This window comes from Meles meles, chromosome 8, assembly GCF_922984935.1.
Source record: "Meles meles chromosome 8, mMelMel3.1 paternal haplotype, whole genome shotgun sequence".
Taxonomy (NCBI): Eukaryota; Metazoa; Chordata; class Mammalia; order Carnivora; family Mustelidae; genus Meles; species Meles meles.
The window spans coordinates 5314178-5791132 of NC_060073.1; the positions used below are offsets into that span (position 1 = coordinate 5314178).

Genomic DNA, 476955 nt, shown 5'->3' on the forward strand with positions numbered 1-476955 from the left:
GAGGGATTCCGGGGGATGGGCCCCCTGGCGTTGCCCCTCCTCCCGGAGCGCCCCCTGCCCAGGATAGACGGAGCGGCGACAGGCCCAGCCGCTGGGAAGGTGCTCTGCGAGCCGCAGCCGCCGCCGCCGCCGCCGCTGCCGCCGGGGAGGGGTGTTGTTTCCCTCACACAGGAGGAGCCGCTGAAGCAGCCGCCGCCATTTTGAACCCGTCAGACTCTCACATACACACAGCTCTCCGCGGCGCACTGCGCAGGCGCCGCCCCCCCACCCCTCCTCCGGCTAGCCTCCACCCCCACCCCCCTTCAAGCCTCCCTGCGTTTCTTACCGCTCTCCCGGGCGCACGTGAACGCGCACGCGTCACTCCCCTCTAACGCGGACACTCCGCGGCGCGCGCACGCGCGGATGCGTCGGCCTCGAATCGCCCGCGCCCGGCGACGCCGACGCGGCTCCCCGCCCCCCTTCGCGTCAGCCTGCCCGCCCTCCCGCCGGCCCACCGCCCCCGCTCCCCCCAGGGCCTTCTTCCTGGGCTCGGGCCCGACCCGCTGCTCGCGCCTGCGCGCAGACCGAGATCCTCCTCCGCGCGCCCTCCCCTCCCACACGCCCTCGCTCGAACACACACACACTTCGCCTCTGTGACCCCGCCCCTCGCCGGCCAGCTGCGCCCGCGGCCCTCCCCCACCTCTCCCGGGAGGGTGGTGACCCCCCCCGACCCCCCACAAAGCACAACAACCCCCCCAAGCAGAAGGGAGAAGCGCCCCGTTCCCCTTCAACCGCCCTTTGCCCCAGTCGGCCCGTCACAGTCACACAACCTGAAGGCCGGATGGCCTGGGCCAGAGCAGCCGTTGCCCGCCTGAAAGCCGGGTCTCCCGGGGTCAGGCTGCTGGGCCGGGTGGGTCCGAGCTCGGCGCCGTGTTCGGGCCTGTCCAGGGCGAGGGGCGCCCCTTCCCCCTGGTTGCCCTCCCCTCGCCCTCCGGCCGCTGGGCCGAGGGCGGCCTGCCCGCCATGCCCGGGCAGGCCCCAGCGCCCCCCGCCGCGGGGCCCGTTCGCCCACGGCTCGGGGGGCTCCTCGGTGCAGCGGCTCGGCCCCGCCTCACCCACTCCTCGCCGCTCCGAAGGGGCAGGAAACGGGAGTAGCATGTCTGTCCTGGGCTCGGCTCCCCCGGGGGAGCTCCGGGCGCTTGACAAGGGCGTCCACAGGTACCCGGCGCGGGAGTGGTCTCCGCGACGGCCCGGGGGCGGCGGCGGCCGGCGCGCCCACTGCGGGCCCGAGGCGCCCGGGGAGGTGGCCCTGCAAGCCCCCGCTCCTCGGCCACGCTCAGGTTTCCGCAGCGCCGGTGCCCCCGGCGCCCTGGGTGGGACGTGACCCCGCCCCCGGCGAGTCGGGGCGCCCCCCACGGAGGGGTGCGCGGGTCGCCCCCAGTCTCTGGGCCGACCCCGCCACCCCGGGCCGCGGCGGGCGCGGGAGGCCCGGCTGGGAAGATGTCTCCTCTCGGTGCGCGCAGCTTCGCGCGAGGGTCAGCGACGGGGCAGCGGCCGCCCGAGCCGCGCCTGCCCTGCCCACGAACGGGCTCCGCGGCTCGACAGCTGCCCGACGGGCTAGCAGGCTGGGGACGTCGACGGAGCTCGGCCAGAGGTATCTGAGCAACGCCATGCGAGCAGCCCAACCGCGATCAGGGCATTTCCCCAGCCAATCTCGTGCTTTGGGGCCCGTTTAAATTATAAATCCCATAAAGGACCGTGGCTTGGGCGTTACGCATCCGGGTCGACACTCTCGGCTTCGCTAAGGTCGTGCTGAGAGGTGTCACCCAGATCTTTTTCTCCCTGCCTTGGGTTCCTACTCTTTAACCTCTCATCCCGGGAGCCAGGAATGCAGGAGAGGGGAAAGAATATGGAGTGAATCACGTAACTTCTTTAAACATCCTTCCGCTCTTTTAGGAAGACCGATGGAGAAAGACAATTGAAGTAAAGATCGCTTCTGTTTCTATCACAACTCTGGGTTTGAACTCTAGGGTAAAGGCACTATGTCCACCCGAGGTAGTAGTATTTATTACCACAGGGTGTTTTTCTACGTGCACATGTTGGGAGTTTTAAAAACGTTCTCTGTTTCACAGCATCCTTGGGAGTCAAGCTACTGCGCCTGGTATTATTGTACTCATTTTAAAGACAGACAACCGAAGTACAGAAAGGTTAAACAGCTTGCCTAATTACTGGAACAGAGAGGAGTCCAGCGGTCTTAGAGAGCCGACTGCAACATCTCCCAACAACAAAACCAGGTTCGTTAGTGCGCTTGTGATGAGCCCTTGCGATGTGTGGAACCCCACGATCCCTGTGCTGTACTCTTGAAACTAATCTACACGGTAAGCTAACTAGAATTAAAATAAAAAATTTGAAAAAAAAATGATTTGTTGATACGGTCTTACTTCTTGCGTTCCAGTCACTGGGAAATGGTCTTTATTCTGATTACCATTTTTGTTCAAACTTCATGGATTTTCAGGAGCCCTGTTGTGAAGAAGATCTTCACCAAAACCTTATCAGGTCTAAAGCCTTTTTAAGTCTTTCGGACTACAGTAAAATATATTTTAAAAGCAGCAGAGGCAACTGGATGTCTGCAGGTATAGAAAAAGGCAGCAGCTTGTTTTAAGTAGAAGAGAAAGGCTTTTGCCATTGTCAGATTAAGCAAGTGTTAGGCCTCTTTGCTATTTGCAGAATAAATGGCTTTATTTACTTTCCACCTGTCCTTATAACCCATGCTTGGGGGCAAAGAGAAGAAGGGGTTCTCGAAGTAGCTCAACTTGGACTTGCCCTTTTCCTTAAGGTCCGGAGCCTCTCAAGTAGTTAACCCTCAACACTGAGTGTGAGTTCCTCACCTTTAGCCGATGCCTCCTGTAGATGTAACCCAGGTAGGTATGCTGGGAGGAAACCTAAGAAGGCTCTAAGAGCAGTTGACAGTCATACCTAACTTGGAACAGAACCGCAAGTAAAGGTTTGTCAGAATGGAACCAGCTCTTTTCCAGTTGAAAGCCGTTTATTAACTAGCCTGGATGGGGGGATGTGGAGGGAGTGATAGCATTTATTTATGTATGTATGTATTTATTTTTATTTTATTTTATTTTATTTTTGGAGTGATAGCATTTAAAAAGATATACACTATGGGCGTGCGCCTGGGCAGCTCAGTTGGTTAAGCAACTGCCTTTGGCTCAGGTCATGATCCCAGAGTCCGCATGGGGCTCCCAGCTCAACGGGGAGTCTGCTTCTTCCTCTGACCTTCTCCCCTTTCATGCTATCTCTCTCAAATACATTAATAAAATCTTTAAAAAAAAAAAGATATACATACACAATGGGTTTTCCACAGGCAATCTTTGTTAATATTTGAAAGCAGATGTGGAGGGTAAGTTAAGAAATAGTCAGGTAGCAATGATGCCCCCAAAATCACAATTGGCAAGGGTGTGTTTTGAGGCTCACTGCTTTGCCCTAAAGGAGACATTTTCAAGAATAAAGCTTGGGGGTGCCTGGGTGGCTCAGTTGGTTAAGCAGCTGCCTTTGGCTCCGGGCATGATCCTAAAGTCCTGGGAAGGAGTCCCACATGGGGTTCCCCACTCCATGGGGAGTCTGCTTCTCCCTCTGACCTTCTCCTCTCTCGTGCTCTTTCTCACCGTCTCTCTGTCAAATAAATAAATAAAGTCCTGAAAAGAAAAAGAATAAAGCTTGAATGATTCCCCAAGAAGGGCACGAGAACTATGAAACTGTATGGCTTCAACGGCAGCTGCAGGGAGAGGCAGAGTGGTGGATGGGAAGAAGGAAAGAAAGGTGCCTTCTAGAAACACGGAGGAGAGGATCCCTGGCTGGGATACGCTGGCACCTTAATAAAATACTAACATATTTATGCCTTCTTGAGCAAAGCTGACACCCAACAAACACTAAGAGTCAAAATCCAGATCACCTACTTCTTTTGGGAGACTTTAGTGGGTGGAAGGGGAACTGCATAGTCTCTTCAACCAAATCAAACTATTTCTAATTTCTCTGCACCCCTTTAATGTTAAGGAGGAAGTAGGGATGTCCCAAACAGTGGAAGTCTAAACCAAAATTGAGAAGTTCGTTTTGAAGATGCCCCTGTGGTAGCATAACCAGTGGTTAAAAAGCTTTGACGTCAGGGACTAAATTACCAGCTCTTTGATCCTAATGAACCCTCAAAGCCTCCATTTTTCATCTGTGAAGTGGGAAAATGCCTAACGCTCAAATGAGCCATGTTTTAAAGCTCAATGTCTAGCACATAATAGTCTCCAATCATGAGCATTTACTATGTTTCTGACTTCTAGTTTTAAGGAAAGTTTTGCGTAAAGATGCTTCAGTGTTTAGGTAAATTGACATGGAGTATAAGTAGTCACTTAGAGCTTCTCTTTCCCTTTCTAGCTCCTAGCCTTTCTTTCCTCCCCTGATGTCTCTGATCTCCACTTTCCTCTCTTCCTGGATTCTGTCTGTGTCTCTCTCATCATCACGTCCCTCCTGAGGTCTCTTTTACCCATCCATTTGGAGCCCTCAAGCACATGCTCTGTACTTCCGCTAATCATTTCCTGAACATCTCCCTCTACCTCCTTCCACTAGACTGGAAGTTCCTTCAAGACAGGAGTCAGGCCACATTCGTATCCATCAAAAAACCGTCCAAAATTAATGTCACATACTTAACGGTGTCAACCTTACGAGAGGTTGAAAAAAACAAATGTGCTGGGTGATTGTAGGGTTTAAGGGATAGAAAGCTTTCTTTTGAGGATGGAAGTAAAATCTGAAGTGATCAGGAGGGAAAAATGGAAGCCAGAAAAGCCCTGAGGATTGTCGTAGCATCGAACATGAACAAAACATGAGATTCTTGTAAGTTTTATGGAGCGTTGTTGATCTCTTCTGCAGGACTATGGAACCACAGCTCTCCCTGGCCCAATGCCTCCTTGCTGCCATTTTTTCTGGGCGTATAGCCTGCTTTTGTGTGGACCTGCCTCTCTTGACATGAGGGGCTGACTTCCGCTGTGAGGGCAGCCTTAGCAGCATCTGGGACCTGCCTGCTCTTTTTAGCCGCCTTGCTTTCCCCCTTGGGGCGAGGCCACCATCACTTCCACTTCTAAAAGGGAGGACTCCCCGCGTTTTCCAGGGGTGGGTCTTCAAAGATGCCAAGCCCTGTGCCTCACCATGCTTGGGCTTCGTTGGGGGCTCTTTCTGGCACCCTGGGGTTTCCAGGTCTGTTTGCAAACCTTATGCTTGTTCACTGGCTGAGCTGATGAGAGCTTTTTTTTTTTTAATTTTTTAAAATTTTATTTATTTATTTGACAGACAATGATCACAAGTAGGCAGAGAGGCAGGCAGAGAGAGAGAGGAGGAAGCGGGCTCCCCACGGAGCAGAGAGCCCGATGTGGGGCTCGATCCCAGGACCCTGAGATCATGACCTGAGCCGAAGGCAGAGGCTTTAACCCACTGAGCCACCCAGGCGCCCCTGATCTTTGCCCATCTTCTATAAGAACATCCCCTGCCTTTTATCAGCTTTGGCTAAGTCTAGTCCTTCAGCCGCTTTATGAGAGGTTCTTACCAGTTGTATGTTATTAGCCCAGGCCCTTTACCTATCAGGAACCCTGTTCTCTCTTTTTTTTTTTTTTTTTTTTTAAAGATTTATTTATTTGACAGATAGAGATTACAAGTAGGCAGAGAGGCAGGCAGAGAGAGAGAGAGGAGGAAGCAGGCTCCCCGCTAAGCAGAGAGCCCGATGCGGGGCTCGATCCCAGGACCCTGGGATCATGACCTGAGCTGAAGGCAGAGGCTTTAACCCGCTGAGCCACCCAGGCGCCCCCCCTGTTCTCTCTTTAATAAAACAGAGATAACAACTCCTGCCCTGTTTCCTGCTGGGATTATTGTGGAATCAAACGGACAAATGGGCACGAACACCCTATGGACGCTAGAAGACAGCACGTTTAGATGGGATTGCTGGTTCTATTTTTTTTTTCATTTCTCTTTTTTCCTACATGAAGAATTTGTTTTGCTACTGAATACCCTTGTGCCCAACACTAAATGGAGCGCTAAGATGGAGACAGGAGATTTGAAAAATTAGAAAGCTTGGCTTCTACCCTTGGACACTCCACATCACGGAGCGCATACTGGGAAGTATGATATGCTTAGAGAAAAATCGTCATTACAGTCAATCACCAGATGATAGTGTAGACAGCAGGAACTGGGGAGAGAATTCCACTTGGATGTGGGCCCCAGGGGAGAGGAAAAGTTGCACATTTTTGTTCATGTCCATTGGTATATCCCCAGGGCCTCAAACAGTGCCAGGCTTGGCTGGTACTAGTCTGTCCGTGTTTATTGACTCCATGAATAATGTAGCGTGCTGGTGCTTTTGAGACACGGGAGGGCTTTGAACCTCTGCCCAGGTAGGTTTGGTTTGGACAGAGAGGCATAGGTTCTGGAAGCAATGGGTTGATGGGACAGCACTGTTGGAGGTGAACTGTTCTTACAGTTGTCACTTCAGCCGGAATAGAGCTGATGGAATCCAAAACCCCTGCCAGGAGGTAAGGATGCAGATCTTAGAGCAAGTGCTTCTCTCTCTTTACTCCAGGTTCTCTTGTGATCTAGTCCTTCTGCTCCACTGATCTCTACCGCCTCCGGTTTCTGGGTGCCGTCTTCAGAGTCCACAACTGAAGCACAGCTTCCAATGTGATATTATGAGCTTAATATCGCCAGTCAACTTTTTTTTCCCCCGAATGCCACTAATTACATTGTTCGTAATATTGGACGTGTGTAATTTTCAAATGACGATCTTCTTTTTCTCCCCCCAAATGCTTGCTGAATATTTAAACTCTGAAATGTATTCACTTGTCTTTTTCTTTCTGGCTAGATCTATTTTCACTCTCCCTGGGGGAACCACAAGAAAATATTGACTGCATTTAAGGTGAGATTTTCATGTTGTATTTTTTGCAATTATACTTGATTTGCCACCCAGCTTGGGGTTCATGTTCTGATTTTGTCACAATTACTAGTTCTGCTTCTCCTGTTGATCTAGTTATTGTCTCACTGGTGAGTTGCGTGTCCTTCGTATACTTTCTATCCCTGTATAATTTATTGGTTTGAGGAAAGTGGGAGACACTATATGTCTATGCCTTAGTCTTTATTATTGAAACTGATTACAAGATTTACCAATATCCAAGCTTTTAATAAACATGTTTATAATAATGAAGGCTTGTGTTTTGCATAAATGTTAGTATTTTCCATACCCCCCATACTCATTTACTCTTTCCTTTTTCCTTTTTAAAGATTTTTCATTTATTGGGGCACCTGCGTGCCTCAGTGGGTTAAAGCCTCTGCCTTCGGCTCAGGTCATGGTCTCGGGGTCCTGGGATTGAGCCCCGCATCAGGCTCTCTGCTCAGCGGAGAGCCTGCTTCCCCCTCTCTCTCTCTGCCTGCCTCTCTGCCTACGTGTGATCTCTGTCTGTCAAATAAATAAATAAAATCTTTTAAAAAAGGATTTTTCATTTATTTATTTGAGAGAGAGAGAGAGCACGCTCCAGAGAGAATGATTAGGGGGGAGGAGTTGTGGGAGAAGGAGAAGCAGATTCCCTGCTGAGCAGGGAGCCCGAAGCGGGGCTCAATCAGGTTCCTGATCATGACCTGAGCCAAAGGCAGATGCTTAACTGACTGAGCCACCCAGGCGCCCCCATTTACTATTTCCTATATTTCATGCATTTTTGTAGTCAACCAATTCAGAAAAGTGGGCAAATCAAATTCTCAAGTTCAGCTTGCTGGGAGATAAATATAGAATCTGCAATGTCTTCTTTTTTCTGAATCCGCATTATTCCTCTTGAAGGGACCATATTTCTTGCTTTCTATATGCCTTTAAGTTGCTCCTTAATACACAGGCACGTATTAGGCTGCTATCGACAGAGCAAGGCCCCTCATTTCCAATACCGTCTCTTCATTCTCCAGAGCACTTCTGATGAACCCTGCTGCCCACTGTCTCACATTTGATTGGCTCTCCATATGACCATTAGGGTCAGCAACCGCAAAGTACAGGCCAGTTTTTAACTCCCTGCTGGGTTCTCGAGATTTTAAAGTCTAAAACTTGGATCTTGCCCTCAAGGAGCTTCCGGTTTAAAGAGAAAAGAGGGGGGGCACCTGGGTGGCTCAGTGGGTTAAGCCTCTGCCTTCAGCTCGGGTCATGATCTCGGGGTCCTGGGATCGAGCCCCGCATCAGGCTCTCTGCTCAGCAGGGAGCCTGCTTTCCTTCCTCTCTCTCTGCCTGCCTCTCTGCCTACTTGCGATCTCTGTCTTTCAAATCAACAAATAAAAAATCTTAAAAAAAAAAAGAGATAAAGGGGGAAGAAATGAACTACATCAAAACTGTCAGCAGCACAGCACGGCAGGGCTGGGAGAGAGAAAAGTGGGGAGTATTTCTAGACACTTCGGGAGCTGCAGCCATCTTCTTGTCTCTTTCCTAGGACTTCCTGGTGCGTTTACTTGGTGCTGCACTAACTTCTCCCTTATAGTCTGTTAGAGCCTCATCTATGAGGGGACATTAGCATTGAATCCCAAAATCTTAGAGCTGGCATGGAGCTTAGAGGTCATCTAATCCCACAACTGGCAGTCTAAGACCCCAAGATGTTTAACAGCTTGGCCAAGGGCATGCAGCTAGTTTAGTAATGAAATTGGAACTATAAACCATGTCTTCTGATAGTTGCTTTTTCTGCTGCTACTCAAATAAATGGCAGTTTTAATCATCGGACCCAACATCATTCATTCGTTCGCTCCTCCCCCAGAGAGAGCCCCAGCCTGTGCAGGACACCGTGCTTGGCACGGGGGTTGATGGCAACGTGGGTGTCACAAGACCCACACTGTGTGGGGGCGGGGGCCTGGGGGGTCCAGTGACCATGTAAATTAGCCTCTAAACTGAGACCCTTTGAAACAACGAAAGTGGACCCTGGGTGGCTCAATCAGTTAAGGGTCTGCCTTTGGCTCAGGTCATGATCTCGGGGTCTTGGGATCGAGTCCCACATTGGGCTCTTGTTCAGTGGGGAGCCTGCTTCTCCCTCTATCCCTCCCCCCCGCTTGTGATCTCTCTCTCTCTCTCTCTCTTGGATAAATAAATAAAATCTTAAAAAAAAAAAACCAGCGAAACGGTCTAATAATCGCTGTATGTACATCAGGTATAAACTAGGGCGAGTGCCATCATGGACATCAGGTCTCTGCAGGATATATGCAGTCTGTACAGGATACTGTGAGGGCACAAAGGTGGGAGGGGTTGATTCTACTGTGGGGGGAGGGGTGCTCAGTCCCGGAAGGCTTCTTGGAGGAGGTGATGCTTGCAAGTTACTGGGGCTGTGATGTTAACCAAGAAGACAATGGGGAAAGAGCATTTCCCACCTCTGGCATGCCCTGGACACAGCGGGACAGCCAACAAAGGGGGGAATTCCTATCCTGAGGACCTCTCCCACCATATTCAGCCAGCAGATGGGGGCGCAGTGACCCCCCGTCTCCCTTGGATCCCAGCAGGTATTTGGTCATCCAGACAGCAAATATTTTCTGAGGATCCACTAGGTAGCAGGCAGGCCCTGGGAATACTGTGGACGTGATAGGCAGGGGCTGGTGTGTGGTCCGGCAGGGACCCTGGAGATGCGCAGATGGTATTTCCAGTCCAGCTGTATCGTGCAGCGAACACGTCACATGGCTCAAGCCACAGAGCTCTTCGGGGTTCAGTTTCCTCATCTGCAAAACGGGGACAAGTCCGTCCTCATAAGTGGCTGTCACAGGTTCTAAATGGGTTAACAGTCCCCTGGAACACAGGAAGCACTCTGAGTTTGTGAAACGAAACGGAGCTCACAGTCGGGAGAACCACGGCAAATTAATTATTAGCAAAATTGTATAAAGAAAATAGGAAGGAAAAAAAGGAAAGAGGAAGGCTTCTCTGAGGTAGTGACGGAGTTGAGATCGTTTACCGGAAAGGAACATCCTGGGGAAAGGGAACTGCTTGAGTGGGAGCAGGAGTTCGTGTACTGGGAAAGCTGCAGACCAGAGGGGCCGAGGTGGAGACTGGTGCGAGATGGAGTCAGAGTGGCCTCGGAACCCCATATAGACCTTGCCACAGGCTGGCAGTGTACTCTTAGGGCCGGGGCAGCCCACGGTGGTTGTGGATGCAAGGGGATGACAAGGTCAAGTTTATGTTTCAGAAAGAACTCGCATGCCAAAGCAGAATGCTGGAGAGAAAATTCGGGTGTTCCGTGGATCGCTTTGGGAGAATTTGAGGCCATGGCCTCAGCAGTAGATCTGGTATGGAGAGGCAAGAGAAAAGGTAGAGGACAACCTCCGCGGGGTCTGGTCACACATGGGACTGTGTGGGAAGCGAGGCAGAGGGAGGGGCCGCCGATCCCCTCCTCTGCGCTGCTGCCTTCTCAACAGCATTTGCTGTGCCCCCCCCCCCAAAGAGGGAATCCAGGAGAAGCCAGGGCGGGGCCAAGAGGATGGGACGAGACTAGGGCTCCGCTGGGGGGCTGGAATGGAGAACGGTCTGCACCCAGACCCTGGGAGGCACAAGATAGCCCGCTGAAAGTGCAGGAGCCCAGAACTGCAGGGATAGGGCTGTAGGTAAGAGGACGGTACCCAGCCCTTTGAAGATGCTCGGTTATGCTTGAAGAGTGACTCAGTGTAGGAAGTGGCCAGCAAAGGAAATGGAGCCCGTGAAAACAGCTGAGAAGGAAAGTCCAGAGAGGTAGGACCCAAAGAAGGAAAGCAGCATGGAGGAGAGTGTCAAGCAGTTGGGAGGGCTGGAGGGGTCCTATGCAGCTGGAAGCTCCCCCCCCCAGGGTGGGGAACCCTTATGACATCACCTTTGACATCGGTGTCAGTGCAGATGGGGGTGGTCAGAACGCGACAAGCTGAGATCGAATGGGAAGAAAAGATAAGTGTATCTCCTCCTCTCACGGAACTCTGCTCCGGAGACAAGAGCAGAGGGAAGACAGGATGGGGAGTGGGGGGTGGGATGGGAAAGAAATGAGCTTGTTTGGGGGATGGAGAAGACAGTGTGGTAGACTTTGGAGCTCCGGTCCCTTTCTCTCTGACAGAAGCCATGTCTTACTGCTCCCTCCTTGGAGGGAGAAGGGGGTAGATTTGGGAAGCAAGGGGTGCTCGTGGGCGCCCTGCCTCCTGTGACCACTGCTCATGCCAGAGGTCAGTGAGGACGGAGAGCTTGGAAGAGTCCAAAGCAGGCCACGATGGCTCCAGCAGACCAATAAGCAGGTGTTTCTGCCTCCCTCAGGCCGAGCTCTGTTTCTCTCCCACCATTGCCCCCGGACCTTCTGCAAGGCCTGGCCTTCAGCTTTCAGCTCGTCCTTCGCTCCAAGTTCTCATTTATTCTCCTTTGAACATCATGTCCGTGGGGGTGACCTTCCCACACCATCCGGCCAACAACCTCGCCGTTGGAGTTTCCCTGGACTCCCCTGTGAGGAACGAGGTCTCCTTGGGCTCCTTCCCTCCAGACTGGCTCAGGCTATGCTCCCTACTCCGAGGCTCTCCTCTGCCCTCAGTCACGTGCCCCAGGCCTTCCCGGGCCTTCCGAAAGCACTGGAAACCACCCACCCAGTTTGGCATTTACTGCATGATCTTTTGGGTTTTGAAAATCTCCAGTGAGGGGCGCCTCGTTGGCTCAGTGGGTTAAGCCCCAGCCTTTGGCTCAGGTCATGGTCTCAGGGTCCTGACATACAGCCCCGCACCCAGCTCCCTGCTCGGCAGGAACCTGCTTCCCCCTCTCTCTCCGCCTGCCTCTCTGCCTACTTGTGATCTCTCTCTGCCGAATAAGTAAGTAAATAAAATCTTAAAAAAAAAAAAAAGAAAGAAAAAAGAAAAAGAAAATCTCCAGTGAGTATGTCTCGTTCTCCCTCCTGGATAAGCCCCCTAAAGACTGGGGCTTCCGTGTCATGGTCTCCTCCAGGGCGTTGAAAACAGCCGTTTCCTCCTTAACGCTCGTGAAGGTAATGAACGTGAGAGGAGGCCACTGGGTAGGGGCCAAAGGCACAGGAACCAGCTAGAGGGCCTGTGAGGAAGGCTGTGGAACTTGTGAAGTAACTCGCAGAAGAGGACATCCCAGGCACCAGGTATTGGCATCAGAGGGACGACTCAGAGGGGATGGAACAATGGAAGAGTGACGGCCAAGGCCCAGCCAGAGGGCGGAGGCGATGGGAGAGGAAGCAGCGCAAGGGGCCTGAGGAGACGAGCTGCTGGCGAGTTTAGCCTGGGAACCGGTTGGTTGCCGGCAGCTGTGCAAGGCTCTAGAAAGGGCTGTAGCCTATACTCAAGGCAAGAGAGAGGGCGCTTGTGGCCACCAGCTGGGCGCCATGTCAGCGGTTGCTAGAAGCCGGGAAGGGGGAGGGTTGATGGCCACAGACTAGACTGAGGCGGTGAGGGAGGAGGAATGGGAAGAGTGGAGAGCAGGCGAGAAAGACCGGTGTCTGGCAGAGGGCATGGAATGAGGAGGGTGGCGGTGACTCACACAGGCTGAGCTTCGCCCTGTGAGTGGGAGGAAAGCCAGAGGAGAGGCTGGTGAACGCTGCGTTTCTTGGTGGTCCTCACCCAACTCCGTTCAAAAGGGTTGGAGAGGCCTCACGGGTAGTCTTAGGGGAGAGGAGTGGTGTCTCCCTTCCATGGAAGCTGAAGGCACCAGCCCTGCTCACGTCATCTTGATTGGGGGTGGGGGGTGGCTTGTGACTTAGGTGTGACCCGGCAGACCCTCTCTTCCAGGATGTCGATCCTGACCCAGGTGAAGCTCCCTGGCTTCCCACCAATCCAAATGTCATCCTTCAGCCCCCAGTCAGTTCTGGGGCCAGCTCTCCCCCACCCCGCAGACGCGCACACTTAGGTCCCATTCCTCTCCGCTTTGCTTAGCCGGAGTCCCTTTCTGTTGCTTGCCACTAAGAACTCTGACTCAGTCTCTGCCGACTGCAGGTTGAGGATGCTGTCGGAGGCCCACGCGGATGTGGAGTCCAAGGAGGAATTCAGAAGAACCGCAGGCTGGTTTATTGTTTTCGTTTCCTACGCCGTCCAGGTACTGTGCACCAGGGACGGGGGCAGGGGTAGGGGGTGGAGGGAAAGACAAATGTGACCGGCTCTGGTCTTCACGTAAGCCGGTGAGTGTGTCTTCCTTCGAGTTTACCCAGCAGCAAAACTCAGAACAAGGGTTCAAGTGCAAGCAGAGGATGAGGGAAGGGGTCCCAGGGAGCACCAATTGGGAAGTGGGGGAGTTAGACAAGGAAGAGAAGAAAGCGAGCAGAAGGTGCGTCATCAAACAGCTACCCCGGTGAGCCACAGAGCTCAGCCTGGCTGAGGCCTCTGGGAGACGGTGCAGAAGAAGCGTCACGGTTTCATTTAGCCACCAACTGCCATCTGTCCTTGGTGGACGGGGACCTCCAGACGCCACAAATTCCCCAGCCCTTTCACTGTGTTAGTAGCTGAAGCAGCCCTGGGGCAGAGATATAGAATGTGGCCCCTGAGGAGCTGTGGGCGGGCCACCCCTTCCAGGGCTGCGCAGTGCAGTGGGGGGAGGGTTCTCTGGGTTCTCTGAGAGAGCTGGGACACAGAGGGGATGACCGGCACCAGAGGAGAGCCATCAGTTCCAGAGAGAAAATGTCCTCAGACCCAAGTGACATTCTTCGCTAAGGCTCTCTAGGCCTGATGGGTTCTGAACGTGAACTCGCCGATGTGGTAAAAGAAGGTCAGCTGGAAAGAGAACCTGCCGTGCCAAGGTCGCACCCCAGGAAGAGGCAGCCTGATCAGAGGCGGCCTGCTTGGCTTAGAGGTGGGAGGAAGGAGGCCGGAGAGTGGAGGATCACCCTCCAACCCTCCTCGCCAGGCAGCAGCCTCTCACCTGCCTCCCTGGCCTTCACCGGCAGCCAGAGATGCCCTTTAAACTTTTATTGGGGTGCCTAGCTGGTTCTGTTGGCGGAGCATACGACTTCTGATCTCGAGGTCATGAGTTCAAGTCCCACCCTGAATGTAGAGATTACTTAAATACAGTGAACCAAAAAATACAGGTGAGGTTGTGTTCCTGCTCTATGAACACCCAGAAGGCTGTGTGTGTTCCATGACAAGTGTGAGTGAGACTCTCAGAGGGCTGCAGGGGACTCTCCCAGCAAAGTGAACTGGATGGGCAGGCCTGGGTGAAGGGTAGGAACACGGCGAGGAAGAACTTTCCCTGGGCGTCACCAGCTGGGGGCATGCAAGGTAGGAGAGGGGCAGGCCAGGCGGTGAGACAGGTGCACCTGCCAAGCAGTGGGGCCCAAGACGGAAGCCACTGTGTCAGGTGCGGGGGAGCATTAGGTTTGCAAAGGGTGAGGAAGACATGGCCCTTTCTCTTGAGCAGAAGCGCAAGCCAGGGGAGGAGATGAGAAAGGCCACAATAAATGATGGAGGGAGGTGACCGCGGCTGGGGCAGGGCGTGGCAGCAGCCTGGGAGTGGAGGCGGATGCGGGAAGCAGAGTCCTAAGGCCTGATCCCGCCTGGGAAGGCAAGCCCTTCTCCAGCACCCCCACTCCCACACAGTCCTGCCTCCTGCCCTCCGATCCGCCCCACGCCCAAACTCGAGGGCACCTGCCTCCCCCGTGCCCGGCAGTCCTGCCTGCCCACCACTCCCGCCCCTCCCTCTCTCCTCGCAGGGTTCGGCAGCTTCTAGTTGGGCTGTGCTACAGCACTCGAATTATCAGCCAGAAAATAACCCATGTCCATGGTCCTCTTTGACCTATGTTTATGTAAGGATACTGAGTCTCAGGCAGCAGCGGCCCCCATGTGGTCTCAGGGGCCCAGACGGGGGCTCATAGTCCTGGGACAGACTGCGATCCCCTTGGACAGAGCCCTGAGCCGTCACAGCTTGGCTGTGCCCGGGGTTGACGCCGTGGCTCTTGGGGTCCTGAGTGATGTTCCGGATAAAGAGCTGCTCCTGGGGCGCCTGGGTGGCTCAGTGGATTAAGCCGCTGCCTTCGGCTCAGGTCATGATCTCAGGGTCCTGGGATCGAGCCCCGCATCAGGCTCTCTGCTCCACAGGGAGCCTGCTTCCTCCTCTCTCTCTGCCTGCCTCTCTGCCTGCTTGTGATCTCTCTCTCCGTCAAATAAATAAATAAAATCTTTAAAAAAAAAAAAAAAAAAGAGCTGCTCCTTACGGGGGCCCTCTGGAGAGACTTCGAGCACACAACTCACGCTTTACTTTGTCTCAAGATTCCCTAAGGTGTGCGACAGGTGTGTTACATTGAAATTCTGCTCACTTCTGAGAGAGTCCCAGCCAGAGGCTAAAGTGTTATCCCTTCCTTCCTCCCTTCTTTCCTTCCTTTTTTCTCTCTCTCTTTCCTTTCTTCTTTTTAAAGATTTTGTCTTTAACTGTCTCTCTTTTTTTAAAGATTTTATTTATTTATTTATGTGACAGATAGAGAGATCACAAGCAGGCAGAGCAGCCTGCAAAGGGAGAGGGAGAGGGAGAAGCAGGCTCTCCGCTGTGCAGGGAGCCCGATGCGGGGCTCAATCCCAGGTCCCTGGGATTATGACCTGAGCCAAAAGCAGCCGCTTAACCAACTGAGCCACCCAGGCGCCCCTTTAAAGATTTTGTTTTCAAACAATCTCTACACCCAATGTGGGGCTCGAACTCAGGACCCCGAGATCAAGAGTCGAGGCTCTGCAGACTGAGCCAGGAGGCGCCCGTAAGGTGCCTTTTCTGTGGCCCCCCTCAGCAGCTGTGCCCAGGTGGGCCAGGGGCTGGCAGGGGCTGCTGTCGAGCCCAGATAGCAGAGCGCGGCCCCAGCGCGGGGAGGCCACTCCGTGCTCACAGGTGCAGTGACCCCCAGTCTCCCCTTGGATGCCAGGAGCATCCGACGACAGGGGAGGACGCTGCCCTCTCCAGGGTGGGAGAGGAGGGAGTGCGGCAGGCAAGGCGGGCCAGCCCGCGGGAGTCCGGGCAGCTTTGTGGGACTGGGGCGCAGCGTCCTATAGAGAGTGGGTACCTGGCTGTGGGGCCTGGGTCCCTTCCCAAAGGGAGATTTGTCCTGAGTCTTGCCCGCAGCTCGGAGTGACGGTGACGTCCTAGGTGTCCAGCGGGTACTTGGTGGGAGCTGACGGAGCAGCTTCAGGGGAAGGGGCCAGGGTGACCCCCGGCCCGAGCTGGAGGTGGGTCTTTGCTCCTTAGGGGAAGGGTCTCAGTCCCGGCCCTGCCCGGACACGCACCGCGCGGTTCTCCATCCCGCCTGTGATTCTCTGCCTGCTCTACCCTCAGCCCAGAGGCAAAAATTCTCCAGGGTCCCCCAAGCAGGGGGACCAGGCAGGTTTAGCTCCAGAGTCTTTCCCTACCTCCACCACGACCCTCTATTCCGGGGCCCACCCCACCCGCAGGTGACCACAGACCACCGCCCTGTGGGGCTGAGCCGGGTAGAACTTGGGCCAGAGGCTTCGAGAGGCTCGGGCCAGGTGAGTGGAGGGGTTCAGGGGGGCCCCCGCTGACCGCTGCACAGCTGTGCCTGTGCCCCAGCTGCCTTGGCCTCTGGGACACAGGTCCTGTAATCTCCCCCGCCCCCCACCGCCCCCGCAGGCTTTTTTAATCCCTGCCATAATCCCTTCTGCTGACCTCCGAGCGGAGGGGCGGGAAGCTGGGCGGGTGAGCTTGGAGAGGGCCGGGGCGGCTGTTCTGCCCACAGCCCGAAGACCTCAGGAGGCCCGTCTTGGACCATCCCAACCCGGGGTCCCTAGGGCAGGCGGTCAGCCCAAGAGCAAGGTCATGCCCGGGAGCTCTGAACTGAGTTCGTCTGGGCCAGAGTACTTAGATCTGGTTTGAAACGGGGTAACTGATTGCTGCGTCCCGGCGTCCCCGGACTCCGAGGGTCAGTGAATTTGGGCTTGGGCGGACGCGTCCCGGAGAGTGACAACTTGTGAGCAAGCCCATCAGGGGCTGTTTACACTGCTATTGTCAGAGGCCGGCGTCTGTTTGTTTAAACCCCAGGAGGTCTCCCTGGATCTTTTGGGTCTCGGCTTCGGCTCAGAACTTGAATTTCACAAGTCAGTGCGAATCGCACGCAGTTATCCGTCTTGCCCCGAGGTGGGGCCGGTCAGGCTTTGAGAGCCCAAGTGCGTTTAATGAACACTAAAGGCCTCCAAGGGAAGCCCCTGGGCATGTCGCTAAGCCTCTGGGACCTGCCCTCAGCCCTTTCGCCATCCAGACACCGGTCACTGTACAAGGTTTCGGCTTTGACAGTTGTCCTTAGAGGTTCTCAGCTGAAGGATCATGGGGTCCTTCCCCAGCATAGATAACAGGATGTCCGATCAACACAAGATTTCTCCCAGTGCTTACTTGGATTCGTTTTTTAAATAATGTTTTAAAAAATGATTTTATTTATTTGAGAGACAGAGAGAGAGAATGAGTCAGGAGAGAAACAGATGGAAAGGGAGAGGCAGACTCCCCACTGAGCAGGGAGCCCGATGCAGGGCTCCATCCCATGACCGACTGAGCCACTCAGATGCCCCTTAAGTAATGTTTTTATTTTGGAAGTCTTAGATTTATATTTAAAAAAAAAAAAGTATCAGTACAGTTTCTATGTATCCCTGCACCCAGGCTTCCCTAGTACTGGTATCTTATATTCCCCTGGTACATTTGTTACAATTAATGAACCAATGTTTCTTTTGTTTTGTTTTAGTATTTATTTTTTTTAAGTAGGTTCCATGCCCAACATGGGGCTTGAACTGAGGACCTTGAGATCGAGAGTCGCATGCTCTGCGGACTGAGCCAGCCAGACACCCCTAGTAATAAGCCAATATTGATACATTATTAACTAAAGTTTATGCCTTCTATAGAGTTCCTTACTTTCTTCCTAATGTTCTTTTTGTCCCGGGATCCCTTCCAGGACATAAGACACTACATTTGGCGGTCACGTCTCCTGAGGTTCCTCTGGCTGTGACAGTTTCTTAGATTTCGAGTGTTTTTGATGACCTTGACAGTTTTGAGGAGGACCTGCCAGGTAGTTTGTAGAATGTCCCTCAGCAGGGGGTTGTCTGTAGTTTTTCTCCTAATTAAATAGGGGCTCAGGCGGTGGAGCCGGTGACTCTTAATCTCAGGGTTGTGGGTTTGAGTCCTACATTGGGCATAGAGATTATTTAAAATTAAGATATTTTTAAAAAATAAAATAAAAGGGGCACCTGGGTGGCTCAGTTGGTTAAGCATCTGCCCTCTGCTCAGGTCATGATCCTGGAGTCCTGGGATCAAGCCCTGCTTCGGGCTCCCTGCTCAGTGGGGAACCTGCTCCCCTCTGCTCGTGCTCTCTTACTCTCTATCAAATGAATAAAATCTTTAGGGGCGCCTGGGTGGCTCAGTCGGTTAAGCACCTGCCTTCAGCTCAGGTCATGATCCCAGGGTCCTGGGCTGGAGTCCTACATCCCACATCGGGCTCCTTGCTCAGTGGGGAGCCTGCTTCTCCCCCTGCCTCCCTCTCTTCCTGCTTGTGCTCTCTCTCTCTCTGACAAATAAATAATATCTTTAATAAAAAAAATACAAGCAAATCAAATCTGTAAAATCAATAAATAAATTACAATAGGGGTTGGGAAAGATCACAATGGTAAAGTGTTTTCATTAATCTTGTATATAAAAATCAAATTTATTTCCCAAACTGTTCATTTTTTCTCCCCTCCCTCTGCCCCAGCCCTCTTTGTTGCCTTCACCTTTTCTTTTTCTTCGGGGGTGCACCTGCTTTGTCTGGCCCAAGCACTTCCTCTATCTCTCTGTTGGCTTGTAGAAGACTAGACCTGGCCATCAGAGCTAAGGAGTTGAGGGGGTGGGGTGCTCAGTGGCCCGGGGGTCTTGAGGGGGTCTCTGGGGACAGGAGGGGGCCCGTGAGGTGTAACGATTGAGACTTGGGTTTCCTGGGTTTAGATCTTATTTTCTGCATCTACGTTAACGCGCACCCACCTTGTTAGGGCTGTTGGGATTATTACCCACCAACAACCCACCAAAGGGGTGTTGAAGTGAGTCCTAAAAAGTCCGGTCTGACTGGGGGGGTGGGAGGTGAGGAGCAACGTTCCCCTTGGTCTCTTCCCCTGCCCCCAATGGCCCTTCAGCAGCCCCTGCAAGGTCTGCAGCAGAAGTACCATCACTAATGACCAAGTGGCTTCCCTGAACACCGGCTAGGCTCCAATTCCCCAGGCACTCACTGGGTGCTGTGTAAAGTCCTCCCGTGCAGGACCTCTTGGCAACGGTCTAGGCAGCGAGCGAGGGAGGTCCTACCACCGCTTTACAGAAGGGGAAGCCGAGGTCCCACCCACTGATTACTGATCTTAATCCGATAAAAAAAATAAATGTATCTAAAACCAAAAATGGCAGGGAGCAAGCCAGAGTTTTTCCTTCTCTAAAACCTTTCTTCTTTAGTTTACTGATTCCTGGGCTCCCTTTACCAAGTCACATAGATGCCATACCGGCATTTTGATAGAGTTTCATGTAGACAACAGTGTGGGGTTTAGGGGCAAGAAGACCTTGAACCCTGTCCTTCCCGGCCAGCCCTGTGTGATCTTGGGTGGGTCCCCTAACCTTTCTCCTTACCTGAGCATGGGGGCGTGTGTGTTGTGCGTGGAGGAGGTGTGGGGCCACTGCATGGTTACACTACTGATCAGCCGGGCTCCTGCTTAGATAGAACTTGTTTTTTGTTTTGTTTCATTTGGTGCCCAAACCCCAGGTGTGAACCAGCACTTGTTTTTAAGTAAGCGTTCTTATTTTCATTTCTTATGAAATAAGTTTTCCAAAGTGAAACTAGGAACAATGCAAAAAATGTGCAGCAGCAGATAGGCTTTTAAAAACCTTATTAGAGGGGCGCCTGGGTGGCTCAGTGGGTTAAAGCCTCTGCCTTCAGCTCAGGTCATTATCTCAGGGTTTTGGGATGAGCCCCGGATCTCATCTCGAGCTCTCTGCTCGGCAGGGAGCCTGCTTCCCCTTCTCTCTCTCTGCCTGCCTCTCTGCCTGCTTGTGATCCCTGTCAAATAAATAAATAAAATCTTTTAAAAAATAAAAATAAAAACTTATTAGAATATTCACTAGAGGAAATAACACGCAGCCATTAAAAATGATATTCACCTAAATGCACCATGATGCCCTGGATTGGATCTTGGAACAGAGAAGAGACGTTTGTGAAAAAGCTAGCGAGACCCGAGTAAGGTCCAGAGTGAACTGTGTTAATGTTAATTTCTTAGTTTTGATAAATGAGTGTTAACATTAGGGGAAGCCAGGTGAAGAGTTTATGGGGACTTGATGTACTATTTTTGTAATTCCTGTTTAAATCTGAGATTATTCCAGAAGTAATTTTTAATGATATTCACAAACTGGAATATAAGAATGCTTAGACTAAAAATTGGGTTTTGTTTTTGTTTTACGCTAAAATTTTGAAAAAAATAAAAAAGCAGAATTCAAAATTGGTCAATGGTGTGATTACAACTATGCAAAAGCATTTTCATAGAAAAAAAGAGGAAAAGAAGCTATGCAAATTATCAACAGCTGTTTTCGGTTGACCATGATACAGAGTAATTTGAATCCTGTTTTCCAATTTTCCCTTGATACACGATCTCAACCACTCAGAGCCCTTCAGAGGCTTTGGACCTTGGAAGGGGCTGGTTAATTTCTTCAGAAAAGGCCTATGGAAAGGCCGTCTGATCACTCTCAATCAGTGTGAAAGCAGGGGACCAGGTCCCCATGGGCCAGGTGACAACCACTGAGCACTTTTCCTGGGCAGGCCACCCCCACCCAGTGCCTGGACCACGCACAGATACAGCCCTAGTTCAAACGCCAGACCTGTCACTCGCTGGCTTGTACAAGTTGGACAAGTTTCCTAAACTCTCTGCCCCTCAGTTTTCCCATCTGTAAGATGGACCTGCTGACAACTGGACCTACCTTGTACGGTGGTTATGAAGCCTGAATGAGTCTGGAAGGTAGAAAAAAAAATTGCCCATGTCACTAAGATGAATTTAAACATTCCTCTTTGTCTCCTCGTCCAGATTAAAAGTCTTAAGTGCGGGAGAGACAGCAAGAGAAGCAAGAGACAACAAGAGAAGTCCTAGCGGCACATTAAGGACAGAGCGAGGGTCCAGTGGGTGACCCAGCTTCCATAGAGGAAGGCGTGCTGCCTCCCAGTAAGGCTGCACAGAGAATCAAGAAGCAGGGGGTTAGGGAGGAGCTCAGGAAAGAAGGGTCCTGTGCATGATTGAATAGACAAGAAAAACAAATGAAACAACTAGAAGGAACAGAAAAGCTAGTTTAGGAGAGCCCAGGAAGCAGGAGGAGGGAGGGGGGCGCAGTGAGACCAGAAAAAGAAGCTCTTCAGGCCGTGTCCCACAGGTCGCCACTGGGACCATGGGGCACTTAGATCTGCCCCTCCACCCTGTGGTCAGGGGGGTCCCGGGCCTGGGATAGGGGCAGGGATAAAGGTGGAGGGAGTGGGAAGTTGCAGGCCATGAATCTAGGCACCCAACCAGTGACAGCAGCGTAAAGCACTCTTTTTCATTTCGGGGGAAGCAAAAAGAGTGGGAGAGCCCGAGGTGTCTGAAGCTGGGGGACGGGATGGGGGAGCCCTGCGGGACGTCTCCCCTACTATGGAGGCAGCCCTTGGTCACACGATTAAGCCTTCAGCTGGAGCTGCTCACTTTTCCCAGCACCCTCCCGCCCCCATCACAGGGTCTGGGTCTCCGCATGGCCTAGTTCCCAGCAGGCAGGTCCCCAAGGTCCTCCAGACGCTCGCCGTCTTCCCTTCCCTCCTCCCGCCAGCCCTTCAGGATAGTTCTGGCCACGTGGCGCATGCTCCCAGGTGCCAGCCCACAGTGCCTTACTTTCCGGGTGTGCTCCCCTGGGGTTCCCTGACGTCCTAGAGTATTTGGGTAATCTCCTACAACCATGTTCTAAATTCGAGGGTGGAGTCAAGGGAGAGGAAGTCAGGGGCCGAGACACCGTCTGCCTCCCCAGGTGTCGCCCCGAGGAAATGAAGCGAGTCTGGATCCCGTGGCCCCATGAAAAGTGCTCGCAGCGAGCCGCCTCCTTTGATCTCGGTCTAGCCCCCGCACTTCGCTGTGATCCTTGCCAGGCGGACACGCTGTGCTGGGATTCTAGTCCCAGATTCTGACGATAGAATTTTCTGACGATCTTCATTCTAAGTCCGTCCAGACTTGCTGAAGGGTCAAGTCCTTGGCCACTCTGAGCCTGCTTTTTCTTCAATAAAATGCTGGGATGGGCACGGCTGGTGGGTGGCGGCTCGTGGGCATGGTGCGGTGGTCCCACAGTGCCCCAGGTCGGGGTGATGGGACAGGTGTTCTCTCCTGGCCTGCCCGCCGGCTTCCCCTGGGGAGTTTCCTCTCCTTGGACCCTGCTGCCCTCTGCTGGTGGAGGTCCAGCCACCTGGCCGGTGCCCAGGGGAGGTCAGGAGCCTGGGCTGGGAGTCCCCATCCTGCGTGCAAGACCCCAGCTTTTGGTCCCACTCTTTAGCTTCCTGAAGCGGCTTCCTCGTCTCTGAAGTGAGGCTATTATGAGGACTGAATGAGGGACGGTGTGCAGAATGTCCCCTACGGCGTCTGGCTAGACGACTCTAGTAATGCTCTTCTGGAGGGCAGACGGGAGCACAGATCCTGGAACAACGCTGTTTTCAGATTTGTGGGTGTGAGGGGCGAACTCCCCCGTCTCCCCACTTATTTATCTCAAGGGTAGAAGCAGGCTCCAGATGACATGTTGGACGCTCCCTCCCCCACGGGTTGTGTCCACAATGGGACTCCCACGGAGGGTGGAGGATGGAGGCTTGGAAGGCAGGAGCCACATCCTGCTCCCTTCCACACCTCCCAGACACCCCAGTGTCTGGAACAGGGACCGCACATGGTAGGCAACCAAGACGTCTTTCCTAACCAAACACTTCGAGTGTCTGCCTTGAGATTAGTCGTGGACCGGGCTTGGTGTCTCTGCAGACGTGAGCCCCACAGGCAATTTCAGCCCATCCTCCTGCTTCCGCTCGGAGGGTTGGGCCAAATCCGACCTGTTAAACGGAAGCATTTAGCTGGAGATCAAGCCCTAGAACGCAGGGTGGCCCTGGCCTGTCAGCTTTCCCGCTCTCTCCTGGATCACGGCTCACGGATCTCTCTGCCCCTTACCCGGCTCTCAGGCTTTGTTGGTTCCCTCGCCAGTGGCTTCGGGATGACTTCCTGGGAGCCTGTGAATCCTCATCCTCCAAAAGGAGGCCAGAGAAAACAAAGAGAGTGGCCCAAAGTGGGGTGATCTGGCAGCCACCCTCCCCTCCCTGCTCCCAGATGTGGGGCTCGGCACGCGTACAGGCAGAGTTACAGGGAAGCTTCGTGACTCACGGAGTGTGCTGCACCCTCCCACCCAAGGATGCCAGGGAGTGGCGTTTTGGAGGAGGTGACTTGGGGTCCCCACCCCCACCCCTTGCCTTCCCGGCAGACAACCCCAAGGCTGGCGGAGGCGGTGTGGAGAACTGAAGACACTGCGGTCTGTTGCTCCTGGCCCCGGCTGGCCTCTGGGCTGTGCCTTCCCCTGGCTCCCACTCGTCTGGCCGCCGCCCTGCCAGACAGGGTTGGAAGGGGGGCTTGGCGGGTAAGGAGGAGAACAACAACCCATAATAACAACCCTGGCTCCCCGGCCAGGCGGGCTCTGGGGGCTACCACTCACTGTGCCCTCCCGCGACACCTGGGATGGCTGTGGGGGGACGGCCTGGCCGGATCCGCCTCTCCTGGTGCCGCCCGCAGGGAAGGGGCTTGCCTTCTCCAAGTTTCTCACGCAGGGGAGAGGCCTGCATTCTTCCCTCACTCCCAGCGTCCCCACCCTTCCCGCAGTCCAGCCGGGGCCACCACCTCGGCTTCCAAGCCTAGAAGTCACCCGGCCTTGACCTGTGCAGGCTTGTTTCTCTGGTCTGGACGTCTGCGGCTGCCCAGCCAACCTCCTGCCCCGCCCTCCCAGCCATCCTGCCCCGTCTGCCACCGGACTGTCATCTTAAGGAGCCCAGTCTGGCCTGGCCGTTCCCACTGCGGGAAAAGCAAAGCCCAGTTCCCAAGGGGCCCATGCAAAGACAAGGGACCCTGGGAGGTGCGTGCCATGAGGGGGAGTGAATAGATTGACAGGTCAACGGGTTTCCTGGGCACGGTGGTGTCTGACCTGCCTCTGAGGATTTGGGGATGGAGGGGGACTTGAACAGGCAGTGGTCAGCAGGTGGCCCAACGGTCTGAGCAGACCTGGAAGCTAGGACTGGTCCGTGGTGCTCCCCGGTGTGGCTGGAGTCAGGTGTCCCCGCAGGAGGTAGGGAAGGCAGGTGGCAGGAGAGTTAGAGTCCCCCGCTACCCCAGCCGGATGACCTTCTTCCCGGGCAGAGGGTTGCGGAGGGATCAAGCTGACGTGACTGGATCCCTGCTTGGGAGAGTGGCTGTGCAGGCTGGTGGCGGGGGTGGGGGCAGGTCTGGGGAAGAGGAGGAGGAGGAAGGCGGAGAGATCTACTTGGTAACCGAGGCGGGACCGAGCGTGAGCCTCCATTCATCCCGCGGTTATTTCTTTAGAACTTCCTGTATGCTGGGCACTGTTGGGGAGACAGGGGAATCTGACAAACCCAGTCCGTTCTCTTGAGGAGCTGGTAATCCGCGGGGAGCCCCACAAGACCGTCCAGTAAAGGAGAGACTCCAAGGGCGGGCGAGGCGAGGCGGAGAGTAAGTGGATGTGTCTTTCTGACTCAGCAGCTCCCCTGCGGGGACCCCAGGAGACTGGGCTCCGGCCCACATCCCTCTCCGTGCGGGCAGCGGCCCCAGAAGCCCCTTCCTTGCATACCACTGTATCCTTTGTCTCTCTGACCCCATCTGACTTCACCTCTGACCAGAGCAGTTCTTCTCTGATCTTGACCTCCTAGCGTGCGTGTCCCGGGGTGAAAAGCGGTGAGGGTTGAGCTAAACGTCAGGCCTGCCTCTGGTCCCGTGACCCTCTTCCTCAGGAAACCTGTCCTTCAAGGCCGTCCACTGATTGGACGAGGCCCACCTACATGATGCAAGATCACCGCTTTACTCCAACCCTACTGATGCAAACGTTCCTGACCTCTTAAAAATCCCTTTGGGGGCAGCATCTAGGCTGGTGTTTGACCAAACAACTGGGCACTGTCACCTAATCAAGTTGACACATAAATTTAACCATCAAAGCTGCTTATTTATCTAATCATCTCATTCCAGATAGAACACTGCCAAGAGACAAGAAGCAAGGAAGCGGAACTTACTCCTCCCATGGTCTGGTGAGAAGATGAGAAGACAGAGACCCTCCTGGGACCAAGCACATCACTCCTTCTACGTTCTTGTTAATCCTATGGCTCCCTTGACCCACATCCTTTTATCCCGTCTGCCTTGCAAGACTTCACACATACACACTCAGGCTCTCGGGTCATCACGACGGGACATGTCATTCCCCATACTCACCTGTGGTCCTATCCCTCGCCCTTGTCCTAGTGTGGGGCACACCAGAGAGTTCCTGAGACACCAGGTTGTTGAAGGGACAGATGACGGAGTCCCTGGTTATCTCAGGGCAGGAGCCCATACCAGTACGTGTGTCTCCTGACCTCTTGTTCAGCACCTTGCCCTCGAGTATAGGACATCCTGTCCAGACCAGCTGTACATCTTGCAATGTGTTCTCTGCTTCCTGCTTCTTCCTTTGTGGCCAGCACTGTGCTAGGCACCTGACAAGCATTTTGTCGCTTCCTTCCCATAACCACCCTGTAGATGGATATGATCATTCCCCTTTGCCAGATGGGACATCGAGGCTCAAAGAGTGTAACTCTCATAAAACCGGAGAGCTAGGGAGAACAGCAGCATTGACACTCGAACCCAGATCTGCTACTGACTCCACAGATGGGACACTCATCATTGCCAACAGGCCAAGCCACATCCTCAGCTAGGGGCTGGGGACAAAGAGACAAAGCAAACAAGGGTCCTGATTTCATGGAAGCTGAGATCTAGTGCAACAAGAGAGGTGTGCAGGCCGCCTGGGTGGCTCAGTCATTAGGTGTCTGCCTTCGGCTCAGGTCATGATCCCAGGGTCCTGGGATCCAGCCGTACATCGGGCTCCCTGCTTGGCGGGAAGCCTGCTTTCCCTCTCCCACCCCCCCTGCTTGTGTTCTTGCTTTCACTGTCTCTCTGTCAAATAAATAAATACCTTAAAAAACAACAAACAGATGTGCAAGAATTTAGCATGAAAAGCTTCATAGCAACCTATCATGGCTCCAGAACATGTATTTGGGGAAATTAGACAAGAGGGCTGTCTGAGCTGGGCTTGGGGAGGGCAGGAAGGGGAGAATAAGGAATATTCTGGGCATGGGGTATGCTTGGCAGGAAGGAGCAATCAGGCTAGAAATCTAGGCCAGGAAACGTTATTTCCCATTCATTCCTGGAGTGAAGCCTGTAATTCACGTGGGGTTTCTGGAGCAGGCCAATAACATCGTTTCCTCTGCCTCAGTTCAGCTCTGTATCCCAGGGCATGAGGCCTCATCTTGCATAAGTAGTCCTTCCCTTGAGCTGTTTGTCGTCGTTCTCTTTCTCTTTTCTTTTCTTAAGTTTTTTTTTTTATCTTAAGGATTTAAAGTAATCTCTACACTCAAAGTGCGGCTTGAACTCACAACCCTGAGAATCAAGTCGCACACTCAACTGGCTGCGTCTGCCAAGTGCCCATGAAGTGGTCCCTCCCTTGAGTTTCTTTTTTTTTTTTTAAATGTTATCAGAGAGACTGGGAGTGTGGGGAGGAGCAGAGGGAGGGAGAGGGAGAGAATCTCTAGCAGACTCCACGCTGAAAACAGAGCTTGGCGCTGGGCATGATTCCACCACCCTGAGACCATGACCGGAGCCAAAACCAACATTTGGACTCAACTGAGCCACCCAAGCACCTTTTTTTTCCCTTCAAGATTTTATTTACTGGGACACCTGGGTTGTTCAGTTGGTTAAACCTCTGCCTTCGGCTCAGGTCATGATCTCAGGGTCCTGAGATCAAGTCCCATGTTGGGCTCCTTGATCAGCAGGGAGCCTGCTTCTCCCTCTGCCTCTCCCCCTGCTTGTGCGCTCTCTCTCTCCCTCCAACAAATAAATAATAAAATCTTTAAAACTAAAGATTTCATTTATTTGAAAGGGAGAGGGGGAAGGCAGAGGGAAACGGAGAAGCAGACTTCCCGCTGAGCAGGGAGCCCGATGCAGGTCTCTATCCCAGGACCCCGGGATCATGACATGAGCGGATGGCAGCCGCTTAATGGACTGAACCTCGCAGTCGCCACCTCCCCACCCCCCTGCCCTTGAGCTGTTTCTAATGAAACCCAATTGGTGCATGTTTGTGGCTGGTTCTATGTGGGTGGGCCTCACCCAATGAGGTGAAGACCTTAAGAGAAACAACAGGTTTCTTGAGGAAGGAATTCTGCAGCACAGAAAGCCTGCCTGAGCATCCAGCCGGCTGCTTTGCAGAATTCAGACTCAGGACCGCAACATCAACTTACCTGAATCTCCAGCCTGCCCTACAGCTTTCAGACTTGCCTGTCCCTGTGATCCTGAGAGTCAACTCCTTACAATTTCTCTCCCTCTCCCCATACATATACACACACACTATTGGTTCTATATGGTTCTGTTTCTCTGGAAAACCCCACTATAATATTTGTAAGTATATTACATATATCTCTGCAATATTATGTATTTATCATCAACAACAACAAAAAACCCTCTTGTGAACCTTTTGTGAGCACTTACTGGATGCCAGCCACCTGCCAAGCTCTTTCCGTGCATCTCAGATGCTCTTCCTCATCTAAAGGCTCCATGCCATCATCTGGGATTGGTCCCATTTCACTGATGAGGATACTGAGGCGCAGAGGGTTCAAGTAATTTGCCCAAGGTCCCGAAGTGATAGAGCTGGGTTTGGATCCGGGGAGTCCCACTCCAGTGTCCACGAGCGGTGGGTCCTTTTCTGCTACGGAGTGTGTGTGTAAAGCAAGACATGTGACCTAGCTGGCAAGCAATGCGGTTTTAGTTGTTAGTTACCACTCGGTGGGCGGGGGGGGGGGGATGAGGGAGGGTGTAAGTTGTGAGTTGTGTGGCTCAGGGCCCTGGGAGTGCCCAGTCCCAAAGGTGCAGCCCTGGGGGCAGCCGTGAGGCGGTGCCAGGCTGAACAGGCTGCTTCCAGATGTGTGGTCCAGGCTGGGAGCTGGGAGACGGGCAGTCATTTTAGGGGACTCCAGGAGTAGCCCTCCACAGGGCGGGTGGGCTCCGGAAGCCCCTTCTTCAGGCCTCGGGGTGAGGGGGTGACGCTCTGGTCCAGGGTCGGCAGCCCCAGCTCAGGGGCGGGTCCGGCTGTGTGAGGTACAGTTCGGCGATCACAGCTTGGGGACTGGGTCCAGCCCAGCCAACTGGGCAGCGCAGCGCCCAGCTCCTTTCGGTGCTGCTGGGGCGATTGGGGCAGGGAGGGACTCAAGACGTCAGGTCACCACGCAACAGCTCCGGGTAACCCTCCTCCAGAAGTTGCGACCGCGGCTGCTGAGGGCCACCTCGGCTGCCTCCTGGAAGACCGCGTGGACGTTTTCTTGGAGCAGGGCTGAGCACTCCAGGTAGGCCACTGCGCCCACGGACCTTGCCATCTCCTGGCCCTAACAGAGAGAGGGGAGAGGGCTGCCTTGAGGGGGAGGCCTCCGGAGGGCCTTGCGTTTGGCCTCCTCACGCGCTCTTGGCCATCCTAGGGAGTCTCCAGGACAAAAGAGGAAGGTGAGTTTTTCCAGGAGCCAGAGCTCCTGCCCCCTGGCTTGACCAAGCACTCTCACGGCTTCTTGGGGTTTCCTGCCTCAGTCCCGGGATGGGTCTCTGCCTCTCACGGCACGAGCTAACCCACTTCCTAGGTGTGTAGCAGAGAGGGGCCTGCGGCCTGAAGGGCTGGGGTTCCTCTCCAGGCCTCAGCTTCCCTATCTGTGAAGTGGGTGCGCAGGATTATCCGAATGGGCAGACCACTCGCTTCCCTTCCATAGGCAAAAGTTTCTAGAGTATTCTAGGTACTGATTCTAAGCCCAGACCATTCCAAGATGACCCCTACCTTGACCTACACCCTGGTTGTGCTGGATGCCTCATGCTGCTGACAGGCTGGGCGGGGTCTGCATACCCTGAAGCCCCGCCCCCTTCCCAGGACCCGCCCCCCCACCCTTGGGCTGGGTTTCCTACCCTGTGGTAGGTCACAGGCTCCAACCTATTTTTCCGCAGCTTCTTCACCAGCGACTTGTCCTTGCGCAGGTCAGTCTTGCAGCCCACGACAATGATGGGCACCTCCTTGCAGAAGTGGCTCACCTCTGGGTACCACTGCGGGGAGGGTGCGTGTGTTAGCCATGTCCTCCAACCTCGCGCTCCCCGGCTGGGCTCCAGCAATGATAATCAGCGCAGCCGACATTTAGGGAGAAGAATTACCCTGTTCTAGGCTCTAAGACTTCACATGTGTGAACCCTTCCATCCCCTAAGTCCCCGTGAAGCAAGTTCTGTCATCAATCCCATTGTACAGATGCAGTAACTGAGGCTCAGAGACGCTATGGAACGTGGCTTTGGTCACACAACTGGAAGCGGCAGGATTTGAGCCCAGGGTTGGCGCCCAGAGCCCTGCTCCTGTCTGGTCTAGAATCCTGCCACTCTGCAAGGTAAGGGCCCCTAGGACTGCCTCCCAACTGGGTAAAATATATAAAGAAATAAATCAGCCTTTAAAAATAAAGCAGCTCACAAAATGGGCACAGCAGCTGTTTGCCTGCTGGAGGGAACGCTCCTATTCTGCGTCAGCTGCTCTTTGGAATGTGAGGCTCCAGGGCCTGGTTATTTCAGCCTGGACAGCTGGGGAGTCTAGAATCTGGAGGCAGGGGATTTAGCTCTCCAGGAGCGCGCGCCTGCTCAGTTTGTCTGTTCAGAAAAAACTGGCATCAAACCGTCTGGCTGCTGGAGCCAGACGGGGCCCGGGGGGTGGGGGGAGGGTCCTGGGCTGACTTCCCATACTCCAGCCCCTCCACAGACCTGTGTCTGACCGTGGTCTCCCCCGTGACTTCGCCTTGCTAAATCCAACACTGAATCCTCAGCCTTGGTCCTTCCTGAGCCCTGGCACCAGGCCGCCATCTCTCCCTCCCCTACCGTCTGGTTGGCACTTTGCTCTGGGACCCTGCTCTCTTGCGTCTCTCCAGGTGACCTTCCCGTGTGCAAGGCTCTTCCCCGCTGCGGTGCCGAAATGGATCTGCCCAGCCCTGGGAGCTACAGACTCAGACCCCCATGTCTACCTGGCCCTCCACTGCGATGTCCAACAGGCCCCCATCTCCCACCTCCCCCCCCCCCACTTGCTCCTTCTCGTCTTGGGCAATGGCAAGGCCGCCTTCTATCTGCTCTGGTCCAAACCTCTCTCCCACTCCCAACCTGGGGACAATCCTACTGGCTCCATCAGGCTGTCAAGGGGAGATGAGTGAATGGGCAGAAGTGCCCAGAACGGCACGGGCTGAGTTCTCAGGAACCATCACCGTCACTGCTGCGGTCAGCGTGACCCACGCTGTCACTAGCTGTGTTCTGAGGAACCCTGGAGCACGCTGCCTGCATGCCATTCACGTGGACGCCCTGGCAGCAGGGGGGTACAAGAGCAGCACAACTCAAGGGGCCACATCCCTGACACCTGCAGGCAGCGAGCAGCCTTGGAGAGCCCTGACACGGCTGGGGGGCATCGTGGGAGGCTGCTGAAAGCCAGCGGCGGCACAGGAGGGGGCTGAGAGCTGCTGGAGGCTGCCAATGCGTGCAGCCTCGGACAGGCCCAGGCTGGGGGGCTGCGGGGGCCTCGGGGTCACTCAGCCTTCTCAGTCCAGACCCTGCTACCAAATCCCTACGGGACCTCTGGCAAGTCGCTGCCCCTGCTCTGGGCCTCAGTTTCCCCATGTATACACCACAGGTGCTGGATTTGAGTCATCTGGGGCCTGCCACGCTCCGACAGGCTGTGGAGTCAAGGGTGGGGCCAGAGCAGAGTGGCCTGGCTACGGGGGGCCGTACCTCCTCTACCCCCCAGTACCTACCCGGTTAAAGATGTTGTCAAAGCTGTGCGGGCTGGTGACATCAAAGCAGAGGAGCAGGACGCTGGCGTCGGGGTAGAAGAGGGGCCGCAGGCGGTCATAGTCAACTTGCCCTGGGAGAGTGGGGGTGGGCGCTCCCGTCAGATCTCCCCCAACATCAGGGAGGTCATCCCAGCAGACGGGGGAGCCGGGATCAGGGCCTGGTTGTGTGCCTCGTGGTCTGACACACATGTGGTGCCTAGATGGCCACAGCACACGGACATTTCCCTCCCGGCGGTGTCCCCCGGCTTGCCCGGGGGCTGTGTTAAGCCCTGGTCTAGGTGAGACCCCTTGCCAAGAAAGCCCTGTTCTGGAAGGAGTGGGGGACCAGGCAGAGGCCCAGCCTACAGGGACTGGGGTCATCGGTCTGAAGTCTGCTTTGCCCTGAGCATGGGAGGTGAGGAGTAGGAAGCAGGTAGGACCTTGGACAAAGGCCCCTGAACCCCTGCACGGCCAGGGGGCTGCTGGGGTACCCTGGGGTGAGCTTTCATCTCTGGTGTGGATTTGACTGAACCCTATGTGGGTAAGGTCAGGAAGCTGGGAGGCAGAGGTCAAGGTCAGGCAGATCGTACAGAAGCTAGAGCCAGGGTGAATGCTGAGGAGGCCAGGAATAGCTCACCCCTTGAGAGAAAAGAGCTATGGACTCCCTCTTGTCTCCGGGACACAGCTGGCCACCCTCTGTTGGGGGAGGCAGCGGACGTAGGTGCAGGAGCAAAGAAGGTTCAGGTTCCGGGGGACCCTAATCGTGGCCAACACCCTCCCTTGGAGATTGGTGAGATTGGCTGGGCTTCTCTGGTTTGGAAGGAAGGGAGCAGGGCTGGGCTTCTGGGCATGGGGGGCCCCCTCCTCCCTCGTCCCTCCTGCAGCCGGCACACCCACCTGCTGTGTCCCAGATTTGGAGGTTCAGGGGTTTCCCCTTCACTTGCAGGTTCACGGTGAGCCGCTCAAACACAGTGGGGGTGTAGCTCTGAGGAAGAAGGGGGCAAGGCAGAGGCTGTGAGGACCGCTTCTGAAGCAGGGTGTGCCCGGGTGCCCTGGCCAGAGCCCGGGTTTGCCGCAGCACCGCCCCCCTCTCTCTGGCGGGGGGGGGGGGGGGGAGCGAGGTACCTGTAAAGCGGGAATATGGAAAGAGCCTCCCACATGGGCTGCCCTAAGGATTCCGTGAGGGGCTGGCTCTGTGCAGAGCCTGACGCACACCGAGCACTCCCCACGTGCCAGCTACCGTTATTTTTATCTTTGTCCCCCCGAATGGGGGACTGTCCCGTTTCTGAGTCTTTCTTCGCGTTGTCCCCTCCTCCTGGAATGACATTAACCTACGTTTGTTTGTTTGATTGATCGTCCATTCATTCACTCCCTCATGCATACATTCAGTAAACACTGGCACCTTCTCTAGTCCTGGATGCTGGGGAGCAAGTCATACACAAGACTCACTGTCTGCTCTGGGGAGCCTGTAGCTTTTTGGGGGGGGGGTGTCTCTGCTTTGCCTCTCAACCTCTCACAATCCAGCCAAGCCCCCTGCCCCATGCCACCTCCCCCAGGAAGCCCTTCTGGATTGCTTCCCACGTCCTGTCCGTGTCTGCCTTTCTTATTAGCCCTTCTTATTAGCCCGTCTGGCAACAGGAGGAAGTCACTCGGGCCACAGGCCCCTCCACCCAGGCCTAGAGGCTGAGGGCACTCCCTCTCCACGAAGGCTGGATGAATGGAAACAGGACGGGTTTGGTACACAGACAACGTGCAGGAACCAGAAGGGGGACGCCGTCTGAGCAACAGGTGGGAGGTTTCCAAAGCTCGACAATACAAGCCCTTTGCCGGAGTGGCGTGCTGGACCGGCTAGGGTCCCCAAGGCGCTCACGTGCTCAGGGCTGGTGTGTGGGGCCACAGCACAGGGAGACCCTGGCCTCCTGGCCTCCGCACTTCCTAGGCCAGATGGGGCCTGCGCCTGCCTCAACTCCGGCCGACTTCAAGCCTGCCCGACCGCCGGCCACCGGCTCTGAGTCAGGCCCTGGGCTGCTGGGAGGGGCAGCCCCTCAGCGGCGGGTCAGTGTGGTCCTCCAGGCCACTTGGGAAGGTACAGGGGGAGGGGTGGCCAATGAAGAAGGTGAGGACAGCCCGGGGATAGGGGTTTAATTTGCCCTGGACTCTAGCCACCTGTCACTCCCTCTACCAGTAGGTACAGACAAGAGCTCCACTTAAGCCCCCTTCCACCCCCCAGCACCCGGCCGGCCCAGGCTCCCTCCCCTCCGGTCCCTTGCCTGGCGGGAGACAGTGTGGCGGGACCCCTCCTGCTCTGAGGTGGAGGGCAGCCAGCCACGAAGCCCTGGGGGACATGTGTCACTACTTAGCGAACACCTGCGGAGATGACGCCGTCACCCACGTTTTCTAGGGATCTACTGCGCACGGCCTCCACCGGTCCTCTCTGGGATCCCCACGACCTCAGCAAGTTAGCACTATCCCCATTTTCCTCATGAGGACAGAGCCGGGAAGGATGGAGCCAGGTCTTTCTGGCTCAAGAGGCCAGGCTCTGTCCCAGGCCACTGGCCTGTCCTGAGGTCACTGACTCTTGAGCCCCGGGTATCCGGAGTGGGCAGGCAAGCCCCATCCCAGGCTGCCTGGCTGGGTTGCTCCTGTGGCTTGCAACGGCACAACCCTCCCCCCAAGTCTAGGGACTTTGTCTACACCTTCTGTTGTGTTCTTTGAACCACCAGGCAGGGTCACTCTGACCAGTAAATGTCTAATCTTATCTATTGAGCTGTCGTTAGCCAGAAAGGGAGGGTCAGGTCGGAGCCAGACCAGGGTAGAGGTGACTCAGGCTTGGGTCTGCCCTCACAGGGCTCACAGACAGACAGATGGAGCATTACAGGACGGGGGAGCATAGTTCAAGAAAGGAGAGTCAGGGGGTTCACACCCATGAGAGTCCCTGTGTGGACCAGGAGGGACTGAGCTGGTTCTGGAAGGCAGGGCTGGTCCTCCCGCCCCCTCCCCTTCCCATCCTTCTGTGGGACCCCTGGGCTTTGGAATGGTTGCTGATCCAAGGTTAGCCAGGACTGGGCAGAGGCTGGTGCCTGGACTTCCCTCCACCTCAGGAGCTTTCTCAACTCTGCTCCCTTGCTCTGAACCTAAGGCTGGGCCACAGCCAGACAAGGGTGCCTGAGGTTCGAATCCCAGCCTACTGTGGGACTCCAGGTCTTCTAGCTGCTGGTTCCCTGAGTTTGGAGGCCTGCCAGGAGGAGGAGTCTCGGGGCCAGAGCAGAGGCTGGTCCGGCAGGCAGAGCACTGGGGACTGTGGAGAGTGCCCTGGTCAGGGCGGGGAGATCTGGGCTCCCGACGTGCACTGTCACTGCTGGGTCGTGCTCCCCGAGCCAAGACTCTCTCTAGCTTCAGTTTTCCCACCTGTAAAATGAGGCCTTTCCAGTGCTTGTTGTTCTTTTAAAAGAAGAGCTCTTCCTTGTGCCTGGAGGTAGAGAGGTCCTCAAACAGATGACGAGCTTAGACAAGGACAGGTCCATCTCCCTGGTGGCAAGCATGTCCTCCCTTCCCCTGGCCCGCCCCAGCACGCCCTTCAAAACACACATTCCATCAACTTCCAGATGCCCACTTCCAAGCTGCAACCTCTCTGGAATCAGGATGAGCCTTGCCATCAGTGATGTCTCAGAGCCCAGGACACCCCTCCCAGCCAGTTTCCTGGACCCTGGCTGGACCCTACCATGCCATAATTGTTGGGTTCCCTTGGGCAGCATCTGGGGGGCCCAGAAACTTGTCCCACCCAACTTAAAAAAAAATGTGACTGCCCAGAGGAGGTGACGTCAGCTCGGCAAACCACAAAGCACGAGTTGGCTCGATGCTGCCATAATGGAATGGAAGGTCTGACCCTGTTACCAGCCCTGGCTTCTCTTGCCTCCCCGATCAGACTCCCCAGGGCCTGCAATAGCCCAGGGGTTTGGAGGATGATGGGACAGGCAGGAGGGAGACGAGATGCTGGAAGCAAACTCGCAGACTCCCAGAACTGGGCTGAGAGGTGCCAGGGTGAGTGGGCCGAGCCCCTGTCCTGGTGCCTGGGAGCCCGCCTGGACAGTCTGAGTGCGCTAGTGAAGGACCGACAGCCAAGGAGCCCAGAGCGTCCCGGACGTGCCTGGTACACACGGGCTGTCTCCCAGCCTTGCCCTAATTCCACCTCACTGGGTCTCCGGCCCTCTGAGGTTGTGTGAGGAAATGGAGGCTCAGAGAGGCTAAGCAAAGGTATCGAGGGCCATACAGTTTGTCAGAGGAGAGTTGAGGTGCCAACCAAACTATCTGACTTGAGTCTGGTGTGCTCTGACCTCCAGGACACAGCCCCCAGAGATCCCTGCACAAGCAAGAGCTGGTGGAGAAGAGATGGTTGCCAAATTCCGTGAGTCCTTCCTGCTGGAGGCTCAGAGCTGAGCCCCTGACCTGTATTAATTTACTCATCACGGAGACCCTGGAAGGTGGGCCCCAATCTCATTCCTATTATGTGGTCAAGAAAACAGGCACAGAGAGGGTAGGGGACTTGCCCAAGGGCACACAGCTTTGAGTGGCAAAGCCGGGATTCGAACCCAGGCACGTCTGGCTCCAGGGTCCTCAGTCCTTCCTGGCCTGCTGGGCCGCCAAGTGCTCTCTTAGGATCTGGGGGGCACCCAGGTTGCCTAAGCCAGTCCCCGTGACACCTCTCCCAGGGAAGTGCCGTTCTTGCCACTTTACAGATGGTACCACTGAGGCCCTCGCTCCCGACGGCGGAGCGAGAACTGCCTCTGAGCGCACAGTCCGCTGGGAGACCCCTTGGGAGACCTGTGGGCGCCCCGGGGAGCGCGTGCGGAACCCGACCGGGAGGCCGAGCGCGCGAGGGAGGATCCGGGGCGCGGGGCCCGGAGGGGGGCCGGGACTCACCTCGGGGAAGGCCCCCTCGGCGAAGACCATGAGCAGCGACGTCTTCCCGCAGCCGCCGTCGCCGACCAGGACCACCTTGACGGACCGCGCGCCCGGCGGCGCCTCGGCACCCGCGTCCTGGGCCGCCTTCATCGCGAGCGGGCGGCCGGCGGGGCGGGCGGGCGGCGGCGCGGGGCGGCCGGCGGGGCAGGAATGTGGAAGGGGCGGGGCGGCGGGAGGAAGTGCGCGCGGGGCGGCCGGGGGCGGGCGCGGGGGCGCGGGGCCAGGTGAGAGCCCGGGGGCGTGGCGAGCGGCGGGGCCCGCCCCGGGGAAACCCTTGCGGAGCCGCTACGGCGGGTGGGCGCCGGGGGTGGGGGGTGGCGCGGGAAGGGGTCTCGCGCTCGGCCTGCGTCCCCGGGAGGCCTACCCGGGTCGGATGGGGAGAAGACACGGAGCCGGACGATGACTGTGTGTCAGGGGAGGGTGGACAGGGGAAGAGGAGGCCCCTGGCCCACTTCCCCTGGGAGGAAGGAGGTGGGGTGGGGGGTGAGGGGCAGCCAGGGGAGCCTACCAGCTTTGTAGGGACAAGAAGTGGGTCCCTGGTGCCCAGCGCCGGTCTGCTCGAACAAGAGCCACAAGAGCCGGTGACTTTGGGTGAATGAATGGATGCCTGAATGGACGAGTATGCATTTCCCCAGGGCTCTGGAATCAGCGCCCACCACGGTCCTCCCTCCAGATGTGTAAGGTCAGGTGGGGAGGGGATGAGCCGGGCATGCCCTGTTGGGTCAGTTCCGGGCACTACCAGCCTGGCCTGCCCTGCCCCAGCCAGCACCAGGAAGTTTCCATGCAGGTAGGTCAGTGACCATCTGCTCACCTCTGGGAGGGCATCATCTAAAGAAAGTGAGGAACCGTCCACCAATAAAGTGATGAGAACAGGTTGTGGTGCATGGTTGGTCCATGTGTTAGCGATCCTTCCTATTTAACCAATACTGATGCCTAAGGGCCTGGGGACCCTGACCCCTTCAAGATGAAGTCCCTATCTTGAGAAGCTCACGTCTAGAATGGGAGACAGGTAGGGCACTGGTGTGGTAGGAGCTACAACAGAAGTGGGGACAGGCAGCGGGACGGAAGTAGGGAAGAGAGGCTGGTTCCTTGCCTGGGGGGTGGGGGGATCAGAAAACCCTTCTGAGGAGAGGGGCCAGAATCTTGAAGAAAAAGCGAGACAGTCAAATGGGCAGGGGGTGGGGGAAGGTGGTCCAAACTGACGGAAGCCCAGGCAAAGTATGGAGGCGAGAGAGGGCGTACTTTGAGGGGGTGCTGTGGTCCTTCTCTGTGATGGAAGGTGAGGTCGGGTTGCGGAGCTGGTACCAGGAGAGGCTGACGTTCCAACAGGGCTTGGATAGCGGGGCATTTTGGGTGCCGGGAATAAATACAGAACTGAAGTGAATTGAAATCGTTTGAAAATGGGCACAAGGTTCTCCCCAGGTCCTGGACTGAGTGTTTTCAGTGAAGCTCAAAGGAATAGACGGTAGAATCTTTGGGTTCCCCACGCAGGTCATGACGTCATCCCGTGTGGCGTTCAAAGCTGGGCAGGTGGAAAGGCACCCTCAACCCGCGCTGAACCTCACTGTGGACCAAAGAGGCAGCTGGGGCAGGCGTCACTGTCCCCACTGCAAAGAAGCAGAGCCCAGACCCCTGACTCAAGCTCAGCCAGGGCCACAGTCCGCAGGAGGAACAGAGCCTCATCTGGATGGAGGGAGCATCTCGTGACATCCCCACCCTTCAGAGGCTCTTTCCTCCCCGAAACTGCCAAAGGGCTGAGCAATGACTTGGCCCTGAGCTGGGTGTGTATAGCCACCGAGCAGGGCTCCCCGCCCCGAGGAGTGGTGGGAGGGGCCCCGTCCCCCAACGATCAGCTGTCCTCTATTCTCTCCACTGCGGCTGTCATCAGGCCTTGGGTGACAGGCTAGGAGGCAGGTGGGGCCAGACGGGCGGTGGAGGGAGCTGAGAGAGTCAGGCAGAGGCGTTTGGCCTTGGTTGCTGTAGGGATAATCATTATAATGACATCCTTGACGTCTGTCATGCCTTACAGTTTCACTGAACATTTCCGAGAATAACAATGTGCCGGCTCCGTCCCCTAGCAGGTGGGAATTGTTAGCCCCATTTTACAGATGAGGAACCCCGGGTGGGGGGCAGAGAGGTTAAATTCTTGTCTAAGACCCGCAGCTAGGAAGAGGCAGAACTTGAGTTTGAACCCAGGTCTGGCCACACGGCAGGGCTCTCTCCTGACATCACACCTCGTATGTATTATTTCCTTTGGCCGCGAGACTCTGTCGTGAGCCCAGCAAGGGATCTGCTTCCGTCGTTCCACTGATCTGGGAGCTGAGGCTCAGGACGGTAGGTCTGACTGACTGCCTGGCTGGACAAAGAGGGCAAAGGAAGGGCAATGGAGCAGGGACGAGAGGAAGGAAGGTTGGTTGACTCAAAAGAATAAACAAACCGAAGAAACGAAAAGAGGAATAAAGGACCGCCCAGATGAGATTACAGCGCCTGACGCAGTGGCGGGTAAGCAGGCAGGGGACCGCCCTCCAGCTTCCATCTGCTCCAAGGACCCCTGGCCTTGGCCCCTTGGCCGCATCTTAGACCCCCGACCCCACCCCACCTTCCCCGATCGCGGGAGTCCCCTGCTGCCCCTCCGGGTCTCTGCTGCCGCCGTGTGGCTGCTCTTCTTCCTGCACCAGTCCCAAGGCGGCTTGCGGAGTGGCTGGGAGCTCCTGGCTTGGGGTATGGGGTGCTCATGAGCCGTTGACAGATGGGGGAAGTGGGTGCAGGGGGGTGGAGTGGAACTTCAGAGGTCCAGTCATGCCCCTTGGAGTGGCTTGGTTTTGCTCCTCATGCTTCCCTATGTGCCCTCCCCCTCCCTTTCATCTCTAACACCAGGTCCCAGGAGGTCTGTCTTTGGCCAGAACCCTTCCACCCAAAGCCTGGACCTCCTGTTTACGGAGCATCTCCTGAGTCCCGGACACTTGGCATGTATCGCTGTATCTCTGTATTCCCTCCGATTACGTATAATTCTCATCCTCCTTTGACAAGTAATGAAACTGAGGCCCAGAGAGGACAGATGATTTGCCCAAGATCCCACAGCTGGTGAGTGGGTGGGCTGGGGTTCTAACCCAGGCATTTGGGGCTGCTATGCACAGAATTCCTGAAAGTCAGAGGTGCGGGGGCCCTTTAGAGGCCTTCCTGACCAACGCGTTTATTCTTCAGGCAGGGAAACTGGCTCTCAAGAGGAAGGGCCTGTCACTCAGCAAGAAAGCTGCAGATGGAGCCCAGAAGAGCCTCTTCTCCCATTTCCGTCTGTCTGGCCTCGGTCGGATCCATTCCACTCCAGCCACCATTTAACTGGATGGAGCTCAGGGCTGGGAATGCAGGCCTCCTGTCCACGCCTCCTCTCCCCGACCTGCCATTACGGATCCTGGTGGGTGGAGTGAGAAGGTTGGTAATGGAGTGGGAGGGGCAGAGAGAGAGGGGGCCCTGTGGCCTAGTCTTAGATTTATTTAGCCTTTCGGGTTGTCACTTTGGGCATCTGCAGGCATAGACGACTGGGGCAGGAGAGAGGAAGCGAAGGTCTGAGCGGCTGTGGGTTGTGGGCGGTACAAGGGCTCAGCCCCGCCCCCCGTAGGCGTGGCCCAGGGTGGTCAGGTCAGTGACCTCCATACCTGTCCTCTTGGATGCAGCACTGCCTATCCCTGAAGTCTCCCGGACAAAGGGGGTCTGGGACCCTCGAGGCCGGCCCATGGGCCTAGGGCTGGGAGGGGGACCTGAGGGAGGAGGAACAGGCAGGAAGAGATGCCGGTGGTGCGGTGCGGGCTATGCTGAAGGAGCCTGAGACCTCAGGACAGCTCAGACCGGCTCTCGCTGACCGGGAGCGGTGCTGGCTCACGTCCCCTCCTCATCACTTCCAAAGCTGTTCAGAAGGTCCCCTGCCTCCCTCCCCTGACCTGCGCCTCTGACCCAGCCCAGGACCCCTCCGTGGCTCCCCACTGACGGCCGGACCAGTACATTTGGCTTCACCCTGGAGCCATGAAACCTCCCCAGCTCAGCCTCATCTGGCCTCTCCAGCGTCAGGTGTCACAAAGGACACCAAGGACTCTCCATGCCCAGAGGCCTCTCTCCCTCCTCCATTCGCACCATGCTCCCTACACTGTCAGGCTAGTGCTCCTGCTTCCACCTCCTCCAGGAAGCCCTTCCCTTCCCTTCCACCTTTGATGGGCTCCTATCTCACCGTTGTCCTCTGTCCAGTGGGAGACGTGGGGGGAGGTCCACAGAAGCCTGCACAGTCGGGCTCTGTGGGAGGCAGGCCTTCTCGGGGCTGCTGGTAATTCCCACCTACATCATCCTTTTATCCTTGGTATGATCTTCTAGGGCAGGGGAGAGACTAGAGCAGCCTGGGAGAGTCGGGGAAAAGGGCAGTGTGGCCTGGGCGGTTCAAAGCATGAACTTCGGAACCAGACAGCCGGAGCTTGAATCCCGCTTTGAGACTTTCTGGGGCTGTGTGATCTTGGACTAGTTACCTAACTTCTTTAAGCTTCTGTTTCTGGTTCTTCAAATCGGGATGACAACTGAACCCCCCCCCCCCCACCGGGGGTAGCGAGGGTTGCAGGGTGGCCCACCGGCACCTGCACTCATTGACCCTGTGCGACCCTTCTCTCCTCTAAGCCTTTCTTTGGCTTCCTTGTCCTCAGCCTCCCCCAAATTTGCTCTAGCAAGGTTGACTAATTGGCCCACGTTTTGCCCACTCCTGCCGTTCTGTGTCCTGTTCCCTGTTCCAGAAATGCTTTTTGGGCCTTGTCAACCTTTTTCAACCCTACGGTTCTTCTTTCCCTGAAGACGGCTCAGTGACACCACCAGGAAGCCCTCCGTGGTATTCCCTACTGCCATCCTCCCCACCAGGCCTGGCTTAGGGCCCCTTATTAGAGCCTCCCAAGCAGACCGATGGCATTGGTCCTTGTGCTAGTCTCCCAGCCAGACAGAGGCCTCCTTCCCCTCTGGGTACGCAGTAGCAGGGCAGTCCGCTCAGAATAAGCCCCACAGAGGCCCAAGTCCCCATTCCTGGAGTAGAGACAAAGGTGATTTGGGGCCGAGCAAGGCTCCCCGGAAGCCCCTTCCTTCCTGCCCCAGCTTTATTTTGGTTCTGGAATCATTCCAGTTAGCAGACGCGGTCCCCACCGTGCCGGTCCCGGTCCACAGTCCACATTTCATGCAGTTAGAGGGAGGGAAAGAGGGGAAGAGAAGGTGAGTGTTAAAGGCTTGCCTGTGCTGCCGAGCCCCTGGGGCAGAAACGGTCTGGGTCTCCCCGGCTGCAGAGGCTCCCCAGCCGTGCCCCTGGCCTCTGTGGCGGGCCATGCAGACCTTCCGGCGCCGGCCACAGGGCTGGGCCGCAGTTCTGCCTCCAGTCCCATGACCACCGTGGGCTCTCCCAGCCGCACTGGGAGTGACAGGTTGGGCCTGGGTCTCCATAGCTCACCAGGGCCCCCTGTGCGGACCTGTGGGTGGCCCTGGGGAGCGGAGGCTGCCGCAGGCCCCCCTCCCCCCCCCCCAGCCCTCAGCTGCCGGCTTCTCCCGCAGCCAGTGACAGCTGGAGAGAGTGCGCTCTCCTCCGCCAGCTGGGGTGGGTGGTAGCCCAAGCCCCGGTGGGGGGCGAAACAGTCCAGCCCCTTTTCTGCGGGTCAGGATCCCTCCAGGGGGCCATCACACAGCAGGGCTCCTCAGGCCATCAGGCTGGACACTCCGGAAGCCCCCATGTGCTTGGTGTCTGCCCCTGCTCACCGCTCTCCTCTCTCCCCTCCAGTTTTTTTCCAGATGGAAGAAGGCTCCCTGCTCTCCCTCTAACTAACCCCTTGCCTAAGAACCTCAGGGTCTGCTTCTGGAACTTGACCTAGGACCCCCCAGTGCCCCCTCCTTCCCAGTCTGGCATTCAAACCCTTCCTTCTCACCCCTCCCCCCAATCCGGATGCCCCTTGACTTCCCCTCCCTGCCCCTGCTCAGGCCACCCCTTTCCTCCCACCCCTGCAGTCTGTCTTCTGGCCCCACTATCCACCGGCTACCCACAGGCGGAGGCATCTCTCTTCCCAATAGGGCCTGGCCTGGAGGTATAGAGCCAATGCCTGATCCAGTGGGGACCAAACGCAGGGACCTGGCTCTGGGCCTTGCCAGGGTTTTGGATGGAGGGAGCAGATTTCACGGAGCGTGATTCTGGAGTCAGCCTGGTCTCCTGGTCACTTCTCCTGCCCAGAGAAAGGTCGTCGTGTCCACTCCAGTAGGCTGAGGACAGTCAGTGACAGGGACAGTCAGTGACAGCCTTGCTGGGGCTGGCTGCCTGCGTGGGACACACTCCGTTCTCCTGCCCCTTAGGGCACGGCTCCCATCCTGTCCTCATAGCCCCCAGAGCTCTGCCACGGTGGCATTCAGCACTGAGCAGATCCCCAGGACCAGGGAGTCTTGTCTTCCGGACATCCTCATGTCATGTCTGTTGGTGTCGAGCACACCATCTGGCCCCCAAGACTCATGTGTGTCCCCGTACATGACCCCGCTTAGCGCTGGTCTCCCAGCAGGGTGGGGTGTGGAGAGCCCTGAGAGACCAAGCCCCGACGCCCCAGGCCGAGGGACAGGCTGGGTGAGGATCTCAAAGTGGGAGCACGATGGGTCAGGGCCAGGCTGCCCTCCGTGGCCCCGCCCCAGCAGGCCCTCTGTGGGAGAAAACCTTGGGTCCCTGGACACCTGGCCGAGCCCTCTCCTCCACTGCAGTCTGGACAGAAGGACCAAATGGCTCATGGGGGCTCCGGCAGGGGACCCCAACATTCATGGCTCCCGCTGGACTAGGGAGGGGCATCGGAGCTGAGCAGGGGCCAGGCCCCGGGCAGCTCGGTGCCCACCCCGGCCCGTCTTGCCAGCGGCTAGTTTCGCCGAACGGGGTGCCACATGGACACGGGCCTGCGCAGAGTGGCCAGCATCTGGTTCCAGTGCGTGGTGCCCATGCCGCTGGCAGACGGCCCGATGATGACATGGCCCACGTTGTCCCCTCGGCCGTCGCTGCTGCTCTCAGCCACTGTCACGCGGAGAGACAGGTCCTGGGGAGGAAGTGACATGGGGGCTGGGGACAGGGCGCCAGGCCCCAGCAGGGGGCCAGGTGTGGCTCCCTGAATCCTGACCCCCGATCTGCGTAGCCCCCAGGCTTCTGCTGGTGTCTCCCTACACAGGGGTAGTGCTGGACTACCAGGTTCAATGCTGGCCTCCCCACGCGCCTTGCCATGTGACCTTGGGCAGTGACTTGGGCTCTTCCTGCCTTAGTTCCCCATCTGTGAAATGGTAATCCTATTAGTTCCTACCTGTTGTTGGGGGGGAAAGGTTAAAATGTGTCAAGTGCTTAGAACAGCCTGCACACGGAGCATTTTGATGTCTCATTATTCTTCATATAATCACAGGTTGGACTCAGAGCTCAGGAAGGAAAAGAATGTGCTTGAGATCAAAGTGGTTGAGCTTGAAACTAAAACCCAACCTGACCTCCTTCCTCCTCCTCCTCCCCCCCCAACCTTCCCCCCTGGTCCTGAGAGGTCTCCCACCCTTGGAGGCTGTGGAACAGGGACACTGTGGCCACTGCGGGGTGAGGAAGAGGGGGCAGGTGGACAGTCTGTCCCACGAGGGTGGCAGGAAGGCAACACCAGGGCCAACGAGAGATGCTGGGATGTTTGCCTGGCTTGGGGCCTCTGGGAGTGAGGCCGACTTCTGGGCTGGGGGTGTCAGAGGAGGCGGGTTCCCACAGCCCCATGGATAAGGGGCAGGTTTCGGCTCAAGGCACAAAAGGCCATTCTCACTGTCAGGGATGCCCAGGGACGGAAGGACATAGTGAGGGGGGTGGTAAGCTCCCCATCCTCTGAGGCATGCCGGCAGGGCCACTGGGGAGGCACAGGCCACATCCTCTGTAACCCCCCAGGTCTGGTCTGTGGTATCTATACAGGGGGAGAGGGCGTGGTCTCCCTGGATCACATGACCTTCTGAAAGCCACAGAAGTGTGTGGAGGGCTGCTCAGCGGGGCCTCTGCTGGTAGCCTCCAGAGAGTTAGGGCCAGCACTGCGGGCCCTTGGCTTAATCCTGGCTCATCTCCAAGGACTTTGTTGCTCCTACTGGGAACTGTCTTAGCTTAGCTCCCCACTCCTGCAAAAGCCTCCCCTGACCACTAAAGTCTGGCATGCTCTTGGAGGATTAAGATCGTCTGGGGACTTTCTGCCTGTCCCTTGTGAGCTCCAAGGAAGCAGCGCCTGTGTCCCCAGCACCAACCATAGGGCCGGTACCTGGTGGGGGCTCCATAAATGCCTCCCCACGAGAAAGGTGAGGGCTTGAGGCAAACCATCGGCATCTGTAGGAGCCCTGAGATGCAAGGTCGGAGAGGCTAGAGTGGCCCCAGAGCCCCGGGGATGACCAGGCCTAGGCCCCCACTCCTGAGCCTGTCCCCCCCTCACCTGGAGCACAATGGCTGGCACTGAGAAGATCATGGCTTCGTTGAACACCGGGTTGGGGTCATCCCTCTTCACAGCCGTCTTCTTTTTGCTCATCTTCCTCCCATCCTGAAGCAGGTACACCTTCACGAAGGGGTCTGTGGGCGAGCGAGAGGCGGGGGTCAGGGCCACACTCCCTTGGCATAGGCCTGCCCAGTCCTAGTGGCCCACCGGCTCCACACAGCCAAACCTTCACAGCTGCCACCATCCCCTGCCATCCTGCCATTGGACCTTTAGTTCTTCCCTATTTTACAGATGAGAAAACTGAGGCTCGCGCACGAGTCAGAAGAAGAGCCCGGCTTGGGGCTCAGGCAGCCCGCCTCCCGGCCCCCGCACGCGCTCCCCGCCCATGGCGCTCTGCAGACCCACCGCTTCTCATTCTATAATGAGCACAGACGTCAGCCCTGAGTCACCCTGCACCCGTTCTGTGGAGACTGACTTTGAAATAACAAGTCACTCACTGCTTGTCACCCTCCGCCCACTGGGTGTCCTTGCTGTACCCGCCTGGACCCTGGATTCCCCCTCCCCGCCAGCTGCCAGCAGGTCGGGCTCCGGACCCGCAGGCCTCTGTTTCCAGTTCTGTTCCTGCAGATGGTGGGGGGCAGCAGGTCCTGCCCGGCACCCAAACCATCCTGGGGGCCCTGGGCCCTGTCTGGGATCTGGGACACAGCCCAGCTCCTGCAAATGGAGCCTCCGTCATGATTTCTAGTTCTGGAAATTAGTTTCTTCCCCATGCCCCAGCCTCCTGCTCAGACTCCCGTCTGCCCCTCGCGGGGGTTCCCTGCCATCCTCGCTGCGCTCAGCCTCCCGCAGCCAGACTGCTTTCCCTGCTGTGCATGGCTCCCGAGCTCAGCCAATACCGGGGGGGGGGGTGGAGGGGCCAGGCACTGTACCCCCACACCTGCTGATGCTCCCGGGGGCCCCCTGCTTAGCAGCTGGGCCACCGCTCCCAGCAGCCCACACGAAGGAGCCGGGCGGCCGGCCAGGCCTTACCTGCTGTGGTCTTGTCGTTGGTCCAGATGAGATTCTTGGCTTTCACCACCACGACCGTGAGGCGCTCAGCTGTTGGGAGGTAGCTCAGGGACAGCAAGATCTCACCCACAGCGTCAGCAGCCTGGAGGACACGGGAGTGACTTGAGGGGCCCGGGGCAAGGCAGAAGCTTCCTTCTCCACTGAGAACTTGTTGCTCCTGCCCTTCCGCCAGGCACTGGGCCAGTGGGATTGAGAAAGGGACCCCAGTCCTCCATCCCATGAAGGGTGCACCATCCCTCCCTCCTACAGGGCGTGGGTCCTGCCTTGGAAGGAGGGCCAGAGGACACCTGTCAAATGTGGCCGCCCAGTGCAGGTAGGGTCCCTCCTTCCAGCCCATGGAAAACATTCCGTGGAGTAGCACACAGAGGTTCCAGTGGACCAGGATGGGTAGACCATTTGCTTGAGTAACAGTGATGGTCCCCAAGCCATCCTACTCTTATAAAGGTAAACCGCAGCTCGGCCTCTGTCTGTAACGACCCCCTTTAGCACCAGAGCACCTCCCCAGCAGAAACGCTCTAGGAGGAGAGCGTCTGAAGGTTTGGTGGTTGGCGCAGTGAACAGCGGTGAGAGCATCTTCATTTCATGCAGTAAACAGAGTTTCCCTGAATGCGGCACAGGCCTCTTTCTCTCATCCCCTAAAGAACGGCGGGGAGGGGGCTGCTGTGGCCGGCGGGGTCTCCCCGCTGCGAGAGGCGTGTGTGACCCTCTCTCCACGGGTGGACTGACCTTGTTCTGGTCCTGGAGGTAGAGCCAGCCGCTGAAGGGCTGGAGGGGGAGGTCAAGCACGGAGAGCTTCAGCTCGACCACGCCCGTGCTGACCTTCCGCTCGTCCCCATCGATGCCGAACACAGAGAACCGCAGGCTCTTCTCCTCCAGGGCTGCAGGGTCCAGGGGGATGGAGAACTTCTCATCGAAGAAGATGGAATAGGCGTTCCTCTGGATCTGCAGAGAGAAGGGGCCACGGAGGGAGCTCTGACTCTGGGGAGGGGGTGGCAGCCAGAGGCCTGGGAAGCCATGGTGTGGAGAGAGCACCGGACAGAGAGTCCAGAGGTCTGGGCAAGTGCCCTGGCTCTGCTACGCACCACCTCCCTGCCCAGCCTCAATACTAATTCTTCCTTTGGGGGTTTAGCCCTGAGGACTTTTTTTTTTAAGGCGGGCTCCATGCCCACCTTGGGGCTTGAACGCATGACCCCGAGATTGAGTTGTGTGCTCTACCAACTGAGCTAGTCAGGCACCCCGGCCCTGGGGATTGAAAGGCCCCCGTCGTCCTCTCTGTGGTGGCCAATCTGGTAGCCTGGTATTCGAAGCTTCCATAATCGGACACCAACGAACTCCCACACTCAGTGCCCACGGCTCTGTGATGTCCTGGCTGAACCGGTCTCCTCTTTCTTACACCTGTTCAGGTCCAGCTCTGGGCCGGGGTGTGAAGTAAGTACAGAAAATCGTGGAGCTGAGAACCGCTGATGTCCCAGCGCTTCAGAGCCTGGCCCCGGGAGGCCTCAACGTTGTGGGATGGATGGATGGATAGGTAGATGGATGAATGGATGGGGTGATGAGGCAAGGCTGGGCAGACTCTGCTTCCAAGTCCAGTCCTGCCTGGTGGGTGCCTTTGGCCTCCTCCCAGGAAGCCGTGGGCAGGCCCCCTGGGAAGGTGCCCTAGCGGGCACAGCTCCCCTGCCCATTGGGGGCTGCCTTAGTCACTGCCTGGCAATATTCAGGGAGGAGCTCTTATCCCTGGAAACTTGCCTAAAGCTGGGGGGTTGCCCAGCCTGGGGGCAGCCACCTACCTGCTGGGACTGGCTGGGCTGCAATGCTGAGAAGCCTGCCTTCTCGGGAATAAATCCACCAACAGCTCCGGGTGCCCTGAAACATACTCTTTGGTCCCTGCCTGGGCTGTGGGAAGGTTCCTCTGCCACTGCTCCCTGGGAGCCACGTTCCCCAGCCAGTTCCCTGCTTGAGGATCTTCACGGGCTCCTTCCACCGTGGGATAAAGTCCACCCCCTGATCTTGACCTTGGCATCCAGGCTCTTCATGATCTCCCTCCTCCTGCCAAATGAGCCACTTTGCTGTCCCCTGCCTGCAGGGGTTCGGGTTCCCTGACCATGTGTTCTCTGTGTGTTGTGCTTTATGAGCACATGGGGGGAGGAAAACGGGAACTCCAGGGCCAAGTCCTGGATCTCCGGCTCACTTGCTGGCGTTGTGTTTGGGCAAAGCACTTTCTTGAACCTCTTCATCTGTCAGATGCCCTCGGTCCATCCCACTGGGGCTAATGAGACAGTCACGGATGTAGGGACTCGGTGAACCAGATTCTCAGCACACGCCAGGCTGTGGTGGTTCCTGTCCACCAATGTCCCCCCTCAAAGAAGGTGTCCGGAACCACCGAGGATCTTCTAGGCAGCCCAAGCCATCAGCAGCCTGGATCCAGGCTCACTAGGGACAATCCATGGTCCTGAGATACAATCTATTGTATCCCTTGCTCAAGGATTCGGGTCCCCATTTGAGAGATGGGGAAACCTTGTGGCAGAGAGCTTACATGACTTATCCAAGGTCATGCTGCTAGGAAGCGGAAAACTGCTATGGGAACCCAGACAGTGAGCTTTTAGGGTCCTGCTCCTCACCACCCATTGGACTGCCTCTCTTGGGTTCCCCATGTACTGGGCTGTGGTCAGGGCCCAGGAGTGGGGGGGGCAGCGTGGGTGTGGGAGAGGGATGACAGTGTCCACCACGGAGGGACAGTCAACTTCAGCGTGATAAGGGTGACTGGACCCAGGCGGGTTTCTGAGGAGTCATAAACCACTTGGTCCTGCAGGCCCCCAGGTTCCTCCTACTCCAGTTAGAGGCCACGGGGCGCCTACCTCGCCCACCTCAGAGGACTCCCAGTCATGGTGTCTGGACCCCTTTTACCCCTAATCCAGCCTGGAGGGGAGTGTGTCTCATGAAGGCTTTGCTCCCTCCTGGCAAAACAGAGGGACCCTTGAGAGGTAGCCTGGTGTGGGACAGTGCTGAGCGTCTCCCCCGACTCTCCCCACCCTGCTCTCGACCCCAGGAACTGACCTCCACAGGCTGATCGACGGGCTCCCTTAGCCTCTGGCTCCTGGTGGAGTCAGACGGGGGGGGGGGGGTCACTCAAGGGAAATCAGAGGTCAGAGGGAGCTCGGGGTGCTTATTCCCTAGGTCCTTCTCTGCAGTACTGCTGTGGTCTGACCATGTGTGTCCCTTGACCAAAGGGCACAGAGTCTCGCAACGTGGCCCCCTCCACGTACCTTTCTTCCTTTGGGGCCAGTAGCCCCCCTTTCCCTTATCCCTTCAGAAGAGGGTGCCACTCCGTCTTCGAGGTCGCCCTATACCCCACCCACACCATTGTTTTGTGTATGTGTGTGTGTGTGTTTTAAGGATTTATTTATTTATTTTAGGGAACGGGGGGCAGGGAGGAAGAGAGACAGAGGAGCAGAGGAAGAGGAGAGACAGAATCCCAAGCAGACTCCCCGCTGAGCGTGGAGACTGACACACGGCTTGATTCCACCACCCTGAGATCATGACCTGAGCCTAAATCAAAAGTCGGAAGTTTAACCGACTCAGCCACCCAGGTGCCCCTCCCCGACATGATCGTTAACAGTCCTGTTATTGAGCTCTCCGCAAATGAGCCCACTTGAACATGTCATCCCTCCTCTGCCAGGACCCTAAGCTGACCCAGGGGACAGGAGCGGAAACGGACAATTACCACACACCAGGCTGCTGGGGTGGGACTGCCGAGAACCGCGCCTGGTCCTCAGGTCCTTGAACTCTGGGGTTAGCATCTCAAGCTGCCCTGTGGCACCCTCCTCACATCCAGCCTGGCCCTGCAGACCCGCCTGCCCGGGGAGGCCCCCCGAGAGCCCAGAGCACACCCCACTTACCCGGGAGATGCCCACGATCTGCTCGTCGGGCAGCAGGCTGACGCGCATGAAGCAGGACTCGAAGCCGGCTTCCTCCCGCTCCAGGAGGTCCTTGCCCTGCAGCACGGCCACGTGGAGGGTGTGCGAGGCCCCGTCGTAGTCCATCCTCACCTCCACCTGGCCCAGCGTGAAGTCCTGCCCGAAGGTGTTGCTCACGGAGGAGATGGAGTTCAGCGAGTCAGCCGACTGCGACTTGTGGAGGGTCCCGTAGGGGGCCAGGTCCAGCTCCCGGCCCATCAGCTCCAGCGGCCCCAGCTCACTGATGCTCTCAAAGGTGTCCTCGATGCTGAGGCTGCCTTTGCGGCTCGGAGGTCCCCGTGTGCTGGCCCGTGGGGCATTCCAGGCAGGTGCTCTCTGGGGGGAGAGAAAGGAACAAGGGAGCATCACAAATGCAAAGACGGTCTTGTGAGCCTGGTCTATTCGGGGCACCTCTAGTTCCCCTTTTGCAGGAACGATGCATGCCTTAGTCAGGTGTTTTTAAAGATTTACTTACTTATTTGAGGGGAGAGAGAGAGAGAGAAGAGCGCAAGCAGGGGAGGGGAGCAGAGGGAGAGAACATCCATGCAGACTCCCACTGAACATGGGGCCTGGTACGGGGCTTGATCTCACAACCCATGCGATCGGGACCTGGACTGAAACCAAGAGTCCGATGCTGAACCGATGGAGCCCCCCCAGGCGCCCCAGGAAGGTCCTTGCTTAATGCTCTTTTGTGTCACTCCGTTTTCTTTCCCTAACCACGAGGAAGAAAGCTTTTTCTCAAAATGTTTAGTGATGCGGACTGAGTTCCGTACATAAAGATGTTCACTGCAGTGAGGTTTATGGAAAGGGAAAGTAGTTCGCAATCTAAGTTTCCAGCGCAAGGGCGACAGGTAAGAATACTAGAGCAGAGCCGTTCAACAGATGATCGAGCAGCCTCAAAGGATGTTTACCAAAATGTCTACAAAAGGTGAAGTCTTCCAAGTTGGGTAACGTTCGCCCTAATATTCAAAATTTTCTTTTCTCTAAGTTGACCTTGGGATTTGAGAACACAAAAGCCTTTGTGCCATCAGCATCTCCCAAACTGCTGCACAGTCTTCATTACCATAATTTTTAACAGGCCCCCAACCTGTCATTGAGTGGATAGCTGTGATTTACTTTACTGTCCCCCACTGCTGGACATTTACGTTGTTGCTTATTCTTCATGAAGAGAGATAACGCAGCATCAAATTTCTTAAAATCCTAGCTCAGAGGACACGGTCCTTTTGCGAGCAGTTGACCTATGTTGCCAAAGTGCTTTTTGGAAAAGTTGTGCCAAGGTACAGTCCCCCCCAGCAGAATGGGAGATAGTCCACTTGCACCCCAAATGAATGAGCGTGCGGGGCCCCTATCCGGTAACAGATTCTGGCTGTGTTCTCTGGAACTCGACATGATGTTAGAAAAATTCTCTGCCAAGTGTCTAATGATGAAACATTCAGCAATATACACTGAGAGCCCTAAAAAATGTTTGTCCTCCCTGACACAGGAATTCCACATCTGGGCATCCACTCAAAGTACATAATCCCAAATGAAGACAAAGTTTTATATATAAAACATTCACTGCATTATTTATAATGGCACTTAGGAAATCATGGCACATATATAAAAAGGAACCTGAACTGGCCATTAAAATGATGTTTACGGGACCCCTGGGTGACTTAGTTGGTTAAGCGTCCGACTCTTGGTTTTGGCTCAGGTCATGATCTCAGGGTCGTGCAGAGTCTGCTTGAGACTCTCTCTCTCCATCTGCCCCTCCCCCCGATCTCTCTCTCTAAAATAAATTAATAAATCTTTTTAAAAAATGATGGTTTATGACGGGGGCTCAACAATATAGGAAAATGCTTTAGTTGTGAGATAAAAAGAGCAGGGTATAAAATTTTATGTAGAAATGACACCCATTGCATAAAAACTATGCATGGAAAAAAGACTGGAGGGTAGATTAAAAATCCTGGAATGAAATCAAAATGTTAGTGGTTAAAATACAGTTCACAGTTATTTGCCCCTGGTTGGTGACCTGTGGGGAGAGGCTTTTCTTATTTGTATTTTCCTGTAGTTTTCACAGGATGGTTTTTATTTTATTATTTTGTTTTTTTTAAAGATGTATTTATTTATTTGACAGAGGGAGAGCGAGAGTGCGCACAGCAGGGGGTTCAGCAGGCAGAGGGAGAAGGAGAAGCAGGCCCCCCACTGAGCAGGGAACCCGATATGGGGCTTGATCCCCAGACCCAGGGATCATGACCTGAGCAGAACGCAGACGCCCAACCGACTGAGCCACCCAGGTGCCCCACACAGGATGGTTTTTAAAATCGAAAGCATTCATTCCCTCACCAAGTGTCCCCTGGTTTTGCATCACTGGGCTATGGTGGAGACACGGAGGGGGACAGGGGTCCCTGGTCACAGGAGGAAGTTAACCAGGAGAGAACAAGGGAGTGGGGAGGGAGGGGACACCGTCTCAAGAGAGTGGAAACCTCACCTTCTGCTTGGCTTCCACGTAGGTCTCCCCGTACTTCTGCTGAAGGTACCTGTAGTCGTAGTTTGGGAACGGGGAGGGGCTGGGGAAGCTGCCCGATGTCCAGAGCTTCCACAGGCTCACAGCGGCAATTCCCAGCAGTGCCAGGGCCCCAGCAGCGTAGACACCCACCTCCCAGCCAGGGGGGCTCTTGATGACTGCAAGGCAAGGGCAGCCTCTCATTAGTAGGCTCTGGGGTCCCCCAGTACTTACAGACTCCCACTCAAGGAGCCGGGAGTTCGGCACTGACTTCCTTATTCCCTGTACAAATATTTACTGAGCCACTACTATGCACAGGGCTCCGTGCTAGGTGCTAGGGGATCCAGGATTGAATAAGACACATGTATGCTCTGATTTCTGCTTCCATCCCCTTTTCTCCAAAAGCATCCATGTCTACCAGAACAGGATGGCGGTGGGGACTAGCTGGGCTAGATCCGATGAAGAGCCGTGAACGATGGTTAAACATTCCCGAGGCTTTGAACACATAGGGTTATTTTCCCCTCTTTTGAGTTCTCTGACCTTAGAGCCTTCAAAAGACCTCTTGCTGCCAGGTAATCAAAGCCGCCTTTTGAGGTCTGAGAGAAGAGGGGAAGGGTTCGGGGGGAAGAAGAAATGACCCCGTTTTTGCCTCACCGTCATGTAGAACAACCCAATGTCTATCAACTGATAGACGATAAATAAAATCTCCATCCACACAACGGAATACAATGTGGCAACACAAAGGCCTTGGTTTCATCATACGTGACCCATGACAACGTCATGCTAAGCGAAAGAAGCCAGTCACCAAAAAACACATGTTGTAGGACTCTATTTACATGAAATGTCTAGACTAGGTAAATGCAGACAGAAAGTTGGTTAGTGATTGTCTAGGGGGACAAGGGGGCAATACAGAATACAGGGTTGCTTTGGAGAATGATAAACGGATTCTCAAAGTTAAAAGTGTTGATGGGTATAAAATATTTTAAATCCACTGAATTGTATGCCTTAAGCGGGTAAATTATATGTGAATTTTATCTCAATAAAGCTGTTATCAAAAAAAAAAAAAGAAAGAAAGAAAGAAAGAAAGGCTCAGCCAGAAGTGCGATGTAGCTTTTTGGCTGTGCAGGGCTTGGGGACAAATCCCTACGCTTAATGCTCTCTCTCCACTGATAAGTAAAGAAAGTAAAGACTTGCCCTGAGCCTCACTGGCCCCAGACATAGTAACAAACCGGCCCTCACCTGTGTTGGGTGAGCTCTCTCCTATCAGAAGCGACCTTCTGCCGGCAAATATAATTCTCTGCACCATTCTCCGGGCCGCCTCTATGCTCAGTTCAAATGGGGAAACTGAGGTACACAAAGGATAAAGAAATTGCCCAAGGTCACAGAGCCAGGAAGGGGTGGTCCTGGGACTTCAACTCTGCCGGGCAGACTTGAGAGCAAGCAGGAGTCACCACTGCCCCACCCAGCCTCCACCCAGCACAGCTCCGAAGCAGCAGGGTGGAAAGAGTGGGGGAGGGCATTTCACGGGTGGAGATTTATCACTGCAATGTCCGTTGAACACCTATTGCGTGTGAGCACCCTGGAGGGAGTCAGCCCCAGGCTCAGTCCCTGTCCTTAAGTAGCTCACAGTCTAGGGATAAGATAAGTAGGCAAATAAATAGACAAAACAGAGTGAGGAGGACAATCCAGGAGGGCTTCCTGGAGGAGAGACATCCAGGCTGAGATACGAGGGAGGAGCAAGAAACGTGCCAGGCCAAGGCGCCAGGGACTGGGAGTTTAGATTGAGAAGAGGAGAGGGTGTCCAAAGCCTGGAGCATTCAGAGTGTCCAGTGGGGGAGAGAGAGGAGGGCATTTGGGGCTGGGGAGTTCCTTGCTACCCCTTCCCTGAAGCCAGGCTGCAAAGGGATCACGCAGCAGCAGCAGCAGTCCCTCTGGCGGTGGGAGGCCTCAGCCTGTCCCTGCTCTCCTAAGACCAGCCAATTCTAGCCAGAAGCCATAACACTAACGCACTCCGGAGAAGAGCGGGCTCCACCTGTAGCCCCGGCATTTATCCAGCTCGCACATCCTATGAGCTCCCGACCCCCACCTGCTAGAGGAGGAGAGCTGAGGCCAGGAGAGGCTGAGAGCCTGCCCAGCCACCGGCCCAAGGCCCCCAGGGGTACGAAACGTAGAGCTTCTCCAGTCTGAGCTGGAGCCTTCGCACCCAGAGAATGGAGATGACCACCCCGCCGCCCCCGCAAGCAGACGGTCCCACCCTGGGGAATTTATCTTGCGGAAAAAAAAAATCCCAGGAAGTTTTATATCTGGTGTGAATCATCGAGGCTGTATTTATAACCGGGGAAATCTGGAAACAGGCTGCCGGGGTCACTGGGGCCGGGTGGTGCTAACTAGGGAGGGAAATACCACTGGCCTTTGAGAATGGAAGTCATTAGGATGTCACTGGGGCAAAGCAGGAAGACGTGTCATGCATTGTCAGAAGAAAAAAAAAAGATGAATTCATGACATGGTCCAACCACACAGTTTTGACGAAAACATCACAGCCTATGGACAAGGGCTGGGCGGGACCAGGGACAGAGGAGAGGGGCGGGAGATCGGGACGGAGGAGCTGTGAGAAAACCCAGAGTTCTGACCTCTGTTGACAGAATATCATTTGTGGGCTAACCAAAACCACAACAGAGATCTATAGAGGGCCCCAGGCGAGCCCTGCCGAGCCAGGAAAGTTCTGGGCGTCTGGTGAATAAGGGATGGCCTAGGAAGGGGCCTGGTGAACTGGAGAGTGAGGGCACACATGAGGAGCTCCGGCCCGGGATGCTCCAGGGATGGCTCCCAGCAGGGCCTGGGTGGTCGTGGGGGCGGGCGAGCAGGTGGGCAGTGAAATCTGAGGTCCCCGTGGATGATGGGCAAGACCACATGCACAACAGGGCCAGGCTCCCCGGAGAGGGAGGATCCCAGGGGGGCTGAGGGCCTGAAGCCAGAGTCCTGGCTGGCAGAAGAGAGGGGCAGGGCAGGAGAGGAAAAGCCTCAGGACGGTGACGCAAAATGATGCCTATTAATGCGAATTTATTGATTCATTTTATTGCCTGCCAGCCTCGGGGGTATGGGGAGAATTCCCGAGGGAAGCAAGCGCTCTGCTGGGACCAGAAATGAGGAGGAGGCAGCTGCGGCGGAGCGGCAGGTAATAAAAGCTTCCTCGACGGTCGACTATTTGCCAGGCCCCTGTCCAGCACTTGGTTGTAGATTAGCCACTGAGACCCCAGGAGCTGAGGGGCCGAGGAGGTGTTGGCGGCCTGCCTGCCTGGCGCTAGATCTGTCCCTGGGACGTGCACGCCAGTCTCGCGGGCTTAGCCAGGCGGAGGCAGGGAAGGACTCTGGGCAAAGGGAAGGGCATGTGCAAAGGCCTGAGTTGGCACTAAGCTCGGTCACTGAGTCTTCCCTTCGGTCCTTGAGGGAGGCCTCACTGCTCCCATTTTGCAGATGAGTAAGTAGAGGCTCAGAGAGGGTTTTGTCACTTGTCCAAGGCCATGCCAGGTCCTAGCCCAGTGTCCCCAAGGCTGTGTGACCTTGGGCAAGTCCCTCTCCTTACTGCTAAAATAGGGCCATTACTGGCATCCCACTGACACTCCCACCCCGGGCCTTGTGGGAGGGCCCGGTGAGGTGACAGCTTCTGCGGGGACTCACCGCTCAGGTGGTATTCAGCCACGTCCATGGCCATGGTGATGCCTGCTGCAGCAGCGGGGCCTGCAAAGGGAAAGACAGTCAGCAGAGGGGGCTTTGGAGGGTCACCAACCCCAACACTATGCCTTGACCTCCCTGATGCCCGTGGGGCTGTCCGGAGCTCACATTCACCTGTGAGGAGAGCTCAGCCAAAGGGAGGTGGCTTTTAAATGGTATTTTCATTTTTTTTATTTAATTTTTTTTAATTTAATTTTTTTAATCTTTTTTTTAAAGATATAATTTATTTATTTGCCAGAGAGAGAGGGGGAGAGAGAGCTAGCAAGCACAGGCGGACAGAGTGGCAGGCAGAGGCAGAGGGAGAAGCAGGCTCCCTGCCGAGCAAGGAGCCCGATGTAGGACTCGATCCCAGGACGCTGGGATCATGACCTGAGTCAAAGGCAGCCGCTTAACCAACTGAGCCACCCAGGCGTCCCTTTTAATTTAATTTTTAAAAAAGATTTTATTTATTTATTTTTGCAAGAAAGAACATGGGGGTAGAGGGTGGGGAGAAGGGGCAGAGGGAGAAACAAGCTCCCTGCTCAATTCCAGGAACAGGGATAGAATGGCTTGAGAATGAGCCAAAGGCAAACGCTTAACCCAGGCACCTATTAAATGGCATTTTGAAAAAATGGTGTTTAGGGGGTGCCTGGGTGGCTCAGTGGTTAAGCATCTGCGTTCGTCTCGTGACGTGATCCCAGGGTCCTGGGATCGAGCCCCGCATCGGGCTCCCTGCTCGGTGGGGAGCCTGCTTCCCCCTCTCTCTCTGCCTGTCTCTCTGCCTACTTGTGATTTCTCCTTCTGTCAAATAAATAAATAAAATCTTTTTTTAAAAAATGGCGTTTAAAGCTCTTCTCAACCACTCTAAGACCACCTTAATTTCCGGATTGCAAGATAAAACGCAAGATGCCCAGTGACATTTGAATTTGATTCATTTTTAGTATAAGTATGTACCAAATACTGTATGGGACATACTTATGCTAAAAAAAAATATTCATTGTTTATCTGAAACTCAAAATTTCCTGGGTATCCTGCATTTATATTCACTAAATCTGGCACCGCTACCTCGTTTCCATCCTACCAACCCCATCCAACCAACATCCTACCCGCAACTCTTCTTTGATTCTTTGCTACTTATAGCGTGGGCTTTTAGGGTGTTTGCTAAGGCTTACTTCAAAAGCTTTTGTTTCCACTGGAAAGGCAAGTCTGCATTTCTGCAATATTCTATTATCAATGTTTTCATTGCTCAGGATGGTTTTCCCCCCACCCCACCCTCCAATTCCAAGTTTTATGAATGCTGAAGGTCTGACTCAGTTGTTCTAGAAAGGTCTGGGAGTCATACAAGTCACTACCTGAACCCTGGTGACTGCTCATAATTTTATTACTGCTGTTGCTGAGAAGTACATTTGTCTCGCAGACATGAGCTAAGGGAATGGAAAAGGGAGGCTGGGATAACCCTATTGGCCTCAGCTCCAAGGGCCACGGGAAGACAGGACAGCCCTGCCCCCGGCAGAGGTGGTTGCAAACAGGTCAGGGTGTTGCTCGCCTCCTCCCCACCAACTACCAAAGGCCACTGTTTTTCTGTTCCCGCAGGAATGCCAGCCTAACGCTGCTGGATCTTCTGGCTTTTTATGACTTTATTTTATTTTGTAAAATATTTTATTTTTAAGTAATCTCTACGTCCAATGTGGGGCTCGAACTTACAACCCTGAGATCTAGAGCTGCAGGCTCTACTGGCTGAGGCAGCGGGGGCCCCCATCGCCGGGCATTTTATTTTATTCTATCTATCTATCTATCTATCTATCTATCTATCTATCATCTATCTATCTTCTGGCTTTTTTAAGAAAAGCCAGCTACCTGGATTTTTTTTAAATGTGCAGTTTCTTGATTTTTAAATGTTGTAACCAATTCACAAAAAAATGTGAACACTGTTCAGCCCCAAGGTGAAAGGCTCCCAGGCTGTGGCTTGGCTACCCTCTTTGCAGTCCATGGAAGGAGTCTGTGGGTTCCCTTGGGGATTGGAGTCCAATCAGAAGGTACAATCATTTTCTTGAATCCTGGGGTTCTCCCCAGTCTGTGGCTCCAGAGCCCAGAAGTCTGGTTCGGACAGGGTTATCCAGCACATGTGGGAGGGCCAGAAGTCCCAGGGCAGGAGGCCTGGAGAACTAGGGCAGGACAGAGGGGACAGCTCCTTGCTCCCAGCTCTGCTGATGGTGATCCAGTGAGATGTGGGTCTTTCACGGTGGTAGAAGGGAGGCTTATCCGGGAAGGCTTCACCTATGCTGACCGGAACAGGGAGCTCACTCCTGGGACCCTGGGTTGTAGATCTGGATGACAGTTAGCCTCGCTGAGCACTCCGTAGGCCCGAGAGCATGATTCTAAGCCTTTTGCTTATATAGTACCTCATTTAATCCTCCAAGCACCCCAGGAGGTAGATACTATTATCATCTCCAGTTTGCAGAGGAAGAGTCCGGAGGCCTGAACGGAAGACCATTCGCCCCAGACCACACGGCTAGGAAACCAGTCCATCCAGGCCCTCTGGCTCCACACTCCCAACCTCCGTGCCTTACTGCAGACGGGCATACGGTTTCAAGACTTTCCTGAGAACGTGGAGGCCAAACCGGTCCCTGTGGACAAGTCCAGGGTGGCCCTAGCTCCTGGCAGAACGGGGTCTGGACACACCAACACATATGTTAAGGGGAACACACCTGCCCCCACCTTGCTGGGGCTCCGATAATGCCGTCAGCTTTCTTTGCTGCTTGCTTGGCACAAGCTGACTTCTGGAGTGAGGCTTCACGGGGATAGCCAGTGCTAGCAGCAGGCTAGCGTGGACGGGGTACACCCCCGTGGCAAGTACCACGTGGTATGGGACGGGTACAGAACCCCGTATCTGCTGTACCAGACCTAGAGCCGTGGGGGGGCCCCCAGCCCTCCGAGGCTGGTCCAGCTCCGACCCCCGACTATCACACCGCCCACTCGTCCCACACCCCTTGCCCGGGAGCTATAGTTTCAGTGAACGTGTGGATGCTTCGAGGCACACCCAAGCCCCAAGTGTCTGCAGTGGCCCCCAGAGAGCTGGCAGAACTCAGACCGAATCTGCCTAGACAGAGGGAGGGAAGGAGGAGAAAACTGGGCTGGGGGAGGAGTTGGGCAGCCTGAGCACAGTTCTGCATCTCAGCTCTGCCCCCTGACTAGCTCTGAGCCTCAGTCGTCCCATCTGTAAAATGGGGCTCATGACTGCCTTATCAGGGTGCTAGGAGGGCAGACTAAGAAGTGTAATCTGGCTTGGTAAACATTAGCTGCTGTGGTTACCAGCCTGACAATTGTCCCAAAGGCCCCCTAACAGAGCCCTCGTTTGAGCAGTAGAATCGTGTGGGCAGTAAGCTCAATTTACAGCTTCCCTTTAAAAATGGGGAGATCTGGGGGCCGGTGGGTCGGTCTCCCCCAACCCCTGCAAAAATGCCAAAGCTGGAATGGAGTAGGCTCTGCCCCTTGGGACGGGGCATTTGTTCTTCAGGCCCGGCCCCTCCCATCCCTCCATGCACTTTCAGAACCTGCTGGCCCCTGGAGCGCATCTGCATTCATGGGCCTGGTAAGCAGGCTTTCCGATGAACGATGAGAGGTTCAGAAAGGTTCAGGGATTTTCCCAAAGCCACACAGCAGTGGGAGAGCTGGTCCTCGGCACCCACGCCTGCTGCCCCATCCAGCGCCTCTTCCACTAGTAGCCAGAGCCCCCAAGGACTTCCCAGGTGTCTTCCCCATCACCTCCTACAAGACTCCTATCGGATATCCTATCATGAACCTCTTTCCGCAGAGGAAGAAGATGCGGCTCAGAGAAGGGCAGTAAATTTGTCCAAAGTCACCCAACCAGGAAGCAGGGAGCAGAGACTGAGCTAACTGTGCAGCGAGTGCCCTCTGCAAGGCTTTCCCCCACCCCATCTCACTGACTACAGCCTCCGCAGGCAGGCACCCACCGCCGCCTGGCTGGAGGTCCTCCGGCCAGCGGGGCTGCAGCTTTGGCCGTCTGCTGACAAGGCATGTCAGGAAGCCAGGGCAGCCTACGATAGAACTTCCCAGAGCTTCTGATACAGAGGAAATGGGGGCACACCAGGGATGAGCCAGAGCTGCCCCAAACTCACACCCAGCCTCCTCAGACCCATGTCCCCTTTCCTGGCACGCTTTCCCATGCATCCATTCTACTCATTCTGGTCCCTGCCCCCCCCCCCCCCGAATCCAAAACTGCATGGGGCATGCTCACTGGAAACAGCTCTAGGTTCAAATCCAGACTTAATCAGACCTACGTGGCAGTGACTCCCGACTGCTGCAAGCACGGGACATCGGGACATCACACCTGCGAAACGCTCAGCACAGAGCCTGGCCTGGCCGAGGCTCGCGATACAGCCACGATGCTTGGCTGGATGAACGGGTCCCTGTTTTAAAGATGAGGAAGCGGGGGCCCCAGGTCACTCAGCATTTGAGTAGCAACACTGGGACCGGCGCCAAGGTGGGATGGATCCGGGCCTGGGCTCTTGGCCGTGATCCACCTCCTGACCAGGCCTTTCGGGGGGTGGAGGTGGGTGGCTCGAACTGCCACTGGAATTACTGGAATCTGACCACAGTCGAGGCCCCCTCCTGGGCTTGTCGGAGGAATGGCTTTCCAGGAATTTTATGCCTCTCCAGGGGAAAGGGGCCCCGTGTCTCTGCTTCCCCCACCCCATTTCCTTGCTCACTGTGTCCCCCACATCACATTTGTGGCTCACAAGGTGTTGCCTGCCCCCCCCCCCCCCCCCCACCGCTGCGGTCATCAGATATTAGGAAGGATTCTGATGTGGGCACAGGGCAGTCCTCACCTCCCAGGCTGTAAACCTCTTTAGGATCTTTAGGTTTGAAATCTTTTTCAAGTGCTTCCCTCCCCCCGCCCCCAAAATAACCACATCCTGCTACCCTCCCCCTAAAGCCTACAGGAACCGCAGGGCAGGCTGGCTAGTGTGGCGGCCGCTGGCATCTACTGGGTACCTACTATGTGCTGGGCACCGTAGCAAGGACTGGCCGTTTTATTTCAGCAAGTCCCTCCCCGCTGCCCTCTGAGGGGAGTGCTACTCTGCCCATTGTACCGGTAAGAAAACTGACCCGACGGAAATGACTTGCCCAGTGTCACCAGAGCCAACGAGATGCAGAATCCAAGCTTGAACCCTAGACTGGGAACCTGCTAGGGGAAGGTTCTGGATTTCGGAGTGGGGAGGTGGGGGGGGGGGGTGGGGGGGTGGGGGGTGTGCTTGGGTACTTGTCTTGACCCTTCTCCAGACTGGCTGGGTTAACTTGGCTGGAACTCCTGTCTGTTTTGAGCCTCAGTTTCCCCATTTCTAGTAAGAAGCAACAGAAGCTGCCCTCCAAACCTGCCCCCCCTTCCTAGCTTGGAGAAGGAGCTGACATTCCTGGGTGAAGGTTTCCCAGTCGCTCTGGGGTGGCCCCACTGACGGGGGAGGGGGCACGCTGTCATGCAGCCCTGGAAGAGGAATCACCAGGAGGGCTGCCTCAGGGCTCCTCCACCCACCCGCCTGGCTCCAGGTCCCCACGCTGGGCCCACTCCCACCCCTCAGCAGTCAGTTCTACAGTCCGAGGCCCTGAGACGCGGCAAGCTTCCTCTTGCAAAGAGCAGCGGTATCAGAGGTTCCCAAGAGCCCCTGGAAAGCCCCAGACCCAGGCCGTTGACACGGGACGAGGCTGAGGATCCTCTCCCGAGCTCCCCCGACCTCCCAGCGACGCGGTGCGACCTGCCTCTCCGGATCGGAGCATTTCCTGAAGACCCAGCACCCTGCCGCGGGAACCGCCCAGGGTATATGGGGACCCGAGAGCGGGGGACTGAGCCGGAAGAGTCGGGAGAGGGTGTCAGGTGGGGCAGGGGGCAGTAGGGACAGTCAGGACGCTGCGTGTGAAAATGAGGGGCGCTCGCGCAGCGCGGGCGCCGGGGAGGCGTGTAAATGCCCGGGTGAGTCGCGTGTGTGCACACGCGGGACGGGCGTGCGGGGCGCGATGTGATGCGCAGTACGCGGAGTGGCCGGGCCGGGGAAGGGCGCCCGGCGCGCGTGTGCAAGCGCGGCGCGGCGCGGGTGTGCAAGAGTGCGCGGAGGCCGGGGTCCGCGGCCCTGGCAGGGGGCGCCGCGTGCGTCCCCGCGCCGGACGGGCTCCCGGTGGTGCGCGGGGGCGGCCGGGCGCTACTCACCCCGGCTCCGCGGAGGGGCCACCTCTCGGCTCCCGCTCGGGCTCCTGGCTCTCCCGGCTCCCGACTCCCGGCTCCCGGCCGGCCTCCCGCAGCGCGCACGCACCTGCGCCAGGCCCGGCCGTCGCCCGCAACGCCACCCCTGCAGTGTCGCCCGGCGGCCCCCTCGGAGGAGCGCGGCGCGGGCCGGGGGCTCAGCCGGGCCGGGGCGGCGGACGGGAGCTGCGCCGCAGTCCGGGCACGCTCCCAGGAGCCCGCCGCGCGCTCCCTCGCGCTCGCCCGCCCCCCTCCCGCTCCCTCTTTAATTTAAAGTGACAACCCCGAGCGCTCTCTCCGCTCCCGGGAGCCACGCGCCGCTTCCGGGGTCTGAGCCCAAGATCCCCAAGCGCACCGGGCAGTCCCGGGAGGTCGCCCGGGGCCGAGCGCAGCCCCTCACTTCCCAGGTCGGGGGACGAGGGCGAGGTGGGGGATGTGCTCTCCAGTGGCTTGAGAGGCGGGCGGAGTACTGGACGCAGAGTGGGCAGGCCCGGGTTCCAGCCCCAGCCTGCGGCGCCCAGGTTATCCTATTCCCTTTCTGGGCCTCAGTTTCTTTTTCCGTACAACCGGCCTGATATTGCGCGCCTCCTAGACCCGGTGAGAAAACAGTGGAACCGCGGCAGGTTTCCCAAGGCGCTGAATGGATGATCACCCCTCCCACCGTAACTGGGCTTTGGGGCAGGCCAACATCATCTCCATGCTCACAGTGACCTAATGGGGTCGTGGTCACACCATTTTTTACATGAGGCGACAAGCTTCAAAGAGGTGCAATGACCTTCCCAAGGTCACAGAGCCAAAGGTCAGAGCCAAGACTTGAACCTACATCCGTGTGACTTCAAAGCCCACGATCTTAACCTCTTAGGGGTCGTGCTTTCCTCCCAAAAGGATGAATGAATCATTCAGGAGCTATTTATGACGCCCCCGCTGGACTCTAGGCAGAGTGCCAGGTGTGGGCGATCTTCCTTGTTCCCAGAACAGGGGGACAGGTCCCCACCCTACCCTCGCAGTCTGGCACGGAGGCACGCATGCATCAGGAGGGGCCTGGGTGTGTGTGGGAAGATGCCACCTGCCATGGGCACAGTGATCAAGAGAGCAGGCCTGATGGGCACCTGGGACATTCTGCAGGAGACCCGGAGGACCTGGTATGAGGTGAAGAAGAGGGGAGAGGATCTCAGTGGGGAATAGGGGAGTAAAGGCAGCAGTGGTTCCCAGATCATCTATCCTCTGGGCCGTTGGGGCTGAGAGTAACCCGTGGCACTGACTTCTCAGTAGAAGGCGGGTCTGTGCTAGGGCCCTGGGGTGGCTCAGTAGGTTAAGCCTCTGCCTTCAGCTCAGGTCATGATCTCAGGTCCTGGGATTAAGTCCGACATCGGGCTCTCTGCTCGGCGGGTTGCCTGCTTCCCGCCCCTGCCTACCTCTCTGCCTACTTGTGATCTCTCTCTCTGTCAAATAAATAAATAAATAAAATCTTTAAAAGAAGAAGCAGCAGCTGGGTCTGTGCTGGCTTTGTGGGGAGGGGTCTTAGCCTAGAAAGCAGGACCCTGAGGAATCAGGGATGCAGCTTCACCGGTACCCACAGGGGGCGCCCTCGTTTTCCCGCTCGCTTTCTGGGTCTGAAAGAAAACGAAGGAGGGGCATCCATTAGGACCCTCGGAGGTAGGACCTGGGGCGGGACTGTGGGCTTTCCCTGCTGTTTCTCATTTAACTGACTCTTCACAGCCACCTGCAGCTTTGGAATGATTAAGCCCATTTTCCTTGGAACATCATCAGCCTAAGAATAGTATCTTCTTAGGACATCAAAGCCTGAGGGAATGACAGGGTTCCTGGTTTGGGAGGGAGTGATGGGTTAGACACACCGTCAGCACAGAAAAGGGAAACGCTGATGTGGGCTTCTATGGGAGAAGCAAAAAGCAGAAGTTGAGACTCATCGGGTTCTGGGGGCTGATGCAGGAACTGGAGCGAGCTTGGAAGGAGCTCTTGTAGGGTTTCATGCGGAAAACGCCTCCCTGAACAGAAAAGCGGGAGCACTCACTGTGCACCGAGGTCAGGGGCTGCGAGTGCCTGTCCACAGCCCGCTGTGTAATTGCCTGGGGGCATAGTCATGAGGCAGGTGCACAGCAGAGGGAAAGAAAAACTTTGGCCCCCTGCAACAAGGTGGGTGAGTTTCACTGGCAGGTGATGCCGCATGGCACTTATAATGTCGAGCAAAAGAAGCCAGACACAAAAAACACGGCTGAATGATTCCATTTATAGAAAGTTAAAAAAAAAAAAAACACGCAAAACTACTCTGTTGTGAGCAGTCAGGATGGCGCTTACCACAGGGGTCATGGCTGGAAGAGACCCCAAGGGGTGTCTGGGGTGCTGCTCCTGTCCTGGCTTTGAGCTCAGTGTTGGCTCCTGGGTGTGTTCACTTTGTGTAACTTCCCAGCATTGGCCGTTTAGATTGTGTGAGTTTCTGCACACACCACCCGCTTCTGCACACAAAAACAGAAGTACCTCGTTTGACCGCCCACCATCCTAGAAAAAAAAAAAGCCAGACTTCTTTCTCTGGTCCATACGGCCTTGCTGGCCTCTCTGACCTGTCGTGCTGTCCTCCTCCTCACCCACTGATCTCCCACCTCTCAGGCCTTCTGGTATTCCTGACACCTGCCAAGCCATTTTCCACTTCAGGGAGTCTCACTTGCTGGTCCCTCTGCCTGGTAAGCACTTTTCCTGCTCTTGCCAAGGCTGCTTCCTTTATCCCCTAAACATTGCCCCAAAGCAGTCACGGAGAGGCCCTCCTGACTCCCCCACAGGGAGTTCTCCACCCCACAACATGTCCTTTATTTCCCTGAAAACACCAGCCATAATCCGCAATTATTTTATTTATGTGTTTACAGTTAATTTTCTGCATCCCCCGCTAGACTAATAATCGCAAACACACGGCACACTTACTATTTGCCAAGCGCTCTTCTAACATTATATTAAGGCATTGAGTCCTCATCCCAGCCCCATGGGAAGATACTATTCTTAGGCCGATTTTACAATTGAGGCAGCTGGGGCTCAGAGAGGTTATGTAACTTGCTCATGGTCACACGGCTGGAAAGCAGCAAAGCCGGCGTTTGAACCCAGGCAGCCTGGCTCCAGAGTCTCCGCTTTAATTCTCCACTTTGACAATTCTGCCTGTCTTCATCCGTATAGCCTCTCTGGGACGGTGCCTGGCACACAGTAGGTACTCAATAAAGGCCATCAGCACATAAACGGGCAACGCTGATGTGGGCTTCTACGGGAGAAGCAAAAAGCAGAAGCTGAGGCTTTATGGGAATACATCAGAGCCCTTCAGACTCCTTCCCACCCCACTCTAGAAGCCAAGACCACCCCCAGAAGAACCTTCCAGTTCTACCTGTGAGTTCTGGAAAGTTCTCTGGGCTCGGTCTCAGTTATCCCACTCCCTGCCATAAACTGGGATCATTTGCCCCGATATCACCAGCTGTTGGGAGGATTTCATGGTGTACCAGCCAAGAAAACACCTTGCACAATGTCAAGTAGTCTATGAATTCCACTTCTGTGTTATTATTTCAAAGCAAATGCAGGGGCAGTTGGCGGCAGCTGCTCCCGTTTGCTGAAGGCTTGCTGGATGTCGTGCACACGCTCCTTTGATGCCCCCCCAGCCCTGTGAGGTTCGTCCCCAATGTATAGATGAAGACACTGAGCTCGGAGAAGGGAAGCTGCTCACCCATGATGGGAATTTAGGTTCACATCTGCCTGTCCTCAGAGCTCATGCCCAGGGGCATTGGGCCCTCGGAGGTAACAGGTCTCAAACGAAGGGCACAGATCAGCCAGCCAGGGCTTGGGAGAGTGGTGCTGGGTTCCCTGCCAGAGCCCCCAAACTGGCTGGCCGGATTCATGCCTCCTATTTTCTTATTCACTCTGTCATACGCCAAGGCAGATGGGGAAACTGAGGCTCAGAGAGCAGGAAGGGAGTGGCGCCGTGAGTGAACAGCGGGTGGGGTATGCGGTACTCTCTGTCCCCACCCCACCTTGCAAAGCCCTTTAGGGTGCCCGGCATACCTCACGCCATTTCCCAGGCTACCCACCCCCGGTTCCCTCTTGGCCGCACTCTCTTCCTTCTCTGGCCTCTTCAATCTCAATCTCACCTTTGCTGTGACCAACTACGGGGCTGGTCTGAGGGAAGAAGGGAACCCGGGGAGACCAGCAGGGACCCCAAGCCCCCAGAGCTGGGTGAGGTGTGGTGGGGCTCAGGCAGCACTGTGCTTGGACCGGGACCCCTTGACCCCTCGGCGCCAGCAGCCCCTGGGTCTGGGGGTGGGTGCCAACACAGACAGTGGCCAGGACGTTGGGGGTTGGGAGGTGTGCAGACTAAGCAACTGAGGAGAGGGCAGAGTTGGTGGAGGGGAGGGTGCTGAACAGCAGGGGGAGGCCGGGCCCCTGAACTGGGAGGGTTAGTCCTAAGGCTCTCATAGCCATCCTGATGATTTGCAAACTTTATGCCCCAAATCCTGTCTTTCTTTACTCTATGAAACAAATCAAAGGGATCCATTTCCCTTGAAGCCAGAGCTTCCCCCCCAGCCCTGGGGCTTGAGGTTCTACCCATTGAGGTCCGTGTTTTGGGGTGTCCAGGTCGCAGCTGAATAATGACCCTCCAAACATGTCCACATCCTCAACCCCAGGCCATGAGTGGTTCCTCACACCATAAAAGGGAAGCGCATGTTGCTTGTGTTGATTAAGTCAAGAGGCTTGTGATGACAGCGTCCGTGATTATCACCGTGAGCCCAGGGTAATCACAAGGGCCTTCATGGTAGAGGCGGGAGGGTCAACGCTGGAGACTAGAGGAGTGACAAAAGACCACGGGATGCGGGGCCAAGGAACGAGGACAGCCTCTAGCACCAGGAGAAAAGCAAGGAAATGGATTCTCCCCTCAAGCTTCCAGAAGGAACTGACCCTGCTGAGGTCTTGATTCTCGCCCTGTAAGGCCCACTTCAGATTCCTGACCTCGAGAAGTGGAAGAGAATAAATTTCGGCCCCGATTCTGTGGTCATTTGCCATAGCAGCATCAGGAAATTAAGCACCCAGGTGGGTCTTGAGTAGCAGCTTCAGGAAGGCCAGAACGAGGGGTGGAGGACGGGGGCTCAATGCCCTCTGGGAAGGAGTCTGGGAGGAGGGCTGGCTCGGGTGTGAATCAGTCCCCAGGATTCTCTCCCTGCAACACGTACTTTTCCGGGGTGGCTGGGACCCCAGGCCTGGCCTCTTTCTTGTCTACCTCCTTCCTCATCGGTTGCAGCTGGAGACCTTGGAGCAGGAAGACGGAAACCTCATTTCTGATGGCTCCCATACCTGGCCACCCTGGGATCATGTTGCTCAGCATAGTGACAGATGAGTGTGGCCTGTGCCCTGGCCTCCCTGCCTTGCCCTCTACTTGCCGCCTTCGTGGACGGAGGAAGGACAGAGCCAGTCAAAGGTCTTCCTGTCCCACAAGGCAGACATAACCATGAAGGAGGCAGATGGGGCCCTGGGCTGACGCTCTGGTGGTGAAGACAGGAGATAAACGAGCAAACTGATAAGGAAATGAGATGCTTACAGACTTTGGTAACTCTAATGAAGACAGTAAAGCAGGGTGACATGACAGAGAGGGGCTAGGCGGGCAAGGAAGGCTTCTGAGGAGGAGACGTTTGAGCTACACCTCCCATGCCAGGACTCGGGGGCATCCAGGCAGAGGGAACAGCCAGTATCAAGGCCCTGAGGCAGCAGGGAGCTTGGTGAGTTGTGCAGGCGAGGACCCGGTGGCTTTAGGTGGTGGTGAGGAGAGACGGATCGGCAAGATGCGCCGTGGCAGATCTGGGGTGACAGGAGCAGGGACCACCACTGAGGTCAAGTCTTCATGACTTCTTTTCTGGGCACTCTGTGGAAGAGGGATGGAGGAGCACGAGTTCGGAAGCTCTCGCGGGATTCAGGTAGAGGAGGTGAGAGCTTGGAACAGAGTTTTACCAGGAAGAGCAATAGACAGATTTAGGGTCTCTCTTGGGGGCATCGCTATCATTCCTGCGATGCCATCCGTGAGGCTCATAAACTAGAGCGTAGTTCCAGAACGAGCTTGCCTTGGGGAGGTTTCGTGATGCTCTTTTTTGATAATATATGCTACTTGGAGACGCTGTCTTACACATTTAAAGAAACACTAGTCTGGCATCTGAAATGGCTGAAAAGTTATTTACATTTTTCCAGAAGCCTCTCCAGAAAATGCCAAAGAAGCGCATTCATAAATGCTCAGCAAAATCCCTTTCCTCCTGTCTTCTCCTACCCTTGCCTGCTGCTTCCCAGATGGCTCTACCTGGCTCCAGCTGCCTGAGCATTCTGCTGGGGCTCTCCCACAACCCGTCCTCATGGCCCCTCTTAGTGGAGATGCTCTCTCTCTCCAACCATGAGCTCCCCAGCTTCCCAGTGAAATCCAGTCCAGCCTCCCCCGGCGACTGGACCCTCCTGTGTTCATAGCTCTTTCTGGTCACATACAGGGAGGAATATTCTAAAGCTCCAAACATGAAGGGATTCCAGTAGCGGCGGCCACAACAGCTGGGATCTGTCAGACAGGTTTCCAACCCTCTTTATACTCATTATCTCGTTAATCCCAGCAGGTTGATACTGTAATTAACTCTTGTCGCTGACGGAGAACCCAAGTCCAGTGAAGCTGAAATCACGTCCACATAGAGCCCCCGAGCCTAGGCCCCCAGTCCTGAACGCCCTCTCTCCAAGGAGCCGCTTAACTTCCCTTTGCTCCCAGTTGGGGATCCCGTTGTACCATCGCCCAAGGGCACCCACCATGCCTGACCCTGTGAGCCTCCCTCCCCCACGCCCCGGTGGGGAAGTGGCTCCTCTACCTGCCCTGTTGTAACCCCCCGAGCCGGCAACTCTCGGTCTCCGCACCCACAAGACACCCGGTGTGCCCCATTCATGGGTAGCTCAGAGCCCGTGGCTGGGGGCAGGGGCCGCCACTGACATTAGGGCAGAGGAAATTCGAGTGGAGTCTACAGTTCCTGATGTAAGGCCAGGTTGGGGGGGGGGGGCGCTTTCCAGCCGCCCAGGATGTGCCCAGGGAGACCTGTCTGCCAGCCGCTTCTCCCCTGATGGGTGTCTGTCCATCTGCCTCTGGGGCTCAGAGGCGGAGGCTGGCTGGGACTCTCCTCCCCACGTCCCACGCCCATCAGCTCTCAGGGCCCGCGTGTTCACAGGCTGGGAATGTCCTTGTATTGCCCCCGCCCCTGTCTTTGGCATTCCCAGCTGCCAGAAAACACCTATGTAGGAGGAGGGAGCCCACACAGGGCTTGGGTGCCTGTGGAGGGCAGGACGGGACACCTAAGCCCATCTGTGTCCTCAGACCCTCAGGCCAAACCTTGTCGCTGCTGCCTCCATTCAAGTGAAAACAGGTGTTCGATCACCGCACCCACCCACCCCTCCCCTCCCCCTGTGGCAAACCCTCAGCCTTTTTTCTCCAGCCTGGGTTCTACCCACAAGGCCCCTGGGGACATGCCTCGCTCATGGCCCCACCTCAGTGTCCAGGCAGAGGACAGGCCGGCAGGGACCCCTTCTCTAGCCCGCTCCAGAGAAGCCGGTGCTGCAGAGGCAGGGAGGCTAACCTATGCTGTCCGTGGCCCCCCCATTCCATCTGCTCACCCCCCAGCCCCCCCCACCTCCCCAGGTATCTGCCCTGGGCACACTTTTTGGATTCTCGGTCACTGCATCAGCCAATAGTCTTCTCCCAACGAGCATTTTCTGTGGCGATGGAGAGGTGGAGGAGACGCTGTTCCTGACCCCTGAATTCTCCTGGGCTGGTGGGGGGTGTCACCAGATGAACTGTGGTCCCCCCCCAAAGATATGGCCGAGTCTCAAGCTGCAGTGCCTGTGAACATAACCTTATTTAGAAATCAGGTCTTGGGGCGCCTGGGTGGCTCAGTGGGTTAAAGCCTCTGCCTTCGGCTCAGGTCATGATCCCGGAGTCCTGGGATCAACCCCACATCGGGCTCTCTGCTCCGAGGGGAGCCGGCTTCCTCCTCTCTTTCTCTGCCTGCCTCTCTGCCTACTTGTGATCTCTGCCTGTCAGATAAATAAATAAAAAATCTTAAAAAAAAAAAAAAAGAAATCAAGTCTTGGCTGAGATAATTAAGGACCTCAAGATGAGGTCTTGAGGGACCTCAAGGGAGGGAGCCCTAAATCCAGTGGCTGGGGCCTTCCAAGAGAAGAGAGAGGAAGATCACAGACACAGAGATACAGAGAGAAGGAGGCCCTGGGAAGACGACACGGGAGCCCAAGCCAAGGGTGGTTGGTTGCCACCAGAAGCTGGGAGAGAGGCCTGGAAGAGACGCTCCCTCAAGCCTCCAGAGGGAACCAGCCCTGCCAGCACCTTGATTTCAGACTTCTGGCCTCCAGAACTGTGAGAAAATAAACTTCTGTGGTTTTAAGCTGTCATACTTGTGGTCATTTGTCACAGCGGCCCCAGGAACCTCATACAGATGGCATGAACCCCTACAGGCCAGAGCACAGAGCAGAGAGTGCTGGAGTCCGGAGCAGAGTGCCCCGGGAGTCTGCGGGAGAGGCCCTGACCTAGAGGTCAGAGGACGCTTCTCAGCCAAGGCCACACTTGGCAGGAGCCTGGAACCTCGCAGGGAAGAGAAGGGAGGACCTCGCAGGGAAGAGAAGGGAGGACCTCGCAGGGGAGGGTCCAAAGCGGGAGCATCTGGTGTGCTCTGCACCCTGCTAACTGGCCGGTGGGGCCTTGGCCCAGGGAGGGAAGCTGTGGGCCAGGAGCTGGCAGGCGGCGGGGCGTGAAGGGGATGGACGCAGGGCCTGCAGGCCTTGAATGTCAGTGTTGGGGCAAAGAGGAGAGAGGCAGGCGTCTTGGCTGAAAACCAGAAAGGTCTGGATGGCTTGCTCGGCTCCCGGAAGCGCGGTAGGGAGAAAAGGGAGGTGAGATCCAAGTGGGCCTTGAGCACCACCTGTCAGAAGAACGCTGGGAAGCAGGGGTCAGCTCAGCATAAACAAGAACTTTCTCATGGTCAGAGTCCCCCAGGTCGGAAGCATCCCAGAGAGGGACCGAGCTCACCACCGAAGGAGAACAGAAACATGAGTGCCGGGCACAGAGCTCAGCACTGGGTATGGCTGGTTCCAGCTGGTCCCTAAGGGTCTCTTTCCACCGGGACATCCCACACATTGCCTGGTGGGCCCTTCTCCCATCCCCACTCAGTGACTCGATTACCTTGAATTACTCTGCCTCAAGCCACCCACACCCACTTTCCCGCCAGACTCTCCAGCCCATCACCTGTGAAGACATGGGTGTCATCCCTCGAGGCCCAGAACTCGGGAATAACAGGGAAGATTCTTGCTTCTACCTCCCAAAGGAAAGGCCGACTCTCCTGGACCTCAGAGCCTCAACTCCTGCCCCAGGAGTCCCCTCTCCTCGGGGAAAACCACTGCAGGCCCTTTCTAGCACGTGCCTACTTTGCACTAAGCATTGACATCCTCGAACCTTCTCCACAACCCTCAGAGGCAGCACATGTGGTTAAGGGCACCAGAGTCACTTCGTGAGCTTGGGTAAGTTCCCCACCTTCTCAGTGCCTCAGTTTGCCCAAACTGCAAAGCAACCGGAACCGCCTCCTTAGGCCAGTGAGAACCTGGTCTCATCGCTCTGTGAACGATGGTTCTTGTTACCACTTTGCGGCCAATGGGGAAACCAGATCCGGTGCTGATTTCAAGGCTCCTTTGCCCCCTTCACCTGCTGGCATTTTAGGTACATTTTCAGATGAAGGCGGGTCTTATGGCCCATGAATGAGATAGGCCCTACCCTCTCGAAGCTCACAGGCTGACGGAGAAGGCTGACTTGTAACCAAGCAATGTGATGAGGGAGTGTAGGGCATGGTGGGAGCACAAAGGAGTATGGAACCTAAAACCTGAAAGATGACCAGGCATTGGGCTAGGCAAAAAGGGTGGGAGAAGTCATTCCAAGCAGAGGAAACTGGGCCATAAGCTCCATGAAAGCAGGGACGCGGGCTGACCTGATCAACCCAGCATGTCCAGCACGATATTTACTAGGAGGTGCCCAGTAAGTATTTGCCGAAAGAATGAAATTTACTTGCAGAAGGGAATGGAGCAAGACGGGGCTGTGCAGGTGGAGAGGCGCCAGGCAGGACCTTGTGGGTCCCTGTGATCTGGACTTTATCTCAAGGCCTTAAATGCACACGGAGAGCAACATTTTCTGCTGGGATGAGAGGGGTAAGTGGGGGAGGGGCAGATCCGGAGTTTCTGACACCCAGCACCGGGACCTGGGCTTTAGTTCCAAAGCTCCAGCCTGCTGACCCACCCAGCCCTGGGGCCTCCTTCCCCAGGCCTGGGCCTTCCCCTGACTTCTCCTGCCCTTGACCCCTGCCTGTGCTCTCCCAGGCACCGCACCCTTCTCCTGACCACAACCCGACTCTGAGCCTTCATGTCTGAGTCTTAGTCTGGCTGCGATGCAACCAGCCGCTGGGGCTCCTTCTGCCTTTTGCAGCAGGTTTTTTTGCCACTACGGACCCCATCTAAGCAGCTCAGTTTTCCCATCTGTACAATGGGCACTCTTCATCCTTTCTATCTCACAGTCTTGCTGTGAAGAGCGGTGAGATGGGAGTTAGCCACCAGGAAGGGTGGGACAGGAGGTCAGGTCTGTCCTGCAGGCTCAGGCTCTCTCCATCTCCAGGCCCTGGGAAGAGAGTCAAGACCCATTTATTAAGCACCTGCTGTGTGCCTGGCTGGACTGGGAGACAAGTCCCTCATACCTAAGGAGAACATTGATTTCATGGGAGGTTCGTCACAAAGGGTGGGACTGTGATAGGGGACACTGTGGGGTTTAGAGCAGGAGGCCACCAGAGGGCCAAGGGGTTGGGGGACTTCTGTGCGAGGCTCTTCAAAGACAGCCCAGTGCTTCCAACCCAGTTTGCAAGGACCGACAACGCGAAAAACTGGGGAAATGATTGCCTTCAAACTGAGAAAAGAAAATCAAAGTTAATATTTGATCATGCAGGAATATTTTGCCGACTAGTAAATTGCACTTCAATATGGTGTGATTAAGAATCAGTCCTCTTCATTGTGGCATGTGGACACATGTCGTGTGATGTGTTATGGGATGAGGCCTTCAGGAGAAGGAGAACCTGGGGCCTTGGGAAAGTCTTAAATGATCCCGCGTCCCAAATCGTTTCCCTACTTCCCCAGGCCTGAAACTCCCTTGGCTCAGCACATTTGGCGGTAAGACCAAAAAAGTGTGGCACCGCTTCCAACAGCCCCTGTTAAGATAAAGCAAAAGGGGCGCCTGGGGGGCTCAGTGGGTTAAGCCTCTGCCTTCGGCTCAGGTCAAGATCCCAGGGTCCTGGGATCAAGCCCTGCATCTGGCTCTCTGCTCAGCAGGGAGCCTGCTTCCTCCTCTCTCTCTGCCTGCCTCTCTGCCTACTTGTGATCTCTGTCAAATAAATAAATAAAATCTTAAAAAAAAAAAAAAAGATCAAGCAAAAGAACCACAGGAAAGCACCTCCTGACCTCTCCCCAGAGCCTGAGTCACAGCTGAGGCCGCCCTCCCCCAGAATGCCCAGGGACGGCTGTCAGGGCCTCACAGGCACCAGCAGGAGGCAGAGCAGTCATGCAAAGCATTTGGAGGTGATGTCGGCAGCAGGGTGCTGAGCACGCAGCTAACACAGAGCCAGAAGAGTCCTGGCAGGATGAAGGGCATGAGCCCAGGAAGGGATCTAGGGCATCTCGGGTTGGAAGGGGGGTTAGCACTCCACAAGTCCAGCTAAATCATGATGCCTACAGTCTAGACTCTGACACCCATCTTGGCTCTCATCTGTCCTACCCACCCCCTGGGACCCGGCACAACAGAAGTGGATGGAACCTGGACTTGGGCAAGGTGGCTAACTCCAGAAATCATGCCACACCGTCCCCACCTCGAGGGCCCCTGGGTAAGAGTTGGCCTGGATACTCCCCCAAGGGAGAAATGAATGACTGAAGATTCTTCTCCCAGGTAATTCTTAAGACTCTGCTTCTTTTTCTAGCCTGGGAGGTGGCAAAATATTTTCTCTTAATGTCTTGGGAAGCCAGAAATCAGGGCAGATATTTTTGTGGTATTTTCTCACCTGTATCTTCAGCTTCTTGTCTAGCCCTCCCTGTCCTTTAGGGCCATACATTTTAAGCTTCAGCAAGATACCTTACTAACTATTCCCCAAACACACCAAGCCTTTCTAGTCTCCAGGCTTTTGCTCAGTGCAATTCCTTTTGCCTGGAATATTTTTTATATGCTTCCCTCTGTATAAAACTCCTCCACATCCTTCAAAACCCTCTCCTGCACTGTTCCAGAACTGTTCCAACAGGTCATTCTCCTTTCCCACAGAAACTTGGCCTTCCTTTTAGTGTAACAACATATAAAGTCTGTCCTGAAACTATTTCTTGCTTCCTTTTTGGGTGGGGGGGGGGGCGGGGAGCAGAGGGAGAGAATCTTAAGCAGTCTCCACATCCAGCATGGAGCCCGATACAGGGCTCCATGTCATGACCCTGAGATCATGATCTGAGTTGAAATCAAGAGTCCAAGGCTTAACTATCTGAGCCAATCAAGTGCTCCAGTAGTATTTCTTTCTGTGTCTGTTTCTACGGGATGCCGGCCAGCTGAAGAGCAGGTACCATTTCTCAGACATCTCTCAGTCCTTCAGCGCTTTGTCAGTATTTTAAAAATCAGTGCGACGCCTGGGTGGCTCAGTAGGTTAAGTGTCTGCCTTTGGATCAGGTCATGATCCTAGGGTCCTGGGATAGAGTCCTGCATGCGGCTCCCTGCTCATTGGGAAGCCTGCTTCGTGACCCGAGCTGAAGGCAGACGCTTACCAAGGGAGCCACCCAGGTACCCCAGTTCTCAGTTTTTTATATAGTTTGACTCATTTAAGCCTCCCAACGCTCCTAACATGAAAGTTCCCGTAGCAGACCGCTTGGTGCTTGTTGGGGAAGAAAGGAATGTGGCCAAGGGCAAACCCACTAGCAGGTAGCTGAGGTGGGATTCGAACAAGTGACTACGGAGTAGTAGCAGTAGTAATAGCAGTGAGGAGGAGGAGGAAAAACAGGAGGAGGAATGAGTTGATGAATGAACAGATGACTAAAAGGACCCACAGGAGAAAATCCAAGGAAGAGGGACTTCTTCAGGATCAGAAAGGAAATGTTCCTCCTCAGAAACGAAGAGAAACACTTTGATTCATACCCAGGCTTTTAATAAATCTATCCTGCCTTCTCCCACTCCCTCTTATCATTGCCTCTCACTTGGGAACTGGGAGCGCGCTGGGTAAAAATAGCAAACCTGAGGGAGTGTGAAGGAAGCTCTCGGCAGAGCACCCACCAGGAACCCCACTCTCACACCGTGTCATCCGCTTCCTATTTCCTGCTCATCCCTGGAAACCCGGCTTCCTCCCCCTCCTCCGGGAAGCCTTGTCCCACCCCGGCAAGGAACAGAATCCCACTCAAGCTCGCTGAAGCCCAAGAGGGGGACGTCTCAAACACGTTCTGCATCTCGAGGCGCCCCGCCAAGGCAGCCAGACGTCCACAAACGACAAGGATCAGGGACGTGGAAGCGCCATGAACCCTAATGGCTTCCCTCTGTGGCCCCGCCCCCTTCTTCCCACTCTGCAGACCCCTCACGGGGGAGAAAGTTCCCCCCAAGCTCTGCAGACCCCCTCACCGGGGAGAAAGTTCCCCCCAAAGTCTGCAGACCCCCTCACCGGGGAGAACGGTCCCCCCAAGCTCTGCAGACCCCTCACCGGGGAGAAAGGCCACCCCAAGCTCCCCGGTTAACAGCGTCTAGAATCCCAACCTGGGCCACCTTCCCTGAGAGAGCTCTGATTGGCCGGCGAGGGTCAGGTGATCGGCCCTGCTCCAATCCAGTGTGGCCAGGCGTGCTGTCACGTGGTCCAGGCAGGGCTGCGCAGGCCTGCTCTTGGAGGGGGGAGGGGCCAAGTAAGGGATGTTGACGTCACCGCAAAGGGGTGCGGGTCGCCTGCGTGCTCCTTTCTCAGCTTACACTTCCCGTAGAATTGATCTCTGTCTGCGTGTGTTGACTGTCCTTCCTGGGCAGTGCAGTTTGAAGTCCGACGGCCTTCTCTGCTTGCTTTCTGCGTCGGTCGTGTGTGCGGGTCTTTGCGCACAAACCCACGCGAGGACCCCAGCGTGGGGTTGGGACAGACCCCCTCACCCGTGCATGTGTTGGTTCCAGGCTTCCACCCTAACCCGTCTTCTGGCCTGTCTTCCTGGGTGTACAGCCTGTGCATGGTTTGATGCTCCGCTGTTGCCGGCTTGCAATTCACAGTAATTTTTCAGAAAAGTCTGCATTAACATTTTGCATCAAGTCCCGCACATTATTAGCGGGTTCTCCTCTCCTTGCCTCCCCTTGAGATCTTCTTTCCACCCGGACCATCCTAGTCTGCTTGGGCTGCCATAACACAATACTATAGGCTCACACAACAGTAACTGAGTTTCTCATAGTTACCGAGGTCAGAAGTCCAAGATCAAGGTGCTGGCAAAGTCCGTTTCTGGGGAGCCCCCTCTTCCTGGCTTGTAGAGGGCCACTTTCCACTTTGTCCTCACACGGCCTCTTACTTTCAAGCGCCCTGTGGACAGACAAAATGCTCTGTGTGGTCTTTTCCTCTTGTAAGGAAACCAGCCCTAACTGATTAGGGCCCCACCCTTACAACCTTATTTAACCTTAATTACTTCCCCAAAGGCCGGTCTGGAAATGCAGTCACCCTGGGGATTAAGGCTTCAACATAGGAATTTGGAGAGGACACGATCCACTCCAGTCCCTAACACCAGCCTTCTAGGTGCCTGGCCCCTGGGCTTGCATCTCCTGCACAGACTCACGCCTGCCCCTTTAGATCGACCAGGTGGCACTGTCCCGTGGAGTTGACCTCTGGTTTTCGCTCTCGGTCATGGTTCATCTTGCCTTGGCTGCTTCACCCGGGGCAGCACCCTGTTCAATCCAGTCTACCCCTTTGTCTGACCCAGCCCTCCGGGGCAAAGAGCACTCACGCCCTTCAGGGACGTTGGGACTGTCTGACTGGTGTTTTTCACACCTGCCAAACTCGTAATCTTCGGGCTTGTTAGGACCCACCCTTGCCCTGCATGCTGTTTCTGCCCACCTCTCACTGCTCCCATGACTGGCCTCCGAGTTCCCTCCTGTGTGTCTTACCTCACCCCATTAGAGCTCCCACCAAACCCTGTTGTAGAGGTCGCTTTTAGGCAACAGGCTTGAGCAGTGGAAACTTAAACAAGGCAAAGGCGCACAGTGACCACGGAGATGAATGCAAACAGGTGTATTAAGCCATAGGCCCTAACCGGTCAATGCTGTGGATGACCAGACACAGTTACCAAAAAAGGGCAAATTCCATACATCCCCGTACTCCCTCCCTCCACCCTATAACTGTGGCCGGTCCCCACCACCGGTGGCCGTCTCCGCTTTGCTGTCCTGCCTCCTGTTCCCTTGCAGCGAATTCAGTAAACTTTTATCTCTTTAGTTCTGCCTTGGGTGAATTCTTCCCTCACCTGCTCGACTGGTCCCCACCCAGTCAGGACACCCCACACGGTGGCCAGTTTTGTGCCTGTTGGGCCACTGGTCTCTTCACCACGATAGCGACTCCTATCACCATCATCACCCTGATGCACGGGGTTGGCGCAGAGTGGGCCCGAGAAATGATAAGGTGCTCTTTGAAGGTGGGGCTTGGTCCGGTCACCTTTGATCCCCTTCTGATCGGATCCAGTTGTGCCGAGAGGACCACCCACAGGGACAGAAAGGGAACCGGCCACTTCTAGGCCAAATGGGAGAAGAATCTATTGGGTTCTTAATTATTTGGCTTTAAAAAATTAGAGCTGCCTTGGGGAGCCTGGGTGGCTCAGTTGGTTAAGTGTCTGACTCATGATTTTGGCTCAGGTCATGATCTCAGGGTCATGGGAGGGAATGCCATGCCAGACTCCAAGTTTAGTGGGGAGTCTGCTTGAGATTATCTCTTTCTCTCCCTCTGCCCTGCCCGCTCTCCTCCCGCACCGGCTCTCTCTCTCTCAATAAATTTTAAAAGGACAATAACAGCAAAACGAGAGTGCCAAAGACCCCAGACAATCTCATGGCCCTTGGTCCTTTTTGCTTTTCATTCATGCATGTGTTTAAGAAATATACTCCTTAAACTTTTTCTTAAGTTACAGAAGCTCTATCAATGTACCAAACATCAAACAAATGGCTGTCATTTAGCATCTGCAACACGAAATTTGGTACGAAAAACCAGAATCTCTAACTCCGTCAAGCTCAGCTCCCTTTGCCCACGGTTCTGCTCAGTGGCAGCAAGATCCTAATACTGCCAACTTAGCATTGGGCACTTTCCATTTACACTTAAATCTCATAGTCTTGGAGAAAGTTTGGCTTCTATTTTTGACCTTAGCTCAAGGCAGAAAATTCACGTCACTTTGAAACCTAGTGCAGTTGAGACAAGGAAACTAAACGGACCCCATGAAAAATTGCTTTTTTGGGCTCCTTTTCCTGCTTCTGTTCTAGCTCGCCCTACCTTCCCGCCTCCTGCATGCATTATAGAACAGATAATGTGTGTCCTCCTCGTAGAGGTCAAGGGTTTAATGATTTCTTTAGAGTCTTTTCATACAACAGGTAACATCTAAGGAGTGACTGGGCATTTTCCAAGACCACTGACTCGTCGAGAACCCTAGCTCCAGGACCTAAGTGACTTACAGGGGACCCGTATATACCCGTCCTTGCTCCTGGATGCCTGAGAAGATGCGTGCACCAGGCCACAATCCTCAGTAGAAAGCCCAGGCCCCAAGCCAAGCGGAGAGTCACGCTTACTTCCTTTCTGAGCCTCCCAGATGCTCTGTCTCTGTCTGCAGTTCTTCATGTCTTCAAAAAACTCTGCTCTCACTTCCTCTCAGCTCACATTTGATTTCTATCCTATGTGAAGCCAAGGACCTTCTTGGCTCGTCCTGTGGGACACCCGCTAAAGGAGAGCACATTAATCAGCTGTTTATTTATGCATTTTCATAAACACACAGATTTATGTGTACACTTTTTTTTCTGTTCTTTTTGCCGTTTCGAGCCACCTTGCCTGGGCTCAGATCCCCCCTTTGCTATTTACTACATGTGCAACCTTGGGAAAGTCACTCAGTCTCTGTGACTCAGTGTTCTCATCTGCAGAATGGGAATAACAATAGCGATGAAGTCAGAGAGTTGTGAAATTTACACTGAGGGAGAGGCTAGCCCACGATGCATGGTACGGGGTTAATCGTGACCATGGCACCGTGTGTGCCAAAGGCTGACCTCATGCTTTCACTCTCTTGCAGGGTATTTTATTTTATGGGAGCATTATAGTCTCCCGTCGATGGGCCAAGGCTGTTTCTAGTTTGGGTTATTACTAATAACGCTGCAACAAACACATTTATTTATTTTTTATTTTTTAAAAAGATTTTATTTATTTATTTGACAGAGATCACAAGCAGGCAGAGAGGCAGGCAGAGAGAGAGGAAGGGAAGCAAGCTCCCTGTTGAGCAGAGAGCCCCACATGGGGCTCGATCCCAGGACCCTGAGATCATGACCCGAGCCAAAGGCAGAGGCTTTAACCCACTGAGCCGCCCGGGCGCCCCCAAACACATTTATTTTTAAAATTTACAGCCCAATCGCCTCCTCCAGAGGTTACACCAGGGATTACACACCTGCGAACACTGACTCTATCCCTGTGCCCTGGTCACCGCCGGTTTCCATCAGGTGAGAAGATGGTGATTCCTTCCCGTTTTACTCGGATTCCCTCTGGTTACTGTGTATAGAAACTCCTGTGTATTCTGGCCACAGATTTTCCCCTTGCTTTAGAGGTTTACGTATTTTCCCCCCACTGTCTCTTGTCTTTTTTCTCTTTTGATACTCTTTTTTTTTTTTTTTAAGATTTTATGTATTTATTTGACAGAGAGAGAAAGTGCGAAGGTACAAGCAGGGGGAGGGGTGGAGGGAGAGGGACAAGCAGGCTTCCTGCTGAGCAGAGAGCCCAATGCAGGGCTTGATTCCAGGCCTGTGGGATCATGACCTGGGCGGAAGACAGATGGTTAACCGACTGAGCCACCCAAGTGTCTCTCTCTTTTGATACTTTTTTTTTTTTAAGATTCCATTTATTTGACAGAGAGAGACGCAGCGAGAGAGGGAACAAAAGCAGGGGTGGGTGGGAAAGGGAGAAGCAGTCTTCCTGCCGAGCAGGCAGCCAGATGTGGGGCTCGATCCCAGGACCCCAGGATCACGACCCGAGCCAAAGGCAGGCGGTCAACGACTGAGCCACCCAGGTACCCCTCTTTTTTTTAAATTTCTTTTCAGTGTAACAGTATTCATTGTTTTTGCACCACACCCAGTGCTCCATGCAATACGTGCCCTCCCAATTACCCACCACCTGGTTCCCCCAACCTCCCACCCCCCGCCCCCAGGTACTCCTCTTTTGATACTCTTTAACCCAGAATCATTTTAGGCTTACAGAGAATTTGCGAAGGTCCAACAGGGAATTCCCATGTATGTCACACCCAGGTTTCTCTATTAACACCTTAGTGTGAATTAGTATCGGACAACTGTCACAATTAATTAGCCAGTATTTACATATTATTATTAACTAGAGTCTAACCTTTTTCAGATTTCCTTCCTTTCTAAGCCATATCCTTTTGTCCCAGAATCCATCCAGGATGCCACATTACCTTTAGTCCCTTTGCCTTCTTATGCTCCTCTTTTTTTCTTTTTAAAAGATTTACTTATTTATCTTAGAGAGAGAGAAATAGAGTGGGAGAGAGAGAAGGAGGAGGAGCAGAGGGAGGGAGAGAACCTCAAGCACGATCCCTGGGTGGCTCAGTCAGTTAAGGGTCTGACTCTTGATTTCGGCTCAGGCCCTGAACTCAGGGTTGAGGGATTGACCCCTGCATCAGGCTCTGCGCTCAGTGTGGAGCTGCTTGAGTTTTCCCCCTCCCTCTCCCTCTGCTCCTCCTGTGTGTGTGTGTGTTTAATGACCTTGGCAGTTTTAAGGGCAACTGGTTAGCATTTTGTAGACTGTCTCTCAATTAGGACCTGTTCGTTTCGTCCTGATTAGGTAGCATCCGGGCGCGTTGTGGGGAAGACCACAGAGGTAAAGCGCCATGTTTGTCGTATCGCTTATCGTCATTGATGTCGACCTCATTGAGGCAGTATTTGACAGGTTTTTCACTGTCAAGTTACTCCTTTATTCCTGTTTCCTGTGTATTAGCTATGTCTATAGTGTCCTCTTTTTTTTTTTTTTTCTTTTTTAAAATGGTGTCTTTTCATATGGAAGATTTACCTGTTTGGTCTCTTCAGAGCTAGAAGGACCTTCACCAAGGCATAGCATGAGTGACACCAGCAGATCTGATATAGCGAGTGCCTTTAGAGCATCCGGCCCCACACTAAGAATTTCCTTACTTGCCTCATGGACCCCTGAGGACAACCTGTAATGTTGGTTGCCTTATTGTCTCCATTTTGTAGAGAGAAAGTGGAGCCCACTGGCCATTAGCCACACCAGAGCCAGCAAGTGGCAAAATCGGGATTCCTCACTGGGTCTGTCCGATAACGGACATACTGTTTTTTATGTTTTTAAGTTTATTTATTTTTCATAATCTCTGCAGCCAACCTGGGGCTCGAACTCAGGAACCTGAGATGAAGAGTTGCGTGCTCTTCGACTGAGCCAGACAGGTGCCCGTGGACAGAACTGCTTAAATGTAGAAACCAAGTTCCAGAGAGAAGGCGCTTATCTGCGTCCACTCAGCAAATTGGTGGCTTGTCCCAGGCCCTCCCCACGGTCACCTCTGAGCCCCTTGAGTCAGCAGCTAATCCGCAGCCAGGAGCCTGCCCTGTCTCACCCCTAGCCCAGCCGCCCACTCCCCAGCCAACTCTAGGGCGTGTCCTTTGGCCGCTGTGGCTTTGAGCACCCCCAGGGGAAGGGACCCAGACTTCCCAGCAAATAAACACCGCCCACAGATTTCCAAATATACGGAGCTAAGTGTTCCTTCCCTGCTCAGCCGGGCCTAGCCCCAACTCCAAACATCCCGCCTGGCTTCCGCCACTGCCCAGGGTCAGGTTCTGGGTCTTGAATCCTGCTCAGAACAGCGCGTGCCCTCTGCTGGGTGGACACCTGCCCGTGGGGGGTCTTGGCCACCATCAACAGCAGGCTTAGTTCACAGCCACTTTCGGCTCGCGTGCCTCGTCCACACTTCACGTTTCACAGAATGATCGGGAACAAAGTCTTCCCAGTCCTCCTGGACACAGGTGTCTTTGTTATCAGAGCACCTTGGGGGTCCCCTTCCAGGGCTGTCTCCAGCACCCCATACCCCCAGGGGAGGGAATTGGGCTGCAGGGCTGGGCAGGTGTGTTAGCAGCTCTCGCCGCCACTAACAGAGAGGGTTGCTTTGCCAAAGCTCTTGATTGTGGAGACTTTTGAACATAAAACCAGGCCGTCCTCACCCCGTTGCCTCAGTTCCTGGCTGATCTTGCTTCGTCTGCATTCCCATGCACATCCCTCTCCTTTAAAGCAAATCCCAGAGGGCGCATCATTTTACCCACAGAAGGCAAGAATCATCTCAAGGATGAGGAGTTTCTCATTAATATAATAGTATAATTTCCACTCCCCTCCCCCACCCAAGAGGAATAGTTCTATAGTACCATCAAATGTTTGGTCAACCCTCAAAGTGCCAGTCACTTCCTAAAGAATTTCCTTCAACAGGGCGCTTGGGTGGCTCAGTCAGTTAGGCATCAGCCTTCTGCTCAGGTCATGATCTCGGGGTCCTGGGATTGAGTCCCACATTGGGCTCCCTGCTCAGTGGGGAATCTGCTTCTCCCTCTTCCTCTGCCTGCCACTCCTCCTGCTTGTGCTCTCTCTCTCTCTCTCTCAAATAAATTAATTAATTTAAAAAAATGAATTTCCTTAAAAAAAAAAAAAAAGCCTGAGTTAGTATCCAAATAAGGCTAATACACTGTGATTGGCTCATGTGTTAGGTTTCTTTTAGTCTAGAGTGTCCATTCGTCTCTCTTATTTTCTTTGTAACTTATGTGTTGAAAAACAGGTTGGCGGTCTATCCTGTAGGGATCACCCAAGCCTGAATTTGGCTGATCACAGCCCTGTGGTGTAATGTAACATGTTTCTCTGTCCCCGTGGGATCTTGTAGATTGGGAGTTGGATCTAGAAGTTCCACAAGATGCAGGCTCGACTTTTTTTTTTTCCAAGATTGTTTCATAGGTGGTACTGTTTCTTAAATCAGGAGACGTATACAGTCTGATTGCCTCCCCTTTTGTGTTGCGGTCATATTGCTTTATTTGTAAAACTCTTATTTTGGAAAAATTTCAAAGCTGTGGAAAGTTGCAAGGATGGTTGGTATACCTTCACCTTGATTTACCAATCTTTGTCACACTGATTTTGTCATTCACACATGTATATTCCTATATACACATTATTTGAGAACGGGCTGTAAGCGTTGTGCCCCTTCACTCCAAAATGCTTTTGCTTGTGTCTCCTGAGAGCTCTCTTTCATCACCATCTAAGAGAAAAACCGTTTATCTTTATATTCACAATACTCCTGACACCAAACATGTGGTTTTCCCTCACATTAAACAAGGTGGGGCATCTGGGTGGCTCAGTCGGTTAAGCATCTGCCTTCAGCTTAGGTCATGGTCCTGGGGTCCTGGGATTGAGCCCTGCACTTAGGCTCCTTGCTCAGAGAGGAGTCTGCCTCTCCCTCTGTCTCCCCCTTCATGCGCTCTCTCTCTCTCAAATAAATAAGTCTTTAAAAAAATAACAATTCTCCAACTCTTTAGATACCAACTAGATGCCCTACAACTTGGTTCTCACACTAGCCACTTGGATTTAGTACAGACTCTACAGGCTAAGGGCTCGGTCCCACAAGATTGTTCCCACTTTAGAAGCCAGTGATAGGTCACAGGTATAGGATAAGTCACACCTGCTTCTGACCAACTGGCTATACATCAGGGGTTCAAGTTCAACAGTTCACTAGAAAGGCTCATAGAACTCAGGCAATCCTTGTTTGCCGGTTTATTATAGAAGATAATGATAAAGGATACAGATGAACAGCCAAATGGAAGAGAAGCATGGGGCAAAGGATATGGAAAGGATGTGGGGCTTCCAGGCTCTCTCCAGGAGAACCACCCCTCCCACTGCTTGGATGTGTTCACCAACCAGGAAGCTCCTGAATCCCATTGTTTAGAATGTTTGTGGAGGTTCCATTACATAGGATGTTTGATTAAATCATTGGCCATTGGTGATTGAACTCGATCTCCAGTCCTCTCCTCTCCCAGGGGTCCAGAGGTGGGACTGAAACTTACAACCCCTCCAGTCCCAGGGCTGCCTCCAGCTTCCAGATGTCTCCTCATTAGCACAAACTTGGGTTGTGGTTAAAAGGGGGCTTATTATGAGTAGCAAAAGATGATCTACCCACCCACCCAGAGAAGTGGGATCCAGAGAAGACCCGCACTGACGACCCTGAGGCTGGGTAGAGTGGCGGGCTCCCTTTTCTCCCATCCTTGCCAACACTTGTTATTTCTTGTCTTTTTGCTAATGGCCATTCTAACGGGTGTGAGGTAACATGTCATTGTGGTTTTGACTTGCATTTCCCTGAAGATGGGTGATGTCCAGTGGCTTTCCCTGTACCTGTTGGTCATCTGTGTGTCTTCTTTGGGAAAATGCTGATTCAGATTCTTTGCCCATTTTTTAATCATATTGTATTTTTGCTATTGAGCTGTGTGAGTTCTGTATGCATTTTGGTGGTAAGGGGTTACGTATATTTTCTTCCATTCCATTTTCATTTTGTTGATGGTTTCCTTTCTGAGCAGAAGCTTTTTGTTGACATAGTCCCACTTGTTGATTTTTGCTTTTGGTGTCAAATCCATGGAGCAGCTACTATGCATCAGTTATTGGGGATATAGCAGATCCCAAAGCAGATCAAGTTCTTGACTCATGAAGTTGATATTCTGGTCACAGAGAGAATAAGAATAAGAACATATGTTGGCCAGAATAAGCGGATAAGGTGGAGAGAGGAAGGATGGGAGAGCTGTTTTAGGTAGAAAAGTCAGGGAATTCCTCTGTGATGAGACAATTAATGAGCAGAGATTGAAGAGGAGTGAGGCAGGTTTTGCAGGAAAACATTGCCAGTGGAGTCAATAGTAAGTGCAAAGGCCCTGAGGTGGGAGAGTGTGTCAATATGCTTAAGGAACATCCAGGAAGTCATTGTGATTGAGCTGAGGGGCAAGGTCATGGGAGAGGGGATGGCTTCCTGATTTGATGTGCACGAACAGGAAGCCATTCCCAAGTTTTGAGAAAAGTGCTCAGATCTGACTTTAGCTTTAGAGGCTTAACCCTTGACAAATGTGGAAAGTAGATGGCAGGGGGCCAAGTTGGAATGGGACCACCAAATAGGAAACCATGAACATGGTCCTAATGAGAGGAGATGGTGGCTCAGGCCAGGGCTGTGGTACTTAAAAGCAAGGGCGAGTTCTCAGAGTTTGGATGAATGTGGAAGATGAGGCCAACAAGATTAGCGGGTGGAAGTGGCATCAGAGAGTGGGGGATTCGCTGTAACCGTTAATATTCGCTATAATGGTGAATTTCATGTGTAATTGGGCCCATGGGAGGCCCAGACACTCGATTAAACATTATTCAGCCTGTGTCTGTGAGGACATTTCTGGATGAGATTAACATTTGAACTGGTCGACTGAGTGAAGCAGAGAGCTCTCCCCAGTGCGGCCAGGCCTCTTCCAACCCGCTGAAGGTATGAAAAGAACAAAACGCAGAGTGAGGCCGAATTCTCTCTCTGCCCAGCTGTCTTTGAGCTGGAACATCAGTCTCCTCCAGCCTTTGCACTTAGATCCTGACTTGGATTGGGACTGTTACCTCTGTCCCTACAGTGAACCTATTTTTATAATAAATATGTATGCATGTGTGTCTCACACCGGTTCTGTTTCGCTGGAGGACCCTAACTGATGTGCTGACCGCTGAGTTTTCTGGTCCTGCCTGTGGAAAGCTTGGAGTTAGCAGGGTGGACCAGATGACTGGGAAGACTGTTTGGGACACGTTAAAGGGGACTGGGTGACCTTGGGCAATTGACTATTTCCTATAAGAGCTTTATATTTTAGTTGGAGAATCCGTCTTGTCCCACGTGATTCCAGGGAAGACAACTCAGACCTGACCAGTCAGAGCTTTGCATTACCTGTCAGCAGTGACTGGTTCCGAGATGAGCGTATGGACAGAGATAAGCATTCTTTCCCTGCGTGCTCCTAGATACTAGGGGCTGGGAGATCCGCAGATCCATGAGGAGACCACGAAGAGAGAATGAATCTGAGAGAGAGATGGAGAGAGGGAGAGGGCGATAACGCAGGTCCTAGGCATGGCTTTGAGCCCCTGAGCAAGCCGTACCTGAAGCTAGTCTGTGTCTAAACTTTTTCGTTCTGTGTACCAATATATTCTTTTCTTCTTCAAGCTGGTTTAGGTTGACTTTCTTGTTAACTGAAACATAAAGAGGGGTACCTGGGAACCCATCCAATCCTTTCACTTGCCAGGTAAAAAAGGCACAGCCCAGAAAAGATGAAGGACTTCCCAGAGGTCACACAACTAGTGAGGAAATGGGTAACTGAGCCCCCTGAGCCAGCCAACCAAACCCCCTACTCCACGTCTCTGAAGATCCAGGATTCTTGGTTGGGAACAGGCTGCCGCAGCCCCCATCCCAGGAATGGAGTCTCCATTGTGGATGGAGTGACTCAGAAGTCGGACCAGGAGGACCGTCCTCTCTCAGGGACCCACTGGCTGCAGGGAGCCCACTAGGCAGGGTCCAGCTCACTTTACCTCCCCATGGAACATTTACACCAGTCCCCAGGGCCCTTCTGCTGTGGGAAGGTGAAGCGGCAGACATTGGAAAGGCTTTGAATTCTAGCCCTCCAAACATCCTGGTCTATGACATTGATCTAAGCACACTGTCCAGTCACGGTGTCTGGTGTCTGTGCGGTCCAGGAGGCAGCAACGGTGCGAGCAGAGGTGGAGAGGTGGGTTGCTCGTTTCTAGACCGAAGTAGGAGGAGGATGTGGAAAGATCGAGAGGGTGTCCAGCGCCAAGGGCAGAAGCAGGGGCCCAGACCTGTGGTCAGCCTCCCTGGCGCCCGTCCTCACCAACCCATCCACCCCCAGCTGTCAGGATCGCAGCCGGCCCTGGGAAGGGGAGGGCCAAGCACCCCGCCCTCGGGGAGCTCCTAGCTGGGGTGGTGCGACCCGGCAGAGGAAAGAAGACAGAAGGTGGATCTGTGCCAAGGCATGTGATGGGGGCCTGGGTGTGGAGGACAGAGCGCCCGGCCTGGGTCATCTCACTGGGTGTGACCCACCCAAGCCCGCCTCCCCACCTGCCTCAGAACTCCCATTTGTAAAATGGGAACAGTCTACCTGCCCTCTGCCCAGAGAGTCTCCACCATCCTCTGGGCTGGAGGGGTCGCAGGGAATCTTTAAGCTACCCCTTTTCCTCGGCTACTGAAAACCCTGTGATGGCTCCCCAGGTGAAGTGGTGTCCTGGTCCTTTGCGCCTTGTCCCTCGTGGACCTGTCCTCGCCTCCCCCCACTCCCATCTGTCCCCCAGGAAGACGGAGATGTACCTGGATCTCCCAACACTCCCTCTGAGCCATATCCCCGTGCCCTTCCCTCTGGAAGGGTGGGGAGGCACCCTTGCCCTGTTCTCCACTGTTCGAGAAGTCTTCTCTGCTGCCCACTCTCCAAGAGCCCGTCTCTGGGCACACCTGCTCCCCCGGCCAGCCAGCTCCTGGAATACGGGTTCATTTCCATGGCTGTGGCCGTGGTGGATTCCAGGGGCTGTGCCCGTCATCCCGCCTGAAGTCTTCCCCAGAGCAAGGCTGAGTATTGGCTGAGCTGACAGCTTGTGTCTGGAGCTCCGACAAGGGAGATGGGGCCTCGTGGGGGTGGGGCAGGAAGGTTCGGTGACGACCACAGTGCAGGGTGCGGAGAGGCTTCCTCCCACGCCCGTTCCTGCCTTGGCACTAGAGGAGAGACTGCGTCCTGGGAGGCCCCGGGGCAGTTGTCTGGTCTGCGGCTGGGCCCACTTTCCTGGATCCTAATGCCCGTGGCCCTGCCAAGGCCCAGCCAGGCCAAGGTGAGGTGAGGACACACCGGGCTGTGAGCGCCAGGTTCTCATTGAATGGGCACTTCTGTGCGCTGGCCCCGGGCTCAGTGCGTGTGCGCTTTGGCCTATCTCATCCCCAGGATGCCTCTAGTCTGATGCTATTATTAGTGCCCCCATTGGCCAGAGGTGGCCGCTGAGGCTCAGAGAAGGGACCCACCCTGGGTCACATCAGGTGAACCTTCTGGAACTGGCTGCTAGGAACCGAGGACCCAAGGCTCTAAATGCTTTGCGTGCGTTCACTTGGGGAATACAGCAACCAGTGAGAAGGGGTCGGTTTTGTATTTATTGAACAGATGAGGAGACCGAGGCGGAAAGAGGGGTTAGCGTCTCGCCCAAGTTCACCCAGCTAGTAAGAGGCAGAGCCAGGGCTTTAACTCAGGCGTTTGGCTACAGAGCTTTTATAGACTTTGCTCTCCTGCCTGATGACGCAGGTGGGGAGGAGGGGGCGGGGATGCTGTTCCTTTTCAGAACACAGCACATCCCGATTTGCAAAGCTTTTGTGCCCTTGGCGCTTGGTGTGCCCTTTGGCTCAGGGAGACGCAGAGATCAAGATTTTACAGAGGAGGCTAATCACTGGCCCAAAATCACTCCCCAAGTTAGTTGCAGGGTAGGGGCTGGGGCCCCAGGTTTGGCACTCAGGCTCGGCCTCCAGCCCTTCTGACTATCTGGGCACTCTGAGTTTGCAGTCCCCGCCCCCCATCCCTGAGGGAAGGGGCTTTGTGTGCACGGGGTGGGCAGAGAGTTCTGGCCTGCTGTGGGACCTCAGTGTCCTTGTCTGTAAAATGAACGGCCTGGATCTGTTGGGCTCCGTGTGTCCTTCCAGCTGAACTCACTGTCCTTGCTCTGAGAGGTGCTTGGGGACGCGGTGTTCCCCGCTTGCCTTGTTGCCTTCCGCGTGATGGCAACCAAGTGGCCCCATTTCCCCTGCAGGATATTTCCCCCCACCTGCTGGCCTCCTCCCATCCGGCGGCTGGAAGCTGCAGGAAGCTGGGGGAAGAGGCCCAGCCACGCCCAGAGTGTCCCGCGGGCTCAGGAATCGGGGCCTCCTGCTTGATCTGCCTTGTGAGCTCCCACCCCATTCTGCATCGAAACAGAGCTGGGGGTCATCGGTCTGTCTGCCTGTCCGTCTCCCTCCCAAGCAGAACTGTGAGCCTGAGCACCAAGGTCCTGTGGAAAGACCTTGAGAAACAGCGAGCTCTCTGATTCTGGAAACGCACAGAGGGGCAAAGGATGGGTTGAAGGGTCCCAGGCCCCTCCAGCTCCTGGATCTGAGCGTCCACGGCATGGGAGAGGCCTGGAAGGCTCTGCCCTGTGGGCAGCAGGACCGGAACCCCGGGGGGCACGAAGCCTGCTCTGCTCTGTGTGACCTTTGGGCACAGGCGGGCCGAGGGCGGAGCCCTTCGAGAGCCGGGTGCTGGCCGCGTCCTCTCTCCACACAGGTCACCCCGGCCACGCACGTCGGGAAGGCCTCGCAAGGCGTCACCATCTCCCACTCAGACCTGTGATGCAGGCAAAGTCCGCGGAGGTCGGCTGGCTCGTTGGCTCGGGAGCTGGCCCGCCCGGAAGCAGCCTCACACCCCTCCCTCTCACCTTGGTTGAGCGGGGTGTGGCCCAGCTCGCTGCGGTGCCCTCTCCTGTCAACCCACCCCACCCCCGAAAGCTGACGAGGCAAGCATATCCTCTCTCCTTGACAGAAACTGAGGCCCCCAGGGGCATGAGTGTGTGAGAGGCAGTCGCAGAGCCGGGCCTGAGCCCAGTGGCCTGCCCACCCCAGGAGAGTGAAGTCTTCACCTGCAGACAAAACCAAGACGGGCAAGGCCCAAGCAGGGCACAGCTAGGGAGACAGGGAGGTGGGGAGGGGGACCGTCGGCCACAAGTATGTCCAGAGCCTGAGTCAGGGACATCTGTCCTGTCATAGACCATTCACATGGTTTGCACCTCCCAGATGCGCCGCGTTCTCTCTGGGCCTCCCCAGCTGCTCCCTCCACCTGGAACACTTACTCCCTCCCTCCCTCGGCCTGGCTAACTCTACCCCTTAGCGGCAGAGGACTCAGGACTTCAACAACTGTTCGCTGAGCACCTTCAAGGAGACAGACACTGTCCAAGGTGAGCGGTTCACGGTGAGCAAAGAGAATCGTCCCGCCTTCTAGAAGTTTCCCGTCCCCAAGGAACCACACAGAGCTGACATGAAATAGTTGGGATGGGGCGCCTGGGTGTCTCAGTGGGTTAAAGCCTCTGCCTTCAGCTCAGGTCATGATCCCAGAGTCCTAGGATCCAGCCCCCACGTTGGGCTCTCTGCTCAGCGGGGAGCCTGCTTCCCTTCCTCTCTCTCTCTCTGCCTGCCTCTCTTCCTACTTGTGATCTCTGTCTGTCAAATGAATAAATAAAATCTTTAAAAAAATAAAAAAGAAATATTTGGCACAGACTTGCGGCTGTCGCAAGCAGCCCCCAAATCAGAGGTTTCACCCAGCGAAGCCCTATTTTGAGGTCCTAGCACGGTCGAGACGGGCGACGGGGGGCGACACAGGGCCTTCTGTACCACCGTCATCTCCTGACTTCAGAGCGCCCTTGGGTCCTCTGCACCAGGCAGGCCTGTGAGCGAAGAGGGAAGCTTCGAGGGCTGGGCGGGGAGGCTTAGCTGCTCGTTCTGGAGGGGCATGCGTGCCATGGGTGTTCATGCTCCACCGGCCAGAGCTTGGCCACAAAGCCACACCAGAGTGCAAGCAAGTCTGGGAAATATCACCTAGCCGGCACATCGGGTTTGAACACCCGGCCAGTCTCTGCCCGGCAGAATCACACAAACGGTGTCTTAATTGCTTACGGCTCCTGTAACTATGTCCCAAATTCTGGGGCTTAAAGCAATCGGAATGTATTGTCTCGTGGGGCTGGAGGCCAGACGTCTGAGACTGAGGTCCTGGAGGCTCCAGGGGACCATCCTTCCTGACTGTGCTGGCGGCCACTGGTCGCTGCGGGCAACCCTAGCCTTCCTAGGTTTGTGGTCACTTCACCGCACTCCACGCCGCCCCCCGCCTTCACATGACCTCGTCCTCTGTGTCTTTTCCTTTGTGCGTCTCTCCAAGGAAGCTTCTTGTTGGAGTTAGACCCCTCCCACCCCAAGAATCCAAGATGACCTCCTCATCCCAAGATCCTTAATTTTTTAAAGATTTTATTTACTTATTTGAGGCAGAGAGAGCAGGGGTCAGAGGGAGAGGGAGAGGGAGAAGCAGGCTTCTCGCTGAGCAGGAAGCCCAATGTGAGACTCACTCCCAGGACCCCGGGATCATGACCTGAACCCAACCAAGGCAGATGCTTAACCGGCCGGGCCACCCAGGCGCCCCATTCCTTCATTGAATTGTATTTGTAAAGATCTTTTTTCCATAGCAAGCAAAATTCACAGGTTCTGGGGATTAGAATACGGACGGATCTATTTGGGGGCCACTTTTGGGGCAGGATCATGTGGACTCCTTCCCATGGCAGCTGCCTTCCAAGAGGCCAGAAACAGAAGCAGCAAAGCCTCTTAAGGCCTGAGCTCAGAATTCCCAGATGATTATTTCTACCGCATTCAGTTAGTCGGAGCAGGACAGGGCCCACCAGATTCAAGGGGAGGGAAAAATAGAATTCCTCCCCGGATGGGAGGCATGCCTCACTCAACAACTTATTGAGTACCTAGTACGGGCCAGGCTCAGAGCCAGGCACTGGGGTCCTAGTGGTGAGCAGGCCAGGCCCCCACAGAACCTTCCGTTTTATGGATGACAGAAGTTCATAACTGGACAAGCCAGTCACAGAGCATGACAAATAGAGCAGCAAGGATTCGGGCTAGAAAAATCCCTGGGGACACAGAGGCCAGGATGAACCTAGAGGGCAGAGATCTGGAGAGTGACAAGGATACCTCCCCATTTCTGGGCCTCAGTTTCCTCCTCTGGATGAGGGTTTGCCATAGCCATGGACTCAAGCTATTCTTCCTGGAGTCCTGGGGCTGCCCAGAGGCGCCCAACAGGCCACCGCAGAGGGCAGCAGAGCAGCGGGCTTCTAAAGTCTGTGACTCGTTGGTCTGGAAGCTTCTGATCAGCCCCCAGAGTCCAGCTTCCAAGCCAGGCACCCCAGTCTCTGATCCCAGCGGCTGTCTAGATCAAGATTTCCCCAGGAGCCCTCTTGTTCCTCAGTGGCCCTGCCGGGGTTCTGGACTCTGTGGAAAGAGGGGACCTCCCTTTCTGTCTGGTTGGACCCTCTTCCCACCATCCCAGGACAGACCTCGCCCCGGGACACTGCTCACCTTTGACCTTGGGTCTGCTTCAGCCAAGGGACCCCACAAGAAGCGCCAGTGTCTCTCCAAGAGCTCAGACTCTTTGGGGTAAGACCCTCCCTCCGGTGTAGCCTTGGATGAGCCCCTCGCTCTTTCTGGGCCTCGGAGGGAGTCCAGCCTCATGACGGTGGGCACAAAGGCAAAGCACGCTCCCCGAAGCTGGCGGGAGGGGCGGCAAGTCCTCTGGGGAGTGAGGTCAAGAGAAGTGGCAGGAAAGACCCAGCCTCCTGGGGACCCATGGGGGACCCACCCCTGGTGCCCCTGGTCCACCATTCTGGCAAATTCTGAGCCAAGTCCTTCCCTCATCAGGCAAATTAATCACTAGGCACGTACTTTATTTCAGCTTAGCAATCTTTATTCCTGGGTTCAGCCCCAAGTTGGGAACAGGGTGTGGGCGGGGCCAGGGGTGCCAAGACCAAGAATTCCTTCCTCGCTCTGGGCATCAATTTCCATTTCTGTTGCACAAGGAGGGAAGGCATCCCCCGCTTCCTCCATTGGGACACTGTGAGGGTACAAGTGACCACATGCAGGCCTGGGCCTTTCAGCCACACAGCTCCAGTACTGAGAAGTGCCCTGACTCAGTCCTTGCCCCTGGAGGGCTCGCTGTCAGGGAGGGAGCCCCGTTTTGCCCACCACCAGCTGCTGGCAGGAGGGGCGTGGGGAGTGTGGGGGGACAGGCAATGCCCAAGAGCCTCTCAGCCATGGGTCTGGCTTCACTGAGCTCTGTTCTGGAAGTTCATGACTGGGCTTGTGTGGGCGAGGGGTGTCAACACGCCTACTTCTAGGCAGATAAGGCCCTCATACCTGTCACTGTCCAGGGATGCCCCCTTGCCCAGAGGGCAGAGTCCATCAGGAAACAGAGCTGAGCCCCCTTCTTCGCAGCCCTTTTGGGGTCTTCCTTGCAGACTGGACTTGGAGTGGAGGGCCAGGGCCGAAGGGCAATCACAGGACCCTCGGGTGAGCTGATGGCGGAGGCCTTGGCGCACCGTGGAAGGAAGGCAGGAGCGGTCCACACAGAGGGGTCCAGAGGGCCGCGAAGTGGTGGGTCAGCAGTCGCAGCCATGCCGTCTGGGTGCCCGGGGGGCCGGCACCGCTTCCGACACCCTTAGCTGGCGGTGCCCTGAGGGGGCTGTGGGGAGGCTTGCCGGCTCAGGGTCACACCAGGGAAGCTGGAGACAAAGCTCTTCCATCTTCTCCTCACCTGCTGGAAGACAGAGGAGAGGGAAGATCAGGGCCCCGGTCCCATGGCTGTGCGGTGGGCTTCAGTGTTGTTCCACCTACGGCCACGAGGTGGTGGTAGACCGCAGAGACAGGAGCACAGCTGGGGGGGGGGGGCACCTCTTGCAGAATAAGGAGGGAGGCCCAGGATCCCGCAGCTCCCACCAAGGGGCTCAGGATGCCCCCTTTCCTGGGACAGAGGAACACAAGATATAACCCTGGGTAAGTTTTATTGGCCGATCTCCTTGCCTCCAGCGAAATCCACCCAAGTGACCCACTCCCAGATCCATCATTTTAGAACAGCTCTGACCCTATCACCAGCCGGCTCTAAAACCTTCCGTAACTCCCCAGTGCCTAGGGGATAAATCCCAAACGCCTTCAGGGCCCTCTGAAATGTGGTGACTGGGGACTTTCCAGCCTCATCTCCAGACCGTTCTGCTGTCTTCTCGGTCCTCGGTCCCCTATGTTTCTACTTCTGAGCCTTTGCTGCCCTGGGTCCCTCCCTGTGAAGTCCCCACCGTTCCCCTGCAGTGCTCCTCCGTCCGCCAACCCTCAGCCAGACCTGCTGATACTGCTTCTGCCACTGCTGCCTTTTTCCTTGCTGGGCCTGGATCAGCCGCTCCGTGTCCTCCGGGCCCCCTGGCAGCCACTCCGGACCGGGCGTGTCCAGCCTTTCTGGGCCTTCGATGGAGGGCCTGGACTTCTCATGCCCCTGAGTGAGGCTCAGTGCCCGGCGCAGTCGGCTCTCTCGAGGCTTCCCCCAGGGCTCTTGGAGCTTGCCATAGGTGGGCCGTGGTCCTCGCAAGGACTGGCTGCGTGGGCCCGACCCCATGGTTCTGGAGGCTTCGAGCACCGGACGGCTGGAGGCCCCTTGGCTAGCCAGTGGCTTCTGAGATGGCCTGGAGTCTCTACCCATGTGATGGGAACTTATTTGGGGGCAAAGGTTGGTACTGCTGAGGTGGCCATCATAAACCAAAGGGCAGGCCACAGGGTACACGCATCCCTGAGTCAGCACCCCTAATGCCTCTCTCTACCCGTGGGAAAGTCGGCCAAGAAAGACAAAGACCTGGTGAGCAGACCCGGGGACGAGGCCAAACAGAAACGGTCCAAAGGTATGGTTCCAGGCACGCTCCATGACCTGGTCTTGTGCGACAAAGCGACTATGACACATGCTCTAAGTTCTCAACTCTAAGCTTAGAGCCACAGCTGTTGTGTCTGAGAGAAGATTCGAGGTCGCCTGGCCCGGGGCAGCCCTTCAGGATCTCCTCAGTAAAAGGACTTATTAACCTGGTTTCAAAGCACAGAGCTCGAGTCCATCGATGCCGGTAACACTGAGAGCAGAGATGTCCCTCCTGCCGGCGGGGACACATGAACACGGGGACACGGCGGGGACACCTGAACAGATCTCACCAAGGGGGCACCCCGAAAAAGAAAACGTTATTAAATTAAAAAAGGAAGTAGGAAAAGGGACAGTTCTGGTCTAGAAGAGTCAAACTCAGAGACAGAATGTGGCGCGGATTCAGCCAGGGGCTGGTTGTTTCACGGTTGTAGGGCTTCAGACCGGCAAGAAGAAAACGTTCCAGAGATTGGGGGAACGACACCATGAACACAGGTAACGCTACTGAATTATACAGAAAAATGGCTACATGGTAAAATGTACGTTTCTGGATATTTTACTGCGGCTGGACGTTACTCATTTGCGGAGACGAATCCCTTCCCCTTCTCACTTGGTCTTGTCAGCTGCAAAATGGGTCGCTGTGAAAATCCGACGCAATCGTGGCTGTGGACGAGCTAGACCACCAGCAGCCGCTCTTTCAGCCTCATGACAGCCCTGTGAGGGGGGCGCTCTCATGCCCATTTTGTAGATCGGGGAACAGAGGCTCCGAGACGACGAACCTGTGGGAAGCACGCCCAGTAAGGGGCTGAGCTGGGACTCGCTCCTTGGTCAGAACTCATGCTGCGCCCATCCTGGTGCCCCCCCACCCCCCGCTCCGGTGTTGGTGGCCGAGGTAGGACCCAGAGCTGGGGGTCCTCCTCTGTGTTTGGGCTGCTGCCCAGGGCCCCCGTCTGGGGTCAGGGAAGCGCTAGCTGCAGCTCTGGGCTCATCCCTGACCTCTCCCCAGGGCCGGCCTGGCTCTCTTTCCTCTGTCTCTCGGGGTTGCTAGGCCTTCCTGGGGTGAAGGGTCTTGTCATGTCCTCCAGGCTCATCTCCCAGCCAGAGGAGCTCAGGCAGGGCCACGGGGAAGAGGAGCATGGAGAAGGGCCCTCTTTTTTTTTTTTTTTAATTTTTTTTTAAGATTTTATTTATTTGACAGAGATCACAAGTAGGCAGAGAGGCAGGCAGAGAGAAGGGGAAGCAGGCTCCCTGCTGAACAGAGAGCCTGATGTGGGGCTCGATCCCAGGATCCTGGGATCATGACCTGAGCTGAAGGCGGAGACTTTAACCCACTGAGCCACCCAGGCGCCCCAAGAAGGGCCCTCTTTACTCCAACCCTGACCAACTCTCTAATGTCTAACCCAGAGGCCAGCCCTGGTCCTGGATGAAAGGCAGCAAAGCCATTGTTTAAGGATCAGGACCCTCACCCCCCACACGGTGGGCTCAGACAACCCCTCCCCCCACCCCCCCCCCCACTCTCACTGAAGCCTGGTCCAGGAAGACTTCGCTGACTCAGACTTCTGGGACGCGCTGGGGTGAATCACACTCACTCTCGTGTCAAGCAGGCGGCTGCTCCATATCCTCCCGCCAAGTGTGTCATCTTACAACTTCCCAGACCCATGGGCAAGATGTGTGCTCCCGGGGCGCCTGGGTGGCTCAGTGGGTTAAGCCGCTGCCTTCGGCTCAGGTCATGATCTCAGGGTCCTGGGATCGAGTCCCGCATCGGGCTCTCTGCTCAGCAGGGAGCCTGCTTCCCTCTCTCTCTCTCTCTCTCTGCCTGCCTCTCTGTCTATTTGTGATCTCTCTCTGTCAAATAAATAAACAAAATCTTTAAAAAAAAAAAAAAAAAAAGATGTGTGCTCCCTTCCCTCCCGGCTGCCTCCCTGCCGTCGTCGTGTCAGCTGGGAAGCACTTGCCTTTTCCAGATGCTGCTGTGCTCGGGGATAACCACCCTGGGAGCCCACTGTCCCCTCTGCATGGCTGAGGGAGGCAGCCCCCCTCCTGCTCCCCGCCCCCCAAACACAGTGTAAACACAGCAATTGTTGCAGGATTTTTCTTTCTCCGCTGGTGCCCACGGTTCTTTGGCCATGCCGCTTGGAAGAACGAAGCGGTAGAGCGGGCAGAGGGGCAGAGAGGCGAGGTTAACGAGGTTAACGGAGTGATTCACTGAGCGATCGCAAAAGTGAGAGTATGAAGCTTCCAAGGAGGAAGGAGACCCGGAGGGTTTGCCATGGGAGTTTCTGAGTCTAGGGGTTTTTACCCGCCTGTGGGTGGGCTGTTTTAATCTGATTAAGCCCGTGGGCTGGTCAGCCTATCAGATCTGTGTCCCCTATCTATCATATGGGAAGGATGGAGGGCTCCTTCCAGGGCCTGTAAAATCCTTTGTATTATTATTATTTTTTTTAAGATTTTATTTATTTATTTGACAGAGAGATCACAAGTAGGCAGAGAGGCAGACAGAGAGAGAGGAAAGGAAGCAGGCTCTCTGCTGGGCGGAGAGCCCGACATGGGGCTCGATCCCAGGACCCCGGGATCACGACCTGAGCCGAAGGCAGAGGCCCCAACCCACTGGTTTCCGCTTGAGGGCAGGAGGCGCTGGTCCCTGCCTGCCTGCACGCCTCCCAATTAGCCTCCGTCACAATCACACACCTAGGGCTTCCCCTCCCTCCGCTGGGTGTCCCTTGAAGGCTTTCCATCTCTGTGTTCCCAGGACCCGATGTAGGACATATTTTGTCTTAAATATTGGAGACTCTTCATTGTTGCTGCCTAAAAAAATTACCCCCCAAACTTAGTGGCTTAATTAAGGCAACATTCAGGTAGCACCGCACGGTTTCTGTGGCACAGGAGTCCAGGCCCGGCCGAGCGGGGGACCTCTGGCTCAAGGTCCTTCCCAGGCTCCAGTCAGGGGCCTGCTGCCATCTCAGGCTTCATCTGCGGGGAATCTGCCTCCCCGGTCACTCGGATGGTTGTTGGCAGGACTCTGCTCTTTGCAGTCGGAGGGCCTGAGGGCCTGAGAGCCCGAGTTTGTCCCTGGTTGCTGCTGTTGCCACGTGGGCCTCTCCCAAGGGCAGCTCTCAGCATCGTGGCTGCTGACTTCAGCTGGAACCAGCCCGTGGGAGGGCAAGAGATGGGGGCAGGCCAGAGCTAGAATCTTCGGGGAACTCAGTCTCAGAAGTGACCTCCCATCGTTTCTGCCCTGTTCTGTTCCTTCCTGGGGGAGAGTCACCAGGTCCCGTCCCCACTCCAGGGAGGGATCCCCACAGATCTTGAACACCAGGAGGCGGGATCGCTCGGGGACATCAAGGAGCTGCTTACCCACAGACCGGGATTTTATTATTTTTTAAAAATTTATTATTTATTATTTTTAAAAAGATTTTTTTTTATTTACTTGAGACGGAGTGTGCATGTGTGTTTGCACATGCACACCCAAGCAACCACAAGCAGGAGGGAGGGGCAGAGGGAGAGAAAGCCCCAAGCAGACTCCCCGCTGAGCACAGAGCCAGAAGGGACTCCATCCCAAGACCGTGAGATCGTGATCCAAGCTGAAATCAAGAGTCAGATGCGTAAACAACCGAGCCACCCGGGTGCCCCAGGTCTGTCTTTTAAACCATCACGCTGCCCGAGTTTAGAGCCTGGCACTTTTGTGTGATAGTTCTGTGTTTGAATGAGTGGCTTAACCTCGTGTGCCTGTAATTTATCAGCTACAAAGTGGGGAAAAGACCTTATTTCATCCAACCTAAGGTGGTATGAAAGGTAACATTAATTCATACGTCATTAAGAAAGAAGACTCAGGGCACCTGGGTAGCTCAGTTGGTTAAGCATCTGCCTTAGGCTCAGGTCCCTACCCCCTCACTCTCCAGCTTGTGCTCTCTCTCTCTCTCACAAATAAATAAATAAAATCTTTAAAAAAAAAAAGAAAAAGAAAAGAAAGAGTACTCATTGCCCATTCATTGGAAGATGCAGTTCGTTTGAGAGAGGTTAAAATGGGGCGGGGGGAGTGGTGTGCCGTGAAATTAATGAAACACATTGTATCTCTCTCCTAAAGTGGGTTCTGGGACTTGATATACGGGAAGGCTAGAGATGGGGGCCCGCCCACCAGCTCTTCCTTCTTATTAGTGAGCCAATGAAATTAATCCAGATCTACACACTTCAAGTGAGACTTTTTTTTTTTTTTTATGATACCTAGGAGTAAGGCCCAAAAAACGAGGGATTCTTATACATATAAAAACAGACACCAAGTGCTGATAGTGCAGAAAAGAGGACAGAGACCACATTTGGTTTGGGGGTAGGGAGAATCTGGGCAGGCTGCCTGCAGGAGGTGGTGTTGGAGCTCAGCCTTGAGAGCAGGATGGATTGGGTGCAGTAGAGATGGGGGCTGAGATCCTCTGGGTGACCAGAGCCTGGGAACACACAGGGTTACCCCCAGGGTGGGAGAAGAATCTGGAAAAGCAGGCGGAGCCCAGTCTCCAGGGGGGCCTGGAGATGGAGATGGAGTGTATCTTCTGTTGCAGGAACCTTACGTCTGTGCTTACATTTCATCTTCACACTACTCCGGAGCTTAGCCCCATTTTTCAAATGAAATAACGGAAGCCCAGAGAGGTGAAGCAACTTGCCCAAGGACACACAGTCAGTAGTGGATCTTACATTCATCCTGGCGGGGTCAGGCCCACAAACAGAGGCCTTAGCAAATGTGTGACCACCCTTTGTGGATGGTCTTCACACACCCTACGGGATGATCAGACAGAACTATGACCCAAATGGTTAATGCCCCTAGAATCTTCCTTAAAAATATGATGCCTGCCAGAAGTGGGGCGAGGGACTGTGCAGATACACGTATTTCATTTAAAATTGTGTATGTTTCAACTGATAATTCATCTCTTTGCCTGAGCAACTCTTACAATACAGTACGTGTTGGGGGAACTAGTTAGTTCTTCTGCTTGAATAATGGCACCAGACGTGTTCATGGTTGTGGTGTCCATTGCCCCACAGGAGGCTAGAATGCCAGGCCATCAGGTTCAATGTCAGACTTTGGCGTCATTAGCACTTGGAGAAATCAAGCAAAGGGAATGATAAATTATAATAATGCTATTGATTGTAAAAGCTCCCATGTTCTGAGCCCTCATTCTCTGCCAAGTGTTGTAGGGCTTCCTACATGTAGTCCCAAAGAACCAGGGGAGGATTATTTCTACGTTACATATGAAACAATCCGGATCAATTGGTGTAGGGTCCCGGAGCTCACAGTATATATAGGAACTTTTGCAGTTTTTCTAATATGCGGGACCTGTTGGCTGTTAATGATGAGCCTGTCCCTTCTCCTGTGTGAGCCTCCTTCCTCATCTGTGAAATGGGTGGGTCCCGCTGGAGTGTCCTAAATTTCCCTTGTTAAAAAACACCAGTTGCTTGTTCCCATCACATGCCCCCTGCATGGGCGGGGCCTGAGAAGCTGTCTACACAACCATGACCTAGGTGATCTGTATCTTGTGGGAAATCTTGGAAACATAATTGCTCAAGGCCCTTCTGCCTCTGAGGACTGTGATTTTAGGATTCAGATTTCAAATCAAAGCCGTTCCTTTGAAATTCTGAATTCTGCACATTCTTGCCTTCTCTTTTCCCCCAAGGCAACCAGTGGGGGCAAAAGACCACAGCCTGGGAATCAGGGGACTGGAGGGCCAGTTCTGGCTCTGCCCCTGACTAGCTCTGTGATCCAGAGGGAAGCCATTTCCTTCCTCTGAGCCTCATGGGGAGAACCAGAGGAGCTGGGGCTTGGAGTGGGGGCAAGGGGAGGATCTTACCCTCCTATGCCTTAGCCTATGAGCAGCAGCTTTGGTCTGGGCCTGAAGTGCTGTGGGGCTGGGATTTACTAGACCAAGGCCCACCTTCATAGGTAGAAGGTCTGACCTTCTTGTAGAGATCCCATGACAGCATGGGCTCTACAGGCCCAGTGGGCCGAATAACCAGAGTAGGAGGAGGCCAAAAGGACAGGGTGTAGGAGTCTGGTCCAGGTCCCTGTGTAGAAGTCCCAGGTCCTTGGGAGTAGGTGGTCTGTGGGCTTAACTAAGCGTAGAGACCACAGTGGGGAGGCATTGGGATTTAGTTTCCTCCAACCCCAAAACTGTATTTGGGTGGCCACGGCAAGGGTCCAGGGCAGCCTCATACAGTTGTTCAGTTTCCACACTGCACAAATACTCTTGGCAAGCTGGGATGGCAATCCAGCCCATGCTTTGCCAGCTCGGTCATGTGCTGGCATGACTCTGCTGCTGTCCTAAGCAGGGCATCATCCCCAGGATGCTGCCAGAGGAGCATTTTTTCCTCATTGTCACAAGGTACAGCATGTGTCAATGGCGCTTGTGGGTAGGAGGGGCAGCCCAGACACTTGAGGACCTGCCCGGAGAAGAACAGATCTTGAACCACCTCCAACCCCCATCACACCTCAGGGATTCTGGGCTGCTTCGAAGAATAGAAGCCACAACTCCAGCCTGTGAAAAAGGACAGGCTTTGTCCATTCTTCTCGCCTCCTCTTTCCATTGTGAGGGATTTAACCCTGAGGTCTCACCAGTAGTCAAACTATCTGAGGTTCCAGCTGCCAGAATTTGGTTAATCTTCTTAAAAAGAAACTCTCTGAGGCACCTGGGTGGCTCAGTCATTAAGCATCTGCCCTCAGGTTGAGTTGGGTCGTGATCCCAGGGTTCTGGGATCGAGCCTGGCATCAGGCTCCCTGCTCAGCGGGAAGCCTGCTTCTCCCTCTCCCACTCCCCCTGCTTGTGTTCCCTCTCTCACTGTGTCTCTGTCTGTCAAATCAATAAATAAAATCTTTTTTAAAAATTAAAGATTTTTTTTTTTTTAAAGTGACTTTCTTCTGTCTCCCAGGACAGGGGTTCTGGGACATCTAGGTTGTGCTTGCGATGTCCTTAGGGCAGCCTTCTCGACTGTCACCAGAGAGAGATGGCTTCATGATGGCGTTACAGTTTGAGGGATCCTCCTGGGTGCTTCTGCTTCTCCTAACTGTTCTGGGCCTTCCCCACAGCTCCCTCTTCAGGCAGTAACTCCTGAACTCGTTGGTGGTCTGTGTCCCCCGACCATCTCCATGTCTTCATCCTATCATGCCTCTCTGCCTTTGTTTAGGCTCTGTATGGGATTCCTTTTACCAATAAATATAAAAAAAATAAATAAATTAAAAAAATAAAATTCCTTTTACCGGGTAAGCTCTCAACTTATCCTGTCTATCTATCTATCTACCTATCTATCTATCATCTATTGACTTAGCGTAGGCAATGCCCCCTCCAGGAAGCCCTCCACGCCCCTCTCATGGGGTAAGGAATCCCCTCTTTGGGATTGCACTCTGGCCACTATCTCTAGCACAGCACTCCACTGTTTTGGAATCATGCGCTTTGAGGTGTCTCTCCCCACTCTGGTCTCAGAGCAGGTTGGTGGGGGCAAGTAGCTCCTTTTTCCATTGGGTGTTGCCAAAATGGCGGTGGAGTGACTGTATCTCGTCGCTTCTGCCACCCCTTCCTCCTTCCTGGTCTGGGGCACTGTAGACACCTCCCTCCTCAGATTCTGCTCCTCCTGCCAGCCCGTGCCCTCCCCCTCTTTAGCTCTCCCCTTCCCCTTAGATGTGGTGCCCTCTGAACTCGCCTCTCTATTGGTGGACTCCACTCGGCCTCAGGGGTTGGCCGATGACTCCCATTCCTTCCTTGGCTGACTATTTATTAAGCATCTGCTGTATGCCAGACTCAAACTCTTGTAGTGGTGACGTTCAAATGTGAGAAGGGGATGGGAATACAGAAGACAAACACAAACCAAGAACTCTCCAGAAAGTGACTGATACTAAGAAGCCATAAGGTAGACATAATCCTAGCTTAACAGGAGCGCGTGAGTTGCTCTGCGGCCGCCCTGACCCCTCTCTTCCAACTGAGCTGTGCTGCCTGGGCCCTAACCGCCACAGAGAGACTCCCCACTGACTCCTCCACACTGCTCTCAGCCTGTCTCTCCTGCGTCATCTTCCCCTGTAGCCTCTTAGGAACTCAGCGAAGTTTCCCAAGGTTTTGGTGACCTTAAAATCAGTTGGGGGTTGAGAGGCACCTGGGTGGCTCAGTAGGTTAAGCATCTGACTTTGGCTCAGGTCCTGATCTCAGGGTCCTGGGATTTGAGCCCCACGTTGAGCTCCACGCTCAGTTTGGTGTGTCTGTTTGTCCTTCTCCCTCTGCCCTTCCCCCTTTGTGCTCCCTCTCTCAAATGGATAAACAAAATCTTAAAAAAAAAAAGAATTAGTTGGGGCTTTTGATAGATAAATGGAAGATAAAAAGATTCTTGGGCCCAACCACCGGATTTACTGAATCCTTACTGAATTAAGGATGGGGCGGGGCAGGATCTGTTTTATTTTTATTTGTTTTTCAAAGATTTTTTTATTTATTTATGAGAGGGCGCACGTGCGGGGTGGGGGGTGCAGAGGGAGACGGACTAGCACCACCCTGAGGTGGTGATCTGACCCAAATCAAGAATCAGACACTTAAGCAACTGAGCCACTCGAGCGTCCCCTGTTTTGTTTTTAAGGAGCCCCAGGGGGAGTCTTATCATCAGGAAGCCAAGAGAGTAACTTCTCTTGGTCTCTTAGTGGGTCTCAACACTGACCTACATTAGAACCATTTGGAGAGCTTCTTAAACTAGCAACGCAATGCAGGGATCTCATTCCCCAGGAAGGGTTCCACGCAGTATTCTGCTGGTCACTCGAAGACCTCTGAGTTATTGAGAACCATGGAGTGGCACTCAGGAATCTGTGTTTCCCACTAGCAAGCACCCTGTCCCAAAGAGATTCCATCACTCGTGGTACAGAAGCCCACACAGAGGGATGCTCTAAGTCATGTTAGGCTCTCCACCCAGGTTTTTGTCTGGGCAGTTTTCTCCATCTGGGATGGACTACCCCTTCTAACTGTCCTCTCAGGGAACTCAGTCTGGGGGGAGGACAAAGCCCCAATGGAGAGGTGTCTTGTTTCCTAATCTAACTTGAACTAGATAATTTATATGCCTGTGTTAACTGTTCAAAATCCACACTTTTTCTGTTGACAGCAGTCCATTTGCTAGTTCTCAATTAGTTTCTTTGTTCAGACCTCTGCCCGGTGCTTGTTGACATGGGAATCTCCTGAACCAGGCTGGAGCCACCCACTCTTTGCTCCAGACCCACAGGTTCACAGGGACCAGCCAGGGCTGACCTGACCTTCACAGCGCCTACAGCATGGCCAGCCCTAGAGCAGGGCCTTGCCTTTCCTGAGGGACACGAGGGTCCACATTTTACATGTGCACAGTGAGGGATATAAGATACAGGCAGAAAATGTTGAAGTCACGAGGTAGGCATGCTAGATGAGTAACAGGGACAATAGTGTAATAGGGACTCAGTGTCTATCAAGACCATCTGCTTATTTATTGCTTTATTTGAGAGAGAGAGAGCGCGCGCACAAGCTGGGGAAGCTCCAGGCAAAGAGAGAGGGAGAAGCAGGCTCCTGTAGGAGTCTGATGCAGGGCTAGATCCCAGGACTGTGAGATCATGACCTGAGCCAACGGCAGACACTTAACCAACTGAGCCACCCAGGCACCCAGAGTCCAATCACTCTTTTTTTTTAAAGATTGTATTTATTTATTTGACAGACAGAGATCACAAGTAGGCAGAGAGGCAGACAGAGAGAGAAGGGGAAGCAGGATCCCTGCTGAGCAGAGAGCCCGATGCAGGACTCGATCCCAGGACCCCAAGATCATGATCCGAGCGGAAGGCAGAGGCTTTAACCCACTGAGCCACCCAGGCGCCCCGAGTCCAATCGCTTTTAAGAGGAAATTCAATCCAGAGAGGGAGAGGCCCTGGCCAAGGTCACACAGCTTTAATTCTTTCTGGCATTAATGAAGTTTTGATGCAGGAGGTGTCCTAGGACTGGCATCTAATAGGATGCGTGTTCTACGATGTGATGTCACAGGGCCTGTCTTTTCACCACTGTGCACTGGCATAGCACTGGGCTCATAATAGGTGCACAATCAAATGAATTGTTAATCGAATCACTATGTGGATTTGGAGACCTGGGATTCTAATCCTCGCTCTGCTACTAAAATAACTGTGTTGGACTGACCTATGTCGAAGTTCAGCCAGATAGGTGGAAGGAAGGACAAGAAAGTTGGAGAGACAAAACAGAGACAGAATGTGATACACAGGACAGGGAACGGAGTTGTAATATTGCTCCATGCTCATTAAACCATTTCTAGTTAACAAGATGTTCTCATAGTCCTTGATCCTTACCACGGTCTGGAAGCGGGTTATTTTTCCGGATTACCATCTGGTGTACCCTATATTTTATGATGCCTTTTCTCTCAATGTAAAGCTGAGATTTTGTTTGGTTTTGGTCACTCTCATAGCTCCTAATTGGCAGACAGCCCAGTTTATGAAGCTTTCTGTTTAATCAAGCCTTCTAAACCTTCTAGGTCCCCAGGGGCCTCAATTTGCAGATTAAGAAACTGAGGCTCAGAGTGATGAGTTTGCTTGTCCAAGGTCAAACAGAGACGGACTCCCGCCCATCACCACCCCTCCCACAGCTAAGGGACAAAATCACGCACACCCGTGTGGTACAACTGCCATCTCCTTCGCCCTGCCCTTCGCAAACGCTTTTCCTCTGCCCTCTTCCCGGTCAGCTCAGTGCCTTTAAGTACAGGCCAGATATCTTGAGTCCCCGTGCGATCTGTTATGCTTGCGGCTTTGGGAGACACGTGCTACTCGGGTGAATGAATCGCACCTCCCCACCCCCGCCGACAGCCAATCACAGCGCGCCGGAGCCCAGTTACTTCCGCCTATTGCGGGCGGAGGCCCCGGCGGTGCGGCCCACGTGGGGCTCTATAGACAAGGGAGTAGGCGGTGGTGCGGTAGGGGCGGGCTCTCCCAGCCTCCTCACCAATCCCGAGACCCGCCGGCGACGCGAAGGGCGGGGCTGACGTGGGGCGCCAAGGCTTAAACGTGACGGGTAGGCGGGGGGTAGGGAGGAGTCCTGAGCCGGGAGCGGTGAGTGACGGGAGTCACTGTCCAATAACAGGAGGGGATGGGCTACCTGAGCCAATAAGAAGTCTGTAAGGCGGGGCCAGGACTGCAGCAAGTTCGGTTGCGCGGAAACCGCAGCTGTTCCCTGTCAGTGGAGGTAGCGGCGGTAGAGACGGTGGCGACGACTTGCGGCGGAGGCGCGGAGGTGAGTGCCGGCGGCGCTGCGCACCTTCCTGTACTCGCTGCGGGTCGGAGCAGGTGGGCGTGCACCAGCGCCGCCGCGGGGGACGCTTATGTAAGGGTCGTGCGCGCCAAGGCGGTGCGGGCTCCACGAGTGACGGCTGGAGGAGACGGCGGCGGGCGGTGCGAGACGCGACGTGCGCCGCCCCTCCCTCCCTTTCCCTCCCCCTCCCCCGGGGATGGCCGACCGGCGCGGGTCCACCCCCGCCCTCCTCCCTGCGCGCGCACGCGCTCCAGGGACCCTGCTCTGGGGTCCCGTTGCCTGGACCCCGGCCCGCCTCTCCGCCTGGCTTCGTCCGCCTCGCGTCCCCGGCGGCGGCCGGCGGTCTTATTCTTACCCTCGGGCCCATTTTGCAGATGGAGAAACTGACGCACGGAACCCCCAAATGCCTCGGGCGAGGTCCCTGAGGGTTGGAACCCAAGTCCGTCAGAATCGGGAGCCCAAGCGTACTAGAAGTTGCTTAGCCCTGAAAGAAAGCCGTGGGGTGCAAGGCGAGGGTTTTCTGTGTTCCAGGTGCCTGCACTCCGGGCTGCTGTAGGGATTCTCGTAGCAACCCTGTCGGGATCCTCGGTTCCACTTGATTTCGGAGGGGAAGCAGCGATTCGTCCTAGGCTGCTCCGTGAGGAGGAGGAGGTGGGGCTGGACTCAGCCCGTTATTCTCGGGCTCGTAGCAGTTTCCAAAGTGCACTGGCCGGGGGCGGTGAGGAGCAGCGGGCGGTGCTGGAAGTTCCCTCCTGGGCACGGAATCGAGAGCCCTGGCTTTGAGGACCTGCCCTGGCAGGTTCTTTCCAGCGGGACTAGTTTTGTGTACTTTCGAGTGAGCTGTTTCACCTCTCTCGAGCTCTTTCCTCGTCGCACACATGCTGGGGTGAGGCCAAGTCCCTAGGCTCCTGGCAGCTTTGAAACTCTTAAAAATCGAAATACTCCTTTTGTCAGCGAAAGGAGGCCAGGGCTCATTGTCCCCATTCTGCAGCTGAGAAAGCTGAGGCTCCAGAAGTGCGGGTGTTTGCCAGATCCCAGTGAGAGTCTCCATTGTCTTTGCCTTCCTTGGGGTCAGCAGCCCTGGTTTCCCTTGCCACCCTTTCCCTGCCTGTGATGCAGACCCTTCTGGTGGGGTTGGATGCGCTTGGCGTTTGTGGTTACTGTCAGTGACAGCTTTTCTGTTTGCCCAGTGCGCATCCTAAGTCTGGAACTCTCCATGGCATTCTTTTGCACCCCCATCATGTTGGGAGCCCTAGACTGGGCATTGGAAGGCTTCGGAGGTGAGGTTACGCCTTGCCCTAGGACTGCTGGCAAACCGCGGAGAGAAAAAGAAAGAACCTAACCAGTGAGTCAGCGTGCCACAGATGTTTGTAGAGAGCCCAGCGTGGATGCGTTATGGTCTCTAAGAGGCCCCTAGGAAGTTCAGTAAAGGCCCACAAATCAGACCACACACACCAAGGCCAGGGAGAGGAGAAATAGGCGAGGCTGGGGCAGGCTTCTTGGAGGAGGTGAGTCATGAGTCTTCTTCAATTCCACTGGATCCTTCAGTGAAGAAGCAGTGATTGGATTTGAGCAGTCCAGGTTTTATTATGGAGAAGAGTTGAGTTTAAGCAACTAAAACCTGCAAGAGAAAGGCTGAGGAAGGTGGGGGAAGAAGATGGGAGGAGGAGCGCTTCCCACTTGAGTAGAAGTCTGGTCGGGCACTTGAAGAGGCCTCTCCAGGAGATGTAACAAGGTGAGGGCACTCGCTATGGTGCAGGAAAGGCAGAAGTGAGATTGGGTTCTGCAGGTGCAGAGTGGGGTTTGGTTGGGCTCCGAGGGCCCGGCAGCTGCAGGTTGTGTCTGTCTGTGTTCCGTGTGAGCAAGCGGCCTCTTTCTTAGTGGCTCCCCTGCCCTGCCATGCTGGAATGGGCTTTGTTCACCATAGTTGCTCAATATCTGTTTGTTGAATTGAATTCGGTTGCCAGCCAAAGTTTCCACAATTTGTTCCAAAGTCCCCTCTGTGCCTTATTCCCTATTTTCTCTCCCAAAGCCTGCTCCAGCCTGATGGACCCTCTCTGTGCCAGTTCTCACTTCCAGGATCATCCTTCTGGGAAGTTTGCCCTGGTGGGTAGCTTCCTGGACCCTTGCTGCCTCTGACGTACCAATAAGGTCACCTGCCTTATTTCTTTTTCTTTTTTTTTTCTTTTTCTTTTTTGCCCTTTTCTTCCCTTTCTCCTTGTTTCCCTTCTGGCACCCAGTACCCCAGGTGCTGTGCCAGGTGCCAGTCCTCCCAACACTGCTCACAGAGGCCCTGGGACCTTGGCAGGGTAGACTTCAGACCCAGGACATTCCAACTTGCAGTTCTCTGTGTCCCTCTGCCCTGTGAGTTGTCAGTGCCGTGGACAAATGTTTCAGGTGAATTACTGGAAACGGCTCAAATTGGAAACCAGTGAGGAAGTTGGAGAACCAGGAAAGGGTCCCATTTAGGAACTGCATTGATGACTGTCCTAGGGCAGCGAATCTGGGAGGAAGGCCCGGGCAGGCCCCAGACCATGCGGATCTGTCACTGGCACGCTGCTGGACTAGCTGGACACCTCCCTTGAGTAGACAGTTTTCCTTGAGGATTAGGGTGGGCCTTCTTGTTGGCTGTCTCCCAACAGCATCTGACCCTCTTCTGACTGGGCCCTGACTCCTCCCATCCAGAGAGAGTGCCTGTCTGCCGGCTAGTTTCTCAGCGGAGGCCTCCTTTGCAGAAGTGAGCCATTTTGCCTGTTTACTCTGAAACCTCACCTGGGCCTGACTGACTCTCCCTTGTCTCTGTCCTAGTTGCTTCTAGTCTCAGTTGTAGGCATGTTGTTGAGCTGCCAAAGGAGTAGGGCGCCATAGTAGATGTGGGAAAGGATGGAAGGAAGAACATTCCTCTTACCCACTGAATGAAAAGATGGGAGGCCATCTGTTAGGCTTTTTCTTCCATTTGACCCCACAGGTACCTTCTTCTGCCTCCGCCCTCGTCTGAGACTGCTTGCCATCATCCCAGACTTGCCTCTTAGTGTCCTTCCCCCCCTTGTCTTGTTCCTTGGTGACCTTGTTTTCTATTACTCTTCCGGACTCAGGGCTTCCTGCATTATTGAGTCTTGACAAGTCTGTTCAGTTGGGTGTGGGCTCTTGCTAATCCCACCGCATGTCTTACTTGGTCATGACAACAACCCTACAACCAAGGGACTGTCCGGCCCTCATTTACACGTCCTCTGCGGGCTGCCAAGCTCGGGGGTCCCTGCCAGGTTCCCTCTCCCGTATTACCCGTTTTCATCCTCTGTTAGCTAGCCCTCGACAACTTGCTCTTGGGCTTTTTGGGAGCAGAGCCTGTGCCTTCTGGCGTGGCTGTCTCATGCAAGGGATTGTGCTTGATAAATATTTTATTGAATTGAATGCCCCAAAGATTCATTTGGAGCCTTGGCAGAATTTCTTAAGGCAACTGATCTTCTTAGAACATGGATTCAATCCATTCAGGAGCTTGCTGGCTTGTGTGTCTCCATTTTGCTCTTTACTGACCAATGGCTAGAGCTGACTTGACAGGTGGGGCCTCTCAGATACAAGTGGTCCAGGGGCGCTGGGGTGGCTCAGCCCATTACGCATCTTGGCTTCAGCTCCAGTTACAAGCTTGGGGTCCTGGGATCATGGGATTGGTCTCCTGTCGGGCACCATGCTCAGCGGGTCTGCCTCTCCCCCCTGCCACCCCATGGTCACGTGCTCTCAAATAAATAAAATCTTTAAAAAAAGCCAAGTGGTCTGTAAAACTCCAGAAAATGATGGGCTTCCTTGGGTCTAAAACAAGGGATGTGCTCTCCTGTGTGTGTGTTAGCACTAAAGGAAAAGATCTGAGGAAACAGGGGAGCAGGAGACGCATCAGCTCTCAGGTCACGTAAGACAGTCCTTAATTAGTGTGAGACAGGAAGCAGGCTCGGGGAATCCAAGGGGTAGGTAGCTCCTGAGGCTTAGAGACAGCTCTGCCGAGAGAGTGGGCGCGGGCTGAATGGAGGTGGGCAGGAAGAGAAAACACTTCACAGAAAACAATAGGGGCGCCTGGGTGGCTCAGTGGGTTGGGCGGGCTCTCTGCTCAGCGGGGAGCCTGCTTTCCCCTCTCGGCCTGCTCGTGATCTACATTAGGTGAATAAATAAAATTAAAAAAAAAAAAAGTTTTTAGAACTTCTCATTCTTGTGTGGTGGGTGCCAGAAAAGGGTTTTGCTTGAACGCTCCTTACTAAGCACGTTGGCTAATGTCTGAGAGCGTCCTTTGTACCAGGCTTCGTGCCAGTGGCCTGTGTGTGTTGCGTCACTGGGAACTCCGCAGGCTGGGTGCTGCCGTTATCCCCATTTCACAGATGAGGAAACCCGGCTTTGACTGGTTATGGGAATGGGTGGCTGAGCGGCAAGGGTGGGGCCCAGACTGTTGGACCAGAGCCAGGATGCTCTCAGCCCCGTGCTGTCCCTGCACCCCCGCCCCAGGTCCCTAAGATGGAAGCAAAGGAACAGTTCGCAGGGTTCTAGATCTATGTTCTTGCCACTCCTAGGTTCTCTGGGGGAATGCCTGAAGAAATGAAGATAACACTTCTTTTTTCTCTAACTTTAGATAGCAGCTGCCTTCTGAGAGCCGACAGAAAACTGAAGGTAAGTCCGTGCCTGATTCCAGGCTGCTGGGATGTGCGTGGGTCTTCTCCAGGAGCAGGTGTAGGGGTTCGCGGTCCTGGCACGTCAGTCATCAAGTTCAATAAATAAAAGAGGCCGAGCTCTGAGTTTCGGAAAACAGAAGCAGTCCTTGTCTGTTCCCCATCTCTCTTGGTTTACACAGGAAAGTGACATCTGGCTCTCCGCTGGCCTCAGTTGGTAGTCGGCAGCCTGTGCAGGAGGCCTGACGTCTGGAAGGGTGCGGCTTGGGAAGCGAGTTAAGGGGGGCGCGGCAGAGCCTCTCAGGACCACAAGAAGCCGGTCTACTGCCGGGCAGTCTCAGGGAAGACCCCTTGAGTCCGTGGGTAGAGCAGGCAGCCGGGCAGTGGGGGACTCGGGGAGCTGTGAAGCTGGACATGGGAGGGGCTCCGTCGGCTGCCTGTGAAAACACTTGACCTGTGTTTCCAGACAAGGACACCCAGGCTTTGGGAGTCCCAGCGATGAGGGGGTGAAGGGGCGAAGTTGAACCTTCTTTGCCCACATAGCGCTCGGGCAGCCCTGTCCCGTGAAACCAGCTGCTGCTCTCGCACAGGGTTTCCCCGATGCCCGGTCTGGGTGCATCTGTCCCCGCAGCCTAATGCCGAGGCCCCTGGGCAGGAATCTACCTAGTGACCCAGTCCTGTCTCCCGCTGCTCACCCAGCACGGAAGTCCTGGCCCAGCCCGGGCCTCGCTCTCCGTCTGGCGTGCCCACCTATGTTTCAGACACTGATCACGCGGCTCTTCTCCACACCCGGAGACAGGTCGTTTCATAGCCAGGTGCCTTGGCGGCTTCGTGGCTCACAGCTTTCCCCAGAGCTTGACTCTGTGCTCAGAGTGAAGCTTCCTTTGCGTTGAGATTCTTGGGTTTCCACCCATTGTGTGGGGATTTTTCTCAGGTGACCGGTCGTGACCCAGGAGCTGTTCTGAGATGTTCCCACAGCCCTCTCTAGTTCCAGGTCTTGGACCAGCCGTGGCCGGTTTCCGCTCTAGGTTTGCCTTTGCTCTGAAAAGCAGGTGGAGTGGGGCGCCTGGTGGGCTTAGTCGGTGGGACATGCCACCCTTGATCTCAGGGTTGTGAATCCAAGCCCCACATTGGGTGTGGAGCCTACCAAAAAAGAAAAAAAAATTCTCATCCCATGAAAAGAGGGTAGAGTAGAGGCCAAGATGGATACGGATTTTTGATGGACTGTACCCCCCACAAAGGTTCCACTGCCCTGTTCTCTCTGCTTGCTCTCCCCTTCCTGTTCTTGGTTGATGGAATTGAATGTTAACTGCCCTTACTTGCATCCCTGCAAGGAGAGCAGGGAGAGTTGGGTGAGGGCCCTACCCACCTGTCTCACACAGCTGAGAAATGGGGGCCCGGAGAAGGCTGATTAGCAGACTCCAAGATTCTGACTTTCCCCCTGCTTTTTAAAGAGTGCCCTCTTTTCTTGTATGCCTTCCCCCGGATCCATCAGGAGCAAGGAAAATTAGTTGCCAAGAAGGGCTGTCTTGGGACCACGTCATCTGATCTGTTAAGGCTTGTCTAGCGCTTCATCCCTAAGTCCCCGCTGAGTCCTTGGAGTTTTCCTTAGTTACTGAACTAAGACTGCCACGGAAGGTGGCCGCCCTGCCCTCCTCTGCTGTCTCCTTGGAGATCCTGGAGGGAGGGGGATGGGATGTCTTAGGTAGCACGCCGGAAGGTGTAACAGAGGTCATCCCAGCACCCTGATCGCGCTGTCCCTGTCCCGTAGCTCCTTATCCTGATTGGCCTGCAAGCCGGAGAAGGGCGGGCGGGTAGCCAGAGCTGCTCTGAGTGCGTTTCCACCAGCTGTGTGTGGAAGGGGGCCAGACTCCACATGTGGTAGCTCCCCTCCCCACAGACATCCATCCCTGGCCGAGGCCTTAGGGAAAATTCCGTGCTCTGTCTGTGCTGAGTCATGCTTAGTCTCCCAGGATCTGTGTGGCACCTTTCGCAAGTCTGTCACTGGCCGGCCCCGGGTCTGGGAAGGCTGCAGTTACTCTAGAGCGCGCGTGCTCTGATCTGTTTTATTTGCACTTCCTGTCTGCTTCGAGTGTGTTTACTGCTGTGCTGTTCATCAGTGTGAAATTTATTAATATGAAATCGTTAATAATAAATGTATTGTTTATTCTGAAGAGGGTGGAGAGGGGCAGAGGGAGAGGGAGAGACAATTTTAAACAGGCTCCATGCCCAGCATGAGCTGACATGGGGCTCGATCTCACCACCCTGAGATCATGACCTGAGCAGAAATGAATAATCAGATGCTTAACCAACTGAGCCAGCCGGTGCCTCTAGTCTTTTAAATTTTGCTTTTAAGTAAAGCCTATAGATTTTTCTGTTCTATTTATGATTCTAGAAAATTCTAACCAGTTTGAAGGGGCCTTTTGATGAGTACTTCATTCCATTTGTGAACTTAACTCATTTGGAAATTTTAAATTGAATTTGTAAATTGCATTCAACTTTAGCACTTCCAGTTGTCTGTTTAACGAACATCCCTAATGCTTAAATAATTCTTGTAAGTCTAATAAGTTAACCAGACTGTTAAATTTCCTTAAACATTCTTAATACTGTTTTATGTTTTAACATTTTGAAGTTACTCTGCTCACTTCATTGAGGTATCATTAACAAATCGCTCATCTTCTGTGTACACTATATGTTTCCCCGTATGTATCCTCTTGTGAGACCTTAACCACAGTTAAGACAGTGAACACATCCATCACCTCTGAAAGTGTCCTCATGCCCCTTGGTAGGCCCTTCCTCCCACTCCTTTCCGCTTCCCCCATCCCCAAGTACCCGCTGAGCTGCTCTCTGTTACCGTAGGTTAGTTTGCATTTCTGGGAATTTTACATAAGTGGAATCATAGAGTATGTTTCTTTTTTGTTTGGCTTCTCTCGCTCAGCACACCTATTTTGAGATTTGTCCGTGTTGCCGCACCCATCCTTCCCCTTTGGCTTCAGGGCAGCGGTCCAGTATGTGGGTGCCCCACAGTCTGTTTGCTGATTCACCTGCCGTTGGTCATTTCAGTTGTTTCCAGTTTGGGTGGTGCCAAATAAAGCTGCTCTGAATGTTTGTGTCCAAGTCTTTATCGGGCACGGGCACGTAGTTCCTTTCTCTTGAGCAGACGTGTGGTGGCGCAGTGGCCAGAGCATATGGTAGGTGTGTATGTAACTGAACTTGCCCAGTCTCCTTCCAGGGTGTCTGTGCCATCTTACACGCCCACCCGCGGCGTACGAGCTCCAGTCTCTCCACATCCTCGCTGGCACTGGGTATGGTCAGTCCTCTAAATGTTGGCCACTCTAAAAGACGTGTGTTGGTGTCTTGTGGTTTCAGTTTGGATTTCCTTGGTGACTAATGATATTGAGCATCTTTGGGCATATTCATCGTCTGCCGTACTGATTTTAAACTTAAAATTCTTCCTTAAAATCATGTCTGAACCAGTTACTCAGTTACCTGTTTTAATCGGAATCTTGAGACTGACTTGTTAATTCTGGACAGACCGAATTCCCTTGAATTGAAGTGCACAAAAGAACAGATACACGCAGATTTCTTAACTCAAAGTTATACATACTATAGTTTCTATTTTCTTGGGCATGCTTATTCTTTTTTTTTTTTTAAAGATTTTATTTATTTATTTGACAGAGAAAGAGGTCACAAGTAGGCAGAGAGGCAGGCAGAGAGAGGGGGAAGCAGACTCCCTGCTGAGCAGAGAGCCCGATGCAGGACTCGATCCCAGGACCTTGAGATCATGACCTGAGCTGAAGGCAGAGGCTTAACCCACTGAGCCACCCAGGCGCCCCTGCCACACTGATTTTATTTTTTTTTATTTTTATGTTTTAAAAATATTTTATTTATTTATTTGACAGAGAGAGATCTCAAGTAGATAGAGAGGCAGGCAGAGAGAGAGAGAGAGAGGGAAGCAGGCTCCCTGCTGAGCAGAGAGCCCAATGTGGGACTCGATCCCAGGACCCCATGACCTGAGCCGAAGGCAGCGGCTTAACCCACTGAGCCACCCAGGCGCCCTGCCACACTGATTTTAAACTTAATAAATTTCTTCCTTAAAATCATGTCTGAACCAGTTACTCAGTTACATATTTTAATCAGAATTCTTGAGAATGACTTGTTAATTCTGAACAGACCGAATTCCCTTGAATTGAAGTGCATAAAATAACAGATACACGCAGATTTCTTAACTCAAAATTATAAATACTGTAGTTTCTATTTTCTTGGGCATTTTTTTTTTAAGATTTTATTTATTTATTTGACAGAAAGGTCACAAGTAGGCAGAGAGGCAGGCAGAGAGAGAGAGGGGGAAGCAGGCTCCTGGCTGAGCAGAGAGCCCCATCATGACGATCATGACCGGAGCCAAAGGCAGAGGCTTAACCCACTCAGCCACCCAGGCACCCGGGCATATTTATTCTTAATGCTTTAACTTCCTGGAATTAAAGAGTCTTTAATTGCTGTGATTTCACACTGTACTAAGTTATTTTCCTAAGCAACTTCTGGAGTTTCTCTCTCCACTAGATGACATTTCTTTCTTATTCAAGAGATTGCTGGCCAGGATGAAAGTAGATCTTTTCCTTTGAGTACAGCTGCTAAGCAGACTCCTGATTCATTGCGGTTTTGCTCCCAAATGGGAAGAGGCTCACAGCCCCTATGCCCCAGATCAAAGCATCACATCGCCTGATCTTCTTTCCACGGAACTCTGCACCTTTCCACGCAGGCTCCCATGCCGTGTGACTGGATCACTGGATTCAATTAACCTATTTAAGGCTTCATTTCTCATGCACTGTGGCCGCAAAACAGGTGGAATTAAAAGTACAAATTAGGTGGAATTGAGGTTCTGTGTATCTTCCAGCACTTTCTCTGACCAAGGACTGTCTGTAAAATCAGGCCAGTGACCCAGCAGTTCTAGAATTTTGAGTCCCAGTCTTCTGGGTCTAGGTCTGGCATTCTAACACCCCTCCCCCCACCAATTTCTTACATCTTCCCAAATGAAGAGAAAGGGAGGCTGGGACTTCAGAGTGCTGGTGGTTTCTGGTCAGTCTTGGTTACCAAGACATCCTGGCACCAACAACCCGCGCCTGCCTTTTCCCTTTCTTCAGGTTCACCTGCCTAGAAATGGTGAGAACCCTGGCTTCTCCCTGACCTTGCAGTACAGGGCTGCCGATCTCTTTGGAGGGCCCTTGACTACCAGATTCTTTTTATAGACTTGATGTTAGAGGATAAATGAATGTGGACTTGCATTCCCATCCTGGTCCCTGAGTGCGGCCTCAGGAAACTTTGTGGGTAGTTAGTGGGACCTGGTTGAAAATAGCCAATGCAGCCTGACCTCTCCCGTGATGGCTGATGCTGATGTCACCCTACGTGTGTAAGAGTGACAGTCTGTGGAGTTCCAAGAAAAGGACATTTTGGGGGACTGCTTAGATTGCGGCTCTGCTGTTTGAAATACAGTCTGTGTTCAGCTTTGGCTCTGAGTTTCCCCTTCAGGTGGTGAAGCGGTAGCGTGTAACAATACAGAGCGTTTCGGAGTTTTTTGATGGCGGTGACCTCCCTGCGTTAACGAATCCCTGTTCAGAGAGAGAGGAAGGGGCGCTCCACCACAGGGCAGGGCATTAAATGACAGGGGACAGAGAGATCACACGTAAAACTTAGAGTAAGTAAATAAATAGAGCATTGAGCACAGCAATGTCGGTTCTAGACCTGACAAACTGGGCTGTTCAGGTCCGCGTGTTTATAGCAGAAAATGGGAAACCGGGGCACCTGGCTGGCTCAGTCGGTGGAGCCATGTGACTCTTGATCTCAGGGTTGTAAGTTCAAGCCCCACATTGGGTGTAGAGATGACTTAAAAATAAATCTTAAAAGTGGAAAAAATGAGAGAAAATGGGAAGCCACCAAAATACACATCAAAAACGTGTCGCCGCACGTGTAGTCTGTTCGGTGTCACACAGCGCAGCTTTGAAAATCGCCCATGTCACCCTAATCAAACTCGCTCTCTAATCTGTTACCTTAGAACAAAATGCTTTTACTTGAGAAAGACGCATCATGAAACAGACGGTGTAGCATCTCCTTTTTGGTTGTTTTGGAATGCTATACCAAAATTTTTTTCCTGGATGCTGGAATTACGGAATTATGTGTTTGAATTTTTTGTTTATTTGTTTCGCTGTGTCTTTTTAATTTTGAATAGTCAGCTTTAAAAAATACAGAGAAGCATGCAACTTAGTACTATGTGGCAGTTCAGAGCAGGGACCGGGTTTCAACTATCAGAATTCCTCTCTTTTGGGTGTCTGGGTGGCTCAGTCAATTAAAGTATCTTCCTTCAGCTCTGGTCATGATCCCAGGGTCCTGGGATCAAGTCTTGCATTGGGCTCCGTAAGATATTTTTTTAAAAAGTCCTCTCTTTACTCCTGTTCTCCAACAGATTGTTTGGGGGGGGGGGATGAAAACCTTTTTCTAAATGCTGTATGAGATAGCTATTCCTGGGAAAGTGGAATAAAGACTTAAAAGATGTTCCTTCCTAAAGAAATGAAAAAAAACTGGCCAAAATGGTCAAAATCATCTTTTTCAGAATTAAGGGAATTAATGGCTTGCAGCAGTCCAAGGAGAAATGGTCAAATCTTTCTTTCAACAGAAATGATGAGTCCTGCAAAGAAACAAGAATGGCATATACACGGGGTATAGCTCCTGACGGAAACTATCCCGAAGGAAGCTCATTTGTCGGACTTTATTATAAAGATTTTAAATCAGCTGTGTTAAAATATGTCTAACGAACTAAACTATGAGAACAGTGCCTTGCCAAATAGATGATAGAAATTATGAAAAAAGAACCAAAAAGAAATTCAGGAGTTGAAAAATAAAACAGCTGAAATGAAAAAGTCACTAGAGGGGCTGAATAGCAGAATAGAGGTGGAAGAAGGAATCCGTGACTTGAGGGTAGCTCCGTTGAGATTATCCTATTGGAGGAACAGAGGGAGCAAGAATGAAGGATAATAAACAGAGACTCAGATGATTGCAGAACACCATCAAACCTATCAGTGTTATTACACAACAGAAACTCAGCAAATTTGCAATCTAATTGGCTTATATTAAGTCATTCTTGAATTGGGCAGCATCCGGGCTAGCAAGTAGAGGGGAGCTCTGGAGAGTGGTACCTGGTATTTTTTTTTTTTTTAAGACTTTATTTATTTATTTGACAGAGAGAGATCACAAGTAGACAGAGAGGCAGGCAGAGAGAGAGAGAGGGAAGCAGGCTCGCTGCCAAGCAGAGAGCCCGATGCGGGACTGGATCCCAGGACCCCGAGATCATGACCTGAGCTGAAGGCAGCGGCTTAACCCACTGAGCCACCCAGGCGCCCAGGTACCTGGTATTTGAAGGAAGGTATTTATAGGCAGGAGGGTGAGGCACGCAATCGTATTAGGTGTATTGCCTTATCTTTCTCTGGGGGTTGGAAAGGCCCATGTGACAGATTACTTCTTTAGTAATGATCAGAAAATTCCAGATTGATTGGTTTAAGATTCCACTACTAGGGAGGTTGAAACTGCAGTTAAGTCTTGGTTTGTCCCTCCTGCGGGCACACAACACCACTTTGAGCCTGTGGCTTTTCCTTTTCTTTCTTTCTTTTTTTTTTTTAAGTAGCTCAGGCCTAATGTGGGGCTTGAACTCAAAACCTCAACATCAAGAGTTGCCTGTTGTACTGACTAAGCCAGCAGGGCCCCCCTGGGGCTTTCTTGTAAACAGTGTGTGCATATGGGAGTCCTAGCAGGAGAGGATGTAGAGAAAGGAGCAGAATGAATATTTGAAGAAATAGTGGCTAAAAAGTTGCTAAATTTGATGAGAAACAATAATTTATGTGCCCAGGAAGCTTCACGAACTCCAAGTAGGAAAACGGGAAGAGAGCCACACCTAGGCATCACAAAAGAATCCTGAAAGCAGGGATGCCTGGTTGCTCAGTGGGGTAAGCCTCTGCCTTTGGCTCGGGTCAAGATCTCAGGGTCCTGGGATTGAGCCCCCCCCCACCCCAGTCATGCTCTCTGATCAGCAGGGAGCCTGCTCCCTCCCCCCCCTACTGTGATCTCTCTCTCTCTGTCAAATAAATAAATAAAATCTTAAAAAAAAAAGAATCTTGAAAGCAGTGCTTAAGCAACTCATCACTAACAAGGGATCTTTTTTTTTTTTTAAGATTTTATTTATTTATTTGATAGAGATCACAAGTAGGCAGAGAAGCAGCCAGAGAGAGGAGGAAGCAGGCTCCCCGCAGAGCAGAGAGCCCTGATGCTGGGCTCGATGTGGGGCTCCATCCCAGGACCCTGGGATCATGACCTGAGCCAAAGGCAGAGGCTTTAACCTACTGAGCCCCCCAGGCGCCCCAACAAGGGATCTTTGATAAGATTAAGAGCTGATTTCTCCCTGCAAACCACAGAGGCTGGAGGCAGTTGGATGAACACTGATGTCTAATGAGGCAAACTTTCAATGTATTTGACCTTTGAGTCTGAGACAGCTTGGATTTCTTCTATCCTCAGGGATAACATGTCAGTTTAGTCCCTAAATAACAGTTGAGATCCGTTCACACTTGATCTGCAGGAAGTCTTTTACCAGGTTCCCCTCCCCAAGTATTTCTAGAAATGCCTAGGAGATGCTTATTCTGTGTTCTGCCAAGCCAAGAACATAATAGACCCCCCAGAATATTTGTTCAATGAATGAAATCTGCCTGGGTTGCTTCCTTCTTTGGCTAGCTGTCTGTCCACTCTTGTGCATGGGACCTTATTCTCCCTGTCTCAGAGTGACTGCCTCTCTCCTCATACCTCCTTATTTTGCCTGAAAGATGCAGACCATGGGGCGCCTGGGGGGCTCAGTGAGTTAAACCTCTGCCTTCAGCTCAGGTCATGATCTCAGGTTCCTGGGGCTCTCTGCTCAGCGGGGAGCCTGCTTCCTCCTCTCTCTCTGCCTGCCTGCTGCTCTGCCTCCTTGTGATCTCTCTGTCAAAAAAATAAAATCTTAAAAAAAAAAAAAGATGCAGACCAACCAGTTTAATAACTTCTCGAAGTACCCCTTTTAAAAATATTACTGGACATTTCACAAAATTTTACTGACTGTTTAGGGAATAGCAGAATGGAATTACGAGACAGAAAAAAGAAAGTTTTGTCTCAAGAAAAACAGAACAGCTGCTATAACCTAATAGAGGCAGCTTCCCCCCTGCCCATGAGAGGTCAAGGTTTCAGCAGATACTGGAGTTTAATCCCAGGCGGCACTTCCCAGGACACCGCTGCGCCGCCTGCCTGTGTTCTGCTGCTTCTGTCGTCCGAAACGCCCCTCATAGGTGTGGAGTCCTTTCCAGGTTCATTATTTCGTCAGACAGTTCTTACTGGCACTGGTCAAGGTCATGGTTTTGCTGTTTGGGGAGGCCAGCAGAGGCCAGAGGGCTTTAGTGAGTCATCCGGCTCTGCCAGGAAGTTTTGAAAGCAGCACCTTGATTCCTGGCCTGGAGTCCTCCTGCTGTCACACGGGCGGTCAGGAGTGATGTGGCTGCGGCACGGTGGCAGGTGCGGGGCTGAAGCGATCACCCCGAAACTCGGTCTCCCCGGCTTCATAGTTCCTCTCCTGACGGCGGTTTGTACCTTCTTCCGTTAGAGCTGTTTGTGGTCACTTGGACTTGGGACCATTTGGGAGCCTCCCGTCCAGGCAGGGTCTCCTCCCTGCCGGGGCTGAAGCCCGGGCCACTTCCGTGAGACCCGAAGTTTGGCTCCGTCTTCTGGGCTTTTGCCTGTTCGGTTCCAGCTGGTTGCAAGGCCACGGTTGACGTTTTTATTGACCCGAGCCATCTTTCCCTCCCTTTTCCCTCCAATCATCTTAAATGGCAGTTGGAATGTTTGGCGGGATAAATTCCCCATGACCTAATCCTGCGTGTTACAGCTGAACGCTTTAAGAAGGGCAGAGGTAGGGGCGCCTGGGTGGCTCAGTGGATTAAGCCGCTGCCTTCGGCTCAGGTCATGATCTCAGGGTCCTGGGATCGAGCCCCGCATCGGGCTCTCTGCTCCACGGGGAGCCTGCTTCCTCCTCTCTCTCTGCCTGCCTCTCTGCCTGCCTCTCTGCCTACTTGTGATCTCTCTCTCTGTCAAATAAATAAATAAAATCTTTAAAAAAAAAAAAAAAAAAAAAGAAGGGCAGAGGTAACTACCGTGTGGAATTCCAAGAAACTTCTCTTCAGGTGATTGCTGTGACCCTGTGGCAGGCATTGCCCTTTGCTGGATGCCGTGGGGTCACCAGAGTGGGGATCCGACATGGCCTTGCCCTTGATCCCGTATCCCCCGGTTGGGGAGAGGAGGCAGGCACGTGCCGGGGCACGGGACGTGCTCGCTTGGGAACGAGGGGCCGCCGTAGCTCGCCCTCACCACGGGCTGTGTCTGTGCCCGGGGAGATGCTCAGTGCCGGGCTGGAGGCCAGCGCTTCCTGGAGACGTGGCTGAGCGCAGGGCTCTGGAGTCAGGTGGTCAGGAGTGACGTTTGGCCCTTTCCCAGCCCTGTGACTTCTGGCAAGTTCCTGAGCCCCTTTGAGCCTTGGTTTTCTCCTCTGTAAAATACGGACAATAAAACCTGCCTCGCAGGGCCGTTGGGGGGAATGAAATAAAATTAAATAAAATCACTTCGGTGAAGCGGCCCCTGGCAGACGACACATCTTCGCAGTGGCTGTGTTGGTGGCATGGGCGGGGGGGGACAGCCGCAAGGGAGCCGTGGGAGGTAGAGCACAGGAGCCCGAGGGCCTGCAAGTTGAGGGCACGGGGTCGGGTGGGTGGCAGCTCGGGATGGACTTGCTGGGAGAGCCGGCTCTGAGACAGGGGGTCCTCTTCGCGCTGTCAGAGAGCGTGGGGTCTCTGCCCATCAGGTGAGGGCCCCCAGATGTGGGGTGGACGACGCCAGGGCACGGGGGCGGTGAAGGCATTCAGCAGAGGCAGAACAAAGGAAATGCAGGTGTACGGACTACGCGGAGGGAGCAGAGGACAGGACAGCCAAGCAGAGACTGCCCCGAGGCGGTGGTGGGGGCTGATTTTTAAATGGGGCAGGTGAGGAGGTGCGGGGACGCACAGAATTCTCCCTGTTTGGGTAACTGTGCCAAACTGTGGCTGTGAGTAGCCCATTGGTACCTGGGGGTACTTTGAGGTGAGTTGCCCAGTGGGCCTGTCTGCATTTAGCCCCGGGGGGCGCGGTGGACCCTTTCTCCATGTCATTGCGTCAGCCTGTTGGCCTAAAAGCCGCCTCTACCGAGAGGAGAGGACAGCATCCGAGTGGCGGCGCATGGAGACAAGTCATGGTGCCGGGAACACCTGGGCGTCGGGAAGGGTGATGCCCCAGCCTTGCTGGTGGGAGGAAGACGATGGAAGCCCCGCGAGGGTGGAGGGTCGCACCTGCTGTGCTCGCTGCTAAACCCACAGGCCCCGCACTTAGGAAACCCCGTTGAAAGAGTGGCTGCTGTTGGGGGGGTTCGTTCCGTGAATGGCCAGCTGCCCGCTGGGGTCTGAGACGATGAGAAGAAGCCCGAGACGCTTGAGCGGGCAACCACCCATGGGCGAATGGGGCTTTGAGAAACTCTCGGGGAGTGAGCTGGCGCCTGGAATGGGGAGAGGCAGGTGGTCAGGGCGGGGGAGCAGCTCCGAGAGGGCTGTTGTACCTCCGACCAGGTGGCCACGGGCAGGAAGGAGCAGGTACGGCTGCAGAAGAAAGGTCGCCTTCGGTGGAGTGCAGGAGGGACTCAGCTCAGGTTTTCAACTCTGCCTCCATCTTGAGGTGCAGAGCTGGAAAAACAACGGCATTCGTTGAGCGAATGTGACAGGCCTGCCACAGGGAGTTGGCGTGGAATGGCGTGTTCGGACTGGGCCGTTCGGCCCCACGCTCAGTTTCCTGAGAAAATGGAGTTTGCTTGAGACCAGAGCAGCCAGTCCTGAAAACGCACTTGGAGAAAATATGCAGAGAAAGAGAAAGCAAAGTCCTCCTAGTTCCTGAATCTCCCCAGCTGTTGCCTTCTAGCGCCTTCCCATTTCTGCTGATATTAGGGCAGGAGCTGCTGACCGGCCAGGGTGAGAGCCCGGCATGTCGTCTGCATGGTGGGCCTTTCGGAGCCCCTGGCCCCTTGGTTAGGCGGGCTGGTGGGGCTCTTCGAGAAAGGGCTTCCAGGGCTTGGAGCTTTTTCTCTTTCCTTCCAAGGCAGGGGAGGTGGAAGCTGGAAGTGCCTGGCACTTACTCTAGGCAAAATGGTGTGTTTGTAGAGGTTGAATTTGAGAGGTTTTATTGTTCACGTGTTTTAGGATTATGGGGGGGAGGCCTGTTGGGGGAGCCTGTAACTCTGTAACTCTGCCCTCTGTTCTTCTCCACCTGCTTCGCTCTGTGGTTCCCGAGCTGGGGCTTTGCAGTGGTGTTTGGTGAGCAGGACAGACGGGTGGGGCTCCCGCTGAGGGGCGCTGAGACCCGTCCTGAGTGAGGGCAGGGCAGCTTTCCCTTCCAAACACAGGTCTGCATCCAGTCCTGTAGCTGGCCTCACTCTTGGTTGTTTTTACAGCTCTCAGTCTGTTTTCTTCCTCCTCCTAGCTCACTTCTCCAGCTGGAGAGAACACAGCTTGAATCGGGGTTTCTTCCCCAGGAGGCAGATGACGGGCCTGTGCAGGGCAGAGGCCAAATACCGTTCCTAGCAGATTCATGGCCCCAGGAGGACATTTCAGCCACTGCCTCTCCGAGGTTTTTGTCCCAGATCAGGAAGCCAAGCAGAGTAAGCCCAAGGGTCCAGTCAGTGATGGGTTCATCCGAAGATCTCTCATGGCATGTGTTATTTTTCCCAACACCAACCAGTGTTCTGACTGATACCAACTGGGTGTCCTAAGTTTAATTCCGTTCTGACACTAACCACCTGGAGTTCGTGCAGACCCCATGGGTTAAGGGCTCAGTCGCACATGATGGCCTCCAGTTCACAGGCCAGTCACAAACGCCACGTTGCCTTGCGTCTGACCGACAGGCTGTAAAATGGCATTCCCACGAGCACCCCCTTGGGGCTGATCATTTGCTATAATGGCTCACAGAACTCAGGGAGACACTTCACTTTACTTAGGTTTACTGATTATTACAGAGGATGCAAACGAACAGCCAGATGAAGGGTGCTTCGGGTAAAGTCCAAAAGGATCCTGAGCACAGAACTTCTGTTCCAGTGGAGCTGGGGGGACGCCTCCCTTCCCGCATGTGGAGGCATTCGCCAGCAAGCAGCTCTCTGAACTCTGTTGTTGAGGGTGTTTATGGAGGTTTCAGTGCCTAGGCATGATTGGCCATTGGTGATTAACTCCATTTCTAGCCCGACTCCCCTTCCTGAGGCCCAGGGGTGGGGCTGAGTGGTCCAACCCTCTAATCTCACCTTTGGTTCCTCTGGCAACCAGCCCCCTCCGGAGGAACTCTATCTAGGTGCACGCGCACCTGCCACCGAGAGTGATCTCACTAAGAATGATCTCATTAACATAGACTCGGCTGTGGTTGAAAAGGGCTTGTTGTGAGTAACAAAAGACACCCCTCTCCCTGGTCTCTGGAAATTCCAAGGGTTTTAGAATCTCTTGTGCTGGAGGAAACTGGGAATAAAGACCAAATTCCTATTTATTGTATTACCTTATCACAGGGTCTCTGTAGGATTCTGGCTTGGACGGGCTGCGGTGCCCCTGCGGTGAAATCTTTGGGATGGTGGAGTGCCTTCCACCCTGAGAATGAGGTCTGCTGGAACACGAGGAGTCAGGATGCCCAGGTGGGACCCAGGCAATGGTCCTAGGGGCGTGGTTTTGGAATGTAGGTGAAGTTCAGTGAGGTCAGGTCCAGAGCCGACTGACGGAGGATTCTTGAGAGGTCTTTGGTACAAAATGGTGGTCTTTTAAAGCATGAGGACAGGACCCGTGGGCTGAAAGAGCTACTGCACCGGGCGTTGTGACGGGGGCTGGTTATACACACCAGGGGTAGGGGAGTAAGGAAAAGGGAGGTTTCAAAAGAACTTTCATATGCTAAAGAAGACCTACAAGATACTGGAGGCCTTGCCATTGTCAAGTTAATATTGTTTTTCCAATTTAGCAAGGTGTTACCACGAAGACAGTTGGGAGATTTCTGGAAGAATGTCAACCTGTCCCACCCCAGAGTGGGGGTGTGTGTGCAGGAGGTCAGCTTCTGCTATCTTCCCCCAGCCTTCTGCTCCCTCATCCCTGGGGGCACCGCAGGCGAGCCTAGCCTAGTCGTCTTACAACAAGTTGACCTCGTGGTAAACCAGGGGTTCGGGTTTAAGTTTAAAAACAAAAAAAAAGCATGTATTTTAGCTAAGTAATGCTTGCGTCTGACACAACGGATGTATACAGAAGCCTTGTTTTGTTCTTTCCCCGGGAAACCTAGTTCCGCTCCGGAGAGGCCACCTCTGGTTCAAGTGTCTTGTCGTCCTTCTAGAGATGATGGGTCCATTTATTTATTTATTTATTAAAGATTTTATTTATTTATTTGACAGAGAGAAATCACAAGAGAGGCAGGCAGAGAGAGAGGAAGGGAAGCAGGCTCTCCGCGGAGCAGAGAGCCCGATGCGGGACTCGATCCCAGGTGATGGGTCCATTTAAAATACAAATCTATTTCTATTCCTTTTTCCTCCTATCCTCTCTCTCTGCTCCTTGCCATTTTCACTTACCAGTGTGTCTTAGAGATCTTCCCATTCAATGCAGACGTGGGCTTCGCTCTTTAAAAGCCGTGACCATTCCATAGGTTTTCTTTTTTTGGGGCCGTATGTTTACTACAAAATATTTCACACAGAAGAGGTATTTAAAACATATGCATAGGGACGCCTGGGTGGCTCAGTGGGTTAAAGCCTCTGCCTTCGGGTCAGGTCATGATCCCAGGGTCCTGGGATCGAGTCCCCCCATCAGGCTCTCTGCTCCGCGGGGAGCCTGCTTCCCCCTCTCTCTCTCTGCCTGCCTCTCTGCCTACTTGTGATCTGTCTGTCAAATACATAAATAAAATCTTAAAAACAAGAAAACATACGCATACATTAAGCATACGGATCCATTAAAACAAAATAATAGATGTTTATGTTTCTATCCCCCAAGTTAAGGAATAAAAAAGACTAGATCTTATAAGTGCCCCCCCCCACCTGCTGAAGGGTCTTACCCCACAGCTGTTCTTTTGTAATAACCATTCTCTTGAATTTCTCTCCTTCCCTTCTTTCCTCTCTCCCTCCCTTGCTTCTTTTCCTTCCTTCCTTCCTTCCAGATTTATTTACTTAGACAGAGAATCCCAAGCAGACTCCCTCCTCGGCAGTGGATCTCATGACACTAAATCATGGCCTGAGCCCACATCAGGAGTCAGCCTCTTAACAGATGGAGCCATCCCGGTGGCCTCTTGATTTTTCTCAGTAGTTTTACCACCTGTGACCAGTCTCCGAGTGACTTACTGCTTAGTTTTTGCCTGTGCCTGAACATCGCAGACATGGGGTCATACTGTAGACCTCTGACTCGCTCAGCACGGTTGGGTTGCGTCCATGTGGATGCACTCGATTCCCTTCATTTTCCCTGTTCTGTAGCTTTCCACGGTATGGATGAGCTGAAGGCTAATTAAAAAAACTTTTAAGAAATAAATACATACGGGGCGCCTGCGTGGTTCAGTGGGTTAAGTGTCTGCCTTTGGCTCTGGTTGTGATTCCGAGGTCCTGGGATTGAGCCCCACATCAGGCTCCCTGCTCAGCGGAGTGCCTGCTTCTCCTCTCCCTCTGCCTGTCTTTCTGCCTACTTGTGCTCTTTCTCTGTCTCACTGTTAAATAAAAAAAAAAAATCTTAGAAAAAAAAAAGAAACATATACATATATATGCAGGTATTTTATTTTATTATTTTTTAAAGATTTTATTTATTTATTTGACAGACAGAGATCACAAGTAGGCAGAGAGGCAGGCAGAGAGAGGAGGAAGCAGACTTCCCACTGAGCAGGGAACCCGATGCAGGGCTCAATCCCAGAACCCTGGAAGCATGACCTGAGCCAAAGGCAGAGGCTTTAACCCACTGAGCCACCCAGGCGCCCCTATGCAGGTGTTTTATTCAGCATTTTTAGTTATCTGCAGGAGGCATGGATGGTGTTAAAAAAAACAAACCTAAAAAATTCAGCTGAGTAAATCTGAGGATTTGTCTTTATTCAGTGATGCACACGAGTGAGGCAGCATCTCATCTAGCAAGTAGAAAGGAGCTCCGAAGAGCTCTATGTAACGGGAGACTTTCGTAGGCGGAAGGTACAGGAACAAGGAAGGAGTAGCCTCTAACGTTCTTTGGAGGACGGAAGAGACTATCAGGCAGATGCTTTACTACTGCTGACAGAGAAGAGTCCAGATTGACTGGTTTAAGATTACATTCCAGGGAGAGATTGAACATGCAATTAGGTATTAAATATTGGCTTGCTGATGTAGGGCTTGGCACAAGTGACTCCATTTGGGGTCTGTTGTTTCTTTCTTTCTTTCTTTTTTTTTGGGGGGGGGTCATCAATGTTTATCTAACCCCGCTAGGAAAATTCTTGTTTAATTTTGAAGTATTGCTTTTGAGGCAGGGCCCTTTCATCCCTAGGTTGTGGCTCCCATTGTCATGGGTCTTAGACTTTAACCCTTGAGAATAAAACCTCTATCATCATAGTGGTCTTATGGACGTGGTTTGGGCCACTTCTCCAGAACTGTAGTACTTCGATGCTTGGGTTGGGCCTGGAAATCTGTCTCACGCATCTTAAACTCATGTGCCGTTGATTTGTCCTGGGAGGCCACTTTGAATTTGTAATGGAGGATAGAATCCCTGAGGTCTACCCTTCTCATTTTAAAGCCCTGTGGTTGGCCCATCTGTACCAAGTAGGTGCGCAGGGGGCTAGGTCCACACTAGCATTCACTCCATAGATGGGGCTGCTTAGAGGGCAGGAGTGACAGAGGCAGTTTTCCGTACCTGTCTTAACAGAGTTTTAAAATGATCCTATTTTAGACCCTGGTACCCCTTGTCTCTGGTTGCAGATTCCTGCTTGAGCATAGTTGCTTTTCCAGATACTTTGTTGTTTTGGTTTCTGAAATTCTCCATAATTTTCACATTTTTTGCATTCCTGGGGAGACTGTGTAAATATCCCATTGTCATTCTGAATATCCCATATCCCATTGTCATTCTGCTACTGCCAAGTTGATCTTCGTAGGTATTAATTTCAGGGTGGCCTGATTCTTTTTATTTTTTTAAAAACCTGTTTTGGGGGACGCCTGGGTGGCTCAGTGGATTGAGCCGCTGCCTTCGGCTCAGGTCATGATCTCAGGGTCCTGGGATCGAGCCCCGCATCGGGCTCTCTGCTCCGTGGGGAGACTGCTTCCTCCTCTCTCTCTGCCTGCCTCTCTGCCTACTTGTGATCTCTCTCTCTGTCAAATAAATAAATAAAATCTTATAAAACAAAAACAAAAACAAAAAAAAACCTGTTTTTGGGGGCACCTGGGTGGCTTAGTCACTAAGCGTTTATCTTCAGCTCAGGTCATAATCCCAGGATTCTGGGATTGAGCCCCACATCAGGCTCCCTGTTTAGCAAGAGGCCTGCTTCTCCCTCTCCCACTCCCCCTGCTTGTGTTCCCTCTCTCGCTGTTGTCTCTCTCTGTCAAATAAATAATTTAAGAAAGAAAAATAAGTACCCCCCACCCCTTTTTATTGTGGTGCTTGGGTGGTTCAGTCAGTTAAGCATCTGACTGTTGATTTTAGCTCAGGTCATGATCTCAGTGTCGTGAAATTGAGTTCTGCATCAGGCTCTGTGCTGGGCTCTGCCACCTGCCCTGGCCCTGGCTCATGCTCTCCTGTCAACAAAACCAAACCAAACCTTTTTATAACCTTTTTATAATGTCCTTCTGCTGTCTGGATGCTGAAGAAGCTGCTTATTTTTCCTTTTTCCTTTTTTTTTTTTTTAATTGTGAAATACACATGACATAAAATTTGCCGTCTTAAACATTTTTAAATGTAAAGTTCACTGGCATTAAACGTATATTCACATTGCTTGTGACCGTGACAACCATTCAACCCCATAACTTTTTTATCTTGTAAAAGTGACACTCTTTCCATGATTCCATTAACCAGTAACTTCCATTCTTCCCTCCCGTCTGTGCCCTGGAAACCACCATTGTACTTTGTCTTTTCACATGCTTAGTGGCCATTCATATATCTTCTTTGGAGAAATGTCTGTAAAGGTCCTTTGCCCATTTTTGAACTGGGTGGTTTGTTTTGTTGTTGAGTTTTAGGAGTTCTGTATATTCTGGATATCAGTCCTTTCTTGGATATATTACTCATCAGTGTTTCTTCCATCCTATAGGTTGCCTTTTTACTCTGGGAATAATGTTTTGATGCACAAAATTTAAAAGTTTTCATGAAGTATGCTTTGTTTTTTTTTTCTTTAGTTAACTGTACTTTTGGTGTTATATCCAAGAAATCACTGCCAAGACCAATCATGAAGTTTTTGTCCTATGTTTCCTTCTGCGTTTTATTATTTTAGGACTCACATTTAGGTTCCTGATTGATTTTGAGTTAATTTTTGCATATGGTCTTAGGTAAAGATCCAGCTTCATTCATTTGCATGAGGATGTCCGGTTTTCCTGGCAACATTTGTTGAAAAGAGTATCCTTTAGCCATTGAGTGGGCTTGGCATTTTTGTCAAAAATCCTTTGATCATTTATGTGAGTTTAATTCTGGGCTCTCACTTCTGTTCCATTGGCCTGTATGTCTGTCTTTATCCCAGTACCACACTATTTTGATTACTGTAGCTTCATAGTAGGTTTTGAGATCAGAAGTGTGAGTCCTCCAGTTCTGTTCTTTTTTTTTTTCAAGGTCATTTCTGCTAATTGGAGTCCATTGAGATTCCATAGGAATTTTAGGATGTTTTTTTCTGTTTCTGCCCCCCCCAAAAAATCATTAGGATTTTGTTAGGGATTGCATTGAATCTGTAGAACACTTAGAGTAATGTTGACATTTTAATAATATTAAGTCTTCCAAACCATGAACATGGGATGTTTCCATTTATTTATGTTTTCTTTAATTTCTTTCAGCAGTGTTTTATAGTTTTTATTATACAAGTTTTTTACCTCCTTGATTAAGTTAATTCCTAAGTATTTGGTTCTTTTTGAGGCCATTGTAAGTGGAATTGTTTCTGTAATTTTCTTATAGAAATGTAGCTGACTTTTGTGTTTGCTTTGTATCCTGCTACCTAGCTGAATTTATTTATTCTAACAGCTTTTTTTGTGGTATCTTTTGTTTTCTACTTATAAGATCATATCCCAACAGAGATAATTTTACTTCCTTCTTTCCAAATTGGATGCCCTTTGATTTCTTTTTATTGCATAATTGTTGTGGTTAGAACTTCCAGTACTGTGTTGAACAGTGGCAGTGAACGTGGGCATCCTTGCAATGTTCCTGATCTTACAGGAAAAACTTTTGGCCTTTCACCATTGAGTATTATGTTTGCTGTGGGTTTTTCATATCTAGCTTTTATTATGTGGTGGTAGTTTCTTTCTATTCCTGTTTCATTGAGTGTTTTATCCTAAAAGGATGTTGAATTTTGTTAAATGCTTTTTCTGCATCAATTGAGATGATCACGTGTCCCCCCCCCCCCATCATTTGTTGATGTGGTCTGTTACATTGATCTGTTTTCATATATTGAACCTGTGCATTCTAGGAATAAATTTCACTAGGCCAGGGTGTATAATCCTTATAAAATGCTGCTAAATTCTGTTAGTATTTTTTTGAGGATTTTTGCAGTGTTCATAAGGGATACTGATCTGTAGTTTTCTTACAGTGTCCTTGGCTTTAGTATCAAGGTTCTGCTGGCCTCATAAAGTGAATTAGGAAGTGCTCCCTCCTCTTGAGTTTTTTGTAAAAGTTTGAGAAGGATTGGTATTAGTTCATCTTTAAATGTTTGATAGAATTTACCAGTGAAGTCACCAGGTCCAGGGCTTTCCTTTGTTGGGAAATTTTTATTAATGATTCAGTTTCTTTACTTATATTCAGATTTTCTATTTCTTCATGATTTAGTCTTGGTAGGTTTTGTATTTCTAGGAATTTGTCCATTTTATTTAGGTTATCCGATTTGTCATGTGTAATTGTTTAGAGTTTTCTCATAGTCCTTTTAATTTCTATAGAATTGGTAATAATATCCCCACTTTTATTTCTCCTTTTAGTAATTTGAGTCTTTTCTCTTTTTGTCTTAGTCTGTCTAGCCACTTTTTGGTTAGTTTTTTTGGATCTTTATAAGAATTAACTTTTGGATTTACTGATTTTCTCTATTTCTTTATTCTCTATTCCATTTATCTTTGTTCTGAATCTTTATTATTTTCTTCCTTCTGACTTTGGTTAGTTTGTTCTTTTTCCGGTTCCTTAAGTTGTAAAATTAGGTTGTTGATTTGAGATCTTGGTTTTTGGGGTTTTTTTGTGTTTTTTTTTTTTAAGCTTATTTAAGTAATCGCTACACTCAGCATGGGACTCCAAAACTCAGCCCTGAGATCAAGAGCTCCATGCTCCTCCAGCTGAGCCAACCAGGTGCCCCTCTTGTTTTTTAATGCAAGCATTTATGGCTGTAAATTTTACCCTTAGCACTCCCTTCACAGCAATTCATGAGTTTTGGTATGTTGTGTTTTCATTTTAATTTGTGTAAGTATTATTTCCCTTATGATTTCTTCTTTGAGCCACTGGTTATTTAAAAATGTGTTGTTTAATTTCCGCGTATCTGTGAATTTTTCAGTTTTCCTTTTGTTAAGTGATTTCTGACTTCATCCCATTGTGGTCAGAAAAGATACTTGTATGGATAGCTGCTCTCTTTTTAATTGAGGTTTGATTTGTGGGCTAATGAATGATCTGTCCTGGAAAATGTCCCATGTGCACTGAGAAGAATGTGTATTCTGTTGTTGGGTAGAGTGTTCTGTATAAACCTGTTAGATCTACTTGGTTTATCGTGTTATATAAGTCCTCCTCTGTCTCGTTGTTGTTCTATCCATTATTGTGAGTGGGATATTGAAATCTCCAACTATTATTATAGAACTGTTTATTTCTCCCTTCAACTTTGTCAGTTGATGATCAGTTATTAGGTGTGTAAATGTTTATGACTGTTATATTTTCTTGATCTGCTTACTCCTTTATTAATATATCTTTGTCTCATAACTTTATTTTTTATTTTTATTTTTTAAAGATTTTATTTATTTATTTGACAGAGTGAGAGAGAGCATAAGCAGGCATAGCAGCAAAAGGAGAAGGAGAAGCAGGCTCCTCACTGAGCAGGGAGCCTAATTTGGGGCTCAGTCCTAGAACCGTGGGATCATGACCTGAGCCAAAGGCAGTTGCTCAATGAAGTGAGCCACCCAGGTGCCCTCTCTTTTATAGCTTTTTTATTTTTATTATTTAGTATTTATTTATTTATTTATTTTAAAAGATTTTATTTATTTGTCAGAGAGAGAGATGGCGAGAGAGGGAACACAAGCAGTGGGAGAGGGAGAAGCAGGCTTCCGGGCAAGCAGGGAGCCTGATGCAGGGCTTGATCCCAGGCCCCTGGCATCATGACCAGAGCTGAAGGCAGATGCTTAACTGACTGAGCCACCCAGGCGCCCCTATATCTTTTTTAAATTTAAAGTTATTTTGTCTGATAATTAGTATGGCCACCCTGCTTTCTCTTGGTTACACTTTGCACAGGGTATCTTTCTCCATTCTGTCACTTTCAACCAGTTTGTGCCTTTGGATTTCAGGTGAGTCTCTTGCAGACAGATACTGTTGGATTATTTTGTGTTTTTATCCACTATGGCAATCTCTGTCTTTTGATTGGAGAGTTTAATCCATTTACATTTAAAGAAATTACTTATAAGGAGTAACTGACTTCTGTCACTGTATTGTTTTCTATATGCCCTGTAGTTTTTGACCTTTATTTACTGCATTATAATCTTTCGTGTTGTGAAATGTTTTTGTAGTGAAATGTTTAAATCCTTTCTCATTTCCTTTTGTATGTATTCTATAGCTGTTTGGGGATTACATTTAACATCCTAAAGTTATATCACTCTAATTTAATCTATACCATTTCAACTTAAATAATATCCCCACCCCTTTCAGTTGCTGATGTCACAAGATTTTATATTTTGTGTGCTCCAAAACATAAACTAATAATTCTTATAGAGGCATTAGTCTCCTAAATTGTATAGAAAAGATTTGAAGTTACAAACTAAAGTTGCAATAATACTAGTGTTTACACAAGTAATTGTTTTCTTTTCTTCAAATGTTTAAGTCTCTTAAATGATGTAGAAAAGTACAGTTTGTTGCAATAATACTAGCTTTTATAATTGCCTATGTAATTACCTTTATTGAGATCTTTATTTCTGCTGATGGCTTTGAACTACTATCTATTATCTGTTCATATCATCTTGCATGATTCCTTTGAGTGTATCTTGCAGGGCAGGTCTAGAGGTCAGACTCCCCTTCCGTTTTTTTTGGTTTACCTGGGACTGTCTTAATTTCTCCCGCACTTTTGAAGGACATCTTTGCCAGATACAGGATTTATGGTTGATAGGTTTTTTTCCCTTTTAGCACTTACAAATATATTGCTAACTGCATTTTGGCCTCCAGCGTTTCTGATGACAGAGTGCTAAATACCTTGTTGGGGATCCCTGTATGTGACAGTTTGCTTCTCTCTTGCTGTTTTCAAGATTCTCTTTGTTTTTGTCCTTTGAAAATTTGATTATGTGTCTGGGTGTGGGTCTCTCTTTTTTTTTTTTTTTAAGATTTTATTTATTTATTTGACAGAGATCCTAGGTAGACAGAGAGGCAGGCAGAGAGAGAGAGGGGAAGCAGGCTCCCTGCTGAGCAGAGAGCCCGATGCGGTGCTCTATCCCAGGACCCTGAGATCATGACCTAAGCCAAGGCAGAGGCTTAACCCACTGAGCCACCCAGGTGCCCTGGGTGTGGGTCTCTTTGTGGGTCTCATATTCTCATATTAATTGGGTTCATTGAGCTTCTTGGATGTTCATATTCATGTTTTTCATCAAATTGGGATGTTTTCAGCCATTATTTCTGCAGATAGTCTCTCTTCTCTCTTCCTTCTGGGCTCCTACAGTGCATGTATTAGTATGCTTGGTGGTGTCCTGCAGATGCCTCGTGCTCTGTTCACTTCTTCAGTCTTTTCTTTCTGTTCCTCACATTTGATAGTTTCCATTGTCCTGTCTTCAGGTTCATGGATTCTTTCTTCTGCCTGCTCAACTCTGCTTTGAATTGCTGTAGTGGATTTTTCATTTCAGATACTGTAGTTTTCATCTTTAGAATTTCTTTTTGGTTTCGGTTTCAGTTGATGTTTTTTTTTTTAATATGTTTATTGATAATTTCCACATAATTTCCTTGACTTTTTCCACATCTTTCTTCAGTTCTTCGAGAATCTTTAAGACAGTGATTTAAAAGTCTTTGTCTAGTAAATTTGCTATTTGGTCTTTCTCAGAGACAATATCTGTTTTTTCCTTTGAATGGGCCATACTTTTCTGTTTCTTTGTATGCCTCATGATTTTTGCCGTTGTTGTTGAGCGCTGGGTATTTGATTCTAATAGTGTGGTATCTGGAAGTCAGACTCCCTGTTTCCCAGGGTTTGTTGTCTTTGTTTATTATTATTATTATTTTTTTATTGTTGTAGGCTGACTCTTTGCTGAGGATCAGCCTGGGGTGTGTATGTAAGGTCTTTTTAGGTGTTTTCTGTGCGTCTTCCCAGCATGCATATGGTCACTTTCCAGTGTTGCATGTGCAGTTGTTTTAGTTCTAGTCTTTAGTTGTTTTAGTTCTACTCTTTAATGTCTAGCTCCCCAAAGGGGAAAAAGCAAAAAATGAAGGGAGGAAAGAGGTTACATGCCCTTCAAGTCCCCTGGCAGTCACTTCAACTGGAGGGGTGGGAGTCTTGCAACAGTGGAGGGAAGTGCAGTAACCATGGCCACCCACCTCTTTCTCTGTACCTCTGTGATCAGGAGCAGCAGTCAGTGATCAGAGCACATACTTTCAATATTGGAAGGTCAGGTTCCTCTCTGGCTCCCTCTGGCTCCCACATGTTGCGTGCCCCCTGCTCCAGGAACATACACACCTCTGCCTGCCTTGTGGCTAGGGGTTGGGGATGGGTAGCATAACTCTACTATGTTAAGAGCTGAAATTGACAGAAATTAAGTGCAATTTACCCCCCAAGACTTCCCATGGAGATTGCAGACCATAGACTTCAACAGACTCCAGAGTTCCAAAATAGTTCTATCAGAAAATTCGGCCGGTAGTTGTGTAGGAGGGAAGTCAGATCCCTGGAGCTACTGCTTTGCCATCTTCCCAGATAAGAATGAAGAGGAGTCCAGCGGTGTGCCTGGGAGTCGAGCTCTGGAGTCAGACTGCTGGGTTCAAGTCCTCGACTAATTAAAGCATAATTAGGGAGGTCAGCCTGGATGGTTAACAGTTATGTATTTCAAATGTTACGTAGGCATGAATGTTCATAGCAGCATGATTCATAACAGCCCAAGAGTAGAAACGACCCAAATGTTTATCCACTGGTGAGTGGATAAAACAAAATATGGTATATCCACAAAATGGCATGTTATTCAGCCATAAAAAGGCATGGCGCACATGCCATAGCACGGATGAACCCTGAAATCGTTATGCTGTGTGAAAGAGGCTAGTGCAATAGGCCATTTGGTGTGTGGATTTTATATGAAATGGCCATAGTAGGCAAATCCATAAAGACAGAAAGGTAGATTGGTAGTTGCTAGGGGCCAGGGAGTGGGGGGTGACGGTTAATAGTACAGGGTTTCTGGGATGCCTGGGTGGCCCAGTCAGTTGAGCGTCTGACTCTGGGTTTTGGCTCAGGTCATGATCTCATGGGTCATGGGATCGAGCCCCACGCATCAGGCTCTGTGCTGGGTGCAGAGCTTGCTTCAGATTCTCTCTCCCTCTGCCCCTTCCTGCTCTCTTCCCTCTTCCCCTGTGCCTCCGGCCCTCTCTCTCTTTTTCTCTCTCTCTCTCTAAGTAAATAAATAAATCTTTTTAAAAAAGCACCGGGTGTCTTTTTGGGGTGATACAAATGTTCTGGAATTAGTGGTGACGGCTGCACAGCGTTGTGAAGTGCTAACTTGCACACTTTAAAATGGTGGGAAACACACTTGAAGCTTTCCATCGTGCCACGCGAAACTTCCTTCTCTTCGTCAGCAGGCCTGTGCACTTTGTATGCGCTTGTAACCATGGTGTGCGTGTGTTTAGGCCCTTGTATGCGCTTGTAACCACGGTGTGCATGTGTTTAGGCCTTTGTGCCAAACAGTTCTTATTGTTCATGTACCTGTCACTGGTCCTGTCAATGTACCACGATGGATAATTAAAAAAAAAAATTCTACTTCCTACATCCTACATGATGCCAGGCACTTAAGAGATTCTCTATAAACATTTACTGAATTACTTCTTCTTGCTCTTGGTGTGGACCATTGCAGGTTAGCTGGAATTACGTTGTTCAGGATTGTTTCAGAAAGAGGTAATATCTCTTAAATTATGTGTCTTTCAGTAAGAGCTCTACATTTTACATTTGTAAGCTGTGTATGTATTTTTTCCAGACAGAAAATAGCGTGCTTGGCTTTTCTGATCACAAAGATAATGTTTTCTCATTTTAAGCAAGATTTAGATAATAGTCTTGCTTGGACTGTGACCTTTAGCTTTTAGAATCCTCCAGACAATGCCAAGTCAGCAAAGGAGCTTCTTTTTTTTTCCCCCTCCGCCCTCTCTTTCTGTCCTATCATTTTTTTTTTTATTATCTTCTCTGCATCTTGAATTAGTTTGGCCTTCACTTCTTCCCAAATAGTTTCTTAGATACTTTCCCTGAGACAGGACTCTAGGATGCGGTTTTCCTGTTGTCCAAAGATCATGTCTGTCTTGTTTGCAAATAAGAAGAAAGAATGCATAGTGTTTGCTCTTTGTTCTGCCACATCAACGCCTCCTTAATTCCCAACTTTTCTCTCTCTCTCTCTCTTCTTTTTTTTCTTTTTGCTTAATGATTTTTCTGAATCCCAAAGCTGTGTGCTTTTCTGTGACCCATTGAAAATCTTCATCTATGACATGGCTCTTTTGTGGAAAGGACGCGGTGGACTTCGAAAACCTCTTCCTTCCCTTTTGTGGGTGGCAGAGATGTCACTTGGCTGCCTTCTTGCCACTCCGTGGCATCTGGTCCCCTTTCTCCGCCGCAGTCACAGCTCAGCAGCCTCAAGCCAGTGAGACGTGGCAGCAGGGACGGGCCATGTTCTACTTAGGAGGCTGATGCTACTGACCTTGCTTTTCTCTTGAAGTTCGTTTTCAGCAGTGAGGATGCTTCTGTACTCCTTGTGCCCTTCTCCGAAACCCCCTTCTTAGCTAACAGCACACTTGGGCAGGATGAGCGTGGCGCCCAGGTGGGAACCGACGGGCCCGCTCAGTGCTGGCGAGGCCAGCGGCCCTCGACTTCCTGTGGCTGGAGGACGACTCGTACCCACGTCACCTGCAGCCGTGAAGGGATGCGGACCTGAGATGGGAAAGAAAGGGTAGAGCACGGGATAAGCAGGCACTTCTCCCTGGAGTTTCAGGCGCACACCCGGCAGAGCTGGTTTTCCTAGTTGACGCTGGGAAGACTGAAAGAATGTTCTATTTTTTATTTTTTTTAAGACTTTATTTCTTTGACACAGAGAGAGGGATCACAAGTAGACAGAAAGGCAGGCAGAGAGAGAGAGAGGAAAGCAGGCTCCCTGCTGAGCAGAGAGCCCGATGCGGGATTCGATCCCAGGACCCTGAGATCATGACCTGAGCCGAAGGCAGAGGCTTAACCCACTGAGCCACCCAGGTGCCCCAAAAGAATGTTTTAATCTTCTTTTGAGGCCGGTGCTTGCGGAACGAAAGTGCATCCGTCTGTAGCTGCATCTCTGTCCTTCTTGCCATTACTCTGTTTATTTCCCTTTGAAGCGCCTCACCACGCAGATTTAAATTGAGGCCGGAAAGCCCCTTACTTTGAGAATGTCTGTCCTGGGATTGTAGATGCCCGATGGGCTCCGATGGGCTCCGTGCAGACAAAGGGGCCCACGGCCTCATTCACAAGCATGGGGGGATTTTAATGAGGAAGATGCGAGCTCTCCTTTTTTCTGTTTCACTGAGGTGGGGGTTAGGGAAGGAACCCCTTTGTGAATGATGTGGGGGGAGACAGCTTTCTTTGTAGGGCCTTGTCAGTCTGAAATTCTCAGGGAGCGCTCCAAAGTGGGAGGAAAATGAGCGTGGAATTCTTGGATGGGTTTGTATCTGCTGGTGGTTTTTTCTTCCCCCCATTTAAAACTAAATGTGTGTCATAGAAACCAGTCGTAGAGTGTAACGGCAGCTACGTTTGTTCTGCTCTGCTGGGGTCTCCTCTGGAGGCTGAAGGTGTGACCGTGAGGAAACTGAGGCTCCTGGGGGTGATCTCCTTGCCCCAAGTGTCTAGGGACAGAGTGGCAGAGCCCGGGGACAGACTCGACTCTCTGTCCTGATACCCGGGCCCTGGTATGGCGCCGCCGCCAACAGAAGCCGATGCCACCCTCTGCCAGGAGGCCGCGCGGTTGCTGCTTTCTCTGAGTGGCCCGACTTCTCTCTTTGTCCGTTTCTGTGCTGGTGTCTCTCGAAAAGCCTCTCCTTCCTTTTCTTTTTCCTTCCCTGCTGGCCTCGGACGTGATGCTCGCGATGCAGAAGCAGGATTCTTGGCTCAGAACATCTTGGCTCTTGTCTATTTCACAAAATTTTCCTCGGCCTCTTTCATTTTTGCTTTCATTTCCCCTGGACTGCTGCTGCTTCAGGCCATCGTGAGGAGGAAGATGAGCCTGCCTGAGGGTTTGAAGAAACGTAAAGGAGGAGTTTTTTAGCAAACAGTTGGGTGTTTGGGAAGCATGTTGGCACGCTTCTTGATATCCTGGTGAGAGCGGGCGCTCTTCCTCGCGACGTAGCGAGGCACGGGTGCGAGTGGATGTGGTCGGGGGCAGTGAGGCCGCTGGCCTGGGAAGCCGTCTTGTCCTTGGCCACATTGAGTCACACTGGTCTGCAGTGAACCAGCGAGAGTCCAGGTGCAGTGCTGTTTCCTAAAGGCCGGAGTCCCCCCTGGGAGAGGGAAGAGAAGTGCTTCACCCATGGGTGAAGCTGCTTGGAGGAGGGTGTGGTGAAGACAGAGGGTGCCCTTGAGAGCCTGGCGTTGACAGGAAACCGTTGCCAAGAGTTGGCCCCTTGGTCTTTCTGAAGCTGTCAACAGGTTTCTAGAAGACAGGCCGCACGCCACACCTCGTCTTAGGTCCATGCCATTTCTCCTGACCCCCACGCCCCCATTTCTCCCAGCCCCACATGCCGAGATCTGGGGCTGACGGCCCTGTCGATGAGTAGCCGGGCACTGTTCTCCAGGTTGCCTACCGTGCCAGCTGAGGTTCGTCTTGTTGGCGTGTGGGGTCTGAGAACACATCTCCTTGCTCCCCCCACCACCCCCTTCCCTCTGTACCCCAGCCGGAGGCGTGGTCTCTTCTGGATCCCCGGTAAAGTGAGCTGCCTTGTTCCAAATTACATACGCACCAGCTGTCTCTGCTACTCTGATGACTCCAGATCAAACCAGCCTCATTCTGAATCCCTTCACCCATGTTTTCATCCCGCGAGCGTTTTGTGCCAGGCATTGTGGTAACGTGCACTTTCAAGGCCGCATCATCGAACCAGGATCGCTTGCAGAAGTGTGGGTCACTGATGAATGTGCCTTTGACCTGATGCCTGTTTAATCAACTTGATTAAACTGAGTAATACGGTGCTTCTTCCCAAAGACTTGAGGCCTAGAACTTGATTCTGACCTCATTCAGGGGGCGAGTCTGGGCCAGGCCCCTCACTGCCAGGCCTCATTTTTTCTCAGCTTTGGGAGTTAGAGGTTCCCTCTCCCCCGCTCCTTGCTATTCCTAGCACAGACCCTTCCACTGGCCTTCACTGCCGCTGGCCTCGAGCCGGTTCCACTGTTGTTACTACCCCGGCCCTCCCACCCCCTCCCCGAAGCAGTGGCTTCTGTTCCTTTGCTCTTATCAGCTTCTGGAGGTCTCAGGGGAGCCTCTGACAGCACCCGGGAAGCCCCTTCCCCAACTTCCAAAAAGATGCTTTTTTTTTTTTTTTTTAAGAATTTATTTATTTATTTGACAGAGAGAGATCACAAGTAGGCAGAGAGGCAGGCAGAGAGAGAGGAGGAAGCAGGCTCCCCGCTGAGCAGAGAGCCCGACGCGGGGCTCCATCCCAGGACCCTGAGATCATGACCTGAGCTGAAGGCAGAGTCTTAAACCACTGAGCCACCCAGGCGCCCCAAAAAGATGCTCTTTAAGGGTACCAGTGAAGGGGGAATTTGAAATTAGCAAGTTTTTCTTCGTTTGTTTTACCCTTTGAGACCACCCTGATGGCTTGAGTCAGTCTGCTTGGGCCCAAGGTGCCAGGATTATCTGAGTCTTTTCCAGGGTCTCTCCTGAAACCCTCTGGCTTCTGTGAGTGCTGAAGGCTCCCGTGGGCCTGCAGGCCCGCGGGGCTCGGTCTGTCTCCTCTCTGAGCTGCTGTGTTGGAGGCGCTTCTGGATAGGGGAGTCTTCAGGGACAAGATGGGAGTGTTGTGGGCCTCCACTCGTCTCGGACTCTGCTTTGAGGCCAGGGTGAAAAACAGAACACTTGGAGGCTTAGGGGCTGGAGGAAACTTCTAGTCATTCTGTTTACTTATTCCTTTTCATCTCCTCTTCCCACCCACACCCCCAGAAAGGACCGATGGAAGTAGATGTGAGGCTTGCCCTTTGCAGGAGCTGCCGGTGAGACAAGAATTCTCATTGGCTTCCTGTGACTTTTCCTTTAATGCAAAGTGATTCAGGAGGAGGAAAGAAGTTTTCATTTGTTGTTTTCCTTACCACCTAGAGAGCTCTCAGGCTTCTGCCAGGAAAGGGACTTGGGCATTTTGAGTCAAGATTTTGCAGTGGATGGTGGGTGTTCCACAGAGATAAAAACATGTGTAACTTAGGGGACAGGATTCCGGTTTCTCCCCTGCTTGTAGCTGGAGGTCCTCCTGGACCTTCCAGAGACCTTCCCCGCAACCCGCTGTTGGCTCTGAGTGCTGTTGTTCCAGACGGCTGGGGCGCCTGTTGCCCCAGGTCACCCAAGTCCAGGTCAAAAAATCATCTCTGCCTTGTTACACAAGAATGACAACAGTTTTCTGGAGCCTTTCCCCTTTTTGGTGGCTTACATCCACGTAAGCAGCTGACAGCCAAGGTCCTGCAAGGCGAAATCCACACACCAGACACAGCCGGAGAGCGACTACGAGCAGCAAGCGCATCAGCTGCCGAAACATACCTCTGGCCTTCCAGGCCTGCTTCCGATTTTCCGTGGAGCGCAGTTTTGGAATTTCAGGCTTGACCTCTCTTCTTAGCTTACCCCTTCTCCATCCCCTTCTTATCCAGATGAGAGGCAGGTGAGGGCTGGCTCTGGAAACCGACCCCAGTTTGCGTGGACTCTACCGGCAAACACAGCGCTCTCACCGCCGTTCCTGAGAAGAGTTAGGGTTGTCATTCGGGCAGGTGGTCGCATAGAACCGGGCCTGGGAAATATGCCACCAAGACCCCTGGACAGTCTGCAGCGCTTTGTCTCTCCCTTAAGGGCTTCTTATGTCCACAGACATTTACCTCCTGCCTGTTCGGTTTTCTGTTCTGCTGGGCTTGGGATGCGGAGATGAATAAGTTGTGTTCTCTGGGCCTGGCAGTGGGGTGAGCTCCTTGCTGCCTCCGGCCAGCCGTGTCACAAGTAGAGCTGTGTTTTACTTTGTGAGGAGCACAGGTCACACGTGTAAAACTGCTTGCAGCAAGCAGAACAGGCCTTCTGTCCATAGCCGTGAACCTGGCCTCCCACTGCTAAGAGAAGGTAGCGGGCTGGGCTGAATGGTGAATCACCCCTGGCGTCCTTGGTCTCCATGATCACTCAGTGTGGAGTGCTCTGCAGCTGGCCCTCGCCTTCAGGGGCTACTGTGTAGTTGACAGACACTTGCATGTGTCCCCCAACTAATTATTGAGTACTCATGTGTTCCAGACCCATGCTACCTGTCGGAGACACAACAGGGAGCCAGAAAGATGGAGCCCTGGTCGCTTGGCATCAGAGCAGACAGGCAGAAGGCCAGTTACTGTTCAGTTATGGCTGTGATAAGTGCTGGGAAGAAAAGCGACGTGGGAGGGAGAGCACCTTAACCGGGAGGGCCGGCCAGTTATCTGCCTCCACAGCAGGCAGCGGCTGGGTGTGGATCTTGGCAGAACACAGGGCACCTTAGGCAGGGTTGGAACTGGAACGGAGGGCGGGAGGAGCTACGGCAGGCACCACTGTCTTCCACCGCTCCCTACCCTTTCTTCCCCTTCCCCCAAGTCCCTGGCTGGGTTGGGGTTCCTGGAGCTGTTTGCAGACCTGGTGAGCCCCTTTCCAGGGGTGCTCCCTGGGACCTCTGGTGGCATTGCTCTTAACCAGCCCCTGTGGTGTCACTGAGGTGATGGCAGAAATGACCCCGGGGACGGGGTCTGTTTCTAGTTAATCACGCTTTCTTGCCAGGCAGGGGATGGTCAGGTTGTGGGTTGTCCGGGCTTATTCTCTCCGCACACTTGCAGAGTATTTACTTTGGGCCAGGCTCAAAGAGCTCCCAGCAAAGTCTTCTTAGGGTTTTCTTCTGGCCTCTTAGCTGTGGCCCTCGCTGGGAGAGACAGGCAGGGCTGAGTGCCCGTGAAGGGGACTGAGTTTTTTTCAGGTTGCGTGGGTGCTGGGTGACCCGGGACACAGGAAGCACCCCGGCTGTGAGTTCCTAAGATTTCTTTTCTTTTCTTTTTTTTTTAAGATTTTATTTATTTATTTGACAGAGATCACAAGTAGGCGGAGAGGCGGGCAGAGAGAGAGAGAGAGATGGGGGTCTCTATCCCAGGACCTTGAGAACACGACCTGAGCCAAAGGCCCAGGCTTAACCTGCTGAACCACCCAGGCGCCCCGTCTAGATTTCTTTTTTTGAAAGCTGTCCTTCACCCTTTCAGGCCTACGACTGTGGCTGGCCTGGCATGTGTCCTCCCTGCCTGGAACTCATAGCCCAGAGAGCCCCCGTGTGGGAGCACCCCTGTGACTCGTTTGGGCTCCCCTCCAGTGCCGTTCTGGCTGGGCATTCCCAGCTCTGAGCGGGACCCATATTGCACCTTTGGGGTGCTCTCAGCCCTCTGCCCTGTTCAGGGACAACCAGATGTCCTAAGAGGTTGTCCCAGGGTCTCCTGTCTGGGCCCAGTTCTAGGATGGCTCCCACTGGAGGCCGCAGTATTATTTCTTTCGTAGGCTTGTGTGAGATTGGACAGCCAAGATGGTGCTGATGATGTGAACTGTGCCTGACTCAAGTTTTTGTTATTGATTTATTTGTTATTTTTTTAAAGATTTTTTTTTTTTTTAATTTCACAGACAGAGATCACAAGTAGGCAGAGAGGCAGGCAGAGAGAGAGAGGGGGAAGCAGGCTCCCTGCTGAGCAGAGAGCGTGATGCGGGGCTCGATCCCAGGACCCTGGGATCATGACCTAAGCCAAAGGCAGAGGCTTAACCCACTGAGCCATGCAGGGGCCCTGTGACTCAAGTTTTTATATAGATGAGGCATTCCCCCCAAAATATTTGCCTGGGGCCCTGCACATCCTAGGGGCAGACCTGCCCCAGGGCTACCCATTGGGCCCTCCAGCTCTGCATGGCTGCTCTTGGCCTGCCCCAGAGAAGAGGATAAGGGCCCATTGTTTGCTCCCCGGGGGCCTGAATGGCACTTTGTTTTCTTCGTTTGAACTCCCAGGCTGTGGCTTTTCTGCTGCTGCTCTTGGCCGCAGTCACGGATGAGAAATCCGTTCCCACTCTGACTTCACGGTGTTCCAGTGAATATCCTGGGAGGGCAGGGCTGTGAGCCAACTTGGGGTCTTGTGTTAGTCGCTGTGGGGTGGGAGCTAAGAACGGAGGTGCTGAGAGCAGGGCCCTGCCCTACCAGGAGGGCTTAGCTGTGGCCGAAGGAAAAGTGGGGAGACCCCTTTGATCACACTGAGCCGAGGAGCTGGCTGGCAGGAATGTAGGCCCGCCCTGACTGGGCAGGAAGGGAATGTGGTGGGAATGCGGGCTGAGCGGCGGCTGGGGCCGGGGTGGGGGCGGCTGGACCAAGGCAGAGGATGCTGTTTGCCGCCCTCCTCTCTCTGTGCCTTCTTGCTCTCCTCCAGCGGCACACGTTTACCGCGTGGCCTCCTCTCTGGTGTGGAAACGAGCACAATCCCAAGAATGGAAGATGCCTTGTTTATGCTGAGGTCAAAGGCACGGGATGGCGGAGCAGGGCCGGAGAGCGAGCGGGCAGGGAGCCGGCAGGGAGCTCGTTTGTCGGACTTTGCGCCCCAGCTCGGGGGCCCTTTCAGGCCGTCAGTTACAGGGTGTTGAGTCAGGCCCCCTGCCCTGGCTCGCAACAGGAACCCGTCTCACCCCGTCTCACGTGGCCTCACCTCTGGCGCCTCTGCTGGTGTCACCGCACGGAGGAGGCCGTTTGTTTTCTTTTAAAGGTGCTTTGCCCTTCTCCCGGTCTGCAGTGGGGGGGCCTCCTAGACGAGTGTCTCTTCAAGTGGGGTCCGCAGGCCCATTCCAAGGGGGTCCCTGAGTCCAGATGGTGCTCGTAATGCCACCGAGAGATGACACTCTCTCCCCGCGTGCTCACGTGTGCACGGCTGTAGCAGAAGCGGAGCTGGGCGTGGCTGCTGGAGTCCGCGGGAGTCCGGCGGCTGCACGGAGCCCTTGGCCTCCACGCGCTCGCCATGCCAGGAGCCGCCTTCGCACAGCAGTGGCCTTGACGAAGCAGGAAGATGGCCATTTCATTGACTCCCCAGGCGTGTGGGCACGTCCTTCCTCCCCTCTGTGGCGAGATGCGCAGCGGCTGCACGGGCCGAAGCGTGTTGCTGGCTGAGGACAGGCGCTCCTGGGGTTGTGTGGGTTGCGAGCTGAACTGGCCGCTTTTTGCAGGGATCGCTGTTTGTACTCGAAAGAGCGGGCAGTTGTGGTTATTCAGACTTGGGTACTCGACTGACTTTTCTCGAAAAATGGACATAGCAAGCCCATTGCTTCAGAGAAAACCGCTAATAACATTTATTGCCAGTGGCCAAATTCAAGCTGTCAAGGCACAGTGAGAATTTTGGAAAGCTTTTTACTCACCATCATGAGTTCGGCTGCTTTTCAGTCCTTAGACTTTCTGATGATTTTATTGGTGGTAATATTACACATGTGCTATCTCGGTGTTTTATTAGAAAATGTGTCCCCATCTGGAAGATCAGCATGTCTGTGAACCAGGATTTTTCCAAATGACCAGTGTGGTGTGTAAGGTTACAAAATCATGTTGGGTAAAGGGCCCATTTATATTTCAAGATAGGCCAGTGGATTTTTTTTTTTTAGGATTTTATTTATTTGTTTGACAGACGGAGATCACAAGTAGGCAGAGGCAGAGAAAGAGAGACGGGAAAGCAGGCTCCCTGCTGAGCAGAGAGCCCGATGCGGGGCTCGATCCCAGGACTCTGGGATCATGACCTGAGCCGAAGACAGAGGCTTTAACCCACTGAGCCCCCCAGGTGCCCCCAGTGGATTTGAAAATAACACAGTACATTAAGGTTCATAGGGTTTCCTAGCTCATGTTATCATTAATTACTGTTGGTCAGGTTTTGGTATAGTATCAAACAGGAGACTCCAGCATTGTCTGAAATGGCTACGGAAATATTCCCCCCTTTTGTTAATACATGCCTGGGTGAGTTGTCCAGATTTTCCTCCTGAGCATCAATTATCACAACAGACTGAATGCAGAAGCACAGATATGAGACTCCAGTATCTTCTGTTAAGCTAGACATGAAATAGACTTCAAAAATGTAAAACTATACCACTCTTCTGTTTTTAAAAGTATAGTTATGTTTTTTGGGGAGGGTGTGTGCTATGGTGAGTGCTGTGAAGTGTGTAAACCTGGCAATTAACAGATCTGTACCCTTGGGGCTAATAATACATTATATGGTAATAAAAAATAAAAAGTAGGGGGCACCTGGGTGGTTCAGTGGATTGAGCCTCTGCCTTCGACCCAGGTCATGATCTCAGGGTCCTGGGATCAAGCCCTACGTCGGGCTCTCTGCTCAGTGGGGAGGCTGCTTCCTCGAACTCTCTCTCTTTGCCTGGCTATCTGCCTACTTGTGCTCTCTACCTGTCAAAAAATAAAATCTTTTTAAAAAATTAAAAAACTTAAAAATTAAAAAAAGTTATGTTTTATGAAAAGTATGTTAACCTGTAATGTATTTGTTATTATTTTAAAACATGAAGAAACATAAATGAGGGTACCACATCCCAGAATAACCCTGCACTGTGTTTGCTTTGCCTACACAAAGCTCAGTTCCCCTTACTACAAGATTGTCTGAGGTCAGAGAGCACATAGACTTCTGATTGGTGGTTAAAATTTTTATTTGTGCAAGGATTTTAACTTTTCAAGAAGCTTTAACATACGTTAAATTTTTTTTTTTAAGATTTTATTTATTTTTTTGACAGAGAAATCACAAGTAGGCAGAGAGGCAGGCAGAGAAAGAGGGGGAAGCAGGCTCCCTGCTGAGCAGAGAGGCCCATGTGGGGCTCGATCCCAGGACCCTGAGATCATGATGTAGGCCAAAGGCAATGGCTTAACCCACTGAGCCACTCAGGCGCCCCTAACATGAGTTACTTTTAAAAATTCATTTTTAGAGACACCTGGGTGGCTTAGTGGGTTGGGGCCTCTGCCTTCGGCTCAGGTCATGATCCCAGGGTCCTGGGATTGAGCCCCACATCGGGATCTCTGCTCTGCAAGGAGCCTGCTTCCTCCTCTCTCTCTCTGCCTGCCTCTCTGCCTACTTGTGATCTTTGTCTGTCAAATAAATAAATAAAATCTTTAAAAAAATTCATTTTTATAATACCTTTACTTGAGATATAATTCATATACTATAAAATATACCCCTTTTAAAGGGTTTAATTCAGTGGCTTTAGTATACACAGTGTTGTGTAACCAGCACTACTATTCCAGAACATACTCCTAACCCCAGAAGAAAACCCCGTGCCCATCAGCAATCACTCTGTTACCCACCTCCACCCCCAGGCCCTGGCAACCAATAATTTGCTTCTGTCTCTGGTTTTGCCAATTCCAGACATTTCCTATAAATGGAGTCATACAGTATGTGGCCTTTGTGTCTGGCTTTCTTCTGTTAGGGTGTTCTCAGGCTTCAGCCACTTGTCACAAGTACTAATTCAGTCATCTTTTTCTTGGCTGAATAATATCCCATGGTATGGATAGACCACATGTTTATCTGTTCACCAGTTGGACCTTTGGGTTGTTTCCACTTTTTGGCTCTTCTGGCCCGCGCTGCTGTGACCCTTGGAGTATACAGTTGGTGTAGACACGTATTTCTGTTGCTCTTGTGTTTCTGTCTAGGAGCCGGGTCATAAGGTAATTCAGTATTTAATCATTTTTTTTAAAGTAAAAATTCAGTTTATTCATCTGTTTATGACACGGTACACAAGAGGCAAAGTGTTTCACATCATAGATTTCACTTCCAACTCCTTGGAATGTTCATTTCTTTGGCTAAAAGGAGACACTAGACATGAGAGGCAGGCAAGGCGCAGGCAACTGCAGTAAGGATGGGGAGCGGGTGATACTAACGCCATCCCTGCGGGGACGGGCACAAGGGGACTATTAGTCACAAGCTCTTTTCTACAGTTGCCATCTGGAAACAAAGGAGCACCACTCCTGGATGCTCAACTGTCTTGGGCCTCAGTCATCCCCACCACACAGGTACAGCAGCGCTTTCTGGTAGTCGCCCTTCGTGTCTTGCTGGATGTAGTAATACAGGGACTTGCCATGCTTTCTCTTGAATTCAGACCTAATTTTCAAACATGTCCACTTCACTGCGAGAGACCATGATTCTTATCAGAACTTTATCACGAGTCCCCTTGCCCTTCATGGAGCCATACAGTCGGTCAGCAAAATACAGGGGCTTCTTCTGAATGCGCTGGACCAGGTTTAGGAAAGCATTATCCAGGAAAGGAAAGCATTTCCTTTGACCTCCTTCTTGATGCTCTCCAACATGTCATAAGGGCTGTAGCTCTTGTTCCTAGCAAATACTTTCTGGAGGTGACACGCTCCGCTCGGTCACGATGCTGACCCGCCAGGGTCCATCAGGTCCTTTCCTCTTCACTCCGGCATCATAGAGATCCCGGGCGTCTTGGCCAATCCGTTCATAATCAGTGACAGAGCCATCCTCTGCCCTTCCGCCCTTCGCAAGGGCAACCATCAGCTTGCGGAAGTCACCAGACGTGTCAGAAACGATGTCCTCCAGATCAGTCTTGTACATTTCCTTGTAGACTGTTAATTTCCTGAAGCTCTTGGTTGGTCCTTGAGCAGATGATCTCAATGAGGGAGTCCTCTTCCGTCCCCAGTCCCTTCATGGAGGCTTTCAGCTCAGAAGCGTCATCCTGAGCAGGTGTTTTTAATAGGCCCAAAATCACTGTCTCCAGGTGGCCGGACAAGGCTGATTTCAGCGCTGATGCAAGTTCCTTTTTGGTCCTCCCCTGGTAGGCAAAGGCAGTTCCTGTCTCTGTTCATTGCTGCGGTTGGTCAAAATGTTGACAGTGGTGGCCTCATCCACACCTTTGGTCTTGATGGCCGTTTCAATGTTCAGAGCATCACGCTCAGCATCAAAATTGGTGTATGCTTTGACCGACCCATATGCACTTGGGGGCGTGGAGTGATCACCCTCCAAGCTGAGCTTGCAGAGAATTTCGTGAACAGTAGACATTTGGAAGGAAGCTGGGCCCGGCGCCGAAAGCAGCAAGCGTCCCCAGTTGTGGAGCCCAGTATTTAATCATTTGAGGGACTCCAGACAGTTTTCCGAAGCGGCTGCACTGTTTTATATTCCCACCGGCGGTGTGTGAGGGCTCTGATTTCTCTGTGTCATCATCGGTACTTGTGACTGGCTTGTGGACTGCAGCCATCCTGGTGGGTGTGAAGTCTGTCTCACTGTGGTTTTGATGTGCATTTCTCTGATGAGTATATCTTCATTTGCTTATTGGCCATTTGCATGTCTTCTTTTGCAGAAATACCTGCTCAGATCTCCTCATTTTTAATGAAGTTGTATTTTTGCAGTTGAGGTATAAGAGGGTGTGTGTGTGTGTGTTTAAAAATTTTATTTAGTTGACAGATAGAGATCACAAGTAGGCAGAGAGGCAGGCAGAGAGAGGAGGAAGCAGGCTCCCTGCGGAGCAGAGAGCCTGATGTGGGGCTCGATCCCAGGACCCTGGGATCATGACCTGAGCCGAAGGCAGAGGCCTTAACCCACTGAGCCACCCAGGCGCCCCATGTGTGTGTGTTTTTTTTTAAAGTATGTATTCTGGATATTAGACCCTTAGAAGATTACATGATTTGTAAAAACTTTCTCCCATCCCATGCGGTTGTCTTTTCTCTTTCTTGGTGTCCTTGGGAGCACAAAAGGTTTTTCATTTTGATGAAGCCAATTTATCTGTTTTCTTTGGTTTCTCACAAGTCTTCTGTCAGAGCTAAGAAGCCAAGGCCACAGAGATTTATATTTTATCCTAAGAGTTTTATAGTTTTAACCCTTGCATTTATGTCTGATCCATTTTGTGTGAATTTCTGTGAATGGTGGGAGGTAGGGGTCCAAATTCATTCTTTTGCTTGTGGCTCTCCAGTCATTATAGCACCATTTGTTGAATTGTTTTTGACACCCTGCTCAAGATAATTGACTAACTATGAGGGTCTTATGGGCTCTCAAGTCTATACCCTGGATCTGTGTCTCTATCCCTCTCCCAGTACCACACCATTGTTGGCGGCACCCCGCCCAGTCTTGATTACTGTAGCTTTCTAGCGATGTTTTGGAATTGGCAAGCGTGACTCCTCCAACTGTGTTCTTCTTTTTCAAGATTCTTTTGGTGGTTCTGGTTCCGTTGCATTCCTTTATGAATTTTAGGATCATCTTGTCAATTTCTGCAACTAGAGGAAGCTGCAGTTCTTTTTTTTTTTTTTTTTTAAAGATTTTATTTATTTATTTGACAGATCACAAGTAGGCAGAGAGGCAGGCAGAGAGAGAGAGGAGGAAGCAGGCTCCCTGCCGAGCAGAGAGCCTGATGCAGGGCTTGATTCCAGGACCCTGGGATCATGACCTGATCGGAAGGCAGAGGCTTTAACCCACTGAGCCACCCAGGTGCCCCGGAAGCTGCAGTTCTTGTTAGGGTTTGTAGTGAATCATATTGCCATCTTAACAATGTTTCAGTCTCTGATCCATGAACTTGAGGTGTTTCGCTTTTTGTTCAGGTCTTCAGATTTTCTCAGTGATACTTTGTAGTTTTCAGTGTACCAGTTTTGCACTTCTTTTGTTAAATTTGTTCTTTGGTATTTTATTCTTTTTGATTCTTTTTTTTTTTTTAAGATTTTATTTATTTATGACAGAAAGAGCGAGAGAGGGAACACAAGCTGGAGAGGGAGAAGCAGGCTCCCCACTGAGCAGGGAGCCTGGTGTGGGGCTCGATCCCAGGATGCTGGGCTGCTGGGATCATGACCTGAGCTGGAGGCAGGTGCTTAACGACTGAGCCCCCCAGGTGCCCCTTCTTTTTTATTCTTATCTTACTCTATATTGGTTAAACTGTACGGGGCACCTGGGGGGCTCAGTGGGTTAAAGACTCTGCTTTCGGCTCAGGTCATGATCCCAGGGTGCTGGGATCGAGCCCCACATTGGGCTCTCTGCTCAGCAGGGAGCCTGCTTCCTCCTCTCTCCCTACCTACTTGTGATCTCTGTCTGTCAAATAAATAAATAAAATCTTTTTAAAAAAATCATAAACTGTATTGATTTACTCCCCTCCCCCCGGCCCCGGCCCCGACTGTCTCCTCACCTAGACCGAGTCCCCACAGGGCATGGTACTTAGGTAGCACAGTGCACTGCCGTAGAGATTTTCTTGTGTTTTTGTTGTTGTTGTTCACACTGCCCTTGTGAAGGAGGCATGGTCTTACTGCCCCTGGCCTAGTAGTTGAAGACACTGATTCCCAGAGAGCAAGGTGACTTACTTCTTGGCACAGCACTCATCAGTGGTAGCAGAGGTAGGACCAGGATTTTTCTGAATCACAGCCCACTCCTCTTTCCAGGCATCATCATGAGTGGGACTGGCACTCTGTTCTTGTTTCCTGAGCCACCAGGTACCCTGACATCTATTCTGTCCCCCCCCCCCCATTTGTGTGTCTGTCTCTACATAGAGCCCCCAGGGCATGAAGGGAAGAGAAAGATTAAGGCTGATACCATGAGGGCCGACCACTGGGGTCACTTCTCTGGGCATTTCCAGCGTGCCAGGCTCTCCTAGGTATTTCCAACATAGGCGACCTAATTAAGTTCTCAGAGCCACTCTATCAGGTGACTCGGATCCCAGCGTGCTACAGAGCAGCAGGTGAAAGTTCAGAGGGCCTTGGAAACTCCCAGGTCAGAGAGTGAGTTACGTGTTCAGCTCCAGTTACGGTGCTGCAACAGGGGGAGGCGTGGGGAGGCGGGAGGGAATGGGGGCTTTCTCGGAAGCTGACGCTCATCAACACCAGGTTGATTCGGATCAATCCAGAAGCATTTGGTCATTGGCCCGCAGCTGGGATCTCAGAATGATTGGTTTGCTGCTCCCTTCCGGGGGTGACTCTCCCTCTCTGTTTCTCTGGAGCACCTGGCATTATTTTCATTACCCAGTGGACATTCTTTACAAGCTTTTCCAGTAAATCAAAGACACTCTGCCTGCCTGCTTTGCTCCATGGAAGTGAAACCTCACGGCCTCTATGACCGGATTTGGGGTGATGTAGAAGAAAGGGGGACAAGGTCCTCAGAGGGGTCCCCGCTGCCGGGCTGATGTGAGCCAGGCATGGGAAAGACGCAAGACCTGCTCTCGTCAGCTGCGTCTCCACCCCCAGAGCAGAGCACAGCCAGCTTCCTTCTTGGAGTCGCTGACATCTGGTCTGTCACATCCAGGGCTGCGGCGTTGTCTCCACACCTGAGTCACCCGTGAACCAGAACAGCGCTGAGTATCTTTGCCGTTGGTTTCACTGAGCCAGACCCTTCCTCCCCACTCCCACTTCTGTTTTTCTAAAGTAGGAAAACACCTATGAAAGTAGTAGACCTTGGTGGCCTTGGCTGTATTTTACAACTATATAGAAAGTTAACCGGGGCAGTTTTTAAAAAAAAATATTTATGTGAGAGAGAGAGAAAGAGAAAGTGACCACGAGCAGGGGAAGGAGCAGAGGGAGAAGCAAACTCCCCACAGAGCAGGGAGCCTGGTATTGGGCTCAATCCTAGGTCCGGGAGACCATGATCTTAGCCAGAGGTAGAGCTTACGGACTGAGCCACCCAGGCGCCCCTAACTGGTACAGTTTTTGATGCTGGGTGTTCTGCTTAGATGGAAAGCAGCGGCACAGATGATTATGTTTCTGTGCCGTGAGCTCGCCTTCTTCCCCAGCCTCATTCTGGCACCTGCTGCCCCAGCCACGCCAAGCTGTGCATGGCTGTGGACATGCAAAGCCAGGTGGTGGTGTCCCTGTCACACTGCTCCCTCTTCCTGGATGCTTGCCCTTCCTCCTTCCCTACAGTCCACCTATCCCTCTCCTCCTCTTTGAGGCTGCCTCCTATGATGCCCTTCTGGATCCTCGATCCCCCTTCACCTACCAGTAGCTCAGGGCTGACACCTGCGGCTGATTTCTGTATGATAGTGCCCATCACACTTCCTTTGACTTTCTCCCCCTTGGTTTATTTTTCTTTTTTCTCTTTATTTTTTTTTTTTAAAAGATTTTATTCATCTATTTGAGAGAGAGTGAGGGAAAGAGCGAGCACAAGCAGGGGGAGGGGTGAAGGGAGAGGGACAGGCAGACTCCCTGCTGAGCAGGGACCCCCCCCTCCCCCCACCAAACCCAGGACTTGATCCCAGGACCCGGAGATCATGACCCGAGCCGAAGGCAGATACTTAACGGACTGAGCCACCCAGGCGCCCCTTTCCTTTTTTTAATTGAGGTGTAATTGACAGTATTACTTCCAAGTGTACGGGGTAATGGTTCAGTATGTACCTGTGTACGGCATGTATTGTGAGATAGGCCCAGTAAGTCTGGTTAATATCCTTCACCACACATAGTTACACATTCGTTTCTCTTGTGATGAAATTTTTAAGATCCCTCTCAGCAACTTTCAGACACGCAGTACGGCGTTTACTGGAGCCGCCGTGCCGAGCAGTTCATTTCACTTCTTTCCACGTCTAGTGTCTTCGCTGCTGCCAGCGCCATGGGGGCAGGATCCACCCCTGTTCCTCCGTCGCTGTGTCCCCACTGCTGGGTAGAGACAGCTGGGCAGGCTGCACTGTGTTGACCAGAAAACAGAGAGCACCGCGGCCCCGGCCATGGTATTCTCGGGGCCGTCCGGTGACCGCCTGTGAAGTGCCCGCCGCAGGCCACATCCCGGGCAGCTTCAAATCTGGATGAGCAGAGACACCTGTTCTGAAGGTTCCTCTTCTTCTGCCTTACCTCTGAGTGTTAGAGATGAAGCCTGCGCGGAGGCAGCTGGGGCTCGTGAGACGTGTCCCATGGGAAGTGGCCTCAGTGCCACTGGAAGCTGTCCCCACCCCCCTCCGACTGCCCTAGAGAGGCCGGGGTCCTCACAGCTCTCAGAACCCAGGACTCTGCTCCTGGGACCACCCCTGCTCCAAGCTAGGTGACTTGCTTCCTTGATCTTGTCCTGACCCGGGTGCTATGGGGAGAAAGGCACCAGATTTCATGGCAGCTTTGCGATGCCTGTGGGTGTCCGGGAGGTTACAGAGAAAAAGGCCGTGTACTCAGCTATCTGACTGAGCCTATTCGACCACCAGTCTCTCCCCTTACCCCTGTCCTCTGAGTTCCTTAGTGCTGGGAGGTTAACAGAAGTTGGAGAAACAGTAGAATGTTTCTCCTTCTGGACTGCCTTCTTCTCGTTCTACTTCTATGAGAAAAATTGGGAACAGCTGGACCTCGCAGCTGGCCATTAATGGCGGTCAGGTCCATCGAGCCCTCACCAGCGGCCCTGCAAGCTGTGTGTTGCTGATTCCCATTTTACAGATGACTGAATCGAGGCTTGCAGGTGAAGGGGGCCTGCCCAGGGTCACACGCTGACAAGGAGCGGAGCTAAGATCCAAGCCCCGGTGTGTCTCGCTGTGACGCTCCATCCTTCTCTCATGCCTGCTCATCCTTGTGCGCGTGGCAAGCATCACCCCCCCTCTGTGCCCCTTGTTGCCATCATGTCCAGAGCATTGGTGAAGGGAGTCCCATCTTCCCTGATTTCAGCCACTTCCTATCCAGGGGCCCTCACCCACAGTTTATGCCTTTCCCCAAGTAGCCTCTGACTGTCCAGGCCTTCTCGGACCTGTTTCTGCACAGGTGTCGGGAGGGTCTCTGTTTCCCTCCATCACTGGGGATCCGTGGCCCTGTCCTGTCTTCATCCCCGTGGCGTAGGGAGATTGAGGTAAGGTGCATGCAAGTGCTGGGCTAAGGTCTCATGCTACAGAAACATCCGTCAGAGCATCCTTGCTCCCGTCCCTGCCCCTGGATGTGGCTGAGGCCTGTGTGCCGGCCTGATGCCAGCGGCTCCCTCCAGCTCCCGCGCTCAGCGCTCCACCAGCCAGGCTGGCCAGTCTCAGTCTTCAGCCGGGGAAGCCGCCCTGGGCCCGTCCCAATGGCGCGGGAGGACGAGGCCTGCCACAGGGAGAAGCTGGGACACCGGATGCAGGGAGCCTCGGCTGGGTTCCCGCTGGGCATCACAGCCGACCAGAGGGGAGGCAGAAAGCTGCTTGTTGTCAGCTCTGGAGAAAGCCGGAGGCAAGGCGGTAGCAGAGTACCGGTACACAGTGAGATCTGGGATCTGAGAGGGGGAAGCAGGCTCCCACCCAGGCTGAGTTTGCATTGAACTTCCCAGGGACTCCTGTTCCGGCTCGCACCTGACTTAGACCCTCTGCCCAGGTCAGGCGTGCCCGCATTTCATCAGAAGGAGCATCCATCCTGCTTCCCTGGGCGCCACCTGCCTTGTCTGGGAGTGAGCACTCAGAAGTGGGGAGGGCCCCTCTGACCAATAAACCTCAGTTCTAGAAGCTTAGCAAAGATCGAACAGTGACTTACTGACTGCGCCTCCTCGAAGAACTGTCGTCTGAGCTCAGCCTGGGCTGGTTTTTGTTTTGGTGATAGTGGGGGGCATCCATGGCGTAGGCTCTCTGCCCCTGTTCTGGACTGGAGTGGTCTTTGGCATAACGCCGTGTTCAATGGATCGATCTGAGTGGGTTTAATAATATATTAAGGCATTTTAAAACCTTGCTAATGAAGTCAGACAAGGCCAAAGGTTCACAAGAGCCACTTGGTAACATGTGCCCTTGGGAGGAATCATGTCTCCTGGCCCCAGGGGAGAAAGGACCAGGATGTCTGCAGATCCCATAGGGACAACCTGATCAAGTCTCAGCAGGAGGAGGAAGACCTGAGTCCTCACTTTTTCTCCAGCTGCCACATTCTCCGTTCCTGTCCTTAGGCCAGAAGCTCTCTCACCTGGCTGGCTTTCCTGTCCTTGGCCCTCTTTTCCTGGTAAAGGCCAAACACCGCTGCCCTTTAATCCTTCCCGCGAACCCATAGGCAGTGGTTTTGACCGCCCTCTCCCAGCTCACCCCTGGCCTGGTTTTGTTTTTTCCTTCTCTCAAACAAGCCGTTCAAGGTCTACTGCTGAGCCAGAGATTGGCTCATAAGCAGCTCTCTCCTCTGAGCTGGAGGGAGGGGATAATTCTGGAAAGTCATTGACAGAGGCTTAACCTAGAACGTAAATTATAAACAGGCTGTGGGCAGAGGGCCTAGATTTGGGTATTCCGGTACCAGGAATGCTGTGGCCTCCCTGGGGCTCCGCAGACCAGCTGCCACGGTAAGACCACCTCTCAGCAGTCCTGGGCACGCTGTGCGGGTGGTGGGGGACCACACATTGCGGTCATTGTTTCTCTTCCCTCTGGAACTTGACAGTCTGTTGCAACTAGAAGAAAGAGGGCAGAAGGGTTCTGGGAATAGTCCTTGGAGACAGGAACCCAGGGGATGGGTTCACAGGCCTGTGGGGACAGCTCTGGTCGGGGATGGTCAAGACCAAGGAACCCAAGGTGGGGCAAACCCTACTTGACAATGAACAGGGATTCTTCCTGAGACCTTGGGGACAGAGGAAGATGCGGCGTAGGTCCCAGAGCTCTGGGCCAGGTTGCCTTTGTGTGGTGGTGACAGCTAGGGGAAAGGGCGAGTGGGTCCCTTGACTAGGGTCCTTTGTGGAAATGGTGAAGCAGTAAGTGGGCTGCCGCCAGGGGCTCGGGGTCCCACACGGGCTGTGCTCCAGCTCCTCGGGCAGCTTGGGCTAGACAAACGCCCTGGAGCTGTGGAACGGGGAGGCCTGGCTCCCTTTAGGAATCTGGGACACCAAGGGCCAAGATCAGTTCTCTTCAAGAGGTGAGTTTGTGGTGACGTGGTAGAGAGCAGTGAGGGGAAAGTATGTAACTACCCACCCTTTTGGGAGAACACATTTCTGGCTTTCAGCAGGACCCGCTGCTCTGGTATAAAGCGAAATGACTTTTGCTTAGAAGAAAACCTTTCCCTCAGTTCTGGTGACAGAGAGGCTAAGGGCCCCAGATAGCTGCGGGTTATCTCCCACTGCCCACAGGCCAGATGGCTGGGTTTTCCAGGTCATGGGATACATGGGCTAAGGATTTAAGAAAGGAGTGACTCGTGTGTGTGTGTGTGTGTGTGTGTGTGTGTGTGTGTGTGTGTGCGCGCACGCGCGCTAAGGAACAGGTGAGAAGGAGTACTTACCTTTCCTGTTACTTTGTCCCAAACTTCCCAGAGCAGAATTTGGTGAGAAATGTGCCTTTTCTCCTAGTGTTCTGGACCAGGGATGGTAGTAAGGGATGTGGCTTCTGGACTTCATTCCCTTTTGGGTTACTCAGAGGGAGACCTGTCATCAGGAGAAATTCTAGGGCAAGATGGCAGTCTGTGCTTACAAATCTGAAGGTCTGAGTCTGGAATGATCTCACTTGTGCCTTTGGTTTGCTCCCGGTTAGAACGAAACCCTCAGTTTCATGAAGGCAAGGACCTCTTCTCTCTTGTTCGGCTTACCTCCGGTGCCTAATGGTACCTGTTGCGAAGGCTCCGTCCCTGTTGAGTGAATGAATGAACACTCTGCCTGTCATTTCACTCAACCTCTCCAATTTCATCTTTTGTTGGTTCCGTACCAGACTTCTCACCTGACCAGCATCTACTTGGTGTCACCCGACCATGACTCTAAACTAATCAGGCAAGACCATGCACGCTGGGAGAGGCTGGTGGGCCCCCGGGTTCCCTCTCACTGTGCTCCACTCTGATGCCCTGTGGGCCAGGCGCCGCCTGCCCTGGGGCCTCTGGGCCTCTGGAGCCCGGGCCAAGCCTCCTCCACATCACTCACTTAACCCTCCTCAACCACTTACCCTTTACCCTTCTCCCATCTCCCTTTTCCCCCAGGCGGATCCTTTAATACGCTGGCTACTTACTATCCCTTATATTGCAAGTTCGCTAGTCTCGTTTCCTCACCAGGCAGAAAGTTTCATGAGGGCAGAAGCCCTGGTTTGTTACATTATCCTTTGTCGGTCTAGAGTCTGTTACGGCAGTAGGGGCTCCAGAAACATGCCGAGGCTCCAGTTGTGTGAAACTAATCCGAGTCCCCCGAGTCCCCCGGAGTGTGACTTGCAGCTTCTTCTTAAAAAAAAAAAAAAAAAAAAAAAAAAAAAAAAAAATTATTTATTTATTAGAGAGAGAGAGCATGAGAAGGGGAAGGGTCAGAGGGAGAAGCAGACTCCTCGCTGAGCAGGAAGCCCAATGCGGGACTTGATCCCGGGACTCCAGGATCATGACCTGAGCCAAAGGCAGTCGCCCAACCAACTGAGCCCCCCAGGCGCCCCTACTTGCAGCTTCTTGTTTATGAAGCTGAGCGGGGGCAACCTGAGGGTTCTCGGGCGGCAGGTTGCTTACTTGTCAGTCACCTGTGCGGGGGGTACGAGGCTGTTCCATTGACAGACGAAGGTTCCAGACTGTTTTTACTTGCAGCACCTCTGACACCGGATCTGGGGGTTTTTCCCTCACACCAGCCGGTTTCTCTGTTCCCCGCAGACACCAGCGAGGCGTCCTTCACCCCCATTCAGTTCCGACACTCCCCAGAGTTAGTGCAGACCCCTGGGTGAAGGGCTCAGGCCCACAGACTGCCCGCACGTTAGACACCAATCACAAGACCTGGCCTTCTGGAGCTCTGACACCACCCTCCCCCCCCCCCCCCCCCGTATAAACCAGAGATGACCACGATCCCGTCCTCAGGTTTGGTAATTTCTAAAACTGTTCACAGAACTCAGAATACTGCCTTCCTTACTATTACCGGCTTCTCGTAAAGGATACAGATAGATGGCCGGATTAGGAGGTGCATATGTGGAGTCTGGAGGAGTCCCGAGTGTAGGGGCCTCTGTCCTCATGACTGGGGTCCACCATCCCCGCGGTGTGCGGATGCACTCACCCTCCTGGGAGCTCTCTCCACCTCATCGTTACAGAGGCATGGCTGATCACATCATTGGCCATCGGTGATTAACTCAATCTCTGGGCCCTTCCTTCCTCTCGGTGGAAGTTCCAACCTTCTACTCATGGGGCTGGTTTCTCCAGCGAGCAGCCCCTGCCTGAAGCTATCTAGGGGCCCACTGGGGTCTGTTGGTTAGTATAAAGTCAGGTGCGGTTGAAAGGGGCTTACTGCGAATGAGAAAAGCTGCTCCCGTCTCCCCTAGCACTCAAGAAACTCTCCAAGGGTTTTAGGAGCTCTTTGCCAGGAACCAGGGAGGAAAACCAAATTCTATAGTTTTTACATCGCTATGTCACTCAAGGGCAATGAGGCGGAGTGATCCCCAAGGTCATTCGAGGAGACAGAGACAAAGCTGGAATTCGAACCTGACTTTTCTGACTCAAGACTTTGCTCTTTCCAGGGAATCTCAGCAGCGTCTGGCTCCACCTCCACTTTATCAAGGCTTCCGCCCTGCCCCACGGGGAGGGAGCTTCCAGCCCGACCTAAGGGTGGGGGGTGGGGCAGGACCCTGGCTGCTTTTCCCTTTATCCTTCCAAAGTCCCCCGTCCTGGGACCGAGGACGCCCTGAGTTGCTTGAAAAGAGCATTGCCTTGTCGGGCAGCAGCACGGAGTTCGGGAAGCGATGCGGGTCAGCAGATGAGCCTGGAAAGCCCCGTTTTCCTTATCTGTAAAATGGAGGTAATGTTTGCCCTCCCTACGAGGCGGAGTTGCTGTTGGTAGCAAATGAGAGTGTCTCTCGGAGTACCTTCCAGACTGCGGAGAGCCGGAAATGCGCTGCCGTTGAACGTGATTTCAGCACGCAGTGTACGGCGCCGTGAAGCTGCTACGGGGAGCACTACCCACCCCCTAAGCGTTGGGAAATAACCTCATCCCGCGGTCTGGCACCATACAGACACTCAGCTGTCATTAATTGTGGTGTTTTTGGTTTTTTAGCTATTAAAACACATGACGTCTTCCCCAGATGGAGGGTGGGTGCACGGAGGAGACCTGGAGTGGTTGGGACTGAGAAGATGAGGGGGGCAGTCTGGACTGGGACTTTCGTAATTCAGTTCCTACTCAGGTCTCTAGTGGGTCTCCCAGGAAGCCTGAATTCTCAGCTCGGATGTGTCTTTCTTCTAGGGACCTGTCAATCGAACTTCTCAAGGCGGAGGAGAAACTCTTCCCTTCAAATGGACACGCCCCCTGCCATCAGAGCACGCCCCCCCTCCCCCCAGGGCAGGAAAGACTGTGGGAAGCTGTGGGGAGGTGAAGGGTTGGCCTGGCAGGCAGCCTGCTCTCCCCTTACAGGGGACGCGATGGTAAAGGCCAGCGGGAGCCTCTGGTCACTTCTGCAGAACTCCAGAGCAGTCTAGGGGAAGGTTCTGCTCCTCTCAGCTGGATGCTCAGTTGGGCTCCTCCCACTCTTCCCACTGAGATGGAGTGGTACCCAGCTGTGGCCAGGGCAGGTGTGGTGGTTGAGGCTAGTTGGAGGCTGACAGGCAGGGAAGGGAGAGAGCAGTGACTGGTAAGGTGGCTGGTAAGGCTGGGATCCGCGGTCGGCTCCTGGCACTTAGCGCCCGGAATGAGGCACGGTGTGGGGTGACGGGCACACCGGAGTATGGGCGCCTTTAGGCTTCGAAGCCAGGGCCTAGCTATTTATCCCGAGTCTCCACGTCCTTACTTACAAAGCTGGGGCTGTAACGCCCTCCAGACAAGGTTTTGGGTGATCGAATGGGATGGTACGCAGCACTAACTGCAGTGGCCGGCACCCAGTAGCACGCCCAGACAGACGTCGTCAGTGACTCTGACACTTTGCCACGTGGCTTTGGTCACGTGGGTGAAACCAGCAATAGTGGTGCCTACGACTCCATCTGGGAAAAGCCTCTAGCGCAGGTTTTGTGCTCAGATTCCAAAGCAGAGGGTGAAAGGTCAGATCAGGGGTTTTCAGATCAGATCATGTGTTTTCCTGGAGTCAAGAATGGGGGAAGCAAGTAGCAGCCACAGTCAAGGTCTTACCCTGTCAGGGTGGTTGTTTACTCTCTTCCTTCTAGGAACTGAAGCACTTTGCCTTTGAACTTCCTCACTGTTTCCTTGGCTCATGGACTAGACACTTCAGTGATCTGTTTACCCAGTGTTTCTAGTGAGCCAGGTTCTATCCCTTCCTCGCAAGGGGATGCCTGGGGGTTGGTGTCTGGCAGAGTAGTGGTAAAGGTTGCTAGGAATGGCTGAGGTCACACACTGATTCTGAGAAACTGAATTAATCAGGCCAAGCAAATCAGGCGCCAAAGCAGGGACGTTGAGGCACCCAGGATGGGCAGCCGTGGGAAGCCATTACTTCCCATTGGGAGAGGAAACAGTGCTTCCTCTAGACTCCAGGGAGGGTTGGCAGTGTGGGGGCAGGAACGGCCAGCAGGGACTGTCATAGTGGCAGGAAACTCCCCCAGAGTGTAGAGAGTGGGGCAGATAGACCCATGCTTGCTCTCTTGCTTGTGCCTCCCGGTGGCTGAACATACCGGAAGCCAGGCTGAAAAAGAGGGGGGAGCCCTTTCACAGGTCTCAGATTCCCTGGGCACAGAGCAGAGAGTTACCACCCAGGAAGCTTCTCCTAAAGGCCAAATCTCTGTGGAAACATCCACTTAACAAGCGCGACAAGTGGAGGAATGAGGGCTCTGGCTTCCTGTGCGTCAGCAGCTGCTGCTTTCTGGGGCAGGCTGCCTCCGTTCAGAATTAGCCACCAGTTGCAAATTTGGTCATCAAGGGCAATTAGGAGAGAGAATGAAATGAGAGGCATACAGATTGGAAAAAAAAGAAGCAGATGTATATTTGCAGCAGACATGATCTTATATAGGAAAACCTAAGGAATCCACTAAAAACCTATTAAGATGAAGGCGTAAAAGCGTTCCGCAGGGTTGCAGGACATAAAATCAATGTACAGAAATCAACTCTTTCTATACAGTAGCAGTGACCGAATGGAAAACGAAGTTTCATGTAGAACAGCATCAAGAAGAATAAAATTCACACGAATAAATTTAACGAGAGAAATGTAAAACTTACAACAGCATAAAACATTGTTGAAAAAAATTTTAAGAACACCTAAATAAATGGACTCCCCATCTTCGTGGATCAGAATTAATCCTGTTACAATATCAGCACGCTCCCCCCACCCAATGACCCACAGATTCAGTGCGGGGCCTTTCATAGTCCCAGCTGCCTTTAGTTGCAGAAACTGGCAAGATGATCCTACTGGCAAGATGATCCCAGACCCCACATGGGCGTGCAAGGGAAGCAGACAACCAGAAGAATCTTGGGAACGAACACGGTTGGAGGACTCGCTGTTTCTGACTCCAGAACTTTGTACAAAGCTACAGTAATCAAGACAGTGTGGTGTTGGTGTAAAGACATATAGATGAACGGAATAGAATTGAGAGCCCGGAAATAAATCCTCACACTTACGGTCAGTTGGTTTGTGACAAGGGTGTCCAGACAGTTTAATGGTGCTGGAACAGCTGGGTGTCCACATGCCGAAGAATGAAATTGGACCCCTGCCTTTTACCACAGTCAGAGATCGGAATGGATCAAAGACCTGAATGCAAGAGTTAAAACTATAAAACTTGCAGAAGGAAACACAATCGTAAATCTTTGTGATGTTGGGGTGGGTAGCGGTTCCTTAGCTACAACGGCAAAAGCGCAAGCAGTAAAATAAACCAGATCAGTCAGACTTCATCAGTGTTGAAAACTGTGCAGCAAAGGGCATTGTCAAGAGAGCAAAAAGGCGGGGCGCCTGGGTGGCTCAGTGGGTTAAAGCCTCTGCCTTTGGCTCAGGTCATGATTCCAGAGTCCTGGGATCGAGCCCCACATCGGGCTCTCTGCCCTGCAGGGAGCCTGCTTCCTCCTCTCTCTCTGCCTGTCTCTCTGCCTAGTTGTGATTTCTGTCTGTTAAATAAATAAAATATAAAAAAAAAAAAAGGAGCAAAAAGGCAACGCAAAGAATGGGAGAAGATTTTTGCAAATCTGAGAGGGAATTTCTTTCTAGAACTTGTATCTAGAATATATAAAGAACTCTTACAACTCAGCAGTAAAAAGACAAATAATCCAGCTTAAAAATGGACAAGGGAGGGCGCCTGGGTGGCTGAGGCGGTTAAGCACCCGAATTTGGCTCAGGTCATGATCTCAGGGTCCTGGGATCCAGCCCTGTGCTCAGCAGGAATTCTGCTTGTCTGCCCCTGTGCCTCCCCCGCACCCCCAGACACACACTTGTGCTCACAGCATGTGCACTCTCTCTCAAACAAATAAAGTCTTTAAAAAAATAAAAATGGACAAGGGATCTGAATAGACATTTTCCGAAAGATAGACAGATGGCCAGTAAGCATGTGAAATACGCTCAACATCATCAGCATCAGGGAAATGTAAATCAAAACGACGACGAGATGCCACTTCGTCCCCTCTAGGCAGCTGCTCAAAAAGACAGTAACAAGGGCTGGTGAGGATGGTGGGGAGCTGGTGGGTTATAAGATGGAGCCGCTGCTGTGGGAAACAGTCCGGCAGTCCCTCGAGCAGTTAAACGTAGAGTCACCATAGAATCCAGCTGCCTGGCCCGAGCTGAGAGCTGAAACACGTGTGCACCCAGAATCCTGCCCACACGTGCTCACAGCAGCGCTGTTCCTAACAGCCAGCGAGCGCGTAGGAACATCAACCGAATGTCCACCTGCCCGTGACCCGGTAAGACGCGGTCTGTCTCTGCAGGGGGTAGTACTTGGCAGTGAAAGGGACTGAAGGTCTGGCCCCTGCTGCGACGTGGAGGAACCTCGAGCACCTTCCGCTGAGTGAAAGAAGCCAGACATGAAGGACCTTCATGTGGTCCTTTATGTGAAACATCCCAAATGGGCAAATCGAGAGCGAGAGAGAGAGACAGAGAACGTTAGCTTAGTGAGCTGGGACTTGGCGGAGAGCACAGCTAAGCGGTATGGACGTGCTCTGGAACGGGTTGTGGTGCCGGCGACACGGCTCCATAGACGAAACACCACTGAATTACACTTCAGTGTGCGAACTGTCTGGTTTGTGAATTTGACCGCAGTCACGCTGTTTAACAAAACCCACACGGACCTGGTCCCTGGCGGTGATCCCATAGGCCAAGTCTGTGACTTCACGAGGGAAGTCCTGCCGGCGGGGCAGAAGCGCTGCCTGCCCCCTAGCACCCTCCACCTCCTTTTCTGGGTCTCAGAGCATGGGAAGACCCCGTGGAAAATTTTAATTCCATCCCAGTTTGCATTTTGGTTTAGTGAAATGGTTCTGGAGCCCTTCTGTGAACCAGGCACCGAACTGGGTAGTCTCGTGAAAATCAGGGGGTCTGGATTTGGATGGGCTTGGTGATTCTTGAGTTGGCTTCTCTCTGTGGGCCCTCCTGAGGCTGATTTTTTCTTATCAGGAAAGTCAGGGTTGAACTCCTGGGATTGTGGTGTGAATTAAGCAAACTAGAAGGGTTCTGGCATCCAGTAGGCAGAAAATGAAAGTTCACCTGCAGGGCTCCTGGGGCAAGTTCAGAGATGAGTGAGATGTGACCACAGAGAGCTTGAGGTCTGCCCTCAGCCAGCACTAGCTACCTAGCACCCAGGGAGAGGCAGGCAGGAAGAGGACACCAGACACCTGGCTGGCTCTGAGCCGTGGTTGGGAAACCAAGGGAGGCTCCCTGTGGGAGGCGCCTTGAGAGTGGGAGGGTCCCCTTGTCATATATTGTATTTACTTCTTCTTCTTTTTTTTTAATTTATTTTTGAGAGTGGGGGGGATTGAGAGAGCACGAGTGGGGTGACGGGGGGCAGAGGGAGAAGCAAATTCCTGCTGAGTGGGGAGCCGATGGGGGACTCAGTCCCAGTCCCAGGACTCTGGGATCATGACCTGTGCGGAAGGCAGGCGCAGACGCTTAATCAACTGAACCACCCAGGAGCCCTGTATTTACTTTATATTTTGAATATTCAGTCCTATGATGTAACGTCAAAAGGGTAAGTGGTTAAAGACAGACCTTTTCCTCATGTCTCTTCCGCAAAGGCACCTGCTGTTACCCGCCCCTCGAGTGTCCGTCTACGAATATTCTGCACGCTTACAAGCAAACGTACATCTCCAGAGCGGAGTCCTGCTGGTGGGGCAGGTTGGACCTTTTCCCCTGCTGGTGCATGGGGACAGAAGGCTCGGGCTAAGGTGTGATTTATGCCGCCGCCCTTCCTCCCAGTTGTGTTCAGCCGGGCTCACCGTGGGTCCCAGCAGTAGGAACGCTGCCTCTGCTTTCCTTCAGGTCCCCGGGAGAGAGGGGGACCCGTGGAGGTCCCTGCCTGGTCCTTGTCTTATACCCGGCACGCCACCTCTTTCTACACCTCCTGCCCCCTTTCTGACCTGTCCGCTGTCTCCTTTCGGTGGAGCTTGTCCAGGTAGCTTCCTGAGAAGGAGTGCCAAGCGCGGGGGAGCTCAGGCACCGCGGCCTGTTTCTGTTTTACCTGCATACGGCATTGATGGTTCAGCTGGAACCATCAAAAGTTCAGGTTTGAACTTTTTCCTTTGCAGCGTTGAAAGGATTGCTTTGTACTTTTTAGCCCCCGAGTTGCTGTTGAGAAATGCGAACCTCATTGGTGTCTGATTCTTTGTGTCCTTTTCCCCTTTTCGGAAAACTCACAAGACCTGAAATTTCGCAACATGCCTGGTGTGGGTGTGGGTTCATCCGTCTGGTTGGCTCCCGGTGCACCCTTCCGTGTGGAAATGTGCTTCTGTGGAGGGAGTTTCTAGAATTTACTGTAACCCCTTTGTTTTTCTGTGCTCTCTCTTTCTGAGACCCCTGTCACTCAGCTCTCGGGGCCCTTGGACAGCCCCCAGGTTGTCTTCGCTCTCGGGCCTGTTTCCGTTTTTTGTCTTTCTGCTTCCGTTTCTAGGAGGTCTCCCCTACCTTGTCTTCCAGCCCTTCTATGGATCCGTTCATTTCCCCCATCATGTTTTTAATTTCTAAGAGCTCTGTCTGCTCTCTGAAGGGGCCTTGGACGGTCTGCACAGCCTGTTGATGGCTGGTGTTGGAGGCTTTCCCCACTTCTCGGAGGGTGCTAATGCTTGTTTGTCTCTTTTCCTCGCCCAGGCTGTTTCCTCCCAGTTGCTTTTTTCTGCCGCTTTCTTTTGGTCTCTACCCTTGAGGGCATCTGTCCTCATCAGGGGCTGCAAGCTGCCTGGTTTCTGAGCTGCACGGAAGGTGATGGGCGCGGCCTTTGTTGGGAACCTCAGTGTCGTATCCGGAGGTCTTCCCTGTTGAGTTGGGTCAGGTCTCCGAGGAGGGGAAGGGCAGGCTGCTGTGTTGCGGGAGCCGAGTGGGGTACGGGGCAGGATGCGTAGGCTTACTTAACATTCCTCCACCATTTTTGACAAGGTAACCAGGCCTTCCGCCGGGCCTCCTGTCCCCCGGTAGAGAGACCCAGGGCTTTGCCGTCTCCAGAGAGTAAACAGTCTGTTCTTCGGGAGAGGGATGTTCTTCGGCCACACCAAGAACAATTCATCCCAGGCCCAGGGGCCCCGGGGCCACGGTTCTCTAGGCTTTCGTGGATTCTGTGGAAGAGACCGCTGCATGTGGGCAGCCTTCCCCACCACCCGAGAGAGGCCTCGAGCTCAGTTTTCCAGAACTGTGTTCCGGCTTCCACAGCTGCATGGCTGTGGTCTACTCTCCTGGTCTCCCCGCCATTGGGGTATAGAGCTTTATAACAACAAAAAACTCTTCACTCGGGTTTTGGTGGAATTTCGGGAGAAAGGAGATGAGATGCCACCAGCAGGCTTTGCACGGACCAGCACAGGGAGAAGGGTGGCCAGTGGGGGCGTTCCAGGGAAGACGTGCTCCCGGGCAGATGGGGAGTGCTCGGGTTCTTTGGGAACGAGGAGGCGGTTTGGCCGGAATTAGAAGATTCGGGAGGCTGAGGACTGATGGGCAGTGCGGATGGAAAGGAGGTTGCGCCGGTGATAGGAGAGGGTCTGCGGGGGGTGGGGGGGAGCTTACCTGTGGGTAGTGGGGTGGGGGTTAGAGGAGAGTGAAGTAAGGCCTCTGTTGGGGGGCGCTAACTGCGGGTCGTCTGTAGCACGGATTGGTCGCTGAACCCCGCCGAGGGTCGTGGCTGGTCATGGTGAGGGGGGTTTTGTCCTAGTGAAGGAACACGAAGGGCGTAATCTGGGGTGTGTTCGGAGAAACGAAAGGAAGGAGGACACAAGGCTTTAAGGGAACTGACCGGCCTCCTTGGCTGGGTGGTGGGGGAGGGGGAGGGAAGAGCTCAAGATGATCCCCGCATTTAAGCCCTAGTTCCTGGGGAGATGGAAGACAGGAAGAAGTGTGGGGCTTGGGTTTTGGGGTGTGTTATTTGGGGGAGCAGGAAGAGGGTGAGGAGGGAGGGGTACGTTCTGTTTTAGAACAGACATTGGACATGTCCATCCAACAGCTCTTATTTAAATTCTCACACTTCAACCTGCAAATGCGTGCGTTGGTTAAGGGGGGGCGTGGCGGGCGGGGGGGGGGGGGGAGGGAAGGGGTGGGACAGGGTGTCAAGGATAGGAACAAAGAAATCAGCCCCTTAGAAAACAAAACAATAATTATCATGTTGTTAAATGAGATTATCAAAAGAATCTTTAGGTTGATATTCTCACAGGTTAATTGGTGTCGCAGGACGGGTTCTGAGCCGCCGTAAGACACGGAGAACGTGCCAGATTCATTTCTTCCTCGGCTCACCCTCATGTTTTAACTGAATTAAGCACTTGTATGTCAGGCTTTTACAACGGAGACAGAGGCCTCTTTATTTGGGTTCTGTAGCCCAAGGAGAAAATGGAGAAGGGGCGTCATTCGCCCCCGCCCCCAGTGTCTGTGACAGGACGGCGGTCTGCTAGGCTCTCTGGTGCTCTGTCCATGCCTGTCCCAGAAGTGGGGACAGGGCCCTGATCGCCGAGTTTGCCAGTTTCTGCGGTATACATCTGCCCAGTGTGGCCTAGCGTAGGCTCACAGGGAGATGCCACAGAGCCCGGAGTGGGGCAGGAGCAGAGTCAGGGAGCCGGTGGGAGCCGGTGGGAGCAGCCGCATCCGCTGCGTGTGGCTCCCGCGGGTCCCCGATGACGTGATGCGGCTGGGCAGGCGGACCCTGTTTCTCAGGTTGTCTTGTTGGGGTCAGGGCGTGCTTCAGGGTGTCCTCACAATGAGCAGTGCTGCATGGCACAGCCCCAGCCTCGACTGGACCTCAGCTGTCCTCTGGCTCTCCCTTACAGCCCTTCCCCCGCCACCCCTCTCCATCAGAAGCAGGGCCAGCGCCGCGGTCCAGCTTCTAACACGAGAAGCTGACAGTTACCGTGAAAGCTGCTTCTGTGCCAGGCGCTGGGCCGAGGGCTTCACAAGCATCAACTAACTCGTGCTTGTCTTTGCAACAACACGATGTGCCGTTGCTGGCACTACGATGATGTTGACAGACTGAGGTTAAGCAACTTGCCCAGAGTCCATGGGCTGGGTCGAGCCCTGATGTGGACCCAGGCGGTGGGACCCCGGGATTGTAAGCAGTGTCTTCCCTGTCCTCTGTGCTAGCACCTGAGAATTTTCCTCGCATGTTTCTTTCCTCCTCACACCCAGCTGGCCCCCAGCACCACTGGCTTGTTGGGGTAAAATACAGATAAAATACAGGATGCCTAATTAAATTTCACTTTTGGATAAACAGCAAATAATTTTGTAATGTGCCCCACATAGTGCATGGGATATACTCACACTTTGAAAAAAATGTTATTTATCTGAAAATCAGATCTTAACCAAGTGGCTGCCCTCAGCTAGTTTTATGGTGGTTGAGAACACAGTCGGGAGGAGATCAAAGGGCCCGGTCTTGCTGTTGGTGGTTCTCTGGCCCGGCTGTGCTGAGGGCTGCAGGTCTCTGATCCGCTGTGCGCCGTAGAGTACAACATTCTTAACACTGAAACTCCAGAGGTGTACATTTTGCTTTTGTTCCTCTAAAGAAAGAATATGAAAACACTGTTTCGTAGGAACATGCCAAAACACGGGTAGAAAACTGCTGTTGCTTCCCCATTCTCCAAGGATAATCACAACAGAAACTCAAGAAGTCTCATACAATCAGTTTCATATTTTGCTGTTCCAAAAGAGTCACTTGATCTAAACCGACTCTCTCGGAAAACTCTGAATTCTTTTAAGACCCCCTCAGAGGGAAATGCCTCTGTTCTGTCTAATCTGTATCTTTCGCTGATCTGATTGGCCAGACGTTATTCTTGAAGTTAAATATCAGCCATCTCTGATGCAGCCTGGGCTCATTGCAACAGCTGAGCTAACATGGAGTCTGGATGTGCACGGGGTGCCCTGCCAGCTGCAGATTGTTCTTCCGTGGGCTGCTGTCTTCCGGCTGTGCCTGCTGGAATGTGATGTCTGGGGTCCTCAGCTCGGAGAGCCGGAGCGTAAGATCCACCGGTCATTTCACACCTTGGCCCGGTCAGTGCATTCGGCGACACTGGGTCCCGACCAGCTACATCCTGTAGCTGCCTGCGGCCAGGCGCTGGCATGTTTCCGCTGGGACTGTCCCAGCAAGTGAAGGTACTTCTGTTTCGGAGGAGGAAGGCCTTCTCTATGGACTTCTGGTCAGTCTTTCACTTGTACCAGGGAGACCCGCCTGGGCTTGCTTCCGTCTCCTGCTGCCCTCCCCACTTCCTCTCCCTCTGCTCTTCCCCGGACTTACAACCTCCTTTGTCATGCAGGAAGATGCCTGCCAGGTTATGATGGAGAATGGTTCATATCTGGAATACATAAAGACTTACTACACTCAGCAAGAAAAAGACAACCGGTCTAGTAGAAAAAGGGGCAAATGATATGAACAGGCAACACCAAAGAGAAAACCTAAAAGTAATCTCAATAATCTTAAGAAAATAATCCAACTTTACCAATCATCAGAGAAACGACTTTCTGCCTGTGAGACTGACAAAAATCAGAGTCTGACAGGAGAGTGAGCAGGGACGTGGGGAAATAGAAATTCTGTTGTGCTTCTGGTGGCTGCGTGAATTATCGGGACAGCTGCATGAGAGAGCTGTTTGGCAGTATTGATGTTGAAAATGGGCCTGCCGGGGCACCTGGGTGGCTCAGTCAGTGGAGTTTCTGAGTCTTGATTTTGGCTCAGGTCGTGAGATCGAGCTCAACGTCAGGCTCTGCACTGAGTATGGGGCCTGCTTGGGAGTCTCTCCCTCTGACCCTGCCCCCCCCGCCCCGCGACTTGTATACACTCTCTCTCTCTCTCTCTTTCTCCTCTCAAAAATAAAATAAAATAAAAGAGTAAAATGAATAAAATAAATAAATAAATAAAATAAATAAATAAATAAAATAAAATAAATAAATAAATAAATAAAATAAAAGAGTAAAAATAAAAGGTAAAATGTGCCTGCCATCTGAGACAGCAGTTCCAATTCTACGTGTAGGCCCTGGAGAAATTCCCACACATTTTGTGTATGGGTTCAAGGTTATTCATTTTTTAATATTTTTTTAAAGAATTTATTTATTTGACAGAGAGATCACAAGTAGGCAGAGAGGCAGGCAGAGAGAAAGGAGGAAGCAGGCTCCCTGCCAAGCAGAGAGCCCGATGCAGGGCTTGATCCCAGGACCCTGAGATCATGACCCGAGCTGAAGGCAGAGGCTTTAACCCACCGAACCACCCACGCGCCCCAATTTTTTAATATTTTAATTGAGATTATTGTGGTTGTTTCCAAACATCCATAAAAATGGAGCAAGTAGTACAATGAATTTTATGTACCTGTCCCCCAGTTTCAACCAGGATCCATTTGTCAATCTGTACATCACAGTTTTTTGTTTTGTTTTTATTTTTTTCTGATTTTACTTATTTATTTGACACACAGAGAGAGAAATCACAAGTAGGCAGGAGGCAGGCGGGGTGGGGTCGGAGGAAGCAGGCTCCCCACCGAGCAGAGGGCCTGATGTGGGACTCAGGACCCTGAGATCATGACCTGAGCTGAAGGCAGAGCCTTAACCCACCGAGCCCCCCGGGCGCCCTACATCACAGTTTTTAATAGCTAAAATTGGAGGCCACCGCTGGTCTGTGCGTCTCATTTGAGCATGGTTGAGCTGTAGTCTGTATACTATTATATAGCTCATTAAAATTAATGAGCTAGATCGACTTGTAACAATGTGGACAGATCCCAAATCTGTTGTGTGAAAAGAGTGAGTTAAACAGTGATAGTGTATCATTTATGGAAACGTTAAAACACAGGTGTATGACCTAGGTACGCATCTGTCTAGTCAGTGTAAAATCCACAAAGGGGGAGCAGCGCCCCCAGAGACTGGCCTGTGCTGGCCCCTGGGGACCAGGGGAGGAGGAGAGGGGTGGGGGATGGGACCGGAAGGAAAGCAGGAGAAACCGCCGCTGTTTGCCGTTCGTACGATGTGCTTTTCCTTTCGTGAACTTTAACTGTAATGTTACTGAAATAATTCATGCGGACGCTTGGGAAGTCAAATTTGTGTCATGAGGCTCCAAAACTCCCTCAGTCCCCTGCCCAGCCTGCTCTCCCTGATTGTCTCCTCAGAGACGAACCCTGTACTCCTGGCTGCCGCCCAGGCCGACCACTCTCGTGCCCGGCTCTGCTGTGCCACGAATTCGCTTGCTTTTGCCTGGGCCCCAGCCCCCCTCCTGCACCCCCTTCCCCGGTTAGGGAACCGTTTTGGTTTAAGTACATTTTCAGTTTGTGCATTATTAAGATGAAGAAAATAGTCACCCTTGAGAACCCCCCGTGCATATGTGGCAACATTTTCTTGTACAACTTCTTGTCCAGTTTTCTTGTTCAAGCTGTTCTTGTACGGTCGCTTCCTGGAGCTACTGTTTGCCTCATTCTTCGCCCTGAATTGCACTGTGCCCCTCCTCTCCATGTTTTCAGGGCTTCAGGCACTGTAGCCTTTGCTGTTGTTTACTTATCGCCCCCTTTCGCTCTCTCTCCTAGACTCCCCCGCCCTGGCCCTTCTGGTTTCCGCTGTTGTCCGGGCAGGGGCTCCCTGTCACCATCCTTCTGAGCATCTCCTGTACCATCTCCCGTGTTCGTCTCCGGTTATTTACTCTCTGGTCTTGACGCCGCTTCCCCAGGAGCTTCCCAGGCAAACGGGCTCCTGGGCAGTGAGCTTTGCTGGGTGTACCCGTTGCTGGGTGTACCCGACAAGGTCTCTGTTTTGCCCCTGCGCGCGATTGATAGTCTAACTGGGTGGAGAGCTCTAGGTTGGAGGACATCTTCCCTCCGAAGTAGCTTCTGGCTCAGTGTCCCTGTTCACTGTTACGTGACCGTCTTCTCGTTCTCCGTTTTGGAAGCGCGGCAGCCTGGATGGCGGCCCCCAAAGGTCTCTGGGTCCGCATCCGTGGAACCTGTCAGTGGCAAAAGGGTTTTTGTGCAGGTGATGAAGGGAAGGACCTTGACATGGGGAGATGACCTGGATTATCTGGGGACCCGTTCATGCTGTCACATGTGTCCTCGAGAGAGAGAGATGGGAGATGACACAGGCCAGGGAAGGCTGAGTGCCCACAGAGGCCAGGACCGGAGGGATGTGGCCACAATCCGAGGTGTCCAGCAGGCGCCACAGGCAGGGGGCCGTGGGGTAGGACACCCCCTCCTGAGACTCTGGGGGAGCATGGCTCTGCCGGCACCTCGCTTTGGGCTCATGCAGCTGATGCGGAACTTCTGGCCTCCACCACGGGGAGGGCACGCAGATCCTTGTGGCTTCAAGCCTCCGCGTCTGGGGTGGTTTGTGACGGTTGTGCCAGCAAACGCGTGCAGGAAGCTGGTGGATCCCGCCCGGCTCCCTTGCCAGGTGGGACTCACAGCATCACGCTGGCATCTCCAAGCGCCCTCGCCACCGCCGCGGGAGGGCCCGTCCCCAGCCCCGGGACTGCCGTGTGCCAGTCTTCCTGTTCTGCTCTCTGGGCGATGTCCTCAACTGTCTTCTCATTCTTCTATTTATTATGGTTAAAAGTGTCTGCAACTCTATTTTTAATTTCCTAGAGCTCTTTCTCGTTGCCTTTAAAATAGCTGCCGCCTTTCAATGCGATAGCTTCTCTTACTTCTCTGAGATTAATCACAGTTTTTTTTTTTTCTAACTATCTGCTCTCCATGTTACTCTTCTCCTCAGAGTTCTCTGTTTTCTTATTCCCCATTTGTTTCGGTGAATTTGGGGTGACTGTCCATTCCTACTGAAGACTGATGTGATGTGGGTTGGAGCCTGGGTGGGGCAGGACCCCCAGGGCTGCTCATCTCTGGCCTCAGAGGGGAGACTGAGGCAGCCACATCCCCGGCACCTGCTGGTCACTGAGGCTCTGCCCTGGGCTGGTGGCTTCCTCGAGAGGAGTCCTCGCCGTGCTGCCTGCCCATCAGCCCAGGGCTGCTTGGTGGAAGCTGAGGGCTGTTTGGTGTCCCTGTCCTGCCTGGCCACCCTTCCCTGGTTCCTGGGCTCGAACTGGGCTCTGTCACTTGTCCCCCTGGGTGGAGCCTCTCTAGGGCCTGGAGGCGGGGGCAGCACCATCTGGCCTGTCGGGTTTCACCTCCTGCGGCTCTAGACCTGAGCTCTCAGGGCGCAGGGAAGGTTTGGAGGACCCGGTGCATGACCACAGGGGACTCAGGACCACCTGGCCCTCCTGGGGGCCCGCAGGTGTTGCTCTTCCTCGCTGCTCTATACCTGCAGCCACTTCTGTGTTCTTGAACTGGATGTCACCGCCATTCGTCCCTGCTTTTCAGGCAGGAGCCACGGGTCACTGCCCCTCATCCGAGAGGCTCTGGCAGGGCTGCCGTGTTCCCGGGTTCTCGTCTCTTCCCTGCATTGGAACATGCGTTCCGCCTTCTAGTCTTTCCTTCTCGAATCCGGCTTCCTCAGAATGGCCAGAGGGGTCCCGCCGGTCTCTCCTCCCCTGCCTGGTTTCTGGGCTGGTACCTCCTGCCCTGGGAGCTGCGGCCCCGGCCCGTGCTGGTGCCGGCGAGCTCGCGACCTGGTGTCAGAGTTCAGGTGCGCGGCCCCGGCCTCCGCAGCACGTTCGCTCCTGCCCCTGGCCTCGGTGCACGACCCGGGGCTGCTCCTCTTTTGCCTTTGCTCCAGCTGCCCCATCCTGGACTGCCGGCCCCTCCTCCTTGGCCTTGAGGGTTCGGCCTTGAAGAGTCGGGGCTGGTGTCCTTCAGAAGGTCGTCCTTCCGCCTGCCCTCTCTCGTTGCGGCTGTGTGCTGGCACTGCCCACGGTCACGGCCTCCCACTCGGCCTTCCTGGGAGGGGACACCGATCACAGTCCGAAATACTTGTGTGCTCTGAAGGCCTTGCTGTGAACTGTGCCAGCATGAGCAGGTGAAAGCCGGGGACATTTTCCCAGCCTGTGTCCCCCTGGTCCTGGTCCTTGGTTTTAGGGTCTCTGAAGGTTCTGGTCATGAGTGGGGAGCCCAGTCTGTTAATTTCCCAGGGCTGCCATAGCAAAGTCCCCAAAACTCATAACAGAGATTTATTGTCACACTTCTAGAGGCCAGAGTCTTAAAATCAAGGTGTTGGCAGGACCTTGTTTCTTCCAAAAGGTGTAGGGGAGGGTCCTTCCTTCTTTCCTGGCTTCTGGTACTTTCCAGCAATCCTTCTAGATGAATCTCTGGACACGTGGCCCTCTTCTTCCTGTGCGTCTTCACATGATCTGCCCTCTGTGTTTGTCTTTCTCTGGTTCCAAATTTCCCCTTTTTGTAAGGACAGCAAGCATGTTGTATTAGGGCCCACCTAAGGACCTCATTTTCACTGAATACCTTACAGTTTCTACTAAGTTCACGTTCTGAGGTCCTGGGGGTTGGGACTTCCATAGACGACCTTGGGGAACACGGTTCGGCCCGTATACTGGCATCCACTTCCCCGCCACCTTGGGACTGGGGTGAGCTGGGTGAGCGACTGGGGAGGGGATCTTCCATCACCCTCCAGCCGGGGTGGTGTGCTGCGAAGGGGTCGGGGAGCTTCCTGGCCCACTCACGCCTGCTGCGCTCTGGTGTCTGTCCCCCTGCATAGCCACCATCCAGCCACTGTCCAGAATGAAAGCTTTAATGCCGGTCGCCTTCCTCAGCTCTCCTGGCTCCTGGCTTCCATTCGGGACGGTGCTTTTTGCTGACTTTGCGCATTTAGTTAACTTCCTTGTCAGTACTTCGGGCTCTAATCTGTGTGTAACTTCTGTGTGCTGCTCCGAGGAGGGACTATGACTCTTGGTCTCCGTGTTCTATAATTCTGGAAACTTGTGTGATCTGGAGCATCCATTCCCCAGACATTTAATCATGGCATCAGGCATGGGACAGAGCGCTTAGGAGACAGTGAAGGACGAAATAAACGGAGGCTCCTGTCCCCGGGATCCTCAGTGTCTCCTGAGATGGGTCAACGAGTCGTTACATTAAGTGCTCCTTCCCGAGGACAGACGTGACCTCACGGACATCCTCCGTGGACAGGACAACAGTGGGGTGTGGCAAGGACAGTGACAGAGATTTCCCAGGGAAGGTGTGGAGCTCGAGGTGGGCTGTCCAGGAAGGTCTTCTGAGTGAGTCCTGAAGGATGTGAAGCCATGGGGGTGACCGGCCTTTGACACTGTCCCGGCCGGCGTGCGCGGGTCGGCAGTAGCTCTCCCTTTGCACCAGGGGGCAGTGTTTGACGTGCAGGTCGCCCTGCCCTCCAAAGAGGCTGGCTCGGGGCAGCCTCTGCTATGCTAGTTGCCCCTTCCCTTCCCTGCCTCCGCCCTGCACACCCAGACCCCCGGCCCGCCTTGTCTTTCCGAGCCTGCTCCATCCCCTGCCTACGTATCCCGGCAGCCCACGCCCCGCGCCCGCGCCCGCACCGTTGGTCCCAGGGTGGCTGCCTCCCCCTCTCCCCCTCTCCCTGCTGCCTTCAGTCAAGGGCTCGCGGAGCCATGCTGGTGTGGCTCTGAACCCCGGCCACGCAGGGTGGGAGCCGGCTGCGCTGCTCCAGGCCTCGTGCTGTCTCCACGCCCGCCGCTGACTTTGTAGTCTTGCTCCCTTCTTCTTGTCTGTCACCTGCCCTGTGTTCTGTCCTCCCGTCAGCTCCCCCTACCCAGACGTCTCAGCCCGAGTCAAGCCTCTCTTGGGCGCTTTGATACTGGCTCAGTCCTTTCCTTTCATCTGTCCCCATTGGCCGCCAGCCCTGGGGCCCCCGTTGGACACGTTTAGCACAGCGCGGAGCTGCCTGGAGCGAAAGCCCCCCGGGAGCGGCCCCATCCAGCAGAGGCTGGCTTCTGCCACGGCTGCGGTCCTCCGCCAAGAACTCCTTCTTCTGCTTTTGACCTGCTTTCGCCGGCCCTGCTGAGGCCAGCTGGGGGTCCGGGCTGGAGCCTGGTGGGGCGGCCGGTGCTGGGAGGGTCAGGGGAGTAGACGTATGGGGGTCTCGTTTGTTCATTTGGAGATTCCTGGGGCCGGTTTTTGAGCCCGTCTCACCGCCTCCGGCTGCCCTCCTACACACCTCTGACGTGGCTGTGCCGAGGGGCTTGGGAACAGGCGACGGGGAGCCCAGACTGGGGGCCTCCAAAACCACCATCAGCCAAGCACCTGCGAAGCAGGGCCGTGGCTTCCCCTTCCGGGGTGCGCCTACCCACAGCTGCCCTCTGAGGCCGCAGGGGATGCCGCGGGAGGGCTCTTGAGGATGGGAGCAGGACAGATCCTTGAAGGAGCGTTCTGGGGCCTGATGCTTGGCTACACCGTGAAGGTGACTGCCCTACCCTGGTCCCAGCAGGGCTCCTCTGGCTGAGGGCACACCCACCCTGAGCGCAGTGGCCTACCGTGCGGACCAAAATGTGGACGACGATGGCCTGACAGAATTCAGTGCTGCTCCTGCTTGCAAGAGGCAGCCTGGGAGATGTAGTTTAGGTCTGAAGTGGTGGGACTTCTGGTGACATTTCGATGGCTTCTTGGAGAAACTGACGCTGCCCTGGCTTACAGGGGACACGGGGTTTCTGGCACTGTCGGCCTGCCCCCAGGTGGGGCCTGCAGAGGCCTCTAGCGGCCCTGCTGGAAGTTCAGGCGGGGGTTTGGGCGGCTTTGGTTTCCAAGTGCCCGTCGTGATCTGCTTTCGATGAAAGCCACAGCGTACTTAGTTGGGGATGACTGCGTGTGCCCTGATGGAGGAGAGCTCCCGCTCTGGAGGGCAGCAGCCACATTGGGCTCGAACCCGGCCCTGCTGGGTGACCTGGGATGTGGTTCCTTATCTGTCCAAGGGCGTGATGAGCAACGTGGAGAGTTGCCCGAGTCAGGTCTCATCCCGTGCGTAGCTCGGTACCTGGTAGAGAGGACAGGCCCTGCTGGCGGGCAGTCAGCGCGGATCCCGCCTGCCAGCCCCGGCCTGGCGTGCGGGCAGAGCCTGGGGAGTAGAGCCGCGTGTCCTCGAAGCCGAGTGGGCAGATCATCGAGGCTGGGCAGAAGGGGTCGGGACCTGTCCCCTTCCTCCTTCCACAGGTGGTTGTAGGCCCCTTCCTGACTTGATTGTTATCCCTGCCTTCTGGAAGGAGAACGCTGGGCTGCTTGGTCCCCTGCTCAGAGGGAAGCAGGAAGTGTGGAGTTCTGCAGGGAGGCTGTGGGGAGAGCGCAGCTGCCGGAGACCCTCCCTGCTCGCCGGTGCCCGCCGGTGCTCGCCGGTGCCTCCCGCTCGCGGCAGGGCGTAGTTTACGCGTCCCTGAGAGTCGAAGCCGTCTTATTCCCAGTCTCTAATGCACAACCCGAGGCCAGGGAAGGAGGTCTCTCAGCTGGCATTTGCAAAAAAAAAATAGCGAGCAGGCCTCTCTGGGCTGTCAGCTCTCTGGAGAGGAGACCGGGGTAAGGGATCTGCGGGTGGCCACAGTTGCTTTTCTGTAACTGCTCCTTCCCTGACCGTCGCCGAGGTCAGGGAAGGAGCCGTGGGCGCGTGTGCGTCCCCAGCGTGGAGCAGGGTGACGTAGCGTGCCTGGGGCGGGTAATCAGAGGCTCGCTGAGCTCGGGCAGCATCGGGTGGTCTCTCCTGAGGAGGTCCAGCTGGCGAGGCTGTCCTCCCGGAACAGCGGCCTCCCTGACCCAAGGGTTCCAGGGCTCTCCAAGATGCCAGGTTTGGTTAGTGAGGCCCTCGGAGCCTTTAAGCGAGATTCCTAGCCAAACTGCCAGTGAGTCTGAGGATTTCTTGGTTCCCACCCACCCACCACAAACCCGTGGTGGGAGCCTGGGACCAGCCCCACACCCCTCAGCTGCGAGCAGCACCTTCGCTGTTCTCTGCCCCGGTGTGGGGATGAGAAGGATGTCGCCCGGAACAGGGTCTGAGGGGAGGCCTGCACTCCGGAGACCGTTTCTGGGAAAGGGCCCCTGTGAGGAGAGGCTGGCGCTCAGGCCGCGCTACTGCACCCTAGTGAGGGGCCCCACTTAATGCCGCAGGCAGCCCCTCTAGGAGGGCTGTGGGAGGGGAGTGTGGTGCCCGGCGGCCTCCCCACTGCCCTCCATCCCACCTCGGGGGCTCTGCTCCTACCCCTGTGTCTGGCCAGGGGCCTCCCCGACAGTGTGGCTTCCCGCCTCCACGCCCCCCCCCCCCCAAAAAAAAAAAAGCACTGCACAGGGGCTGTCCTCCCTCCCGGGTCGGACAGGGGCGAGACGCAGGCAGCCGTGGAGTCCGCCCGCTCAGGGCCTCCCTTTGGCCCATCCCAGAGCCCACAAGCTCAACGTGCCCGGAGTGGCCTCGTCACACACGACCCACGGATGTCCTGCTTCCCGGGGGAGAGGGCTCTGTGAGGCAGCCCGCTCCTGTCCTGCCGGTTGGCCCCAGCTGTAGTTGATTCTGGAAAGGCCTCGGGAGACACCAGGCAGCCGACCCCCAACCTCTGGGTCTCGGGTCTAGGAGGAGCATAGATTTGACAAGGGACGAGGCGGGGTGCTGGGTGAGCCATGTTCTAAGAAGGGTGGACATGTTCTGGGGATGAGAAGACGTTTTCGTTGGTCCCTGTGTCCTCCCTGGAGCCTGGCATTGGCGGCGGCGGGAGGGGATGGGGAGCAGGGTCAGGGTCGCATGTGACTCCGCTATGCATGGAACTTCCAGGCTCTGTCTGGGCTTTGAGGAGCAGCGTGACCTCTGTCCTCTGTCAGGCACACGAGCCGCTCCCTGCTAGCCTGCCTGGACCCTGCTCGGCCCACCCCCTGGTGTTTCTGTGCCTTTAACCTCAAGTGGCAGCAGGTCCCAAATCGGTCCCGGCCGGCTCTCTGCTGTCCTTCTGCCGGCGGGTGTCCTGGTCACATCACGTCCCTTGGAGTCTTCCCTGGTCCCAGAGGGTCAAGGGAGTGGGCCGCAGGCTGTGAATCACCTGCTGCGTTCATGACCCAACCTCCCCGCCTCTCCTGGCTCCAGGCCCCGGAACCACTGTGGGCGCCCCTTCCCCTGATTTCAGTCTTGGCTACCACGTGGGCTTTCAGAGCTCTGGTGCCTGGGACCTTTGTATCCCAGTCCGGTGGCCTCAGGCGGAGCAGCCAGCCGCCCACGGCCTCCCTGGGCAGAAGTGGCTTGGGCGCCTGGCTGGTGCAGGGTGAGTGCTGCGGGGAGGGTTCTCCGTGACCCCCGGTGCGGGTGCGGGTCTCCCTGAGTAAGGGCCTGGTGCTGCCGAGTGGGGCCCCGTGGAGACGGAACCCCTCCGTGCTCCTTTGCTCTTCTGGGAGGAAAGTGCCAGTGTCCCAGCGATCACTCCGTGCTCCGGGTCCCCAGGATGACCTGCCGAGGTTGGGGGGGTTGGTGCTAGTTCACAGACAAGGAAATGGGGCCTCGGGTCCTCTGATCTCACAGCTCAGGGAGGCCCGGCTGGGGGCGGACCCAGGCCTGTGACTTGAGGCACCCATGCTGGGCCACCAGCGGTGAGACGAGGCTGCTCTCTCTGCCCCTTCCCCCACTGCTCTGGCTTCGGGGAGAGGACCCTGATCGTTCTCTCTGTGAACTTCTGCTGGGCTCTCTCTGCGCCCCAGGGCCTGATCTGCTTGGACACAGGTTCAGGGTACTTGGAGGCTCGCACCCCATCCCCGAGCCCAGCTCTTGGTGGGGAAGGTCGTATTGCCGGGCCGCAGCGTCTGTGAGGATAGACACGGGGGGCGGGGGCGCTCTGAGTCCCGCGTGGGTGTTTCAGGCTCCCTCTTGGCCTCGCTGTGGGCCGGGAGACACTTGTGCCCACCCTCTGCACAGCCTCGGGGATCCCTGTCTGTAGCTGGGAAAGGGAGTGGGAGTATGGGGGCTGTTCATAGCCAGGACGGGGTAGGTGCCCGAGTGACAGCAGGAGCAAACCCACCCAGGTGGGAGACAGACATGGGCCTCCCCGGAACCAGCTGAAACTTCTGGAAGTTTGAGAACCCTGGTGCCCTGGCACCAGCTATGAGCCTACTCACCTGTGGTCAGGTGAGGACGACCCGGCGGCTCCCCTGGGGCACGGGGTGAGGCAGGTGAGGTGGCCCCACTGTGTGTCGGGGGAGGGCGCCCAGCCTCTCGCACAGGCTGCTGTTCCGCAGGATAGACCGGAGTCCTTCACCACCCTCCGGGGGCCGACGGAGACGGCCCACTTGGCCTTTTCCCGCAGATATCTTCCAGTCCCTTCCAGATATGTCTGCGTTGTGCTCTCTAATTGTAAATGACATCCCCCGAGTGGAGAAGACACAGACTGTCTGGAGAAGCATAAGGAAGGAAGAGAACAACACCGCAGCGTTCTAGAACAGGGGGTGAACGACGTGCCTCTGACAGCGCTCCTCCCGGTTACTTTCCTCGCCTCAGCAAGGCGTCACGAAGTCATACTGTTTACCGTTCTAATTTCCGGAGCATCCCACGTGTCACAAGCATTCCCCTTGTTTCCGGAGCGGTGCGGACAGTCATCTTTGGTGGTTACAGAGCGTCCGTGTGGCTGCCCTAGCGTCGGATCTCTAAGTGGCCTCTAATTATTTGCTGTTGTAAATAACGCTGTTTTGCACATCTTTCTGCATCCATCTTGGTTCCCATTTTAGACCGTTTCCTTGGGTTGGATTCTTGGAATGGCAACCACCGGGCCAAGGGGCATAAGTATTTCAAAGGCTCGTGATGGGATTTCCAGGAGCTTTCCAGAGAGCTGCCCCGACACCCAGAACTCCCGTCGCGGGTCTGTCTCCCACAGGCCTTGCCAGCACTAAGTCCCAGTGTTTTCGACACTGTCGCTCATTTAATAGGCGAAGTGGCCCCTCACTGTTCTCTTTTGTCTGTGGTGAAACTGCTCCCGGTCTCTTTACCATTCCTGTTCACTGCGCTGTCGCTGTGCTTGTCCTAAAGGAGCGAGCGTTTTTTGCCTCTTCTTGACTTAACCCTGTGTGTTGGTTTGGACTCTTTCTGCGGGACCTTGTACCCGCCCAGATCTGCCCCGAGCGGAGCGGCATTCGGTGCCCGGGACGAGGTGAGGGCAGTGCCCTCTGCCAGGGCGGTGAGCTCCGACAGGCCCCCCCCCGGAAAGAGTGCCCCTCCAGGGGGCCGGTTACCTGAAGCAGATCTCAGAGGGTCAGGCTGCTAGTGGGTCCACGATGGGAGATCGGGGGGCGGGGGGGCACCCTGGGTTCAGTGCTCTTCGAGGAGCCGCGTAGAAAAGGAGGCTCTGTCCCCGTGTGACCACGTCGCACTCCGGAAGTTTGAGCGGAGGCTTTGCTTCCTGGGATGGTGCATCCGTGCAGATCAATCTGTCGTTACCCTCGTGACCAGGCCAGGCAGAACCCCGGTGGAGGAACACGGGCTTGTGCGGCACGGGGAGGTTCTAAAACCCAGGGTGCTGGGCCCGCTCCCAGCACGCACCGCGCGCACGCAGGATTGCTTTAAGAGCGTGAAGTTGTCTAAGTTACCAGAATGCTCCGGTGAGCTTGAGTTCCGGTTTGACTTTTCTCGATTCCCTACAGCCCGTCAGCCCTCCGGGAAATACTGGGTTTGACCAGGGAGGGGGAGGTTGCTGGCTTTTGTGTGGGGCCTCTGCGGGACTGGTGGGGGACCCTCACTCTTCCTGGGGGACCTTCCTTGCCAAAGCCGCTCTGATCCTGCTTTGACTTCCCAGATGCTGAAGTTCCAAACCGTCCGTGGGGGCCTGAGGCTCCTGGGGATCCGCCGAACCTCCACCGCCCCCGCTGCCTCCCCAAATGTCCGGCGCTTGGAGTACAAGCCCATCAAGAAAGTTATGGTGGCCAACAGAGGTGAGTGCCCTTGGGGCCAGCGAGAGGAGCCGCGTGTCCAGCCCAGCCTTAGTGTTCTGTCCTGCCCCTGCCCCGCACACCAGCTCCCCGCCCTGCTTCTGCTTCTGCAAGGACCCAGGAATCTAGTGGCTTATCTGCTGCCCCTGCCCTCCAAGGTGAGATCGCCATCCGTGTGTTCCGGGCCTGCACGGAGCTGGGTATCCGCACTGTGGCCGTGTACTCGGAGCAGGACACGGGCCAGATGCACCGACAGAAAGCAGACGAAGCCTACCTCATCGGCCGCGGCCTCGCCCCGGTGCAGGCCTATCTCCACATCCCAGACATCATCAAGGTGGCCAAGGTGAGCGGGGCTGGGCCTGCGTGCTGGGCCTGGCCCCCGGGCCGGCTCCCAGTAAGTGTCTGTGTGGAGGGGAATGGATGAACGAAGGGATGGATGGATTCATGGACGGACCAAGTGCAGTGGGGTGGGGTGCGCGAGCCACGGGGATGGCTCTGGGCCTGTGGGAAGGAACTGGAGAGACGCTGCCCTCCTCTGACTGCTCGTGCCCCCAGGAAAACAACGTGGATGCCGTGCACCCTGGCTACGGGTTCCTGTCGGAGCGCGCAGACTTTGCCCAGGCCTGCCAGGATGCCGGGGTCCGCTTCATTGGGCCAAGCCCTGAGGTGGTCCGCAAGATGGGAGATAAGGTGGAGGCCCGGGCCATTGCCATTGCCGCAGGTGCGTGTGGTGGACAGGCCTCTGGGGGCCGCATGGCTCGAGAGGGGCTGTCCGAGGAGGGGGCTGGCGGGTTTGGGCAGGATTCCAGCCTGACACAGAGGACCCACGTGCCTGTCTCCCAACAGGTGTCCCCGTGGTCCCTGGCACAGATGCCCCCATCACCTCCCTGCACGAGGCCCATGAGTTCTCCAACACCTACGGCTTCCCCATTATCTTCAAGGCCGCCTATGGGGGCGGGGGGCGTGGCATGAGGGTCGTGCACAGCTATGAGGTGAGCGGAAGCCCAGGGCTGGACGCAGAGCAGGGAGCCCAGCTGGCCTGTGAAGCCCCCTGCAGAGCAGACCCTGGGGTTCCAGGAGCGGGCGGGGGTCCTGCAGAGGGAGAGACCGAGCTCCGCTTGCCTGCCCTCTCAGGAGCTGGAGGAGAACTACAACCGGGCGTACTCAGAGGCTCTGGCCGCCTTCGGGAATGGGGCGCTGTTTGTGGAGAAGTTCATCGAGAAGCCACGCCACATCGAGGTGCAGATCCTGGGTGAGTGGGGGCGTCCCTGCGTGCTTTCCGGGCTCAGGGCGGCTGGTCTCTAGGAGCCGTCCCTCGGGAAGCCGCTCCCGCAGGAAGGCAGGCTGTGGAGGCCGCACCGGTCAGGGCCCGGGCCTTGGTGGTGGAGGTTTCTGTCCTGGCTGCCCCGACTGCTGGGAGTAGGCGTCGACTGGCCCCCGTAGTCGTATGGCGGTTAGTGAGTATTCAGGAAGCGTTTCGATCCCCGGAGAAGCTGAGTCTCCCTTTCACTGTAGGAGACCAGTACGGGAATATTCTGCACCTGTACGAGCGAGACTGTTCCATCCAGCGGCGGCATCAGAAGGTGGTCGAGATTGCCCCCGCTGCCCACCTGGACCCCCAGCTTCGGACGAGGCTCACCAGTGACTCCGTCAAACTTGCTAAGCAGGTGAAGGCCAGGGGCCTTCGGGGATGGTCTCTCACGTGGAGATAAGGAGCCTGTTCTAGAGGCTCCCTCTGGGCTCCGCCAGCTTAGGCCTCATGCCAGGGGCCCTGTCTGGAGGTGGACAGCCTGCCAGGGAGCGGGGAGGCTGCGTGACTGGCTGTGGGAGGGAGGGGTGAGGACGGTTTGGGGGGAGAAAGGGCTGACTCGGGGCCCTTGGGACCTTCACTGTGTGAGAGCAGAGGCGCCAGGCCTAGAGACCAAGCCTGGGATCCAGGAAGGCTGAGGAGAGGGAGGGAAAGAGGCCACTGGCCACTCCCTCTGACAGACAGAGCTTCTGCGTGGCACCGACTAACCTGGAACGAAAGGAGTGAGAGCCGGTGCGGTCTGTCCGGATTAGGAAACATTATTAAGGCATTTCTTCTCCTTTGTTCTCGACCGTTCCCCGCATCACATTTATTGCCCCCCCCCCCCCCCCGAGTCCTCAGGTCCTCCTGCGCCAGTCTCTGCTCTGCTGGCCTTGGAGGCGGGAGATGGCAGCGGGCTCCCCCCGCAGTGACCTGTCCCCAGCCTGCCCAGAGAGCACGTGGCGTGGCCAGGCCTGTGGCAGGGGTCCCGCTGTCGGTTCTGGGCCCTCCTGAGCCCACCCCCTCTCCGAGTCCAGCCACCTCCTCCGCACCGTTGCATCCCCTTCCCGGCGCCCCGAGTGAGAGCCTCCGCCTTCCCCAGATCTGCCTTCCCCAGCGGACAGGGTGGGCCCGGCTCCTGCTGTTTTCCAGAGCTGTGCTCTCTCAGACCTCCTGGGCTCCAGATGATTCCGTGACCTTCCCTGGCTGAGAGGGTCAGCGCTGGGCAGAGGTCTTGGCCGCAGTTAAGAGGCTTGGCCAGGATCTGATTTGGAGTTGACATTTGGGTTATTTCGTGTGAGGAGTCAGCCTACCTGGAGTTGGGTCTAATTTACTGGCTTAGGCCACGTGTGTCACTCTGTAACCGGTTCGAGGGAGCTGACTGTCGTCTGTTTGTGGTCCTGGTAGGACCAGAGTGAGACTGGAATGAGGGTTGAATTTTGCCTTAGAATCAGGCAGTTGGTTTCTCTCAGAGGACACCTCTTTGGGTCCTGGCCAGAGGTGGTGGTGAGTGGAGAGCAGGGGGGAACTTTCTAGAAACCCTCTGAGAATGAGAAGGCCCAGCAGAGGCTGGGGTGGGCGTGGCGGGGCCTGTCCTCCAGGGAGAGGGTGCCGAGTCCGGGGCCGATGGCGGCTCATGACGTCGTGCCCCAGACAAGCCAGATGCAGCCATCAGAGGCCCAGGCGGGGTCCTGGGGAGCCGTCCAGGCGGGGGCCCGGCCGTGGGCTGTGGGGGCTGGGGACGCTCGCTCCGGGGGCAGGACTGGTTGTGCCCTCCGTTGGGGCAGGGCGTGCGGTGGTCTGTTCCTTACGGATGCGGCCCGATGGCTGTGGCTGAGCCCAAGTGGCGGTCGGCCCCGCTGACATGGCCGTCCCGCAGGTGGGCTACGAGAACGCGGGCACCGTGGAGTTCCTGGTAGACAGACACGGCAAGCACTACTTCATCGAGGTCAACTCCCGCCTGCAGGTGGAGCACACTGTCACCGAGGAGATCACCGAGTGAGTGGGGCGCGGGCGCCGGGGGACGGGGGTGGCAGCCGCTGGGACGGGGCAGCTTCCGGGTCGTCAGTCAAATCCACGCCAGCGGCTCCCGGGGAGCTCAGCGGATCTCCACTGTGCTGGAGAGCAGTCAGGGGTCTAGGTGTTGGCTTTTTACAAAAATTACTATTAGAAGAGCATTACATGGGGCGTGCCTGCCTGGTGGTTCAGTGGGTCAAGCATCCGACTCCTGATCTCCGCACAGGTCACGGTCCTGGGGTCCTGGGATAGAGCCTGCTTAAGATGATCCTCTTTCTCAGAAAAGAGAGAGAGAGAGAAAAGCATTATATGCCTGTTATAAGAGTAAAGGAGCAAATTTTAAAAAGACTGAGAACCCCCTCGCTCGGAAGGGGGATGCCGAGGAGGCTCGGGCACAAGTGTGCTGGGGAAGGTCTGGTCTCCCGGGTTCCAGGTGAGCCGGAGGCCCCGGTCTGGCCAGCCCAGCATCGCCTGTTCCGGCTTTAACTGTCCTGGTTTTGTTTCATCTCCCTACTTTACTCTGTAAAGAGACGTTACGTGTAGAATTTCTGTTGTACTTTTATAATCAATATCCGTGGAAGGCATCCTCCAAGCCCCTGTTCTCTCTGAAACGCAGGTGTGCGTGTCTCGTAGCTTAGGGCAGTAGCCAGCCCCCTCTCGTGCTAGGCAGTCGGGTCGTTGCCGGTTTTTGAGGCCCATAAGGGGGGTCTGTTTCCATCCTGGTGCCTAGATCTCTCCCTTCCGCTCTGAAGAGCCCTGGAGATGGACGGTTCCTGTGTGGTTCCCTGAGCGAAGCCTCATCGGGTTTCCAGATTGTGCCCGTTTGTGCTCCCGCAAGCACTGAGTAGACACTTTAAAAATCTGCCCGTTTTGTAAACCGCCCAGTAGTTTCAAGATCCTATTTTGAGCCACTGAAGTGTGAAGCCCTGGCTCGGGGCCGGTCCATCTCGCCCGAACTTTCCTGACAGTTTGTTCCTCCGGAGGACGCTGCGGGGGCCTGCCTGTGCCCAGCAGATGCGCAGAGGCTTCCAGACTCTGTCGGCTCGAGGTAGAGCCCGAGCTGAGGTGGACGCTTGGGCGTCTGATTCTGGCTCCACGAGACTTGGCCCGATTGCCCCACGGTGAACATGCTGTGCGTCTCGGGCCTGCCGCAGGCCTGCTCTGTTCAGGCCGGACACCTGCGCCAGCTCGGGAGTGGGGGTTTTGTGTCAGACAGACCGACCAGGTACAGGTGCCTCCCCGGCCACTACCCACACAGAGCTGGGGCGAGCTGCAGCCTCTCTGACCCTCAGGCTCCTCCTCTGCTGGGAATGACAGACTCCCAGAGCATCCCCGTGGAGGCCAGCCTCAGCCCAGGCTGCGCGCAGTCGCCGGCGCTGCTGTGACGTGCTCCAGCAGGAAGTGCAGGGCACCCGGGGAGAGCTCCCGGCGCCGTTTCCGGGCTGCCCCTGTCAGCAGGCCTCAGTGGCAGTACATTTTAAACTTTGAGTTGTTTTTTGTTACTTTGTTTTGTTTTGTTTTTTTTGGAACAGCTGTTCCACTTGGATCTGTCACTGTCCCTAGGAGCCTTCCAGTCCCTGAGGCCGAGCTTATAAATCATGCGCATTTGGAGAATTCTGTGCACTGAGGTTGAGGTCGTCCGTGGGGTGTGGTCTGGGGCGCAGGTGCAGCCGAGGCCTGGATCCCAGGAGGATGGCACCCTCACTGCCGCGCATCCCCTCGCGGACCCTCCCAACAGCTTGTCGTTCCCATGTCAGCCAGCCCCGCACTCACAGCCCCACGTTCTTGCAAACCGGCCCCTGCCTTTGTCAGGGTGTAGTGCACTTGGCTCTCTGTGTGGAGTGTCTGAGGCTTCAAGTCCGGCTTGATCAAGGAAGGGCCTGGGGGAGGCGGGAGGACAGAGAGGCCCTGGGCAGGCAGTAGGGCGGAGTGTGGGGAGGGGGCGTTTGGTGGCGGGCTCCGGAGCAGGTAGACACAGACATTTCAGCTGAGCCCTCTCCGGCTGCCCCCAACTTATTCCAACTGCCTGGACTTCCTGTCCCCTGGGCCGGGGCGGGGGATGCTGGTCTGGCTGGAGGGGTCCCGCCACCCAGGCTGGTGAAGAGTCTGCAGACCGGTGGGGACCTCTCTCCCTGTCCATCCCCTGCCTTACGCTCGGCGCCTCCCTGCAGTGTGGACCTGGTCCACGCCCAGATCCACGTGGCTGAGGGCCGGAGCCTGCCCGACCTGGGCCTGCGGCAGGAGAACATCCGCATCAATGGCTGCGCCATCCAGTGCCGGGTCACCACGGAGGACCCCGCGCGCAGCTTCCAGCCGGACACTGGCCGCATCGAGGTACGCCCGCCTTCCCACAGGATGCACCGGGGAGACCCTCCTCTGGGCCTGGCGGGGCGCGAGCACCCTTGCCGAGGCCGGCTGAGGCCGGCTGAGGGTAGACCAGAGCCCGGCTGGGTCGGAGGGTCAGGGAGAGAGCATTCCAGGGGGAGACGGCGGCGGTGCAGACCAAGACAGCAGCAAGGGAATCACGTGGAACGGGGAGCAGACCAGTTGGGTGGAGCCACATGCAGGGTCCCCAGGAACGAAGCCCAGGCCCTTGACTTCGGCTTCTTGCCAGATCCCACGGACAGAGCAGCGGCCTCCATCCTGCCTTCGGTCCGAGGGAGGGTGGTTGGCAAGGCAGGCCTGGGGGGTTGCTGCAAAGGACGGGGGCCCGGATGTGCCAGTGGAAGGGCCCGGCTGAGCAAGGGGCCCAGTTAGGATCAAGGGGGGAGCCAGGGAGATGGTGGAGGGCAGGGAGGAGGCAGGCTCGGGGCACCAGGGGCTGAGTGGGCAGACGTGGGGGTGGGCCCTGCCGTGCCTGTCCCCTGGAGTGTCTGCTGTGCCCCGCCCCCCCAGCACAGACATCCCTCCCTCCCCACCCCTCCCCTCCCCTCCGCGCTCACACCTGGGGCAGGCGCCCTCGGAGCTGCGGGGTGCACATCCCCGGTCCTCTCGCTCACGTTGGCTGAGAATGTTCCGGAACCTTCAGCAGCACTGCTGCCAGCTCTGCTGCTTTACCACCTCCCCATCTGGTTGGAGCCTGTGAGGGAGCAGGACTGCGAGAGCTCAGGTTCTGGCCCGGGGAGAGGGCCAGGCTGATTTGGAGGCGGCTACTAGGCTTCTGAGAAACAAGCGTTGGGAGGGAAAGGGAGAGCTGGATCCCGAAAGTTGCAGAGCTGGGAGGCTTGAGGCAGAGCTGCCGCTGGAATTCCATTTCTGGAACAATCGAAGCCCGTAGGTGGGGGCCAGCCTGAAGGCCGGAGTGCTCTCCAGCGGGGGCCCTGACTTGTCCGCCCTCGGCGGGGAAGGGGCAGCCCCGAGACGCCCCGCGGCCTTCCTCCACCTCCGTCTCCACGTTCTGGCTCCTCTGAGCCTGGTTTACCACAGAGTATTTTTAGCTGACAGTTCCTGCTCACAGCTGAGTGTTCGCCCTTAAATATTTTATTAAGTTCCTTTCTATCGAACACAGGCCTGTGTCCCTTAGAAGCAGAAACCTGGTGCAGTGGGTGTCCCATGCCCCTGGGCCGTCCCTCCTGCTCCCCGTCCTCCTCCCCCGTGCCTCACGGGGTTCCCCTGGCCCAGGTTTGGGCTCTCCCTGCCGGGACTCACCCCGGGTCCCCCCCCCATCATGGGTGTTCGTGTCTGTACCTGTTACCCCAGACACCCTGAACCTTTGTCCCCAGGGCCCTGTCCCCGTCCAGCCGTGCGGGAGTCTGCTGCGGGACCCGCACCGCTCTGCCCTGCTGCCCCCTCCGAGCGTACGGGCACGGACCTGCTCTCCCGAGAGCCCTGGGTCCGGCCCTTCTCCCTGCTCTTCGTGTCTCCTCTCCCTCTCCTCCCCCTCCCTCCCATTCTCCCCTTCTGGAAGGAAGGGAAAGTGGAGGGACACTGAGGGGTTCCCCATCGCTTCGCGGTGTATGTTAAAACTTGGCCTGCCTCCCCTCCCTGCCCTGCTCGTGTCCTGCGATGTCCCTGTCACCAGTCTGATTTCTTTGTCCACCCCCTTGTCCAGCAGGCTGGGAGCCCCCTGGGATCGGGGCCCTCTTTCAGCTGTTCACCTCGGTGCCTGGCATGTGGTGGGCACAGATGTCCGTGGGACCAGTGACTCTAAGAGGCAGGAGGGTTGGTCAGGCAGGCAGGAAGAAGGTCGGGGGCATCCGGCTGCTGCCTGCCCAGGGCCCCTCTCTGTGCTCTGTGGAGCTCTGCGTCCGCCCTGGGCTCAGGGCCTACGGGCCTGGGGCTGGCCAGGCGGGTCCTCCCCTGCGCCTTTTCTTGCCTCCTCCCCTGCCAGCTCCTCTCGGGAAGGATGCAGTGACCGTGTGGCAGCCAGAGAAGGCGGGATGCCCCTGGCCTCGCTGGTGGAAGTGTGGCAGAACTTCACCAGCCAGAGCTGGCATCCAGCCTGGACTGGGGGCCGCATCCGGACTCCTGCTCCCGACCCGATTCCTGACTCTGCTCACCCCCATCCCCAGGTGTTCCGGAGCGGAGAGGGCATGGGCATCCGCCTGGATAACGCGTCGGCCTTCCAAGGGGCTGTCATCTCCCCACACTATGACTCCCTGCTCGTCAAAGTCATCGCCCACGGCAAAGACCACCCTACAGCTGCCACCAAGATGAGCAGAGCCCTTGCCGAGTTCCGGGTCCGAGGTGTAAAGGTGAGAGGCCGTAGGCGCTGCCTGCCTTCTGGATGCTCGGTCCCGCCCCAGGCCTGCCCCTTGGCCGCACGTCGACTCTTCTAGCCGCTCTGCTGGGGCTGGGCCCCTCCGCCACCCTGGGAGCGGGCCTGGGCTCCTCGGGTGCTCGGGGCCCTCGGCCAGAGCCGGGAGTCTTGCTCCGGGGAGCCCCACGCTCCTGCTTGCCCTTCTTAGGGGAGATCTCCTGGAGTCTGTGTTCAGTGTGCATAGCATAGATCTCCCTTCTGGAAATTCTGATCTCATCGGTTGGGGCGGGGGGCCCAGAGCCTGCATTCTGAACACGCTTGCCAGGTAGTTCTGAGTCCCAGGAAGACCCTGGGTGAGAGAGCACAAGCCCGTGCGGAAGAGGTCACTTGGCATAAAATGAGACCCCCGCCTGCTCTCCTTGCCCTCGTCCCCTGGCCTGGCACGTGGGCGTCATGTCGGGTGCCTTCGGGACAGCCAGGGGAGGTCTGATCGAGGCCAGGGGGCGAGACACGGCGCCCGGCTGCCAGGGAGGGACCTGAAATCCTCAATGGCCTCTTGGTTCCCTGTGTCTGTAGCTGGAGACGAAACCACAGCCGCATGCTGTCCTGTCCCGGCGGCCGGCTCTGCCTGCGTATCCATGGGCATCCCTAGGCCAGGGGCTGCCCACAGAGGCCCTGCGGCAGGAGGGCAGGGAGGAGGGTTCCGCCCGCAGTGGACTGTGCCCCCCAGCCCCTCTGTCCTCTCACGGTGCCCTGGGCCCGTCCTTTCACCCACTGGCACGGCTCTGTGATGTGTCCTGGCAGGGGCTCCGGTGGGTGCAGAAGCCTTTCGAAAAAGCACTTGAGAGGGGAGGAGGGAGGCAGGGGACCTGCAGGGCCAGTGGGGGGTCAGCCGTCTCCCCTCAGGCCCGTGGCCCACCTCAGAGGCCGTGGCCATTCCCCAGGTCTTGGGGTCTCTGTGCTCTCCCGTGGGAAGCCTCGGGGCTCCTGCGCACACAGATGTGTTGTGACCTTCTCCGTGAGGGGCCTCCATGTTTCCAGCGTGGTGTCCTGCAGAAGCTTTGGGGGCCGGTGGCCAGTGTGTGCCACGACCCTCGTGTGGGGCCTGACTACCCCACCCTTCACCCACCTGCCCTTGTCGCTCTGTTGTCCTCACTGCTGGCCCCTACACTCGTGTCCCCAGGTCATCGGACCCTCCCCGTCCCCCAGCCTGGCAGGCTCCTGAGGACCTCTTGCCCGAGGGCCCTGAGGGCAGAGAAGGGAGGCGGGGGTCACGGGGCTCACCAGGAGGAAGTGGGGACGGCCAGCTGCGGGACGTATGTTTCCGGTTCCTTGGGGCACCAGAGTCCTCCCCAGGTGTGCCCCGACGAGGCCATGGGCTCCTGCCACATCGAGAGCCGCCCACGCCGGGCAGCTCCTCGCCTCCTTGCCTGGTACGCCCCAGGCTCCCTCCCCTCAGCCCGGGGCCGCCTCCGCCTTCTCCCCGCGGCCCCTTGGAGGGTTCCCGCTCTCGTGCCGTTCCGCGGAGGACCTTGTTTCATTTACTTAAACCAGGATCTCCCCTGGGCCCCGTCGGGGCGTGTGTTCCAGGGCTGCAGGGCGGGCTCACGTGTGTGTGAACTGCAGACACACCGGGGTGGGGGCTTGGCCGCACACGTGTGCGCACAGGCCCGTCCAGCTCTCGCGGGCTGCCCGCTGGAACACGCAGGCCTCACACCCGGGCGCCCCTTGGCACAGGTGTGGCGGCCGCTATGGTCCGGGCCTCATCACGGGCTGTGCGGTGCCGGGTCCACGGCGGCGCTCAGGCATCTGCATGTTCTTAGAGCGTCGGGGGGGGGGGGGGGCGAGCGCCGCGGGGAGCCCCATGTCCGCTGTCATTCTGTCTGGAGCATCGATTCCTCCCAGCTGACGCTCGGGAGCCGGGAATGTGCCCGGGGCCAGAGGCTGGCAGGGGTCTCGGTCAAAGGGAGTTAGAGCAGGGCCCGGCCGCGCCCCCCAGACTGCAGCTTGTCGGGGTGGGGAACAAAAGTGGGGCCGGGCCCCTCATCCCAGCGTCTGCCTCTCCAGTGTCCGGCAACCGTTTGACTCAGTCTTTCCAGACAAGCCCAGAGCGAAGCCATGGAGAGAAGGGGGGGGCGGGGGGGAGGGTCAGTGGAGCAGCTGGGAGCTCAGGACCTCTAGCACTGACGAACCTTCCAGAAGGTCTTGGGCTGATACCAAAGCAGTGGAATTCTAAGCCTTTTGCCGTCCTTCTGGGATAACACTGTACAAATCCAGAAGCTGCCCTGGGAAGTGGTGAGGTGGTCTCCAGTGGAAGCCATGGGGACTTCGTACGGAGTTAGAGTGTTGCCAGCCAAAGGTCCCTTCGCCCTGAAGGGCTGTGCCGTGGCCCCCGTGCCCCTGTTGCCCCTCTCTGCAGCCTGGCGCCCATGCTTCCACGAGGACATCCCATCTTGTCCATGTGGTGCCGGGAAGGGGTGTTCTCTGCACTTAGAGGTGCAGGCACAGGGCCCGGAGGGCTCCAGCACAGCCCTCCCCTTCTCGAGGGGCCGGTCTGGCTCACCCAGGACAGGAGGCGCCAGCCCCAAGCACCTGCCGTCAGGCGAGGCCGAGGGCACCCTGGGCTGTTTGGGCCACCTCCGTGGGGCTAGCGGCCCTGAACCTGACCCTGTCTTGTCTGTGGGTGTCTACTGGCCCACATGTCCCCCTCCCCGTCAGGGAGCCTAGCAGGACAAGACAAGGCTAGCACGGAGGTGTACGCAACAATTTTATTATAAAGAAAAACAAGACTCCCGCTTGGGGGCTGCAGCCCTGCCTCGGTGGCTGTGAGCACCCGTCAGAGGAATGCAGGTCTGGAGGCCAGAACTGGGGCAGGGGCCCCTTGTCCGGCCAAGTACAAAGGAGGCCTGAGGTACCGAGGGTAAAATCGGGAGCGACTCCCAGGCAGTGCCGACCCACCGGGCCCTGGAGCTGCCTGTCCCAGGCCCTGTGCCCCTTCCCCGGCCCACCCCGGGCTCACTGCCTTCCCCTCACACCACACTCTCCTCCAGCTGCTCCGTGCTGCCCCCCACCCCCCGGCACCCTGCCCCGAGCAGCCCCCCATGCACAGAGTGGCTCCTCCGGGCCCAGGCCCCTCCAAGGCGCCTGGCGTAACCGTAGCACCCGCCGGCGTCTCCCAGGTCCAGGGAGCAGCTGCGTTGTGGCCGCGGCGGCGGGCTCCGCGGCGGGTGGGCCTTGGGCGTGGGGCTGGGGCCTCCATTGGTCTGGGATTGGACGTGGCTGAGCTTGAGGGGGAGGCGGCCGTTCCCGGCCCCCCGGCCCCGAACCAGCAAGGCCACAGTGAAGACCAGTAAGGCAGCCACCAGCACACCCCCCACGGCCACGGTCAGGGTCCCGCCCAGCACGTGGGCCTGCAGGGCATGGCACAGGGGTGCAGCCGGTAGCGTAGAGAAGTGGGCACAGCCCAGCAGCCTAGTGGCTGTGAGGTCGGAAGGCCCAGCGGCAGGGGACAGGGCCAGCAGGCAGAGGTCATAGTCGGCACCGGGGACGAGGTGCTTCAGCAGGAAGTGGTGGCTGGAGGCCGGGACGATCCTGTGGGCAGGGGTGGGTGGTCAGAGCCTAGGTCCGGGCTCTGACCCCAGCCCCCGCCCCCTCGCCACCCGCCCCCACCCTCACCCCTGGCTCCCAGGTCCCACCTGGGAACACTCCCTTCCCCTAGGACCACCGGGGCCTTGGTTTACTCCAGAAGGCCGCGAAGCCGAGATAGGCGTGAGTGTGTGCAGCTGGGGACAGAGCGTGGGGCTGGACGGGCGAGTGTGTGGATGCACAAGCCCAGGGCACCCGGGGGAGGCGGTGTGGAGGCACGTGGCATGTGGCCAGGAAGAAGGCGGTGCGCACGGCCCAGGGTTGTGCATCTGCACAGAGACCAAACGCCAAGAGGCCTGGACTGAGGACCCCATGGGCACTTCCCACCTCTCCCTGGTGCCTGGCCTCCCCCCCGCCTCCCCCCTGCAGGGGCTCAGAAGCTGAGGAGGGGTGTGTGGAAGCGGCCAAGTCTGGGAGGGCTGGAGGGGGGCTCTGAGGGCCGCAGGGAGCCACGCGGGGGCTGCAGGCCGCACCCTCACCGGTAGATGAGGGTCTCGTCCTCGCTGCTGTTGTACTGGATCTGGAACATCCACACGGGGTCTGCAGGCCGCCCCGGCCCCCAGCTCACCAGCCCTGAGGTCGCAGTCACCTCCGTCACCTGCACAGCTGGCTCAGACTCCAATGTCCCCTCGCCCTCGGCGGCGGTGCGGGCCGAGGCAGCAATGTCCGACGGCCCCGGGCGGCCCCCCTCCGCGCTGCCATTCCCGCCGTGGGGCAAGGCCAGCACGCGGAGCTCGACCCGGGCTGTGGCCTCGCCCGCAGGGTTGGTGGCAATGCAGGTGTAGCCCCCTGCATCCCCGGAGCCCGTCACCCCGATCTCCAGGGTCCCATTGGGGAAAGCCCGGGCTCGGGAGGAGTTGCCGACCAGCCGGTCGTCAGGGCCGACCCAGTGCATAGTGGGCGCGGGGTCGCCGAGGGCCCGGCACCGCAGTGTGGCCCGCTGGCCCTCCAGCACCCAGAGGCGCTGCGTGTGGCGCGCGATGAGCGGGGGCTCACAGGAGAACTCGCCTTCGGGCACGGCCCAGAAGTAGCGGCCGGCCAGGCCCGGCGGGGAGGCGCACGTCTCCAGGTCGTCGGGCCGCGCCAGCCGCCGCAGCCACAGCAGCTCGCAGTTGCAGTGCAGGGGGTTCCCGCTGAAGCTCAGCACCAGGGGGGCGGGCGAGGCCTCGGCGTCGCGGCCCCGGGAGAAGAGCGGGTCGGGGGCCAGCGTGGCCAGGCGGTTGGACGTGAGGTCGAGGCGGGAGAGTTGGCTGAGCTGGGCGAAGGCGCCTGGGGGCAGCGCGTCAATGAGGTTGTGGTCCAGGTTGAGGGTGTGCAGCGCGGGCATGGCGCCGATGCCCGCCCAGGGCACCTGCCGCAGGTTGTTGTAGGACAGGTCCAGGTCCTCCAGGCTGTCCAGGAAGTCGTCGAAGGCCCCGGGCGAGATGCGGCCCAGCTGGTTGCCGCTGAGGATGAGGTGCTGCAGGTTGACGGGGCCGCGGAGGCTGCCGGAGCCCAGCTCCACCAGCCTGTTGCCGTCCAGGTGCAGCGAGCGCAGGCTCTCCAGGTCCCCGAAAGCGCGGGCCCCGATGCGGGTGATGGCGTTCCGGGACAGCGTCAGGTCCACCAGCCCCGTCATGTTTCGGAAGTCTGGCGGCCCCAAGGCCTGGATGAAGTTGTCAGCCAGCCGCAACTCCACTGTGCGCCGGTCCACGTTGGGCGGCACGAACAGCAGGCCGCGGTGGGCACAGAGGGTGCTGAGCGACTCGGACAGGTTCTGGCAGACACAGGGCAGTGGGCAGGCGGCCGCTCCGCTGGCCAGCAGCAGCAGCAGGAGTGGCGGGGCCATGGTGCGCGCCCTGCAGGGAAGGGCCGGAGCCCAGGCACAGGTGGGGCAGGTGCCGGTGCCCACTGTGCCCGCCACTCAGTCTCAAGGGCCAGCTTCCAGAGCCTGGCCTGGGGGGCTGTGTGGGGGGGGGCGTCAGGGTCAGAGGCCCCAGGACTCTCCCCCTCCCCCAGGGGCTGAAAGAAGGCTGGGGCCTGCAGGGCCAGGCCCCCCCCCTCCGGAGTAAAGGTCACATTTCCCAAGCGGGTAGGGGGGGCCTGGCTCTGGGGACAAGGTGCAGCATGAGGCAGGAAGCGGAGGTGGGCACTACAGCAGGGAGGGTCCCGGAACTTCCTTTCTCTGGCGTCTCCAGGAACCGCCAGCCCCCTCCCTCCGCGCCGTCCCCTCCCCCGCCAGGGAAGGCGTCGTCCCCCCCGCCCCCAAGCCCCTCCCGTGTCCCGTCGCCCCTCCCTGGCCAGCCACCGCTGCCGTGCCCCGCGGCCCCCTCACCTGGTGTCTGTAGCTCAGGGGGCGCGGGCCGGCCTCCCCGTGGGCCTGGCCAGCCCCCGCCGACTCCAGGCGGCTCTCCCGCGGGGGCGAGGCCCGGGGCTGACCGGCCGCCCGCCGCGCGCCCTCCTGCCCATGGCGCTCGGGCCCACGGCCCCGGCTCTCTCGGTTCCCAGCACCTTTTCCCGGCGGCTCGCGGCGGCGGCGGCAGCGGCGGCGGCGGCGGCGGCGGCGGCGGCGGCGACAGGCAGGCGGGTGCGCGCCGGCGAGCACGCGCTCCGCGGACACGCACGTGGAGGGCGGACAGGGAGGGGCGCACGGGGATCCACCCGGGCCGACTGGCTCCCGAGGTCACAGGGACACGCGGCCACTGCAGCGCTCACGGGTGGCTCCCGGTCACGCCCGAGGCCCGGGCTGGTGCGGGCCCGCCGCGTAGTCCCCCGGCGCTGCCGCAGCGCCCTCACCCTGGCACAGGCGCGCGCGCCCCCGGCCACCCTGGCGCCCCGGCATCCTGCACCGCACCGGCGCCCGCCGCCGCTGCGCGAACCGTCACTCTGCAGACAGCCAGACAAAGCGCCGGCTCGCGGGCCCCTTCACCATCTCCCAGAGACGGGAGCCTTTGTCACATGTCGCCGGGCACCCTCCCCAACACACCCACACATGCCCACACACCCACACGTCCCCGCACCCACAGGCAGGGCCGGGCGCAAACCCGCACTGTTGTTGGGACCCTCACAGACACACGCTGAAGGTCATAACCGTTCTGCATCACCGAGTCACGTGAAGGGTCCCCAACAGGCACGGGGCCTGGGGTGGGGGTGGGGGCGGGGGCGGTGAGGGGCTGGGGCGACGCCCCCGGCAGGCCGGCTGCGGGGTGGGGCGGAGAGGGCTCGGCCTCCCGGCTGGTGCCGCGCCCCGCCCCTCGCTCCCCCCGCCCGGGCTCGCCGCCCCGCCCGGCACGCTCGGGAACCAACCGGTCTCCGCCTCCGGCCCGATTGGTCCGCGCCGCGCCGCTTCCCCGCAGGCCGGCGGCCGCACGCCGTTCGCAGCCGCGCGTCAGTGGCCCCTCCCTCCCTCCTGCTCTCCGTCGGGCCGTGCTCCTGGGAGGGCGGCCTGGGGATGAGCTCGTCTGGGCTGAGAAGGGGCTCCGGGCCGGGGGTGCGGTGGGAGGAGGGTTCCGGGCTTCCTCCCTGCGAGGGCCGGGGCTCGGGTGGGCGCGCCGAGTGCTCGGAGCCAGCCAGCGCGCTCTGGTCCTCCGGGAAGCAAGTCGCCACTTCTCCAGGTATCTCCTCGTCCTCAGGCTCCCGGGACACTCCCACCCGCGCCCCTGCCCCTTCTCTCCAGACGTGATTTCTAGGGACTGGGGGGGTGGGGGCAGGACCCCTGGGAAAGGAATTCCGATTCTGCCCCGTGCAGCAGGTAGCCTTAGGCAAGTTATTTAAACCGCTGAAAACACTTCACCCGTCTTGGCCAAGGGGTATTAATGACACGTCCCTACGTGCCTCGTGGTGCCCAGAGAGATGTCGCCTGTGAGGGGCGCAGCTGCCTGGCAGCTGGAAGCTTTTCCTGACCGTTGCCGCTCCCAGGGCCTCAGCTGTTGCGTTTGCAGAGCGAAGGCGCTGGAGTCTAGCCCAGGTCCACTCTGGCGCCCAGCAGTGGGGGTAGCGCTTCCCTTCACCTTCGGGAGAGTTGTCATTCGCTCCGAACAAAGTCTGCTGACATCCGTCACAAGCACAAGCCGCTCTGTGCTGAGCAGGGGGTACGGCAGGAACCGGATGGTCCCGGCTGTGCCCGCGTGGAGCTCACAGTACATAGGGATGACCGATCCCCCACAAAATCGCCAAGGGGGAGGGGTCTACCCATGAGGGAATGGAGGGTGGACCAGGGGAGGCCTCTGAGAATCCCTCTCACCCGTATGTGGTTCTAGGTTCGTTGAATGGCTTGGCTGGTTTCATCTTCTCACATGCTGTGCCTTGGTCCGGCCGCAATGCTCCATCTCTTTAGGAGGGGCAGGGACTAGTCTCGGGGACAGACGGGCTGATGTGTTGCACCCGAGAGGCATGAGGCATGTTGGCTGAGTCCCACTCCGCAATGACCGTGGGGGAGGCACCCTTTCCATCTGGACTTCAGGCGATAGGAGCCCAGGGTGGGGTGGGGGCACGGACAGGTAAAACTTCTCAGTAGCAGCAGGGCCCAGCAGCGTGCGTCCCTGTTGAAGCTGCCCACAGAGATGATGAGTGGGTGACGCAGAGACACCTTATCTGAAGCGACAGCCATGTGGTCACAGGCAGTGCACGCTCGAATTCCGCCCGAGGCCGGGCAGTCACGGGACCTCTCTCCGTGCTGGCTTCCAGGCCCCCATGTGGCCTCCGGGTTGGACTTGCCCAACTTTAGCTTCAAGCTGCCACCTAGTAGTTTAATGAGTAGAAATGAGGGCCCTTGGGGGGGGCGCCTGGGTGGCCCAGTGGGTTAAGCCTCTGCCGTCCTCTCAGGTCATGATCTCAGGATCCTGGGATTGAGCCTCGCATCAGGCTCCCCGCTCAGTGGGGAGCCTGCTTCTCCCTTCCCCACTTCCCCTGCACGTGTCCGCTCTTTCTCTGTCAAATAAAATTTTTAAAAAAGAAAAAGAGGGCCATTGGCACAAAGCGGGTGGACGCAGATGCGTCCTCCAGCAGCCCTGCCCCCAGAACGCTCCCAGGGCTCGCGGGTGTGGGAAGAACGCAGACAAGCGAAAGCTGCCGCCTAGGAGGCACGTTGCAACAGCTGATCCCACGGAAGCCGACTAGAAAGGGGGAGGCACCGCGGGAGGCCTTCAAGTTCAGACTCCGTGGAAGAGCCTCCCAGGCAGGTGCCGAGGTGTGGCGGCATGAGAGCTCAGAGGCGACTCCGGTGTGGCTGGGGGGGCCGTGACCTTGAAGCCTGGCAGAAGACATGTCTGGAGACGAGGGCTCGCAGAGTCTAGAGGTGACCGTGGTAGAACCATGCTGACACCAGAGTGGCTGCTGGGGTGCTGGAGCGTAGGTTGGGGTAACCGGGTGGACCGTGAGCCCCCAGCAGAAGGCAGAGGACGACGGGGTGAGGGACGCTGACCTCGGACATGGTGAGCTTGTGTGAGGGCCACACAAGGAGAGGTGCCCAGGAGGCATTTCCACTTTAGGGTCTTGGCTCAGGAGCTGGAAGCCCAGGATGAGGCACCCGGGGAGAATGTGCTGTGTGAGGAGAAGAGGCCCAGTGACAGCTCTGAGAACTCCATCCTGCAGGGGTGAGAGGAGCCCCCAGTGGGGGCTGGGGAGGAGGAGAGCAGGAGGTCTTGGAAGCACAGGGCAGCAGTGCCCAGGTGGGAGAGGGCCGGAGGAGTTAGCCGCCACCGTGGAGCTTAGTGAGGCCGCCCAAGTTCGGCTGTTGGGGGGGGCGGGGCAGGGACATCTGTCACGAAGCTTGGCTGGGAAGGAGAGCATGGCTGCCGTGTGTCGCGGTGTGGTGGGAGAGGCCTGACCCGTTCCCTGGGCTGTGTGGAGGGGGGGGACGACCTTCCAGATCACTGAGGGGGGAGGAGGTTCAGCGCATGTTCTGGTGAGCAAGGTTGGGCGGGGGGAGTGGGCTCAGCCCTCCAACAGGGCACTTGGGCCAGGATAGGGGGTTGGTGAGATGGGGAAATGGCATCCCACAGGGAGGCCTCAGACCTCAGTCTAGTATCCTGGGGGACAGGGTGGCAGGGGGCTCTGCTGGCCCAGGGCGGCTGGCACCTTCAGCCGCCTCTGCCCCACCGTGCTACATGGTGACACCCCGCCCCCCCCACCTCTGTCCTGCAGACCAACATCCCCTTCCTGCAGAACGTGCTCAACAACCAGCAGTTCCTGGCAGGCACCGTGGACACCCAGTTCATCGATGAGAACCCGGACCTGTTCCAGCTGCGGCCTGCGCAGAACCGGGCTCAGAAGCTGCTGCACTACCTCGGTCTGACCCCGGGCTGCCCTTCTCTCCCCTCCCAGAGGCCTTGCTTCCGACCCCTTGCCTAGAAGAGTTCCCAGCACCCACTGTCCCTGCCCTCCGTGGCTTCACCCTCCTCCTCCGCTTCACCCTGCCACCTTGCCCACCTTCCTTGCTCCTGATCTCAGAGATGCCCCCTTTCCCGTCCGTGCGGCCGTCAGTAGGTCCCCACTGCGTGGATCCAGGAGGCCCTGGCTTTGGAGAGGCCTGGGGATCCCGGAGGAGCCCATCATGCCCAGGCCCATGCGCTGTCACTTCTGCCCTCAACTCGGACTCTCCCCTGCCTGTCCTAATCCCACTACTCGCTCCCTCTCTAGGTCATGTCATGGTGAATGGCCCAACCACCCCAATCCCCGTCAAGGCCAGCCCCAGCCCCACGGACCCTCTTGTCCCTACGGTGCCCATAGGTAGGTGAGATTCATTCTGCCAACTCGGGGAGACAGAGAGGAGGCGGCTGCCCAAAGGACGGCTGCTGACACCCAGGTCTGCCCTAGGCCCGCCCCCGGCCGGTTTCAGAGACATCCTGCTGCGGGAGGGGCCGGAGGGCTTTGCTCGAGCTGTCCGGAACCACCAGGGGCTGCTGCTGATGGACACGACCTTCCGGGACGCCCACCAGTCACTGCTGGCCACTCGTGTGCGAACCCACGATCTCAAAAAGATTTCCCCCTATGTCGCCCACAACTTCAGCAACCTCTTCAGCATAGAAAACTGGGGAGGTAGGCCTGAGGAGGGCTGGAGGGCGGGACAGCGCCTGGAAGGAACTGGGTATCCAGCGTGGCCACGCCGGAAGCCAGAGAGGTTCACACTGAGGAAATGAGTGAGGGTGAACGAGGCGAGGCGTTCATTTGTTCAGCAGTGACTGGTGCCCACTCCGGACACGCCTCACAGAGCTGAGACCCCAGTAGCTCAAGGACAGGGAGGGGCCACCGGCTTGCCGGTCACAGCACAGAGAACTGGCCGCAGGGCTGTGAAAGGGGGCACAGAGGACACTGATCTGAGCTACCCTGGGAGCCACAAAGGGAAAAGTCTACAAGGGCCGGGGCAAGGGCTGGGGCAGGAACGTGAGGGGTCCGGAAGGTGTACGGGATGGCTGTGCGGGCCGGGGGCTAAGGCCGCAGAGCTGCAGGGTGTGGTGGGGTCCCAGGGGGGTGAGGGGCTGACCTGGGCCCCTCCGTCCCCGTGCAGGAGCCACGTTCGATGTTGCGATGCGCTTCCTGTACGAGTGTCCCTGGCGGCGGCTTCAGGAGCTCCGGGAGCTCATCCCCAACATCCCATTCCAGATGCTGCTGCGGGGGGCCAACGCCGTGGGCTACACCAACTACCCCGACAACGTGGTCTTCAAGTGAGCCTGGGGCTGGGGGCGCGGGCAGACACTGGCACATGACCCCACGGGTGCCGCGCCACACTGTGATGGCCTGTGCTCCCCGCAGGGGGCTTGACGCGGCGCCTCCGAGCTGTCTTCAGCGAGGGCTGCCATCTGGCATCTCATGGAGTGTAGAATTACGCTTGGAGAACTGGAAGGACTAAAAACTCACGGGAGCGGGTGCTCGCTCAGTGCTCGCTCGCTCGGACCGTCACTCCCCGCAGGGACTCTCCTGCTGAGTCTTCTGACCTGGGCAGACAGATCGACCAGGGCAGGACAGCTCTGCGGGGCCACGTGCCTCCGGGGTGACCCTGCCCAGCCCAGGCTATCCCAGAAAAGGCCTTGTCCACACCGGGGCGCCTCCCCCTGTCAGGCCAGAGCCAGAGCGGGATGTGCGGCGGGCAGTGAGGTGGGACTGACCCTCGGGCTCTCCTGCCCACTCAGGTTCTGTGAGGTGGCCAAGGAGAACGGCATGGACGTCTTCCGGGTCTTTGACTCCCTCAACTACATGCCCAATCTGCTGCTGGGCATGGAGGCCGCGGGCAGTGCCGGCGGTGTGGTGGAGGCCGCCATCTCCTACACCGGGGACGTGGCCGACCCCAGCCGCACCAAATACTCACTCCAGTACTACATGGGCTTGGCTGAAGAGCTCGTGCGAGCCGGCACCCACATCCTGTGCATCAAGGTGCCTGGACCCCCGCCCCAGGACTCCCCAGGCCCTTACCCGTCTCCCCCAACCCTCATCACGCCCCCCCCTCCTTACCGCCTTTTCTTTCCCTTCTTGCCCCAGGACATGGCAGGGCTGCTGAAGCCAGCGGCCTGCACCATGCTGGTCAGCTCCCTCAGGGACCGGTTCCCCGAGCTGCCGCTGCACATCCACACCCACGACACCTCAGGGGCGGGTGTGGCGGCGATGCTGGCCTGTGCCCAGGCTGGGGCCGATGTGGTGGATGTGGCAGCTGATTCCATGTCCGGGATGACTTCACAGCCCAGCATGGGGGCCCTGGTAGCCTGCACCCGAGGGACTCCCCTGGACACAGGTAGGAACAGCGAGGGTGCATGACCCTCCCCTCCCAGCTGTGGCCCTCGGGAGTCCTGGTGGAGTCTGGCCTGCGCTAGAATCCAGATGTTAGTTCCTGACCTTGCCTTCCGTCACCCACCTCTGAGATGGGACCTGAGCTGGCCCTGGAGTGCTGGGAGGAGAACGTGGGAGCTTAGCGCGTTTTCCTGGCCTCCCTGCAGGGGTGCCTCTGGAGCGGGTGTTTGACTACAGTGAGTACTGGGAGGGGGCCCGGGGACTGTACGCGGCCTTCGACTGCACGGCCACCATGAAGTCGGGCAATTCGGACGTGTATGAGAACGAGATCCCAGGGGGCCAGTACACCAACCTGCACTTCCAGGCCCACAGCATGGGGCTTGGCTCCAAGTTCAAGGAGGTCAAGAAAGCCTATGTAGAGGCCAACCAGATGCTGGGCGACCTCATCAAGGTGAGCCTTCCCCAGTGCGCTTATCCCTGCCTCTGGGCATCCATAAAGCACCAGGTGTCCTAACCCAGGGGATTTTCTTCTCAGGTGACCCCGTCCTCCAAGATCGTGGGGGACCTGGCCCAGTTCATGGTGCAGAATGGGCTGAGCCGGGCGGAGGCGGAAGCCCAGGCAGAAGAACTGTCCTTCCCCCGCTCCGTGGTGGAGTTCCTGCAGGGCTACATTGGCATTCCCCACGGGGGGTTCCCTGAGCCCTTTCGCTCTAAGGTAGGAAGGCCCAGCACAGTGTGAGAGGGGGAGGCTGGGTGTCAGCATCAGGCCTGACCCCCTGCTTGGCTCCCCAGGTGCTAAAGGACCTGCCGAGGGTGGAGGGGCGGCCTGGAGCCTCCCTCCCACCCCTGGATCTGCAGATGCTGGAGAAGGAGCTGATAGAGCAGCATGGCGAGGAGGTGACCCCAGAGGATGTGCTCTCGGCGGCCATATATCCGGATGTCTTTGCCCACTTCAAGGACTTCACGGCTACTTTTGGCCCCCTGGACAGCCTCAATACCCGCCTCTTCCTGCAGGGACCCAGAATTGCGGAGGAGTTTGAGGTCAGTGGCTCTGGCACCTGTCTACACTGCCCCCCCAGCACCCCTGCCCCTGAACCCCTAAGGACCCCAGCACAGCTAGAGCTCCAGGCTTTGGCTCGGCCGTCACCCCGCCTTACAAGCTGTAGGTCCCCAAAGCACCCCTGAGAGACCAGGAGGCTCGGCCTTTACACATGAGGAGCCGAGGCCCAGGGTTGGGGGACTGGCCTGGGACCGGCTGGGAGGGCTGCTCCGCCCAGGCTTGTGTGTTCTGCTGTCCCCCACCCCGGCTCTGAGCGTCCGCGCCCTCCCTGCAGGTGGAGCTGGAGCGGGGCAAGACACTGCACATCAAAGCCCTCGCCGTGAGTGACCTGAACCGGGCTGGCCAGAGGCAGGTCTTCTTTGAGCTCAACGGACAACTGCGGTCCATTCTGGTCAAGGACACTCAGGCCATGAAGGTATATTCCCCCCGGGGCCAGCCAGGGGGTGGGGACGGGTAGGGCCTGTGCCTCACGTCTCCTCCCCTCTGCCCTGTCTGCAGGAGATGCACTTCCATCCCAAGGCCCTGAAGGACGTGAAGGGCCAGATCGGGGCACCTATGCCCGGGAAGGTAATAGACATCAAGGTGGCAGCTGGGGCCAAGGTGGCCAAGGGCCAGCCCCTCTGTGTGCTCAGTGCCATGAAGATGGAGACTGTGGTGACTTCCCCCATGGAGGGCACCGTCCGCAAGGTCCACGTAACCACAGATATGACACTAGAGGGCGATGACCTCATCCTGGAGATGGAGTGATCTGCCCCAGGCTGGCAGCCTGGCCATCCCCACCCCAAGCCTTCCATAGACACTGTGCTGCCAGGGCAGGCCCAGGCCAGCCAGTGCCCGGGGGGAAGAAAGGCCTAGCCCTGGAGCGCCTGTCCTCAGCTGCTTGTGGCCGGAGACACACTGCCTGCTGTGGCGCAGTCCCTTCTCCAGCTTCTGTCTCCTCCCTGCTGGACGACTGCTCACATAATCATCTCTCGCCAAATAAGGGTCCGCTCCTTGTTGGAGATTGCAGGTGGTGGTGTAGGTGGGCCGAAGACCCGGGGGAGCGGGTTTAGGGGTCCTGTCTCCTGGGAAGTTCTCGGCTCCAGGTCCTGAGAACTTTGCTCAATAAAACTGGCTTCCCCTGCCCTCCATACTGGGTCCTGTGCAGTGCCACTCAGCGGAGGGACAGGGCTGCCTGCTGGGACTCCCCGTGGCAGGGGCAGGTCAGTCGTGTCTTCCTCCTTGGAGGGTAGAACAGCAGCCTTGGTTTCAGCCACCATGGAGTGCCTACAGTACACACCCCAGGCAGGAGTAGCTGTACTAACTTGGGGGAAGGGATGCTGTTCTAAGCACTGAACATCCATTAACACAGAGAGTCGTCATGTTTTATGGAAAGAGAAATGGGAGTCCTACGAAGGTTAATTAACTCATCTAAGACCCCAGAGCTAGTAAGAGGCTGAGGGTTCAGACCCAAGCTGTCAGTGGACTTGCTTCCCAACCACAACGCTTTACTTCCTAAACTCAGGGCCAACCTCCCACCCCATTAGTTGAGGACTAGATGCAAACAGGCACCAAATTCTGGCGGTGGGCAAGAGGATGTTAGGGGGAGGTTAAGAGTAGTGGGTTGAGTCTCAGGATCTAATTCTGCCCATTCCCATAACCAAGCCCTCAGGAGAACCCCTCACCCGCAGGGGGACAGCAGCCCCTGACTGCATGGCTGCCCGTCCTGAGCGCCCACAGGGAGGTGACATGGGGGGCCCTGGGCAGGAACATGAGGAAGGGGTAGAGCACAGCCCGTGCTTTTGGGGTACCACAGCCTAATTTGGGGGACAGTTTTGGGTTTCCCAAGATTCCCAAGGTACCCTCTAAAGTAGGGCCGTGCTCACCTCCTCTGCCTCCCCAACAGCTGCTACACAGGCCAGAAGACAGGAGAGCTTTCCACAAGGTGGGTGTGACCCTCATGATGACCTCTTAGATTCAGGTGAATGTCATGTAGCCACAGCTGAACCAACAGTACCCTGGGGAGTGACCACACACCCATTTCCTTTCAACCACCAGGCTCAGGGGACGAGACGGGCAACCACCTTCGATCTAGAGTGAGACCTCAAGGTATAATATTCCTTAAAAGTTAAAGTTCCAGAGGCGGGGAATGAAGACCATTCAAAACACGAGCAGAAGGGCAGGTAGAACACTAGAAAGCTCTAAGAGTGAACCTGGAGTTCCAGTGTTGCTCAGCAGGGTCCTTGATGGTCTCCGGGCTGCAGTCTTTGTTCGGAGTTCCTCCAGGGACCGGACCAGCAGCAGAGGTCCAAGCCAGAAAAGCCTCGACTCCCAGGTGACACTGAGCTGGTTCCTTTCCCATTCCGAACGTGTTTGTTCTTCCTTATGTAACGTGACGCTGGCAGACTTTGGGGAGGTCCCGGGGGAGAGCCCAGTCAGCCCTCTATCCTCTCAGGTCACAGGTTGGAGGTTCCACCATGGGTCAGTGCCCTGGGTTCCATTCCCTAATCCTGGGAGCCATCAGGCCCTAGGTCGAGCTGAATTCACACCGGGCACCTCTAGTTCCAGCCATCTGTGTCAGGACTTGGGGCATGGCTGAGATGGGAGGAAGCTGCAGACCTAAGGCAGCCAGAGGACCCCATCCTGCCCTTTACTTGAGGAACTGGGCCTGCCCGGAGCTTAGGGTTTAAAGTAGCCAAGAAAGCTGGTGGGGACACAAGAACCCAAATAGATTGATTCCCAAAGATCCAAGGCCATGTTACCCAAGTTAAATCTCTTTAATATCTCAATACAAAGTCCTGATGCAAAAAGACAATGAGAAAACCCTGGGAAGTTGGGGGGGGGAGGGATTTTTGTAAATTCCACCCCCGAGCAGCTTTTCAGAGGCAGAGGGGGGCAGAGGAGCTCAGAAAAGCAGCAGTCCAAAGTGAGGAAGGGAGTGCACGGCTCCTGGGACCTGCCCTCTGTCCCCTCACTCCCAGCTGCTCCTCAACCTCCTTTGGAGGGGCTGCGCCCTTTGGATATCTGCTCCTTTCTCTTGGTCCCTGGGATTCAACTAGCTCTGGCTTCAATCCCCTACAAAAATTCCTGAGATCTCGGGGACCCCAGCCAGCTCCTCCCCTGCAGTACCCCTTGGTGGGGAGGGGCTGGGGAGCCCATGAGAGTTCATAGGAGCGTGGCTCAGGAGCATGGGTCAGGAGCACAGGGGAGCCTCTGAGTCCCCTGCCCGCTCCAAAAGCACACAAAGGGGAAGGCTGCCGTACAGCTTGGGGTCCGTGAGGGGCTGGAGCAGAAGTAGGAAGAGTCCCACACCCAGAGCATAGCCTGCCAGCAGGGGCCGCCTCTGCGGATGCTCCAGGGCAGCGCACACGGCGGGAAAGCCCATGTAATTGCAGAAGGAGTGGCAAAGAACCGGCCCAATCAGGTGTCCTAGGGAGGGGAGACAGAGCAGCTCTTGGAGCATCCCCACCACCGCCCGGGGCCCTTTCAGGGCTAATCACCCACATTCCTGAAATAGGAGATGAATGACCACCCACACACCACATGGCCTCTGCTCCCTTCCACCTCTCAGACCTCACCAGACTGAAAGCCCTGGCTCTGCCTGTCTCAAAAACAGCGGAAGACAGTTGTCACTCCTGCCACAAACACAGCATTCCCATTCTCCCACCCACTCCTGTGGGCCCGAGCCCCTGGGGGGGACCCGTGAGAGACTGAGGACCAACCTGTGCGGATGAAGAGGAAAGCAGTGTAGGCCCCGAAGACAGCTGTGTAGGAGAACTGGAACGCTGGAGACGGGGAGGCCTCGAGTGACCACACCTGCATGCTCTTCTGCCCAGCACTGCACACCCATCAGCCAGAGACACCCCCTTCCCCGAGGGCAGTGGCTGCCTGCCCCGGGACCTATGGCTGTCCTCTATACCCCAACTCCCATGGCCAGGGGCCCTTCCAATACTACATCCCTCTGTTCCCAAGTCTTCCTCCAGAACGGCTTTAAGGGACACCCTTACACACCCAACCCAGGATTGCCCCAGGCGAGGTTTCTAGGACTCACCTGCAGACAAAAAGATGCTCCCCACGCTGCTTTGTCGGAAACGAAGCTGCTCAAAAATGTGGTGAAAATGGGCTGGGAGGAAGGCAAGAACTATGTCACATTCCTCTCAACTGCCTTACAGGCCGTACCCTTGCTCCAAACCCCATTTCTGGCGCTCATGCTGGGAACATCTCGATAGGACTCGGTTAGACAAACTCACCAACTCCAAAGAAGAGCGGGCAGGTGAACACGGCAGGGCCCAGGCCCGTGCACGGTGCTAACATGGGCAGCATGCAGGCCCGGAATACCAGTTCTTCTGTCAGGGGAGCAATCACTTGGTTCCGCAGCCAACGCATGTCTGTGAGGCAGCGGGCCCAGGAGCGAGGGGCTAGGGAGGGGATCCGGGACGAAGAATTAGTGATTGCTACTGAGCAGAGAGATCCTAGAGGCCCCCAGGGCCCCTCTCCCACAACCTCTCCCTGGCGAAACTCAGGTCAAGCATTAAGACTCCTGAGAACAAAGAAGAGTCAAGCTTTGTTACCACACCGAGTAAAAACAATGTTTCAAGAGGACTGAAAAGGAAGGTATTAGTAACTAAGGCTGGTAGTAAACTCTGGAAACGTCAAAATCAGAACTCAAGACCAGCTCTGATTTGAAGTAGTCAAATGTTAGAGGAAGAACAGTCTTTAGTCCACACAAAGTACTGCTACGGCTTCCTAGGGGCCTCCGTGAATGTCAGAAACCAACTCTTACAGGCCATCTGCTACATGTTAAGACTGGATAAAGAGAGAACATCTCCATCTCATGTCCAAGGCCCGCCAGGAGCCCACTTACTGAGCTGGGCTGCCTGTGCCTACTTTTCCCTTCAGCCCTAAGGACTCACCTAAGACAACCTTCAACCCATCTGTCAGATCACATGGGCAATCCATAGAGAGCTGCATCAGTGGGCCCAGGAAAAGGATCTGGAGACAGAAAAATGGGCGATCAAAGGAGAGGCTTAAGCCATAATCCACTACCCTTGCTCAGAAAAGGCCTCGTGAAACTTCAAGCCTCCTGTTCTCAGGATTTCCCACCCATCCATACCCGAGGACCAAGGGCCATCTCACAATTTCTGTTACCCTTCAGTCCAAAGATGGACACAATGAAGTAAAAAAGGGGGGGCATGGAAAGAAAGATCATGTTAATACCAAGAGAAAAATAAAACAAGAGCACTCACCATGGTCAGCAGCAGGGGCAGCAGCGCTGCTGGGAAAATACCCTCCAACCTGAAGCCCATCAGGGTGAGCAGGGATGTGCCTGGCTGAGCCACAGGAAAGGAGGCATCAGTCTAGCTCGCTCTCCCCTAGAGACCCCAGAGATCCTCCCCCACTTGCCCTCTGCCCCACCTCCTTCGCACCTGGATGCCTGTGAGTTCTCTCCAGAGTAGCACGCAGAGGGGCGAGAGACTGGACACCACCAAGACGCTAGTGAAGCGCCGCTTGATGACGGCAGGGTGGTCCCTACGGAGGGAGCAGCTAAGTTCTGGGGGCCCCCAGCCTCCTCTGGACGGCGCAGCCCCGCCCACGGTTCTCCCAAGCTCCGCCCGCAGCCCCGCCTCGCCGAGGCGCGGGTTCCGCCCGCGCGCGCAGCCCCCGCACCTGGGTAGCTCGCTCTTCCAGACGTAGAGGCTGCCCACGTAGGAGCAGGCAAGGCTGAGACAGGAGAACACTGACACCCAGCAGCAAAGCCCAGGGCCCGGACCGCCCAGAGCCGCCGACTCGGGCTGCCGCTCCGGCCGTGACACCGACAGCAGGCGCAGCCCATCCCCGCCCAGCGCCGCCATCGCGCCCGGACCCGCGGCGCGCACCAGTGACGCGATCCCGCCGGTGCTCGAGAGGCGTCTGCCGGAAGCGCGGGTGACATCATCCGGCGGCGCGGGTGCCCCGCCCCTGACCCCGCCCCCAACACAGAAGCAGAGCCGGCTCGCGCAGAGCAGGTTTATTCAACGACAGACAACACGCGGCGGTAACAGCTGACGGGTAAGCGTGGAAGCGCAGGGGGTTGGGGGAGGCACCCAGCTTAGGGCTCAGGCCCGGGATTCAGCCACTCGGACAGATTGGAGACCTCCCGCTGCCAAAGCGAGTCCTGCGGGAGGAAAGGGAGCCCAGGGTGAGGACCCACCGACAGTGGCCCTTTCCGCCTCCCGCTGAGCCTTCCCCTGCGCGGCCCTCGCCTGTTACCTCCAGGTCGCCCCCGGGGCTCGCCCTGCTCCCGCTAGGCGTCAGGGAGGCCGCTGTGGGCTTCGCGCGGCACGCGGCGGCCTCCGACTGGCTCGCGCCCCTGGCAGAGTGGAAGGCCCGTGTCTCCTCCATGCCCTGCCGGAGCCTCTTGTTTTCTAGCCCGCTGGTCCCTAGGCGAAAACAAGCCCACTTACCTTGTGCCCACGGCCCTTGGGGCAGGAGAAAGGAAGTAACTGGTCCCACCTCTCTTCGCCCTCCCCCCTCAAATTCTTTTCAGTCAGGTCTGTGCCAGTCAAAACCTGGCAGCTCCGGGCCTTAAGGCTGAGGCAGCAGAATTGTTTCATTCCTCGCTTGGGGCTCGCGCACTCATTCACTGCACACAGATTTCTGGTGGAGTCTGCATTGTCCAGCAATTCCCTCCCTGCCAAGCTGTGATCCACTGCCTGAAAGCCAGCCTCACCTCTCCCTTCGTAGCTCCCAGCACGTTGAGCAGTGCCCGCTGGCATTCTCCCTATATTAACTGATGGACTTGTGCAAATTTAAAGTGAGTTTTTACCCATAGTTCCTTCTGAGCAGGTCCTGGGAATGTGGCTCAATGAGCGGATGCTCGGTGATGCTCACAGATGCTAGGAGGAATGCAGAAGTGTGTCCAAAGCCCATGGATAGAACAGAAAAAGAACCATCCCTAGAGGTGAAGAAAGGTTTCCCTGAGCTGTCTGAGCTGGGTTTTAAAGGACAAAGAGAAATATGGGGAGCCAGTATTTCCCCAACAAGGGAAAGGAAAGGAATTCCAGGTGGAAAGATGCAAATACCCAAAGACATTAATGAGTATCCCACATAAAATGCGAAGTGGGGGGGGGGGGGTCCTTGGGAAATTGATCTGAAAGGGTTAGTAGGAATCAGAGAAGACTAAATAATGGATTTTTACCTGTAGAAAGTAGGCAGTGAAGAACTGTAATAAGCACTGGAGATGTATTGTTAATTTTGTATTTTAGGTTTTTCTGTCAAAAGTGTGGCTTAGAGTCAAATTAGAAATAGGAAGACCTTGGGACACCTTGGTGGTGCAATAGGTTAAGCATCCCATTCTCGGTTTCAGCTCGGGTTGTGATCTTGGGGTCATGAGATTGAGCTTCACGTGGGGTTCTGTGCTCAGCGTGGAGTCTGCTTAAGACTCTCCCTCTCCCCTACCCCTGTGCATGCAGGCACACGCGCTCTCACTTTCTCTCTCAACAACTACAACAAAAACCCAACCACATGAAGACCTCAAGAGCCCAAGAGAGTGAAGGGAGTAGGAATGGACGGAGGCACCACCAGGTTAAGAAGTGTATTTATGAGGCCAAATCAAATCAACAGGCTTTGTTGTGAGACTAGGTGTGATACATGAGAATGAGCGGCATAGTGAATGAATCTCATTTCAGATGTGAAAAACTGGATGGGTTGTGGTGCTATTAATCTTGACACGGGGGCGCGTGGTGGCTCAGTGGGTTGAGTGTCTGCCTTTGGCTCACGTCGTGATCCCAGGGTCCTGGGATCTAGTCCCACAGCGGGCTTCCTGCTTGGTGGGGAGTCTGCTTCTCCCTCTGCCCCTACCCCCTGCTTGTGCTCTCTCTTACTGTCTCTCAAATAAATAAAATCTTAAAAACACAGAACATCCTGACAGAGGTAGGACCATGGGACCTCCACATGGAGCTGCCTAGTTAGCAGATAAATCTTCCATCTGGCACTCAAGAAAGGCCTGGGCTGGTCATGCCAACTGGCAAGTCTTGAGCCCAGAAGCAAGGTTCGATGCCGGAGATGGAAGAAAGCAGTTAGGGAAGGAGTGCTATACAAGCACTTTTAAGGGAGTGGCCAAAGGAGGCTGGTTGAAGAGAGAGATCAGAGGGGGGAATGAGGTGAGTCGCAGTCTCATAGCATGGAATTCTGTAAACAGTTCAGGCACGGTAAAGAGAAATGTACAGTTTGGTACTGGTGAAGTCTTCCCAAACAAGACCTTGCAGTGCAGAGGCCACAGAGAAAGCAAGTGCCCTGGGTTAGAATTAGAGAATGGGAGGAAGAAAGGGAGAGGGTACAGCTTGTTTTGAGAACCCTGGCTGTGATGTGATGGAGAGAAAGAAGTTCAGGATCACAGGAGATTTCCTTTTTAAGTAGTGAGACATTGCCCTGCTGAGGGGAGAGAACTCAGTAGAAAGACTAAAGGTGCAGAAGTGGTAGCTGATGCAAGAAGGTCCTGAGAAAGCAGTAGGGCTAATGCCACCCCTGAGCCTGGCAGAGCTGGGTCCCCATTCTGATACAGTTGGGGCACTACGTGTGAAGTAGGAGGCTAAGTCAGGTGGCAGAGGCTGGGTAGGTATTTTAAAGAATCGAATAGCCACCGATGAGAAGGCCAGGAAGACAACATAAAGGACTGATAGCTGAAGGCTACCCAGTGAGTAGATCGTGGATATATGGTGGTGTCAACCAACTTCCAGTGATCTTCTTTAGCAGAACTGTCCGTGGGGGACATAGGATTGATGGGGACTAGAGCTGCTGCTGTGTAAAGCAGGGCAGCTCACCCAGTCTTCCAGGCTCCACCAGATATATAAATACCTAGATTTTAAGGCTTATATTGCACAGTGGAGAAAGCATAGCCTGACATTCAGATTATCCACCCGCAGAACAACCTCTGAGTCTGGACTGTCTCTTGTGAAATGGGACCGATGCTGCCCATGCCGAAGGAGACCACGCTCTGAGTGGTCACTGTGGGAAAGTCTAGTATCCCCCTGGATCCACAGAAAGTGCTGGATAAAGTGTTAATTTTTCCTTCTAAAAAAGAGTTCCTTTTTTTTTTACTACTCTTCACTGCATAAATACTGAGTTGTATCCATTCTTTTAAGTCTCCAAAGCTAAGTTTATATAAATAGATACTTTGCTTTACACAAGCCTTCACTGCAGTGCTCTTCTCAGTAGCAACAGCTCCCACCGCATTTAAACCAGGCTCAACTGATAGACTCAGGAGCACCTCTTAGGCCTAAGTCTGGACAACATGCAGCAGGTCGTAGTTGTGACCCTGGACCAGAGGAATTTTACCAACAAAATATAGGTTCTAAAGTCAGTCCCCAAATTCCCTCAAGCCCAGGTGCTGTTATGAAAGTGCATCCCTGCTGGTCTTGGCTCTCGGAGACAGACTGGACCCAGGCTACCTGGGAGAGCTTATCAGCACTAATGATGGAGAAAAGACACAAGGAATGAACTGGATTCAGGGCCCTGGCCCTCCATGTGCAACTATCTTTAACTGCACAAACCTCATGAGGAGTTTCTAGTTCTGTCATTCCAGCTTCGGGGAGGGCATGCCCCCTGCTGCCCCAGAACACCCTTGTGGCGGTGGGAGTCAACCAAATCCCAGGGTTTTGCTGTGGTGGAAGATGGCGGTTTGAAAGCTTGAAGTGAACATTCTTTACTTCTGAGCTTTGGTCCTGGGCTCACCTGAAAAGCGGAAACCGTACCTGCAAGGAGCTCCAGGTTGCTGTTCTCATGTGCGTCCTCTGTGGTCTCCTCCGCATTTTCCTCTGGGAGCAGCTGCTTTAAAAATCGGAAGTACTAAGTGAGTTTTGCAGGAACTTGAAAAAGCCCCAATGAGGTAAGTCTGCCTGGTGGCTTTGCTGACCTCACAGGGCTGTCTCCCCTCACCTGGAACTCCCTCTTCCTTCTTCCTGGCTCCTGTGAGTCCCCCTACCCAGCTCCAATCAAGGCTTCCTTCTGTCAGAGCTTTGCAGCTCATTGCAGGCACCCCAGGCATTTCCTTCCTCCTCTGAACTCTGGACACTCGCTCACAGTCTGTCCCACTCCTTGGGCTCTGAAGATGCACTGCCTGCCCGTCCTTGTTTTATCATTTTTGTGTGTGTGTTTTCCACATTATTTTTTTTAAGATTTATTTATTTAGGTATGTAGAGAGTGCACACAAGTGGGGGAGGTATAGAGTGAGAGAGAGAGAGCCCGAAACAGGGCTCAATCTCACAACCCTGAGATCATGACCTGAGCCAGAATCAAGAGTCGAATGCTTAACTGACTGAGCCACCCAGGTGCCCCATTTCTGCGCTTTAAATTCCTTGGAAGTGAGGCTCATTGTGCCCGCGTCCCTTTACCGCCAGCACAGTGGACCTTGCACAGGTAAGTGCTCAACATGCAGCTGACTGGGCTCAAAGCTGGAAAGCCACAGGGCATGTTCTGTGGTCCTCTGTTGCCTTTCAGAGCCTTGCCACACTTGGTTCGATTTGGACAGAGAAAAGTTCTTACTAAGATCAGCCCAATTCTCCTAGCTTCTTGTCTTTCAAGAATACAAATACATAAAAACAGACTTCCTGTTCATCAAAATTAAAAACTTTGTGCTTCAAAGGGTGCTATAAAGTGAAAACTCAACTCACAAGAATGGGAGAAAATATTCACAATTCGTATCTGATAAGGGTGTTGTATCCAGAATAAAGAACTCTTATAATTCAACAATAAAATAACAGCCCAACTAAAAATGGGTTTGGGGCACTTGGGTGGCTCAGTTGGTTAAGCATATGCCTTCTGCTCAGTTCACGGTCCCAGGGTCCTGGGAGCAAACCCCACCTTGCATGAGGCTCTGTGCTCAACGGAGAGCCTCTCCCTCTGCCTGCCACTCTGTCTACTTGTGTGCTTTCTCTCTCTTGGTGTCAAATAAGTAAATAAAATATTTTTTTTTAAATGAGTTTTATAGGGATGCCTGGGTGGCTCAGTCAGTTGAACGGCTGCCTTCGGCTCCGGTCATGATCCCAGCATCCTGGGATCAAGTCCAACATCCGGCTCCTTGCTCCGTGGGGAGCCTGCTTCTCCCTCTGCCTGCCACTCTTCCTGTCTTTGCTCTATCTCTCTGACAAATAAATAAATAAAATCTTTAAAAAAAAATGAGTTTGATAGATTTGGAGACCCTTCTCCAAAGAAGAGATACAAATGGCCAACAAACCCATGAAAAGATGCTCGACATCATTATTCATTAGAGAAATGCAAATCAAAACCACTGTGAGATACTTTACACCCAGCAGGATGGTAGTAGTAACAACAGTCATAACAGGCAACACCAGGAGGATGTGGAAAAACTGGACCCGTTACACACTGCTGGTGGGAAAGTAAAATAGCCAGTTCGGAAAACAGTTTGAAAGTTCATCAAAACGCCTGGCTGGCTCAGTCGGAAAAGCGTGTGACTCTTAATCTCGGTTGTGAGTTTGAGCCCCACATTGGGTGCAGAGATTACTTAAAAATAAAATCTTTAAAAAAGAAAAAAAGTTTGGGGCGCCTGGGTGGCTCAGTGGGTTAAAGCCTCTGCCTTTCGCTCAGGTCATGATCCCAGGGTCCTGGGATCGAGCCCCGCATCGGGCTTTCTTTTTTTTTTTCTTCGCATCGGGCTTTCTGCTTGGCAGGGAGCCTGCTTCCTCCTCTCTCTCTCTCTGCCTGCCTCTCTCCCTACTTGTGATCTCTTATCTGTCAAATAAATAAATAAAATCTTAAAAAAAAAAAAAGAAAAGAAAAACAGTTAAACATAGGGTTATCTACAACCCAGCAATTCTACTACGAGATATATAACCAAGAGTATTGCAAACATATATCCACCCGTAAATGTTCCCAGGGTTATACATAATCAAAAAAAAAATAAAAATAAAAAGTGCAAATAACACAGATACTCATCAACTGATGGACAGAAAAAGTGTGGTATATTCATACAAAAGGATATTATTCAATCATAAAAAGGAAACACTGTCACATGTTAAAACATGGATGAATCTTAAAAGCCTTATACTTAGTGAAAGAAGCCAGACACAAAAGGCTACTTATTATGTGCTCCATTTACATGAAATATCCAGTATGGGCACATCAATGGAGACAGACAGTAGACTGGTGGTTGCCCGAGGTTGGGAGGAGGGGGAATTGGGACTGACTACAAATAGGTACAGGGTTTCTTTTTGGCTGATGGAGATACTGTAGAATTTAGTGGTGACTGTTGCACAACACTGAATATATTTTTTTAAAATGGTAGATTTTATGGTTATGTGAATTGTAACTGAATAAAAAAATCCTCTTATCATGTATTATTTACTAAAACTAAGTACTTTCCAAGGAACACAGAAGGGTAAAGATGGCTCTGATGGTGTGAAAAAAGAAACAGCACTAAAAAAATTTCCACTTTTTTTTAATTCTTTGAGAGAAAGCTTATTCTTTTATTTCATTGTTGTCTGGAAAATCTCATGTAATAGACCAACCTTTCTCCTATCCTAAAACTAGTATCACCAAGGAAATACCCACACTCGATATATAGCACTCAGCCTTAGAGGAACCGTGCGCACTCTTCATTCATTGTCAGTTCCCCCAGATGAGACAGCCCAATCTCTGGGATATACCTCCTTGGATTTAACTGAGACATTTGATTCTGGTTTTACCCCACCCCCCTCCCGGAAGACAGTACCTTTCCTAACAACTACTTCCCTGGTACTGTTCTTAGTTATTAGGGATTTATGTTCTCAGCTGCTACACATCTGTGACGCTAGCCCTGGAGAACTACCTTGTTCCTTCATGGCCCCTTGTCGTATGTTCCAACACCCAGCTTATAAATCTCCACTCTGGCATGGGCTTCTCTTAAATATATTCTATAAAACTCTAAACACATAGTCTCTCATTTCTTCTACTTCTCCATAAACTATATAATAGTCAGATTGTCTTATTCTATATTATTGAAGAGTTCAGCTTTTCTACCTTATCTGTTTAAAAGTGGAAACTGAGGGACTCGTCCAGAGGTAAAAGAATTTGACCTATCATCATTGATCTTGTAGTTTTTAGCTGAAGCCACTGGGTGCCACTCTTGTGCCACTAGCAAGTTACTTATCACTAAAAGGACCTCCCCAGAAGGAACACAGTAATGGTCTTGAGTGCAGAAGCAGAGATCTGCTCATGAGTGCCTCTGATCACTCATCTTCCCTGGGCTATATGGTGTGGAACATTCCAGTACCAGTCCTATACGGTAACAACGTTACTAGGCCTTGAAACCAGGAGACCTCAGTGCAAAGCCTAGCCTTGACATTTGCTATGTCATCCTGAGCAAATTAGGAAAGTTCTCTAACCAGTTTCTTCATCTATAAAATGGGAAAACTACAACCTATTTTGTAGGATCTTTTTGATATTAAAGTGGAAATCTTGACACAGATTAAGGATTCAATGAATATTCCTTTCTTCCAAGACCTAGAACTACTGGGTAAGACCTTGAGTTCACTAGCCATCTGCCAAATTAATTGGGCTATGAATGGCCCTGAGGCTGATTCATCACTATGGTAACAGAATGGGGCAAAAGAGATCAGATAATTTCCTTTTGAGATCTCACTGGGATAGCAGAGAGGCCCAAGCAAAAGGTCTTCACAGAACGAAACACTTCTACATTCTACCCATATATCTTCGGTCCTGTGATAATGGCACATGCTTATCTCTAGAAATCTGAAGGAGTAGATGGCTGTAATGAATGGAACAGTGGCTCCCAAAAAAGTATGTCCAAGTCTTGACCTCCAGAACCTGTAAATGTGACCTCATTTGGAAAAAAAGTCTTTTTAAAAGTAATTAAAGATCTCAAGATAAGATCGTGATATATTTAGAGTAGGCCAAAAATCCAATGACAAGTTTTATAAAAGAGGCAGAGGGAAATTTGAGAGACATAGGAAAAAGGCCCTGTGTTGAAGATGGAGGCAGAGACTGGAGTGTTGTAGATACAAGGCAAAGAGCACTGAGAGCCAACAGAAGCTGGTAGGGGAATGGAAGGATTCTTAGAGCCTTTAGAGGGAGCATGGTTTCCTAAAACCTTGATTTGAGACTATTCTTCTTTTTTTTTTTTTTTAAATAGGCTCCATGCTGGACTTGAGATCAAGACCTGAGGTGAGATCAAAGACTCCAAAGCCTAACCAACTTAGCCACCCATGTGCCCGATTTCAGACTTCTGGACTCCAGAATCGTGAAATAATAAATCTGGTGTTTTTAAACCATTAAGTTTGTGGAAACTAGTTTGTTCAATTTTGTGGGCATCAGCTTTCCAAGTTGGAGGGAAACCAACAAGAGTATTTGCAGTGAACTAGCTGAAGGGAATGGCAGATGCATACAGGGAACGGGCTTCCTAGAAGGTACAGAAAAGTGGTGGTGAAAGGAGCCTTCATAGGGATTTCACTCCCATCCTCTAGCCTTTCTAACTACAAAGCAGAGGAGGATAAGTCAGTTGATGAGATGCTGGGATCCTTGGGTGTGATCCTAGGCACGTAAACACCCCATCCAATCAGGCAAACTAAAGTAGAAGAGGAGAGAAGTAGTAGAAGTGCAAAAGGGCCTATTATTTTGTCAGAAACAGTCTCTGTAATTTTGTACAGCAACTTCATTGGAATATAGCTTACACACTTACAATAAACTGCATTTATATAAAATGTACAATTAGGTAAGTTTGGGCATATATACATAGTTTTTGATCACCCCAATCAAGGTAATGAATACATCCATTACCCTCAAAAGTATCCTCATTCCCTCCAACTCTTATACCTCCTATCTTTAAGCAACCACTAATCTGTAGGTAAAGATTAGCTGGCATTCTGAAAAAAAAATTTTTTTTTAGATTTTTTTATGACAGAGGATTAATTAAAATTAATCAATTAATTATGACAGAGGGATAGCAAGAGAGGGAACACAGACACAGGGGAGCTGGAGAGGGAGAAGCAGGCTCCCCACTGAGCAGGGAGCCTGATATGGGGCTCGATCCCAGGACGCTAGGATCATGACCCAAGCCAAAGGCAGACACTTAACGACTGAGTCACCCAGGCACACTGAAGAATTTTGTATAAATGCAATCAAATAGTATGTACTCTTGTAGTTCAGGGATCTACCTCTCCCCCCCCCCCTGCCAACTGCTATAACACCTGATCCAGTATTTCAAGGGTTTTCATTTAGCATGGCTATTTAGAGATTCACTCATGCTACTGTGTATACCAACAGTTCATTGCTTTCATTGCCGAGTAGTATTCCATTGAATGAACCATTTATTTATCCATTTACCTACTGACACTGGGTTGTTTCCAGTTTGGGGTTATATGACAGAGGTGCATGAACATTAGTATATAAATTTTTGTGTAGACATGTGTTTTCATTTCTCTTGGGTTAATACTTAAGAATAGCATGGCAGGATCATATGTATATATTTAACTTTTTAAGAAACTGCCAAACTGTTCTCCAGAGTAACTGTACAACTTTTTATTCCTAGGAACAAGGTGTAAGAGTTCCAGTTCCTCCATATCCTTGCCAGTACCTGGTACGGTCACTCTCTTTATACCAAGTAGGTATGAAATTATGCGTCTGACTTGCATTTTCCCTAATGACTAATGTTAAGCATCTTTATTCTTTTGTATCTTCTGTGAAATGTGTGTTCAAATCTTGTGCCCATTTTAAAAACTGGGTTGTTTTCTTATGCTTAAGTTTTGAGAGTTTCAAAATATTCTCAATATTAAGGTAAGGTTTTTAACCAAAAATTCAATCTCTTTAATAGACATAGGTGTAACAGACCAGGTATATAGAGCTATTGCTTTTTTTTTTTTTTTTTTTTTTTTTTTTTTAAAGATTTTATTTATTTATTTGACAGATAGAGATCACAAGTAGGGAGAGAGGCAGGCAGAGAGAGAGAGAGAGAGGAGGAAGCAGGCTCCCTGCCAAGCAGAGAACCCGATGCGGGGCTCGATCCCAGGACCCTGGGATCATGACCTGAGCGAAAGGCAGAGGCTTTACCCCACTGAGCCACCCAGGCGCCCCTGCTTTTTTTTTTTTTTTTAAGATTTTATGTATTTGTTTTGAGAGAGAGAGAGACCACGTGCATGAGCAGGGAGGACAGAGTGGGAGGGGGAGGAGGAAGGGCAGAGGGCGGGGGAGAAGTCGAATCCCTACTGAGCAGGGAGCCCAGTGAGGGGCTCTATTCCAGGATCCTGGGATCATGACCTCAGCTGAAGGCACTTGCCTAAGCTGAGCCATCTAGTTGCCCCTAGAGCTGTTTCTTCTTGTGTGAACTTTAGTAATTTCTGTCCTTCAAGGAATTTGTCCATTTGATCTAAGTTGTCAAATTTACTGATACAATACTTAAAATTTAACATGGTAACATTTAACATTGCTCATAATAACCCCTGATAATCATTTTAATATCTGAGATGGCACTTCTCTAATTTCTAATAGTAGAAATTTGTGTCTTCTGTGGTATAAAAATATAATGGAATACTATGCAGCCATCAAAAGAAATGAAATCTTGCCATTTGCAACGATGTGGATGGAACTAGATGGTATTATGCTGGACAAAATAAGTCAATCAGAGAGACAGTTATCATATGATCTCTCTGATATGAGGAATTTGAGAGACAGGGCAGGCGCTTGTGGGGGTAGGGAAGGAAGAAATGAAACAAAATGGGATTGGGAGGGAGACAAACCATAAGAGACTCTTAATCTTACGAAATAAACAGGATTGCTGGGGGCTGGGGGGATAGGGAGAGGGTGGCTGGGTTATGGACATTGGGGAGGGTATGTGTTATGGTGAGTGCTGTGAAATGTGTAAGCCTGATGATTCACAGACCTGTACCCCTGGGACAAATAATACATTATATGTTAATTTTTTTAAAGATATGAAAAAAAAAAGAGAAATTTGTATCTTCTTTTATCCTGATTAGCCTGGTTAAATGTTTGTCAATTTTATTAATATTCTCAATAAACCACCTTTAAATCCTCATTGATTTTCCCTACTGTTTTTCTGTTTTCTATTTTACTGACTTCCACTCTGACTTTATTATTTAATTTCTTCTGTTTGTGTGTAATTTGCTCTTCTTGTTCTAGTTTAAGTTGAAAGCTAAGACCATTGATTTGGGAACTTTTCCTTTTCTAACATAGGCATTTTTCTCTCTAAGTATTGCTTTAGAGAGAGCTCACAGATTTTGGTAATTTGCATTTCCGTTTAAATTAAAATATTTTCTACTTTCTCTTTTGATTTTGTGTTTGACGCATGGGTTATTTATAAGTGTGTCTAATTTCCAAATATTTGGAATTTTCTAAATATCATTCTGTCACTGATTTTACTTAAATCCCACGGTGGTCAAAAACATACTTTATATGACTTGAATTCTTTTAAATTTATTGAGATGTATTTGATGGCTCAGAATATGGTTTACCTTGTTAAATGTCCCTTTTGTACTTGAGAAAAATATTCTGCTGTTGGTTGGGCAGGATGTTTTATGAATATAAGTTAGGTGAAGTTAATTCACAGTGTTACCTAAGACTTCCACAGACTTACTGACTTTCTGTCTACTTTATCAATTATTAATAGAAGTATGTTGAAATTTCCAAATGTAATTGTGAATTTGTCTATTTCTTCTTACAATTCTATCCGTTTTCTTCATTTATTTTAAAGTTCTCTCAAAAGTTTCATGAGGGGTGCCTGGGTGGCTCAGTGGGTTAAGCCTCTGCCTTGGGCCCAGGTCATGATCTCAGGGTCCTGGGATCAAGCCCTACATCGGGCTCTCTCCTGAGCGGGAAAAAAAAGCTGCTATAAACATCCATGTGCAGGTTTCTGTGTGAACCTAAGGTTTAACTCATTTGGATAAATACCAAGGAGCATGACTATTGGATCACATGGTGATCACATGGCCTGCTTCTCCCTCTCTCTCCACCTGCTTCTCTACTTGTGATCTCTCTGTCAAAAAAATATCTTTAAAAAAAAGTTTCATGAACGTTTGGGGCTATTATCTTCATTACACTGTACACACTGTATTGTATTCACCTTTATGAAATGACCCTCTTTATCCCTAGTAATATTGTATGCTCTGAAATCTACTTTATAGCCTTTTCAATGCTTTTTTTTTTTTTTAAAGATTTTATATATTTATTTGACAGACAGAGATCACAAGTAGGCAGAAAGGCAGGCGCAGAGAGAGAGAGAGAGAAGAAGAAGAAGAAGCAGGCTCCCCACTGAGCAGAGAGCCCAATGCAGGGCTCCATCCCAGGACCCTGAGATCATGACCTGAGCTGAAGGCAGAGACTTTAACCCACTGAGCCACCCAGATGCCCCTCAATGCTTTTTAAAAAAGATTTTATTTTTAAGTAATCTCTACACCCAACACGGGACTCAGATTTACAATCCTGAGATCAAGAGTTGCATGCTCTACCAGCTGAGCCAGCCAAGTGCCCCTCTTCAGTGCTCTTTTTATCAGTGATAGACTATGGTATATATCTTAAGCATGGCATATCTTTTCTATCCTTTTACATGTTGAATCTACTTCTGTATTTTATTTTATTTTTATTTTTTTTAAAGATTTTATTTATTTATTTGACAGAGAAAGAGAGATCACAAGTAGGCAGAGAGGTAGGCAGAGGGGACGGGGAAGCAAGCTCCCTGCTAAGCAGAAAGCCCAATGCGGGGCTCGATCCCAGGACCCTGAGATCATGACCCTAGCCGAAGGCAGAGGCTTAACCCACTGAGCTACCCAGGAGCCCCTCTACTTCTGTATTTTAAAGTGGGATTCTTATAGGCAACATATTGTTCTCTATTCATTTTGAGATCTAACAATCTCAATCTTTTAATGTAAATAGTTGTAAAGACCATTGACATTTAATACGATAATTGATAATTGATATGGCTAAGTTTAAATATATCTTCTTGCTAACTGCTATTTGTCTCATCTGTACTTTGTACTCTTCTTCTTCCTCTTTCTCTGCCCTCTTTTTGATTATTTTTTAAAAAGGGACTTTACTTTTTAGAGCAGTTTTAAGTCTATAGCAAAACTGAGGAAAAGGTACAGAGATTTCTCATATGCCCTCTGCCCCATATATGTATAGCCTCTTCATTAAAAATATACCCCATGAGACTGGTACATTTGTTACAAATGATAAACCTACATTGACACATCATTGTCATTCAAAGTCCATAGTTTACCTGAGGGTTTACTCCTAGTGTTGTACATTCCATGGCTCTGGACAAATGTATGATTTGTACCCACCATTACAGAATGATACAGAGTAGTTTCACTGCCCTAAAAGTCCTCTGTGTTTTGTATATTAATTCCTCCTTTCCCTTTAACCCTTGGAAATCACTGATCTATCTATGAAACTATGTCTCCATAATTTTGCTTTTTCCAGAATGTCATCTGCTTTTTCAACTGACTTCTTTTATTTAATAATATACCTTTAGGGGGTGCCTGGGTGGCTCAGTTGGTTAAGCAACTGCCTTCAGCTCAGGTCATGATCCTGGAGTTCTGGGACAGAGTCCTGCATCAGGCTCCCTGCTCCGTAGGGAGTCTGCTTCTCCCTCTGACCCTCCCCCTTCCCATGTTCTCTCTCTCTTGAATAAATGAATAAAATCTTAAATATATATATATACCTTTAGGCTTCCTCCATGTGTTTTCATGGCTTTATGGCTCATTTCTTCTTAGTGTAAAATAATATTCCATTGTCTGGATATGCCACAGTTTATTTAACCATTCACCTGCTGAAGGACATCTTGGTTGCCGCCAAGTTTTAGCAATTATTTAAAAAAGCTGCTATAAACATCCATGTGCAGGTTTCTGTGTGAACCTAAGTTTTAACTCATTTGGATAAATACCAAGGAGCATGACTACTGGATCACATGGTAAAGAGTGTATTTAGTTTTTAAAGAAATTACCAAATTGCCTTCCAAAGTAGTTGTATCATCTTGCATTCTCACTAGCAATGAATGAGAGTTCCTATTGTTCCACATCCTTGCCGGCATTTGGTGTCGTGTTCTGGATTTTGGCCATCGTAATAGGTATGTAGGGATAGCTCATTGTTTTAATTTGCATTTCCCTGATGACATACGATGTGGGGCATCTTTTCATGTGCTTATTTGCCATCTGAAGTCTTCTTTGGTGAGGTGTCTGTTAAGGTCTTTGGCCTGGTTTTATTTTTTTGTGAGTTTTAAAAGTTCTTTGTATATTTTTGGATAATAGTCTCTTAATCATATGTGTCTTTTCCAATTATTTTCTCCCAGTCTGTGGCTTATCTTTTCATTCTCCGGAGGGCTGAATATGTTTCATGACTCTGTTTTATCTCCTTTCTTGGTTCAATGGCTGCAACTCCTTGTATTATTCTGATGGTTCCTTTCATCTTAACTTACCAGTCTACCTTCAAGTGGTATTCCGCATACAGTATAAGTCTTTACCACCGTATATTTCCATTTTTCTCCTCCTGGTTTTTGTGCTGTTGTCATACACTTTACTTCACCATAGGTTATAAACCTTACAGTACATTATTGCTTTTTAAAAAAGATATTATTTATTTATTTGACAGAGAGAGATCATAAGTAGGCAGAGAGACAGGCAGAGAGAGGGGGGAAGCAGGCTCCCCGCTGAGCAGAGAGCCCGATGTGGGGCTTGATTCCAGGACTCTGGGATCATGACCTGAGCCGTAGGCAGAGGCTTAACCCACTGAGCCACCCGGGCGCTCCCATTATTGCTATTTTTGCTTTAAAAAGTTAATTATGTTTTAAAGAGATTAAGGTAATGAGAAAAAAAGTCTTTATATTTATCCTCATAGTCACCATTTTCAGTACTCTTCATTCCTTCATGTAGATTCAGGTTTCTAGCTGGTATCACCTTTCTCCTACTTGAAGGACTTCCTATACATTTCTCATCTGCTGATAATTTTCAACTCTTGTATGTCAGAAAAGGTCCTTATTTCATCTTCTTTTTTTCTTTTTTAAAGATTTTATTTATTTGACAGAGAGAGAGATCACAAGTAGGCAGAGAGGCAGGCAGAGAGAGAGGAGGAAGCAGGCTGTCCGCAGAGCAGAGAACCTGATGCGGGGCTCGATCCCAGGACCCTGAGATCATGACCTGAGCCGAAGGCAGCGGCTTAATCCACTGAGCCACCCAGACGCCCCTCATCTTCTTTTTTTCTTAAAGATATTTTCGTTAGGTAAATAATCCTAGGTTGAAGGTTTTTTCTCCAGTACTGTAAAGATGTTGCTCTGTTTTCTTCTAGCTTACACTGTTTCTGATGAGAAATTTTCTGTAATCCTTATCTTTGTTTCCTTGTAAATGAGCTTTCCTTACCCATTTGTTTTTAAGATTTTCTCTTCACCACTGGCTTTAACCTATTTAATTATGTTGTGTCTTGGTGTAGTTTTGTTTTGTGGGCTTGGTGTTTCTTAAGATTCTTAGATCTACTAGATTTATAGATTCTATCAATTTGGAAAATTTTCAGTCATTATTCCCTCAAATATATTTTCTCCCTCCATTTCTTCAGATTCCCCAATTACACATATATATTTAGGCTACATGAAGCTGTCCTATAACTCACAGATATTCTTTGTTTTATTATTATTTGTAAAGAAATCTTGCCCTTTTAACTACTTTTTTTAGAGAGAGCATGCACATGTGTGAGCAGGGGGCGTTAGCGGAGTAGGGAAGAGTGGGAGGGGAGAGGGAATCTTTTTTTTTAACAGATTAAGTTATTTTATTTATTTATTTATATTATGTTCTGTTAGCCAACATATAGCACATCATTAGTTTGAGAGGGAGAGAATCTTTTTTTTTTTTTTAAATTTCTTTTCGACGTAACAGTATTCATTGTTTTTGCACCACACCCAGTGCTCCATGCAATACGTGCCCTCCCTAATACCCACCACCTTGTTCCCCCAACCTCCCACCCCCCACCCCTCAGGTTGTTTTTCAGCGTCCATGGTCTCTCATGGTTCACCTCCCCTTCCAATTTCCCTCAACTCCCTTCTCCTCTCCATCTCCCCTTATCCTCCATGTTATTTGTTATGCTCCACAAATAAGTGAAACCACATGATACTTGACTCTCTCTGCTTGACTTATTTCACTCAGCATAATCTCTTCCAGTCCCGTCCATGTTGCTACAAAAGTTGGGTATTCATCCTTTCTGATGGAGGCATGATACTCCATCATGTATATGTACCACATCTTCCTTATCCATTCGTCCATTGAAGGGCATCTTGGTTCTTTCCACAGTTTGGTGACCGTGGCCATTGCTGCTATAAACATTGGGGTACAGATGGCCCTTCTTTTCACTACATCTGTATCTTTGGGGTAAATACCCAGTAGTACAATCGCAGGGTCATTGGGAAGCTCTATTTTTAATTTCTTGAGGAATCTCCACACTGTTCTCCAAAGTGGCTGCACCAACTTGCATTCCCACCAACAGTGTAAGAGGGTTCCCCTTTCTCCACATGAGAGGGAGAGAATCTTAACCAGACTCCATGCTGAGCATGGACCCCAATGCAGGGCTCAATCTCATGATCTTGACATCACAACCTGAATCAAGATCAAGAATCAGATGCTTAATTGACTGAGCCACCCAAATGCCCCTATGATTATTATTATTTTAAATCACTGTTTCATTTCAGATAGTTTCTATTGCTGTGTGTTTCTCCTTAAGTGTCCAATGTGCCATTCTTATTATTCAGTATAATTTCTACCTTGGAGACACCATAGTTTTCATCTTTACGGTTCATTTTGGGCCTTTTTAATACTTTCCACGTCTCTACTTCATATGTTCAGTCTTTCCTCTAGCTTCTTCCTGAACATACAGATTATAGTTATAATAATAATTCTCTTAATGTCTTTGTCTACTAATTCTAACTTCTGTGTCAGTTCTGGATCAGTTTTGATTCAATGATTGATTGACCAATTAAGAGTTTTCTCTTCATTGTGGATTGTATATTCCTGCTTCTCACCATACCTGTTAATTCTGATTAGATGCAAGGCACTGTGAATATTACCATAGTGGGTGCTGGATATTTCTAATAATCCTATAAATATTCTTGACCTTTGTTCTGTGGTGCTGTTGAATTACTTGGAAACAACCTGATTCCTCTATATCTTGCTTCTGCTTTTATTTTTTTTTAAAGATTTTATTTATTTTATTTGACAGATAGAGATCACAAGTAGGCAGAGAGGCAGGCAGAGAGAGAGAGAGGAGGAAACAGGCTCCCTGGTGAGCAGAGAGCCCGATGCGGGGCTCGATCCCAGGACCCTGGGATCATGACCTGAGCCGAAGGCAGAGGCTTTAACCCAATGAGTCACCCAGGCGTCCCTTGCTTCTGCTTTTAAACTTTGTTAGGCAGGACCAGGGTAGTGTTTATTAGGCAGAGGTTTAATTTTCTTCCATTCTGAAGACAAGTATCTTCTTAGTATTTTTTTTTAATCTTTTTTTTTCTTTTTTGGGGTTTTAATTTTATTTATTTTTCCAGCGTAACCGTATTCATTTTTTTTTAAATTTTATTTATTTATTTGACAGACAGAGACCACAAGTAGGGAGAGAGGCAGGCAGAGAGAGAGAGAGGAGGAAGCAGGCTCCCTGCCAAGCAGGGAGCCCGACGCGGGGCTCGATCCCAGCACCCTAGGATCATGACCCGAGCGAAAGGTAGAGGCTTTAACCCACTGAGCCACCCAGGCGCCCCAGTATTCATTGTTTTTGCACAACACCCAGTGTTCCATGCAATACGTGCCCTCCCTATTACCCACCACCTGGTTCCCCCAACCTCCCACCCCGAGCCTTCAAAACCCTCAGGTTATTTTTCAGAGTCCATAGTCTCTTATGGTTCGCCTCCCCTTCCAATTTCCCTCAACTTCCTTCTCCTCTCCATCTCCCAATGTCCTTCATGTCATTTGTTATGCTCCACAAATAAGTGAAACCATATGATACTTGACTCTCTCTGCTTGACTTACTTCACTCAGCATAATCACATCCAGTCCCGTCCATGTTGCTACAAAAGTTGGGTATTCATCTTTCCTTTTTTTTTTTTTTTTTCAAATAAACATACAATGTATTTTTATCCCCAGGGGTACAGGTCTGTGAATCACCAGGTTTACACACTTCACAGCACTCACGATAGCACATACCCTCCCCAGTGTCCATAACCCACCTCCCCCTCTCCCAACCCCACCTCCCCCCAGCAACCCCTAGTTTGTTTTGTGAGATTAAGAGTCATTTATGGTTTGTCTCCCTCCCAATCCCATCTTGTTTCATCTATTCTTCTCCTATCCCCCTAACCCCCCATGTTGCATCTCCACGTCCTCATATCAGGGAGATCATATGATAGTTGTCTTTCTCCGATTGACTTATTTCACTAAGCGTGATACCCTCTAGTTCCATCCACGTCGTCGCAAATGGCAAGATTTCATTTCTTTTGATGGCTGCATAGTATTCCATTGTGTATATATACCACTCTTCTTTATCCATTCATCTGTTGATGGACATCTAGGTTCTTTCCATAGTTTGGCTATTGTAGACACTGCTGCTATAAACATTCGGGTACACGTGCCCCTTCGGATCACTATGTTTGTATCTTTAGGGTAAATACCCAGTAGTGCGATTGCTGGGTCATAGGGTAGCTCTATTTTCAACTTTTTGAGGAACCTCCATGCTGTTTTCCAGAGTGGCTGAACCAGCTTGCATTCCCACCAACAGTGTAGGAGGGTTCCCCTTTCTCCGCATCCTCGCCAGCATCTGTCATTTCCTGACTTGTTAATTTTAGCCATTCTGACTGGTGTGAGGTGATATCTCATTGTGGTTTTAATTTGTATTTCCCTGATGCCGAGTGACGTGGAGCACTTTTTCATGTGTCTGTTGGCCATCTGGATGTCTTCTTTGCAGAAATGTCTGTTCATGTCCTCTGCCCATTTCTTGATTGGATTGTTTGTTCTTTGGGTGTTGAGTTTGCTAAGTTCCTTATAGATTTTGGATACTAGCCCTTTATCTGATATGTCGTTTGCAAATATCTTCTCCCATTCTGTCAGTTGTCTTTTGGTTTTGTTAACTGTTTCCTTTGCTGTGCAAAAGCTTTTGATCTTGATGAAATCCCAATAGTTCATTTTTGCCCTTGCGTCCCTTGCCTTTGCCGATGTTCCTAGGAAGATGTTGCTGCGGCTGAGGTCGAAGAGGTTGCTGCCTGTGTTCTCCTCAAGGATTTTGATGGATTCCTTTCTCACATTGAGGTCCTTCATCCATTTGGAGTCTATTTTCGTGTGTGGTGTAAGGAAGTGGTCCAATTTCATTTTTCTGCATGTGGCTGTCCAATTTTCCCAGCACCATTTATTGAAGAGGCTGTCTTTTTTCCATTGGACATTCTTTCCTGCTTTGTTGAAGATTAGTTGACCATAGAGTTGAGGGTCTATTTCTGGGCTCTCTATTCTGTTCCATTGATCTGTGTGGCTGTCTTGATGATGACAGCTTTGTAATAGAGCTTGAAGTCCGGAATTGTGATGCCACCAACTTTGGCTTTCTTTTTCAATATTCCTTTGGCTATTCGAGGTCTTTTCTGGTTCCATATAAATTTTAGGATTATTTGTTCCATTTCTTTGAAAAAAAATGGATGGTATTTTGATAGGGATTGCATTGAATGTGTAGATTGCTTTAGGTAGCATAGACATTTTCACAATATTTATTCTTCCAATCCAGGAACATACTATGAGCAACTCTACGCCAACAAATTTGACAATCTAGAAGAAATGGATGCATTCCTAGAGACATATAAACTACCACAACTGAACCAGGAAGAAATAGAAAACCTGAACAGGCCCATAACCAGTAAGGAGATTGAAACAGTCATCAAAAATCTCCAAACAAACAAAAGCCCAGGGCCAGACGGCTTCCCAGGGGAATTCTACCAAACATTTTAAGAAGAACTAATTCCTATTCTCCTGAAACTGTTCCAAAAAATAGAAATGGAAGGAAAACTTCCAAACTCATTTTATGAGGCCAGCATCACCTTGATCCCAAAACCAGACAAGGATCCCATCAAAAAAGAGAACTACAGACCAATATCCTTGATGAACACAGATGCAAAAATTCTCACCAAAATACTAGCCAATAGGATTCAACAGTACATTAAAAGGATTATTCACCACGATCAAGTGGGATTTATTCCAGGGCTGCAGGGTTGGTTCAACATCCGCAAATCAATCAATGTGATAGAACACCTTAATAAAAGAAAGAACAAGAACCATATGATACTCTCAATAGATGTTGAAAAAGCATTTGACAAAGTACAGCATCCCTTCCTGATCAAAACTCTTCAAAGTGTAGGGATAGAGGGCACATACCTCAATATTATCAAAGCCATCTATGAAAAACCCACCGCAAATATCATTCTCAATGGAGAAAAACTGAAAGCTTTTCCGTTAAGGTCAGGAACACGGCAGGGATGTCCATTATCACCACTGCTATTCAACATAGTACTAGAAGTCCTAGCCTCGGCAATCAGACAACAAAAAGCAATTAAAGGCATCCAAATCGGCAAAGAAGAAGTCAAACTATCACTCTTCGCAGATGATATGATACTATATGTGGAAAACCCAAAAGACTCCACTCCAAAACTGCTAGAACTTGTACAGGAATTCAGTCAAGTGTCAGGATATAAAATCAATGCACAGAAATCAGTTGCATTTCTGTACACCAACAACAAGACAGAATAAAGAGAAATTAAGGAGTCAATCCCATTTACAATTGCACCCAAAACTATAAGATACCTAGGAAAAAACCTAACCAAAGAGGCTAAGAATCTATATGCAGAAAACTATAAAGTACTCATGAAAGAAATTGAGGAAGACACAAAGAAATGGAAAAATGTTCCATGTTCTTCTTAGTATTCTATATCATGCTCCATAAATTATAAAGCTTTCCTCTCTGGTTGATGGAAATAAGCACTATTCCCTGCCCTTTTAAGCTCTGCATATTATTCCCTCTAATCCTTCTGGGTGGTTCTTTACCTTAACAATTTCTTCACAAGAATGAGCTGATTCCTACTCATCTGAATAATAGAGAAGGAACCCTGCAGATTCTCAGAATTCTCTCTGTATGGAGTTCTCTCTTTTCTGATAGTTCATCCTGAAAACTTTTATCTGCTTTGGCATCCTGGAATTCCCAGCTTCATCTGTTCAGCTCAGGGAAACCACTAGGCTTTGCCTGGATATCTTCTCCCTGTTCAATGGCCTCTGTGCTTTCTCTAGGCAGTATGTTAGGGTAATCACAGGGCTCACTTCATTTGTTTTCCACATCTCAGGAAAGACTATCCTATTCATTGCTGCTCAGTGTCTTGAGAACCATTGTTTTATATGTTGTGTCTGGATTTTTTTTATTTCAGTCAAGAGAGTAAATCTAGTTCCTTTCACTGTGTCTTGGCCAGAAGCCACTGTATAATAGTATCACCCTTACTCTCTTTTATTTACTCATTTTATACTTTAGTTCCACAAAGGCCAGTCCTACTGACTGGAGCAAAGAGAGCCAGAAGAGAGCCAAAGAGAGGGGCTTTAGTTGGAACACTGTTTCAGTTATACCTGCAATCTGCAGATATATAGAATTTCCCAGCTATGAATCTTTTCACTCATCAGAGGAGTCTGTCATAAAACCAGATGAAGCTGTTTGAGCTCCTTGAGGGTGGAGACCCCAACTAATGCAATTCTCTATCTCCAGCATCCAGAAAGGTAAATAAAATATGGCTTTGATTAGACAAAACTAACAAAAATACTCCACTCTATCATCACCACTGTAATGGTAGCTATGTGCTCAGCACTTTACATACATTATTTTACTCAAACCTCACAACAATTATTTTAGGTTATGCATCATTCCTATTTTATTGATAAAGAAACTAAGGCTTAGAAAGGTTAAACAGCTTCCACAATACTACACAACTATCTAGTGGCCGAAATGGAATCTGAGCAACATCTAGCCATGCTCTTGACCTTTGTGTAATACTGTATTTTATAAAGTTTTCCTAAACCACAGGCTTCCCTGCTGAAAGGCTAACCTCAGATTGTGCAGTCTGAAGTACCTGCTCCTAACCACCTGTATTCAGGGTTCCCATACATCAGTATGGAAGATCTCCACCAAAGTACTGATTAGTACTTTATACTTACCTGCTTCGTCTCACATGAGCAGTAGAGAAGAAATCGGTGCCGGGTGATGTCCTGAAATGATGTGTGCAGTTTGGTCCCAAAATCTTGAGTGTCAACTGCCTAAAATGGGTCAGAGATGAAATGCGATGAATTCCAGTACTGGTAACCAAAAGGAAGGTACCCACAGGATGTGGGAAGAGGATGAGACAAATTGAAGGCAAACCACTGGCATCCCTCATGTTATGTTTGGAGTTTCCTTAATTCCTATGGATACATAGAAGTAGAGAGAAGGCCTGGGATACATGCCATGAGACAAGTAGTTGTGGTTCCTGTGTCTTCCAGAGTCTGTTACCTAACCAAGATCTTTCAAACAAGGCCTTTGTTCTCCTGTCTCTATAGGAAATACATATCCCAGAGATTTCTCTGTTCATAAAGGGGTTATATAAACTGCTTTCCTCTAAAACAAGTGCCAGGAGAGCAGAGGCTTCACTATATTCAACTAAGACTGATATAAGAACTTTTCCTCAGGTAAGTCTTTTTGCAAATAAAGGATGAAGATAATAGCATCCATAAGGAATGGGTAGTAACTTCTATGTTTTAGTATAGAATTGCAGGATATTAGAGTTAAAGGGAACAAGAGTAATCCCCTAATACAATAAACTAATTTTACAGATGAGAAAACTAAAATCCAAAAAGGCAAAGTAACCCACCTAAGATCTCATGGCTTGTTATACAAAAGTTAGGCCTGACCTAAGGATTTCCAATGCGGCATTCTTCTCATTACCCTGTGCTATCCACATGATCCAGAAAGCTGAAGCTAGGGGGTATAGCTCAGGGGTAGAGCATTTGACTGCAGAAAGCTGAAGCTGTAGGAGGCACTACATTATAAAGGTGTCATACTCTTAGACCTAGTAACTCTACTTATAGAAATTTATTCTAGGAAATAATTCAGAAGAAGCAAGATATCACACAGAGGTATTAACTGAAATACTATTTATACTGGCAAAAAGAATATAAGCAACTTAAATGCCTATTATTAAGGGAATGGGTTATTAGATCAAACCAACGTAGTGAAATTGGCTAACTGATAGAAATTTTAGAGCAGTTGAAACAGGGAAGTGTCAACTTATATATGAATATAGAATTCTTCAGTTACAACTGTACAATGTAACTTGTATGAGATAATATCCAAAAAATCTAATTACAGTGATAAATATTATTAGCTATTATTTTAAATGTTGAATGTATTATACTATTTTTTCAAGGAAAAAAGTACAAAAAAATAAAGCAACAGACATGGAATGAGTGGATCACGCACTGCTAATACCAGCTGGTCAGCACATGTTCCTAAAGGAAAGAAAGAAACTAACATTCATTCAGAACCCACCGTGGGCTACTTGCATGTTCACACTTCGCCCTCACCATCGCAATAACCCTGAGGCACTATTATTTTTTCCACTTTATAGATGAAGCTCAGACAAATTAACCATCAGCCTAAGTCCACAGAGCCAGTAAGTAAATGAGCCAAGAACTGAACTCAGGCCTCAGACTTCAATTGTTATACTATTCTATACTGCCAAACATGTGTAATACTTAAGGCTACTCAGTTATTTCCAATGTATTCTGTCACCATGAGGTACCAAAACATTCTTCCATAAGGAACTGGGAATCACTGTCTAATCTTGGTTCTAACTGTAACCAGCTATGTGACCTAAAGCAAGTAGAAATTTTAGGTAACTTATTTTCTCATTTATAAAGTAGTACATGCATACTCTCCATTCAATAAATATTTCTTAAAACATCACAGGCCTGACACTATGTACATAAAATCAGAATTTTTGATCACAGTAGGATAAAATGAAATAATGTTTCTAAAAGCTCTGTACATAATGCTGTGTTGGGCAGTAGAATGTCATTAGAACCCTGGCACTTTTAAGCAGCCCCAAGTTCCCACTAACTTGAAGGGCCTGGAGACAGATCTTTCGGAAGCTGTTGCTGGTGCTTCCAGTCACGATACTCATGATGGAATTCACAGCCACTGAGAGTGAGGCCTGAAATTTCTGATGATCCTAAGAAACATATTAAGAAGAGATGGTAGTTTATAATAATCCCAACCTACGGGTTCAGAGAATCCCAAAGGAATCAAAGATTTCAGTAACAGCAGGATTTCAACAACTCTTCCCCCGTCCCCATCAACAATACTTACTGAGATCGTGCCATAGGAAGGACACTTATGGATTGAAACAATGGTCTACCCTTTTGCAGAGATGACTTACTGACACAGAAATATTCAGAAAAGATAAGCCATGAGAGACTAGGCAATAAAACAGATGTGCCTGCTATTAAAAAAAAAAAAAAAAGCTTTAAACTTTGCCCTCTTAGTGTGGTTGTTTTTTCCCTCAAAGAGGGCCATATGAATTTAAGTAATATGTTACAAAAAGTATATAGGATATAGGAAGTCAGAAAGTCAGATAAAAAGAGAAAGTGTTGGGGCACCTGGATTGATCAGTTCGTTAAGCCTCTGCCTTGGGCTCAGGTCATGATCCTGGAGTCCCAGGATCAGGATCCCTGCTCAGCAAGGAGACTGCTTCTCCCTCTCCCTGGGCTCCTCCCTCCTCCCCCACACTCCCAGCTTATGCTCACTCGCTCTCTCTTGCTCACTCTCTCTCTCACCTTACACCAGTTAGAATGGCCAAAATTAGCAAGACAGGAAACAACGTGTGTTGGAGAGGATGTGGAGAAAGGGGAACCCTCTTACACTGTTGGTGGGAATGCGAGTTGGTATAGCCACTTTGGAGAACAGTGTGGAGATTCCTCAAGAAATTAAAAATAGAGCTTCCCGATGACCCTGCGATTGCACTACTGGGTATTTACCCCAAAGATACAGATGTAGTGAAAAGAAGGGCCATCTGTACCCCAATGTTTATAGCAGCAATGGCCATGGTCACCAAACTGTGGAAAGAACCAAGATGCCCTTCAATGGACGAATGGATAAGGAAGATGTGGTCCATATACACGATGGAGCATTATTCCTCCATCAGAAAGGATGAATACCCAACTTTTGTAGCAACATGGACGGGACTGGAAGAGATTATGCTGAGTGAAATAAGTCAAGCAGAGAGAGTCAATTATCATATGGTTTCACTTATTTGTGGAGCATAACAAATAACATGGAGGATAAGGGGAGATGGAGAGGAGAAGGGAGTTGAGGGAAATTGGAGGGGGAGATGAACCACGAGAGACTATGGACTCTGAAAAACAACCTGAGGGTTTTGAAGGGGTGGGGGGTGTGAGAGGTTGGGGGAGCCAGGTGGTGGGTATTAGGGAGGGCACGTATTGCATGGAGCACTGGGTGTGGTGCACAAATAATGAATTCTGTTATGCTGAAAAGAAATAAATTAAATAAATAAATAAAATCTTAAAAAAAAAAAGGGAATGTGATGTTATAAACCATTAGGAAATGAGGGCAAAATGTAAGATTTAGAGAAGCAGTAGCTCCAAACGCATGGGTAGAAAGGGAAGAAAGATAAGGAAAGGCTCATTATTAGTCATTTTTCTCGATTATTTCATCCCTACTTACTCAAATTCACCCATTAGGAGGTAAGACTATGCAGGCTGTTAAATCTTGAGTTCCTAGGCTAGAGGCGATGTAAGGATCAGCCGAGGTGACAAAAGAGGAGAAGGCGTGAAGGGAGGAAGGGCTCTCAAGCTCGGTCATCTCCTCTAGTTCTTATGAATTTCTTATTACCTTGGTAGCCTGGTGATGCTGTTCTAAGGCCTGGTCCATGGCAACCTGGATGGAATCTTGCACTACGCTGTGGCTCTCCATGAGGATGGCACTGAGATGAGTGGTGAGCAAAGCGTGGACTCCTAAGGGGAGGGAAAATATTGGTAACTTTGAATGAGAATGGCCACTTCAAGACTGCTGTCATGGTGCTATGAGTTAGGGGTGGAATGAGAAAGAGGCCTTTTGGAAGAAGAGGACACTTTTGCCTATCCAGAAATCATTACTTTTTTAGACCAAACAAAACCATCCCCCCCCAAAACAAACAACAACAAAAAGTCAGCAACTTACAAACCCATCCAAATCCACTTGCAAATGAAAAAGACTTCAAAAACTAAGTGTGAAGGTTGACATTATTTTTGAAGAGACAAGTGAGGGATCCTGTTTAGTTCATATCAGAAACAGAACTATCTACCACATACTATAACAATGACACTGGCGACTCCCAAAGGATAGGGGGAGGAGGAAGAGAAAAAGGAAAGGCCTGTTGGAGAGTGTGTCTACCCTACTCCCTGCCTATGTGCGCATCACTGTTGGGGTGAGCCGCTGTTACTGTCAGGGTCTCAATCCTTTCACCCATCCTGGGATACAAAAAAAGTCAACACTGACAAAGATGATTCTGAGACTGCTGGTAGGCATTTTTATTTATTTTTTATTTTGTTTTTTTTCTTCAAGGTATGTTTAAATGGGGCTATTTCTAATTAACCGTAGGCACCACTGCTCAGAAGAAAAGCTAACAGTTAAGAGAAATAGGTAAAATATGTCAAACAATAGGCTAGCCTGATGACCCAGAGACAACAGACATGGGAAGACAAATTCACTTTACACCTGAGAAAATCCTTTTAATTAACCTTTCCTTTTTCAGTATTTTTCTGTTCTCCCCTGAATACTCCGTGCAAGGGCTATGGTGAAGCAGCTACAGCTGGCTGGCTTTTCTCAGGGCTGCATTAAAAATGCAAACCAGAAGGTACATTTTCTACCACAAGGCACCATGATGCTATCCCAGAAAGGAATGCAAAATGTGGTCTGCTCAAAAGGAATCCAAAATTGGAGTCTGGAGAACATAGATCTAGAGTGAATTCAACCACTAGCTTGTGGTGACCAAGTCCCTTCACTTTTCTCACTTCAAAACTAAAACCGGCTTTATACCACCTGCTCTCACAGGCATGTTGCGCAGATAAACTGGGATAATATATATGAAGTGTTTTTAAATGTACATTGCAATATGCAACGGGACAATATTGCTATTGCTATGATGATATCGCATGGATTACTGTTTTCTATTGTTTGGTGCTAAGAATAGCCTCAAGAAACCAGTTAGGCCCTTTTTGAAAGCAGACATTTAATTAAAAAGCTACAAGTTTGTTCCCCTAAAACTGATGATACTACCAGATGCCTTTAACGTTGTAGCAAAATAATGAGTTAATCATAGAAAAGTTACCATGACAAGGTGGGCAGGAGGCCAGTTAAGTGATTTTTTTAAGACACATGGAAACAGACTGTAGTTCTGCACAATCTGTTTCCTAAAAGTAGCTCTAGAGAAAGCTTTCAAGGATATGAGAAAGAATAAGGGAAAAAGAAGATAAAATTACTGTGTCTCTATTCATGTATCTACATCTACCTACCTTTACCATATACCCCTTTTCGAAGGCTAGTCCTACACTACCAGATGTGTAAGGAAATTTATAAAGATACATAGTATGGGGGCTCCTGGGTGGTTCAGTCAGCTGAGCAGCTTGCTGTTGATTTCGGCTCAGGTCGTTATCTCGGGCTCCGGGATCAAGCCCAGTGACAGCACCATTGGGCTCCATGCTCAGCAGGGAGTCTGTTTCAGGATTTTCTCTGTCTGCCCTCCCCACTCCCTCAAATAAATAAATTGTTTTTTTAAGATACTTAGTATGTTTACTAATGCAGTGATAAATTTCTATTTAATCCAATATCGAGTATCACTACCTGAGATGCTACAGGCCTTTAGAGTCAGGCTAAGCAGAGATGTATAAACTATCACATCACTGCAAGAATGACAGGAACCACTGGTTTTTGTGGAATCTGAGTTCTTCAGGTATGTTCGATAGGATTCAGAAAATGGTATGAGACTCTCTGTCATCCCAGGGAAGACTGAATGTGATAATGCCTCTAGCAGACCTCAAAACAAAACAAAACAAAATCGAAACCAAACAACAACCAACAAAAGAAGCCTGCCAAAAGACAGTGGATCTTAAGTCCTAAGAGGGTCTTAGACTTGGAAGGGCTTTGATAGCACCTAGTCTAACAATCTCACATTAAATATATGAAAAGGGAAGATCAGATGATTTATGTGACTTGTTTCCCAAAAATCACCAAGGAATTTGATAGCAGAACTAAAATTTTACCCAGCTTTCTTGATTCTACCCTGAAGTCCTTTCCACTATTCTAACATTTTTCTCTTATCAGCCTCTGTCCATACAAGTGCAGGCTGGGTAACAACCCTAGGCCTCCTCACTTTGTCCTCCCTGCTGGAAGCCTCATTAGTCTGGGTCACTTCGGGCTCCCATTCCAGGGCCTTGATGAATGGAAGAGTGGGGCACCAGACAACAGCTCTTCAAATGAAGAGCGGCAAGTCAGAACCCACAAAAGCGGTGTGCTTCTCTCCTAAACAATATACAGATACTGGGAAAAGACCAGAGAAGCAGAGAAAACGGGGAGCAGGAAAAATCCCACAGCTGACAACAGTTTGTTCAGTAACTAGTTGGCACCAGTCAGCACAGCTCTTCTGCTCTGGGGACGTAAGCTGTCTCCTTTCTCTCATGACTCAGTGGGAGCAGGGCCGCAGCAGAGGAGCACTGCAATGGCTGGAGTAGAGCCTCAGGAAAAAACACTGGCTCAAAGAGCGCACAGAAACACAGAAGCCCTGAAAGGGAGGCTTCTGAACCTTTCTTCGGGCATTTATAAGCTCCATGTCTTGCTATTTCCAAGTTTAGGAGGGCATTGGGAAACTCTCTTTGGGGCACCTGGGTGGCTCAGTTGGCTAAGTGTCTGCCTTCAACCCAGATAACATCCCTGATTGAGCCCTGGGAACTCAGCAGGGTGTCTCCTTCCTCTTCCTCTGCCCCTCCCCCTCCCCTGCTCACACTCTCTCAAATAAGTAAAATCTTAAACAAAAAGAACACTTAAATTTATATCTCAGTGTTTATTGGATTAAAATGCATAAGCCAACTCACACTCAGAGTTTTTCAAACTTCACTATATTTAAAAATTACCTGAGAATCTTGTTAAAGATGCAGACTCTTGAGCCATACCATATTTTTACGTTATAACAAAACAGTGAGTTAATCCTTGGCTCAGGAAGCAGCATATTTTCAAATACGGGAGGTGATTCTGATGCATGCATTTCAGGGACCACCAAACAGAACCTTTCTGGTAACAGGTTATCACCAATTTGTTAGATAAACTCTAAAGTCCCCCTTTGTACGCCTGAGCAAGGACAGTTTCTCCCTTTCCAGAGGGCCATGTGGCAGTCACATAAAGTCATTCATACCATTACACGCCCACGCCTCCCTGTGTTGTGGTTGAGAGAGATGTTGCCTCAAGGCCAAGCAATGAGAGTAATGTTTCTTGATTCCACCTGCAAAAGTGGTAACGTGGTGGACAGTTCTCAGCCTGAGCTTTAAAAATGTACTGCTATCTGAATCCTGTCTCAGTCCAAGGAAATCATAATCCCTGGGGGGTGACATCTGGGCATTTTTTAGAAGCTCCCCAGGTAATATATCAAGCAGCTAAGGTTGAGAACCACTCATCTAAGGTAACAGACTCTGTAGAGATCATTACAGAAGTATCCACGGGTATCTGGCCAACTAAATCTGGGAATGTCATCATTTGAAGGGTGTTTCAAGATACGTATCTTTTCCGTAGAACATATAGTTTAACTTTTTAAGGCAAGGTTTTTCATTAAAATTCATTTTTCTACAGAAATATATGTAATTCAGACATGTGCATCATAGAAAGTCTCCCTTTCTTTACTTTCTTAACATTTAAGCACACCCAAACTGGCAGCCCCTATACCTACTCCACAGTTCTGTTTGCTGGACTGGAAATCCGCTGTGAAAATCCACGAAGAGAAAAAGCAGCAGCGTTTGTCCCTGGGAGTCCATATTCTGAGACTGATCTCCCTCACTGGATTCCACCTGATAACTCACATCTGGAAGCACCAAATCTGGGGGACAAGAGAGATACTGTGTCACCCTCACCAGCGGCCCCCAGCATAAACATCAGATCACCATCTCCTATTTTTTATGTACACCTGCTATTTATCTTTCCTTGCATTTTTCTAATATCCTCCAGGTTTCTTTATTCCTGTGCAAAGAAAGGGAGATATACCTCTATCCAAATTGAGATCCAAACTGGGCACCACACACAAGTGGTATTTCTTCCAGTCAATGAAATAAGAGGTATCTTTGAAGACTGTAGTAGTTGGCTGCTCCTGACCTGGCAATATCAGAGGCAGACCTGATGGTCCATATAGAAATATGTATAGTTGCTAAAGAAAACTACTAGATTTTAGTTTTTTATGACTCTGTATTCATTTTCATAAAACAAGCATAACACTGACCTGCTTCACACTCCCAGAAATAAACTAGGGTGCTAGATGATTACGTATTCCTTTCCACATCGAATAGAGGTGTGAGGCACCAGAGAAGGTCCACTAGAATCCCTAGAAATTTATTCTGGGTTTAATAAGTCTGTGCTACAGGTATAGTATTGGGACAATTAGTTTATATATTCATCCTAGTTATTCCATCATAGGTTTGAGTGGTACTACAAGCTAAACACCATATTAAATTCAGAGGATACAAAGATGAATACCCAGATTTAATACCTACCTTTGAGTTATCATATTTATAGTACTGGAGATACAGGTAAAAATCAGTAAAATATGGTATGATACATACTAGAATAGAAGTATATACAAAGAAATACCTTTCAGTAAGTATCTGAGTATATTCATATTAAGAAGGAAATTCCTTACCTTCTCTAGCCATATTCTCTAACCAAGACCAAGGGGGCCAGGACATCTGAAATGGTTTCCTTCTCTTGATTTCGCTCCTACCCTCACCCTCCCTTTTACCCAGGGTTTCTCCATCTTAGCACTACTGGCACATTAAGCCAGATAATTGTTGTAGGGGCTGTCCTGTGAACTGTAGGATGTTTAGCAGTACCCCTGGCCTCCACCTACTAGATGCCAGTAGCAAGCTGCTCCTGAGTCATGACAGTCAAAAATTCTCCAGACATTCCCAAATGTCCCATGAGGGCAAAATTCTTCAGTTAAGAACTAATACTTAACCCTTTTTGTTCCCTAAACCAAAGCTAAATAAACCAGAGATATATTTTCCTTTATCTTTTTTTGTTTTCATCCTCTTTTTAACAGGGTACACATGAAGAATTAAGTGTGAAGATTAAAATCCTCACCCGGAGGCACTATGAAAAGTCCCAGCAGAACAAGGCAAGACAGTACCCCTAAATGAAGTCGCTATCACAAATCCAAGACATTTACACAGGAGCTAAGGCCAACGCATTCACTTTTTAGAGCCAGGGGAGCTTTGAGGTACTGCAAGCTCAGTAAGAGGGGAGTGTCTGAAGAGTCAAAATGTGTGACTATCTTTTCATTGGGTTGTTGAAACCATCTACATTTAATATAAGTGCTGTTATCGTTGGGTTTAAATCTACCATCTTATTATGTGTTTTGCATTTGTTTCTTGTATTTCCCTCTTTTCTATTTTGGACTCGGTGTTTTTTGTAATTCCATTTTTGTTTTTTTGTTTTATTTGACAGAGAGAAATCACAACTAGGCAGAGAGGCAGGCAGAGAGAGAGGAGGAAGCAGGCTCCCGGCGGAACAGAGAGCCCGATGCGGGGCTCGATCCCAGGACCCTGGGATCATGACCTGAGCCGAAGGCAGAGGCTTTAACCCACTGAGCCACCCAGGCGCCCCTGTAATTCCATTTTTAACCTCCTTTTTGACTTATTCGTTTTAATTCTTTGTTGTAATAACTTAGGGATTGTTTTAGGCTTTATAGTATACAACTTTATCACCACCTACTTTTAAGTGATATTTTAACAGTTAACACACATAAAGTATAAGAATCCTGCAAAAATACTTCCATTTCTCCCCTCTTGGTCTTCGTACTATTGTCACTCATTTTACTGTGACACAGCATATAAATCTTATATATCGATGGCTTTTTTTTTTTTTTTTTTTTTTTGCTTTAAAAAGTCAACTCTCAGGGCACCTGGGTGGCTCAGTGGGTTAAGCCTCTGCCTTGGGCCCAGGTCATGATCTCAGGGTCTTGGGATCGAGCCCCATATCAGGCTCTCTGCTGGCCGGGAAGCCTGCTTCCTCCTCTCTCTCTCTGCCTGCCTCTCTGCCTACTTGTGATCTCTCTGTCAAACAAATAAAATCTTTTTTTTTTTTTTTTTTTTTTTTTAAAGATTTTATTTATTTATTTGACAGAGAGATCATAAGTAGGCAGAGAGGCAGACAGAGAGAGTGAGAGGGAAGCAGGCTCCCTGCTGAGCAGAGAGCCTGATGTGGGACTCGATCCCAGGACCCTGAGATCATGACCTGAGCCGAAGGCAGCAGCTTAAACCACTGAGCCACCCAGGCGCCCCAAACAAATAAAATCTTTAAAAAATAAAAATAAAAAAATTTTAAAAGTCACTGTCTTTTAAAGAGATTTTTTAAAATACGGCAAAAACCTTATTCACATAGCTATGGTCTCCAAGTACTCCTCTTTATTTGTGTAGATCTAGAATTCCATCTTCTGTCTGAAGCATTTCCTTTAACATTTCTTACAATATAGATCTGCTGGTGATTGAAATCTTTTGTACATCTGAAAAATTCTTTATTTTGCCTTTGTTTTTAAAAATATTTGCTTTTGGTATAGAATCCGGGTTAAGTTTTTGTTTTTGTTTTTTTTTACTATTTTAAAAATGTCGCTTCAGTGGCACCTGTGTGACTCAGTTGGTTAAGTGTCTGACTCTTGATTTTGGCTCAGGTCATGTTCTCAGGGTCGTGAGATCAAGCCCCACCTTGGGCTCCATGCTAAGTGTTCAGCTTGCTTAAGATTCTCTCTCTCCCAGGGCACCTGGGTGGCTCAGTGGGTTAAAGCCTCTGCTTTCAGCTCAGGTCACAATCCTGGGGTCCTGGAATTGAGACCCGCCTCTGGCTCTCTGCTCAGTGGGGAACCTGTTTCCTCCTCTCTCTCTGTCTGCCTCTCCACCTACTTGTGATCTCTCTCTCTCTGTGTCAAATAAATAAATAAATAAATAAATATACTTAAAAAAAAAAAAAAAAAAAGATTCTCTCTCTCCCTCTCCAAGAGGCTGGGTGGTGAAGTGGGTTGAGCATCTGACTCTTGGTTTCAGCTCAGGTCATGATCTCAGGGTCCTGAGACTTAGCCCTGTGTTGGGTTCTGTACTTAGTGGAGAGTCTGCTGGAGATTCTCTCTTTCCCTGCCCCTCCCACATTCTCTAAAATAAATAAATCTTTAAAAGTCAGGGGTGGGGGCGGTGCCTGGATGGTTCAGTTGGTTAAGCAACTACCTTCAGCTCATGTCTGATTCTGGAGTCCTGGGATCGAGTCCCACATCGGTGGGGGGGGGGGGTACATGCTCAGTGGGGAGTCTGCTTCTCCCTCTGACCCTCTTAGGCTCTTTCTCATTCTCTCTCAAATAAATAAATAAAATCTTTAAAGAATCAAAAAGATTCTCCCTCTCCCTCTGCCCCTCCACCCCCAGCTCATGTGCTCTCTCTTAAAAATAAAAAAATAAATAAAACAAAAATTTTGCTTCACTTTCTCCTAGCTTACAGTTTCCAATGAGAAATCTTAATTCTCATCTTGGTTCCCCAGTATGTTATATATGTCTTTTTACCTTAGTCTCTTTTAAAGTTTTTTTTCTTTATTATTGGCTTTAACCAATTTGATTATGATGTATCTTGATATAATTTTATTCAAGTTTCTTATGTTTAAAGTTTGTTGATCTTCTTGCATTTATAGATTTATACTTTTCATCAAATTTGGAAATCTGGGGAACATTATTTCCTCAAATATTTTATCTGCCCTCCCTCCCTGCAGGAATCCAATTACATGTCTCTAAATTAGGCCACTTGAGGTTATCCCATAGTTTACTGAAGCTTTGTTCACTTTTTTAGTCTTTTTTGGGTTTCATTTTAGTTTCTATTGCCATGTCTTCAAGCTCACTGATATTTTCCTCTGCATCTGTCACGAATCTCATCCAGTGTATTTTTATCCTAAAAGTTGTAATTTCTATGTCTAGTTGTTCAATTTGGGTGCTTTTTATAGCTTTTGTCTCTTAAGATGTTCAATATTTTCCTCTCACACCTTGAATATACGGGTACAGTTATACCCGTCTTAATGTCCTTGTTTACAATCCTATTACCTATGTCATTTCTGGGCAGTGCTCATTGACCAATTTTTTTTTTCTTTCATTATGGGTCCTATTTTCCGGTTTGTTTGCATGCCAAGTAATTTTTTATTGGATGCCTAGCATTATGAAGTTTATCTGGTCAAATGCAGGACATTTTTGCATTCCTGTAAATATTCTTGAACTTTTTTTCTCAAACACTATAAAGTTACTTAGGAATAGTTTGAGCCTTTTGGATCTTACTTTCAAGCTTTGTTAGGTGGACCAGGGAAGCTAGGGCTAGGACTAACTCTTCCACTATATGCAGGTAAAACCTTCTTAGGACTCCAACTGATACTTTATGAAATATGAGGTTTTCCATCCTGCCTCGTAGGAACAGAAACCATTCCCAGGTCTGTGTGTACTCCAGGAATTCTCCTCTGTCTGGAGCTCTCTCTGCATATTCATCTCCTCTTTGGTACTCTGTAAGTTCTAGCTCCCTGAACCTCCCTAAACTCTGAACTTTGTCTTCTCAACTCAGAGAGATCACTAGACTCTAGCTGGGTATAACCTCCCATACGAACTTCTCTCTAGTAGTATAGTGGTACAACACAGGGTTTGTTTGTATCTCCTCTCTCTAGACCTACTGTCCTATACTATCTATTGTTTATATCACTTGTCCATTTTTTAAAATTGTTCATGGTAGGAGGTTGGATCCAGTCCCTGTTATTTGTTCTTGGCTGGAAGTAGAATTTCTGAAATTGACATAATCTCATGGACTCTGATAGCTTCTTTGCTTTCCGGATCAACATAAGATACCCAGGATCATCTTGTAGATTTTTTTTTTTAAGATTTTATTTATTTATTTGAGAGAGAGCACACATAGGGTGGGGGAGGAGGGAAACAGTGGAATAAGACGGGAAGAGGGGGAGAGAGAAGCAGACTCCCCACTGGGCAGAGAGCCCCATGTGGGGCTCAATCCCAGGACACTAGATCATGACCTGAGCCAAAGGCAGATGCTTAACTGATTGAGCCACCCAGGTGCCCCTTATCTTGTACATTTCCACTTTAGACCCGGAATCAGTCATTCCTCCTTTTTAGTGAGCAATGACATTTAGAGAACACATTCTGGGTACTAGGAGTGCTCATTGTTCCTACATTTGTTTTTTATTTAGCAGACAAAGAAAGATATAATTTCAAAAATCAGAAAACTTGGGGGTACACACTGGTATCTTCAATTCCACTTTAAAATTACTTTAAATCACTTTTAAATCACTTTTAAATTATTTTCTTAATTTATACTCCTGTATCTGTTATCTTACGCTACAAATTTTGGTTCCCAACAATGTTGATATAATTAGTTCCTTTATAATAAGTAAGTATATAATAATTTCAGTATAATACCAATGTTATTACTAAGAATCAAGGTCACTAAATGAATTTCAAGAGTGCTTTACAGTTCACTTCATTTTTAGAGTATATCCCACCAAGAATGTACATCAAAACAGTATGTTCTAGGGGCACCTGGGTGGCTCAGTGGGTTAAGCCTCTGCCTTCAGCTCAGGTCATGATCTCAGGGTCCTGGGATTGAGCCCCGCATTGGGCTCTCTGCTCAGCGGGGAGCCTGCTTCCTCCTCTCTCTCTACCTGCTTCTCTGCTTACTCATGATCTCTCTCTGTCAAATAAATAAATCTTTAAAACAAAACAAAACAAAACAGTATGTTCTAAAGTCAGTTGAACTAATCTTTTTACTGTATGAATTATGACATTAATCTATATAAGTAAGTTCATTTTCTTTTATCTTGAGAAATACATTTATAGGCTATAGGATTCCAGCTTGATTTTTTAGTTTCAGGACATTAACACTATTATACTACTACATCCTGTTGGAATGGGGAAGTCAGCTGCAATTTGTTTCTCTTTTGAAGAAAATCCATCTTCCTTAGCTGATCTTTCTCCTTGTTTTTGATTTTCTACAGGCATATATATCTTTTTGTTTATCCTGCTTGATTATTGAGCTCTAAAAATCTGTTTTACTTGCTTCAGCCATTAATTCTTCAGAGACTGTGTCTGCCCCATTTTCTCTCTTCCCCTTTGGGATGGGAATTAAATGTACATTAAATGGTCTCACTGTTTCCTCTCACCTGTTAACCTCTCTTCTGTGTTTTCCATACTTTTGTCCATCTTTACTAACTTTTTGCTATCCTCATCTTTTACTTTACAAATTCACTTATGCTATACCTAATCTGTTGTTAAACTTATTTAATTTCAATACTGGTCACTGTCTTTTTTGATTCTACAATTTCTGTTTGGTTCTTTTAAAAATTATGTCACATTTTATTTATTTTTTTAAAATATTTTTTATTTATTTGACAGAGAGAAATCACAACTAGGCAGAGAGGCAGGCAGAGAGAGAGGAGGAAGCAGGCTCCCCGTGGAGCAGAGAGCCCGATGCGGGGCTCGATCCCAGGACCCCGGGATCATGACCCGAGCCGAAGGCAGAGGCTTAACCCACTGAGCCACCCAGGCGCCCCAAATTATGCCACATTTTATAGTTTACAGTTCCCTGGCAAGATTTTTAAGCTTGGCTTTCAGTTTCATAAGCATAGTAAACATAATTTTTTATTTTTAAAATCAATGTCTGATATTACCCATATCTGGAGTCCCAATGGTTGCTTCTGTTTTTGCTAGCTATTGTTCATGTTACCTTGTGCGCTCTTGTACCTAGGTGTGGGGGTGTGTGTGTATGACAGAGAGAAAGAGAGAAATGTGCAATGAGCTGGACATTTTGAGAAAGTATCTGTTAAATAATTTGAAGCACAGATGTGGTCATCTATCTACCTAGAAAGAATTTTTGTTTGCTTCTACAGGGCATCTGGGAGAATTAGAAATCTAGAATCATCTTAATCCATTCTGAAAGCTTAAGATTTTCTAGACTTCCCGGATGACCCAAAAAATATATGAGTTCATGTGAAGGATGGTTTATTTCAGGTTCACCTGACTCCATAAAGTGTAACCTTTTAGTTATCCCTGCCCAAAACAAGAGGAACTTTTAACAGCACCCCAGCTCAGCAAGCCCTAAACTCTTTGGCTTTTTGTCCTACATCCATTTGGAAGTGCATCTTAGCCTCTAGGCTGCTTGCTCTAATTTGCAAATGACCTTAGGGCAAAAGCAGCCCCCAATGTTGGGCTCAAGCTTTCTGTGATTCCTGTTTTCTCCTATGTTGGCCCAGAAATTTCTCCCTACTCACTAGCTCTTAGATTCTTTTATGATGTTTTAATATTTCATACAGCATTTGTCCTCAGTGGGAGGGTGGGTCTAAATTACCTAGTTTGCCATTTTCAGAAACTGAAATTCTACCAGAGTTTTCCGTTAGTTCTCTTTCTCTTCACTAAAACATCACCTCCCTAGAGTCTTTGGCTATAATAGTTAAGTAACTTCCCTATCATTATCTCTTTACCTGCTTTATCTTATCTTTACTGTACTTATCACTGCCTGACATCTATGTATTAAAATGTCCGACTAAGGGGCGCCTGGGTGGCTCAGTCAGTTAAGCGACTGCCTTTGGCTCAGGTCATGATCCTGGATCTCAGGATCAAGTCCCGAATCTGGCTGATCTGCTTCTCCCTCTGACCCTCCCTCCTCTTGTGCTCTTTCAAATAAATTCTCTCTCTTTCAAATAAATAAAATAAAATAAAATGTCCCACTAAATGTAAAGTTCAAGAGGACAGAAAATGTGCCTTATTCCCTCTGGGGAATGGGATGGGGAGGAAGGAGAAATTTTTACATTTTACTTTATACTCTTCTATATGACCTAGATATTAAGGTTTTTAAAATCCAAAAGTCCATGCATAATCTTTATCACCATCCCGCTCCTTCCTCCTCCCTAATGATATTTTCAGCTGACATTTATTCCATGACCTTCGCCTTCTTCTGTTCTTATTCTTTGTACTCTACTATATATAACTACATTTCCTCATATAGCTTCAGTCATATAACAGTAATACCTAATATCTATTGAACTTATTAGATGTCCGGCAGTATGCTAGGAGCCTCACATAGGTTACTATATAATCAGTCCTAAAACAAACAAATCACAAAAGAGTAACTATAACAACAACAAAACCTTTGCAAGGGGAAATAAATAAATCTACCAAGTAGTATTATCTCTGTTTTAAAGCTGATGAAATAAAAGCGTAGTCTGTTAAGTAAGCTGCATAAAGTCACAGCCGATTAGTGTGAGTCCAGCATTTACACTCTTGTGCCATGCTCTAACCACAGCACTATGCTGCACTAAATCCATGCGGGAAATGTTGACGCTCAAAAATATATCTCTGAATCTGATCACTTCCAATCTCCAGACCAAAATTTCTATGTAGCTGCTTGCCATTTTCAAGGGACATCCTGCAGGAACCATAAACATGTCTAAACCTTCCCTAATCTTCTTTACCTTCCAAATCTGCCAATTGTGATTTGTTTCTAGTTGACAGTATCGTTATTCTATCAGCCATCTGTGGAAATGTTTTTAAACAGCTTACTGAGTTTTAAAGATAACACATAACATACAATTTACCCATTTAAAGTGCACAAAGAGGTCGTAGTATATTAAAAAAAAAATTGTGCAACCATCACCACCATCAATTTTAGAGCATTTTTATCACCTCCTAAAAAATCCCTCTCTATCCACTTTCTGTCTCTATAGATTTGCCTCTTCTGGGTGCAGAAATCTGGACATCAACTTTGGCCATTCCCTGCCCCAAATCTCTCCCGACCCTAACAATGAATGGGTTGCCTCATTATGTTGATTACTTCCGATGGTAAGTTTCTCTTTTCCACGCTCTTCACACTTTTAACTGAGGCAAGTATTACTCTTGCTGAGGTCACTTATGAATTTACGTAGTGATTACTGACTTCTCTCTCTTACCCCACTGCATAATGCTGCCTGAGACCCCTAAAACATCCAATGGTTTCCCACGATAAAGACAATGAAGTTTACACTCCTTAGTGTGACACACAAGAGCCATGTTCAACTCCAACTACTTTCCCAGCCTCATCTCTCCTGCCTGCACCATTCATTCCATGCTTCATCCGCACTAAATTACATGACAAGCATGTGGCACATTTTATAGTTTTCAGTTTTTTGGAAAAATTCTCAAGCTTGGCTTTCACACTGGATTTTTATTTTTATACAAATCATACTGGCTTCTAGGCACAGAGTTTATATGCCAAGGCTTTTTTTTTTTTTAGAATTGAGATATAAAAATTCATTTTTTTCAGGGTGCTTGGGTGGCCTAGTCAATTAAGAGCCCAACTCTTGATTTCAGTGCACGTCATGAGCTCAGGGTCATGGGATTGAATCCCGCATTGGGCTCTGTGCTCAGCTCAGCACCTGCTTGTCCTTCTTGCTCTGCTCCTACCCCCACTCACTATCTCTCTCTATATATAATAAATAAATAAAATCTTTAAAAAATTCATTTTTCCAGACAATGAATTTGAAGATTTTGATGGACTCTGTCATCAAAAGGATATGGAAACCGAAGAAATCCGACTCAGCTGGTTGGGAAAGACCTTTGGGCAGGGACACAGAGCAGCAGCTGGAGTCAGTATCAGCTCTCCCAGCAAGCCCATGCCAGCCATGTCCTCAGGGATGAAAAGCACTACTGGATGTCCGAAGACCGGATGGATTCTGCTGCAGAGTAATTCAGCTGTAGCAAATTTTGGTTTACTGTGAAAAAACAGGTAAGACAAATTTAGCTTTTTTGGTTCTTAAGTTTTTTGTTTTTTTTTTAAGTAGGCTCCAAGATTGGGTGCCCGGCTGGCTCAGTTGGTAGAGTGTGCAACTCTTGATCTTGGGGTTGTGAGTTTGAGCCCCACACTGGGTGTAGAGATTACCTAAAATAAAATCTTTAAAGATAAATAAATAAATAAAGTAGGCTCCACGCCCAACAGAGACTTTCCTCTCTCTTTAAACTGATGAGGTCATCCAGGAAGGTATGTCCACAAACACTGGCTCAGAGGCTTAAACTTTTTCAGTAAATCTGTGTTAATGAGCTGTCTACCTGTAAAGATTGTATGATAGTGGAGGGCTACTAAAGAAAGTTAAGGCTGGGGGTTTTGTTTCCTGCACATATTAAAGAATTAAAAAAATCTGATCTGAATTGTAATTCTCATTAAGAATGAAACTAAAAAAGCCACGAGGAGTCTCTTTAAGCCTTAAGATCCTGTGACTACCAGTGATGATTCAGGGCATACAAATGGAGTTGAAAACTACTGAATAAAGAATAAATGAGTTGATCTTAATAATAAATTAGTCTTGGGGCACCTGGGTGGCTCAGTGGATTAAAGCCTCTGCCTTTGGCTCAGGTTGTGATCCCAGGGTCCTGGGATGAGCCCCACATCGGGCTCTCTGCTCAGCAGGGAGCCTGCTTCCCTTCTCTCTCTCTGCCTGCCTCTGTGCCTACGTGTGATCTCTGTCTATCAAAAAAATGAATAAAATCTTTTTAAAAATTGGTCTTTTTCTTGCTATAATGCACGTTCACTTTGGATTCTGTGGTAAATGGACAGCACAGGAAGGCAAGACAGAGGGTTCTATTCAATTTATTTACCATCTTCTCCATGGACTTTTTTCTTTCTTTCTTTCTTTTTTTTTTTTTTTGTAGTTTGAAGAAGGTGGAGATAGAGAGAGAGAGGATTTCCAAACATATGCAAAATGCTGATGCACAAATAATAACATACAAAAAATTCCTTTCTATTCATAGTATCTTTCTATCCAAGAGCACAGGTAACTATCTAAAGTCATTCCTCTCTTCTCATATGTAAATAAGAATGAAATTAGCAGGGTTTCTTTTGTTTCATTTACAGATGGAAAAGAGAAGGGACATGTCCTTGGGTCAATTAGAATATACTCAAGAAACCAGAAATAATAAATGTTTTCAATACAAATAGCTTCAAAATTTTACTTCCACTTTTCTGACAGAGAATCTGATACCTGGCACTAAAAAATGACAAGTGAGGCTACTTTCAATTTCTACCCACATGCATACTCATAACAGGAGATTAAAACGTGGAGAGGGACCACAGTGCTTTTACCCTTCACCTCACATAATGCTGATAGCTTATAACAAGAGCAATTCCATTCGACAGGTTCAAAGTGGGTTCATTCTTTGTCCTGCAAAGCAAAGAAAAACTAAGCGATATTTCAGAGATTCTAAAACCAATCTTTACCTGATACAAATTCTGGCCCATGACTACCATCACCCCCAAAGATTACTAGAATTCAATAACCAATTAACCAAGGGGAAAATGGCAATTTTTAAGATCACCCACTCAAGGGAGAGGAAAAGAAATGAAATGTTTAGATGAATCTACTTGCTCATTAAAAGCTAACATGGGGGGGCGCCTGGGTGGCTCAGTGGGTTAAAGCCTCTGCCTTCGGCTCAGGTCATGATCTCAGGGTCCTGGGATCGAGCCCCACATCAGGCTCTCTGCTCCGCGAGGAGCCTGCTTCCTCCTCTCTCTCTGCCTGCCTCTCTGTCTAGTTGTGATTTCTCTCTGTCAAATAAAAAAAAAAAAAAGGGAAATGATCCCTTCTTAAAAAAAAAAGCTAACATGGGAAAAGAAATGTATTCAATCTGAAAAAAAGAAATAAAAGCTAACACAGAATAAGAAAATGTGGGGCTCTCAGATAATTAGGTTCAGGGTGAGTTTGGGTCAAGAAGTCAAACTGTGGGGCACCTATGTGGGTGACACAGCTGCTTGAGCATCCAACTCTTGATTTCGGCTCAGGTCATGACCCCATGGTCATGAGATCAAGGCTTTCCTGGAGCCCCGCGGCAAGCTCTGCACTCAGCAGGGAGTCTACTTGGGTTTCTCTTACTTTCTGCCCCTCCCTCCCACACACAGGTGCATAGGCGCACTCTTTCTCTCTAAAATAAACAAATCTTAAAAAAAAAAAAGTCAAACTGTGAAGCTACTAGAAACAGGACAGTGACTGAGAAAAACTATAAAGCCACAGCATAAACTTAAGCCATGGATTTAAGGACTTACCCAAAGACTTCCACGGAAAGGACTCCATTCACCTTTACACTGAAATTAAATTTAATCTGCAAAGTAAATGTAGTATGAGATTTAACACGAACCAGGACAGAGATTAAAAACTTCCATACTTAATTCCCAAAGGGGAAGATATTCTTCATATCCACTTTTTTTACTTGTCCTTTCCCTGAACATAATATAATTAATACAATTACCATTTATCTTGTGCTCAAATTCTGCATCTTAAATAAACGAGTCCTAGACTTCAATTCCAAGTGGCCACAGATCATCACAAGAATGAACCCACTTTGAACCTGTCGAATCTACCCTTTGTTCTCTGCTCTTCTCCCAATGTTATCTCTTCTCCCCTTTAAAGGAACTATCAATTTTTCTCTATTCTTTCCACTGTTTTTGTACATAGAACATTCCATCCTTTTTCCTTTGCTTTTTCTTCCCTGCCTCTCTCTGACTTTTGTCCTCCCTCCAATTTACTTCACTGTTCTAATTATTTCCTATCTTTGACCTACATTTTTCTTTCTGTGTAACATAATGGGTAATCAAGAACTCTAGAGCCAGACTGCCTGAATTCAAATCTCGGCTCTGCAAGTTACTTAAAACCTCTCTACCATAGTTTTCGCAGCTATAAAATGGGAATGATGCTGATAAAACCTGCTTCACAAGGGCTGCTGCACGGGGTGAGTGAGTGAGTGTATGGAAAGCACTCAGAATGGTGACTTGCATAATAAGCACTGAAACCTGCTGAAGACAGAAAAAGTAGAAAGCTAGCAAGAGAAGAAAAGGAGAAGTTAAAAAGCATACTTAATGGTGTGCATCCCTATTAACATACCTAATTATAGCTAATAATAAAAATTATAGCTCTCCAAAGTTTGAAGTACTTTATCAGAATTTCCTGATTTGCTCTTCTGGTCACTTCGGAGATGTCAGCCGGTTCATTATCCAGATTTAATAGAAGAATGAAGCACAGAGGAGGGAAAAAAATGAATCTAAACTGATAACAATAAAACAGCAAGGAAGTAAAAACAAGAACCCAAGGCAAGCTCTATGTCCAAGGGCTCTCATCTATGACACATGACCAACATCAACACTGTGTTAGGGACAAAGAAATCAAATCAGTTCAATATTAAAAGTTGTAATCATTATCATGGGAAGAAAGCAGACCAACCACGTCATTTCATCTCCTACAAAGTAGAGGTCTCCTAAAGACGACAAGAGAAGCATCACTGTGCCAAAGAACACCTTACCTTAGGGTGTACCATGACAATTTTATGTAAAAAGTTCTTTATCACCAGACTATCTGTCATCAGAGTTCTGGGCTTTTCATCAACCTGCAACAACACAACAAAAACATCCATCACACATACACAAACCCAGGAGCACAAATAAATTAAATTATTTATATTTCTTGGGGTGTGTGGGTGGTACAGTCGGTTGAGCATTTGACTTTTGGTTTCAGCTCAGGTCATGATCGAGCCCCACATCGGGCTCTGCGTGGAGTCCACTTAAGATTCTCTTTCCCTCTCCCTCTGCCTCTCCCTGCCTCTCTAAAATAAATAAATAAAGCTTTGAATAAATAAAGCTTTAAATAAATGAATAGAGGTATTTCTTCCTATAAAGATAACTTACCCCTCAGAAAGCTTTTCAGATATCCAAGGGGAAACACCTTTGGATCTAAGAACTGGACATAAAAAGCAATCTAATAGCTATCATTTCTTGGGCTAAACTATTTCATGGAACTTCTGGAGACACAATTTCAAACCACCTTTTGGAACAAATTTAAAAGTAATTCAGACTGGAACTAAGAAAAGTAACTCTACCTTAGCTCTACCATCCTGATGTGAATTGATCTGTATTAAGAATGTAGTGAAAGGGTGTGCCTGGGTGGCTCAGTGGGTTAAAGCCTCTGCCTTCAGCTCAGGTCATGATCTCAGGATCTTGGGATCGAGTCCTCATCGGGCTCTCTTCTCAGTGGGCAGCCTGCTTCTCGCCCCGTCTTTCTGCCTGCCTCTCTGCCTACTTGTGATCTCTATCTTAAAAAAAAAAAAAAAAAAAAGAATAATGAAAGGAGCAGACACTAAAAGGAACTATTTTTTTAGGAAAAGCTATGAAGCAAAAAGTTCACAAGTCAAAAGACTTGAGTTCTAGTACTGGCTCTTAATTGCTCTGAATTTTATTTATTAATCTGTAAAACAAGGAGAAAAGTAATCCATTCTAGGGGCATCTGGGTGGCTTGGTTGAGTAGTGGGTTAAGCCTCTGCCTTCACTCAGGTCATGATCCCAGGGTCCTGGGACGGAGCCCACATCGGGCTCTCTGCTCAGCGGGGGGTCCGCTCCTCCCTCTCCCTCTGTGTCTGTCTGCCCATCGCTTGTGCTTTTTCTCTCTAAAATAAATAAATAATCTTTTTTTTTAATTACCCGATTCCACTTCACAGAACTGTTGTAAGAATCAAGTAATAATCTTTAAGTTATATATTATACATGGCAACAACAGTAGGTATCACTGAGGAATGCCTACTGTGTAGCAAGCATTGTGCAGGTGTTCTACCTACATTACCTCACAAAAATCCTTGAGGCAGGTACTACTCTCCTTTCTTCAGAGTTTTTTCTAAGAGTTCATTTATTGACTTGACAGAGAGCACAAGTAGGCAGAGAGGCAGACAGAGGGAGAGGGAGAAGCAGGCTCCCCGCTGAGCAGGGAGCTCAATGCAGGACTCAAACCCAGGACCCTGACCATGAGCTGAGCTGAAGGCAGAGGTTTTAACCCACTGAGCCACGCAGGCGCCCCAGTAGATTTTTTAAAAAGATTTTATTTATTTATTTGACACAGAGAGAGACAGCAAGAGAGGGAACACAAGCAAGGGGAGTGGGAGAGGGAGAAGCAGGCTCCTTGCTGAGCAGGGAGCCCAATGTGGGACTCAATCCCAGGACCCTGAGACCATGACCTGAGCAGAAGGCAGATGCTTAATGACTGAGCCACCCAGGCGCCCCTTGATTTTTCTTTTTTTTTTTAAAACGAGACCTAGAGAAGTTAAGCAACTTGCCTAAGGTTACCCAGCTGTTCAGTGATAGAGCCAGAATTTGACCCTAACTCTGTCTATTACCAATTGTCCATACTCTTTTCAATACACCCAGATACCTGCCTATAAATATAATAAAATTTACAATTTAATGAGGGCTTTCTCCATTCCAGGAATGGAACTAAAGTATCTTACTTATATTACCTCACTTACCCCTCACAAAAGCCCTGATAGTTACATATAACCCACATTTTATGGATGAAAAAACAATGAGTCTCAAAGAGGTCAAACAATTTTCTCAAGGTTACCCAATCTGCTTCCAAAGCTTCAGTATTAACCACTTTCCTATAATGATTCACTCTATTTAATACAGTGTCCCTAAACCCAAAGTTAGAAGGAGTCTTTAGAAAATAGAGTGTCGAAGGGTCAGGGGTGGGAGGTTGGGGGAACAGGTGGTGGGTGATGGGGAGGGCACGTTTTGCATGGAGCACTGGGTGTTGTGCAAAAAGAATGAATACTGTTACGCTGAAAAAAAAAATAAATAAAAAGGGGAAAAAAAAAAAAGAAAATAGAGTGTCTAGGAAAATGAGAAGAAATAGAGTAAAAAATCAGTAAGTTCTTATTGGTGGATCAGAGAATACAGAGCCATGTAGTAGGTACATATTAAAGGAAAAAATGGTCCTAGACCTCAACATATAACATAATGATGAAGAAACAGAAAGAACAAATTACTATAATACTTTTTGTAAATACACTGAAAATGAGAATGTGAAGTATGCAGTGAGTGGGGAAAATTAGAAAGATTATTATAGAATCATTACAAAAAATTATCAGAAAAGTGGATGGGAATTGTTAGAAAATTCTAGAAACAGATCTAGGATTATTCCTGCATATAAACAGCAGTGATTAAACAGTAACTACAGCATACACATCATATTCACATCCTTCATTTGAAATATTTTACTATGGAGGTGCCTGGGTTGCTCAGTCGGTTAAATGTCCGACTTCATCTCAGCTCAGGTCTTGATCTCAGAGTTGTGAGTTCAAGCCCTGTGTTGGGGTCCAGACTGGGTGAGGAGCCTACTTAAAAAAAAAAGAAACTTTATTATAAGATGTTCAAATAGAAGAAAAGCAATGAGCTCTTCAAAGCATTTTCTGTACTTAGCACTTAGAAAACAACTTCTTGGAACAGTTTCAAACTTCTGTAGCCTTGGTTATTATAGGGTACATCACAGAAAGGGCTAATTAAATCTAGCAGTAAGGCAACCAAGTACGTGAAAATTCCTTGAGCGGCTACCAGAGAGGGGCTACAATTAATAATGTGAGAGCTACCACTTACTGAACACCTGCTACATGCCAAACAGTTTACATGCAAGTAGGAAATATCCCCCATTTTATTTACGAGAATAATGAGACTAAATAAGCTGTTAAATTTTTCCAAGGTCACACGTAGCTAGCTAAGTGGCAAAACTGGGATTCAAACCTAGATCTAACTTCAAAGCCCACATTCCATTATGTAATACTGTCTCTCCAAAAATGTTCATTATCTGTGCATATAGCTTTCAGAATCAGATATTATGTAATCTATCATCACTTTTATGGAGTCTGACAGGCAATGCTTATGCAAACTATTGAATTACCCACTCAAAACACTGAGTGGAATTTATTATGTAACATGGGCCTACAGAGGTAAATAAAACAATATGAATTTGAAGAGTTCACAGTTAAGTAGAAAGACAAATAAATAATGTATATGACAATGTGAAATGTTCTATGATTTATATATATTAAGAAATGCTAAAGAAATACACAAGAAGGACTGGTATCTATCTAATCCAAACTGAGAAGATAAAGTGACCTAATACCACGTCAGCAGAGGACAGTTAACATAAAGCAAATAGCTCCTTTTATAATCTACTCATAATTTATTGAGAGGGACTGAAAATGCATGTTGGGGGCGCCTGGGTGGCTCAGAGGGTTGGGCCTCTGCCTTCAGCTCAGGTCATGGTCTCAGGGTCCTGGGATTGAGCCCTGCATTGGGCTCTCAGCTCAGCAGCGAGGCTGCTTCCCCCTCTGCCTACCTCTCTGCCTACTTGTGATCTCTCTGTCAAATAAATAAATAAAATCTTTTTAAAAAGAAAATATATGTGTCTATGTCTACAAAGTCTTTTAAAGCCTTTTAGAGTTGGGTGTCAGAAACCCAGTACCCCAGCCTGACATACATATAGAAGCAGTGAATTTACTTAAGTGTTGTTAGGAAAACATAGATGCTGCCAGCCCTGGGCAGCAGAAACGATTACTGAATCATATGTTCCAGCCTTCACCTTTAGATACAAATCTAATTATATCACAGATAATATCAAAGCTGTTTTATAGTTTCAAACTGAACTCAGGTTGTCATAGGCCCTATATGACTGTCTAGAAGAAAGTAAATCTGTGCTTCTGTCTCGTCCTGTCTCTAGTTAAATATGTATATAGAGAAATAGAGATAGATAAACATGAAGATATGTTTGAAATACACGTGTACCTCTACCAATTTTATCACTTAGTATTATAGCAGAAATAATATAAAAATGGATAAAGCTTTCAAGAAGATCTTGTAAAATCAAATTGGTTTTGGAGGGACATGTTACCCAGCCGAATGGATCCCAAGATGCAGGACTGACTCAGCATAAACACAAGACCTTGCATCTCTCCTAAATGACGTTCTCTTCAGTATTCCCTGGGATTGGCTCTCCTCACATGCCCAGAGCAGTGGATCATTTATTACTGCTTTTTCATGGATGTCTCCATTTGCTAGCTTCCACTGTGAACCTTGCTACCTGACTCTTCTCCCTGTTTGAGGTATATATGATGGATTTGTTCACAATTTCCCCCTTCTTCTCTTCTCACTCTCTTCAAGTATCTTTTAAATAACTGCACAGTACCAGAGACAATGAGATGTAATGGAACAAATGCTTTCAGGGAACTCTCGTTCCTGCTCCTCTGAGGTCAGACTGCTTTTTGCCACTTTTCATCCATTGCCAGCTGACTGTAGGCACTGAGCTCACGTTTCCTCAGCATTTTAAGCCTGCCATCAAGGGCGCCGGGAAAGCTCAGTGGGTTGAGCTTCTGCCTTCTGCTCAGGTCATGATCTCAGGGTCCTGGGATCGAGCCCCGCATTGGGCTCTCTGCTCAGTGGGGAGCCTGCTTCCCCCTCTCTCTCTGCCTGCCTCTCTCTCCCTACTTGTGATTTCTCTGTCAAATAAATAAATAAATAAATAAGAATATATATTTTAAAAAAAAAAAAAAGGCCTGCCATCAACTGGGCTGACTTCCACATCCAAGCTGATGGCCTGTCTAAGGAACAACTTAAGTCTCACAATTTCCTGACCTCTTCAACTCCAATGACCTTGACATCCACGCATTTCCAGCTACCTATTTCCATGGCCTAGTTTGGAATTGTACTCTTCTAAAAACCTGACACTGAAATGCCTCACTCTTGCATGAAAAGATGCATACCAAGATGTTAACAGTGGCTACCACGATTAAGTCAAATTATCTGTGTTTTAAATGCTCTTTGATTTTCCTGAGGGAAACACTGCTTTTGCAATAAGACAAACTCCGTAAGTCTGAAGACAACTTCCTATTCTTTCAGTCTCTGAATCTCTTATACCCAGAAAATCTTTTGATACATACATATGATACATATTACACTGTATTTATAATTATTTGTTTGCTTTTTTATCTTTTCCTTTATCAAGTAATGTGTCTTGGGACTCTGTACCTTCAACATCTAGCACAGTGAGGCCAACTTGAGCAAACACAGGCTCCTGAATGAGTGTGAATAAATATTTAAACAGACCTGATTAAAATGAGTAAGACTTTGGTTCAAATTCTAATTCTGTCACTTAACTTTCAAATGACCTTGGGTAAATCAGTTGAACTCTCTGAATCTCAGGGTTCTTGCATCTGTAAAATGGAGGGATAATCCCTATTCTATCCACTTCACAAACTGTCAGGAGGCTTAAATAATATATATAAATGTTAGTTATAAAAGTTATTTTTTGTTTAAACTGGTTAAAACACATGATCTCCTTTTCTAGAACTGCTTTCCTTGGTTCATTGAAATCAGCTTTTTTTATTGCTACTTGAAATTAATAGTTTCAGAGTCGACTAACCATTAATTGCTCTAGATTGTTTAACCATCATTCCCCTAAAGAAGATAAGGCACAGCCAGAGATATCTATTGTCGCAATACTGCACCCATTTCCTTTAAGAAGGAGCATATAATTGTCCAAATACAAAGAAAGGCTTCCCAAATGTTTCTGGGGAGAATGTTTAAAGTACTCTAGTTCTGGGGCTCCTGAGTGGCTCAGTCAGTTAAGTAACTGCCTTTGGCTCAGGTCCTGATCTCAGACCCCTGGGATCAAGCCCTTCATTGGGCTCCCTGTTCAGTGGGGAGGCTTCTCCCTCTCCCTCAGCCCAATCCCGCATCCTCCCACCCTGGCTTGTGCTTTGTCAAACCTCTCTCTTTTTTAAGATTTTATTTATTTGACAGAGAGAGGGCACAAGCAGGAGGAGCAGCAGAGGGAGTAGGAGAAGCAGATTTCAATCTGAGCTAAAGGCAGATGCTTAACTGGCTGAGCCACCCAGGTGCTGTGCCACCCAAGGGCACCCAGGTGCCCCTAAATAAAATCTTAAAAAAAAAATTCCAATTCTTTATGACTCCACAAACTCAAAGGAAAGAAAGATAGGGGATCAGAGATTTGTTAAAGAGAATGGAGAACTCAACGGTCACCCTCATAAATCTGAGCTTCAAATAAATCAATAAAGATCTTTAAGCCAACTTAATAAAAATGTATCCAAATAGCATCTGCACTGAGAATCCATTTTTATTTTCTTTTTCAGGAGATCCAAATTCAAATAATGGCTTGTTTCAGTGGCTCTCAAATTTATCTGCACATTAGGAATCATCTGGAATTTTTTCTCATCTGGGATTTCAAAAATATTCCAAAGCCCAGGCCCCATCAGTATGGACTAAATTGTATCTCCCAAAATTCACACATTGAAGCCCAGCCCCCCATGTGACTATAGTTGGAGATAGAGCCTTAAAAACATAATTAAGGTTAAGTGAGGTCATAAACATGGAGCCCTAATGTATCAGACAGGTGTCCTTATAGAAGAGAAAGACACAGGAGTAATTCTCTCTTCGCGTACAGAGGAAAGGCCATGTGAGGAAACAATGACAAGCCACTTTAATCTTAAAACTTCTACCCTCCAGGGGCACCTGGGTGGCTCAGTGGGTTAAGGCTCTGCCTTTGGCTCAGGTCATGATCTCAGGGTCCTGGGATCGAGCCCCGCATCGGGCTCTCTGCTCAGCAGGGAGCCTGCTTCCCCCTGTCTCTCTGCCTACTTGTGATCTCTCTCTCTCTCTGTAGAAAATGAATAAAAAATCTAAAAAACAAACAAACAAAAAACTTCTAGCCTCCAAAAGTATGAGGACATAAGTCTCTATTTTTTAGCCACCCAATCCGTAGTATTTTTTTTTTTTTAATGGCCAAATGAGCAAACTAATACTGCACCCTAGAACAGTTAAATCACAGCCTCTTGAAGTGGGACAGAAATACCAGTATTTTGGAAGCTACTGAGTGTTTCAACATCTGCACAGAGAAGTCTGGGAACCAATGCCTTATTTCAACTTGAAACTGTGATGGACCTAGGCTTTACTGGATTTGTAGAAAAATAAGAATTAAGACATCAGTAATTTATAGAACCACAACAAAACTTGCCTCAAAAATCATCTGGAAGGGTGTCACCCCTGATATGTCCTGAGAATAGCTGGCTTGCTCTGAGGTCCAATTCAGTTTTGCAGAGAATCCAGGCAGTAGAGATTGTATTTCTGTGTGAGAAGAAATGGCGACAAAAAGAAAAAGCAGTTTGGAAAAGCACCAGAATTTCTGGAATTGTTTATTAAACTGATGAGCCAAGAAGGCATTTCCCTGATGAAAAGATTATCTGCAAAATTCAAAATATGACTGGAAATGGCTATGCATCAGCAAATTGCTTGAACATTTAGAATTACTTTATGGGGTTAAGACATTTAATCTCATGTTTTCAATTTTTCACATTTGCTAAATCAATTTGTATTTTCAGTTAATTTCCACAAGGTCATGTGCAAAGCCAGAAATCTTCAAAGCTGATAGCTCTAGCTTATATTCTTTTTTTTTTTTAAAGATTTTATTTATTTATTTGACAGAGAGAGAGAGACAGCGAGAGAGGGAACACGAGCAGGGGGAGTGGGAGAAGGAGAAGAAGAAGCAGGTTTCCCAATGAGCAGGGAGCTCAATGTAGGGCTTGATCCCAGGGCCCTAGGATCATGACCTGAGCCTAAGGCAGGCACTTAACAACTGCATCACCCAGGCACCCCTCTAGCTTATATTCTTGTATTTTTTAATAAATTAACTCATTATTAGCAGAGTTGCACAGCGGAAGCATGCTGGGCCCATAAATTAACTCATTTTTTAATAAACTCAAACTTAGTAAGTGAGCTAATTAAGAAGTGAAAGCAGAAAAATTCAAGAATAACGTCTCAAGCATTTACCTAATATAGTATTTTTTATTGTGTTTTGTTAGTTACCATACAACACTTCATTAGTTTTTGATGAAGTGTTTCAAGATTTATTGTTTACATATAATACCCAGTGCTCCATGCAATATGTGCCCTCCTTAATACCCACCACCAGGCTCACCCATCCTCCCATCCCCCTCCTCTCTAAAACCCTCAGTTTGTTTCTCAGAGTCCACAGTCTCTCAAGGCTCATCTCCTCTTCCAATCCACCACCCCTTCACTTTTCCTTTCCTTCTCTTAATGCCTTCTATGTTATTCCTTATGTTCCACAAATAAGGAAAACCATATGATAATTGACTTTCTCTGCTTGACTTATTTCACTCAGCATAATCTCCTCCAGTCCCATCCATGTTGATGCAAAAGTTGGGTATTCATCCCTTCTGATGGCTGAGTAATACTCCATCGTATATATAGACCACATCTTCTTAAGCCTACTCCACGCACAAGAAGGGAAATAATTAAGATTAAAGCAGAGATCAATGAGTTAGAAACCAGAGATACAGTAGAACACATCAACGAAACTAGAAGCTGGTTCTTTGAAAGAATTAATAAGATTGATAAACCACTGGCCAAACTAATCCAAAAGAAAAAAGAGAGGACCAAAATAAACAAAAATTATGAATGAAAAGGGAGAGACCACAACTAACACAAAGGAAATAGAAACAATCATCAGAAATTATTAACAACAGCTATATGCCAATAAGTTAAGCAATCTAGAAGAAATGGATGCATTCCTGGAAACCTATAAACTTCCAAGACTGAAACAGGAAGAAATTGACAACCTAAATAGACCAATAACTAGTAACAAGATTGAAGCAGTGATCAAAAACCTCCCAAAATACAAGAGTTAAGGACCTGCTGGATTCCCTGGGAAATTCTACCAAACAGTCAAAGAAGAAATAATACATATTCTCCTGAAGCTGTTTTAAAAAACAGAAACAGAAGAAAAAGTTCCAGCCTCTTTCTACAAAGCCAGCATTACCTTGATCCCCAAACCAGGCAAAGACCCCCTCATAAAGGAGAATTTCAGACCAATATCCCTGATGAATATGGATGCCAAGATTCTCAACAAGATCCTAGGTAACAGGATCCAACAGCACATTAAAAAGGTTATCCACCATGACCAGGTGGTATTTATCCCTGGGATGCAAGGATGGTCCAACATTCACAAATCAATCACTGTGATAGAACAAATTAATAAGAGAACAGAGAAGAACCACATGGTCCTCTCAATTAATGCAGAAAAAGTATTTGACAAACTACAGCATCCTTTCCTGATTAAAACTCTTCAGAGTATAGGGATAGAGGAACATTTCTCGACTTCATAAAATCCATCTGTGAAAAACCCACAGTGAATATCATGCTCAATGGGGAAACGTTGAGAGCCTTCCCACTGAGATCAGGAACACAACAAGGATGCCCACTCTCACCACTATTATTCAACATAGTACTAGAAGTCCTAGCAACAACAGACAACAAAAAGAAATAAAAGGTATTCAAATTGGCAAAGAAGAAGTCAAACTCTCTCTTTTCGCAGATGACATGATACTTTATGTGGAAAACCCAAAGACTCCACCCCCAAATTACTAGAACTTATACAGCAATTCGTATTGTGGCAGGATACAAAATCAATGCACAGAAATCAGTTGCTTTCTTATACACTAACAATGACACTGTAGAAAGGGAAATTAGAGAATTGATTCCATTTACAATAGCATCAAAAATCATAAGATACCAATAAATAAATAAAATCTTAAAAAAAAAAGAAAAAAAAAAAGAAAAATCATAAGATACCTTGGAATAAACTTAACCAAAGACGTAAAGGATCCATACTTGAGGAACTACAGAACACTCATGAAAAAAATTGAAGAAGACACAAAAAGATGGAAAAACATTCCATGTTCATGGATCGAAGAATAAACATTGTTAAAATGTCTATGCTGCCCAGAGCAATCTATGCTTTCAACGCCATCCTGATCAAAACACCATCGGCATTTTTCAAAGCACTGGAACAAACAATCCTAAAATTTTATGGGACCAGAAAAGACCCCGAATCACCAAGGAAATGTTGAAAAAGAAAAACAAACTAGGGGCAAAACATTACCTGATTTCAAATTGTATTACAAAGCTGTGATCACCAAGACCACATGGTACTGGCACAAAAACAGACACACAGGGGCACCTGGGTGGCTCAGTGGGTTGAAGCCTCTGCCTTCAGCTCAGGTCATGGTCCCAGGGTCCTGGGATCGAGCCCCGCGTCAGGCTCTCTGCTCCGCGGGAAGCCTGCTTCCCCCCTCTCTCTCTCTCTCTCTCTCTGCCTACTTGTGATCTCTGTCTGTCAAATAAATAAATAAAATCTTAAAAAAAAAAAACAAAAAAAAAAAACAGACACACAGACCAATGGAACAGAGTAGAGAGACCAGATATGGACCCTTAACTCTGGTCAAATAATCTTCAACAAAACAGGAAAAAAGACAGTCTCTTCAATAAATGGTGCTCAGAAAATTGGACAGCTGTGTAGAAAAGAATGAAACTCGACCGTTCTCTTACACCATACATAAAGATAAACTCAGAATGGATGAAAGTATGTTTGTTAACAACATACTGGATTTGTGCCAGTCTTTAACAAAGTAAAGGCATTCTCTAACAAAGTAAAGCAAATTCTTGCTAATTTAATTCATAAGTTAACCACTTGGTGTATTTACATATGTAGACTTAGAACCATCTTTCCACAAAGCACCAGTGGGTCCTGCATCATCAAAATTTGCATCCATGTTCTTCTTTTTTGTACCCTGGCACTCATACTATAAAGGAAAAAAAAAAACCAAATATCCCATTTTATAAATGCCATCCCTTATTGCCCTTCTATAGTACTATTATAATAAATAACTACAGATGAATAAAGAACTATACAAGCTCTACCTTGTAAATGAGGTTGACAATGCTGATATTATACAAGAATTCAACTTTAAAAACCCAATAACAAAATACATCCTAATAGTACAACTTTCTCCTACAACATTCATACTACATATCTAATAAAGCTTTAAACATCTCAAAAAGTATGAACATTACCAGGACCTAGCTATCAATCTTAATGGGTAGTATTTTTCTTGCCATTGTTTTTCAAATATAATTCAGTCATAACATGGGATATTATAGCAACTAGGTTATGCTACACTGAAATTAAGTGAACTTGGCACTGAACCAAGATGACTTGTATCAATCTTCAGTTTTACCACTGACCAACTTTCTGACCTTAGGTGACCCCCTTTTTTTACTGTAATTAAATTACTTTTCTGTAAAATAAGAAAAAATTTGTTCCTGAATCCTGCCTTGTCTTTGAAGTACCGATACAGTGAAGAACAGGGAAAAGAGGCAGATATGTGAGAAAAAGTCTTGTCAATATCTAAGTACTCCGGGACACCTGAGTGGCTCAGTGGGTTAAAGCCTCTGCCTTAGGCTCAGGTCATGATCTCAGGGTCATGGGATCGAGCCCCTCATCAGGCTCTCTGCTCAGCAGGGAGCCTGCTTCCCCCTCTCTCTCTGCCTGCCTCTCTGCCTACTTATGATCTCTACCTGTCAAATAAATAAATAAAATCTTTAAAAAAAATAAAAAAAATAACTAAGTACTCCAGAAATCATAACAACAATTCAAATGAAATATGTAGAGATTTGAGGGAAATCAATTTCAATTGCCTCACTTCACACCCACACATAAATCAAAATCCAGATGGAGTGACTAGAGTTAAATGTGAAAACCAGAACAATAAAACTAATACTATTATAAATTATTATTATAAATAAATGTTATTATTATAAATAAAACTAATATTAATATTGAAACAAAACTTCTATTTCAAGATAAGTTGAGTATATGTTAAAACTGCATCTTCCTATTCAAACACATAAAATGATAAAACAAATTTTTAAGTTTTAAATTTAGAGTATATTTAATTAATATACAGTGTAATATTAGTCTCAGGTGTACAATAATAGTGATTCAACACTTCCATACACCACTCAGTGCCTGTCACAAGTGCACTCCTTAATCCCCATCACCTATTAAAACAAGTATGTCTACAACTTATAAATACATAGTCATGGTGAGAAAAAGAGAGAAATCTTTATAGACCAGAAATGGAAAGGTATATTTTCCTCATTTTCAGAAAGGAAAAGAGAAAGAATCTACAATGGCAGGAAAGGACCAAATATGCACACCATATGTGGGGCTTGGACTAGAGGGAAAAAATGGGGCTAATACTGCAACAGCCCACACGTTTAAGAACAAGATCCACACAGGCCAAGATCCGCACAGGTCACATAGGAGATCTAAACAAGGAACCAAAATATGAACAAAGGCCAGAGATTTGTCCCCTGCCTACTAGAGAGTTGGTTAAAGTCAAGTGATGCTAGCAGCAGCATCAATGATGCAGATTGAGGGCCTTAACAGCTACGTCATAGAAGTGGAAACAAGACTCAGAATGATATAATCTATTAAGATGCCAGAGCTTTCTATCTTGCCACTCAAGCAAAATTTAAACATACATATACAAAATTTAAACATACACATACAAAATTTAAACACACACACACACACACACACACACACTCCTGCAAGATTAGGGCTCAGCAACAGAGAACCTCCTACTGGAAGCCTATCAATGCAGGACGTATTCAAAACAAATAGATGATGGACAATTAACTCTTAACTAAAAATTACCAATGAACAAAGATCAATACCATGAAAAATGTGACACATATCAACTAGTAAAACTTACACATGAGGAAACAGAATTAACAAAAAGAATCTGAAAAGGAAACTATCAACGAACCAAAAGGCAACCTATTTTAACTAGAATTTAAATTAAAAATATAAAAATGAAATAGGCATCCTACCAAATGAAAGGAGATATGTACAAATGATATGACTGATAAGGGGCTGATATCCAAATAAAGACCACCACCAAAACCCCACAAATAATCCAATTAAAAATGGGCAGATGAGGGGCGCCTGGATGGCTCAGTGGGTTAAGCCTCTGCCTTTGGCTCAGGTCATGATCTCAGGGTTCTGGGATCAAGCCCCACATCGGGCTTTCTGCTCAGTGGGGAGCCTGCTTCCCCCTTTCTTCTCTCTCTGCCTGCCTCTCTGTCTACTTGTGATCTCTCTGTGTCAAATAAATAAATATTTAAAAAAAAATGGGCAGATGATCTGAATAGACATTTCTCCAGAAAAAGACATACAGATGGCCAATAGACACATGAAAAGATGTTCAGCATCACTCATCATCACAGAAATGCAAATCAAAACCAAAATAAGATATCACCTTATACTTTTGAATGGTTCAAATGAAAAATAAGAATTAATGTGGCAGGAATATGTACAAAAAGGAACTGTCATGCACTGTTTGTGGGAAAGTAAATTGGTATATCCACTGTTGAAAACAGTATGGAGTTTCCTCAACAAATTAAAAATAGAACTACCATATGATCCAGTAATTCCACTACTGGGCATTTACATAAACAAAAAGGAAAAAACTAATTCAAAAAGACGTATGCACCCCTATGTTTACTGCAGCATTATTTACAATGGTCAAGATATGGAAGCAACCCAAGTGTCCACTAAAAGACAAATGAATAAAGATGTGGTGTGTACACACACACACACACACACACACACACACACACAGGAATATCACACAGCTGTAAAAACTGGGTTCATTTGGGACCACATGGATGGTACTCTAAGTGAAATAAGTTAGACTGAGAAAGACAAATACCATATAAATTTCACTCATAACTGGAATCTAAAAAACAAAACAAATCAATAAACAAGCAAACAAAAGAATCAGACCTATAAATAACAGAAAACAAACTGATGGTTGTTAGAGGGGAGTGGGATAAGAGATGGGTAAAATGGGGAATGGGGAATAACAGTGATAGGCTTCTCATTATGGAATGAATAGGTTATGGGAATAAGAGGTACAGCGGGAATATAGTCAATGATGTTGTAATAGTGTTGTATGGTGACAGATGGTAGCTACACTTGTGTTGAGCATAGCATAACATATACAGATGCTGAATCACTATGCTGTATACCTGAAATTTATGTATCACTGTGTGTCAACTATACTCAAATAAAAAAAATTTTCAAAGAAGAATATACTGCCATTGATTAAACAGAAAGTTTAAGGGAGGAAAAACCCTGTTAGAAATCTTGGGAATTAAAGATACAGTATTTGAAATGAAAATGTTATGGAGGGGCGCCTGGGTGGCTCAGTGGGTTAAAGCCTCTGCCTTTGGCTCAGGTCATGATCCCAGGGTCCTGGGATGGAGCCCCACGTCCAGCTCTCTGCTCCGCAGGGAGCCTGCTTCCTCCTCTCTCTCTGCCTGCCTCTCTGCCTACTTGTGATTTCTCTCTGTCAAATAAATAAAATATTTAAAAAAATGTTATGGAAAGCAGATTAGTAACTATAAAAGAACACATTTAAAAGAAGGTAGTACTTGAATCTTTTTTTTAAATTAACATATAATGTATTATTTGTTTCAGGGGTACAGGTCTGTGATTCATCACTCTTACACAATTCATAGCACTCACCATGGCACATACCCTCCCCAATGTCCATCACTCAGCCATCCCATCCCTCCTACCCCACTTCCCTCTAGCAACCCTCAGTTTGTTTCCTGAGATTGAGAGTCTCTTGTGGTTTGTCTCCCTCTCTGGTTGCATCTTGTTTCATTTTTTCCCTCCCTTCCCCTATGATCCTGTCTCGTTTCTCAAATTCTTCTTATCAGTGAGATCATATGATAATTATCTTTCTCTAACTGACTTATTTAACTTAGCATACTAGCCTCTAGTTCCATTCTACTTGACTCTTCAGCATGATTCATAGTAGGCAAAGGTAAAACAACCTGAGTGTCTATCAGAAATACAGATTAACAAAATATGTAATATCTTTAACCATAAAAATAAATTAAGTCCTATTACATGCTATAACATGGATAAATCTGGAAAACATAATGCTTAATGAAAGAACCCAGACAAAGGGTGCCTGGGCGGCGCAATTGGTTAAGTGTCTGCTTTTGGCTTAGGTCTTGATCCCAGGGTCCTGGGATCAAACCCCCCATTGGGCTCCATGCTCAGGGAGAAGCCTGCTTCTCCTTCTCTCTCTGCCATCCCTCCAGCTTGTTCTCTCTGGCTATATCTCTTTGTCAAATAAATAAATAAATAAATCTTAAGAAAAAAAGAGAGAGAGAGAGAAAATAGACACAAAAGTTTACATATTGTATTATATCATTTATATGAAATGTCCAAAATAGGCACATCCCTAAGGACATTAAAGATAGATTTTTTAAAATACTAAAAAATTTGATTTAAAATATAGGTCTAGAATAAATAACTGAGAATTATAACAAAGACAGATGTAAGTTCTGTTTGAATAAATTTACCAAATGCCAAGCATGATAAATTTCTTTAAAAAAAAATAGGCACAAAAATCACACAACTGAATATATCACATTGAAACCCAGAATAACAAAGATAAAGAGAAAACCCTAAACACTACAAAAGAGAAGGAAATCACCCAGATACATGAGTTAGACTTATCGGCAATACTACATGCCAGAAAATAATTAAGTATTATTGTCAAAGACCAGAAAAAAAAGTAACTTTGAATCTGGACTTTTAAGAAAATCAAACTATCATTAAAGAATGAGCAGCTTTAAATATTATGTTCTACAAGCTCTTGGTGAAAGAACAAAATAAACTAAATAAACCAGCATGTCCACTCAAAAATTATTTTAAATTTGCACTTTTTGGGGCCCCTGGGTGGCTCAGGCTGTTAAGCATCTGCCTTCGACTAAGGTCATGATCCCAGGGTCCAGGAATGGAGCCCCACATCAGGCATCCTGCTCAGTGGGGAGTCTGCTTCTTCCTCTCCCTCTGCCCGTCCCCCCTGTTCATGTTCTCTCTTTCTCTCAAATAAACAAAATCTTTAAAAATTTTTGCACCTTTTTGCTGAGATACTGTGGGGATAAGGACAAAAGAATTATATCATCAACAATACCAAACTATCTCTTCACGTAACTCTTCAACTGTTAAAGATGAAGTAGCAAAAGTTCAATCGTGTGGCAATGGGAATAAACATCGAAACAATATACTGGAACTTCTCTATCCAGCAATGATGAAATAACAGGTGCCAAATCAGCCCTCCCACCAAAAGCTACTATAAAACTGGATAAAACATATGAGTCAGTTGTTTTCAGGCTCTGGATAAGAGTGAGCACAAGACTGTTATCCCTGACAGAAGGGAAATTCCTGAGGTAAACTTATGATTGCACTGGATGTCTGCCTATGGAAATTTTCTTGTCCACTGAGCAGGGACCTAGAGCCCAAGCTGAATACAGTGGTTCCAGTAAGATGAGGAGACACAGAACAGAGTTCAGAATTGCCAAAGTACCTGGATTCTACAAGGCAGGGCACTGGAGGGGAGGGACCTATGAAGAAGTGGGTATTCAAAGTCTGTGTGGGAGCTCCCCATGAGTCCTTGGCCAAAAGGTGGGCTATTCATGTACCAGTGAGACTGTAGAAAATTTCCCAGAGAACAACTGCAATGGTGTTGAGAATGGAACAAGAATGGTCAAGCAGTGCTAGAAAATGTTGGCTTTCAGGTCTAACCAGAATGGAGAGACCTTGATAAAACTGATGGTATCCAGCTAAGAGGACAAAAAAAGTAAGGCTTTAGTAGGAAAAAAAAAAAAAAAAACACTTTGTAGATGGAAATCTGCTCTTGATCTACCCTAAAAAACAAAACAAAATAAAAAAACAAGCCTCAACAAGATCCACAGAAAAGATAATCTGGAGGTTGTATGGTATCAAGTTAGAAGAGTTTGGAAAATGACTTGGGTTTCTACATACCAACTCTATAAAATGTACAAAAACAAGCCAACACAGGGTTAAGGTATTTAGCCTGCTAGAACAAAAATCAACGCTCTTCGGACATAAAACTGAATATAAAATATGAACACGTTACCCAATATAAAACAATGATTTACTAGACATGCAAAAAAAAAAAAGTAACTTAAAAGAAAAAAAGCCATAAAAAACCAAGCCTATAATAATTACTACATTTAGGAGAGACTTTAAAGCACAAACTATTATAAATATGTTCAAAGGCATAAAGGTAGTTTAAATTAGTCAACTGATAGGAAATATCAGCAGAAAAATGTACACTGTAAAAGAAGAATCAAATGGAAATTCTACAACTGTAAAGTTTAATAACTGAAATGAAGAATTTTCTGGACAGTTTAATAGATTAGATATGGAAGAAGAATCAGGGAAATTATTGAAGACAAAGAACAAAAATTACCCAATCTAAACAGTAGAGGAAAAGGGACTCAAGAAAAATGAATAGAATCTTAGAGACCCACAGAACAACACCAACCAGTCACAACTTATAATGTGAGTTCTAGAAGGAAAAAAAAGTGGAATGGGACAGGAAAAATATGAAAAAATCATGGATAAATTTTTTTAATTTGATGAAAACTATTAAGATGTGAAAAGCTCAGCAAACCCCAAGTAGGATGAATGTAAATAAAATCACACCTAAGTACATAATGGACAAAGTGATTAATTAAAAAAAAGTAGAGAATCTTGAAACAAGCTGGGGAAAAAGCACATATTACACACAGAGAAACTATAATATGAATTACAGCTGACTTCTTCTGAGAAACAATGGAATCCCTGAGACAATAGAACATCTTTTTTTTTTTTTTTAAAGATTTTATTTATCCATCCCACAGACAGAGATCACAAGTAGGCAGAGAGGCAGGCAGAGAGGGAGGGGGAAGCAGGCTTCCCGCCAAGCCCCCGATGTGGGGCTCAATCCCAGGACCCTGGGATCATGACCTGAGCCAAAGGCAGAGGCCCCAACCCACTGAGCCACCCAGGCGCCCCAATGGAACTTGGAACTCTTTTAAAATACTGTCAAACTAGAATTTCAAATCCACTGAAATACCTTTTTAAAATAATGGTAAGATAAAGACATTTTAATTTTTCGGGGTTTTTTTAAAAGATTGTACTTATTCCTTTTTTCTTTTTTTTTAAAGATTTTATTTATTTGACAGAGAAAGAGATAGCGAGGGCAGGAACACAAGCGGGGGGGAGTAGGAGAGGGAGAAGCAGGCTTCCTGCTGAGCAGGGAACCCGATGTGGGGCTTGATCCCAGGACCCCAGGATCATGACCTGAGCTGAAGGCAGACGCTTAATGACTGAGCCACCCAGGCACCCCTTACTTATTTCTTTGAAAGGGAGAGAGCATGAGCTGAGAGAGAGGCAGAAGGAAAGGGAGAAGCAGACTCCCCACTGAGCAGGGAGCCTGGATGCAGGGTTCGATCCCAGGACCCTAAGGTCATAAACAGCCAAAGACAGATGCTTAACTGACGGAGCCACCAAGGCACCCCCAAGATAAAGACATTTTAAGATAAACAGAAGATTAAATAACTTGTTGGTAGAAGACTTGACTGTAAGAAATGCTAAAGGATGTTCTTTAGGCTGAAGAAGAAAACCAAATGGAAAGGAAGAAATGAAGAACGCCATAAATATATAAGTGGGTAAATACAAAAGATATTTTTCTTTCTTCTTTTTTTTATAAAAGATTTTATTTATTTATTTGACAGAGAGAGAGATCACAAGTAGGCAGAGAGGCAGGCAGAGAAAGAGGGGGAAAGCAGGCTCCCTGATGAGCAGAGAGCCTGATGCAGGACTAGATCCCAGGAACCTGGGACCATGACTTGAGCCGAAGGCAGCGGCACAATCAACTGAGTCACCTAGGTGCCCCTCTTTTTAAAATTTTTTTCAGTGTTCCAAAATTTATTGTTTACACACCACACCCAGTGCTCCATGCAATATGTGCCCTCCATAATACCCACCACCAGGCTCATCCAACCCCTCCCCTCTCCCCTCCAAAATCCTCAGTTTGTTTCTCAGAGTCCACAGTCTCTCATGGTTTGTCTCCCCCTCCAATTTTCCCCAACTCGCTTCTCCTCTCCATCTCCCAATGTCCTCTGTGTTATTCCTTATGATCCACAGATAAGTGAAACCATATAATAATTAACTCTCTCTGCTTGACTTATTTCACTCAGCATAATCTCTTCCAGTCCTGTCCATGTTGATACAAAAGTTGGGTATTCATCCTTTCTAATGGAGGCATAATATTCCATTGTATATATGGACTATATCTTCTTTATCCATTTGTCTGTTGAAGGGCATCTTGGTTCTTTCCACAGTTTGGCAACTGTGGCCATTGTTGCTATGAACATTGGGGTACAGATGGCCCTTCTGTTCACTACATCTGCATCTTTGGGGTGAATACCCAATAGTGCAATTGCAGGGTCATAGGGTAGCTCTATTTTTAATTTCTTAAGGAATCCCAACATTGTTCTCCAAAGTGGCTGTACCAACTTGCATTCCCACCAACAGTGTAAGAGGGTTCCCCTTTCTCCACATCCTCTCCAACACTTGTTTTTCACTGTCTTGTTAATTTTGGCCATCCTAACTGGTGTAAGGCAATCTCTCAATGTGGTTTTAACTAAATGACCAAGGTTAATTTTACTAACAAAAAGACCTCAACATCATTAGTTTCTTCATATAATACAATGAAATGAATACATCATCTCTGTGGTATTGTTCCCAACAATGCATAACCTCAACCTAATATAAGAAAATATCACACAATCTCAAACTGCAAGACATTCTAAAAAATACCTGACAAATACTCTTCAAAAGTATCAAGGTCATGGGGCGCCTGGGTGGCTCAGTGGATTAAGCCGCTGCCTTCCGCTCAGGTCATGATCTCAGGGTCCTGGGATCGAGCCCCGCGTCGGGCTCTCTGCTCCGCAGGGAGCCTGCTTCCTCCTCTCTCTCTGCCTGCCTCTCTGCCTACTTGTGATCTCTCTGTCAAATAAATAAAATAAAAAATCTTAAAAAAAAAAAAAAGTATCAAGGTCATGAAAAAATAGGAAGACTGAGAAACTGTCACAGACCCAAAGAGATTAATAAAACATAACAATAAAATGAAAAGTGAGATCCTGCAATGGATCCAGGAACTGAAAAAGAACATTAGTAGAAAAACTTGTAAAATGAAGTCTGTAGTTTAGTTAGTATTATTTTACCAATGTTAATTTCTCAGTTTTGATAACTGCCCTATAGGTACTTAAAGTACCAATTGTAGGGGAAGTTGGATGAAGAGTATATAAGAATTCTTTGTACTGTATTTGCAACTCTTCTGTAAGTCTGAAATTATTTTCAAATTAAAAATGTATATGCTTTGCAAAAGAATGAAACTGGAACATTATTTTACACCATACATGAAAATTAACTCAAATGGATTAAAGACCTGAATGTTAAGACCTGAAATCATAAAACTCCTAGAAGAAAACAGACAGGAAGTTTCTTGATACTGGTCTTGGTAATTATTTTGGGGGGATTTCACACCAAAAACAAAGGCAACAAAAATAAAAATAACCAAGTGTGACTACATCAAACTAAAATCTTCTGCAGAGCTAAAGAAAACAAACAAAAAAAATGAAAAGGCAACTTACTGAAAGTGAGGGAAAAACCTGCAAATTATATATCTAAATAAGGAGTTGATATCTGTAATATATAAAGAACTCATACAAATATATGAGCAAAAAACCTAAACAATCTGATTTAAAAATGGGCAAAGGATATAAATAGACATTTTTCTAAAGAAGATATACAGATGGCCAATACGTACATGAAAAGACGCTCAACACCACTAGTCATCAGGGAAATGCAAATCAAAACCACAATGACGTATCACCTCACACCTGTCACAACGGCTATTACCAAAAAGATAATAATAAAGTGTTGGCGAGGATGTGGAGAAAAGTGAACCCTTGTGCACTACTGGTGAGAATATAAATTGGTGCAAATACTAAGAAAAACAGTATGAATCTTCTTCAGAAAATTAACATTATAACTACCATATGATCCAGCAACTCCACTTCTGGGTGTTTACATAAAGACAACAAAAACACTAATTTGAGAAGATATATGCAACACATGTTATTGCAGCATTATTTACAATAGCCAAGACGTGGAAACAACCTAAGTCTCCACTAGTAGACAAATGGATAAAGAAAATACGGCGTGCGCGCACACACACACACACAAACACACACACTGGAATATTATTGAACCGTTAGAAAAATGAAATCTTGCTCTTAGTGACAACACAGATGAACAATAAGGGTATTATGCTAAGTGAAGTCAAAGAAAGACAAATATCATATGATCTCACTTATATGTGGAATCTTAAAGAAAAAAATGAGAGGCACCTGCGTGGCTCAGTAGATTAAGCGTCTGCCTTTGGCTCAGGACATGATCTCAGGAATCATGTTGGGCTCCCTGCTCCATGAGGAGTCTGCTTCTCCCTCTCCCTCTGCCCCTCCCACCCCCCCTGCTTGTGCTGTCTCTCTCAACCAAATAAATAAAATCTTAAAGAAAAAAAGAAAAGCATTAGCTTATAGATACAGAGAACAGACTGGTAGTTCCTGGATAGGGTGGTGGGGTGCAGGAGTCAAAAGATACAGACTTCCAGTCATAACATAAAGAAGTCAAGAGAATGTAATGTTCACCATGGTGACTACAGTTAATAATACTGTACTGCACATTTGAAAGTTGCTAAAAGAATAGATCTTCAAAGTTACCATCATGAGAAAAAAGTTTGCATCTATATATGGTGATGGATGTTAACTAGACTTACTGTAGTGATCACTTCACAATGCATACAAATGTCAAATCATTATGTTGTACACATGAAACTAGATAATGTTACACATCAATTATACCGCAATTAAATATTTTTCTCACTGGATTGTTTTACTGCTTTTATTTAAAAAAATCAAGTAACAGTAGAAGTATGGGCCTATTTCTGGACTCTATTCTTCCCCACTGTTGTCTTTATGCCAATTCAACACTGTCTTAATTACTGTAGCTTCATAGAAAGTACTTTGCAGGGTAGGCTAAGGCCTCCAGTAATGTTCTTCTTTTTCAAGTTTGTTTTAATTATCTTAGCTCATTTCCATTTACATATATTTTCCCTGTTTTTTGTTGTTGTTTTGTTTTTTTTTTAAAGATTCTACTTATTTATTTTTTGAGAGAGTGTGGGCGAGGGGATGGACAGAGGGAGAGAGAAAATCTCAAGCAGACTCCCTGCTGGGTACAGAGCCAGACACAGGACTCAATCTTAATCATGACCTGAGCGGAAATCAAGAGTCTGATGCTTAATTGAATGAGCCATCCAGGTGCCCCTTATTTGTTTTTTAAGTAGGTTCCACACCCAGCATGGAGCCAACATGGGGCTTAAACTCATGACCTTGACATCAAGACCTAAGGTGAGATCAAGAGTTGGATGCTCAACTGAGTCACCCAGATGCCCCTTTATTTTACTTGTTTTTAAAAAATTAATAACCTTTGGAGACTTCTGGGGAAGAGGACAGAGTAGGAGGATCCTAAGCTTACCCTGTCCCACAGATACACCTAGATAACACCCACATCAGTGTAAATAACCCAGAAAATGACCCAAACACTGGTAGCACAGACAGCTAAATATAGAGAAGAGGGTAGGAAGGGCAGAAAAGGTGGAGAGCCAAAAATGACCCAGAGGACTGTCCATCGGAGGGAGGGACACCAGGGCATAGAGAGGGGAGAAAAGACCCTACACCAGGCACCCCAGGCACAGGTGACCTGCACTAGGATAACAAATCCCCATAAAATTAGGTTTGAAAACTAGAAGGGCCTAACTTCACAAGTTCTTACAATCTGTAGAGCTTAATGCCTGGAACTTAAAAAATCAGCAGCTGAGCTCTGGAAGAGCTGGAAGGGATAGGAAACTGGGTTCCCATCCTTAAAGAGACAGCACAACAAAGAGCCCTGCTGCAATACAGCATTGAAACCACAGTTTGAAAAACACTTGAGACTTCTCCAAGAAGAAAAGAGCTGGGGTGGCGGGGGCGGTGGGGAGAGATGGGGTCCTGAGTGGCTCAGTAAGTTAAATGTCTGATTTTGGCTCAGGTCATAATCTCAGGATCCTGGGATTGAGCCCTCCATTGACCTCCTTGCTCAGCAGGGAGTCTGCTTCTTCCTCTCACTCTCCCTCTGTCCCTCCCTCTGCTCATACTCTCACTCTCTCTAAAATAAGCAAATCTTAAAAAAAAAAAAAAGGCATAAAAGAGCTGGCAGTTACCATTTCTCTCCCCTGGCTCCCAGCCTAAATACAGAGACTCCTGCAAGAACCAGCACAGAACAAACACTTTCCACCTAGCTTGCTAACAGCATGCCTCACCCGTAGGATTCTCCTGCTGTAGTGTCCCCCTCCATCCTGGCCTGGGCAGGAGTTTTCCATAGTGGCTGCAGATCTCCTCCTGCAGCAGACTGGCAGACCTTGCTGGCACCATGGGCCCTGCCCCTATATTCTCCTGTCAACCCACTCCCTTCAACAACACATCCTTGGCAGGAGCCCATCCAGAGTGGTACCACAACCCTGGCAGTGTGTAAGCAGTCCCTGGAGGGGCTAGCACAATTCCAAAGTGACTCCTGCCCTGAGGAGAGGGGAAGATAACCACACACACCAGTCTGACTGCAGCCCTAGCAGTGGGTAGACATCTGGTCTGACTGCAGGCCCCACCCACCAACAAAAACTTCTCAGGACAACACAGGGAAACTACCTTATAGTTTGGGGCTACCACAGCTCTGACAAATGACTGGTCAGACTAAGCTCAAACCCAAGGTAGCCCCGTCCTGGTCCACTAACACAGGGACAAAACAGTGCCCACTACTGGCGAAGAGAGCCACTGAAGACTGGAATGAAGGCAAATGCAGCTCAGCAGGGCACATGCAACACACATGGGAGACACCCCTGAAATGCCACGTTCTAGTGAACAGGGAACATAGCACTTCAGGGCACTCCAGGACCTCTTCTTTATAAGGCCACTAATTTCAAGAGCAGGAGGCATAGGTGACTTTCCCAACACACAGAAACCGACACAGAGAGTTAGACAAAATGAGGAGACATAAGAATATGTCCCAAATTAAAGAACAGGACAAAATCACAGCAAAAGAGGTAAATAAAATGGAGGTAAGTAATACACCTGATAGAGAATTTAAAATAATGGCCTTAAAGATAATCAGTGGTTTTGAGAAAAGAGTGGAGGACTTCAGTGCGATCCTCAGCAAAGAGAAAGAAAACAACAAAAAAAGAACCAATCAGAGGCAAAGAACTCAATAACTGAGATTAAAAATATTCTAGAGCGAATGAATAACAGACTATAGTAAGTAGAAGAATGCATCAGTGACCTGGAGGAAGAGTAATGGAAAATGATCAAAGGGAACAGGAGAGAGAAAAATAATAATAAATAAAAATAGGCTTAAGAGAACTCCGCAACACCATCAAGCATAACATTTGCATTACAGGGGTCCCAGAAAAAGAGAGAGAAAGGGGGAAGAAAACTAGTCTGAATAAATGATGGCTGAAAACTTCCTGAATCTGGGGAAGGAAACAGAAATCCAGATCCAGAAGGTATAGAGATCCTCCCCAACAAAATCAACCCAAGGAAGTCCACACTAAGACATATAATAAATAAAACGGTAAAAAGTAATGGTTAAGAATTTTAAAAGCAACAAAACAGTTATACACAAGGGAAACCCCATAAGGCTATCACTCTCCCTCTCCTGGGATTTTTCCACTGATTTTTCAGCAGAAATTTTTTAGACCAGAAGACAGTGGCATGATACATTCAAAGTGCTAAAAGAAAAAAAAAACCTGCAACTAATACTCTATCCAGCAAGACTATCATTCAGAATAGAAGGAGAGACAGAGTTTCCCAGACAAACAAAGGTTAAAGGAATTTGTCACCATTAAACCAGCCCTACAAAAAATGTTAAAGGCAACTCTGAATGGAAAGATCATAAGCAGGAATAAGGAAAGTAGGAAGCACCAAAGTAAAATGAACAATGTATAAGAACCAGTCAAGAGACTCACAAAATATAAGGATGTGACACCATATACCCAAATTCATAGCAGGGGAAGAAAGGAGTAAAAATGTAGTACTTTTAGAATGGGTTCAAACTTAAGTAACCACCAACTTAATATAGACCACTATATGTGAGAGATGTTATATATAAACCTAATGGTAACCACAAATCAAAAACTGGTAACAGATATACAAACAAAGAGAAAGGAATCAAAGAATATCACTAAAGAAAATGAGCAAACTGTGAGAAAAGAAGCAAGAGAAGAAGGTATCAGAGAAGAACTACAAAAACAACCATAAAAGAAGGAAGGAATTGGCAATAAATACATATCTATCAATAACCATTTTGAATATAAATGGACTAAATGCTCCAATCAAAAGAAAGACATAGGGTGGTGTGCCTGGGTGGCTCAGTCAGTTAAGTGTCTGGATCTTGATTTTGGCTCAGGTCATAATCTTGGGGTCCTGGGATCAAGCCCCATGTTGGGCTCTATGCTGAGTATGGAGCCTGCTTGAGATCTCTCTCTCTACCACCCCCCAAATAATAAATAAATAAATAAAATACTAAAAAAAAAAAAAAAAAGACGGGACACCTGGGTGGCTCAGTTGGTTAAGCGGCTGCCTTCGGCTCAGGTCATGATCCCAGCATCCTGGGATCGAGTCCCACATCGGGCTCCGTGCTCAGTGGGGAGCCTGCTTCTCTCTCTGTCTCTGCCTGCCACTCTGTCTGCCTGTGCTCGCTCTCGCTTGCTCTCTCTCTCTGACAAATAAATAATTAAAAATCTTTAAAAAAAAAAAAAAAAGACAGGGTGACAATGGATAAAAAAGCAAGACCCATTCTATGCTGCCTACAAGAGACTCATTTCAGATCTAAAGACATTGGCAGATTGAAAGTACAATGATGGAAAAATAGTTTTCATTTTCATTTTGTATCATTAATCATTTTAATAATAATCATTTTCATAATTTTTGATTTAATCATTTTAATCATTTTATTTAACCATAATCATTTTAATATTTTTGGGCATTAAAGTTTAGTTTTTCCTTCCGTTATTATGAATAATGGTGTGTTGCAATGATAGGAATCCATAGGTGTGTCTTTGTGCAAGTTTTTGATCTTTTGAAAGAACCTAACTCATAAAGCTGTTTTGAGGATTAAATGAGATAATACACATAATGCATGTAACATAGTGGTTGTTCCAAGTACATAGTTCTCAATAAATGTTAATGTAAATGTCACTGGGATGAATAGTTTAATGTATATAGCTTTTTACTTAATTGAGAAATTTAGGGCTAATTTCCCTAAAATAGAATTAACTTAGTCTGTGAACATTTTTTATGGTTCCTAAAATTGGTTTTAAAAACATTGTGTCATGTAATGTAGCATTTCTAAGTGAAGATACCAACTTCCTATACTTTGCTAGCCTTGGGAATTTCAATTACTTAAAATATTTTAGCCAATTTACTATTTAATGAAATGGTACATAATTTTAATTTGTGTTTGTTTGAACCTTTTTATAAATGTTTCCTATCTGCACTTTCTTTTTTTCTGAACTTTCTCCATGTTTTTAGGGCTAAATTTCTAAGGTGAAATTTAGAATAAATTTGTCCATTAGCTGTATGCTATGATGTCAATATTTATGGACAATTTACCCATTAAAAATAAGGACTAGAAGACTATGTCATAACATAAAAAAATACTTACATGTTAAGTTTAAAAAACTAGTAGGACAAACTATATATATTGTGATTACAACTGCATTAAAAATACATCAGGTGGGAGTTTGCAGAGAATATAATAAAATGCCAAGATTTATCATGCAAGAAGTGTTTTCTTTTTCTCTGTTTTCTAATATTCTAAAATGGGTAATACTGCTTCTGTTAACAGAAAGTTCCTTTTAAAAATAATTCATGTGGGGCACCTGGGTGGCTCAGTGGGTTAAGCCGCTGCCTTCGGCTCAGGTCATGATCTCAGGGTCCTGGGATCGAGTCCCGCATCGGGTTCTCTGCTCAGCGGGGAGCCTGCTTCCCTCTCTCTCTCTCTCTGCCTGCCTCACTGTCTACTTGTGATCTCTCTCTGTCAAATAAATTAAAAAAAAAAATAATTCATGTGTTGGGGGCAAAAGTTAAGATCTGGCTGCATGTTGTTTTATTTTTTTCAAGAGACTCAACAAACCAGTAACTATTTGGTCTCACTTGGTCTGACTCCTGTCCTTTAACGTAACTTTATCATAATGCTTGCAAATAATGTACCAGTAAATAAAGCAGCCGTATCAAGCATTTTAAAGAAGGAAGCTAATTAAGCCAAAAGATGAAAAGTTCTTTGGTTGGCTCTGTGGCTTGATGTCATTAGTTAAATTGGCTAATTATTTCCACATTATAAAACAACCCTGGATATTATTTTTTTTAAGATTTTATCTATTTGTCAGAGAGAGAGTACAAGCAGGGAGAGTGACAGGCAGAGGGAGTAGCAGGCTCCCTGCTGAGCAACGAGCCCAATGTGGGACTTGATTCCAGGACCCTGGGATCATGACCTGAACTGAAGGCAGACGCTTAACCAACTGAGCCACTCAGGTGTTCCCCAGACATGCTTTAGAGAAAGAAATAGAAAGCAGAATATTTTAATGGAGGATCAGAACCTTTTAAAAATATTGTGTCAAATCCTCATTTACTTCCTCAAAAAAAGTAGAGAGACTAGTAGCCACTGCTGCATATTCAGTGGGCTCCAGGAAGGAAAGATGTGATCACTCAAGTCTCCAACAAGGGAATATACACTTGAGCCTCATACTACTACTGGTTCCCAAACCAAAAGGATGTAAGCTGAGAATGAAGGGAGAAAAAAATTGATCATTTTTCCAAACGTACCTGCTTTTTCACACAACCTCAACAACTCAACCACCAAATGTGATACAGGCTATAGATTTCTCCAACTTGTGGTATAAGAGTAAAGTAAAAAGTTGTCAAAGGAAGAGAGAAATTAGTATCTGTTCATTTACTGAGTATAAATGACAGTTGGTTATCTAAAAAGCTAATATCATAGGCAAACCTGGAGCAAAACAGTATACTATAGAGTAAACCATATTAATATAGAATAGTGGGTAAGAGTGTCTGCAGCCAATCTGTCTACTCAACCACTTACTAGCTTTGTGACTTTGAACAAGTTACTTAACCTTTTCATGTATAAAATGAAATGTTTGCTATTAGTATTATGATCACCACAACTAAGAAAAAGGCACAAAAATAACATAGATCCCGGGGGTGCCTGAGTGGCTCAGCGGGTTAAGCCTCTGCTTTCAGCTCAGGTCATGATCTCAGCGTCCTGGGATCAAGCCCCATGTCAGGCTGTCTGCTCAGCAGGGAGCTTGCTTCTCCCTCTCTCTGCCTACTTGTGATCTCTCTCTCTCTGTCAAATTAAAAACAAACAAACAAACAAAAAAACACAGATCCCAAAGAGATAAGAATACAAATATTTTTAAATCATAAAAATGTATCAATGAAATTAAAAAATAAAATGAAATGTCTAACACATAGCAGTTTGCTCAATAAATAGGTACTGGATGAATGACTGAAAGGGAGAAAGAAATAATTTGTGTGTGTTTGTGTATTTTTTTTTAAATACAGAGTCTGGCTGGCTCAGTGTGTTAAGTGCCTGACTCTTGATTTTAGCTCAGGACATGATTTCAGGGTTGTGATATCAAGCCCCGCATTGGGCTCCACACATAAGATTCTCTCTCTTTATCTCCCTCTGCCCCTCCCTTACCCTAAATAAATAAATTAATTAAAAAAAATATATATGTAAAGAATTGACTCTAGGAGAAACAGAAAATTTAAACCAAACATCATCAAAGAAAACAAGTTTGTTATAAAAAATATTTTCCACTCCCCTTCCTCCACCCAAAATACCAGGTTCAGATGACTTTTTTTTTTTACAGGTTAGTTTTACCAAATCTTCAAAGAACAGATATAAAAAGTTCCATAACAGAGCTCATATCCAACTCATTTTACAAAGCTAATATGATGATCTTGCTACCAAAACAGGACAAAGACAACAGAAACCAATCTCACTGGAATACAGATGTAAAAACTAAGTCCAGGATATATAAAATTTCATGATAAAACTGTGATGGAACTGCAAGGATATTTCATAAGAAGGTCTACCACTGTAAGTCATCATATTAACAGATTTTACACACCATATCATAATCCCAAAAGATACAGAAAAAGCACTTTAGAAAATACAACACTTCATAACAAACACTATCAGCAAATTAAGAAGAGAAATTCCTTAACCTGACAAGGAGCAAGTGCCAAAAACCTACAGTAAATGTGCTTAATGGTGGAATTTTAAGTAATCTCATTAAAAGAAAGCAAGACACAGATACCTAGTATCGCCCTACTCTTCTAACAAGTACTAGTACTGTTCTATACAATGCAATATGATAAGGAGAAGAAGTAAGCCTTATAAGACAAGGAAAAGACAAAATTGTCATATTTTAAAGATGCTTTGATTGCCATATACAGAATCCAAGGGAATCCACATATAAACTACCAGAATTATTAACAGTTCAATTCAGCAATGTTGAAAAAACAATGAATGCCACTCACAATGGCAACAAAAATTATGACACTAGGGTTAAATATAACAAAATATGTCAAAGAGTGTTATGAGAAGAATTACAGTGTTAACATAAAATAAGATCTAAATAGGAGTGTCATCAGCAAAATGTCAATAGAGGAAGTCCCAGGCCCTTTTTCCCACTTGAAGATACTTCCTTAACAACAATACCAAATTGCCTTTGTGAGAATTAAGAAACCAGAACTCCAGATAAGTGCAAAAAAGAGCCACTTCAGAGTAGGAATCAGGCTAAAGGAGTATCTTCCATCTCGGACATCCTAACAGCAGAAGAAAAGCAGCTAAGACCAAAACACATTAGCCCTTAAAGCTTCCCCTGAGAGGTGGCCCATATCACTTCCACTCATATTTCATTGGCTTAAACAAGTTATATCGCCCAGCTTTGTATCAATGGGGCAAGAAGTATAAATCTCCCACAGGGAGAAAATATTTTGAACAAATAATAATATCAAGCAAAATGGTCTCTGGAGTCAGGCCAACTTTGGCTTTACTAGCCATGCGCTCTTGGGAAAGCTCCGTATTTTCCTATAGAAACCTTACATTGGTAATTATAGTACCTGTCTTCTATTTGTGATAATTAAAATTAAGTAACATACTGGGGACACATGACTCTGTTGGAGGAACATGTGACTCTTGATCTAAGGGTCACAAGTTTGGGCCCCATGTTGGGTGTAGAGATTATTAAAAAAATACAAAACTTAAAAAGAAATAAGTAACATTTTTTAAAAAAGATTATTTATTTATTTATTTGACAGACAGAGATCACAAGTAGGCAGAGAGGCAGGCAGAGAGAAAGGAGGAAGCAGGCTCCCTGCCGCGCAGAGAGCTCAATGCGGGGCTTGATCCCAGGACCCTGGGACCATGACCTGGGCCGAAGGCAGAGGCTTTAACCCACTGAGCCACCCAGGGGCCCCAAAATAAGTAACATTTTTAAAAAGATCTAAATAAATGACAAACTAGATCAAGTCATAAGTAGAAACATTTAATAGTATAAAAATACTAACAGCTATCAAATTAACCTATGAATTCAGTAAAATAACAATCAAAATCACAAGAGTTTCCATAAAACTTAAATTATAAAATTCATTGGCAAGTGTATCAGTTTTAAAGACCAAAGACAATTCTGAAAAACATCAAGAAGAAGGGGGGATCTGCCTTATGACATAGCAAGATTTGTTCTAAAGCATTAAGAAATAAGACTCTACAATACTTGTCCTGGAACAGACATAAAGACTACGGCATTCAGAAACAGGACATATACAGAAACTTAGTATATGATAGGATAGGAATACAAATTATTGGGGAAAACAAGATTTAAATTATATTCCTAACTTGTATCACAAATACAAATGAACTCCAGACTAACTATAATAATTTAATGATTAAATATAAATTTGAAACTTTAGAACTATTAAAAGAACAATATTAAAGACTATCATGATTCAGCACAGAAAAGAATGGTGTCAATCAATAATTGCATCTTCCACTTTAAAAAACTAGAAACAGAAAAGCAAATGAGATACAAAGCAAACAGAAAAAAGAAAAGAATAAAAGGTCAGTGTGAAAATCAATTAAATAGAATACAACAGAAAGAACCTGACTCTTGCCCGACAGATTAAAGTTAGAGAAGAAGGGAGGGAAGGAGGGAAAGAGAGAATAAACAACTATAAATTACCAATACCAGGAGTTAGAGAGGTGATATTTCTAGAGATTCTATAAAATTTGGAAAGATAATAAGGGTATATTAGGAACAGTATTATGCTAATAAATTCAACTTAGACAAATGGACACATTCCTTGAAAGACACAAACTACCTACAGTTACTCAAGAAAAAATAGATAACTTACATATTTAATGATGAAAACCGATTTCCCTTTAAGGTCAGGAACAAGGTGAGGAAGTCTGAACTCACCCTATATATTCAACTTTGTACTTAGAGGATCTGGCCAGCTCAGCTCAGCAAGAAAAGAAATAAAAGGTATCCAGAATGGAAAGTAAGAAGTAGAAGTCTCTTTTCCAAATGCTATGATCCTCAATGTAGAAAATCCTATGGCATCTACAAAAAAAGGTGCTAGAACTGACAGTTTAGCAAGACTGAGACAATTTTTAATCTACTGTATTTCAAATATTAGCAATGAAAAACTAAAAGATAAAAATTCAAAAATATCACTTACAACAGAATCAAAAATCTTAAACATTTAGTGTTAAATCTAACCAAAAAGGTACAACATCTGTACACCAAAAACTACAAAACACTTAGAGAAATTAAAGAAGACCTAAGAGATGGGTAGATATACTGTATTCATGCATCAGAACACTGAATGTTGTTTAGATGTTAATTCTCCTCCAAACTGAGCTATTGATGCAACACAATCTCAATTAAAATCCCAGCAGGCTTTAGTAGATATTGACAAGAAGATTCTAAAATACAGATAGACTCAACTATAAGGAACAAACTAAATGTTGATGGAAGGAGGTGGGTAAGGGATGGACTAGATGGGGATGAGTATTAAGAAGGGCACCTGTTCTTTCTGATGGAGGCATAGTACTCCATAGTATATATGGACCACATCTATGGAGAACTATGCCTCCATCAGAAAGGATGAATACCCAACTTCTGTATCAACATGGACAGGACTGGAAGAGATTATGCTGAGGGAAATAAGTCAAGCCGATAGAGTCAATTATTATATGGTTTCATTTACTTGTGGAGCATAAGGAAAAACACAGAGGACATTAGAAGAAGGAAAGGAGAAGTGAATTGGGGGAAACAGGAGAGGGAGATGAACCATGAGAGACTGTGGATTCTGAAAAACAAACTGAGGGTTTTGGAAGGGAGGGGAGTGCAGGGATAGGGGAGCCTGGTAGTGGGTATTAAGGAGGGCATGTATTGCATGGAGCACAGGGTATGGTGCGTAAACAATGAATCTTGGAACACTGAACAAATTAAACAAAATTTTTAAAAAACCTATTTTAAAGCTACAATAATCAAGACAGACAAACAGACCAAAGTAACAGAATTCAAAGTCCAAAAACAGACACAGGTATGGTCAGTTTTCACCAAAGGTGCAAAATTGATTTAATAGAGGAAAGGATAGGCTTTTACAATGATACTGGAACAATCGAAATACCAATACTGCAATAAATAAATAAATAAACTTTAATCTAATTCTCACATCGTGTATTAAAAAAAATAACTCAAAATAGGTCATAGACCTAAATGTAAAACCCCAAATTACAAAACTTTATGAAGAATGTAGAGAAGAAAACATGTGTGACATTTCCTTAGTTATGGCACCAAAAGCATCCTGGGATCGAGTCCCGCATCGGGCTCTCTGCTCGGCGGGGAGCCTGCTTCCCTCTCACTCTCTCTGCTTGCCTCTCTGCCTACGTGTGATCTCTGTCAAATAAATAAATAAAATCTTTAAAAAAAATGGTAAATTTGGCTTCATAAAAACTAAGAACTTCTCTTCTAAAGACACTTGAAAGCACCAAAGGACAAGCCAAAGACTCAGAGAAAATATATTCAAACCACGTATCTAGTTGTTCCAGAATATATTTTTTTAAACACTCAAAATTCAGTAAGAAGAAAACAAAGAACCCAATTAAAATACAGGCAAAAGACATGAATATACACTTCACCAAAGAAAACACATGGATGGCCAATAAGCACATTATATCAAAACTTTTCAAACTGCATACTTAAACATGTAGGGCACAGGAGAGTTCGACTTTATGTCTAATGTGTTACCATTTTTTAAAAGTTTGAGGAAAATGTATCACCATCTTAGCACCTGCTCATTTTGTGTAATGGGTATAATTATTATATTATCCTTTGCTGTTTCATGTATTTAAGCAAATATTTCATATTTTAAACATTTTTAGATGGTTTTAAACATTTACTGAGTACCCACTGTATGGCCAGCACTGGGCTAAACACTGACATGTAGAATTAAGACAAAAACCTTACCCTCAAGAAATTCATGGTTTAGTAAGAGAGAGAGATGCATTAACAGATTATTTTAACAAGAGAATCAATTATAAAGTAGTGGCTAAAAGTGTAGACTTGGGAGTCTGACAGCTTCAAAGAAAATGAGTTTGAGGGGCCAGACTAGAGATAAGAATACCAATTAGGAAATTATTATAGGCAAGAATAATGAGATTCTGAATCAGGAACATTGCAGGGATAGAGAAAAAGGAGCAGATTCAAGAAATTTAGGAGGTTGGGGCACCTGGGTGGCTCAGTGGGTTAAGCCTCTGCCTTCGACTCAGGTCATGATCTCAGGGTCCTGGGATCGAGCCCCGCATCTGGCTCTCTGCTCTGCAGGAAGCCTGCTTCCCCTTCTCTCTCTACCTGCCTCTCTGCCTACTCCTGATCTCTGTCAAATAAATAAATAAAATCTTTAAAAAAAGAAAAAGAAAAAAGAAATTTAGGAGGTAAATCAACACGATTTTGAGACTGACTGGAGATGAGTATAAGGAAAAGGAAAACAAAGAAATACTCAAATCCCCAGGATGCATAACTTCTTAGATAATGAAATAGGAAATAAAGTTGGAGGAGGGTCAGGCTTTGCAGAGAAAATTAAATTTTAGGCATGCTGAATTTGAGTTACCACTGGAAATTCAGATGACTACTCTTAAAAAGTTTATATGAGAAGATAATGAGAAAAAAAGAAGGAATAGATGCTAGCATAGAGGAACAATAGGTGTTTGTGTGAGAGGACCCAAGTAGGATGATTAATTAAGGGAAGGGGCAAAGTTAACTAGCCATGTTAATCTTCCTCAGGTCACAGACTGTTAAAATCTGTTTAAGTTATACACCTTCCTACCAGATATATACACATAAACAAAAAACTGAACAAAATTTTAGTTAGATCAGTGACCCAAAGTTAAGAACTCTATGTAAACTGATTAGAAAGAAGCATAGAGAGAAAGAGGTTAAAGTGACTCAACCAATATTTATTAAACACTGCTATATGCCAAACATTGTACTGGGTTCTAGAAACACAGGGATGATTAAGGTAGACTATACCCATCTCCCCATGGAGTTCACATTCCAATTGAAAAAACAATAAATAAGTAATAAATACCAAAACAACATACCCTGCAAGAATCCCATAGAATATAACAGGTGCAGTGAAAGAAATAAGCAGAGCAGGAAGATAAACTACTTTATTTTTTTAAAAAAATTTTATTTATTTATTTGACAGAGAGAGAGAGATCACAAGTAGAGAGGCAGGCAGAGAGAGAGGGGGAAGCAGGCTCCCTGCTGATGCGGGGCTCAATCCCAGGACCCTGAGATTATAAGCCAAGCCAAAAGCAGAGGCTTAAACCACTGAGCCACCCAGGAACCCCAAGATGAACTACTTTAAATAGGGTAGTCAGGGAAGGCTTCTTGAAGGAGGTGACATTTGAGCTGAGAAAAAAAAATGGAAGTGAACCAACCAGTCACATGAAAAACTAGGGGAAGAACATTACTCCTAAAGAGAACAAATACAAAGGCTCAGAGATGAGAAAGAGTTTGGTGTGTGTTAAGGAACAGAAATGAGGTCAGTGTGGCTGGAGAACAAGTGAACTGAGAAGAGAATTGTTAAGAGGTGCCTGGGTGGCTCAGTCAGCTAAGCATCTGCTTTTGGCTCAGAGTCCTGGGATGGAGCCCTGCTTCAGGCTCTGTGGGGGGTCTGCTTCTCCCTCTCCCTCCTCCTCACCCTGCTTTGCATGTGCTCTTGCTCTCTCTCTCTCTCTGTCAAATAAATAAATAAATAAATCTTAAAAAAAAAAAAAAGAATTGCTTGAGATAAGGTTTGGAGAGGCAGAAACGAGTATGATCATTCAATCTTATAGTTTATAATGAAAAGTTATAGATTTTTCCCAGTTGCAATGGAAAGTATTAATGTGTATTAAGCAGGAGAATAACATAATACATTTATATTTTTTTAATGATTAATCGGTTTGCTATGTAGAGAAGGGATCTGAAGTTTAGGGCATAGATATAGGCTGGCAATATAGAGAAGGGAGATGAAGTGGTCAAAGGCATAAACAGAAGATTTGAGCACCTTCCACATTCCAGGTGTTTGAAAATATTTTAAATATTTTTTTCAATTTTAATCTTCTAACAACTCTAAGTGTAATTATTCTCACTTTACAAATGAGAAAACTGAGGGCGCCTGGGTGGCTCAGTGGGTTAAGCCGCTGCCTTCGGCTCAGGTCATGATCTCAGGGTCCTGGGATCGAGTCCCGCATCGGGCTCTCTGCTCGGCAGGGAGCCTGCTTCCCTCTCTCTCTCTCTCTGCCTGCCTCTCTACCAACTTGTGATCTCTCTCTGCCAAATAAATAAATAAAATCTTTAAAAAAAAAAACAACAAATGAGAAAACTGAGACATGAGGAGGTTATATAACTTGTCCATCATCACAAAGCTAGTAAGTGGCTAACCAGAATGGCTAAATCGTACAGTCATATGCTCTTCCTCTAAATTTCTCTAATTTTTAAGCTATCCATTCATGCAACAAATAGTTTCTGACTACCGAACTATACACAAAGCATGATGAAAGGTACAGAAATTCAGAATAGGGAGCGCCTGGGTGGCTCAGTGGGTTAAAGCCTCCGCCTTCAGCTCACGTCATGATCTTGGTGTCCTGGGATCGAGCCCCACATTGGGCTCTCTGCTCAGCAGGGAGTCTGATTCCCTCTGCCTACTTGTGATCTCTGTCAAATAAATGAAATAAAATCTTTTTTAAAAATTCAGAATAGGACACTATGTTGAGCAATTTTTAAAATAGAAAATGTTCACAATATAATGTCAAGAATAGAAAAAAATGTATGCTACAAAGCTCTATATATAGTTTGATTATGATTTTATTTAAAAAACACATTATTTATGTTTGATATACTATCTGGGCTTTTGTGTAATTATTACTATAAAAAGAATGGAGGGAAGCCTGGGTGGCTAGGTTGACTGAGCATCTGACTCTTGATTTCGGCTCAGGTCATGATCTCAAGGTTGAGTCTGAGCCTCACATCAGACTCTCTGCTGGGTGTGGAGCCTGCTGAAGAGTCTCTCGCTTCCTCTCCCTCTTCCTCTGCACCTCCCACCTCCTCATGTGCATGCACACGCTCTTAAAAAAAAAAGAAAGAAAGAAAAAAGATTGGAAGAAAAACCATCAAAATGTTAAAAATTATTAGCTTTGAGTGGTGGACTTACAATTTTTATTTTTTTCTTTACATTTTACTCTATTTTTCCTGCAGTTCTACAATTAACATATTTGGTTAAAGTGAAGAGTTAATTTATAAGGGACTAGGGAATTGAATGAAAAAGAATAGGTAAGAGCAGTGAATAGAGATTGCTCCCTTAAATTTATGGAAGAAAGGAGAAAAATAGATAGTAGGATTGAGGACTGGTTGTCTTTTTTCCTTCTTTTGTAAGACTGGAAAAGACTTGGTAACATATGCACATGGGGCAAAGAAGCCAGTATAACAGAGGCAAAGATTTAAATAGCAAAAATGATGTGACACAAGTTCAACATGAAGGGACTAAAGTCCAGAGAAAGAGCACATTTACCCTTTTTTATAGGATGAGAAATACTTCTGGAAAGATAGAATATTGTTCATGTTTATTTACATGATGCTTTATACTTTTTTAAATTGGTTTCTCATTACACAATTAAAGCTACTTGGGAAAGAGACCATGTTTTTCACTTTATGTATCAGAAAACTAAGGTACAGAGATGAAAAGCAGAATTTAAAAACTGGATCTTGAAAATTTTTTATACAGTGAATTCCTACATTTTACATTCTGAGAATCCCAAGTACAGAAAGATCAAGATAACCCAAATCACACCAAATAGTTAATGTCAGAGTCAGGACTACAACCAGAATCCTTCAAAATTTATTTGATCTCTTTTTTTTTTTTAAGATTTTACTTATTTACTTGAGAGAGAGAGAAAGAGAAAAACATGAGCAGGGGGGGAGGAGGCTCCTCACTGAGCAAGGAGCCTGAACCGGGCTCTATACCAGGACCCTGGGATCATGACCTCACACTGAAGACAGACGCTTAATCAACCGCACCACCCAGGTACCCCAATATTTATTCTACATCTTAATGCCAAACATTTAGATAAGTTTGTGAACTTTTTGTAGGAATTTTTAAAATAAATACCTTATACCTACTCTATCAAAAGCACTTCCTTATAATATAAAAGCATTTTATAATAAAACGATTGCAAATTAGGTTCTACATACAGTCAAACTTCTGAAAAGATAATATTGCAGATGAAGTAGTTGCCATAAGACTGATTGGTCTAAGCCCACGAAGCTAATAGACAGATTTTCTCATTACAACTTAGTATTTCAAATTTAAGTTACAAAGAGAATTTAAAGAAATACCACTTGGACAATCTCAATCTTCCCAGTAAAAACAGAAGGTAAATTTGTTGAGATGAGTTCAAGTAGGTTGGAACATATAGTATCGGAATTAAACGATAACAGATAAAAGAAAAATTATTTAAAACTCTTATGAAGTTAAAAATTCTGCTTAAATTTGTAGTGTGCCCAGTGTTATGATTTATACTAGCAACATTCGGCAGCTTGGAAATAAGAATGGGAAAAGCAAACAGAAGGGGTTTACTCAAGCTTGAAGGCCGTAAGGAAAGATAGAAAATCAAGGCCGCAGGGGATTACACTGGCCCAAGTGGTTAATTAACCGTGGGTAGGGAGGCCAGAAGCAGTGTCAATATAGAGAGAGAGAAGGAAAGGGGAAGATGAGAGTTCAAAAACCATTGATTTCATATAACTATTACTTTTTTTTTCTTTTAAAATTTTATTTACATTCAAGCTAGTTAACATATAGTGTAGTATTTGTTTCAGGGATAGAATTTAGTGATTCGTCACCTATATGTAACACCCAGTGTTTATTACAAGTGCCCTCCTTAATGCTCAACACCCGTTTACCCCCCATCCACATACCCACCTCCCCTCCAGCAACCCTTTGTTCCCTATAGTTAAGAGTTTCTTATGGTTCAATGAGATACCACCTCACACCATTCAGAATGGCTAAAATTAACAAGTCAGGAAATGACAAATGCTGGCGAGGATGCAGAGAAAGGGGAACCCTCCTACACTGTTGGTGGGAATGCAAGCTGGTGCAACCACTCTGGGAAACAGCGTGGAGGTTCCTCAAAAAGTTGAAAATAGAGCTACCCTATGATCCAACAATCGCACTACTGGGTATTTACCCTAAAGATACAAATGTAGTGATCTGAAGGGGCACATGAACCTGAATGTTTATAGCAGCAATGTCCACAATAGCCAAACTATGGAAAGAACCTTGATGTCCATCAACATATGAATGGATAAAGATGTGGTATATATACAATGGAATACTATGCAGCCATCAAAAGAAATGAAATCTTGCCATTTGCAATGATGTGGGTGGAACTAGAGGGTATTACGCTGAACAAAATAAATCAACCAGAGAAAGACGATTATCATATGATCTCCCTGATATGAAGAATACGTGGGGGGCTTAGGGAGTAGTGAAGGAAAAAAATGAAACAAGATGGGTCAGCAGGGAGACAAACCATAAGAGACATTTAATCTCACAAAACAAACCAAGGGTTGCTGGGGGTAGGGGGTTAGGGAGAGTGTGGTTGGGTTATGGACATAAGGGAGGGTATGTGCTATGGTGAATGCTGTGAAGTGTGTAAACCTGGCGATTCACAGACCTCTACCCCTGGGGCAAATAATACATTTTATGTTAATAAAAAATTAAAAGTTAAAAAAAAGTTTATGGTTTGCCTCCATTTCTGTTTTTATCTTATTTTTCCTTCCCTTCCCCTATGTTCATCTGTTTTGTTTCTTAAATTCTACAAGTGAAATCATATGTTATTTGTCTTTCTCTAACTTATTTCACTTGGCATAATACAGTCTATTTCCATCCATGATGTTGCAAATGGCAAGACTGCATTCTTTCTAATGGCTCAGGGATATTCCCTGAGTGTGTGTGTGTGTGTGTGCGTGCGTGTGTGTGTGTGTACATCATATCTTTAACTACTCATCAGCCAATGGACATCTGAGCTCTTTCCATATTTTGGCTACCATGGATAGTACTGCTATAAACACTGGTGGGGGGGGATTTATTTTAAACCTGGTATATAATTCACACCATATATTTCACTATTCTAAGTGCCTTTTGTACATTGACAAGGTTATACAACCATCACCACTATCTAATTCCAGAACATTTTCATTACTCCAAGAAGAAAAACTCATACCCATTAATACTAACCCCCCATTCCTCCCTCCTCCCTCTACTCTCCTTTGGACATTTCATATAAATGGAATCATAGAATGTGTGGCCATCTGTATCCAGCTTCTTTCACTTAGCATGTTTCCAATTTTCATCCATGTTGTAACATATAACAAGACTTCATTATTTTTAATGGCTGAATACTACTCCATTGTGTGACTAGAGCACATCTCATTCATTAATTAACGGACATTTGTGTTGTTTTCAGTTTGGGGCTATTATGAATAATGCTACCATAAATATTAGTGCATAAGATTTTGTGTGGACATTGCTGAGTAAAGATAACTCTAGGTTTAACTTTTCGAGGAACCTCCAAACTATTTTTTCAAAGTGCCTGCACCACTTCACATTACTACCAGCAAAGAAGGAGGGTCCCTGTTTCTTAATATGCTTATCAATACTTGCTACTTTTTAAAATTACAGTCATACTAGTAGGGTATCAAGTAGTATCTCATTATGGGTTTTTTTTTTTAAGATTTTATTTATTTATTTGAGAGAGAGACACACGAGTGGGGAGGAAGGGCAGAGAGAGAGGGAGAAGCAGGCTTCCCACTTGAGCAGGGAACCCGATGCGGGGGCTCAATCCCAAGATCCCTAGATCATGACCCAAGTCAAAGGCAGATGCTCAACTGACTGAACCACGCCGGCGCCCCTCATTATGTTTTTGGTTTGCATTTCCCTAAAAAGATGTTGAACATTTTCTCATGGGTTTATTGGCCATTTATATAGGTAAATGTTGTCTTCACCTGCTCAGGCTGCCATAACAAAATATCACAGACTAGGAGGCTTAAACAGTGGAAATTTCTTCACACCGATTTGAAGGCTGAGAAGTCCAGTGTCAGGGTGCCAACAATTCAGTTCCCAGCGAAGAGCACGCTTCACGGCTTGCAGACAGCTGCCTTCTCATTGTGTCCTCACATAGCTTTTCCTGGGTAGGTGCACTTGGGAGAGATATTTCTCTTTCTTCCTCTTCTTATAAAAGCACTAATCCCAGGGGCACCTGGGTGGCTCAGTTGGTTGGGCGACTGCCTTCAGCTCAGGTCATGATCCCGGAGTCCCAGGATCGAGTCCCACGCCGGCCTCTCAGCTCCATGGGGAGTCTGCTTCTTCCTCTGATCTTCTCCCCTCTCATGCTCTCTCTCCCAAATAAATAAATAAAATCTTTAAAAAAAAAAAAAAAAGCACTAATCCCATCACAAAGGTCCCATCTTCATGACCTAATCTAACCTAATTATCTCCCAAAGGCCTCATCTCCAAATACCCTTTCATTGGGGATTAGGGCTTCAACATATGAATTTTGGGAGGACACAAACATTCAATTCATAACAAACATCTATTCAGATCTTTTCCCTATTTTAAAATTAGTTGTCTTTTTTTTGTTGAGTTGTAAAAGTTGTTTTTGCACTCTGGATATTAGACTCCTATCAGATACTTGATTTAAAAATATTTTCTCCCATTCTGTACGTTGTCTTTTCTCTCTTTTTTAAATTTATTTTCTCAGTTTTATTGAGGTACAATTGCTATATAACAGTGTGTAAGGTTAAGGCGTACAACCTGTAAATCTGATACTTACATGTTCCAAAATGATTACGGCCTTAGCCTAAGCTAACACTTCCATCACATCACGTAATTATTATCTCTTCACTTTCCTGATGGTGCTCTTTTTCTTTTTTTTTTTTTTTAAGATTTTATTTATTTGACAGAGACACAGGGAGAGCTTGAACACATCAGGGGGCGTGGGAGAGAGAGAATAAGGCCTCCCACGGAGCAGGGAGACCAATGTGGGGCTCAGTCCCAGAACCCTGGGATCATGACCTGAGCTGAAGGCAGCCTTTCAATGGCTGAGCCACCCAGGCCCCCTGATAGTGCTCTTTGAAATGCAAAAGTTTTTAATATTGTTGACATCCAATTTATCTGTTTTTTTCCTTGGTTGCTTGTGCTTTAAATGTCCTATGAAGATTTACACCTGTATTTTCTTGTTTAAGAGTTTTATAGTTTTAGCTCTTATATCTAGGTCTTTGATCCATTTTGAGTTAACTGTTATATATAGTGTCATATGACTTTTTTTAATGTGCTAAGTGGGTAACCATAAAGTCTACTCGGGAAATAATACTCAAAATGTCCCTTCTTCCCATACCAGCCAAATTCACTGCCATAGGCTGCTAACATGGCCTGCTATGGAGATGAAAGCGATATGATAACCCAAGAGGCCAGAGTTAGGAGCAGTAAGTGCCCAGTTGATTACACAATGAGGGGTAAAAAACAGTCCAAGGATTTTAAGCCAAAGCAGGTACAATGTAGGCTAGCTCCCACTAACTACTGAATAAAAGCCACTTGCCTAGAGGATGAGCCAACTCCCAGGATCTCTGATGTTAAGAGCTCTCCTTTTCTTCTTCCTCTACCTACCCTACCTCAACAGGAAAGGAAACATGTCAATGTTCATGTTTTTTCCATCTCCTTTCCCTTCACATCAAATCTTGAATATATTCTCAATAGTGAAGTATGATTATATACGTTTAACAGGGAAAAGAGAAAAGATTAAGGAAGCAAAAGAAGACAAATTCATTTTTTTAAAGATTTTATTTTTTAAGTAATCTCTATACACACCATGGGGCTCAAACTCACAACCCTGAAATCAAGAGTTTCATGTTCCACAGACTGAGTTAGTTAGGCATCCTAACAAATTCATTTATTTTAATATATGAGAATTTATATAATTTTAAATAAGAGAATTTAATAATTCTCTTGATCTCCAATCAATCTTCTCTTTACAAAATCTTGCTACATGTTATGCAAATTTAGCAGCAAGAGACTGTTTTGGATGTACCAAAAGTTTTAGGATTAAATGTGGACTCACAGGGTAACCAATGACCTATGACCCCACAAATTCTTCCCTTACTTCTAAATTTAATATGTGAGGCTGAGGTAAAGCTCAGTCTCCTCATCTCAGAAAAAGAAATGGTAATGCGTAAGTATGACCACCTCTGGAGAATTAATGAGATCATCTGGTCTACAAAATGAGCTCCTGGGGAAAAAGTGTTAGATGAGTACTGAGTCTTAGACTTGCTGATCTTGTAAGATATAAAATTAAAATAGAATTTAATCTTTGAATATGAGAATTTCAGATTTAAAAATATGTATTAGGTCATACATCCAAGAGTTCACCATCATGAATTTCTCACTCAGTGATCAGCAAGCCTGGACCCATCAATCTCTCTAATGTACAAAAAGCATGACTTTCCACTTCCTTTCACAACATATTAACAAAGAGGACAAAATTAAACTAAACTTTTTTATAAAATCTCCCTGCCAGCAAAAGGGAAGACAACAGAGAAGAGGCAAAAACTAAACTATCATAATCATATAACCATACATCAATAGCATAGCTATCTTCCCCACTTCCGAGGATTAGTATTCTTATCTAGTTTTCTTTCTGAAGAAAAAAAAAAAAAGGCTGTAAATTTTCTGACTTGGGAAAAACACTTGAACATGACTGGTTAAGCTGTATTTTACAAGAGTTAAATTATGTCAATAAACATGGGAATAAGGAGGAGCTAATTAAAAAAAAGAAATCAAAATAATATGAATGAAAGAAACAGCAAAACAGGGACCTATAAACACAAGATTTTTCATATTCCCTCATCTTATCACTCTCTTCTACCCTTTCTTTTTTCTACTTTTCTTCACTAGCATAGGACATGATAGGAAGTAGATCTGGACAAGAAGGATAAACTAAAATCATTATGTTTTGCTAAATAGATTTTTATGATAGAAGTAGTTCTACATAAATGGTTAAGTCGATATATAATGGATATAAAATGGATTTCTATATATAAATGATAAGCATATCACACAGAATAATCGTGCATATATCAATATGAAGTAATGAGAATTTTTAAACACTTAAGAATTTGTCTATATTGATACCATCCTTCAAAGTACAGAAGTTATTCTAATTGACAGAGACTTAACATCTGGTCTGAGGTGTTATCCTAATAAGCAACTGGGAGTCATCAAGGTAGGAACTTAAAGAAATATTTAAATTCATATAAAATTGAATAAATAATGATTCTATACAATAAAAGGAAAACTAATAAAAATTAAATAAGATTAGATAATGGAGAAAAGAAAAAAGAAGATGCCAAAAAACCCTCAAAATTTATAAGCTTGGAAAATTATGAATGTTTGTATCATTGAAAGAAATGGAGACATTACAGAGCAAGTTAGTAGCAAGAAAATGAAACCCATTTCAGATATGCTGCACATATATTTCAAAGGAACCTTCAAATGGAATAGTTTAATTGACAATCAAAGCTGAAAACATATTGCTGATAGGAAAAAAATAAATCTCATCAGCATAGATTTCAACATGTTAAAAGTAGAAAAGCTATCTGAAGTAAATACAGAATAATAATACAGGATAATGAATGGAAGAAAGGTATATGGGTGACTGAACTTTAAGGATTATCCTCTAGGTTACCAAAAAAGCACCTTGAATTTACATACCTGCATTATAGTACTATACTCTGATATAGTATGGGATAATCACATTACATTTTATTTTCAGATCTACCTCTCCCTATGACTTCCTGTGGCAAGGTGGATGTTCAATTAAATGTTTTCTGGATAAAAGAACAGTTAGGAAGCAGAGAAGAAAGTGAGCAAGAAAGAGAACATAAACCATTACAGAGGAAGTAAAATGGAGAGATTATCTTGATTACTTCTTATTCCAACATAAATAAAACACCCCAAAATAAGAGCCTGTTTGTATACAAATAGAAGTATTCCAGAGCCAGTGAAAAATACCTATACAATCCCGATAGAACAGACTGAAGGTAAAGAAAATTGAAGGTGGATGGCTCTACAACAGCAAAGTTCCCCAAAGAGAGATCAGACCTTATTTTAGGCACTGAGAGACAACCACCAAGCAATGAAGAGAACAAAATAGTTAAAGAGAATTCAGAGGCATACTGTTAATTTTATATAGATAAGTAATTTTTTTAACATCTGGAAATCTGATGGTTAATGAATCAGCCATCAAAGACCTTCTAATGAAGCTAATTAAACAGGGTACAGACTTGTGAATGGACCAATTTAAAGCAGTTCATTATGGGGTACCTGGGTGGCTCAGTGGGTTAAGCCTCTGCCTTTGGCTCAGGTCATGATCTCAGGGTCCTGGGATCAAGCCCCACATCGGGCTCTCTGCTCTGCAGAGAGCCTGCTCCCTCCGCCCAACCCCGCCACCCTCTCCGTCTGCCTACTTGTGATCTCCCTCTGTCAAATAAGTAAATAAAATCTTTTAAAAAAATAAAGCAATTCATTAATAATGTTATAGGAGTCCTAAATAAATAACCATAGTAATAAAGGCAGAGTTAATGGTGCATAAGCCAGGGTGCTAAGGGATTTAAATCTTAAACTTGGACAATTTCCTTTGTGAGTTTCACTGAGTCATTTTTATTACTAATTAGTAAAAATAAATAGCATTATTGACTGGAGGTTAGTATTATGAGCCTGGAAAATAGACAGGCTGAAGTTGGCTATTAAATGTGATTAACTATGATTAAATGACTCAATTTTTATTGTCTAATTGATATGTAGTACAAAAAGTTAGCCACGTATACCTTATCACCAATGATATAAAAATAGATAAATAAATATGCATAAAATTTCTGTGAGCTTTTAAAAGAATTAAAACTAAGTTACCATGACACAAACTGTTTAAATTTTGTATTAACATAATAACAGGTGGTTTTTCCACACCCTAATTCAACTCAAAATCTTCTCTCCAGGTATTAATAGTGATAATATATCCATTCCCTTGTACTTACATAGGTTTTTCACTTTTCTCAAAGCACTTTCACAAATATTAATTGAAGAAATTGTATTAGGTACAATCTGACCACTGACTGTACAGGCGTGTTAAATACAGGCTATGTTTCAGGAAATATTCCTATTACTTCCTTAGTGCTAATAACAACATACTCCCTGTTATTTACGTGGATTTGCACTTCTTTCAAAGCATTTTCACACATATTAACTAAAGCAGTGGCATTAAGAATGATCTTTCCAGGGGCGCCTGGGTGGCTCAGTGGGTTAAGCCGCTGCCTTCGGCTCAGGTCATGATCTCAGAGTCGTGGGATCGAGTCCTGCATCGGGCTCTCTGCTCAGCAGGGAGCCTGCTTCCCTCTCTCTCTCTCTCTGCCTAATTGTGATCTCTGTCAAATAAATAAATAAAATCTTAAAAAAAAATAAATGACTCTGAAATAGATGTTCATTAAAAAAAAAAAAAGAATGATCTTTCCATTCCTTGATCACCCAAATGGCAGAATTCAAAAAAGAAGAGGACTAAAGATTGATAAATAGGCTAGATGGTTTTGAGGTAGTTAACTCATGATTCTTAAAGCTGGACTCAGGCTTCCCGAAGTGTTAGAATCAGAGCAAACTCTCCAGGACAATAAGCTGATTCTCCTTTTCTTCCAGACATGGGCTTTGGGAGGCAGTAGAATTAAGTGATTAAAAGATCTTAGGTATATGCATAAGGGAGACACCAAATCTGTCTTGATCATCTCTATAACCCTCCATGTCAAGCACAAAGCTAAGTGTATAGTTAACGCTCAATGAATCATCATTATGATGATTACCACAAGGAGAACATTCTACCCAAGGTTTCACAGAATTTTTGTTATGGAGCTATTGTCCACCACAATCACTGCCTTCAAATGTGTGTACACCAAGAAGAACCTAAGGTGGGGGACACCTGGGGGGCTCGGTCAGTTAAGTGTCTGCCTTTGGCTCAGGTCGTGGTCCAAGGTCCTGGGATTGAGCCTCGCATCAGGCTCCCTTCTTGATGGAGTCTGCTTGGCCCTTTCCCTCTGGCCCTCCTCTCACCCCAGCTCATGCTCCCTCACTCACACACATGCTCTCTCTCTCAAATAAAATCTTTAAAAAAAATAAATAATAAAAAAATTTTTAAAAGAAAGAAAGAAGATTCACAGAGCAAAAAGCCGAGGTCCATTAAGAATCTAGGATACAGGGGCACCTAGGTGGCTCAGTTGGTTAAGTGTTTGACTCTTGTGATCTCTGTCAAATAAATAAATAAATAATCTTTTTTTTTTTTTTTTTTTTTTTTTTTTGTAGGGAGGAGCAAGATGACAGAGGAGCGAGAGACCTAAATTTCGTCTGGTCCCAGGAATACAGCTAGATAGTTATCCAGCCATTCTTAACAGCCTACAAACTCAACAGAGATCGAAGAAAAGAAGAGCAGCAATCCTATGAACAGAAAAGTGACCACTTTCTAGAGGGTCTCTTCCGATTTGTTTACTGTATATTCTTCTGGGGTCATTGTTACCCTTTCAGCATATTGTTCTCTCATTCATCTGTTCTTCTCTGGACAAAATGACAAGGTGGAAAAACTCAACTTACAGAGAAAAATAAGTATCATATGATCTCACTGATATGAGGAATTTGACAAACAAGACAGAGGATCATAGGGGAAGGGAGGGAAAATGAAACAATACGAAACCAGAGAAGAAGACAAACCATAAGAGACTCTTAATCTCAGGAAACAAACCAAGGGTTGCTGAGGGAAGGGGGGTGGGAGGGATGGGACGGCTGGGTGATGGACACAGCGGAGGGTATGTACCATGGTGAGTGCTGTGAATTGTGTAGGACTGATGAATCACAGACCTGTATCCCTGAAACAAATAATACATTATATATTTTTTAAAGATTTTGTTTATTTGACAGAGACACACCAACAGAGGGAACACAAGCAGGGGAAGAAGCAGGCAGAGAAAGACAGAGGAAGAAGCAGGCTTCCTTCTGAGCAGGGAGCCCAATGTGGGGCTCAATCCCAGGACTCTCGGACCATGATCCAAGCCGAAGGCAGATGCCCAATGACGAGCCACCCAGGCACCCCTATATTACATGCTAATTTAAAAAAAAATTTTTTAATAAAAGGTATAAGCTTGCAAGAAAAAAAAATTTGTAAAATTTGTAAATTAACCACACATTAGGAAAAGGCCCATTGGATAATTTACAAACCACACAACTACAGAAGATTAACATGAAAGCACAACATTTCTCAGATCATTTAGATCTCCTTAAAATAAATGTATATCCTTTTGCTTTAGATTATTCTCAAGTCAAAGGAAAGAAGAGCTAAAACCAGGGTCACCAAAACTTCCTAAACCACACCAACTTTGGCATGTGGAGTACAGTATTAAAACTGGCCAAAACAATTTATAGTAAAGCCTTCTCCACACATTATTTATTTGAGGTAGATGGAAACAAATACTTTACCAAAATTTTTATTTTGTATCTGTGATAATTTTGCCTGAAGTTTTATAGAGCGTATTCAGAGAAGCTAGAGACCTAGTTATCTTGTTCATTCCTGTATCTATACAATTTTATACATCATCTTTCAGTAGGATTGCCAGATAAAATACAGGACAAAATATTGCATGGAACATACTTACACTACAAAATTACTCACTGTTTATCTGAAATTAAAATTTAAGTGGGCATCCTGTATTTTTATTTGCTAAATCTGGCAACACTATCTCCCAGTTAGTCTGTTTTAGAAAATACCAAATTCACTGCCAGGAAGAGACTTAATCTCATGAAAGTAGAGTAATTCTTTCTTTACCTTTTAGGAACTTCTTGAGGACCAAACCACCATAAATGCTTCCTGCAGAAGTAACTGTAAGAAATAGAATACAAAGAAATATCACAAACAAACAGATTTATCTAAAGAATCTAATGGGAGCCTAAAAACAGTTTATAGATACAGAACATAAAAAAGGTGACCACTTTGTAATGGGTTTACTAAAAATGGAGACACCAAAGAAGCATTATGAGGCTATAACAACTCTCGGGCAGCAGAATAACTTTTTGGAGATGAGAACTAAATGGCAAGTCTTTTCACCTATACCCAATACCAAGACTGCTTCTTTAGGTATTACTATTCCTGAGAGAAAAGGATTATAGGAAGACTGCAAACTATAGCTAGAAATCAGAATATATCATGCCAATAACCCACATTCCAGTGTAAGATTCAATTTAAAAATTTGGCCCTTCTTTTAAATAATTTATTCTCTACTAGAAAATATTAGACTATCAGGTAAGAATTCTTCATATCTAGAATTCTAACTCTGAACATCAGAACATTTAGATGAACAATCTTTTTTAAAAAAATTTTTAAGTAAACTCTTACCCCTCAAAGTGGGGCTCAAACTCACAACCCTGAGATCAAGAGTCACATGCTCAACTGACTGAGCCAGCTAGGGGCCCCTAGAGCAATGATTCCTCAGGGGAAGAGGATGAAAAATGAAGCAGGTACCTAAGCCCTCAGAACCATCTAGAGACTTTTTCTAAATTGAACATCTCTCCCCCAGAGGGTTAACCCACAGTTAAGAATCTAAGAATCGCTGCTATAGGAACCAATGAAAATGTGTGTCTCTCTAGAAATGTGTATTCCTCAAGCAGAGGAAAGAGGCTGAGAAGAACTGAACAACAGTGAGAGGCAATCGTTCTCTAAATGTGTGCAGTCCAAATACAGTAACCACTAGATACATGTAGCTATTTAAATTTAAATTTAGCTAAATTAAAACAAATGAAAAATAAGATTCCTCTGTCACACTAGCCGTATTTCAAGTGGTCATTAGCCAAGTGTGACTAATGGCTACTGTGCTGAACAGCACAGATATAGAACATTTCTGTCATCACAAAAAGTTCTACTGAAATTCTATTAGAACAGGGCTTTAGGGCGCATGGGTGGCTCAGTGCATTAAGCCTCTGTCTTCAGCTCAGGTCATGCTCTCAGGGTCCTGGGATTGAGTCCGGTGTCTGGCACTCTGCTTGGTGGGGAGCCTGCTTCCTCCTCTCTCTCTACTTCTGATCTCTCTCTCTCTCTCTGTCAAATAAATAAATAAATAAAATCTTTAAAATAAAAAAAAGAGGGGCACCTGGGTGGCTCAGTGGGTTAAGCCGCTGCCTTCGGCTCAGGTCATGATCTCAGGGTCCTGGGATCGAGTCCCACATCGGGCTCTCTGCTCAGCGGAGAGCCTGCTTCCCTTCCTCTCTCTCTGCCTGCCTCTCTGTGATTTCTCTCTGTCAAATAAATAAAATCTTAAAAAAAAAAAAAATAAATAAATAAAATAAAATAAAAAAAAGAACAGGGCTTTACATTTCCAGATTTTTAATGATTCAAGCCCCGCATCATGCTCTCTGCTCAGGAGGGAGCCTGCTTCCCCCTCTCTCTCTGCCTACTTGTGATTTCTCTGTCAAATAAATGAATAAAATCTTAAAAAAAAAAATCATCTCAGGGTGCCTGAGTGGCTCAATCAGTTAAGCATCCGCCTTCAATTCAGGTCATGATCCTGAGGTCCTGGGATGGAGCTCCACATCAGGCTTCCTGCCTCTCCCTCTCCATCTGCCACTCCCCTCTGCTTGTGCTCTCTCTGTCAAATAAATAAGTAAAATCTTTTTTAAAAAATATTCTCTTTTTTCTTAACATTCCTCACAGGCACACACTGGTTCTAACTTGAGAGTGGATCACTGGGACAGGGATGGCAGGTGGTGGCAGGCCTACGCTAGTGATGACTGAGGAACGGAACATTAATAAGAAAAAAAAATACAACCTATATACCTCACAGCGCATCCATGGTGTTTCGCAACTGCATATCTTACACTGTCTCCTCAAACGTTCTTTTTTAATTTTAACAGGTACCATATCAACTATTGTTGAAAATGGGTCACTTTCAGGGCACCTGGGTGGCTCAGTCAGTTAAGCGGCTGCCTTCAGCTCAGGTCACAATTCCAGGGTCCTGGGATCGAGTCCCGTATCGGGCTCCCTGCTCAGTGAGAGGCCTGCTTCTCCCCCTACTTGTGTGAGTGCTCTCTCTTTCCGTCAAATAAACAAAAATCTTTAAAAAAAAAAAAAAAAGAAAGAAAGAAAGAAAAGAAAAGAAAAGAAAATGGGTCATTTTCAGTGAATGTACTCAGAGAGCAATTAACCTGCCTGCTCCACACCCCTTCCAGCCCCCAATTTTCAGCTATCCTTCTAATGTCTCTGTACTAAGTAATGAAGAGCTATCCTTCAAATGCAAAGATAACAACACAGACTTATTTGTAAAACATCATTTTTAAAGCAACAGCATTGGGGCGCCTGGGTGGCTCAGTGGGTTAAGCCCCTGCCTTCGGCTCAGGTCATGATCCCAGGGTCCTGGGATCGAGCCCTACATCGGGCTCTCTGCTCAGCGGGGAGCCTGCTTCCCCCTCTCTCTCTGCCTGCCTCTCTGCCTACTTGTGATCTCTGTCTATCAAATAAATAAATAAAATCTTTTTAAAAAATAAAAAATAAATAAAGCAACAGCATTCCCCAAAATTCCCTCTAAAGAACAGCAAATGATGTTTTTTTTAAAAAAAGAGCTATGAAGTCAAATATGTTTGGGAAATACTGTACACTATTGCCCATTTTTGAAGATTCATTGTCTACAGTGGCATATCAAAGGTTTTGAGAAGATATAATGAAACTCATTTAATGTTTTTTTTTTTTTTTCAAGACCAAGTAGGGAGGGTGGAAAGTAGAGGGAGAGAGAGAATCTTAAGCAGATTCCACACCCAGTGCAGAGACCAATGTAGGGCTCCTCTCACAACCCTGAGATCACAACCGGAGCCAAAATCAAGAGTTGGTTGCTCAACCAACTGAGATACCCCAGCACCCCTCATTTGATTTTCATCAGCATTCCCCAAATTTATATGAATACAAACTCCTTCCTCATAACTCATATAGACATACTGCAGCACACTATGAAAAACACTGCAATAAATAATATGTTAAAGACTTTGGCAATTACTGATAGAAAAACTATATAATGTGATCTCTTCAGTTTCTCACAGATGGGTCATTCTAGCAATAAAATTTGCTCATGTTGTGAGTTGAATTTTGTGCTTCTGAAAGAGATTTTGAAGAACTAAGCCTCAGTACTTGTGAATATGTCTTTTTTTGAAACAGGGTCTTCACAAATGTAATCAAATTAAGATGAGGTCATACTGGTTAAGGTGGACCTAAATCCAATTGGTGTCCTTTTAAGAAGCCTACATGAAGACACAGACACAGATAAACACAGAGGGAGACTATCCCATGAAGACAGAGACTGAAGTGATACTCCTACAAGCCAACACCAAGATCTAGCTGGCAATCACCAGAGGGAAAGAGAGAGGCATGGAATAGATATCTCGCTCAGAGTCTCCAGAAGTAACCAACCCTACTTAGACCTTGATTTTGGACTTTTGGCCTCCATACCTGTGAGGGAATAAACTTATTTTATGTTTGCGGTACTTTTTAATAGCAGCCCTAGAAAACTAATACATGGTTTTTCATCATCAGAGATTTCAGACTGAATATACCACTTCATACTTTCAAGCAAAGATGACAGACTAAGGGGTGCCTGAGTGGCACACTTGGTCAGGCATCAGACTCTTGGTTTCAGCTCAGGTCATGATTCTGATCAGGGTCATGAGACAGAGCCCTGTTTGGGGCGCCGTGCTGGGCATGAAATGGAGCCTGCTTCAGAGTCTCTCTCTCTCTCTCTCTGCCCTTCCCCGGCTAGCTCTCTAACTCCTGTCTCTAAAATAAATAAATAAATCTTTAAAAAGATGACAGATTGAACACACCCATTATTTCTACCACCTCCTGAAACTGCAGTAAAACAACAGAAGGGGTATTTTTTTAGAGGAATAAACCGACTAGGACAGAGAAGAAACAAAGATGATGATATTTAAATTCTAGAAACTGAAAAGCAGAAGGACACGTGGGATAGGACCTTAGAAACTGAATTATAATCCAAAAAAGAGAAAGGTCAAGAAACAACCCAAATGACACAACAAAATCTCCCAAAGATTCAGGAATGGTAGAATCAGGAACCTTTGGATTTAGAGGTGAGAATCGGAGCTAAAATAAGCAGAGATAGTTGAAAAAATGAATTTAAGAAGTAGTCAGGTCTTTAGATGCTTTCCTCCACTAGCATTCTAGGGACTGGCCCTTCCTAACCTTGGCAGGCAGTGGAGAAAAGGTTATTCTTTGATAAAGACAAAGCATGGGTTTTTGAGTTGAGGACCAAAGTTGTATTAAAAATAACTGGCCTGAATGAACATAAAGACTAAATGCTGAGATACTCTCTTACCCTTCCATCCCAGAAGATTCACAATCTGGCTTTTTCTCTCTCATAGTGAGAGGCTATGAATTTACACATAGAAAAATTTAGCAGAATGCATATTGAATGTTAATTAGTAATTATCTCAAGGGATGAAATGACTAGAAAGTCTCCCTTTCCATAATATATGTGTCTGTAATGCTGGAATGCTTTATGATAAACAGGTACCACCCTTCCTTCTACCGAAAAATTATGAAAATTATTACATAAAGATGAGAGACAATAAAGACAATAGAAAGGTCCCTATATTTCACATGGTCTGAACAAGTCCATTAAGCTCAAAATGCCTATGGAATTGGGTTTTTTTGCCAAAAGCTACTACTATGGCTCAAGGCCTCGGCCTCCACTTTGAGTGAAATCAACCCTGCTACCTTGGCCAGTTTATTGGATTAGAATCAATTCATAAACTAACACAACCATATACAGACCAGCATCACCATAGCTATCTAGCTAACCAAAACTCTCTTGGGCATGGTGGGAACTCTGTCCAGTCAGAATGGAGTTCATGCACAGTAAGAGCAAACCGACCTATCATATTTCTCTCAAGGATGTTTACTGCTAGTACCCAAAGAGGAGACAGGGCATTCCAGTTCAGTGACACAATGTCTTATAGAGTTTAAAGTACTACTCAGTCTCAGCTGGTACTCAGGATGACTCCCCTAAGGCTGACAGGATAATTCATCCCCAAGTATCCTTCAGTAAACCTAGATACACACACAGACACACACACCCCCAAAGCTACACACACACACACAAACACACACACACACAACACACACACACCCCAAACAAGTTATTGCTTCAAAAGCTGAAGAAAATTAGTTGTTCCAGGGACACTCAATGCATCACCTTTCCCTCAGGAGTATATGCAGAAATAATGAGGGGATAAGAGCCAAATGGAAGGGGCGCCTGGGTGGCTCAGTGGGTTAAGCCTCTGCCTTCGGCTCACGTCATGATCTCAGGGTCCTGGGATTGAGCCCCGCATTGGTCTCTATGCTCAGCAGGGAGCCTGCTTCCCTCTCTCTCTCTGCCTGCCTCTCCGCCTACTTGTGATCTCTGTCTGTCAAATAAATAAATAAAGTATTTTTTTTTTAAAAGAGCCAAATAGAAAAGGCTTATTTTCAAACTAACTGCAAGTTGGGATTTTTAAGGTATGCACCATTCATCATTTTATTTCTTCTCCTTTTTCTTTATTTTGGAAGTCTCTCTTCCAACTACCAAAGGCTGGACATGTAAAAGAGGATAAAATTCAATGTAATATAATTTTGCTACGAAAGAGGAGGTTAAAACCAAGAGCAAGAAGGAGACAGGTTCTAAGAATTCTTAAGCCAGTAAAATTAATGATTTCTGATAACAGTCATTGTAGTCACCTTTCCTGTATAACACACTTGTAAATCTATCACCAGATACTTATTACATAATTATTTATTTATTTTTTTTTTTAATTTTTTTATTTTTTTTTTTTAAAGATTTTATTTATTTATTTTGACAGAGAGAGATCACAAGTAGGCAGAGAGGCAGTCAGAGAGAGAGAGAGAGGGAAGCAGGCTCCCTGCCGAGCAGAGAGCCCGATGCGGGACTCGATCCCAGGACCCTGAGATCATGACCCGAGCCGAAGGCAGCAGCTTAAACCACTGAGCCACCCAGGCGCCCCCATAATTATTTATTTTTAACTATGGAATAACCCTGAAGTGATAACATGATAAAAGATTTTGACTAACTTAAAATTTTAAGTTAAATATAACAAATCATAACAAAACAGAGAGAGAAAAATCAATATTTCTTCATCTACTTACTAGTTGTTACACAATGAAGAGTATTTGCTTGGTGCTTAGAATTTAATGCTTCCATGGAAATCACTAGCTGTCCTTCTAGCAATGCTCCCTTTGATGTTCCTGCTGTTTCACACTTCCAGTGAATTATTAAATATTTCAAAATCTGAAAAGGGCACAATTCAAAGAAAACAAATCTTTAGAAATCAAGGTAATATCAAATTTATGACACAGTTAACAATCTTAATTTCCAAAAATTATTCTTGCTTTCAAAATGTCAGATTTAGATTTTGTTCAGAACAAAGCATTGTGTCCACAGAAGAAATAACCAGAAAAGTGACATAAGAAAAGAGACATAGGAAATTAACACAATGCCCAACAAGACAGGAAATGGAGACAATAAATTGCTTTATTCAAAAGGTAAGTTCATCTGGAAATAATAATTTGGAAAAATTATGTAGGAGTTTGTTTTTCCTGTTTCTTTTTTTCTCCCCAAGTAAAAACCAATATGAAGATTATGAATAAGACTGGCATCCAGCTATGAATCATCTTTACCTTTCATTAAATCATCATTTCTGAAGATCAAAATACAAGTTAAGAGCACTGGCTTCGGAGGCAGATGCCTGGGTCTGAAACCCTGATGTGCCATGTGACCCTGGGCAAGTTATTTAACTCCTCTCTACCTCAGCTTCCTCACTTACCAAAATGAAGACAAAACTACCAGGTATGGCTGCTGTGAAATGTAAACAAAATAAGAGCAAAGTGCTTAACACGGTGCTCTGCGTATATAATAATAAGTGGTTAATAGACATGAGCTTTTATTTCGAATAAGTTCATCTGCAGTGAAGACTGCACACAATGTAAGTTGTAAGGTTTCCAAGATGTCTAGACAAAACATTCAATCTTGATGAGACAAATTTAAAATATACTGTATTTAACTCCATCACTTATGAAAGCACTCTCACTTCCACACTCAGGTACCATAGAGAAGATTACTACCCCTTTTCTTTCTTTCTTTTTTTTAAGATTTTATTTATTTATTTGACAGAGAGACCCAGCAACAGAGGGAACACAAGCAGGAGAAGTGGGAGAGGGAGAACCAGCTCCTCCACCCCCCCCCCACCCCGCCCAGCAGGGAGCCCGATGCGGGGCTGATCCCAAGATCCTGGGATCATGACCCGAGCCAAAGGCAGATGCTCAGCGACTGAGCCACCAGGCGCCCCAACTACCCATTTCTTAAAGGCAAACAGATCTCAGTAAGAGACCTTGGGAATGAAGATCCTAATGTGTACCAGAGTTTATAAAAATGGTTTCCAAGCGTTCCTGCAATCTAAGCCCCTTCCTTCTCACACCGTCGGACGCAGCGTGCTCCCTTCTGTTCAGATTTCCCCGCAGCGTCTTTACCCGGTTGGGGAAAGAACCCTGGCCGGGGAGTCAGAAGCCTTCGGTCCTAGCCTAGCGTCTGCCGTCTGTAAAATCGAATCCTCCTGCTTCCTTTGAGGACCACGGAGGCGGCAAGAGGACCGGGCGAACTCTCGCGTGCCTTCGGGTCAGCCCCGTCTGGCCTGGGGTTCTGTTCTGCCTCGCTCCCCTCGCTCCCCTCGCTCCCCTCGCAAGACCAGTGCCTAAGAATCGCATCAGGTGGCGGCTGCAAGGTGCCGCCCGGGGAGAACCCACGTGGCGCGGTGGCGCCCGGCCTTCCGCCCCACCCCCCAGGGCGGGAAGGTTCTCGGGCCCGCGGGGTGCTCGGAGCTCGGGGAGACCTCGGGCCCCGGGGCCATCCACCCTCCGACGGCTCGGGGCCCCACCCAGGAAGGCGCCCCACGCCGCGGCCCACCGGCCGGCTGCACGCGACTCCCGCTCACTCCCACTGCGCCCGCACTGCTCCCGCCTGCCGCCCGCGGCTGCCCATGCGACCTTCGTGCGCGTCCCCTCGGGGCGGGGCGGGGGGGGTGGTCTCCACGCCCTACCCCGGTCCGCTAACGCCTGGCCAACACTTCAGCCTCCGGGGCCTCGGTTTTCTGGCCTGTCAGGTGGGGAGTCCCCCCAACTGAGGGACTGTTCCTCCCTGCGCAGGGGCCCCCTCATTCGCTCCTCACAGCGCCGTGTGGGGCCGGCGGGCTTTCACCGAAGCCCCTCATTCCCACCTCAGGCACCGCCAGACCCCTCTGCCCAGACTTCGCGGACCCCTCACAAAACCCTTCCCAGAGTGTCCTCTGTTTTCTCTCCCTCCCCGGCATCACCTCGCAGACAGCCACGGCCGAGCCCTCCATGGCGCGGGGGCAGCAGCAGCAACGCCCACAGCCCGCTGCCCGCCGGGACGTCGACCTCCGCGGGCGCCCACGCCCGGCCGCTCCGCGTTCTTCCCGCCCGCGCGCGCGCGCCCCGCCCACCGGCCCGCCGCGCTTGCGCACTTCGTGCCGCGCCGCCCCCAGGCCGCGAACCGCCGGGGCTTGCCAGGAGCGGTGAGGAGGTGCGGGGAACCGCGAGGGCCCGTGGGCGGACGGGAGGGCCGGCCGCCGAGCTGTGGAGAACCCGCGGGCGCCGACTGAAGCTCGAGGCGAGCGGGAATGAGGCCAGGCCAAGGCTCTCCTGCCTCCGGAAAGAGACTTTCCCACGGTCCCGCGGAGGAGCAGCCCTCAGCCCGGTGCGGGATCCCCAAGCCGGTTCTTGGCTCCTGAGCAGCCTCTCCTCCTGCGGGGGCTGTCCCAAGTGCCTAGGCCAACCTCTGGTTCCCAGATTTATTAAATAAAAATACAGGACGGCTAATTAAAATTGAATTTAATATTTAAAAAAAAATTTAAGCAGACATCTATCCCATGAAATATATGGGACATACGTATACTAAAAAATTATTCGCTCATCTGAAATTCAAAACTGGGCGTCCTGTATTTTATCTGGTGCCCCACGCACGTCCCCAGCCTAATCCCGAGGTGCCTGGCCAGCCCTAGGCAGGACCTGGAAGGGCCCCCGCCGGGGATTAGGCCCTGCCCCACGTTTGGCTCTGCACTAACTATGCCAACCGCAGGAGCTGGCTTTCTCGGGCTCCAGCTGACAAGACAAGCTCTGGGGTTTTCAGAGTGTTCCCAGCTGGAAGGATGGTATTACTCCAGACCAGAGGCTGGACTCTGGGCAGGTTCAGGGAGGGACGAGGTGAGCGGGACTTGAGCCCAAACTGATAATCTGGCAGCTGGTTCCCAGGCAGCTGAAAGCAACAGGTGAGAGAGATTCCTGTGTGGCAAAGAGTTGCCCAAGGAGAAGGGTGGGACAGGGTGTTGGCTGCTGTCCTTCAGGGGAAATTCTTCCCCCCATCCCAGCTCCAAGAAGCCAGGATTGTGCAGAACAGATGGGGGAACTATCAGAATGCCCGTCCTGTATACGGCTTTCCTGCCGCTCCAAAGAACATGTCTGCTGAGACCTGAGTCTTGGCCAGTCCATGCTCAGCACCACTGACCACCCTCTCCATCTCAGCTGTTCACGACAGACCTACTGGAGAAAGGTGGCTTTTATTTCTGGAAAATTCATCATAAAACCATCTCAGACTTGATAAGAGAGCTGGCATTCGGGGAATCATTGGAACCTGCCTCTCCCTTTCACTCTCTTCTCTCTCCAGTGTTCCTTTAGGCAAAGGAGTTGCCAGGGAGAAGGGAGCTCACATTTGCTGAATGACTGCATGTTGTCTGACACCACCGGCTCATTACACAAGTTTTTTCACTCTCACAAGTATCTCGTGAGATACTTACTATCTTCACTATATTTTCTATCGATCAGTGAGGAACCAAGGCTCTGAAGATGGCTTTTCAAAGCATTTCCCATAAAGAGTCTGGCTCAACAGGATTTGCCCCACCTTGAGACTGGCATTGGGAATGAAGGGTGGAGAACACTTTCCAATGTAGAAGTTCTTCAGATAAGTTGGTTTTCCTGGCTTCCAGCCCTTGGCCTTGGAGTGAGCCGCAGGGATGAACCTGCAGTGGAAAACCCAGCACTATCCTAGAATCAGAGGAGGCCTGACAGAGGCCAAGGACAAAGTCACCTTCCATACTGGATGTAGGCAGAAGTGAGGAAGGGAACTTTTGATATGAGGGCCTGTCATCAGGACTTCCATAGTATAAACTTGCAGTTAGGCAAGCCTTTTTTTTTTTTTTTTTTTTTTTTTTTTAACATAGTCTCCATGCCCAACTTGGGGCTTGAACTCATGACCCTGAGATCAAGAGCCCCACAGTCAACTGATGGGGCTAGTCAGGTGCCCCCTTTAGGTAAGATTTGATGCAGTCTTTTTTTTTTTTTTTTTTAAGATTTTATTTATTTATTTGACAGAGAGAGATCACAAGTAGCAGAGAGGCAGGCAGAGAGAGAGAGAGGGAAGCAGGCTCCCTGCTGAGCAGAGAGCCCGATGTGGGACTCGATCCCAGGACCCTGAGATCATGACCTGAGCCGAAGGCAGCGGCTTAACCCACTGAGCCACCCAGGCGCCCAGATTTGATGCAGTCTTAACATTTGGTGGGCATTTACTCTGTGCTAAGTGGTCTTCACTTTTTCTTACTTATCTTAAGTAATCCTCCCAACATTGTATGCAAGGCGTTGTCGTTGTTTTATGAAACATGAAGATGAGGTTCCAAGAAGAGCTTGTATGACAGTGAGTTGTAAATGACAGGGCCAGAATCTGAAACAAACAAGATCTCTTAACAACTCTCTCCACTCCCCTACAGCTACTCAATACGTCTCCCACTTAAATATGATTGCTTGTCTCAGAGTTCTACAGTATGGGAACACTAACCTTACCATGAAAATCCAGCCCCTCCATTCAAAAACTAAGGAGCCAGTGAACTCAGATGCCCTTCTCTACCACAAACTAAAGTTTGAATGAGCCACAGCTCCCAAATCTTCCCTAAGCCATCAGTCGGTGCCCCCATCCTGCTTGGGGTCTAGTAACTGATACACTATTGGGCTCCACATTGTTAAAATTGTTTTTACTCAGACCCCATCCTCAGAGCAATAGAATGTCAGAGTCAGAAGGGGCTGTAGAGTTTATCAATTACCTTAAATAGATGAAGAAATTTGAGGTCCAAAGACATTAAGTGACCTGCCCAAGGTTAGGGTCACCTTAGTCAACCAGGTCAGCCAAGGAGCTTTTGGAAGCTGCTCTGCACATTTGCAGCCCTGGTATTCAGGGTCTTATTATCAGTGTCTTCAGGGGGCCAGTTATCCCCAGTCCTTACACTTAGTGCCATATTAATTCTGCTTGTATTCCTCTGCATGTCTGCAGTGTAGCATGTCTGCTTTGAACATCCTGTTTATTCTGAGAAGAAATCCCCTGTCTGGATACAAGAGACCCCATCTAAAGATTCTGACCCAAGCCCAAGGATTTAAGTGGAACCAAGAACATCCTAAGAAATGCTGCCATGAACAGTAACATTTTAGGAACTGCCAAGCTGTCTTTCCCTTTCGAATGTGCCCTCTCTGTGGATATCTTTCCTAGACACCTCTTAGGTCTACCTTGTGCTTAGGCTCCCTGAGAGCATTCTAAGGAGGCCCTGAAGAGATTGACGATAGGAACTTAAGTGGAAAATATCCCTGAGGTCCCCCTTATGAGGCTGATGCAAAAGTAAATCCATTTGAGAAGTTTATTTCCCCCTGGGAAACTATTAAAAGAGGCTGTTTCCCATACACGCAATAGGAAAGGGTTAACTGCTTCTCTCGGGTCCTGAGCCAAGTCTGTCCCCCACCAGTTCCCATAACCGGGTTTCCTGAAATGGAGCAGGTCCCAGGTGCCTCTCCACTAATCACATCCTTGGAAATGGGGCCAGGAAGCTCAGATTAGCTCATCCCTTCACCTTCTTGAGGCCTTCTCCACCTGGAGCACAGAATCTGGGGCAGCTTCTCTACTCACCTCGCTCTGCTCTCCGGGGTCAGACAGGGATGTTCTCGCAGAGGTATGTTAGGTTGTGGGGGCACTGGTAGCCATAGTGGTGCTGACTTTTGTGCAAATTCTTTGACTACACTCTTTGTCCTTCCTTATTCTAAGACTTATGGGGGAAAGGAACGACTCTGCGCCAAGACAGTACTAGAGTTTGTATAGCTAGAGTGTTATTTTCCTCACCCCTTTTCCCGATGTTTCCTTCCTCTACTTTTAGAATGACTGTGATACCAGATAGCTTCCTGGTGTTCCTGGGGACAGTTCCCCTGTGTACACAGAGTCTGATTCCTCACCCATCAGTAATAGGTTCCCGGGCCAGCCCGGGAGACTTCATTCCTTCCCCATTAATGTCTAATTTCGACTCTTCCTAGATAACCAATAAAATCTATATCACACAGCTTGTTCTGCTCTCTAATTGGCTTTTAAGTTTCTCTCTAGGCAGTTGGGTTTGTCCCGCTAGCTGATGTCCACTGGATGGCAGATATTCTCTGTGGCATAGAAACCTTAGGAATGGAAACAGCAGTGGGATCTGGTCACATATGGCTGAGTAAGTCTACTGATCCAAAGGCCAGATGATCCCGTTTATTCGGAAGACAAGGAGGGTAACTGGAAAAAAGATTCTTCTTCTAGAAGCCACATTCAAAAGGAACTGACTCCACAAGTTTAGTCTTGGTTCCATCTTTGTCTGGTTCCAGTACTCTAAGGACTTTACCAGGCATGTCGGTGTATGGAGTATTTAAAGCTAGTAATACAGAGCCTTGGTGAAGCTGATTTTCCCTTCATCTCCGAAGCTGACTTGATCTCCTCCGTTCTAGCTTTAATGCCACTATCATCTTCAGCTTCTTCAACTTCCCTTCTCACCAGCTGAAAAGAGGCTGTGGGATCAAAAGACTAAAAGGGCGAGGATGTCTGAATTCTTTTCCTATTTTACCACTCATTTTCAGTGTTATGTTCTAGTTGTCCTCAACTAAAATAGGAAAATTATCCCAGGAATATAGTTAAGATAACATCTGTGAAACAATTTGAGAGTCTTGGACTCTTTACTTTTTTAGGAGTTTTTAAAAAGATTTTATCCATTTATTTGAGAGAGAGACACACACAGTGAAAGAGGGGACACAAACAGGGGGAGTGGGAGAGGGAGAAGCAGGCTTCCCACTGAGCAGGGAGCCCAATGTGGGGCTCAACGCTGGGATCATGACCTGAGCCGAAGGCAGACACTTAACCAACTGAGCCACCCAGGCTCACCTTAAGATTTTTTTTTTTTAATCCTTAAGTAATCTCTCCACCCAACATGGAGCTCTGAACTTACAACCCCAAAATCAAAAGAGTTGCACATTCTGCCAACTGAGCCAGCCAGGAGTCACTACACTCTTTAAATTAGAGGAAATCTTAGAAGTCATTTAATCTAGTATTTCCCAACCAGAGGAGCAATATTTTTTTTTCCAGTTCATTTCCTTTATCCCCAACCCTCCTCTGAACAGCCTCCCTCTACCTCCTTCCTCAACCCTTGGTATCCAAGGTAGAGAACTGATCTAGTTTGCACAATATATTTTGTGTGCTTAGGGTTGTGAAACACTGCCCTAATTCACCTCCCTGTTTTATGTAATAGTCATTCCAACAGTCCTGACAAGTTGATATCTTGCTTTTACTTGAATACCTTGTGTTGGGAAATTTGCCACCTCAGAAGCAACCCATTCCAGTTTTGGACAGCAGTGGTTTGGTAGGGAGTTTTCCATTATATTGAACTGAAACTGCCCCACTCTATCTTCCACCCGTTGGTCCCAGCTCTGCTCTTTGAAATCACAGAGCAGTCATCTAATCCTTTTAATAAAGGACAGAGGGGAATACCCAGGATCGTTATTGTTAACTTGTCACAGTGGTTCAGACCTGGCCTGAATGATTGTATTACAGATGTCCTGTGTTTTGTATACTAGCTATGTTCCTAATGCATTGTGTAAATCTAGTTGTGTGTGAATCAAATTGTTTTAGACACTGAGAAGCTGACTGTCTCAAAGAAACCCTGTTACTGCTTCTTTCATAGACTGAAGAATTTTGTCATAATGCAAAGATCTTCCCCATTAAACTTTTATGCAGATGTAGATTTTCATACATGACATTTTACTTAAGGCAAGATTTGCCTGCATACAAAACCAGTAAAATAATGATAATAACAATAGCTAACATTTATTGAGCCCTAATCTGCACCTGAAATACACTAATTTCTCACCATAATTCCTTTAAACTTATCCCCTATTTACAGATGAGGAAACCGAGGCTTAGCGAAGTTACATAACTATCCAAGATCACGGAATTAGAAAATGATGGACCCAGATTCCAACAAGGCCATAAGACTCCAGAGTCTTAACCACCAGGAAGTTTCAGATGCCAATAATAATCGAAATGACTGGCTACTTAGCTGTGTACTTACCTAGCTGTTTACCGCACAATTAGGCTATAATACGGAAAACTGACCTAAGACGTTGCCAGCTTCAAAGATGTACACTAAGTCTACTCTTTTTGGGTTCTGGCACCCAAAAATGTACTCTTTGTAGGTTTCCCACACAACTCACATTTCTCAGTGCAATTTGATCAAAGAACTCCAGAGACTTCCCTTCAGCTGTTAGTATGAAGCAGATGCTGCCAAAATTTATTTCAGGCAGATGGGTGTGATCAGACACTTCTTCAAAGGATTTGTGTATTCTCAAGGCTTTGTGGCAGAAGCTTCTTAGGAGAAAGAAGTGGTTCGTTATTGACAGGTAAAGTCAAAGGTCCTGGCATCGTGGTTGATCCCAGTCTGCTCCTCGATGGGCTGAAATCATTCAAACGTGTTTTTAGGTCCAGTTTTTAATTGTATTTAGGGTTGCAAGTTAAAAATAGCTGGGGAGGGATGATCCATAAATAAAATGCTGGTTTGAATTCAAACTGGACGAAGACAAATGGATGTAATACTTCCATGTCCTCAAATCTGTCCCGGTGTGTCCAGTTTAGTCACCAACAGCAGGCACACACAACGTTGCTCAGCTCAGAACGTGCCCCTCAAGGCTCCTAGAACCTCAGACTTTTCTCCACTATATAAGGGAGCTCCAGGTAGTAGTCTGTCTTCTGTGCCCCTCCTCCACCCACCCCAGCATCAGAACACCCGGTTTGACTTGACACTTTATCTTGGCTCATCTGCAGACTTTTGCTTTCAAATACATGACCATTCTTTGCAAATCTTGCCCCCAGCTTGTGTTACACAAGCTTCCTGGTCCAGGGTTGGCAGGAAATCAGGTCAGTCCTTGTAAGGCACCAGGACTCTCCTTTACAAGTCCACCTTTCTGATCTTTACTTTCTACACCAGGCTTGTTTATAACCTCAAGTCATAGACCCAGGTGAGGACATACATAGTTTTCTGTATTTCTTTTTCTTTTTTTAAGATTTTGTTTATTTGAGAGAAAGAAAGAGTGAGAGAAAGAGAGATCACAGCAAGGGGGAAGGGTAGAGGAGAAGCAGACTCCCCTCTGAGCAGAGAGCCCAAGGCAGAACTCGATCCCAGAACTCTGGGATCATGACCTCAGCTGAAGGCAGACGCTTAACTGACTGAGCCACCCAGGCACCCAATTCTCTGTATTTCTTAACCTAGCTCTTCAACCCCTATTTCTACTAATAGCAGAAAATAATGGGCTTTGCCAATTCCAGACAACTCAGTCTTTCCAAGTTTGTTTGTTTTTTTTAAGATTTTATTTATTTTTTGACAGAGAGAGAGAGATCACAAGTAGGCAGAGAGGCAGGCAGAGAGGAGGGGGAAGCAGGCTCCCTGCTGAGCAGAGAGTCCCATGCGGGACTCGATCCCAGGACCCTGAGATCATGACCTGAGCCGAAGGCAGTGGCTTAACCCACTGAGCCACCCAGGCGCCCCAGTCTTTCCAAGTTTTAAACTCAGTCTCTTAGGATTCTCTTTCCTTCTCCCCACAGTGTTCTAGTCGGTGGTTCACATATCATGCTGACATCAGGGAGGGGCATCAAGGTCAAGTACCATCTCCTGTTTCTCTTGCCTCCCTTGATCTTGGCCATTGCCCCTGCACCTACTATGGCATTCCCTGGTGGGTGGATTAGAAAGGTACAGTGACTGCTTCATGAGGAGCTCAGTGGCTCCCATCTCAGCTCTTCCTGGTACAACTGAGTCTCCCTTTGGCCCCTGACTTGTGTCATGCAGCCCTCAGCTCAACTGGGAGGTTCACCCCCCCCAACTCCAAAGCAATCCTCAATGGGCACCTGGCTCTCAGCTCACCCTCACACCCCTCTCAGAGGCTGGACACCAAGGAACTTTTCAAATTTCCCCCAACTGTCGAGGAGCCAAGGAGACTCAGGTTTAGGCTGTAGGTAGTAAGGAAATGCAATTTATCTCAGACCTGCTTTACCTACGCAGGGGACAATGCCAGTTTTACTCTGTGGCAGCTGTCCCTTGTCAGCACAGGGTACTTTGAAATGCTTTGTCTTCTCAGAGTTCTAAGAATGGAATGGAGCATAAGCCTCTTCTGTCTACTGTGGTTTGTGATGAGCACAGAAAACAGAGCCCAACGGTGCATCTAAACTCTTTCCCTCTTTTTCTAGTCTTTTCCAATTCTGCTCCAGACCCAAAAAGGATTGTATTTCTGTGTAGAGGGGAAACTCACATGTCCTTCCCATTTCACCAGATAATGGCATAAATTCTAAGCTTTAGGTTTGTCACGTTCTGTCTCTTGATATTTAAAGAGAAACTTCTGAAGGGGAAAAAAAAAATCCCTCTAGGGGCACCTGGGTGGCTCACTCAGTTAAGCATCTGCTTGAGGCTCAGGTCATGGTCCCAGGGTCCTGGGACTGAGGCCCACATCGGACTTCCTGCTTGGTGGGGAACCTGCTTCACCGTCTCTCTCTATCCCTCCCCCTTGAGGGACATCCCCTCTATGATCAATTTTAGAAGGTCTAGTTAAGAATTCAAAAGCCCATGTCTTTGACCCTGATCTTTATCATCCCTGTGCAGAAGATACTGCTTCGAAAAAGCACTTGCTCCTGCTTAATGATGGGGATAGATTCAAGGTAAAAGAAACAGAAAATGCATTGTTGGATATGAAAACATCTAGTTTTATCATTTTACAACAAGGAATCCCCTTCTCTCCTGAAGTCTTTTATGTCATTCGTGAATATATTGCACAGCTATTTACATGTTTGCTCTCCTGGGGACACAACCGAGAAATGGATGTGCTCCCTTCTCTTCCAGAGTTCACCATCTAAGAGGGAGCACAATGGGCAATGCCAATCACAAGGAGCGCGGTCAGAAGGCCCCTATCCCAGACTTAGAGTCCAGAAGTGACACCTAAATTTAGACGTAACAGATGAGTAAATTCTAGGTGAATGGAAAAGGAAGAGTTTCCAAAGGGAATATGGTGTTCAAAATCCCACAAACAATGGAAAAACTCAAACAGATTCCTTATGTCTAGGACATAGAATATCAAGTGAGGAGTGGTGAGCAATGAGGCTGGAGAGGTAAGCAGCGTGTGCCAACTCTGTTAAGAACTCTGGACTTTGGGGCGCCTGGGTGGCTCAGTGGGTTAAGGCCTCTGCCTTCAGCTCGGGTAGTGATCCCAGGGTGCTGGGATCGAGCGCCGCATCGGGCTCTCTGCTCAGCAGGGAGTCTGCTTCCTCCTCTCTCTCTGCCTGTCTCTCTGCCTACTTGTGATCTCTGTCTGTCAAATAAATAAATAAAATCTTTAAAAAAAAAAAAAAAAGAACTCTGGACTTTATCCCAAAGGCACTGGGAAGCCACTGAAGGAGTTTCAGCAGAGGAGTAATCTGTCAGAATTTTGTATTAAAAAGATGCTCTGGGGGCGCCTGAGTGGCTCAGTGGGTTAAGCCGCTGCCTTCGGCTCAGGTCATGATCTCAGGGTCCTGGGATCGAGTCCCACATCGGGCTCTCTGCTCGGCAGGAAGCCTGCTTCCCTCTCTCTCTCTCTGCCTGCTTCTCTGCTACTTGTGATCTCTCTCTGTCAAATAAATAAATAAATAAAATCTTTAAAAAAAAAAAAAAGATGCTCTGGCTGCAGAATGGTAGATAAGGGGGCCTGGAAGAATGCACAGAATGAAGAAAGGGTCTAGAGAGAACCACAACCACCAATGGCAACAACACAATTAAGTGACAAGCGGAAAGGAACTCACAAAAGGAACAAAGGAGGGACCACAGGAATTGAAGGAAATCCAGGAGTGTGGCAACCCTAAACCAAAGGAAGAAAATTTCAAGAAGCAGGCAGAATTGAAGTCAACCACTGCCGAGAGGAACAGTAACTGGAAATCAACACTGGGTTTAGCAAGAGGACTAATGATGATTTTGTTGAAAGCAGCTGCAGAGGAATAGAAGTTATACTGCGTTGGACTAAACCAATTGCTTCAGGGTCCATCCATCTCCTTCACTCACCATCTGGCCCTGCACTGATGTCTTCCCGATGTTTCTCATAAGTCCAGGCCCCCTTTGAGCTGCACTCCCGGATACCACTACTTAGTATGTCCACTTGATTAGTTCAAAGGTATCTCAAACCCAGCAGGTTCCAAGACCTGCTACACTCTCCCCACCCAAACCTGGTCGTCCCCCAGTGTGTTTCATCTCAGTAAATGGTACCTCCAGTCTTCCAGCGGCACGATCTGTCCATGACAACTCTCTCCCCACCATGTATCTAAGCCATCATCACCTCTTGTCGATTCTTCCCACCTATGGGTTCCGCTATCTCCACTGCCAGCATTCACGTTCAAGCTACCATCTTCTCTCTCACCTAAACCACAGGGGTAGCCTCCTCACTGGTTTTTCACGTCAACGGGCGCACCCCTCCGTTCCCCACACAGCAGCTGGAGTCATGTTTTTAAAATACATGGTTGATCACTTCACTTCTTTGCTTCAAATCCTCCAATAGTTCCCCCAGGCTCCAAAGGTGAAAACCCAAATTCTTTAAATGACCTGAAAAGTCCTACATGTTCTAGCCCTTGCAGATTTTCCCAGCCCGGATCTACCACACATTCCCTCTTGCCCTTGTTTTCCCTCCCACTGTCCTCTCCATTTACTACACGTACCACACATCTTGCTGCTTCGGGTTTGGCATTCACATGCTCTGTGTCTCTGTAGCTAAGAACATGGTTCAAGTGTCAGACGTCTGGGTTAAAAATCCTAGCTTTACCCCAACCTGGCTAACTGACCCTGGGCAAGACACTTCATCTCTCTATGCTTCCGTTTTTTTCTTCTGTGAAATGAGGTTAATACTTACCTGTCAGAGTTTTTACAAGAATGAAATGAAATGATGTGCATAAAGTGTTAAAAATGCAGTCCCCAATTAGAGTTAGTTACCATTACTATTTTCCCCATTCTCGGTCTAGTTAACACTTCTCTTATTTCAGATCTCAACTCAAATGATCTGGGGGAGGTCTCCCTTTACACTCCCGCCAACCAGATTATTACTCTCTGTTAGACTCTCACCTAGCATCCCGAAACTTTCATTCATTATGCTTTGCGATTATATATCTCAGGGGTTATTTTATTAAAGTCTGACAACCCTCCCAGAATAAAAGCTCCAAGAAGATAGACTGTCCATGTTATTCATCATTAGATCCCCCAGAACCCAGCACAGTACCTGACACATAAGCTAGGCACTTTTTTTGTTTGTCTGTTTAAGATCTATTTATTTATTTGAGACAGAGCACATGAGAGGGAAGGGCAGAGGGAGAGAGAAAATCTCAAGCAGACTCTGTGGAGTGTGGAGCCTGAAATGGGGCTTGATCCCAGGACCTGGAGATCATGACCTGAGCGGAAACCAAGAGTTGGACCCTCAACCGACTGTGCCACCCAAGCACCACTAAGCCAAATTGGTTTTTTTTTTTTTTAAAGATTTTATTTATTTATTTATTTGACAGACAGAGGTCACAAAGTAGGCGGGGGGGGGGGGGGGTGGGGGGGGAAGCAGGCTCCCTGCTGAGCAGAGAGCCGGATGCAGGGCTCGATCCCAGGACCCTGAGAGCATGACCTGAGCCAAAGGCAGAGGATTTAACCCACTGAGCCACCCAGGTGCTCCAAGCCAAATTGTTTTTAAAGATTTTATTTTTATTTATTTATTTGACAGCGCGCGCGCGCAAGAGAGAGAGAGAGAGATCACAAGTAGGCAGAGAGGCAGGCAGAGAGAGAGAGAGAGGGAAGCAGGCTCCCTGCCGAGCAGAGAGCCCGATGCGGGACTCGATCCCAGGACCCTGAGATCATGACCTGAGCCGAAGGCAGCGGCCTAACCCACTGAGCCACCCAGGCGCCCCAGCCAAATTGTTTTTAAATGAATGTTCGGTTAAAGGGGAGGCAAGGTAGTGGAGCCAATGCATTCAAATTACCCAAGAAGATTGTGGTCATAAAGAGTAAGGGAAAGACTTGGAGGAGGCTCAGGATCTCTCACTTGTTAAAACTTGAGCGTGTTCATATGATGATGCGAAGGAGCCCAAAGAGAGGGAAATCACCAGAACGACTAGATGCCATGAGACTGCAAGAGGGAATGGCACTTCGTGCAGGAGCCAGAAGAATCAGTCTCAGACAGGAGAGACACCTTTTCCATGGTACCGGAATGAGAGATGAACATTCGGCTAGGTCTGTCTGGTGGCAGAAAAGGTTACCAGACCTTTCCATGAATCTTGGTAACTTAAGTAACAAAACTGGATTCTCAGAGAAGCTCAACACAGTTGGTCGATTTCATCCATTCACTTTTGCAACTCACCTAAAAAGGAAGCTGACTTTTTATCCTTCATCATTGACTATGCTGATGCACTCAGAGCAAAATAACAAGTTGCCAAAGCAACTGAAACTAGCGATCTCAGTGTTCGCTTTTTTGAGCCTGCTTCTTCCCCAAACTGGGAAATAGTATGGTAAAAGGATAACGTGGTAAAATAGTAACGGCTGACGCTGGTTGAGGGCTTACTGTGTGCCAGGCGCTGTTCTTGTTTATCTGCAGTAACTCATCTGATCCCCATCTTATGATACCATTTTGCAGGTAAGGAAACTAAATCCCAGAGAGGTTAAGTAATTTGCTTGAGGTCAACAGCAAGTAGTTGGCAAAACCACTTTTAAACCCAAAGAGCCTGACTCCAAATTTGATGCCCTTAACGGCTCTGTTATACTCTGTCTAGCAGAAGGGAAAGAACGTATTTGGAATCAGAAGACCTGACCTCTCCACCATGAACTAACTCTGAGCTTTGACATTCACTTAGGCATCTGAACATCAGTTTGCTGAATGATAATGTTTACCCTACAAGGCTTTTCAAAGGACTATGAAATGCTAAAAATGGGAAATACTATAGAAAAGATCTTATTAGTATGCTGCCCATAAAACCTAATATCCTAGTCTTCTAACTGGGTCATAATCCAATAGCTGTTTTGCAGGCCCTTGGTTCCCATACCAGCATAGCAGGTATCCTGGCTCCGTTGGCAGATCAGCTGATTCTCATCCCAACAGCTTTAATATCCCTGACCAAGTCTCCTTGATGACCAAAAACACACCTCATTGCCCCCTTCCCCCTGAACTCTCTCGTATCCTTGGGAACAGTTGCAGCTTATGCCCTCACTTCTTTGATTCCAGTGACTGTTAAAAAACAAGTAATAGGGGTGCCTGGGTGGCTCAATGGGTTGAGCCTATGCCTTCAGCCCAGGTCATGATCTTGGGGTCCTGGGATCGAGCCCCGAGTCAGGCTCTCTACTCAGCGGGGATCCTGCTTGCCCCCGTCCCCCATCTGCCTGCCTCTCTGCCCACTTGTGATCTCTCTCTGTCAAATAAATAAATAAAATCTTTTTTTTAAAAAAGTAATAAATAGCCCAAATTGTGGCTACTGGTGAGGCACATCCCAATTTCAGTTCGGTGGTGGAATCCCTGTTCCAGTTGAGTGGTGGAATCAGAGCTAGAAGAGAGCTTCAGGGTCATCTTTTAGTACAACTCCCTGATAAGCCTCCCGACCCATTTTATAGTCTAGGAAAACCAAGGCCAGGTAGGTGAGAGATGATACAACCAGAGAGGATTGGTAGCAGGGCTTTTTTTTTTTTTCCTTGAGAATGTTTTCAAATAGGTTTAAAACAATTTCACCTTGCCAAAATCATAACTGTAAAGTCCTTCAGTCACTTACAGATCTGTTTCACTAGTTGTACCTTTTCAGAAAGGAGCAAAATCCTACAACTCTGTTACCCATAAATAAATAAAACCTTAAACCCAAAAATTCATGCCAAGCCCATTCTTCACGTTGCCCTTATTTGGCCATTTCAGGCATTTCCCCTGTAAACAGGCCCACATCCTCGGGGACAGAATAATCTAATGGTTAAATTCTGCTTGCTCTGTACAAAGCCCAATCTATTATTACTGGTTCGTCTCTGAGTTTAGTCTCCTAGTCGGGAAGAACAGGACCTACCTCTTAGAGCTGGAGCGTGGAGTTGGGGAGGGGAGAGGGTCACATGGGATAATGCACTTTTAATACCCAGCTGGCACTTTATAACTTTATTATTATTTGGGCATAATTCTTTTCTCTCTCAAGCAGATAGACAGCAGTTCACCTTGCTTAACGACCTAAGACCTTCGACCACTCAGATGCTACTAAACCAAGGAGAAACCCAGCTGTGCCAGGCCTAGAAATGTCCATCCCCACCCCCACTCCCTTTTAAGACAGTGAGTAGGCCGGAATTCTCCTGGTTGATAAATGAGAGGAGCTGAGAAGGAGCAGAGAGAAGCTGCGGGGAATGACTGTTCCGAGAATCTGACCTGCGAGCAGTCGAGTCTCCACCACGGAGACCATGGAGACGCTTTGGGAAAGAGAGCCGGCCTACCTGCCTGAAGGAGGATGCTCGGGAGAGGGGATGGAGGAGAGGATTGCTTAAAGGGAGATGAACTGGAGGTGCCCAGAGAGGAGAATTTGAAAAGGAAAACGGAGGCTGAATTTTGGGAAACCTTCCGGGCGGTGAGTGCCATGAAAGGAAGGATTGCGCGTCTCGGGGATACAGGTTTTGGAGGAAAGGAGGAGTAGGGACAAAGGTGGGGGTCCTCAAACTGCGGAGCCCGAGCCCCGCCAGCTGTGGGGGGTACCCAGGTGGCCCAGGGTTGACCGGAAGGCGGCATTATGGGGAGCACCCACACGGAAGGTGGCGGGGGTCGGGAGCCGGCCTCAGAGCGGCCGCCGTGGTCGCCCCGGGGAAGGTCAGCGACCCTGGGGCCGGGGAGCTGTGCGGAGAACCGAGAGGGGCCGCGGTTACCATGGCGCCGGGCGGGGAGGGGGTGATACGGGCCCCGCCCCGAGCCTCGCGGGGCCGCCGGCTCCAGATGGTCCCGGGCCTCCCGCGGGAGCCGGCGGCCTGCGGCAGGGGGAGGCTATTGTCCTCCTTCCGCGGCGCCGCAGTCCCGCCGCTCGCGCCCGCGCGCCGCCACGCGCCCCGCCGCCGCCGGCCCCGCGCGCCCCCCGCGCCGCTCGCGCCCCGTGACAGCGCCCGCCGCCGCTCGCCGTGCGCCCCGCCGCCGCCGCCAGGCCACCCGCCGCCGCCGCCCGCAACCGCCCCTCGCGGCGGGGCTGCGGGCGCGGCGACGACCGGTGCGCCCCCGCCCGCCGCACTCCCGCCTGGCCGGCCGGCGCTCCGCACCGAGGTAGGTGCCGGAGCCCGGGCCCGCTTTGTCCCGGCGGCGGGGCGGCGCGCTTTGTGCGGCCGCGTGCGGGCGGCGGGGTTGGGGTCGGGGTCGGGGCTCGGGGCCGGCCGCGGGAGCCGGGGAGGGAGGATGCGGCGCCTGGCCCTCGCTCCCGCCGGGTCCGGGGGACAGGATGGAGAGTCATGTGCCAGCCACCCAGGTACCGGGGGTGAGGGTCGAGGCGTGGGGAACGCGGGCCCTTCCCGAGCGGAGCGAAGAGTCTTGCAAGAGTTGCGGCTGACAAACGCGCTGAGGGCTCGGGCCGGCTGTGCTCGGAGCGTGTGTGACAGCGCCGGTGGCCGCGGCTCCTCCGCCGAGCGCCGGCGCCGATCCAGGTGCTGCGGACACGCTCTGCCGTCTGTGCCCGGCGTGTGCGGGCGCCCGGCTCCCTCTCCTGTGCCCGGCGCGTGCGGGCGCCCGGCTCCCTCTCCGGAGCTTGCAGGGGGCTTCCCTCGGGAGCCAGGGGGGGCTCCTCCTCGCCTCTTTGGTAGCTAGCTCCATGCGCCCCTTTATGCTTCCTGACTGTGTGTGTGAGAGGGGACACGGCTGGCCGTGGTGACCAGAACGCTGGCAGAGGGAGCATGCAGCCCCTTCGGGCGGTGGGGAAGGAGCGGCGGAAGCTGTTTCTGTGGCTGGGACAGCCGGACGGCTGAGCCCGCCCCGCACACAACTACCCGGTAAGGCCTCCGCGCTGGGGTGTTGCAACTCCAGCACCACGGTGGGCATTTACTGTCCACTCCGGCGCGGGACGACTTCACCCCACTGACCCCGTGGCGTTGCATGCTCTGCTGCGGCGCGGGCTTGTCCCTTTCCTAACCTGCTGCATGTTGTCTCCGCGGGTTGCTTCTCCGCCTCCCTCCTCCTCTCGCTCGAGCCGCTACCGTTCCAGCGCTGGCGAGCGGGTCGGTTCAGGCTGGCATGGGCAGGGTATCCACGAACCAGTTTTCCTTGAAGGTGAAAGGGGCAGAGTGAGTTCCAAATATGCGTCGGGTGCTGGACCAACTTCTTGGTCAATTCGGAAGAGGAAAGGTTTAGAGAGGGAAAAGTTATTATGGGTCTTAGATTTGTCCCTTGGAGAAACTGATGTAACCCAGCCGGTGCAGGCTTGGGGGAGGGGCATAGCAAGGGAGTGAAAATTAGTCTGAATAATTCTGCCCTGAGTGGAGGATTCCAGAGAAGATCAAACAACAATTCAGTGCCACTCTTCTCGGTCCTTAAGTTCCATGGAGGAGAGTCCCTGCGTTTCACCAGGAATACAGCCTTGAGGGAAATGGGTGAGGGTGTTTTTCTCCGGGAGGGTCTCTGATTGCCCTGAGTGCGTCTTTCTTTTGCCCTCCTAGGAGCCCCGAGTTTATTTGTAATTCCTCTTTCCTTTTATGTCTCTGCCCGTCCACTCAGACTTCGAGTCTGAGATTTTTACTTGGCCAAGGTCCCCATTCCTTCTCATCTGTTACTCACCCTGCTGTCATTTGGTCAACTCTACTCCCCCCCCCCCCCCCACCGCCCATAGCCTCTCCAGCCATATCGTCCTTCTTCCGCACATCTGTGTCAGGGCCTCAGCTCTATTTGTCTCATTAGATCTAGAGTTCACTCCGTCTTCATTTCCTCTTTCATCGCCTGACGCTTCTGGTTCTTTGTGGGTCTTGGAGTTTCTCAGAGAAATTACATTTTGAGTTTAGCATTGGATAGAGCCTGAACCCACCCAGAAGTTAACCTCGGATCACCCTGACCCCCGAAACTTGGTGTCTCTTCAGTCCTCATAGCTCCCCTAGCCAATTCTACTGCTCCTCATCTTTGGACAACAGTGCCCTCAAATCAGGACTTTAGTGTCCTCTGGGAACAAGTAGGAAAAGCAGGTGCTGGGCCCCACCCCAGATCTACTGAATCAGAAACCTTGTGGGGGGGACAGGGGGGAGGGGGACGAGGGGGCCAGGGCCCAGCGGTTTGTGTTTTAATAGCCTCCAGGTCATTGTAATTCATGCAAATTGGAGAATCCCTCATCCTGAACTATAGAGTTTAACCCTGAGAGTACTTCAACAGAGGGTCTCCTCCAATCCCATTTTTATTTTTTCCTTGTGTTTTTCTCCAACTCTAAGAAAGACATTCATTGATTAATTGGCTGGCAAAAAAAAAAAAAAGAAGAAGAAGAAGAAGAAGAAGAAAGAAAGAAAGAAAGAAAGAAAGAAAGAAAGAAAGAAAGAAAGAAAAAAGAGCTATGGTCGAGTCATTCACTATTTCTTTACTGAATGCCTCTTGTACCGGGCTTGGAAAAGACAAACATGAGTAAGACACAGCCCTTGTCCTCCATGGGTTAAAAATGGAGCACGCGGAGAGGCTCATAAACAACCAAGTGTAATACAGTGTGATGGGGGCAATAATAGCTGCTCTCCCAAGTGCTGTGGGAGCGCAGAGGAGGGAACCATCAACTGTCTCTGAGGGAGGCAAAGACTTAATCAGGAGCCGTATGAGAGCAGAGGAGGAATGAGGGTACAAGACCGGCTATAGCCAGGGGATAGGATTTCTAGCCTGCGTGCCAGCTGAAACAGGAGGAAAGGGGAAGTGGGACAGCTGCCCTTGAGGATCCGCCTGCGGCTGAATCCAGCAGCAGCCGGTGGAGAATCCAGCAGGACCCCCAGGCTTGCAGCTGGTGGGAGTTGGCTTTATTCTAGGGTGAACAATGTAAGCTATTGGGCCTGGCCTCGAGGTCAGTGGCTAAGAATAAGGTGCCGGTGGAACTGTAATCTGGATTAGCTGCCCTGCCGTCCTGTTGCCAGAGTTTGGGAATCCATGGAGAGAATGAGGCTGAGAATTCTCCAGCATACAGAGACACAGGGAGCATGAGTCTGGTGGACAGGCAGGCTAAGCAGATGTGAGCATGGAGACCCAGATCACAAGTGAGGAATGAGGTACTCAGTGAAAGAACTCAGAGCAGGATCTATGTAAAGAGACTCCGTAGAGAACTGTAGGAATCTGGAGATGGCAGCAGGGGACAGAGAACACCGAGTATGGTCCCAAAGGCCAGGGACTGCAGAGCGCAAATGCTCGTCAACCAAACCTCAGAGGCCACAGCACTGAACAACACCAGAGAGCACTACTCACATGCAAGTCCCTGGGAAGCAACTCCTTGGAATCCCAGCATGTGGCCCTAGAGAGACCCGCAATGGAAGGACACCAGCGCCATCCTGGTTCCTTATCTCTCTGACGGCATCCCTGGGAACTCAGGACACAAAGCGTGTGTGTCAAAATTTGACTTGGCCAAAGGAGCATTTAAATGGCTGAATTCTTATTTGGGAGGAGGGGAGATTCCAAATCCATACTTTCTCTCCAAAATTATAGGATTCCATGGAGAGGCTCTAACAGCCAGAACTCACTGGGCGGTCTGGATCCCATGCCTGGGTCCCACTACAGGAGGACCAGGTTGGAGCACCAAAAGGAAGCCAGAGTAATACATGTTTAAGTTTTGTGCAGGTTATGGGGCCCCAAGGACACACAGTGGTTTGGAGACAAGAGTCAGTCAGTCTGTCTCTTTAAGTGTCTGCTCTTTGTGGAGTACTAAGATATAAAGGAAGATTTAAGAATCTCGAGGTCTTCAGGGCCCCAGAGGTGACAAAAATATGTGACGGGGGGGGGGGGGGGCTCAATGGGTTAAAGCCTCTGCCTTCAGCTCAGGTCATGATCCCAAGGTCCTGGGATCGAGCCCCGCATCAGGCTCTCTGCTTAGCAGGGAGCCTGCTTCCTCCTCTCTCTCTGCCTGCCTCTCTGCCTACTTGTGATCTCTGTCTGTCAATAAATAAATAAAATCTTTAAAACAATAACATGTGGGGCGCCTGGGTGGCTCAGTGGGTTAAAGCCTCTGCCTTCGGCTCAGGTCATGATCTCAGGGTCCTGGGATCGAGCCCCGCATCGGGCTCTCTGCTCCGCAGGGAGTCTGCTTCCTCCTCTCTCTCTCTGCCTGCCTCTCTGCCTGCCTCTCTGCCTAGTTGTGGTTTCTCTCTGTTAAATAAATAAAAAATATTAAAAAAAAAAAAAATAACATGTGACATGGCTGGGAAGGAGAAAGGGAATGGTGGGGTCTGTAGAGAGCTGGAAAGTGCCAGGCCCACCTAAAGGAGTCCAAAATCAATTGTGTTTTTTGTTTGCTTGTTTTTGTTTTCTTTTCGTTTTATTTAAGTAATCTCTATACCCAGCGTGGGGCTCGAACTCATGACCCCGAGATCAAGAGTCACATGCTTTTCTGAATGAGCCAGCCAAGTACCCCCCCCAAATGAGTTCTTTTTAAACAGTTTATCAGCCATAGGCCTGGGGACTGGCTTTAGTAGGTTCTGTGACTCCTGATAAAAGGAAAAAGGGTTATGGAAACAGAAGGCTGGAGGGCATTGTATGTATGTGGGACTTTTTGTGGGGAGGTCTATGTAGAGAGCATGTGAGTGCTGGAAATGTTAATCCCAGAGCTAAGTGTGAGCATGGCCACTGGCAAAGAAGCCTGGACCTGAATGGCTGAGAAAAATGGAGTTGGTACCAGTTCGGGGGCTTAGGCTCCTTCCCTGTTCAGTGCCTGCCAGCATTAGATGACTCTAGTTCAGGTCACACCTTGCCCATAGCACTCTTTGCTCAGGATGACTCAATTCTGCCCTAGAATTTATTTTTATATAAATATTTACAGAGCAGATTCAAAGAATCTGTTGGGGATTAAGAGAAATGATGAATTTTAAAGGAGAAAGATGTCCCAGCTAGTGGAAATTAAGCTTTTTCCTATTACAGGGAATGCAAAACCCAGTCTAGGAACGTAGACCTTAGCTCCCTCACACCTCATTAATGCTACTCCCAGGGAAATCCTTGTGCCTGATTTCTCTTTGAGAGAAAGGGGAGGGGCAGACAATCCTGGCTTCCCGTGGGTCCGGTTCAGGTTCAGCTTCCCGGAACCAGTTAATGACAGAAGCCCGGTTCTGCTTTTGCGTGCCCAGGGGAAACACACCTCCCTACCCACCCACAGCTCACCACCTATCACTTCTCCTTTCCCCCAAACTACACACGAGGTCCTCCCGTCCACCCTCCCGGAACCAGAGACCGCCAATATCATAGCCTTCGCCCTAGGAAGTAGTGCTAAGGGTTAAGATGTCTTTGTGTTTGAAAGGTACTAGGAGAATGAGAAACGCAGACTTGGGTTCTAATGAAGTTGCAGACCCGGCCCCCTCCAGTCCCTTGAACGGCTGCCTGCCGAATGCTGAATCACATAAAAAAGGGGACAGTAGAGGGGTTTTTTAAATCCTGAGCAGCTAATCGGAAGCTCATTTGTTAGTTTTGAGAAGGACAGAGTTTGCATAACGTAGACCCATGAATAGTGCTAGCAAGCATATGGGGTCCTAATTTCCCTAGCCTGGGCCCTTGAAGGGAGCCCCAGCTGCTGATGCTTCCCAGGGAGCTCCAAAGGGCTCCAGGATGCTCGACGAACAGGAGAGCTTGTTCCCCAAAGTCAGAAAGAACCTCTCTTTAAAACCCAGCTCTGGGGGCACCTGGGTGGCTCAGTCGGTTGAGCCACTGCCTTCGACTCAGGTCATGATCCTGGGGTCGTGGGATCGAGCCCTACATCGGGCTCTCTGCTGAGCGGGGAGCCTGCTTCCCCATCTCTCTCTGCCTGCCTCTCTGCCTACTTGTGATCTCTGTCTGTCAAAAAAGACAAATAAATAAAATAAAACCCAGCTCTGCTCCTTCCAGCTGCATGACCTTCAACCATGACTTAACCGTGCAGCTTCCTCTATGAATGGGGATGACAATGAACCCTTGCCCTGTAAGGGATGTGATGAGGTGACACGTGTACATAGCAGGGCCACATGTCACAGCTGACATCTACCTAGCACCTGTCAGGCATTCCCTGTAGCAAACAAAAGGAAACAAAGGGGGAGAGAACCATACCATGTCCTCCTCTGAACTCCTGGGCACTTTGTCTATACTTACCTAAGACTGCATCACAGGCTTGCTGGTGCATCCTAAATCCATCTCAGCTGGAGAGCGGGATTAGGGTCTTTTGTATAAGAGGTCGTCTTATGTGGAGCGGGAGCTCAGAGCAGTTTGTGGAACCACGAAATGAAAGAACTCCAGTTTAGATTGGGGTCCTACATCTGCTTCCTGGGCTGCCCTGGCTTGCACTGTCCTCCCGAGCCATGCTGTTAGCCGTCGTCATTTTCAGTCCCCAGCTTCGCCCACTGTCCCTGCCTGGAGCCCCTTTACTCTGCCACAGCACTCTGAGACACTCTTGCCTTCCTGTCTCCCTCCATGTTCATCTCTTGGGTTCCTGTCCCTCTGCTTCCCCACCGTGGCTTCCCCTCTTCCACTAGGGGCTGATCTCCGTTGACAGAGAAACCAACCACAGCCTTTGGCCCTCAGGAGAGTGGAGCAGATCTAGGGCAAGAGGAGAGAAGGACATGGTGAGTAGTGGGCTCAGTGGTCCTGAGATGCCCCTCACCAGCCACGTTCCCCCTTGCAGGAGCAGGAGGCCACCTACCACCATGAGCAGCACCCTGTCACCCACAGACTTCGACAGCTTGGAGATCCAGGGCCAGTACAGCGACATCAACAACCGCTGGGACCTGCCGGACTCGGACTGGGACAATGACAGCAGCTCAGCCCGCCTCTTTGAGAGGTCTCGCATTAAGGCCCTGGCAGGTGAGGTCAGGGGAGGGCCGGGGAGATGCTGAGGAGGCTGGGGAGAGAAGCTAGTCAGGGAGAGTCCTCCAATGTCTTAGGAAGACCAACTTTCTTCCTAAGCTGCCAGCCGATCCAGATTACCCCGTCAAGCCCCTGGTCCCCAACCGCAGCGCCAAGAACGAACTTCATACAGTCCAAAATGTTCCCCATCTTCCCTTCCCCAAGCACAGGACTCAGCTCTATTCCCCTCTGTCCCTGAGTCATGGTCTTTAACTTTCGCATTTAGTCCTGCCATCTCCACCCGTCTGTCCCTTACCTTTCATCCCCTTGTTGGGCCTTCCTTGGTTTTCCCTGTCACCTGTCACACCTGTTATCTCTCCCAGTCCATTCCCCTCCCCCTTCCTTCCCCCTCCCCCTTCCTTCCCCACCTGTTCCTTCCACCTGCCTCCTGTTCCTCCCATTACGTCGTCTACCTGTTCCCTGAAGCAGGTTCCCTCCACCCGCCGCTGGTTTCTGCAGCCGCCCATTCTCCCCGGTTTGTTCTCCACCCGCCTCCTCCTCTGCCCTCCCCTACGGCCTGGGCTCTTCCCTCAGCTCCGCCGAGCACAAACAAACCCGTCTGACGGGCCTCCCTGCGTTCCGGGGAGAAGTTGTCATAGCAACAAGAGCGCAGCTGCCACCTGACACCATCAGCGGCTGGCTGGCGTGGGGCTGAGTCACCCACACACCCTAAGGCCACCCACCCCGTCTGGCTTCCCTCCTGCGTCCCACCCTCATCTCTTCCACCGACCTGCTGGCCTCCCAGCCCCACGCCATGGGAGATGCCACGACCACGCCCTGCCATCGCAGGCGGTGTCCCCAGCACGCGTTGGTGGCCTCCTGGAAGAAGGGAGACACTGAGGGGGTGGTTCCCAAAGCGGGCAGCACTTTTTACAGGATCCCCCAGGGACAGTTTTACAAATACACGTCCCGAAGCCCCCTCCTAGACACGCTGAATTAGGATCGTTGGGCCCATATATGATCCAGAAATGAGGATTTTTAAAAGGCTCTCCAGGTAATTCTTCCCCAGCAGCGCAGCATCCCAGGACCCTTGCGTGGTGGCCTTCGGTCTGGGAAGCCCTCACCATGCATTTTCTCCCCGACCTCTCTGCCCTTCCCGTCGAGCCTCAGGCTGGCTTGTGAAATACTCATTTCAGTGTTTCTATAGACAAGAGAAGCCAGGACAGTGGGTTGTGGACAATGTCACCTCTTTGAGGAGAAGTTTCCCTGGTACCCGGTTTTGGGGTCATGATGTCGTTGCACATGCCACATGCCACCCAGGACTGTCCCCATGTTTGTGCCCAAGTGACACATGCCACTTTGAACCGTCATTTCTCCACTCCCCAACCCGGCTCTCCTGTGTGGGCTTCACCTAGCACGGCCCCTCGCACCAGCAGGTGTCAGAGAAATAATGAACGAAGACAGGCGAGAGCAAGAGTAGCCTGTAAGGGAATTGAGCTGAAGCCCAGGGAGAGGTCGGAAGAGAATCTGGCAGATGTCCCAGCAGCGGGATGCACTGGGGACCGGGGATGGCCTGGCTGAGGAGGGCTTGGTGAGCCTCGCGCCAGGGAAGGGACGGGAACCCGAGGCGGTGGCAAACAAGGGGGGGGAGGCTGGAACACCAATTTCACAGATAAGAGAACTTAAGCAACCGCCTAGCAGAGTGCCCCGCGCCTACGGAGCTAGTTTCACCTCTCCAGGGATTTCTCTTTCTCTGCCCTCCGAGCTGGGAACCAGAGCTCAGGTCCTAAAGGGGGGACCTCCTACCGTCACCGCAAGAGGGGACCATCCTGGTCCCACCTGCGCACTTTCGGGAGGCAGGAGTTTGCTTCGCACCCCCACCCCCCGCGCTGAGCAGCTGGGGGCCCGGGGCGGGGGGCGGGTCCGCAAGGCGCCGGCGGTTCCCTGCTCGCCGCGCAGGGCCGGGCCCGCCGCCGCCGCGAGCCGCGCCCCGCCTCCCGCCCCTCCCCCGGCACCGTCCGACCTGTTTGTCTGGAGCCGCCTCGGTCTCCCCTCGCCGCAGCCAGGTGTGCTCTGCCCCAGAGCTCGGGCGCTCGGACGGCCGGTGCTCGGCTTCCCGCCGCTCCGCGGCACGTCCCCTGCCTTCGGACCGACTCCCCGCCGGGCGCCCGGGCGCTCGGGACCCCGCGCTGCGGCGGGGCAGGGGGGAGGCGCGGCGCGGGCAGGGCATGGACGGCGGGCCCCGGGCCGCGTGAGAGGCAGCGGGCGGCATGAATGGGAACGGGGTGAGCGGGGCGCACGGGCCCGGCCTCAACGGCGCGGGCGACTTCTACTATGAGGCCGTGGAGGGGGCTCAGAGCCCGGGGGGCCTCCTGCTGTCGCCCGCCGCCTTCGTCAACCCGGCGCAGTACGCCAGCGTGCTGGAAGGCCGCTTCAAACAGCTTCAAGGTGAGCGGCCGCGCCCGGGGGCCCCGGCACGGAGGGGCCCGAGCAAAGCCGGGGAGGCCCCCGCCATCTGTCTGTGTCGGGAGACCGTGCGCGCGCGGACTGACTACGAGGGGCCCAACACATGGGCGCCCGCAGAGTCGGGGAAGAAGAAGGGACGTGAGCGTGGTGGCAGCGCCCGCGTCAGCACCGAGCCCGGCCGCTGTCCCCGCATAGGGTTTGGAGAAGCACCTGCTGGGGTATAGCTGTTAGGGGAGACGGCGGTCACCCGGGAGGGCCAGCCACCCAGGGCTTGTCCCTGTGGCCGTGGGTTTCTGAGTGGGTGTCTAAACCTGTGTGAAGAGGTGTGTGGGTGTGGGTGTGGGCGTGTGTGGAAACCAGGGAGTGTGTCAAAGGGAGTTGGTGCGGACCGGCAGGCCTGTGTTCATCCTGGAACCAATATTTCAGTGTATTTCCAGGACCACTGTGTTTTTTTTTGGGGGGGGGTGCCGATGGTTGTTGTGGACACCTTGTAAAGTGATGCTTTATCTCTGGGCCTTGGCTTTGCCCAGTTTTCTCCTAGCTGCTACGGATTCGGTCTTCCTCTCTTTTTCTACCCGTAGGCCAGAATGGCCTGACCCCAGTGTGCCTGGCATCAGGGCCGTCTTCACACCTCCAGCGATGGCCGGTACTCTGGGCAGTCCCTGGCTCAGGCAGGGCCTGGAGACCCTGAAAGGAGGCCCACAGAGCAGGGGCCTGCCGGTGTAGTTGTTAGGACCCGGAGGCTGGCTTAGGTACGGGGCTTGGAGGTAAGAGAGACAGGAATAGACGTGGGTGTGTCGTTATGTTTTATGGGTGAGGTGCACAGGAATGTGAAATTCAGGGATGGGTCCTTTCGGTTTCTGAGATGCTGGTGCTGAGAAGGGAAACAAAAATGACTCTTCAGGCCCCGGCCCCTTGGACTGGGTCGTCACACTGAGTTCCTCTGGGGAAAATGGGCAGAAATCCAAGTGGCCAGAGCCTCTTTCCTCACTTCGTCATTTATGACGTCTAAAATGTTAAATTTTCCTGTGGAACCTAAAAAGCATGCCTTCCTCAGCAGCCTGTCCTGTGGACCAGGCAGCAAGGCATTTCCTCCCCTTCTTTGAGATCTGCACCCAACTCTGCCTGTTTTATCCCCCCTGTGTGTCCTGGGCTCTGCGTTTTCCCTATTCCCAACCTTCAAGATTGTTTTCCGTCTTAGCATTGGGATGTTGCTGTCCCAGGACTGGATCCCCACTGTAGCCCTGACTGAACTGAATGAACCCACCCCAGAAGTAGAGGAATCCCGTCTTTTCTTTAAATTATCCCAGGAGAACAAGCTGACTCAGGAAGCTAGAGCCTCTGTAATGTCTTGTCCTTCTAATGACCACTTGGAAGAGCGGCTGGTGTCATTTAAGACCACGCCCTGTCCGTCAGCAAAGAGAATGGCCACGCCTCCTGCTGCTTCTGAGAGCTCTGGGTCTCTGCTTCGGGTTAGATCATGCCCGGATAACTGTAACTCATCAAGGAGCAGCCCATCATGTGTGCGGGGCAGCTGACGTACATTGTCTCATTTCGTCAACAGTCACGGGTTGAAGTAGAAAGTCAAGCAGTATGCCCATTTAACAGATGAGGACTGCAAGACTCTGATGATGATAACAGTGTCTCTCCAGTGTTACAGGACAGCCCTGATCCCAGATCCCAGCCCTTCCCCGTATGTCTCACTGCTTCTAATTTCTTTCCTCCTTTCTTCTCAAAGCCTGTTTGCTCATTTCTCTTTTTTACCCTATGCGCTCATCCCAATTTCTTTATTCCCTGCTTTTTAAGTCGGGGATTTTGTCTCAGGCATCTTCCTGCCCCTGCTCCTTCCTAGACCTCACTTCCAGGTCCTCAAACACCCCCTAGCCCCCCAACCCCGTCAGCCGGTGTTTAGAAGCAGGTGCACCGTACTTGAAGGACAGAAATGACCCCTTGTTGCCGCCACAGATGAGCGAGAAGCTGTGCAGAAGAAAACCTTCACCAAGTGGGTGAACTCGCACCTGGCCCGGGTGACATGCCGGGTGGGAGACCTGTACAGTGACCTCCGGGATGGACGTAACCTCCTGAGGCTCCTCGAGGTGCTCTCGGGAGAGACACTGGTGAGCTGTGGTCACAGAGGGAGGAGGGAGCCCAAGAAACAGTGGTCAGGGGGACAAGCTGGGTGTCGCCGTTAGAAGAGTGACGGCGCAGAGCCAGAAGCAGTTGGCTGCTCTCTGCTCAGAGGATGGTTTCGTTCTGAGAGGCTTTGCCACTGGGATTAAATAAGAGCATTGCTTCACGGAGACAGGAACAGTGGCCCCATTGAAAACTTTTCTTTTCCCACCCACTCTGGGTGCAATTAATTCCCTTGGGAATCTTAATCTGTCCAAGCCACCTCTGGAAACTGTGCTTTGGCTCCTGAACTTGGGCCCAACTTGGGAACACGTTCCCGACTGGGGTCACGGGGAAGGCGCGTAGAGCAGGGTCCTGAACGGCTGAGAGGGAAAGAGGAGGTGGTCCACCGTCCCATGTTGTTGTGTTCCCTATCCCTTAACAGCCAAAGCCCACCAAAGGCCGCATGCGGATCCACTGCCTGGAGAATGTGGACAAGGCCCTCCAGTTCCTGAAGGAGCAGAAAGTGCACTTGGAAAACATGGGCTCCCACGACATTGTGGACGGAAACCACCGCCTGACCCTTGGGCTGGTCTGGACCATCATCCTTCGGTTCCAGGTAGCCCGGCACAGCGTCTCGCAGAGTGGGCTTCACACATCCGTGCCGTGCCGCGAACGGGCACCGCCCGTCCCCAGCGCGACCGACGAGAACACGCGGGGTCTAGAACTTCACAGAGCAGTTTGAGGTTGCTGTGGTAGCCAAAGCACCAGACCCAGACAGCCTCCCCCTCCCACGGGGTAGAGACCAGTGTGGGTGTTGTCAGGCTTCTGTGGCAGGTCCCCCGTGGCCTGGTCTGTTTACTGGTCCTACCACATGTTGGTCCACAAGGGATGGAAGATTGTACAAACTGGACCGACCTTCACCTCTGAGAGTTTGAGAACTCTACCTGGGGCCTGATCATTGGTCCACTCGTCCGCTTCCAACTCTGCTTGCCTCCCTAAAACAGTCACCCTGTTGCTTCTTATGCTCTGGGCATAGGCAGTCCAATGTCCCCATAACATCGCAGTTCTCCGGGTTGTCCCCTTACTCCCCGGTGCTCCTCCTAGCCTGGAACAGAGCTCCGTCGGTCCCCCTTGCAAACCCAGCTCCCAGGCAGCGCTCACCTGGCCATTCCCCCACTCCCCACTCCGAGGAGCCAGCCTCCTTCACTTAGAGGCCCTCCCACTCTTTTGACTTCCGACCCCATCCTGCTGCCTCAAAACCTTTTGAACTGATGTTTTGTAGTCATTATCCCAGGAGGAAAAGTCCCCCAGCTCTGTCCGGCACCCTTCTTCCCGGAGTCTATAAAGAGCCGTTTTTTGCTGTGCATCGCCTAGTATCTCCGTTAACTCCAGGAGCCCCTGTTCGGGGACTGAGGCCCTTCCTTCTCTCCTTCTTAGATCCAAGACATCAGTGTGGAGACAGAAGACAACAAGGAGAAGAAGTCGGCCAAGGACGCCCTACTGCTGTGGTGCCAGATGAAGACGGCGGGGTGAGGCTGCCCGGGACCCGCGGCCTGGGAGGGTTGGCCGCACCCAGGCTGTGCGGTAAAGGAGGGATGGGCTCCCGGAACCACGAGCTGGGGATCCATCCTTGAGTCACAGGCCAGGGCTAGGCCCTCCTCACTGTTCTTCCTGGTCTCCATGTATAGGTATCCCAATGTCAACGTGCACAACTTCACGACCAGCTGGAGGGACGGGCTGGCCTTCAACGCCATTGTGCACAAGCACCGGTGAGGGGCAGGGGTCGGCGAGCCTGCCCGGCGGCTGGACGGGCTCACGGCCCTCGGGCGCGCACACGCCCACATGGACCGTGAGATGGGCTACATGGCAGTTACGAGGAGTGAACGTTCAGAGCTGGGATGTGGGGGCACCACGCTGCACAGAGGGCAGTGATGGGAGCCAGGGCGGGTGGGAGCAGTGGGTGTGGGCTTGGGGTGCCTGGTTCGGGACGGAATGGAGTCGGTGGCAGGGATAAAGACAGGGGTGGCTTCACGTTTCCTCTTTAGGGGCTCACGTGCTCTGGATACCTTCTCTGTCCTCTCCCCTTGTAGGCCGGATCTGCTGGATTTTGAGTCGCTGAAGAAATGCAATGCACACTACAACCTGCAAAATGCTTTCAATCTGGCTGAGAAGGAGCTGGGGCTCACGAAGTTGCTGGATCCCGAAGGTGGGGCAGAGTGACGGAAAGAAAGCGCTGGGGGATAGAGGCAGAAGGCAGATGAGTGGGGGCCAGGGGCTGAGGGCCAGGGCTGGGGGCAGGTGACTGATAATGGGTATGGAGTTTCCTCTGGGGGTGATAAGAATGTTCTAGAACAGATCGTGGTGAGGGCTGCACCGCTTTGTGAAGGTACTAAAAGCCGCCGAATCGTCCCCTGTAAAAGGGTAAATTGTATGATGCGAAAATTACATCCCTCCCCCAAAAAGGATGTAGGAAGAAAGGCAGCCCTGTGGCAGAAAGAGCCCTCGAATGTGGTTCAATGCTAGCCCTGCCATGGAGCAGCTCTGTGACTTAGAGCCAGTCACTTAGCCTCTCTGTGGCTCATTTTCCTCGTCTCTAAAATGAGAAGATTGGTCTCTGCAGTCTCTAAGGGTTCATCTTACTCTAAAATTCTAGGGTTCTAAATTAAGCTGCGTGACACTGAGATCTCACCCAGCTCTGGCCTTACGGTCAGCGGGCCGTGCTGGCTGGCCCCTCTGGTTCTGATCTTGATGTTGGTGAGAGAGGCAGTGGTCCCTGGCTCTTATTTCGGACCTGGCCCTGCACTCGACCTGCTTTACTCAACTCAGTCCTCACTACATGCTCTGGAAATCGGGGCCGTTACTGTCCTCAGTTTATGGAAGAGAAGATGGGGACCTCTCCACAGGGTTAGGTGACTTTCCCGAGGTCGCACGGCAGATGGGGCAGAGATCCAAACTCCAGACCTGCTTCCTCAGCCAGTTCTCAGCGAGAGCAGTCTCAGTGCCGCCAGAAAAGGGAGGCAGAAGAGAGCCAAGGGGTTTCCCTGCTGGAAACGCTCCTCCCTAAGCTCACTGGGAAGACTTGGGTCTCAGTATTTTTCTCCCTGTTTTCTGTCCCACCATAGCCCCATCTCAGTCCAGAGCAACACTCATCAGCCAAATGCTCTTCCTGGGAGAGCATTTGAGAGGCACAGTTATGATAAGGAATATTTAAGTAAAACAAAGTCTCCTGTAACTTTAGGACATGACTTCAATGGGTTCTTCTTGCCTGTGGACTTTCAGAGGGGACCACAAGGGCTTCCAGTCCTATAGTGTTCCCTGTAGGTAGGATGGAATCTGCCGATTGTGGGCGTAGAACCCAGACATGTCAAGTCCCAGTCTTGGTTTTTGTGGTAGAAGCTGATTTGCCCAAAGAACACTCACCTCCTTGGACTCACAGCTGAACTTTGGGACTGAGGTCAGAAATAGCCATGACCGAGCCCCGAGATGGCCCTGAGAACAGCTGGGGCTCGCTGGGCCCATCCCTCTGAACATCCCGGCTTTGGGAAGCTTGGTTTTTATCTTCCGTGTTGCTGCCCCCAAATCCACTGATTTCTTAGACAGCTTTCCAGCCTCTAAGTACAAGATCCATCCCCAAACAGGAATGCTGTTTCTTTTCTTGCCTTTCCTGCCCTCAACAGCTAATTTTGGCCTCCCTTGGAAACACTGAGTAAAAGTCTCCTTGGGCTTCTGCATTTTGTCCTCTGCTTGTTTCTAGAAGAGGTAGGGGGTAGAGAGAAACTTCGCTTTCTCATGTCCTTTTAGTCCAAATGATGTATTTATTTTTTTGCCCTGAGAGGTGCAGGAAGGATGTCAGTTTCGGAGGGCTGAGATGGGGGCCCTGGGATTGGGGTAAGCGATCCAAGTTGCAGGTGTACTTCTGGGAGGCAGGTTTCTAATCTCTAAACATCAGGGCCTGACCCGAGTGTTCCTTCTTCTCAGATGTGAATGTGGACCAACCAGACGAGAAATCGATCATCACCTATGTGGCTACTTACTATCACTACTTCTCCAAGATGAAGGCTCTGGCCGTGGAAGGCAAAAGGATTGGCAAGGTACCCCTCTGCCATGAGGCGGGTAGAACAGAGCTCAGGCCTAGGGGTCTTCCTTCCCAAAAGCAGAGACAGTGGGGAGCTGCTGTGCTGGGCCAGGGACCCCGTGGGCAGGACCCCCTTGTTGCTGTCTCGCAGGTGCTGGACCATGCCATGGAGGCCGAGCGCCTCGTGGAGAAGTATGAGTCCCTGGCCTCAGAGCTGCTGCAGTGGATCGAGCAAACGATTGTGACCCTCAATGACCGGCAGCTGGCCAACTCCCTGAGTGGGGTCCAGAACCAGCTGCAGTCCTTCAATTCTTACCGCACCGTGGAGAAGCCACCCAAGTAGGTGTCCCTGGGCCGCCCCCTGCTGCAGCATGCCAGCCCTGAGCCTAAATTAGGGTGGCCTTTTGGGAGGAAGATTTGGCAGGACATAAATGCAGGGAAGGCTCATTTCCCCCAGTTGAAAGTGCCAGAAGCAATTCCAAGATAAATTTTTAAAATGATGATCCATTAAAAAAAAAAAAATCACACTGAGGAATTGCTTACTATGGTAGGTAGAGTCAGCGCAACCCACTCAGATGAGATTACTGGCCAGAGTGTCCCAGAACCCAATGTCAGCTTCGGGTCAGGCGGACTGGATCTGACAGGCAGATCGTCACCAGCAACACGGGAGTGCGGCTGCTTCTGCGCACGCTGCAAAGGCTCTGTTGGCCGGCTTTAGAAATGGACTTTCTAAATGGGATCGCCAGGAGGCAGCTCTGTACGGCACATGCTACAGCTTCTGCTTGCCCCGTATTGAGCCCTTCCGCAGTTAATACGTTCAGCTCCAAAACTAATACTAATCCAGAAAACGTCTGTTCCTACACATTCCAAGAATGGTTTGAGGTGCGCCCTGTGACCCAGAAAGCCCTCTGCTTTCTGGAAGGTAGAGCTTCCAGGATGTTCACTCACCTGAACTTTGTAAAAGAAAAATAAGTCAGGGGAGGGCCAGTAGAGATTGTGTTGAAGAAACGCACTTACCGACGTGAAAAGATGTTCATGAAATGGAAACGAGGAAGCAGTTTACAGAACCGCTTATTTGTGGGCGGCAGGGAGCACGTGGCTAAGTGGTCAGGTTCAAAGTACCTGAGTTCAAATCCTGCCTCTGCCGTCAAGCAGTCATGAGCACTGGGGAGCTTATTCGGCCTCTCCGTGCCTCCATTTTCCCATCTGGAAAATGAAAGCGATAAGAGAACGCGGGTGACAGTGAGAGCCAGACACAAGCAGGGCCTGGCTCGCGGTGGGTGAGTCCTCAGTGATCATCAACCATGGTTCTGAAATAATCCCGTCTGCGAAAAAAAAAAGGGGGGGGGGAGAGAAGAAGAAGTACACATATACCGAAGTGTAACTGATCATTTCTGTCCGCTTTTCATTTGTTTTAAAAGTACGTTCTTTTTGCTTGCCCATATTTTCTGGCTTTTGCACTGAGATCACGAGAAGACAAGCACCACAGGACCTTTCGTTTCGAAACGTAGAGTCCTTGTGCCTGTGTGGCCTTTGACTCTGACCCCAACCTGGCCTCCTGCCTCAGGTTCACGGAGAAGGGGAACTTGGAAGTTCTGCTCTTCACCATCCAGAGCAAGCTGCGGGCCAACAATCAGAAGGTCTACACGCCCCGCGAGGGCCGGCTCATCTCTGACATCAACAAGGTGCCCGGCCCCCCTCCCCACCCCACAGACGTCCCATCCTTGGCACCAGCCCCCCACTGCCCTGACCGGAAGGCTTGTCCTGGCCTCCTGCGTAAGATTAATATAAGTGATAAGGTTCACCTCTAGTCCCGCCACCACTGACAATCCAGTGGTCTTTATTGTTCCCTGTCCCCTTCCGGTCCTCATCCGTAAGCAGAAGTGTTTCGTGCGGTTGCGCGGCCTCATGGCGTCCGTTTCTCATGTTTCCATGCACAAGTGTCTCTGACCACATCCGGCAGACCCGCTAGACAGAGCTCCTCTGGGACTCATCGTGTGCCCCCCCCCCCGGGTCCCGATGACCCCCTCCTCACCAACCCTGTCCCCCCCACCTCGCAGGCTTGGGAGCGGCTGGAGAAAGCGGAGCACGAGCGCGAGCTGGCCCTGCGCACCGAGCTGATCCGCCAGGAGAAGCTGGAGCAGCTGGCCGCGCGCTTCGACCGCAAAGCAGCCATGCGGGAGACCTGGCTTAGCGAGAACCAGCGCCTCGTGTCCCAGGTAGAGCGAGGGGGGCGGGGACTCTTGGCCTGTGCAGGCTGGGCAGGAGGTACAGAGAGAGAGAGAGAGGGAGGTGGGTTAGGAGCCCTGCCATGTGGGGGAGCTAAAGAAAGGAGTCCATCACACAGATGACAACCCAGAGTCCCCAGAACCGGGGCCAGAGGCTTGAACAGGGGAGAGGGAGCCAGGCTGGGACAGGATAGAGAGGAGACGGGCCACCTTGTGGAGTTGGCATCTCACGGCAGGAGTGCCCTGGAGGGCAGACGCGGCCCGTGGGCCGAGCTGGGGGGCCTGCGCTCCCCCACTTCCCCTTGCCTGCCGTCTGCCCCAGGACAACTTCGGGCTGGAGCTGGCGGCCGTCGAGGCGGCCGTGCGCAAGCACGAGGCCATCGAGACGGACATCGTGGCCTACAGCGGCCGGGTGCAGGCCGTGGACGCCGTGGCGGCGGAGCTGGCGGCCGAGCGCTACCATGACATCAGGCGCATCGCCGCGCGGCAGCACAACGTGGCGCGGCTCTGGGACTTCCTGCGGCAGATGGTGGCGGCCCGGCGGGAGCGGCTCCTCCTCACCCTGGAGCTGCAGAAGGTGTTTCAGGATCTGCTCTACCTCATGGACTGGATGGAGGAGATGAAGGTAACCGCCGGCCCAGGGGGCGCGGGGGAGCATCTCGGAGAAGCAGGTCTCCGCGCCGGGCCTTGTACGCAGAGCAAACGGGCCCTGCCCTCGTGGGGCTCACCTTCTAGTGGAAGGAGGCTGCTGAGGGAACCCCTGGGCCTGTCGTGAACCAGAACAGCAGGCGGACCTAGGGCCTCCGGGGACACAGAACAGGGCCGCGGGGTGAGGTGGTCCGGGAAGGCCTCTGAGGACCCGCAGACCCAGAGGGAGCTGGCGTGGGGAGGTGTGAGCAGGGAGTGTCGCAGGCAGAAGGAGCAGCCCTGGGCCTGCACAGGCGTGCTACGTTCAGCGTAGGAAGGAGGGCCGGGGGCACTGGGAGAACAGGAGGGGCCGTGGATGAGGTAAGGTGGGAGCAGCCAGCACCCCCCCCCACCTCCCCGGGCCTGCCAGGCCTGCTCAGGCTTTGGGTCTTGTTCAGAGTAGCGTGGAGCACTGAGCATGATCAGAAGTTTCTGGAAAGGAGAGACATGATTCTGCCTTCATGTTTTTAAAGGTCACTGTGACCACGATGTGCAGGAGGGCCGTGGACAGCCCAAGGGGCAGTTAGCTGCTGTGCGGTGATCTAGGCAAGGGACGGAGAGGACAGTGGGACTTGGAGAGACCCCGGACTTGCTGGGGTGCTGGGGGCTGAGCAGTGACCCGCAGGAGGGTGGTGAGAAATCTGGGGCTGAGAAGATGAGTCAGAACCGAGATTTTGGGAGCAAGATTTAGTAAGAAAGTCGGTCGTTCCATAGGAGGGCAGTTGAGTACAAGGTGACCCGGGTGCCGGCCCAGAGCTGGGGTGTCACTGCGTGTGTGAGCGGGAGCCGACGGACAGGGCCGGCTGTGCTCCTCGGGGTGTGACCCCCGCAGCCCCCCAAGGAGGTTGGGTGGGAGGCCCTCGGGTGGGTGGCACCAGCATGCCGCCTGTCCCCGCAGGGCCGGCTGCAGGCTCACGACCTGGGCAAGCACCTGGCCGGCGTGGAGGACCTGCTGCAGCGGCACGAGCTGGTGGAAGCCGACATCGCCGTGCAGGCCGAGAGGGTGCGGGCCGTCAGCGCCTCCGCCCTGCGCTTCTGCGACCCGGGCAAAGGTGAACCCTGGGGAAGGAGGACAGCCCCACGGGAAAAAGCCGGAAAAAGCCGGGACGGGAAGGGTGAGGGGCAGATGGGGGGTGATGGGGCTGGGGAGGGAGGCCTGAGGGGATGGGGGCGTGGAGATTCATAACCAGGGAGTGGTGGGGGCGGGCGGGCTGGCTGGGCTACAGCTCTCAACCGTCCACCCCAACCTTCTCAGAGTACAAACCCTGCGACCCCCAGCTGGTGTCCGAGCGCGTGGCCTCCCTGGAGCAGAGCTACGAGTCGCTGTGCGAGTTGGCCGCCACCCGTCGGGCGCGGCTGGAGGAGTCCCGGCGCCTCTGGCGTTTCCTCTGGGAGGCGGGGGAGGCCGAGGCCTGGGTGCGGGAGCAGCAGCACCTCCTGGCCTCCGCAGACACCGGCCGGGACCTGACCGGCGCCCTCCGCCTGCTCAACAAACACACGGCCCTGCGCGGCGAGATGAGCGGCCGGCTGGGGCCCTTGAAGCTGACGCTGGAACAGGGCCGGCAGCTGGTCGCCGAGGGCCACCCCGGCGCCGGCCAGGCCGCCGCCCGCACAGCCGAGCTGCAGGCCCAGTGGGAGCGGCTGGAGGCCCTGGCCGAGGAGCGCGCCCAGCGGCTCGCCCAGGCCGCCAGCCTCTACCAGTTCCAGGCCGACGCGAACGACATGGAGGCCTGGCTGGTGGACGCGCTGCGCCTGGTGTCCAGCCCCGAGCTGGGGCACGACGAGTTCTCCACGCAGGCCCTGGCCCGACAGCACCGGGCCCTGGAGGAGGAGATCCGCAGCCACCGGCCGGCCTTGGATGCCCTGAGGGACCAGGCCGCTGCCCTGCCCCCTGCGCTGAGCCGCACCCCCGAGGTGCAGGGCAGGGTGCCCAGCCTGGAGCGGCACTACGAGGAGCTGCAGGCCCGGGCAGGCGAGCGCGCGCGGGCCCTGGAGGCGGGCCTGGCGCTCTACACCATGCTCAGCGAGGCCGGGGCCTGCGGCCTGTGGGTGGAGGAGAAGGAGCAGTGGCTCAACGGGCTGGCCCTGCCCGAGCGCTTGGAGGACCTGGAGGTGGTGCAGCAGAGGTAGGGCCCCCCCCCCCGCCCCCTCCCCCGCAGACCTCCCCCAGCCCCACCACTGCAGGCCTGGCGAATGGGGCCGCCCGCATGGGGGCCACCGGCCCTACCATAAACCGCCTGCCCTTGCAACAACCCTTTGAGTCTTTTTTTTTCTTTTTATGATTTTATTTATTTATTTGAGACAGGGAGCAAGAGAGCGCAAGCAGGGAGAGCTGCAGAGGGAGAGGGAGAAGCAGGCTTCCCGCTGAGCAGGGAGCCCCAGGCAGGGCCCTGGGGTCACGATCTGAGCTGAAGGCAGATGCTCAACCAGCTGAGCCAGCCAGGCACCTCTGACCCTTTGTGTCTTAACAGCGGTCTGGGTTTTGTTTTCTTGAAAAAAGTCAAACATACTCAAAGGGAGAAAACCTACCACAAACTACTACATCACCATCACCAGCGATAGTCAGCGTCTTGCTACATTTGATTATTTTTCATTTTAAAAATTAGCAGACCTCCAAAATATCATTTCACTTCTGTGTTCCCCATGATGTGTCCTCCAAGAATTAGGAAGAATATATAATATATAATAAATTACTTTTTAATTGTGTGGACTTAAAATAGTGGAGGCTTTGATGTTATAGACCTTTAGATAGGTACACTGATTCACCTCAAGTGGCTGTATTTACAGGATAATACATCTTAAAATCTGTGAGAAAGGAAATTGTTCTTTTTTTTTTAAAGGTTTTATTTTATTATTTATTTGACAGATAGAGATCACAAGTAGGCAGAGAGAGAGAGAGGAGGAAGCAGGCTCCCTGCTAAGCAGAGAGCCTGGTGCGGGGCTTGATCCCAATACCCTGGGATCATGACCTGAGCCGAAGGCAGAGGCTGTGACCCACTGGGCCACGCAGGCGCCCCAGAAGTTTTTCTCATGGAACCACCCAACTGTTAATTATCACATAGAATGGAATTAGCAATTCCTTGATATCGTCTATTACTCATCCTATAGTCAAATTTCCTGATGGTTTTTAAAATGTACTTAAGGACTTTTTTTTTTAAGTTTCCAAGATATGCTATGACAGAGATCAGCATACTATAATTCTGGGGCCAAATCCAGCCTGTTGCCTTTTTTTTTTTTTTTAAATAAAGCTTTATTGGAACAGAGCCAGGCTCATTCATTTCCATATCATCCCTGGCTGCTTTTGCACTACAGCAGCAGAGCTAAATACTCGGGACAGGGACCTTATGGCCCACACAGCCTGAAATATTTGCTCTCTGGCCCTTTATCGAAACCATTTGCAGACTGAGAATATCACAGAAGTTGTGCTTCACACCCTTATCACTCAAACAAATATTTTTGGTTACCAATTCATTTTTAACACCTGGTAGTAGGATGGGACCCAGCTAGGCGGCTCAGGGGTCAGTCCCAGGAGGAATAGGGAGGATCTAATAAAGAACGAGGCACTGGGCCAGGCCTTATGTTGGTTCGTGCACCTGTTCCCAATATTTAACTACCATCATCTACTTGAGTCACTCTAGAGATGACTGCTCTTCTACTTGTCTGGGGGGACTTGGGGCTCCCCACCTGACCCACAGATACTGCAGACCTCCTAGGTTAAGATGTACAGATGTCCTATAAATCAGCCACACGTTGACACAGGGGCATTTTCCTGGGCATCTAGGGGAGGTGGGCTGGTGCACCACCACTTCCACGACCCATGGCCACCTCTTGTACCCTCTTCCTCCTGCTCAGGTTCGAGACCCTGGAGCCCGAGATGAACGCCCTCGCAGCCCGGATTACCGCCGTGAACGACATTGCGGAGCAGCTGCTGAAGGCCAAGCCCCCGGGCAAGGACAGTATTGTCACTACCCAGAAGCAGCTCAACCACAGGTGGGCTTGGGGAGGGGAGCCAAGAAAGGGGGCAGCAGATGGGGATGACAGCCACAGGGGAGTCCTGGAGGGCGTGGTCCGGAGACTAAAAACGAGGCAGGAAGGCTCTCTGGTATACGTTGCAGGGCAGAGGTGGGAAACGAGGGAAGGAGTGGAAGGGAGTGAAGGTAGTCCAAATGGGCTTGTGGCTGGACAGGGAGCAATCAGGGGGTCGGGGGAGGAGGAGCCAGGAGCGGCCTCTTTAACACAGCAGAGCAGGTGGTAGAATATCCCAAAGGAGAGGGAGGCAGGGAAGAAGCTTCCAGATAGACCCGGACAGCGCAGGGCAGCTGAGCGGCTCCGGTCACCAGACCCTCCCTCCACCCGCAGGTGGCAACAGTTCCGGGCCCTGGCCGACGGCAAGAAGGCAGCTCTGACGTCAGCCCTGAGCATCCAGAACTACCACCTGGAGTGCACGGAGACCCAGGCCTGGATGAGAGAGAAGACCAAGGTCATCGAGTCCACCCAGGGCCTGGGCAATGACCTGGCCGGGGTGCTGGCCCTGCAGCGGAAGCTGGCCGGCACCGAGCGGGACCTGGAGGCCATCGCCGCGCGGGTGGGCGAACTGGCCCGAGAGGCCGATGCCCTGGCCGCCGGCCACCCCACCCAAGCCCCTGCCATCCACGCCCGGCTGGGAGAGGTCCAAGCCGGCTGGGAAGACCTGAGGGCCACCATGCGGCGACGAGAAGAGTCACTGGGCGAGGCGCGGCGGCTGCAGGACTTCCTGCGCAGCTTGGATGACTTCCAGGCGTGGCTCGGTCGCACGCAGACCTCCGTGGCCTCGGAAGAAGGGCCAGCCACCCTGCCGGAGGCCGAGGCCCTCCTGGCCCAACACGCAGGCCTGCGGGGAGAGGTGGAGCGGGCCCGCAGCGAGTACAGCCGGCTCCGGGCCCTGGGAGAGGAGGTGACCCGGGACCAGGCTGACCCACAGTGCCTCTTCCTGCGGCAGCGGCTGGAAGCCCTGGGCACCGGCTGGGAGGAGCTGGGCCGCATGTGGGAGAGCCGGCAAGGCCGCCTGGCCCAGGCCCACGGCTTCCAAGGCTTTCTGCGGGACGCGCGCCAGGCGGAGGGCGTGCTCAGCAGCCAGGTGAGAGCCCGGGGACACAGAGACCCCCCCACACCCTCCCAAGAAGGGACTAGGGACAGGGACGTGTGAACGAGCGAGGTGGATGGGGAGGAAATGGCAGCAGGTAGAGTAAATGAGAAACCAGGACGGACAGAGAGACCGTGCGAGAAAAATATGGATGTAAAAAAAAAAAAAGATGTAAATATAATTTGCCAAAACTGACTTGAGAAGAAATAAAAAACCTGACTTGTGTAGCTGTTGAATCAAATTAGTGGCCAGAAATAATTTGAAACAGGATTTGGGCTGTGAAGGTCCTCTGGCCCAGCTCCCCTGTTACTTTGCAAGCCTGCGGGGTAAGGGGGTGCCCCCCCCCACGTGGTCTTCGAACCAGACCATCCACCCTCCCCTCCCCAGCTAGCCACCACGTCCAATGTGTCCTCGCGGTAGGTCCCTTCCGAAAGATCGACGAGTACTTTTGAGAAGTGAGCTGCATCCCTCTCTTCCCATACAGGACTACGTTTTGTCCCACACGGAGATGCCGGGGACGCTCCAAGCCGCGGATGCCGCCATAAAAAAACTGGAAGATTTCATGAGCACCATGGAAGCCAACGGAGAGCGAATCCGCGGGCTGCTGGAAGCTGGGCGCCAGCTCGTGTCTGGGGGCAACATCCACGCTGAGAAGATCCAGGAGAAAGCCGACTCCATCGAGAGGAGGTATGGTGAGGACAGTGGGGGAAATGGGAGCCCCGATGGGGAAGCAAGCGAGAGCAGCCCAGCCTGTTCCGCTGATGGAGAAGCTGGTGAACGCAGCACGGACAGACAGATGGGGGTGGGGGCTGACGAAAAGCCGAGGAGGAAGAACTTAGTGGTCAGAGAGGGACTAGGCCGTGATCTGGGAAGGTCTGCCTAGCCCCCACCAGGGCAGGCGACGTCTGCTGGCCTAGCTGGACGCCGGATATCAGTAGTTCCGGGTTAGTGCTCCCAGAAGGCATCGTGCCCGCAGCAGGAGGACTGCAGGTTTCTAGGTTAGTTAGAGGGGTCATAACCCTTTGACAGCAAGTTCGAGGGCCTCACAAGGACCTGTCATTACAGACACAAGAAGAATCAAGAAGCAGTGCAGCAGCTTCTGGGCCGTCTTCGGGACAACCGAGAGCAGCAGCATTTCCTGCAAGACTGTCAGGAGGTAAGGCTCCCTATTCCCCCCATGTCCCCTCCGCATTTTCCCGCCATCCGTTTGCTGACGTGCCCGGGCTTGCTGAGCCGGAGTGAGACCACTGAGGATGGACGCCTGCCTGGCTCCTCCCCGCAGCCCCCTCTTCTGCTAGCTCGCCTCACCCCCTTATGCCTCAGCGCATCTGAAATGTACTCTGCCCTTCCCCTCCCCCGCTCCGTGCTTGGTCCAGCTGAAGCTCTGGATCGACGAGAAGATGCTGACCGCCCAGGACGTGTCCTATGACGAGGCCCGCAACCTGCACACCAAGTGGCAGAAGCACCAGGCGTTCATGGCCGAGTTGGCCGCCAACAAAGACTGGCTGGACAAAGTGGACAAGGTGAGTGGGGTGACCGCAGCAGCCAGAAGAGAGCCCCGGGGCCTCCTCGGGATGGGGTCCTGGCTTCGGGCTGGGGTGCTTTCAGGGTCAGAGGTCCCGGGGTCTCTGGTGCGCCAAACCTCTAAGATGGAAACTTAAGTTTTGGGGAATGAAAGCCTTAGGTCTCTGAGACAGTGACTCCAGAACTTTGGAAAGCTGCAAATCAGTCGGGAGCCGAACTGCAGCTTTGTATCAACGTGGTAACTATCCCTGGGTCGGGACCAGGGTGACACTCTTCAGAAGAGGTCAGCAAACTTCTGCCAAGGGCCAGGTGGTAACTATTTTTGGCTTTGCAGGCCACACGGTTTCTGCTGTGACTACTCAACTCTCTGCAAAAGCAGCCATTGAGAATACATAAGGATTGAGCGTGGCTGTGTTCCAATAAAACTTTATTTATAAAAACAGGTGGGGGCCACATTTGGCCCGCAGAGCACAGTTTACCAACCCTTGCTTATGAGTCTTATTGTTCCTGGTGCTTAGTCTCCAAACCCAGCACTTCCTCTAGAGCCGAGCATAGGTAAAACTTTATTTCAACTCAGCAAGCATGCCTGGGCAGGCGACATTATGTGCGCTCAGCACCCTCAGGGTATGTGAAAAGACACTCTCCTTCCCTCAAGGGCAGGGCTGGGGAGAGGAGGAGACCGGTGTATGTCTGGTGTTTCCGTTTATTCAGCAAATATTTACTTGGTGCTACTATATGCGAGGCATTGTATGGGGCACCGAGAGGGGGAATGAAGGAGATTCTACTGTCAGCTGCACCGTTGAGAAATGACGCTACCGCCGGGATTTGAGACAGATCCGCAAACACCAAAGTTACATCCAAAGCAGAATATGACAGATGCAGTTAAGAGAAGGCCTAATAAAGCCTGGTGTCTCTGCGTGTGCCCGTAAAGCTCTGTGCCAGTAAAACTCTGTTTACAAGGAGAGGAGGTAGAGGGATCCTAAGGGCCCGGAGCCTCTAGCACAGTCCCTGAAGTTTGAGTAGAATTTGGACAAGCAGAGATATTGGAGGAATGATGTTTTTACGTAGAGAAAACAGCACGAACAGGAAACCCGAGGTGTGGAAGTGGGGGTGCCTGTATGGGAACAAGGGGGTAAGTCAGTCTGGCAGGAACACAGAACGGGGAAAGGGGCCCCATGGAAGAAAAGTGGGGCAAAGCCTGTTCAGCCAGGTCACGGAAGGCATCGACCATACGTAAGGACTATGCGTCGATGCGTGGACTGTGCCAAAGTCTCACAGAGTTGACCAAGCAGTGCTGAACTCTGGCTCTGCATCCCGGCAGACGTAAGACAGCCTCAAGGCAGCACTTTGGTTTGTGTTCCAGAAGCAGGTCCCGAAATAAGACTTCCCGTGCAGGCCACGCGTACGGGAGATGAGCACAGAAAACACCAGTAGGGAGCGGGGAGCTGGGATAGAAAAGGAAAGGCATTTGATCATGGGTCCTCTGCCATACCAGTCACCCCAGGGGGCAGCTGGCACTCAGTCCTAACGAGGCACCGTGGGCGACAGTGTAGAGCACGCATCCGTGTTATCCCAACCAAAGCACAAGGATGCTGAGCGTTTGTCCGCCAGCTCCCGGTCGGTCACTGTTTGAGGCCTGCTTCCCAGGCCTCTGGGACACTTGGGGTCTGCCTTGCAGCCAGGTCAAGAGACCAGGCTTCCCCCACCTCCCCAGCGACCAAAGTCCTCAAGCAGAAAGGCTGGGAGAGGGGAGAGCGGGTGGGACTCGCGTGTACATAACTCAGGTGAGGGGTGACTCGCTGAGAAACGGGCGAGGACGGCGAATACACAAGACCACGTGTGCATAGCCCCAGAAGCCATATGCATGAGGGAGCCCGACAAAGGAAAGGTCTCTGTGGCTTCTTCGTTGATATGAGGTTTGAGCTGGCCCTTGAACAAGTGGGGTGTACTCAGCAGTGGGAGGTGTGGTTTAGGAGAGATTTGAAACCTTCGAGACGAGTGTGTTGTGGAGAATACCCAAGAACTTGCATTTGTGGCCTACACCTCAGGTTCCTACTGCCCTTTAGCTCCCTGGGCCGCTACTGACCCATGAAGTTCAGTGGCATCCCCGTCTGTGTCCCACCCCCCAGGAAGGGCGGGAGCTGACCCTCGAGAAGCCAGAGCTGAAAGCTTTGGTGTCCGAGAAGCTGGACGACCTGCACGAGCGCTGGGACAGGCTGGAGAGCACCACCCAGGCCAAGGCCCGCAGCCTCTTCGATGCCAACCGAGCCGAGCTCTTTGCCCAGAGCTGCTCCGCCCTGGAGAGCTGGCTGGAGAGCCTGCAGGCCCAGCTGCACTCTGACGACTACGGCAAGGACCTCACCAGCGTCAACATTCTGCTCAAAAAGCAACAGGTGCTCCACAGGCCCGTGGTTGCCATGGGGACGGTGAACCGCGGCAGAAAGGAGGAGGGGGTCTGTGACTCCTGAGACTCGGGAGGTCATTCTAAGCCCTCACAGACAACATCGTTCCTGGTATTCCTCAAAGCGAGGTCCGTGGGCCACTGTATCAGAATCTCTAGGAATGCGTATCAGTCGGAACAAAGTCAGGAGACAGAACCCACGCTCTAACTTGAATAAGGAAACTTTAAGAAAAAGAAGTATCAATTAGTAAAAAGTGCCTAACTATGAAAAGGGCAAAGAGAATTCAAAAGCAGGGATCAGAAAACTATAAAGAGACAGTAACAGTTTGGCCCTTTTAGGTCATACGGTGTCCGTCACAAGAACTCTGTTGTTGTAGCGTAAAAGCTACCGTAGGCAAAGTGTAAAATTGTATGTGTAATGGGTGGGGCTCTGTGCCAATAAAACTTTATTTACAGAAACAGGCAGGGGCCACGATTTGCTGGTCCCTGCTATAAAGAGTACAGGAGTAGCAGCTACGACCTCCAGGGCTGAGGAGGGGTACCCGAGGAGGAACAAGGTGCCCCCCGCCCGCCACCACCCCAAGGTGGCGTTTCAGACCTCCGCGGAGAGGGCCGAGGCCCAATGGGTGTTGTAGAAATTTGCCGGGGTATCGTGGGACCAAGCAGGTCTAAAGCTGGCAGGCCAAGACGGGCCACTAGGAAGCTGCCACTGGGATGCCACCGAACTTGCTGGAGGGCGGGAGCCCCTGGATTTCCCACGCATGATGGGCAGTTTTGCCTCCAAGCAAGGCCACACGGAAATGCTCTCCCTGGGGTGAACCCTGGGGATAAGAAATTTCCATTGGCTGCAGAAGCCGTGCACGCGCTGACCACTGCTCCTTCCTCCCCGGGTCGCAGATGCTGGAACGGGAGATGGCTGTGCGAGAGAAGGAGGTGGAGGCCATCCAGGCCCAGGCCACAGCGCTGGCCCAGGAGGACCAGGGTGCGGGGGAGGTGGAGAGGACCTCGAGGGCCGTGGAAGAGAAGTTCCGGGCCCTGTGCCGGCCCATGAAGGAGCGCTGCCGGCGACTGCAGGCCTCTCGCGAGCAACACCAGTTCCACCGGGACGTGGAGGATGAGATCGTGAGTCCCTAGGGCTGCGATGGGGTCGCGTCGTCGTCCTGGCGAGTTGCACCCTGCCAGTCGCTTTCTAGTCTCCTTCCCGGATGCTGGGGCAATGCCAGCAGCGCTGTTCTCTCTTCCCTCTGGCGCTGAACAGAGACCCTCGAGGGACTCTTGGGGACGCCCTTCACGCCTGACTCCGAGATGACTGTTCCCAGCACACACTTCCCGGGAGACTTAGAAAAACCTCCCTGCAGGTCTCCCCACCGTCCAACCCCTCCTCCTGCTTTGCCCTCTGGACCTCCACTGACCCCCTCTTTCTCATGCAGTTGTGGGTCACAGAGCGGCTGCCCATGGCTAGCTCCGTGGAGCACGGCAAGGACCTGCCCAGTGTCCAGCTCCTCATGAAGAAAAACCAGGTGAGGCCAAGTCTAAGGGCAAAAGAAAAGGTCCCAGGAGCCTCCCAGACCCAGAAGTTTGTGTTTTCTTAAAAAACCTTGGGGTTTCTCTGGCTCCCCTCGAGGCTGTGTGGGATCGCACACCTCAGGGGTGGGCTTTCCCTCACGGTGGGAAGGTAGGTTCCCTCCGAAGCAGACTAGGTGGATTGAAAGTGTGCAAGGGAGGAGGACGGAGGGAGAACGAGGCCTGGCAGTGAGGAGCTGGATGTGGAGCAGGGGTGAGGGGGAACGGGAGGATGAGGGGTCCCCTGTCAGAGTAACCTCCTCTGCCACTGGGCACAGACCCTTCAGAAGGAGATACAGGGCCACGAGCCTCGGATCGCGGACCTCACGGAGCGGCAGCGTGCCCTGGGCGCAGCAGCAGCGGGCCCCGAGCTGGCCGAGCTGCAGGAGATGTGGAAACGCCTCGGCCGCGAGCTGGAGCTTCGAGGAAAGCGACTGGAGGACGCCCTGCGGGCCCAGCAGTTCTACCGCGATGCCGCCGAGGCAGAGGCCTGGATGGGTGAGCAGGAGCTGCACATGATGGGCCAGGAGAAGGCCAAGGTGAGAGGCGGGGCAGAGCCAGGCTGCGGGGCTGCCGCTCTCTCCGCGCGGAGGCCGCTCCCTGATGCCCACTGTCGTCCCCAGGACGAGCTCAGCGCCCAGGCGGCAGTGAAGAAGCATCAGGGCCTGGAGCAAGCCCTGGCCGACTACGCTCAGACCGTCCGCCAGCTGGCCGCCAGCAGCCAGGACATGATCGACTACAACCACCCGGAGAGGTGAGCACAGCGCGCCACCAAGGGAGAACCGCCCCTGGGGACAGGACAGGATGGGGGATGGGGGTGGGGGAGTAAGACACCGGGACGGGGGCCGGTTCTGGGGCCGTGCGGGGACTGGGGTGCCTCCGGGACTACACGTGTGCAGACCTGTCTAGAGAGCTGCACCAGCAGAGACCTGGCAGGCAGTTGGGGGGGCGCCCGAGGGGACAGGACTCTACGGAACAGAAGGGGGGCTCCGAGCCCGGCATCCCAAGCCCCGTGGTGCCTGTCCTGCCCCTGCAGCACACGGATATCGATCCGCCAAGCCCAGGTGGACAAGCTGTACGCCAGCCTCAAGGAGCTGGCCGGGGAGCGGCGGGAGCGGCTGCAGGAGCACTTGCGGCTTTGCCAGCTCCGCCGGGAGCTGGACGACCTGGAGCAGTGGGTCCAGGAGCGCGAGGTGGTGGCGGCCTCCCACGAGCTGGGCCAGGACTACGAGCACGTGACTGTGAGTGCGGGGTGGACACCGGCCGCAGAGCCGCCCCGGGGAGGGTTGGGGGCGGGGGGCACGAGACCGGGCTAGGGGGAGCCATCCTTGGGTATCTGCAGAATCGTGCAGAACGGAGGTCACGGGGCCGCATGTAGATGGGGGCAAGAAGGAAATTTCCAGTCCTTCCTTCCCATCAGAGCTCACCAGCATGGAGGCCTTGATGTTCCTCTGCAGAGTTTGGGGGCTTGAGCCCTCATGAGTGCAGATATATGGACCAGAATTAGGGTATCTTTGCCTGAAGGCCGAAGGTCCCAGGCACCCCCAGTGCTTTTGCTGGGGCCTGGGGGCATCAGTCGCATCTGGGGTAAATGGAAACCAGTCGCCCCGCGGAAGAAACCTGTTTTGCCCCATGGGGCCCAGGGAGAAAAGTGGACTCTTGGTTTGGGGCGAGAAGACTCACTGGTCAGGCAGGGACCGTGTCCACCAGCGTGACGGCCCTGTCCGTGTCTCCTCCAGATGCTCCGGGACAAATTCCGAGAGTTTTCCCGGGACACGAGCACCATCGGTCAGGAGCGCGTGGACAGCGCCAACGCTCTGGCCAATGGGCTCATCGCCGGGGGTCACGCCGCCCGGGCCACCGTGGCCGAGTGGAAGGACAGTCTCAATGAGGCCTGGGCTGACCTGCTCGAGCTGCTGGACACGCGGGGTCAGGTGCTGGCCGCGGCCCACGAGCTGCAGCGCTTCCTGCACGGGGCCCGCCAGGCCCTGGTGCGGGTCCAGCACAAGCAGCAGCAGCTTCCCGATGGCACCGGCCGTGACCTCAACGCAGCTGAGGCCCTGCAGCGCCGACACTGTGCCTTCGAGCACGACATCCAGGCCCTCAGCACCCAGGTCTGCGCCCCGTGCGACAAGATGGGGGCTGGCTCGGGGGAGACTTGGTGGGAAACGGTGGGGTCGCGGAAATGCAGGGAGGCTGGCGTCCTCTGGAGGGACACTTAGGGATGAGGTTAGACCAGTTCCGGGAAAACGTCTCTGGCCAGGGGATGTCAAGTCACGCCGTCCACAGCCTTCTTGAGGGCCCGTGACGTTTTCAGATGGTCCCAATGATTGAGTTCTTCATATTGTGGGCCCCGCCCAGCTAGTGCTCTAGACCTCTGCCTAATAAGCATGGTTCTCCCTCCCCCTGTTTAGACCCAATCAGCCACTACCCATGTCCCTTCTTGGCTGGAAATCTCATTCTAGCAATCTTTGAGGTCCCGCATGTCCCGGACAGGCCTCTGAAAGCTCAGGCGGCCAGTGGTTCCATAAAGCCCTGCTCCCCCACGCCCCCAGGCCCCGTCCTGAGACCCAGCAGGGCGGGGTGTGACAAGGCTTATGCTGGGCACCAGCCTCCGTGCTTCCCAGACCCCAACCCTCTGCGCTGCCTCCTGCTTCTCTGGCTGGTAAAATGGACAGGAGGGTGAGAACGGAGACTAGAGACCAGGACTGGGAGACCCCAGCTCCTCGGAGTCCTCCCCGCCCGCTCTACCTCACTCTGAGCCGGGGCCCCGCAGGTCCAGCAGGTGCAGGACGATGGCCACCGGCTGCAGAAGGCCTACGCCGGAGACAAGGCCGAGGAGATCGGCCGCCACATGCAGGCTGTGGCCGAGGCCTGGACCCAGCTGCAGGGAAGCTCTGCTGCACGCCGCCAGCTGCTGCTCGACACCACGGACAAGTTCCGCTTCCTCAAGGCTGTCCGGGAGCTGATGCTGTGGATGGACGGCGTGAACCTGCAGATGGACGCCCAGGAGCGGCCCCGGTGAGGCCCCCGGTGCCCCGCGGCCTCCACGGGGCATGGACGGGCGGCTGAGAGAGGGTTGCGGGCCCAGCAGTGACGTGGTCTCTGTGCCCCCAGGGATGTGTCCTCCGCAGACCTGGTCATCAAGAACCATCAGGGCATCAAGGCGGAGATAGAGGCCAGGGCCGACCGCTTCTCCTCGTGCATCGACATGGGCCAGGGGCTGCTTGCCAGGAGCCACTACGCAGCCGAGGAGGTGGGTGATGTGTGCGCGCCGCCGGGTCATCCTCTCGGGGGGAGGCCCGAGTGCCGCTGTCTCCTCTGAGTCGCTCTCCTTCCTCTCATTCTTCCTTCGTAGAAACCTCTCTCACCTCAGGCTGTTCAGGGATTTCCCCATTCCAACTCCCCCCGCCCCAGAACCGTCTGCCTCCTGACATCAGAATTTACTAGTTCCCCGTGTGAGTCCTCCAGGGATCCCGGCAAGGTCCCCCTGGGTGCTGACTCACGTCTCTGCCCCCCCACCCCCCGCCCAGATCTCAGAGAAGCTGTCCCAGCTGCAGGCGCGGCGCCAGGAGACAGCAGACAAGTGGCAGGAGAAGATGGACTGGCTCCAGCTTGGTGAGCTGCCGTGGGGGCCAGGGTTCGGGAGGAGGGTAGGTAGATAAGACCAAGTCGGCCAGAGTAGGTAAGACCAAGAGTCCTGGGTATGGAACTCAAGGTGCCCACTCTTGGCACTGCCCGGCTCGCGCCGTGCTCCTGCTCTGGGGCACTGGCTTCCTCCGGGTCTCTGTTCTCGAAGGGCTGCGGCTGCAGGGCCCTGCTGGTGCTCTGACCTGCCCTCTCCCTGTGACCCCCCCCAACCCCTGCAGTTTTGGAGGTGCTCGTGTTTGGGAGAGACGCGGGTATGGCGGAGGCCTGGCTGTGCAGCCAAGAGCCGCTGGTGCGCAGCGCTGAGCTGGGCTGCACCGTCGACGAGGTTGAAAGCCTCATCAAGCGGCATGAGGCCTTCCAGAAGTCAGCGGTGGCCTGGGAGGAGCGTTTCAGCGCGCTGGAGAAGCTCACAGCGGTGAGGGCTGTGGGACCCCAGGGCTCCCAGGCCCCTGATCCCCCCTCTGCGCCAGCCTCTCCCGAATGTGAGCCCCTGGTGCCCCTTGTCGGCACAGCTGGGGCCGTCACTCCGCACCCCCCACCCCGCCCCCGACCCCGGGGACGCTGAGTTGTTTCCAATCCCCACCTTCTTCTGGAATTCCGTTTCCAATCCTTTCTGTTTCATCAGGCTAGAGCTGAGGCATTTCAGCTTTCCCCCCGGCCCTGGTCCTCTTAAGTGAGACCTTCTATGCTCTGATCCCAGAATGTTTTGACAGCTGGAAGAGCAGGAGAAGGAGCGGAAAAGAAAGAGGGAGGAGGAGGAACGGAGGAAACAGCCCCCTGCTCCAGAGCCCACAGCCGGTCGGCCTGCCGGGGACCTGGTGGACAGCCAGACAGCTCCCAGCGCCGCCTGGGACGGGTGAGAGCTGGGACCCTCGGGGTTGAGAGGAGGCGGAGTCTGAGCCGCCCTCGGGCTTCACGGTCTGTGTCATCTCCTGTTCCAGAACCCACCCCCGGCTCCCGGCGTCCACCCAGCAGGCCAGCGTCAACGGAGTCTGCGCAGACGCAGAGTCCCCACAGGTGAGCCCCGCTGCCCTGTGCACCCGCATCAGGACCTCAGCACCCACACACACAGCCCCCCACGCCGGCCCGTCTTACAGCTTCTTGTCCTTGTAGCCCCTGTCAGAGCAGCAGAGACTGGAGCAGGGCACCTTCGCAGAAGGACCTGTGAGTTTCTCCCAGAGGTTTGGGTGTTGAAAACCAGGAGATGGAGGGGTGCACGGGGGCGTGAGCCAGACGGCGGTGATGCTGGGTACGGGAGAGGCCGGGGACTCAAGGGACACGCAGGGGCTGGGCAGACCAGCTCCTGGACGTCAAGCTTCATGACCTTTCGGCCGAGGTATTTCCCATCTCCTCCTATGAGGCCGACCGTTTTCCATTTTCCCCACAGGGGTCTGGCCCTGGGGACGAGGCCAATGGGCCCCGGGGAGAGAAGCCGAGCCGGACGCGGGGCCCAGCCCCTCCCGCCATGCCCCAGAGCAGGTCGTCTGAGTCAGCCCGGGTTGCCACTCTGCCGCCCCGAGGCCCCGAGCTCTCTGCGCAGGAACAGATGGAGGGGATGCTGTGTCGCAAACAGGAGATGGAGGCCTTTGGCAAGAAGGCTGCCAACAGGTACTGGGCCTGGCCGCCCAGCGCTGGTGGCCTCTCCCGTTCCCGCCTTCCGAAGAGGCGTCCTTGCAAACCCTTCCTCCACGGACGGGTAGGGGGTGCCCTGGAGGAGGAGGGACCTCGGGGACCGGGAGGGGACCCAGGAGGAGAGCGGGGCCTCAGGTGAGGGTCTGGAGGCGGGGGAAGACAAGGAGCACACAGACAGGGGGGGCGCTGGCAGTCCTCGGACCCCCGAGCTCGTCCCAGGGTTCTAGGCCCCGCAGAGACCCGCCACCCGCCTCACCTGCACCACGGTCCCTCCAAGGTCGTGGCAAAACGTGTACTGCGTCCTCCGGCGTGGGAGCCTCGGCTTTTATAAGGACGCAAAGGCAGCCAGCGCGGGAGTGCCGTACCACGGAGAGGTGCCTGTCAGCCTGGCCAGGGCCCAGGGCAGCGTCGCCTTTGATTATCGAAAGCGCAAACACGTCTTCAAGCTGGGGTAGGAGTGCGCCGTGCCCTCGGGGTGGGAGGGGAGGCGGGGCTGGGAGCAGAGGCCTAGAGTTACAGAGCTGGGTGTTTGGGGCCAGCGATGGAGAGGAGGGAGAGGTGGGGGGGTCCTGGCTGTATTCCACACTAAGGGGGAGCAGGAGCCCCAGGACGCAGGCCTGCCTGCTGATGATGGCAAGCCAAAACGAGATCCTGGTGCTGCCCAGCTGCCGGGGACCTCCCAGGGCCTGCCCCTGCCTGCCAGCAAGCGGCCGGGGCAAGAGGCATGGCCTGGGGTGCGGGTGAGCTCACCACGCTCCCCGGCAGCCGGACTGGCGGGGTTCGCTTCTGCACGGGCCTGGGAATCTCAAGAATGTGCAGAGCGTGTCTGGTCCGGCGCCGGGGGCCGCGGCCGCCTGTTCCCCAGCCTGCTCGTGGCCTGACGCCCGAGCTCTCCCCGGCTCTCAGGTAGCCCTCCCACGTTCTCAGCTCCGCCCTGACGTTTTCTCTTTCTCCCACCAGCTTACAGGACGGAAAAGAGTATCTATTCCAGGCCAAGGATGAGGTGAGCTGGCCCCTTCTCCTCCCACGCTCCCACCTTTCCGCGGCCTTCTCAGAACATTCTAGCTGCGGGTTCCCCTTTCCTCCCTCTCCTGCCTTTCTCTCTGCCCGCTCCTCGGAGGCCTGCCTGCCGTCTGCCGGCCCAGCCCCGCAGCGGCCTTGCAGCTGAGCCCCGGCACCCCCCCCCCCCCCCCCCCCCCCCCCCCCCCGTGCCCTGTGCAGGCGGAGATGAGCTCGTGGCTGCGGGTGGTGAATGCCGCCATCACCGCCGCGTCCTCTGCGTCCGGAGAGCCTGAAGAGCCGGCGCCGCCCAGCGCCACCCGGGGCATGACCCGGGCCATGACCATGCCCCCAGTATCACCGGCCGGGGCGGAGGGGCCTGTCGTCCTTCGCAGCAAGGACGGCAGAGAACGAGAGAGAGAAAAACGCTTCAGCTTCTTCAAGAAGAACAAGTAGCGGGGGGGGGGGGGGGGGGGGGGGGGGCGGCGAGACTCCCAGGCCGGCTTCTTCCCTCGATTCAGGAAACTGCCAGGGACTGCCAACAGGGACCACCCTCTTGTCAGGACAACTGCCTGCTGCTAGGGTCTATTGCCAAGGTCAGCCCATCACCAGGAACTGTCTCGGAGGACAAGTCAGTGTTCCCCAGGGCCACGCTCCTCTCCTGCTATTGAACTCCAGACTGGTGGTGGGACCCAGGCGACCCCCAATTCCACTCCCGCCTCCCGAGTTCTGCCCTCTCCCCCCCAGCCCTGTGCCCCAATCCCGACCCAGGTGCGGGCCGCTCTGCACCCTCCACACAGGCCATGTGGGAACGGCTGCCCCTGCCTCAGGTCACAGCGAGGGCACTTCCCTCAGTCCCTTGCCCCTGGGGACCAGCCAGGAACCTGTGAGAGCTGAAGCGGGACCTGGGGGCGAGACTGCCAGATGGCCGAGTCAGAGCCCCCCGAAGCTCCCCCTTCCCGCCCTGACTCCTCCTCTGACTCGAGCGGCCACTCCATCTCCGGCGACGCTCCGTGGCTTCCCGGTGTGAGTTGTTCGGGGCAGCCACAGCCTGGAGCCTGGCCAAGGAGGTGATTAAACAGCTCAGCTTCTCTCACTGCTTCCGGGTGTCTTTGCTTTCCCGACCACAAGCCTCCCTGCCTGTGCCCACGTTCTTGCCTTTGGCTCTGGTCTCCTGTATGTCAGGTTTCCACTCTGCCACCAGCCTCCCAGCCCTCAACAAGCCCCATTGTTCTGAGAGCCTCCCTACCCTGGTCTCATCTCCCCGTGATGAGGACCTCCAGTCTGCTGGGCTGACCAACGACAAGCCTCTTTTTAGACCAAAGAAGTTCACCGTGGGTCAGGGTGATGGTAACAAGCACTATCAGTGTTAAAGAGGCAGCGAACAATCCCTTCCCTGGTACACGACTTTCTTTACTCATGGCTCTCTCAACTGTTTTCAAAAACGGAAGACTGAATTGCCCAAGCAAGCATCAGCCACCGCTCCGCCCGACAGTGGAGAGTGGAGCGCGTGGGGGTGAGGACTGACCCCATCTTCTGACCCTCCCCAACAGAGAGGATCTGGGGGGGGGGGGGCGATCAGACAGGGATCAGAGAAGTGGCAAGTTCCCAATCCACTGACCCATAGAATGACACCACTCCGGGGAGCCACCAGGTACATCCAAAGTGAGTAAACACACAAAAACACAGAGTATATTCTAGATCTGGTGAAGTATTAAAAAAATTAGCTTTCTCCCTTGTCTCTGGCTTGGCAACTGGAGGGCAAGAGTATTATTGCCTTGGTGGTCTCCTAGAGGAAAAGCTTTGTTCTTTCATTGTTTCCCAGAAACATACAACCATTTCTTTTGGGGGCTCAGAGGAGATCTCTCCAGAGAAGCAGCCCTACCTATATATATTTTTTTTAATTTTAAATTCCAGTACAGTTAACATACAGCATTATATTAGTTTTGGGCGTATGACATAGTGATTGAATGTTTCCACGCATCACCTGATGTTCCTCACGACAGACGCACACCTTAACCCCCATCACGTATTTTACCCATCTCCGCACCTCCTCCCCAAGCAGCCCTATCTTTAGCACAAGTGGCCAAGGGCCCTGGCTGGGCAGACCCCTGACCATCATCAGCCATGACTAAGGGTCAGGTGTGTGCAGGCCCAGGACTCTCACAACACGGCCCAAACCAGCATGGTCTCCAAATAGGAGATCTGGTAGACCAGACAGCCCACAGAATAATTCTCCCTTCCTCTTAAGACAAGCAGATTCAGAAGTACTCCACAGTCAGCATGTTGGATAGATGTAACTGCAACAATTTGTCATGGGACCACACGGGATGACCCATCGGCTTCTCTTGTCCTTCTGGTCCAACTGTGCAAAGGAAGAAAGAGACATAACGTTGTAGAGTGCCCAGGGAAACGGGTTTTCCACTGCAATATGGCAAGCCTGGGAGTTGGGAGGAGAAGCAATAATGGGACATTTTAGAAGGAAATGTATATGGGAGTGAGAAATAAATGAAGAAAGGCTCATTTTAGTGTGTAAAATGTGAATGGAAGTAGGGCAGCCAAGTACAGCCGTCTGGGAGGATGGAGTCAGTCACTGCGAACGGAGACATCATGAAAAGGTGCTTTGAGCATCATCCAGGTGACCGGACACAGATAAGGATAAACATAAGGTCAGGAAGTAAGTCTTGAGAGACACCTTCAGATATGAGTGGAAGAAAAAGAAAGTTCCAGAAAGAGATGGAATGAAATGGGCTACGAGATAGAACACAAAAATACAGTCTGTGCAGGCACCACAAGTCCGAAATATGGACAGCTAAACATGGATTATTTGGAGAAAAACGAATTTGCCTTCTCACCAAGCATGGCCTCTGAGGGCGAACTCTAGAGCTGCACTGTCCGAGATAGTAGCCATGGGCCACGTGTGGCTGCTGAGCCCTTGAAATGGGGCAAATCCAAAGCGAAATGTGCCGTACGTGTAAAATGCTCGCCAACTTCAAAAACCGAAGAGGAAAAGAAGAACTTATTTCATTAATAAGTATTTCATTAACACTTTATATTGATTATACGTTGCAATATTTTAGCTTTATGGGGTTTCCAAGGTATTAAAACGAACTTCAGCTGTTTCGTTTTACTTTTTAAATGTCTTTACTGGAAAATTTTAAATTACATAAATGGCTGACCTTATATGTGTATGGACAGCCCCGCTTTTGTTTTTCTTTTTAACATTTTATTTTTTAAGTCATCGCTACACCCAACGGAGGGCTCGAACCCACAACCCCGAGCCACAAGTTCCACCTACTGAGTCAGCCAGGAACCCCAGGATGGCACCGCTTTGAACTGACTACAGATCTAAATGTGGATAGTTAAAAAAAAAAAAAAAATTCTGTTAATAGAGGAAAATGTAGGAGAATACATTTGTGACTCGGGGGGTAGAAAAGAACAGCTTATACAAAACGGCAAAAGCACACACTTTAAGACAAAAATTAATTAGATATCATAAAAAATGAAGAATTTCTGTTCAATGAAAGGCACCATGGACAAAGTTAATATGTTAGTGGAATAGGCGCCTGGGTGGCTCAGTGGGTTAAAGCCTCTGCCTTCGGCTCAGGTCATGATCCCAGGGTCCTGGGATCGAGCCCCACGTCCAGCTCTCTGCTCCACAGGGAGCCTGCTTCCTCCTCTCTCTCTGCCTGCCTCTCTGCCTACTTGTGATCTCTGTCTGTCAAATAAATAAAATCTTTAAAAAAAAATAAGTTAGTGGAATGATGGAAAATAAAGAGATCACTGTCTAGAATATACAAGAAAATCCTGCAAATAACAACAAAGAGGAGACTGCAACACTAAGAAAGTTGAGCAAAAGATATGAACAGGAAATTTACAGAAGAGAAAACCCAAAAAAACTAATAAGAGGAGATCCTTAAAATCATTAGTAATCATGCAAATTAAAGCAAGTGCTATATCACTTTATTACACTAGCAGAAATTAGAAAACCGGACAATGTCCAACACTGGCGGAGTTATTGATACACAGGCCCCCTCCCGTGCGGCAGGGGTGAGGGTTGACGGGTACAGTTCTTCCAGAGAACCACCTGGCACTACTTAGACGAGTTCGTTCCACTGGTTACATAATGCGCAGCAACACGGGTATTTAATGCAAAAACTAAAACAGTGAGCCCTGCCACACAATTTACATAAATATCTACATAATTTACCCAAATGCACAGCCAATGGACCTTGTCATGATCCGCATTAGAAGAAGACAACTGCAAAAAAGCATTTGCAACAACCTAGGAGAAATTTTATTATAAAGATTAGATAATATTAGTGTAGTCCTGATGTCTTATTTTTTTCTTTTAGATTTTATTTATTTGACAGAGTTACACCAAGAGAGGGAACACAAGTAGGGGGTAGTGGGAGAGGGTGAAGCAGGCTCCCTGCCGTTCAGGGAGCCCGATGTGGGGCTCTATTTCAGGACCCTGGGATCATGACCTGAGCCGAAAGCTGATGCTTAACACTGAGCCACCCAGGCGCCCCCACAATAAAACATTTTTTAAAATGGATAAAACAAATGCACACTGAAAAGATTTATCAGGCAAGAACACAAACAAAATAATACGTATTAAACTCAGTGTGGTTGCCTATGAGGGAAGGGGAAGTGAGATAAAAGGGAATAAATAAGAGTAGAGAAATAGAAGGGGGGAGGGAGACAGAATGGTACAGTCAGAGCTATGAGAAGGAGCAGTATAAAAACACGGGAGAAGAAAATGCTGAATGAAATGAAAACTTTAGAATAAATAGGCGAAAACTTAAAAGGACATTAGCTTTGGTGACCTCAGAAAATTTGGGGCATTGGAAGAGGTGGACAGAACCCAAAACCGTGTACAAAGGTGGGCAATAGTTGGTTCAGACTCCCCATTTGCAAAGCTTCTGACCTGGAACACAAGGAAGGACCCCAAGATAGAAAACATTAATAGTGAAGGTGAGTGGAAGCTATTTCAGAAATGGGTAAGGAGGTCCCTATACATGTTTTAGAAGTCTGAGCGTAGAGAGAAACTGGAAATGACCAAGAGGAGGAGAAAAGGGAGAAGTAGATCGAATTAGGTGGGAGAAATCATGAGTCGTATTAAAATTGGAAGGATGGTGCCTCTTCTAAAATGGCTGGGAAACAAAAAGAATTCAGTGAAAGAAACGTATCAGAGTAGCTGGGGAGGAGGAGGGAAGCCTGGGGAATTTGTGCCTGATGGTATCAGAGAAGCTTCTATGGAGCCACCACAATGAAGAATGGTGACTGACAACCACCCCAGCATGCTCCACTCAGAGATAAGCTGGATCCATCAATCTCTATAAACGTCTATTCTTTGTTCAAGGGTGACAGTGACTAATCCACGTAATAGCTTCTCTATTGCCACCAGGAGGCGCCCTTGGACCACAGCAGAATTTTGAATGCTAAAAAGCGCCCGGAGTCCCAGCTGCCTAGACCTCCAGCAGCATGGTGTGGACCTGGAGACCCTTTTTCACCCCAGTCCCTCCGTCCCGCCCCAAACAAAGAACTTCTCTGGGCCTCTGCACCAAGTGCTCCCAGGAACTGTGAAGGACACACAATTAGAGCTAATAGTGTAACTAGAGAGAGAAAAACGGCCCACACACATCCGTGAGCAAACAACATGTGACCGATAAATGCAGCCTGGAAACAATGCCTCTTAGAGCTACCCCGGCTCTGCCATCTTTGGTTCTGCTTCCTCACCAGTAAGAGGCTTGCAATGAAACACTGAGTTACATGTACAGCTCTACAAACGTGGACTACGTTTGCTTAAAATGTGGCTCTTCTGTGTCTCTAAAACGTTGACCCAAGCTACCGAAGTGGCTGGCCAGCAGGCTCAGAAAACCCCCATTTAAAGGACCCAGTGAGATAACTCTTTGTCATTAGCTACCCCCCCCCCGCCCCAACTGGCCTAATAGCACGATCCATTGTGATGGTTAGCGACTCCCCGGGCTTCTGATTACCCCAAGGTAGTGGTTGCGTCCGGAGCCCTTCTGACGCTTGAGCGTCGACCCCCACCCCGACCAGGCTTCCAGAGTGCTGATTGGCTAGCCGGGGCTGGGGGCGGGCTGACCTCCGCTCCGCAGCGGCGTCACCGGCTGGCCCCGCCCCCGTACCGGGGCGGCTGGGAGCCTAGCCTGGAGCAGCCATTTGTATGCGGCCGCGGGATTGGTCGCCCGGCTGCCGCGAGGGGGAGGGGAAGGAGGCCGCGCGCACTCGCGCGTGCGTGAGCTGGCGCGCGAGAAAGGGCCCGGTCGCGCCGAGGCTCGAGCGGCCGTCGCCATTTTGTAGGGTTCTCTCTGACGCGGGAGCCGCCGCCACCGCCGCCGCCACCCGGAGGTACGAGGGGGGTCTTCTGGGTGTGTGGGGAGCCGGAAGGCGGGTCGGGCTGGGCCTCTGGCGGACGGGGCCAGCCCGAGGTGTGGGATTCTCTTGCTGCGGGAGGTCCGGGGAAGACAACGGGAGGAGGCGGGGCCGGGTCTCCGGAGGGGGCGGGGCAGGGGTCCGGTTGAATCTTTGTTGGGGCGAAAAAGCTGGAGGTTGGGTCGCTGGGGGGGTGTCCCGGATTGGGGCCAAGGAAGCCTCTTTATTCTTCGAGTATCGTGGAAGGTAATACCGCATGGAGGAGAGGGACACCGATTTCCCTCCAAAACCTCGTTACCGGGGACACTCGAGATAGACGCCTCTTGCCCTCTCCTTGAGCTCTTCTCTCTCCTGCCCCCCGAAGTGAGTATTTTAAGACCTACAACAGCCAACCTTGTTATTTAAATGCTCATTTCACGGAGATGATTAGACGGTGCGATGCCTGCCGGTCCCAGCCTCCCGTTGGGGTGTCACACACGTCTCACACTACCTCTTCCTGTACAAAGCTCTCGTCTCTAATAAGAGAAAAATAATGAACGTTTATGTGGGGGGGTCTTGAATCTTGAAGGTGCCAAGAACTTTTTTGGAGAATTAAACCAAAATGCGATGCACTGAAATGTCCCACTCCACCCCTAACTTTTGGACATCTTATTTGTCCCCTCCCAGGCTCTTGTCAGGATGGTGAAGCTGTTCATCGGAAACCTGCCCCGGGAGGCCACAGAGCAGGAGATCCGCTCCCTCTTCGAGCAGTACGGGAAGGTGCTGGAATGTGACATCATTAAGAACTACGGCTTTGTGCACATAGAGGACAAGACGGCGGCCGAGGATGCCATCCGCAACCTGCATCACTACAAGCTGCACGGGGTGAACATCAACGTGGAAGCCAGCAAGAACAAGAGCAAAGCCTCCACCAAGTTGCATGTGGGCAACATCAGTCCCACCTGTACCAACCAGGAGCTTCGGGCCAAGTTTGAGGAGTATGGTCCAGTCATTGAATGTGACATCGTGAAAGATTATGCCTTCGTACACATGGAGCGGGCGGAGGACGCAGTGGAGGCCATCAGGGGCCTTGACAACACAGAGTTTCAAGGTGAACTGCTCTGGGGTCTGGGTGGCGGAACTGAGTAGTGGGGTCTAGGACAAGACAGAGACGAGGGCACAGGACCAGGCGGCTGGCGGGGAGGCGTCTTCCATCCTGTTTTAGCTGGATGTAATGGAAAGGTTGTGCGTTTACCACTGTTAAGGACAGTTTAGTCCTGGCAAAGCAAACACTCCCTTTGCAGATTTACTTGCCAAGATGTTCCTCAACAACTGTGTAGAGGCACAAACTGGGTTACTTTATCCCACAGTCTTCATTCATTTGAGTGCTGTTGGAAGTTTGACCTGCCTAGGCAAATGAGTCCCTACCTCATGGGAGAAGAGAGGATAAAAGTCTGTGGCTTATCTGCTTTTATCATCAAAAAGCCTTATATTGAGAGTTTAAGTGCTTAGGATTTATACTGTTTACAGCCTGGGGTGGTAGGTTGTTGTGGGAAAGAGGAACAGAGACATCTGGAGGGATCCCTATATTACAAATGTGGATGGTGAACCTGGATTTGGGGAAGTATCTTTTGAGGGCTCAGATTTGTTCAGTCTGTCAGCCCAAAGCCATGCACTGGACTGTTCTCTTCTACCTACTATTATTTAACCCTAATGGGAAAGAAAATTTTTTTAAAAATACTAGGTCGAATGAGATGATGGTCCTGCTTCTGAAAGTTTCCAGTAAGGGTGTCATGGAGCCTATTATATAATTTTACCAATTATAAAGCTCCGTAGGTTATAATTTAATACTTCAAGATTGTCAGAAGACTGCAACTGAGCCGTCTGATATGGTAGCCCCTAGGCACATGTGGCTATTAAATACATTGTACATTTCAGTTTTTCAGTTGTTTGCACGTTTGAAGCACCCAGAAGTCACATGAGTCTGTTGGTGACCCTATTAGTGTAAAGGGAGAACATTCCCATCATTATAGAAAGTTCTGTTGGACGGCGCAGTTCTGCAGTTTTTTGTTGACAGTTTCATCTTGAGCCACGCATTTCCAGCCACTTCTCAGGTTCAGAAGTTAATACAATTTTTTCTGAGTGCCACTAAAAGGTTCGTTGAGAAGTACTTAAGTGTCCTCTGCCAAACCTAGAAAACAGTCAAAAAAGAAACGGCAGAAGAGGGAAAGTTGACTAGAAGAGGGCGAGAAAGTTTGCCAGTAGTGTAGATTACAGAGCGCGTCAGATCTCTTCGGGCTCAGCCGGTGCTGTCCTGGCCTTTAGCTCCTCTCTAAAGCATAGGGTGAAAGTCACAGATGACTTGCTACCATTAACGAGGTGTGTGACTTCGGACCAGTGTTTTAATCTCTCTGTGTTTCCTTTTCCCCACTTAAAAGTAGAATTAATGATCCCTGCAGTACCTCCCTCACGGGATGGTAGTGAGGTTAGAATGAAGTAAGAGATGGGAAGGTAGAGGGACGGGGTAAGCGCTCCGTGGTGAAAGGCGAGTGTCTTTGCAACAACTGAAGTGTTTGCATTACGGTTGGAAGCTTACTTAAAAATATGATAGTTAGCTTTCCTCACTTACCTCTCTTATTTATATTTGTTTTTCTTTTATTATTTTGGAAAGCTGTTGCACTTCATAGAGATTTAAGAATATTCTTAATTATTTCTCACTTGACGGAGAAGGGATCATGACTGGACAGTGTTGGGAGGACATAGAGGTTGTGTTTTGAGAGGTAACAAAATGTGGGAAAACTGCAATTAAAGTCGCTCCAGACTCTGCAGAGACGTCCCAGTAATGTAGTACTGCATGTCCTTACCTTTTTAACAACAACTGAATAAAAGGATAAGGGCAAAAGTACGGATACAGCAGTTAGTTAACTGCGGGGAGTTAGCTTGGGAAGAGTGTGTTTTAATAAAGCAAGTTTAATTACTCTGGGAAGTGGATGTTGGAGGAACAGCGATTCATGAAATTCTTTAAAATGTCATCGTTGGAAAAGAAGAATTCTTGATTTGGTCTTCATGTTCTTAGCCTGTCCACTCTGGAGAAAGCACTCGGAGTTTACATATAGATATTTTTATAACCAGCTGTTTTCTCCAGTTGACCAGAGAAAGTTTAGCGTGGGATCATACATTGCAGTTTTACAGAAAATATAATCAAGATACCAGCTTGTCACCTTTGTCTATAAAGCTTTTTTAGTCAGCTGCCAATGAAGGAGGCCTCTTTAGAGTGCCGCTTTGAACATCTTCTGAACCTTTATTTTTTTTTAAAGATTTTATTTATTTAGTTGACAGAGATCACAAGTAGGCAGAGAGAGGGAGGGGGAAGCTGAGCAGAGAGCCGGATGATCCCAGGACCTTGAGATCATGACCTGAGGCAAAGGTGGAGGCTTAAGCCACTGAGCCACCCAGGCGCCCCAACCTTTATTATTGTTGCCGTTTAGGCTTCTTTCTGCATTTATCTTATCAGAGGAAGGAGTCCTTATCAAAGGACTTAATCAAAGGAAGCAGCAGAATCTGAGTTAACGAGGGTACTTCAAGACCTGTTTCCTGTCCACAGGCAGCAGTGAACTGAACCACTGTTGAGTTGGCAAATAGTAGTGCTCATTGGAAGACCCTAACTGAAAAAGCTGTTCCCAAGTAACAGTTCAAGCAACTGAATTGGGAAATGATGTGTAAGAGGTCACGTGTCTTGGTTTTCACCATACGCAAATAAGCAAGAAGCTGGAGCGCTGTTGGGGAGCAGCTACGCCCCCAGCCTTCTCGGGGTCCCGGCACGTGCTAGGAGCCCAGCACTTAGAGGACCCCAGGTTGCCCATCTCTCAGCATTTTAATAATCTTTTCTGTTCCAGCTTTCAAGAGAAAACACTTCTATTAGGCTGGTTTTCTGGGAAATGTTGGCAACATATTTCCGTAACTTTTTTTTTTTTTTATATTTTATTTATTTGACAGAGAGAAATCACAAGTAGGCAGAGAGGCAGGCAGAGAGAGAGAGAGGCGGAAGCAGGCTCCCCACTGAGCAGAGAGCCCTATGTGGGGCTCGATCCCAGGACCCTGCGATCATGACCTGAGCTGAAGAGGCTTTAACCCACTGAGCCACCCAGGTGCCCCCATATTTCAGTAACTTTTGAGGTCTCAGAAAATCTTTAAACTTTTGTCCTCTCCCAAGTGTAGCAGAGTGGTGGAATTTAATCTTTCAGTTGTCTTTGCCCTGGTTCCTTAAGGTAATAGAGTAATAGAAGCACAGTATTTTTCAGTTATAATAAGCGGATTTAAATTAAAAATCTAGTTACAATCTAGGAGAGATGGGGGGGCTGTCACTTCTATTACAGATTTTTTTTAGTTCTAGTTAAAAATTTCTTTTACCTGAATCCTTCTCACAGCTGCTACAGAGGTAGATTATAAACATAGATGTTTATAAACTTAGGTGTTCTCTCAGTAAAACTGAAATGAAGATTGGATGTAGTAACAAATACCAAAGAAAAATCACTGGATTTTGTTTCTCAAGAACAAGAACAAAAACTGGGCCGGAATCTATAAAAGTAAAAAGCAAATTAAATTGAAAAAAAGTTTTTAATGTACTTCTAGGTGTCTGAATTGGCTGCTTTATAGATTGGCAGAGTTCCTGCGACTTCGGAATGGGAACAGTTTATGTCTATCACAGAGGTTAAAGTCACCATGCGTGTTTGAAAACCAAGTAACTGTTTGTCTTCCAGTCTAAATCATAGGAAACTCTACAGTTGAGATAGAAATTGGGGCAAAAAATCTGTGTTTCTGTTCTGAGCATAGTTAGCACGTGGCCCTTAATAACCTTTTTGTTTTTTTAAAGATTGATTGATTTGACAGAGAGAGAGAGAGACAGCGAGAGAGGGAACACAAGCAGGGGGAATGGGAGAGGGAGAAGCAGGCCTCCCGCTGCGCAGGGAGCCGGATGTGGGGCTCAATCCCAGGGCTCTGGGATCAGGACGTGAACGAAAGGCAGGCGCTTAATGACTGGGCCACCCAGGCGGCCCAATAACTTTTAAGAATGAGGATGGAAGTATTTAAACCTCTGGAAACAATGGGTGGCTAAATGCTGCATTCCCAGATTCGTTATCTGTTGGCTACCCCTGGAGAGACTCCGCCTCTCTGCTGGCAGCTAGAAGGAAAAACCTGAGCACTTTCGCTTCTGCTAAAGAAGGGCTTTTAAGCTGGAGGCTGCGACTACTAGAAACCGGGGTGGTAGGATTCTCAGACATGGGGCAGAACTGCGTTCGACTAAAGTGATACTACTGCACTAACGCGCTCCCCTCTCAGGGTCAGTGCATGGCGCTGTTCTGGCTGCCGTCCTGAATCGGGCGTTTCCAACAGGATGGCGGAGCACGAGGCCTCCTATCGCCTAGCAGCATCCAGAACAAGGTCTGTTAAAGAGAGCGATTTGCTGATCGCGGAGGGGGGATTTGATTTGTTCTGAGCAGCCTTCGAGAGGGACCTGAAGTCCCTGTTCTCTGCATCTGTAGTGGCTGTCTTTTGGCTACATACAGTTTGAGAACTACTGACTTGATCTCCAAAGTCTTAGGCAGTTTGGGACTGAATCCTGCCAAAAAGATTGCTTTCCTCAGACTGCTTTTAAAGACCTTGGATGCTTTCATCAGTCAGGGTCCCTGGGCACAAGCCCAGGGTAGAGATTGTTTCTTCTCTTAGCTGTTAGTGGTGCTGGCCGTTTCCTGGAAGAATGGATGTTGCTTGTTTGTTTTGGGTGCCCAGAGGCTCTTAGGGCAAATGCTGCATTTTTCTAACAACATAATCCCTTGTGAAGGATTGTAAGTTACATGGCAGGATGAAATGCTGAATTACGTGGGTACACACTGTCCCTAAAAACCCAGTACTGCTTCAGTATCTTCCTAACTCTTGCTGTTGAGAGACCTTGGTCAAGTTTTCTTTTCCACATAGGCACGGATCGCCCTTGCTGAAAAACAAAGGGGTGGGGTTGAAATCCGGAGGGTCGCGTAACTCCTAGAGGGACTGTGGTGAAGCAGCGTATGGTCCGTGTATCCAGTGTAGCCTTCTGGTGACACGTGTCAAAGTGGCTGGAGGAAACAAGATGGACCGGTTGCTGGGAGTTTTAAGCTACGGTCAGTGCTGGGGCCTTATGTTGCCCTGAGTAAATCTGTGAGGGGCTGGTAAGATGCTTTTCAGATGTGGCATAACGGAGGTTTTGTTGACTGATTTGGAGGAACTGGCAGGTTTTGAATCATGACAGTCGTAATCAGTCTGAGCAGTAAGTGGAAAAGTTTTCAGTTTCTGTGTTGGGGGCCGGAGGAAAGGAAGGGGAAGTTGTGGACACAGAAGCAGGGAATCCGGCTACCTGATGGCAATAGTGTTGCCTGGTCTCTGAGGACTCACAGTTTCTAGCTGTCATCTGTATCACAACTTCATCTGCTTTCGGAGGGGACCGCTGACACAGGGTTGCCGGAGCGCGTGTGTGTCTGTGTGTCTTACACCGGCTAGCGTACTTTCACGTGGGGGAGGTTTAAAGAGCGTCAGTGAGTTATAATAAATCTTCCTGCGTCTGTTTCCTCAAGGCAAACGAATGCACGTGCAGCTGTCCACCAGCCGGCTTCGGACTGCGCCCGGGATGGGAGACCAGAGCGGCTGCTATCGGTGCGGGAAAGAGGGCCACTGGTCCAAAGAGTGTCCGGTAGATCGGACGGGCCGAGTGGCGGACTTTACGGAGCAGTATAATGAACAGTACGGCGCGGTGCGCACGCCTTACACCATGGGCTACGGGGAATCCATGTATTACAACGACGCGTACGGAGCCCTCGACTACTATAAGCGCTACCGGGTCCGCTCGTACGAGGCGGTGGCAGCGGCGGCAGCGGCTTCCGCGTACAACTACGCGGAGCAGACCATGTCCCATCTGCCCCAGGTCCAGAACACGGCTGTGACCAGTCACCTCAACTCCAGTTCTGTCGATCCCTACGACAGACACCTGCTGCCGAACTCGGGTGCTGCCGCCACCTCGGCTGCTATGGCTGCCGCCGCTGCCAACACTTCCTCCTATTACGGAAGGGACAGGAGCCCCCTGCGTCGTGCTGCCGCTGTGCTCCCCACAGTTGGAGAGGGCTACGGCTACGGGCCAGAGAGTGAGCTGTCTCAGGCTTCAGCCGCTGCACGGAATTCTCTGTACGACATGGCCCGGTATGAGCGGGAGCAGTATGTGGACCGAGCGCGGTACTCAGCCTTTTAAAAACTGGAGGTGAGAGCGGGGTCGGTGTGGTTGAGAGACTCGAGTGTCCTTGACAGAGATCTGTGCTGCAGAGAGGAGGCTAAAGCCACCTGTTTGTGTGCTGGCGGGACAGTAGCCGCGAGACAGAAATTTCCGTTTTAGTCCTAACTATTTCTCTAGCTTAGGCCAGAGGTTCGTTGTTTGGCCTGTTGAGGTTTCTTTAGTGTATGACTCCGACCAGCTGGCTCCTCCGGAGAGAACAACAACAAACTCGGTTAGTGAGAATATTATTTAATCAAACGTAAGCCATCTGGGTTACAGAAGCATAGTTAAGAGGACATGTATTGAGTGCCCTCGTCCGTGATAGCATTTAATCTACACGAAAAGCCTTTAAGATATTTTCTCTTTTACAGAGAAGAAAACAAAGGCTCAGAGAGGTTAAGAGTACTTTGCCTGAAGTCATGTGATCGTTGAGAGGCAGTCAGAATTCAAACTCAGGCGAGGTGGGCTCCAAAACCATTCTCTTCCCACTAGAAAAGTCATTGTGATGTAAGTGGAGGAATACAGGTTCAGGAGTTGGTCATGAACGTCACAGTGAGAATTTTAACTACAGCCTTAGACTTCTCACTGGCTGATATAGCTGCTACTTCGGTCATTAGTTTTGATCAGAGGAAACTCTTCTAATGTCCTAGATCTATAGGCCAGATAAAGCCGTGTAAGCTTTAGGTGTTGAGTTCTAAGACCCTTGAGAGCAAAATGTTTCGGTGCCCCTGTCCCATGGAGTCCTTTCCTTATTAGTGATCCAGAGCACCTTACTCTGCCTGAGCCCTTGAAACCGTATTTCGGCATACCCTGTTGCTATCATTTAGAGCCCCAACACTTTTCTTTTTCCCCAGCAATTTTTGTTTTGGTTTTTGTTCAGGAGGAACACGTAAGGGTCTAGATAAAACAGGTAAATTCTGAATGTGTATAAAATCCCACCCCAGAAATTTTAATTTTTCCTACTTTAGAAAATGTACACCAAAGATGTTGGAATGGCAAGGATAATTAGTAGGATTATGTGGATAAATTTCATCTGAGTGGAAATGGCATCGGGACAACTCTCTCTTCTCATGGTTTTCCTCGTACCTTGAAATTGAGCATCACTTGACTAGGAGGCCTACTCAAGAACCTACTCAAGAAGTTAAATGGAGTTTCCAGGGTTCCTCACTTAGCCCGCTGGTCTGTATGTGTAGAAGAAACTAAAGCAATAGGAATTTGCCCTTTTATGTAGTGAGAAGCAAACAATGGTTTGAACCTGTGGTAAATTATGTCCTAGATGCCCATGACAAGACTGCGATCTCCTGACACCATTGTGTAGCAGCAGCGCGTTCATGTGTATAAAGTACACAATCTTAAAGCTCGTGTGGGTTGCCTTAATTTTTACTTTTAATGCAGCTGGATCTGCCACGAAGTGGGATATTTCTCTATAGATGGTATCACCTACCAGATAACTTGTTTTCCTCAAATGTGTTTTATAGTTAAATTAGTGTATTACAGTCTTTAAGGGTATCGCTAAGGTATTTTAAAGTGAATTTTGACTGCAAGCCGTGGTTGTTTAACTAACCTCTTTTTAGTGATGACTTTTAAAGAAACTTACCTTCCAGGTGTGAACCTCAAATGGACTGAATAACCCTGAGTTGGTTGCAGTCCCAGGAGCCTGATGTTAATGAGGCTGCCAGGAGGAAATACTCCAGAACTGTTGGGGATCTGAATTTGGGTCTCACCCTAGCAGAACTGATTCAAGAACGTCACAACTTTTGAAGTCGGTTGGTACAGATCAAGACCAAGATTTGGCCCTTTGTCTGTAATAAGTAGAGGAACTTGGTGTGAGTTAACTTCTTTTTCCCCCAGCCATTGGTGTCTGGAGTTCCCATCATCAGTGGAAGAATTAGAGAATTTTAGGATTTCTTCTTTTGATTTGGTTAAGGGAGATTGGGCCACGTAGTGGAACCACTGGAGTTACGGCTCTAACTCCGGGACAGTAGGACACGTAGGTATGTTGCAGGATAAATGATACCCTTCGTGATCACCATTTCTGAAAATTGTTTACTATGAAACCGTGACATGAAACAAACTTAGAGTAGCGCAGTTGGCGGTATTTGAGATCTTGGCATCATCTGCTTTTTCGGGACACAACTAAATCAATGGTTTTTGATGCTATCGTGTATGCCCTTTGTTGCAGTGACAGTAGCCTTGTATCACAGAGGTTGTCTTGCCTAAAAGAGGGATGAAAAGATGAGAAAGATAGATTTTCTCGGCAGCACAGCAGTCTTCCAGAGAGACTGCTGCTCATCCTGTACCTAGCTGTGAGGAGGTCCCTTGGTAATGACACGGGATGTAAGTTTGATCCAGTCTGACTTGGTTTGGTTTTGTTCTTTGTTCTTTTCCCCCTGGAATACAGGACGGGACCAGGGCCCTTGTACTCGGAGCCAAGCTGCTCTCCAGGCATTGTGTAAGCCTCTTGTGTTGTGCTCTCTTTCAGGTAGGATAATTGCGGACTGAACCCTCGGGCTGCGGTCATATATGAGAACTTGCTCCGCGCGGTCCCCTTTGCCGGGATGTTTCCATTGCTTCATGTTTCAGTAAACAAAGGAGTTTGTGACCAACTATGTTTTCTTTCTTAATTTAATTCTTCTAAGTTGACTTTTCTTTCCTCCTGATACTAGTTTCTGTAGCCTTTCACTCTGTTCCTTACATTCTCAGCCTCTGAGCGGCCCTAGGTAAGGATTATGCTGGCATCCCCTCTTTCCTATACAGTGGAACCCCTCTTATCTTGCTTTCCTTAGGAGTTGAACCCTTCTCCCTACCTGCAACATCTCCTTTCCCTTTAAAATGACCATGTAGTGGCAAGCGACCTTTTACTCTTCTCTGTTAGCTCTGGACTCTAACATTGAAGCTAATCTTCTGAAACTGCTAGGACCATTGGGGTTTTGGGGGTGGGGGTGGTTGTTGTTTTGTTTGTTTGTTTTGTTTTTTTATGTCTGACCTGTGATCGTGGTACAGCATTAGCTGAAATTTAGCCTTGTTTTACTCCACTCCTCCCACTTTTTTTTTTTTTTTTTAATATTTTGACAAATAAACGTTTCTAACGCTTAAGTACCTTTTTGTGTTTGTCTTGACTGTTATTTACCACCAGTGTCTCTGGTTCGTTCTCAGTTGTGTTGAAACTCTAAAATTTGAACAGAAATTTCGATGTACAAGGAAGGATTTAGTGTGATCTAAGTAATAGGCCTCAGCAATGGGTAGAGGAAAATCATCCAGTGTCTCGAGACATTGATAAGTCTGCTACTGCTCACGGCCAGGTTCCATCTTTCTATAACCAGAGCTACTCTTTCCACTTTACGGGCTAGCAGACCCAGGTTAGAACCCGTGTGTCAGGAAAAAGTTAAGTCAGAATATTGCCAAGGACCTATCGGGTTGACTCAGTTTGACTTCATAGTACGTGGTCAATTACATTCACTTACGAACTACTTAAAGAGGTCTCCTGTGGTGGTAATACTCCGCTAGGTATAGACTGTGGCTAAAATAATTACTATGAGAGATCAAAGAGGGAGAACAGGTGATTTTTTTTTAGCAGAAAAGTAGGGTATTAGTGATTAGCAGTGGAACCCTGGGTGGCTCAGGTCATGATCTCTGGGTCCTGGGATCGAGCCCCGCATCAGGCTCTCTGCTCAGTGGCAGCCTGCTTCCTCCCCATCCCCTTTGCCTGCCTCTCTGCCTACTTGTGATCTCTCTGTCAAATAAAATCTTTTTTTTAAAAAATGATTAGCAGTGACAACATTCTGCAATTAAATGTGTCTATAGATTTTTTTTAAAGATCTGTGGACATTTTATTATTGCTTAGTTCCCCATAAAAACAAGTTTAGTGATGGACTCAATCCTACTTAAGCTGTATTTATTGAAACCTGTATGGAAACACTAATGTGTAAATTCTGACTACCTGTGAATGTCAACCTAATTTTATAGCACTTTCGTCACACATTTTATACTTAAAATAATCCTGACATAGGGGCACCTCGGTGGCTCAGTCAGTTAAGCATCCAACTCTCGATCTCAGCTCAGGTCTTGATCTCAGGGTCATGAGTTCAACCCCAGTATCAGGCTCCATGTTGGGCTTGGAGCCTACTTAAAAATAATCCTGACAGGGGCACCTGGGTGGCTCAGTGGGTTAAGCCTCTGCCTTCGGCTCAGGTCATGATCTCAGGGTCCTGGGATCGAGCCCCGCATCAGGCTCTCTGCTCAGCAGGGAACCTGCTTCCTCCTCTCTCTCTGCCTGCCTCTCTGCCTACCTGTGACCTTTGTCTGTCAAATAAATAAAATAAAATCTTAAAAAGAAAAATAATCCTGACACAGGTGAAGCAAAATTTTCCCTGGTGTTCCGGGGGTAGGATACAACAGTGAAGAGGTTAACCTGTCCACGCACCCTTGCAACAAGTGGTAAAAGTATACAAGACCCACATTAGCTTCAACATTCCCTAAGAGGCAGGGCTGTCTGTTCTACGTAAAGGAAAAAAAAAGGCAGAGGTACTGGGATTTCCTTGTAATTAATGTACAAGGCACCAGGCAAAACAGAGAAATACGTACAGGTTTAATTGGCCACCTCAAAATCTCAGGTACCTCTTCTGTGGTTTGTGTGTGTGTGTGTGCGTGAGCGCTAACTTTCAAAGTAACAGTTTAACATTCCTTGATTTCTGTCTTGCTGGCAAGACAAAAAAATGGGAGTCTGCAAAATAGTTCTGCATCAGCTCTGTCCAATAAAATTTGGCAGTGTTGGAAGTGTTCTAGATTTGTGCTGTCCTCCGTTTATAGCCATTAGCTACATGTGCCTGTTAAGTACTGAATGTGGCCCGTGAAGCTGAGAAACGTTTTACTTTAGTTATTATTAGCCACAAGCGGCCAGTGGCTACTATACAGCACAGTTTAGATGGTAAATAAGTTCCTTTGGGTGGGTGGGGAGGGAGCCTTGCAGATTCCTACAAAATATTTTTCCCTTTAAAAAAAAAAAAACCTTGGGTGCCTGGGTGGCTCAGTGGGTTAAAGCCACTGCCTTTGGCTCAGGTCATGATCCCAGCATCCTGGGATCGAGCCCCGCATCGGGCTCTCTGCTCGGCGGGGAGCCTGCTTCCCCATCTCTCTCTCTGCCTGTCTCCCTGCCTACTTGTGATTTCTGTCTGTCAAATAAACAAAAAATCTTTAAAAACAAAACCTTTTGGGACACCTGAGTGGCTCAGGTCATGATCCAAGGGTCCCGGGATGGAGCCCCACATTAGGCTCCTTGCTCGGGGGGGCCTGCTCCTGCTTCTTCCTCTACCTGTGCCTGCCACTTTCCTTCTTGTGCTCTGACAAATAAAATCTTTAAAAAAAACCAAACCCTGTCATGGGATGCCTGGGTGGCTCAGTCGGTTAAGCGCCTGCCTTCAGCTCAGGACATGATCCTGTCCCATAATCGGGCTCCTTGCTCAGCAGGGAGTCTGCTTCTCCCTCTGTCTGTCTCTCCCCTGCTTGTGTTCTGACAAAATCTTGGCGGGGAGGGGGGGAGAGAAACACCTTTCATGGGGTGCCTGGGTGGCTCAGCTAAGCATCTGTCTTTGGCTCAGGTCATAATTCCAGGGTCCTGTAATCGAGCCCCAAATCGGGCTCCCCGCTCAACAGGGAGTCTGCTTCTCTCCCTCTCTCTTTGCTGCTCCCCCCTGCTCATTCTCTCTAAATAATACCACTTTTTAAAAAAATTTCATTCCCCCCCAAATAGGTATACTGGGAAAAGGGTTAGTTTCCAGCCAATGTAAGAAGATTGTTGAGTAGGAACAAATGTGTTTATTTCTAAATCTGTTATTACCACGAGAAATTGCATGTTGTGGCCATAAATCCCTTTTATTCACTAAGATCAGATTTCTCATTATAGACCACTTCAGAGTCCCATGAGGCCTCTCACACTAAAAGCACCTGTGAATCCATCTATCAGTGACTGAATTCCTACTGTGGGTAGGATTTGGGTGATGAAGGCAGGCCTAGGTGGCTCCTAGCAGAGAGGCAAACCTTAATCACATCTCTGATCGGTACTGTGGAGGGCTGAGGACAGGACGCTAGGGAAACAATAGTGACTGATGCGGGAGGTGGGGGGAGTGGGCAGTTGCTCGTCCAAGTGAGGAAGCAGCGCGCGTGAAGACCCCCGATCAGGCCGAGTGTGGCACCGACGAGGAACCGGGAAGGAAGCTGTGGCAGAGGAGACAGCAGTGGGCGCCTGCAGGAGGTGCGCTACACGCACAGCTCCGTCCTTTCAGGCTGTTGGGAATTTCGTCTTCACTTCAGGACTAACTGGAAGCCATTAAAGGGTTTTAAACTGGGGGTTAACAGGCCCAGACTCATTGTTCTTATTAAAAAATCACTCTGGAAAAGAAAAAAATGAATAGCATTATAAATGTGAAGTTTATGTGATACAAAACAGAGGTCTCTCCCCTAATCATGAAGCCAAAAAAAGGTGACACTTGAAAAGGAGAAAAAATACAGACAGTAGAGGCTCATTCATAAGGACATAGGATTCAAGGGACACTCAGAGGGGTAGGGTTTGAACCCCTGAGGTTAATCAATCCCTAAATAACAGAATGAGCTGTGCCTTTCCCACCCTAACATCTGCTGAGCACCTGTTGTCAGCCAGGCCCTAAGGGCTCTGCACAAGGCCCCACTGAGGGGCAGAGAAGACGAAGGAGGTAAGGTCTCAGCCGAGAGGATGGCCGGACGAAAACGTTAACTGCTAGGAGAAAGGTAAAGTGCTGGGTGCGGTCCAGAGAAGGGCAATTACTCCTGCAATCCGACCCGAATTACTGCTGCTGCTTCGTGCCTTAAGACCTCTCTCCTTTGGGACGCCTGGGTGGCTCCGTGGGTTAGGCTACTGCCTTCGGCTCAGGTCATGATCCCAGGGCCCTGGGATGAGTCCCGCATCAGGCTCCTTGCTCGTCAGGGAGCCTGCTTCTCCCTCTGCCTCTGCCTGCCTCTCTTCCTGCTTGTGCGCTCGCCGGCTCGCTCGCTCGCTCGGCGTGAGGAATGGGAATGAGGAATAGCCCAGGTCTTCCATCTCCGTGAATTTCTGAGGGGGTCCACTGTTCGGGGTGGGATTTTGAGCATCTACCCACGCAAAGCCCAGCCATACCAGCAGCACCGTAAGTCCAAAGCAAAATCAATCCTAGCCTGACTTAAATGTTGCTCCCCGGAAGAAAGGCATCCAGATTCCCCCAGGTGTGTTTGAGAATCCCTGAGTTCTATGGCAACGCCTTCCCTGGGGTGGGAGGGGAGCCAGACCTGCCGCGGCTTCTAGCTGACAACAGCCGGCCGACCGTACACCCCAAGGCCTGCTCCGCCCTGTAGGCCAGCAGCACCGCAGAGCCACACAACGAAAAGACACCAGGCCCTCGGCCCTCGACGCATTGCCCAGAGCTTGTCTGAAAGGCAAGAAAGGGTTGGCAGGCTGCAGGAGAGTCCAGAAAAGAGAAGCAACTTGCCCAAGGTTGGCTTCATGCCTTGTCAGAATTTGGTTCACAGATCTGGTCCTTGCCCTAGGAGATTTGGAAGGAGGAAAGCAGAGATCAAAACGCTTTCCTAGGAAAAACTGTCCACTTGTCAGAATAACCCATCTCAGGGCTTCAAGGTCTGGGCTATGTTCTACCACTGAGGAGAACTAAAGTGCCAGAAAGGACATTAGCCCCAGGAACCCAGAAGGGAAGAGTTGTTAAGGTCTGGTGAGACGATTTTAATCAGCAGTACCTTAGTTTTGCAGGCCCTTTGAAGATCCCAGCCAAATTCAAACGGCACAATGGCCCTAAATCTGATGACTCATCCATATCTCTGCTAGTCCCTAAACCCAGCGAGGTAGCGTCCCCGGCTGCCCTGGTAATGAACGCAACAGGTTTAAAAGGGTAAATGACTTGGCTCCCCTCCCCCGACGCAGCGCTGAGGGAAAGACTTGGGATTCCCAGTGCTTGCTCTGCAGCCGAAAGCCTCAGTGAGGCGGACCAGAGAGGAGGAGCTGGCCAACGGACGCAGCAGTCTTAGGGGCACGGAGGAGGAACAGTGGGAGGTTTCTGAGCCTCTTCCTTTGGCAGGGTGAACTAGACCCCAGAGGTGGTGGCCCTAGACTGCCCTTGGCTCTGGTTCTCTGAGGCAGGGCAGTGGCCACAAGAATCAGGAAAATGAGTGGTTAGGGAAAGGGTCCTCCCCACCCAAGTTACCGTTCTATTCCCGCCACCTTGGGGTGTGGCGTGCTTCAGCGGCTGCGTGAACTGTCCCCCGCGCCACCACAGAGACACAACGAAGAATTTTAGACAAGACCGTTGAAGTTGGGCAGCTGGCCAGCGCTCCAGGGACCACACTGCTGCTCGTACGCGTCCCCACCCGGAAGCACTGCACGGGAGAGCTGGGCCGAGGCTTGCATCCGACAGGCACAGAACCCTGGGCCCCACAGGGAAGCCAAAATCCTGCGTGCAACTCACAACAGAGCTCACACCCAAGAGCAGAGCTGTGTGCACTGCCACAAGCCTCAGCACACTCACTGAAGCCTGCGATTCAGGCTCTACAACTGGAGCGCCAAACTGAGATATTACCCCTTTCTGTGCCTTACGCATGTGACTTAACCGCTCTGAGCCTTTTTTTTTTTAAAGATTTTATTTCTTTATTTGACAGACGAGATCACAAGTAGGCAGAGAGGCAGGCAGAGAGAGAGGGAGAAACAGGCTCCCCACTGAGCAGAGAGCCCGATGCGGGGCTCGATCCCAGGACCCTGAGATCATGACCCGAGCCGAAGGCAGAGGCTTCACCCACTGAGCCACCCAGGTGCCCCTGAGCACTTTTTAAAAAGATTTTTACATATTTATTTGAGAGAGAGAGAGAGAAAGCGAGAGAGAGCACATGAGTGTGGAGGAAGGGAGAAGCAGGCTCCCCAGGAGCACAGAACCTGACATCGGGCTCGATCTCAAGACCCCGGGATCATGACGTGAGCCGAAAGCAGATGTTGAACCAACTGAACCATCCAGGTGCCCCTCTGAGCCTGTTTCAGCAGAAAATGGGAATAATATCCTTCCTGTGAAGAGCTGTTTGGAGGGGGTGCCTGGGTGGCTCAGATGATTAAGCATCTGCCTTGGGCTCAGGTCATGATCCTGGGGTCCTGAGATGGAGCCCCAAGTCGGGCTCTCCGCTTCCTGGGGAGCCTGCTTCTCCTGCTCCCTACTGCTCCCCCTACTTGTGTGCTCTGTCAAATAAAAAAATAAAATCTTAAAAATAAAAAGCTGTTTCGAATACATGTAAGGCACTCAACTGGCTGTTCCTATCACAGATGAACTATGATGTGGGCAAGCAAGCAAGAGAAGGTTCCACCCCTTCTGGAGCTCACCAATTAGCGGAGTAGGCGTAATCTCAAAGACACGATCTATAACGACAAACCACCAAGAGGGCGATACATGCAGAAAAGTAGATGAAGGAGAGCGGACATCATGCTCGCTCTAGTCCTTTGAGGATTCCAACTCCTCCTCCCATTTCTTACCCAGCTCTGAGACCCAAAGACTAACCCACTTGCTCAGACCTTGGGGATCATCAAATCTCAAAGCTCAAGGGCCCGCAGAGGTTATCAAAGAGTTCAACCTTCTCTGCTTTTTACTGACTGAACTCTTACGGGATAGGGCACAACTCCAGCCCTAAAGGTGGATATCCAGCAATCCTCTGGTCCTACTCCAAGGTCTGGTTCTATGTGCACACTCGTTTCCTGAGTAGCTTGACTGCTAAGGCAATGAATGCATGGGACAAGGGCAGAAGGTACTGTGTCCTCGAGGAGAGCACAGGATTCACATGCTAGCTTGCACATATTTATTATTAAATGTCTGTTACGTATCAGGCACTGTTGCCGGGCACAGCGGCAATTCCCTGTTCCCTAGCTGGTAATTTTGTGAGGAAAATGTTCAATAAATAAGCAAAGAAAGTGGGTTAAATACAAAATACATAAACTGGGCACAATGATAGGGAAAAATGGAAGGGGGCATCTACTTACAGGTTGACAGGGAGGATTCTCTGATGCTTGATCCTGAAGATAAGATCTTAAGGACAAGAAATTAGCCCAAAGTGGTCAAAGGGAAAATCCTTCCAGACAGAAAGAAGGCCCCGAGGGAGGAAGTGTTTAGTGAACTAGGACGTGAAAGGAAGGCCAGTGTGGTTAGAACAAGATGGGTGAGGGGGTGCCGGGGTGGCTCAGGCAGGGGAGCGGCTAGCTCTTGATTTCGGCCCAGGTCACGTTCTCGGGTTCCTAGAATCAAGCTGCCCTCCTCTTTGGGCTTCACACTCAGCGGGGAGTCTGCTTGAGCAAGATTTTCTCCCCCTCTGCTGCTCCTCCTACTTGTGCACGCTCTAAAAATAAATCTAAAAAAAAGGAAAGAAAGAAAAAAGGTGGGTGAGGGGGAGAGGTCCTGAGACTGGAGTCGGGCTGAGGCCAGACATTTCAAAGCATTTTAGGCTAAAGGAGAGGATTGGCATTGTTCCAAAACAAATGGAAAACTGCTGAAAGGTTCGAAGTTGTGGAGTAACAATCAGATTTATATTGAACACGATCATCCCAGCTACTGAATGGAGATTAAACTGAAGGGGGGGTGGCACCTGGGTGGCTCAGGCATTAAGCGTCTGCCTTCAGCTCATGATCCCAGGGTCCTCGGATGAGCCCCATGTCTGACTCTCTGCTTGGTGGGACGCCTGCTTCTCCCTCTCTCGCTCTCCCTGCTTGTGTTCTCTCTCTCGCTGTCAAATAAATAAATTTTTTTAAAAAATCTTTTAAAAATTAATTAATCAATTAATTGAAGAGAACAAACAGGAAGACAGAAGACAAACCAGGCGAAGGTTACTACTGTATGGAGTAGTGGTGGGTAGGAGATGAGCGTATGGTCTTGACTATCACTGTGGCACAGACATGGACACAAGTGACAACATTTGATACAAAATGTGCTAAAGAAATGAGAAACAAGGGAAGAATCAAGGATGACTATCAGAAATCTCCTCGGAGCAAGTCAGTGAATGGAAACACGATTTAAAGATATGGGAGGGGCACCTGGGTGGCTCAGCTGGTTAAGTGTCTGTCTTTGGCTCAGGTCATGATCCCAAGGGTCCTGAGATCGAGCCCTGCATCAGGCTCCCTACTCCATGGGGAGCCTGCTTCTCCATCTCCCACTGCCTGCTGCTTCCCCTGACTATGCTGCCAAATAAATAAAAATCTTTAAAATTTTTTAAAAAGAAATAGATACAGGGAAGACAGGAGGAAAAGTCACTTTCGGAGCGGGGAGACTCAGGAATTCTGTATCAGACATACCAAATCTGAGGTTATTAAGACAACCACAGCGGGACGCCTGGGTGGCTCAGCTGGTTAAGCATCCAACTCTTGGTTTGGGCTCAGGTCATCTTGGGTTGACAACAGAGCCCCGGGTCAGACTCCACAATCAGCACAGAGTCGGCCTGAGATTCTCTTTCTCCCACTGCCCCCCGGTTCTGCTCATGCGCCCTCACTCAAATAACTAAATAAATCTTTGGGGCTACCTGGATGGCTCAGTGGGTTGAGCATCTGACTTCAGCTCAGGTCATGATCCCAGGGGTCCTGGAAGGGAGACCCGTGTCAGGCTCTGAGCAATCAGCGGGAAATCTGCTTCTCTTTCTCCCTCTGTCCCTCCCTGTTCGTTCTCTCTCTCAAATAAATAATACCTTAAAAAATAAATCTTAAAAAAAAGAAGAAGAAGAAGAAGACAACCACGGAGAAAGCTCTGTAGGTCTCTGGATCCCTGAACTCCGAGCACAGAGGAGAGGTTTGGGACAAGAGAAGTAAATTTCAGGGGCACCTGGGTGGCTCAGTGGGTTAAAGCCTCTGCCTTCGGCTCAGGTCATGATCCCAGGGTCCTAGGATCAAGCCCCACATTGGGCTCTCTGCTCAGTGGGGAGCCTGCTTCTCCTCCTCCCTCTGCCTACTTGTGATCTCTGTCAAATAAATAAATAAAATCTTTAAAAAAAAAAAGAGAAGTAAATTTCATTCTGCAGCAGCCAGATCAGTGTAATCCGACAGAAATAACGTGAGCCACACACGCAAGCTACATATGTAACTGACCCTTGAACAAGATGGGGTTTGGGACACTGAGACCCTGTGTAGCCAAAAATCCACATACAACTTCTGAGTCCCCAAAGCTTAACTATTAATAAGCCTACTGTTGACTGGAAGCTTTGCTGATAACATAAACCAGTTGATTAACATGTATTCTGTATGCTTTACATGATCCACATCGTATCCTTACAATAAAGCAAGCTAGGAAAATACTAGGAAAATCTGTAAGGACGAGAAAACGCAGTTACAGTATTATACCGTATGTCTGGAAAAAACCTACATATAAGTGAATCCACACAGTTCAAACGCATATGGTTCAGGGGTCAACTGTAATCTCTTCTAACACTTCTAACAGCCAGCCACATTTATTTTTTTTTAAGATTTTATTTATTTGAGAGAGAGAGAGCATGAGAAGGGGGAGGGTCAGAGGGAGAAGCAGACTCCCCACAGAGCAGGGAGACCAATGTGGGACTCAATCCTGGGACTTCGGGATCATGACCTGAGCTGAAGGCAGTCGCTTAACCAACTGAGCCACCCAGGTGCCCTAATAGCCACATTTAGAAAAGTAAAAAGAAACAGGTTAAATTAACTATTTAATAATTTAACCCACATAGGGGCGCCTGGGTGCTTCAGTGGGTTAAAGCCTCTGCCTTCAGCTCAGGTCATGATCTCAGGGTCCTGGGATCAAGCCCCATATTGGGCTCTCTGCTCAGCAGGGAGCCTGCTTCTCCCTCTCTCCCTCTGCCTGCCTCTCTGTGATCTCTGTCTGTCAAATAAATAAATAAAAATCTTAAAAAAAAATAATTTAACCCATATATCCAATATATTATTTCATATAATTTGATATGAGCACTTAAACATGAATGTCTGACATTATTTTTCATACTAAACTTCTGAACACCCCTGGGTATTTTACGCTCACAGCACTCTATCGGTTTGTGGCTATTCTGCGGCTCAGCACAACTTCAGCTGGTATACAAAACCACAGGAATTTGTAATTGGCTAGAACAGGGTTTCAGCCTTGGCACTAGTGAGAGCCGGGCTAGGTAATTCTCGGGGGGAGGAATTCTTTCCTGCGTGCTGTAGGGTACTTGGCAGTATCCCCGGACTCTGCCCACCACTAGAGACCAGGAGCATCCCCCCCTTTCTGACAATTAAAAACTTCACACTGCCCAACGTGCCAGCAGAGGGTGGGGAGCAGTGAGGGGAACCCAGAGAGAGACTGCAGACAGAAGAGGGTCCGAGAGAACTCTGGGAACATCCAGATTTAGCATCCACCTTAGGTAGTTTACACAGAGGAATTAAAACGAACAAAAGGAAGGAAGGGGTATTGGTGATTTCGCCTAAAGACCCAAGAGATCCAGTTTCTAGCACATGAAAAACCCAACCAATGTCTCTAAATAGCTACATCAAGAAGTCTTTCCCCACCATCCCTGGTAAGAATTACGTTTTTCTCCTCTTTTCTGACCGTTTCCATCGAGACCAAGGAATACCCATGGAGTTTCAAAAGCATATACCGAGGACAACTGACTGTCCTCAAAGAAAAATTCCATATACCGTTTTGGAGAGAGCGGCAGTTAGTTAATTTCCAATTAGAGGAAACCACGGGAACAAATTCAAATCACACTTCCATGGCCTTTTGGCAGTGTCCCTGGACATTTGGACAAACAGCCTGCTTGAGCATAGAGATGAAGAGTCGGGGGCTGGAGAGGCACATCTGGAAAACTTCGGAATACAGATGATAGGTAAAAAGCCAAGGGATCTGGTGATACCACTAAAATGGAGAGCATGGAGAAAAGAGAGAATAGAGCCCCAGCTTCATTTTCACTGCCCTGAAAACTTACCAGCTTCCTTTCACCTTGAAAACCCAAATCTGCTGTTTAAAAAAGGGGGGGAGGTACTTTAAGGAACATCTAGAGAACAGCCACTGTAAATGTTAAGGGAGAAGAGGCCTGGCTATAAAAAAAGTCCAAGATATGGTACAGCTAAAGCCCAGTGAGCAAAGGAGTAGGACAGAGAGAGCTAAGGTGAGAAGTGGGGCAGATCATGGAGGGCTTTACAGGCCTTTCACTGGATTCTGACTCTGACTGAATGAAAGGACGGGCCCTTAGATGGGGTAGGGGGATTGAGGGGTGGGGTGTTTCATACTATCTGATTTCCACTTTAAAAGCTTCACTCTGGGGGCGCCTGGGTGGCTCAGTTGCTTAAGCGGCTGCCTTTGGCTCAGGTCATGATCCCAAGGTCCTGGGATCAAGCCCCGCATCAGGCTCCCTGCTCGGTGGGGAACCTGCTTCTCCCTCTCCCACTCCCCGGCTTGTGTTCCCTCTCTCGTTGTATGTGTCTCTCTCTGTGCGTCAAAGAAATATATTAAAAAAATAAAAATAAAAGCATCACTCTGAGGGGCACCTGGATAGCTCAGCCAGTAGACCATGGAACTCTTGATCTCCAGGTCCTGAGTTCAAGTCCCACATTAGGCATGCGGCCTACTTAATTAAAATAACAATAATAATAAAATAAAATTGAAAAAAGGACCACTCTTGTTGCTATGCTGTGAACAGATGGCAGATTAAAAGAACACTCCGGTTGCTATACTGTGAACAGGCAGTAGATAATATACTGGGAAAGAACGCAGGAAATCCAGAGGAGAGAAGACGGTGGCTCTTACTAGAGGACCAACAGTCCGGAAGATCGTGAGAAGTAAAACCAGCAGGATTCCTAATGGACTGAACGTGGGTGTAACCAAGTTCTTGGCCAGAATAACTGAAGTATGGAGTCTCCATCAACAGAGATAAGGGAAGGGAACAAGAGGAGTGGTGGCAGAAGGGGATACTTATCAGAAAATCAAATTTACACAGGTTTTGAAATACCAGACGCTCGAGCAAAAATAACAAATGGGCAGTAGAATATGAATCTGAAATTTGGAAGATCTGGACCAGAGATTTAACTTGGGAATGTTGATATATAGATGGCATTTGAATCCACAGGATCACCAAAGACCCAGAGCTGAACTATGGAGCCTCTAACATCAAGAGGTCAGAGAGAGAAGAATGAGCAGAAACTGAAAAGGCAGAAAAACCAGGTGTCATGTCCTGTAAGTCAAATGAATTAAGTGTTAAGGGAACAGAAAGTAGGTGGCTCAGTTGTTGAACCTCTGCCTTTGGCTCAGGTCATGATCCCACTGGGATCAGCCCCACATCGGGGGCTCCCTGCTCCGGGGAAAGCCTGCTTCTCCCTCTCCCACTATCCCTGCTTGTGTTCCCGCTCTTGCTCTGTCAAATAAAAAAATAAGATCTTATTTAAAAAAAAAAGGAGGGGCGCCTGGGTGGCTCAGTGGGTTAAAGCCTCTGCCTTCGGCTCAGGTCGTGATCCCAGGGTCCTGGGATCGAGCCCCTCATCGGGTTCTCTGCTCAGTGGGGAGCCTGCTTCCTCCTCTCTCTCTGACTGTCTCTCTGCCTACTTGTGATCTCTGTCAAATAAATAAATAAATAAATCTTTATATATAAAAAAAAAAGGAACAGAAAGTAATCAACTATGTCAAAATACTAACACCAAAGATAGAAGTAGATAGATGACCTAAAAATTGACCAAGGGCTGAGGGGATTAACTGCAAAGCAGCACCAGGGCCTTTTGGGGTGACAAAAATGTTCTTCATCTTGTAACTTGTCAATGTATCAAACTATTTTTTTTTAACATTTTATTTACTTATTTGACAGACGGAGATTACAAGTAGGCAGAGAGGCAGTCAGAGAGGGGGAAGCAGGCTCCCTGCTGAGCAGAGAACCCGATGAGGGGCTCAGGCACCCCTCAAACTGTATTCTTAAAATCAGTATTATTTTACTTCACAGAAAGAACACCTCAATAAACCCCCCCTTTTTTTTCTTTATAAAAAGCGTGTCAGGGGCACCTGGGTGGCTCAGTGGGTTAAGCCTTTGCCTTCAGCTCGGGTCATGATCTCAGGGTCCTGGGATCGAGCCCCGCATCGGGCTCTCTGTTCAGCAGAGAGCCTGCTTCCCTTCTTCTCTCTCTGCCTGCCTCTCTGCCTACTTGTGATCTCTCCGTCACACAAATAAATAAATAAATAAATCTTAAAAAAAAAAAAAGGTGACCACATGACTTAGCAGCATAAAATCATAAGCAATGTTCCTATGGAATGGGGGGGGGGTCAAAGTCTGATTAAATAGGTTTTAAGGAGATGCTTGGGTGACTGAGTCATTTAAGCATCTGCCTTTGGCTCAGGTCATGATCCAAGGGTCCTGGGATCCAGTCCCGTATCAGGCTCCCTGCACAACAGGGAGTCTGCTTCTCCATCTACCTGCCACCCCTTGCCCCGTGCCCCCCACCCCCGACCCCAAACCTGCTTATGGTTGCTCTGGTCCTGCTGATTCTTAGCAGGCCCTGTGTGAGGTGTGTGACTGTGTGATTCTGACAAATAAATAAAATCTTTAAAAAAATAAAGAGGGTTTGGGGCACCTGGGTGGCTCAGTTAGTTAAGCATCTGCCTTCAGCTCAGGTCATGATTGAGTCCTGCTGCGGGCAGGATCCCTGCCTCGTGGGGAGCCGGCTTCTCCCTCACCCTTTGCCCCTCCCCCTGCTGAGTCTATCTCACTCTCTTTAAAATAAATAAAACATTAAAAAAAAAGAGAGAGTTTAAGAGCAGGTGCCTTGGTGGTTGAGTCAGTGCCACATCGGCCTTTGGCTGAGGTCATGATTCTGGGGAGAGCCTGCTTCTCCCTCTCCCTCCTGCTCACTCTCCCCCCAACTCAAATAAATAGAATCTTTAAAAAATAAAGAGGGTTTAAGAGAAAATGGACGTAATAATTATCGACAGAAACCATAGAAAATGCTTTTGAAGAGTTTTGCTACAAAAAGAAACAAAGTGGTGGTAACAAGCAAGACAAACAGTCAAGAAATGACTGTGGGGGTGGGGGGCGGTAACAGTATTTGTAATGCTAATAAGAATGACCCAGTAGAGGAAAACTGGATGAGAGCAGAGGCAGGGAACTACAGCAGCGAGCTAGGCCTTACGGTATTAGGTGGGGCACTGGTCCTAGGTAAAAGCAAGCTAACCAGAGGGAATGCAATGTGGCTGCAGATACTGGAAGGGACCAAGTGTGATGAGAAGGCAAAAACTCCCTTCTGGTTGCTTGTTTTCTCAGTTAAGTATAAGTAGGCCAGTAGGTGAGTTAGGCCTAAGAGAGGAAGTGAAAGAGACAGAGAACAGACTAGGGACCTGTAACTCCTGACTGCCCTACAGAACCACAGGTCTCCTACACAAGACAAGGTTTGTGAGCCCCCATCAAAGTGAGACCAGTCACTGAGACTATTTTTCTCCATCACCTTCAGCCTCATCAATCAAGTGCCTGTGAACAGATGAACTGGATTTAATCTGGGAAGTGGTTCTGCCAAGTGTGTACGATGAAGCTGGGGGACTGGGTAGCCCCAAGGGTTGCAAGGAAAAGGATGTAAGCAAAGAAATGATAATGACTGGCACATATTTCAAGCTAGGTAAGGAAGTGAGAATGTAAGAGGGTGAGGGACAATGAAAAGTTGCATCAATGAATTAGTTCCAACGGGATGGAAGAGTTGGAATACTGAAGAAAGCAATCTGGAAAGACACAAGATGGCTGACATAAGAACAGAAGGTAAGTTCTGAGAAATTAAGAGGCTGACATTTTGGAAGGACTGTCTCCAAACAAAAAAAAAAACCAAGACACCCTTCCACGTTCCTGCACCACCGATGTGACTTATCCATTGGGGAAAGGGGAAAATACTGCCAGATCGCTTATCCACTTCCTATCTTTTTTTTTTTTTTTAAGATTTTATTTATTTGACAGAGATCACAAGTAGGCAGAGAGGCAGGCAGAGAGAGAGAGGGGAAGCAGGCTCCCCGCTGAGCAGAGAGCCCCACACGGGGCTCGATCCCAGGACCCTGAGATCTGACCTGAGCTGAAGGCAGAGGCTTAACCCGCTGAGCCACCCAGGCGCCCCACTTAATTGATTTTTTTTGTGATGTCCAGCTACCATTTCCATTATTCACTTTGATAAAAGTCTAGCATTATGATTCTAATGTAACTTTCTAAATCCAGTTATGAGAGCTACATAAGAAATTAGTTTCTGATGAAAAACCACCCGCCAGTAGGAATGCTAGTCAACATAATACATCATGCCATGTAAAGTCTATCAAATAGTTTAGTGTAACTGGGAAAGGTGGAGGAACACTCTTCTTGCTGCAGCATAAGAATGGAGAAGAACTGGATGCCAAGAAGGGAAAATAAAGACAAAACAAAAAACTCACGGCTCTGGACACCCCAGAACGTAAGACAATCTGCTAATACACACAGAACCTATAACCCGACCTACAACCACTATGGAAAAGCCACTGGGGTAAAGGTTCAGCAAGTCTACTGCTCAGCTGAAAACCTGAGAGATTAAGAGCTCTACTTAGGCCAACATAATGGCCTATAACCTGGGCCAAGTCGAAGATGTATCTTGCAGCCAGATAACTTACCTATTGTACACGGCCTATTTCAAGGAAACGGCCGTAAGACCTGAATAACTCCTAAGAGGGCAAATACAAGAACAGGTCACACAGACCAATGCAGAGATGGAACTGGAGCAGCCCCATCAACTAAGATGAGCCTCCTCGCCAAATATGAGCAAAGAAGTTTTGTCTTAGACTACCAGTGAGTATAATTTGCCAAAGAAAATTTCAAGGAGTTAAAACCTGTGTGTCTGCCCCCAAGTTGGTATGTTATGCTTTCCACCAGAGTTAGAAACAGTGTTACAATGTAGAGAAGAAACAGGTGAGGAAGGAAAAATCAGTCTCATCCATCTTGACTAAGAGATGGGCCCCCATCCTGATAGAGAAGTCCTGGGCACTGTCACAAATGGACTGGGGAGCACCACCGGTCTTCACCAAGCTCTGCAGGTTGACTCCTACAGAATGAATCCTGCAGGACAGGCATGCCAACCCCAACAAACCTGATTAACACTCCACAAAGTAAAGTCTAAGTACTTTAAGCACTCTAGGCACAGATTCGCAAGGGTTGATTTTGCTGCCAGGCCAACCACTAGAAACTATGATTTAATAATTAGTCTAAGGCACGGGCACCTGGGTGGCTCAGTGGGTTAAAGCCTCTGCCTTCAGCTCAGGTTATGATCTCAGCGTCCTGGGATTGAGCCCCGCATCGGGCTCTCTGCTCCGCGGAGAGCCTGCTTCCTCCTCTCTGCCTGACTCCCTGCCTACTTGTGATCTCTGTCAAATAAATAAATAAAATCTTAAAAAATAATAATAATAATTAGTCTAAGGCAGTGGTTTCTCTTTCAATAAGCAGGGTTAGAGTAGGTAGGAGGCATCCACGTCCTGTTCATTCCAGTCTTTCATCAAAAAGGGTGCTAAAGGGGCACCTGGGTGGCTCAGTGGGTTAAAGCCTCTGCCTTCGGCTCAGGTCATGATCTCAGGGTCCTGGGATCAAGCCCCGCATTGGGCTCTCTGCACAGCGGGGAGCCTGCTTCCCTTCCTCTCTCTCTCTGCCTGCCTCTCTGCCTACTTGTGATCTCTGTCAAATAAATAAAATCTTAAAAAAAAAAAAAAAGGGCGCTAAAATTTCTTCCTTCCTATAATCAGAAAAAAAGAGGTATGTTCTAAATAGCATTATTTTAATCCCTTCATTCCACTGCAATTGAGATTTCTTTCAGTTAGTTCCCCAACTGAGTTGCCACCTAGAAAAAAGGTTAGAGATCCCTGTCACACGTCATACAAATAAATTCCAAATAGATTAAAATTCTCAATTTAAAAAATGAAACCAAAAGTATCAGAAAAAAAAAGCTAAGAATTTTCTTTTTTTCTTAAGACTTTATTTACTTATTTGACAGAGAGACAGACAGTGAGAGTGGGAACACAAAGCAGGGGAGAGAGAAGCAGGTCTCCGGCTGAGCAAGTAGCCCAACTCAGGGCTTGATCCCAGGACTCTGGGATCATGACTGGAGAGGAAGGAGGACACCTAACGACTGAGCCACCAGGGCGCTCCAATTCTTTTCTTTTTCAAGTGCAGAAATCCCAAGTATGATGCAAAATCCTCAAGTCTTAAGAAAAGGCTGGAAATTCAACTACCACACATATAATTTTTCTACACGACAAAAACATCATTAAGTGACAAATGAAAAAACACTGGCAACTCAGATCACAAAATTTCCTTAATTTATATAGTTTCCACAAATTAATAAAACCAATACTCTTTTATAAAAAAGGTTAAGAACTAAGAATATGAAGAGAAAAAGGAAATACAAATGGCTGTTAAAAATAGATGATTTACCGCCCTCATAAAAACAGATGCTAAGTTTAACTATATATTTTTTTCAAGATTTTATTTATTTGACGGGGATCACAAGTAGGCAGAGAGGCAGGCAGAGAGAGAGAGGCGGCGGCAGGCTCTCCGATGAGCAGAGAGCCCGATGCGGGGCTCGATCCCAGGACCCTGAGATCATGACCTGAGCCCAAGGCAGAGGCTTAAGCCACTGAGCCGCCCAGGCGCCCCTAACTATATCATTTTTAACTATTAGACTGGAAAAGATCAACAATGCACTCGATCAGGGTTTAAGGAAACATTTTCATACCTTGCTGGAGGGAATATAACTGTAATAATAACTTTTCTTTTTTTTTTTTGGTAAATATTTTATTTATTTTAGAGAGGGAGGGAGAGAATATTTCAAACAGATGTGTGGAGGAGATGGATGGAGTCCAACGCGGGGCTCGAACCCACGACCTTGAGATCATAACCTGAGCTAAAACCAAGAGTCAGATGCCTAATGGACTGAGCCACCCAGGAGTCCCTCAACTGTACAGCTTTTGCAAACAATCTGACATGTACCAAAATGTAAAATGCCATTCCACTTTTTTTTTTCTTTTTTAAAGATTTTATTTATTTGACAGAGAGAGAGATCACAAGTAGTCAGAGAGAGAAGAGAAAGCAGGCTCCCTGCTGAGCAGAGAGCCCAATGCAGGGCTCAATCCCAGGACCCTGGGATCTGAGCCGAAGGCAGAGGCTTTAACCCACTGAGCCACCCAGGCGCCCCTGCCATTCCACGTCTATGAATACAGCTTACAGATACATTTGCACTCATCAACATAACCATATTTCATTTAATACAAAATGTCCTTGATTTTAAGCTGCATCATTGTTTCACATACCACTAAAACCCAGACACTGCTATGGGTATCAAAATACATTCAAATTTCAGAGATACTAAAAGACGTGAGGAAAATCTATTAATTAAATACATAATCCTATAATCTCATATTAATTTCATTCCATAAAACTTTTTTTAAAACTGAAGTATATTCAAAATCTGGTTCCCCATCTTTGCCAGGTCTTCGGCATTTTTATAGATGGTACCACGGTGAAACTACAGATAACGTTTTTTGGCATCTTGGCTCTCAGTCCCAGGCTTTTCAGGAAAAACTTCTTTGTTCACTACTCAAGCCTGTTATTCAAACCATTTCAAGTCTATAAATAAATCACAAAGTCCTACTCCAGCTCAAGTCTACCATCCTCCTCCTGCATCAGCCTGGATGATATCGATTAGACTGGAAGTTCTATATTCAGGAAGCTCCAGACCCTCACATCTGGTTTTAACATTTCCTACATGGTGCAATTGAGAGAGGTCCCATCTTGTTACATAATGGAGTAAGGACAACTCAGCATGTTGGATAGAGGTGCTGAATGAAACCAGCAGGCTCAGCCCTTGAAGAACTAGTCCTGGTGGACAAAGAAAAGAGCAGTTTCCCTCTGTTGGCCTTGACAAGTCAGACAAACAGGAGCAGTAATAAAATGCTCAATTCAGTTTTTAATGTTTACTTACCACTAAGCACTTCCTTTCCCTGGCGTCTTATCTACAGGATGGACTGCTAGCACCATCCCTGCCCTGTTATCTCAGAAACGCTATTTACCGCTCAATAAAGTTAACAGTCCCTGCTCCTTGCAGCTGAAAAGGTTCACCTGAGTGTTCAGCCATCCTCTCAAGCTTAAGGAACTATTAGCATAAGTTTATTTTTATCAAAATAATCCATGAGGGGTGCCCGGGTGGCTCAGTTGGTTAGGCGGCTGCCTTTGGCTTGGGTCAGGATCCCAGGGTCCTGGGATGGAATCCCACATCGGGCTCCCTGTTCAGTGGGGAGACTGCTTCTCCCTCTCCCTCTGCCTACCGCTCTGGCTACTCATACTCCGTGAAATAAAATCTTAAAAAAAAAAAAAAAAAAAAAAAAATCCATGAATATGGTTTAACAAATAGTATATAAGGTTTTCAAGTCTCTTGTTTCTCTCCCCAGAAACAACTTTTTATAGCTGTTCTTCCCTTTATGGGACTCAGCAAGATAGTCATTATTCTCCATTTATCACTTCTTAAAATTATGTTAATTTCTACTATGGAATGAGTTTTGCTCTTACACATCTCATAATTCACTCATCCACACTTCCCATTCTCCCAGTTTAGTTAGCGGGCTGACAACTGTATTACTAATAGTGTTGACATGATTGTGACTAGGTTGAGCCCCATAATTCTGTTTTACAAGTTTTGGTAAAACATTTGTTTTTTCATTTATTTTCTATGTACTTATCAGGAATTCAAGCTCCACACTCTTCAAATGAACCAAAAATTTCCTCAAAATATTAAAATACAGGAATTTTAAAATTCTGCTTAGAATTCCCTTCTGTAATTCTACTTTGCTCTGCTTCGACCAAGACTATACTGTTCTCCAAGCCCAAAGCAAAGTGTTCTTGGGACTTCCCATTGTCATTATTCTAGGAGTTCTTTTTTACCTCAGCATGAGACCTCATAAAACACCAGTACTTAGCAAACATTACTCCAGTAGTTTGCCACAGCACTTAATCCCACAATGCTGGGGCGCCTGGGGTGGCTCAGTTAAGAGTCTGCCTTCAGTTTGGATGATGATCCCAGATTCCTGGGATCAAGCCCTGCATGAGGCTTCCTGCTCAGTGGGGATCCTGCTTCTCCTTCTCTGCTGGTCCCCCTGGTTGGACTTTCTGTCAAATAAACAAACAAAATCTAAGAAGAAAAAACCCAAATGAAACCACAATGCTAATGCTCTACCTCTCAGGACTCTATCTCCCTAGAGTCTAGTTTAGTGTGAGGTAGCTCTGGGCTAAGGAGCCTGATTTGATTTGGCATTCACCCAAGTCAACCCCAATTTTGAGGCCTAGAAGACTCTTTTATGTCAAAGGTAAAGTCTAACACCAAATCAAACCCCAATATCACCTTGAGAACAGCTCTTCTAAGTCCTTCGACCCATCCAGGATTAGATGGGTCAGATCTGGGCCAGATGCCAACACTACAGAAGTATGACCATTCCCATCCCCACCTGACTTTCAGTGAGAAAATCATCAGCTGCACACCCAAGGCCCAGACGGAAAGCTGCTTGCCTACATGGTGAGGACAGGTATCTTTATATTCTCTACTAAGTGTACTTACATACTAGATGGCCAACCAGTCAAGTACTTCATGAACTACAAAGCCAGCTCTCAGGAGGATGCTAAGCACACTTCACTCACCAGAAGGAATGCTGGAAGGCTACAGAAATCCGTGTATGAATGCATTACTCTTCAACTACCACAGGACTCCTGAACTAAGAGATATCATATAATTCTATTATACAGAGCAGACTATGCAGCCTCAACTCAGAGGTACATCTAACCGGAAGCTTAAACACTAATTTCAAAAAACTTAATGCTGAAATACCAGCAAGTCCAATTTAAATAAAATTTTAGAATTCCTTTCCACTGTTAGTAGTTTTGCCTTTTAACAATAGTCACAGAGCACAGTAGGAATGAAGCATTAAACCAGCCCAGATTTTGACAGTCATGAAAAACTGCTTAGGCTGTTAGAGGGAGACATGCTCTGAAAAAAAGAACTCCCCTTAAAATTTTAACCACTGTGTTTTATAAAAAAAAAAATATTACCTCCATAGCTACTCTGACATGCCATCACCTCAAAAAAACCCTCCCACTACTCACATCTAAACAAAATTCTCTATTTGACATTACTTTGTCCCCCCATACCGTAAGCTCCAGAACTATATCCAGCACCTACAACAATACCTTGCAGAATATCAACTTATTTGTTGAAGCAATGAATATGGTTAGTCTCCATCTTTTGAAATTTGCCAATTTCCACCTATCAGACCAATGGGTGCACCAATGAAAGTGCCAAAGAGAGATGGGTCCGTCTTTTCGGAGAAAAGGGAATCAAAGTAGGCACCACCCTCCAAGAAGTGGGACTGGCAGACCCAGCCAAGAAAGAGAAAAGAGACAAATGCAAGGGAAGTTAACTCTAGACTATACTCATAATCTTCGTTATTGACCACTTCTTACCTGTAGAAGCCGTAACTCTTTTCAATTTTAATCCCCTTAGCTCCACCAACTGTTTTCCTGGAACTGTCATCTTAGTCACTAGACCTCCCAATCATAGAAAGCCTCTGCGTTCAGCAGTTACTTGTATTTTGAGGGTAAGAGAAATCAAACATTATAATTTACAGAAAAATGGTTGCTCGCAGTATTAAATGAGAACACATAAATGACCAATCATGGGGTTTCATACAGAGCAAACATTCAGTAAGTTATAAGTCATATACATAGAGTTACTTCCATCTTGGCCATCTATGAGTTAGAACCAGTCATAGGTAGAAGCCTCAAGTAGAAAAATTGAGAATTCACTCAACTAAATACCAGATCCTATCTCCCATCACAATTCACCTTTCCTAAAGGGATACTGTAGATGCTCAATATTTATTAAACAAATGATATTAGAAAATACCCTACGTAATGCCTTACTATGTTAAAACTGGCACCAAGATACAGAGAAGAAAAAAAATCTGGGAGACAGTCTGTTCAACAGAAGCATGGAACGGAAAGCCCGTGGTGCTTTCTTGCACTCGTCCCCATGCACCTTATTAAATATTCTAAAGCTCACTGCTGGGTCCTTTTCTGTACCTATCATTCTAAAGCTTCTAAGTACAAATTAACAAGGTGCTAGCGGTACCATTCAGGTATTCTTCGGATTTTGGCGGAGCTATTAAAAACACGGTGAAGGGCATCAAAATAAGTTACTTACTGGCATAAAGTAGCAGCAGAATGCTGACAGAACCACAACTTTATTTTTCCATATGGCATGAAAAATGAAAGCTGACCTATTCCCTCAAACACTGCCTTTTCCTAGAACTGTTTCTTGGCAATAAATCAGGCTAGATGTACTGACTGGGTGGTTAGAATGGTAGTAAGAGGTGCATGATGATTGATTTGCAGACAAGGAAAAACCTGTTTCTCAAAACTACTAGTAAGCAGTTGGGTTTTAGTACCAATGTGGACTAGTGGGAAGAAGTCTTTACTGGAATAAGGCTACCTGGGTTCTTCTGCACACGACCTCTTTTTCCTTTTGTACCTGTAAGTTCTATCTACAATAAAGTAACAGCAAGGATGTTCGCCCCGAGCTCAATGTCAAGCTTATTGACCCTCCCCTTCTCTTCCAGGGACAAATAAAGAATCCAGACACAAGCCCAAGCAAAAACTCTCTCAAAGCACACATACCCTAAGTTGAAAAACCATTTATTTCACCGGAAAAAAAAAAAAAAAAAGTTGTCCAACTCTATGTGTATACCCGCCACAAGCCTTTGGGTCAAAAAGACTCAGGAGTAGTGACACTCTCATCAAGGTCATTCCCAAGTCCAACACCCACTGGAAGCAGGAGGTGGGGAGACAGCACAACCCCCACCACAGTTTCTGCACACAATGAGGCCTGCTGGGAGAACAGAACATAAATGGCAAACTACAGAAGTATTAAAGAACAGGAAGAATGGGAAAATGGGCAGGAAGGAGGAAAGGAAGAGGTGGTCTGAACTTAGCAAGGTAAATTAAGGTCCACGGTTCCTGAGGGACTGAACGTACAGAGCCGAGAACGTCCCGGAGATGGGGTACCACGAAGGGTGTATTCTCATGCACAACCGCAGCTCGGAATTTCAGCCCACACACATCCCACCTGAAAGAGAGCACAATACAGGGGCTTTACAGCAAAGCTCAAAAGGGCTTTCCTACTTAAAAAACTTCAAAGAACATCTTTATGAAGTCTGGTAACTTGACAATCCTTTTACGTTTACTTGTACCCATTCCCAGTATCCCAATAACCTCTACAAGTGAAAAAGAGCTTGAAGGCCAGAGAGTAACTGGGAAGGTCAAACAATCCCAGGCTGGGCCTTTCTTTAAATAGCGAATACTTTTTTCAGGGAATTAAGCAAAGACAATGCACTTCTCTTGAAGTTAATGTTAGCATTCCTCAGAAAAGGTTATTTCCACATCACAAATTATCACTAGAGAGCAGAAAAAAAGAGAGAAGTTCCAATTAGCTCTCTGGGGTAAAAGTCGAAAGTATGTTTGAATTTGGGTTTACTACCAAGGTTCAAGTTAAAAATCATTCAAGGTCTAGGCAAAAGTAGCATCAACTGAACAAACTTTTAAGACCTGAGGGCATCCAACTCTGCCTAGTGAAAAAACTAAAAGACTATAGAGGAGGGTGTGTGTAAACTACCTATCAAATCATTCTTTCTTTTCCAGCCCTATCAGAGATTTCCTATCCTATAATCCCGGGCAAATCACATATACCTTCTGCCTTAACTCAAAGATGACAGAATGTCACTCACCCTGTCGCTAAAAAATTATGGATTGAAGGTACTGTCTGGGATACACTGGGGACTACCCCAAACAAAAGGTGTTGAGAACCACCTTTTAATGCAACAGCAATATCCAACACCTAGAGCCCAAAGCTGGCAAACATGAGAACGAATATACTCAAGTACAGCCAAAGGGATAATGAGGCTCAAACTCTAGAGCAGAGGACGAAGCCAGAGGACTCAGGGTAGAGCTGGTGGTTCAAGAGTATTAAATGCCCGTATCTAGTGGGAAGATGAAGGGAGTGATCTGCTTAAGGCAAAGCTCCCAACCCTGGTGTTTGTGCAGATTTGTAATACTATATACCTCGAAGAAGGGGTGAGGATGTCCACCATAACACTGTGGGACAGTTTAAAAAAAAAAAAAAAAGAAAGAAAAATACTGAGCAAAGTAAATAGGCTCTTATAGGACAGATTCAAAGACAAAGCAATGGAGTGGGCAATCTATTCAGGGAATGAATCTGTGCTGAGTGGAGAAGCTGGATTTGAGTCTATGCCCCAGACTCCTTGTTGAAAGCTTTATAAATTAAGATCTCTTTTCTTCTCTTTGCCCCAACTTACCATCAAAGAAGTCTTTTCTATAAAGCTCATAGGGAGTGAACTGTTCAGGAATGTCAGAAAAACGCTGCTTCAAGATTAAGATGATGCCACCTGGGTAGTCTTCATAGTAACTGGGACCCAAGCAATGACGACTAGTTAACTAGTTATCAATTTTATATTACTACAGGTCATATCCGACCTTTCACATAGCACGAAGCAGAACAGGAAACTTGCAACCCTTAATAATGTCGCACACCTAGGAATTTCACGAAGGCTCTGGAGAAACAGCACACCTCAGTCTGAATATATGGGTCCCAGGTTCAGTTCAATTACAGCACATAGGTGTGACCCAAGATTCAGCACACCATTCTTTGTTTTTCCAGGCACAAATAGCATCAGATGGACTCCCATTACTAGGAGCCCTGGAAAAATAGCCATGAGGGCTACGGATGTTTATGTATTTCAAAAAGTTAGGTAGTTAAGGACTTCTCCCTAGCCTGTGAACCATGCTAGTAACCTTACCCTAACCCAGCAAAAGCAAGCAAGCAGGGCAGCCTAAGTGGAGCCTTTAGGCTGCAGGAGGGATGGCAAAACCAGAACAGGGGACACCCCACCGCTCTCACCTCAAGCCTTAAAAGGCTGAATACCGCGCCCGATCCGCATACTGCTCCCGCTCATACCGGGCCATGTCGTACAGGGAATTCCGCGCGGCCGCCGAAGCTTGGGACAACTCACTCTCATGCCCGTAACCGTAGCCCTCTCCAACAGTGGGGACTGGGCCTGTAGCGCGACGCAGGGGGCTCCGATCCCGCCCGTAATATGAAGTGGAAGCTGCAGTAACAGCAGCAGCGGCTGCTGCAGCAGCGGCAGCTGTAGCAGCAGCAGCTCCTGAGGTCGGCAACAGGTGTCTATCGTAGGGATCGAGAGAGGTGGAGGTGAGGTGACTGGCCATGGCTGTGTTCTGGACTTGTGGCAGCTGGGACAGGGTCTGCTCTGCGTAATTATACGCAGAGGCAGCTGCAGCCGCCACTGCCTCATAGGACCGGGCAGCACGGCAGCGCTTGTAGTAGGCATCGAGCGCTCCGTACGCGTTGTTGTAATACAACGAATCCCCATAGCTCATGGTGTAAGGTGTACGCACTGCTCCATATTGCTCATTATATTGCTCGGTAAAGTCTGCCACTCGGCCCGAACGATCTATCGGACACTCTTTGGACCAGTGCCCCTCTTTCCCGCACCGATAGCAGCCGCTCTGGTCTCCCATCCCGGGCGCAGTCCTAAGCCGGCTGGTGGACAACTGCACGTGCATTCGTTTGCCTTGAAGAAACAGACGCAAGAAGGGTTGCTATCACTCTTAATCATAGCCCGCGCCCCTACCCCAGACACTGGTCATAGCAATGGCTTTACCTAGACAACTCTAATGCAGGATTCATTGCCAAAAAAAAGTTAAAAAAAAAAAAAATCCACTATATAAATTCAATATAATGACTTGATTTCAGGCAAAGATCAATTAGATGAAGAAGTGTTTCAGCTCTAACACTAGTTTAATGCTGGTGCCCCAAAACAAGCACTTCATCCTTTGCCAAGTCACTGCAGACAAAAACTACCCTGAACAATGGCCCACTGTCAAAAGAAACTACAGTAAGACTCCTCCAAGATTCTGACATTTCCCATCTTCACTACCAAGACTGATTAAGTGGGATAATGCAAAGGCCATTCCTCTAGCTCCCCACCCCAAAATCAAAGAGATTCAGACCCTAGAATTACCACTGATAGAGAATATGACCCAAACATGATCTGTGGCTGAATATGATAAGCAAGTTTCAAGATTTCTGGAACACTCATGAACTGGGGGAAAAGGGACAATAAATACACACTGAAGGACTGCCTTTCTCCTTAACACAGTCCTTTCAACTGCTGGTCCTGACAGTCATTCCACCAAAGATTCTTTACAATCTGATGGCGAACTTCAGTGACCTCCTAAGGAAACAGGACAGGCAATTCACAAGATGCCTGAATTCTCAGAAAGATTTTGAAAAACATGGAAGAAAAACGGGAAGGAAGGTGAGAAAAACTAAGACTAACCAGTATTATTAGTGGATTCAAGAGTCATTTTAACAAGATTAAAGCACTTTCTCTACTTAAACTAGGCATCCAAGAGATTAAAAAAATACACAATTAATAATGCTATCTTCTGCTGAAAATTATAATATTCTGAAAATAAAAAAATACTACATCTGGAAAACTTCACAAAAGAAACTTTTCAAGAAGTTTAATGTTTAAAATCTTTTCACAGTAAGTTTCCAGCTAACATAATCTACCAATTTACTTGTAAGCAAAATTCCAGCACAAACTTCCAATGCAAGTGGCTATGATGTACCCAAACATGCAGATGTCAAAGCGAATGGTCAGAAGCAGGAGAGTGAAGAGACAGGTCTTCTATTTAGATCTAACAATACAGAAGCTGGTAAATGGACAATTTCACATGCAAACTTAAGAGACCTGGGAAGCGGGGAAAGGTGGTGAAGGATCAAAACTACCCCAAAAAATCCTGCTGTAAACATTACATCTGGTAAGTGTAGACAGACTGCAAGTTAAGAGCTAAGATACCCAATTAAGTACTTAACTGTTTTAAAGTGCTCACCTATGTCCCTCTGGCATTTGCCCATGGGGCCACTTTGGCACCTAACAAAACCAGAGAAAACAAACCTTGCACACTCAAAACATAAAGGTCATTAACTAACGCCCTGATCTAAGGATGTGTCAATTCCAAAGCCAGAGGGGAAAAAAAAAGTCTTTAAAAATATCTACAATTGATGTCTTTTAAAAGAGCAAACAACAGAGAACACAACGGACACTGAAAAACTAAAAGGGTTAAAAGACCACCTTAATAAACACTGCTACTCCTTGTACACAAAGAACTCTATTGAACAGTACTAAAGAGAATGACTAACAGTAAGAAAAGCAGTGAAAATAAAAATAAGTGTAAGTGGCACCAGAGAGCCTACAATTCATATGCCAAAAGTTATGCCGTCCTTACCACATAAGCTGTCCTGAACTGTTACACACTGGCCTCCCCTTAACACGTGACTGCTACAAGCAGGCACAGCCACCCATTCTATGACTGGATTAAAGTGGAGAAGAGTGTGCAAAAATTCGGTATCATATCACAAACCCTCCACAAAGGCAGTCTTGACCCCAATTAAAGTTGCTGACAACAAACAATTCTCAACTTACCAATTAAAAAAGAAAAACTAGACCTGAGAGACTAGTGGCACTTTTCTTTAATAATGCACAGCAATACCCACGACACAGTGCATCCATTACTTGGAGGAACGATGATCAGACCTCCAACTCTAAGAAAGGTCAAATTTAAGGGAAATAAACACCAAAACAGCAGCAATGACTCTTAACAAGAGCACTCAGGAAAGGAAGCAGTAACTACCCTGCCTGGGCTAAAAAGGTTGGAGTAGACTTTAAAAATGTAGTAAGAAGTTGTGGCAGCATCCTGTAACTCGGAAGTAGTCACAACCAAAAGGAAATGGTTTTTTGATACTGGGGACACAAAAGGGAGGGGTGGAGGGGCGGGAGAATAGTTAGCAACTCACCGTGGTTACCACACTCACCCTTCCCGATTGCCACTCTTGCCACAGGAGATCAAATCTTAAACCAAGGAAAAATAAAACCTCCCATATAAAGGGACAATCCATACCATTACTCATGCTGCCCTCCAGGCACACTAACAATCTAACCAAGGCTCTAAGGTTAACACCCATCTAGATGCTCTATTCACCAAGGATGTTTAGTCTACCCTCCAAGAGTAAAAAGGCATTGCCATTATCGCCCCCAAGCCCCCAAATCTCCTCCTCAGAAACTCCTAAAATCAGACTTTTATTCTGGAGTAGCCTCAACCTCCAAAGAGAACCTCTTGGTACAAGCATAACAGAAAATCAACAAGAGCGATAAGCCTTTAAAGACACCAGCTATCTCAAAACTAGTTATTTAGTGATCACTTATCTTTACTGGGAAGTTATGAGTTGAGATGGGGGGGGGTTGCTTAACAGGGATTCTGCTCCCAAAAGTGTTGCTTAGGATACTCTTACCAGGTTCTTTATATGTAAAATAATATATAATGCTGATACTGGGCTGAGGCAACAAATTCAGAGTGAACCAATGGAATGTGCTCTACCAAGAAAAGGGAAAGAAAGTAAAAAAGACAAGATAACTGGGGAAATCAAAGGAAAAGGATTTCTGTGCTACTAGGCCTAAGAGTCTTAGTGGTTCCAAATTAAAGCCATGTGGTAGACATGACCTAAGGTAAAGCCTCTACATCCCATACATTCTCCATTTTAAGTGCATCACCCACAGTGCTTCACCGTCAACACCAACAACTGTATCTCTACCCCAAACCCCTCCCTTTACTTATGCAACCTATTTTCTGCACATAGCCTGTGTTCAGCCCTCTTCCCAAAGAGGGTGGTTCACCTTGAAACTCTGTGTTGTCAAGGCCCCTGATGGCCTCCACTGCATCCTCCGCCCGCTCCATGTGTACGAAGGCATAATCTTTCACGATGTCACATTCAATGACTGGACCATACTCCTCAAACTTGGCCCGAAGCTCTTTGTTGGTACAGGTGGGACTGATGTTGCCCACATGCAACTTGGTGGAGGTTTTGCTCTTGTTCTTGCTGGCTTCCACGTTGATGTTCACCCCGTGCAGCTTGTAGTGATGCAGGTTGCGGATGGCATCCTCGGCCGCCGTCTTGTCCTCTATGTGCACAAAGCCGTAGTTCTTAATGATGTCACATTCCAGCACCTTCCCATACTGCTCGAAGAGGGAGCGGATCTCCTGCTCTGTGGCCTCCCGGGGCAGGTTTCCGATGAACAGCTTCACCATCTCGACACAGCCTGCACGGGAAGAAACAAAATTTCTAACAAAAGACCTAAAGCTAACGTCAATTAAAACAAAACAAAAAACTCTAGCGAATATTTCCACTTTCTCCTTTCTCTTACACATCCACCTCCGCCTCCACAGAACAATCAAACGAAAGTGGGAATAAGGAAGCCTACTACAGTACAAAAGAGAGAACCCGAAAGAATGGGAAAATTCGTAACAAAAAGGTCCCTAACAGACAAAGGGTTTGAGAAGAGTTGGGAAGCTTCTAACACAAATGGAAATGAAAACGAGGGCATACACCCAGGGCTAGAGATACTGGGCTTTTCTAGCCACTGTGAGGTCAGAAAACGAAGGTCTAACTACTGGCTGGCTGAACTGACTACTGAAATTACGAATTAGCTCTTCCTCTTGCAACCGAGGGAGCGGCCACCATTTCCGGGAAAGTGGGCCTTATAATGGCTACGTTTTCGGGTTTCCTTTGGAAGCAGTGAACCGGCGACCCGGGCCGGAGAGCGAGGCATGAGGAAAAGTACAGTAAGTGCAAGAGCGGAGAACGCCTCTCCCGAGGTGCCATCCTACGAGCTCCTGCAGAACGGGGAAATGCGTGGCCTGACAAGGGGCTTCAGACTCTTCAGCCAGACAACAATGTCTCGGGGCCCAAAGAATTCTAGAAAAGGGTTTCAATTTTCCTGACTCCAAGGAAAACGCAGTTATCTCTATGGAAACCTCTAGGCAGGAAACCGAGCCAGGTCGGGTAGAAGGAAAGGTGGGGAGAAAGCAGAGTATTCTCGGGGGAGGTCGTGGGGGAAGGGCTGCTTCAGGCTTACCGCGCAATGCCCAGCACCGAGGTTTGCTCTCAGAGACGGGTGCGGAGGCCCGACCCCACTACGATAACCCTGAAGCCCAAAGAAGTGAAATAAGATTTAACAAGACCAAAAAAAAAAAAAGAAGACAGTGAAGGGGCTTGGAGTCTCTCACCCGCACGGAAAGCAGCAGGGCCTCTTCCTCGCGGCGCAGACGCTTCTGACAAAACGCTAAAATGGCGGCGGCCGCAGCAGTGACTCTGGGTAGAAGGGGAGGTGAGTGTACCACCGGATTGGCTGCTCAGTTAAGTTAAAGGCAGGCGTTCCCACAGATCCTCTTCCTGATTGGTTACCACCAACGCCAATTACCTGAGAGGCCGGGAAGAGGTGGAAACGTCAGTAACCCCGGAGCTTTTATGCGAATGCCAATGAGCGCCTATCTGCCGAAGCCGAAGTCACTGATTGGGCAAGAGGTCGGCGTGAGGGAGGAACTACAAACGTGGGCTTCGCCGGCGGGGTGCGGCCCGCCATTAGGCGGAGCGAGCTGAGGCCCCGGTGTGGCGGTCTTTAGCTTCATGGCGCCAATTTTGTGAAGCTTCCACGTTTTGCCACCGACACGTGCACATCCTGACACTCTCCCCCGGCCCATTCTGCCTTCTCCAAATTTCTCCTAATACACTCCCAACCACCAACCCCTCGCAGCCAGGATGCTACGAACGATTAGCAGACCCAAACACCAGGTAAGAAAAATAACGAAGCGTCCCCGCCTGAAGAACCAACCTCCTCGTTTGCCCAAGAATCCACACCGTAGCCCTTGGGAGTCCCGGAGCTCCCCCCGGATCAAAACTACTGACAGGGATGGTGAAAGGAATTCTGGAAACGGTTAATGGGCGCGGCTTCAATTGGTTTATAACGGCCCCGAAGTTGGCCCGGTCGGAGGCTGCGTTACTCAGAAGGCGCTGAGACCAGCTCCCGCGAGGAACCAGCCTCCCGGGGTGGGTCCAAGATGAAGAAAAACGGCTTCTCTGTGCGACCTTGAAGATTGAAAATGCCCCCACCCCGCCCTGAGAAAAAACTGGAGCAGCAAAGTTTTTTGTTTTATTTTATTGGGCAGCATCAGCCAGAGCTGCAGGTTTAAACTCCTAGAACCGACCTTCTGGGGAGCCCAATCACATCCAGCTATAAACAAAATACAATCTAAACAGCATTCTCCAGAGCGTCCGGCTCCCTCATCACATCTTTCTTTCTCATCCTTTGGCTTCTTCACATAATCCCATATTCATCGAGCAAGCAACGACCCTTTGCGAGGCAGCTTTTGAGGAGAGAGTTAAAAGCTGGAAAGGTGCTGAATGAAAGAACTTAAAACAAAAGCAGTGAGTTATCTATGAGGCAAGGGATGAGATGACATTTGCGTATAACATACAACCGTCCAACGCAGCCCCCAGAAAGGGGGTTGGGGGCCATAAAAAGAAAGGAGTCAAAGTTATGGAAATGAGTTTCTAAACCGGACGTGACTCAGGAAATCAAGTGGTGGAAAACTGGTCAAGACTTACTCTAGGGTGGGAAGAGCAAAGGACCTAAAAACATCGAAATATAACATTTACAGGTGTAGTCATGAATGGTGGTCCATTTTCATTGTGGGTTTTGATATTGAAACTCTGAGACCGAGTAAAGGCCATATAATCAGTGATGAAGAAAATCAATTCCACGTTAGTCAGCTGTGTGTGTGCCCTTCTGAGGGGGCCAGCCATCAGATGAGGGTCAGCACTCAATCTGCAGGGAAACACTTCTGGTATAGAAATCCTCTCAGCTCCTTTGTTTGATCTTCCAAATTTTGTGTGTCCCAACAACCCTGGAGATAAACTTTCTTCCAAAATAACCAAAGCAGAAGAGACCCACTCACTCTATAAACTAAGAATCTCTCCAGGCCCAAAGTGGAGAGGACTGGGAATATAATCTCAGGATCACAATTCATGCCAGTTTTGCAGACCACAGCCTCCGCCCCAACCCTGTCCTCAACACCCTCAATCTAATTACTTTTACCTTCTGAAAGCCTTTAAGGTGGAGTAATCACAGGTTTCATTTTGCAAGCTCACCACCAACTCAGTAAAAGCACATTAAATCATCACCTGATTCTTAAAACCCACTGCAATTGGAAAATTGTCAAACTCACCCTGCCTGATCAGGTTCTTGCCAGAATCTCCCAATCTCCTTAACAACCCCCACCCCGACACACACAGTGCTCCACTCCACACACCCCAAACCCCAATTATGCTCCCGTACACTGGCCTTTTTGTTCCAAGTTCATTCAGGCTGGAATGTTCTTTCCCCAGGTCCTTTGGTGGCCACCTCATCCCCCTACCCCACCCCTACCTTGGAACTCCATGCCATGACTTCATGTTATTTTTCCAAATACTTACCACCACTTGAAATTCTATTCGTTCGTTCCATTTCTACCTTTCCCCCCCTCCCTCATCAAATACTTGTTCAAGGGCAGGGACCTTTACTTCTTCTTTACTCTATCGTCAGTGTTAAATGCACCTGGAGCATGGCAGGCACTCAATTATTTGTTGACTAAGTTAACACAGAGGTGAACGAATGCAAGACTTCTTGGAAACCAAAAGGAGAAATACTTCGAATTTTCAGTCAGTATCAGTTTAAGACCATTCGCCCTTATTTCCAAAACCTACTTGGTTTTACCCCTATTACCTATTACTTGTTTTTACCCCTATTACCTAGTATGCTCTCCAGTCTCCCTCAAACAGAAAAAGCAGGTGCTCAAAAGCCAGGGGGTAACCTATGCTACAGCATGCTTGACACATGCTAAAAATGAAGCTTTAGGTAGAAACATCTGTTTGTAGATCAAGCATCTCCATACTGATATTCATCTATCCATCTCTATTGTATTGAGCACTAAGGCAGCTTAATATTCATCCCTTAAAAACCATTAAGGTTTACAAATTTAAAACATCTGGTCCAAATCCTCTACTTTACCAACCCAACTATGAAAATAGGATTGAATGCAGAGTTTTAAAAGCACCTTGTCCAGTAACACTTTAGGTGCTACTTGGGTGATTCTTAATTTGCTGATCGAGTTACCAAGCACCTAAAAGAAAAGCGACTTGTCGGAAGTCATCTAGACAGCTGGTATCTGTCACAGCCAAGCATAAATACACATTCTCACTGCATAACCCGAAAAGACAGAAGTACCTGGAGCCTGGACTCTTGAAAGAGCAATAAAGGAAAAATCCAAACTTAAGGGTGAAACACTGATGTCAGTGAAAACCATTCAAATGTGAATAAATAAATCTACTACTTTCACACCCTTAGGGGTGAACATATATAATTTATACATGTTAAACTCTGGCTGCTACCCAGAAACGAGTTACTGGTTTAACAAGAGCTCAAATTAAAAATCAGTATTCTCCAGGGATGTCCAGATTAGCCTTCCCTGACTAGGCCAGTCAAGCAAGCTTCCTAAACCTCCAATCCCACTGGCAGCTACACCCTCTTACCCTCCCCTTACTGTTTCTGCAGGTTTCCTACCCCATACCTTGCTTTTCCACACCCAAAGAGAATCTGATCTCAGGACACTGAAGTGTTGTCTGAGACTGCAAGTGACAAAAGCTGGTGTGGTCCGTGTCCTATTTCACTCCTAGTACCACTCATTCACAAAATCCAGCTTCACGGATTCATACGTGCTGCACTCACACCTACATCCAAAGTCCTTTGCTCAGATGTGTGTTCCACTAGGCCACCCCAATCTCTCCAGAAGGTTCTAACTCCTGTCTGTGAGAGAGCTAGCGCTTAAGGAGCAGTGGCTATATACGAGGCCCTACACTTGTCACATGTTCTCATCTAATCCTTCCAAGTATTATAATGATTACAAGCAAAGTCCTGGACAGTTCAATTCAAAATACTGATTCAATCCCTTGATCTACTTTCTGAGAATTTTTTTTTTTAGTTATTTAACCTACAGCCTCAACTTCCCCATTTATAAAAGAGATTTAAAAATCTTAAATGGCACTTGGATATCAATGAAGATCAAATGAAATTCCTGTATGAAATGCACTTTTAATGATGCTTAGTAAGTGTTCAATAAATGTTCGCTATTCTCTTCATTTTATAGATGAAAAAACAGGCAGAGTTCCTGACGCGACCAAGATCACAAAGCTAAGTGACAGAAACAGTGTACCACCGGATTAGCTGCTTAGTTAAGTTAAAGGCAGCCGTTCCCACTCAGGAAACCTGGTTTTAGAGTCAACACCCTTAGTCATTCTCTCTGTACCAAGTCAGTTTTCCAACCGAACAGATCCTATTTCCAGAAAGTTGTAACTAGTCGAAGTGCCTCTTATCTTCCACTACCCTAGTATTGTTTATTAACTGTAACTAGTTCGCTGAGATAGGTCCTGCCTCCCCATATTATAAATTCAAGGTCAGCCCAAGGGCTCAGCTACTTCAACAGTGTTGTTTCCAGTACTATAAACACACAATATTTCAAATGATTTAGAGCTATTTGAAATAATATTAAAAACTTTTTATTCTTGGAAAACCCCTTTTATGATCTCTCTAAAGGTAGCTATAAAATTTAGGTGAATATAAATATTTCACCTGCTCATCTTTTTAAAAAGATTTTATTTATTTATTTGAGAGAGCGGGAGCACAAGCAGTGGGGAACGTCAGAGAGAGAGGGAGAAGCAGACTCCCTGCTGAGCAGGGAGCCCAACGCCGGAGACTCGATCCCAGGACTGTGGGATCATGACCTGAGCCCAAGGCAGACGCTTACTTAACCAATTGAGCCACCCAGGCAGCCCTCACCTGCTCTCCACCTTTTCTTCTCTATTATTAGATACAGTCCATAAATCTAGGAAATTTGTTTTCATTATGACCTCAGTCATCCCGTTATGGTCAGCTTACGTGGCTGGAAAGCGCAAAATGACTGGAGAACCAACAGTCTGTGCAGACACTCGCAGAGCTTCACTGATGTGCGTAACTACAACAGCAGCCTACCGAGAGGCTGACCCAGTCGCAGTGACACTCCCATTGCCTCCAGTACAAGGGATGGGGCTCCAGGCCTACCCCAGGCAGAATTTGAAACAAAGTCCAAACCTCAGAAGGGAGCAGACTGACAAGGCCGGAAGCCCCTATGTGATCTTGTTCCAGGAATAAATCATCTTAAACTTCTCCAATGAAGGCCAAGTTGTAGAGGTAACAGATGCAGAAGTGCAAAAATCTGAAAACACTGGGAGCCCACATGCCCCACCCTCTTATTCCAAAGCACACATAGTATGTCTGTCCTCCCATTCATTCAACCCAACCACCTCCAAGTTACAGGACCCAGGAACTCAGAAATCCGCAAAAAGCCAAGTATAAGGAGTGGGCTATAGAATTAACACAGGTGGCATATTTTAAATAAAAGAGGAAGGGAACTTTAAAACAATCTGCAAGAAAGAGAATGACACGATTTAGCTTTGCACCCTCTTCTACTTAACAACGAAAAACCCGAGGGCTGAGGCAGCAAGGGCATCAGGACCTAAAGATGCCAGTCTTTAGGCATCAAGGGCCAGGTCACTCTGAAGAATGTGGGCTGCAATAAAGAATGCTGGCCCCAAGAGCACCTTCAGCTGTTTTTTTACAGGAACCTTGGGATTAGGGTAGTGGCAGAACTCTCACTGGAGAAAAAAGGAAGACAGAAAGCCACATGACAAAGAAATATTACAAATACACAAGCCACAATCACAGCCCTTGTAATCAACCAACCCTCTATTTTCCAGAGTAATAATCAGAGCTAAGCTTGTTAGCTTGACCCTCAGATCACCCCACCCTCCCTGCAGAAAAGTGACAAGAAACCTATCGAACTCCCCCTCCCAGTCCTGTAAAGAGATGAAAAGGAACAGCAAAGCACCTGGAGGCAAAGCAGTGAGCAAAAAGAGAAGCAAGGACAAGAGCTATGGCCCCAGTAACCCCCTGAAATTACAGTCAGCATACACAAGAGCTCATGGTTATAAAGATTATATACTTTTGCCCACTGGGCAGAGGGAAGAGAACATCCGGGGGAAGCCACTCTGTCTCAGGCGAATTCACGAGAAGCCAGTGAGAGGCAGAAAAGAACCCACCTGAACTCCACCTGATTTGACGGACAACTCCCCCAAATCGCCTTGCCGCAGCAGGCTCCCATAATCCAACGCCTAAAGCCCCCTTTCCCAAAGGAACATCAGCAGGTTCCTACCCAGCCAGTTTTCTTCCATTCACTCATTATTAGTAAGCCCAAACTTCCATCTGGTCCGTGGCTGGAACTTTTCTTTTTCTTTTTTTTTTTTTGCCCAGGCCCTCTCAACGCCCCCTCACCCCCCACCCATCCATCCCAGAATTCAAGTATAGAAAGAATCTTCAATTCCTCACCCTAACCCAACATCCCTTCTTGGGTTATGCTTGTACCTCACCCCCTTCCCAGTCTGTGAGGACACCTTCAACTATAAACCCAGCAAGAAAACATTTAGAAACCCCAACAAATGGAGATAAGGGAAGTTGAGTCTCAGGGCACTATTACGGCAGAAGTTGGCAGGACGCAGGAAGGACGCTCCATGGTGATGTTCAACAGGCGGAATACCGGGTCTCTAGCCAGATTCCCCAGACCTGCTTCCGATTGTCCCTGCTCCTCCTTTCTCTAACCACAGGGAAGTACCAGACACTGACATCACCCCTACCCCACCACTGGCTCCCTTCTGGGTCCCAGCTTCAGCACTCAAGCCCACCCTCTGGAGAATCCTCTAGACTTTAAGCACCAAAGCAGTTCACTTCCCCACTTCTCACTTGAGAAGCCATAGCCCAGAGCCACCCTGCTGGAGCACAGGTTGTTTCCGACCTGGAGATAAGTTAGGGGAAAACAGGCAATAAATTCACTGCACGTTGGTGTGATCAATTCAAGTTAAGGGCTGAGAAAGTCCAAGCAACTTGGTCTGGACTCTCCAGTCCTAAAGATGGCAGACCAGCAGGCCAACGATGACCTGTATCCCTCTGGGCAGCAGGAAAATCACTAATTCCCACATTCAAACCCCTTTCCTTATCAGCCCTGGGGTTCTCCAGCTGCCTTTCCCTTCGCTGTCATGACTTCCTGGATGTCAAACTGGCTCCTCTGAAACTGAGTGCAATCAAGACAATGACAACCAGGTTTCCAAACTGCAAATTGCCCCAAGTTTTATTTGTAGTCCATACAAAAGGGAAAAAAAAATCAAGGTTTTCTAACACCACCTACTTGGGGAGATGGGGACGTGGGACTGTGCCACTCAGCATCAGCTGTAACATCGGGGGGACAGTAGGGATTTGGACGTATACCAACCGACTGCCCCGACAGGAACTCAGTCTCAACACAGTCCATAGAGGGACAAAGTCAGGGCCCCCTGGACTGCTGGCACAGCTTGGTGCACAGGAAATGGTTAAGCTAACCCTTTCCTGGCCTCCCTCACATCTAAAAAGAAAAAGGCGCCGCCGACCTCAGCTGCAGGTTGCTTCCCCATCCAGACGACCTTAAATATCGCGCACAAAAATAAAAGGGAGCCAGGAAAAAATAAAAACGTAAAAGAAAATTCCCATCCTGGGAGATGGGAAGCAGGGGAGAGGGGAAACCGCAGATCTAGAGCCAGTAGCAAGATTTGCTGCTGAGGCGAAGGAACAAAGTAGGTTACTGCCGAACACTCAAAAGGATCATCTCCTGGGGAAGGCCCACAGCATAGAGGGGATGAAAAACCGCAAACGGGAGAGGTATGGGCCAGTGGTTATAACCTGGGTCTGCACCCTACCCCACCTTTCCTCTCCTTCCCTCCCTGTGGTGCCCCATCCCAGGATGGCCCTACATGCGGCGCTGGTAGCCAGAGTGCATCTGAGCTGCCCGCAGGTAATCATTATAGGAGCCCGAATAGCGTGCGTAATCGGAATGGGCATCGGGCAGGCGACGGTAATCCAGCGAGGACTTTGTCGGCGAGCGGCGGAACGAAAGCTGCGACTCTGATAAACGGCGGTAATCAGAGAGCTCGGCTAAACGCCGGTCGGAACCATACCTAGTCGAGAGAAGAAGACAGTTGGTGAATGAGACAATTGAGGGGAGGGCTCCAGGTGGGCATGGGGGAGATGCCAATGGGGATAGGGAGGGTGTGATCAGATTGGTCTCCAACAAACACGATTTTGTCAGAAGGCTCATCACCCTATCCAGGGCAAGAAATCAAGCCTGATTCAACTCAGTGGGAAACCAAGCCCACCACCGAAGCCCTCCCTTCTCAACTGGCCAAGGTGGATTTGGTCTACATTCCCAAACCACAAACAAACTATCCCCCCTGGGCCCTGCACAGAAAGACCTTGGTTGTTTATCAACAGAACGGCGGACGAAAGCAAGGTCCCCAACTTCCCAAAGAGTGGACGCACCTCATACACCTTGCCTTCAGCCAGTGAGTGCCAAAGGGACTACTCTTTCAAACCCACCCCACCAAAGCCAGGACAACCACGTAACAGGCTTAAGGATCCTTGAGACGGTGGGAAAGGCTGTGGGCCACAATCCTGCAGGCAGTAGCTCCAATGGCACTTGGGCTAGCCTAGACAGGTGACACTTTTCCCAGCCTGACTAGCTGGTACCACCCCAGGCTGAGCACTAATGCTCCACCTGAACCCTGGTGACCAGAAAAGTTCACAGACATCAACCCCCTCAGCCTCTGGACATCCCATGGGAGTAGAGGAGTGAAGACCAAAGGAGGGGCCAATGGCTCCAGTTTCCCTCCCATGCCAACCTCAGCCCCTTGCCCTAAGCCCCAGCTGGGGGCAGAGGCGGGGGGGCATACAGTACCTTTTCGACATGGCGACAGCCTTTTTGTAGGGATCGTCGTAGCTGGCCCGGGGTGGGGAGAGGCGGGTACGCTCATAGGGCGGCGGGGTGCTGTTGGCGTTGGCAACGGCCCCCTGGGACATGGACAGGTAGGCTGCAGACGGCTGACCTGCCCCGTCGTAGGCATTGCCCGGCTGGCCACGGTAGGAGGCAGCAGCCTGGGGATGCTGCTGGGCAGCATAGGAAGCAGCCAATGAGGCTGACGACTGAGTGCGGTACGGAGCTGCCAGGGTGGCAGAAGGCTGGGCCCCATAGGCAGCTGCAGCACCATAGGAGCCAGTGGCCGCGGCAGCTGACTGAGCCCCATAGGAGCCTGACAGGCCCATTGATGCTTGAGCCCCGTAACTATTCAGCTGGGTCTGAACAACCGGCTGGGCCCCATAGGAGCCAGCCATTGGGGTAGCGGCTTGTGCAGCGTAGGCAGCTGGTTGGCTGGCATAGGCAGCAGCTGTAGCTGGCTGTGCCACATAGGCAGCCGGCTGGGAAGAGTAGGAAGCAGCCTGTTGTGCAGCATACGGGGCAGACTGGGCATTGTAAGAGGCCGAGGGCTGGGCATTGTAAGAAGCTGCCTGGGCCCCATAAGCTAGTGAGGAGGCTGCAGACTGGGCCCCGTAAGAGGCTGCCTGGGCCCCATAAGAGCCTAGGGAGGAAGCTGCTCCCTGGGTGTTGTAGGAGGAGGCAGCCGCACGAACCCCATAGGAAGAGGCAGCCTGCGCGCCGTAAGAGGATGGCTGGTTACCATAGGAGGCAAGGGACGAACCCTGAGCCCCATAGGAGTTGAGCGAGGAAGCCGCAGCTGGCTGACCCCCATAGGAGGAGAGGGCCGAGGCCGAGGGCTGGGCTCCACCATATGGGCCAAGCGAGGAAGCTGCAGCAGACTGGGAGCCAGGGCTAGCCAGCTGGCCCCTGTACGGGGCCCCAAGGGAGACAGAGGGCTGAGCGCGGTAAGAGGCTGCCTGGGCTGTCATGGGCTGAGTCCGATAGCCGACACCCAAAGAGGCAGAAGGCTGGGCCCTGTAGGCAGCTCCCAGCGACACTGAGGGCTGGGCCCGGTAGGTGGCTGGCTGGGCCGTCAGAGGAGCCACATACGAGGCTCGGGGAGGTGAACGGCGCAGGGGGCTGCGGTCGCGACCAAAGAAGGGTGGTGTGGGCTGACGGGCTTGCCCATCAAAGCCACCAGTGCTGTTGCCAAAAGCCTGCTGGTAGTCGAAGGTGGCAGAGAAGCCACCAGTTCCAGGGAATGCCGTATCCCCAGCCCCTGGTTTCTTGGTCTTGTCCCCAGACTGGATAGCCAGGCCGGGCCCCTTCTTCTGACCCTTGGTTGAGAGTTCCACGTTGATGCGCTTGCCCTTCACTTCTTTGCCGTTGAGCTGCGCGATGGCGGCTTTGGCATCTGCTTCCTTCTCCATGTGAACAAACGCGTAGTCTGATAAAGCAGCAGACAGAGGGTTAGCAATTAGGGGGGCAGGGCATGCTACCTGATGGGTCCCAAACTGGACACACAACAGCACCCAGCTGTTGCCAGCTACCTCCAGGCCTCCAAACCCTCCTCTCCAAGAGTATGTCAGGAAACATGGCTCCCATATAACAAAGCTTCCGACTGTCCCAAGCAGTCACCTTTCCCTATGGCCGTCTCCCCATTCTCCCCTTTCCCCCTGCAACTTCACTCAAGTTTCTGGCGAGAGAAGAAAGAGCAAAGATGAACTGTAACACAGGATGAAAATCTTTCCGACTCCTGTAAGTGTAAACCACCAGACAAAACACAGAAAGGGTTCCTGGATCACTCAATTATTTAGTGTTCTCTAACCCAAGGTCACCAAACACTACTGCTCACCTTTGAAGCTTAACTCTGAAACACTGGAAATGACCACTGTCTTAACACGACCCATGTCTCAGCCCAGGGTCCAATTAAAGCAAGAGAGCTAGACTGCAATGCACACTTCCTGAAATTCCTCCAACGTGATCTCCCCCTTTCTCAGAGTACTTCCACGCAAGGGCCTTCATCTGGGCCTCACAACAATCCTGTGAGGCAGGCAGAGCAAAAGATCATGATCTCTACTTTACAGGTGGGGAAACATACTCAGAGAATATTTATATGGCTTGCCCTAAATCAAAACTTATTAGGGCCAGGAACAGAATCCCAGTTCTTCTGTGCCCCCTCACTACCCATCTATCCCTGAGAAGTCAATGTGTAAGGCAGAACTGTGTAACGTGACTAGAACTTTTAACTTACAACAGAAGCTGGAACGCATGTAAGTAAGCCAGTGAGGTATGGGAATGGAAACCAAGCCTCTTGGCTGAGTTCAGGCCCAAGCGCCCTCCCCCAAGCTACAGAATATCCTCTACTTGTTTCTCTTCAAAGGACAGAAATACACCTTAACCCTTGGACTCCTGGTTCACAGGGCGGCTGTTTACAGGGAAGATCTGGTTTCCTAGACTCAAGGTGAGAAGCTGCAATTATGCAGCTTGTGGGCTCTGCTAAGCAGGTTACCCTTGAGGTCCTCATTCAGGATTTGAATGAGCCATGGTGGGATACAAACTCAAGACAGGACGCTGATCTCAAAGTTCTCAGCTACCACACAGAAGGAGACAATTTTAGATTAGAAGGGGGAGGAGTGGGAAGAAATTCTTATTCATGCTCAAACTCACAAACCACAAAGGTACAAGCAAGATATGAAAAACAATGACAAGATCAAGCTCATGGGAGATAAAGCCATGCACTTAAACCCATCTGAATCTGTGACTACTTAAGTACTAAGTACCTGGATGCCATCTCTCTCACATTAGTTCAGGAAATGAAGAACTACCTGGGTGAAATCACTAAAATTCCATTCTTGAAGATAAGAAATCCTTTTAAATAGCCTTGAAATAAGTGTCCTCTAATTTCTAGAAACTTTCATACTGGGATGCCCTTCTCTAGCTGCTCTGAGAGAGCAAGTCAATTTTTCTTAATGTGAGGCATGCCACCAACCTGCATCTCTTACGAATGAAAATAAAAATGTAATTAACAGGTACAAATCAGAAGTATGGTACAGCACAAGGACTCCTGGGTTAGGCACTTAAAAGTCTCAGTTATAGACCCAAGTATCACTGACTTGCCAAATCTGTCCTACCCACCTCAGAGTTAGGAGATTCAAATAATAAAAGTGCCTTGCAAAATACAAATAGCTATATGATAATAAAGAATTGTGATGATTATTTAAGATTCAAATAATAAAAGTGCCTTGCAAAATACAAATAGCTATATGATAATAAAGAATTGTGATGATTATTTAAGTCTAGAAATAACCATAAGCTTCTCTCCCTACAGAACACTTTCCTTTATTTTTAATAATAAAAAACAAGAGCTACCATAACATTTGTATATGCAAACTTAGAACCTGCCAGAGACGATAAAAAAACAAAATGAACCATCACAACTCTCAATCCTCACACCCCCATGATCAGAACCTGATTTCTCACCTACCAATTTAGGCAAGTGTTCCTTTTGGTTTAGCCACAGGGTACTAGAACTGTCCCTATGGTCTCTCACCTCCACTCTGGGTAAAGGCAGTTAAAAATAGATACTAATGGTCAGAGATCTCCTTAAAAAACAGGCTTGGCTGACCCTCCAGAGAATGCAACTGTGAAGCAAAAAATGGGAGCTTGTAAGCAGATTAAGAGAAATGAAAAAATCTCCAGGCGCTTTGAGAAAATATTAATGAATGGTATTATAATCCTGGCTAATCCACCAGCAGATTCCTGAGACTAGAACAAGGTAGGAAAAACACCCAACAAAAACTCCAAATGGTTTACAACAGCAACAGGACCTCCCACTGTCTACTCCCTATTTTGCTGGGTTTTGTTAAAAAACCGACCAAGTCGAAATCTGAAACCTGGGATTTCACATGTAGAATTCAAACGACTGCCCAGATAAGTTATATCACTGATTTTTATCACTGATTTTTTAAAAAGCCATCAAATACACTTAAAACCAATTAATACCAAAAAGTTCCTAAGCCTTGCATTATAAAGAGATGGGTAACTTGGTTTTACAGCTGATTCAATGACATCAGGGCTTAACCTATCACAGCCAGCAGCCAAACCAAAACCCAGCCATATCAAAGATGCCCAGGAACCCACTTAATCCTAGGACGATGTAAAACCAGAAATCTAGAGAACTCCAGGACCCATCTGCCTGAAGAGCTAGTTCAAGAAATAGTAATTTCTGAAAGAAATCCACTGCATTTAAAGGCACTAGCGAACAATCTTTCACACAGATCACCCACAGACCGGTCTGGTGGCATCACAATTCCTCTAGCACCAAAGTTAAGAGAATCTAGAAAAATGAGTTTTCCTATCCTGCGAAGAGTGGAAATCTCTTTACTTTAAACTACAGATTTGTTACAGGAGGGTAAAAGAGCCCCCCTACAAAAACAAAAAACACAAGAACAAAACAAAAAGAACAGAGGAAACCATTTCCTCTTCTGCCTTACAGACCTCCCCTGAAGCCTAAATGGTTCCTAAAGCTGTCAGCAACTCTCATACTTCATTTCTGAACACCCAATAGAATGTGACCTGTGGACAGTAGTTACAATCCCTGTCGCTATGGAGATTTTTGCTCTGTAAATCCAATCATATCTAAGCTTCAAGGGTAACCAGGCAACTATGTTTTTCCTCTGTGAAATAAAACAGAACTGGTTTGCTGTGCAACCCCAAGCTTCTGTGCTTTTCAAAGACCCCCACAGCCCAACATCAAAAGACTCGATCATCGAATGCCCCATTCCCAACCCAAGAAATTCGTGTTTATAAAGCCAGAGCCAGTCTCTTCTGCCACATTCCCCACTTAAAACTTCACTTTCTTTCACCTCAGAGAGACAGAAAAGCATCAGTGGAGAATGTGACAGTCTAATCTTTCCCAGAGTCTCTTACATCAAAGTGTATCAGGACCTCTGGTACTTCAGGGTAACTACAAATAACAGCTAACCACTACTCCTTGATGTAATTAACACATTTCTGCTAACTGAATGTTTACAAAAGGATAATAGACATAACTTTCGCTTTCTCACTAGAAGTCAGCCAGTTCTATAAACCACATGCTATTATCCACTTCACCCTCCCCGCCACTGTCACTTGGTCTCAGTCCAGAGCGAATCAAGGCAAATTTTTGGTTTCTCTACCACCTGAAAGCAAGTTCTTGACCAACGAGTTCCATGGAGACTGTCTGTCCCCTCAGATGCTAGTTTCTAGATTCCCAATATAGTAGGCACGTTGCCTGAGAACCACAAAGGAAACTTGGTACATCAATTAAACACAGAACTCTCATAATGAGTCATGTACCCCCATCCATTTCCTGGCCAGATGCCCAATCTAAAGTCCTTCCTACTCTTAAACTCTAAACAAAAACAAAAATCAATGCACCACAGAGCCTCCCTTAGAGCACCAGCAGGAAAGCTTGATTTTGTATATTTGTAGACTTGCATAACCTGAGTTCAGGAAAACAGAATGCGATATTAACGCAAAACAAGGAATTGCTCCTAGCAGTGGAGACTAGACCCTTCACACTTTCCCAGTTACAAAAAAGACAAAGAATGGCCCAAAAGATACACCTTTCCAAGAGAGCAAATGAAGTGTCTTGGTGGAAATAAGCACCTGCACCCATTTATTTCCTATCCCCTAAACTTTTCACACAGGGTTAAGGGCAGGTATGAATCCAACACCCAGAGTAGGGCATCAGATGCTCCCCCAGGCTGCATCCCTGAGGATGGCAAAGTTAACTCCGATCTGTTCCCAAGGGGAACAGAAACTGGCCACATACACAAGGGCTATCCCAACAAACCTTGCCAACATAAAGGAAACAGAACTTACGGGATAGAAACCTAGACTACAACAGTCAACACTGGATCCCAAAAAGGAAGTCGGGCCTAAATTAGTGATACATTTTTCTCAAAGGCCAACCAAGGATCTACCCTAAGGATCAGACTACTCCAGCAAAGACAAAAAGCAAGTAAATTTGTTTTGCCGATGTTTAACGAAGACCCCTCACACACGCCTCTCAATGTCCTCCTCAGCCAGAGTATACGCCCCCTTGCAAAATCACCGACCTTATAAAAGAACACAGTCCCAAGGGCATAGGCTGGCAGGTAAAGGTTAAGGAAGAGAGGCCTTCATAAAACAAGCCTCCTTCCACATTCGAAAGGTCCGGGTTTCCAGTTTATAGATGTAAAATCGAGCCCAAAGTAAAAAAACCCAAGTTTGAGGGACTTGGAAAATAGCGTTGCCACACCTAACCCACCTAACGATACTGAAATGCCAAAGTGATTTGGAAGGGGCCCCTCCTGCACCCACGAGTGAGTAGACCCATGCCACACAAAGCTAAAAGATCCCAGCCCGAGAAACGTCCAAGGGCCCCGTTACCTTCCGCTCGGGAGCATTCATCGGGAGGGAACACGAGGGTGGCCTTGGGGCGTCAGCCCCCACCTTTTCCCTCTTCCCTTGCTCTCTGACCGACGTCTGGAGAGAAAGTGGGGAAGTGGCGAAATCTTCCCCGCTCCATGATCCGGCTTGTGCCCGTCACTTCCCAATTTCCGCTCGGTGCCAGGCCCAGGAGACAAGTGGAAGACGCGCCCCCGGTACACTCGCAAGTCTCTCAGGCGCGTCCCCGGCCCCGTAGCTCGGCTCACATCGGCCGCCGAACCCACCCAGAGCCGCTTCCTCCCATCTGGAGAATGGTACTTGTCCGCAAGGGAGGAGGGTGGCTCTACCCAGCGCGCCCCCAACACCTCCGGCCTCGCTCCCGCGGACTTCCCCACCCTCCCCAACCGCGCGGTGACCGACCCCCGGGAAAGGGGCGTGGCTAACAAGCAGAGTGCCCAGAGCGCGCCCGCGCCCCCGCCCCCGCGCGCCCCCGCGTTACCTTTCACCACGTCACACTCGATGACGCGTCCGCGGCGCTCGAAGAGGCTGCGCAATTCCTGGCTCGTGCACGCAGCCGACACATTGCCCACGAAAATCTTCCAAGTGTTAAGAGGCCGTGGGCGCGACATCTCCACCACGAGCGCGCGCCCCGGCCGCAGCTCGTGGCCGTGCAGAGCCTCGATGGCGCGCAGCGCGCCTGCGTTCTCGCGCATGTGCACGAAGGCGAACTGTTTCATGACGGCGCAGCTCATGACCGTGCCGTAGGGCGCGAAGAGGGCTGCTAGCTCCTCTGGCGTTGTATCCGCCCCATCGACGTTTCCCACGAATATCTTCATTTTGTCGCCGCAGCCGCCTTCCCGGGGAGCCGGGACCTCTCCTCCAGCGACAGGCGAGACGTCCGACCGGCCGGCAGTCCTCCCCAGGAATGGCTGGCGACCGAGAACCCCGCCGCGCAGGCGCCCTGACCTAGCCAATCGGGGCCCACATCCCGCGCGTCCTGCATCCAATCATAGAGGCTGAAAGAAGATGCTCTCAGGCGCAGCCAATCCCAGAGGGTCTGGAGCCCGCTCGTTAGCGGAGGGGGCGGGAAAGGGACGACGGCGCGCGACCAACCGCCACTGCCGGGGGGAGGGGGAAAAGAAGGGTTGGAGAAGGGGGAACGCGCGCGGGCAGCGTCGGCGGCGGAGAGGCCTAGTCGGTGAGATGGCCTCTGGCCGGGGTGGGGCCGGGATCGGCGGGCCCGAGAAAAACTTTGTTCAGTCGGAAGTCAGAGCTCCTCCCATTCTGGCAACGTAGGGCGAACCTGGAGGCGGCAGCGGGCCTGTCCACGAGAGGGTCGGGCCTGGCCGAAGAAATCGGGACAGCCGCCTTCAGTCAGCAAACTGCCGCCTCCAGGACTGTGCTGGGGTGTCCGAGGGGCCGGAGAGGCATCTGCCCCAGAGAGCCCTCGTGCTGTTAATTCATTCTTTGGAAACACGTTCCCTGATGTTGCTGAGGTCCTGGCGGAAGATGGAGACTGAAAAATCGGACTTTCTGCCTTTATGGAATCTCCACAAGGGAAATATGAGATGTATCTCTCTTGCGTGCGTTGAAAAATTTTCCACAATGAAAAGTTTAATGAAACAATATTAGGTCAGAACAGTCCCTGAGGGAACAAAAGTTGAGCCTTAAAATAAAAAATTCCAAACCAACAGGTGTATGTAAATAAAAGTAATTTGCGTGGCAGAAGACATCAGAAACATAAACACATGCGACAAACTCAGGACAATATTTTACCTGCAACATGCGCATTCTCCTGATTCTATTGAGCACCTACCAAATGGGCAGCGCCAAGGGTACGGCTGTGAACAAAAAGTGACAAAAATCCTGACCTTGGAATTTACGCTATGGTGGACAGAAACATAAACAATGAACTAAAACGGACCATTAGAACATAATATCTTGAGATGGTATTAGGGGCGCCTGAGGGGCCCCTTCTGTGAGGTGACCCACTCTTGATTGCAGCTCAGGTCCTGATCCCAGGGTTTTGAGTTCTAGCCCCACACTGAGCTCTGTGCTGAGTGTGGAGCCTACTTTAAAAAAAGTAAGAAGTGGGGCACCTGGGTGTCTCAGTGGGTTAAAGCCTCTGCCTTCCGCTCAGGTCATGATCTCAGGATCCGGGGATCAAGCCCCTCGACGGGATCTCTGCCTCCACTTCTCTATCTGCCTGCCTCTCTGCCTACGTATGATCTCTGTCTGTCAAATAAATAAAATCTTTAAAAAAAAAAAAAAGTTTAAAAAATGGTAGCGCTCAAGATTTGAAATGACAGAGCAAGCCATTCTAAGGAGAATCATTCCAGCCAGAAAGTAACTAAAGTCAGTAAGTCGTGGGGCAAGAGTGTGTCTGCCTGTCGGAGGAACAGCCACGTGCCAGTATGGCTGGAGACTGTAACAGAGTAAATAATAGAGCGTGAAGTTGTAAGAGAAGGTTGTAGCACCACAGGGGCCGATGAAATGACTGGTTTCACTTCTTTTTTTAAGTGTTTATTTTATGCAACATTTCCATACCTCACCAGGTTTGCATCACAAGTGTACTCCTTAATTCCCATCCCCTGTTTAACCAATCCCTCACCCACCTCCCCTCTGGTAAGCACCAGTTTGTTCTCTATAGTAGAGCGTTTGTTTCTTGCGGCCTGGGTAGCTCAGCCAATTAAGTGTCCAACTCAATTTCAGCCCAGGTCATGATCTCAGGGTTGTGAGGTGGAGCTCCACATCAGGCTCCACACTGGGTGCGGAGCCTGCTTAAGATTCTGCCCCTCCCCACCCCCTTCTCTCTTTCCCCTTCTAAAAAAAAAAAAAAAAAAAAAAAACTAACAAGTCTAATTCTTGGTTTGTGTCTTTTTTCCCTTTGTTCCTTTGGTTTTTATTTATTTATTTGACAGAGAGAGATCACAACGAGGCAGAGAGGCAGGCAAAGAGAGAAGAAGGGAAGCAGTCTCTCCACTGAGCAGAGAGCCCAATGTGGGGCTCGATCCCAGTACCCCAGGATCATGACCTGAGCCGAAGGCAGAGGCTTTAACCCACTGAACCACCCAGATGCCCCTGTTCCTTTGTTTCTAAAATTCAACACATGAGTGAAACCATATGGTATTTGTCTTCCTCTGAGCAGCTTATTTTGCTTAGCATTATACTCTAGATCCACCCATGTTGTTGCAAATGGCAAGATTTCATTCTCAATAATATTCCATTATATATACATCTTATATATACTGATATATAATATATATTATATTAACATGCTATTATATATATATATATATATATATATATATATATATATATTCTATAATAGCAAAGTGCCAGTATGGCTGCATGGATAGATAGACAGATAGATCTATATATCTCACAGCTTCTTTATCCCTCATCAATCGATGGACACTTGGGCTGCTTCCATATCTTGGCTATTGTAAATAATGCTGCTATAAACATAAGCGTGCATGTATCCCTTTGAAATCGTGTTTTGTATCCCTTGGGTATACAGTAGTGCCACTGCCGGATCACAGGTTAGTTGTGTTTTCAACTTTTTGAGGAGACTCTATACTGTTTTCCATAGGGGCTGCACAACTGTGCATTCCCACTAACAGTGCAAGCGGGTTCTTTCTCCACCTTCTTGCCAACACCTCTTGTTTCTTGTGTTGATGATTTTAGCCATTCTGACAGGTGTGATATCTCACAGTGATTCTGATCAGTGACGATGAGTATCTTTCCACATGTCTGTTGGCCATCTGTATGTCATCTTTGGAGAAATGTCTGTTCATGTCTCCTGCCCACTTTCTAATTAGGTGTTTTTTGAGTGTTGAGTTGTAGAAGTTCTTTACAGATTTTGGATACGAGATCTTTATCAGATATGTCATTTGCAAATATCTTCTCCCATTCCATAGGTTGCCTTGTAGTTTTGTTGATTGTTCCCTTTGCTGCGCAGAAGCTTTTTATTTTGAAGTAGTCCCAATAGTTTATTTTTGCTTTCTATCCCTTGGCTCAGGAGACCTATCTAGTAAAAAGTTGCTCTGGCTGATGTCAGAGGAATTACTACCTGTATTCTCTTCTAGGAGTTTTAAGGCTTCTGGTCTCACATTGAGGTCTTTAATCCATTTTGAATTTATGTTTATATATGGTATAAGAAAGTGGCCCAGTATTCCCAAGACCATTTGCTGAAGAGACTTTTCCCCATTGGGTATTCTTCCTTGCTTTGTCAAAGATTAGTTCACTATATAGTTGTGGGTTTATTTCTGGATTTTCTATTCTTGGATTGCAAGAGTGGTCCACTATTCACAAATCAATGTGATACATCACGTCAATAAGAGAAGAGATAAGAACCATATGATCATTTCAATAGACACAGAAAAAGTATTTGACAAAGTACAACATCCATTCATGATAAAAACCCTGGCTTTTACTACAAAATGAGGCTGGAAGTCTGTGGAGGGCAAAGAGCAGGGGAGTTTATCTGATATGGCTTATCTCCCATAGTTTTACAAATATCTTTTTTGGCTGCTATTGAAATGAGCAAAAACCAATGGAAAACAGTTGTTTTGCAGTGCCTGGGTGGCTCAGTCATTGGGTGTCTGCCTTCAGCTCAGGTCATGATCCTGGGGTCCTGGGATCGAGCCCCGCATTAAGCTCCCTGCTCAGTGGGAAACCTGCTTCTTTCTCCCCGACTCCCCTGCTTGTATTCCCTCTCTCACTGTCCCTCTCTCTCTGTCAAATTAAATACATAAAATCTTTAAAAAGAAAAGAAAAAGCAGTTGTTTGTTCAGAACATTACTGGTAGAATCCAAGAGAAAGATGACAATGACGGGGCGCCTGGGTGGCTCAGTGGGTTAACCCTCTGCCTTCGGCTCAGGTCATGATCTCAGGGTCCTGGGATCGAGTCTCGCATCGGGCTCTCTGCTCTGAGGGGAGCCTGCTTCTCCCTCTCTCTCTGCCTGCCTCTCTACCTACTTGTGATCTGTCTGTCAAACGAATAAAAATCTTAAAAAAAAAAAAAAAAAGAAAGGTGATAGTGACACGGATCAGGGCAGCTCCAGTAGAATTCAGAGGAAGTGGTCAGATTTGGATGTACTTGGACAGTAGAACTAACACAATATGCAACTAGATGTGAGCTGTGAGAGAAAGAGGAGCCAAAGATGACAGTGAGCAACCTGGAAGCATGGAGTTGTCATTTACTGAGATGGGGGATGTTGTGGGAGAAGCAGATTTTCGTGAAAGATCAGGAATTCAGTTTGGGTCATGGTACGTGTGAGATGCCTCTAAGTCACGCAAGTGGAGATGCAATGGGCAATTAGAGATGTGTGCGGAGTTCAAGGTGGAGATCTGAGCTGCATTTATAAATCTGGGAGTCTAAAGAGTTAATGTCTAAACTGTACAAAGAACTCCCACAAACTGATAAGAAAAAAAAAAGATGAGATAAATGGGCCAAGGATACAAACTGGCCATGTTATTGGAAAGGAAGTACAAATGGCTAATAAACAAGAAACTTCATTGGTAGCCAAGAAAATGCACTTTCCTAAGAAAATGAGAACATTTTCACCCTTGAATTTGAAAAAAAAAAAAAAGATTTATATCTATTGCTGGTAAGGGTGTGAGAAAAGTACACGCATATTGTTGACCATAGTGTAAACTCTACATCCTTCTTGGGAACTATTCTGGCAGTTTTGAAACTTTGAATGTGGTGATTCTTTAATATTTAATTTGTTTATTTATTAAAGAGAGCATAAGAGCAAGAGAGATCACAGAGGGAGAGGGAGAAGCAGACTCACCACTGAGCAGGGAGCCCGGATGCAGGGCTGGATCCCAGGATCCTGGGATCATGATCGGAGCTGAAGGCAGACACTTAATGACTAAGCTTTCCAGGCACCACGATGTGGTGATTCTTTAACATGGTAATCCAACTTTGGAAATCTAGTCTACAAAAAAGCTCTTCAATAAGAATATTGGTGTGAATTTATTTGTTGTAGCATTGTTCGTAGTAATAAGCAATGGAAGCAATCTGAATGTCTGTAAATAAGGAAATAAGGTATTGCCTTAAGATAGAATATTATGGGGGCACCTGGCTGGCTCAGTCAGTAGAGCATGCAACTCTAGATCTTGGGGTTGTGAGTTTGAGCCCCATGTTGGGTATAGAAATTACTTAAAAATAAAATCTTCGGGGTGCCTGGGTGTCTCAGTGGGTTGAAGCCTCTGCTTTCAGCTCAGGTCATGATCCCAGGGCCTGAGATTGAGCCCCACATCGGGCTCTCTGCTCAGTGGGGAGCCTGATTCCCCCCCAGCCCCCGCCTGCCTCTCTGCCTACTTGTGATCTCTGTCTGTCAAATAAATAAATAAAATCTTTAAAAAAATAAAATAAAATAAACCCTTAAAAATAACCTTTAAAAAAACTTTAAAAATAAAATAAAACCTTAAAAATAATAAAAACAAAACCTTAAAAAGAGATGGAATATCATGTTGCTACTAAAAGCAGTTCAGAATTTGTTGATATAGAAGGATGACCATAATTTAAGAGGGAAAAGTACACTGTAATTGTATAATGTTACATCTTTCTAAACTACAGGGGGGGGATATCCTCCGTAAAGGTGCATCTGTTTTTTCAGCAGAGAAATAACATCGGTTATGGATGAAATGGGTTTTTTTTACGTTTTCCATATCATTAGACTTTTTTTTTTTTTTTTTTTAAAGATTTTATTTATTTATTTGACAGAGAGAGATCACAAGTAGAGAGGCAGGCAGAGAGAGAGAGAGAGGGAAGCAGGCCCCCTGTTGAGCAGAGAGCCCGATGTGGGACTCGATCCCAGGACCCTGAGATCATGACCTGAGCCAAAGGCAGCGGCTTAACCCACTGAGCCACCCAGGCGCCCCTCATTAGACTTTTTTAAAAAGATTTTATTTATTTATTTGACAGAGTGAGAGAGCACAAGCAGACAGAGCAGCAGAGGCAGAGGGAGAAGCAGGCTCCCCGCTGAGCAGAGAGCCTGATGTGGGGCTCGATCCCAGGACCCTGGGATCATGACCTGAGCCAAAGGCAACTGCTTAACCGACTGAGCCACCCCCATATCAGGCGCCCATATATATCATTAGACTTTTAACAGTGAGCACCTAATTCTTTTACAATTAAAAAAGTACCATTTTGATACCACTCTGGTATCTTTGCAAATCCTAGCTGCTGGCAGTATTCCCAGACTGAGTATCAGCGGGCCCCTGGCCACCCCCAGCAAGCAAGCACAGACATTTTAAGGGTATTGTGGGGCAGTTCTATCTGTGTTCCTATAATGCTGGTAAGGTGTAGAGTCAGAACACTGTGAAACAGAAATATAATGTAAAACCCATCTGTGCTTTTAATTTTTCTGGTATCCACTTTCAAGAGAAAAATAAACAAGTAAAATTAATTTAACAATATATTTTAACCTAATCTATCTAAAAAACTATCATCATGTAATCAATATATAAAAATTATTAATATTTTATATTATTTTCCTTATACTAAGTCTTTGAAATTCATTGCATATTGTACACTAAAGGCACTTACATCTCAGTTTGGATTAAATACATTTCAAGAATTGAGTAGCCATGGGGCACCTGGGTGGCTCAGTGGGTTAAGCCTCTGCCTTCGGCTCAGGTCATGATCTCAGGGTTCTGGGATCAAGCCCCGCATCGGGCTTTCTGCTTCGCAGAGAGCCTGCCTCTTCCTCTCCCTCTGCTGCTCTGCCTGCTTGTGCTCTCTGCGAGGAGCCTGCTTCTCCCTCTCTCTCTGCCTGCTTCTCTGCCTACTTGTGATCTCTCTGTCAAATAAATAAATAAAATCTTAAAAAAAAAAAAAAGAACTGAATAGCCACATGTGGCCAGGGGCTGCTGTATTAGCTACTGCGGGTTTAGCCTTCCTTCTGAAATGGGCTTCAGACCCTGGAGAGACATCCTTTGGAAAAGCAGAACTTCAACGTTGGCGATGTATCTGATTTTCCAAAATAGCCCACCATCAAGGTGGTGGTATTACTGGGGCTAATTCAATGTTCTTTCCATTATGCCAGGTCAGAGTTAGATCATCATTCAAACCACAATTGCCAGTTGTGAAAACTGGAGCAAGATTGTTCACACCTATGAGGATCACCTCTTTCCCTTGCAAAATAACTGGCCTTCCTACAAGGAGTTTTGGGTTTTGTTTTCTTTCTTTCTTTCTTTTTTGTTATTCACCCATTCATTCATTCATTCATTCAGTAGGCTCCACACCCATTGTGGAGTCCATCCTGGGACTTGAACTCACTACCCTGAGATTAAGACCTGATCTGAGATCAAGAGTCAGATGCTTAACTGACTGAGCCACTCAGGTGCCCCTTGTTTTCTCTTTAAACAACTTTTCTGTGTGTGTGTGCAGTAAAAATGTACACGACATCAAATCTACTAGTATAACTTTTTCTTAAAAGATTTTATTTATTTATTTGACAGAGAGAGAGAGCAAGCATAAGCAGGGAGAGCAGCAGAGGGAGAGGGAGAAGCAGGCTCCCCGCTGAGCAGGGAGCCCAATGCGGCGCTGGATCCCAGGACCCTGGGACCTTGACCTGAGCTGAAGGCAGACACTTAACCAACTGAGCCACCCAGGCGAACCCCCCCCCCATTATAACTATTTTTAAGGGCAGAGTTTTGTGGTATAAAGTACATTCATTCACATTGTTGTGCAACCATCACCACACTCGATCTCCAGAACTTTCTCATCTTTCCCAAGTGAAAATCTGTACCCATTAAACTAATTTCCCATTCCCTCCTCCCCTCAGCCCCCAGCCACCACCCCTCTCCTTCTGCCTGTACGAATGTAACCACCCTAAATTCCTCATATATGTGAAATCATACAAATATGTGTCCTTTTATGACTGCTTTACTTCACTTAGCATGTCTTCAAGGTTCATCCACGCTATAGCGTGAGTCAGAACTTCCTTTTGAAAGCTGAATACTGTTCCATTGTATGTAGATACTACATTTGGTTTATCCATTCATCTGACCCTGGACATTTTGGCTACTGGGAATAATGCTGCTATGAAAACAGGTGCACAGGTATCTATCTGAGTCCCTATTTTCACTTCTTTGGGGTATATACTCAGAAGTGAAATGGCTGGATTTTATTTTTTTTTTAAGATTTTATTTATTTGGGTGCCTGGGTGGCTCAGTGGGTTAAGCCGCTGCCTTCGGCTCAGGTCATGATCCCAGGGTCCTGGGATCGAGTCCCGCATCGGGCTCTCTGTTCGGCAGGGAGCCTGCTTTCCCCTCTCTCTCTGCCTGCCTCTCTGTCTACTTGTGATCTCTCTCTGTCAAATAAATAAATAAAATCTTTTTTTTAAAGATTTAAAAAATCTTAAAAAAAAAGATTTTATTTATTTGACAGAGAGAAAGATATCACAAGTAGGCAGAGAGGCAGGCAAGGAGAGAGGGGGAAGCAGGCTCCCTGCCGAGCAGAGAGCCGGATGCGGGGTTGGATCCCAGGACCCTGGGATCATGACCTGAGCCGAAGGCAGAGGCTTTAACCCACTGAGCCACCCAGGTGTCCCTGGATTTTATTTTTTAACTAAAGTATAATTTACACACAACAACAATCTCTCCTCTTCTGTGTTGAGTCCTTTGAGTTTTGACAACCGTATAGTCACAGAATCACCACCACAGCTAAGATAAAGACAGGCCCATTACCCTGAAGTTTTCTTCCGCTGTTACTTTGCAGTCAACCCCCCCTCAATCCCCAGGCCCTGGGAAACAATGATCTATTATCTTGCATTACAGTTCTGTCTTTTCTACAATGTCATACAAATGGAGTCATAGAGTGTATTGCTTTTGGAGTCTAGCTTCTTTCACTTACATAAGGCATCTGATATTCATCAAGGTCCTTGTCTGTATCAGTAGTTAGTTCCTTTTTATCAATGATCGGCATTGTCTGGATGTGCCAGTTTATTTTTCCATTCCCAAGTTGAAGGACATCTGAATTGCTTCCAGTTTTCGGAGCTTATGACTCAAGCTGGCATACAGGTATTTGTGCAAACAAAAGTTTTTATTTCTCTTGGTAAATACCTATGAACCACAAGGTCGTTCTGAACACTGAACAATAAAGTGTTTGGCACCCTGTAAGGCACATAGTAAGCTCAATAAACGAAGCAATTAGAAGAGTCTGCCACAGGATTCTATGAATCCTATGAAATAAAAAGAACCTGTAGTATCCCGACTAGAATTTTATTAAGCACCTACTATCTGCCAGGTGTTCTTCTGGTGTTTCTGGAACAACATTCAGTTAGAATCATGAAGTCCTGTGTGTTTAAAGACAAAAATAAAAATTGCTTCCCTTTGTTTTCCCCATACTTCAAGCCCACAATTGGATCTATTTCTCTGGTGACGATGCTAGACGTTTCCTGCTCCTTCACCTCTTCGACCGTGTCATAAGCCCAGTGACATACCTAGCCCATCACTGCTGTCCCCAGTGGCTTTAACTATAATAAAAAGGAGAGCTAAGGGGTGCCTGGGTGGCTCAGTGGGTTAAAGCCTCTGCCTTCGGCTCAGGTCATGATCCCAGAGTCCTGGGATCGAGCCCCACATCGGGCTCTCTGCTCAGCAGGGAGGCTGCTTCCTCCTCTCTCTCTGCCTGCCTCTCTGCCCACTTGTGATCTCTGTCTGTCAAATAAATAAAATCTTAAAAAAAAAAGGAGAGCTAAAAAGATATTTCTAGGGGCGCCTGGGTGGCTCAGATGGTCAGGCATCTGACTTTGGCTCAGGTCATGATCCCAGAGTCCTGGGATCAAGCTCCACATCAGGCTCCTCGCTGGCTCACCAGGGAGCCTGCTTCTCCCTCTCCCTCTCTGTCTCCCCCTGTTCGTGTGCTCTCTCTGCCTCTCTCTCTCTCTCTCTCAAATAAATAAAATCTTTTTAAAAAAAATAAAAAGACTTTTTAGTAAGGTAATACATATCATATAACAAAATATGTCTTCTGGTCAGCTACAAATGTAGACCGATACAGAGCTATTGCATTAGCGACTCAGGTGGTACTAGGGACCCTACCACCGGCAAAACCACGCTCCAAAATGGTGAACAACTCCTAGTAATATTCAAAACCAAAGAACAAGATACATCAGTGTCTATTAAAACTGCACCCAAAATACTGTGTTTATAAATATAATAATACACTAAATCAATTGGATTCTAATTATAAACATATTTTTCACCTGCAAGGATATCCGGTAGGATATTTGCAAGTTGGGCAGGTAATGGGACCGTTGGTTCTTCATTGTGTCAGACTATCCTGCGTACTGCAGGTTGGCAAGGATCCCCAGCTTTCCCCCACTAAATGCCAGGAACCACCCCCCCACACACACATACACACACTCAGCATTGTCACAACCAGAGAAATCTCCCTCACAAACTCTCAAAAGTCTCAAAAGTGTGAAGTTTGGGTAAAAATTCATTTCTATAATAAAGCAATCTGCTAGGAAAAGTCCCTATGTCTTTACAGTGAATAGAAGGAAATGTTAGAAATTCTGTCCTCTAATGTCGGGAAGAGAGCCCACATTTACTTACGACCTTGGCTTCAGTAAATTATATTACTAACCCAAAAGTTCTTTGGTTTGATAGGTCATGGTAATAGGTTAAAGGAGTCAGGTCCTAATCCCTGGCATCTGGAAACGTTACCTTATTTGGAAAAAGGGTATTTGCAGTTGAAGTTAAGGATCTTGAGACGGGCAGATTATCCTAGGTTATTCGAACAGCCCCTAAATAAAGCACATACATCCTTACAAGAGGGAAGCAGAGGGAGAATTGGTACAGAGAAATAAAGGAAAAGGTGTTGAGAAGACAGAGCTGAGAGAGATCTGAAGATCTGGGCCTTGAAAATTGGAGTGGGATGGCCACAAACCAAGGAATGCCAACCATCACCATAAATTGGAGGACTCAAAGGAATGCATATTTTCCTAGAGCCTCTAGAGAGACTGTGGCCCAACTGACACCCTGATTTCAGCTCAGTGCTAGGAATTTTGAACTTCTAACCTCGAGAACTATGAGAAGATGAAGTTCTGTTGCCTTAGGCCACCCAAATTGTGGTCATTGGTTACAGTAGCCACAAGAAGCTAATAGTCATAAGTTACATTCTCTTAACAACATGGATGAAGGCATTTTCATAGCATGGACTTACACGATGTTCCATAGATGTTCCTCCCCCATAAAGGGCAAGAGCTTTTCCCTTTTCTTTTTTTTTTTTTAAAGATTTTATTTATTTACTTGACAGAGATCACAAGTAGGCAGAGAGGCAGGCAGAGAGAGGAGGAAGCAGGCTCCCCGCCGAGCAGAGAGCCCAATGCGGAACTCGATCCCAGGACCCCAAGATCATGACCCGAGCCAAAGGCAGAGGCCCAACCCACTGAGCCACCCAGGCTCCCCGAGCTTTTCCCTTTTCACCTCCTTCCTTCCTGCTATCCACCTTGACCTTGCCATGTGTTAGCATTCGAGGAAGGGAGGCTTGGCCATGCAACCAAAGAGTAGAGGGGCGCTAAGAGAAACCACCGTTCAGGGTGATGTAGTGTCTTGACACCATGAGCCACTAGACCCACTCTGAAACCTCTAGTCTACTTATCTTACGAGATAATTACAACATCTTTATTGCCCTGGCCATTACTATCAGAACTCTCATTACTTGCAGAGTTCATCCTAGTATAGAATTCAACAGACAATATCAAGATTGCCAATAAGAAATAGCAATACAGTCTTGTTGCCCAAAAATATGAAAGTAAATCGCAGAAGAAATGGCCAAGGGCGTTAGGTACCTCTAGGAACTGGATTTCAGAAGAGATGAGACAGAGGTTTTCATCATAAACCTAGTAGTACTATTTGACTTTTTACTTCTATGTATATATTACTCAGATAAAAATAAAACTAAAAGTTAGGGGCGCCTGGATGGCTCAGTCAGTCAAGTGTCTGCCTTCAGCTCGGGTGGTGATCCCAGGGTGCTGGGATCAAGCCCCATATCAGCCCTGCTCACCAGCGAGCCAGCTTCTCCTTCTCCCTCTGCTGCTCCACCTACTTGTGCTCTCTCGATCTGTCAAATAAATAAATAAAATATGAAAGAAAAAAAAAGATGACTAAAAGTGGTGCCTGGATGTCTCAGTTGTTTAAGCATCTGACTCTTTTTTTTTAAGATTTTATTTATTTATTTGACAGAGAGATCACAAGTATGCAGAGAGGCAGGCAGAGAGAGGAGGAAAGCAGGTTCCCTGCTGAGGACCCCGAGATCATGACCCAAGCCAAAGGCAGAGGCTTAATCCACTGAGTCACCCAGGCACCCCAGCATCTGACTCTTGATTTCAGTTCAGGTCAGGTCATGATCTCAAGGTTGTGAGATCGAGGCCTGTGTTGGCTCTGCAGTGGGCATGGAGCCTGCTTAAGATTCTCTCTCTCTCTCCCTCCTTCTGCCTCTCTCTGCTTCTTCTCTCTCTCTCTCTCTCTCTAAAAAAAACAATTAATAAATTAAATGTAAAGTACCTTAATGAAGGGATGCCTGGATAGCTCAGTTAGTTCAGCGTCTGACTTTGACTCAGGTCATGATCTCAGGGTCCTGGGACTGAGCCCTGCAACAGGCTCCCCTTCAGCAGGGAGTCTCCTTGTCCCTCTTCCCCTCCCTGCCAAGGCACCCGCCAACTCATGCTTACTCTCTCTCTCTCTCAAATAAAATCTTAAAAAAAAAGAAAAGAAAAGTACCTTTACTGAAAATAAAAGAAAATCTACAGGATGCAATGGGTATTTGAAAAAAACTTTGAATTTTTTTTTTTTTTATTGAGAGAGAGAGTGTGTGCACCCACGTGCACAAGCGCTGGGGAGGAGACGCAGAGGGAGAAGAGAATCTTGAGCAGTCTGCACACCAAGCATGGAGCCCGACGGGGGTGAGGGGTGTTCAATTTCACAACCCTGAGATCATGACCTGAACCGAAATCAAGGGTCGGACGCTTAACTGATTGAGCCACCCAGGTGCCCCGAGTTTAATTTTTAAAGTACGAAGTTTGTTGTCAAATAAGTTAGGATTGGACAGCATGTACATTTTGCTGACGTAAAACGCACAGAAACGAAGTGATCGGAAAGACGGGGGAAAGATCTTATTTCATATCACATTTATACAGATTCTACCTCCTATGCAGCTAAGCAGCAGCAGAAGGCTTCCGGAGATGGTTGCAGGTTCTTCCTGAATTCCTTAATGAATGAATGAATGAATGAATGAGTGAAAACAAAATAATAACACTGAACACTGAACACTAAATTTGCCAGGTGCTGTTCTTTGCACGGGCAATCTTATTTGATTATCATAGCAGGCCCATGAGATTGGCCTATCGTAATCCCCATTTCATAGAGAAGACTGAGAGGCATTCCCCAAGGTCACATAGCTAGAAAGCAGTAGACCTGGGATCTGGATGGACCCAAAGCCCGACTCATCGCTATTACATTTTCCTGGGTATATGCATGAGTAAGAATGATTATTAAACATGGTCATACATAGAACATAAATGCAGTGTTGAAAACACTAGCAAGGAATTCACCCATTATGTAAAGATGCTGCTTTGTGGGAAATTCATTTCCAGACAGAAAAAGATCTGTCCTTAGAAGGTCTTTAGGATTATAGGAGAAGAAGAAAAGGAAGAAGGACCAGGAGAAGGAGAGGAAGGAGGAGGAGGAGGAGAAAAAGGAGGAGGAGAAGGAGAAAGAGAAGGAGAAGAAGAAGGAGAAGGGGTGGGGAGGAGAAGAGGGGAAGAGAAAGAGGGGAGGGAAAGAAGAAAAGCCAACCTCTAATAGATTATTTGGGTTTAATTTGATCAAATCAAGAAGAAATCTACAAGTGTGGGGATATGGGGATAGGGAGGCAATTCACACAATTTTTATTGCCTAAATCAGATAATAAAATTAAGAGATTATGGAAACCTACCTTATAGGCTTAATCTGAATTTGGGAACCATAGTGTGTGAAGTCAACGCCAATGCCATCTGTAGGGTTTGGCCTTGGAGTTCCCTGTTACCACAGCAACAATTTAAAGCAGACCCAGCAAGTACACTTACTCACTTACTGCAGAGGAAGAAGTGCCCTTGACACGCGCAGCCCCAGAGGTCAGTAGCTCCTGTCCTGGGGGCTGCAGCCCAACTTCTTTTCAGCTGAAAAAGTGTCTTTTTGTAGGTGATCTATCTCAATACTGGGAAGATGTAGAATTAAACCAAACGTACTGAAGTAAATGAAATACATACTGGTAATAATTTTAAGCTCACAAGTAGATTTTTGTCATATTTGGGGAAACCTGAATATATTTGGCATTTAAAGTATGTGTCATGTTTAAAGAAAGGCTGACCTATTAGAGAATCTGACCGATCAGTCTTGGTTTTCGAACTTAGAAGGAATACTCAAGAAACTGATTTTATGAGCCAATCACGGAAGAACAAATATTGTATGATTCCTCTTACGTGAGGACCCTAGAGTGGTCAAATTCATGGAGACAGACAGTAGATTGGCAGAGTGCTTGCCAGGTGCTGGGGGACAGGGGATGGAAAGTTGGTGTTTAACGGGGACAGGGTTTCCGATTAGGAAGATGAGCAAGTTCTGGAGATGAATGATGGTGTTGGTTGCACAACACTGTGAATGCAGGTAAGCCACAAAAAGGTACACTTATATATGGTTAAATTAGGGGCATCTGGGTGGCTTTATTGGTTAAGTGTCCTACTCTTGATTTTGGTTCAGGTCATGATCTCAGGGTTGTGAGATCAAATCCTGCTGTGGGCTCCATGCTGGATGTGGAGACTGCTTAAGATTCTCCTCTCTCTGGGACCTCTGGGTGGCTCCGCTGGTTGAGCATTGGCCTTCGGCTCAGGTCATGATCCCAGCCTCCTGGGATGGAGTCCCGCATCGGGCTCCTTGCACAGTGGGGAGCCTGCTTCTCCCTCTGCCTGCTGATCCCTCTGCTTGTGCTCCTTCTCTCAAATTAATTAGTTAACTAATTAATTTTAAAAAAGATTCTCCTCATCCTCTCCCCCACCACTGTTTGCCCCCACCACCATTTGCTCAGGGGTGCTCTCCCTCTCTCTCTCAAGGAAAAAAAAAAAAAAAAGGTAGAGTGCCTGGGTGGCTCCATCAGTTAAGCATCTGCGTTTGGCTCATGTCATGATCCCAGGGTCCTGGATTCTAGCCCCACGTCGGGCTCCCTGCTCAGTGGGGAGTCTGCTTCTCCCTCTGCCATGCCCCCTGCTTGTGCACTCACTCTCTTTCTCTCCCTCCGATTCCTTCTCTCAAACCAATAAAATCTTTTAAAAAAAGGTTAAAATGATCAATTTTCTGTTATTTTTATTTCAACAAATAAAAAATGAGTTTTAAAATTTTATTTTTACTTACCTTTTTTTTTAAGATTTTATTTATTTATTTATTTATTTATTTATTTGACAGAGAGAAATCACAAGTAGGCAGAGAGGCAGGGAGAGAGAAGGGGAAGCAGGTTCCTCGCTGAGCAGAGAGCCCCATGCGGGACTTGATCCCAGGACCCTGAGATCACAACCTGGGCCAAAGACAGAGGCTCAACCCACTGATTCACCCAGGCGCCCCTTTATTTACTTAACTTTTAAACAGGATTTTTATTTTATTTAATTTTAGATCTTATTTATTTGAGAGAGAGAGAGAAAGAGAGAGGGCATGCACAAGCAAGGGGAATGGCAGGCAGAGGGAGAAACAGACTCCCCACTGAGCAGGGAGCCCGACATGGGGCTTGATTCCATGACCCTGGAATCACAACCCAGGACAAAGGCTGACGCTTAACTGACTGAGCCACCCAGGTGCCCCGGGATAATGTTCTTATTTTGCCAGATTTGAAAATAGAAAAATAAGTTTTGAAATTCGAACTTAAAGGCTTAAGGAAAATTTACATGTGTTACTTTAATAAAATTGAATCCTAACTGTGCTGGCTTCTTGGTGGCTGTTACAAGACATCACCACAATCCGCGTGACTTAAAGCAACGATTCATTTTCTCACAGTTCTGGAGGCCCGAAGTTCAAAATTCATAGCAGCGGACGGAAGTCACGTTGTCAGCAGGGCTATCCACTCCCTGCCTCTCGCAGCCAGCTTCCAGGAGCTGCTGGTACTCCTGGGTCTGTGGCTGCAGCAGACCGAACTTCAAGGTCAGCATCATTCAGTTTTTCCCTGTTGTCCTCCCATCACCTCTGTGTCAAAACTCTGTCTCCTTCTTGTGAGGATACAGGTGCTTGCATTCAGGGCCCATCCAGATAATCCAGGATAATCGCCTCATCCCCCCAATCTTTAACTCAATCACATCTGCAAAGACTCAGATAAGGTCGCATTTATAGCTTCTAGGGATTCGGACCGGGTAACTTCAGTGGCCATTATCAGCTGAATCACAATGGTTCTTTTTTTCCCTCCAAGTTATCACTAACAGTCTTTTCAGTGCACCAATACGACTAGCGTGCATCATAAACACAGAGACGGCTCTTTGCTACTGAAACTGTTCATGGTATTAGCAGGCAACGAGGCCATGGGAACCCGGGGTGCGTTCCTCTTTGCTTTAAAGCTGTGTACTCTCTTATAGTTATTCCCTCACTTTGGTTTTTAGGTATAATCTCTTTGTCTCTGGCTTACATAAAGCAAGTCCTCCTTGGAAGTAGGTATCATATATGTATTTAAATTTGAAGAGAAGTCTTTGGAGGCTGGGGCACTCCAACCCGAAGATAGGGAACGGCAGGTAAACACGCAGCTCTGGGAGGGTACCAGGCCCTGAGCTAACCCATTTTTTAAAAGATGAGACCAGTAGTTCTCAAACTTTAATGTGCTTCAGAATCACCTAGAAGGCTCTTTTTTTTTTCTTTAAGATTTTATTGATTTATCTGACAGTGAGAGACACAGTGAGAGACGGAACACAAGCAGGGGGAGTGGGAGAGGGAGAGGGAGAAGCAGGCCTCCCGCTGAGCAGGGATTCCCCATGCGGGGTTTGATCCCAGGACCCTGGGACCATGACCTGAGCTGAAGGCAGACACTTAACAACTGAGCCACCCAGGCACCCCACCTAGAAGGCTCTTAAAACAGATTTCCAGGCTTCACCCACAGAGTTTCTGATTCAATGAGTTTGGAGGGAAGCCCGGAATTTGCCTTCAAACCTTTCCAAGTGATGCTCATGCTGCTGGTCCGGGGACAAGCCCCTCCACCCCCACCCCGAGAGCCACTGGAGAAGACAGAGGAACAGGAAGAGGGATTTTCAGGAGCCAGAGTTGCAGCTGCCTTCAGAAACAGCCCTACTGCTTCCAGGGACCCCCACTGGCAGCCAGGAGTCCCCAGAAGAGGCTTTGCCACTGCTCTGGAAAGGGGGCTCCAGTTGGGCCCCCCTGCCAGGGTTCAGCTGGGGAGAGGGTCTCCTACTTGCGAAAATAGGAGGTTCCTTAAATGTTCGCAGTCTACAAATCCAGTGTGGAACCCCAGGCAGCGCTGAGAATGGAACGCGAGAAGGGGCAAACCCGGAGTGAAGAGGGAAGGGAGAGACAAGAGGTCCCTAAGACATGGACATGAGGCTGGAGTTGGGAGGGGGGCGGGGACCACTGAGAAAGCACCTGGGGCGGAGGAAAAGTAATAAATGGAGGCAGAGAGAACCGGGGACAAAAGAAAGTGTCTGGGTTCCCCGACACGCGGTGTAAAACCACTGGAGTTACACACAATTTTGGGGTGACTCACCGATGAACAATTTTTATTTTAATATTTATTTTTAATATTTTAATGTATTTAATATTTTAATATTTTTAATATTTTAATAAGTAGCTATGTATGTATGTTCTTTCTCTAGCAAATTTCTGTTTATGACAAATGAATCCTGCTCCCTATACTTACAGTGAGAACCAACAGTGGTTAAGAGTATAGGCCTAGAGCTGGCCCGCATGAATCTGATCTGAGACGCTGCTCTGTTACCAGCTGTGTGACCTTGGGCAAGTTCCATAACCACCCTGGGCTTCAGTTTGCTCATCTGGGCCACAGGATAACAACAGAAGCTACCGTGTAGTCCTCACCTTGAGGATTACATGAGTTACTGCATGGAGTGTTTAGAAAACACTTAATAATCACTAATAGGTGTTAGCCACAATGATTAAAATTTCATTTTTAATTAAGCTTAAAAGTGGCTAAAAAACTTTAAGTATTTGGTAAATGATAGTACAAATGGGCTGTGGACATGGTAGAGACTGAGACACAACACCAACACGACTGAATTTGGCAAAGATTTTCACACTGTGCTCCCAGGAGCCCCAGGACTTTTTGGAACTTTAGTCAAATTTCCACATTTGCTTCACGGTTGGGCCTTTAAGAACCGTGTTTGAACCGTGTTCTGTGATTTAAAACCAAAGTTTAAAAACTGCACGGTTGGGGTGCCTGGGTGGCTCAGTCAGTTTAGAGGCTGCTTTCGGCTCAGGTCAAGATCCCGGCGTCCTGGGATCCAGCCCCACATTGGCCTCCCTGCCCAGCAGGGAGTCTGCTTCTCCCTCTGCCCCTCCCCTTGTCATACTCTCTCTGTTAAAAAAAAATAATAATAAAAAAACTAAAAAAAATAAAATAATAAAAACTACACAGTTAAAGGGCACCTGGCTCTGTCAGGAGAGCATGCGACTCTTGACCTCAGGGCTGTAAGTTCAAACCCCACCTTAGGTGGAGAGATTACTTAAAAATAAAACCCTGGGGCACCTGGTGGGCTCAGTTGGTTAAGCTTCTGCCTCGGGCCCTGGTCATGATCTCGGGGTCCTGGGATCCAGCCCCGCATCGGGCTCTCTGCTCAGCGGGGAGCTGGTTCTTCTCTTCCCTCTACCCTTCCCCGTCCACCGCGTGTGCTTGCTCGCTCTCTCTCAAATAAATAAATCTTAAAAAAATAAACATAAAACCTTAATAAAAAAGAAAGCGATGCAGTTCAGAGTTCATTTTTTTAAAAGATATTATTTATTTGACAGACAGAGATCACAAGTAGGCAGAAAGGCAGGCAGAGAGAGAGAGGAGGAAGCAGGCTCCCTGCTGAGCAGAGAGCCCGATGTGGCGCTCGATCCCAGGACCCTGGGATCATGACCTGAGCCAAAGGCAGAGGCTTTACCCATTGAGCCACCCAGGAACCCCAATGGTTAAGAGTTTAAAAGAGAGAAAAGCTAATGGGGATGCTGATTCTTTAAGATTTTATTTATTTATTTGACAGATAGAGATCACAAGTAGAGAGGCAGGCAGAGAGAGAGAGAGGAGGAAGCAGGCTCCCCACCAAGGAGCCCGATGCGGGGCTCGATCCCGGACCCTGGGATCATGACCTGAGCGAAAGGCAGAGGCTTTAACCCACTGAGCCACCCAGGCGCCCCGATGCTGATTCTTTAAAAGTGGGAACAGAGTGGTAGGGTTTGGTAAGAGGTTTGACCATAAGAGGGTAAAACCCAGCTGTCGTTCCAGAATGAAGGTGAGAGAAGGTCAGGGGCTGGCTGTGGGCAAGGTCCATGAGGATCTCCTGCCATGATCTGGGGCAGGGGAAGACAGCCTGGGTCCCATGCTTACAAGGGGTTTGGTTCCCAGGAATCAGGGGAGCTGGAAAGCAACCAGCACAGGTTTGGTGAGAGAACAGGGTCCAAGGGCCAGGGCTGGGCGCAGAGCTGGCAGCCTTGAGGGAGAAAGAGGAAAGGCCTAGGGAATGGGAACAGAGTCAGGCACAAGTCAGCAAGGTCAGCTAGCTGGAAAACCACCTGCCTGGTTCCAAGCAGACATGGTAAGGGGCAAAGTTTGTATTCTGACAGCTCACTGTGTTATAAAAGCAGTTTTTTCATGGATGAGCAAGCTTGACAAAGTCCAGTCGGGGGTTAGGAGTGTCGGGGGAGGGAGGCAAAACAGTAAGCGGGGACGCCCAGAATCCCTGGCCCCACACGTTAGTCCTTGGATACCGGCCATCCCTGGGAGAGGAGGGCTCGGCTGGGGCAGCCTCCAGCGGCCCTGTCTGGCCTCAGAAGCGCAGCCACCCGTCCCTTAACTTCCTGCGCGCCAGGTCCTGCGCCAAGCACTCTGCTTATTAGGTTAATTAAAAGTCTTTTACTTGTGGGGCGCCTGGGTGGCTCAGTGGGTTAAGCCGCTGCCTTCGGCTCAGGTCATGGTCTCGGGGTCCTGGGATCGAGTCCCGCATCGGGCTCTCTGCTCAGCGGGGAGCCTGCTTCTCTCTCTCTCTCTCTGCCTGCCTCTCTATCTACTTGTGATCTCTCTCTGTCAAATAAATAAATAAAATCTTAAAAAAAAAAAAGTCTTTTACTTGTGAATTTAAAAAATCAACTGAAGCCAAATTAATTTAAAAAGCAGGAGGAGGGGATGCCTGGGGGAAATCCAGGAGTGACTCCTGACCCCCCGGTCAGGAAGCAGAAGGCCTCAGGAAAGGCCCAGAGCGGGTGCTCGGGGGTGTCTGACATGATCCAACAGCTCGGAGGAGCTCCCTGTGCCTCCGCCTCCTCCCGCTCCTCGGCAGACAGGCTTTTTCTGATACTCAGCCGACAAGGCAGGGAGAAGACGGCCACCTGCATCTCTCGACTTCCCGCATGACAGGGCCGAGCTCAGGGAGGAACTAAAGCAGGGTGTCTGACCGAAACCTGCGTGCCGTGGTCCCGCACTGTGACCCTGGAGGGAATGCTGCCCTCGGTAGCTGTGTAGATTTGAATCCAGTTTTGTCTGGCTCCAAAGCCAAGAGGTAGTCCTCTCATGAAGGCCAGAGACACAGACTGTGTTCAGCAAGCCCGTAAAGGGACACTGGGACACAGACAAAATCCAGAGTTCTGTATGAAAATAAAACTTTAATTTGCCAAGGGAACATCAGAGTGACCCTTCACACCCCGCACCCGAGTTCTCCCGGGACCAGGCAAGCAGGGCCTCCCTCCCCTCTCTCTGGAAGCGGACGGTGCTCAGCGGGGAGAACAGCCCCAACCCCAGGGCTGAGGCCGTGCTCAGAGGTGGGCAGGCGGCTTGGCTGGCTCCTTCCGTCCCTCACCAGCAATAGGCCGGCCTCGCTCCTCCCAGATGGTGAGGCCATCACAGGAGCAGATCTGCTTGGGGTTCTGGAAGAGGCCAGCAGAGCGTGCGATGATGCCACAGGCCAACCTGAGGAAGAACGTGTGGTCAGGAGTAGGCCCTGGGCATTGGTCTGGGCTCCTCTGGGCTTGACCATAAACCACGAGCTGAGCGGAGTCTCCTGTCGGGGGTGGCATCTCTCACCTCTCTCCTGAGTTCCCCGTGACCTTGGATAAGGGATGGCCACCCCGGCCCAGGTCGTCTTCTCCCTCGTCGATGACCAGGCTTCGGCCGATCACATCCCATACCTTTGAGGGCAGATAACAGCCTCAGACAGTGGGCCTGTTAGGAGAGATCCCCACCTCCCTTTCTACCATACCTTCAGCTGCTCGTCCTCCATCCTGAAGCTGGCTCGGCCGTCACCATCAGCGTGCACGTTCCCCAGGTCTCCACGGTGCTGCAGAGAAGACCCGGGGGAGAGAAGAGGGGTGCGTGGGGGACAGCTGCTGGCTTCTAGCTTCCCAGGATCCAATTCCCCTTCTCAAAAGTACCAATGTCCTCCTCTGGGTACGGTCTGGTGGGATAACGGGACGGCCGAGGACACAAGGAAGGCAATTGGATGCTCCGTCCTGGGTACTGAAATGCTGGACAGCGACTGCCTTCCTTGGGGTCCTGCCCACTGGACCAGACCGTGTCTCCTGCAAGGCTGTTGCCCCTCCTGCATCTCGGCCTCAGAAACTAGCTTGGCTGCTACCGCTTCGCGAGCCCAGTTCTCCAACCTCTCGTTGACTCTAAGCCCTTGGCTGTCTACAGTTCCCCTGGGCTTAAGTTAAGGAAGCAGCCAGGACCATTCCCTGACTCCCAGCCTCCTGGAACAGAGAAAAGAAACACACGGAGCAGGGGGGGGGGGCCTGTCCTGCCCCTCCCCAGAGTCTGGCTCTGCCTACCTTCTCCCTTTTAAGGTAGCACGAAATGTCCCAACACGTCGACTGAGCACCGCCTACGTCAGACATAAGCCGCAGGCATGGGGGAGGGGTACGCATGCAGCCCCCCACCCCAGGCAAGGAGCTCGAAGCGTGGTGGGGAGACAGACACAGAACAGACCAGTGGTTATGAAACATAGACTAAGTATGGCAGGGAGATTTCCTGCTGACTGGACCCTACTGACAAGTCACAGAGACCCACATTTGTGCAAGTAAGTTGTCTCCAACCAGACACTTTAGGCAGAAGCAGGAGCCTTCCCAGTGTGGGCTGGTGCGCACGAGCTTGCTGAGATGGACGGTCACAGAGCCCGTCACTGTGTGGCGGGGCTGATAAGCAGCAAGGAGCACCATCTCTGCTTTATCCGGTTTTCCAGAGAGGCAGCTCCTGCTGACACCTGGCACTCTGTGTTACCCTGCATGGGCATCCTTTCGGGTAGAAAGATTAAGGAAGGGGAGGGGATACCGAGCCTCAAGGAGCATCTTCAGGACTGGGCTGAAGGGGCAAGCAGCCTGGCAGTGCGGCTCAGAGGCATGGCCTCTTCCTCCCCTGCACTTGGGGAAGGAGGAACCAGGCTGCAGGGCCTTGAATGTCACACCCAGCAACTGGGCTGGGCCTACAGAGCCCTCAGGCACTGGGGAGTCAAAAAACGGCTGTGGGCCGGGACATGCCTCGGTCACACTGTGCTTGGCAGCAATCCCTCTAGCACAGTGCATGAAGGGGACGGGCTGGGGACGGGCGAGAGAAGAGAAGGCCCCAGTCAGGAGATGTGTAAAGGGACAACCAGGCTCTGGTGTAAATCCCCACACTGAATTCACTTCCAGCTGGCCAAAGCAGATGCAGAAATCCCAAAGGGATTCGTCAGGCATCATGGTGGCCTTGGCGGGCTAGATGTTACTCAAATCTCTATCAAGGACTTGGGGACGCTAGGGCAGCTGGGTCCAGCCCCTCCTGATTCCCCGCCCAGAGAGGGGCCCGGTGCAAACAGGCCAAAGCACAGGTGGCAAGGCTTCTGATGTCGGCTTTGTAAGAGACACGGTGCTCCCAGTTCCCAAATGCCCCTTGCTGGTTCAAGCCTTGGGGGCTCTGCGTTTTCTCTGCTTTGCCTGACAGTTCACACTCTCTGTTCTTCACCGGCTTGATTTCTGTGCAGAAAATCTGTGCACCTCTCAAGGCTCGACGAGGACAACAGCCTGCACGACGCACCTTCCCCCGTACTTACGTCCTTGTGTGCTCCTCCACTGCGTGGGCTGGACCTAGCGTCACTTGCTAGATTCGGTTACAGAAAGAGAATGGCTTGGCTCAGTCTGGGATGCCCTCTCTCACGCACTTGCTCTCAGGGAAGCCCAGCTGCTGTGTCGCGAGCCGCCCTAGCAAAAGGCCCACGTGGCAAAGGACTGATGTCTCTGGCCAACCGCCAGGGAGGACCTGAGGAGGCCTGCCAAGAGCAACATGAGCCTTCAGATGATGGCAGCCCCGGCCAATGCCTTGATTACAGTCCCCCTAAGCCAGAGGCCCCCGGCTAAGCTGCACCCAGGTTCCTGCTCCAGAGAAACTGAGATGATGAATGCTTGCTGTTTTAAACCCCCGAGTCTGGAGTCATCTGGTGCACAGCAAGGACCCGCTGCTACGCTGAGCACAAACACAGCACCACACAGTGAACCCGACAAAAACTCGTCTGGCTTCTCCAGCTTCCCAGGGTGGGAGGGGAATGGAGTCAAACTTCTGACCCTTTGAAATGCCACAGAGCTGTCCAAAAAATCAGGTACGCGAAGTAAGAAACATGCACCATGGAGGCGCCTGGGTGCTTTGGTCCCTTAAGCATCGGCCTCTTGGTTTCAGCTCAGGTCATGATCGCAAGGTCCTAAGATCGAGCCCCACATGGGGCTAGGTGCTCACCAGGGAGTCCACTTGAGAGTCTCTCTCTCTCTCTGCCCCTCCCCCAACACATGTGCTCGCTCTTTCTCAAATATTTAAATAATTAAATGTTAAATAAAAAGAAAAAGAAGAAGGGGGCATCTGGGTGGCTCAGTGGGTTAAAGCCTCTGCCTTCGGCTCAGGTCATGATCCCAGGATGCTGGGATCAAGCACCGCATCGGGCTCTCTGCTCAGCAGGGCACCTGCTTCCTCCTTTCTCTCTGCCTGCCTCTCTGCCTACTTGTGATCTCTGTCTGTCAAATAAATAAATAAAATCTTAAAAAAAAAAAAGAAGAAGAAGAAGAAGAAAACGTAGGCCTTCTGCAGTTCTCGGACCTAGCAGGCCAGACTCCAGCGGGACTCTACCAATGTTTATTTGACCACCACAGACTGTTTTCACAGTGAGCCTGCTCTTATGGCTACAAGAACTGGTTTTTGGGGCACCTGGGTGGCTCAGTCGTTAAACGGCTGTCTTTTGCTCAGGTCATGATCCCAGGGACCTGGGGCTGAGCCCTGCATGGGGCTCCCTGCACAACAGAGAGCCTGCTTCTCCCTCTCCCACTCCCCCTGCTTGTGTTCTGTCTCCCACTGTGTCTGTCAAATAAATAAATAGAATCTTAAAAAAAAAAAAAAAGAACTGGTTTTCCCGTCTCTCTGACAATATCAAGTTTCTTATTAAAAAACAAGTCTACCTTAAAAAAAAAACACACAAGTCTACCTTAGGGGTGCCTGGGCAGCTCAGTGGGTTAAAGCCTCTGCCTTCAGCTCAGGTCATGATCCCAGGGTCCTGGGATCGAGCCCCGCATCGGGCTCTCTGCTCAGCAGGGAGCCTGTTTCCTCCTCTCTCTGCCTGCCCCTCTGCCTAGTTGTGATCTCTGTCAAGTAAATAAAATCAAATCTTAAAAAACAAAACAAAACAAAAAAACACAAAAAACAAATCCACCTTAATTACATGAAACGATGTCTTGGTTTCTTTCAAAATAATGGCGGAGAAAGCCTGGAGGTGTAGATGACACAGGACTGGCCAGGAGTTGGTCACTGTTGACCGTGGGTGATGGGGACACAGGGCACAGGAGCCTGGGACAAGTTTGTGTACTTTGGAATGTTTGAAACATTCCATGCTGGATTAAAACATTAAAAAACACCCGAGTTTACCTCAGGAAAAAAACGGAGTTAACTTACAGCAAAATGCGACTAGCAGAACAAGCCATATGCGGATGAGCCAAAACCAAGGCGGCCTGCCACTCGCCGCCCCTCCGAAGGGAAACAGTTCTCTGGGGAAAAGTGGAACTCCAGGGGCGCCTGGGTGGCTCAGTGGGTCAAAGCCTCTGCCTTCGGCTCAGGTCATGATCTCAGGGTCCTGGGATCGAGCCCCGCATCAGGCTCTCTGCTCAGCAGGGAGCCTGCTTCCCTTCCTCTCTCTCTGCCTGCTGCTCTAGTTGTGATCTCTGTTGTCCAATAAATAAATAAAATCTTTAAAAAAAAAAAAAAAGTGGAACTCCAGGCAGGGAGCTGCGCCATCAGGTAAGATTTTCAACTTCCACACACACAGCTTCTCCAGGAAGCTTCCTCCCACTGCCCATGTCCTCGGGCTCAGGGCGGATGGGTGTGTATACTCTGGGCTCCCGGGGCCTCCTACAGGCTCCTGCAAGGATCTCCTCACCGCCCTGCAGCCATGGGGCTCTCAAGGGTCTCCCTCACGGGACTGAGAGCTCCTGGGGGTGGTGGGGTGGCTCCACCACGGAAAGGGTTGATTTTTCTAAATGAACAAAATAAAGCGAGAGGACCGCACCAAAAAGGAATAGCGCGCTAAGGCCCCAGGAGCGGCCTCGGGCCCTCCCGCAGCCTAAGCCTCACCCAGATGGACACTTACCCGGTCAGAGTCCTGAGGGCCCCCGTGAGATGCTCCATCAGGGTTAAAGTGGTCCCCACAGCTAAGAAGAAAAGGGGGCAGTTGGGCAGCAAGACACTGGCTCCCGGGCCAGCCGATCCCCGTCTCACTCTAACTGGGTTTATTTCACTCACTCGCTCGACAGATTCACTCTGTGCCAGACTCCGCTGTGGGTCCTGCCCTCACTAAGCTTTCAGGGGAGACACAGATGAGGAAGAACTAACTGCCGCACAGCCCGGCAAACACCGGGACACGGGGACCTGCCCTGCTGTGTCCTGGAGTCACTTCCACTACAGAGGCCATCCGGCGGCCACGAATAGGAGCATTAAGGTCAGATGGGGGTTCAAATCCCACCCCACCATTCACATGCCCCAGGGCCTTTGTCATTTAACCTCGGAGCTTCCATTTCCTCGTCCGCAGACTGGGCCTGGGGGGACGGGCCTCACGGTTCTTGTGAGGACCAAGTGTGAAAGTGTGTGCGGGGAGCTGCATACGGCCCCGGCACGCCGGGGATGCACGAGCGGGGGGTGAAGATGCCACAGGGCACGTTATAGATGACTCACCTGTCGCAGCTCCCCGTGAGGTCCCCAAATTGATGGACGTGGAGTCCATGCGGCCCAGGCTCCAGGCCATCAATGGTCCCCTCGATGAGGCAGCGTTCAGGGGTCAGCTGCAGGAAGCGCACCACCCCTTGCACGGGACCGGGGCCCTCCAGAATGGCAACTGCTGCCCCCAGATTCTCTGCAAGGTACCAGACAGCCGGGCTGGCTCGCCACCTCGGCTAGCCCCACACGGCCCAGGAAGGGCAGGGAAAGAGCTCCATATAACTTTCACGCTTTCCCCAAAGCCACTCGAACCCCACACCCCCAAATCCTACGGTTTAGGTATGTACCAGCACCAGGCCACCTCCCTCCCAGAGAGGCCAAGGCCAGGGCCAGAGTGGCTACTCACGCAATACGCCACTCCCCATGCCCTTGAGCACCGCCTGCCGCCCTGTGCCTTCCAGAAGGGCCTGCACCTCTTGGCTGGGCAGCGTGGTCTGCACCAGGACCATCTGGTTCTCCAACTGCACTTCCACGCTCTGGACACCTGGAAGGAGACAGAGGGGAGAAGGCAGCAGAGGGCTGATACCCTGTGCTAGGAGCGGGGAAGAGAGAAAAGGGTCCCTCCCCACCTCATCTTCACCAACCTTCCCACAGCTGGAGGCAAGCTCAGAAACCGCCTTCTGATTGTGCCGGGCCCTCAACCTCTCTGAGTCTGTCTCTTTAGGAATAAAGTGGGGATAAGGCCCCTTCACCCCCAAGAGTATTGTTGGTCCTTATTATATGCCAGGCATGCTTTACAACTTAAGAAACACAAATAATTATTTTATTTTTTTTTTTTAAATAAAAGCGGCCCATCAATAAACAGTCCATGATTCACGAGAGCTGACAGGTGAGAAGAACCTAAATGCCCATCGACAGATGAATGGATAAAGAAAACGTGTGGCCATTATTTCTCAGCCATCAGAAGACAAAAGGGAAGGAATTGTTCATAATGCCACCACAGGGAGGGAGCTTGAAAATACGATGTTAAGTGAGTGCCGGCCACAAAAGCTCACGTGGTAGGTGATGCCATTATGGACCGAACATCCAAAACAGGGAAAACCCTAGAGACAGAGAGTAGATTAGGGGATCGGGGAAACGGAGGCTGATAGCGGAAGGGCACGATTCCTTCACGGGGGCTGAAACGTACAAGCGACAACGATAATGGCCACACCACTCGGAACATCTTAAAAACCGTTGAAATGTACACTGAAAATGGGAACAGTTTGTGATATTTGAATTATATGTCAATAAAGCTGTTACACGCATCACAAAGGGGGGGGTAACTATCATCGTCATCATGAGAACTCAAATCTGCCGCACACGCACTGTGGGCTTTTTGTACTTTTCCCATATCAGCTCATTAGACAGTCAAGTCACCCTGTGAGGTGGGTCCTATTTTTTTTTTTAAAGACTTTATTTATTTATTTAACAGAGAGAGAGAGAGAGAGAGAGATCACAAGTAGGCAGAGACGCAGGCAGAGAGAAAGGAGGAAGCAGGCTCCCTGTGGAGCAGAGAGCCTGATGCGGGGCTGGATCCCAGGACCCTGGGATCATGATCTGAGCGGAAGACAGAGGCTTAACCCACTGAGCCACCCAGGCGCCCCAAGGTGGGTCCTATTATCCCTTTACCACAGATGAGGATATTAATGCACAGAAAGACTTAAGAACCTTGCTCAAAAGCACAGTGTAGTAAGTTGCGGAAGTGGAATTCGTCTCAGGCCGCCTAGCTCTGGAGCATATCCGGACGCTGCTCACCCTGAAACAGCTCTCTCACCCTGCAGGCTGGGTTAGGACCCCGTCCTCTGTCCTCCTGTAGCCGCTCCCTCCTTCCCCCCCAGGAACTCACGCTGCACTGACTACAATCCTCTGTAAGCGCGAGAGCTCTGTGTGGTCCACAAGGGTCAGGTTCAAAAGTTAAGTGTGTTCCAACTGCCCACCAAAGCCCCGACGTCACCCTGCGTGCAGAGACTGTGGGATGACTCGGACACCTGCTCATCTTCGGGGGCCATGAGCCTCCCGGGAGAAGGAAGAGAAGGGGCTTCTCTTTCATTCAGATACTCAGGGCTCCCAAGCCTTTTAAGAGAACTCTCCAACCCTTAGCCAGCGCACGGGGGAGGGACTGGGGATGATAACGTTCTCACCTCATCTCTCTCTGATCTTAGCTGATGTGTTTGTTGCTCCGCACGTAAAACCCAGGGGAGCCATGGGCAGTCGAGAAGACAAGGGTTAAATCAGCAGATTCACGCTGCTGAGATGGCGCTCTGTGAACCGCAGGCTACACGGACTACCGTCGTTCCCTTCATCTTTGGGTTCCCTCCTCCGTATTCTCTCACCAAATGTGTGCTGGGCTGGATGTGGAGGAGGCCAGGGTCAGGGAACGCACTGGTCCTTGTCCCCAGGGGGGGCTCACAGGCTGTGGGAGAAGCCGGGCTATGCCTGGATAAAGCACCAGGCAGAGGCTGGAATAAAAACCCCCAGGGTACGGGCAAGGCGGCAGTGACACTGTCGGGGAGGGGCAGAATTGGGGAGACTCGCAGCCCCACCCCTGCAAGTACCGGGGGATTCTGTGGGAAGAAAACCCTCCAAGTTACCAAACTGGCCCTCACTTCGCACAAAATGTTACCCTGTGCCACCAGGCAGCCTGCAGAGCGTTGTGAGCTCTGGGTCCACCTAGAGATGCCTCTGGATGTCCAGAGCCGCAGAGGGGGCACAGGGAGGGTGATGAGGGAACTCCCGTGCTCTGAGCCTCCAGCGGATGCCAAAAGCTGTGCTCTGTCTTACACACGGCAGGACGAGGATACTGCCCTCATCAGGCAGCTGAGGAAACGAGGCTAGCTTGAGGGGGACCCAACTGGCTTGAGGTCACAAAGTGTGGAAGGCAGCCTGTCCAGCCCCAAAGCTGATGCTCGGTCCCCTTGCCCCACAGAAAGTGCGGTTCAGCTCCCTCGCAGGCTCCCAGGGCCCAGTAGAGTGCACAGTGCGAGAAACTTTGTTTGCTCACCTCATGTAACAAGCAGACACTAAGCACCCATCACAGGCCGCATTCCAGCCAATGAAAGCGAGCGGAGAACAAGTCATGCGACATCTGTGCCCCAGGAAATAGCATGTGTTCCAGTGCAGGGATACGAGTGTCAAATATACACACAAGAGAGATGCAGACAGTGAAAGGAGTGATCGGTGAACTAGGTGTTAGGGAACAAATGTGGGCGAGCCACTGAGGCTGGTCAAGGACCGCCTCTCTGAGACCCTGAGCGAAGGCCTGAATGTAGTCCGGTAACGGCCCTCCAAGCGAGGGAAGAGCACGGGCAGGAACAACAGTGACGTGTGTTCCAAGAAGAAAAGAAGGCCAGTGTGGCTAAAGTTGGGAATAAAGAGAATAATAAGATAGGGAGCTGTAAGTGGAGACCAGTCAAGCAAGGCCCAACAGGAAAGAATCTGGATTTCAATTGTAATGCACTGGGAGGCCACTGGGAGAAGGCACCGTGTATGGTGGTTGAGAGTGGACTCTGGAGTTGAAATCCTGAGTCGGCCACATACTAGCTGTGTGGCCTTAGACAAGTTACTCAACCTTTCTGTTGAGTTTTCATCTGCAAATGGAGATACTACTACTACCTAACTCAGAGGGTTATTAAAGGCCTAAATGAACAGGACAGTGATATTATCTAAGGTGTAATTTAATTAATTTATTTATTTGACAGAGATCACAAGTAGGCAGAGAGGCAGGCAGAGAGAGAGAGGAAGAAGCAGGCTCCCTGCTGAGCAGAGAGCCCGATGCGGGGCTGGATCCCAGGACCCTGGGATCATGACCTGAGCCAAAGGCAGAGGCTTAACCCACTGAGCCACCCAGGTGCCCCTCTAAGGTGTTATTTTAAAAATCACTTGAGCTTCTGTATGGAAAAGCTATTGGAGGGGACAACAGAGGCCGGAGGAAGCCCGGAAGATGAGGTTCTCGTGTGGGTCAGGGAGATGTAAGGTGGCTTGGATTCGTGTGAAGGCCAAAGAATGGAAAAAGAGAGGCTACTGAATTCCAAATATATTTTAGATTCAGAGCAGACAAGACTTTCCGATGGACTGACTTCCACACAGGTGGGTTCCTGTCCTGGGTCTCCTAAGAGTTGACTCTCTGCTCCTCGAGTGGGAGGGCCCCAGTGGGCTGCTCCCTGTACCAGTGCACTTCCAGAATTCTTGAACCACGCCCGAACCAAGAAGGCTGGCTTTGCAGCTGGGCAAGATGCAGGGAGGCTGGTCCAGAGTGCAGCCAAGCCAGCCCTTGCTTCGCTCAAAGCCCACTAAGAAAGAAAACATGAGGCCACATGGAACTCTAGGGTGTGTGATAAGGGTTCAAGGAAGTGGGCCTTGCGCTGGGAGCTCCTCCCACTTATTCCAAGATGAGCAAAACCCTCTTCCCCAAAGCTCCCAGGCCTCCTGGAGAGGGCAACTTTCTCTCTCTCAGAGCAGCCGGGTGGCTCAGTCGGTTAAAGTGGCTGCCTTCGGTTCAGATCATGATCTCAGCATCCTGGGATCAGTCCCGCATTGGGTTCCCTGCTCAGTGGGGGGCCTGCTTTCCCCCATCCCGCTAACCCTGCTTGTGCTGTCTCTGTCAAATGAATAAAGAGAATCCTTTAAAAAACATTTCTCTCTCTCTCGCTCTGCTTCAATGTCTGTCCCCAAATGCCTCTGCCCAATCGGACTGCCACTTGTAAGCCCTTCCTCTCGTATTTTCTAAGATTTAGTGCGCTCTCACTACATGTCAGAGATTTTTTTTAAGATGCTTTACCGGGGCGCCTGGGTGGCTCAGTGCGTTAACTCTCTGCCTTCGGCTCAGGTCATGATCTCAGGGTCCTGGAATCGAGCCCCGCATCAGGCTCTCTGCTCAGCAGGCTCTCTGCTTCCCTTCCTCTCTCTCTGCCTGCCTCTCTGCCTACCTGTGATCTCTGTCTGTCAAATAAATAAATAAAATCTTTAAAAAAAAAAAATAAAGGGCTTTACAAGTATTAACCAACTAACTCTTCATGACAATCCTCCAAGGTAGCTTCCATTATCATGCCCATTTAAACACAGAAGAAACAGGCAAAAGTAGTAACGTGCATGAGGTCTACGTGCGGCTGAGAGGCAAAGCGGGGATTTAAACGCAAAGAAAGGGATTTGAAGTCACGTACCCTTATCCACTACCGCTGCCCTGTACCGGCCAAGTGCCACCGCTGTCCCAGCTTAGAACCCATCTCATCTCATCTCTTCCATGAGCAACGCTTGCACGCTCATCGTTCCCTGAGGGCAGGGACTGTGTCTGACACATTTGTGAACACTTCTCCCTAAAAAGCCCCCAGGGTCCGGTCCATACCTGCTGAATGACTGGATGAACATTGAACAGAATCAAAGGCAAGCGGTTCCCAGGGCCACGCGGGTGGCTCTACCTTCTCAGATGTTTCTGACCGTGCAAGGTCACCTCCAGACCAGTTAGCTGGCTCATAAAAATTGGGAGCTGCCTAGGATGGAACATGGCCAGGGCTGCTGTTGGCTTTGTCATGATTATGCCATTTCGCAAGTAAGGGCTGCTTGCTATCTAGGAAACACACTCTAGAGGTGGGCCCATGTATGCCCAGTCTAGCGCCTCACTCCCTGGGCACCTGAGATATAAGACGCACCAGAATCTGTAGAGGGCTCTGGCCTGGCAGGCATGAGATCTGTACTCTAGGCTCTGACTCTGGGTCTCCGTGCGACTCCGAGGACGTTCCTTCCTACCTCTGGGTTTCAATTTCCACATGTGTAAATGGGAATAGTGTTGTTGGTCTACGAGATTTGCCGGCTCCTTCTAGAAGCCTCCGGACTGTCCGCACAAGTTGTTCTGGCTCTTACCTGCCACCCCTTGCAGGGACGTGCGCACCGCGTCCACGCAGCTCTGACAGGTCATCTGCACTGTGAACTCCAACTGCAAGGGTGGCAGGGACCGGTTGATGAGACTCGGGAACCCCTTTGCGTGTGACTGTTTCACTATTTGACCTAGGACCACCCCAAAAGCCCTGGGAAACGCCCTCACGTGACCCCTTCTCAGGCCCTCATTACCAGCCGTTATCCGCCAAGACCAAACCCCAACGTTAAAGCCAAGGCCCCTGCTGATCTCGCACCCGTTTCCCCGCGGAGGCCCCAGGCCCCGCCCCAGGTGCCCGCGTTAACCTTTCCCTGCGTTAACAATCACCCCAGGGGCCGAGGCTCTCTGCCCAGAGAGACTCCCACACGAGGCCTCGACGCTCACCGTGCAGGCCGTCCCGGGGTCCTCGGAATCCGAAGCCATGCCGGCCCCAGCCACCGGCCGTAACACCTAAGCTATTCCGCCGCTCAGGTGCAAAACCTTAACTGCGTCGCGGGGAGGTGGAGTTTCGGAAGCCACGCTTTGCCCCGCCTCCTGGAGCGCGCTTACGTCAGGCCCTCCCCCTTACGGCACGCGTCGGAAGGCACTGGCTGCGCAGGCGCACTCGGGCCCTCGGGCTCTGGTTGCCTTAGTAACCTCCTGGCCTCTTCTGCCCAGACCTCCCGCGGCGCCGGCGCAAAGATGGAGCCCTACAAACCAGAGCTCGAGCTTCAGCGGTTTTACCACCGGTTGCTGGGCCCGCTGTCGCTCTTCCCCCGCAAGGCGACACGCCCAGAATCTCAGAAGCGCCTTCCGCAGGAGGTTCCGATGCTGTTGCCCTTGCCGGTCTCCCGGCTGACGGTGGCGTCGCTGTGCAGCCAAGTGACCAACCGGCTGGCCGGCAGCGGGCTGGCGGTGCGCGTGCCTACCGAAAGCCGACTCCGTTTCACTGAGGTCATCCTGGACGAGCTAAAGTGCAGCTGGCAGGAGCCTCCCGCTGAACCTAGCCTGAGCCACTTGAACAACCAGAGACTGCGGAAGCGGCTCCAGGCCTACGTACTGCTCAGCAGCGAGCAGCTCTTCTTACGCTACCTGCACGTGCTGAAGACCATGTCGACCCGCAGAGGGGTCTTCACTGAATCAGCCACACTCACCCGTTTGACCGCCAGCCTCGCCAGGGACTGCACAATCTTTCTTACCAGTCCTGAGGTCTACCGTTGCCTGCTCGCTGACTTCCTCGCCCTGCTGAAGGTAGAACAGGCCCGTGGTGGCATGCATAAGCTACGCCCGGTAGGCCCTAGTGGGGCTCTCAAGCTTTATTCTATCCCATGGCTTCACAGCACCAGCTTCGCCCAAGTACCGAGCTGCAACCTCACCCTAAACTACCTCATCCAACTCAGCCGTCCGCAGGAGTTTCTCAGCGAGCCTGAAATGGATCCAGTGAAGGAACTGAAGTCCATCCCCCAGCTGAAGAAGAAAAAGCCTCTCCAGTGGCTGTCCGCCATGCAGAAGAAGAGAGAGAGCAACTTCAGTTCCACACAGATTGTGCCCAAGTACTCCGTGATTCCCACCAGCAGAGCTCCCTCCCCCTCCTCCCACCGTCCCCTCTACTTCCAACTCCAGAGGGGCCAGTCCATGCCCTCTCTGCGGGAGGGCTGGAAGCTAGCAAATGAGCTGGGCCTTCCTCCACTCCCCCCTCGCCCCTTAACCCCACTGGTCCTGGTTCCAGAAAGCAAAACAGAGCTGGCAGGTGACATGGTGGCTGAGGACCTGAAGCAGATGATAAAGAACATGAAACTGGAGAGGCCTCACCACTCCCTGCTGGACTCGGGCCTGCCCCCACTCCTGGGGGCCCTGACCCGCCGCCCAGCTGCCACACATCGCTTGCAGGAACTGCAGAGAATGTTGAAGAGCCTCGAAGAGGAAGAAGCCACTGGGAAGTGGGGCCTCCAGTACCACAGATCCTTACCACTTCAACCACAGCCAGTGACTGTTACTTTGAAGCTAAGAAATCAGGCTGTGGTCCAGGCAGCTGCTGTGCAGATGTCTGAGAGGAACTTCCTGGACTCCTTCCACGTTGAGGGGGCCGGAGTCCTGTACAACCACCTGGCGGGTGAACTAGAACCCAAACTTATCGAGGAAATGGATATCAATTGCTTTGTTGGCAATAACGTCAAGGAGGTCTACAAGGAGTTGATGAGCCGCGTCTCTCTTGACCACTTCTCTTTGGACCAGGGACCCCTGGTCGAGCCTGCAGCCAGTAAAGACTGGTCAGCCTTCCTGTCCTCAGCCATTCTACGTCAAGAAAAACAGTATCGCGTCATCAATCCCAAGTTAGCTGGGCTTTATTCCCAGGGAGCAAACATTGTACAGTCCTCTGACAAGGCAACCTCCCTCACATCACTCCAAGCAAGCAAAGGCTGTGAGAAGTGGTCAAACAAAGTCTCCTGGATGAGCTGGTGGAAAACCACTTTGTCTGTGGATGACTACTTCAAGTACCTCACCAACCAAGAGACCGATTTCCTCCATGTCATCTTCCAAATGTATGAAGAGGAGGTTCCTGTGGAGACCAAAGCCCCTGTCAGAGAGCCCCTAAAGATTCAGTACCCACCTCCCTTGCTGCAAGACGAAGAGCCAGACTTTGTGCCAGGAGAGTGGGATTGGAACACAGTGCTAGAGCACAGGCTAGGAAAAAAGATCAGCCTCCTGGGAGAACCCTACAAAATCCTGAACCTACAGAAGCGTCTGGAACGCCTGTGGTCCATGCTGGAGGTCCCCGACAAGGACCGGCTGGACATGGCCATCAAGTACAGCTCCAACACCCGTCTGAGGCAGCTGCCTTCATTGGTGAGTGCCTGGGAGCAAGCCCTGAAGCCCATTCAGCTACGGGAGATGTTGCTAGGGAGACTAGAATGGTTTGAGCGAGAAGCCTCTGACCCCAACCGCTTCTTCCAAAAGACTGCCATGGACCCGAGTCGCTTCCTGGAGGAAAGTCAGTTCCGCAGCCGTCTGCACAGGAAGATCAGTGTCCTGCAGGCTCCTTTGGCTTCCCTCCTGGAGGAGATTGAGTCAGTCTTTGGGGAGCCAGTGACCTTCAGGGGGCGGCGATACCTGGACAAGATGAAGCACGACAAGGTGGAGATGCTTTACTGGCTCCAGCAGCGGCAGCGGGTCCGCCACCTGACCCAGGGTCAGAAGGCCTCCCACCCGCCAGGGCTGTTCAAGAAGCTCAGCAGCCAGCCTTTAACAACTCCTGGAAATACTCCCATTACTCTGTGACAAGGCCAAGGGCCCTCCCACCCCCTCCCTCACCCCCAAACACCCGGCAGATCCTTTAGACCTCTTGACCACTTCAGAAGACAAATTATCTGGCAGTGCAGGACTCGCGAACACTGTGCTTCCAACGACCAAGGGACCGAGAGTAATACTTTATTTTGACTGTAAAGTGCTAATAAAAGACTCCCCAAGCCCAGAAACCCAGTATTCCCATTTATTTCATGCACACTGCAGCCCAAATCTCACACATCCAAAAATCCAAGACGATCTGTTGGAATTCATCGTTAACGGGAGATGTCAGGCAGAGGCCAACCTTCACCTTTGGGACACCTTAGCTTAGCATTTGTCACACTACATTTAAAGTGGCTGATTAGAGTCCCAAATCAAGAGGTTCTAGGACAGGATATGCTTAAGAGCTAGGACTCTGGAGTTGGGAGATGTGGATTTAAAGCCTGGCTTTGTAACCTCAGGCAAATTCGCTCACTGCTCTACCCCTGGACCATCATCAGATGAAGGGGTTGGGTCCAAGTTGTCCCTTCCACTTCTAGGATCCGGTTGGTAGAGCTAAACATTTGTATTACATTTTTTTAAAATTTTATTTTATTTTTTCAGTGTTCCAAGATGCATTGTTTATGCACATGTAGTACATGCTCTCCCTAAGACCCACCACCAGGCTCACCCACTCCGCAACCCCCTCCCTTCCAATCCCTCAGTTTGCTGTATTACATTTTTACCAGTTAGCACAAACACATGGTGCGGAGAACACAAGGGTATATACTGAAAACGAAGTCTCCTTCCCATCTCAACCTCCCATACCTCAATTCCCCTCCCTAGGGAACTGAATATCTGCATTACTTAGGCCATAAGCCACAAACATAGTACCTAAGCACACTGAATAACAGAATGCTAGAAGGTGTTAAATACCGCAGACAAAATAAAGAGGAGATTAAGGTAAGGAAACAGGCTGAGGGATGTGTTTCAATTAGGGTGGTCAGTGCTGGCCTCACTGGGAAGGGAAAGTTTGAGCAAAGGCTTGAAGAAAGAAGAAGTGAGCCCTGTGTGGACATCGAGGATAACTTTCTTGACATCATACAAAGCCTTCAGGCAGGCAGGTGCCTGGACTGTTCCAGAAAAGCGAGATGGCCAGAGCAGGTGGAGCAGAACAAGGGGGAGAGATGAGTCAGAGCAGTCATAACAAGATGCCAAGGGGCAGGTTAGAATAAGTCAGGCCTCATGGGCTATTGTATGAACTAGTTCAGAGAGAACCTGTGCATGCACGAGCATAGATGCGTATATTCTTTATGCACACGTATATAGCAACACCGATAGTAGCACACCACGCTGCCATTTTGCTCCTTTCTTATTTTACTTAACATGCCTTGAGCTCATTCCATATCAATACACACAGAGCTGCCTCATACTCATGACAACTATATAGTATTCCACTGCGTGTATTCTTTATTTGATTTAACTAGTCCCACATTAATGGCTATTTACGAACACAAAATGCTCCAGAAAACATCCTTGTTCGCAACTATTTCTATAGTCTAAGTTCCTGAAAGTGGAATTATGTACAAGCATTTACACAAAAACATTTGTAATTTTTTTTAAAGATTTATTTATTTGACAGAAATCACAAGAGAGGCAGGCAGAGAGAGAGGAAGGGAAGCAGGCTCTCCGCTGAGCAGAGAGCCCGATGTGGGACTCGATCCCAGGACCCCGAGATCATGACCTGAGCTGAAGGCAGCGGCTTAACCCACTGAGCCACCCAGGCGCCCCAACATTTGTAATTTTGATAAGATATTACTGATTGCCCTCCACAGAGGTGGTAACAATTTGCAGTATCATTAACATTGCATGAGTATATTTCTTTCCCCACTCACCAATAGAATGTTACCAAATTTTTCAACCTTTACCATCTAGCAGGCAAAAAATTGTATCTCACTTGAGTTGTGTTCTCATTTCTCTTATGAGCGAAGTTGCATTTTTTGTATGTTTAAAAGCTCTTTGTATTTCCTTTCCTGTAAAATGACCATGTGCTTTGCCCACTTTTCAATTGGTTTTGACTTTTTCTTGATTTTTCAGAGCTCTTTATATATTCAGGAACTTCAGCTAACATGTCAGTAGTTAACACTTACTAAACTCTTACCTTGTGCAGAACACTTTCCCTACCTGATTTCTTAGACTCCTCACAACTACCTTGTAAAGCACATATTTTAATCGCCATTTCGTGCTGAGGAAATGAAGACTCAGATAGGTAAAGTACCTTACCCAGGGACATAAAGGTAGTAAATGGGAGAGTAGGACCCAAGCCCAGGTCTGTCTGACCCCAAGCCTACAGGTGTCTTTTTGGTATACGGACTCTGCGAGATCCGGCAAAAGAGCTCTTAGACAGAGCCTGCCTTCCCTGCCTGCACAGATAACGTGAACACCTCTGGTTTCCTTCACTCGTCATTTGCTGACACAGAAACTTCCACTTCCTTTTCCCAATAAAACAGCATTTCTCAAGCGTTTCCACCCCAATTCCCCTCAGAATGGAGGAACACAAGCCTTTTGGTCAGGTATAAAGGATTGGGGTCAGGGAGGGTGTGGGCGTGGAGGAAAGCAGTGCTAGCCAGCCTGAGGCCTGAGAAATTTATAGTCTTTTATTTTTGGAATTTATGTAAAACTTGCATTCTATTCCATAGTCTGTCCATTTTTTCGATAAGAATGATGCTTGAAATTACTCATCTTTGGATTAAACTGGTCCTCCGGGAAGCTATGCTGTATTTAGTATATATTGCAGGGCCAGCAAACTTTTTCTGTAAAGGGCCAAATAGGAAGTATTGTAGGCGAGTGAGCCGCTCTCTTCCACAAGGCTCAGCTTTGCTTTTGTTGTGTGAAAGTAATTATGGACAAAACATTACGTAAATGGAACAGGGCTATGTTCCAATAAAGTTGTATTTGCAAAAACAGGGCCAGATTTGGCCCCCGTGCTGTAGTTTGCTAACCAGCACCAGCGCATTGGCCCCTTTAAAAAGCAGAGACACTTAGGAGGAGCGAGATAGGAAGCTTAGTGCAGCCATTTCCCAAGTGTGTTGCATAGTACACTAATTTCTGGGTTAACAGTCCTTGAATGAGGGTTCCAGGGTCAAATAATTTTGGGGAACACTGAACATGCATTTCTACATTCCCTCAGAGATTGACAATACTTATTAGTATATCGAAAGCTCTGATAGGTCTTTTTTTTTTTAAGATTTTATTTATTTATTTGGCAGAGAGAGATCACAAGTAGGCAGAGAGGCAGGCAGAGATAGAGGGGGAAGCAGGCTCCTTGTTGAGCAGAGAGCCCAATGCAGGGCTCGATCCCAGGACCCTGAGATCATGACCTGAGCCGAAGGCAGAGACTTAACCCACTGAGCCACCCAGGCGCCCCGAAAGCTCTGATAGGTCTTGCAAAAAATTCAGTTGTTTGACTTTGACCAAAGAGCTATTTATTCGTTGATAGCCATTGTGATGACTGGGAAATAAGTTTTGGGAAACAGTAATCTCATTGTGAATTAGTCCTTCGGCATTTTCATTGACAGTTCTAGATAGAGTCAGTGCCCAGAGATAGGATAGGGAGGGTACATTCCTAGACACACAGGCCTAGCTGGGATATCTGGGTTTCAAGTGGCATAAAAAGGTGTCTTAAAACCCAAGGCAGAGGGGTGCCTGAGTGGCTCAGTAGGTTAAGCCTCTGCCTTCAGCTCAGGTCATGATCTCAGGGTCCTGGGATCGAGTCCCGCATTGGGCTCTCTGCTCAGGAAGCAGCCTGCTTCCCCCTCTCTCTGCCTACTTGTGATCTCTCTGGGTGCCTGGGTAGCTCAGTGGGTTGAGCCTCTGCCTTCGGCTCGGGTCGTGGTCCCGGGGTCCTGGGATCGAGCCCCACATCGGGCTCTCTACTCAGCAGGGAGCCTGCTTCACTTCCTCTCTCTCTGCCTGCCTCTCTGCTTACTTGTGATCTCTGTCTGTCAAATAAATAAATAAAATCTTTAAAAGATATATATATATAAATGATAAAACCCAAGACAGGCTTGAGATGAGAAGCTCCAGGAGACAGAGACCTTTAGGCCTGCTTCAGAACACTCCCTCAGTAGATTCTGCCCCCCTACCGGGCAGAGGCAGAGGGAGAAAGAGAATCTCAGACAGCGTCCTTGCTCAGTGCAGAGCCAGACATGGGGCTCAATCCCAGGACCCTGAGATCAGGACCTGAGCCAAAATCAAGAGCCGGGCCCTTAACCAACTGAGCCCCCCAGGGGCCCCAATGCTGTTATTTCATTTAATCCTCACAACAATCCTGCAAAGCAAGAGGAGGCATTTTTACCTTCCTCTAGGGAAACCAGACTCCAGGATGACTGGATGAAAATCAATTCTCTAAATTCCTGAGAATTTTTTTTTTTAATTTATTTGACAGACAGAGATCACAGTAGGCAGAGAGGCAGGCAGAGAGAGAAAGGGAGAAGCAGGCTCCCCGCTGAGCAGAAAGCCAGATGTGGGGCTCGATCCCAGGACCCTGATATCATGACCTGAGTCGAAGGCAGAGGCTTAACCCACTGAGCCACCCAGGTGCCCCTGGCCCTGAGGTTTTTGAGTTTGGTCCACATTTTCCTTGTCCTATCGCGCACAGTATGGAGTTTACTTTAAAAAGGGAAAAGAGGGGGGTGCCTGGGTGGCTCAGTGGGTTAAAGCCTCTGCCTTCAGCTCAGGTCATGATCCCAGGGTCCTGGGATCGAGCCCCGCATCAGGCTCTCTGCTCAGTGGAAAGCCTGCTTCCTCCTCTCTCTCTCTGCCTGCCTCACTGACTACTTGTGATCTCTCTCTCTCTGTCAAATAAATAAAATCTTAAAAAAAAAAAAAGGGAAAAGAGGGGTGCCTGGGTGGCTCAGTGGGTTAAGCCTCTGGCTTCGCTCAGGTCATGATCTCAGGGTCCTGGGATCGAGCCCCGCATCCGGCTCTCTGCTCAGCGGGAGCCTTCTTCCCCCTCTCTCTCTGCCTGCCTCTCTTCCTACTTGTGATCTCTTTCTCTCTCTGTCAAATAAATAAATGAAATATTTTTAAAAAGAAAAAGAGAAAAGAGGGACACCTGGGTGGCTTGGTCGGTTAAGAGTCTAACTCGATCTTGGCTCAAGTTATGATATCAGGGTCGTGGGATCAAGTCCTGTGTCAGGCTCCGAGCTCAGCAGGGAGTCTGCTTGGGACTCTCTCCCTCTCCCTCTAACCCTCCCCACTGTGCTCTCTCACTCTCTCTCTCCCCAAAATGGATAAATAAATCTTTTCAAAATGAAAAGGGCAATTTAAATCATATTAGCTAATACCTACATAGTGATTATTAAGCACCAGACTCGGTTCTAAACATTGTACACACAGTAATTCATTTAGTCCTCATGGCAATGCAATGAGGGAGGTACTACAATTATTTCAAGGTCCAGATGAGGTTAGAACTTGCCCAAGGTCACACAACTAGGAACACAGCCGTCTGAGTTCAGACCCAGGGGTCTGACTCCCAAACACACGCTCTTAACCATTATACTGTTTCTTTTTTTTCCTTTTTTTTTTCTTCAAGATTTTATTTATTCATTTGACAGAGATCACAAGTAGGCAGAGAGAGAGAGAAAGAGGAGGAAGCAGGCTTTCTGCCGAGCAAAGAGCCCGATGCGGGACTCGATCTCAGGACCCTGAGATCATGACCTGAGCCGAAGGCAGAGGCTTAACCCATTGAGCCACCCAGGCACCCCCATTATACTGTTTCTTACTATAAAATCTAGAAAACAAGTCTGCGCAGCTGGAGCCTACAGGATGATTCTGCGTATGATCACATTTCTGACTTTCGTTATTGCCTGTACCCTGAGGAAATCAGGCTCTCAGCCAATCTAATTTCCAGAAAAGACTGACTGAGGCCCTCGGCCTGATTCTTTCCCGTCTAGAGCCCTTTGCCTGAGCCTCTCCGGAGGGCCAGATGCTGTTCCCCGGGGGAGGGAGGTGGGAAACTGGAGGAAACCAGAGAGACCCAGTCCCTGTTGCTGAGGAGTTTAAAGTTTAGTGGGGGAGATATTTTCAACAAGGTAGCAAGTAAAGGGCACTGTGGAACCCCACAAAGAGGGCATTCAAGAGGGCTGGGAGGGATGAGGGAGATGGGAGAGATGAGGGAGAGCCTCCCAGAGGAGGCTGCACCCAGGCAGGATCTAGTTTCTAGAAGGTTGAGCAGGAGTTATCCGGCACGTGGTGGCAGAGGAGAGGAGAGCTTTCTAAGTCCAGAATGAGCAAAATATGGGCCATGAGCATGCTGTATTTGGAAGAAGTCCAAGAACACCGGCATTAAAGGCAGGCCCTGGAAGTGAGTGAGGCTAGAGGGGAAGGTGGGGCCAGGTGGAGTTTGGGCTTTGCTGTGCGGGTGGCCGGAAGCCACACACTCCACAGCAAATGCCTGCGGACCACAAAAACAGTACAGACATGTGGGGCGCCTGGGTAACGGTCCTTTAAGCGGCTGCCTTTGGCTTGGGTCATGAACTTGGGGTCCTGGGATCAAGACCTGCATGGGGCTCCCTGCTCAGTGAGGAATAGGCTTCTCCCTCTACCTCTCCACACCCCCCCCACTTGTGCTCGCTCGCTCTCAAATAAATCAGTTTTTAAAGATTTTGTTCATTTATGTGACAGAGAGATAGAAAGAGCCAGAGAGCACAAAAGGGGGGAAATGGCAGAGGGAGAAGGATCTGTCTGGCTTGGGCGTCTGGTGGAGCCCTTCTTGAGATGGGGAGAAGGAGGGTTTGGTGGGAGTGGGTGGGACAGGTTAAGATGAGGAGTTCATCCCCGAAAACGTTAAGTTTGGGGGCACCTGTAGGGCATCCAAGTGGAGATCCACGGGCACGTGTGTTTAATAGACTAGGACAGAAACTCTGTTAAAGATAGGAATTTTGGGGGTGCCTGGGTGGTTCAGTGTGATTTCTCTCTCTGTCAAATAAATAAAATCTAAAAAAAGAAAAAAGATAGGAATTCTCTTTGAACAGCATGCTTATCCACAGGTTTTGCGTAGCTCCTCTCATCTCAAATCTGTAATTTTCTAGGCTATTTTTAGAGTGAAAGTATCAATTTGGGACCTAAAATACATATAGAAACAATTGGTTTAAAATTTTACCAAGGCTACACTTTTTTAAAAAGCTATTAATTTCTAGGGGCACCTGGATGGCTCAGAGGGTTAAGCCTCTGCTTTTGGCTCAGGTCATGATCTCAGGGTTTGGGATCAAGCCCATTGGGCTCTCTGCTCAGCAGAGAGCCTGCTTCCCCCTCTCTCTCTGCCTGCCTACTGGTGATCTCTCTGTCTGATAAATAAATTAAAAATCTTAAAAAAAAAAACAAATTAAGGGGCGCCTGGGTGGCTCAGTGGGTTAAAGCCTCTGCCTTTGGCTGGTCATGATACCAGAGTCCTGGGATGGAGCCCCGCATCGGGCTCTCTACTCAGCGGGGAGCCTGCTTCCCCCTCTCTCTCTGCCTGCCTCTCTGCCTAGTTGTGATCTCTCTCTCTGTGTGTCAAATAAATAAAATCTTTTTTAAAAAGCTACTAATTTCTAAATACAAAGTTCTCCTAATATCTACTACCACTGAGTTAGGCATTGCTATGGACTAAACGTGTCCCCCACAACCTGTATGTTGAAGCTCTACCCCCCAGCGTGCTGGTATTATGAGGTGGGGCCTTCGGAAGGTACTTAGGTCTAGATGGGGTGATGAGTGAAAGACAACTCCCAGAATAGGAGCAAATATTTGCAAATTATGTACCTGCTAAGGGAATCGTGTCTAGAATACATTAAAAAAAAAAAACAACTTACGACTCGATAATAAAAAGACAATGCAGTTTTTATTTTTAAAAAAGATTAAAAAAAAGATTTTATTTATTTATTTGAGACAAGGAGAGAGAGAGAGAGAGGGCAGGGGGAGCAGTAAGCAGAGGGAGAGGGAGACCCCCAATGCAGGACTCCATCCTAGGACCCTGGGACCATGACCTGAGCTGTAGGCAGGCGCTTACCTGACTGAGCCACCCGGTGGCCCCAAAACCCAATTTTTAAATAGACAAAGCATTTGAGAAACATTTCTCCAAAAAAGAGCTAGAAGTGTCCAATAAACACATGAAACAATGCTCAATATCATTATTCATTTGAGAAATGCAAATCAAAATTGCAGTGAGAGACCATTTCACAAACAGGAGGATGGCTACAATAATAAAGGGACAGCAACAAGCGTTGACAGAGATATGGAGAAACTGGAACCCTTCAACCCTGCGGGTGGGAAGGCAAAGCAGGGCAGTGGCTGTGGAAAATGGTCTGGCAGTTCCGCAAAAGTGTTAAACACGGAGTTACCGTGTGACCGGGCAGTTCCAACTCGTGGGGATTCACCCAAGATAAATAAAACGTGTCCGCACAGAAATTTGCACATGAGGGGCACCTGGGTGGCTCATGGGGTTAAGCCTCTGCCTTTAGCTCGGGTCATGATCTCAGGGTCCTGAGATTGAGCCCCACATCGGGCTCTCTGCTTGGCGGGGAACCTGCTTTCCCCTCTGTCTCTGCCTGCCTGGCTGCCTGCTTGTGATCTCTTTCTCTCTGTCAGATAAATAAATAAAATCTTAAAAAAAAAAGAAATTTGCACATGAATGTTCATGGCAGCATTATCTATAATGGGGCATTTCCACGTGGTGATCCGAAGGGGCCCGGGCACCCCAATGTTTCCAGCAGCCATGTCCACAAGAGCCAAACCACAGAAAGAGTCCAGATGTCCATGACAAATGAATGATAAAGAAAATGTGGATATATACAATGGAATATCACTCAGCCATCAGAAAAATGAATACCATTTACATTGATATGGATGGAACTAGAGGGTATTATGCTAAGCAAAATAAGTCCTTCAGAGAAGGGAAGAGGAAAAAATAAAACAAGATGAAATCAGAGAGGGAGAAACACCAGAAGAGACTCTTAATCATAGGAGGGTTGGTGGCAGGATGGGGTAACAGGGTGATGGACATTAAGGAGGGTACGTGATGTAATGAGCACTGGGTGTCAAATAAGACTGATGAATCACTGACCTCTACCTCTGAAACTAATTATACATATGCTAATTAATTGGATTTGAATAAGAATATATATTCTAATAGGGTGTCTCCATACCATCAAATGCTATTTAGCAAAAAAAGTCATGACACATTGACACTGTATCATGGATGAACCTCGAAGACATGATGTTCAGTGAAAAGAGCCAGGCCTGGGATGCTTGGGTGGCTCAACCCGTTGAGTGTCTGCCTTCGGCTCGGTCATGATCCCAGGGTCTTGGGATCGAGTCCCTCATGGGGCTCCTTGCTCAGTGGGGGAACCTGCTTCTCCCTCGGCCTGCTGTTCCCCCTGCTTGTGCATTCAATCTCTCTCTCTCTCAAATAAAAAGGACATATGTTGTATAATTCCATTTGTATGAAATATCCAGAATCAGCAAATTCATAGTGGGGAAAGGTAGATTAGTAGTTACCAAGGGCTGGGGGGAATATGGAGGAGGTGGGGAATGACTGCTAGTGGGTGTGGGGCTAATTCCGGAATGATGGAAATATTCTAGAAATTATTGTGGTGATAGCGACACAACTCTGAGACTATCCTAAAAACCACTGTAAGGGTCTATTCAGCCCAAGCAGCCCCACCCCGGTTGAACCGCCATTTTGTTGTAAAACTTAAATTGACTTTGCCCACCCCCGCAGGGGAACTTACTTAAAAACAAGTCCCAGAAACCACCAGTCCCAGGTAACAAAATCCAAGTACAAGGGTGGGTCAGGCCAGGTGGAGGTATGCAATCAGTGGGGGCGCATACTGTCTCCCAGCTACCAAGGAGTATGGGCCCCCCCTTTGGGAGCCTTTTGGCGCCAATCCTAACCAAGGTGTGATAGACTAAATCAAATGTCTACTTGGGTAAATTGTCATTCAATCGGTCACCTAGCATGACTGTGCAGCTTTCTCTGTGTGTTACAATGTCATTAGCCACCTGTGTGTGGCCGGGCCCAACCACATGGCCTTTGCTCTATAGAAGTTAGTCTGGAAAGCAGGGAGCGGTCACCCTCTCTGTAAGAGGTGCAGCCTGGGCCGGCCAGTTTGATTCCTGATGCTTGGCGCGAAATAAAGCTTTGCTTGACCTTCGCTTTGTATCAGTCTCGCTCCTTTAATCACGGACCCACTATTGGGGTACCCATTTTTGGGGGGGACCTAACACCACTGAGTTATATACTTCAAATGGGTGACTCAGATAGTATGTGAATTACATCTCAAGAAAGCTGTCACATAAAACAATAAAATGGGAGAGATCAGGCAACTCCAGAGCGTGTGTCCTTCTGTCACTACATGGGGAGAGGAGAACGAGACACCAGAAGGTCCTTTTTTTTTTTTTTTTTAAAGATTTTATTTATTCATTGGACAGAGAGAGACACAGAGAGAGGGAACACAAGCAAGGGGAGTGGGAAAGGGAGAAGCAGGCTTCCTGCTGAGCACAGAGCCGGATGTGGGGCTTGATCCTGACATTGGTGCCCCCTTCCCTCTGCCAGGGCCTGGTCCTCATTGGCTGTCCAGAGGTCCCCACTACCCACTGCGGTCCCCCTTCCCCAACACTGTCTACCAGTCTCATAACTTCTGTCAGCGCTTACCTCGGAACTCAGCGAAGAGACTAGAGCACTGATGTATGAAGGAAGAAGGAAAACAACCTTACCGAGCATCAGCTGTGTGCTGGACAAGTCACTGGGTCAGGTAGGGAGTTTCCCACAATGCTCTCACGTGATGCTCGCCAGGATCCCCTAAATCTCAGGGCTCGTGTTCTTTTTGCAGAGCCAAGCTGCCTTAAAGGCCATGCCCTGAACCTCATGTCTAGGTCTGAACCTCATTTCTAGGTCTGCTATGTAGAAACCTGGGCAGATCTCTTCTCTTGCTTTTCAGCGGTCAGGTGAAATGGTGGCTGGGGACCATCTCCGAGGTCTGCCCCAGCTCTGACCTGCTCAGTCTCCGTAAACAAGTCAGTAAAAGCCACTCACCAAAGTGTGAAGGATTCCTAAAACCACAGCTAGGGTGTTGAAGGGTTTACTCCGCACCAGGCCCTGTTCTGATGTTGTTTCGGGCATGAACTCTTTCTAAGCTGCGTCATACCGACATCAGCCCCTGCTTTAGAGGCGAGGAGGAGAGGTGCCCAGAGTCGGGTTCCAGTGTACACAGCATGATTCAGGGCAAGCACACAGGGTCCAGGGGAGCTCTGCTGTAGACCTCAGCCAGCTTAATCTCTCAGCCTCACGGGACAGGAGCTCAGAGGAGCCAGGCTCTGGTACCAGAGCACTCTCCCTGAAGCCCAGGACTGGCTCAAGTGTTATTTGGAAATCTGTTTATAGAAAGATACCCACGAAACAAAATTTAAAAGGGGGGGGGGGGCGTCTGGGTGGCTCAGTGGGTTAGGCCTCTGCTTTGGGCTCAGGTCATGATCCCAGGGTCCTGGGATCCAGCCCCGCATCAGGCTCTCTGCCTACCCCTCTCTCTGCCTACTTGTATCTCTGTCTGTCAAATAAATAAACAAAAAATTTAAAAAATAATAATAAAAATTAAAATTAAAAAAAGAAAAAAGAGAGACGCCCACGAAGGACCGGGATTTGAGCCCTGGAGAAGGAGAGTGCTGCCTGGAGTTTGGAGCCAGCCTGAGGACTGGGACAGGGAGGAGCATGGCTGGGGGCTTCCCCAGGGTAGGGGAGAGGCTGGCACTGAGGTACCCTGTGGGCACGCAAGGAAACCTGGCCCCCGAGTCTCTGGACCAGGACTTGGGGATGGCTGTGCTCTATGTTTCTCCCCAGCAGATGGACGCCAAGTGACTCATTTCGCACGGGTCTGTGTGTCCCCCCCCAAGCCCCACCCGCAGAGAGTCTCTCTGCCAGCCAACCCCACACCTCCTGTGGACGGTTTATGACCAGTCCCACCATCCAGTCAGACGTTGGCTTTCCTTGGACAAACTGGTTTCCTGCCATCCTTGCACACAGACTCCCACACTTGCTCCCCCAACCCCTGCCCCACAAACAGTGGTACTGGCCTAGACTTGGGTCTGGTTTCAGATTTTTTTTTTTTAAACACTTTATTTATTTAAGATTTTTTTTTTTTATTTGAGAGAAAGAGAGAGAGAGAGCATGAGCCTGGGCGGGAGCGGGGGTGGGGGAGAGCAGCAGACTCCCCACCGAGTAGGGAGCCCGACGCAGGGCTCCATCCTGAGACCCCAAGATCATGACCTGAGCCCAAGGCAGACGGTTAACTGGCTGAGCCAGCCAGACACCCTAGTTTCAGATTTTAAATTGCTATACTTCATTTGACCAAATCCTGCGAAATAACAACTTGCTTAAAGCAGAGATTTAAGTGGTTTCCGTTGAGGAAGTCCTTAAGATGTCAGCTTCTCTTTCTACGCCTGAAGGTCTCAGATCACCCGGAGATGACCTTTTTAAATGAAAAGATAATTCCCGAGAAGGTGTTGCGCGCAGCACAGAGTAAGAACTAGTTATGCAGTGTTATTATCCCTGTGATTGGCTGACTCTTCTTACTTATGCAAGAGTGAGTCAAGGTCCTTCTGGGGTTAGGGTGCAGCAGGAATCCTTTGAGACTCTCCAAAGCTGCTGTAGCCCGAGGTTTTGGCCACAAAGCAGGGAGGATATGAATCAATGTATGCACGAGGATCTGGAGCCCTTGGGGGTAGAGGCATGGAAGGTTGGTACCCTGACCCTTAGCCTGATGATTCAGCCAAGGAGACCCGGAAGTGGACCACAGCTGCTCACTCAAGGCTGAGAGATGGCCCCAGAGATGAATTTGCCTCCAGGAAAAGAGCTGGGGCTCAAGACCTGGGGCCCCGAATCTCCAGCCAACCAGCCATCTATCTGGTCATTCAACAAATACTAGAGCAAATGCACTAAGGGTCAAGGTGGCATCATTTTCTGACTTTTTTGGTCTCAGTTTCTCATCTCATATCTTGGTTTTTTGTTGTTGTTTTTCTTAAAGATTTTATTTATTTAATTTTTAAAGATTTTATTTATTTGACAGACAGAAATCACAAGTAGGCAGAGAGGCAGGCACAGAGAGAGGGGGAGGCAGGCTCCCTGCCAAGCAGAGAGCCCGATGCGGGGCTCGATCACAGGACCCTGGGATCATGAACTGAGCTGAAGGCAGAGGCTTTAACCCACTGAGCCACCCAGGCGCCCCTATTTATTTATTTGACAGACAGAGATCACAAGTAGGCAGAGAGGCAGGCAGAGAGAGAGGGGAAAGCAGGCTCCCTGCTAGCAGAGAGCCCAATGCGGGGCTCAATCCCAGGACCCTGAGATCATGACCTGAGCTGAAGGAAGAGGCTTAACCCACTGAGTCACCCAGGCGGCCCATGCTGTGATGTTTTTAAGCAGTATCCTGTATACTCCAGATTGTCTTGGGTTGAGAGATTATAACTCAAATATCCTTCTCAGTTATATCAAAATATTTATGAATATCAGGTTCAACAATAAAGTTCATGAAATGACTTTTTTCTAGGGGCATTCAGTTAAATAGAAAGCAATTTTTACTCCCCCCCCCTTTTAAAGATTTTATTTAGTTATTTGACAGAGAGAGATCACAGGTAGACAGAGAAGCAGGCAGAGAGAGAGAGAGGGAAGCAGGCTCCCGCAGAGCAGAGAGCCCAATGTGGGGCTCGATCCCAGGACCCTGAGACCATGACCCGAGCCAAAGGCAGCGGCTTAACCCACTGAGCCACCCAGGTGCCCCAGCAATTTTTACTTTAAAAAAAAAAACTTTGGATTCAGTAAAAGTTTCTGAGAGAGACGGAGGGGGCTCCTTTAAATATGGTGGTTCTACTCTCAAGAAAGAGCGTTTAGGCAGAGACTGGACAGTTGGGAACGAATGTGACGTCTACAGAGAAGTTTCTCTACACAGAGGGAACAGACAGTGCACGGGCCCTGAAACAGGGAAGCACTTAGCTTGTGGACACGAACGGGTGACTGTGGCATGGGCATGGCGAGGGGTGGCAAGAGAGGCACGAGATGAATTCGGACAGGAGTAAGGGACCAGATCACGCCAGGTCATGGGATGGAGCTTGGATTTAATTCTAAGTGCAGGATGTTCCTCAGGCTGGGCTCTCTGGGGAGCAGATTTCTGAGATGGATATTGGCAGGCGGGATGTCTCTTAGCAGGTGCTCTCAGGATCAACACCAAGGGAAGAGAGGGAAAAGAGACAAGACTGGACAGAGAGAGAGGTTGAGCTGCTATGCCGTCTCAATGGATACTGTTTCTGACCCTGCAGGGGGTTCTGAAGCTAGGGTGACCCTTTAGATTGGTCATTAGATGGCAGTTGCTTGGAGGAGTTCATTCACAAAGGGGGAATCTGGTCTGCACATCATAGCCCATGCTTGGTCCCATTTATGTTCACGGAGGTCCCTCTGGCTGCTGCACGGAGAGTAAATTACCGCAGGCAGGAGTGGGTCCAGTCCCGCAAGCAATGATCGTGGTTTGGCCATGAATTGGGAGATACTGGGAGGTGAATCCAGAGCACTTGAAAACGGGTTAGACGTGGGACATGAAGGAAAGGGAAGAATCAAGAACACTCCCCATCTGGGGACTGAACCGCTGGGGGAATAGTGATGTCCTATGCTAAGACAGAGGATTCCAGAGTGTGGTGGGGATTAAAACCAGATGCAGTTTGGGCTAAGTTTGAGATCCAAGAGTTGACGTCAAGAAGGTTACTGTGAAGTTCAGAAGCCAGAAACGCTGCGTTAATTTTTAGATTCGTGTAGGGGATGTGAATTTGGACTATTTATTTTTTTTAAATATTTATTTATTTATTTGACAGAGAGAGAGAGAGAGATCACAAGTAGAGCAGCAGGCAGGCAGAGAGGGGGAAGCAGGCTCCCCGCGGAGCAGAGAGCCTGATGCGGGGCTCGATCCCAGGACCCTGAGACCATGACCTGAGCCGAAGGCAGCGGCTTAATCCACTGAGCCACCCAGGCGCCCCTGGACTATTTATTTTTAAAGATTTTATTTATTTATTTGAGAGAGAGAGAGAGAAAGAACGAGCAGGCAGAAGGACGTCTTGGTGGCTCAGTCTTTGAGCATCTGCGGTCCTAGGATAGAGCCCCACATTGGGTTCCCTGCTGGACTTCCAGGAAGCCTGCTTCTCCCTCTCCCACTTCCCCTGCTCGTGCTCCTTCTCTCCCCGAGTCTCTGGCAAATAAATGAAGTCCAGGACCGCGCCTCAACAGCGCCACCGTGTGGCGGTGATGCGTCACAACGGCAGCCCGAGACTCCAGGTCCCTGAGAGGTGCGGGGAGAGGTCCGCCCACAGCCGGGGACCTCACGTCCCAGGCCCCACCACTCACTGTTACGAATAAATCAGTGAGGATTCTGGACGACCTAGGGCTGGGAGGGAGAGGAGGAGCCTCAAAATACAGCCATAGTTAGGCAATGGAGTTTGAGGAATTATTTAAGAAAGATGCAAGGGTTTTAGTACACCTGTGCCGTAGAGAAATGCATTTATAGTAAATGAATTTGACGGCTACCGTTCAAGGAGCACTTAGGAGAGGCTGCGTGATCTCATTCAGTCTGCAAGGACGCTGAGGCTCAGAGAGGTGGGAAGATGTGTCTCAAGTCACGTAGTCATCAGCCTAGCCTACCAGTGGATCTCAGCGGAGTCAGATCCAACAGGCCATTGAACGACAGATACTTTGCAATGCCCAGCCCCTCCCCCCAGCATCTAGACAGTGTCTCATGCATAACATGCGCTTGGCCCGTGTTTGTTAAATGAACGAAATGAAATGTATAGATCCTATCCTACTTACCCACATAATTTTAGAAATCAAGGGAAAGTAAAATGGAAGTCATTTGTGCTATGGAAATCTGCATTTCCACGTGTATGTGTCCAGTCAGGATCACGCTAGAAGATGTAACTGAAGCAAGTGTCGAGTGGCTCCAGAGACACAACCTCCTGAGGGCGGGGTGTCGCCTTGTGCTTCGCGCTCAGCTTGCCTTCTGCTCCCTCATCGTAAATGAGGTACATTTCTAACTTCTGATTTCTACAAAAAAGACTCCGGGGTGAAGTAAATTCCTCATAGTCACAGAGCCAGTTTGAAATGGTGGAAGCAGAATTAGAATCCAGGTCCGTCGATCTGACTGTAAAGCCTGGAATTTTGCCATCTTTTCTAATCCTTCATACTGTCTTCCATCTCCCAGTCCCAGAAGATTTCTGACATCGAGGGGAACCAAGGCTTAAAAAACCCAAAGTGTCTGGGATGCCGGGGTGGCTCAGTTGGTTAGGCGTCTGCCTTTGGTTCAGGTCAGGTCATGATCCTGGGGTCCCGCATCAGGCTCCCTGGTCAGCAGGAAGCCTGCTTCTCCTTCTTTTACTCCCCTGCTTGAATTCCCTCTCTTGCTGTGTCTCTCTCTGTGAAATAAATAGATTTTTTTTTTTTAATTTGACAGAGAGATCACAAGTAGGCAGAGAGGCAGGGGGGAAGCAGGCTCCCCGCCGAGCAGAGAGCCCGATATGGGGCTCGATCCCAGGACCCTGAGATCACGCCACGACCCGAGCTGAAGACAGAGGCTCAACCCACTGAGCCATGCAGGCGCCCCGCTCTGTCAAATAAATACATAAAATCTTAAAAAAAAAAAAAAGAATTGGATTCAAACCCGGCTTTCCTTATTTACCATTTCTGCAACTTGGGGAAGTTCCTGATTATCCTGTTGTCCATGTTTCCTGTCTCAAGGGGGCGGTTGTAGGGGTTATATGGGCTAATGCAAGAACATGGTGAGGACACTGAGGGCCCAGCATGTACTTAGTGCTCACAAAATGTTAGGCATTATTTTTACTGTGGTTCATAGTTTGGTGTGCTGAGCACTCTTCTGGGGAACGCCTGTGGCAGGCAGACACTAAGGTGACCCCGAAAATCCCAGCCTCCTGGGATTCAAATCTCTGTGTAGTCTCCCCTGTAGAAGCTTTTAGGCAACACGCTTGAGCAAAGGAATACAGAAAGGGCCCACAGCAATCACCACGGACCACTGAGCTGAATACACGCACCTCAAAACATCCACAGGCCTTAAGTGACCAACAGGCTACCTACAACCAGGCACAGTTACCAAAATAGGGAGAAGTCCCCATAAACCCTCACCTTATTTTTCTTATTTATTTAAAAATATTTTATTTATTTGTTTGACAGAGAGAGAGAGACAGCCACAGAGGAAACACAAGCAGGGGGAGTGGCAAAGGGAGAAGCAGATTTCCTGCTGAGCAGAGAGCCCAGTGCAGAGCTCAATGCCAGGACTCTGGGATCATGACCCAAGCCAAAGGCAGACTGAGTCACCCAGGCGCCCTTCACCTTCCCCCTTTAAATACCACCCCACCCACTGCTTCTCTGTCCTGTCCTCTGCTCCCTTGCTGTATTCCATATGCTTCTATCTCCTTCGTTCTGCCTGGGGTGAATCCTTTCACCCCAGCTTCCACCAATCAGTAGCCCCCCATTTGGAGGCCCCTATCTGATAG

At 49.9% G+C, this 476955-nt stretch overlaps 13 protein-coding genes and 1 pseudogene across 30 annotated transcripts; 4 read left to right on the top strand and 10 right to left on the bottom strand.

Annotated features, from left to right (window-relative positions):
• Nucleotides 1-27188: 27188 nt before the first annotated feature.
• On the bottom strand, nucleotides 27189-36193 carry RHOD (ras homolog family member D). Of its 2 annotated transcripts, none has more exons than XM_046014114.1 (5): nucleotides 36006-36193; nucleotides 31983-32070; nucleotides 31068-31177; nucleotides 29234-29343; nucleotides 27189-28646 (listed from the first exon to the last, which is right to left on the bottom strand). In XM_046014114.1, the coding sequence occupies exons 1-5, from the start codon at nucleotides 36135-36137 to the stop codon at nucleotides 28484-28486; spliced, it is 603 nt and encodes a 200-aa protein (XP_045870070.1). In that variant the 5' UTR covers nucleotides 36138-36193; the 3' UTR covers nucleotides 27189-28483. The 2 variants fall into 2 exon arrangements, with proteins under 2 accessions (XP_045870070.1, XP_045870069.1); XM_046014113.1 differs by having other exon boundaries at nucleotides 29209-29343.
• A 4920-nt stretch (nucleotides 36194-41113) lies between these two features.
• On the bottom strand, nucleotides 41114-62162 carry SYT12 (synaptotagmin 12). Its single transcript, XM_046017758.1, has 8 exons — nucleotides 61944-62162; nucleotides 55688-55747; nucleotides 51995-52188; nucleotides 49468-49860; nucleotides 46298-46513; nucleotides 45533-45653; nucleotides 44504-44637; nucleotides 41114-43114 (listed from the first exon to the last, which is right to left on the bottom strand). Exons 2-8 carry the CDS (start codon nucleotides 55719-55721, stop codon nucleotides 42941-42943), a joined length of 1266 nt encoding a protein of 421 aa, XP_045873714.1. The 5' UTR covers nucleotides 55722-55747; nucleotides 61944-62162; the 3' UTR covers nucleotides 41114-42940.
• Nucleotides 62163-92852: 30690 nt separating this feature from the next.
• C8H11orf86 (chromosome 8 C11orf86 homolog) lies at nucleotides 92853-94642 on the bottom strand. Of its 2 annotated transcripts, none has more exons than XM_046016255.1 (2): nucleotides 94300-94642; nucleotides 92853-93723 (listed from the first exon to the last, which is right to left on the bottom strand). In XM_046016255.1, exons 1-2 carry the CDS (start codon nucleotides 94567-94569, stop codon nucleotides 93625-93627), a joined length of 369 nt encoding a protein of 122 aa, XP_045872211.1. In that variant the 5' UTR covers nucleotides 94570-94642; the 3' UTR covers nucleotides 92853-93624. The 2 variants fall into 2 exon arrangements, with proteins under 2 accessions (XP_045872211.1, XP_045872212.1); XM_046016256.1 differs by having other exon boundaries at nucleotides 92853-93720; nucleotides 94300-94640.
• Nucleotides 94643-95331: 689 nt separating this feature from the next.
• Nucleotides 95332-204307, top strand: PC (pyruvate carboxylase). Of its 4 annotated transcripts, XM_046015070.1 has the most exons (23): nucleotides 105976-106106; nucleotides 106656-106775; nucleotides 110737-110774; nucleotides 181579-181714; nucleotides 181870-182054; nucleotides 182267-182432; nucleotides 182558-182703; nucleotides 182846-182963; nucleotides 183227-183378; nucleotides 184879-184997; nucleotides 187187-187349; nucleotides 189527-189709; nucleotides 199483-199627; nucleotides 199978-200067; nucleotides 200155-200376; nucleotides 200846-201002; nucleotides 201468-201708; nucleotides 201814-202063; nucleotides 202266-202510; nucleotides 202595-202774; nucleotides 202852-203100; nucleotides 203394-203534; nucleotides 203618-204307. In XM_046015070.1, exons 4-23 carry the CDS (start codon nucleotides 181579-181581, stop codon nucleotides 203864-203866), a joined length of 3537 nt encoding a protein of 1178 aa, XP_045871026.1. In that variant the 5' UTR covers nucleotides 105976-106106; nucleotides 106656-106775; nucleotides 110737-110774; the 3' UTR covers nucleotides 203867-204307. The 4 variants fall into 4 exon arrangements, with proteins under 4 accessions (XP_045871023.1, XP_045871026.1, XP_045871024.1 ...); XM_046015067.1 differs by lacking the exons at nucleotides 105976-106106; nucleotides 106656-106775 and adding an exon at nucleotides 95332-95349; XM_046015068.1 differs by lacking the exon at nucleotides 106656-106775 and having other exon boundaries at nucleotides 106005-106106.
• Nucleotides 147624-148730, bottom strand: LOC123948315 (annotated as a pseudogene).
• LRFN4 (leucine rich repeat and fibronectin type III domain containing 4) lies at nucleotides 192469-198156 on the bottom strand. The gene is made up of 3 exons (XM_046015072.1): nucleotides 195674-198156; nucleotides 193839-195197; nucleotides 192469-193305 (listed from the first exon to the last, which is right to left on the bottom strand). The coding sequence occupies exons 2-3, from the start codon at nucleotides 195185-195187 to the stop codon at nucleotides 192744-192746; spliced, it is 1911 nt and encodes a 636-aa protein (XP_045871028.1). The 5' UTR covers nucleotides 195188-195197; nucleotides 195674-198156; the 3' UTR covers nucleotides 192469-192743.
• Nucleotides 204308-205650: 1343 nt separating the features above from the next.
• RCE1 (Ras converting CAAX endopeptidase 1) lies at nucleotides 205651-208991 on the bottom strand. Of its 4 annotated transcripts, none has more exons than XM_046015575.1 (8): nucleotides 208766-208801; nucleotides 208525-208627; nucleotides 208345-208424; nucleotides 208012-208090; nucleotides 207349-207516; nucleotides 207150-207221; nucleotides 206821-206883; nucleotides 205651-206527 (listed from the first exon to the last, which is right to left on the bottom strand). In XM_046015575.1, the coding sequence occupies exons 3-8, from the start codon at nucleotides 208402-208404 to the stop codon at nucleotides 206292-206294; spliced, it is 678 nt and encodes a 225-aa protein (XP_045871531.1). In that variant the 5' UTR covers nucleotides 208405-208424; nucleotides 208525-208627; nucleotides 208766-208801; the 3' UTR covers nucleotides 205651-206291. The 4 variants fall into 4 exon arrangements, with proteins under 4 accessions (XP_045871531.1, XP_045871529.1, XP_045871528.1 ...); XM_046015572.1 differs by having other exon boundaries at nucleotides 205669-206527; nucleotides 208345-208428; nucleotides 208766-208990; XM_046015574.1 differs by having other exon boundaries at nucleotides 206386-206527; nucleotides 206821-206936; nucleotides 208345-208428; nucleotides 208766-208991.
• Nucleotides 208992-209113: 122 nt separating this feature from the next.
• C8H11orf80 (chromosome 8 C11orf80 homolog) lies at nucleotides 209114-310430 on the bottom strand. Of its 2 annotated transcripts, XM_046015571.1 has the most exons (15): nucleotides 310345-310430; nucleotides 308126-308267; nucleotides 301760-301813; nucleotides 260282-260391; nucleotides 252738-252821; nucleotides 251488-251543; nucleotides 248971-249166; nucleotides 239399-239549; nucleotides 239088-239234; nucleotides 235007-235128; nucleotides 233217-233327; nucleotides 231280-231378; nucleotides 212830-212905; nucleotides 209348-209517; nucleotides 209114-209252 (listed from the first exon to the last, which is right to left on the bottom strand). In XM_046015571.1, the coding sequence occupies exons 1-15, from the start codon at nucleotides 310372-310374 to the stop codon at nucleotides 209187-209189; spliced, it is 1614 nt and encodes a 537-aa protein (XP_045871527.1). In that variant the 5' UTR covers nucleotides 310375-310430; the 3' UTR covers nucleotides 209114-209186. The 2 variants fall into 2 exon arrangements, with proteins under 2 accessions (XP_045871527.1, XP_045871526.1); XM_046015570.1 differs by lacking the exons at nucleotides 260282-260391; nucleotides 301760-301813; nucleotides 308126-308267; nucleotides 310345-310430 and having other exon boundaries at nucleotides 209138-209517; nucleotides 212830-212902; nucleotides 252738-252817.
• A 14150-nt stretch (nucleotides 310431-324580) lies between these two features.
• On the top strand, nucleotides 324581-361900 carry SPTBN2 (spectrin beta, non-erythrocytic 2). Of its 4 annotated transcripts, none has more exons than XM_046015618.1 (37): nucleotides 324581-324986; nucleotides 332187-332365; nucleotides 336779-336930; nucleotides 337368-337541; nucleotides 338363-338454; nucleotides 338614-338694; nucleotides 339016-339131; nucleotides 340904-341016; nucleotides 341152-341339; nucleotides 342568-342685; nucleotides 343061-343219; nucleotides 343551-343853; nucleotides 344814-344967; nucleotides 345171-346041; nucleotides 347768-347905; nucleotides 348275-349031; nucleotides 349522-349724; nucleotides 350103-350193; nucleotides 350414-350560; nucleotides 352691-352954; nucleotides 353860-354084; nucleotides 354393-354482; nucleotides 354804-355064; nucleotides 355149-355279; nucleotides 355562-355766; nucleotides 356265-356639; nucleotides 357302-357546; nucleotides 357643-357781; nucleotides 358059-358143; nucleotides 358395-358591; nucleotides 358890-359032; nucleotides 359118-359193; nucleotides 359290-359340; nucleotides 359564-359784; nucleotides 360086-360259; nucleotides 360769-360811; nucleotides 361030-361900. In XM_046015618.1, the coding sequence occupies exons 2-37, from the start codon at nucleotides 332209-332211 to the stop codon at nucleotides 361261-361263; spliced, it is 7173 nt and encodes a 2390-aa protein (XP_045871574.1). In that variant the 5' UTR covers nucleotides 324581-324986; nucleotides 332187-332208; the 3' UTR covers nucleotides 361264-361900. The 4 variants fall into 4 exon arrangements, with proteins under 4 accessions (XP_045871574.1, XP_045871575.1, XP_045871576.1 ...); XM_046015619.1 differs by lacking the exon at nucleotides 324581-324986 and adding an exon at nucleotides 325604-325663; XM_046015620.1 differs by lacking the exon at nucleotides 324581-324986 and adding an exon at nucleotides 329081-329144.
• A 5147-nt stretch (nucleotides 361901-367047) lies between these two features.
• On the top strand, nucleotides 367048-377586 carry LOC123949204 (RNA-binding protein 4B). 2 transcript variants are annotated; one of them, XM_046016560.1, is made up of 4 exons: nucleotides 367048-367185; nucleotides 367876-368299; nucleotides 373797-374473; nucleotides 376968-377586. In XM_046016560.1, the coding sequence occupies exons 2-3, from the start codon at nucleotides 367888-367890 to the stop codon at nucleotides 374462-374464; spliced, it is 1080 nt and encodes a 359-aa protein (XP_045872516.1). In that variant the 5' UTR covers nucleotides 367048-367185; nucleotides 367876-367887; the 3' UTR covers nucleotides 374465-374473; nucleotides 376968-377586. The 2 variants fall into 2 exon arrangements, with proteins under 2 accessions (XP_045872516.1, XP_045872515.1); XM_046016559.1 differs by lacking the exon at nucleotides 367048-367185 and adding an exon at nucleotides 367409-367572.
• A 22607-nt stretch (nucleotides 377587-400193) lies between these two features.
• LOC123949596 (RNA-binding protein 4) lies at nucleotides 400194-407878 on the bottom strand. 3 transcript variants are annotated; one of them, XM_046017140.1, is made up of 5 exons: nucleotides 407741-407878; nucleotides 406351-406773; nucleotides 403104-403182; nucleotides 402489-402773; nucleotides 400194-400640 (listed from the first exon to the last, which is right to left on the bottom strand). In XM_046017140.1, the coding sequence occupies exons 2-4, from the start codon at nucleotides 406760-406762 to the stop codon at nucleotides 402497-402499; spliced, it is 768 nt and encodes a 255-aa protein (XP_045873096.1). In that variant the 5' UTR covers nucleotides 406763-406773; nucleotides 407741-407878; the 3' UTR covers nucleotides 400194-400640; nucleotides 402489-402496. The 3 variants fall into 3 exon arrangements, with proteins under 3 accessions (XP_045873096.1, XP_045873095.1, XP_045873097.1); XM_046017139.1 differs by having other exon boundaries at nucleotides 402489-403182; XM_046017141.1 differs by lacking the exons at nucleotides 402489-402773; nucleotides 403104-403182.
• RBM14 (RNA binding motif protein 14) lies at nucleotides 407800-423761 on the bottom strand. Of its 3 annotated transcripts, none has more exons than XM_046017136.1 (3): nucleotides 423333-423761; nucleotides 416399-417863; nucleotides 407941-415622 (listed from the first exon to the last, which is right to left on the bottom strand). In XM_046017136.1, the coding sequence occupies exons 1-3, from the start codon at nucleotides 423667-423669 to the stop codon at nucleotides 415415-415417; spliced, it is 2010 nt and encodes a 669-aa protein (XP_045873092.1). In that variant the 5' UTR covers nucleotides 423670-423761; the 3' UTR covers nucleotides 407941-415414. The 3 variants fall into 3 exon arrangements, with proteins under 3 accessions (XP_045873094.1, XP_045873092.1, XP_045873093.1); XM_046017137.1 differs by having other exon boundaries at nucleotides 415456-415622; nucleotides 417753-417863; XM_046017138.1 differs by lacking the exons at nucleotides 407941-415622; nucleotides 416399-417863 and adding an exon at nucleotides 407800-407934.
• A 20901-nt stretch (nucleotides 423762-444662) lies between these two features.
• CCS (copper chaperone for superoxide dismutase) lies at nucleotides 444663-456659 on the bottom strand. Its single transcript, XM_046016878.1, has 8 exons — nucleotides 456523-456659; nucleotides 456126-456198; nucleotides 450634-450771; nucleotides 450246-450423; nucleotides 449665-449725; nucleotides 445273-445350; nucleotides 445098-445201; nucleotides 444663-444983 (listed from the first exon to the last, which is right to left on the bottom strand). Exons 1-8 carry the CDS (start codon nucleotides 456559-456561, stop codon nucleotides 444830-444832), a joined length of 825 nt encoding a protein of 274 aa, XP_045872834.1. The 5' UTR covers nucleotides 456562-456659; the 3' UTR covers nucleotides 444663-444829.
• A 160-nt stretch (nucleotides 456660-456819) lies between these two features.
• On the top strand, nucleotides 456820-459396 carry CCDC87 (coiled-coil domain containing 87). The gene has a single exon (XM_046014559.1). The coding sequence runs from the start codon at nucleotides 456820-456822 to the stop codon at nucleotides 459394-459396; it is 2577 nt and encodes an 858-aa protein (XP_045870515.1).
• The last annotated feature ends 17559 nt before the right edge of the window (nucleotides 459397-476955 follow it).

Coding starts and splice junctions, on each gene's coding strand:
- LOC123949204 (XM_046016560.1), top strand. CDS start 367,888: ATGGTGAAGCTGTTCATCGGAAACCTGCCCCGGGAGGCCACAGAGCAG. Junction 368,300..373,796: donor TGACAACACAGAGTTTCAAG/GTGAACTGCTCT, acceptor TGTTTCCTCAAG/GCAAACGAATGCACGTGCAG.
- SPTBN2 (XM_046015617.1), top strand. CDS start 334,618: ATGAATGGGAACGGGGTGAGCGGGGCGCACGGGCCCGGCCTCAACGGC. Junction 334,796..336,778: donor CCGCTTCAAACAGCTTCAAG/GTGAGCGGCCGC, acceptor TTGCCGCCACAG/ATGAGCGAGAAGCTGTGCAG. Junction 336,931..337,367: donor TGCTCTCGGGAGAGACACTG/GTGAGCTGTGGT, acceptor ATCCCTTAACAG/CCAAAGCCCACCAAAGGCCG.
- RCE1 (XM_046015572.1), bottom strand. CDS start 208,950: ATGGCGGCGCTGGGCGGGGATGGGCTGCGCCTGCTGTCGGTGTCACGG. Junction 207,517..208,011: donor TGGGTTGAAGGTTGTCTTAG/GTGAGTCCTTAG, acceptor TCCCCTCCCTAG/CCCCTCGCTCCTGGGCCCGC. Junction 206,528..206,820: donor TTTCCTCTTCATCCGCACAG/GTTGGTCCTCAG, acceptor TCCCCTCCCTAG/GACACCTGATTGGGCCGGTT.
- C8H11orf80 (XM_046015571.1), bottom strand. CDS start 310,374: ATGGAGGGCTCGGCCGTGGCTGTCTGCGAG. Junction 260,392..301,759: donor CCTCAAGAAGTTCCTAAAAG/GTAAAGAAAGAA, acceptor CTTCTCACACAG/AAATACAATCTCTACTGCCT. Junction 235,129..239,087: donor CCAGCAAACAGAACTGTGGA/GTAGGTATAGGG, acceptor CCCTCCCCTTAG/GAGTCCACGCTTTGCTCACC.
- LRFN4 (XM_046015072.1), bottom strand. CDS start 195,187: ATGGCCCCGCCACTCCTGCTGCTGCTGCTGGCCAGCGGAGCGGCCGCC. Junction 193,306..193,838: donor GACGAGACCCTCATCTACCG/GTGAGGGTGCGG, acceptor CCCTGCCCACAG/GATCGTCCCGGCCTCCAGCC.
- RHOD (XM_046014113.1), bottom strand. CDS start 36,137: ATGAAGGCGGCCCAGGACGCGGGTGCCGAGGCGCCGCCGGGCGCGCGG. Junction 29,344..31,067: donor TTGACAACATCTTTAACCGG/GTAGGTACTGGG, acceptor CCCTCCCCGCAG/TGGTACCCAGAGGTGAGCCA. Junction 28,647..29,208: donor AGCCTGTGACCTACCACAGG/GTAGGAAACCCA, acceptor TCTCTCTGTTAG/GGCCAGGAGATGGCAAGGTC.
- CCDC87 (XM_046014559.1), top strand. CDS start 456,820: ATGGAGCCCTACAAACCAGAGCTCGAGCTTCAGCGGTTTTACCACCGG.
- RBM14 (XM_046017136.1), bottom strand. CDS start 423,669: ATGAAGATATTCGTGGGAAACGTCGATGGGGCGGATACAACGCCAGAG. Junction 417,864..423,332: donor CGAGTGTGACGTGGTGAAAG/GTAACGCGGGGG, acceptor CTGCTTTATCAG/ACTACGCGTTTGTTCACATG. Junction 415,623..416,398: donor GCTGTCGCCATGTCGAAAAG/GTACTGTATGCC, acceptor TCTCTCGACTAG/GTATGGTTCCGACCGGCGTT.
- CCS (XM_046016878.1), bottom strand. CDS start 456,561: ATGGCTTCGGATTCCGAGGACCCCGGGACGGCCTGCACG. Junction 445,351..449,664: donor GCCCTCAGGACTCTGACCGG/GTAAGTGTCCAT, acceptor TCTTCTCTGCAG/CACCGTGGAGACCTGGGGAA. Junction 445,202..445,272: donor TGGAGGACGAGCAGCTGAAG/GTATGGTAGAAA, acceptor CTGCCCTCAAAG/GTATGGGATGTGATCGGCCG.
- PC (XM_046015067.1), top strand. Junction 184,998..187,186: donor GTCACCGAGGAGATCACCGA/GTGAGTGGGGCG, acceptor GCCTCCCTGCAG/TGTGGACCTGGTCCACGCCC. Junction 203,535..203,617: donor AGGACACTCAGGCCATGAAG/GTATATTCCCCC, acceptor CCCTGTCTGCAG/GAGATGCACTTCCATCCCAA.
- SYT12 (XM_046017758.1), bottom strand. CDS start 55,721: ATGGCCATGGACGTGGCTGAATACCACCTGAGCG. Junction 46,514..49,467: donor AGATCGTGGGCATCTCCCGG/GTAAGTGGGGTG, acceptor TTCTCTCTGCAG/ATCCAGAGGAACGCCTATTC. Junction 43,115..44,503: donor TGCCAGCCATTGTGCTCCAG/GTGAGGGGGGGA, acceptor CTTCCTCCCCAG/GACCTGTCTCTCCGCGTGAC.
- C8H11orf86 (XM_046016255.1), bottom strand. CDS start 94,569: ATGGGGTCGGGCCCACGCAGCCAGTCCTTGCGAGGACCACGGCCCACC. Junction 93,724..94,299: donor GGCAGAAGCAGTATCAGCAG/GTCTGGCTGAGG, acceptor TCTGTCTTCCAG/CAGGTGAGGAGAAGATGGAA.
- LOC123949596 (XM_046017139.1), bottom strand. CDS start 406,762: ATGGTGAAGCTGTTCATCGGAAACCTGCCCCGGGAGGCCACAGAGCAG. Junction 403,183..406,350: donor TGACAACACAGAGTTTCAAG/GTGAACCACCCT, acceptor TGTTTCTTCAAG/GCAAACGAATGCACGTGCAG.